At 42.5% G+C, this 456155-nt stretch overlaps 1 protein-coding gene across 8 annotated transcripts; it reads left to right on the plus strand.

Moving 5' to 3' along the window:
- The first annotated feature begins 32622 nt into the window (after positions 1 to 32622).
- On the plus strand, positions 32623 to 452635 carry STXBP5L (syntaxin binding protein 5L). 8 transcript variants are annotated; one of them, XM_043538743.1, is made up of 29 exons: positions 32644 to 33582; positions 65428 to 65525; positions 205546 to 205627; positions 208320 to 208420; positions 265938 to 266072; positions 274733 to 274796; positions 299597 to 299680; positions 309156 to 309279; positions 309873 to 309951; positions 313694 to 313848; positions 316120 to 316192; positions 322690 to 322837; positions 326281 to 326348; positions 333505 to 333545; positions 344166 to 344383; positions 351242 to 351414; positions 357887 to 358012; positions 366474 to 366625; positions 368304 to 368375; positions 380835 to 380900; positions 392006 to 392056; positions 417481 to 417651; positions 429326 to 429424; positions 436087 to 436326; positions 438127 to 438487; positions 441087 to 441252; positions 444310 to 444421; positions 444847 to 445067; positions 447792 to 452635. In XM_043538743.1, the coding sequence occupies exons 1-29, from the start codon at positions 33379 to 33381 to the stop codon at positions 447831 to 447833; spliced, it is 3726 nt and encodes a 1241-aa protein (XP_043394678.1). In that variant the 5' UTR covers positions 32644 to 33378; the 3' UTR covers positions 447834 to 452635. The 8 variants fall into 8 exon arrangements, with proteins under 8 accessions (XP_043394684.1, XP_037765703.1, XP_043394678.1 ...); XM_043538745.1 differs by lacking the exon at positions 368304 to 368375; XM_043538746.1 differs by lacking the exon at positions 429326 to 429424 and having other exon boundaries at positions 32699 to 33582.
- Positions 452636 to 456155: the final 3520 nt, after the last annotated feature.

The following is a 456155-nucleotide window of genomic DNA, read 5'->3' on the forward strand; positions in this document are numbered from 1 at the left end:
TCTGTGAGAGTAAGGGGGAGACGTTTATGGCGGGGTGGGAGGTTGAGGCAAATCGCCTGGCTGCTGGTTACATGCAGCCAGACACCAGGGCGGTTAGAAGAGCACAGGAGGGCGCGGTACGATCAGAGAAGCTTTGAAAACCAGTTTCATGACTGGCCAGGCTACACACTGATAGAGCACAGCCGAATGAGTGGAGGCAAATAATGTCAGAGTGCTCTATCAGTGTGGGAGGACAGCATGAGCTCAGAGAACATTTCATCACGAGTGCATTTTTTTTCTTTCTAATCTTCACTAGCCTCTGGGAAGGAGAAGATCCTGTGATCATTGAAACACATGCAGCTGGTTGAGAAAAAAAAAGGGACAGCGGTATTTAAAAAGACACATTTTATAAAACAGTGGCTACACTCTTTCAGGGTAAACCTTGCTGTTAATATTACATACATAGCACATGTGCTTTCGTTACAAGGTCGCATTTTGCCTCCCCCCACCGCGTGGCTACCCCCTCAACCCTCCCCCCTCCCCATGGCTAACAGTGGGGAACATTTCTGTTCAGCCACAGGCAAACAGCCCAGCAGGAACGGGCTCCTCTGAGTGTCCCCTGAAGAAAAGCACCCTATTTCAACCAGGTGACCATGAATGATATATCACTCTCCTGAGGATAACACAGAGAGATAAAGAATGGATGTTGTTTGAACGCCAGCAAACATACACTGCAATGCTTTGTTGTACAATGATTCCCGAGTACATGTTACTTGCCTGGAGTGGTAAAGTGTCCTACCATGGAGGACGCAATAAGGCTGCCCTCCCTAGAAACCTTTTGCAAAGGCTTTGGGAGTACATCCAGGAGAGCCGCGAATGCCAGGGCAAATTAATCCTTTCACGTGCTTGCTTTTAAACCATGTATAGTATTTTAAAAGGTACACTCACCGGAGGTCCCTTCTCCACCTGCCGGGTCCAGGAGGCAGCCTTGGGTGGGTTCGGGGGGTACTGGCTCCAGGTCCAGGGTGAGAAACAGTTCCTGGCTGTCGGGAAAACCGGTTTCTCCGGTTGCTTGCTGTGAGCTATCTACAACCTCATCATCATCATCATCGTCTTCGTCCCCAAAACCTGCTTCCGTGTTGCCTCCATCTCCATTGAAGGAGTCAAACAACACGGCTGGGGTAGTGGTGGCTGAACCCCCTAAAATGGCATGCAGCTCATCATAGAAGCAGCATGTTTGGGGCTCTGACCCGGAGCAGCCATTCGCCTCTCTGGTTTTCTGGTAGGCTTGCCTCAGCTCCTTAAGTTTCATGCGGCACTGCTTCGGGTCCCTGTTATGGCCTCTGTCCTTCATGCCCTGGGAGATTTTGACAAAGGTTTTGGCATTTCGAAAACTGGAACGGAGTTCTGATAGCACGTATTCCTCTCCCCATATAGCGATCAGATCCCGTACCTCCCGTTCAGTCCATGCTGGAGCTCTTTTGTGATTCTGGGACTCCATCATGGTCACCTCTGCTGATGAGCTCTGCATGGTCACCTGCAGCTTGCCATGCTGGCCAAATAGGAAATGAGATTCAAAAGTTCGTGGTTCTTTTCCTGTCTACCTGGCCAGTGCATCTGAGTTGAGAGTGCTGTCCAGAGCGGTCACAATGGAGCACTCTGGGATAGCTCCCAGAGGCCAATACCGTCGAATTGTGTCCACAGTACCCCAAATTCGACCCGGCAAGGCCGATTTAAGCGCTAATCCACTTGTCAGGGGTGGAGTAAGGAAATCGATTTTAAGAGCCCTTTAAGTCGAAATAAAGGACTTCATCGTGTGGACGGGTGCAGGTTTACATTGATTTAACGCTGCTAAATTCGACCTAAAGTCCTAGTGTAGACCAGGGCTAACCAATTTATTTGAGCATAAGCTTTCGTGAGCTACAGCTCACTTCATCGGAACGTTTACGACAGAAAGAAGTGGAGTCAACATTTTCAAATGCAGGTACCTAAGTTTAGGTGTATAAGTAAGAGGCCAGTTTCCCTCCACCCCCATTCAATGGAACTTCGATACAGTATCTGAGATTAACAGAGTGGTCAGCCTAGCTCTTTTCACGCTGCAGCGAATCCAGACATAAGCCCTAACAGCAAGGTCAAAATAAAGCAGTAAAGTAAAACAAAAGTTCCAGATCATACAGCAATCTATTTAAGACTAGCCATGGGGCCTAATTCTCCACTTCACTGAAGTCAATGGGGTTACTCCTCAATTAGAACGGTTTAAACGAGAAGAGAATCAAGGCCCAGATATACATAAAAGTGACTCACAGAGAATATGCTCATATTTCTTGCCTAGACAATGCTCAAAATTATTCAAGTTACTACATTCTCTATACTCACTCCATGAATATGCAAGCTTTGGCCAATTAGCAAAAAGATAATAATGTACCCACTTCATCTTAACAACCAACAATGTGATATTATTTAGAAATACTCAAAACTTAAAGGTTTCAGAGTAGCAGCCTTGTTAGTCTGTATCCACAAAAAGAAAAGGAGGACTTGTGGCACCTTAGAGACTAACCAATTTATTTGAGCATAAGCTTTCGTGAGCTACAGCTCACTTATGCTCAGATAAATTGGTTAGTCTCTAAGGTGCCACAAGTACTCCTTTTCTTTTTGCGAATACAGACTAACATGGCTGTTCCTGTTATAGTAATTCTTTGTGGCCTCTTCCTTCGGAGGATCTCAAAGCACTAAGAACCCTAGATTTCTGAGAAGGAGGGAGCTAGGTGTATTTTCTGCCACCTGCCTACCCTTCTTAGCAAGGGTTAGGCACAATAGCAGCCCTTGCACTTGAAGGAGCAGAGGAACTACTCCCTCTTTGATTCTCTACAGGTGTACAGTGATGAGGACAGGGAAGAAGGCAGAGTCATGGCCCTGCTTCTCTATGTAGGCCAGAAACAGGGTGGAGCAAGCTTCATCATCCAAAGGGTGTGTTCATTCCTCATGCCTTCCACGGAATTGGAGGGGGCACAGTGTCTCTTGGTCAGTGCATCTCCACGAACCTAAAAATGGGCCGCATTGTGAGCTACACACTTTGGCCCATTAAGGAATAAAATGTCTCCCCAGTAAAGTAAGAGGTCCTATCCCCATTATACAGATGCGGAAAACTGAACCCCAAAGTGATGAAGCTACTGACCAAAGGTTACATAGCAAATCTGTGTCTGAGCTAGAAATAGCCCCAAGATCATTCTGCCTCTAATGTTTTCTGTGTATGCGTCCATATGTAATGCAGTGTTATGACTGAGCAGGCACTGCATTTTTATGCTGGATGTTGACAGAGGTCAATGAAAACTAGTAAAAGTAAAATGGTCTTACTGCACCAAAACACTAAGGGATTGTAAACGTGTTTTACATTAACGGGTGGTATCAGTGTAGTAATGGAAAGTTAGAATTAAAAGGCCCTGACTGCCTCTTGTTACCTTATGTTCCCAGGAGCCTAAAATCTTTCAAGGGCAATCTGAGGTGAATTTAATTTAGCTGTCTTGTGTGAGGTAAAGGAACAACTGGGCCAAATACTGGCATCCCCATTTTTCATGGATTATCTTGTGAGGTAGGATCCGGCCACAGTTCAGCAAATGAGTTGGTCTTAGGGGACTTAGTTGCTGGATGATGACTCTAGAGTGGAGGCTGTGTGAACTAATGCCTTGGAGGAAGCTAGAACTGAGTAGCTACTTAGGAAGATTAATGTCTGGATTCATTAAAAGCTGCTTATGTGAGAGGTGATCTTTTATGCACAACTCACAGCCAATTAATAAAAATGGGTCAATTAGCCTGTCAAATGCAACAACATGTATCCAGTGTTCAGGCTCTTATGTGTTTATGAATGAAATATTAAAGTATATGAAGGGGAAACACCTACTTGCATCACACAAAGCAGATGCAGAAATTTAACTGAGGAAATTGTGGAACATTTCATTCAACTTCCATCAGAAAGTCACCCATTTATCCACTCACTTACTAGAGGACAACACATGCGTTTCTGTCATGGGCATGCTATAAGTGTACCATGTCACTACAGAGTGCCTTTCATCCCCAAACAGCCTTTACAAATGATACATACAGAGGAATCACTTCACCTATCAGTGAAATGCAGCCACCTTTGAGGTGGAAGAGTGGCAGCCAAACTGTGCAACACAGCAATGAGGAGAGAGGAAAATTTAGGACATTAGAGCAAAGTCTTTTCATATAAATAAAAGTGCCTTTACCTTTAGTATACCTGCAGAGCAGAAAGAAATTCTTAATTTTTTAATAGTTTTTAAGATCAAATCCCAAAGACTCCAACACAGAAACTGAATTCCAGTAAAAGTTAATCTGCCTCAGAAGCATGAAAAGCCAAGCTGACCTTGCCAGAATTTTGTTTTCAGGGAATCTAGATTAAATATGATGCTCAGATTCTTGATGGTATATCTATGCCACGCACAGAAAAAAAAAAAACAACCAAAACCCTTGGCAGCAAGTCACGGAGCCTGGGTCAACTGACTTGGTCTCACAGGCCTAGTGCCCTGGGGGTAAAACTAGCCCTGCAGACATTTCTGCTTGGGTTGGAGACTGGGCTTGAGACACCCCCCCACACACACACTTCTTCTCAGAGCCCGGGCTTCAGCCCAGGGTTGCTGGAACAATTTGTGTAGTGGGGGTGCTCAGAGCCATTGAACCAAACTGTAAACCCTGTATATGATGGAAACCACTTCAAGCCCTGGGATGCTGCCACATCCCCAGCACTCCTAGTTCCAGCACCTATACTTCAGCCTGAGGAGGCATGCCTGCATTGTTAATTTTAGTCTGCTAGAGCAAGCCCCATGAGCCCAAGTTAGTTGACCCCAGCTGTGAGACTCACTGCCATGTTGGTTTGTGTGTTTTTGAGTTTGCAGTGTAGATGTATGCTAAGTCAACCCCTTGAGTATCCTCTTATGTGTAGGGTGACCAGATGTCCCGATTTGATAGGGACAGTCCTGATTTTTGGGTCTTTTTCTTATATAGGATCCTATTACCCCCCACCCCCGTACCGATTTTTCACATTTGCTGTCTGGTCACCCTACTTATGTGGCATATAGGAAAGAATGGATTGTATACAAGAGAGTAAGAAACACTTCAGGTGACTGATTGCCAGAACCATTAAATGTGTTTCCTTCCCAGGGTGGCTCTAATCTGCACTATCATCAAATATATGCAATTGCAAAGATGAAAGCAAGAAACTGTACCTGTAGGAAATATAGATGCAAATAGATTATGCATTCCTGAAGTCAGCAATATAATATGTAGGGGGCAGAGGTTTATCTATAGAGAATAGGAGCTGCACGCAGGCGAGAAATGTCATGAAGTGAAATGTTAACACTTATAAATAACAATCTAGATAATTGTCCCAACTGCCACACCTGTGCAATAGATTTCATTTTACTACTCTATGTAAGATTGCAGGATTGTAACTCTGTGTGTCACTCTGAAGCCCAGAATGGTGGTTGAGTTAATGTGAAGCAGTGGAAACAGCTGCAAGTTGAGGGTTTTTATTTAGAATATCACACAGGTCAGGCATCACATGGCTTTTCTGTCTGTTGCCATCCAATGTTTAAGTTCTCAGCTATTTTGACTTTATGAATTACTGTAGCTGTACATAACATGGGTGTAAGGCCATGCGAAGAGTCCTAGACCATTGTGATATCAGATGCAACTCAACCAATCACCACCCTTACTCTACAGTTAGTTTGCATGCAACAACTTCATCTCTACAGTCTCCATACAATCAATGGTGGATTACTTGGCCTGCATCATGGGCTCTCAGCTACTAGTAACATCTTAATTTATGTAGTACCTTCTCATCCCAAAGATCCAAAGGTGCTTTACAGAGTGTACAAAGGAATCCTGTCATTGACCGCTAACGGACAGCTCCCTGAGGGGTTTCAGCTATTTTACAGTGATCTACTGCTACTACATAGCAATCTACAGGAGGTGGCACCAAACAATCCTATATCTAACTGAAACTACAGGAAAATTTTTAGGTGGGAAAGATGTAATTACATAACTTTGAAGCTGGTCAGGCCAGAATATTTTCTGAACACATGTAGTCAATAAATTGCCAAGAGATCTTTGATATCTCTAAGTGGTGAGTGAGGACTTTGGTTTTATATCTCATCTGCAAGATGACAGCAGAGACAGAACAGTGCACAATAGCTCTGTGAGGGGATATTGTATTCAGTGCAACTCTGAGTGGAAAGCATTTCACTGCAGTATCACCTAGTTCCCTCCCTGTATCTAGCATGTCCTCTGGAATGGTAGTTGAAGCATGAAGGGACATATAAATCTTTAGTGCATCTGGCACGTAAATACCTTGCGATGCTAGCTACAACAGTGCCATGCGAACACCTGTTCTCACTTTCAGGTGACATTGTAAACAAGAAGCAAGCAGCATTATTTCCTGCAAATTATAACCAAACTTGTTTGTCTGAGTGATTGGCTGAAGTACAACTAAGTGGACTTGTAGGCTCTAAAGTTTTGTATTGTTTTATTTTTGAATTTGTTTATTAGTAACAAAGTGGAAACTACATTGATAGCTCCATTTCACTTTGGAGTGTGTGCATTATTACTTTTCTCTCCTTTTGTAATTTATTTAAAAAATTGTTTCTTAGCTACATATTCATCAGGAATAACAGCAGTACATAATGCGTGGAAAGTACAGGTTAGATGGTGAGGTCCAACCCTTAAGGATTGGCTCTTATGAACCCAACAAAACACTGGGTCTGCTGGATCCAGTCCTTAGGAACAAGTTAGAGTGCCTCTTACGTTGTACGAATTCTTGAGGGCCCTCAAATGGAACAGTTCTCCTCCCATATCCCTACATCAGGGGGTAAAATGTGTGTATGTGGCTTACTGCAGTTTTTTTACCACCCAAGCATCTCCTCTCACTGGGGTAATCCTTATATAGCTGATCAAGTGGGTTTTCTACTGCTCTGTGACAAGATCGATGCATAGCAGTGGCTGTGATCTGGTCCTAAATACCAGCATAGTCCAAAGAGAATTCAATTCCTAGAGTGAGGAGCAACAGTTGGGAGGAAATACTATAGGAAGTTAGCTACCTTTTCCCACAGGGTTATCTAGCAAAATTGAAAGTTGTAATATAACTAGCATATCCCCCGCTGGATTTCTCTGATGGAGCTGTTTATTACAGCACATTTAGTGTTCCAGAAGAGACAACAGTAATGTATTTATAGGTCAATAGTAACGTAATTGAAGATCCTCTGGACTTATAAAGATGCAGGAGAATTAAATGCTCTTAAAGAGGGATGCATTGAAATACTGAGATCGCATTCCATCCCCCTTTCTCTTCTCCTTTCCTTCCTTCTATCCATCTTTCTAACTGTGTCTGGCTCTTTATTCAAATGTATACAAATTATGCTTCTGCTGCTGCTTCCCCCCCATCCCCTGCCACCCAAAACAATTTGTATACACTTGTACAAATTTAGAATCTATTGTTTTTTGATGCGTCTGTTGGTCGGTATGGATTTCATATAAAGTATTAACTGCACCAAGACAAAGGATGTGGGATCTGAAGTTCTATGAACTTCACAAACTATATTTTTTGGTTCATAGGATTCACAGAGCTAGTTTGAGTTCATGGAACTTTTTACCCTATAATTTAAACAGAAGGGTCTTTTGAAGGACTGTTGAATTTTACTTTTTTTTTTTTTTTTTTTGGTTAAAAGGAAGCCTGTGGTCTGTGCTAGGGGTTGAAGAACCCCTTCCCTCAAAAATATGTAGGCTGAAACAAATGGATTCTCTATGATGAATATAAACTGTATTTATTTTTTCATTTGAATTTTTCCCCACCTCCGTATGCTCCTCTTTCTGCAGTCTCTTGTAAGAGGAATGTGAACTCAATATTGAAGCTTCAAACCTACAATAATGAGTGTGTTTGAAAGTAGTCCAAAATGAGTTACCCAACCCTAGTGGAGACCTTCATTAGCAGAGATTCATAAAGCTGAAAGGTAAATTAAACTAATTTAACTAATAAGTCCTGAGATGCACTTTCCTCTAGTCTGAGCTCACTCCTTCTGAGAGTCTGAGAGTTGTCGGAGTTCAGGACAGGCAGAATTCCTCCTGCCATCTCTCTCAGTCAAATCCTTCTTACATGCGGTAATAGCTGGCCCCCTCTAGTCAAAGCAGCAACCTTTCTTAAGTACAATCTTTGCCTCCTTTGGCATGTGCTTAGCTAGAAAGGTCTAGGCCCCTCCCCCAGTCACGATAGTCCCAAAACCTGTGCAGAAAACCCGTGGCTCACCCTCATGGAGCAATTAGTTGAGAGTAATTCAAAGCTGATAGTCCCAGATTGCTGTCTTGATTAGAGCATGTAAAATTTTTTGGATGCATAATTTGTCAACAAATGTGATATTGTGTCAGCTGAAACTATTCATGAATTTGTGCTGAGGTTGCCAAACCATTTCAACTAAATCAAAAATGTTGAAACAAAACATTTAATTTTGATACAAAACATTTTGTTCAGATTTTCAGGCATTTTGACAAAAAGCAATGGAAAGGATTCATGAAATGGCTGAAGGAGGACGTGGGCATTACTGAAATATGTTGGATTTAGTTTGAACTGAATTTTTTTCAGCTTTTCAGTTCAGTGGAATTCTGAAAAATGTTGTTTTCAGTTTGACCCAAAACGAAACTTTTTTTGGAATTACCAGTGAACGGGAAGATCCATTATTTGCCTGGCTCTAGTCATGATGGTTTCTCTAGAATAGTCATTCAACAAGGGTCAAGCCTGTTTCCTGAGCTGGGCAGCTACCAGGAATACATTGCAATAGGTCACCCTTAGGCAAGTTTAGACCCATGTTCAGCACATCATACAAAATGGAGTGCACAGTCAATACAAAGATTTCCCACTCAGTTTCCTTGCTAACAGTGCTGGTCCTTTAGCTCAAGTGGTAGAGGGCCATGCTTTTACAATAAATACTTCTATTTTTCATTTGAAAAGAAGCAGTGTGATGTACTTGTATTACATAAGGATGATGACATATTTTCCAGTTAAATTAATTAGTGAATAAGGAGGATATTAAAAAAATCTTGTAAGGATAAACATTTTTAAATTGGCAGGCCTCGACAGCTTTACACCTGAGAGTCCTGAAAGAGTTGGCTGAGGAGATCTCTGGCCCATTGATGTTAAAATAGGTCTTGGAACAATGGGGAAATTCCAGAAGACTGGAAGAGTGCTAATGTGCCTGTCTTCAAAAAGGGGAAGTAGGATGACCTGAGTAACTATAAACCGATTAGCCTGACATCCCAGGCAAAAAACCTGAAAAGTTGTTTTAGGATTCAATTGATAAACTAAAGGATGAGAATACAATTAATGCCAATTAACATGGTTTTACAGAAAATGTGTCTTGTCAAACCTGATTTCAATATTTGATGAGATTACAAGTTTGGATGATGCAGGCAATAGCATCGATCTAATGTACTTAGGCTTTTTGAAGGCATTTGACTTAGTACCACATGACATTCTGAATAAAATATCAGCACTATACAACCTCAGTAAAGCATACATTAAAATGGATTAAGAACTGGCTAACTGCCATATCTGAAACTGTAAATGAAAGTGGGGAATCACTACCCAGTGCAGGTGTTTCTAGTGGAGCTTTGAAGGGATTGGTACTAGGCCTGACATTATTTAAACATTTTCATGAATGATCTGGAAGTAAACATAAAATCATTGCTGATAAAACCTGCAGATGGCACACACACACTGGCAAATAGTAAATGATGATGATGATGACAGGGCAGTTAAATAAGGCCTCAATCCTGCTACTGCACTGGCCTGGGCAGAGAGCCCAGCACTGAACCACATTCACTTCAATTCCATACAGATGCAAGGGTCCATCTGTGTGGATGTAGTTGAAGGATTGGGGTTTAAGTCATTTGCTGGTAGGAAAAATGGGTTTCTCTGATTTAGTTTATAACTGGTTACTGAATGAGGAGTGATATGATTCAGTGAAAGCTGTAAGTTTAAGAACCAAAAGCCATCTTCTTATAACCAATGACATTGAAAAGAGGAGGAAACCTTATTTTACACATCTAAACATCTTATATTTAATGTTAGCAAAAAAACCCACGTATAGAAGGACACTTTTGGAGGAACAGTATCAAGATATTTCTTCAGGCATGCACTCAAAAGGTGTACACTATTAAAGACAAGCTAGAAAAAACCTCAACAGGCAAGCAAAACAAAACAAAATGTGGGCAGTGCATTAAGCATCAGTCAGCTGCAACCAGTAGAACAGACAAGCTGTTACAATCGGCTTCCTTGCCAGTCAGTCATATCTTCTCTGATTCTCCCTTTCCTTCGGCTGGCTCCCTATTCACCACTACCCCAGTCTTGCTTCCTTACTCTGCCTTTATCCATGCCTATGTATCTGATTTAGGATCAAACTTTCAAAATTACTGAAGTGACTTAGGAGGCTACTTGTGTAAGTCTCTTAAAAATGGGACTTGGGTGCCCAAATAACATAGGTGTTCTGGAAAATTCTCCCCTTCAGCCTTGTCTACATGGGAAAGTTTTTTGTATAGCCAAAGGTGTGAATGTAAACCAGTATACTTATACCAGTATAACCCCACATGTAGACGCTCTTATTGTGGTATAATAATATATTTTAAAGGTTTATCTTATGTTGCTTAGGAAGGGTTTAAGCTAAATGGGAAAAAGTCACTCTTATACTGGAATAAGAGTGTTCACATGGGGTGGGTTATTCTGGTATGAGTATACCAGTACTACTATATTAGTATAACTGATAACACTTTCCCATGTGGACAAGACGGTAGTCTCTTATTGCATTATGCCTCTGCCTACTCCACTAATGATGCCAGACCCAGTGTCTTGTTTGTCCATTTCCCCCCATATCCATCATTGCACCTTTTGTCACAGTACCAACTTTGCATGGAATTCCCTCCCTGAATTGTTTTGCCAAGGCACTACTCTCTCCTCTAAAATCACTCCCTAAGATCTACTTCTATTGTGATAGCCACAAGAAGTGAATCAACACAAACTTTTCTCAAATTTATATTTATTTTGAACAAACCTTGTCCAATGTATTGATATAACACCTATCTTTTCTCCACCATCTCCTTTCCCCTACTTTCCTCCCCACTCTTTGTCAGATGTTTTATGAAACCATATTGTAAGTACTGTGACAAAGTTCCTCCTCTGCCTTGGTGGGTCTAGTGCTTATTGGTGGATTTGCTCGCCTCAGAGGTTCATGGCAGCCCTCAGTATGGCCACTTCCGTGGCTCAAATCTGCCGTTCACTCAGTTAGCCTCATCACTGGCCGGCATGGGGAAAAGGAAGAAGAACAATCCCCGCAGTATCTGCTGATCCACCTAGTGGACCGGGGAACAGGCCAGAGACCTTCCCCTCTGGTGCAACCCACAGTCTAGTTCAACTCTGGTACCAGCTCAACACCCTGGTCCTGGCCCCAGGTTTCCTGGCCAACCTCCAGACATCGATTCTGGAGTTCCCCTGGTCAGGACTGCACTGGGTTTCTGAAGGGGTTTTCCATCTACCCCGGTGGAGGAAGGGCACAGCCTGAAGTGTCTACACACTCAGGTCCATGTCTTCCAGGCCCTGCAGAGGCTCCTTTATGGTGCAGGTAGTCCGGTGTGGAGCATACTGGTGCACGCCTTCCTGCGCCGCTTCTGAGGGCTCCGATATGACCGGCAGCTCCATTATCTCCATCCGAGAGGTCTTCTGCGAGACCTCTCCAGGCTGCCGGTCTTCTACCATGACCTCTTCCGGACCTGGAAACTGCTCTCAGCGACCAGGTCTGTGGCGGCCACAATGGGGGCAGATCTCCTCTCGGAGCCCCTGCTACACAACCCCCAGCTGCGCGTGCAGGTGGCAGAGTCCCCACCGGTGTGCCAGAGGTTGGTCCTGGCAGAAGTCACAAGAGTTGGAGAGCTCCTGGACTATGACCGGGGAGACTGGCTGGATCCCCTGATGCTCAGCGCATGGGCCTCTCCAGGCCTTGTACTCCCCAGTGCGTACTTCAAGAGGTGAGGGCCGCTTTGCTGCCCACTACTCGGGTTTACCTTGACCGGGTCCTGCATGAGGCCTGGTCCCACTGTCAACTCCAGGCCCTCCGGACCTTATCATCGGGCCCCTGCTCCTTGGACCCAACCAACCCCCCCGCCCCTTCACCGTGAGCTGGCTGCATGATGTGCAGCTGGTCCGCTTCCAGACTGCGCCAAGGAAACATTTATACACGCTCGTGCTTCACACCCTTCACGTCCTCACCCTCGTATCCCGCCCAATACAAAATGGCGGGACCTCCTGCCACCTCTGGAGGGTGAGGATGTGAAGGATAGGTGGGCCAGCCTATACTCCACCCTGGTCCCGAGGCTCGCCGAGGATATCAGATGGCAGCTCCTTCATGGAGCCATAAGCACGGGCGTGTACTTGGCATGGTTTACCCCATCCCAGACACCTGCCCCTTTTGCGGCGTGAGGGAAACCCTGGCACACATATACTTGGAGTGTGCCAGGCTGCAGCCCCTATTCTGGCTCCTCACGAATATTCTGTTACGTTTTTGGTTGCACTTTCCCTCTCACCTTCTCATTTATGCACTCCCTATCCATGGCCCTAGAAAGTCACAGGACCTCCTGGTCAACCTCCTCCTGGCCCTGGATAAAATGGCCATCTATAAAACCAGGGTGAGGAGGTTGGCCGATGGAGTCTCCTGAGACTGTGGGGCCTATTTCCGATCCTCCGTCCATTCACGTATCTGGGCAGAGTTCCTCTGGGCGGTATCCACTGACTCCCTTGATGCCTTTGAAGAGCAGTGGGCACTGTCCGGGGTTCTCTGCTCGGTGTCCCCGTCCGGTTCCCTTCGTTTGACCCTTTGACCTCACTCCTGTCCCTCTTAGTTGTCCCCCATACCCAATTGGTTTCTGTGGATCCCCCTCTTAGGCTGGGGGGGATCCTTTAGCACTTCCTGGATCCCAGTAGGATCACGCTCCTGTAGCTGTCTGGCCTGGAGGGAGGAAGGAGGGAGAGGGCTGCTGCTCCTGCTCCTGCTGTTAGGCCCTGGGCTCTCCCTGCTGCTGCTGCTGTTGTTGCTGCTCCAGCTGCTCCCCTGGTTGGGCCAGACACCCCACCCCCTTCTCTGCTACCTGGTTGCTGACCGGCTGCTGCCCCCCCCGCCAGGCGCTGCTACTGCTCCGACTACAGCACCTTGGGGGGGGGCGCTGCTGGCCCTCTCCCCAGAGGGGGGAGTGCGGGACCCCAGCCCCAGCCATTGCTGCTGTGGACATCATCACCACCACCACCTGTGAGGGGCCCCTCCTGCATGGCCACCAGACTGCTGCCTGGAGCTGCTGCTGCGTTTGCTGTTTGGAGCTGCTAGAGCCCCGAGGAGGAGGAGAAGAGGACCATCTACCATTGGGGGAGCGCACAGAGACTCTGCAGACCATCGTGGAGGGGGCCTTTAAGACTGAGTAGCTTTTGAACTGTGCTCTTGTGGTGGGGGGTCATGACTGTGTTTGTGAAGACACAGGGGGGTATGGCATGGAACCTGCCCCCTAGTCCATCCCTGTGTTCCCCTTTGCCCCCCACACCATCGCTGCCCCCTCCACCACCCCCAGTGGACACTTACCATCTGCCTCAAGCTCCTGCCTCTGAGACTCAGCTGCTCCCCTAGCTTGGCACGCCCTTTCACCACCTTTTGGGCCTGAAGCAGCAGCTAGCCCAAACTGACTTTTGCAAGCACATGTGGGCGCATGTTTCCACCCCCCCCGCCCCACTTGGACTTATCCCCTAGCTACCTGCCCCATTTGCCCCTTGCAGCCTTTAGCCCTTCCCCTTTGCCGCAGCCCCCCCCTTACTAGCTTCAGTTTGTTTGCTTGCCCCAGCCTCTGAAGCCCCTTGGTTTCCCTGTCCTCCCTCCAGCCTGGTTCTCCCCCCTTCCCCCGCCCTGATTAGCCCCTTGCTCAGTGTACCAATTCCCCCTCCCATGCGCTTGTGCCCCTCCCCATTTTAGTTTGAACCCTCTTCACTGCACCCCCCAATGCTGTTGTATTTCCCGCTCCCCTAGTGCAGCTAGAGGAGCCAGAATCCCACCCCATGTCGGTGACTGACCCGTAGCCCTTGATTGCCCCTCTGTCCAGCCCACCCCTTTTGTCACCCTCCTCCCTTGCCTGCAGCCTAGTGGGGAGGAGTGGTTGATCTGCTTCCCCTTTCCCCTCCTCTCTCTGGTTTTTCCCCCTCCCTCCCTGCTCATTATGGCGGGGGATAAGGGGGGTGGGGCCCCTCCGGCAGACCTCGCCACCCCTCCCCCACCTGCCACCCCATTGCCCCCCCCCCGAGCCTCTACCTCTGCCACCGCAGCTGAACCACCTGCTACTGCCCCTCTTGGGGCACCGGCAGCAGGGGACACTGGATGACCTCCTGATAGAGCCCCTCTTGTCCCGTTACCACCTGAAGCCCCTGTGAGCCCCGAGGTGACCGTCGCTTGGGGTGCTGGCGGGGAGAACCCCGGGTTGGTGGAAGGCGATCTCCCCTCCATTTATGAGGAGATCGAGGCCCTGGGTCAGACCCCAGTCACCCAGGGGGAGGACGACCCTCTGCCAGCGGGCCTCGATCTGGGTGACCTCATTCTGGCCCCCCTTTCTCCATGCTCCCTCCCCCTAACCATTGCTTCTGCTCCCGCCTCTGAGGAGCCCCTGGACTCTTCCACCAACCTGGCTGAAGATGGCACCCCGCTGACGGCCGCCGAGCCTGTTGAGGTGATGGCCAGTGCCACGCGGCAGAGACCCAAGCCACCAGGGGCCCTACTGAAGATAGTCCACCTCCTGATGCTGTGGTTGCCAAACCCACCATGGAGCCTGTGCCCGGCATCGCTGAGAACCCCCTCCCCACCCCCCGATCCCCTGAGCCTGACCGGGAGTTGCCACCGGCCTGTTGCTTGGCTTCTGGAGCCCAGAATCGCGCCTCTGCCCCTGCTCCTGTCCCTGACCCCGGCCCTGCCCCTTGTGCCAACCCTGTCCCTATTCCTTCCACCTCCCGCGATGTTATTGCCGCCCCTGGGGCTGTCTCCTTCCCTTTCCTAGCAGATGACCCCCAGGGAGCGGCTTTTGTGTTTCCCTGTCCCAACCCACTGAGAGCTGCTATCTTCCCTCTGCCACCCTCTACTGAGCCAGGGTTCAAGGCGGGCTGCGTGGCACCGGCCCATCGGTCGCCACGTCGGGGGTCTGCCCCTTGCCTGCCCGTCTCAGTTGGCCACAGGGCTGTGCCAGGGGCCCCGCCAGAGGATGGTCTGGAGCCAGTAACCCCACCCCCCCCATGTGCTGTGACAGGAGCTGCGGGAGTTTCTTGAAGACGTCCGTGGCTCCCACAACAAGGTACAGCTTGCTTTTCAGTGATGGGGGGAGCAAATCCTCCGGGCCACGAGGGCCCTTATGGGGGAGGGTAAAAGGACTGGGAAGCAGGCCACCACTGCCTACCAGCGGGTCCGTGGCTTCCGTGACTCCTTACTCACCTATGGGGTGGGTCACGGTTTGCTGCATGGGCCCGTGAGCATCCCTGCCGGCGAGGATCTCCCCCAGCCCTCCTCATGGCACCCATCACTATCGCAACATTGAACACCCGGGGCTGTAGGATGGGTCTCTGCAGGTCCCAGGTGCTCTTCTTTCTTCGGGAGGGAGGGTACTCTGTGGTTTTCCTGCAGGACACCCATACGGATCTGACCGCCAAAGACAGCTGGCGGCTGGAATGGGGGCACAGGGTGTACTTTAGCCATCTCACAGTTCATATGGCTGGAGTGGTGACCCTGTTCTCCCCTGACCTACGGCCTGAGGAGCTGGGGGTCACCGAGGCTGTGCTGGGCCGCCTGCTGCACCTCCAGGTCCGTATGGAGGGACTCGTGGTCAACCTCGTTAACGTCTATGCCCCGACATCGGGACCGGAGCGGCTGCGATTCTATCAGCAGGCGTCCACCTTCCTTGGCACCTTGGATCCTTGCGAGTGCCTGGTCCTGGGCGGGAACTTTAACAACACACTTGAGGAGCGGGACCATTCGGGGACCAAGCAGTGCCCGGAGGACGTCCGCGGCTGCCGGGAGATAGTTGAACATCACTCCCTGATGGAGGTCTGGCGTGACCATCACCCGGATGACATCTCAATGTTCACCTTTGTCTGGGTGGAGGCCCATCGGTCGTGCCACTCCCGGTTGGACCGCATCTATTTATCACACTTCCACCTTTCAGGAGCCCACTCCTCCAGCATCCGGCCGGCCCCGTTCTCTGATCATCATTTAGCCACCATGACGGCCTCTCTCTGCATGGAGAGGCCGGGGCCAGCCTATTGGCATTTCAGTTATGGCTTGTTGGAGGATGTGGGCTTCGTGGTGTCCTTCCGGGAGTTCTGGCTGGCCTGACGAGGGCAGAGGCATGCCTTTCCCTCGGCGCGGTGGTGGTGGGACCTGGGGAAGGTGCATGCCCGGCTCTTCTGCCGTGACTACCAGGGTGCCAGCTGACGGAGGGATGCGGCGATAGAGCAGTTGGAATGGGAGGTCTTAGAGATGGAGAGGCGTCTGGTCGCCAGTCCTGAGGATCCATCCCTCTGCAGAGTGTGCCAGGAGAAAGGGGGGGAGCTCCGGGCCCTCGAAGACCATTGGGCCCGGGGCACCTTTGTTCGATCCCGCATCCATCTCCTTCGGGAGATGGATTGCGGCTCCTGCTTCTTCTATGCCCTGGAGAAAAGGAGGGGGGCCAAGAAGTATGTCACATGCCTTCTGGCAGAGGATAGCACCCCCTCACGGATCCAGTGGAGATGTGCGGGAGGGCCAGGGCCTTCTACGCAGACCTTTTCTCCCCGGATCCGACCGATCCTAACACTTGCAGAGTGCTCTGGGACGAACTCCATACGGTCAGCGTGGGCGACCAAGACCGCCTAGGGCTGCCTCTCACTCTGGCCGAGTTCTTGGAAGCCCTCCGCTGCATGCTCACCAATAAATCTCCGGGCATGGATGGGCTGACTGTGGAGTTCTACCGTGTGTTCTGGGACGTCCTTGGCCCAGACCTAGTCACCATCTGGGCTGAGTCTCTGTAGAGCAGTCCATGCTCGCCTTATTGCTGAAGAAGGGGGACCTCCACGATTTATGAAATTGGTGTCCCATCTCACTCCTCAGAACGGACTACAAAGTTATAGCAAAAGCCATGTCACTGCGGCTAGGGTCCGTGCTGACGGACGCGGTCCATCCAGACCAGACCTACACCGTCCTGGGCCGCACCATTCTTGACAACCTGTATCTGGTCCGGGACCTCTTGGAACTCGGGTGTAGGGATGGTCTGTCGTTCGCTCTCCTGTCCTTGGATCAGGAGAAGGCGTTCAACAGGGTGGACCATGGGTATCTCTTGAGCACTCTGCGAGCGTTTGGCTTTGGACCCCAGTTTGTGGGTTTTCTCCAGGTGCTGTACGCCTCTGGAGAGTGTCTGGTCAGGCTCAACTGGACCCTGACCGAATCGGTCAGCTTCGGGTGAGGAGTACGGCCGGGGTGCCCCCTCTCGGGCCAGCTGTAGGCTCTGGTGATCGAGCCCTTTCTCTGTCTCCTCCGTAGGAGGTTGACGGGGTTGGTGCTGTGGGAGCCGGAGCTGCGGCTAGTCCTGTTGGCGTACGCCGACGATGTGCTCCTCATGGTCCAGGACCCTGGCGACTTGGCGCAGGTGGAGGCTTGCCAGGCCATCTGTTCGGCAGCCTCCTCCGCCCAGGTCAACTGGGTGAAGAGCTCTGGCCTGGTGGTAGGGGACGGGTGGCAGGCGAGCTCCCTTCCACCCATGCTTCAGGCCATCTGGTGGAGCGCGGGTCCACTGCTCTATCTCGGCATTTACCTTTCTGCCATGCATCCATCTCTGCCAGAGAACTGGCACGATTTAGAGGGCAGGGTGATAGAGCAGCTCCGGAAATGGACAGGACTACTCCGGTGCCTCTCCCTTTGAGGGAGACTGCTGGTGCTTAATCAACTAGTCCTCTCCATGCTCTGGTACCTGCTCAACAGCTTGGTCCCGGCCCCGGGTTTCCTGGCCAACCTCCGGACATCAATTCTGGAGTTCCTCTGGTCAGGACTGCACTGGATCTCTTCAGGGGTTCTCCATCTACCTCTGGTGGAGGGAGGGCAGGGCCTGAAGTGTCTACACACTCAGGTCCATGTCTTCCACCTCCAGGCCTTGCAGAGGCTCCTTTATGGTGCAAGTAGTCCAGTGTGGCGCATACTGGCGCATGCCTTCCTGCGCCACTTCCGAGGGCTCCGATACGACCAGCAGCTCCTTTATCTCCAACTGAGAGGTCTTCCATGAGACCTCTCCAGGCTGCCGATCTTCTACCCAGACCTCCTCCGGACCTGGAAACTGCTCTCAGCGACCAGGTCCATGGTGGCCACCAGAGGGGCAGATCTCCTCTTGGAGCCCCTGCTACACAACCCCCAGCTCCGTGTGCAGGTGGCAGAGTCCCCCTCGGTGCGCCAGAGGTTGGTCCTGGCAGAAGTTACAAGAGTCAGAGAGCTCCTGGACTACGACTGGGGAGACTGCCTGGATCCCCTGATGCTGGCTCAGCGCATTGGTCTCTCCAGGCCTCGTACTCCCTGGCACATACTTCAGGAGGTGAGGGCCGCTTTGCTGCCCGCTGCTCGGGTTTACCTCGACCAGGTCCTGCACGAGGGTGCGCCCCGCCCACCCTCCACTCCAGGTCCTCCAGACCTTTTCATCGGGCCCCTGCCAACCGACCCCCCTGCCTCTTCACCACGAGCTGGCTGCACAATCTGCAGCCGGTCTGCTTCCAGACTGCGCCAAGGAAACATCTATATACGCTCGTGCTCCACACCCTTCACATCCTCACCCTCGCGTCCAGCCCTGATACAAAATGGCGGGACCTCCTGCCACCTCTGGAGGGTGAGGATGTGAAGGATAGGTGGGCCAGCCTATACTCCACCCTGGTCCCAAGGCCCGCCGGGGTATCAGATGGCGGCTCCTTCATGGAGTCGTGAGCACAGGCGTGTACTTGGCGTGGTTTACCCCTATTCCAGACACCTGCCCATTTTGCAGCATGAGGGAAACCCTGGCACACATATAATTGGAGTATGTCAGGCTGCAGCCCCTATTCCGGCTCCTCACGAATATTTTGTTACATTTTTTATTACACTTTTCTCCTCACCTTCTTATTTATGCACTCCCTATCCGTGGCCCCACAAAGTCACGGGACCTCCTGGTCAACCTCCTCCTAGCCCTGGCCAAAGTGGCCATCTATAAAACCAGGGTGAGGAGGTTGGCCGAGGGAGTCTCCTGTGACTGTGGGGCCTATTTCCGATCCTCCATCCATTCACGTATCCGGGCAAAGTTCCTCTGGGCAGCGTCCACTGACTCCCTTGACGCCTTTGAGGAGCAGTGGGCGCTGTCCGGGGTTCTCTGCTCGGTGTCCACGTCCGGTTCCCTTCGTTTGACCCTTTGACCACACTCCTGTCCCTGTTATTTCATTAGTTGTCCCCCATACTCAATTGGTTTCCAGGTCCTGTGGATTCCCCTCTTAGGATGGGGGGGATCCTTTAGCAGTGATCCCAAAAGGATCCTTCCCTGATCCCAATAGGATCACTCTCCTCTAGCCATCTGGTCTGACCCTGTAACAGTACTTTGGGGCAGGGATCACATTCAGGGCTTGTCCAAGGTTCAGCCTTCAGACTCAAGGTCACTTGGCCCCCGTCGAACCCATCCAGATAGACAGGGTGTGGCCCCACCTGTCCCCACAAGAGCAGTAGCACTGCAGATGGAGGAGCAGGATGTGTGATATCTATGTGCCCTGCCAAACTCTCTGCAGCCCAGCAACAGGAAAAGGCTTAGTTTAGGTCTGACCCTGGGCTCCATGACCAAAAGATCCCAAGGTTATGTTCGACCAGGAGGCCCTCATTCCTTCCCACTTCTACAAATTCCCCTGGAGTTGCAAATCATGCTGCACAAGCAGGTCTTTCCTTTAAAATGGTCCTTGATTGACTTGGGAGGAGGAGATACTTTCACTGATTTTTCCATCGGATGGATCCTTGGCCTTTGGGTACATCCCCAAACCACCCTTGATGTGGTAGAAGCAATGGACAGGTCCCCACTCCTGTCACGCTTTGTTACTCAGGAGACCATACTTTTGGAAGTGGTTTTAGGGATTATCTGCCATTTTTGTTTTGTTGTTTGTTACCCTCCATATTGCCTCACCTTCTTGTTGCCTAGTTTGGTGCTTTATTTTAATCCTTATTTTTGATTGGATGTGTTTAGAAGAGCTCTGCCTAGTAACAGTGCCAAAGGCGGGAAAGGTCATCTGACCTGGGGAAAAATCTCCCTGGTAACAAGGAGATTACATAAGGGTTCGGCATAGGGTGCTGGAGCTGTCCATCCTAGAGGCAACCTGTGCTTGTTCACAATAACATCGAAAGAAGACACCTACCTGTTCCTGTCATCGAACTGCTCCAGTTCCTGCCCAGTGGTGACCTGATCCAGTGGTGGCGTGATTAGGGATGTAAAATAGTAAATGGTTAACCAGTAAGCATTAGTCTTACTGGTTAACCCATCTTCACTGTTAACCCCAGCTGCACCGGCCAGCAGCCAGCCAGCAGGAGCAGCCCCAGCCGCACCGGCCGGCCGGAGCAACCCCAGCCCCAGGAGTTGAGCCGGTTTGTTTACCTGTTGCATCTGCAGGTTCGGCCGATCGCAGCTCCCACTGGCTGCGGTTCGCCGCTCCAGGCCAATGGGGGTGCAGGAAGCAGCGCAGGCAGAGGGATGTGCTGGCTGCCCTTCCCGCAACCCCCCTTGGCTTGGGACGGTGAACCGCGGCCAGTGGGAGCTGCGATCGGCCGAACCTGTGGTTGCGGCAGGTAAACACACCGGCCCGGCTCACCAGGGGCTTTCCTTGGTGGGCCGTGTGCCAAAGGTTGCCGATTACTGGTTTAAACGGTTAACTTTTTTACACAATATTTATGTCCCTAGGCGTGATCTCCCAAGACTCCTGGTCCTGGTTCCTCAGAGGTTGCTGGGTTCACTGATTCTGTCTGGTTTTAGGTTGTTTCCTGCAACAGATTGAGTAACAGAAAGTTTTATCAAAAAGAAAAGGAGTACTTGTGGCACCTTAGAGACTAACAAATTTATTTGAGCATAAGCTTTCGTGAGCTACAGCTCACTTCATCGGATGCATTCATGAAAGCTTATGCTCAAATAAATTTATTAGTCTCTAAGGTGCCACAAGTACTCCTTTTCTTTTTGCGAATACAGACTAACATGGCTGCTACTCTGAAACCTGTCAGAAAGTTTTACATATATATTCCCACTTATCTTTGATTTGGGTCTGGACCTAATGTCTATTATGTGTTAAACCACTGAACTGTTTTGTTAATAAATCCCATCTGTTTTATAACTTACAGTGAGCAGTGTAATCCTTGGTGTGACCTTAGGTGATAGATACTAATTCAGGGTAAACGAGCCTCTCGGGGAGGGGGATCCTTAAGAAAGATATCTCCTGTCACAAGTTTTCTGGTAACAGTTTATGGTGACCGTAGCTGGACCCTTGACAGTCGTCTCTTGAACTGTACTGATTTTTATGTTATTTATGTCTTATTATAATCAGCTTGGTTAAAGGTTTATTTAAGGTCTATAGACCTTGAGAGTGGAAGCACTGGCAGCTGGTGAGTGGCTTTCTTGTGTGGGACCCAAACTAACTGAAGGAGCAGACCAAGTTGCTGACAGGCACTGCTTGTTACAGCAGGCATTAGATTGGGGTGTGCTGCTTGAGCTTTGAGTAGCTGTGTGTGGCAGGCCAGCATAATTTGCTGAGCACTGCTGAGCTCTGACTTTAAGAAGTCACCGCGGTGACCATTGCAGTTGAGTGCCATACAAGCAGTTGTGTCTGTGTGAGTCAGACATTTACTGTTTAAAAATGAGCAGCCAAAACTTTGGCATACATGGATGGAATAAGGAAACAAATCAAAATTCTCTGGAATACAGTGTCAATTTATTTGGAAAATGTAAAAATCCTTGGAAAGAAGATTTATTTGTGGGGGAGAATGCTTTTGAAAAGTTACGTGAAAAGTGGGAAAGCTTTGTTACTTTCAAACCAACTCCAAATAAAAAACTAAAGAAAAGAGCCTTAATCTATGTTTTGGTAATGGTGGCAAGGGAACTAAATGAACACATTAAGAATAAAGAAAAACTAATATCTCAAGTTAAACAGCAGGTGGTAAAAAGGGGAGCTGAAATTGAAAAGTTAACTATTCAAAATAGTACTTTGTCAGCTCAAGTGCTTAACCAATCAAAGCAAATTAACCAATAAAAACAACAAGTACAAGAATTAAATGCATGCCTTGTGAAAAAGGATAAAGAAAATTTTGTATTGCCTAAAAAGGTAGAGCAATCACAGGCTGCTATAAGGGAGTTGGTTAAAGAGGTTAGAAGCACACAAGAGGGTATCTGGAATCACTCCTCTTGTAATAGTAAAATCAACAGCTTGAGGGATAAATTAAGAAAAAGCACAAGGAGTCATAGCTGCCCTAAATATGGATCCTTTAAAAGGATATAGATCTGAAGACTGATTCAGGAAAGGAGGAGTTTGATGGTGACTTAAAGTAATGGGAAGGAAGCAAAAGTAGCAAGGACTCAACCCCCTGCTCCACAAGACTTAGAGGAGCCGGAAAGTTCTAATGAAATGGAGGAGGAGAAAAGATACTCCCTGACAGCACCTATCACTACAAGCATGATAAATTATGGTCCCAATTGGCCAGTTGAGACCTGATACGTGACAAAGCCATATGGGCCCGATCAAGCAAGGGCAATGGAAAGACACTAGGTCCGCTTAATAAAGAAACTGCTCTGGACTGGTTATCAAAGATCAGTAGTATGGTTGCCATCAGTAAAGAAGATACAGCTGCCTTATTAAGGGAATGCATGAATGGTGAGGAGTTTAGTGCCTTACCTGGGGAAATCCAGTTGGCAAACATTAGAGACATTACAGAAATTTATGAAGCTGTGTTTAGGTTCTACTTCCCACATAAAAAATATCATAGGGAAGTTTTAGTCAGACAGACAAAAAGTGGGTGAGAGACCTGAAAGGTTTTTAAGCAGAAAATGATCCTGTATTGGCTAGCAGGAATGTCACCTATTGTTAATGGAACAGAAACCTGTGAGACACCAGAATTTAAGGAGGCCCATTCAGGGGCTCATACCTACATTGAGAGTAACGCTGGGTCCAGTCAATCCAAGAATGGTGACCATGAGAGAACTAGAAGATAAAATAAGGGAGGCTTCCAAGCTTCAGTGAGAAGCTTTTCCCAGTTACTGGAAAAAGAAGAAGATAGCTGCTGTGAAGTACACAAGTAATAGAGCCAGTGAGCAAAAGGGGAAGAAGTACAATTTTGATGGCAAGAATTCTACACCAAAGGAGAAGAATGTCTCCAGCCATGCTGATCCAGTCAGAAACCAGGAATATCATCATAACTCTGCTGACCATGAAAGGATTTAGAGCAGTGCTCGGGAAGCGATTATTAAAGTATGAGAAAAAGGATTAGATCAACCGACTTCCAGTCGAGTTATTTTGAAGATTGGCAACATATGAAGGGAATAATTTGTCAGCTGCAACTGCACCCAAGCACCTAGAAATGCAGGAGTAGAAGGAAAGTTTACTGTGATGGGGCCCATCTCTTCCACCTTTCCCCATGTGGTGCCTATTGACAGCAATGCATGGGGAAGACCAGTGGTGGATGCCACCTTACAGGAAGAGTTTGGTAAATTTAGACAGACAGTGCTCATTGATACAGGTGCCACATTGTATCTTATTTGCACTAAAGCAGTCCCAAAGATCAAAGAGTTTCAAGTGCAAGAAGTAAAATTTTAGAAGGATATAATGGAAAAGAAAGTGCTGTTCCTTTCTTAAGACCTATCGTGTGCAAGACTGGAAAAACTAGCCACTGAAGCTATATTTGCTATTCAGGCTCTGGATGGACATGGTATCATTAGTACTGACATTCTAAAGAATCATAATCTGATAGTGGATTTACCGAATAGGGCACTGACTCAGGATACAGCTAGAGAAGGAGGTTTTATTGTTCCAACATCACACAGGCTCGCAGCAGTGAAAGCTCCAGAAAAGCTTGAAATGCCCTATTGGGAAGAAGCCATTACACAAATAGCAGAACAAGAATGGACTTGGGGCAAAAAACAGAGAGATGCATTCTATCAGTTAAAGCAGGTACTTACAAAGGCTCCAGTGTTGGCCTACCTTCAGCCCAACATACCCTTCCAGCTTCAACTAGCTACAACTGAGAAAGGGCTAAGCGCAGTCTTATTGCAGAACAATGGAGTAGGATTAAAACCAGTCGTTTTTGGATCCAAGGTGCTTAGCGAGATAGAAAAACTTTATTCACCTTGTGAAAAAGAGGTGCTGGCACTAACGTGGGCACTTAAGCACTGGGAATATTTGACAGGCACGTCTCCTGTCATGCTAAAGACCGTCCATACACCGATTAAATACATGTTATCAGGCCAGATTAACGAGGGCCGCGTGTCAAATCCTAGATTGGCCAGTTGGACTTTAAGCCTCTTGAATACAGCTGGATAATGAATTATAAAGTAAATGAAGAAGAAATAAAGAGTGAAATCATTAGAATGAGGAAGTGATTACTGTAAGACTTGCAAAGAATAAGACTGTCTTATATCACATGATGATGGAGGAGAAACACTAATTCCATCAATATATTTAGTTTTGCAGCCTAATAGTCCAAGAATGTACGGGAGAACATAAAGGTGAAATAGAGTAATTCAGTGAAGAAAGAAATGCAGGGAGTGGAAGTAAGACCAGAATAGTGAGGAAAAACCCTTTAGAAACGTTAGTGGAAAAGAACTGAAGAAATATCTTTCACCAGTTACATATTACTGGGACATCAGCAAAATTGTTCTTTAGAGGAAGACCATGGTGTATAATACTAACATCTGGATACCAATTGTTGTTATATATTATGCAGCACCTGAGAATCCTTAGGCACCTGAAAAACAAATAAACCCTGTCTGACAAGCGCTGAATGTAGACATGAATTTGTAGAATTTGTCATTCATGAAGTCTGGTGTCTATCCTGATACACAGGTCCATAAAGGCATCCAACCTGGTGGGAGGGTCTATCCGTGCCAGCTCCTCTTTTAATTTGTTGCAGAGACCAAAACTGGTGGAGGAATGTGACATCATTCCAGGTGGTATCTGCAACCAAGCATCTAAACTAGGTGACATAGGAAGGGTTTGCCAAAGCTTACGGAAAGTGGTCTCCATCATGTGAACTTTATGTGGGTCATCAGAAATAGCAGGGAACACTTGCAGGAAAGAAGCCCAGCTTGTCAAAACTGGGTGGTCCAAATCTGGAATGGGAGAGGCCTATATTATGGCCTTGGCAGTAAGGAAGCTAAATACCAGCCTCACCTTGAGCTGTTCTGTGGCGTATTCCTGGGGACTGGAGCACAAAGAGGAGTCTGCACTGGGTAATAAACTCTCAAAACTTGCTGCGGGAAGCGATGTAAAATGTTAACCGGTTAGCATTAGGCTTATCCGTTAACCCCCTGAGCGCCAGCCGGAGCAGACCCGGCTGTGCCTGGCCAGCCGGAGTGACCCCAGCCCCGGCCGCCCCCAACCAACCCCAGCCCAGGGCCAGCAGCTGCGGCCTCGTCCCCAGCTCCACCGGGCTGGCCAGCTGACCCCAGCCCCAGCCACCCCATGCCAGTCAACTCCAGCCCCAGCCCCAGCCGCCCTGCGCCAGCCAACCCCAGCCCCGTTAGGCTGACTGGAGCAACCCCAACCCCAGGCCCCAGCCCCGCCAGGCCGGCTGGAGCAACCGCAGCCCCAGCCCCGCCAGGCCAACTCCAGCCCCGGGCGCCCCACACTGGAGCAACGCCAAACCCGGGGGTGACTGGAGCGACCCCAGTCCTGGCTGGCTGACCCCAGCCGCCCCGCGCTACCCAACTCTGCCCCAGCCCTGCCAGAGTGAGCCCAGCCCCAGTCGGCCGGCCGACCCCAGCCCCGGATGCCCCACGCTGGCCAGCCAGAGCGACGCCAGCCCCGGGCCAGCTGACTCCAGCCCCAGTTGGTCAACCCCAGCTCTGGCCACGCTGGGCCAGCTGGAGCGACCCCAGTCCCTCTCCCTTTAATTGGTTAACCAGTTAAACGATATAATTTTAATTGTTTAAATGGTTAACTTTTAAAACAGTATTTACATCCCTAGCTGCGGGTGGCATCATAGCTGTCTGGTAATGGAACTGTAGGGCTGGTCCCAAGCTGGAGTTGTAATAAGCGGACAAATAGGTACTCACAGCTGCTCCGAGTTCTGCAACTTGTTCCTGCAGTTTTCCATTTGCAGATGCTGTACTTGATCCCAAAGCCTCTGGTTTCCAGCCTAGAGGACAGCAATCTGTTCTTGCAGATTCACAGGCCCCTAGAACATTGGAGCTCCAGCAATATCCATACTTGGCCCAGGGGTTCAGCAACGAGTCCCAGAAGAGACTAAGAGGATCTGAGCAAACTCTCAGAGCCTATAACGTGGAGTCTGACCTAATGATTGGAGCCCAGAGTAGAGTCAGGGTCATGGTCAGAAGTCATGCCAAGGGACACAGATGGAGTTAGAAGCCATGCCAAGGGTCAAACCAGAGTCAGAGATGTGCCATGGATCAAGAACCCAGTGTTAATAACTGGAAGGAAGGCAAGGGAGTAAGAACAAGGTGAAGTAACAGGAACAAGGAGCAGGGACCATGCAAGCAGGCTGGAACTCGGTCTCAGGGGTCTGGTCAGCAGCAGACCTAGCAACAATTGCTCAGACAAGGGGAGTGGCCTGGACAGGAAGATTTGCACTAAGATGTGTCCAATCAGCAGTCTGCTGCCAGTGAGCTGATCCTGCTGAGTCAGCAGTTGTAGCCCCTGTTTGTGGGTCTATGTCTATTCTTGTAGCAGGGTGGTGCAGATGATAAGGCTCTTGCTCAGCAACCCTACGTTTAAGACCTGACAGTAACTGGCTATTCTTTGATTAGACCTTCAATGTAACTGTGATATGAGTGTTCCTAAGGCTGGTTATTGGTAGCACTAGTCAGATAGCGGGCATTATGACTTTTTGGGCTACCCAGTGATAAAATGTGATGGGTGCAGTACAAGGATCTGAAATAAACACACACTTTACCATTTTTTGGAAAACTCTTGTTTCTACATAAAAAACAAAAGTTTAGATTAGACACCATCATAAGTATCAAAATTTCATTTTGGACAAATTACTCTGAAAGAAAAATTATGGATGCAAAGCAAGATAATGTAAAATAAAATTGTGATAAAGACATTAATATAAAATTCTAAAATAAAATCTGGACATCCTTCCCCCAAACATCACTTAAATAAATCACATAATCACACAAGTAAATAAGTAGGTTAAATCCTCAAGTATAACTTTTCAACTCCACTGATTTCATGCTCTTATTGAGTCAGCCAGCTGCTTTTATTATACAAGAAAATATGGAAGGTTCTGTTGAAAATCATATGAAATACTGAGTACCCTGACAGACTTTAGGAGGTGGCATGAGTCATTTTTAACAGCTATCTCATTTGCTTTTGAGCTCAACAGACTCCTTATTGTGCCTTGTGCATAAAGTTTGATTTGCTATATCATGCTTCTGAAATCAAGAGGCCATTCTTGAGTTCAGAGTAAGCTTCTGGGACTCAGTCATTTCAAGAAAACACTATTGGGTCTTGGTAACTGTTGTAGATCCATTAGTGGTGGAAATGGTGGAAGCTGTAATTTCCCTTGTACAGTCAATCAGTTTCTCTGTTGGTTGTGTTGGTCTTTCACACAACACACAATGAAAGAAAAACATTTTAACATATAAGAAAATCTTATTGTAAAACTACAAAAATGAGCAAGGGACATCAGGGCAGGTGTAGTACATGAAATTAATTTAATCTTTCTTGAAAACTGACTAGCTTTCACGTAGGTCGTGTCCCTTTCACTTCAACTCTCTGTCATTAATCTGTTCAGAAAATTACAACTAATGCTTGGGTGGAGCTGGGTGGAGCTAAGACCACAGAAATAGGCAAACTGGAGGGGCCAGGTCATTCAGTGCCCTGTCACCAACAGTGACCAGGACTAGCTGCTTCAGAGGAAGGCTGAAGAACCCCTGAAGTAGCCAGCTCTGTAGCTGCCCTGAACAGGAGGGGTGATGCTTTCCCAGTTGTCCCTTATCAGAGGCTAGCCTTTGCCCGCAGGTCCCCATCAGAACTCCAAGGCTACATAGCCACGGGAACTAGCGGTGTGGGAGGTGCTGCAACACCTCCAGCCTGCGCCCGGGATCCCAGTTGCCAGCCGACACCCCACCGCGCCCGGGGTCCTGGCTGCCTGCCCCATGCCTGTCCCCAGCTGTGACCCCAGCCTCTGCCCTCTTGCCCCTGTTGGTGTCCACCCCTCCCGGAACCATGGCACTGCTCCCGGCCCCAGCTCTTGGAGAGGGGGTGTGTACAGGAGTGAGGGGGTGCAAGGTCAAAAGTTTGGGGGCCACTGCTTTACAGTTTGTATAGTAGGGGTACTGAAAACCAGCTAACCAAAGTGTTCCAGCACCACTGCAGGGCTCTGGGTTTTGTTTCTCTCCTTTAAACTTCAGCTTTTGTTACCTGGAGCCCCGCAGCCCGGTTGCACTCTGGCCCAAGGAGCAGGCTCGGCAGCACAGGCAGATACTTCAGAGGGGCCCCGCTCCCTTCCCGCTGGAGGGGATAATGGGGCTGGGTGGAGCATGCGATGTGCAGTGTCCTCTTGTGGCTGCAGGCAAACCCAGCTGGGTCCCTGTGGGCAGGGGCTGGTACGGGCGTGCTTTCAGGAGGATGCACAGGTGGCGGGTGGGGGGCGCTTACACACGTGCTCAAGCATTTGCACACGTTGCCCCTCTGCCTAGTGCCCCCTCCCGGCTGGGCGCCCCCAGTGCCACCTGCTCATCAGCCACCAGTCGCAGCACTGGGCCATTTGCCCTTCCAGTCTCCCTAATGGTTGGCAGCACCAGTGTCCAGTCTTGGCCGTGCTCTAATCACAAGCCCTTAGGATGGGCAACTGGCCTCCAGTGGCTTTTCCAACTGACAGTAAGACTTTTCTCACCTATCCCTGCCCAACCAGGCACCAGCTGATGGTGTGTCTCTGTCTATTGGACAGTTCTCCCAGATCGAGGCAACTGTCCGCCTCGCCAATTGCATATAATCACTGGCTTCCCTCAGACAGCCAGTGGAGTGGACACGGGCTAATGGTGGAGACCTGTGACTTGGCAAATCTGCTGTCAATCAGTGATATGTGCTCAGCCCCCTAAGAGAAGGGCATGCGTGCACACGGGGGTATGGGCGTGTCCATTTGTGCATGCGCCCATGAGTGCTGGTGGGGCCGGGCTGGGTGGTTTCAGAACCTTCGAGAGTGTCTGAGAGAGTGCAGGAGCAATGGCGGTGGAGCTGGAGCCGTGGGTCTGGGACAGTGGCTGCCCCCACCACCACTTTTTTTATCTGTTTAGCTTCTGAAAGAGGGACATTGTGAACCCTGCTCAGTGGCTGGGTTAGGGCTACCCCAGCTACCTGACATCATCGGGCATGGTTGCCCCGGATACGCTTGCATCACTGGGCACAGTTGTTCGGGCTACCCCGGCACCACCAGGCATGATCACCCTGGCACCGCCAGGCACAGTTGTCCCGGCTATCCTGGAACTGTAGGGAAAATTTCATATTTTAACGTCTGCCCCTGCAATTGCCATCTTGGATCACCACAGTTGCTGTTTGGGATCCATGTTTGTTCCCCTTCTCCTTCACCAGTTTGGTGCCCTTTTTCAACTTTGGCGCTCTTTTGAGTAAAAAGGCGGGAAATGCTAAAGCAACGTGACCGGCTAATCTGCCCGGCAACGGGAGACAATAAAAGTCCATCTCCCCCATCACCTAGGGCTGCCTGTCAGCAAGGCAGTCAGTGGACAACTGCACTTAGGGTTGCTGAGGCCACAATACCTCTGACTGCAGGGTTGGGGTTACTTGCCTGCACACTGGATAGCAGTCCATCAGCCGTCCTCGGTCTCTGGATCTCACACACATGCAGGATGCAGCAGGGCAAGAAGACCCATGGGAGAAAGACTGGCATCCCTGGTCAGAGCCCTGTCTTTGCAAAGGAGACCTGTTGGGGAAAGATCAGCTTACCTGTCTTCGAGCCCTGCCTTTGAGTTCCTGTCTTCACCTGTCACCAGTGCTCTGGTCCTGACGTGTCCGTGAGTGTCGGTTGCATACTGTTATCAAGACATGATACAGTGTCATCTTTGTAACCTTTGCAGCCTGTCCTTGTAAATAGCTTGGGGCCTGGGCTTTAAGCCCTGTATCTTGTTTAACAGCCGAGTGGTTCTGTATTTTGGTCCTTTTCGACTTGGGGGTCATAGTTAAATACATGTCTGTTGTTAATTTACTTCATTTAATAAACTGTTAAACTGTTTTGCGCCTTACCCCATTGTAAATCTTTGTTTTGGGATTAAACAACTTGATGATAGACACGGGATGCGGGGGGAAAAGCCTAATTGCATCCTGGCCAGGTGAACAGCACCACCAGGTTCCAGCTACCCCAGCATTGCCAGGAAGGGCTGCCCCAGGACTGTGAGGGATAGTTGCTCATTTACCCCGGGATTGTGTTGTGGTGACAGAGAGCCAGTGAATTGTCTCAGGGCTGTGGATGATCAATTGGTTACCATGGGATTGGGCAGAGAACAATTTTTGCTTACCCCAGGACTGTGGGGCATGGTCAGTCAGTTAATCCAGGACCAGGAGTATAGTCCATTATTCTAGGTCTCAGAGGAACACTTGGTTGGTTATCTTGGGACCAACAGGTTATGTTACCACAAGGACAAAAAAACGGCCATACTGGGTCAGACCAAAGGTCCATCCAGCCCAGGATCCTGTCTACCGACAGTGGCCAATGCCAGGTGCCCCAGAGGGAGTGAAGCTAACAGGTAATGATCTAGTGATCTCTCTCCTGCCGTCCATCTCCACCCTCTGACAAACCGAGGCTAGGGACACCATTCCTTACCCATCCTGGCTAATAGCCATTAATGGATTTAACCTCCATGAATTTATCCAGTTCTCTTTTAAACCCTGTTATGGTCCTAGCCCTCACAACCTCCTCAGGCAAGAAGTTCCACAGGTTGACTGTGCACTGAGTGAAGAAGAAATTCCTTTTATTTGTTTTAAACCTACTACCCATTAAGGGATTAAGGGACAATTGGCCAGTTGTTTTGGGACCAAAAAGCAGTCAGATACCCAAGGACTGCTGGGGATCTTTCGTTGGTTACACCAGGACCACGAGATTCATAGGCCTGGGAACTAGGAGTGCAGGGGGTGCTGCAGCACCCTAAGGTAGCCCTGCACCCAGGCCTCCCCTCCCCAGCCTGGGGCTCAGGTCACAGCTGCAGGCCCTGCTGCCTGGCTGCTGGCCCCATGCCTGGAGCTCCGGGCCTGGGACTCTGCTCTTGGGACACTGGCCCTGTGCCCGTGGCCCCGGACCCCTGCTCCTGGGGTCCCGGCTACTGGCCCCTCAGCTAGGGTGCTGCTACTGGGCCCACATACGGGGTCCTGTCTGTAGGCCAGGGGCTCTGCTCCTGGCCCTGTGCCTGCCCCCAGCCTTTGCCCCCTTAGCCCTGCCGGGGACCCCCCCCCGGAGACAGGACACTGCTCCTGGCCACACCTGGGGCAGGTGGGGGGAGGATGCAGACAGCGGTAAGTGGGCTGGCTTTCGGCATCCCCACGATTAAAAGGGTTCCAGCGCCACTGACGGGAGATGGTTGGTTACCAAAGGATTAACAGACAGGCTTTTACCCTCGACTGGTGAGGTGTTGTTTGGTTGCCTTACAACTGTGCGTGGTGTTTCAGATACACCAGGACTGTGAGGGGCAGTTCAGTTATGTTACAACGCCGAGGGGTAGTTCAATTCCCTCAGGACTGTGCAGGGGAAGTTCAGTACTCAGGCAAGTGAAAAGCTACCCGCCCAGTGAGGAAGGGTCAGTGACCCTCAGGAGGGTGAGGGAAAAGGGCGAGAGGAGAGCAGCAACTGCTGTCGCTGCTGGGACTGACGGACGGACAGACAGCAGGCAAGAGCAGCAGAAGCAGGAGGAGACAGCAGGGGCAGGGAGAGAATCCAGGCTTCAGAAGCACCAGAACCCCAACAGACAATTACAGCAGAAGCTGCCACCCGGCCCTGTACCAACCGGAAAGCGCGACACGCCCTACAGCAGTTCCCATGCTCCGAGCAGGTCTGGTTTCTAGTCCCGGGTGGCGCTGGGCCGGCAGGCTCCCTACGCGGCTGCCCGGAAGCGGGGACACCTGCAGCGCCTCGGCGGGGGAACGGCGCGCGGGGTGCGGAGGCGGGGGAGCGCGGGCTCTGGGAGGGAGCTGGGGCGCGGGGCGCCGGATCCGGGGGGCGCTCACCTCGCTCGGCTCCCGGCGAGCGGCGACCAGTCCCTGCGCCGCCGGAGGCGCGGCTCTGCGCGCGCTGCCTCCCCCCGCTGGCTCCGCAGCTCCCATTGGCTGGGAAGCGCGGCCAATGGGAGCTGCGGGGGCGGCGCCTGCGGAGGGGGCAGCGCGCGCAGAGCCGCTTAGCCGCGCCTCCGGCGCCTAGGGGCCGCGGCGCAGGGACTGGTCGCCGCTTGCGGGGAGCCGAGCGAGGTGAGCGCCCCCCGGATCCGGCGCCCCGCGCCCCAGCTCCCGCGCACCCCTCAGTTACCGGGCTTTGCCCCTTGCCGGCGCCCCCCCCCCCGTCCGCCCAACATGCCGCGGGGGGAAGCGGTTCCCGGTCCCGTTTACTGAAGGTGGTTTGGGGATTTTAACGCTGGTTTGTTATTTTAATAAACTGCCTAAAAGCGAAGAATTAAAGGCAAGGCTGAGGCAAAATAGATAGAAAAACAGATTCAGCTCCTTTTGGATGCAGGTTGAAATCTGGATTGGTGGTCGTTCATTCGTTTTGAAACAAAATAAGTGTGAAACGTGGACTCTGTGAGAGAATCAGGTGCTGGGCTTGACGTTATTTCTTTTTTGAATCTAAATTCGAGTTTTGCTGCTTGTGGAGTTTTTAAAGGGCCTTTTCAGGGCAGCTTTTACATCTGACAAAATGAAGTGCATATATTTTTCAGTCAGTTGTACATAATATTGGCATCCTGTTTAGCACAAGGGACTAACGCACTGCCTGAGCCAGCAGAACATCGGACCGGTTTCTTTTTTTGTTTTGTTTTTGCTACATGTAACTGATTGTGTTAAAGCACACTGGTTTCCCCCCCTCCCCACATCCTTTTAAAGATTTTTCCAAAATGAAGAAATTTAATTTCCGCAAAGTTTTGGATGGTTTAACTGCCTCATCTCCTGGTGGCAGTAGCGGTGGTGGCAGTGGCGGTGGTGGTGGAATTGGGGCTGGAAGTGGATCCATGTATCCAGGAGGGACGGCAGGTGCTGCAGGGACACCCAGAGATGAGATCCAGGAAATCCTGTCTTCGGATTATTTCCAGATTTGTAAGGTAAGGATTGCAGTGGCTCTTTCTATTCATTTACTATTAGAATTAAAAGAAAGAATAAAAGAAAAAAGCATCTCTTAGGGGGCCTGGGTGATGTGATGCCAGCATACCTTTCACTTGACAACTGCAGTGTTTGTGGTAGCTAACCCTGGAGTGATGGGATGGAAATCACATTTAGGCTTATTCTTCCCTGTGCACAGTTGTAGTAGTCAATAAATTCATAAGGCTTCTAATGTCAGCATCAAGAGCCCAATCCTGAGCTCAGGCTCAGTTTCCAAATTGATAACACTACAGTAAGGAATTCAGGCAAAGCTAGTAAGAATAAAATGTGCAAGTGAGCTCTTTTTTAGAAATTCATAGTATACAAGGGTTTTTTTAAAATAAAATATGTTGTAGGTAATATTTCAGGAAAAGGCATTAAACAAAGATAAAATCCACTGTAGTTAATGTTACACATAATGTTTTCATTTCTCATTTGTGATGCATTGAAAAGGGATCAATTATTTTCCTTTAATATTCGCAGTGAAGACTGTTAACTATGGCAGCATTATAATAATAGAACAGTATCAAGATAGGAAAGCCCCAAATTTGATTCGTCTTTGTTTTTCTTAGGTGTTGACCTGATTCTTCAATGAGAGTTTTGTCTGAGTAAGAAGTGTAGGGTCATCCCTGTGTTTGTCTTTTTCAGGTTTATTTTTCATAACCAAAGCTTCAGCACTATTCTGAAATAAAATAAAATCAGTACTAGCTTCTCAGTAATTATAACCAACACTACAACAACAAATTATAATTAAAAAAAAAAAAGAAATGAAATTTTGAGCCCAATCCCATTGTCCTTAACTTTGACATGAATTTTGTTGACTTTCACTGGGAGTTTTTCCAAAGAAAGGACTACAGAATCAGGTCCCTTAATGTTGAACTTTCAAGGATATCTTGTAAATAGTGAGGAGGAAAAATGATTTTTGAAAAAAATTGTAAGAAAAAAATTGCTAGTATGTTTTAAAAGCTGTATTAATCTTCCCAAAATAAACCTCATCGTTCAAGGTTTTTGAAATTCCAATTTGGTCAACTTGATGTACAAAACTTCATCAGAGGATGAACCATTTATTTTTATTTTTTGTTATTGTTTTGCTTAATACCTTTGAAAAATAAAATAATTTGATTAACATAAGGCATGTAAAGAAAAATAAATGAAGTTTACCTGTTTAAGATACTTCTTTATTAGTCAGCATAAAAGGCTATGGTTTGAAATTTGGGAAATGATCAAATCATATTGTAATCTAATTGCTTTTGGTTCTTTGGAAAAAAAGAAGAAATTTAAGATATTTAACCAGGTAAAGCGATTACTATGAATTTATAGTGCACGTATCAACATAAATATTTAAAACTAAGGGCCCACTTCTGCTGTCATTGAAATCAAACAACTAACACAGTTTGGGGCATTATGGTTCTAATTCTGTTCCCAATTAAAGTCAATATCAAAACTCACATTGACATCAGTAGGAACAGGACCAGAGGGAAAATTACTTCAATGAGTTTTGGATTAGGCTCTGTGTAAATAATAATGGGAATTTTGCCATTCATTACCTTATGTGAAAACAGGATCAGGCCCTTTGGGCCAAATTCCTCAGTAGTCTAAATGTGTGCAACTCAGTTGTCTTTAATGGAATTATACCTGTTTACACCAGGGTTCAATTTGGCTCCTTTTGTGTATGCATACAAAAAACCGAGTATTATGTCAAACTTAAAATATTTTAATCAGAGCCCTGCCTCCCCTTTTTAACACTACAGTAATAAAAAGGAAATACAAATAATCAAAAATATATTATAGTATCATTGTCGAATCTGACTTAAATCCACAAAGTCAAGGGAATTCTGAGTTAAGGCTAAAACTCAGCATATTGAACTCCATGATGAAGTCATCTTTCACCACCTGTGATTTGTATTTGTCTCAAAATAGTATCATGTGATTATTACATGTCATATGTTGTAATACGTAATCAAAATAGGGTGCATTAAGAACAGTGTCAGTTCATTTTCAGCCTTAATTCTGAATTTACTTGTTACTTTAAAATATTTCTGTGGTGTTACTTTCAGATGAACCTATCTACGTACATGAGTACATTAGTAACCTGTCATTTCTGGAAGATTTTGGCAGCTTCTCTTTTTAAAATTAGCAGACTTAAAAATATTATTAAGCTGAGTGTTAATATCAATACAAGAAAGCTTCAGGCTGCAGCAGCACTTGCTTATAAAAGCATGGTACTGCAGAGGCCACCCTGATAGTATACAAAATATTTACTTCCTTTGATCAAAACACATAGATGCAATAAAAGCAAACTTGCCAAAATATTCCATAAATATGTCCTGATAAAAAAATACACTGCCCTAAAGGTTATCCTTAGATAGGAATTATTCTGCTGTATGGCCTTTTGGTAATCTTATATGTTTGAGTAAATCAACAGAAGACCTATAGGCCCCAATCCTGCATTTTGTAGCACGTGAATGGACTGCTGTGCTCACGCAGGCCCTCACTGAAGTCAGTGGGGCTCCACATGGGCACAGCACCCACTCGCATTCTATAAGGTGCAGGATCAGAGTAATAATTTGTACCATAAACCAATGCAAAAGAAATGTTGCAAAAGCAAAAATAAAGAAAGAATCATAGAATCTAAAACTTGCCTTTCTTTCAAGTTACTCCTACGCAGACTTTTGAGATTTCTGTTGAATATTATTCAACTGGAATAGGTAAGTTTTTTAGCTGCATGTCTGAGGTCCTGATCCTAAAGCCCTTGCTCACTCAAAACTCCCATTAAAGCAAATGGCAAATTTTGATTTTTATGGGCTGCAGGCTAAGGACAGATAGAGCAACAGTTTAGCTAATCTTTTAAAACAGTTTTATTTTTATTTCCTTTGCTGTGTCTTCATTTAGGTGTAGAACATAAAAGCTGACTCATACTTCAGAATTATAGGGCCTGATCTTGCATTTCTCACTTAGACACATCTCCCATTTGAAGTGAATGGGAGTTTTTCTTAAATTAAAACCGCAGGATCTAGATCACAGTTAAGACTCTGGTTTTATTATTAACAGATTTGAGGGCTTTTTCCTCTCTGTGTATTTCGAAGGTGCTTATCACTGGGGTGTCTATCAGGTATATTAATAAATTAGATGTAGGCAGAAAGCTAATAGATAGGAACTGAATATTTTATTTTATTTGGATGTGTTCACAATTGCCTTTTGATATTTATTTTCAAAAGTAGGGGACTACACTAATGATTTTAAGAATATAAATACACTAGGTTTGGAAATATTGTGAGTTAAATTACTATTGCTTTTCCTAACAAGCATGATAAATTTACATGAAGGTAATATTGTAATAATGAATCAGTGGCAACCTCTTTTACAGTATTAATATAATGACATGAAATTCTGACACTCTTATAGTTGTCAGCTACTGTGAAATCAGCAAACTGAGATACAGATTACATAGTTTACATGGCTGCCCTTGGGAGGTGGGTATTCATGTGCATATCAAAAAGACATTGATTATAGCTGGATCAACTAAATCAAAAATTTTAATGTAGTAGCTGTGACAGATATTGCAACCGCATGCAGTATCTGTGAGGATCATTTTGTGTTCAGTGTATGAATGGTTTATATAACACTGTGGGCCAGGGAATGTATGTAATTCCAAGGGGGAAGGATTACTACAGCTCTGCAAGGAACTAAAAGCAGTAGCGGGGGATTAAGATGAATCATTTAGGTTATAAACACTCCAGAGAGGTACCACCCCCTGGAGAGGCTTCAGTATACTAGTTCAGACTGGGTTTTTTTTTTTTTAAAAAACCAACAGACAAAGAACAGGCTTTTGGTGTGAAACGGCTGGGTTTAAGCTGACTTGGTGCCTTCTTTCTGATCCAGCAAATGGACAGGACCTTCTGTCCAAGAGCTCCAACCCTTGAAAAAAGGTTGGGAAGACTGGTTTCAGAGTAACAGCCGTGTTAGTCTGTATTCGCAAAAAGAAAAGGAGTACTTGTGGCACCTTAGAGACTAACCAATTTAGTTGAGCATAAGCTTTCTTGAGCTACAGCTCCCTTCATCGGATGCATACTGTGGAAAGTACAGAAGATCTTTTTATACACACAAACCATGAAAAAATGGGTGTTTACCACTACAAAAGATTTTCTCTCCCCCCACCCCACTCTCCTGCTGGTAATAGCTTATCTAAAGTGATCACTCTCCTTACAATGTGTATGATAATCAAGTTGGGCCATTTCCAGCACAAATCCAGCTATTCTCCCCCCCGACAAACCCACTCTCCTGTTGGTAATAGCTTATCTAAAGTGATCACTCTCGTGATCACTTTAGATAAGCTATTACCAACAGGAGAGTGGGTTTGTGGGGGGGGGGGGGGAGAAAACCTGGATTTGTGCTGGAAATGGCCCAACTTGATTATCATACACATTGTAAGGAGAGTGATCACTTTAGATAAGCTATTACCAGCAGGAGAGTGGGGTGCGGGGAAAGAAAATCTTTTGTAGTGGTAAACACCCATTTTTTCATGGTTTGTGTGTATAAAAAGATCTTCTGTACTTTCCACAGTATGCATCCGATGAAGTGAGCTGTAGCTCATGAAAGCTTATGCTCAAATAAATTGGTTAGTCTCTAAGGTGCCACAAGTACTCCTTTTCTTTTTGGGAAGACTGTGGCTTACTAGAGCCCCATAAGACTGATGGGTGACCTCTGGTAAGCTTTTAGCATAAAGTATAGGAACTTTTATTGTTTTTGACATGTTTTGTAATGTTATGTTTTTACCTTGAGAATAAAGGTGCTTGCTTAGAAGGAGCTGTGTGGTAACTGGTAACTGCTGATAATACACAATTAATAGCTTTGGGAGAGAAAGCAATGCACAGGTGCTGGCCTTTAGGGAGAATGGCTTTCTGTAGGTATCACAGTGTAATTCAGGGAGCTGTGTACCCTTAAAATCCCAGTCAGAAAGGAGAGAGACGTAGATCTTCAACCAAGAGAGATGATGGCTGGGAGCTGGAAGCCTTAAGTGGGTGCCCTTGAGGGACCACAGAGAGGGAATGCAGGTGAAGTTATCATGAAACTGTGACAGTAGCCTCATGCCGAAAACTGGGCCTGATCCAGGTGAAGTTAGTAGTAAACAGGGGTGTCATTTACTATGAGGTGGGGGAGGTGCAGCTGCCTCCCCAGTCCTTGGTGCTCCACCCCCCTGACTTTTCATAGGTCTGTATGCTTCATTATGTCTTCCACTCTCCCTCCTTCCCCCAACTTTGGGTGTGATGATCAGGAGAGCAATAATTGCCCAGTTTTTCTCATTCATGATGCTGTTTTGGACAGAGAATGTTCTGTATGCTGACACAACTTTGCCCACCCTTTACCCGCAGAATTTTTCTGAAATGACACCCCTCATAGTAAAGCTTAAATTGATGTTAGTGGCAGAGAATTAGCCTCATTCTTTGGAATAAGCGTCGTAGTCTCTTACATTTTGCCATCATGTTAAATAGGTGCTTTCCTAACAGAAATTCACAGGTGAGTCCAAGCCACAGTCCACAATATGTAAGAACCTGCTGGACTAGAACCAGGGAGCACAGGGGTTCTGTACCACTGATGGTTCTGCATCTTCACTGGAAGCTTAGGCTGGGTTTCCGCTGGAGGACCTTGTGAAGCTGGGCACTGCAGGAAGTGCTGCCCAGAAGGGCCTGAGTGGCAGCCCTTTGCAGCACCACTGATTGGCTCATGCTGATATATAAACCCGGAAGCCACTATGGGGAGCAGATTGAGCAATGATGCAGATTTCTTCCAAACCAGACCCTGTCTTGCTGTGGATCCTAGACTCTGGCTTCTGACCCTGGTTTGTTATCGACTCTGCTATTTGCCTGCTGTCTGTAACCTGGTGCCTGACTCTGACTTCCTGGTATCCAGACCCGGCTCAACCCTGACTCTGCTACTTGTTTCCTGATTGCAGCTGGGTAATTGACCAAGGCACACAGGCTGCTCATGGCCTGGTCCTGACATCATCTGAACTGGCCCTTGCAGTGCTGCTGCCTGAATGGTTTGATGGGGATTGCTGGAAATTCTGGAGGATCCCGAACTAATGCAGCCTGCTCTTCCTGCTGCGCCCCCGAATATACCCTACAGATCAGATAAAGGTGGGGCTAGTAGTTAGCATGCTCATTGGCGAAGTGCTTGAATGGGCTTCCTCCTGTTGGAGCAGAACAGCTCAGTGCTTTCTGACTGGGACTCCTGCCTGCAAGCCTTCTCAACAATCTTTGATGAGCTACATCGTGTCCGCTTCACAGAGGCTGCCCTCTGGAAGCTTTGTTGGGCAAAGGCCAGCCATCTCCTGTGCTGCTTTTTTCTGTTGGTTTGTGGTTGATGTCATATGGAATGGAGGAGTCCAACTATACCAGTTCTGGTGGGGAATCAGTTAGGATGTGAAAAATGAGCTAGCCCATGTTGAAAATGCCACATTCCTAGAGGCTTTTATTAATCTTGCCTTGTGCTTTGACTCTTGGCTGCATGTTCGGAAAGAAACCCCGTGCCCACCTTATACACCAAAGCCTGTAGAACTGAGTCCTGAACCCATGTAAGTCACCCTGGGTCGCCGATGCCTGGTCCCAAAGGAGAAAGAATGTTAGCTGCAGCGTGCCAGGACATGCCCTTGCCTCTTGTCCCACTTGAAAGAGCTGGGGAAATGGAGCAGCCCAAGCTTGCTGGGGTGGAGTACAGCCTGGGCATCACTAGAGCTCCATGCTCTGGAACCACTCCCCAACCTTCAAATAGAACCCTGTCTGGAACCATAGGTTTCCCCACGTTTCCAGTTGCTACTGCGGTTGCAGGCTATGGGCAGGCACAGCAGATCCTCTGCAACTAATGATAATAGACTACAGGACTGCTGCCAACTTTGTAGGTGCAAAGGCAGCCCAAACCATTGCCAAACTCACTCTAGACCTGGTGGAGATGGTTGCTGGGTCCCTCCTATCATCAGGACTGATGATCCGAGAGACTGTCCCCTTAGAGACTATAGTAATAGGGCACCAGGAAATAATATGCTTTGATATGGTCTGCTCTCCAGTCTTCCCAATAGTTCTTGGTATTCCTTGGTTGGAGCAGCATGACCTGTGTATCTCCTGGTGGCGGAGAAGCATTAGCTTCTCCTCCAAATATAGCCAGAAAGCTTGCCTCGAACAAATCAACCAACCCCCAGGTGACCCGCAACCAGGGCCCCAGGAGTGAATAAGACCTTCAGAAGCGAGACCCCAAATGGTGGGGGCTAACCAGAAGCAATGATTCCAGACCAGAACCTCGACCTCCCCGACAAATACTGAGATACCTGAATGTATCTGAAAAGAAAAACATGGATTCACAACCCTCACACAGGGACTACAATTATCTAATAGACCTACAAACAAGGGCAAAGGTGCCACATGGATGGATATACACTATGTTTGAGCCAGAGTTAGAGGCACTACGTGCATATATCCAAGAAAATCTTACAAAGGGCTTCTTTCAGAGATCCACCTCTCCAATGTGGCACTAGTCCTCTTTGTGTGAAAAAAGAGTGGGTCACTATACTTCTGCATAGACAATCATGCATTGAATCAGGTGACTATTTGTAACCAGTACCCCCGCCACTCATCCCAGAATTTTTGGGCTGCCTGAGGTCTGCCAGGTTCTTCACTAAACTAGATCTTCAGGGGGCATATAATTTAGTGTGCATAAGACCTAAGGATTAGTGGAAAACCATTTTTCTTACCCGATATGGGCACTTTGAATACTTAGTAATGCCATTTGGTTTAACCAGTGCCTTTGCAACATGTCAACATTTCATAAATGATGTGTTCAAGGGCATCCTGGGCCATATGTGATAATCTACCTTGATGATGTACTGGTGTTTTCTGAGAACCCTGAGCAGCACTGCCACAATGTCTGGTCTGTCCTGGAGAGACTATGGAAGCATGGTTTGTATGCCCAACTAGAGAAGTGCACCTTTGACCAGGCCACCCTTGATTGTTAGGTTACATCATCTCCTCAGAGTGTATTCAGATGGATCCACAGAAGATGGAAGCCATCTACAACTGGACGGCATCCATGGGCTCCCACACCACATAGTTTCAGACCGAGCCCACAGTTTACCTCTCACTTCTGACACAGAGCGTTCAGGTTACTGGATGTCTGCATATTCACCTTCTCCACATACGAGGTTAAACCCTTCTCCGCATACCACACCAAAAAAAAAAAAAAAGGCAAACCAAAAAGGTGAACCAGGTACTGGAACAGTGTTTTGTAAATTATCACCAAGATAAACTGATTCACACTCCTCCCAAATGCAGAGTTTTCTATAACAGTGCTGACCATGCCGGTGCACGTTAGAGCCCCTTCTTCTCTAATTATGGTTTCCACCCCTGAATTATGGTTGTCAACAGTCTAATCTCACAAACCCAAAGACCCTTGCCCTGCCACCTGCCCCACCCCCTTCTCTGAGGCCATGCCCCAGTCAGTCAATCCCTTCTCCCTCACTTTCACTTGCTCTTCTCCACCTTCACTCACTTTCACTGTGCTGGGGTCAAGGGGTTCAGAGTGTTGGAGAGGGCTCAGGGTGCAGGCTCTGGGAGGGAGTTTGGGTGCAGGAGGAGGCTCAGGGCTGGGGTAGGCATGTGGGAGGGAGTGCAGGCTCTGGGAGGAAGTTTGGGTGCAGGATGGGGTCAGGACTGGGGCAGGGGGTTGGGATGCAGGAGGGGGTGCAGGCTCTGGCCGGCCAGTGCTTACCTTGGGTGGCTCCCAGAAGCAGCAAGCATGTCCAGCTCCTAGGCTCAGGGGCAGCCAGTCAGCTCTGCGTGCTGCCCCTGCCTGTAGGCGCCACCCCTGCAGCTCCCATTGGCAGCGGTTCCCGGCCAATGGGAGCTGTGGAGCCGGCGCTTGGGGCAGAGGCAGCGCACAGAGACCCCCTAGTCCCCCCAAGGGCTGCAGTGACGTACCGGCCACTTCCAGGAACGGCGTGGAGCCAGGGCAGGCAAGGAGCCTGCCTTAGCCCCGCTGCGCTGACAGAACTTTAATGCCTAAAATCTCCCGGTTTGGCTTCAGTAGCCTCCGGGAGATAGAGCCTGATTCCGGGAGACTCCTGATGAAACTGGGAGGGTTGGCAACCCTAACCCCTGTTTTCACCTGGCACTACCAGCTGTCATCGACTGGGTCCAAAAAATCCATCTTATTCAGGGGAACTCAGGAACCGCCTAACAGAGGCGAAGAAGGCTTACAGACCACCTGCAACAGGAAGTTCTGGCATTCACAGTACGCCAGAAGGTGTGGCTCACTGCCAAGCATCTCCAGACCAGTCAACTCTCCTGGAAATAGGACCACTTGTTCCTGGAACCCTTCCAGATATGCCAGCAGATCAACCTCGTTACCTTTAAACTATAGCTTCCCCAATCTCTCAAAATACACCCAATTTTTTCATATTTCCCTTTTGAAACCCTATACTGAGAACTCCTTCCCTGATTGAACCATACCACGGCTTCCATGGTTGAAATCCAGGGTCACAAGGAGTACAAAGTGCATGCCATCCTTGATTCCTGATGGATGCCTGTACTATCTGGTGGACTAAGAAGACCATGGCCCTGAGAAGCACACTTAGTAACCTGCTTCCCATGTCCGTGCCACTCACCTGGTGGGGAATTCCACAGAACTCACCTGAATAAGCCTGGACCAGCAGCACCCCTGTTGGACTAGAACCTACAACGATAGTGGTGCTGTGCTGCTGATGCTTCCACATCACCATTGGAAACTTAGGCTGCGTTTCCACTGGAAGACCCTGTAAAGCTAGGCATTGCAGGAAATACTGCCCAGAAGGGCCTGAGTGGCAGCCCCTCTCAGCCTACTGATTGGCTTATGCAAGTATATAAACACTTATGCAAGTGTTATGGGAAGCTGTCTGAGCAATGATGCAGACTGTATGTTTGCTTCGACTCCCAGCCTTGTCTTGCTGTAGACTCTAGACTCCAGCTTCTGACCCTGGTTGTCTCTGAGTCTGCTATTTGCCTGCTGTCTGTAACTTGCTGTCTGACCCTGACTTCTTGGTAACCTGACCCAGTTCGACCCAGTTCGACCCCGACTCTGCTATTTGCCTGCTGTCTGCAACATGGTGTCTGACTCAGACCCTGCTACTTGTCTCCTGATTGGTAACTGACTGGTGCACACAGGCTGCCCACAGCCCGGCCCTGACACAGTATGTAGAAATGACTAGTTAGCTGTGGGAATAAATCTCATGTTAAGATTTTGGAAGATCACATTTATGACGCTGCAAATCTCTTGAGTTCAGAAAGACCATAAATAGGGAAATTAGGGCTTTTATTACCTTTGCAGGAGATTGGTTGCTTAGGCATGATGCAGTTGGAGAAGACTGAATGAGAATGAAGATGTACACTTATCAGACATAGTTGATATTGTTTATGCAAGAAAGTCTCCCATTGAGGAGAACATGCATAAGGAATATAGAATTGAGCATGCAGACAATTATATGTTTAATCTAGACATACAGAAAATGTTGGACATTCATATTTGGGTTAGGAACACAGACCTGTGATCTCTCTAGTCCAGTATCCTCTCTCTTGCCATTGTCAGCACCTGAAACCTCAGAGGAAGGTGCAAGAATCCTACAGCAGATAGATAGGGAATGCCCCCAGTGGAAGTCCCCTCCTAATCCCCAATAGTATGATATTATTTTAAACCTTGATACCTGAAGGTTTTTATTCCTTCCAAAACTTTTTGTTTACATTAACTGATATAACTGGATATTCATTTTATCCATATAAACAGCCAGTTCCCTTGAATCGTACTAAATTCATAGCGTTAATAGTGTAGGCACATAATGAGGCCAGATCATACATTCCCACAGAAAAAGTGATGGGGCAAGGAGACCTGCATGAAGTTCATTTTGCAGAATTTTCTAGGAGCCATCCCCTCAAGGGAGATTGGTTTGGGGGGCTTATGGATTATACAAGGGTGATGCCTCCCAACCCCAGTTGATCTGAGGGTGAGATATCTACCCCCCAAGATGCATGCAGGCAGTAGCCATCCTGCAAGGACAACTTCCCCTATGCCCTATCCTGGTAGTCTCCATTCTGTCGTTTCAGCAGGGGCTGTGTTGTCATTGGCTGAATGACACTGTCCTGTAGTGACACTGTGTAATAACTATATGATTGTGATTAAGACATTTTAGTGTTTGTGATGCCAGATTAGAGTAAGTTGATTTTTAAAGACACACTAGATTTGTTTGCCTCCTTTATGGGTTCCGTTGCAGGGCAGAGATAAGGTTGATCAGTGTCCTTAACTGTGCGTTTACATACTGTAACATGTCTGGATTTCTTTCAAGTGTAAACTTAACTCTTAATTTCCAGGGTTTATAATGTTTGGTTCTTGGACAACATCCCTGCAAAGTATTTAATCCTAAATTACTAATATGTACTCTCAGCCTTAACACCAATTTAATGTAGTTTTTGTCTGGGAATTTTTTTGTTCTTTTTAATTAAAAAAATTCATTTATGAATACTAAACAAGAAACTCAAAGAGAATGTTCCCATCTCTTCTAATGATTTGAAGATATGAAGTATCAACCTTAAATCATTTTAATTTTTATGGCCAAATTAAGCCATAAAAGGCTGTTTTCTGCCGTTCTGGAGCAGCACAAAGTATACTAGCTAGGTAAACTGGGTTTGCAGTTGCTTTGTTGAGCAAGAGTGTACACTCAAGGTTATCCCTCCTTTTTGAAAGTCCCTTCTTTCCTTGCACACACATTCCAAATTTCCTCTCCCCCACTTTCTCCATGTCCCTTGCGTGCACAGACGTACTCCAATTTCCCCCTTCCCCCTGGACCCCACGTTCTCCTTCATGTGTGTGTGCACGCACGCACAGAGTTTCCCCCTCTCTCCTTCCCTCTCTTTTGCATTAGAACTGGTGTAACATACAGCTTTAGAAAAGGAGAATTTAAGATTAAGTATAATTTTTTGCCATTATATGTCATAACTAAAATTTATCTGGTTTATAAGAACTTCCTGAGAGAGAAACACAAAAAATGGTTATCTCCTATTATTTGTAAGAGACTGAAGTCATAGGTTGATTCGCTCTTTCCAAAAGGCCACCACCTCCTTTTGCTCCCAATGAAAGAGAGGCCAACCTGTCCTCATGAAGGTGGTGGCACCCAATGCTGTCAACCCCTGGAGAGGAACATAAAGGGTACAGGAGGGCAGCAGCCCATGGCAGTGAGTGTTAGAGCCCAGACTGACGGACTCTAGTTTGTGCTACTGTGCTAAAAATAGCTGTGTAGATATTGTGGTTTGAGCTAGAGCCCAGGCTCTGAAGCCCACCTCCCTCCCTAAGTTTTGTAGCCCGAGCTCCAGCCCAAGCCACAATATCTACACAGATATTTTTAGTGTGGTAGCATGAGCCCTGCGGGCCCAAGTCTGTCGACCCAGGCTCTGAGAGTCACTGCCCTGAGCTGTGTAGATGTATCCTCAGACCCACTGAGTACAGTAGGACTTGCTCTTCTCAAAATAGCCACCTGAGGGCATAATGGAACACGTCAGCCATTTTGAAAGAGTTTTTGTGTAGGATTTTGTGTAGTAGAATATTGTTCTTTAGCATTTGCTGAAGGAGAAACTTTCATGGGTGAACTTGTTTTACAGGAGCATTTTGCAATGATGGCGCAGGTCTGGGGTTAGTGTCCTCTTTCCCTCTCACCATGGGGTGGGAGGAACTGAAGTGCTACCCTGGTATCCACCTGCCTGTGGACACTGTTTGAGAACATTAAAGGAAACAGGAGAGAAGAGAGGCAGTTGCTACTAGAGACAGTGAAGGGGATGCAGCACAGAGGTCAACTTTCATGACTATCCTGACCCAATGGGGTTATTGGCATGTATGCAGTAAATGCATTCCATTGACTGAAAAGATTGTATTGTACCTGCTACTTTTATGACATCTGATGTGGGGAAAAAGGCATTGGAGTTATAAAAATATTTTACAAAACAATAATGCCTAGCAATAGTATAGTATTTTTCCTCAAAAAGGGACCTATAAATTTGATCTCTAAGTGCTTTACAAAGGTGGATTTTCATCTTACAGATGGAGAAAATGAGAAATGGGAGAGGTGAAGTGACATACCCAAGATCATGCAAATACATTGTGCATTTTTTTTCTGTAATAAAGAGATTTCCAGGCCCTAATGCTGAGGCAGGACTAGATGACCTCTCAAAGGCTCTTCCAGACCTACATGTCTGTGATTCTGTGTTTAAAAAAAGCTGTTTATGGGGATTGGTTAACTTGTCACAGCTTATATAAGATGCTTGGTGGGAGTGAAAGAGGAGGACAGAGGGTAGTATGATTTGAAGTGTAAGTAGTGAGTATCTGGGGGAGGAGATAGCAGTGTTGTCAAGTACAGGTGGTTGATAATACTTAGCTCTTTAGATGGAATGTGATGCTATCCCTGGATGGTTTTGTCCAGTTTTAATAGGCCAGCTCGCTAGCGAGGTTTGTGAATGATAAAAGATTGGTATGCAAGTGGGAGATGTTTGGTGCCTGCAGTTAGGGACAAATTTTGTAATTACATACACTTCGTATAGCTCTGAAGTCAACAGGACTTCAGGAAAAGCTGGGTTTGTGCTGGAAATGGCCCACCTTGATTATCATACACATTGTAAGGAGAGTGATCACTTTAGATAAGCTATTACCAACAGGAGAGTGGGTTTGTGTGTGTGGGGGGGTGGGGGTGGGGGGAGAAAAGCTGGATTTGTGCTGGAAATGGCCCAACTTGATTATCATACACATTGTAAGGAGAGTGATCACTTTAGATAAGCTATTACCAGCAGGAGAGTGGGGTGGGGGGAGAGAAAACCTTTTGTAGTGGTAAACACCCATTTTTTCATGCTTTGTGTGTATAAAAAGATCTTCTATACTTTCCACAGTATGCATCCGATGAAGTGAGCTGTAGCTCACGAAAGCTTATGCTCAAATAAATTGGTTAGTCTCTAAGGTGCCACAAGTACTCCTTTTCTTTTTGCGAATACAGACTAACACGGCTGTTACTCTGAAATCTGTATTCTGAGGAAGGACAGTGGAGAATCAGACTCCTTGAGTTTCTTGGTCTTATATGGATTTTTCTCATGTAGAGAGGATTCTTGAGTAAGGATTGTAGGATTTTTTCCTTTACTGTTGTGATTTTGTTTCTGGTTTTAGATGTTTGGGTTTTTAAAATAAATTACTTCTCTGAAAGATGTAGTTTTATATCACCACCCCTTTCAAGGCCAAAATAATATGAGGGGGTGAATTCAGAATTTATTTAATGCCTTGTAGAAGTACAGTATATTAATAATAAAAATTTGTTGATGAGCCAAACATACTGTATATAAACTTTTTGGAAACAGTCAAATGAAAATGACATATTAGAAAAAAAGATGAGCTTGATATGAATTTTTGTAATGTTATTTCTTTCTTGAAGTAGGATTATTACTGAATTATATCAAAAACATTTGTTTATATAATTATATGAAAGCAATGTAGCACATGTTAAGGTGCTTGTTTCCAAGGAAAAAGGGCTCTGCCTGTACATAATACAAAAAAATTAATTGTATGATACAGGCTAATTTGTTAATTCAAATGCTAATAACATACACCTGTGAATTCTTTATGTAAACATAATTGATAGTGTATGATATTTATGAAATCAAAATGGTAAAAGTCTCAGTTTAAAGTCTAGTTTTGTCTTTCAGTCAAGGACAGAAATTTCTCACTATTCTTCAGTGTTTCATTAAATAATCTTTTAAAATGCAGTTTTTTTAATTGAATAAGAATTCAGAAGAGAAAAAAGGTTAAAGTGTGGTAATACGCTGAAAAGTGGCTATGTAAATATCATGACACCTTCACCTAAACAGATCTTCTCCCAGGATATACCAGAGTCAGATCTTCTGATTTCAGTGACTAAAATAATTTTTCACTGAATGCTACTCCTGTTAGCCTTGCAGAGTCAGAGTCAATAGAACTAAGCGAGAGTTAGCTGGTTTCTGTCTCTTTAGTGCAGTAGTGTTCAACCTGGGGGTCTGCAGACTATGTCTAAGATTTCCAAAGAGGTCCACACCTCCATTCGAAATTTTGTAGGGATCCGCAAATGAAAAAAGTTTGAAAACCACTGCTTTAGTGCATCATCAACGGAATTGTTTACTAAATTCCTCACAGTTATACCTGTTCAAGCCCTTTGAAGGCAGGTGTCATTAACAGCTTATTTTTGCCTTGCAGAGTTTTTATTACGAGTGATGATGCATGAGAAGGAAAGAACCAAGCTTGACTCTCAGATCCCAGGGCTGACAGTGACAGAAAAAATCTTTTTACCAGTAAAATGAGCACATTTGATATGGAAATCAGGGTGACGTTAAGCATAGAGCCTCACAATTCCAGTTTTCAGTCACTTTTAAAAGTAGAAAAGGATTTTATTGCATTAAGAACAGTAAGCTACATGTTTTGGAAAAAGTAGAAAACATAGGCAATATTATGCTTCATTGATTGATCTGTATGGGGAGGGGACCCTCTGTGAGTCAATATCTTCCTGTCCATATAGAAGATTAGAGTTAGCTGACTGTGGCATTGTACCTTCCCTTCACCTAGACCCTGCAAAAGTTCCTGGTCCTGGGATCTGTGAGGTGGGAGGGTCCCAGAGCTTGGCTCCAGCCTGAGCCCAGAAGTCTATACTGCAATGAAATAGCCTCACAAGCCTGAGTCGGCTGGCATGGGCCAGCCATGGGTGCCTAGTTGCAGTATAGACACACCCTGAGGGGACAGGAGGGCCAGGGGTGAAAATCACGTTGTCCCTCTTTCAACTACACAAATAATCTGCTTAGACGTTAATACAGACTGTGGCTATATTAATTCCTGAAAGGACTCTCTTTTGCAATGTGGAAACTCCATTTAAAGGAATTACAGGGGCAGCAGCCATCAGGAGGCAGCCCTTGTCAACCATACCAACAGGGAAAGCTTCAAAGGGCCTATGCAACAACATATGGACACAGGGTCTGTATAGGCTGGCTTTGTCCTGTAGCAGATTCCTGAGATCTCTGGAGATCTGCTGGTTCAGGGTCCTTGCCCCCAAAAGACAAATGTGGAGGAAAACTCCATGAGGGAGGGATTCCTTCTGAAAGTTCCTGACACTAACATGTAGTTTTCTTCCTAGAGGCATGATTTGGCTCATGGTAATGTCCATTTCCAAAGTACTATATGTTTCTAGAGACATTCTAGATTTGCTCTTGTGTTTTTTAATCAGCTGTAGAAACTTACTGATTTGAACTGGATTTGTGTTAGTTATTTTTGTAATTTTTAAAAATAAGAAATACTTTACTAAAAATGGAAGACCATAATTCATTAGAATACAGAATTAATAAGTGCCACATATAATTTTGCATGTTTATCCCCCCACCCAAATAATCAATGCTTTATTTTAATGGTACATAGATGAGTTAAAATTAGTTCTTATTGAGGCTTATATAAAATTCAAAACAACTCTAAATAAAGTGCATTCTGATCAGTATAGTTGCATTAAGTGCCAAATAACTGTTAATCTTAACAGATTTAAAAGTAGTAACCACAATTTGCTAGCTTTCTCAGGTAGAAAAACTATGGAGTTTAGAGCACACTATATTGTAAATTCACGTCGTATAACTAGAGCTGAACCATTTCTGGGAATTGTGCCGAAAGATGATAAATGCAATGGCAATCATCTTGACTCAGCAGAATGCATTTAGGATGGTACAGTTTGGTGACTGTGTTAGGTAAGATAGAAATTATATGGGCATGTGATTTATACTATTTTTACTTTTAAAGAAAAACAAAAATGAAGCAAATATAAATACATAAGCATAACTTTTCTTAGGCACCGGAAGGAATTACAATAGTGACTACAAATATATTTGTTGATGATGTCCAGTTTCATTCTTTATATGAAGCATTTGATTGAGATAGTTAAAAATAGAATCTGAAACACTTTTACAGGATATACTATACACAACTAATATGTGTCAATATTATTTATTTATGTATTTAGTAACATTAAAAAAAGGTTTATTATCATCCATGGTTTCAGTTGTCTTTGATATATACTAAAAATACAATTAAACTGTACTCATAAATCCATTACCAAAACCTTAACCCTTACATTAGTATAACCAGACAACTTGTCCCAAAGGCTCTGAAAATAAACGGGCTTTGCAGTGTGCTCTAATGCTCATTTTCATAAATATATGGATTTTAAGGCTAGAAGGGACTGTTCTGATCTAGTCTAACCTCCTTCAGAAATCAGGCCTCACTCAATAAAATTCCTGCATCAAGCCTAAAACTTATGTTTGAGCTATAATATATCTGTTAGGAAGATATCTAGTCTTGATTTAAAGACTTAAGTGAAGGAGAATCTACCACATCCCTTGGCAAGCTTGCTTTTTCAGCAAGTCTTGTGCCACAAAGAACTCTGTCTCTGCTCCCTGGCAGGGTCATGCTTGTGACCGCTCATATTGAGTATGCCAAGTGTGTACGTTACATTACAAGATGGGGGACTACTGCTTTGTCTGCTGGCTTTCTCTTGGCTTTTTCATTGCTTTTTGCCTTTCTGACACGCAGACACATACAGCTGTCACCAATCAATTCCCAGCCCCTGTGTTCCTCTGTCCGTATCGCTTAGCTTCTGCTCAAGCCTTGCCATGATGGCCTTGGGCAATGGCGTCTGTTGTTTCAGCTGTCCCTACACAAAGGGGTATTAAATGGAAGGAGCAATTTAAGCCGAAATGAAGAGTACTTAGTGCACCCATCAACTTTAACAAGATCTTTGGTTGATCTAAACATTACAGATATTGTTGGTTAAAGTCGATGGGTGCAGTTACAGAATAGCAAAAGGGACAAAATCCTAGACAGAGTTCATTCTGGTGCATTCTGTGGCAGACAGGAATAAAGGAAAAATGAGGAACGGGCAAAACCCCAAACTTTTTTTTAAAATGGCAAATGTTTCAATTTCGACAAGAAACTGGGAAGCATACAAAACCTCAGAGCATTTCATTGTCTTGTCTCGTAGGTGTTGTCTCGGGAGGAAGCCTGCTGTGTTCTCAGCATTGTCTTGTGTCTCCTTAGTCTTGGGATGGAATCCCAATATCGATTTGCTCACTCTCTCCACCTCTTGTGGGCAGTGAGTACGGAAATCAGTGGGGCAGGTCCAGGCACAAAGACACATCAAGGAAGGAGAGCATGGTTGTGCTTGGCTCCACCACATATAGCAATGCACTGTTTTGAAGCTCCCTTTCACCTCTGCATTCAACATCAATAAAAGTAATAATAATTGATATTTATACATTTCTTACAAAGCTGGGTAAGAGCATCCCTGAAGCACAAAAGCCCCAGTTCATAAGTTCATCCCTGTTCAGCAAAGTACTTAAGCATAGGCTTATTTTTAGGTAATTGTTTAAGTCCTGTACACATCAATGGGATTTAGCATGTGCTTAAAGTTAAGCATGGGGCTTGTGTGCTTTTTGAATAGGGATGGACTTAAGCATGTGCTTAAATACTTTGCTAAAATGGGTTCAAAGACTGTAAGTGACTTATGTAAGGACACAAAGCATGTTGGTGGCACACTAGAAATAGAATCTAGCATCCTAACTCATAACCCTGGGCATAATTATCCATTTTTAACCCCCCGAAAAGAGTATTTTCTCAAATAATTACACACCTGAATAAATCAATCCTGCTTTCAAATTTGACCCCCAAAATGTTTTATCTATAAAATATTAACAGAACTCCAGGCTGCAATAAATTTTACATTATTAGACAGATTACACACAAGCAATTTCTGAGCATATACTGTGTTACTTCATGGAAACCCTTTAAAATCAATTTTAAGTCTGTATTTTCTGGAGTTATTTATGGAAGATCAAAAATACTTTGTAAGGAAATAGCTTTACAAGCTAATATATCTTACCATAGGACAAGAGTTATTAGAAGCTATCATCACTGTATAAATAATTATATCGTTGCATGCACACTAAATTCTAGTGGGATTTTGTTGCTACAGCTACAAAAGAATCTGATTACATCTCCTGTGTAGCTTAATTGAACTGAAATGACTGTGTTGTGTTCTATACAGTTTTGGTAATGTTTTCAGTTTTATGCATGAAATGCTGTCAGACCCAATTAATCTTATTCCTACATAAGTCTAGATAATTTATTTGCATAAAGAATATTAATGAGCTATACATGCATATTGGTGGGGTAAAGTTTATTCCAACTCATTGCCTTTGAAAAAGGAATTCAAAATGCTGAAGAAGGATTTTGGTTAAAGTTGTATCCTCAGCTTGGTTTGTTTTGTTTAGAAGAAAACATTGTATATATTTGGTATACACTCGATATGATCTGAGGAGCATAGGTATTGCTCCATTCTTCTGCCTCCAGGGATCAAGATGCCAAAAAAGGAGAGAGAAGCTGGGATTATGTGGTGAGAAGCTCGATCTCCTCACTGCCTTCTCTGTTGCTCTTTTTGGCTCCTTCTTTCATGGCAAGAATAAGTGCCTACAATCCACAGAGCACAGGGCTGCTATTTTAGGATTCCCTTTGTGATCCCACTATCTGCTATTTAGACACTTTAATCATGTACATGATTTCTAGTTTTGTTGATATTTTCTTATTTTAGTATCCATAGTTTAGGGCTACACTGTGCCTGTTAGGCACAGCTAGGGTGACCAGACAGCAAGTGTGAAAAATCGGGACGGGGGTGGGGGGTAATAGGTAATAAGAAAAAGACCCAAAAATCAGGACTGTCCCTATAAAATCGGGACATCTGGTCACCCTAGGCATAGCCCAAAGTATGGGGTAGAGTGCAACACCAGCCAACGTTCTTCTGCCTCTCTAAGTTAACATGCTCTTGTTCTACTTCCCCTTCTTACCTCCGCTGACAAGAGTTCTTAGGAAAATCAGACAGGATTCTGGATTCCAGATTCCATATTACTGGTTTTCATATGGCCTCATTAGTTTGGTTGGTTAGATCTCTGACTCTGCTAGTGAAACCTCCAGTTCAACTTCCAGTTCTTCCAGATGTATCATTAGATTGAGATCAGGTTCTTCTTCAAGATCCAGTGGAGCTTATGGCCTGGAAGCATGATGCAAACAAGACTTTTAGGGCCAGATGGTCAGCCCTGGTATAGCCCCTTTGTTCATCTGGAGCTTCACCAGCTTTTGGGGAATTCCTGAAATATAGGGGAACAGGATCAATTGTACACCACACTTCACGTAGTCCCTGGCATAGGGGGCATGTTGAAGTCTGGTCAGGGAGAAGGTGGGCTGAAACGTTGCTGCATTCCAGCAATCCCTGGTTGATAGACTGGCTTGTTGGTGGCTGTTAAAGCCAGGCACAACCTCCAGTAGTCCCAAGGCTGTTCTAAATTGTGCCATGCCTTGAACCATAATGCTGTTTTTGTCCCCTTATCTTCAATTGTGTTGAGTGGAACTTGGCTGCATCCGTGGACTGAGCCTTTTTTGTTACGGGGAATCTCAAGAAATTCTGCTAGTGTCAGAAGCCTTCAAAAATAAATGTCTGTGCTACAAAGTGGAAGAGGTTTGCATTATAGGTCTTTCTTTAGTACAGTGCTCCACTGGTATTTATGTCCCTCAATTTTGGACTATTAGCACCCATATAATCCAGATTTTCTTTGAGCTGTCTCAAAATCCACTAAGCAGCCTGTCATATGCTTAAGTATATTGAACTCTATTCTTCCTTCATGCTACTTTTTACATCTTCCTGCCTGTTTGCTGCTAATCGTCTTCATTTGAACCATTATATTGTACAATGAGAATTCTCCTTTTTATAGATTGTATTCTAAGTGATTATATGACCATCATGGAGACTTAGGGCTTGTCTTCACTATCGCGATAAATTGACCTAAGTTACACTACTCCAGCTACGTGAATAATGTAGCTGGAGTTGATGTAACTTAGGCCGACTTACCCCAGTGTCTTCGCTGCACTGCTTCGATGGGAGATGCTCTCCAGTTGACTTACTTTACTGGGGAGCTGGAGTACCATAGTTGACTGGAGAGTGCTTTGCCGTTGATTTAGCAGATCTTCAGTAGACCTGCTAAATCGACATCACAAACCTGATGGTTGAACATCCCTACTGTGTTCTATGAGGATAATATGGTTCTGTGCCCACATCCTAAATTTTTTATGAAGATAGTATCTGAATTTCATCTAAACCAGTAAGTTAAGTTCCCAGTAGTTACCCTGGACCTCATTTGTTGAAGAGAGGCAGATTACATACAAGTAGTCTAAAGGATAAGACCTCTTAGTTATTAGCTAGATAGGACTAAATCCATACACAAGTCTCCTATATAGAATCATAGACACGTAGGGTGGAAGGGACCTTGAGAAATCATCAAGTCCAGCCACTTTAACTGAGGCAGGACAAAGTAAATCTAGACCATCTCTGACAGGGGTTTGTTTAACCTGTTCTTAAAAGCCTACAATGACAGAGGTTTCACAAGCTTCCTTGGAAGCCTGTTCTAGTGCTTCACTATTGTTATAAAGTTTTCCTAATATCTAACCTAAATCTCCCTTGTTGCAGGTTAAGTCCATTATTTCTTGCCCTACCTTTAGTGGACATGGAAAACAGTTGATCACCATATTCTTGATAACAGCCCTTAAATTATTTGAAGACTGTTATCAGGCCCCCTCAAACTTCTCTTCTCAAGACTGAACATGCCCAGTTTTTTTTAACCTTTCCTCATATGTGAGGTTTTCTAATCCTTTGATCATTTTTGTTGGTCTTCTCTGGACTCTCTAACTAGTCCACATCTTTCCTAAAGTGTGGTGCCCAGAACTGGACACAGAGCTCCAGCTGAGGCCCCACCACTACTGAGTAGAGTAGAATAATTACCTCCTATGTCTTACGTACGACATTCCTATTAATACACCACCCCCCCCCGAATGATATTAGCCTCTTTCTCAACTGTATCGTATTGCTGGCTCATATTCAATTTGTGATCCACTGTAACCTCAGATCCTTTTCAGAGGTACTACTGCCTAGTCAGATATTCCCCATTTTGTATTTGGGCATTTGATTTTTTTCTTAAGTGTAGTACTTTGCACTTGTCTATATTGAATTTCATCTTGTTGATTTTAGACCAGTTCTTCAATTTGTCATGGTCATCCTGAATTCTAATCCTTATCCTCCAAAGTGCTAGCAATCCTTCCCAGCTTGGTTTTGCCCACAGATTTGATAAGGATACACTCCACTCCATTATCCAAGTAATTAATGAAAATATTAAATAGTCCCGGACCCAGGACAAACCCCTGCAGGATCTCACTAGATACATCCTTCCAGTTTGGCTGTGAAGCATTGATAACTACTCTTTGAGTACAATCTTTCACCCAGATTTGCACCCATTTTATAGTAATTTTATCTAGAACACATTTCTCTAGTTTGCTTATGAGAATATCATGTGGGACTGCATCAAAAGCTTTACCAAAAACCAAGATCTGTCACACCTACAGCTCCCCTCACCATCTACTGGGCCAGTAATTTTGTCAAAGAAGGAAATTAGGTTGGTTTGGCATAATTCATGGATTCCAAGGGCCGAAGGGACCATTATGATCATCTAGCCCGACCACCTGTATAATACAGGCCATAGAACTTCCCCAAAATAATTCATAGACCATACCTTTTAGAAAAAATCCAATCCTGCATCTGAAGAAGTGGGTTTTTTACCCATGAAAGCTTATGCCCAAATAAATCTGTTAGCCTTTAAGATGCCACCGGACTCCTCGTTGTAATCCTGGTTTAAAAATGGTCAGTAATAGAGACTCCATCATGATCCTTGGTAAATGGTTCCAATAATTAATTAGTCTCACAGTTAAAAATGTATACCTTATTTCCTGCCTGAATTTGTCTATCTTCAACTTTCAGCCTTCATATCTTGTTATACGTTTGACTGCAAGATTGAAGAGCTCTTTAATAAGTATTTGTTCCCCATGCAGGTACTTATAACTTGTAGTCAAGTCACCTCTTAACCTTCTGTTTGTTAGACTCAAGGAGCTCAATCTATTTAGTGTATCACTATAAGGGTATGTCTACACCATGAAATTAGGTCAATTTTATGGAATTTGATTTTTAGAAATTGATTTTATACAGTCAATTGTGTATGTCCTCACTAAGCGCTTTAAGTCGGCCTAGTGTGTCCTCAATACCATGGCTAGCATCTACTTACGGAGCGGTGCACTGTGGGTAGCTATCCCATAGTTCCTGCAGTCTCCACTGCCCATTGGAATTCTGAGTTAAACTCCCAATGCCTGATGAGGCAAAAACATTGTCAAGGGTGGTTTTGGGTACATGTCGTCAGATGGCCCTTCCTCCTCCATGAAAGCAATGGCAGACAATCGTTTTGTGCCTTTTTTCCTGGGTTACTCGTGCGGACGCCATACCACGGCAAGCATGGAGCCTGCTCAGCTCACCGTCACCGCTGCTGTTGTGAGCATTGTAAACGCTTTGCGCATTATCCTGGAGTATGTGCAGAACTGGGCTAAGCACACCAGCACGAGGGCAATTGTGATGAGGACATGGACACAGACGTTCCTGAAAGCACGGGCTGTGGCAATTGGGACATCATGGCGGCAGTGGGGCTGGTTGATACAGTGGAACACCGATTCTGGGCCCGGCAAACAAGCACAGACTGGTGGGACCGCATAGTGTTGCAGGTATGGGATGATTCACAGTGGCTGCGAAACTTTCACATGCATAAGGCCACTTTCCTTGAACTTTGTGATTTGCTTTCCCCCACCCTGACGTGCAGGAATACCAAGATGAGAGCTGCCCTGACAGCTGAGAAGCGAGTGGCGATAGCCCTGTGGAAGCTTGCAACGCCTGACTGCTACCGGTCAGTCAGGAATCAATTTGGAGTGGGCAGGTCTACTGCGGGGACTCCTGTGATCCAAGTAGCCAGTGCAATCACTGACGTTCTGCCAGCAAGGGTAGTGACTCTGGGAAATGTGCAGGTCATACTGGATGGCTTTGCTGCAATGGGGTTCCTAACTGTGGTGGGGCGATAGACGGAATGCATATCCCTATCTTTGCACCGGACCACCTTGCCAACCAGTATGTAAATCACAAGGGGTACTTCTCAATGGTGCTGCAAGCACTAGTGGATCACAAAGGACATTTCACCGACATCAGCATGGGATGGCTGGGAAAGGTGCATGACGCTCACATCTTTAGGAACTCCGGACTGTTCGAGCAGTTGCAAGAAGGGACTTACTTCCCAAACCAGAAAATTACTGTTGGGGACGTTGAAATCCCAGTAGTTACCCTTGGGGACCCAGCCTACCCCTTGCTCCCATGGCTCATGAAGCTGTACACAGGCAGCCTGGACAGTAGTCAGGAGCAGTTCAACTATAGGCTGAGCAAGTGCAGAATGGTGGTAGAATGTGCCTTTGGACATTTAAAAGCTCGCTGGTGCTGTTTGCTGACTAGGTTAGACCTCAGCGCAACCAACATTCCCATTGTTATTGCTGCTTGCTGTGTGCTCCATAATATCTGTATGAGTAAGGGGGAGACGTTTATGGTGGGGTGGGAGGTTGAGGCAAATCGCCTGGTGGCCGATTTTGAGCAGCCAGACACCAGGGTGATTTAGAAGAGCACAGCTAGGTGCGCTGCGCATCAGAGAAGCTTTGAAAACCAGTTTCATGACTGGCCAAGCTACGGTGTGACAGTTGTGTGTGTTTCTCCTTGCTGTAAACCCGCCCCCTTTGTTGATTTTAATCCCCTGTAAGCCAACCACCCTCCCCCCTTCGATCACAGCTGGCAAAGGAAATAAAGTAACTATTGTTTTGAAACCATGCATTCTTTCTTTATTAATTAAAAAAAGAAGTGAGATAACTGACAAGGTAGCCCCGGGTCGGGTGGGGTGCAGGAGGAGGGAAGGACAAGGCCACATTGCTTATTGTAGCCACACTACAAATCAAAACTGTTTGAATGACAGCCTTCTGTTGCTTAGGCCATCCTCTGGAGTGGAGTGGCTGGGTGCCTGGCGCCGGCACCTCCCCCTCCCCCCCCCGCATTCTTGGGTGTCTGGGTGAGGAGGATATGGAACTTGGGGAGGAGGGCAGGCGGTTATACAATGGATGCAGCGGGGGGCTGTGCTCTTGTTGACTTTCCTGCAGCTCCAATAGACGCTTCATTATGTCTGTTTGCTCCCCCATTAGCCTCAGATTCGCCTCCTGCCTCTGCTCTTTGCGCTCACTTAATGCTTTCCTGGCCTCTACCACTGAATGCCTCCCTGCATTAAGCCGTTCCCTATCAGTGCGGGAGGACTGCATGAGCTTGGGAAACATGTCATCGCGAGTGCGGTTTTTTTGCCTTCTAATCTGTGATAACCTCAGGGACGGACATGATAGGGGGAGCATAGAAACATTTGCATCAGGGGGAGATAAAAAGGGAGAGTAAAATTTAGATGATACATTTCTGAGAACAAAAGGGAGACTCTTTCACAGTGAATCAAGCAATTCACAGCAGACAGCACATGTGCTTTAGGTACAAGGTCGCATTTTGCTTTGTATATTGAGCTGGTATGGTGACACATCACAGACAGCTGGGCAACAGAATTCAGTTTCCAGGCAGCCATGGTAAGCCTTTTGGTATGCAGGGTTGGCTTCTTACCCCTTCATAACATGTGGGAATGGTTTCAAAGTGCAGCGCCATTCTTTCCCATAGCAAGCAATGCCGAGTCGGTTTCACATTTAAAAGGAGGGGCTGCGGTTTTCAGGTGGATGTGCAGCACACACCTCCCCCCGTGCCACCACATGGCTATTCTCTGGGATTATCCCTTCACCCCTTCCTCCGCAGTGTGGCTATTCTCCGGGATGATCCCTTTTAGCCAAGCGCAAACAACCCAGCATGAACGGGGTCCTTTTACTGTTCCCTTACAAAAATCCCCCTACTCCAACCAGGTGACCATGAATGATATCACTCTCCTGAGGCTAACATAGAAAGATAAAGACCGAATGTTGCTTGAATGCGACCAAAACCGAGGACCATGCGCTGCCATGCTTTGTGCAGCAATGATTTCATACTACTTGCTACTGGCTTGGCGTGGTAAAGTGTCCTACCGTGGAGGACGAAATAAGGCAGCCCTCCCTGAAACCTTCTGCAAAGGCTTTCAGAGTACCTCCAGGAGAGCTTCATGGAGATGTTCCTGGAGGATTCCTGCTCCATCCCCAGACACGTTAACAGACTTTTCCAGTAGCTGTACTGGCCGCGAATTCATCCCAATTATTCAGGGCAAATCAAACATTAAACACTATTGCTTTTAAACCCTGTACTGTAGTTACAAATGTGCACTCACCAGAGCTGCCTTCTCCAGCTTCAGGGTCGGGGATCTCGCCTTGGGAGGGTATTGGCTCCAGGGTGATGAAAAGGTCCTGGCTGCTGGGGAGAACAGATTCACCGCTTGCCTGCTGTGCATTCTCCAACTCCTCCTCCTCCTCTTCCTCATCCACAAAATCCTCCTCCCTGTTGCGTGAGACTCCCCCCTTGCAGGTGTCCATAGACAGTGGTGGGATAGTGGTAGGGTCTCCCCCCAGAATGCCATGCAGCTGATCATAGAAGTGGCATGTATGGGGCTCTGACCCGGAGCGACCGTTTGCCTCCTTTGTCTTTTGGTAGGCTTGCCTGAGCTCCTTAACTTTCATGCGGCACTGCTGAGTGTCCCTGTTATAGCCTCTCTCCACCATGCCCTGTGCGATTTTGGCATATATATTAGCATTTCTTCTTTTTGATCGGAGTTCAGCCTGCACAGATTCTTCTCCCCACACAGCAGTGAGATCCAGTGTCTCTCTTTTGGTCCATGCTGGAGCTCATTTGCAATTCTGGGGGGACTGCATGGTCACCTGTGCTGCTGAGCTTGCCAAGCTGACGAAACAGGAAATGAAATTCAAAATTTCCCGGGGCTTTTCCTGTGTATTTGGCTAGTGCATTGGAGTTCAAAGTGCTGTCCAGAGCAGTCACATTGGAGCACTCTGGGATAACTCCCAGAGGCCATTACCGTCGAATTGCGTCTGCACTACCCGAAATTTGACCCAGCAAGGTCAATTTTAGCGCTACTCTCCTTGCCAGGGAGGAGTACAGAAGTCAATTTTAAGAGCCTTTTAGGTCGAAGGAAAGGGGTTAGTTGTGTAGACACATTCATTTTAAAATCGACCTAACGCAGCTAAATTCGACCTAACCCCATAGTGTAGACCAGGACTAAGGCACATTTTCTAATTCGTTAATCATTCTTGTGGCTCTTCTCTGAACCCTCTCCAATTTATCAACATTCTTCTTGAATTATGGGCACCAGAAGTGGACACAGTATTTTAGCAGCAGTCACACCACTGCAAAATACAGAGGTAAAATTAATCTCTCTACTCCTACTTGAGATTCCTCTGTTTATGCATCCCAGGATTGCACTGGGAGATTGGGAGCTCATGTTCAGTTGATTATCCGACATTACCCCTAAATCTTTTTCAGAGTCACTGGTTCCCAGGATAGTCTCTCATCCTGTAAGTATGGCCTACATTCTTTGTTCCTGTATTATACATTTACGTTTAGCTAAATTAAAACTGAATTTTTATTCTCTCACCTCCACCTACTTCTCTGGTGGTGGATGTGGTGAATGAGTGGGGGAAACAACATCGCACCAAGCTGACCCCATATGACAAAGACGAGAAGGGCGTGGACCTTCTCAGGTAGAAATCTTACTCATCTGCAGTCTTACAGTTTTTTATCACAAATTACCAGGCAGTCATGGCAAAATATAATTACATAAACTACACAAAATTTACTGCACCTTCCACTGGAAAAGAGTAAGCATTTTCAGGCCATTATTGCTAAGGGGCAGTTAGCGGTCAGGACATCCCTTCAGGTGTCCTTAGATGTAGCAGACATCATTTCTACAGCAGTAGTTATGTGCACGGCATTCTGGATCCAAATGTCCAGCTTTCCTGGAGAGGTCCAGAGAACTGCAGAGGATTTCCCTTTTTGATGGTTTGAAGTTGTTTTCCGATGAGAACATGGATGAGTTCCTGCGCTTTTTGAAAGACTCCAAAGCCACTTTACAATCTCTGGGAATTTATACCCTTACAAACAAAAGAAAATTTGGTAGGTCACAAAGCACCCACTGTTCCCATCCAACCCAATTCTCTGGTTTGCAAAGACTCCCCATTTTGCAAAATCCATAGGTTCCAGAGGAAGAGAATCACTCATCCATCAGGCCTGAATATTCAACCAGCATCCTTACTGAAACACTAGTTTTGATGGGTTGGTTGATGGTTTGCAACCTCTCCAGTCTTTAGTTCACCACTTGCAACAATTTGCCCACCTCTCCACAGTTGGAGACAGACTTTCTGATTTTTGTTATGCCTGGGAGTGGATTACTACAGACAATGGGTCTTGGAGATTGTAACATTGAGCTACATCCACTTTACCTCCCTCCCTCCTTTCCACCCTTCTTCTCCATCCCTCTTCAGGGACCCCCATGGGTGGCAGGTGGAGCCCCCCTTTGGGGAGGCTAGCCATGGCTGAACCCCTTCTGTTCCCTCCTCCGTGGCCGGAGCCCTGAGACCCCCCTCACTCCCCCCCTGCGGCCAGAGGAGCCCCGAGCTGGCCAGAGCCCTGAGACCCCCCTCCCACCCACCCCCGCGACTGGTGTACTTCAAGAAACTGCTATCTGTGGGAATTTGCTACATCAGATAGCAGTTTTTTACAATCCCTTACATATGAGTAACTGCTACAGGTAGCAAATTCCCACAGGTAGCAGTTTCTCACACCACAGGCAGACTAAATAAAAACTTCCCCTCAAAACCCTGCAACCAGGGCGTCTGTTGGCTGCGGCAGCACCAAGGGAGGCTGAGCCGCCACTGGCCTATTATACCCGCTGCCCATGGGAACCCCTCTCACTAGCACTTCCTGAGACGGGCAATAAACTCCCTTCTTTGTTCAGGAATGATAGAGCCTGTCTCTGCTCAACATGGAGGGAAAGGGCTTCTAATCAAGATACTTTCTCATGCCAAAGAAAAATGGAAGGTGGAGACTGATTTTAGTTTTAAGACTACTAAACCAATTTTGTAAAGTCTCAGAAGTTCATGGTCATGACTCTGGCAGCTATAATTTCTTCACTAAATTCAAGGGATTGTTTTTTGGCCCTCGACCTATAATATGCATATTGCCATACAATGATACATCCATCTCACAGAAAATAAAACAAAAATTTGTTACGGACCAGGATCATTTCAATACTGAGTTTTCCCCTTTGGACTCACCTCAGCTCCAAGAGTGTTTTCAAAGATTCTAACAGTGGTGGCTGCTTACCTTCATTGAGAGACGATTTTAGTATTCCTGTGCCTCGACGATTGGCTGTTCATGGGTCAGTCTTTTGAAAGAATGCTGTCAGCCATGCAAATGTTTTTTTCTCTGTTCCTGGAATTGAGTCTTCCACTTAATGTAAAAAAAAAATTATGTTGATCTCTACAGAAAATGCAGTTTGTGACCGGGGTTCCAGTGGGGGCCAGCTATGGTCACTCAATAAGGGTGAACTGCAAAGAATGGGGCAGACAATTCCCATAAAGCTGGTGGATATTCCATACTTAGATTTACCAAGACAGCATAAAACAGCTTCTTTATTACCTCACTGGTTACTCAGAAGTCCAAACAACACAGTTCCCTTAAAGTGATCCAGTCTCAGGACTCCATCTACCTAAGTCAAATATGATGATTCCTGAAAATCTTATTTCATCATATAAAAGAAAATGTTCCACCAATCCCAAAGGATCGGACACATTACCTCCCAGATTATTGAATATTCCAGATCTTACCCAAATACAGCTACAGCCAATTCTTATTAACTAAACTAAAATTTATTAAAAAACAAGAGAGAGAGAGAAAGACCAGTATACATACAGACATGAGTTCAATTCATTGACGTTTAGATTCATAGCAGAGACGGTGAGCTTTATAGTTGCAAAGAGTTCCTTTAGAATTCAGTTAACAGATTATAGTTCAATGCCCAAATATCACATTCAGGGTTTATCAGCATAACTGGGACCTCAGTCTTGCGATTCAAACTTCCCCTGATGAAGCTTAAGGAAATCTGAGATGACAGAATCAGGACCCAAGGATCTTTTATTCAATTTCATGTCCTCTTCGACAAGTTGGGGTTCCTCTGGGAACAAAAAGGTAATTAGGATGACTTTGAAGGAGGTCCATCACTGGTACTTAGCTACAGAATTAACATAAGGCAATTTCCTTGTTCCTCCACCATTCACAGTACATTTCAAAGAGATGAATACCAATATATCCCGTGTTTATGATTCATTTAAATGCTAGGATGTTCTTTTGATTTCTGAACTATTACATTGTCGACCCTACTCATACATATGTAAATACACAAACATCCCTCCACATGTCTTTTGAGGGTTATTTATGAATGAAAAGTCTGACTCTTTTTACACCAGAAAAACACTGGGAATAAAAAGAAAATGCTAAAAATATGGACACAAACGCAGAACAGGTTTTATAAAATCCTTGACCTTCCAGGCCTCCAGATCCAAGGGAAGCTCTAGCCAGGAAAACCCTACAAGAAAATGTTATTGGTACTGGAATGGCTGGAAATGCAAAATATATTCTTCAGAAGAGAACTTTTAATTATTAACAACAAAAATAAGCCATGTAGACAGTGCAGAATCATGCTTTCTTCTCACGGTGAAGGAAATGAATTCACAAGAACACAGAAATCCCGGTTATCAAGAAATTCTGTGAAATAGGCAATTGGGGGTGGGAGAGGGGGGAGGAGAACCAAAGAACAGAGACAGTAGAGAATATTGCCCCAATTCAAAACCTTGGTGGTCCTTGAAAGTTTGATGATAGTTGAGGATTTGTATTGCACAATATTCCAGCTCAGGCTGGGATGCTGAAAACCAAGCAGTTTATTTTGAAGTAATGCTGCCATATACGTTCTTGTGCAGTAATTCTTAACATTTCCCCTACAGGACTATTTTTTCCGTACTGTAATCTAGCTGGCGCATTTCTCCCACTTGGCAACTTCAGAAAGGCAGATTCCTCACCTCCTCCTAAAACATGTTCACAATCTCCAGTTTAAGGACTATGTTGCTATTGTTTCAGTGTGTCTGCAGATTCAGGCATGCATTACTGCATCAGTTTATGCTCAGTTCACTTTTTCAAGTTCATCTCTGCAACTATTAGGACTAGAAACATAATATATTTTAATTAAAGGATAAGAAAAGGAGGATGATTGTGTCCCTTCTGACAACTGAAGTAGACCCCTACTTTGAGAACTCCTGTTCTAATTCCATTTCCTTTTTGTTGCTCCTGTTTGTGGCAGTGTTCTGAGGCACCATTTCATGTAATGTCATCAGTTGGCATCTAGGGCTCTCTTTGATAGTGTGAAAGAATATCTATAAAGCAAATGAACAACGTGTATCAGTTGTTTTCATTCAGACGTATTTTTTGTCATTTCCTTTGTTACTATAAATATGTATAAAATCCAATGATATTACTGGGTAAAATACATAATTTAAAATTGCTTTGATGGAAACTAAACTGTATGGTTGAAAATTGCATATCCTTCAAAATAGTTTTTTTGATAAAATTTATTATGAACAATACAGTTTTGAACAATTTGTAGATTCTACTTATATGCAGTTGATATGCAATATGTATAGTGAATTTAGTGCTACAGGTCCTATACTTTAATTGCGTGTTTGCTCTGTTTCAGACGGTTCGCCATGGTTTTCCCTACTTGCCTACTGCCTTAGCTTTTGACCCAGTTCAGAAAATTCTGGCTGTGGGGACAAGAACAGGAGCCATACGAATGTATCCTTTCTTATTCAAAGTCTTTACAGTTTCTGTACTTTCAAAACTGTCGTGACATGAATCAGCTTCATTCCACAAACACTCAGGTAAGATACATTTTATAATGTTTTACTTCACTGTTTGGACTGGAAAAATTATCTGAAAAAAGTTGTAGTTTTTTTGGTTGTTCTGGAATTAATATTGGCTTATGAATGTGACTAAGGATGACATTTCACACATGAATTACTGACTTAGGAATAACACTGGCTAATACATAGTTAATTTTTATGCTCAGTATGTGAAAGTGGAAGGATTAAAAACAAGTATATTAGGTTCCAAACAAGGATACATGTGGAGGAAATTCTTTTAGATATTTTCATTCTTCATGTGTTTCTTCAAAAGTGAATATCCATTTATAAAATTGGGCATTGTTACAATAATATTTTGCCTTGAAGTTTTGATGTTTATAATTTAATATGCATAACTCCTCAACTCTCAGTTGTTAGCCTAGGATACTTTTGGAATTCATTTTTACAAAAGATTGGGATGACCATGAGCCTCACTGGGAGGGAAAGAGAGAGAACTGGATATCTTTTTTTTTATATAAATTTAATTTTGCAAAATGTTCAGATATCATATTGATGAGTGTGGTAGAAATGTTGCGCTACCGATATATAAAATGAGTCAACCTGTCAACAGAGGGAAAAATTCAATACAAAAGAAATGAAAATTCAGACATGGTCTGATTTTTGAGAATCTAAAAAGTACATTTCAAAGTTCTGAATTACAGGATGTTCCTCTGAACACGTTTCTCAATTTCTCAAGGCCCAAACAGTTCCACCAAACTGGGATACATGTCAATAAAGGAAAAACAAGAAAAACAGTGCAGGAGAGTTAAAATGTTATAGGTTTGATGTATTTAACGAAAGGAATTTTTTTTTTTGTAACCTCAGTTTACAGTTTCAGCACTTCTGCTGTAAATAATTGGCAATAAGTGAGAACATGAGTGCCCTGGTTCTATGAACACTAACACATAAGCTTAACTACAATCCAAGAGGATTTCAATTTTAAGCTTCTCAATACTTATTACATTATATACCCCTATAAATCCCAGGTTCAAAACGGAAAGGTATTTTATGAAGTATGGTCAATTTATTCTATACAGATTCTTCTACTCTCCTCTTCACCATAGTGCCTATGAGTCTAGTGACAGCAGAGGCAAGGTGCAAAAAAAGTGAAAACTATTTGTTTGGAAACTCAGCCAGTGCCTCACATAACACATTTAGCAAGTAGGGCTTTGATTCCTCACATATTAGAGTACTCTTGTGCTCAATAAATTTTATCCTCAAAGGCCTTGATGTTTTTCCAGTATAAGCCTTCCACAAGGACACTAAACCAGTTATACCACAAAGTCTGTGCTGTTGGTGATTCTGCTCTTACTATAACATTATTTACCTCAATGAAGTAGATAGAATATATCCCATTGAACACATACGTTTCTGGCATGGAAAATCTCTGCATGTTCTGTACTTCTGACAGACCACAGCTCAAATTGTATTCTGCTATGGAAATACCTAGGGAAGGGGACTAGAGCTTTACCTCTGTTGAAGTGGGCTGTAGCCCACGAAAGCTTATGCTCTAATAAATTTGTTAGTCTCTAAGGTGTCACAAGTACTCCTTTTCTTTTTACCTCTGGGAGTTTCATTCACACAGTCACCTCAGAGCCCTGATTCCTTTGCCTTCCTCTTCCCCCGACCCCAGCAGCCAGGCTCTTTTAGGAGCTGTGCTGCTATTGGCCAGGCACCCTATGGCTACATAAAATTCCTGCTCTAAGGAAAGTGCAGGTGCAGAGCCCAAATTAATGCTTCTTTCAAGCAGTGGTGTAGCTAGGAGTGGAAATTTGGGTGGGCAGGCAATGACAGACTGCTAGCTCAGCTTCTCCCCCAACACTATGCCCTCGTCCTAGCCCTGGTGCCCCCAGATATGGCTTCATCTGCCGAGCTGATAATGCACATGGAACGAGGACCCCGCCCTCATGCTCCAGTGTGGGTAGCTGCTGGGCTAAAAAAAGTTCCCCCCCTTTTGGGCTGAAATTCCCCACATTCCTTAAGGCAGAGAGGGGAGATAATAGGCAATGACCCCCCCCCTTTCAGTTGAGCAGAGTCCGCAGGCTACATCTTCCCCCCAACCCCCGCCACAGGGTACCCAGCCAGGGAAACGGGTTCCCTGAGCCTCACCATCTTGGGAAGAGAGAAACTTTATCCAGAGAGGGGAGGGAAAACTGGGGTGGGGGGGCTGGACAGGGGAGGGCAAAGGCCAAGGGCCAGAGTAGGGGGGAAGGGGCAGGACCCAGGGGGGTGCGAGACATGGGTGAGGCAGCAGAACTGGGGGGCATAGCGGAGCCTGGGACTGGGGTGAAGAGGGATTGGGGGGTGCAGGAGGGATCCGGGGCCCTGGGGAGGGGGGGCAGGAGGGATCGGGGGGCCTGTCTCTCCCCACCCCCTCCAACTGGCCCTTACCACTCAGCAGGCACCAGAAGATGAGGCTGCCCCATGTGCACAAGCTAGAGTTCTGCCCGCCTCTCTCAACTCTGGCTCTGTCTCCGTCTGCCCAGCCAGTCGTGTCCCTCTGTCCTGCCGGCACTGCTGTGTCTGTGAAACCTGCACTACACACTGCTGCCCCGGTCTCTAGTCATGTGCCTAGGTGCCTAGACTGGCTTCTCTCTGGCCCCAGCGCTGGCCCCACCCAGACCTGCCTGCACAAGGCACCTCCCCACACACACTTGGGATGACTCCCTCCCTCCCTCCCAACCTGTGTATTCGGATGGCTCCAGCCTTGCCCACACTCCGTCCTGAATTTCAGGTGCCTGAGTGTTGCTCCGGGCCACTGTGGCAGCACTACACCTCTGCTAAGATTTGGGTGGGCCTGGATGCTAAGTAGGTGGGCTGCAGCTCACCTAGCCCTAGCTGTGGCTACACCCCTACTTTCAAGTAGCATTAAATTAAGTCTGGATATCCTCTGTCACAGGAAGGGAACATTTTGTGGAGAAGAGTTCTGCCCCCATCCTTGCTCAGCCCTGCAGTTATCTATGGAGGGGCTTTCAAAGGAAGGAGGGGAACAATGCTGCTGAAGTGGCACTTCTTTCTATACCTTTCCAGACCAATCTGCTAGCTTAGAGTCCCCTCCGTTCATGGCAAATTTAATAATTCTATTATCTGAATCAATCAATAGCATCACCCAAGTTTCTCTACCTATGTGTAATTAGAGAGAGAATAATATACTGTTGTTCATTTCTAAATCTCTTGTTAAAATACCGTAGTGTTTGAACATTCCTACTATTCCTCTGACATGAATGTGCCTAATATTCCTATGACAGCTATTGAATATGAGGACAGATGTATTAAATCAATGCCATTTTTAAATTATGGGAATACTAGAGGAGTACTAGAGCATCTGAATTTTTTAAAAAGCATGTTCATTTTCTCCTCTTACAATGTGCACATGGTTAGTCATTTTAAGCCAAATTTATTACAATCATTTGTTTCTGGGCTGAGATCTGTTATGCTAACTTCAACATTTTAAAAACTGATTTATTGTTACCTTCCTGAAAATTGAATTTATAACAGGGAGACTTTTAAAATATCAAAAAACTGAGCAGGTTTTAATGACTTTCTATCTTACACAGTCTTCTAGTGGATCAGCACATAGTGTCCTGAAACTGATTAGTGTTAGATAATAATAGAATGGAGGGATCACTTCAATATACCTTGCTGTTGCTCTTTTAGTCTCTGCTGTTGGTGGCACTGAACAGTCCTGGTGATGGTACAAGAAGGACAATTTGGCCATCATGAAGAAAATCAATTCAATACCAGCCTCCAACTAGACTGGATTATTGATTATTTGTATTGTGGTATCTCCCAAAGGACCCAACTAAGATCAGGATCCTGTTTCGTTAGACAACACAAACACATAGGAAGACAGAGTTACTCTCCAAAATGCTTACAGTGGTCATGGAATGAATCTGCCTTTGACCAATGCAAATCATGTGGTGGTAATACTGATTTTCTTTCCAGCAAAGAAACTATTCTGTGGCCCTAAACTCTTAACTGTAGATCCAAAAACACTAACACAAGCTAGAACAAGGTGCTACAGTACATGATTTCTCTATGATACTAAATTAGGGACCTAGGTAGAAATTAAACATACATATGGAGGAGGTGAATTTTTCTGTGCATTTTCCATAGGAAATATTGAGACAAGAGGCAGAACAATAATGTGATAGAATTGACAAGAATAAGTAGTTCCTTATGTCCTTAGGGATACCAAAGTTAATGATACCTTGTGTTTTACGACATAGTTAAATATTAGTCATTTAAATTTGTTCATATGGACTCCAGCCCATTAATTCCAGAACATCTTTCTGGACAAAGGGGTTGGGAATGAAAACCAGCGGTTTCTGGGAGGAGGAGCAGCAAGGGAACAAGAGCAGTGGGCAAGGCAAGATGGAGAACTGGATGAGTAGGCAGGAGAAAACGGAAGAACTGGATCTGATGGGCCCATCTATTGAAGATGGGGAGACCTTTGTGCAAATATGGATTAAATGAAAGGAAAATCAGGGACAATAACTTTAGGTCCGTACTCCAATCTGAAAAAGTACAGAATGGCTTGGTTTCTTATCAAAGTTCAAAAATATGTTTCTTAATCATATCTTTTCTTAATTCTTTACTTACAGAAAGACCAAAATATGTTATCATAATGGGGACTGACTAGCAATCATTGTAGTTACATTAGCAAAGTAATTGTCTTTCTAGCCACCTATTTTAAAATGCCCATATCTTTTCAAGTGAAAATTTTCATGTGTGCTTCACTAGACTGTGGTGCCTATCTCACACATTGATTTAAATTTGTGCTTAGTTATACAGAGTGCAAAATAAGGATATTAATACTTACCCATCTTTGTAAAGCATTTTGAGAGCTACAGTTAAGTGTTACATAACTGCAAAGCATTGTTAGACCTGTTACACAGATGGGAACACGGATTCAAAGAAAGGTTGAATAAAGTAGCTGAGTGACAGTGAAAGATAGTGGGTTGGATCTCAGATGAAAGATTTGGGTTTGTGTCTTCGTTTGACAATTATTTGCTGTCTGACCTTGACCTTCTTGTATTCTCCACTTGTAAAATGGGGATATTAATACTTGTCCTACAGGATTAATTAATGTGAGGGTTAAATGGGACTGTTTGTACAGCTCTTTTGAAAAAAATAAGGCTCTATATAAGTAATTATTATCCACTGTACCTCCAGTAGTATGGAGGAACAGTGAGCACTGTATAGAGGAGAACAAATAGTGCCTCCTCTATTTTAGATTATATAATCTGGTGGTTAGGGCAACTGCCAGGGAGATGGGAGTCTCAGAGTCCAGTCTCCTTGCTCAGCATGCTGCCTTTTGTGGATCACCTTCTTAGGTGCCTATCTTGCCACAATCATTGACTAGGGAGCCAAGGCACCTTATTCAGGCTTTGTGGATTGCATGTTGGTCCAGAGATTTTCTAGGTGCGTAAAAGTTAGGTATGTTGCAAAGCTCAGCATTGCAACACCAAAGTCCCTTTGTGGGTCCTGGCCTTAGTAAACAATTCTGTTGATGCACAAGAATCATAGAATCATAGAAGATTAGGGTTGGAAGAGACCTCAGGAGGTCATCTAGTCCAACTCCCTGCTCAAAGCAGCAAAGAAGAGAGAGATCAAGCTCATTCTTTCTTAGATCTGTTTGCTACCATGAATAAAACACATAATAGTGTATTTGTGACCCTGAAGTTAGGAGCTATGTCTCTGAATGCTCACAGGGAACAGATCTGTTGAGGAAGATGGTTCATTTTCAGCAATAAGGTGACAGGCTGAACATTAGTGGGCGATTGGTGCACGCTTCAATTGTGTTTCAACCACCCAAGCAGTGTACCACTTCAGGCATTGGAGTGAAACTCATCAATTTATTCTTTCTTTCTTTTTTAAAATCACTTTGAAATGAAATTGTCAATATACAAGAATGAAAAAGATATTGCAAGATTTAAGAAGAGATTTACTCTCACAAATAAATCTGATTAAAACCAGAGAGTCAATTTTCATTTTCATCTGCATTTTCACAAGGCCTGTTATGAATATGGTTATGTGCACACACACAGTTGATTTGTACACATATTCATTCTGTGCATTTTCGTGCATGTAACTGAACTCACCTACTGTTGAAAATCTGGCCAAAAGTGTCCATTCACTCTTTTTAAGTAAATGGGTTAAACTCTGCTTTCAGTTAAACAAAACCATCTCATGTCACCTTCAACTGGAGTTTATCCATGTAAGTGACAACAAAATTTGGACTAGCATTTGTAATTAAAACCTCCTCTTCAGGGAAAAATGCTTCATATATATCCTGAAATATCATATAAAAAGGTGGTAAATTGGAGAACAGTATCGGCAACATTTTAAGCAATGACAACGACTACATTTAGAATCCATGTAGGTGAAATAAATTCTTCTTTGAGTGCTTGCCATCTGTGTATTTTGTTCTAGGATGTGCATGTGCCTGAAATTGGAGTTTTTGCTAGCAGTGTTCATTCGGTCTGTATATGTGCCCTGACTAACCTTATGCCATGTACGAAGGTTATGAAGGGCAGTGTTGATAAATTGTATAGTCAGTTGCTTGACCACACTTTGTTTTGTTATGAAATATGCTGAAGACACCAAATAACCAATGTCAGTCTCGTTTACTACTATGAGCCAAAAATAATATAGCATAGGAAAACAGTTCTAGAAAAATGATTAAAGGTGTAGAAAACATGACCTGTGACGGAAGACAGAAAAAATTGGTTTTGTTTAGTCTGGAGAAGAGAAGACTGAGAGGGGACAAGATAACAGCTTTCAAGTACATAAAAGGTTGTTACAAGGAGGAGGGAGAAAAATTGTTGTTCTTAACCTCTGAAGATAGGGCAATGGGCTTAAATTGCAGCAAGGACGGTTTAGGTTGGACATTAGGAAAAACTTCCTAACTGTCAGAGTAGTTAAGCACTGGAATAAATTGCCTAGGGAAGTTGTGGAATCTCCATCATTGGGGATTTTTAAGAGCAGGTTGCACAAACACCTGTCAGGGATGATCTAGATGATACTTAGTCCTGCCTTGAGTGCAGGGGATTGGACTAGATGACCTCTCGAGGTCCCTTCCAGTTCTATGATACCAGTCTCCATGAAGCCATCTCATGCAGTGTTGTTACATTCACCTTACACTAGGGTGACCGGATGTCCCATTTTTAAAGGGACAGTCCCATTTTTTGGTCTTTTTCTTATATAGGTGCCTATTACCCCGCACCCCTGTCCCATTTTTTCACATTTGCTATCTGGTCACCCTACCTTACACAGAAGTTGTGCTCCCAAAGTTACACTCCTAAATCCATCTTTTTGTACCCAATCTGTTTATAAATACAAGGTACCGTGTACATCAACTGAAACTACATTTAACCAATCCGTTTTCTACCTTGTTTTTCTGTGTATAGTGTACTGTGTAGCTCTTTGTTCTGAAAACATGCATTCCAAATACCAAAGGGCATGAAGGCACCTCCTGGGTTTGTACTAGGGTAGAACAATCATATGTCTTGTCCTCTTCCTTTCGGACATTCCAGTACAGGTCTGTGAGAATAACCTGTTGCTGTGCTAAAATAATCAAATGTCCTGATCCTGACAATTTTGCTATGTGCTTAAACCAAAGCTTACTTCAACTAACACAAGGCATTAGGTTTCAGAGTAACAGCCGCATTAGGGTATACTTAACACAAGAAAACTGGATTATAGTAAAGGGATGGGCCAATGTAGGCTATATAACTACTATAATATTTGTGCTTAATACATACTATCATACATATGGTGCAGATAATTCCTATTAATATGATATATTATGCTAAGTGGCATATATTGGTCAACAGTGGTGTGGGACCAATCACCTCTCTAGTTCTTTCTCACCACTCTTGGTCTGACACCTAGCCCTTTAGTATCTGCGCTTCTTTAGCTTATCTTTGATGGGCATTTCTGCAAATAGTATACAGTAAAAGCTGTGTTATCCAGCCGTGTACCAACCAGAAAGCTCTATAAACTGGCGTTTCTAATCTTCATAGAAAGTCTGGTTTATAGTTTGGTTGGTGTGGGGCCAGCAGACTCCTTATTTGGCTCCCCGGAAGCCGCAACATGTCCCTGCTGCTCCTAGGCAGAGGAATGGCCACGCGGGAGCTGGGGGTTGGGACACAGGGGGAGGTGCTGGGCGCAGGCTCTGGGAGGGAGTTTGGGTGTGGGGTGGCAGATCCGGGGGTGGCTCTCCGCAAATGGTGACCGGTCCCTGCGGCCCCTAGGCGGAAGTGTGGCTGGGCGGCTCTGCATGCTGCCCCCGCCCCAGCGCTGGCTCCGCAGCTCCCATTGGCCAGGAACCGCAGTCAATGGGAGCTGTGGGGGCGGCGCCTGTGGACAGGAGCAGCATGCACAGAGCCACCTAGCTGCGCTTCCACCTAGGGGCAACCAGGACTGGTCCCTGCTTGCAGGGAGCTGCCTGAGGTGAGTGCCCCCTGGATCCAGCACCCCGCACCCTCTCCCGCACCAAACTCACTCCCTCTTAGTTAACTGGAATTTTTTATTTACCGGCACCTCCCATTCCTCCAACATGACGGATGAAAAAGCTTTTACTGTATATAGTTTTAGTGTAGATGTTGATATAGTTATTGTCCACTGGCACTTGTTTTTCCTCATATATAGAATAGGTAATTTAAATATAGTGGGTGGCCAAAGGGGGTGGGGTGGAGTCTTCATAGTGGAAACCATTTACACTTTGGCTGAGAAATAATGTTTCATAGTAGCACTATAAGACCATATCTTGTTGTTTTTTGAATCTAAATATATAAGAATGAATATATGAATCTATATCTATAAGGGCTGTCAAGCGATTAAAAAAATTAATCATGATTAAAAAATTAATGTTTTAGACAATATTTTGTTAATAGAATACCATTATTTAAATATTTTTGGATGTTTTCTACATTTTCAAATATATTGATTTCAATTACAACACTGAATACAAAGTGTACAGTGCTCACTTTTATTTATTTTTGATTATAAGTATTTACACTCTAAAAACCCCCAAAAGAAATAGTATTTTTCATTTCACCTCATACAAGTGCTGTAGTGCAATCTCTTTATCATGACAGTTGAATTTACAAATGTAGAATTATGTACAAAAAATAACTGCATTCAAAAATAAAAAATGTAAAACTTTAGAGAGTACAAGTCCACTCAGTCCAATTTCTCGTTCAGCCAATCGCTCAGACAAACACGTTTAATTAAAATTTGCAGGAGATAATGCTGCCCGCTTCTTGTTTTCAGTGTCTCCTGAAAGTGAGAACAGGCATTCACATGGCACTGTTGTAGCTGGCGTCGCAAGATAGTTACATGCCAGATGTATATGTCCCTTCATGCTTCAACCACCATTCCAGAGGACATGCGTCCATGATGATTATGGGTTCTGCTAGATAACGCTCCAAAGCAGAGCGAACCGACGCATGTTTATTTTCATCATCTCAGTCAGATGCCACTAGCAGAAGGTTGATTTTCTTTTTTGTTCGTTCAGGTTCTGTAGTTTCCGCATCTGAGTGTTGCTCTTTTAAGACTTCTGAAAACATGCTCCACACCTCGTCCCTCTCAGATTTTGGACAGCACTTCAGATTCTTAAATCTTGGGTTGAGTGCTGTAGCTATTTTTAGAAATCTCACATTGGTACCTTGTTTGCGTTTTGTCAAATCTGCTTTGAAAAGTGTTCTTAAAATGAACATGTGCTGGGTCATCATTCGAGACTGCCATAACATCAAATATATGGCAGAATGCGGGTAAAACAGAACAGAAGATGTACAATTCTCCCCCAAGGAGTTCAGTCACAAATTTAATTAATGCATTATTTTTTTTAATAAGCATCATCAGCATGGAAGCATGTCTTCTGGAGTGGTGGCCAAAGCATGAAGGGGCATATGAATGTTTAGCATATCTGGCACATAAATACCTTGCAATGCCGGCTACAAAAGTGCCACGTGAACACCTGTTCTCACTTTCAGGTGACATTGTAAATAAGAAGCAGGCAGCAATATCTGCCGTAAATGTAAACAAACTTGTTTGTCTGAGCAATTGGCTGAACAAGAAGTAGGACTGAGTGGACTTGTAGGCTCTAAAGTTTTACATTGTTTTGTTTTTCAGTGCAATTATGTAACAAAAAAAATCTACATTCGTAAGTTACACTTTCACGATAAAGAGATTAAACTATAGTTCTTGCATGAGGTGAATTGAAAAATACTATTTCTTTTGTTATCATTTTTATAGTGCAAATATTTGTAATAAAAATAATATAAAGTGAGCATTGTACACATTTTTTGTACTCTGTGTTGTAACAGAAATCAATATATTTGAAAATATAGAAAATCCAAATATTTAATAAATTTCAATTAGTGTTCTATTGTTTAAGTGCGATTAATCACAATTTTTTTAATTGCAATTAATTTTTTTGAGTTAATCGCTTGAGTTAACTGTGATTAATCAACAGCCCTAATATGAAATCATCAGCTAGGTAAATTAATCTTGCCTAGGGAGCAGGAAACTGCAAGTTTGAGTCGATCAAAGGATTGACTGGAACACTGCAAGTAACAGCTCCAGCACACCCAACAGCACTAAAACTTCTTACAAACTCTCCCCACCCCCCGATCAGCTACAACAACGTATAATATCAAAACAAGACAACAGCTTAGCACAAAGATAATGATATAGTACCACTTATGGGCAAAGGTGTTGTCTATGCAATATTACAATATCATTGCATGGGATAAGGTGAGAACTTGTGGGTGTCTGGGATACAATGGAGGACCCCTACAAGCCTTCATTTCCAGCCATGCTTGCATAGATTGTCCCCACAGACTGATGATGTCAGAATCCCCTGTTAGCGCTGCAAGGTTGAATGAGGTACAACAATGGGTCTCAACCTTTCCAGACTACTGTACCCCTTTCAGGAGTCTGATTTGTTTTGTGTACCCTAAGTTTCACTTCACTTAAAAACTACGCTTACAAAATCAGACATAAAAATAAAAAAGTATCACAACACACTAAAAATTGCTTACTTTCTCATTTATACCATATAATTATAAAATAAATTAATTTTAATATAAATATTGTGCGTAAATTTCAGTGTATAGTATATAGAGCAGTATAAACAAGTCATTGTCCATTTGAAATTTTAGTTTGTACTGACTTTGCTAGTGTTTTTATGTAGGCTGTTGTAAAACTAGGCAAATATCTAGATGAGTTGATGTAGCCCCTGGAAGACCTCTGCGTACCCCCGGTGGAGAACCACTGAGATAAACAATATCACAGAGATTAACTGTCTTCCCTGGGTCCCCACCAGCTCCCTGACCCTTCCCCACATACAGATTTGAAAGGCTTTGGAAGGGCTTCCATGTGGTTAAGGAAAGGGAGGGAACAATGCTTTTGAGTTGGCACCCCCTGCTTCCACATGCTCAGACTACTGGGTGGTCCTCCATTTTTCATGCAGGGACCCCAATCTCTATGTCATCTGTAACACATATTGCAACCCCAGGCAATATTTTTGGGGACCATCATATTAAATTTATGAATGGTTTATATATGATTGTATTCTACTCCAGGGGGGAGGGTTATCACATTTCCTCCAGGAACTAAAAACTGTGTGTGGGGAGGGGGAGGGAGAGAAAGTTACCCCAGGATTGTAAACAACACCAGAGAAGCACCACCCCCTGAGGTGGTCTGTATATAGTGGTTCAGACTGGGTTTTCCAGAGACTAGGAGACAAAGACAGTGTTTTTGATATAAATGAATGAGCTTGAATTCACCCATGGACTTTCTTTTGATTCAGCAAATTGACAGGACCTTTGGGCCTAGGGGAACCCAACTCTTGCTGAAGGTTGGAAAGACTGACACCTACCAGAGTTCTATAGAGCAGGTGGGATTGAACTCTGGTAAGCTTTTAGTAAGTCTGTAGGAACTTTTATTGTTTATATATGGAATATATATTTTGTGATTTTTAAAACAAATCTTAAGAATAAATGTACTTTGCTGTGTAGGAACTTGGAACTGCTGCCAATACACTGGTCATAGTCCTCAGAGAGAAAGCAACACATAGGAGCTGGTTGTTATCCCCAGCAAGCCAGTCTGCCCATCACAATGTAAGGTGGGGACAAGCAGCCTTAAAACCCCCTTTCAAAAGGGAGTGGGAAAAGGGTCCCTGCCCAGAGACAGGTGATGGCTGGAGTCCTGAGACCTGGCTGGACATCCTGGAGTGGACCACAGAGGGGGTGTGGGATATAGGTGAAGCTACTCTGAAACTGTGACAGAACCCCACTCAGCATCATTTCCCGGTTTGATACACTGCCATTTACAGTATTATTACCCTTAAGCCAGCTTTCAGTCCACACAACAGTGCTCATATACAATTAAATTTGACATAATGCTTTTCTCAAATCTAAGCATGTTACATCTACTATGCTCCCTTAATCCACTAATTCAGTAATTTTATCGAAAAGAAAGCATCTCTAGTTTGCTTAGCAAGAACAGCTCTCATGTTTCCTTTATTCTCTAGGGACCAAAGTCTAAAGTCTTTACTAAGGGATAGATTGTGGCTTTTCTGTATATTTGGACATGAAAGTAGATTGTCCAGTGGTCTGATCTGGTGTGGCATTTCCTATGCTTCTAACAATCTGACTCCAGTACCAGCAGGTACTACACTATTGCATTCAGTTAAAGGGACAACTTTAAAAACTTTACAGCACCTAGCAGTCCCAAGTCTCATGGAAACTCTCTCCCTTATGTATAGGCAGGCTACATAAATAGATTGCACTGAACTGGGGCCAAAGAACTGGTATCAACACTGAATTGAAAGCCATCAGAATTAAGTGGTCATTACACCTGTATAAATTCTACTTTAAGGCTGCAGGTGTAACTCACATGCTTTTGTACTACAGCTTTCTATATTTTTAAGTCTAAAGAGGGGGAGCAGGAAGGGATCAATTGGTATCACCTGTATTTCTGTCCATGTGCACATATTGTGAGTACTGGGGTGGGTGGGCTTATGTCCACCCAAAACTAAAAGTCTGCCCTTTCAACTAAGGGGGAGGAACCAGAGGAGCCAGGCCACAAATGAATCTTGGGGCACCAAATGAAAAAAACAGTAATGGGAGTGAAGGTCAAAGGTTAAAAATCAGGGGACTGGAAAGGGACTATGAACAGAGAACTCCTGAGAGCACCCACTGCGTCTCAAAGGTGTCTAAGGAGTCAGTGGACATCTCCCTGAAGAACTCTTCTTGGAGATGAGACTTAACGAGAGACCAGAAATGGGCCCCACAGTTACAGAGAACTCCTTCCACCCCACTCAGCTTCCTTCTCCTGGTGTGCTGGATGGCCATCTTGGCTAGTGCCAGGAAGAGGTTGACAAGGAGGGCTTGCAACTTTGTAAATGAGGAGGCGTGGGGAAAAGTTCAGACGGAACCTCAGTAGGAGGTTCTGGAGTAGCCAGAAGAAGGGGCTGCAACCTAATGCATTCTGCATAGATATGCACTAGAGACTTCCTCTCACCACAAAAAGGACAGTTGTCACGATGCTCCAGAAACTGTATCAGCTACCCACCTGTGCTCACAGCTTCTTGGAGGAGCCGCCAACTAATATTCCTGGCAGAGTGTAAAACCAGAGTGGAGTACAGAATGGCCCACCAGGACTCCCCATGTTCTGCAGATGGCAGCAAGTCCTGTGACTTGGCATGGGGATGGGATGCTCATGAGTAGAAAGCAGAGCAGGTGACACTGCTACAAGTACGCAGAGGAAAAAACCTCAGAGAAGAATTGTTAATTACTGAACAGGCTTACTAGTTATTTGAAGCCAGTGTAGAAATCAGCGTTAATGGCAGTTCTACATGTCCTCGATTCAGAAGTTGAGCTGACAGGAGCTCAAAGGACTGAAAACAGAAGGCAAGAGGAATGTGACTACTGCTATGACTGGGTCTCAAAACCTGTAACATTTTGCTACAAGTGAGTGTCAATTTAGCATTTAGTTAATAGGGAAATTGTGATGGAGTATACAAACCCCACACTTGGTACCACGGCGGTTAAAAGCAATGCTGGACCCTACCAACCTACTGAGCATGCTGCAGCAGGAGGAGCGGGTTAAAAGTTGCTCAGCAGGCCAGGCAAGGGCTGGTGGACAGGATGGCAGAGAGAAAAATCCTACTCCAGGAAGCCAGAGAGAAGGTCGAGTCTGAGAGGGGACCACAGAATGAGTAAGTCCCCCAGGCACTGCCTTCTCTAAGCCCACACTTTGAGAACCAGCTGATCTTGCAGGACCCTGCTCATCTGAACTTTGTTTGAGAAGCTGTTGACTGTTTGGACTACAGAAGCCACACCTCAAATTGAAGGTGCACGTAGTTAGAAAATAGCCCAGGGCAGTGGACTTAGACTCTTTACAGGGAGGACTCTGTCGGTGTTACTTTCCACAAGGCCCTGGGCTGAGACCCAGTGGAGAGGGTGGGCCTGGCTTCCCTTACGATGCCCCACATAAAGGCAAAGGCCCAGATGCAGCAGGGAGGTCCAAACGCTCTCAACTTGGGATCAAGAACCAAGTATTGCTATTGACCCTTCCGACAGAGAGACAATGGGTTGGAGGTCAGGCGCACTAACCACTAAACCAACTTATCCTCCAATGCCCCATCAAAGAAACATTGAAAAATGTATGGTCCGTTTCTGTGTTTTGTGTCTAAAGGAAAGGCTGGGAGGGGCGCTTTTGTTATTTCAGAGAGGCTACGGAGCCTGATAACTTACGTTTAGTTATTTGTTAATTGCTCTAAATTGAGATTCTGTCTCAGTTAATAACGAAAAATAGAGGTAGAACTTAATGAAATGATACTCTCCTTTTGATATAGTGGCTGGGAATTATGAATAAACTCATAATGTGGTTAAATTCAGGGTTTAACCACAATGCCCCTGGGTATGACCCTGTATAATACTTTCTGAAAAGACAAAACTTTGGCCTGCACTCCAGCAAGAGTTAAAGTGAGATACAGGAAGAGGAGTGTAATAATAATTCTACATACATTTCCCTATATTCTGGCTACGTAGGCATATATCAGTGGTTTGATATTATCGTTCAAGAATGTGATGTTTAGTAAACAAACAAACTTAGAAACCCAGGAAATGCAGAGTTAAGGTACACTTCTTAAACAAGGCAACCAAACTATCTTAACTCTTCCTCTGTAGAGAGGCCAACCTATCATCTTCCCTTTTTTGCATAAATAATGATGAAGATCTGCACCACAGAATATGGTTTTATAGTTAGTTATATAGAGATCTCTGTTACTAAATGTGATAGTTTGTTGCCCCATTAACTTCGGCTCTTTTCATATATGCTTGAACAACATGATCTAGGCACATAAGATTTATATATGGAAACACTGTCTATGTTCCAGGGATGCTTTTACTGGCTGACTCATAGGGTTTGGTCCTTTGAGGAGCTAAGCACTTAGCACCCTTAAGGCCTTACAGGATTGGTCCTCTAATGGAGAATGGGCTGTGAGTGCCTTCAGTATGTGAGCTATCTAATCTGGAATCTGTGAAATTCTTGTATGTGGACTGTGCTTATGTAACCCACACACCTCCTGGATGTGGCGTTCTGTCCCATATAGTGGCTCTGAGATGACTTAGGCCTGGTCTACACTAGGAGTTGAGGTCGAATTTAGCAGCGTTAAATTGATATAACCCTGCACCCGTCCACACGATGAAGCCCTTTTTTTTTTTTTTTTTTTACTTAAAGGGCTCTTAAAATCGATTTCTTTACTCCACCCCCGACAAGGGGATTAGTGCTGAAATCGGCCTTGCTGGGTCGAATTTGGGGTAATGTGGACACAATTCGACGGTATTGGCTTCTGGGAGCTATCCCAGAGTACTCCATTGTGACGGTTCTGGACAGCACTCTCAACTCAGATGCACTGGCCAGGTAGACAGGAAAAGGCCTGCGAACTTTTGAATCTCATTTCCTGTTTGGCCAGCGTGGCAAGCTGCAGGTGAGTGCAGAGATCATCAGCAGAGGTGACCATGACGGAGTCCCAGAATCGCAAAAGAGCTCCAGCATGGACCGAATGGAAGGTACGGGATCTGATCGCTGTATGGGGAGACTAATCCATGCTATCAGAACTCCATTCCAGTTTTCGAAATGCCAAAACATTTGTCAAAATCTCCCAGGGCATGAAGGACAGAGGCCATAACAGGGACCCAAAGCAGTGCTGCGTGAAACTTATGGAGCTGAGGCAAGCCTACCAGAGAGGCAAACGGCCGCTCCGGGTCAGATCCCCAAACATGCCGCTTCTATGATGAGCTGCATGCCATTTTAGGGGGTTCAGCCACCACTGTCCCAACCCTGTGCTTTGACTCCGTCAATGGAGTGGGAGGCAACACGGAAGCAGGTTTTGGGGACGAGGAAGATGATGAGGAGGAGGTTGAAGATAGCTCACAGCAAGCAAGTGGAGAAACTGGTTTTCCCGACAGCCAGGAACTGTTTCTCACCCTGGACCTGGAGCCAGTACCCCCCGAACCCACCCAAGGCTGCCTCCCGGATCCACCAGGCGGAGAAGGGATCTCTGGTGAGTGTACCTTTTTAAATAGTATACATGGTTTAAAAGCAAGCATGTTTAATGATAAATTTGCCCTGGAATTTGCGGCTAGTACAGTTACAGGAAAAGTCTGTTAATGTGTCTGGGGATGGAGCGGAAATCCTCCAGGGACATCCCAATGAAGCTCTCCTGGATGTACTCCCAAAGCCTTTGCAAAAGGTTTCTTGGGAGGGCAGCCTTATTCTGTCCACCATGGTAGGACACTTTACCACGCCAGGCCAGTAGCACGTAGTCGGGAATCATTGCAGAACAAAAGCATTGCAGCGTATGTTTGCTGGCGTTCAAACAACATCCCTTCTTGATCTCTCTGTGTTATCCTCAGGAGAGTGAGATATCATTCATGGTCACCTGGTTGAAATAGGGTGCTTTTCTTTAGGGGACATTCAGAGGCGCCCGTTCCTGCTGGACTGTTTGCCTGTGGCTGAACAGAAATGTTCCCCGCTGTTAGCCACGCAGTCCGGGGAGGTGTGAGGGGTTAGCCATGCGATGGGGGGAGGCAAAATGCGACCTTGTAACGAAAGCACATGTGCTATGTATGTAATGTTAACAGTAAGGTTTACTGTGAAAGAGTGTACCCATAGTCCTATGAAATGTGTCTGTTTAAATACCACTGTTCCTTTTTTTTCTCCACCAGCTGCATGTGTTTCAAGGATCACAGTATCTTCTCCTTCCCAGAGGCTAGCGAAGATTAGAAGGCGAAAAAAACGCAGTTGTGGTGAAATGTTCTCTGACCTCACACTGACAGAGCACAGATGAATGCATGGGGGCAGACAATGTCAGAGTGCAGGAAAGCACAACATGAACGCAAGGAGAGGTGGCGGGCTGAAGAGAGGGCTGAAGATGATAGGTGGCAGCAGTGTGATGACAGGAGGCAGGATTCAGTGCTGAGGCTGCTGGAGGATCAAACTAATATGCTCCAGCGTATGGATGAGCTGCAGGAAAGGCAGCTGGAACACAGACCGCCACTACAGCCCCTGTGTAACCAACCGCCCTCCTCCCCAAGTTCCATAGCCTCCTCACCCAGACGCCCAAGAACGTGGTAGTGGGGCCTCCGGCCACTCCACCCCAGAGGATTGCCCAAGCAACAGAAGCCTGGCATTCAATAAGTTTTTAAGTTTTAAAGTGCAGTGTGGCCTTGTCCTTCCCTCCTCCCCCACCCTTCCCAGGCTACCTTGGCAGTTATCCTGCTGTTTTTGTGATGAACTAATAAAGAATGCATGAATGTGAAGCAACAGTGACTTTATTGCCTCTGCAAGCAGTGATCGAAGGGGGGAGGGGAGGGTGGTTAGCTTACAGGGAAGTAGAGTGAACCAAGCCGGGGGGGTGGGGGTGGGGGGCGTTCCATCAAGGAGAAACAAGCAGAACTTTCACACTGTAGCCTGGCCAGTCATGAAACTTGTTTTCAAAGCTTCTCTGATGCGCAGCGTGCCCTCCTGTGCTCTTCTAACCGCCCTCATGTCTGGCTGCACGTAACCAGCAGCCAGACGATTTGCCTCAACCTCCCACCCCACCATAAACATCTCCCCCTTACTCTCACAGATATTGTGGAGCGCACAGCAAGCAGTAATAACAATGGGAATATTGGTTTTGCTGAGGTCTAAGCGAGTCAGTAAACTGCGCCAGCGTGCTTTTAAACGTCCAAATGCACATTCTACCACCATTCTGCACTTGCTCAGCCTGTAGTTGAACAGCTCCTGACTACTGTCCAGGGTGCCTGTGTACGGCTTCATGAGCCATGGCATTAAGGGGTAGACTGGGTCCCCAAGGATAACTATAGGCATTTCAACATCCCCAACGGTTATTTTCTGGTCTGGGAATAAAGTCCCTTCCTGCAGCTTTTGAAACAGACCAGAGTTCCTGAAGATGCGAGCATCATGTACCTTTCCTGGCCATCCCACGCTGATGTTGGTGAAACGTCCCTTGTGATCCACCAGTGCCTGCAGCACCATTAAAAAGTACCCCTTGCAGTTTATGTACTCGCTGGCTTGGTGCTCCGGTGCAAAGACAGGGATATGGGTTCCGTCTATGACCCCACCACAGGTAGGGAATCCCATTGCAGCAAAGCCATCCACTATGACCTGCACATTTCCCAGGGTCACTACCCTTGATATCAGCAGATCTTTGATTGCATTGGCTACTTGCATCACAGCAGCCCCCACGGTAGATTTGCCCACTCCAAATTGATTCCCGACTGACCGGTAGCTGTCTGGCGTTGCAAGCTTCCACAGCGCTATTGCCACTCGCTTCTCAACTGTGAGGGCTGCTCTCATTCTGGTATTCTGGCGCTTCAGGGCAGGGGAAAGCAAGTCACAAAGTTCCATGAAAGTGCCCTTATGCATGCGAAAGTTTTGCCGCCACTGGAAATCGTCTCAGACCTGCAACACTATGCAGTCCCACCAGTCTGTGCTTGTTTCCCGGGCCCAGAATCGGCATTCCACGGCATGAACTTGCCCCATTAGCACCATGATTCCCACATTGCCAGGGCCCGTGCTTTGAGAGAAGTCTGTGCCATGTCCTCATCACTCTTGTCACCGTGCTGACGTCGCCTACTTGCTTGGTTTTGCTTTGGCAGGTTCTGGTGCTGCATATACTGCTGGATAATGCGCGTGGTGTTTAATGTGCTCATAATTGCCAAAATGATCTGAGCGGGCTCCATGCTTGCTGTGGTATGGCGTCTGCACAGAAAAAAGGCGCAGAATGGTTGTCTGCCGTTGCTCTGATGGAGGGAGGGGCGACTGATGACATGGCTTACAGGGTTGGCTTACAGGGAATTAAAATCAACAAAGGGGGTGGCTTTACATCAAGGAGAAACAAAAACAACTGTCACACAGAATGGCCCCCTTAAGGATTGAACTCAAAACCCTGGGTTTAGCAGGCTAATGCTCAACCCACTGAGCTATCCCTCCTCCCAGTATTCTAGGCAGGAATGAATCTCCATTTCAAGGTGCGCCTGACAGACCTCACCGAAACGATTGTCGGCTGTTGATTTCACAGAGGGAGGGAGGAGGGCCTGACGACATGTACCCAGAACCACCCGCGACAATGTTTTTGCCCCATTAGGCATTGGGATCTCAACCCAGAATTCCATGGGCGGCAGAGACTGTGGGAACTGTGGGATAGCTACCCACAGTGCAACGCTGCAGAATTCGACACTAGCCTCGGTACTGTGGAAGCACTCCGCCGAGTTAATGCACTTAGAGCATTTTGTATGGGGACACACACAATCGATTGTATAAAAAGGATTTCTAAAAAAACGACTTCTATAAAGTCGACCTAATTTCATAGTGTAGACATACACTTAGAGAGAGAGAGAGAGAGAGAGAAAGAGATTGAGTCTGCTCTCCAGTTTTAGCTAATAGCCAGTTGGCTTTTAGCTCATGCAGTAGAGGCTCACGCACTAAGCTCCAGAGCTCCCAAGTTCAGTCCCGCCTGGGGTCTGTCAGTGTTACACTTGACCAGAAAGAAAGTGGTAAAGCAGCTATATTAAGATTGAGACTTTCTAGTCTTTGTGGTCACTGATAAAATGAAATTGGTACGATGCCTAAGGTAGTGTTTTTCTGACTTTCTCAGGCCATCACGATAGAGGCAGAGTTACAGTAGCTTGGATGCCTTTTTTTTTGGGAAGTGCAACCGTACTTGCATTTCCAAGGTTTCTAACTTTTTAAATGTGAAAATTCTTGAAAGGTAATATACACTTTAAGTATCTTTATGTGCTCGCAACCTTAACGTCTTAAAGAATTTGTATGGAAATCTCCTGAATTAACTCCTCAGTCCAATATTAGTTATTTTTTAAGAGGGCTGTTTCCCACCCCGTGATTTCCTGAGATCTGCCAGAGAAGGAGTCTCACTAATGCATGCCTCCAAAGATCTCTAGGGTGGGAGTGAATCTCTTCTATAGACCTTAGGAGGTGCACAGGAATTAGGGCTTTGCTTGGGTGGGTGCATCAGTGCACCATAGAGAGCTTTTTGAGGTTTGTCAGAGTCCTGTTAGGCCCTACAAGCTTTAGGAAGCTTGTCAGGTCAATTCCAAAACCATCCTCATGGATCTTATGTTGAAATTCCTATGATCCCAAAGAGTTTTGTAGGGTGTTTGGAGAAGTGGGGCTATTGGCAGTGCACGTGTGGTGCTGGAAGGACTAGAGAGAGTTGAGTTCTGGGAGCTGCAGTGCAGCTCATCACAGTAAGATGAGGCAAGGGGAATCGCTTCTATCTTTTCTCTACCTAAGGATCCTACTGTTTACAGCAATGGGACTTCCCCTTTGGCAAAGCAAAGGAGGTTTGTCAGGTAGAGAAGACAAATGCCAGAGCTTCTCCCCCAGCATTCCTAAGATGTTCCTGAACACCACTCTCCACATCTGGATCCCTCTGCTCCTAGGAAACCCTCCACTAGCCAAAGACCTGCTGCCCTGCATCATCTTCCAACAAAGATATGATTATATTTGGGGGGCGATTACTCAGGAGTACGGAGGGGAACCACAGATGTTTCCCTGCCTTCACTGCTCATTACCTTCTTGTGGTTTGTGAGAGAGGAATATCACTGCTGCAAATCACAGAGGACTGTTAGAGGACATCAGGAGGTCCACAGGGAGAGGAGACTGAGATCAGGAGCACATTCTCTCCACTTCTTGTGGCCCTCTTAAGGTGTGTAGGAGGTTTGAATTTGCATCAGACCTTCAGAGGTTCATTATATCTCCCTATTTTCCATGAATCTTAGGCTTAGTAGTCCCCCTTTTAAGCCTTTAAGTCTTTTAGTGGAAGAGCCTTTTTCCATTGACAAGACTCCTAGTGATTGGTGTACATTTTGAGGACTGAACCTGCAAGGAAAAGCGTTGGGGATTTACTTTTTAAAAATAAAAGCTTAGGTCTGTAGTACTTCAAATGGGTGCAGGAACAATTTATATGGGGGGTGTGTGTGTGATGGAAATCACTTAAAGCTGCACCCCAAGCACTTCTAGTTCTAGCACCTATAGCTGTACTGAACTTGCTGGAACTGATGTTCTATAATGACATTACAAAATCAAAATAAAGAAAAATTTGGGGAGTTAAAATTGTATCAACTAAATTTTGGTCCTGGGCACTAGATCTCAATTAAGAGTAGTACAAACTTTTTATTTCATTTTTTTTTTAATACAAAGTGGTAATCTAAATTATTTTAAATGAAAAATGAGATAATGTCAGTTGCCTGTTCCTAGAATAGGGATATGTGGCCTTAATAATAAGGGTTGCAAACTGCAGAGAAATATTAACTACCCTTACTTATTACTCATTACTCATGTAATTACTACTCATTACAAGAGTCAAGCCTGGAACCCATAGCCTTCTGACTCCTACCCCAGTGCATAGTCCACGCCTCAGGAATGCCAAAGATTATTATGTAATGGGGAATCTCTCCCTCTTTCTGTTTAGCATCCCCCTGTTGGAGGATAGAAACACAGAGAGCTCCCAGTGGAAACAAAAGCCTTGCTACAAATGTGTGGCTGAGCTCCACACCACAGAAGGCACAAGACCAATACTAGTTCCATAGGTACTATTAGCTTTGTTATTCTTATTATATAGCTTCAAAGTGTGCTAGATGCTTCACATCCAAGGCCTTTCTGTGCCAAGGCACTTATAATCTAAAAGGCAAGAGAAAGATTCACAAATGGAGTGGACTCCAACTATAGTTAGTTGTTGAATGGAGAAGTTTAGCACATATCTTGTTAGTTTCACTTTCTTATCAATGGTTTCAGAGTAGCAGCCGTGTTAGTCTGTATTCGCAAAAAGAAAAGGAGTACTTGTGGCACCGTAGAGACTAACAAATTTATTTGAGCATAAGCTTTCATGAGCTACAGCTCACTTCATCGGATGCATCCGATGAAGTGAGCTGTAGCTCACGAAAGCTTATGCTCAAATAAATTTGTTAGTCTCTAAGGTGCTACAAGTACTCCTTTTATTATCAATGTATTTGTGTGACAGTGCTGCCTGTGGGAGCCAGCTGAGGTCACTCAATTGGGGTGAACTGCAAACAAAATGGGGCAGACAAACCCCAAACGCTGGTGGATAGTCCAGTACTGAGATTTCCCAAGCCAGCATAAAACAGCTTCTATAGTATCTCACTGGTTACTCAGAAGTCCAAATAATGCAGTTCCCCTAAAGTACCCAGCCTCAGGCCTCCATCCAGACACACCTGTCAAACATATGATGATAAATTCTGAAAATCTTACTTCATCATATAAAAGAAAAGGTTCTCCTGATCCTAAAGGACCAAGCCCCAGACCCAGGTCAAATGATAACTCAGATCTTACCCCAAATACACGCTTATAGTCAATTCTTATTAACTGAACTAAAATTTGTTAAAAAAGAAAAGAGAGAGAGTGTTGGTTAAAAGATCAATATACATACAGTCTTGAGTTCAATTCTTGAGGTTCAGATACATAGCAGAGATGAGCTTGTAGTTGCCAAAAGTCCTTTTAGAAATAGTCCATAGGTTATAGTCCAATGTCCATGTTCAGGGTGATTCCAGTCAGTGACTGGGGATCTCAATCCTTATGGCTTAAGGTTTCCCCCTCTTGAAACCCAAAGGAGATCTGAGATGAAGAAGGATCGTGTCCCAGGGTCTTTATACATTTCCTGCAGCCTTTTGGCCTGAGAAAACAATAGGTTTAACTTTCCTTCTTCGAAACATCATGGCAATTAGCACAGGGTAATTTATCCATTAAACAGTTCAGATACAGGTTACCACAACCTTCAGAGAGACATATAGACAATAATACAATTTCCCTCAAGTGTCTTCCTAAATACTAATACTTCTTTTGATCTTTGAATCAAAGCTATAGACAAGACTTGTTTGCTTACATCACAAGACCTGAACGAACATCTACCCTTCTATCTCTAACAATACAGGCTTGCATTTCAAAGCTCTGTTCATTTACATATCTTCCTCACCAGTCTCTCAAGTTCGGCCATGGGTCAGGTCTGTGAGTTAATTAACTCTTTCTGGCCCTGTCACCTTTCAGTGAGATATTATATTACATTCATAACGTCACAATTTGTTTTTTGTTTCTGTCATTCTATGCTCATTTCTGTACTTCTTGCATTTGGGCTATACCATATTCCAATGCAGAAAATTCATTAGTGTGAAGTTAAGGTTGCAGACTCAGATTTCAGTGCAGATTGCCTCTTAAGGATGTTTGCATTTTAAAAATCTCCAAACCTTAGATTTTTGCTAGTGGTATGCAGTGAAGTAAGTTTTATGTCTCTACCTTTTTAGGTTTTTTTCCTCAAAAAGGGCAAGAAAGTTACAAGAAATTTGAAAATATGCTTACCCACTGTACTTTAAGGAGGTCCTAATGAACGGGCCTCTCATCCAATTCACTTCAGATTTTGTAGAATAATTCTTCTTCATCCCTGGTTAACTACCAGTTTTGATCCATATAACTTTTTATGGATGAAGATGTAAAATCAGTCTTAATGTATAAACTGTAAGAGTAATAGGATGTAAATTTTCTTAATCATTTCCTGTCTTTTTAGATGGTAGAGCTGTAATTGTGTATTGTGCATAAGTATTATATTATCTACTTTAGCTCTAAGAACCAGATCCTCAGCTTGTGTAGATTGGTATTGCTCTAACTTCAGTGGAATTAGGCTGATTTTCACCAGCTAAGGAGCTTGCCCTAACTTAAGTTTTTAGTAGGGCTGTCAATTAGTCGCAGTTAACACAAAACAAATTAACTAGATTTAAAAATAAAGTCCCAATTAATCGCAATTAATTGCAATTTTAATCACATTGTTAAACAATAATAGAATACAAATTTCAATTTATTATAACCTGCCTTCCCAATCGGGTCACAGCGGGGCATGGCAGGGGTCAGTCCCTGGAGCGGGGCTGGGGGGGGGGGAAATTGGAGCACAGTGGAGTGGGGGAGCCGTCCCTGGAGCAAGGGGCTGGAGTTGGGGCAGTCGGTCCCAGGAGCAAGGGGCTGGGGTGGGGAAATCTGGGCACAGCGAGGTGAGGAGGTAGCAGACAGGTTCTCTCCCGCACACATGGTTACTTTGGAGCCCAGTTCAGGAGCCAGCCAGTTCTCTCCGTCAGGCTGTGGGGTGGGAAGAGCAGCCTCTACTAAACAGAGCCCTCCTCCAGCAGCAGTTGCTGCTCTTCCTGCCCCCAGTGGCAGAGGCCAGGTACTGCAGGTAACTGGACTTCTAGCATCAGGTCAACACAGCTGGCACCTGGCAACCCTATTTATAAACTGGTGAAGACGCACATCTGCCACTCAGGCCATTTTATGAATTTATCAAACTGAAAGTCTTGTGGAGGTTGAACTCCAGCACTTCCTTTTCCTCCTGTTAATTGTAGCTCACAAATGAGTTGATGTTTGGCATGGTGTCATATGACAATTGTAAAGAATCACAGAAATAGTGACTTTCTTTCCAATACTGAACAAGACACTTTATTAGAATAAGGAAGACAGTATTATCCCTAAAAGTATTCTATCTGTGTCTCTCTGCCTCATTCTAGAGCTTCTACATACCTTCCTGCTACAATATGCGTATTCTCACAGGTCCATTACAATTAGCTGTTTTCATTCACCCCTTGGAGGGATTCCATCGATATGAGAATCTGCAAACAAAATGCATTATTTTAGGGCTTAATCCTGCAAAAATGCACATGAATAACTTTATACACGTGACTAGCCCTACTGATCTCAGTGGGGCTATTTGTCTGTAAAGTTTGCATAAGTCTTTGCAGAATCAGGTTCTTCATGTAGATTCATTTAAATAAATACAGCTATAAAATATTAACAGCTATGAACAATTAGATTTATACTCCATAATATGCAAACTCAATCACAGGCATGTACACATTAAAAGATATAAGTAAACTGGCTATTTTTCAGTACATTGGTTTTCTAAATTCAAAAGTTTAATATTCCCAGTGGTGGAGTGAATGTGAAAACATGCGGGCTGGAAATTCAGTTCCATTGCACTGCCTACTGCTGTTCCAGGGATGCCTTTAGGCTTGGCTAAGTTTTCTGCAGGAATTTGAGAACTCTTTTTTTTTTTTTTTTGAACTACTGATTCAGTAGGTTTCTTTTTTTTTTTTTTGGCTAAACTTTGTTTTCTGGGTGTCACTGGGTTTGTAATTAACTTTTTTTTGGTCTTCTCTTCCCTGTATCTCTGAGATCCCCATTTACCTGTTTCCCACTAGAGTTATGGGAGATTCCTCTGTTTTCTTGCTGAGTTTCTGTTCCTGGCTTACTCCCCACTGGGACTGTGATTCTTGCATATCGTCCCTTTGCTGGAGCTTTGAGAATCTTTTCTGCCTACCCTTCACTGGGGTGATGGGATATTTGGGGAGCGTGAGGGGCGGTGTGTATTTGGTCCTGATTTTGTTTTGAGCTTTGAGAGACTTTTCTATCCACTTCTTGCTGTGGCTGTGGAATATTTTTTTTGTTTGTATCATGCTAGTGCTATGGGCTATCTTCTCAATTCTTTGCTAACAGTTCAGAGAGGTTTATTTTGTCTGCATCCCACTCAGGGTGCGGAAAACCTTTTATTTGTTTACTCCCCTTTGGAGCTGTCATCCAATTTACATCCTACATTGGTTTGTGAGAGATTATGTGGGCACACAGGCCCAGATCCACAAAGATACTTATGTGCCTCAACCACAGATTTAGGCACTGAGTCCAAGTTTTAGGATCCACTGCTATCCACAAAATCCCCGCTTGGCTGCCACTAAACCCTGTGGGCCTCTAAACTCACTTGGCGCTTAAGTTTTTAGGGTAAAAGTTTGATAGGTGGCTATGTTTCTGTCTCTGGGCATGCACACTGCTGCCTCTCTGTAGTATCTCCTGCCTAAACCCCAGTGTGATCCATGAATTGGGGGAAGATAGGTGCGTCTCCATCTAACTCAGCTGGGGAGCCTGCTCTGGTAGTGGTAGGTGTGTGCAGAGGCTGCTTAACAGATTGGCCCCCATTCAAAATCTGGCCAGAGAGGGAGCTGCCAGCCTTATAGCTTCTATCCCAGTGGGTAGCACACTCAGTTGGGATGTAGGAGATCTAGGTGCAATCCCCCCCTCTACATGAAGGGAAGAGAGGATTGGAAGAAGCTGAGCTGTGAGATATTCTGTTTGGGGAGGGGAGGGTCTTCCTTAGCTTCTCCTGTAGAAGCTGTTGCACTGTGTATAAATACTTAAATAGTCATTAGGACAATGAGACAGTGAAAATAACTGAATTCCGGTGATTAGGGCACACACCTGACAGACAGGAGACCTAGTGTCTAGTTCCCCTGTTCCAGTGACTCTTTAATTATGCATACAAAGTGGAATAGCTCCAACTAGTGAGAGGGAGGAAGACCCACATCAGAACATAGGGGGGGGAATGAACCTAGGTCTTCCACTTTCTATGTGAGTCCTCTAACACTGGGTTAAAAGTTACAAGGTTATCACCACCTCATCCAGCCATTTTCCATGGAGTGAGGCAGGTGCCCACCTCATTCTCACAATAAATGTCTTTAAGCACCTAGTTTGCTGGACTCCAGCAGAGGGATTCCTCGCTGTGGATCACAAGTAGAGATTGGCACCTCCATGTAGCCTGAACTTAAGCACCTACTCTGTGAGAGGGGCAGGTGTTAAGACATACCCCCTTTCCCCCCAAACTGCCAGCCTCAGGCAGGTGCGCGGCCCCATTGGCCTGACTGGTGCTGCCCCCCCCGCCCAATATAAAAGTCAAATTACGCCTATGCCTATTGGCTGTTTTAGGCAGCGCCTCACCCAGCGTTCTGGCCTCGTAGCTCACATTATTAGGTGCCTCTCTCTCCCCCCTCATTGTATAGGGAGCCTCGGTGCTTTGTGGATCCCATGGTTCCAGTGATTTCCTAGGTGCTGGACAGTTAGGTATTCCAGTGCTCAGTGTCATGGTGCCTAAGGGTGCAATCCTACTTAGGTGCCTAAATCTCCTTTTTAGGCACCACTGCACTCCACAAAACTCCCGCTTGGCTGCTGCCTAACTTTGTAGGTACCTAAACTCATTTGATACATACGTTTTTGCCTCTGGGTATGCACACTACAGCCTGACTCTTGGTGCCCAGGCAGCTCTCTCCTGCCAAAGCCCAAAAGCGATTCACACACTGGGAAAAATAGGCTTTCAGACGCCTCTGGCAAGTGCAGGGACCTGAGCCAGTACACATGCTCAGAGGCCGCCTACTGGGTTGGGCCCTTTAGGCAAGTTCACACAAAGGAGGAGGAGATAGTCACCTACCCCTTTAGCCCAGTGGTTAGGCTCCACACCCAGCCTGTAGGAGACCCCTGTTCAAGTTCCCCTCCTTGTGAACAAGGATGAGCTACCTCCAAGGTGAGTTCTCTAACTACTAGGCTATAGAAGAGACACTGGGCCTCCCTCACTCTCTCCTATTGAAGTTGCTCCACTTTAATTATTTAATTGACTTTAGCAAAGCTTTTGACACTATCTCCCACAGTATTCTTGCCAGCAAGTTAAAGAAGTATGGGCTGGATGAATGGACTATAAGGTGGATAGAAAGCTGGCTAGATTGTCGGGCTCAACGGGTAGTGATCAATGGCTCCATGTCTAGTTGGCAGCCGGTATCAAGTGGAGTGCCCCAAGGGTTGGTCCTGGGGCCGGCTTTGTTCAATATCTTCATAAATGATCTGGAGGATGGTGTGGATTGCACCCTCAGCAAGTTTGCAGATGACACTAAACTGGGAGGAGAGGTAGATATGCCGGAGGGTAGGGATAGAATACAGAGGGACCTAGACAAATTGGAGGATTGGGCCAAAAGAACTCCGATGAGATTCAACAAGGATAAGTGCAGAGTCCTGCACTTAGGACGGAAGAATCCAATGCACCGCTACAGACTAGGGACCGAATGGCTAGGCAGCAGTTCTGCAGAAAAGGACCTAGGGGTTACAGTGGATGAGAAGCTGGATATGAGTCAACAGTGTGCCCTTGTTGCCAAGAAGGCCAATGGCATTTTGGGATGTATAAGTAGGGGCATTGCCAGCAGATCGAGGGACGTGATTGTTCCCCTCTATTCGACACCGGTGAGGCCTCATCTGGAGTACTGTGTCCAGTTTTGGGCCCCACACTACAAGAAGGTTGTGGAAAAATTGGAAAGAGTCCAGCGGAGGGCAACAAAAATGATTAGGGGACTGGAACACATGAGTTATGAGGAGAGGCTGAGGGAACTGGGGATGTTTTGTCTACGGAAGAGAAGAATGAGGGGGGATTTGATAGCTGCTTTTAACTACCTGAAAGGGGGTTCCAAAGAGGATGGCTCTAGACTGTTCTCAGTGGTAGCAGATGACAGAACGAGGAGTAATGGTCTCAAGTTGCAGTGGGGGAGATTTAGGTTGGATATTAGGAAAAACTTTTTCACTAGGAGGGTGGTGAAACACTGGAATGCATTACCTAGGGAGGTGGTGGAATCTCCTTCCTTAGAAGTTTTTAAGGTCAGGCTTGACAAAGCCCTGGCTGGGATGATTTGATTGGGGATCGGTCCTGCTTTGAGCAGGGGGTTGGACTAGATGACCTCCTGAGGTCCCTTCCAACCCTGATATTCTATGATTCTATGAATTGGGCCAGAAAAAAAGTTAGAATGACTCTATAATGCAGTTCTTAGGGCACTCACCTGAAAGGTGGCTGATCCCTATTCAATCCCCCGCCCCCTTTTGGAGGGACTTGAATCGGGGGTCCCCCCATCCTGGCTGAATACCCCATCCACTAAGCTAAAGTTTATAAGGCATGCAAATCAGGCAGCTGAACACTTACAATCTCCCATTTGTTGATTGCAAGCAGGGCTAGGCACCTCTCTGCAACCTGGCCTTAGGCGCCATGAGAGCCATAGGGCTTAGGATATACCCCTATGGTCAGTTTTTCCCATTGACTAGCTCAGGCAGTTCCCCACCAAGTGTTCTGGCTTTGTGGGTTGATGTCTAAGGGAATGGCTACCCTGTAATTAAACACCTGTGACTGGCCCATGTCAGCTGACTTGGGCTAAGGGGGTGGGCACAAGAACTGTTTAATTGCAGGGTAGACATTCAGGCTCAGGCTGGAGCCCAAGCTCTGGGTTTGATTTGTGGTGGTCTTATAGTAAGGATGTTAATGAGGCCCTGGACTTGTTCTTTTCACCTTTAGATAAACATTGTAAACGAGAAACTCTTTTAGTAGAAAAAAACTTAATGTAAAATCTGAAGTTCTACTAAAATGAGGAAACTAATTAAACACAAGTACAAAATGTCCACTTTGGCAGTTTAAGATTAGATAATGAGAAGGAAGTAAAGAACTAACAACTTGTAGGTAAAAAACATCTGATTTTAAGGTTTAGAATTAATTTTTTTATCATGATTTTTATCCACCATCAACTGGAGCTTATTTCTCCCTTTAAAGGGGTTGTGAACTGTCTCTTTTCTTTTACTTGCTCATTCTTTTTGGGACTGCAGATATTTGTCAACTTTTATTAGAATACTATATTAATTGTTTTCATGAAACAGTGTTTGTAATCTCCTAATTTCTGGTTAAATAAGGATTTAAGGTTTTATTTTAGGGATGGGGGTTATTTATTATTCTTTGGGGAATTTTTGATTATTTCTAATTTGCTTGACAAATTACTCCATGAAACACTTGTATGAAAGATGTATTTAAATACACATATAAATTAAATATATTCAGTTCAGTCAGCCTTTAAAAACAATAAGAAAAAGTGATCTCCAAAGCTCTCCTGCTTAGTAATCGAGCAAACAGTTATGTAAGCCATGCAAATTCCAAAGCAGAATAATGGGCCAGAGGCATTCATATATTGTGTGGATTTTATGTCCTTATTCAGATTCTGAATATTAAATTGCCTGCCTGTCTCTCTTTATACAGCAACATACCACATATGCAGACAAATTAACGTTTGACAGAAGGAAAAGTTGTTCTAAGTTCCTCATTCCAATTATACTGCATATAATTGTCTTTTAAAAATCCCCACAGATTGGAGAAAAAATAGTTTACTCTCTGCAGCTTCCCAGGTTTATCTTCTTGTAAAAAGATCAAATTAGTTTAACTACAATAGTAAAGTAAACTTGCATGCCAAGAACAGGAACTATGCAAAATCATTCTCCCTACAGTAGTTAGCATTAATAAACAAATATAAGTACTGTACTGACTTAAACCAAGCTGGTAACTGCAGGCAGCCAGTAACTACTTATTACTTTCCTAGCACCTAGGAACCCTAATCATGGACCGGAACCCAGATTCACAAAGGGCTTTAACAACATAAGAATGGCCATACTGGGTCAGACCAGTGGTTCATCTAACCTAGTACAATGGCTGGTGCAGAAGCTTCAGAGCGAATTAATAGAACAGGGCAATTTATTGAGTGATCCATCCTCTGTTGTCCAGTCCCAGCTTCTAGCAGTCAGAGGTTTAGGGACACCTAGAACATACAGTTGAGTCCCTGACCATCTTGGCTAATAGTCTTTAATGGACCTAATCTCCACACATTTATCTATTCTTTTTCAAACCCAGTTGAACTTTTGGCCTTCACAACATCCCCTGGCAGTGAGTTCCACAGGTTGGCTATGTGTTATGTGAAGAAGTACTTCCTTTTGTTTGTTTTAAACTTGCTGCATATTAATTTCATTGCGTGACCCCTGGTTCTTGTGTTACGTGAAGGGGTAAATAACACTTCCTCATTCACTGTCTCCACACCATTTATAATATTACAGACCTTTATCATATCTCCTCTCAGTTATTTCCACATAAACTCTCTGCATATGGAAGCTGTTCCATGTATGGAAGCTGTTCTCCTAGTCATATATGTTGCCCTTCGTTGTACTTTTTCCTATTCTGATGTATCTTTTTTGAGATGGTGAGACCAGAACTGCATGCAGTTTCAGGGTGTGGGAGTACCATGGATTTATAGAGTGGCATTTTATTTTCTGTCTTATCTATCCATTTCCTAATGGTTCCTAACGTTGTGTTAGCTTTTTTGACTGCTGTGCACAGTAAGCAGATGTTTTCAGAGAACTGTCCAGGATGACCCCAAGATGTCTTTCTTGAGTGGTAACAGCTAATTTAGTATGTATAGTTGGGATTACTTTTTCCAATGTGCATTACTTTGCATTTATCAACATTGAATTTCATCTGCCATTTTGTTGCCCAGTCACTCAGTTTTGTGAGATCCCTTTGTAACTCTTCGCAGTCTGCTTTGGATTTAACTATCTTGAGTAGTTTTCTGTCATTGGCAACCTTTGCCACCTCAGTGTTTACCCCTTTTTCCAGATAATTTATGAACATATTGAACAGCACTGGTCCCAGTACAGATCCCTGGGGGACCCCGCTATTTACCTGTCTCCAGTGTGAACCTGACCGTTTATTTCTACCCTTTGTTTCCTACCTTTTAACCAGCTAGTGATCCATGAGAGGACCTTCTTTGTTATCCCATGACTGCCTACTTTGCTTTTGGTGAGGAATCTTGTCCAAGGCTTTCTGAAAGTCCAAATACATTATATCCACTGTATCACCCTTTTCCACATGTTTGTTGACCCCCTCAAATAATTCCTAATGGATTGTTGAGGCCTAATTTCCTTTTACAAAAGCAGTGTTGATTCTTCCCCAACATATCATATTCATCTATGAGTATGTGGCAGGGTAGACTATATCTGGAGGCTCCCTGCTGGAGGCCTCATGGCCCTGTGTCACCTTGCCCCAGAATAGAGCAGCGAGAAGTCCTCAAGGCAGCCTGGAGTGGCTGCAGAGGAGCAGCCAATCAGAGGGGATGCTGGAGTGACCAGTAAGGGCCAGGAGGGCCAGATAAAAGGCAAGCAGCAGAGCAGAGCTTTCAGTTGCTGTGTGGAGCTTGATGAGGGAGGACTGGGTGTCTGGCTGACTAGAACAGTAGGACTGTAGAGAGCTCACCAAACAAAGTTGAGCCTGGGGAAGGCTGTCAAAGACTGGGTGCCTAGCTGGATAGAAAAGCAGCAGGCCTGCTGAAAGGTCAGTGTGGGCAGGCTGAGCCTAGGGGGACTGAGCACAGAACTTGGCCAGACCAGCTGAGGGTACTGAGATGGGCCCTACTGGTCTGGTTACAAACTGAGCTCTGGGAGGGCTGTCAAAAAGAACACCAACTGAGGGTACTAAGATGGGCCCCAGCTAGGTGGTTGAAGAAGGCAGTGCCTCTAGGAAGAAGCCTAAGGGCTACAGCCCCATACCAGGGCTCTGATAAGAATTCAGGACTGTATACCCTGGAAGGGGGGACAGTGTATGTGGCTTGGCTGGAGGACTGAGTCGCTGAAGACCTGCCAAAAGAACCATTGACTGGGGGAGGGGGTGATCACAAGAGGTGGGTGCCATGCTGAGACAAGAACTAAAACCAAAAGCAGACTCACATCCAACCAACCAAAGGGGGCTGTCTATGAGAAGTGGGTGCTGCCCTGAAAAACTGTGCAGGCATACCGGCCATAGAAAAGGGTTGCTCATGAGAGGCGGGTGCTGACCGTGTTACAATGTCATAGTTCTGTTCTGTAGTATTGTTTCAACCAATTTGCCTGGTACTGAAGTTTGGCCTACCAGCCTGTATTTGGCAGAATTGCCTCTCGAGCCTTTAAAAAAAATTGATGTCGCATTAGCTATCCGCCAGTCATCTGGTACAGAGGGTGATTTAAGTGCTAGGTCACATACCACAGATAGTACTTGTGCAATTTTGTATTTGAGTTCCTTCAGAACCCTTGGATGAATACTGGTCCTGCTGTTTTATTACTGTTTAATTTATCAGTTCGTTCCCAAACCTATTGTATTGACTCCTCAATCTGGGACAGTTCCTCAGATTTGTAACCTAAAAAGAATGGCTCAGATGTGGGAATCTCCCTCAGACATCCTCTGCAGTGTAGACCAATGCAGAGAATTCATTTAGCTTCTCCGCATTGGCCTCGTCATCCTTGAGTGCACATTTAGCACCTTGATCGTCCAGAAGCCCCACTGATTGTTTGGCAGGCTTCCTGCCTCTGATGTACTTTTTTTTTTTTTTTTTGGCTGTTAGTTTGTGTGTCTTTTGCTACTTGCTCTTCAAATTCTATTTTTTTGGCTTACCTAATTATACTTTTACACTTTACTTGCCAGAGTTTGTTCCTCTTTGTCTCAGTTTCAGGCGCTATTTAATCCACAAAACCTCCACTCACCTGGTGCTTATATTTTTACTGTAGAAGTCTCCTAGGTACCTATGTTTCTGCCTCTGGCACTGTTGCCTCAGGCAGGTGCCTGGATACCTATTTCGCACCTAATCCCCAATGTGTTAGCCTGTGGGACTGATCTCTGAGTACAGTGAACACCAGATAAGATGAGGCTGGAGTGAGGGGAAGGAGGTAGTAGCTCCCCTCCTAATCTTTAGCCTACTGATTATGGTACTCACCTGGGATATGGGAGAAGGTCAGTTTTCCCCCCTCTGCCTGTTGAAGAGAAGGGATTTGAACAGGGGATCTCCACCTCAGTCTTATTAATAAGTAGTAGTCGGTGATCCCTCAGAATTTGAGGATGGTTTTCTTCCAGTAAAATGATGGCCACTTATCGCTGGTGGATCTGCAGGTGGCTAATGATATCATCTGGGATCCACAGATCTTGTCACAGTTGGGACAGGTATTTCCCAACGGAAGGGGCACATCTGGATTGTTAAATCGGGCTGCAGCGTCTTCTTTCCGATTTCTCCATTTCCTGTTGTCTCCATTGGATCTCAAAATACTGGGATCCCTGCCACAAGATCCTCTTCCATTTTGCTCGATTGAGGGCTTGGGACTCCCATGAATTTATGTCAGTATTGTACTTCTTCATGTTGCCTTTGAGGGTGTCTTTGAAGTGCTTTTTTTGCCTGCGCCTTGTTCATTAGCCATGGCTCAGTTATCAGAACTGCTTTGGGGGGCGATTTTCTGGCATTCAAAGAACATGACCTGCCCAACTGAGTTAGTGGCAGATGATCATAGCTTCAATACTTGAGGTTTTGACTTGGGCAGAGCACTGATGTTGGGGCATTGGTCACCCCACTGGATTTGAAATATCTTGCAAAGGCACTATTGAGGGTATTGTTCAAGCACCTCGAGGTGTCTACTGTACGTGACCCAGGTTTTGGCAGTCTCAGTACCTGCAGCCTAATTGTTGTTAACTTAAATGGTTTACCTAACCACTTTAAAGCACAGTTTAAAAAAAAAACAAACCCCAAAGCTTTTGAAGTGCATGAACATGTTAATACAATTCCATACCAGCACAGAAAAAACAGTGCAAATTTTAATCTTAATTAGCAAAAGTTATACAAAGATAAACATAAATTCAACCAGTAGTCAGTACAAGAGACTATCATTGTATGTGTGCTGGGTCTAGGAGTGAGCCAGGAGGAGAAAAGCTAAGACCTTTTATTTAGTAAAGTTGTCTTGATCTTCACAATCTTCTTTTACTGTGTGTCTCACCTCAAGATCCAATACTTGTATGCTATTATTTCCTACTTCAGGGAAACAATGGCTCATGTTAATGCACTCAGGCACAAGGTCTACTAGGATAATGTGTGACCACTTGATGCTACTGTGCTTTACTACTAATGGGCCAAATCCTGGTCCCGTTTTGGTCAATGTCAAAATTCCTATTGATTCCAGTGGGACCAAAATTTGGCCAGATCCTCAGCTTGGATAAGTGTGCTTGATGTCTGTCACAGCAGCCTTAAATAATAATACTTAATACACATTAAATACATGATTAAAGCTGGCTTGAATGGCTAGCTGAGGATTCCCTTGGTGTATGGGGAATCCCTGAATGGTATGTAGCTGGCTATGTACCAACCCTCTCAAAGCCCTCAATGTACAGGGTATACCAGGGGAAGGGAACTTGGCTGGAACATGCTCTGCTTGCTTCAATGAACTCCATCTGCCACAATGGCCCCTGAGGCCTTTTTTGTAGAACACATTATCTTCTTATTATAAAAGGCAGACTGAATTAATATGTTTTGAAGGTGTTTTAAAATACACCTTTCATACAAGTGTTTCATTGAGTAACTTGTTAACATCTTACACTGGGGGCTGAAACGGCTTCCGGTAGCTCTGGAACTGCCAAGGTAGCTCTTGAACCGAGTGCAGCTTGGCTGAGCCCAAACATCTCAGTCTTCAAATCTGTCAATTTATGTGACACAACCAAGCAAAATGTTTGCCAAATGGCTGAATTGTGAAACACCTTTATTTTGTTTCATGTGGTCACAAGGGACAGAATTTTAACTATAAAACCTGTTTTAATTCACACAGTGAGGAAAAATATCCTCTAAATCAGCTTGTTAAAAAAACACTGGAAATAAGGAAATTCTGTCTCTTTCCCAACAGTTTGTCAGCAGGGTTTGAATCCTGGATTTTCAGAACTAAAGGAGTGACTGTTGTAGTCTATGTTGGCCAGCCCCTGGTGGGATGCAGTACATACCAGTGGGTTTCAAAACTATGTGCTAGACCAGGGGTCTCAAACATGCTGCCCACGGGGTTATTTTCTGCGGCCTGCCAGCTCCCCGCGGCCCCCCCAGTCCCCAGCATTTATCTAGAGCGACTCCAGCCTGGCGCACACCGGGGGCAGGGCAGGCTCGCTCGCTTGCTCCCTGCCTGCCTGCCTGCCCTGCCCCCGCGCCGGGAAGCAGCTGGGACCTGGAGGAGGGGGAGCACGGGGGTCTGAGTGTTGCCCTGGCCACGCCTTCAGGTACCTCCCCAGAAGCTCTCATTGGCCACGGTTCCCCATTCCCAGCCAATGGGAGCTTCGGGGGAGGTACCTGGAGAAGTGGCCAGGGCAACACGCAGACCCCTTTGCTCCCCGTCCCCTGGGTCCTGGCCACTTCATGGAGTGGTGCAGGGGCAGGGCAGGCAGGGAGCCTGCCCTGCCCCTGGTGCACGCTGGGCGGGACCCGCCCCCCGAACCCCTCCTGCATCTGAACCCCCTGCTCTGAGCTGCACCCCGCCCTCCTGCCCTGAGCCCCCAATGCATCCCTCCTGCATCCCCTGGGGGCAGGGATGGGGCAGAGTTGGGGTGGGGATTTCAGGGAAGGGGTTGGAATGAGGGCAGAGAAGGGGTAGGAAGGGGCAGAGGCGGGGCCTCACAGAAGGGGTGGAGTGGAGGCAGTGCCAGGGCAGTGAAGTGGGGGGTGGTCAATGGTGTGGCCCTCAGGCCAATGTATTAGTCCTCATGTGGCCCTCGTGGTCATTTTGAGTTTGAGACCCCTGTGCTAGACAGCAGTGGAATGTTTGAGTTCTGGGTTCTGTTCTTGTCTCGGAGCGGCAGAGGAGCTAGTGGTTTCACACTTGACAGCCAAGCACATAAGTTTGGCACACTTAACTTGAAAAGCCATGTGTCTGAGCAGAAGAGATTTCGGTCTGCCTTATTGGAAATCTGGGTTCCATTTCCAGCTCTGCTTGAAGTGGTTGTACGCAATCTTTCAGTTAACATGACTGCCTTTATTAATAATGACTACAAAGTACATATAAGCAGTGGTCAGAGAAGGTAAGATTTGAACTCGTAGGGTATATGTGTACACTGCAGTGAAAAACCCATGGCTGGCTCATGCCAGCTAACTCAGACTCGTAGGGCTCAGGCTTCATGACTGTTTCACTGTAGTGTAGACTTCCAGGCTCTAGGACCCTGTGAGGAATCAGGGTCCCAGAGCTCAGGCTCCAGTCCGAGCCCAGCTATCTATACTGCAATGAAACAGCCCCACAGCCTGAGCCCTGCGAGCCCAAGTCAGCTGGTATCTGCATGGCCCAGCCACACTTGTCTAGCTGCAGACCTCAAGACTTCTGGAATATGCTGCTCAAACAGTTTCACTTTTGTTTCTAGTGCCTGTCCCTCCCTTCTCACATTTATCTCCAGACTTCTTCTCCTTGTCCAGATCTAGTCCGCCCCCAACATTCTTCTCTTTATTGAACTTTTTGAAACTTTGCACTTTTAGAGAGAGGTAGGTGATTGACTCTGTGTACACAAATTTGCAGAGGGACAATAGCGGTGAGGTCTGTTGTTTCTCACCTCTATATATTTATTTATTTAAAACATTTTTGCTGTTAACAAGCATATTTCTGAAGACACAAATCCGCAGTTTGAGAACTGCAAAACCAAGCATCTCCGATGGTATCTTCTAGACTGAGCACTGAGTCCCATTGAGTAGATAGAAAGATTAACCTAAATAATCTATACAGAAGCCCCTGGAACTCCATAAAATTGGGTCCCTAATCCATGAACTATTGGAACATATTTACAAAATTTTTCTTAAACGTTACATGAATATATTGTCTCATACTATAGAATTAGAATTTATAATCCCTATTCCATGATGAGATATGTTTGAGCTGTAATTCATCTTAAGTAAAACAATCTTTAGATAGGTTTTTTTTTCCCTCAAAGCATTTTATCAAAATCCAATTTAAATAAAAAATCCAATTTTTTTTTAATCATTGATTTTTATTCACACTGTTGGCCACACACTTTAAACATAATATAATTATTTATATTTCCTCATATATCACAGTAATATTAATTACCAGTATGTCATTAGCTTTCAGAAAAGAACTTGCTCTAAACACTCTATAATACAGTAATATTGTGTACAGTTGATTCAATTCCTTATCACTTGAGGTTCAGCCCCCCATCTTTATAGACTAGTAAACCCTTAAAGTGGATGCTTCTGAGGGTTACCCCTCAAAGTAAAATTTATTCACACTGTGAGGTAGGCAACATGGAGTCTCATGGTGAAGAAAGCTCCATGCTCTTTTTCCTCCACATTTTGTATTTGCTGAAATGGAAATGTTCTGTTTCCTGCCATCTCCTCTCCCTGCTGCTGCTGTCTTGATGGTCCTTTTGACTGCTTATATGTAAATTGAGGTAAACACACATTGCTTTCAGAGTAGCAGCCGTGTTAGTCTGTATTCGCAAAAAGAAAAGGAGTACTTGTGGCACCTTAACAAATTTATTTGAGCATAAGCTTTCGTAAGCTACAGCTCACTTCATCAGATGCATTCAGTGGGGAGATTTATATACACAGAGAACATGAAACAATGGGTGTTACCATACACACTGTAACGAGAGTGATCACTTAAGGTGAGCTATTACCAGCGGGGCGGCGGGGGGGGGGACCTTTTGTAGTGATAATCAATGTGGGCCATTTCCAGCAGTTGACAAGAACGTCTGAGGAACAGTGTGTGTGTGTGGGGGGAATAAACATGGGGAAATAGTTTACTTTGTGTAATGATCCATCCACTCCCAGTCTCTATTCAAGCCTAAGTTAATTGTATCCAGTTTGCAAATTAATTCCAATTCAGCAGTCTCTCGTTGAATTCTGTTTTTGAAGTTTTTTTGTTGAAGAATTGCAACTTTTAGGTCTGTAATTGAGTTACCAAAGAGATTGAAATGTTCTCCGACTGGTTTTTGAATGTTATCATTCTTGATGTCTGATTTGTGTCCATTTATTACGTAGAGACTGTCCAGTTTGACCAATGTACAAGGCAGAGGGGCATTGCTGGCACATGCTGGCATATATCACATTGGTAGATGTGCAGGTGAACGAGCCTCTGATAGTGTGGCTGATGTGATTAGGCCCTGTGATGGTGTCTCCTGAATAGATATGTGGACCCAGTTGGCAACGGGCTTTGTTGCAAGGATAGGTTCCTGGGTTAGTGGTTCCGTTGTGTGGTGTGTGGTTGCTGGTGAGTATTTGCTTCAGGTTGGGGGCTGTCTGTAAGCAAGGACTGGCCTGTCTCCCAAGATCTGTGAGAATGATGGGTCGTCCTTCAGGATAGGTTGTAGATCCTTGATGATGCGTTGGAGAGGTTTTAGTTGGGGGCTGAAGGTGATGGCTAGTGGCGTTCTGTTACTTTCTTTGTTGGGCCTGTCCTGTAGTAGGTGACTTCTGGGTACTCTTCTGGCTCTGTCAATCTGTTTCTTCTCTTCAGCAGGTGGGTATTGTAGTTGTAAGAATGCTTGATAGAGATCTTGTAGGTGTTTGTCTCTGTCTGAGGGGTTGGAGCAAATGTGGTTGTATCATAGAGCTTGGCTGTAGACAATGGATCGTGAGGTGTGGTCTGGATGAAAGCTGGAGGCATGTAGGTAGGAATAGCGGTCAGTAGGTTTCCGGTATAGGTTGGTGTTTATGTGACCATCGCTTATTAGCACCATAGTGTTCAGGAAGTGGATCTCTTGTGTGGACTGGTCCAGGCTGAGGTTGTGGGGTGGAAATTGTTGAAATCATGGTGGAATTCCTCAAGGGTTTCTTTTCCATGGGTTCAGATGATGAAGATGTCATCAGTGTAGCGCAAGTAGACTTGGGGCATTGGGGGATGAGAGCTGAGGAAGCGTTGTTCTAAGTCAGCCATAAAAATGTTGGCATACTGTGGGGCCATGCGGGTACCCATAGCAGTGCCGCTGATTTGAAGGTATACATTGTCCCCAAATGTGAAGTAGTTATGGGTGAGGACAAAGCCACAAAGTTCAGCCACCAGGTTTGCCGTGACATTATCGGGGATACTGTTCCTGACGGCTTGTAGTCCATCTTTGTGTGGAAAGTTGGTGTAGAGGGCTTCTACATCCATAATGGCCAGGATGGTGTTTTCAGGAAGATCACCAATGGCTTGTAGTTTCCTCAGGAAGTCAGTGGTGTCTCAAAGATAGCTGGGAGTGCTGGTAGCATAGGGCCTGAGGAGGGAGTCTACATATGCAGTGGTGGGATGTACTGCACCCGTGGATGGCGCTTCCTGCAGTAAGTGACTGGGGAGCAGTAAAATGAAGGGGGATTGACGAGGACCAGGTGTGCTGAAGGCTCAGAGAGGAGCGGTTTTGGGGAGCGGTTAACCCCTCGGAGTGTGTGACCAGCGAGAAGGACTGTGCAGTAACAGGGTTCTCCTGGGGACTGCGGTGAGCGGTCCCAGGGGCGGAGCAGTCTGCAGCTCGACCCTGGCAAAGAGGTGGTGACCTCGAGAAGGGGTGGCACACTAGGGGTTCTCCCTGGAAACCGTAGGGAGCTGAGAGCACACAGGCCTGTGAGTCCACAACAACTTGGGGACAGTAGAGTGACGGCCTATCACCATCTCCTTAAGAAGGACATTGTAACCCTGTGCAAAAAGAGAGGGTTGAGCATTGGAAAGTTCACCAAAGCACAGTTAATCGTGCAGCTGGAGGAGGATGACCACTCTAAGGAACAGATTCCTGACCCAGATGGGGCTATAGCAGGATCTGGGAGCAGTTGGAGTGGTAGCTGGGCATCCCCAAGACTCCTGTCCCTGACCAGTCAGGGGGCTTCATGATTGGGTTCCCCATCGGGGGATCGGAGACGGACGGGATTGGAGCTGAGTCCGAGAGAGCAAGAGGACTGTGAGAGACAGCGAGAGCCCCAGAAAGAGCTGCAGAAGCAGCAGCAGCATGAACTGGCGATGGTGGAGCGGAGAGGCATAGGGGACCTCCCAGGGGTGAGTGGGGATAGACCCCGGGGTGCCAGTTCTGCAGGGAACCTCTATACTCAATTGCTGCCCCTGGTTAAGGAATGGGGGGATGTGGATGCTCACCTCACTGCCTTTGAGCAGGCTGGCGATTTGAACAAGGGGGACCCTGCGGAAAAGCCCCGGTGTCTAGCTCCCTTGCTGGGTCCCAAGGTCATAGACCTCGTCAGCCAGATGGGTGGGAAGGTGGACAGGCTCCCACTCCTGGTCCCAACCTATATGTCTGTGTGGAGTTTCCTGGGGCCAGGCCCCTCGGACCTCTAGTGGTAGCGGAAGGTGATGGTCAATGGGGAGACATTCTTGGGGTGGCGAGATCCTGGAACAGAGAGAACTGTTGTCAGGCCCCTGGTGGTGCAGCCTCAGATGCTGAGGGGCTGTGTGAGCTGGGTGAGGGTCTCAGGGATGAAGCCCCTCGCCCTGCCTATGGCCCAGATCCCTGTGCAGACCCAGGAGGGGTGAGGCTGGCTGGTCGTTGGGGTTCTCGAGGATATCAGCTGTGAGACCCTGTTGGGGGGTGACTGTGTCTCTTTGGGACAGGATCCAGGCCCTGCTCCTGTAATGGCCAAGCGTTTGAATTTGAATCCAGGGAACCAATCGGCGGAGAGGGAAATGGTCAGGGAAAATGCAGATGACCTGGCTGGCAGCGGGAAGGAGCTGCTAGGCTTAGACTACCTGCCTGCCTGTTACCAGAGCCCTGGGGCTGGGTGGGAGAGAGAGATTTTCCTCGCCCCCTTGCACACCAGAGAGGGGGCTCAGGGGGCTCACACGGCTCACACTGGCTCTGATGCAGTGAGGAAAGCAGCAAGCTCGCTGCCTACCCCCACTGGGACAGCAAGGGCAGCGCTGAGCACAGTGGGAGCTGAGACCCCAGCTGAGTGGTGGGGAGACACAGGCAGGGCAGGTTAGATTATCTGTTGGGAGTGGCAACGTGCTTGGTAAAAAAAAGTTTGGATGAGCCTAGGCAGCCTTGTGAGCTGATGGCTTTGTCTAGTCAGCAATGTGGGAAGGCGAGGATATTGGAAGATGAGTGTCCCTATACCTTACCTGTTACCTGGGTGGAGAATTGTGACAGTGAAGGAAATGTGCCTGTGTCTGTCAAGGGTATTGACTTGCCTATGGAGGGAGCTACCCCGGTCTCCAAGCAATTGTCTGTGAACAGCCTTGTGTGCTGGGACAAGGGAAATGAGATCCCACGCTGAGTGTCTGGTAAAGGAGAAAGTGTGTCTGGCTCTTCTTTGTCTGTGGAGCAGACAGAAGGGGCCTTTCAGCCTGTGATGGTTGAGGGTAGTGCAGTTGTCTCAGAGTTGGTTCTGGATTCAACTAAAGCCCAGGAAGGGAATGGTCCTAAGTTTGTGTCTGCTAGGGAGAATGGCACTGTAACTAGGTCGCATCCAGTTAGTGTCTATGCAAAATCCCAGAGCCCAGACAATTTGGGTGCTTGTATTTTGCCCGTTGCTAGTGTGTTGTTGGGCAAGGGTGTAGCAACTCTGTCTATTCAGGATGAGATCCTAGCCAGGGCACAAGGAGCGCATAAAGGTGATTTGATTGTGTTATGTACTGAGGGTGTGGAAACCTGTAGCAAGAAGGAAAAGATTCCTGAACTTGTGTGTGGCAAAGGGAAGGAGAAGGCTTCTGACCTTTTATCTAGGAAGGCTGTAAGTTTGCCTGAAAGTGGATTGTGTAGGAATCCGCCTGATGGCCAGAGGTGATTCTGGATGTAAGGGAGACCCAGAAAGAGTCTGTTGTTGCTCAGGAAAGTGTTCCTCTAGAGCAAGCCCTAGGTGAAGAGGGTAAGGGCAGAATTTCTCTGAAGGGTGAATTGTTGCATAGAAAAGCCCCTAGGGAAAGGAATCCTCATGGTAGTCTTTGCAAGCAATTTACTGCAACTGAAGGGTGTGAAAGTGATTTAATCAAGAAAGTTTCAGTTCCTAACAGCCAGAAATTTTCTGTTGTGAATGAAGCCACTGACTTTCCTGTTGAAGGATCCAGTGTGGATAGCTTTGAGAAGGTCTCAGATGGAGTGAAAGCTGTTAAGAAAGTTAAACAGTCTTATAAGCAAGTGGCTGTGTTTGGCCAGGTTGTTGGAGAGACAAGGTTGTTGAAAAAGGAATGTCTCCATGCTAGTTCTGTAAGTGAACACTATGTGGCCCAGCTCAAGATGGGGGCTCTTAATCAAGAGAACCCAAATTGCAGCCCTCCAGAGTGGAGCGCTGGGAGAAGACCCCATCCCAATTTGACCCCTGGGGGTTTTGGGGTGGCAAAAGGGCACAGACCGCATAAACCTTCCCTTGCGAGTGCTATCAACCACCCCCGACCTAAGGGAGGGCGTGAAACTGGAAGGGCCTGGTGTAACTCCCACCAAGGAATGGGAGAGATGTTGGGCATCCATGGGAACGTTGGTGGGTTTGAACTTCCCCAGGTCACCAGCTAAAGTGACCCCACTCAGTTCGGTCTTGAAGGGGGGAGAGATGTGACGAAGCAGGACTGTTCTTAATGTTTCCTCTGAATACTGTAGGGGTGCCTCAGTTTCCCCTATGCATTTCTTAAGTCTCTAGATGGTGGGATAAGGGAGTGTAATTGTTGCAGAGCAAAGGGCCAGGGTACATAAATGGCCGACACTCTGTCTCCTGGCAACTGATGACCTTGGCCTTTCCCCCTGCAAGGTGAGAGCTAAAGGGTTGGAGAACAAAGGAATCAGGTGACCTCCTGGCCCAGGAAAGGGACAAAGCCCAGAGGAGGAGGGGCTGGAGGGGGAGTCAGTTTGGGGCTGGCTGGGGACATGGAGTGAAGTGCAGTTGTGGTTGTCTGGCTCACTGCCCCCCAAAATGGACCCAGCTGAGGGGTCCTGTTCTCTGCACCTACAAACTCTGTTTTAGACCATGTTCCTGTCATCTAATAAACCTCTGTTTTACTGGCTGGCTAAGAGTCACGTCTGACTGTGAAGTTGGGGTGCAGGACCCTCTGGCTTCCCCAGGACCCCTCCTGGGTGGACTTGCTGTGGGAAGCGCATGGAGGGGCAGAGGATGCTGAATGCTCCGAGGTCAGACCCAGGAAGGTGGAAGTTGTGTGAGCTGTGTATCCTGCAAGACAGTCTGCTCAGAAAGGAGACTTCCCCAGAGTCCTGACAGGCTTCGTGGGGAGCAGTTCCAGAGCATTGCCCAGGGACTCTCTGACAACTCCTGAGGAAACTACAATCCATTGGTGATCTTCCTGAAAACACCATCCTGGCCACTATGGATGTAGAAGCCTCTACACCAACATTCCACACAAAGATGGACTACAAGCCGTCAGGAACAGTATCCCCGATAATGTCACGGCAAACCTGGTGGCTGAACTTACTGACTTTGTCCTCACCCATAACTATTTCACATTTGGGGACAATGTATACCTTCAAATCAGCGGCACTACTATGGGTACCCGCATGGGCCCCACAGTATGCCAACATTTTTATGGCTGACTTAGAACAACGCTTCCTCAGCTCTCGTCCCCTAATGCCCCAAATCTACTTGCGCTACACTGATGACATCTTCATCATCTGGACCCATGGAAAAGAAGCCCTTGAGGAATTCCACCATGATTTCAACAATTTCCATCCCACAACCTCAGCCTGGACCAGTCCACACAAGAGATCCACTTCCTGGACACTATGGTGCTAATAAGCGATGGTCACATAAACACCAACCTATACCGGAAACCTACTGACCGCTATTCCTACCTACATGCCTCCAGCTTTCATCCAGACCACACCTCACGATCCGTTGTCTGCAGCCAAGCTCTATGATACAACCACATTTGCTCCAACCCCTCAGACAGAGACAAACACCTACAAGATCTCTATCAAGCATTCTTACAACTACAATACCCACCTGCTGAAGAGAAGAAACAGATTGACAGAGCTAGAAGAGTACCCAGAAGTCACCTACTACAGGACAGGCCCAACAAAGAAAGTAACAGAACGCCACTAGCCATCACCTTCAGCCCCCAACTAAAACCTCTCCAACGCATCATCAAGGATCTACAACCTATCCTGAAGGACGACCCATCACTCTCACAGATCTTGGGAGACAGGCCAGTCCTTACTTACAGACAGCCCCCCAACCTGAAGCAAATACTCACCAGCAACCACACACCACACAACGGAACCACTAACCCAGGAACCTATCCTTGCAACAAAGCCCGTTGCCAACTGTGTCCACATATCTATTCAGGGGACACCATCACAGGGCCTAATCACATCAGCCACACTATCAGAGGCTCGTTCACCTGCACATCTACCAATGTGACATATGCCAGCATGTGCCAGCAATGCCCCTCTGCTGTGTACATTGGTCAAACTGGACAGTCTCTACGTAAAAGAATAAATGGACACAAATCAGACGTCAAGAATGATAACATTCAAAAACCAGTTGGAGAACACTTCAATCTCTTTGGTCACTCGGTTACAGACCTAAAAGTTGCAATTCTTCAACAAAAAACCTTCAAAAACAGACTCCAATGAGAGACTGCTGAATTGGAATTAATTTGCAAACTGGATACAATTAACTTAGGCTTGAATAGAGACTGGGAGTGGATGGGTCATTACACAAAGTATACTATTTCCCCATGTTTATTCCCCCACCACTGTTCCTCAGGCGTTCTTGTCAACTGCTGGAAATGGCCCATCTTATTATCACTACAAAATGCCCCCCCGCTCTCCTGCTGGTAATAGCTCACCTTAAGTGATCACTCTCCTTACAGTGTGTATGGTAACACCCATTGTTTCATGTTCTCTATGTATATAAATCTCCACACTGTATTTTCCACTGAATGCATCCGATGAAGTGAGCTGTAGCTCACAAAAGCTTATGCTCAAATAAATTTGTTAGTCTCTAAGGTGCCACAAGTACTCCTTTTCTTTTTACACATTGCTTTGTTTAGGATAGACCTGTTTAACAACTGCCCTGACATACCTGGTTTACTCACGCTTCAGTCATAATTCCAGCATATATTCGTAGCTCTTAATATACATGTACATCCATCACACAATAATATTAATGATCAGTGAGTTATTAGTTTTCAAATCATACTTCACAAAGCATATTTTATACAAAGATTATTACAATAGTGCCTAGAGTGTGAATACAGGTGTGCTGAGCATTACAGTTAGTTAAACTTTTGCTTATGTGTGGACCATGTAAAAGCGGACATCAGGAGCTGATCCTCATTACCAGGTCAGATTGGCAGGGACTTTCAGTGTATATTTTGCCTTCCTCTGTAACATGGGATTGCCAGCCAGGATAATTTAGGCATATCTCACCTAATCAATTCCCTGCCACTGCAAGGGAGTAAGCATTTGTGGCACCTCTTGTGTTCTGTCTGTTACATACAGCTGTTTAGTTTCCTTGAGGGTTGAAGTGCTTTGAACTAACTAAAGTCATTGGACTCAGTATAGGAGTATCTGCATGGCCTGTGATCTTCAGGCGGTCAGACTAGATCTAATGGCCCTTTGGGCCTTAAACACTGTGAAATAATACAGAATTGTCTCAAGCAATTAAAGCACAACTCTACTGTACAGGGGCTCTGTATTATGTAATTCCAGCCATGAAACTGACACTGGTATGCTGTGTAACCTCAAAGTAGTTGCTTAATCTTTTTCTCCATCTTTAAAATGTGAATATTTACTTGCATCAGAGGTATTGTAAATCTTAATTCATCTTTGTAAAGTGCTTTAAAATGAAATCTGCTATATTATTAACTAGTACTTATCTAACACTTAGCATATTTAGAGCTCTGCAGAAACATCCTTTAAACACCCTTGTAAAGTGTGTAGATATCCCCATTTTGCAGATGTGGAAGTTGAGGCACAGAAAGGTGAAGTGACTTGCCCAAGGCCACCCAAGGAGTCAGTGTCAGAACTAGGATTAGCACTCAAGAGTACCTAACTTCCAAAATTATGCATCTTCTAAAGCACGTTGGCTCTTGTGAGTGTAAACTGTCACCTTGTATACTGGGAATACTCTTGATCTATCATCTAAATAAATTAAATTTAAAGGAAGTAAAATGTGATATTCCAAATGTTAAGAAACAAGTAGGGTGTGGTGCAGCTGCTTGTTACTGCACTGCTGGTGTACATTGACAGCAAAATCTTATTAAATGGCTGTCGTCAAGTGACTCCCCATTTAAGGGGAAATGGGTCCCGGACTACCTGTGAACAATTAGCTTGCTTCCCCCAGCAGAGAAAATGAGCGATGTCACATAACAGGCAGGTCACATGACTAAATAAGATCTTTGGAGTGTAGATAAGAGAAGCTTGTGGGGAGCCAGAAGGCTTAGGGAAGATTCTGGTTAGGAAGCCTTGGGAACTGTTGCTTGATAGAGAGTAGGGAATGACTCAAAGAGCCCAGGCAGGGCAGAGAAGAGAAGCCTCAAAAAGGGGGTGTGACCAGCTTGAGGCTGGAGTGGAAGACTTTTGCTTATTTTGGACTCTTCTTTTATGACTCAGCCAGAAAGCCTAGTTGCTGCAGCAGGTTACCACAGCAACCAAAGCAGACTGGGAGATTCAAACTGAGGAAGGAGAAACTGAGGCAGTGGCTAGCCTGAAGCCAGACTGGGTAGGTGGTGCTACTACAGTGACCCAGAAAGGATCATCCTAGTGTAATGGTAATCCTGCAGTTATGTATAGCTGATCTAGGGTGTCAGGTATACACACCCCCGATAGCTGCCATGACAGAAGGAAAAAAGTGAGAATGGGAGATCTAGGCAATGCCCCCTACACTACTATCAGTCCTCAGGCTGCTTTAGCACTGTGTATGATGGAAACGCACAAAGAAGCACCAGGCTCAAGGTTGTGAAAGTGCTAAACCGTGTATGCACAACCCCCCAGACTTGTGCTCTGTGCATTTTGATTATGCTTTTTCAATCTGTGACTTGAATCTGTGTTAAAATGTGCACATCACACATGCCTCTGAGCATGAGTTATTTAATATTGGTGGTTTTAAAGTAACATAAGTTATTGACATAAAATCCGTTGAAATCACCCCCCACCCACCCACTACAACTACAAATATTCAGAACACAAGCCCTCAGGTGACCACCTTTTTCAAGCAAAAGCCTGAATAAATTAGTAAGTCTTGCAACATAAGCTGAAGATCAGTGATCTCAAGCTCTACTGAATCACCATGAGAGGCAAATCCCAGAGGTGAGCAGCACCAAGGAGAATGTCCTGCTTCCATCCTCTGAAAGATCTTGTTTGGGGATTGTTAGCAAAAGTGTTCCAATTCTTATCTCAGCTGCTGGGGCGATGTGTAAGGGGAGAGGTGTGCAGAACTGTTCTGTTTCATTGCTCTTTCACATTATTGCCATGAATTTGTTCTCGTGTGTACTGAAATGAAAAGGAAAGGAGTAATCTGATTAGGCCAGCTCAGTTTTCACTATAACAGAGAAACTGTCTCATTTTGTTGTAAGGGTGAAATTAAATCAGGGAGAAATCAATATTTGCACTAAAAAACAGTACAACTTTCAGGGCTGCTGAATAACCCAGGATCCTAAATCACTTGTAAAACAACTTAAGGGCCTCACTTTCAAAATTTTGGGGACTAACTTAATTACTGCAATTGCATGTGCACATCCGGTATATACATTAGCAAATAAACAGTTTTCTGTCTACATGGTCATTTGTGTGCAGACATCCACTTTGTGTAAGTGGCAAAGAGTCCTGTGGCACGTTATAGACTAACAGACGTATTGGAGCATAAGCTTTTGTGGGTGAATACCCACTTCGTCGGATGCATGTAGTAGAAATTTCCAGAGGCAGGTATAAATATGCAAGCAAGAATCAGGCTAGGGATAACGAGGTTAGTTCAATCAGGGAGGATGAGGCCCTCTTCTAGCAGTTGAGGTGTGAACACCAAGGGAGGAGAAACTGCTTTTGTAGTTGGCTAGCCATTCACAGTCTTTGTTTAATCCTGAGCTAATGGTGTCAAATTTGCAAATGAACTGAAGCTCAGCAGTTTCTCTTTGAAGTCTGGTTCTGAAGCTTTTTTGCTGCAGGATGGCTACCTTTAAATCTGATATTGTGTGTCCAGGGATGTTGAAGTGTTCTGCTCCTACAGGTTTTTGTATATTGCCATTCCTAGTATCTGATTTGTGTCCATTTATCCTTTTACGTAGGGACTGTCCAGTTTGGCCGATGTACATATCAGAGTGGCATTGCTGGCACATGATGGCGTAGATTACATTGGTGAACATGCAGGTGAATGGACCAGTGATGGTGTGACTGATCTGATTAGGTCCTGTGATGGTGTCGCTGGTGTAGATATGTGGGCAGAGTTGGCATCGAGGTTTGTTGCATGGATTGGTTCCTGAGTTAGTTACTATGGTGCGGTGTGTAGTTGTTGGTGAGAATATGCTTCAGGTTCGCAGGTTGTCTGTGGGCGAGGACTGGCCTGTCTCCCAAGGCCTGTGAAAATGGGGGATCGTTGTCCAGGATGGGTTGTACATCACTGATGATGCGTTGGAGAGGTTTTAGCTGAGGACTGTATGTGATGGCCAGTGGAGTTCTGTTGGATTTTTTCTTGGGCTTGTCTTGCAGCAGGAGGCTTCTGGGTACACGTCTGGCTCTGTTGATCTGTTTCCTTATTTCCTCATGTGGGTATCATAGTTTTGAGAATGGGTGGTGAAGATCTTGCAGGTTTGTGTATTCACTCGTGATTGCACATCTAAAATGTCTGAATTTTAGTTCTTTAAAAATACTTGTATAAATAGTGAAATCATTGAAAATGTCATTTATAAGCTGAGTTGGGACAAAATCTATAGTTAGGATTGCAAACACTTTCCATTATAATGTCTTGTGTTCATTTGCTTATAACTTTCTCAAATATTAGCCATTTAGAGGCAGATTTTTAAAAAATATTTGGGTGTCTTTAGATGCAAACTTATGCTCTGGGGGTTCCTACTCAGACTGCCAGATGTGGGGACGGGATGATCACACAATAATTGCCATTTTCTGTTAATTCCCTCTGGGGCATCTAACATTGGCCACTGTTGGAAGGCAGGATACTGGGCTGATGGACCTTTGGTCTGACCCTGTATGGTCATTCTCATGTTCTTATGCACATTGGCACCTAATAGGATTTGCAAAAGCACATAGGCACCGAACTAATGGAAGCCTAACATTGAGCCAAATTCCCAGGAGTTAGGTGCCTAGGTGCTTATCTGCATTTTTAGACAGCCAAAGAGTATTCACATTTTCTGTGCCTCAGGCAGAATTTTATTTTGACAGTTTCAACAAAAATGTCTCAGTAGTTTTCTGAGAATGTTAGGGGAAAAATAGGTCACTTTACTAATACAATAAAATCCAGCAGTTTTTTGAAGAGCTCTAGCTTCTCCATGGTTTGGAGGAAAAACTTGAAATTTGGCAAAGGAATAGTTCTGGGACTAGAGAGGTGCCTTTTGCTGTTCCCAGGAAAATCCAGTGGGAGTTGGCCAAATTATGAGACTCTGAAAATCATAGTTTTTTATGGGTTTCTGGCTAGAATCTGAAGTCTATCTGTATTATCTTCAGGCCACCAGTCCCACTGATTTTTACACCTGGCTCCAGGGACCATCCAGCTACAATGAATATGCTATCTGGCTCCACAGAACCTGAGCTCTGGATGAGATACAGTGGCAGGAGCCATCCCTTTGGCCCGTGGAAAAGAGTGCTGGACTGGGAAATAGAAAGAGGTCATGTATTCTAGTCTCAGTTCTTCCACTTTTTGGGATTAATAATTCTGGGCACTTCAGTGTATATTGTTGAGCAAGGTCTCATACCCATATCTCACATGCCATTCTCATAAATAAATGCAGTCTAGATTAAATTACTGTAAGGTGGGTGCACAACTGGTTGAAAAGTCATACTCAAAGAGTAGTTATCAATGTTTTTCTGTTAAACCGAGAGGGCGTAAGTAGTGGGTTCTCTAGGGGTCTGTCCTGGGTCTGGAACTAGCCAATATTTTCATTAATGACTCGGATAATGGAGTGGAGAGTGTGATTATAAAATTCCCAGATGATGCCAAGATGGGAGGAGTTGCAAGCACTTTGGAGGACAGGATTAGAATTCAAAATGACATTGACAAATTGGAGAGTTGATCTGAAATCAACAAGATGAAATTCAATAAAGATAAGTGCAAAGTACTGCACTTGGGAAGGAAAAATCAATGCACAAATACAAAATGGGGAATAACTGGCTAGGTGGTAAGTACTGCTGAAAAGGATCTGGGGCTATAGTGAATCATAAGTTGAATATGAGCCAATGAAGTGATGCAGTTGTGCAAAAGGCTATATCAGTCTGAGGTGCATTAACATGATGTCATATGGAAGACCTAGGAGGTAACTGTGCACTTTACTTGGCATTGGTGAGGCCTCAGCTGGAGGACTTTGTCCAGTTCTGGGTGCCACATTTTAGGAAAGATGTGGACAAATTGGAGAGAGTCCAGAGAATAGCAACAAAAATGATCAAAGATTTAGAAAATCTGACCTGTGAGGCAAGGTTTAAAAAACAAAAAGAAAAAACCTGGGCATTTTTAGTCTTGAGAAGAGATGGCTGAGGGGGAACTCAATAATGGTCTTCAAATATGTTAAGGGTTGTTATCAAGAAGACTTCTTCATGTCCACTGAACATCAGAAAAGAAGTAATAGGCTTAATCTACAGCAAGGGAGATTTAGGTCAGATATTAGGAAAAACTTTCTAACTATAAGGATAGTTAAGCCCTGGAACAGTCTTACAAGGGAGGTTGTGGAATCCCCGTCACTGGAGGTTTTTAATAACAGGGTGGACAAATACCTGTCAGGGATGGTCTAAATATACCTGGTCCTGCCTCAGCATGGGGGAAGGAATAGATGACCTATCAAGGTCCCTTCCAGCCTGCCATTTCTATGATTCTGTGATTAAGGTTACCCATCTTGAAGGTAATTCATGATTGCACTAATCTACTACCTGTTTTACAGGACCTCTGCTTCATTCAGTGCACAGGATGGACAATGAATGAGGCAGAGTTTTAAGAATGTTGTCTTGTGTTTAAGGCACTAGATTGGAACCCAGGACAATTGTGTTCTATTTTTGGCATTGCTACAGACTTTCTACTTGATACTGGGCAAGACTATCATAACGCATATGCACTACAGGGGCAAATTAGATTGCATGGGCAATCTGATTTTGGCAATTCATAGTTGTTGTTTTTTTTTTTGAAATGTTTGACTTTGCACCTTTAATGGTATTTAGCATTGTTTTTATACATAATTTATTTGCAATGTAATGAAAGACCCTATAGTAATGCTTATGATCAAAGAGGTAGAATTAATTTTGGTACAGTATGGGAATCATAATTGAATTTCCTAACTTCTAACATGTTTACAATTTGAGCCTCAGTGTTCATATATTAACATGATCTTTGCATAGCATGTAACTGAGTTTCAGACTAAATGCTAACTATTTTCTATAATCTTTTAAGAACTCTTTAATGCAAATTTTTATTTGCTATCCATTTATTTGCCTTGTATTAAGCTGTCTATGATCCTATTTAAATACAATTAACATCCATTCTCTTTTCCAGAGAAATCCTTTGGAATCCAACTTTTAATTAGTTATTTCTTGTGTGTTGTTTATATCTTTTCTTTCTCTGTATTATCCAGTAAACTACTGACTGTAATTCCATCAAAGATTATGGAGGAAAAAAGTCTGAGTATGCTATGAAAGTACAGAATCCTGTTAGAAGAAAAGGAGTACTTGTGGCACCTTAGAGACAAACAAATTTATTTGAGCATGAGCTTTCGTGAGCTACAGCTCACTTCATCGGATGCATTCAGTGGGGAAAAAAAAATCCTGTTAGTGAAGTATTAGTGAAGTTAAGGTTTCGTACCAAAGATGAAGGAAAGCTATCATAATGCTACTTGTGAAATGATCCAGTCTAGCTGAATCTCCATAATCACAATAGCTAAATTTTGGTTATCTTACATAGTTTGTGAATGCTACAAAGTGATATTATTTTTGTTTGAAGAATCAACATGGTTCTAGGTGAAAGATCTCTGAAGTGTCCATTTAATCCCTTGGGGGGCAATGGACTTCCTTTCGTTTTACTTTCACAGCCTCCTTTTTCAGTTTTGTTGTTTTGAATTCTTAAATACATATATTTTAACCATTTTTTCTAGTGCCTCCAATAAAATAGAAATATTTCCACACAGCAGGACATGTAACATGTCAGTTGCTGAGTGTTTTAGTGATTTTTTTTGAGGGGGTGGGGGGCAAGGGGCGAGGGTGTCAATCCATGTTTATATACTCAGTGTATATGTCCCAGAGCCTTGTTGTCACTGGTCTTTGCAAATATTAGTCAAACAGGGGTTTTGGAATTTTAGCTGTGGTATTTTTATCAACAAACTGTTGTGAGAATAACTCTTGAAGATATGTTGTGCTGCAAATCTTCATATTAAAATTTTGAAACACCTGACAAGTACATAGGAATACAGGAAATGCCATTCTGGATCAGACACTTGGTCTCCAACATACTGCAGAAGTAGGTGCAAGAAATCCTGTAGTAGGCAGATATTGGATAACCCTCCCCCATATGTTAGTCCAATCCTAAATTCATAATAGTTCTAAATTGGTTTAAGCCCTGAAGCATGAGCGTTTCTAGCCCTTTCAAAATTTTGTCAGTAACTCTTAATATTTTTAACCATATAAATATGCAATCCTCTTTTGAATCTTGCTATATTCTTACCCTCAATGACATCTGGTGATAATGAGTTACATAATCTAATTACCCACTGTGTAAAAAGCCATTCCTTTCAATTTGCCATCTTTCAATTCCATTGTATGTCTATTATGTCGCCTTTCATATGTCTCGTTTCTAAGGTAAATAAATCTCAATCCTTTCAAGATCTATTTATGAGAAATTTTTCATGTTCCAAACCGTTCCTGTCGCCCTTCATTGAACTTCTGCACCCTCTAATTCTGCAATATCCTTTTTGAGACGGGGCAATAAATACTGCACATAGTATTCCAGATGAGGCCACAACATGGATTTATATCCTTTCTCCATCCTTTATCATTCTCCATCCTTATTCATCCTAATGTCTTGTTTGTTTTTTGACCGCAGCTTCATATTGAGCAGAGGTCTTCACTGAACTATCTACAGAGATACCCAGATACCTTTCCTGAGTTGACACTGTTAATTTAGGACCCAGTAATGTGCATAGCTTTGCATTTATCAGCCCTGAACTTCATTTGCCATTTTGTTGCTCATTCACCTAGTTTGGTTAGGTCCCTCTGAAGTTCTTTACAATGTTATCTGGACTTGACTAACCTAAACAACTATGTCATCTGCAAATTGTGTTACCTCACTGCTTACCCCCTTTCCAGATTGTTAATATATATATGAAACACTACTAGACCTGGATAAAATGTTTCAAAGCTAAATGACATAGGAACCTAAGTTTCATTCACTTTCAATGAGACTAAAACTACACTACAATCTTAAGTCAACCTATGTTATGTGAACTTACTGCCACCACAGTAATTAATGCAGTGGCCGAGGTCCACACTACTCTCCTTCTGTCAGTGGTGCACAGCCTCATGAGGAATGCTTCCACTGACTGAAGAGGGGCACTGTGGGGGACTGAGAGCAAGGGCTCTCAGCTCCATGCAGCTCTCTCCAGGGTTTCTCACCTCTTTGCTCCTTGTGTAGACAGCAGTCTGGGGCTTTTCACCTTCCTGCTCCCAGCCAGAAGTGGGGAGAAGCCCCCTGAGACTTCTTGCCTCTGGTGGGGAGATCTGCACCCAGAGTCCAGTTGGCTGCTGTGCTCTTGGTGGAAAACAGAGCCAAGACCCTGAGGACAGCAGGGTTCCCAATGGGGAGCCTGGGTGGCAGCCCAGTTTGGAGCGGAGACCCAGCAGCAGCCTGGCCAAAGGTGCTGTCAGGGTCCCCCCCACTCTGAACTCTGGGGTACAGATGTGGGGACCCCCTAAGCTTATATTCTACCAGCTTAGGTTAAAACTTCCCCAAGGCACATATTCCTTTCCTTGTCCTTGGACAGTATTGCTGCCACCACCAAGTGATTTACACAAAAATTCAGCGAAGGGTTACTTGGAATCCCTATCCCCCAAAAATATCCACCCAAGCCCTTCACCCCCTTTCCTGGGGAGGCTTGAGAATAATATACCAACCAGTTGCCTTAGCAATGTGAGCACAGACCAGACCCTTTGTCTTCAGGACACTGAAGTCAATCAGGTTCTTAAAAGAAGAATTTTATTTATAAAGAAACAAAATAAAGGAATTACACCTGCAAAATCAGGATGGAAGGTAACTTTACAGGGTAATTTTTAAAACACAGAGGATTCCCCTCTGGGCTCAGCTTCAGTTACAAAAACAGGAATAAAACTACCTCTGTAGCATAGGAAAATTCACAAGCAAAAACAAAAGATAACCTAACACATTTCCTTGCCCCAAACACAGTTTCTGTGGTTTCAGATGGATTATTCCAGGTATATTTTCAGGAGATATTATACCTGCTTGGCTTCTCCCTCCATCTGGAGAGGGAACAACACACAGAACAACAAACAAATCCTCCCCTTCCAGATTTGAAAGTATCTTCTTTTCTCATTGGTCCTTCTGGTCAGGTGCCAGCTAGGTTATTTGAACTGCTTAACTCTTTACATGTAAGGCAATCTAGTACAGCTGCCAAGGAGGGATTTTATGCTACTGCATACATAAAGGTTGCTACCTTTCCCCCTATATTTATGACACACTGACTTTCCTGTGTGTTTGGAGGTGCTCTGTCCCAGGCCCTGCCCCCACTCCACCCCTTTCCCAAAGACTCTGCCTCTTCCTGCCCCATTCTGGCCCCTCCCCAAAGCACACTGCATCCTTGCTCCCCCCCCCCCCCCCCCCCGCCTCCTGCTTACCTCAGAACAGCTGATTGGGGCAGGTGGGAGGCGCTGGGCAGGGGGTTTGATAGCACCCACTGGCAGCCCCCCTAAGCACCCACCTTTTTTTTTTTTTTTTTTAAATCCCCTGGGTTCTCCAGCCCTGGAGCACCCACCAAGTCACTGCCTATGAGCCTGGCTGCAGAGCTGGGAGTCAGCTTTCTTGTCAATTTCACAGCTCAACTGGAGCCATGAAATTGACAAGAATGACAGGGCAATAGGATATCTGTATTCCATAGGTTGCCTGTTGGCTAACTATTCTGACATAAGCGTTATGCCTCTTGTCGAGGAGGTTTTTTTGTGTTGGCATAGCAAGGGAGTTACATTGGTGGTGGAAGCATTACTCTGTGTGCACCTCTACTATTTTGTCAACAAAAGCTGACTTTTGTCAACAAAACTGTGTAGGGTAAACCAGGCCTACGTCTTATGAGTGCCAAAGGTAATGTCTACACTACAAGGTTAAGTAGATTTAAGTTATGTCGATGTATAGCCACTGCTGTAATTAAACTGCTGTTGCATGTCCATACTATGCTGCTTGTGTCAGCGGAGCACATCCACAATAGCAGCCTTGTATTGACGCAGAGAGCAGTGCAGTGTGGGTAGCTATCCCACTGTGCAACTGGCTGCAGGGTGCTTTGAGACAGGTTTGCAATGCCTCATGGGAGTAAGTTCAGTGTGATATGATGAAGGTTTCTCAATCCCATCATTCCATGGGCATCCTACTAGGTTTCCAGCCATGTTTCAACTGCCTTGGTAACCCCCGAGCCAGCAGAGTGGATCCCGCACTGCTCTTCAGTATTGTGCTGTGTATTATGAATACAAGGCTATAAGAGCTCAATGTGGGGGTGGCTATTTGGCTGAGGGAGGCCTTGAAGGAGCCTTTTAACACTAAGCCACGGTAATGTGTATTGCTGTAGTGTGCTAACCCTGGCATTGTTTGTTTGTACTGTGCTATGAACCTTGTTATTGCTGTGTGTGCCCGACTATAACAATGCACATGCACCTATTACTATTGTCTAGAATGTTAGCAGCAGCCACCATGTGATGTGGAATAACAGATAAATTCAGTTTCCATAAGTAGATTTTTTTTTTATTCCACACGCGTGCAAACATACCTATGTAATGCTGAGGTAAACTTCATACATGCAGGGGAAAGGGGAGGGAACAGAGAATTCACAAGCACATACCCCAATGAGGCTCTCCCAGCTGGATGTATGTGCAACTGTCTGTGTTTAACTTCCCATGGGGTGGAGTGCCTTGGGTGGTACTGCAAGAGTAGAAGCAGATGATGCAGCAGTATCTGTTTTTAACTTGCCCAGGGAAAGTTTAAATTCTGGTGGCTTTTTTTTCTTCCTTAAAACCATGCCCTCTTTTCCCACTGCCAGAAGCTAAGTACCCTGACCCACCACCCTGACCCCAGCCCCAGTGAAAATTTGCCTCCCTTGCCTTCTGTTATGCCTCAGCTCTTTGATTTTTTTTTAAACATCACTGCTATGTGTCCCTATCCTAGCCCTTTTCCTCCGTACCCCAGCAAGTTCCTGCAGCTGGAGCAGAGCTGTGCCTGCACAGCCTCCTCTCCCAACAGACCCAGGAGGTCCAGTGCCTCCTGTGTACTCCAAGCAGCAGTGAGTTTGCTGCATGGAGTTGGCATGCTCAGCTGGATAGGTGCTATGTGAGCTCTTCACACCCAAGCAAAACTTCGTGGGGCTTTAAAAGGGGAGGGGTGCATGCCTGTGTACCTGTCTGCGGGGCAGCAGAGTTCAAACTGGTGAGCAGAGCGGTCACAATGGGCATTGTGGAACACCTCCTGGAAACCATTTAGGGCAACATAACAGCACAGTGTTTACATTGATACTGCGTCGCTCTAACTATGTTGTCCTAAGCTCTACGCCTCTCATTGAGGTGGCTTTATTATGTTGGTGTAGAAGGAGAGTTAAACTGGTGGGAGGAGCATTGCAGTGTGTACACCTTCATAGTTAGGTGATAGAATCATAGCACTAGAGGGGACCTCGAGAGGTCATCTAGTCCAGTTCCCTGCACTCCTGAAAGGACTAAGTATTATCTAGACCATCCCTGACAGGTGTTTTTTTAAGAGCAGGTAAGACAATCTCAAATGATGGAGATTCCACAACCTCCCTAGGCAATTTATTCCAGTGCTTAACCATCCTGGCAGTTAAGACATTTTTCCTAATGTCCAACCTAAACCGCCCTTGCTGCAATTTAAGCCCATTGCTTCTTGTCTTATCCTCAGAGGTTAATGAGACCAATTTTTCTCCCTCCTCCTTGTAACAACCTTTTATGTACTTAAAAACTATGCCTTCTCTTCTCCAGACTAAACAAACCCAATTTTTTTCAATCTTCCCTATAGGTCATGTTTTCTAGACCTTTAATCGTTTTTGTTTCTCTTCTCTGGACTTTCTCCAATTTGTCCATCTTTCCTAAAATAGAAATGGACACAGTACTCCAGTTGAGGCCTAATCAGTGCAGAGTAGAGCAGAAGAATTACTTCTCATGTCTTGCTTACAACACTCCCGCTAATACAACCAAGAATGTTTGATTTTTTTGCAAAGTGTTAGACCATTGACTAACATTTAACTTGTGATCCTTTACGATCCCTTTCTGTAGTACTCCTTCCTAGGCAGTCATTTCCCATTTTGTACATGTGCAACTCATTGTTCCTTCCTAAGTGGAGTACTTTGCAATTTGTCCTTATTGAATTTCACCCTATTTACTTCAGACCATTTCTCCAGTTTGTCCAGGTCATTCTGAATTTTAATCCTATTCTTCAAAGCACTTGCAACCCTTCCCAGCTTGGTATTGTCCACAAACGTTAAGTGTACTTTCTATGCCATTATCTAAATACCTGAAGAACCAGACCCAGAACTGATCCTTGCAGGACCCCACTCAATATGCCCTTCCAGCTTGACTGTGAACCACTGATAACTACTCTCTGGGAATGGTTTTTCTAACCAGTTATGCACCACCTTATAGTAGCTCCATCTAGGTTGTATTTCCCTAGTTTGTTTGAGAAGATCATGCGAAGCAACATCAAAACCCTTACTAAAGCCACATCTACCACTTCTCTCTTCCCCCCACCCTGCCACATCCACAAGGCTTGTTACCCTGTCAAAGAAAGCTATTAAGTTGGTTTGACATGACAAATCCATGCTGACTGTTACTTATCTTATTATATTCTAGATGTTTGCAAATTGATAGCTTAATTACTTGCTCCATTATCTTTCCAGGTACTGAAGTTAAGCTGACTGGTCTATAATTCCCCAGGTTGTCCTCTCCCCCCTTTTTGTATAGATGGGCACTATATTTGCCCTTTCCCAGTCCTCTGGATTCACTCTATCTTCCATGACTTTTTGAAAATAATTGCTAAGGCTACATTTTAGTCACAGGTATTTTAGTAAAAGTCCTGGACAGGTCACGGGCAATAAACAAAAATTCACAGCCCATGACCTGTCCATGACTTTTACTAAAATACCCCTGATTAAATCTTGGGGAGGGAGGTTGCCTGGGGGGTGCCGTGGGTGCTCGGGGAGGGGGGTTGGCCAGGCTAGCAGGCTTCCTACCTCGCTCTGAACCTCCCTGGAAGCAGCAACATCCATCAGCTCCTAGGCAGAAGGATGGTCACACAACTCTCTGTGCTTTCTCCTCCCTGAGCGCCTGTTCTGCAGCTCCCATTGGCCAGGAACCGCAGCCAATGGGAGCTGTGGGGGCAGTGCCTGGAGGTGGAGGCAGCACGCAGAGCCCCCTGGCCACACCTCCCTCTAGGAGCTGAGGGATGCCGCCGCTTCCAGGGAGCCCCCCGAGGTAAGTGCTGCCTAGAGCCCCCACCCACTCCTGCACCCCAGCCCAGAGGGCCCCCCCCGACTCCTGCTGCTGCTAAGGGGAGGGAGGTGGCCCAAGACTGCCTCAGCAGTGGCTGGTGCAGCTGGCCTCTGCAGAAGTCACGGAGGTCATGGAAACTCATGGCATCCATGACTTCCGTGACAAACTCGCCACCTTAATAATCACTAATGGCTCAGATATCTCCTCAGTTAGCTCCTTGAGTATTCTAGGATGTATTTCATCTGGCCCTAGTGACTTGAAGACCTATAATTTGTCTAAGTAATTTTTAACTTTCCCTGTTTTAGCCTCTGATCCTACCTCTCTTTTTCACTGGCATTAACTATGTTAGATGTCCAATTGCTACTAACTTTTTTGGTGAACACTGAAAGAAAGCCATTTAGCACTTCTTCCATTTCCACAATTTCTGTTTTTGTTCCCCCCTCCCATTGTGTAACAGGCCTACCCTGTCCTTTATCTTCCTCTTGGCTCTTATGTATTTGTAGAGTGTTTTCCTGTTACCCTTTATGCCTCTAGATAGCTTTAATCTAGTTTTGTGCCTTGGCCTTTCTAATTTTGTCCCTACATAATAGTGGTATTTGTTTATATTCATCCTTTGTAATTTGACCTAGTTTCCACTTTTTGTAGGACTCTTTTGCGTTTCAAATCCTTAAAGATCTCCTGGTTAAGCCAGGGTGGTCTCTTGCCATTCTTCCTATTTTTTCCTATGCAGTTGATAGTTTGCTCTTGTGCCCTTAATAACATGTCTTTGAAAAACTGCCGACTCTTGAACTGTTTTTTCCCCCTTTAGACTTGCTTCCTCTGGAATGTTACCTACCCACTCCCCTGTGTTTGCTAAAGTCTGCCTTCTTTAAATCTTTTTATTGTGCTGTTTTCCCTCTTACCATTCCTTAAAATCATGAACTCTATAATTTCATGATCACTTTCACCGAAACTGCCTTCCACTTTCAAATTCTCAACCAGTTCCTCCCTATTTGTCAAAATCTACTCTAGAGCAGCCTTCCCCTAGTAGCTTTCTCCACCTTCTGGAAATAAGAAAAAATTGTCTTCAGTACATTCTAGGAACTTGTTGGATAATCTGTGCCCTGCTGTATTTTCCCCACACATGTCTGAGTACTTGAGGTCCCCCATCACCACCAAGTCCTTCCCGTGTGTGTGTGTTTTTTTTTGTTATCTCATCCACCTCTTCCTGGTTTGGTGGTCTGTAGTAGACCCCCACCATGACATCACCCTTGGTTGTTTTTTTTTTTAACCCCTTTTATCCTTACCCAAAGACTTTCCACAAGTCTGTCTCCTCTTTCCATCTCAACTTCAGTTCAAGTGAATACCTTTTTAATATGTTAGGCACCACCTCCTCCCTCTTTTTCCTGCCTGTCCTTCCTGAACAAACTATATCCTTCTATACCAATATTCCATGCCTCAACATGCATGGAACTCCAGGATGCGTCTGTCTCTGTCTGAGCCCCTCCCTTTGACTGGAAGGATCAAAGAGACCGCCACCTGCATCCCTCGCTCCCAGAGCCCTGTAGCCACTTCTGATCTACTCAGGATCAGATCTTGCTGCCTTACGTTGACTTAACTTTGTAGACATAGCCTAAGTCATTTTTGGAAAAGGGATTTGGGATCCCAAGTCACATAGGCACTTTTGAAAATTTTACCCCTAGTATGGTGTTATGCTTATAAGAAGCACACGGGGTCTTTTTCAGGGGAAAAGGCAATATGCCACATTTATTGAAGATACAACAATTAGCATACGCATTCTCTCTCTATCTCTCTCTCCTCTTCCCCGCCCCCACCCTTGTGTGTGTGTCCCGCCAGTCAGTGTTATAGTTTCCAGTCCAGAATCTGGATCACTCCAGTGGCCAGCTAGGTTGATCACTGGTAGGTAGGAGCTGGGTTCTGTTTGTGACACGATGCTCCGGGGAAGTCTTGGCAGGACAAACTCAAGTTTCATGTGAAGGCACCCTGTTTATCATTTTTTTTGTCCTTCATTGGGACCAGTGAGTTTTGCACCATCATGCTATAATCAATAGTTTGACAAGTGCTTGTTTTCTTAAACTGTTTTTCTCATACTTTATCTTGTTCTTTCTTAGAGTCTCAGGGAGTTATCCCGTGCTGGTTTTGATCACAGCTATCTTGTCTCCACTGATAGCTGCCTGTCACATCTTTAAAGTTGTCAATCTGCCTTCCTCTGACATTTCAATAGGGGCGTGTTACAACCTCCTGGCGCCCTTGCATCTGTCTCAGGTGCTCCCTAGAACATTTGGTTCAGTGACAGCCTTCACGCTTATCTTTTAACACCCATTCCCCATTCACGCACACAACTGAATTAATGTACACAACATTTTGAACAGGAACATCAAATTGCAATGCAGACGAAAAACAATCATGGCATTCTTTTACTTATTTTAAAATGCTAAGCCTACAACAAAGTGGTGACCCTCAAAGGTCTGTTACTGCCTTGAAATCAGTCCAGACACACAGAAATTCTGGCTGATGCATCTCTATCAATGGCTCTTAAACCATTCCTTTCTGCTATTCAAAAAGGGTGGCTGGCAGGATCTGGTCAAATCATACATCAATACATTTAATACATGCTACATTATTATCTTATTCTTTATCCTTCATTCTAAATTATATAAAAATACAAACAAAAAATCCTACTACTACAATGGAACCTTGAAGCACCTTTCGCCATGATGAAAATTGACCATTTAGTCAGACCCTTTGTTTCCTGTCTCTTAGCTACCTTTTGATTCATGATAATTCTTTGCCTCTCACCCCATGACAACTTGGTTTAAGTTTCCTTAGTAGCCTCTTAGGAGGGACCTTGTGTAAGGACTTTTGAAAGTCTAAATACATTGTCATCTAGTTCTACTCTATCCATTACTTTATTGGCATGTTTAAAGACACAATTTTCCTAATCAGAAGTTGTGCTCATTAGACTGTTTTTTAATATTCTATTTTGTTGTCATTTCAACCAGTTTTTAAATTCTCAGACCACCCCTAGAGCCTTTTTTAAAGAGTAATAACATTGGCTACTGCCAATTATCCAGTTTTAATGAGAGAGCATATTTTGCTAGCTGCTCAGCCAGTCCATACTTATGCTCCTTCAGAACTCTAGAAGACTAATGTAAAGAAATCCATTTACCTCTTCACTAATGTCCTCAATTGCTCTCTCTAACCCCTGGTGATCCAGCAGATCAACTGATTCTTTCACAGGCTTACTGCTTCTAATATAGTTAGATTTTTTATATATATTAATACTTTTTAGCTATTTGCTCTTTAACATCTATTTTAGCGCTCCTATAATTTAAAGGTCCAAATTTTGATCTGTTACACTAGTGTAAATTCAGAGTGTGAAAAAAATTTGGCTCAGAATCTTGTATTTTAAAATTGGAACATGAACCAGATTTTCACTGAAATGTTATTATGGTAAGAACTGAGGTCATATGCTCCCTAGAAAACAAGTTAATCCAAACTCTCCTTCACTGTGTCCAAACATTTCCCACCCCCCATGGCCCACAGGACAAGTGGGGGCCTGGAGTGGGAAAGGGGAGGAGCTCAAAAGGGCACTGATGGGCTAAGTATCCATGGGGATTTGGGCCTCCAGACTGGTGGATCTTGCCCAATTTCATGGAGGGACTCCACCTCTGAGGTCTCTCCTAGTATCTCCTACCCACTAGAACATGACAGGACCAGGTATAATGCCTTTGGCTAGTGGCCTCTAGCTGCAGACTTTCCATAGCATGGAGTAGAACAATTTCCTTTGTTAGATTCCCCTGACACCTGGCCCTACCAATATTTTCCATTTGACCCTTGTGTTTTGTGGAAGGTGAAAGGGTGGATAGGCAGAAGAGCAAACATGCTGCTTAATCACTTCTGTCCACATGGCCTGACCAAAGCTTTTTCACACTGTTTGCTCTCCTCAAATCACAATGTAAGGTTTGAGGGAGAACATATGTCTGCTTTATTAATGAGGAAGGTGGTACAAACCCAGTTCTACTTGTAAACTGAGTCTAGTGCATAAATTTGTATTAAGATCAAAAGATGCTTTGGAGACTATACTCCTCGATCAGAGGTTCTCAAACTGGAGAGTGGGCCCGCCTGGGGGGTGCAGAATGTATGGGGGGGGCGGGGAGACATGAAAAGCTTGCGGGGGGGACGGGGGACGTACTGTGCACATTTTACTCACAGCAATGAATAACTAGCAAAACTGATTCCTCCAGACATATCGGGTCCTCAGATGGCCCTGTGCATTTGATTCTAGATATGCATTTTCATTTTTTGCTAAGCTTGCAAAGCATTATACAAAGCATTATACAAAGTATGTTGCCATCTGTACGTTAATCCGTTTGTTATGAGGTGGTGTGCACACTTAATTGTAAGCATCGATTGCAATCGCAGTTTTGCTTTTGCTCTTATTACAGTGGATTGTTGGCTCTGTTTGAATCAGTACCTTACTGTTTTTAATAGTTAGAGTTGCATGTTGGGGTTTTTTTTTTTTTTGATGGTATATGTACTTGTGTGGTGTCACTGGGGGGAGACGGGGACATAAACTGTGACATACATGGAGACAGGGGAGTGATCAATTAAGTTTGAGAACCACTGCCCTAGATCACTTATTGATCGTTGAATCATAAAATCTCACTAGAAACATTTTCCTGTACAGTTTGTACATTATTGATTCAGTTTTTTGTCAAAAGATCTTTCAAGGATGATAATGTTGTGTGGGGTTTTTTTTTTGTTTTTTTTTACATTTATTGTACTGTAAAGATATGTGACAGTTGCAGGTATTGGTTTAAAGTAGATCAGCGTACAGACACAGCTCACCAGTTCTTGTGGCTTTCATCACAAGCCTCTGTCACCTGGTTATGCAATGTGCATGCTCTTGTGGTGATTGGATGCTGCAGCCTGGTAATTGTGGAACCACAGTATTGCCTGTTCTAAGTACAACGATATAATGGTTACCCAATATACTGGAGTGGTAAATGCAGAGCTTTTAATGGTATCCCCTATAGCTCTTCAAAGGAAAGGGGGCAGTCAAGCACTAATGCTGTGGTGAGAGCAGGCATTTGACTAAGTTTTGCAGTGCACTACTATGATTATGCCAGACATTAAATAAGCTCATTTTATTGTAATGTGTTCTTTCCCTGTGTGGTATTAAAGAAATAGTTGTGCTTGCCTAAATGGCTGACTTTAAGAGCCCGTCACTGTGGAAGGGGGCTCTCTTTCACAACTCATGAGAACTTGGAACATGCTGAGTAACACCATTTCAGATTTCCACCCTTTTAATGTTAATTGTTAGATAGTGGTACAATTGCATATTCCCATGAAACTAATAGTGGCTATGAAGTAAAGTTGGACAGCCCTTCCCAAAAGCCAGAGCCAAGATAATTCCAGGCAAGGAGTGCCTGAACCTCTGTGCTTCTGTTACGCCACTACTGCTTTTGACTGTGGACTTGGGATGACTGTTGTAAATACGCTGGAATTTGAAGAGGTTGGCAGTAGTCCAAAACTATTTTACACACTGAACATTATGAATCACCCAGTATATTTATATTCTCTACTCTACTCTCCATAGTATTGACTGCTTACTGAGTTTACAAATTACTTCTAGGGTCAAAGGTGGTGGTTTCCATCACTCACTAGAAATGTCTGAAATGGAATTAAAAACTCCACTGCCTACATCTTGTTCATTGCAAGGTTTATACTTTGTTTAAAAAACCTTAGGAGAAATCCTCACTCCCCCATCTCCATGGCCAGCTCCTTTATACTGAGGGAAAGGGCCAGCGGGATGTAAAGGGGCTCTGAAGGCCCTGGATCCACCTGGGGGAGGATTTCCCAGGTGCAGAAACAGAAGACCGCTATCGATCTGCCTTCTCAGTCCCTCTTGTCAAGCTGCAGTGTATGGGTGTGCTGGGGCAGGGCAAGGTGTCGGGGGGGGGGGGGGGGGTGTCATGTTGTGATGTAGAGATTATGAGCAGCTCTGCAGCCCTCAACTGTCTAAATTGCCAGCAGCTATGGAGCTGTCCAGGATTGGGAGTGTGCAAAGTGATTTAAAGCCATCCTAGTCCTGGCTCTGCAGGGCCAGAAGTTCTGTGCTGCACTTGTTAGGGTCTGTCTAAATGCAAAAGAAAAAAAGAGTGCCCTCTTAACTCAAGCTAGCCCATGTTAAACAGCAGTGACGATATGGGAACTCTGGTAGACAGCATGAATTAAATCTGTAAGGTAGCTAGGGATTGAACTCTGACTACTAATCAGAGTTAAAAGTAGAACTGCTGTGTCTTTTCTACTATTTTAAACCAAGTTAGCTAACCAAGGTTAAAACACACCTTTTATTTGCAGGGTTGACATAATCATATGGGGTGAGACTGCATGCTCCACCTTTTAGGGTACTTTCATTTGAGTGTATCTGAAAGCACTTACACAAGTCAACTGTTGCAACAGTACTCAGAGGGCCCAACTGTTGAACCTGCTACATTAATGAACTCTTACAGGAGAAGTCCCATTAGAATTCCCTCAGGTGGCTAGGACTCAAACCACACAGGGCTTTAAAGAATTGCATCCAGAAGAAAATAAGCCAGTTATACTACCAGTGGCTAAGTGACTGGGCTGTAATTTTCAAGTAGTCTTCAAGTGTAGCCTTGTCTTGTTGACTATAGTCTATCAATCTGGCCTAGAGGTGATAAAAGCATTGGTAATTTAGTCGTCTGGATCAAAAAGAAACTGTTTCAATCTTTGCACCAGAGCCAGGAGGGGGAGTCCTTCTGGTCACCACAACCACTTGGGATTCTGTGTATCTGAGGTAGTCCTATCCTATATTAATACACCTTCATGCTCTCTTGTCTCATTTGCTTTGATTCTCTTCCAAGAGCTTTGCCACTGATTTGTCCCATGGCAAATGTGTGTTTTTAGTATAAAATGCCTACAGTCATATTAAACAAAGGTAAATTCAGGAAAGAAGCAAGTCATATGATTCATTGCCATAAGAGAGAATATTGCTCTGAGATTTTCATTTTTTTTAATGGAAGGTAGAAGGCTGTCAGTGTATCAGAAAATAATGTATTTTTTTCTTGACTTGTGCATGCTCTAATCTAGAGGGGTCAATCTCAGACAGCCCCATTTTATATAACAGGTGGGCTATAAGATGGTTATCAATTATATTGAAAGTAGAGGAAAACATGGGTTTCTGTGTAATCAGATGGGACACCAGGTTATCCCTGCATATCCAAGTCATTCTTAGTAAGCTGGAGTATTGTCACTCTAAGTATGAAGCAAAATAGGAGAAAATATATTTAAACAGAAACTGTATTTCCTGTCCATTATAGACATGAAGTAGATTCTGGCTTCAGGGATTTGTAGAAATAATTGGTAGCAATAAAGGCTTCTCTTTCCACCAACGTCCATATGCATAGCACTATATAATGGAGGACCTTCTGTTTTTACTGCCTTCCCTTACATCTTCTGTAGTCATTTACACTCTTGCAAAGAGAGGATAAAGCAATAGCGTTCAGAGTTCGTTCTTTAGACTTTGTATTTTTCATTTACATGTGAGCAAAGCGCAACGCAGTAGAGAATTAATAGTAGTACCTTGCTCTTGTATAGCAGTTTTTTCATCCGTAGGTCTCAAGGCATTTTACAAAGAGGTCAGTATCATCATTATCCCCATTTTATAGATGGGGAAACTGAGGCATAGAGAGGTCAAGTGACTGGCCTGCTGAGTGACCTTGAGCAAGTGGCAGAGCCGGGAATAGAACCAGATTTCCTGGTCCAGTGTTCTATCTGCTAGGACATGCTGCCTCCCAAAGTCTGTATTTCAGGGAAGGAAGGCAGGAGGGTCAAGTAGCTGAAGTACAGGACTAGATGTTGAAACCTAGGAGGTTTGATTCTGTCAGTATTATAGCCTTGAGATTTAATTCTTCATGCTGTTGCACTAGTTTTACACTGGTACAGTTCCACTGCACTACTGTAAAAATAGTGTAATGGTGTGATGAGTCAGGCTCTTCTTGTGTGTCCTTGAACAAGTCATGTACACTATCTATGCCTTAGTATGTCTACATTTCAAGCTGGAAGTGTAATTTTCAGTTCAAGGAGACATACCTGTACTAGCTCGGATTTGAGATAATGCAATAAAAATGGATGTGTCTCACGGGATCATATTTGGACAGGGCTAATCCCTCCCGCTGCTTATGTAATCAGAGCCACTTCGGTTTATACTATACTAGCGCAAATAGACCTAAAGTGGGTATGCTCCTCTAACGGAAATTACACCTCCAGCTCAAAGTGTGGGCATACCCTTAGTTTCCTCATCTGTAAAATGGGGATAAATAGTTTACAAGATTTGGGGCTACATTCTTTAGCATTTGTAAAACATGTTAAGTTCCTTGGATGGAAGGTGCAACGAGTGCAAATTGTTATCAAATGCAGGTTTTGAATAGCACTGGGGCATATTCAGGCACTTCTTTAACACACAAGAACTAAACTGATGGATGCTATATAAAGTCCCAGGATAAACTGATTCATTATGTACATTCCTCAAATGTCAGATGTTTTAAAAATTTCTTTGCACAAATCTGCATCACTGTGTGTTATTTCAGGCATTGCCTAAGGTAGGAAAACTGAGAAAACTGAATGTAGCAAAGAAAGGGGAAGGAGAATAACTCTGGCATCTCAATAGTTCCAGATTGCATTTACTTTTCAAAGGTTTTCTGGGGGAGAGCTGTCTAGGATTGCCACCTATCAGGAAAATTGTAGGACAATTCTGATTTTTGAAAAATGTCCTTTGGCTTGATTTCAGTTATTTAAAACACACACAACAGAAAAACATGGTATCTATGCTACCTTGAAAGGGATAGGTAGGATGACAGTATTTGCCCATTTTAATAGGTTTACAGAGGATATTGTAAAATTACTAGGATTATAAAAGATCAAAGAAATTGCATATTAGAGAACAGAAGCCTTAGTTGAGGCCCTTGGCAGATTCAGCTCTCTAGTTTTGTTTTAAGAATGTTGCCAATCCTCCAGGATTGTCCTGGAGTCTCCAGGAATTAAGATTAATATTTAATTAAAGATTATGTCATGTGGTGAGACCTCCAGGAATACATCCAACCAAAACTGGCAATCCTGTGGAGATCAATTGTCTTCCATATTATTTTTCCAAAAGTGAGAAACCTATGTTTTCAAAACCTCTCAATTCCAGCCTGTTCCTATAGTATCTCTTCTTCCTCTCTCTGAAAATTCAGCTGCATTGGTGCTGCTTGGGCCTGAGCAGCCTCCAAACTAAAGACCAAATGCTCCCCTGCATTGCTGCTTCTTGCACAGGGACTAGGAAAATCCCACATTCTCATTTGCCATTTCCTTTTCATTCTTCCATCCTCCAGAGTGGAGGGGTTGGGGGAGCTTGGTCTTCCATTTACCACCCACCACCACAGCAGTCTTTGTGGAGGTGTGGTCTTTCTGCACAGATGCCACCACTTCTGTTGCCTTATGTACCCCTGCACCTCCCAAATAGCCTGCTTCTAAACTCAGGGTTCTCAGACTTGTTCTTAGAGTGGACCACAATTTAATAGAGAGATTGTTTCATGGATACCTTTCTCCTATTTTCCCATCTCCTTTCCTAGTTGCAATTGCATGGGAAACCTCCCCTGCCACACTGTCATTCAGGGCTACCAAGTTTCACATCTCTTGAAGCCCTGTCAAACATTACTGCAGCTCATCTGAATTCTCATATGTTCAGCTAAGCTGTGGGAAGGCAGCAGGCATTTGTCTGCAGTTCTGCCTTTGGCTGCCCAGAACTGTTGAGGCATCAGGCTTCCTGCTGCTCCCCTGCTGGGTCCCAGGAAGGAGCAGCAGGAGGTTGCTCGGGCATCAACACCACAAGGTGAGGCCTCAGGCTTCCCAAATGTCTCCCAGCATGCTGCAGCTGGCTCTCCTCCAGTCCACAGCTCCAGGTACCCCAGAACTCACCCAACCTCAGCACCTCCATATTTCCCACTCCCCATGCAACTCAGCAGACCCAGATGTTTCCATTTCTACACATCTCAGCATTTTCCCCACCTCAGTATCTACTCCCCAGCCGCTCCTGGCAACCAGCAAACACCCACCTCATGCCTCCCTCGGCATTGATCCATCCAACACCCCCAGCTGCCTCTGCACCCACCCACCCTGCTAACCCCTGCTAGCTACCCCTCAGACAATCTGCAGCCTCCATCTACCCTATACAGTCTCCCATGTACCCAGCACACATTTGTGCCTTCCAGCCACAGTTGGCAAATTTTGTGCAGTTCCATGCCCTACCCTTGTAACTGCTTATAGTGGTATATCTTAACCATAAAGTTGAGGTTTATAACATACAAATTATTTAATTTGTATAAAATGTCTCTCACAGCTGCTCAGAACTTGATAGCCATAAATCACATGAACAACTTCCCTTCCCATTTGCAAGCAAGTAACATGGGAATTGCTACAATGGCTTACATAAAAAGTTACATTAGGAAAGTATTTACTGTATTTTAATTTTGTTCTAAAATACAACTAGTTGAAAACGAGACAATATATGACCAGCCAGTTCTGAGACCAGTTTCAGAACTACAGCACTAGAACATGTTTTGTTTCTCTGTTTAAATAACGTGTGATGCTCAGAGTATGTGATAGCAAATAATTGGTTATTGCATTCTGTTTGTGTTTTACAGCTGATCTTCAGTGCTTAAGATTCTTTGAGCAATTAGTGCTGCTTCTGGTTTAGAAAGATATGAATTTATGTGCGGTGATCTTCATAATGTGTCATGTTTAATTAATTTCCTACATTTTAGAGGAGAAAAGCAGTAATTTTGAATACACAAAATACTGCAGTGTGTTCCAGTTGCATGAGTAATGTGCAGAATGAGTTCTAATCCACTTTCATGAAAAAATAACCAATGGCTTTGACTGCTCTATTTTTAGTCTGAAAATCTGCTGACATCTAATGCATCATAAAAAGTAATTTGTACATGAGTTACACTGGTTAGCTGCTGGCTGGGCAGCTTACCAAAGCTTCATATTCATACAGTGAAGTTACCAATGAGTGCAATTTGTTGTCTCTGTCTTTCACCAACAGACATTGGTCCAATAAAAGATATTACCTCACCCACCTTGTCTCTCTGCAATTTGTTTAGTAATTTCAAAGATCAAATAACTATTTACAGCTACGAGAATTTTTAAAAACCTACCTGGTTAGAAAGACCTTTTTAAAAAAAAAAAAAAAAAAAGCGGGGGGTGGGGGGGAGGTTATTTAAAGATGCTATCGTGACATAACTCTCACTCATGCCCCCGCTGCAAGGCAGGTCAAACTCCAATAGCTCAAAGTTGTTTGAGATTTTTGAACACTCTAAGGCAGTGGTGGTTAGTGCCAGAGGCACCTTCTCTGATAATAGGTAGTTGTGAGCTACCAATTGCTGTTACTTGAGCCCCCAGAACTCTCCTATCAGTTTTTGCTTGGTTGCCTTGAAAGGAGTTCCCTGCAAAAGTTGTCCGCAAACTCTCTTCAGATTCTGTTCTGGATCTCTGTCTCTCCCATAGTGTTCTGTAGCACCCATTCCCATTGTTGCTGTTTTTTGACCTACAGGTTCAGAGTAGCTCTGTTGAACTCGATGGATGAGGAGTACACCATATTTACTCCAAACTTACTGAGTAAAAAATGAATTTTCTTGTAAGTTACAAGTGTATATAATCAGTTTATGCACAAAATTAATTTGGTCCTTGAAGAAATATGGCACCTTATGTAAGACCGCTTTTGTCCCAAATGATCTCAATAATGAGACAACACAGACTTTTTAAACTTTGCACACAGTTATCTCAATTAAATCTTGTACATAGGCTACATGTAAAAAAATTAGATTTGTAATCAAGTTATTAATGACTGCAAATTGACAGGTGTAGGTATACAACTCACCATACTCTTTACTGGGACCATTGTGACATCAGAGGTAAAACTATTTATTAATAATCCTTCCTCTAGAAGTATGTTGCTATTCTCTTGGTTGTAATGAGTCAATGGTATGAGAGAGTTCTTATTGGAAAATTACCTCACCTTATTGGTAGATGACCTGTATATAATCTATTATGATCATAACAGTTTGTTAGTTAAACAGGTGACCTACAAGTGAACAGTCCATTAGCACAATAGCAATGTTCTGAGGTATCTACTCCCCACCCCCGACCCGGTATGTTTAGAATAGGTCCTATAGATAGATGACATACAGTACTTAAAAAACAAACAAACAACTATACTTAAAGAGCATTACAGTTGCAAAGTTGTGTTTAGAAGTTAGGAAATGCCATAATTAAGGTTACCCAGGCAGCCTTAATTCTGCCCCTTTGTGCATTAAGATGATAGTCTTTAATGACATAATTACATATTTTTTCCCTATGGGTCATCAGCAGATTTTCAATGCAGGACCTTCAAAACCTAAGCCCAGATCTTTTCCACTTAAGGTAGTGGGATAATTCTTAGCCAGAGAAGGTTGTGTTGGATGGCAGTGGGAAACTAGGGGTTGCTGAAGGTGGAAGTGCTGTATTTAATTTGACTGGTGTAAACTCCTGAGTTCTTTGAGTGATGGTTCCTATGCAGACTACCACCAAGTGTACTCCTCCCCTAGTAGTCTGCCATATCCCTTTTCAGCCCATTCCTAATTCTGTTGATTTTTCAGACCCTGCCCTATTCTTTGCTCCCTTTCTGTGTCCCACATTTTGATCCCTCTTCTCTATCTCCTCTTCTCAGCCCCACATTCCTCTTCCTTCTGTCTCTACCGGTTGCTTTCACTGAGATAAGGTGTGTAAGATAATATCTTTTATTGGACCAACTTCCATTGGTCAGAGAGACAAGCTTTCCAGCTTATCCAGAGCTCTTCTTCAGGAGTTGTTTTCACTGCCATGCTCTCCTCCTATCAGAGTATCCTTCCTGGTTGGAAACCACAGTGACCTCTAGTGGCCAGCACGAGGGACTGCGGCTTTTGGCCATAGGAGCAGAAGTATGTGTCCAGTAAAAACTGGATAGCTGGTAGCCCTATTGATTCTATTGGGAAAAGGTTAAAGGGTTCTGCTGACTTCAGGAATTTGGGGACAGGGTTCTGGGGAGGAATGAGCTAGCTTATAGGTTGAGCAGTCCTGAGACAGGAACCCTAGGAGCAGCTGGAAAAGAAGGGTTGAGCATGGACTTTAACTTTTTGTTGATAAAACTAAACCCCAGAACAGGGTAAGGTTTTGACTTGACACTATGTGCTGGAAATTGTTTGTTTTGGAGCAAGTTGGAAGAGACCCCTACCTATTCACATTGTCTCTAGTAATTCCTTTTGCAAAATGTGAACATATGTACTTGCATATGTTTTGTAACTGATATACTTACCTGTAGTGTGTATGTGTGTGTGTGTCTTAGGGCTTTTTGGTCTGCATTTAAAATTCATAATTTGTGAGTTAGGATTTAACTGCTTTGTTAAATTCACTTATCTGAAGATTAAGAAAACTTAAAGGGCCCATTGTGGCTTTAAATTGTGAGTGGCATTGTAGGGAGCACGGAGGGGACAGTCTCCAACCAGAAGTTCTAGAGGGGGAGAGTTTGCAGCAGTGGGAACTCTACCACCTTTCAAAGGGTACAGTATAAGTCTCTCTACATCTTATTTTTAACTCCATTTGAGTAGCCTCTTCACATTCCTACTCTAGAGATGTGCTGATGGTGCAGGTTGGAGCAGTGGGACCATTTAGTAGCTATACCTTTTGGAGTGCTCTCATGCCCCGTGCCTCTCCCCTTAGTGGGTATGAACATTCAGAGGGCAGGACTATAAAAGGGGGGCATGGCATACTGATAGCTTCAGTTCCTTCTGACTGGGTAGCAGACAGTCTCACAACCTCACTGAGTCAGTGATCGTTCCTGTGCTGCCACCTCACTACATTTAAGCTTTAGGTGTTAGGGTGCTTTTTTTAAATATATTTGTTTCATTGCTGTATTTTGAATTTAAAAGCTGGAGGACCTTAAAGTGGATATAAATTGCATTTACATTTATACACACTTTTAGGTTCCTGGTAGTGCGGTAAAGAAGCCTTATTCTTTAACATTTATATTCGCGGAGTGCCTAAAGGCAATAACTAAGTGCAGTTCATACAAATGTCTTTTGGGCAGGGACTGTCATTTATTATACTTTGCAGTCTAAAAGACAAGACATAACAGGAGGATGAAATAAACAGCCAGGCAAGGATGGGGGCGGGGGACACAGTTACAAATATAATGTTTCAAAAAATTGGTTGGGGGGGATTATTTAACTAATCTTGGTTTTACTAACATGACTGTTCTCCACTAAAGGCTGCAAAATCCAGTAAGAAGTCCATACGCTTGCAGAACCTTTTGCCTGGGCCTGAGAATGGCAGTTGTTTTGCCAGTATTTCCACATTTAAAATTTAGCTTTGTCAAATTCTCATTTCAGGAGAGAATCTGTAGGGTGAATATCTGTTTCAGGATCGTTTTCTTGCTGTTGTCTTCACAAGAACTATTCTTGCTTCAGTTATCTGTTTTTTAGTTTCCTTTTTAGTTTTAAACAGACTCTGAGCTGTGGCTAGTTTGGTTTTCCCATTGGGATGCTTATGGGAGGTATTGGGGCCATTATTATTTTGAATTTGTTAAATAGATAATTAAATACAAACATTCTTAAAATCTTCCCTTCTGCAAGGTAAATTACAGTAAGATCCCATTTCTGTACTTTGCTTTAACTGCTCTCAAAATATACATGCGCCAAATACTACAAGATAATTTGTATTCCGTAGCTTTTCCTTAAATTTATGCCTGGGTCAAACGTGTTACTTCAGCAGTTTCTGAAGAATTCCACTGGAAGTTTCTGAGTGACCAAAAGGAGCAGGCATTTTGCAAGCCACTTTGAGAGAGTGTTTAACTGTCTTCTCATTCTTGAGTTACATACAAACAGGTTCACAGAGGGCCAGCATGGTATATGCATCAATTAGTTCTCTGCTCCTGCCGTTACATGGACCGTGATGATAAAAACAGAGGGATAAGCCATGCAGTGATTTGCTCTTTATTTTTGACAGTATGTTGACTGCTTTGTGAAAGCCAGAGGTGCAAAGTGCTCTTTATTTTGAAAAATCACAGCAAGTGGCTGAGGCAGATGCTCTTTAAAAAGACATTACCTGAATGTCATATCACTGAGTCAAATGTTTTTCTGCTTACCAACATATTGCTTGTTATATGATTCTATTTAGCTAATTTTGTCAGATCTATTTCATTAATAAAATGGTAGCTTCTCAAAACAATCATGACTGGTGTGACTCTGCATCCTCTCCCCTTTTGACTACTTCATCTTTCTCTTAATGAGTGCTTTCCTTCCCTCCCCACCTCTGTTGCTCTGTGAAAAACTCATCATTGGGTGGTTATCACTCTTCATGTTTCCTCTCCTTTCATTTGCATCGTGTAGTCTGGTTATTGGTTGAATCCCCTTAAATAGCTCAAGTTTTATTTTTTAATTTAAAACCAAATACTTGATCCACATTTTTGGAATTTTTTATTATTATTTTGTCAATCTAGTGTAATCCTATACACTATATGCTGTACATCAAGGTTAGAAGGTAAACGTACCCACAAGGATTAAATATGAACTTTAAAGTTAACATTTTTTAAAAATACTCTACATTAGTGCAGCTTTCATCATTGCAAAGTTAAGCACTGAAAAGTGACAATTTGTAGAATCCGAGTGTTTAAGCCCAGAAGGGACTATTAGGTCATCCAGTCTGACCCGTATGTCTCAGGTCATTAAATTTCACACAGTGAAAGCTGTACTCAAGCCAATAACTTCTGTTTAACTAAGACATAACTGGTGTCTTGGGTAAAGCATGTCTTCTAGAACAGTGCTTCTCAAACTATCTGTGGTGGACAGGCAAATTTTTTTTCCAGTGTGCCAGGGACCAGTACCATATTTGCCAGGGACTGGTACCATATTTGTGCCATATTATTGTATTTGATCATATCAAACCCTGTGGTTTGATTAAAAACAGTGTTTCCCAAACTTTTTTGAAACTTGAACCCTCCCCTTCAGGAAATGAAACCAATCACACCTCCCCATGTCATAGTCATAGAATTTAAGGCCAGAAAGGACCATCAGATCATCTAGTCTGACTTCCTGTATATCACAGGCACTAATGCCTTCCCATCTTCCTCTCCACCAATTCCTCTCTTCCCAACTAGTTCTTCATGCCCTCCCCAGGGAACATGCCCCAGACTTTGGAAAACACAATCTTCATTACAGTATGTAGGAAAGGAGAGGAGGTGTCATTTATGAACAGTGAAAGATAGCACTGACAAGTACTATTAGTAGTACCTGAGTTAGCACCCTCTGAAACGAATGGGACAGTACACATCTCAGAACTATTGTTTCTGTCTCTCTGCAGACTCAAGCAGACATGACTACATTGGTTATACTCACTTTGTATATGAAGGTTGTCTTTGAAGCCAAAACAGTTAGGGACTAACTTCATTTTCTCATGAAAGCTGAGCTATGGGAGAACAATCACATGTCCTACACTTTGAGAAATGCAGCTATAAACTCAAAATATGGATCTAGTAGAAAGTACCTTGTGTTTGGGACCTCTTCAAATGTAGATATTTCCCAAACAAGGTATTCTCTAAGTGAAGCTTAGCAACTTCAGACTAGAAAGAAGCACAAATTTTTAATAGAGAGGGTAATTAAACATTGGAACAACTTAACTAGGGAAGCAGGTGTTGTTCTTTGGGGATGTCTGTATTCTCATTTGTGGGATTTGGTGCCCTTGGTATGTAGCTGTGGAGCTACCTTGAAAAGTTGTGTTGGGATGCTTGTGTTGGGGAGTGCCTGAGTATTCTTGTGGGAGGGAGATCCATTGCCCTACTCTTATCCCCCTCAACCGCCTCAGTTCCTTTGCTAATGCTGCAGAGAGTAAACAGAACGTGACCTGTTGTGTCCTCAGGACTACACCTTTACTTGGTCTCTCTTTTAAATAAGCCCCTAAGGGCTTCAAGAGATGGCTCTCTTGCATGGCAATAATACCATGTTTGGTGCCTTCTCTTTCTGGATGAGCCCCACTCTGGTACATGTTATGCAGCATGCCACATCTTTACTCTCCAGCCTAGGAGAGAGAAAGAGACTTGATGTTCTGCCAGGCCTGTTTCCAGTATTAAGATTTGCCTCCATGTTGAGGTAGTCTTCCGCAGAATCCGAGAAGCACCTCTCCCTTTGAGCCTCAGTGCCACCTTCTATCAGAGTCAAGACTGGGATCTCCTGGCACCACATTGGGAGTGAACCTCTCAGCTGGCACCACCAGTATCCATCAAATCTACTACAGTGAAATCAATACCAATCACTAAGCCAGCACTGTCTAATAGCTTTGATGCCAGCTCAGGAGATTTTCACCCTGGTGCCCACTCTTTGCTGGCTCCAGTGCTTACACCAGAAGTGTCCTCTGGCATCTCTGCACCTCAAATCCAGTCTGCCACCTTAGATTCAAGGAGGAGAAAGGAAGCACAATTTCCCATAAAAGGGGTATAAAGAAAGTGGAAGTGCCACTGCTCAAATACTTCTTACTGTGCAAGACAGGAATGTTTAGGGGCCCCTCAGACATCATAGTTGTCCTCTCTTCTCCACACACCTCTGGTGTTGGACTCAGCACCAATCAGCCTGGTCACATCACAAGTTTGGATTCCTGTTTGCCTTCAAGCTCTGTTTCTGAGTGGAGGACGATCGTTGAGGCTGCTGACCACTCTACTACCTGCTTTTCTAATTCCTGACTGTGTGCTTGCAACTACATTTCCTGTTTCAATTCCAGGTCCTTTCAGACAGCCTTCAATACCTTTTGGTAATGGATTTGGAAGGGTCCCTGAATCATAGAATCATAGAATATCAGGGTTGGAAGGGACCCCAGAAGGTCATCTAGTCCAACCCCCTGCTCGAAGCAGGACCAATTCCCAGTTAAATCATCCCAGCCAGGGCTTTGTCAAGCCTGACCTTAAAAACCTCTAAGGAAGGAGATTCTACCACCTCCCTAGGTAACGCATTCCAGTGTTTCACCACCCTCTTAGTGAAAAAGTTTTTCCTAATATCCAATCTAAACCTCCCCCATTGCAACTTGAGACCATTACTCCTCGTTCTGTCATCTGCTACCATTGAGAACAGTCTAGAGCCATCCTCTTTGGAACCCCCTTTCAGGTAGTTGAAAGCAGCTATCAAATCCCCCCTCATTCTTCTCTTCTGCAGACTAAACAATCCCAGCTCCCTCAGCCTCTCCTCATAAGTCATGTGCTCTAGACCCCTAATCATTTTTGTTGCCCTTCGCTGGACTCTCTCCAATTTATCCACATCCTTCTTGTAGTGTGGGGCCCAAAACTGGACACAGTACTCCAGATGAGGCCTCACCAGTGTCGAATAGAGGGGAACGATCACGTCCCTCGATCTGCTCGCTATGCCCCTACTTATACATCCCAAAATGCCATTGGCCTTCTTGGCAACAAGGGCACACTGCTGACTCATATCCAGCTTCTCGTCCACTGTCACCCCTAGGTCCTTTTCCGCAGAACTGCTGCCTAGCCATTCGGTCCCTAGTCTGTAGCGGTGCATTGGATTCTTCCGTCCTAAGTGCAGGAATCAACATCAGGACACTAGGCTTCTTCCCTTTCCTCAGATTCACACTTGATGGAAGGACATTTTGCATGGTCTGCTGCAGCTGCTTATGTGGCCCTACATATAGGACTCTCTATAGGCCCTCTTGGAAGCCATGAGATGAGCTCCCCCTATTACCTCAGCACCAACCTCAGTGACAGTAACAGATACACATTCCAATAGTGGGCCCTTCTTTGGCACGGATTTCATCACCAATGTCAATTCCTCATCCAGAGCTGGTACACCTTCATTGCTGGTGCTGATGCCAGCCCCAGATCCCTCAAAATGGCAAGAATCTTTCACAGAGGAAGGCATTAGGAAACCTAAATCTAGGCATCACTATTAACTCCTCCTATAATTCAACCCCAAATAGCTTTGATGCTTACATTGATCCCCATGCTCCTTTTCACTCCAGATCCAGGCTGTGCAGTAGGGTGGGAGACGACTGGAGCCCCTGTGGCAGGTCTTCCCCCTTTCTACATAGGGTTCCAGTCCTTCTGGCAAGGAACTAGGTACAGTGTGTCTGTGTGGGGGGAGGGGCTGGCAGACCAATGCTGGATTTCCCCCACTTCTTCAAACCCATGGGAGAAGACCATACAAGACATACTGCTGGCTCTTCCTCTACACTAGAATTCTCCCCCTATTTTGAGGAAGATTATGGGAGGAGCAGTCACTTTTGGGGGAGACCCTGACAGCAGAACTCCAGCAGAAAACAGTTTGCGTAGTGGTTAGGTGAGTGCAGAGGCCAGGGGCTATATAGATGATGCTCCTTGTCTAAGAATCCCAAGATTCTTAGGCTTCAGGAGATGAGATTCCTGGTCTCCTGTTTAGAGGGAGGGCGGGAGGAAGGAAGGAAATACTACAGGTTTAAATCCTGGCGTTTTCACTTACCTATGTCACAGTAACTTGTAGAGGGGAGAATTGAACTTATTGACTCATCAAATTATAACAATCTTAACCATTATCTTTATTTGAAAACTTATCTGCTTTTAAATTTATACCATGTTAAGTGCTTTCAGCAGAACAAAGTACATTCTGCAGCAGGACCCACATCTTACTGTGCCTTAGAAAGTAATGGCCCACCTCTAACCTCTGGGAGTTAGAGGACCTGAGGCAAAATCTTAAATGGAGAAATTTAGTAGAATAGAATTATTCAGATCATCTTCAGAAGGCCAAGCTTTGAAGAAAAAGAAGGCAGTTTTTAAAAAAAAAAAAGTATGTGTATGAAATTTAAAATAGGATTTCTGAAATTTTTGCAAGAGGTCAAGGCAATATTATAAACTTCTTTGCTTTGAACAGAAGTGTAAGTAGTATTCTCCCTCTCCAGTGGGAGTGTTGAATGGAAAAGGGCAATGACCGTTTAAAAGCTAAGCAACATGATTAAAAAAATACTGACTAATGCTTCATTTAAATGCAGAAACACTAAATGGGCGTTTTGACTCCAGTGTACTGCCTGAATTATTAAATATCTTAGGAATAAGAATGAGCTGAATTTTGGCAGGCTGCTTCAAAACCTTGTGCAGAGCTTGCCTTTTCCTTAATTGCTGATCTTTCTTTATTGAAAACTTCAAATGGTTTGAATTTAAGTCACATGAAGAGATCCATTTTCTAACAAGTCTCACTCTCTCCAGTTTTCACCCAACACTCTCTCTAAGGTGGTATGGCCCTCTGCACTGAATGCCTACCAATTTCTCTGCAAGATCTTTGACTTTGGCCCAATGAAAGCAGGATTGAAAAGATCCTCCAGAAGACCTAAAACACGATGGCAGGATGGCATCAGACCCCTGTCCCTCTCGAGCATTCTGCCCCTTGGCTCAGGATAGAATATTATGGAGGTGCATAACATGTTCAGTGGCCTATATACTGTCCATCCAACAGCATGGGAACTAACCTATTCTAAGGTGGCGGGGGGAAGAGTAATTTGATTTGGTTTGTTTAAAGTATTTAGATTAACAGACTTAAATTAATAGAATGTCCCCGAAACAGCATTTCAGGAACCCCAGAAACTGGTTCAGGGACAATCCTACCGCAGCTGCTTTCCTTAACAAAATACCCCCTTTGCCTAGGAGAGTATGCAAAGTTCTGAGAAACAAGAGGGCTTGAATTCTATTGCATTTCTTCTATTGACTGGGCCTAATAACCCTCTGCACTTCACAGCCTTTATTGAGGGAAGCCCTACACCATTCCTCTGTGTTGACCAAATATAATTGCCCCCATCTTACAGATTGGATAAATGAGGCACTAAAGGTTTAACTACAACAGAGCATTCTATGTTTCATCCCCTTAGCACACCTCGCACCCATGGACAAGGCGTCCATTGATGCACAAGTATTCCTCCCACCACTGTGATTCCACTTGCTCTGAACAAGATTTCATCCAATGAAGTGAGCTGTAGCTCACGAAAACTCATACTTAGATAAATTGGTTAGTCTCTAAGGTGCCACAAGTACTCCTTTTCTTTTTGCGAATACAGACTAACACGGCTGTTACTCTGAAACCTGAACAAGATTTGTCACTTTTATATCCTGCATTGTTACAAAGACAATATAGACTCAAAAAATGTGTTGCCTTGGCAAAGTTAGTCCTTCTGGTGCTAATTCACAGGAAATTTTCCCCTTTGGTTTTTCAACAATATAACACTTTTTAAAAATAAAATGTAAACCTTTGCTTTACAATAAACATTTCTAGATTTCAGCATTTATTAGTATTACCATAGTACCTAGGAGCCTTAGTCATGGACCAGGGTCCCATTGTGCTGGGCAATGTTCAAATGATTTGTATTTGTATCTGCAATGTGAGTGGGAGGGCATAGGGGTGAGGCTGTGTTTATCCTAGTGCTTTCCTCAAAATTTCCTACTATTGCACTGGTGCAACTCTACCAGTGACAGCAATACTAGTATACACCAGCACCTCCCCTCACTGGCCTTTTAAGCATTCTGTTCGGTGCAGGTCTAGACAATACTGTGACTTTAAAATGCTAGCAGCCACTGGACCCCTGCCTACACTAGTGTTCTTTTTGCTAAAGACACTTCCTTATGGCACAGAAAAAAGTGTAATGTACACAGATCCATTGACTTCAGTGGGAACTGCTGGGTTCTCCACATCTCTGGATATGACTTCACTTATTCAGGTACTTAACTGTGGATTTAGTTACCTAACTTTAGATGTCAAATTTGTCTCATGTGTAAGGTGCTTTGAGGTAAGCACAAGGTATTACATTTGACTCCAGAGGAAAATGGTCTATTTGAAACCACTCTTAGTAAGGCAATGTCAATCATTAATGAAGAGGCCTCAGTCAAGGATGGCGTCATTCTGGTGATGTCTACCAAAATGATTCCAAATTATGGACTTTACATGCACTATTTCAAAACTCTCTGGAAGTTTGTAAATGATTGTGAAGTTTGGAGAATGAAGCTGCTTCTTTTGAGCTTTCTCCATCTTTTAAAGGGAAACAAAACTAACCTAAGTTACTAGAAAAATAAAGGCAAAAAACTAAATTTCTAGGACTTGAAGATTTTTTCAGTTAAGCACTGAAGTCAGGGAATTCCAAAGGCTGAATGCAGCAGCTTACCTCTTCCCGTGTGTGTATGTGTACATTACCAGATAGGGTGACCAGATGTCCCGTTTTTAAAGGGACAATCCTGTATTTAGTCACTCCTGTAGGTGTTCCAACATTGTCCTGTAATTTCTGTCTCTCTCCCCCTCCCCCGTCAGTACTGGCAGGTCCTGCTTCTGGCCGGATCCCAGCTCACCAGCTGCTTGCCCACCAGCGGGGGGAGGGGCGGGGGTGTCATCGAGTGGCCGACGATGGGGGTGAGTGTGCAAGACTGGTGGCAAGGCAAAGATGCATGGGACTGCCCACTCCCCTGCTGGTTAGTCAGCAGAGCCCCCGCTGCATCCCGGCTCTCAACCATCAGGGCCCCAACCCCTGTCCCGTTTCCAGCCAGTGCTGGCTGCATGCCACCTCTCTTCTCCTCCCTGTGTGGCTGGAAGAGAAGAGATGAGCTCTGTAAAGACACAAGCCAGGTCATCCTCTCTTCCCCTTCCCTTCCCTTCCCTCCCCCTGCCACCGCAGCTGGAAACAGCTCCCATCCCTTCCCTCCTGCACAGGGCTGAAAGGCTGCTGCTGCTGGCCACATTCTGGTGTGAACCCTGGCAGAAATCTGGGGAGGCTGGGTATGTGACCCTGGCTTTATGGTCACTTCAGCTCTATTTGTTTATCATGAACATACAGGTTAAAACTTTCACACTCAACTACTATAGGGCCTGATTCTGTCACCTTTAGTAATTCTTTCTGAGAGTAGCCGCATTGAACTTGATGTGACAAGACACTACTCCGTGCAAAGATGGCAGAATCTGGCCCATAGTTTCTTTGATTTACTTTCCCCCTAATCTCAGACTTATAGGTTTTTTTCTTCTCCTCTTCTGCCTTCAGGTAGGTAGATCCTTCCACTAGCTGAATGTTTGGCACCCTGTCCTGGGGCAACCTAACTCCAAAGCCCCACTCTTTCTGTTAAATGGTAGGACAGTCCTGGGTTCTCCCTCTATGCATAAAATGAAGGCGTTGTCTTTTCCCAGGAGAGAAGGTTCTTTACAGTTCTTTACTGGCAATGGTGTGGCTTGTTCCGTGCTCCTTTACTTCTGCCACCAGCTCATTCCAAGGATCTAGGTGGTCCACCGAAGTCCTCTTTGCTCAGAGCAGGAGTTGACTTTTCCTTTGGAACTGGAGTACCTGGACCAGGTTTTGGTTTGACTGCATTTACTTTCGGGCCATCTGCATGGCCTCTTAGTAGCACATGTTCCAGGTTTGTGTATCCTCCACCCATTACTAGAGAAAAAGGGTGATAAGTGAAAAATGTTTGTGGGATTCTGAAAGGTTGCACTACCTTGAATTCCTTGAAGCATACCACTTTCTGGCCACTGTTCATTACTCTTCCTTTAGGCCTTTCTAGTGTCTTGTATGCTGGGACATGTGGTACTGGCCCTCTGTCTTCCCAGTCACTTTTTCCCCAGAAAAGGACTTGGGGCACACAGGACTTCTAAAAGGATCTTTATACTCCCCTTTCCCTATCATAACCACCATGGCTGATTAAAAGCATACTTAGTGCTGAGGAGGTAAGCTCTCTCTGCCTCCTTACCTGAGTGAAGAGGATGAGAAGTCTGATGCAACAGTCCATGAAAAAGTTGGAAGTTATTTGGGCCTTTAGGTTTGCCTTTGAGACTCTGATGCTATAACAGAGGAGGTTTCCAGGGTCCTAGTTCACTACATGGATGAGTAAGCAGCTCTACAGGGGAAAAATTGTCAAGAGAATGTTCAAGTCCAGAGATTAGGACAAGTACTCTCTCACCAACCTTGACTTAGTGGCCATCATTATTGGACGTTGTAGCTTGACAGAAGTTTCCCTATCCTCAACAGGTTTCAGACGATACAAACTCCTTAAGAACTACTTTGAAAAATAGGAGGCAATACCAGGGTGGATTCTGCATAACTGTAGAGAAAGTAACAAGATGCCAATATAATGGGTTTTATTTGTTTTGTCACTTGAAAATTCCCTAGAGGAATTAAAGCCTAAGTTACACTCATGTTGAGTATTTCTTTAAGGACAACTTGGCAGACAACAATATATATTTAAAGGACCCTATTTTGCCTACATATGACTTAAAGCATGATCACACATGCAATATGAGAAACTGTGTGGAATACCTAGAGTTTGAGTTGAGTCCTGAACTCTGTTTTTGTTGTTTCTCTTGAAGTCCGAATCTACATTAACATGAATTTGCTGCTAATAGTCAACACTTCAAATTGTAGCAATGTCTTTCAGCTTGTCATCAACTCTGAGTACTTACCAAACTGATGTCAAGTCTAGTCTCCAAAGTAAGGTCCAGAGTCTAATAATCTTACTCCTATTGTATAGCACCTTATTCTATAAGTTGTCCTACTGAATTCCAATAGACTGCTTATGGAGTAAGATGCAACTCAAGGGGTATAAGGATGGCAGAATCTGATTGTTAGTGGAAAGGCCATACAAATCAGGCACTACTTTGACAACCAGGGGATAGGTTTCCTTGGCAAGGGAAACAGCCTGTTGCACTTCTAGGCACCAGGTTGCTTCAGTCCCATCGCTTGTGATCAACCCCTTAACAAATCCCTAATTCTACTGCAGGAGATCAATCAACTGGGAACTCATTTCACAACAAATTTAGAGAGATTTCTTATTCCAGGATTGATTTCAAAAGATTCTCCCCTATGTAGGGTTTAAAATATGATTCTGCTGAAAGGCTTAGATATCCAAGAAGCTGTAGTTTACTGAATCTTGTTTACTGTACTGCTCAAAGTACTACACCTAACATACATTTGAAATAACTGAAGAGGCTAGTTATCATTTTCTGTTCTCCCCTTCCCCCACTTTCTCCCCCTTTTGTGTTGTATTCTGCCTAGCTGACTTGACCCAGCTTGGTATTCAGAATAGCTAGTAGACTTCCATGTGGCCTGTGATATTTTATAATTAACTGATTTCTTTGTTTAAATACTTTAGCTATAAACCTTAAATTATTATTAAATTATTAAATTATATTTTATTAAATTATTAATAAATTTATTATTTTAAATTATTTTTAGTTTTTAATTTAAAAATTTCCAGTACTGCAAAGCATTTAGAAAATAGTCAAATGTAGAGAAAGTGAACAGTTATGTACTAAAATATGTTATAACTACATTTTGAAATTAAATTCTAGAAATCACTGACACACAACAAGATATTTGTAGTGGAGAGCTTTGTAACTTGGATGCCTATTCTCTTCTGAGAAGTACAGCTATGTACCATATATCAACAATGTGAAAATAGACCTCTCTCATGCATCTGTTTGATTGCAAAGAATTACATCTCATATCCTAACATGGCTTTCTTTAATTAACATTTTTTTTGGCAGAGGGTAGCTATATTACCCACACACTCTAGGACACCCCACCTTTACCCTTCCATGGGCTCAAGGCATAACCCAGTTAATTTAGGTACCCCCACCCTTTCCTAGTTTCTAGGCCTCTGGGTAAAAAGTCCTACCCATACCCAGTTCCTAGGGTTCAGGGCATAATCTTCTTCAGGCTTGCAGGGTCTTTTACCAGTGAAAATCTTACACAGTAATATCTTATCCTCCTTTTATTAACAGTTACCAAAACACAATACACCACTAAGCATACAATGCTCACCACTCCCAGTAAGGCAGATGAACTTTTCCTGGTGGCCAGTCAGGATCAGGTCATCTGGGGTTCCAGTTTCTGCACAGTGTGATGGCCAGAGCGTTGAGGTCTGGCAGCTCTGATCTTCGATGGTGTCCTGGAATTAGGTTCCAAAGAACTTCCTTTTGGACCCCAGATTATATAGCTAAACTTGGGTCCTGCTTAGCTATACCTTAACCAATCATTTTAAACTGAAGTATTACAAAACAGTGTTTTTCACCAATCCTAGCCCATTACAAAACAATTCTTTAACCACTCAGACCCCACCACCTTAGTTGATTTAAATCTTGCAAAATTATTCAACAGACAAACAATTAAAGAATCAGACAGAGTCCATACAGATAAACAATAGAGAAGTAGAGATTATAAAAGCAAAACAATGAAGTATAGATTTCGCAATCACAACCGTTGATAAGTGATTCCTTGCCAGACAGATTATCAAACAAAGTTTTCTTTAAACATCTTAAGATTTGTTTCTTTATCTGGTGATGGTGGGTACTACTAGGAGTGGAGTGCCTTAACAGCCTGATATAAAACATTTATTAAAGCTAACGTTAAAACAAAAAAATTACATAGTACACAGGTTAAGAAAAGAGTGTCTATACATCTAGGTATAGTGCTTAGATTATCCACAATACAAAGTTTGTTTTAAGTCATAAAATGCATATAGTAGTACATAATCAGCAATAACCCAAATTTAGGTGAATAAATTTAACAATATAGTTTAGATATTGGCACCCAAATATTCGGGCACATCACTCATGAAAAGTTGTACAGAGAGTTGGCTGTGGAAAGCAAATATAACAATGAGTGAAGATTGTCCCTCCATAATTTAGATGGAATGTGAGGATATGACTGCTTCTTAGCTCATGGCTGCTGTTGTCCTAATGTGGTGGCTGCTGCTTACTGTAGAAAAAGGCTTCAGACCTTTCAGCTGTAGTAATCCTCTCTATATAACCATGTGCTACCAAATTCACAAAGGAAACTAAATAGAGGTATTTTTCTCTGTACTATAACTGAAAAATATTAGAGATTAAAACTTCATATAGAAGTGTTATTTCCTTTAATACCCTTCATTTTTTGTTCTTTGAATATTTTTAACTTGTTTTCACTTGCAGATAACTTTAGTATCTTATCACTTTTTCTGCAGCAAAGCCCTGTTGAAGTAGGAGGAAGGAGTTTCTCCTAGCTCATGAAGAGGTTTCAGTTACGAGAGAAATAAAGCCTTTGATGCTTTATAAACAATTTCAATTTGGTCTTGTGCAGCCTTCAAAATTCTCTCTAAATCACTAGAATCAGATAGTGGTAATTTCTCTTGCCCCACTGACTTTATTAACTCTTGTTATCAGGAACAGGCACTCTATGTGAACACTGTGCTTTCTGATGTTAGTGTTGTAGGAATAAAATTCCACAAATCTGGCAATGTGTCTTGTTTTCTGCAGTTCCCTATATCTGAACATTCTGCCTCCTCACTTGATTCTCTTGGTTCTCTGTTCTCTGATCATCTTACTTACTCTTGTTGCTTTCTTAGATATTTCTGACATATCTACTGCTTGTTTGTCCAGGACTTCAGTCCTACCTAGTCTGATCGGTGTTTTCACATATTGCTTTTTTTAAAAATGTATTTAGTTTTCTTGACACTTCCAGTCTTAAGGATTAATATCCCTGCAGGACCACTGGACTACTTTTTCCTTTGCTGAAGACTTTTTCCTTTGTTCAAGACAGTCTTGTTTTCAACAAAGGAAAAAGTAGTCCAGTGAAGTATCAGGGGTATTAATCCTTATTTTAGGCAAGTCCCCATTTTAGTATTTCAGGATCAGTATCACTAATACAGGATCTATCAGTTAAATGCTGGGGTTGCTGACCGCTTTCAGAACTTGGTCTCCGAATGAAAATGAAAATTCTGAGGTGGGGAGAAGCAACAGTGAAGGTCCACTGGGAGCAGATACAGCTCTACATGGAATGGTTTGGGGATCTCCAGTCAGCAGGAATTAAAAAAAAAAAATCGGTTAAATCACTGAAGGAGAACTTCACTACTGCAAAGGCAGACAGTACCAGGCCCATGCACCACTTCCGTCCCATTTAAGTTCTCACAATAGGTTTAAATGCTGCACAGGTCTTGTGCTTGCCCTTTGCACGGGAGTGAGTTGCACTCTGAGACAATGTATTGTGACCTTCCTTATTGACCCAGAGCTCAGGGTTTCAACAAGTGTTTATTGCCTTGCTAGATGCATTTCATCAGTATGTTTTCAAGTTGGAGGATGCCTGCATTAATTCTGCTCCTCACATGGAAGACAGTGAAAGATTTGTTTCTTTTTTAACTGTAGACTGTATTATGGAATTCCTAAAAATCTGCTTATGACTTGAAGCTATTTTGTGGATTCTAAAGAACTCTTAAGGCAATATGTGTTAATATGAAAGACTGTAAGAGCTCCTTAACTCTTTTTTTTTTTTTTTTCCCAGAGGGCTCAAACTCTGAGAGCCTACTAGGGGTCAATGTTGCTGTTAACACTGTTTTATACCAGGGTGTCTGAACTGGGCATCCACATCCTGAGTGCCCCCTCGTGGACTGATTTCATTCTGCAACAGCCCTGTCTCAGATTCACCACTTTTCAGGGCTCTCTCAATTAAACTACCAAAACATACTCTTCTCTAGTTCAGCCTTGGGGCTGGATTTATTAAAATAAGTTGTCAAATCTATATAAAGTCCATTCTCCCCATTTTTTCCTGTGGGAGGGAGGTTTCCCAGGCTTTCCCATGCTTTTGAAGCCTTCTCACATCCTATCTGATACCTCAGCATTTCCTGATGGAGTCTGTTTGCTCCTAGTAGCCACTCCCTACCTTGGCAGACCTCTGCTGAAGTCTCTTGTGCCAGCTTCATACCGGCTGTCTATCGGCTTTCTCACTGGATCATACGCACTTCCTCTGCTACTTCCTGCTGCTCGTTATAGGGGAATCAGCTCCTCCACATCCAATTAAAGTTCACACTCCAGACCATCCCAGGTGAGGCTGTTAGGGCTATTTGGACAAGGCTGACTGGCTCCAGCCCTCCAGTCCTTAAAGAGGCAGGACATCCTATTACAAGGTTACATGCTTCATAGCTTGAGCAGGCTGAGCTTACTGCACACTCCATAAGCTTCTTGCATTCCTCCATCTGCCCATCCCCCCCAACCCTGAGCTTTCTGTGGCCATCCTCCCATTCCTTTCTGTTTCAAGGACTTCCTGAAATTCCCCCCAATGTCTTCCCTTGTAGAGTCTTTGTGCCCTATTTTCACTGCAGAGGATGTGAGAGATTCCCACACCTGAGCCAGTCTTTTAAGGTGACAAATCTGAGGAACTGTCCCAGATTGAGGTGTCAATAGGTGAGGTTTTGGAACAAATTGATAAATTAAACAGTAATAAATCACCAGGACCACATGGTATTCATCCAAGAGTTCCAAAGGAACTCAAATATGAAATTGCAGAACTACTAACTGTGGTATGTAACCTATCATTTAAATCCGCTTCTGTACCAGATGTTTGGAGGATAATTAATGTGACACCAATTTTTTAAAAAAAGGCTCTAGAGGCAATCCTGGCAATTACAGCCAGTAAGCGTAACTTTGGTACCAGGCAAATTGGTTGAAACTATATAAAGAACACATACCAGACACCTAGATGAAAACAGGTTGTTGGGGAAGAGTCAACATGGCTTTTGTAAAGGGAAGTCATGCCTCACCAATCTATTAGACTTCTTTGAGGGGGTCAGCAAACATGGACAAGGATGATCCAGTGGACATAGTGTACTTAGATTTTCAGAAAGCCTTTGACAAGGTCCCTCACCATAGGCTCATAAGCAAAGTCAGCAGTCATGGGATAAAAGGGAAGATCCTCTTATGGATCAGTATATGGTTAAAAGACAGGAAACAAAGAGTAGGAATAAGTGATCGGCTCTCAGAATGGAGAGAGGTAAGTAGTGGTGTGTCCCAGGGATCTGTACTGGGACCAGTGCCTTTCAACATATTCATAAATGATCTGGAAAAAGGGGTAAACGGTGAAGTGGCAAAATTTGTAGATAACTATATTCAGTAATTTTGTAAGTCCAAAGCAGACTGTGAAGAGTTACAGGGGGATCTCACAAAACTGGGTGACTGGGCAGTAAAATGATAGATGAAATTCAATGTTGATAAATGCAAAATAATGCACATTGGAGCACATAATCACAACTATACATACAAAATGATGGAGTTTAAAGTAGATGTTACCGCTCAAAAAAGAGATCTTGGAGTCATCCTGCACAGTTCTCTGAAAACATCTGCTCACTGTGCACGGCAGTCAAAAAAGTGAACAGAATGTTAGGAACCATTAGGAAAGGGATAGAAAACAAGATAGAAAATATCAAAATGCCTCTATATAAATCCATGGTATGCCCACACCTGGAATACTGCATAAAGTTCTAGTCTCCCCATCTCAGAAAAGATATATCAGAGAATAGGAAAAAGTAAAGTGAAGGGCAACATAAATGGTTAGGGGTATGGAACAGTTTCCATATGAGGAGAGATTAAAAAGACTGGGATTGTTCAGCTTGGAAAAGAGATGAATAAAGGGGGATATGATAGAGGTAGTCATGAATGGTGGGGGAAAAAGTGAATAGGGAAGTGTTATTTACTCCTTCATAACACAAGAACTCGGGATCTCCCAATGAAATTAATAGGCAACAGGCTTAAAACAAACATAAGGAAGTACTACTTCACACAACCACAGTCAACCTGGGGATGTTGTGAAGGCCAAAAGTATAACTGAGTTCAAAAAAGAATTAGATGTTTTTATGGAGGATAGGTCCATCGATGGCTCTTAGCCAAGGTGGTCAGGGATACAACCCCAGTTTCTGGGTTACCCTAACCTCTTACTGTCAGAAGCTGGGAGTGAATGACAAGGGATGAGTCACTCGATGATTGCATGTTTTGTTCATTCCCTCTGACGCACCTGGCACTGCCCACTGTAGGAAGACAGGATACTGGGCTAGACCAGAGGTTCTCAAACTGGGGGTTGTGAGCCCTCAAGGGGTTGTGAGGTTATTACATGCGGGGGGAGGGGGGGTCGCAAGCTGTCAGCCTCCACCCCAAACCCTGTTTTACTTCCAGCATTTATAATGGTGTTAAATATATAAAAAAGTGTTTTTAATTTATTGGGGGGGGGTCACACTCAGAGGATTGCTATGTGAAAGGGGTCACCAGTACAAAAGTTTGAGAACCACTGGGCTAGATGGACCATTGGTCTGACCCAGTATGGCCATTTTTGTGTTCTTATTCGCTCTGCTCTCACATCAGGGTCATCCTTTCTTCCTCAATACTAGTAGCTCTGTGTGTACCCCTATTTCCCCTTATTCACACATGCCAGGGGCTGTGTCTGTTCTCCATTATCATTTCTCCTCCCCCCACCCCCCATGCTAGGGACGCTGCCTCCTTCCCCACTCCACCATACTAGAGTCCCCCAATCTCCCTCCCACCAGATATTGTCTGTGTCTCAATGCCCCTCCCCTCATAGCAGGATCTGTATGCCCCCTTAATCCCCACTTCCCCACCATACCAAACTCCTCCAATCTTTTTCCCCCCACCAGTGGTTCTGGGTGCCCCAAATTTGTCCATCCGCCCATTCTAGAATCCCCCATTTCCCCCCCTCCCGCCACGGTAGGGGTTTTGTATTCCTCCAACTCCCCTCTCCACAAGGCAGAGTCCTCCATTCTTCCTCTCAGCAAAGAGCTCAGTGTGAACCTCATTAGCTCCTTCACTCCGTTCCCACCTTCCCTCCTCCCCATGCAAGGGACTTTGCATGCCTACCTTTCTCCTTTCCACTATATGTTGTTCCCACAATCTCCTCCTCCCCCCATACTGGGACTTCCCTGTGCTCCATTTCCCACTCTCCCGTTACCAGGGTCCCCCATTCTCTCTCATCATATTCCAAAGGTTGTGGGCACTCCCCCTATTTCCTTTTCCTACCATGATTTATTCTTTCTATCTGGGAGAGACATCCAGCATATTAAACTATTGGGTGGCTGAGCAGAGAGGAGGGAGTTATGCACGAAGGTGTTAATGGGTGCCATCAACCAGTTCTTGGTTCTGCAGACAATTGCAGAGGTGCTAGAGGTTGTGGCTGTACTAAAGTGCTGGCAAGGGCTCTATTTGTCTCCCATTTTCCCTCTCTTGGTGTTCCATTTCCACCCCAGATCAATATGGTTTTGACCATTGAAGACTAGAACATTCCTTGGAATATTGGAATTGATTGGATGTGGCATTCAGAACTTACTGTTACATACAGAGAGATATCAAAATACTGTTGAGCTGAGTGCAAACTTTTTGCAAACTCAGCCAACAAGACTTATTGTAACTGGGTGAAAAAAGGACTAACCTCAGTTCAACTCTCCCACCCCTCTTACTGGTGCTGTGGGGGAAGCACTACAAACTGGCTGATTCATAGATGGTGGTGATTTCTTTGGGGAGGCTATAGTCCACAGAAGGGTCACAGGACTGTCTTTAACCTGAAACTTTGAAGTTTTCTCTTTCCTTTCTGATTATTTTAACTTAGTTTGCTCTGCTGGCTGCAAATATGTGTATGTTTGGAGTTTCTTTTGACATAGTCATTCCATTTCCAGTTTATGGGTCTATTGTATTGTGTATTCACACAATATACTAATTTGTGTTTAATTATTGCTTTTTATCTCTAGAGAAATGAGCATGGTAAACTATTGTACTGAAATCCTGGAATAACTAGGAGTTTTAACTTGATTACTGAAAGATAAATTACAGCCTTTGCTATTTCATGAAGCAGAATTTATACAATTTCAGAGCCACAAGAATATTTTCTGTGATTATACGAACTATGTCATGAGCCACATTTTAAAGTACAAATACTATTAAAGTCAATGATAATTTAAAATATAAATTAAACTAATTCGTAAATTAATATTGTATACAGTACACTTTAGAGATTGTGATCTGAAACGTAAAAATAAGTAACTATTGTATTTTGCCTCTACTTTTTTACACATGTACCCCTGCTATTTAATGTTATATATCTTCAAGGAATGTAGCCCTAGTTTTTCTCAATGAGTAGTGACTGTGTGTGTGTCAGTTTTCAGGTGACGCACCTGACCCACATAAAAAGGGTGAGTGCTCAGCACTTTCTGAAAAGCAGGCCCTAAATCACTTGCCACTGAAAAGTGGAAGGTCTAATTTTTAGTATCCAGTAGCACCTAGCTACAATACGTATAACAGAAATCAAACAAAATATACAGATACATCCTCTATTTGCATTAAGATACACGGCTTGTTAGATTTAAAACTATAATTAGGCATTGTAAGGGACTACTCACATATTTAAGGATTTGCAGTAGGGTTGCCAATTTCTAATTGCACAAAATCGAACACCCTTGCCCCATGCTGTCTCACCCCTTCTCTGAGGCCCCTCCCCTACTTACTCCAGCCCCAGTCTCTCTGTTGCACCCATTCCCCATTCAGTGCGGTCCTTATTGAATCTCCTTGCTTCAGCCTTTTAAATATAATAATTTGATTTGGCAGCTGCCAAATGGATGGCCAAGATGATTCTATGGTTTTTAAAATGACACAGCAATCTTGAGCAATCAAGACTTCCAGCGTAGAGGGCCCAATCTCTTGTATCCTTCAGTAAAAGGAATATCTGAGAGTAATATGTTTTTGTACTATTTCCTTGCTTTGTAAAAGGCAATTGAGCTGAAAGTTAAATCACAAGGGCATAAGAGATCCCACAGAAAGCATCAACCACTCATTCAGCTAAAAAAAATAGTCAAACCTTTTTATGAATTGGAACATATATAAGATAATGATGATAGGACTATCGGACTATAGGATTATAGGACTTTGACACCTTGATTATTTACAAAATGCAGGCCTGATGAAAAAGCTTTTCAAATAGAACTGCCATAGTGTACATTATGGCCATATTACAGCAGCAGTTAAAATTATTACTTGCTAACCCCTGTAACCCAATGGAGTATTCAGTAGATGTTTATCAGATATATTATTAGAATGCTTTGTAAGGGACATATCAATGTATGTGCAGCTATGCTAACAGGAGTTCCATTGACAGAACTGTGGGGGGAATGCTTGTAGCACTTAACTGCATTTTTTTTTTTAAATTCAAGCCAGTCAGGAATACTAAATTACTGTAGTTGACAAAAAACAATGGGGAACTGATCATCAGGGCTGGTGAAATTCAGAGCAGCGCTGTATGAACTAATGAAAATAATACCTGTAAAGTCCTGTACAACATCAACTAAAAATGCCCACCTCTTAAGTATTTTCCAGTAATTTATAGCCAGAATGGAAGTCTGACACTAAGAAACCACATTAATCCTGTTACCTTTGTGTCCTAAGAAGAACCATAGATATGTTGCTGTTTCCTATAAAATGTTTAGCTTCTAAAAATTATAATTTTGATTATAAAATTATGATTGTTTGGAAGCCATAGATATACTGAGTAGAGAAGTTCTCATTCTGAAAGAGAAGTGCTTTTTAGAAGACTTGGACAGTAAAATACATTTCATTTAGAAAAATTTGTTGTAGAATATCTTTGAGTGCTGTGCTTGTAGTGGGGATGCCAGTTTTGGTTGGATGTATTCCTAGAGATTTCATCACATGACATAATCTTTAATTAAAGATTAAACTTTAATTCCTGGATACTCCAGGCCAATCCTGAAGGGTTGGCAACACTATCTTGTAGCCAGTCAGCATTCAAATGAGATTTACCTCATAGAAAACATGGTGCAGAAAGTAAGTGTCAGGAAGTATGAGAGATGTCTGCTGTTTGGATGGTTGACTACAGAATAGTGCTCTGCAACTCCAGGAGATCAGGCAAAATCGTGTAATCTGTCACTCACCTAGCAGTATCTGTATTATTCATTTGTCATAGTTTCAGTCCACAGGGGACCCAAAGGCTTCATATATTTTGTCTATGTAATGGAGCAGTTACACCTTTGATATCTATAAGGTGCCACTGGACTCCTTGTTGTTTTTGTGGATACAGACTAACACTGCTACCCCTCTGATACTTAGCACCATGCAAGGCACTGAATTTAGCCGTATGAAGTGGAAATCCATCAACTTCATGAAAAAATTCACACAGATACAGACATTATGTTCCTCCAAGTGCAAACCGATCATACCAAATGGACTGAAGGTAAAAAATCCATTACAGTCGACATATTACACTGGCTATGGTGAGAGATTGTGCCACACACTCTCAGAGAAACTGAGGAACCACCTGATCAGCATCCTGTACAGCAAACAGGAGAAGATCAAGAATGAGCTCTCAAAACTGGAGACTCTCATACAAAACCAGCCTTCCACACAAACTTCCACATGGCTGGACTTTACAAGAACAAGACAAGCCATTTACAATACACACTTTACTTCTCTACAGAGGAAAAAGGACAGTAAACAATCTAAACTCCTACATGCTACAGGGGGCTACAACAGTGGTACCCTTAACTCACCCAATAATATTGTTAATCTATCGAACCACACTCTTAGGACAGACTCTTCTGCCAAGCTATCTCGGGGACTCTTTCTGCCCGTCCACCCCCACCCACATGATACAGTTCTGCAGTGATTTGGAAGCCTACTTTTGCCATTTCCTACTCGAGGAATATTTTCAACACACCACTAACAGTGCACTGACCCACAGGAACCCTCCTACCAACACTACAAGAAGAATTCTGTGTGGACTCCTCCTGACTGTCAAAATGACAGACTGAACTTCTACATAGAGTGCTTCTGCAGACGTGCACAGGCTGAAATTGTGAACAAACAGCATCACTTGCCCCACAAACTCAGCCGTACAAAATGCAATGACATCCACAGCCTCAGAAACAACTCTGACGTAATCAAAGGGGCTGACAAAGGAGGTGCTGTAGTCATCATGAACAGGTTGGATTATGAACAGGAGGCTGCCAGGCAACTCTCCAAGACCACATTCTACAGACCACTATTCTCCGATCCCACTGAGGAGTACCAAAAGAAACTACACCGTCTGCTCAAGTAACTCCCTGCTGTAGCACAGAAACAAATCTACATAGACACACCCCTAGAGCCCCAACCAGGGGTATTCTATCTGCTTCCCAAGATCCATAAACCTGGAAATCCTGGACTCCCCATAATCTCAATCCTGCTGTAACAGTGCCAATACCTATCTGGCTATTTGGACTCTCTCCTCAGACCCTACGCTATCGGCACTCCTAGTTATCTTCGAGACACCACAGACTTCCTGAGGAAACTACAATGCATTGGTGATCTTCCTGAAAACACCATCCTGGCCACCATGGAGGTAGAAGCTCTTTACACCAATATTCCACATGAGGATGGACTACAAGCTGTCATGAACAGTACCCCTGATGAGGCCATGGCACACCTGGTGGCTGAGCTTTGTGACTTTGTCCTCACTTACAACCATTTCAGATTTGGGGACAACTTATACCTTCAAGTCAGCCGCAATGCTATGGGTACCCGCACAGCCCCACAGTATGCCAACATTTTTATGGCTGACTTAGAACAAAGCTTCCTCGGCTCTCGTCCCCTAGCGCCCCTCCTCTGTTTGCGCTACATTGATATCTTTATCATATGGGCCCACAGGAAGGAGGCCCTTGAATTCCACCTGGATTTCAACAATTTCCACCCCACCATCAACCTCAGCCTGGACCTGTCCACACAAGAGATCCACTTCCTGGACACTACAGTGCAAATAAGTGATGGCCACATAAACACCACCCTATACTGGAAACCTACTGACCACTATACTTACCTACATGCCTCCAGCTTCCATCCAGGACACATCACATGATCCATTGTCTACAGGCAAGCCCTAAGATGCAACCAAATTTGCTCCAATCCCTCAGACAGCAACAAATACTTACAAGATCTTTATCAAACATTCTTAACTACAATACCCACCTGGGGAAGTGAGGAAATAGATTAACAGAGCGAGACGGGTACCCAGAAGTCACCTACTACAGGACAGGCCCAACAAGGAAAATAACAGAACCCCACTGGCCATCATGTACAGTCCCCAGCTAAAACCTCTCCAGCACATCAACAATCTACACCTATCCTGGAAAACGAGCCCTCACTCTCAGACCTTGGGAGGCAGGCCAGTCCTCACTTACAGACAGCCCCCCAGCCTGAAGAAAATACTCACCAGCAACTACACACCACACCGCAGAAACACTAACCCAGGAACCAATCCCTGTAACAAACCCTGTTGTCTACTCTGTCCCCATATCTACTCTAGCGACATCATCAGAGGACCCAACCACATGAGCCACACCATCAGAGGCTCATTCACCTGTACATCTACTAATGTGATATGTGCCTGCAATGCCCCTCTGCCATGTACATTGGCCAAACCAGACAGTCTCTAAGGATATGTCTACACTACAAAATTAGGTCGATTTTAGAGAAGTCGATTTTTAGAAACAGATTGCGTATGTCCACACTAAGCGCATTAAATCGGCAGAGTGCTTCCTCACTAACATGGCTAGCATAGACTTACAGAGGGGTGCACTGTGGGTAGCTATCCCATAGTTCCCTCAGTCTCCGCTGCCCATTGGAATTCTGAGTTAAGCTCCCAGTGCCTGATGGGGCAAAAACATTGTCGCGGGTGGTTTTGGCTCCATGTTATCAGTCTCCTCTCCCTCCCTCTCTCTGTGAAAGCAACTGCAGACAATCATTTTGCACCTTTTTTCCTGGATTACCCGTGCAGACGCCATACCACGGCAAGCATGGAGCCCGCTCAGCTCACCATCACCGTATGTCTCTTGGGTGCTGCTGGCAGACGCAGTACTGCATTACTACACAATAGCAGCTCCTTGCCTCCACGGCAGACAGTGCAGTAGGACTGATAGCCATCATACGTCTCCTGGGTGCTCCTGGCAGACCTCGGTGAGGTCGATCAGGGGCCCCTGGACAGACATGGCTATTCTCCTCTTAGAACACTGAATGGGAGCCAGAGACTCCAGGTCATTCTCTTCTTTAAGTTTCGTCTCATGGAGGTTCAGTCCTGCCTGGAATATCATGCGAGCTGGAGGCTTCTGCCTCAGGCTGCTCTCCCAGCCGACAGCACCGTGTGGTTGCACCTACCACAGCCTACCCTTTGCTCCCAAGGCTCATGAAGCCTGGACAGTAGTAAGGAGCAGTTCAACTATAGGCTGAGCAAGTTTAGAATGGTGGTAGAATGTGCCTTTGGATGTTTAAAAGCTTGCTGGCGCTGTTTGCTGACTAGGTCAGACCTCAGCGCAACGAACATTCCCATTGTTATTGCTGCTTGCTGTGTGCTCCATAATATCTGTGAGAGTAAGTGGGAGATGTTTATGGCGGGGTGGGAGGTTGAGGCAAATTGCCTGGTGTCCGATTTTGAGCAGCCAGACACCAGGGCAATTAGAAGAGCACAGCATCAGAGAGGCTTTGAAAACCAGTTTCATGACTGGCCAGGCTTTGGGGTGACAGTTGTGTGTGTTTCTCCTTGATGCAAACCCGCCCCCTTTGTTGATTTTAATTCCCTGTAAGCCAACCACCCTCCCCCCTTCGAAATAAAGTAACTATTGTTTTGAAACCATGCATTCTTTCTTTATTAATTAAAAAAAATGAGATAGCGGACAAGGCTACATTGTTTATTGTAGCCACACTAAAAATCAAACTGTTTGAATGACAGCCTTCTGTTGCTTGGGCCATCCTTTGGAGTGGCTGGGTGCCCAGAGTGCGCCCCCCCTCCATTCTTGGGCATCTGGGTGAGGAGGCTATGGAACACGGGGACGAGGGTAGGTGGTTATACAGTGGATGCAGCGGGGGTCTGTGCGCTTGTTGGCTTTCCTGCAACTCCAGCAGATACTTCATCATGTCAGTTTGCTCCCCCATTAGCCTCAGCATCGCATCCTACCTCTGCTCTTTGCGCTCACTTAATTCTTTCCTGGCCTCTGCCACTGAATGCCTCCATGCATTAAGCTGTGCCCTATCAGTTCGGGAGGACTTCATGAGCTCAGCAAACATGTCATCATGAGTGCATTTTTTTTCTCCTTTTTATCTGTGATAACCTCAGGGACAGAGATGATAGGGGGAGCTTAGAAACATTCTACACTCTACGATTCTGGGGGGACTGCATGGTCACCTGTGCTGCTGAGTTCACCATGCTGACCAAACAGGAAATGAAATTCAAAAGTTCCTGGGGCTTTTCCTGTGTACCTGGCTAGTGCATCGGAGTTCAAAGTGCTGTCCAGAGCGGTCACAATGGAGCACTCTGGGATAGGTCCTGGAGGCCAATACCATCAATTTGCATCCGCAGTACCCCAAATTCGACCCAGCAAAGTCGATTTTAGCACTTTTCCCCTCGTCGGGGAGGAGTACAGAAGTCTATTTTAAGAGCCCTTTAGGTCGACAGAATGGGGTTGGTTGTGTGGATGCTGTCATTTTTAAATTGACCTAACGCGGCTAAATTCGACCTAACTCCGTAGTGTAGACCAGGCCTAAGTAAAAGAATAAATGGACACAAATCAGATATCAGGAATGGGAACATACAAAAGCCAGTAGGAGAGCACTTCAATATCCCTAGATATTCAATAACAGATTTAAAAGTAGCCATCCTTAACAAAAAAACTTCAAAAACAGACTTCAAAGAGAAACTGCAGAGCTACAATTCATTTGCAAAGTTAACACCATTAATTTGGGCTTGAATAGGGACTGGGAGTGACTGGTTCACTACAAAAGCAATTTCCTCTCTTGGTGTTGACACCTCCTCATCAATTATTAGGAGTGGACCACATCCATCCTTATTGAATTGGCCTTGTCAACACTTGTAAGGTAACTCCCTTCCTTCTCTTCATGTGTCAGTATATTTATGCCCGCATCTGTAATTTTCACTCCACGCATCTGAAGAAGTGGGTTTTTTTACCCAAGAAAGCTTATGCCTAAATAAATCCCTTAGTCTTTAAGGTGCCACCAGACTCCTCGTTGTTTTTATGGTATCTATAGCATTTTATCATAGCTGTAGGAAATGAAGAAAATTCCTTATTTTATATATATATATATATATATATATATATATATATGTGTGTGTGTATATACATATATATAAATAATGTATGTTAAATAATACTTTTGCTTGTGAAAGATAAGGGATTAGCAGAACTAGCAACTGTAGCTCTACAAGTCATAAGAACGGCCCTACTGGGTCAAACCAAAGGTCCATCCAGCCCAGTATCCTGGCTACCGACAGTGGCCAATGCCAGGTGCCCCAGAGGGAGTGAAGCTAACAGGTAATGATCTAGTGATCTCTCTCCTGCCATCCATCTCCACCCTCCGACAAACGGAGGCTAGGGACACCATTCCTTACCCATCCTGGCTAATAGCCATTAATGCACTTAACATCCACGAATTTAAATTTTAAAGGTCTAAATTTTTAAAATGACTATGGGTTTTTGTTTGTCTCAATTTTTTGCATGCTCGGTTTAAGACTTCTTAAAGGGGCTCACTCTCAGAAGTGTGGGTGTTAGGGTTGCCAACCCTCCAGGATTGGCCTGGAGTCTCCCGGAATCAGCTTTGAGCTCCCAGCGACTATTGAAAGCAATCCAGGAGATTTTAGTAGGATAATTTAAGAAAATGACATTACGTCATGTTGGGAGGAAAACATCTCCTGGAATAGCTTCACTCAGAGTTGGCAACCCTAGTAGGTGCTCAGCAATTTGTGAAAAATCAGGCTCCTTTTTAAGCTGTCTCATTTTGGGCATCCAAAATCACTATAGTTTTTGAAAAAGTAGGCCACTGTGTGTACTGCATATGTATTTATTTCAATTTATAATATATCTAACTTAAAGATTTAGGTGCTTTCACTGTAATTAAAGCAATTTCATGTAACACTTGCCTGATGTAATAACCATAACTGCATATCAAATCACCCTTGCCTAAAACTTTATTTCATCTCTTTCCCAAATGCCCAAGAAAAGGGAAGTGGGGAAGCTTTACACCATATGCAGAAAGCTAACAAATCTGGTGTATCGAAGTGAGTGAGTTCCAGAGCTGAGGAAACTTCCTGCATTCCCTTGCTGTCTGACCTGGTGAACATAGGTGCTGTGGTATTTTACTGGAAGATAGCTCAAGCTACCATACCTCAAGTCATGTAGGGCTATATTGGTTAAGCCCAATACCTTGAATTCTGCCTTGTAAGTAACAGGTAGCTAGTGTAGTCAATGGAACACTAGTGTTACGTGCTCATGACCTGAGGTCCTGTTTTAGAAGTGAACAAACACATTCTGCACTAGCTTCAGTGTCTAAATGGGTGTCAAGATTCAACCCTGTGTAAAAAGAATTATGTGGGACTAGTTTTGAGGTGACAAAAGCATGGAGAACACAAAAGGGATAACACCTTAACTAGGAATTGGTGTGTGTGGTGGGGGGGAAAGTGCTTTTAGTCAAAACAGCTAAGTCTGGATCAGAGCAATTGTATCCTCAAAGTGCTCCTTTCAGGAAGGAGGAAGTCACTGGGAGAACCCTGCACTGAGTGGCTGCAGAAATGGGCCCTTCAGTTGTTCACCTTATCTTCTCAGACAGGTGTCTGTCTCACTAGTTGTCAACTCACCAGTAGCATACTAAGGTAAAATGGATGAGTACTCTGAGTAGTAATAATGGAGAAAAATTGCTGGTTCTCCAGAATTAAGTAGGTAAGATTCTTCACTCTTGACTGTGTGCCCTGCATGCACTACTGACTCAGAATGTCAAGAGCTCAACGATCTGAGCTATTGAACTGCATCACTACGGGGTCATGCATGCCTGCTCCCTGCTCTAAGGTGTCAAACTGATGGCTTCCACTGCTTACAGTTACAACAGGCGCAGAAAAAGCAAAACAGTGCTGCTGTGATGTCCAACTAGAATTCAGTGCCTTGTGGGGTATTTAGTGTTTTCCCTTTATTCTTTTAAGGAATGATTTTCCTTTCAGGTCAGTTTTTCTTTCTCTTTTTGACTGGGATGTCTTTCTGATTTTTCCACCAAATTTGAGAAGCAGCCCAGCAACTTTAATAAGTGTGGAGAAAAGCCACAAAAAATGGAAAAAAATCTTACAGTGGGAGACTTAAGGAAGTCAATCTGTTTATCCACAAGATCAAGAGGAAACTTGTTTATAGTGTCTAAGTATTTTCACAGGGAGAAAATACCATACCTGGTAGTGAAGGGCTCTCTAATTTAGCAGAGAATGGCATAACAAAAACCAATGGCTGGAAGTTGAAGCCAGACACATTCAATAGTGAGGATGATTAATCACTGGAATAAACGACCAAAGGAAGTGATGGATTCTCCATTTCCTGGAATCTTCAAAATAGAATTGGATGCTTTTCTGGAAGATATGCTGCTGCTTCGAGTGCTGGTCCCCATCAGTATCACTGTAGGTGCTCATGTGGTCATGTACCGGGGATTGGAAATTCTTCAATAGCAGTGTTCATTGGCCCAGAGTTGTGCTCCATGTCTTCTCATGGTGCAAACTGAAGGCGTAAGTGGTGACGTGGACTGACTGCCCTTCAGTTCCTCTTTTACCACTCACAGTCTGGGATGGAATCCTCCTCAGTCTGTTTCTCTTCATCCACTTGACATTTACCTGTAAATAATTGTAATTATTTCATTTTAGATAGTTTAAGTCTGATTCAGTTAGTAGAGTTTGTGGTAGAGGTGGTTTCTTCCCCATCCTATCTATCCTCTGTATCGGACATATACCCAGGTTTCATATTCTGGGTTTTAAACCTTGCCTCTCCTGCTCCATGTCTTTGGTGAGCTCGGTGACTTCATGGCAGACCTGTCTTGATCATCTTCCACAGAGACAAGGTATCTCTCTGCTTGCATCCTAAGTTTGTTCCTAAGGTCCTGTCATACTTCTATCTGAATTAAATGATTAATTTACCTGCACTTTATCTGTCGCTCGCAACACTAGGGAGAACAGTAGATTAAACTCTGTAGATTGGGGTGGCCAACCTGTGGCTCCAGAGCCACATGCGATTCTTCAGAAGTTAATATGCGGCTCCTTGTATGGGCGCCGACTCTGGGGCTGGAGCTACAGGTGCCAACTTTCCAATGTGCTGGGGATGCTCACCGCTCAACTCCTGGCTCTGCTACAGGCCCTGGCCCCATTCCATCCCTTCCAGCCCCCTCCCCTGAGCCTGCCCTGCCCTTGCTCCTGCCCCCCAGAGCCTCCTGCACGCCACGAAACAGCTGATTGGGAGGTGCGGGGAGGGAGGGGGAGGTGCTGGTGGGCAGGAGGCACTGGGAGCGGGGTGGGGAGGAATTGATGGGGGGGCTGCTGTCGTATTACTGCGGCTTTTTGGCAATTTACATTGGTAAATTCTGGCTCCTTCTCAGGCTCAGGTTTGCCACCCCTGCTGTAGATGTTTGAAGGGCACTGACTTTCTATTGGGATACCAGGGAGGATTCTAGTGGGATATTGGGAGGAAGCACGAGCAGGAGAGCACAAGAGGGGAGGACTCCTGCCTCATACTGAGAAAGCAGGATGATCAGCGAGTTATCTTAAGTGCCTATACACAAATGCAAGAAGCCTGAGAAACAAGCAGGGAGAACTGGAAGTCGTGGCACAGTCAAGGAATTATGATGTGATTTGGAATAACTGAGATTTGGTGGGATAACTCACATGACTGGAGTACTGTCATGGATGGATATAAACTGCTCAGGAAGGACAGGCAGGGCAGAAACGGTCGGGGAGTTGTATTGTATGTAAGAAAGCAGTATGACTGCTCAGAGCTCCAGTATGAAACTCTGGAAAAACCTGAGAGTCTCTGGATTAAGTTTAGAAGTGGTGAGCAACAAGGGTGATGTTGTGGTGGCAGTCTGCTATAGACCACCAGGCTTTGGTGTGACAGTTGTGTGATTGGCACTACATTAGCCTTTTTCCAGTGGTCAGGGGGATGAGGTGGACGAGGCTTTCTTCCGGCAACTAATAGAAGTTACTAGATCACAGGCCCTGGTTCTCATGGGGGACTTCAATCACCCTGATATAGGCTTGGAGAGCAATACAGTGGTGCACAGACAATCCAGGAAGTTTTTGGAAAGTGTAGGGGACAATTTCCTGGTGCAAGTGCTGGAGGAACCAACTAGGGGCAGAGCTCTTCTTGACCTGCTGCTCACAGACAGGGAAGAATTAGTAGGGGAAGCAAAAGAGGATGGGAACCTAGGAGGCAGTGACCGTAAGATGGTAGAGGTCAGGATCCTGACACAAGGAAGAAAGGAGAGCAGCAGAATACGGACCCTTGACTTCAGAAAAACAGACTTTGACTCCCCCAGGGAACTGATGGGCAGGATCCCCTGGGAGAACAACATGAGGGGGAAAGGAGTCCAGGAGAGCTAGCTGTATTTTTAAAGAATCCTTATTGAGGTTGCAGGAACAAACCATCCCGATGTGTAAAAAGAATAGTAAATATGGCAGGCGACCAGCTTGGCTTAACAGTGAAATCCTTGGTGATCTTAAACACAGAAAAGAACCTTACAAGAAGTGGAAGATTTGGACAAATGACCAGGGAGGAGTATAAAAATATTGCTCAGGCATGCAGGAGTGAAATCAGGATGGCCAAATCACACCTGGAGTTGCAGCTAGTAAGAGATGTTACGAGTAACAAGAAGGGTTTCTTCAGGTATGTTAGCAACAAGAAGGTCAAGGAAAGTGTGGGCCCCTTACTGAATGAGGGAGGCAACCTAGTGACAGAGGATGTGGAAAAAGCTAATGCACTCAATGCTTTTTTTGCCTCTGTCTTCACAAAGTCAGCTCCCAGACTACTGCACTGGGCAGCACAGCATGGGGAGGAGGTAACCAGCCCTCTGTGCAGAAAGAAGTGGTTCGGGACTATTTAGAAAAGCTGGACGAGCACAAGTCCATGGGGCCGGATGCACTGCATCCGAGGGTGCTCAAGGAGTTGGCGGATGTGATTGCAGAGCCATTGGCCATTCTCTTTGAAAACTCATGGCGATTGGGGCAAGTCCCGGATGATTGGAAAAAGGCTAATGTAGTGCCCATCTTTAAAAAAGGGAAGAAGGAGAATCTGGGGAACTACAGGCCAGTCAGCCTCACCTCAGTCCCTGGAAAAATCATGGAGCAGGTCCTCAAGGAATAAATGCTGAAGCACTTAGAGAAGAGGAAAGTGATCAGGAACAGCCAGCATGGATTCACAAAGGGCAAGTCATGCCTGACTAATCTAATTGCCTTCTATGATGAGATAACTGGCTCTGTGGATAAGAGGAAAGCAGTGGACATGTTGTTCCTTGACTTTAGCAAATATTTTGACAGTGTCTCGCACAGTATTCTTGCCAGCAAGTTAAAGAAGTATGAGCTGGATGAATGGACTATAAGGTGGATAGAAAGCTGGCTAGATCGTCGGGCTCAAGGGGTAGTAATCAATGTCTCCATGTCTAGTCGGCAGCTGGTATCAAGTGGAGTGCCCCAAGGGTCAGTCCTGGGGCCAGTTTTGTTCAATATCTTCATTAATGATCTGGAGGATGGCGTGGACTGCACCTTCAGCAAGTTTGCGGATGACACTAAACTGGGAGGAGTGGTAGATACTCTGGAGGGTAGGGATAGGATACAGAGGGACCGAGACAAATTAGAGGATTGGGCCAAAAGAAATCTGATGAGGTTCAACAAGGACAAGTGCAGAGTCCTGCACTTAAGACAGAAGAATCCCATGCACTCTTACAGACTAGGGACTGAGTGGCTAGGCAGCAGTTCTGCAGAAGAAGACCTAGGGGTTACAGTGGACGAGAAGCTGGATATGAGTCAACAGTGTGCCCTTGTTGCCAAGAAGGTTAACAGCATTTTGGGCTGTATAAGTAGGAGCATTGCTAGCAGATGGAGGGACGTGATCGTTCCCCTCTATTCGGCATTGGTGAGGCCTCATCTGGAGTTGCCAGCGGAGGGCAACAAAAATGATTAGGGGACTGGAGCACATGACTTGGGAGGAGAGGCTGAAGGAACTGGGATTATTTAGTCTGCAGAAGAGAAGAATGAGGGGGGATTTGATAGCTGCTTTCAACTACCTGAAAGGGAGTTCCAAAGAGGATGGATCTAGACTGTTCTCAGTGGTAGCAGGTGGCAGAACAAGGAGTAGTGGTCTCAAGTTGCAGTGGGGGAGGTCTAGGTTGGATATTAGGAAACACTATTTGACTAGGAGGGTGATGAAGCACTGAAGTGGGTTACCTGGGGGGCGTGGGTGGAATCTCCTTCCTTAGATATTTTTAAGCTCAGGCTTGACAAAGCCCTGGCTGGGATGATTTAGTTGGGGATTGGTCCTGCTTTGAGCAGGGTTGGACTAGATGACCTCCTGAGGTCCCTTCCAACCCTGATATTCTATGATACTTGGATTGGACAAAGCCATTTAAAAATCTCCTCAATTGTTCATTTCATTTGCTGAAAGAATGGAGTATGAGCCCATTTTTTCTCAGTCTAGAGGTGAATCTCTGGCCGCATCCTCCTCTGCCACTAAACTGTAGAAACTCCTCTGCATGGTATCAAAATTCACTCAACTAGGGAACAAGCTGCCTCAGTGGCATTGTTGCAAGGTGTCCCTCTTTCTGAAATCTGCTGAGCAAGTACTTGGAGCTTCATCCATACATTCAACTTGATGCTCCAAATCAAGACTAGGAAGGTGGTGCATCCTTTGGTTCAGCAGCCCTACAGATCTAGTGCCAGGTATCTCCTCGCACCCTCCTCCTTAATAATCACTGCTTGGGAATCATCCACAATGAATACCCAAAGGGACCAGCCCTTGAAGATAGTACAGTTACTTACCTTTATAGTATCCCATCTCTAAGATGTGTGGTCCCTATCAGCACTCGTGATCTTCCCTCTTTCCCTTTGCTTCGGATCCTCATGTGATTTATGGTAGAGTCAGAAGTGAAGGGGCAGTTGTTCCACATTGCCACTGATGTCCTTGCTGCAGCACAAGGAGATGTCGTGCACAGGCTCAGACCTATGGACACTGCTATTGAAGAATTTCCAGTTCCAGGTGCCCTGAGTGCATGTGCACCAGAGTAAATACCCATTAGGACCATATATTGTGAAGAATTCCAGTACTATTAGGTAAGTAGTCTTCCTTTTAGCCAAACACAAGTTATTGGGCTCATTACAGGACTAACTGGATGAAATTCTATGGCCTGTGTTATACAGGAGGTCAGACTACAAGACTGGCCTTGGAGTCTTACAATCTATGACTGTTCACATTGCTAGCATAATGTCCACCTCCTACGATGAAATTGAGAGCAGCTTGGCAGTTCATACATTTTGACACATTATCACTTACATTGATGCCCTCTTATTCAGTTTCTGCCTTTAGTTAGGCAATTTCTAAATGTGGTGGTTACCAGATCTTTGTCCTTTTGTGGGATTGCTGCTGGATGTCGATGTATGACAACTCTGTTTAGAATGACCTCTGCTTACTACTGTCACAATTCTGACAATTACTATTCCAGATCCAATTCAGCTGTACAATTGACCACATAAATGAGAACTTCTTTCCTGATTAGTTCTTTACTGGAGATAACACTACAGACTCTTGACCTTCAGTTAACTTATTGTAATTTGCATTATGAGTATAATATTTTATAAGACGCAAAAGTTTCAGTGTTGCAGCTTTTGGAAGTCATTGACCTGGCTGGGAAAGAAGAGATGCTGGAGTGGTGGAGCCAAAAATCTGATCTTCCGTTGGTCACTTTCTTCCTCCCCATATCAGCCCAGGAGGAACATCCATTCATTTTTATTGTTGTCTTCAATTTAAGAAATGAATTACGAGTGAGGAAACTTATCCTTTCTTCCATTATACTGTCAGAGAATTTTGACACTAATCTCCTGAGATAGCAATATTGGCACATGAGAATCTGTTTCAGCACTTTCCGTCCAGTGTTTTTTCTCCCTCTCTTCTTTAATGCTAATTCAGCAGTTCTGCTATGTATAAAATAGAAATGTGTGACCCTTTAAAGTCTCAGAATTGCAAAGTTTTGCGTTTGGAGGTGGATGCAGTGGAAATCTGTTGATGAATGAATGCTATATTAAGAACTTCAGTGAGCCAAGTGGTGGTTCTTCTAACTTAGGTATTTCTAATTTTTATAACAACATTATGATCAGTGGATTAAAATAAATCTAATGCTACACAAAATGAGTTTGAGTCTTGGCAATACGCAATACAGTTCATTATCTGTTTTATAATCTTTCAAATTCTATTTCAAAACACTTCTGAATTAAATACAAGACATTATAACCCAGATTCTTGCAGTGGAGTGTCACTTGGAACAGGATTTGAGAGTGGTGGGGTGGGGCATTTAGGAAGCCCATTTTGTTTTCCTGATTCTGAGAGCTGATCTTCATTGTCTCTGGTCCCAACAAGGTTTAGAACAACACGGGAGGGGGTGTGCTCTAAGTTATGTCACTGTCATAGGTTCCTTAATGGACATTATGCCAGTAAATCAGTGGTGGGCAACCTACGGCCCGTCAGGGTAAGTCACTGGCAGCCTGCCAGACAGTTTGTTTACATTAGAACGGCCGCCCACAGCTCTCAGTGGCTGTGGTTTGCTGTTCCCGGCCACTGGGAGCTGCGGGAACCGGTGCGGGGCAGGCTTCCAGGGAGGGATAGCTTAGTGGTTTGCGCATTGTCCTACTAAACCCAGGGTTGTGAGTTCAATCCTTGAGGGGGCCATTTAGGGATCTGGGGCAAATATTGGGGATTGGTCCTGCTTTGAGCAGGGGGTTGGACAAGATGACCTCCTGAGGTCCCTTCCAACCCTGATATTCTATGCCGCAGGTTGCCTGCCACTACCGTGGATGATGGATGTAGCTCAGTTCTGCTCCGCCCCTTCCCACATCTGACATGTCCCCTGTGCCAGGTAGTATGCAGGACAACTGGAACAGGACCCAGCAGGGAGTTCCCATATCCCAGGGGAATTCATTGTTTGTGATATCTGGCCAGCAGCTCAAAGAGGCAGTTCTTGTTTGATAATATGCAATATATGATATAAATTATAGAAGACATTATTTTATATGCATTTTAGGGTTAGTGGGACTGTTACCTTGCTAACTGGTGAGCCGGGACATCTTGAAGTTTTCAAAACATAAGCTTCTTTCTTCTTTTTAATTTTCCTTCTGTTTATTGCAAGTATGAAAGCTTGTTTAGCCCTCCCTGCCAGTTTAGACCCAACATAATAATTAAAACAAAATAATTAAAAGATCAGGATGGAAGAAAATTTTCCCTTATTCTTAGTCTGAGACTTTCTTTAACCTCTTTTTAAAATCTGGTTTTTGGATCTATGTAACAACCAGGTGTTCTTCTCAGTGTGAAGTATATTCATTCTCTTTTCTAGAAACTGACCTTTAGGGACTTTTGAACTCATTTCAAGGGAATCTTCTGATTGACAGATCTCCCTCACCCCTACCTGTGCAGGTGGACAGAAGGTACATCTGTGAGGGAAGAGAGCAGGTTAGTGGGGTATGAGAGATAAGGGGAGCATTCGAACACTGGAAACAAAATTAAAATAAACAAGCATAACACGGAACTAACAAGGGTACCTAACACCAGCATTATCACTTTATTTCTTGCTCCCCTTTTTCCGGTTTGTAATTGGTATGTTAACTCTTAGATTGTAAACTCTTTGGGGCAAGGATCGTATTATTTAATTTATTATATGATGTCTGTGTCTGTGAGACATCTAGCACATTGTGGGTAGTTGATGAATAAGAGTACTGCTTGGAATATTTTGTTTTAATCACGGAGTTGGATGTCCACTTATTATGATGTTCCAAGCCACCAAGTGAATTTTATGAAATTCCCATCATAAAGCTGTATTCTTGAAGATTACAGAATTTACCTGCTATAGCAGAGCTTGACTTGCCTCAGTTGATTTTTACCTTCTAAATGAGTATGAGTTAAAGGTATAAATTAATTTAATCCTTCTTAACCTGTATAGGGAATCTCAAATACTATCTGCAGTGAATTTTACTCTGGATTTTTATACTCCATCAGGCTAACGTTTTACTGATTTGCTAAAATGCCAACCACTGAAACCTATTGTAGTAACTACATGTACAGATAAAAAATTGTTCGGAGACTAAATCACTATTTGGCAGTTTTTTGTTTGTGCGTGTTTGTTTTTCCCTTGGTGTTGTAGAAGACCACTTTAGTGCTGTTGCTACTATCATCATCTTGAAATAGAATTAACAATAAATCTGTCAAATGATCAGTGTGCAGTGAATATGAATGTTGAAAATTAGAAGAGATTACTGAAGAGGAAGAGGTGGCTTGTTTTTTGGATTTTCAATGTGATTTGGCATACATCAGTGTCAAATAAGGATAATTAATAGCTGTGTTATGTGATCATGTATAGCAATCAATATTTTTATTGGAATTAAACTCCACATTTCCTATATATTTAAGTCTTTGATATAAACATACATTTGGTGAATTTACAGTTAGCCTGTTCCTGGCAGGGTCAGCATTAGACTTGAGGCTGTTGTTTATAGGCTAGAGAGAGTTCTCTATCAAGCTGATTTTAATTTTCTAGGTTACGAGGAGAAATGGGCAATTACTTCAGTAAAATGAGATTAATATTTAAACTAGATCATTCTTATATGCAGAGTTAAACTGAACAGCAAATTTGGGTTTGGGAAGGAATCTTTCATTATAGGGTATGTTGTCAGAAGATTTTTGAGGGCTTTTCACCTTCCTCTGGAATATTAAGCATATATCATATGATAAAATCGAATGTGCACTGTGACGGGCGTGCTCTACTCATCACTGGATGGCCCCACCCCTGGCAGTTCTGGGGACTAGCTCTGCCAGGCCAACGCCCATTCCTGTGGTTTCACACCATCTCCCTGTCTCTCTCTCTCTGTGTTTGCAGCCCCTCTCTGACTCCAGGAACTGCTGCTTATTCTTCATGACTCGACCCTCTGGAGTTTTGATGAATCCTTCTAGAGAGTAGAAAGCCTTATATGAGTGAGCTGTGTTGAAGAGGAGAAAGTTTCTGCTGGAGTCCCTCACAAAGCAAGCTCTGTGTTATAGTCTATAATTCTTTTAGTTTTGGATTTATTTTTACACCTCAGGAAGTCTGGATTGTCATTTAATTCTATCAAAGCATCTGGCAGGCATCATCCTGTCTTTGCACATCCTACAGCTCTGCTCAGCCATCCTCCTCAGCACTTTGTTCATATTTCAGTTTTTACTTGAGCGTTCTTCTCTTTGAGGCTTTCCTCACTCCTTATTTCCCTTCTTTCCTGCCTCTAGCACTTGGCTTTTTAAGTCTCTAGAGACCTACATCTTCCTTATTGTGAGCACACATCCCTTTGCTAGGCTGAGATGGCTTCACGGCACTCAGCCTAAAATTTGTAGATTCCCCTGCCTGTGGTGTTGATTTATATCATGGAGGAGGATTCAAGATAAGAGCAGCAATGGTGGGGGAACCCCCAAGGCCCATCTTCAGGACCCCCCTGCTTCTTTTCTTGCTACTTTTAACTACATTCATCCCTGTACAATGTGATAATTTATACATGTACATTTATGTAAGTAATATATACTTTGAGTTTTGAGTGCATATTTATCTACTCTCTTGGATTTTCAATTTTATGCTTGTAAATGTGTGTGTTCTTAATTGTACCACTCATTGGTATTCATACATATTCAGGGTTGATAAATACCAATTATTTAAAAAAAAATCAAAAATCTGATTTTTTAAATTTAAATCGGATTTTTTTGATAAAATGCTTTTTGAGGGGAAAAAACCTATTGAAAGATGGTTATTCAGACACATTATAGCTCAAAGATATCTCATCATGGAATAGGGATTATAAATTTTAATTCTATAGTATGAGACAATATATTCATGTAATGTTTAAGAAAAGTTTTGTAAATGAGTTCCAGTAGTTCATGGATTAGGGACCCAATTTTATGGGGTTCCAGGGGCTTCTGTATAGATTATTTAGGTTAATCTTTCTATCTACCTGTAGGGGGGCAGTTACCCTGCTCTGGAGGAGGAAGGCTGGGCTGATTGGGGAGGCAGCCACAGCTGGGGCCACACCCCAATCAGGCCACACCTGGCCCTGTTATAAGGGCTCAGGGAGGAGCTGGGTCAATCTCTCTAGCTGTGGAGAGAGAAGGACTTGGCTGCCTGGGAATAGGCTACCTGGAGCAGAGCACTGCTGGGGAAGGGCAAGAGGAGCTGGGGAGATCCAGCCTGGCAACTCCCCAGGCTGAGGCCTTGATAAAGGCCTATTCAGGTATTGGGGCTGGGAGGTGCAGCCCGGGAAGAGGAAGAGGCAGCTGGTACAACCCCCTTGCCAATGCTGAGTGGCCTTTACAGACTGCAGTTTGCCCCAGTGAGAGGGGGCTAGATGATGATTGGCAGTAGCCACTGAGGCAAGGTGGGTGTAGAGGGTTGGGGGTTCCCCTGGGAGGGGAGACCCAGTGTATGGGGGTACTGCTGGGGCAGAACCCCAGGGTAAAGGGCACTGGGGTCTGGGAGGGACACGGGGGGCCTGAGGCAGGTGAGACAGTGGCCAGCAGAGGGCACCACAAGGCTGGACAAGAGCTAATTCCCAGATGACCAGCAGGAGGTGCTGCTCTGGTGAATCTGCAGTCTGCTACACTACCCAATGGGACTCAGTGCTCAGTCTAGAAGATAGCATCAGAGATGCTTAGTTTTGCAGTTCTCAAATTGTGGATTTATGTCTCCAGAGACAACATGCTCGTTAACAGCAAAAATGTTTTAAAATAAATATATAGAGATAAGAAATAACAGACCTCAACCCTATTGTCCCTCTGCAAATTTATGGACACAGTCAATCCCTTACCACTCTCTAAAAGTGCAAAGTTTCAAAAAGTTGAACAAATAAAAGATTGTTGGGGGCGGAACAGATCTGGACAAGGAGAAGAAGTCTGGAGATAAATGTGAGAAGGGAGGGACGGGCAGTAGAAACAAAAGTGAAATTGGTTGAGCAGCATATTCCAGAAGTCTTGAGGTCTTTCTGAGTTTAGCCTTCATTGATTTGAGATCTACTATACCATTCTCTCACTAGAAGGGAAATCCTATAATGGCAGCAGGCCGTAAAAGAGACCCAGTTTGGGAATAAGAACCATTCAAGAAATATGTTTGCTGATGTTTTCAAGAGTCACACCAGTGAACTGGTGGAAGTCCCTTAAGCACTTGAATTCAGAGACTGTTGAAGTGATAATCTCACTTTCAACAGTAGCTTCTTCTGCCAGTGTAGAAAGAATATTTTCTTCCTTTGGACTAATTCATTCCAAATTTAGAAATTGTTTGGGACCTGAAAAAGCAGGAAAGCTTGTTTCATTTAACTATTTTAGTTAAAAACAATTTTAACAAAAACAAACCTGATTTTTAAAAAACGTGAATGTTTAATTAAATTCAAAAATTCATATGCTTGTTTTGTTAAAATATTATGATTGCCGTTGAAGGAAAAAATCTAGAATAAACAATGTTGTTTTTAGTTAAATATAACAATTTAAATGTCTGTCTGATGTTTTCCTCCTAATACAGCATGGCAAGAAAATCCTCCAAATATTAATGATTAACCTGTTGAATTGGAGATAGTTCACCTCCCAGTGATTTCATAAATATCTGCTTCAATTACCTTTGGTAAACGAAATAACCAATCATTCATTTTCTGATATAGCTGTAAAATTAATCTGAAAAGTTTTCAAACTCACTTAAATGTATAGTGTGTACCTTCTAAAAATGAAACCTCCATCTAGCTCTGAGTTGTGAAGAATATGTATTAAGGTTATAACCAACAAGAATGCACTTTTATGTAGAAATCCATGATTAAATCAAGTCTTCCTGACTAGTGATTTAAATTGTGATTTAAATCAATTTGATTTAAATCAAATCCACCCTGCGTATTCTAATATCAACCTTAAAGTTCACAAAGACTTTCAATTGTATGTTAAAAATTGAAATGATGACCTTGGGAAAAAATCATGGCGTATTGGCTGATTTTGGTTCTGTTCCTAAAAATCTGCATAACTAACCCAAAATATCATGCTACACAATTTCTTTCATTCTGTCAAACAATAAAGATTTGCAACAAATAGAGGCAAATGATACTACAGTTTTAGGCTGGATCCTCAGCTGAAGTACTCTAGCTGAGGGTCTGTCGCTCTATCAGTAATCTACTCCAGATTCATCAGCACAATATACAGACTTTCAGCTGAGAAATGTAAGGGAAAGAATGGGAGTCCCAGAAGACATTATGCCCTATGTCCTCTGTGTTGTTTTTTTTAAAAAAAACAAAATATCCTTTTTAGGAAGTACTTGCTCCTCATTGGGTATTAATACACTTGAGTAATTAGTTGTTTTAATACATACATTATAATTTGTAATCCTGTTAATGAAACAGGACACAAATGTTTCACACAACTGGCATCAAAAGAGTGTCTAGTGTCTACACTAGAACTGACAGTTGTGTTAGCTAACATGACTAAAAATTTAACTGTCAATACTCGTCTATATGGAAAGGGCTTAATCAATGACAGAATGTCTGTTTTATATAATTTAAATGACAAGGCTGATTAATGGAGCGCTCTGGTATAATCTGTGTGAAAATCTGAAATATCTGTGTGTCACAAGAGAATCATAATAGTGGAAAAAATGAAACTTCTGAACTATATTTCTGCCCCAGAGAGTTGGGAGTAGAGTGACAATGTCATGCTTAGATTCCATGTAGTACGATGCATTTAGTGTTACTGAATTAAAAAAACAAAACAAAACTTGAGTTTTCAGTTAATATGGTGTGAACTATTTCTTTTAATTTTGTAAGTCTGATGTATTAACTTAATCATTTATATCCAGTTCTGTGAACTGAAGCTGCCCATGAGTTTCATGTGTGTATATACCATGTCAAACTAATTGTACAATGAAGTGTGAATGTTCAATGTTCTTTACTTTCAATTTTCCATAGTTTACCATTTATTCATTTTCTTAAAGTAAAATTAAACAGTTTCTTTGCCAGCCCGGAGCCTTTACACAGAACAGTTCCTGCATATTTTGTCTATCACCCTCCTTCCCCAATAAATTTCATTCTAGGTCAAGATTTTTTAAAAATTTTAGGCTCCTAAGTCCTAGTTTAGGTGCCTAAAATAAGTGGCTTACTTTTGAAAAGTGCGGAGCATGCAGCAGCTCCTACCAAAGTCTATGGAAATATCACCATTCTGTCCTTCTGGAGAAGGCATCTCATTCCTAGATAACTCAAGTTCTTAAAATTAATGTTTTACTAGTAAGAATCTCACGTTGTTAGTGCCCTTCTGTCTTGTTTCCTTTTAAAAAAATGTTATACTGGTGATGCACTGGAATCCTCCTTCCCAAGTTATCTAGATAATAATAGATCCACATCTGGGGTGCTATTCTCCTGTCTTGGGAGTTACTGATATCCTGACTTAGCAAGGAGGGCTTACATCTTGAACATCTTCATGCTGTTTACAGAATTATTAAATAAATTCAAGAAACTCCATGGTGACTTAAAGGAACATGATCTGTTCCATGAGCATCTACACTGTCTTGTGGGTAGTCAGTGTAATGAATGGCCTGGAGCAAATGCTCCTTTTGACACCTTGATGTCAATTACTGAGCTTCTCTCTAGACAGTGTATGTCTCTTGATACAGTGGAAATATTCAGAGCATAATGTTTAGTGCTAAGGATAAGCAAATTAATCTCTTGAAGCATCTATCATCTGGGTGTGCAGAACAAGTTCAGGCATCTTTCTCAGTAAATCAGTTTTACACAGGGAACCTTTCCATAACTTACATTGGTGCAGTTTTGTGCACTGAGGATGCCCTCGCTTAGTACATCCCTGTATACTGATCTAAGTAAAGACCTATGTCCATTTAGATCACTCAGTTTAACCTCTCTGTGCTTTGCTGCTCATCGAGATTTTTTTTGACACATTAGCAAATCAAAACAGCTCAGAGTGAGTCATCTTTGGACATATCCAGACAATTCACGTTGCTTCAGGGTTCAATTTACAGAGTACCTCTTAGTGCTTATTCCAGCATAATCAGAAAATTTACAGTTCATTGACTTCTTAGGGTAAATTGATTTAAGAAGTTGAGCTTTTGCAAAAATATAAGTGAATCGGAATGCTATAGCTGCTTAACAATTGATTATTGAATCATCAGTATGCCTTCATAATTGATTAACTATATCAATAGCTACAGTGGTTTTGGACTATTTCCAGGGACTTGAAATCTTTATACAGCTGAGTCTGAGTTTTAAAATCAGATTATTTCTGGATTTATCTGGCTTCAGTCATGAATCTAGCTTGCTAAAAGAGCATAGATTAATTATACCAAGTGTTTGCAACTTAAATATAGCAGTTGTTATCAAACCCCTCTTTTTAGATGCTCATGCTTTCTGAAACTTCCACCTTTGGAGTTAAAATGTTCCATGCTCGATCTCTGTCCTAAATTGGTGTTTTCAAAAAAAAAAAAAAAAAAAAAAGAGTAAAGGCAATTCATGTTTTTGTGTAAAATGTGAGAAGAAAAATACTTTTTCCATTTTAAAAAAAAAAAAAATCTTGCAGCTTTCTGAACAGGACTGTTGAAATGGCTGAGGTTTGAAAGTTGTGATTTGGCTTAGAAATAGCCCGCACTCAGTAGTGTACTAACTTGTTCTGGAAGAAATTGGTTTTGCATTCATTGCGTTACAAGTGTTTGAAATTGTGTTAAACACACACAGTAGAGTTTTTAGCTCTTTAAGTCTATGCCTAAAGAACTGCAAATGTGAGAAGCTAACATCACAGTGAACTGTTCTAATTCTGAGAATTGGCAAAAATAGCCAGATCAGCCTTTGAGGTATTTTGGAAAACCCAAGATCTAGTTAAAGGTAATGGCTCTGCTCATAAAAAGATCCGCTTAGCCCAGAGCAAGTATTCATAGTTTTTGTTTTTGTTTTTTTTTAATGCCAGAAGGCACCACTGTGATCATCTAATCTGATCTCCTGCATAAAAGACTGTAGGACTCCTCTGAATTAATTCCAGGTCCAATAATTGTGGTTGAACAAGAACATATCTCTTGGAAACACATCTCATCTTGATTTTAAAGATTTCCTGTGATGGGTTCTCCATCACAACCTTTGATAAGGTGTTCCAATGGCTAATTACCCTCTCTTTTAAAAATTTGCTTCTTAGGTGTATCACATTTTATAGATTACCTCAAACACCTCCCTTCCCATTCTGGTGGGGAGTACCTACCATCCCTTTTGATCATATAATTTGCTGTAGCAACTACAGGAGTTGTTTACATGGGAAAGTAATATTTGGAAAGTGTTTGCATTTTTAGATCTCTATAGTGCAACAGGTATTTTGGCCTTTTTGAAAAGTCACATGGTTTCTCTTCAGTATCTCCCTCTCCTCTCTTCTGTTTCATTTAGTTGGAAACTATGAAGAGAGCCAGCACTGTGTGACCAGTCTTCTTGCCAAAGATTCATGGAGAAGTTTGAGAATCTCTGGTTTAGGAGAATGAGCTGAGTGGTGTTTTGACCTTTTTGGAGTTTTTCACTCTTAGGAAATTTTGCCTGTGTGTCCAAACTGTGCTCTCAATCTCCTGCAAACATACTCTACAATCAAGTGTTATTCCCTAGTCTTAAAGGGACATCAACCAAAATACACACAGTAGAAATATTAACAGTGTTGAAATTCATGTCTAAATGCAATTTTTTAATGTAAAATCATTCAAGTAATTAGTTATTCCAGGATGCTTTTATATAAGATACAGAAAAGTATGTTAGGTTGCAAAGTCAAGCATGTAAAAGTTAGGAAATGACAGAATTAAAATGATCCTTACAGCTTCAGTTCAGCCCCCTTGTGTATGTGAATTATGAGACAACCTCCTGATTGCATAACCATATACTATTTCCCCCCAGATTGATCATTAGTACAATTTAAACTGAGGACCTTGGAATTAATAGCACAGCTCTTCTCCACTTTGACTATAGGAGTAACTGGCAGTGGAAGTAGGCTATTCTCTATGTGAACCAGCCGATTCAAGGGGACATGCACACTCGGCCAACATACTTCTGTCTCACAAATAGTTGTGTAACCCATTGGCAATCTGGAGTCCTGGATCTGGGACCAGAATGAGAGCTAGTGTTCAGAGAGACAGTATAGTCAAGCATGAATGTGGCATACTTCTTCTGAAAGGCTGTATGGTAAAGTAGCTGCGCCATAAGTCTTTCATATAAGAGACCTGGGTTCTCTCTCCTCTGGAAATGAACTTCCACAGCCTCTCCGTTATCTTAGCCATAAAATGGATGAACGATAGTTGTCTCACTGTAAGGTAAGTGTATGAACTAAAACTTGTGATCTCTTGGATTGTAGCTCAGACCTTTCCCACAGTCTACAGAGTCTTTTGTGGGGAGGGTCAGTCTCGCTCTCATTCACTCTCTGACATTTTACCAGCTATGCATGACAAACCTGACAAATATGTGACATTTGGCAGCTCTGCCTTTTTGCATTATGTTTTTGGCCTAACTACTGTTCTCAAGTCTTCCCAAATTAGCATCATCGGTGAACGTTGTTGATATGCTGCTTAAATTGCACCCCCCATGCCTTTCCTGTGACTTTTGGTTTCCCTTTATGGCAGTTGGACTCATTGGAGTCTGTGACTACATGCATGAAAAGGGGGTCCATCTTAGGGAAATGCGTGATACCTAAATTAGCATTGTTGAGCTGCTATTGAGAGGGAAGTACAACCTGAAAATAAGGAGTTGTCTCCATGGGTGTCTAGGCCTTGGAGCTTCCCTAGTCCAGTAGCTATTAAGGCTCTTCTCTGATGGAGAGGAGACTAAGGGTAAGACTGTGTCTTAGTCACTACCCATGTTGTTTGTGTGTGGACAGTGAGGAAGAGCTGCATATTGGCAGCTGGATTTCTTCTGGTATTGAGCCTGGATTATGCCCTTTCACAGTATACACCTCTATGCTGACCAGGCTGCATTGGGCAATGTGGCGGGCATTGGATCCTTATCCTCTTTGCGTGCCCTATTCTATTCAGATTCTTATCCTGCCTCTAGTATTAAGCAGCATGATTCACATTTGTCATGTGTAATTCTCTCTAAGGGGAAAATCATGAGCTTTTTTAAATGAAAATGTGTTTGTCATGTGATTTTGAGCAATTCTTAGATCCTGTAGAATATCTTGTTTTGACAGGCCTCCAAAAAAACCCTCTATGTATCCTGCACCAATGAGCTTCACCCTTTGTCAGGGACAGCTACTTTGTGCCAGAGGAACAGTTTTTGACTAGTGTTCTTTTATTCCAGAATGTCAGGTGGTTGGTTTTTTTTTTTTTTTTTTTTTTAATGCAGTGGTGCTCAAACTTTAGGAACCCAAGGACTCCCATTTTGATCTAAAACTTTTCAGGGACCCCCAAGTGCCTCCGCTCAGCCCTAGGCACTGTCTTGACTCCATTCCTTCCCCGAAGGCCCCACCCCACCTCTTCCTGCCCTCTGCTCACTCTGTGCCCCTCCCTCCATCACTTGCTCTACCCTACCCTCACTTGCTGTCACCAGACTGGGGCAGGGGGTTGGGGTGCAAGAGGGGATGCAGGGTCTGGGAGGGAGTTTGGGTGCAGGAGGCGGTGAGGGGCGCAAGCTCCGGCCAGGCAGCGCTTGGTTGGATCCTGAAAGCGACCGGCACATCTTTCTGGCAACGGCTTCTAGACAGGGAGCCTGGGGGTTCTCTGCACACTGCTCCTGCGCACAGGGACTGCCCCCACAGCTCCCATTGGCCACAGTTCCCAGCCAATGGGATCTGTGGAGACAGCGCTTGGGGCAGAGGCAGTGCATGGAGACCCCCTGATCCATACCGGGCCCACAGGGACGTGCTGGCCGCTTCAGGGAGCGGTGTGGGTCTAGGGCAGGCAGAGAGCCTGCCTTAGCCCTGCTTTGCCACTGGACTTTTAGCATCTAAAATCTCCCAGTTTGGCTTCAGCAGCCTCCAGGAGATGGAAGAAGGGGGAAGAGTTGATCAGCAGGGCCCGCGGACCCCCTGGAGTTCCCTTGGGGATCCCCCAGGGGTCCACAGACCCCAGTTTGAGAAATGCTATTTTAAGGTGTCCTGGGCATAGACTATTGAGCACCTTGAAGATAAGGACAAATTTTGAATTTGACTCAATATTCTATGGGAAGCCAGTGTAGAGAATGGATGACAGGTTTGATTCACTCATAGTAGCCTGTGTTGCTGAGGAGATACATTCTGTACTAGTTGGCGTTTCCTGAGGGCTGAGGATTTAATGCCCAGGTATACTGTATTGCTATAGTCTAACCAGGAGATGATGACCATGTATATAACTGAGGCTAGCTCATCATCCACTAGGATGGGACACAGTTTCCTAGCCACCTGGAGATGGAAAGAGTGACTCCCAAATGCTACTACGGAAGAGCTTAGAGTCACCAGGGGAACCAGGAGCACTCCTAAATTGTGGCCTAACTTAACCTAGTTTGGATTTATATCTTCAACCAATGGAAACTGCACTGTTGCTGCAAGCTCCTCAGATGTTTCCCTTTGCCAACCAGCATAAGCTCTGTCTTGCTCGGCTTCAGCTCCAGCCAGCTGTTCTTCATCTGTGAAAGGTGACCTCATCCAAGCATTGAGCCAGCTGATGGCTCTGGTGCTATTGCATATAGTAAAGGGAAAAATAGGGCTTTGTGACATCTACATGCCATCAGTATTTCAGGGTGTGATGTGTTACCAAGTCTTCAGTACCTACAGGGTACCAGAATAGAACCAGAGAGAATTTATCCTTCTTGGACTCTAGAAAGGAAGGGTCTGGGGGGTGCAGTTTCCCACCACTATTTTTTGGATAAGTCCTTCCAGGAAGGACCTAAGCCATTTTAGTGCATGCCTCTGCTCTCCTGAATCCTCCTTCAGCAAATAACTCAACTATGATCAACTATGTTGAATAGATTCCCAGATTCCAAGTCTAGAAGGAACGTTGTGATAATCTAGTCTGACCTCCTTTATGACACAGACCATAGAACTTCCCTGAATTAATTCAGTGAACTAGAGCAGATCTTTTAGATAAACATTCAGTCTTTATTTAAAAATCGTCATTGATGGAGACTCCACCATGACCCTTGTTAAATTGTTCCAGTGGTTAATTATTCTCTGTTAAAAATGTACAGCTTATTTCTAGTCTGAATTTTTCTAGCTTCAACTTCCAGCCATTGGATTGTTATACCTTTCTCTGTTAGATGGAAGAACCTGTTATCAAATATTTGTTCCCCATGTAGGTACTTAATAGACTGTGTAATCAAGTCATCCCTAACCACCTTTTTGTTAAGATAAATAGACTCAGTCACTATAAGGCATGTTTTCTAATCCTTTAATTTTTCCTGTGGTGCTTCTTTGAACTCTCTCCAATTTATCAACATCCTTCTTGAATAGTGGACACCAGAACTGGACAGTTGTTCCAGCAGAGGTCTCACCAGTGCCAAACACAAGTGAAATAACCTCTCTGTTCCAAATTGAGATTCCGCTGTTTATGCATCCAAGGATCACGTTATCCCGTTTGGCCACAGCATCACACTGGGAGCTCATATTCAGCTGGTTTATTCTTTCTGACCCATATATATATATAATGAGTCACTGTTTCCTGGGATAGAGTCCCCCATCATAGAATCATGAAGATTAGGGTTGGAAGAGACCTCAGGAGGTCATCTAGTCCAACCCCATGCTCAAAGCAGGACCAACACTAATTAAATCATCCCAGTCAGGGGTTTGTCAAGCTTGGCCATGTAAACCTCTAAGGATGGCGATTCCACCACCTCCCTAGGTAACCCATTCCAGTGCTTCACCACCCTCCTAGTGAAATAGTGTTTCCTAATATCCAACCTAGACCTTCCCCATTGCAATTTGAGACCATTGCTCCTTGTTCTGTCATCTGCCACCACTGAGAACAGCTGAGTTCCATCTTCTTTGGAACCCCCCCCTTCAGGTAGTTGAAGGCTGCTATCAAATCCCCCCTCATTCTTCTCATGTAAGTATGACCTACATTCTTTGTTCCTAGATGTATACATTTAGCTGGATTAAAATGTATTTGCTTGCACCCAGTTTACCAAGCGATCCCAATTGCTCTGTGTCAGTGACCTGTCCTCTTCATTATTTACCATTGTATCTGGCTTTTTCTAGTAGCATAAATTTGGGAAGGCTTTTCACATCCCTCTTCCCTTGTTTCTCCCAACAGCTAGGCACAATTTAGCCCTAAATGTGGAGGCAACCAGTATGTATAAATAGGGATTATTTGATTCAGACACCTCCCTTAATACAGCATACCATGTCACTGGATTTTTTTTGCCACATTTATTGGCCTTTTTTTGTTTTAGCTTTTTCCCAGATAAAAACACCATGTCAATACCTTGCATATTGTACATGATCCAAGCCTCTACTGCTTATGCCCTTTCGGCTGTTTCACATTGTATCATTTCAAAGTGTTGTGCATTAATGAATTACAGTACCATTTGCCGCCATCCATATATCATGGTACAATATAATTCAGTATGACACACAGTACAGTATATGAACTTCAAATAAGCACAGTCTAAGCAAGTACAGTAGTTAATTTCTACAATGAAAGAAGGTAGATGGAGTGCATAGCATAACGTCTCCACAAACAGGTAGTTGTAGTGGCTTGAAATGAACCAAATTACTTGGATACTGCAGCTAAGCATTTGTTTTGTGTATATGTTCAACTTTTTTTCAAGGTTGGATGGTCCAGAGGTTTGGGCAGCAGTGCAGGATTTGCTCAGTCCCTGCTCTGCTACACACTTCCTGTGTAATTCTGAGGAAGTCACTTAGTCTCGGTGTCTCAGATTTCCATCTGTAAAATTGGGTTAATAGTAACTTCAGTAATTCATGCAGTGTTGTGAGGATAAAATACATTGAAGATTGTGAGATGCACAGCTACTACTGTGATGGGTAGCCATATAGATACCTAAGGTAAACAAAGCTTGGTAGAACTACTATTAAGTGGATACATAATTGGTTAAACAACTGCAAAGAGTTACTATTAATGGAATTATGTCAGATAGGAAGGAGGTCTCAAAAGGGGTTCTGCAGGGATCTGTTCTGGGTTTGGTGTTTAACATCTTTCTTAATGACCTGGATATAGGAATAGAGAGCATACTGGTCAAGTTTACAGATCACACAAAGCTAGTGGGGGTTGCAAACACTTTGGAAACACTGCAATTCAGAGGGATCGTGATAAATTGGAGAACTGGGCTACAGACAACAAAATGGAAATTCAACAAAAATAAATGTACAAGATAAATGTAACATGCTACACTTAAGGAAGAAAAATCAAATGCACAAATACAGAATGAGGGAGAACTGGCTTGGCAGCAACACTGCTGAGAAGGATCTCTGAGTTGCATTGTTGACTCATGTTGAGGTTGTGATCCAGCACGATACTGTTGCAAAAAAAGCAAATGCAACCCAAAATTGCATTTGCTTTTTTTTGCAACAGTATCGCATTAACAGAGGCGTAACACACAAGTCATGGGAGGTGATAGTACTGCTCTACTTGGTGCAGGTTAGGCCTCATCTGGAGTACTGTGTCCAGTTTTGGAAAGCAATCATATTAGCAAAGGCTGAAGGAACTGGGTATATTCATTTGGGGGGGAAAAAAGGAGATTAAGAAGGGGACATGATAGTGATCTTCAAATACTTGAAAGGCTGCCATAAAAAAGATGGAGAAAAATCGTTCTCTTTTGCCCAGAGGGCAGGACAAGAGGCAGTGAGTTCAAACTACAGTAAAACAGATTAGATTAAATCTCAGGAAAAATTCCAACTATAAGAACAGTAGGACAATGGAATGAACTGCCAACGGAAGACGTGGAAGTTCCTTCACTGGAGACTTTCAAAAAGAGACTGGATAGCCAGCTGTCTTGGGTGGTTTAGACACCACAAATCCTACCCCTTGGTAGGGGGTTAGACTAGATGACCCTTGCGGTCCCTTTTAATCATATGGTTCTTTGATTCTAAGTTTTATATTTTGTAGCAGAACTGGTCAACCTGTTCACAGCAAGTATTTTATTTTGCCAAATTTGGACTATTTCAGTCTATTAAATATCTATAAATATACTTCAAATTTTACAAATATTTTCATTATATAAATGGTTTGTGTAAACATATTAGAGACACAAGGTGGGTGAGGTAATCTTTTATTGGACCAACATCTGTTGGTGAGAGACACAAGCTTTCAAGCTTACACAAAGCTCTTCTTCAGGTCTCAACTCTGTATCTCGCAATCTTGTCTCTCTCACCAACAGAAGTTGGTCCAACAAAAGAGATTCTCACTCACCTTGTCTCTTTAGTACCGTGGGGCCAACACAGCTACAATGCCATATGTAAACATATGTCATACTATGAATTACATGCAAACAATTGACTGTGACTATTGCTTTGAGTATTTGCTGTTCATTATTTGCTATTTGTGGTATGACTGGTTGAGTTAAGTCACATGGTGGTAGCACTTCTGCTCCCTAAACAGATGACTCCCAAAATGAGACAACTTTCAAGATAGCCACATGAACACTTCCAGACAAATAATCATGACAGTACATAGTCACAAGTATTTGTAATACTTTCAATATCTACAGACACTTGTATACTAAAATAGATTCTATGAATGTTCATAAGTGAATAAAAGGGGTTCTGAACAGTATCAGTGCAAATTTCCATGTTTTTATTTGAATGTTCACAAATAATTTTGCATAGTATTCACCCAGCTATATTTAGAAGTTTGATGTACTGCTGTATTTCTGTTTGTCATTAAAAGTGTACCTACTTTTGCAGTCTTGCTGTAACGAGGTTGGTCCCAGGATATTAGAGAGAGAAAGTGGGTGAGGTTCCATCTTTTATTGATCAACTTCTGACAATGAAAGACAAGCTTTCAGCTTATACAGAGATCTTCTTCACTTTCAGCGCTTGGGCTCCAGCCTGTGCCTGAACATCTATACTGCTATAGATCTATATTTATAGATTTATATCTATATTTTAGCCTGACAGTATAAGCTTCCCAAGCTCTGAGACTTGCTGGTTTTTTGTTGTTGTCACTCTCCCCCCCCCCCCCCCCCCCCGGCCGTTTAGACATACCCTCAGTGGCCTGAGCTCAGCATATCCAAAAGATTACTTGAAGCTCTGAGATAAAGACTGGTGGATAACTCTGCCCCTCAGGCACAATGGAACTTTCTGCCACAAGGACAGAGCTTATTTGTGAAGGAGACCATGCTTGCATAAGGGCATGTTACAGACTGTGGAAACAACTGCCAAAGAAACTAAGGACTGTCACAGACTTTACCACTTTCCACTCTAAGTGCAAGGTCCACTCCTTCCACCGTGCTTTTTTGTTCTTATAACACCTAGCAGTATGAACATTTACAAAAGAAACAAACTGTACCATGGGTACGTCTACATTGTGAATTAAAATGTGATTGTAGTGCAGGCAGGCATACCGAAACTAGCTTTCATCTAGCTAGTGCAGGTAACAATAGTAGTGAAGACATGGCAGCACACATTTCAGTGTGGGCTAGCCACCTTAGTACATACCCAGATCCCTGATGGACTTGTACTGGGGCAGCTACCCCACACTGAAGTCTGTGCCATCACATCTTCACTAGTATTACCCATGCTAGCTACATTAAAGCTACCAGTGCTATAATTGCTCCTTAATTTGCACTATAGACCTACCCCAAGACAAAACGCTACATTGCACACACTTCTCTCCCCAAAAGGAGAATGAGAGCGAACAAGTCACCCATAACAGTTGTTAGTCACATTGCTTAATGTACTACTGGAAGGCGTTCAAATACTGAAGTGATGAGGGTGGTATAAGAATTTCTATAGAATAGAAGAATGTAGAGAATTATATCCTGGAAAACAGTGACCTTGAAAAGGATTTAGAAGTGATGGATAACCAACTGAACAAGAGATACCAGTGTGATGTGGTGGCTAAGAAATGTAACATGACCTTTGGATGTAAAATAAAGGGCATATTGTATATAAACAGGGAGGTGATATATATCTTTAAATATAGCACTGGTGAGACCATTAGTGGGATACTGGGTCCAATTCTAATGTTCATATTTTAAAAAGGATATTGACAAATTTATAAATGGTTCAGAAAAGAGCTACAAGAATTATTCTAAATCAGGAAAACCAGCCTTGGAGTTTATCCTGGAACACAATGTATTTAGTTTATCCAAGAGCAGTTTAAGAGGCAATCTGATCAGTCTGCAATTACCTGCAAATGGAGTTCTGATAATAGGTAGACAAAGTGTGTGGAAACTGAAGCTAGACAAATTCAGCCTAGAAATAAGATGAAATTTTTAACCGTGGGGGTAATGAACCATTGGAACAAGTTACCTAGGGATGTAATGAATTCTCTGGCCTGGTCTACAGTACGCAGTTATTTTGGAATTAGCAGAGTTACCTTGAAATAAAACTGGTTCCATCCACACGACCAAACCAGTTTTTTCTATTTAAAGGGCTCTTTACTCTGATTTCTGTACTCCACCTCAGCAAGTGGAGTAGCGCTAAAATCGAGATCGCATTTCCGGGTTACAAGTACTGTGGACACAATTCGACGATATTGGCCTCCGGGAGCTATCCCAGAATGCTCCCTTGTGACTGCTCTGGACAATACTCTGAACTCTGATGCACTAGCCAGGTAGGCAGTAAAAGCCCTGGGAACTTTTGAATTTCCTGTTTGGTCACCATCAGCACAGGTGACCATCAGCACAGTCCACCAGCACAGGTGACCATGCAGAGTCCACCATCTCAAGAGACCACACAGTCCCGGATTCGCAGACAAGCTCCAGCATGGTCCAAACGGGAGGTACTGGATCTCATTGCATGTTGGGGGGACAACTATGTTGTGGCAGAACTATGTTCCAAAAAAAGGAATGCAAATACATACGCTAAAGTCTCCAGGGACATGACGGAAAGAGGCTACTCCAGGGACACAGAATAGTGTCGTACAACAATCAAGGAGCTCAGGCAAGCGTACCAAAAAGCCAGGGAGGTGAACGGGCTCTCTGGGTCACAGCCCCATACATGCTGCTTCTACCGTGAGCTGCATGCAATTATGGGGGGTGACGACACCACTACCCAACCACTGTCTGTGGACACCTGCAAGGAGGGAGTAGCACGGAGTGAGGAGGATGAGTTTTTGGAGGACGAAGAGGAGGAGGACGAGGACAGTGCACAGGCAGCAAGGGGGGAATCTGTCTTCCTCCTTAGCCAGGAACTATTCTTAACACTGGAGCCAATAGCCTCCCCCTACTCCCAAAGCATGCTCCCGGACCATGACCTGGAGAAGGCACTTCTGGTGAGTGAGAGCTTGATCAGAGCCGGGGGGTGGGGGGAAACCAGCTGCACTGGGCTGTTCATGTTTAGTTTAAAGGGCTCATCCCTGCTCAGAGCCTTATCGGAGCCCCGCGGGGGGGGAGGGGTGTGTGTGTGTGGGGTGTTGTGTGAAGTGAGTCTCCCAGAGAGCCCGCAGGCTGCCCGCAAGCTGAATTCTGTTGCCTGGCCGCATGTGATGACTTACTCGCACCAAAGTAGCAGGCACTTCAGTATAAGAGGCAAAATGAGACCTTGTACAGAAAGAACATGTGCTGTGTACTATGAATTGCCTGTTTCACTGAAAAACAGTGTCCCCTTTGTTATCTAAAATGTATCTTTTAAAATACTATCCTCCCTTTTTCTCCTCCTGCAGCAAGCGCAAATGTTTCAACGTGGCCCCTATCTACTCCGTCCTAGAGGCTGGTCCAGATTAGAAGGCAGAAAAAACGAACTTGGGATGACATTTTTGCCGAGCTCACACAGTCCTCCTGCACTGAGAGGGCCCAGTTGAATGCGTGGAGGCAAACAATTGCGGAGTTGCGTAAAGCGTTACATGAATACAAAGAGCGGAGGGACGTGTGCGATGAGAGCAGGGAGGATGCTATGGTCAAGCTCATGGGGGAGCAAACTGACATGCTCCGCTGTATGGTGGATCTAATGCAGGAAAGGCAGCAAGACCACCGACTTCTGCTGCAGCCCCCGAATAACCGCTCTCCCTCCTCCAAGTTCCATAGCCTCCTCACCCAGATGCCCAAGAACACGGTGGGGGGAGACTACGGGGACCCACACAGTCAACCCCAGAGGATTGCACAAGCAGCAGAAAGCTGGCATATCCTAAATTTTGATTTGGTTTCTGGACTTGTCCTTCCCTCCTCCTCCACTCCCCTAACCCAATTCCCCCCCCCCCACCCCCCCCCCGTCTAGCTTCTGATTTCTCTCAATGTTTTGTGCAACAAATAATAAAGAATGGTTTTTAAACAATTGTGTGACTTTATTTCCTTTTTTTATATATAATATAGGGGGTGGGTAACTTTAAGAGAAACAACAACTGTCACACCGTACCCTGGCCAGTCATGAAACTGGCGTTCAAAGCTTCTCTGATGTGCAGTGCGCCCTTCTAGTCGCTCTGTTGTCTGGCTGTGTGAAACTGGCCACCAGGCAAGTTGCTTCAATCTCCCACCCTGCCATAAATATCTCCCCCTTACACTCACAGATATTGTGGAGCACACAACAAGCAGCAATTACAATTGGAATATCGGTTGTGCTGAAATCTAACCGAGTCAGTGAACTGCACCAGCGCACTTTCAAATGTCCAAACACACATTCTACCACCATTCTGCACTTGCTCAGCCTATAGTTGAACTGCTCCTTACTACTGTCCAGGCTGCCTGTGCATGGCTTCATGAGCCATGGCATTAAGGGGTAGGCTGGGTTCCTGAGGATAACTATAAGCATTTCAACATCCCCAACAGTAATTTTCTGGTCTGGGAAGTAAGTTCCTTCCTGCAGCTGTTCAAACAGACCAGAGTTCCTGAAGATGCAAGCATCATGCACCTTTCCTGGCCATCCCATGCTGCTGTTGGTGAAACGTCCCTTGTGATCCACCAGTGCTTTCAGCACCATGGAAAAGTACCCCTTGCAATTTATGAACTGGCCACCCCGGTGTTCTGGGGCCAAGATAGGGATATGCGTTCCATCTGTCGCCCTGCCACACTTGGGGAACCCCAGCACATTAAAGCCATCCACAATGGTCTGCACATTTCCTAAAGTCACTACCCTTGATACCAGCTGGTCAATGATTGTGTTGGCTACTTGCAGCACAGCAGCCCCCACAGTAGATTTCCCCACTCCAAACTCATTCCCGACGGACCGGTAGCTGTCGGGCGTTGCAAGCTTCCACAGGGCTATGGCCACTTGCTTCTCAACTGTGAGGGCTGCCCTCATTTTGGTGTTTTTGCGCTTCAGGGCAGTCACAAGTCACAAAATTCCATGAAAGTGGCCCTACACATACGAAAGTTTCTCAGCCATTGGGAATCATCCCATACCTGCAACACTATGCAGTCCCACCAGTCTGTGCTTGTTTCCCGGGCCCAGAATCGGCATTCCACAGCATGAACCTGGCCCAACAGCACCATGATGTCCCAATTGCCACATGCCGTGCCATCTGTGTCCATGTCCTCATCAGTATAGTAATCACGCTGTCGTCGCTTCCTCGCCCGGTTTTGCAGGTACTGAACATACTGCTGGATAATGCATGCGGTATTTACAATGGTCAAAACTGCAGCGGAGATCTGATCGGGCTCCATGGCTATGGCGCCTGCATGGGTAATCTGGAAAAAGGGTGCGAAACATAGAAGAGCAGAGTGGCAGCAGAAGCTGTGCTGTTTGGTAGCTGAACAAAGGCTGAAAATGGTTGTCTTCTGTGGCTTTCATGGAGGTGGGAGCCCAGGATAGACAACATGGAGAAGCTCGGAAGCGTGGCAATAGCGGGAGAGCAGAGTTGGCAGCGGAAGCATTTCATGAGGAAGAGAAAGAGTAGATGATAGAGATTACATAGGAAGATGAGAGGTGGATTCATAGTAGCAGGAAAGCAGCGGTGCACCACCTGCTGAAAGCACTATGGCGTCTGCACGCCAAAAAGGTGCAAAATGATTGTCTGCCATAGCTTTCTGGCGACACACACCCAGAAACACCCGTGAGAATGTTTTTGCCCCATCATGCACTGGGAGCTTAACCCAGAATTCCAATGGGTGGTGGGGACTGTGGGAACTGTGGGATAGCTACCCACAGTGCACTGCTCCGACATTCAATACTAGCCTTGGTACTGTGGATGCAATCCGCCAAATTCATGTGCTTTAGTGGGGACACACAAGACCGAATGTATAAAATAGCTTCCAAAAATTCGAATAGAATAATTTCTAAATAATTTCATACTGTAGACGTACCCTCTGTCACTTGAAGTCTTTAAATCAAGATTGGACATCTGTCTAAAAGATATGCTGTAACTCAACCCAGAAGTTATGGGCTTGACACAGGAATTATGGAGTGAAATGCTATAGTCTGTGTTATGCAGGAGTTCAAACTAGGTTATTATAATGATCACTTCTGATGTTAAAATCTGTGAGTCTCTGAATTGGGCATACTGTATCATTCCACTTCACTATCAGGAAGCTCCTTTCTAAGAAAAATAATCACTTTGAGACTCAGTTACAAATATCAAAGTGAAACAATGCAATGTTGTTGTGGCAGGATACAGAAGCACCATCCTGTCCCTGGTAGAAATGGGATTAGCATCTGAGGTTTACAGATGCTCCATGAACAGAAGAGTGACTGGGAAACAGCTGAGCTCAAATCCCGTGCTACAGGTGTAGATTAGATACACTGAGCTTTTTGTTAAATTTCTGATACTTTTGTTAAATGTTGTCCTTTGTCTATATAAACTTCAGTCTGTGACAGGGACATGACTGACTATTTTTTTCTTTTTGGCTGAGTTTTTTTGCCCATTTTATTTATTTATTTATTTTATTTGAGATTTCTTTTGGTTCTATAAAAGTTTAAAATTAATTTTGTATTAGAAATGTATACCCCAAATTAAAAAAAACAGTAAAAGAACTAAAAAAGAGCCACCATGGCTTAACAACCATGTAAAAGAAGCATTGAGAGATAAAAAGGCATCTTTTAAAAAGTGGAAGTCAAATCCTAGTGAGGTAAATAGAAAGGAGCATAAACACTGCCAAATTAAATGTAAAAATGTAATAAGAAAACCAAAAAGGAGTTTGAAGAATACCTAGCCAAAAACTCAAAAGGTAATAACAAAATGTTTTTTAAGTACATCAGAAGCAGGAAGCTTGCTAAACAACCAGTGGGCCCCCTGGACGATCGAGATACAAAAGGAGCACTTAAAGACGATAAAGTCATTGCAGAGAAACTAAATGAATCCTTTGCTTCAGTCTTCACGGCTGAGGATGTTAGGGAGATTCCTAAACCTGAGCTGTCTTTTGTAAGTGACAAATCTGAGGAATTGTCACAAATTGAAGTGTCCCTGGAGGAGGTTTTGGAATTAATTGAGAAACTTAACAGTAACAAGTCACCGGGACCAGATGGCATTCACCCAAGAGTTCTGAAAGAACTCAAATGTGAAATTGCAGAACTATTAACTGTGGTTTGTAACCTATCCTGTAAATCAGCTACTGTACCCAGTGACTGGAAGATAGCTAATGTAACGCCAATATTTAAGAAGGGCTCTAGAGGTAATCCTGGGAATTACGGACTGGTAAGTCTAATGTCAGTACCGGGCAAATTAGCTGAAACAATAGTAAAGAATAAAATGGTCAGACACCTAGAAGAACATAAATTGTTGCGCAAAAGTCAACATGGTTTCTGTAAAGGGAGATCATGTCTTACTAATCTATTAGAGTTCTTTGAGGGGGTCAACAGACATGTGGACAATGGGGATCCAGTGGACATAGTGAGATTTCCAGAAAGCCTTTGACAAGGTCCCTCACCAAAGGCTCTTACGTAAATTAAGTTGTCATGGGATAAGAGGGAAAATCCTTTCATGGATTGAGAACTGATTAAAAGACCAGGAACAAAGGGTAGGAATAAATGGTAAATTTTCAGAATGGAGAGGGGTAACTAGTGGTGTTCCCCAAGGGTCAGTCCTAGGACCAATCCTATTCCACTTATTCATAAATGATCTGAAGAAAGGGGTAAACAGAGAGGTGGCAAAGTTTGCAGATGATACTAAACTGCTCAAGATAGTTAAGACCAAAGCAGACTGTGAAGATCTTCAAAAAGATCTCACAAAACTAAGTGATTGAGCAACAAAATGGCAAATGAAATTTCATGTGGATAAATGTAAAGTAATGCACATTGGAAAAAATAACCCCAACTATACATACAATATGATGGGGGCTAATTTAGCTACAACTAATCAGGAGAAAGATCTTGGAGTCATCGTGGATAGTTCTCTGAAGACGTCCACGCAGTGTGCAGCGGCAGTCAAAAAAGCAAACAGGATGTTAGGAATCTTTAAAAAAGGGATGGAGAATATCTTATTGCCCTTATATAAATCCATGGTACGCCCACATCTTGAATACTGCCTACAGATGTGGTCCCCTCATCTCAAAAAAGATATACTGGCATTAGAAAAGGTTCAGAAAAGGGCAACTAAAATGATTAGGGGGTTGGAACGGGTCCCATATGTCGAGAGATTAAAGAGGCTAGCACTTTTCAGCTTGGAAAAGAGGAGACTGAGGGGGGATATGCTGGAGGTATATAAAATCATGAATGGTGTGGAGAAAGTGAATAAGGAAAAGTTATTTACTTGTTCCCATAATATAAGAAGTAGGGGCCACCAAATGAAATTAATGGGTAGCAGGTTTAAACCAAATAAAAGGAAGGTCTTCTTCACTCAGCGCACAGTCAACCTGTGGAACTCCTTGCCTGAGGAGGTTGTGAAGGCTAGGATTATAACAGGGTTTAAAAGAGAACTGGATACATTCATAGAGGTTAAGTCCATTAATGGCTATTAGCCAGGATGGGTAAGGAATGGTGTCCCTAGTGTCTGTTTGTCAGAGGGTGGAGATGGATGGCAGGAGAAAGATCACTTGATCATTACCTGTTAGGTTCACTCCCTCTGGGGCACCTGGTATTGGCCACTGTTGGTAGACAGGATACTGGTCTGGATGGACCTTTGGTCTGACCCAGTATGGCCATTCTTATGTTCTTATTTTAGTTGATAAGACCCCCCAAATCAGTGGAATAGTTCTGCTGCAACAAAATGGAGCACTTAACCCAAGCATCATTTTAGATTAGTTACTTTTGCAGTGGATTATATAATACAATAGCACCATCCCACAAGCATCTGTTACAGATCTTATCTGACATCAAAAATCCAAAATGTACTCAGTCTGACATCAAAATAACATCTCAGTAGTCTTTATAGGTAAAAGAAAAAGGGTTTGTGGAGGCAGAAACTTGACCGGAGGCACTTAAAACTGGTTTACTTCCAGGAGGGTGGCATAGATTCCAAGGTCAGAAAGGACCATTGTGATCATCTAGTCTGACCTCCTGTATAACACAGGCCATAGAAGTTCCACAAAATAGTTCTTAGGTAGGATATCTTTTAAAAAAACATCTAATCTTGATTTTAAAATAGTCAGTGATGGAGAATCCACCATGATCCTTGGTAAGGTGTTCCAATGGTTCATTACTCTTACTGTTAAAAATTTACACCTTATTTTCAGGCTTCAACTTCCAATCATTATACCTTTCTCTGCTAGATTGAGAAGCCCATTATTAAGTATTTGTTCCCCATGTAAGTACTTATAGAGTGTAATGAAGGCACCCCTTAATCTTCGGTTTTGTTAAGATAAAGAGATTGAGCTACTTGAATCTATTAATCATTCTCATGGCCCTTCTCTGAACCCTATCCAATAAGATATCTAAGCACAAATAGTTGCTTATCAGTAGGGTAATGTGTAGCGAAGTGAAACCACAGCATGGAAGTTGACTTTGATTTCTTTCTCCTACAGCTGCAGACAGCATGCTTAGTCTCTGGAGAGATGTCTCACATCAACATTGGCTAACTCAGGAATAGCAGGCAGCCAAGAACCCTGGAAGAAGAGGGAAAATGCCCACGTTTTTCTCTGGGCCATTTTTTACTCCTTTAATCCTTCTATAGCAGACTGCTATTGTAGTACCATCCTTCTGACCAATAAGGGCAAGGAACATTGCTGATTCTTTTGAGGCTCTTCTCTTTGTGTACTTATAGAGACAACAGAACGTAACTTAAAAGCAATTCAATCAACATTCTCTGTGGGATGCCAAATATGATATCTCTGCCGCATGTATAACATACTGAGGTGTTTTCTGAACTTGTATCTCATGCATGAGAATACAGAACACTATATTCTCTTCCACAACATACACATCTTGACAACAAGGTATTAACTATTTTGTAACAATCAAAAAGCATATTTTTTGATAGAATGTTACTGCTATCACATTTGCTGCTCAGCATGCGTAAGTCAGTTTCTACTTATTCCTCTCTGATTTACATATAATTGCTGAAGGTATCCAAAATTTAGTTTTCAATTTTTATTTTCTGAGGTGGCTATGGTTGAATGTAATCTGACAATTTCCCGATGCATGACCCCTAGGAAATCCCATATATTGGTAGGAGTGAGAAGATAGTGACTAGGTCTTATTCTGGGAACCAGAAGTGCAGACTTTAAAGTATTCAGTTTTATCTTCCTTTTTCTTTCCTTTTTAACATCTTCAAAAGATATTCTACAATCCTTGCTGACAGGGCTATTTGTTGTTTTATTAAAAGACAAAGAAAAGTATAGGAGAAAATAAATCCAGCTCAAGGTCTACACCAGCTTCTGCCAATATAGATTCTGGCAGAGGTCCTTGGTGTAAGAGTGTACCAGCAAAGTGTGCAGTCATGATAAATGCTGCAATATCTTCTCAAGTGGAACAGTGAGGGAATGGAGCACAGATAGATAAAGTGGGCAGAACTGGCCAAGAAGGAGGTGGACAGGCTAGGAAGAAGATGTGCCAATCTCTCAGCAGCTTTTGTGAGAAAGGCCCTGTGATAGGGCCTCTAACCCACACAAGTCCTGAGTGGGTTAGTATGGGCCAGAAGGACCCAGTTAACCTTATATGCTGCACCTGTAGGGGAACCACGGATTGATAGGTCCTAATGGCAGATGAAGCCCAGGTCGGGGAGGAGCTGGGACAGGATTATAAATCAGGAAGTGAGCGTAGAGAGGATGTCCGCAGTCAGTCTCTGGAGGGAAAGGGAGTTGGCTAGGGATAAGGAGGCAACGCAGAGGGAGAGTAAGCCCAGGGTCTTGCCCTGGGGAGTCCAGCAAGAGGGCGAGAATGGTGAAGTAGTCATGGGGAGCAGAGGAATCTGTGGTGGTAAACTAGAGATAGTAAGGCTATAGAGAGGTGGGGTAGGAAGGAGCCTAGGGAAACAGTAACAAGGTCTGAGACTGAACAAAGCTGAATTGCTAGTTGTAGGGTCCCGGGGCTGGAATTCAGTGCACAGGTGATTACCCTACCAGCCTCTGGGAAAGTGGCACAAGACCTGGACTAGAAGAGCATCTGAGGAAGAGTGTGTATTGCTTGTCTGGTAGGATTATATTAACCTGGAAGGTGGGGACTACATAGTGACCTGGCTAGAGGGCTCAGTCACAAAGGGTGAGTACCCGGAGTCTGGAGGGAGGGAGGGAACCACAGCCTGAGCAACCAACAGGTGAGCGCACCACATGCAGGGAGAGCTAATTCCCACAAGGAGGAGCACCTGTGGTGAATGAACGTTTACAGGGTCCCCAACACAGCTACTAGCATATTTGAAAGCTGCTGCCACTCAGTAGGATTCCAAAAGCTGTGACAGTGCCTACTGTCTTGGTGTGAATCCCTGCTTCAGAATGACTGGCCAGACAGGTATAATTTACATCTTATAATTAATATAAACATTCACTTCAGAGTGAAAACTGATGTATGTTAACAGAATATCCTGTAACATTTTTATTTGGGACACGCTGAATGGAGTCATCCGCTTCATTCGGTTTTTCTCCCAGAAGACTGATTTCACCTTTCGATGGTGAATGGTGGTGATAGCTGGTTAAGAACAGCATTGGCATAATTTCCCATGTAATGGGAATGCATTAGCTAGTGTTGTTTATTTATAATGAAGTGTAAAGTTCAAATTAAAGCAAATATATTCAGCTGTAGGAATTCCCACTCAGTCCAACCCTCCTATCCTCAGTCTCTGTTGCGTTTTCTCTTGGACTAGGGCTTTCCCTCATCTCTTAGAAGGGAGACGTAAGACGGGAACATGATTAAAAAATTAATGGTATAGAGAAGGTGAATTGTGTACTTCTGCTTTTTTTTTCCATCTCGTAGAACAAGAAAGAGCCATTCAGTGAAACTGCATAACGACAAATTCAACACTGATAAAACTTTTTACACAATGTGTAATTAGACTGTGAGACACTGCCATGTGTCATCGCTGAGGCCAAGAACTTAATTTAAGCAATCTCATTATTTTTCTTGCCTGTTCCTTTAACCATCTCACCCCATCTTTGAAGCCTGCCACTGGCTTCCCCTTATCCATTGCATTAAGTATAAAGTTCTTGTTTGTCTTCAAGTCCCTAAAAAGCTCCAATATGAACATTGGACCTTGTCTCTTAATATCTCCCACAACTCCACCACTTGTTTCTTTTTACCATGCCTGTCTCCATGCTCTTCTGTATCTTATCTTGTATCCAATGAATCCTAGTACACAAAACTGCCACCTTATTTTTATTCAGATCACTCTGATAAACTCGTTACTTCTGTGTGGGAAAAGTTGAGTTCACAAGAATAATTTTAAAAACATGTATTGTGTAATTCCTTCTCTCTCGCCCATCACTGTCTTTTCTGTATATATCTTTTCAACTGAAAACACTTTGGGGCATAGAATTTGTATCCTGTACATATTTTTATCTTTGTATCTTGTTCAGTGCTGAGCACATTGTGGGCACTAAAATAATAAATGAAAATAACTTTTATATAAATGACAAAGTAAGTCTGTAGCTATATCTGTTTGTACTTACAGTTCTGTGACCATGCAATTCTTGTGCATGCTAACTACAGATATGTCTACGCTGCATTAAACACCTAAGGCTGGCCTGTGTCAGCTGACGTGGGCTTGGGCTGTGGGGCTATACAATTGCAGTATAGACATTTGGGCTTGGGCGGGAGCCAGAGTCTGCTGATGCAGGCCAGCTCTGGGTGTCTTATTGCAGTGTAGACAGACCCTTGGGGTCCAACACAAAGCCCATGGAAGTCAGTGGGAGACTTTCCATTGACTTCAGTGGGTTTGGGATCAGACTTTAAGGACCTGGTCCTGACACAACTTGCTACTAGGAATTGTGTTCTTCTGCAGTGAGTAGTCCCATAGCTCCAGTCAGGACTGCTGCTGATAGGGCGACCAGACAGCAAGTCTGAAAAATCGGGATGGGGTGTGGGAGGTAATAGGAGCCTATATAAGAAAAAGATCCGAAAATCGGGACATCTGGTCACCCTAGCTACTGAAGGCTATCACAGTACTCCTTCCTGTGTGGGCTAACTTAAGCCACTCCTCATAGTTATTGCTGGTGGTAGCGTGGCTGACCAGATGATTTCCTACTCTTCCCTGTAATATCCTGTGGGAGGCTGGATATTGAGCTAGCATTGTGGTGTCATGGGTCTGGGGCGGACATCTTCAATGGGCCAAGCCCCCAACGGGTTACACTTTTCTACAAGCATAGGCCATGTGGCCGCAGCAACTCCTAGACTGAGCCTCTTGGCTCCAGCACTCCTGTTTCTCACCATGAGCTCTGCCCAGTGAATGCGACCGAAGCAGAGTCCTATTCAGAGACTTTTACTCCTTTCAGTGATCAATGCACTTCAGCACGTATCGGCAGTGACTTGATGTAGCCTTTTTCAAGAGAGAGTAAGGTTGATTAGTCAACTGGAATACAGCACTGGGAAATCCTTTCTTCAACAGAGAGGCCAAAGATTAAGACAGTCCGTTTTGTCTAAAGCCCAGGGCTCCCTTAAGCCATGCTGCTGTAGGAAGCAGCTTAGTTTCCGTTCTCTTGTCACTTTCCCTTTTTCTCAGGTGAGAGCTCCTGTGTCTATGAGACCAGTAGTTAAAACAGACCCCTGACACCTCTCTTCGTTCTCTGGACACAGCGATGCTATGTTCACATGTTCAGCCTCTGCAGTTAGGTGTTAATCTTCAGTGATTGGGGTTCCCGTTGTCTCTGTAGGGTCTTCCATTGATATACATTGGTTCCAGCCAGTATTTTATGACCTGTTCATATCACCCCAGACAATTACATGACTCAAACACCTAATGTATCCTGATCTTTACACTCAGTGTATAGCAGTACGAAGCACAGAGGGAAAATGAGGTACACATGAGCATCGTAAAATTCCCATATTTATCACAGCAAGCTTTGTCAAGCAATTTAAATATGCCAAATTTTGATAGTAAACAAATACTATCAGTTAATTGCTACCTTTCCAAGCTTCTATACTTCTGTGAAAGCTATTTGAAATTGAGATAAAGACATCTTATTTCTTATTTAGTACACCTTATGCTCCTGGAGCTAAAACTATGTTGAGTACATGCCAGTTTATTTGAGATTTTAATCTTGACTCAGGTTAGGGGATTTGGGATGAGATACAGACTTAAAACCATGGCCTGTATTTGGGGGAAGAGGAGGTTTAGAGTAGAGTATACTCCAGCCTAATTTTTTGGCCCAACCTAGGCCCGAGGGTGGAGTCATTTTCTGACCTGACCTTTCCCCCCGAACCTGAGTCACTGCTGCGCTGCCTCCTGCCTGTGGGAGCTGTGCCCAGCTCTTGCCAATGTCATTGTGCCAACTCCACAGGCAGGTGGAAGAGACCTGATCCAAGACCAAGAGGGTCCATTTGCTTTCCCACCCAACACAACCTAGACCCAACACTTGTAGTTGGGTCCCATGGTGTCCAGATTGGGTTTCAGGATTCTAGTTCAGGTCAGACTAAACAGGAACCCCTGATTCTCCCAGAATGTGTTCAGGGAGTCTGAGAGAGCTCAAGCTGGAGTGAAGCTCTACTACGCTTTGAAAGGGTACGGTATTTGCTTGCCCCTCTCCTTTACAAGAACACAGATTTTTGACTGGCTCCTAAATCTCCTCAAAATAAGGTGTAAGAGGGAATAAAAGTATATAGTCTTTGTGCAGGCCCCCTCTGCACATAGGTGAATTTCAGATAGTGCTTACAATGTAGATATTTGATCATTCTCGTTGCTATAATTAACTCCTGAGGAGTTATGGATTGGATCTCTCAATCTTGGTCACACAGATCTTTCTGAGTATCACACACCAAAGTTTACTGATATTGTAAAGAGCTTCAACTCTCCAGGGGAGAATCACTCAGTGTCCTTTACCTGCAACAGTAATGCTCTTTTAACTTGTCGGCTATGTAAAATTGTGAGATTTTCTTATTATTCTGTTTAGACTGTAACTTTTTTTTTTTTTTAGTTTAAAAGGAATGAAGAGTTGGAGATTGACACATGCACACTTTTAAGATGCAAAGCACGCTACCATCCTTAAGAGAGTCTTTATTGCCTAAAAATAGATTTCAGAGACAAAAGAGCCAAGGAGAACAGACCTATGCAGAAAGTTACATTCAGAGAATGGAGTAACAATTACAGGTAGAACAGAATAAAAAGGCAAAATTATTCACTTGAAATAATATGCACTCTTTAGGGAAAAAACAGTGTAAATGGTGCATAACATGTTATTGACCCTGCTCCTAAATTATTATTTTTGTATTACCTAGATAATCAAAAACATCTGTGTACAGCTGTAATATGAACACATACTATGAGGATGAAATAAAACAAATTGGAGTTTAAGATGTGTTTTCGCTGTATCTTCATGATAATTTATGCACTTTCATTCATAGGGAGGAATATAGTCAAGAACATATCACTCGTAATTGCATGTTTCAGGGTGATAGTGCTGATACTTTAATTAGAACGGCTGAAGATTAGCATGTTTTAGAGAAAGCAAGAATGATTATTAAATCTAAGGTTAATTGCAAGAGAGTTCTGTTTGTGTCCTCTTGGCTGTTTACTCTTGGTGATAACCAAAATGTCAGAATCCTTGACTTTGATTGCAACAGACTGGGCAGACCTGGTGTTGATTGCTACTGCCAACATGAAAGTGGTGCCGCGGTACTGCAGCTCCAATTCTTAATCAATGAGGTAAGGCTATATGTTCAATGTGCAGAATTTTTCTTTAAATATGGTTGAATGGTACAGTCTATATATTTTTGCAATGTAACTTCCAGATAGGGCAAACAAAAGGGCCAGCAAGAAACTATGGACCTGATTCTGCTGCTCACACTTGCACTCAAATATAATTTTCTGTGTACGTAGTCCTGTTTAAATGAATGGGACTACATGTAGTATAAGATGTTACTCAAGATAAGTATGGGTGATAGAATCAGGGCCTTTATATGGTGATGTGAAATACTGAACACACAGCGAGCTGCATATGTGTAACCTAAATTCTTGGATCATCTTCCTCACTGCATAGACATCTATGAGATAGAAATTAATGAACTAACAAAAATTGCACTAATACAAAAAGTTTCTGCTTAGCTGAAACGTCATAGTCTCAGGAAACTCAGAATAATAAAAACTGATCCCTATAAATACTACGCAAAGTGATTTGGGATCCACCCCCTGAATGAAACTTACTCTGGAAATGGAAATAATGATTAATTATGGGGTATCGGGCCTCCCTCCACCAATTCAAGTCAGGCAGCTTCCTCTTTCTCCATACTGCCTGTGTGCTGGAAGGAGGGGGAAACACTGACTACAGGAGAGAGTTTCTCTGCTCAAAGTTCTGGTGCCACAGCGGCCCCCGCAGCTGGGAGGAGCAATAGCAGAGATAAGCCTCAGTCCCTGCAGCTACAGGATGGAGCTTACTCGGTCACTCTGAAGATGGTACATACATAGTCCAGTCAGCATGGAGGAGCTGTGCGGGTTGGAGCTTGCTCAGTGCAGACAGAATCCTCAAAGAATGCAGCTTTCAAACTCTAATAAGACCATGAGCATGTGCAGCCTCTGTATGTGTGTTTGTTTTTTTGAAAGGCTCCTAAACTGTCCACATTTGGGCAGACTTTCATGAGGAAGGCAAAAGGCACATCCTTGACATACAGACCACCCCCTGACAAACTTCAGGCTCCTTCTCCAAAGCAAGGAGGCATTGGAGTTTCTCAACAAAAAAAATTTACAACCATTTTTACGTGTGCAAAACAACATTTTTTCCTAATCTTGTTCTGAGAAACGACTGAATATTTTAGCTGAAACTTCCCAGAAAACGTCAGCTTGAGGCAAACACGTGGCATGGAATGTTTCAGCCTGAACAGGTAATGTTTGGCAAAAGTTATAAGCAACTGAAAATAGGACCTTATAATAGAAAGTCTCAGGCAACCTTAACTATAGGTGTAACTGCCTAGAGCATACTCTTAGGCAAAATAATTTAACATAGGTATTTAAAACTTAAATACATTTTACATGGCGTTTAAAGAAACCAGGTACATATTCAAATTGAATGAAACATTTCTATTACGTCTTTCGTACTTATGCTAAAGTTGAGACAGTTACTTTTGGAGTATATGTGTGAACATCAAAAAATACGTGTGCCTTCATTTTGTCATGTGAATCACTCTTGCTTCCCCTGCTTTCTTTCCAATCTTAGCTTTTTGGTTCTGTGCTCCCTTAGACCTTGTATTCCCCTGCTGACTATTCATTCAGTGTCTTTACTAGCTCCTTTGCTTCCTTTCTCCTGTCTGTGGGGTTTTCTGTAGAGTTTTTTCTTTGTCCACTCCTTTCCTATTTCTATTCTGTGTATATGTTCAACTACCGTATCAAATCTGATAGTTCTGGGTTTACCTCTCACTCTGTATCCACTCACATCTAAGAATAGATGCCAGAGGGACAACAATAGATGTTCAATCACCATCTCAAACTCTAGTCTTATCACCTTTCCTCCTCCTCCTCCTCCTCTGCTTCCCTTCTCTATCTTGATTGAGAACTCCACTTTCCTTCCTATTTCCCAGGCCCATAATCTTTGATTGACTATGGGAGAAGGGATGGGGAGAGCACAATCTTTAAGTCACATCACTTCTTCCTCTTTATTGTAACCAAAATCTCCCCCTCCCCCCCCACAATTGTCCACTAGTGGCAGATTAGCCACTGGGCCTACAGGGCCTGTGTCTAGGGCCCCAGCCAACTGGGGGGGCCTGGAGCTCCGGGTGGGTGGGGAAAGCCCCTGCTCCCAGACAGTAGTGCTGGGTGGGCAGGGTGGTGCAGCTTGGCAAGCTCCCCGTCGCCAGACCCTGTTCCCCGGCGCCATCTGCGTTTCTGTTCTGACTTCCCCTGCTCAGTCTCCCTTCTTTCATCCCTATCCTCTTACTTTCATGTCCTTTTTTCATTCTTGATTTTGCATTTTCTGTTATCTTGACCTGACTATTATACTGTGCCTGGGGCAGTCTCCCTTTCCTTGTGTGCTAAGCACTCTGTCCTTGCTTCAACTGCCTCCTTCAAACCCATCTTTTCAAGCTAATACCTCTTCCCTTCTTATTCCAATTCTTCCACACTCTTTCTGGTTTATCAATCAGAAACACATTTAAAATCAAATGTTTAATACTAGAATGAGCTATTTCATTTTCCAGATCAGCTCAAATTGGAACATTTTGAGTTAGTATAGGATCAGTCAAAGCAAAGTAATGGTTGTTGCAGAGTATTTTTTTCAGAAGGAAAGTAAGGGTTTCACAGATGTTGTACTGCTGTCTACTGACAGATCATTGTCTTATTCTGAAATAATCTTCCCTTTCAATATGCAAATGAATAACATCCCACCATATTCTGGCTCTGATTGTTGTAGGGTGCCTTGGTCAGTGCGAGTGCTGATGACACACTGCATTTGTGGAACCTAAGACAGAAACGGCCTGCTATTCTTCATTCTCTGAAATTTAACAGAGAACGGTAAGCCAGTTTGACAATAAACAAAGATGTTATTTTAAAAACTGACTAATTAGATTTTGTTGACATATCATTGGTGGGAGGATTTATTGTTGCATATGTTGGGAGGGTTTCTTGTTTGTTTTGGGTTTTTTTGCTGACTTAATGAATGATGTAGCTGATTGCTTTGAAAGTTTTTCTTCCTTTGTAACTTTTAAAATCTGGCTTACACAGAACATGATTCAGCAGAGTGCAGTTTGTGGAGCAGTAGCCCCCTCAAGTCTGTAGAATCCATTTCTTCTTCCCAGTAAAGTTGGGCTTCTGTGACCTTCTAGCTGTACAAACTGGCACAATTAATAGATTCTTTTTAAGATCAGAAAAGACCACTATGATCTTCTGTTCTGACCTACTGCACAACACAAGCCATAGTCCTCACCCAATAATTCCTGTATTGAAGGGAATATTCTTCTCTACTGTGTAACGATGTGGAATCCAAATTTTTGACAAATTGGCCCTTATTATTTTCCAGTAAATACTGCTATGTTAACATAATAATGTCGATGTGTACTATAATTAGGATGGATAAATCTCAAATATTCAGAGATTTGCTTTCATGATTAGTTTTGCTTTTTGAATGTCTAATAATTAGAAGTCTCTAGACCAAACAGATTAAATCAATGGTAAAATTTATCAAATTTAGCTACCTGTAGCTCACGAAAGCTTATGCTCAAATAAATTTGTTAGTCTCTAAGGTGCCAAAAGTCCTCCTTTTCTTTTTGCACCTACCTATACGTTAGTCACTTTTTAAAATATGCTTGTATTTTCAGAGATACTGAGCACTCAGCTCACATTGACATCAGTTAGAGCTGCAGGTAGAGAGGAAGGATTGTAGCAGAGCAGCAGCTCTGATATAGTTATGGGTCAGACCAGCTTTCTGTTTAAAGTCTGACTGTTCTAAATACTCTAAAATTGTATGGTTACTTGAGTTGCCTTGAAATTTGGTGTGCCTCATGGGGATTCAGGGTAGGGTCAGTGATCCAAGTTCAGAACCATTTAGCCAAGGGATTCTTAAGTTACACCCCAGGGTGACGGATGGTAAGAGTGGGGGGTCGGAAGCTTTTCTTAAAGTTGACTTATTCTGGCAACCTTTTTTTTGTGTGTGCACTTAGTGCAGAAATCTTGAAAAGGTCAGAGTCACATTGCTAAAATTTCTCTGTCAGGTGTGGTGATTTGGTTGTTTTGAGTGAAAGTACTTTGATTACCTTTCTCCTGTCCCTCCCCCCACAAAAGATATGTGACTGTTTCCTGGCAGGTAAGGGACATTTTAATGTGGACGAGTGGCGGGGAATAGGAATGAGAGGAGTTTGGGGCTGCATTGAGGGGAGGGGGGATTATGGGGAGTGGGATAAATGAGGATGGGTGGTGGGGGGTGGTGAGAGGAATTGGGTAGCTCAGGTAAAGGAGAGGGACACTGGGAAGGAGACATAGGGGTGAGTGGCAGGGTGACTAGGGGAGAATGGGGGCAAGGTTGTTTCAACCCCATGTTCTCCCCTTCTGTGTGTGTGCGCCAGGATCTGGGGGCCCTTTGCCTCTCTAGGGCAGTCTGAGCCTCTCTCCCTGCCCTACCTTCAGGTGAGCTATAATCTGGGGTTCCTTGCCCCCGAATGGTGGCTGAGCCCCATTCACTGGTATCCTGTGAGTAAGTGTGAAGTGGTTGTTAAATTTCACAAGTGTGGTATTCTGTCAGGAGAGTACCCTAAGTGTTTGAGGGTGGAGCAGATGCAGGTAGCTCCTTTTATGTACAGTGAAAAAGCAGAGTGCAAGTATGTGTGATATGGATGTTTTGGGTTATCTCTCAGAGGGCAGAGTTAAGGTTACATGGGCATGTAACTTAACTCTGTATTCCTGGTTTTCTGAAGTTTGAGTTTTTCAAAACAGTGTTCTAGAAGGGCATGAGCTCTCACTGGGCAACTATGTGAACAAAAAAGTTTATTGCCATTTAATACCCTTTTTTTGGTTAGGAGTGCGAAGGTTGTGGACCTCTGGAGACATCCAGATATTTATGTGCAGTGCTTGGGAGAAGCCAGTGGTCGTAGTACATGTAGGTACCAGTGAAATAGGGAAAGGTAGGAGAGAGGCCCTGCAGGCCAAGTTTAGGCTGCTAGGTAATAAAATAAAATCTGGGACCTCCATGGCGGCATTCTCTGAACTGTTTCCAGTTCATGCACATGGCCAGTTAGACAGGCAGAACTGCAGGGTCTTAATGAATGTATGAGATAATGGTATTGGGAGGAGGGTTTTCAGTTTATGAGAAACTGCAGAACCTTTTTGGAAAGAAGGAGCCTATACAGGAAGGATGGCTTGACTTGACTAAGGTCCGGTTTGACAAAGCCTTGGCTGGGATGATTTAGTTGGTGTTGGTCCTGCTTTGAGCAGGGGATTGGACTGGATGACCTCCTCAGGTCTCTTCCAACCCTAATATTCTATGATTCTATGATACCTAAACCAAAATGGAAGCAGATTAGTGGCATGTAAAATTAAAAAGGTCATAGAGGAGTTTTTATACTAAGGATTGGGGAAAGCCAACAGGTGCAGAGGAGCGTACAGTTCAGACAGACACCTCTTAGAGGAGGATTTATTAAAGAGGATATTAGGATAGCCTAGTAAAGAGGCGAGGATAGAAGTTGGTGAAGTACAGGTAGGAACTGAAGAGAAACAGTCAAACAAGGAAGACTAAAGATAGTCAACTAAATATTGACAAATTTTATAAGTGCTAGTGTACAAATGCTAGAAGTCTAAATACTAAGATCTGTGAACTTGAGTGCCTTCAGTGAGGATATTGATATAATAGGCATCACAGATACTTGGTAGAACAATAGTAATCAATGGGACATGGTGGGACCTGGATACAAAATCTAGAGGAATGACAGAGTAGGTTGTGCTGATGTGGGAGTGGTACTAGATGTGAAAGACAGCATAGAGTTAAATATACTAAAAATCTTAAATGAATCAAACTATACCATAGAATCTCTATGGATAGAAATTCCATGCTTGAATAAGAGTATAGCAGTAGGAATACACTAACAACCACCTGAGCAGGATAATGACGATAATTGTGAAATGCTAAGAGAGATAAGAAAGGCTACAAAAAAAATTCTCCCCAAAGCCCCCATCAGTAATAGGGGATTTCAACTATCACCATATTGACTGGCTACCTGTCAACTCAGGACTGGATGCACAGAAAAAAATTCTAGACATATTAAATGACTGCTTCTTGGAGCAACTGGTCTTGGAACCCACAAGGGAAGAAGTGCCTTGCATAATGACAGGTTTCAGAGCAGCAGCCATGTCAGTCTGTATTCGCAAAAAGAAAAGGAGTACTAGTGGCACTTTGGAGACTAACAAATTTATTTGAGCATAAGCTTTGCTCAAATAAATTTGTTGGTCTCTAAGGTGCCACTAGTACTCCTTTTCTTTTTACAAGGGAAGAAGCAATTCTTGATTTAGTCTTAAGTGGAGTGCAGGATCTGGTCCAAGAGATGAATATAGCTGAACCGCTCCATAATAGCAACCATAATGTAATTAAATTTAACGTCCTTGTGGGGGAGGAGGGAAACAAAAGCACACCACAGTAGCACTTAATGTCGAAAAAGGGAACTACACAAAAATTACCAAGCTAGTTAAACAGAAACTACAAAGAACAGTCATGAATGAAATGCCTGCAAGCTGCTTGGAAACTATTTAGAAAAACCATATTAGAGGCTCAAATTAAATGTATACCCCAAATTAAAAAAAGACCAAAAATGCCACCATGGCTAAACAGAAGAGGAAAAGAGGTGGTTAGAGACAAAAAGGCATCTTTTGAAAATTGGAAGTCAAATCATATTGAGGAAAATAGAAAAAAAGTATAATTAGGCAGGCCAAAAAAGAATTTAAAGGGTAACTAGCAAAAGACTCAAATTAACAGCCAAAATACCGTAAGTACATCAGAAGCAGGAAGCCTGCCGTACAGTTAGTGGGGCCACTGGCTGATTGAAGTGTGAAGGAGCGCTCACGGAAGACAAGGCTATTTCAGAGTAGCAAAATGAGTTCTTTGTGTGGTCTATGCTGCAGATGATGTGAAGGAGATTCCCACATCTGAACCATTCTTTTTAGGTGACACATCTTTTTAGGTGTCCCAGATTGAGGTGTCAGTAGAGGAGAATTTGGAGCAAATTGATAAATTTAAGCAGTACGAAGTCACCAGGACCAGATATTCAACCAAGAGTTCTGAAAGAACTCAGTTATGAAATTGCAGAACTATTAACATTGATATGTGACCTATTGCTTACATTAGCTATCCACCAGTCATCTGGTACAGAGGCTGATTTAACACCAATTTTTTTTAAAAAAAAAGGCTCCAGAGGCAATCCTGGCAAATCCAGGTTGGTAAACCTAACTTCAGTACCAGCCAAATTGAAACTGTACGAAAGCAAAGAATCATACACTTAGATGAACACAATTTGTTGTGGAAAAATTAACACTGCTTTTATAAGGAGAAATCATGCCTCACCAATCTTTTGGACTTCTTTGAAGGGGTCAACAAACATGTGGACAAGGTGATTCAGTGGATAGAGTGCACTTGGACTTTCAGAAAGCCTTTGTGAAGATCCGTCACCAAAGGATCTTTACCAAAGTAAGGAGTCATGGGAAAAGGAGGAAGGTCCTCTCATGGATCAGTAACTTGTTAAGACAGGAAACAAAGGGTAGTAATAAATGGCCAGTTTTCACTGTGGAGAGAAGTAAATAGCAGGGTCCCATCCAAGGATCTGTACTGGGACCACTGCTGTTCAACGTATTCATAAAGAATGTGGAAAAAGGTAAACAGCGAGGTGGCAATGTTTGCAGACAATACAAAAGATAGTTAAGTCCAAAGCAGATTGCGAAGAATTACAAAGGGAACTCACAAAACTGGGTGACTGGGCAACAAAATGGCAGATATAATTCAATGTTAAATGTGAAGTAAGGCACATTGTAAAAAAATAATCCCAACATACAAAATGATTGGGTCTAAATGAGCTGTTACCACTCAAGAAAGAGATCTTGGAGTCTCTATGAATAGTTCTCGGAAAACATCTGCTCAATCTGCAGTGGCAGTCAAACAAGCTAACATGTTGGGAACCATTTGGAAAAAAATAGCTAAAAAGACAGAAAATATTATAATGCCACTATTTAAATCCATGGTATCTCCATACCCCGAATACTGCATGCAGTTCTGGTTACCCATACAAAAAAAGATATATTAGAATTGGAAAAAGTATAGAGAAAGATAATTTATTATTAGGGATATGGAAAAACTCCCATATGAGGAGAGATTAAAAAGTCTGACTCTTCATCTTGGAAAAGAGGTGACTGAGGTGAATTATGATAGAGGTCTATAAAATTATGACTGATCTGGAGAAAGTGAATAAGGAAATGTAATTTACCTCTTCACATAACAGAAGAACTAGGGGTCACCCAATTAAATTAATAGGCAGATTTGAAACAAACATAAGGAAGGTCTTCACAAACGCACAGTCAACCTGTAGAATTCATTGTTGGGGATGTTGCGAAGGTCAAAAGTATAGCTGGGCTTGAAATAGAATTAGATAAATTCATGGAGGATAGGTCCATCAATGGCCATTTGCCAAGATGGTCAAGGATGCAGTCCCATGCTAAGGGTCTCTTTAGACCTCTGACAGCCAGAAGCTGGGACTGGATGACAGGGCGGGATCACTTAATAAATTGTCCTGTTCTGTTCTTTCCCTCTGAAGCATCTGGCACCAGCCACTGTCAGAAGAGAGGGTGTGGGCTAGAGGGACCAGTGGTCCGATCTAATATGGCCATTTTTATGAACTGGACTGGGACCCAGCAGGGGTGTAGTGAAACAGCTTTCTGGCACTGTTGCTGCACGGGGGGACAACACAGCGTGTGCAGGTGTAAGGTCGCACTGCATGGAGGATTCCAATTTGTAGCATTTTGTGACCTTGCACATGCCTGAGAGGTCATGCTGTCAGGTGCATTCCACTAGTGTACAGCCCATTCAGGACTGAAGAACTGGGTTTAAATACCAACTCTACCACATACTTCACATGTGACCTTCAGTAAGTCAATTAATCTTTCTGTGCTTTAGTTCCCCAAAATAGAGAGAGAAGGGTGCTTCTGTTCACTGTGAGGTCTTTGGAGCAGGGACTGTCTTGCAACATGTTTGTATAGTGCCTAGTACAATCTTGGTTGGGGACTTTGGGTGCTACGGTAACACAAATTATAATAGTATATATACTCATTTCTGAAGATCAGACAACTTTTATTTAAGTGTCTAGATGGATTTATGTGCATAACTTCAGACATCCAAACTTGAAATTTTTGGGCAGTATTTCTCAATATAAGAAACATGTCCCAAATAAACCATATAATATAGCGGCAAACAAAGAGGATTACCTTAACTCTACTCTAGGAGTAGAGTTGAAAAATCTAATTGAAAATACTCTTGTCTGTGAGCCTTATTATTATTTGATATTTACTTTGCAGTTGCTCCTAGAGGCAATCTGGTTTTGGAGCTCTGTTGTGCTAAGTGCTGTACGAACATACAGAAAATGCTGGTCCCTGCCCCAAAGAGCCTGGAAACTAAAAATAAGTCTGACACCTATGTCTAGTGGGTTGGGATGGGAGGGTGGAAAACAGGATAACAAAAATAGGATGCTCACAATTCTTAGTAAACCATGGGCAGTGCTTCTCATCTTTCAAATGTTTTGCAAACACTATCAGATACTATCATGAGATAGGCATAATTAACTTTATTTTATAGATAAAGAATCTAAGGAACTGAAGTAACAAGAGTTATTCCAGTACTTCCTTGTCTGGCTTTTTACAGTGCTATGAGGACAGTCTTCTCTGTAGCATTCTAGTACTTCTGGTTTAGGTTTTAACTGAAGTGATGGTGGTGGTCAGGAAACTGAGGTGACTCCACTTTCATGACCTCAGATGTTCAGTTCAGGTGTGGATGATGGTTGGAGTAGCTGCTTTTTTAAAATCTGTATCAGTTCACTCATTCTCTTTCAAGTGCTTGTCTCTATATATTCCACTTCTGGTGGAGCTGCACTTCATGTGCTCATGATAAAAATCTTTTGACCAGCAGTGTGCGTTGGCCCATGCCTGTGTCCTGCATGCCCTTGTTCCTCTCCTCCCGACCTCAAACCTTAGGTCATAAAGGATGGAGCAAGGCCAACTGACCCTCAATTCCTTCTTCCTGCCTGTGACTGCAAGATGGACCAAGAGACCAGGGTTCCTGTCTCTTGCATTTCTACACTAGTTATAGTATATAGTTCTTTACCATAGTTTGGATTAGTTAATTAGTCAGTGTAAGTTTACTTTCTAAGTTTTAGCTTGGTGACATTTTTTTTTTTCTTCACCTGTGTGACCCTGGAACTTGTTGGTGCCAATTGGCAGGGGGCAAAGGGGTGGATAGGGTTGTACAAGGATCCCCTGGGAGAAATATATGCATAAATTCACCAAAGAGTCGCATGTGAGATCTCTACCAAGAGCCAGAAACCCAGTGATTTATCATAATCATTGCAAAATGTATGGATAATATTTGAGGATATATCTGTACTGAAATAGATTCTTAAGGTCTTGGAGCTAAGGCAGGTCACCAGGAGATCACCTATCTCCTGCTTCAAAGAACCTTTCTGCGGTTACAGACAGACGTTATCTCGCTGTCTGGCCATTTGTGTAGTGTATGCCTCACAATGTATGCCTATTTGCTACTTAGCCAGGGGCTAATCTACAAGACAGGAAATCTCCAGGATGAAACAAACAGCAGCAGTGGGTGCTCTGTTTATGAATAAAGACACAGGATTGTTCTGGTATACATTTGGGTGCAAGGAAGCACACACAATCCTTCATCTAGGAGGCCACTGACAGCTTGCTTGTCTCATGAAAGGAGTGTTAGAGTCAACCTGACTGTAAAGCTCAGCAAGAATTTTGTGTGAGCAATACTCTACAAGACACAAATATATTGATAGTTAAGCCTAGGCTCTGGAATGTGTATTATTTTATATGTAATCATTTGTTTCCAATACTTGTACTTGCTACTACTTAAATCTCTGCTTTGTTAAATAAACATATACTTGTTTTCACTGTAAACATATCGAAGGTTTGTGAGTTAAGTGGAGTGGTAGAATTGGTAAATGAGGGTGCACTGTTTCTTTGGAAACAGTGAATCTGAGTACTGGGACTGTCCAGTGAACCAAAACATTTGGGCATTCTAGCAACACATCTAAGGGGATGTCTACACTTCAAATTGGGGGGCGTAGTACCCTGTTCTTGCTCTGATTGAACTAATGCACTAAAAATAGAGTGTAGCTGTGGCTGCGTGAGCAGGGGAGGGGCTGACCATGCCAACGATGTACCCATCTGAGACACTAGGAACATACACAGGTTGCCAGCTCCTCCCACTTCTCACATTGCCACAGCTCCACTCTATTTTTAGCGTGCTAGCTTGATCATAGCTAGTGCAGGTCTATCTCTTCGAGCTGGAAATTACAGTCCCAGCTCAAAGTGTAGATGTAGCCTAAGAATTCAGAGCATTTTATTCTACCTATACCTAGTGTGGCAGAGCTCTGACCTTGTCCCTGTGGGTCCCGCACTTCCAGGCAGTTTATGCTAGCTTCAGAGGCTCACTGCAACCTTCCATGTAGCCCTTCTCTCTCTAGGGCCAGGGATACAGTGTACTGAGCCCTTTTCATCATAAGCCAGTAATAGAGGTTGGTGAGAGAGTTCCCACAGTCTCTGTTGCTCCTACAGCCTCATGCCAAAACAGTTTAGCCTCCTGTCTTGACAGGGGTCTGTTTTCCCCTCCCAGGAGGTGTTTCTGTAGTGGTGGGTTGGGGGGAACCAGGGCCCGCCCTTTACTCTGGGTTCCGGCCCATGGACCCTAATGGTAGCAGCTGTTGTCAGCCAACCTTTTACTGCCAGAGTTGCTACATTTTCCCTGGGCCACTTCCCCACAGCTCTCCTGCATCTCCCTTCTTCACCCTTACCTTAGGGCTCCCTTACCAATGACTTGAGGGGTGTCTTCATTAACCAGCTCTTCAGCCACACTTCCACTCCTCTCTGCCTGACTGGAGTGAGCCCTTTTATATTATCAGAGGGGCCTTAATTAGAGTCAGGTGGTCACATTAGCTTAATGGCCTCATCTGACTCTTTGCAGGTTAATTGGAGTCGGGTGTTCTCATTAGCCTGGAGCAGCCCCTGCTCTGGTCAGTCAGGGAACAGAAAACTTTTAATCCATTGGCCAGTATATCTGCCTTCTGCTACTCTGCTGTAGACCTCCTGCCACCTCTAGAGGGTGAGGAGCCCCGGTGGGCCAGCCTCTATTCCACCTTAGTTCCGAGGCCTGCCGGGGATATCAGTTGGCGGCTCCTTCACGGGGCTGTGAGCACGGGCGTGTACTTGGCGCGGTTCACCCCAATCCCGGACACGTGCGCCTTTTGTGTGCTAGGGTTTCCCTCATGCCGCGTCTACCTGGAGTGCGCCAGGTTGCAGCCCCTATTCCAGCTCCTCACAAATATTTTGTTAAGGTTTTGGTTGCACTTTTCTCCTCACCTCCTTATCTACGCACTCCCTGTCCGTGGCCCCGCTAAGTCTGGGACCTCCTGGTCAACCTCTTCCTGGCCCTGGCTAAAGTGGCCATCTATAAAACCAGGGTGAGGACGTTGGCTGATGGAGTCTCCTGCGACTGTGGGGCCTATTTCCGATCCTCTGTCCATTCTCGCCTCCGGGCAGAGTTCCTCTGGGCGGCGTCCCTTGACGCCTTTGAGGAGCAGTGGGTGCTATCCGGGGTTCTCTGTTCGGTGTCCCCTTCCCTTTGTTTGACCCTTTGACCGCACTCCTGTCCCTGTTGTTCATTAGTTGTCCCCCGTAATTAATAGGTTTTCCAGGTCCTGTGGGCCCCCCCTCTCTTAGGCGGGGGGGGGGGATCCTTTAGCAGTGGGCGGGCTTCGCCCACCCACTTCCTGGATCCCAATGAGGCTACTCTGCTGCCTAACTGGCCTGGGTCTATCACACTAGATAACTGGCTGATTTGGGGAAGGTCTCCTCATATTCTACAGTTGTTAGTTATTTCAGGGCTGAAAATCAACAAATAAAATCTTCTATTCTTACTCCCACTCGTAAAATAGAATTTATAGGAATGCTGATAGGCTCTTAATGTGGTGGAGACGATCTTCCATGAAGCAGATTTGATAATGTTACACCTATTAAATCAACTACAGACAAACCCCTGCACAATGGTAAGGACATGCCTATAGCTGCTAGACCATGTGGTTTTGTATGCATTTGTGACTCAGTTTGTCAGGCTTTCATTTGTTTTCAATGGTGGTTGAATTCTACTTACCAACCAAACATTAAATAGACATGGTGTTCCTATTGTTCTTAAATTGGTCAGAGAACCCAGATCAAGCTTGCCAGGGCATTCCCCTTTCTCTGCCACTTCTAGTGAAGTCCCTAATGATCCACTTTGGGATGTGGGATTCATCTGCACACACTGTCAAGTGTGTCATCAAGTGTCAGGTTCAGCCCTTCATCTACCAAGGCTACAAAATTTTAACAGATCATATATTCAGACTTTTTTTTCTTTCCAAGATTACAAATGGTCAGTAATCAACCAGTGTTCAACCAACTGAGTTTTCTAGACATGGACTTTTTTTTTTTTTTGCTACCCAAATGCACGTTATATGCAAAATATTCTATTCCACCGAGGGTCATAGTCCAGAATCTCAAATGGACACATTTCTCTTACAATGGTCTCAGAGGCTGAAGTATGCATGCCTGATTCTGTTCATACCAAGAACATTGAAAAAAATCAAGCAGGAATCAATGCTGATAATCCTCTTAGCTCCAACTTGGCCTGGGTATTACTGGTTCTCAGAGCTAATGAAGCTGTTTGTATATCCCCAAATAATACTACCACTCTTTTAGGACGTAATCTCATAGGACAAGAGGAAAGACTGCATCCATACCCTGCATCTCACTGCTTAGGTGCTCTCTGGTTGGCTGACTTAGAAAAGACTTGTTCCAGAGATGTGCAGAATATTTTAATACAAAGTAGATCTTGTTGAATCCTTTCTACTTACATAGTAAGTGGAATTAGTTCTCAGTTTGTCTCAATACTAGAGCTGGTCTACACTACTGCTTAAGTCGATGTAACTTACATCGCCCAGGGATGTGAAAAGACACACCCTGAATGACGTAAGTTACATTGACCTGAGCGTTGTCCACACTGATGCTCTGTCAGCAGGAGATGCTTTCCCACAGACATAGCTTCTGCTTCTTGCAGAGGTGGAGTAATTATGCCAACGGGAGTGTGATCTCCCATAGGCATAGCATGTCTTCACCAGACACGCTACAATAGCACAGCTGCCTTGGTGCAGCTGTGCTGATGTAGCACTTGAGTCTAGACTTGCTCTGGGTATCTCCAGCTCATGCTGATATTCCTCCTATCCTTGCCTATTATTGCTTAAGAGGTTGGCCCTTTCTGTTAGCACACTACAGGGTCACCTAGCTGCTATATTAGCACATCATTCACCTATTCAAGACCATAATTTATTTATTTCTCACTGAAAAAAAAATGTATTGCAAAGAGCTCAATTTACTGTACAGATGAGTAACTTCCCTTTCTCACCAGTAGCCATTTATACAGGGTCAGGCTCTGCAACCTTTACTCATGAGGAGCATTTATTCATGAAAGTTGTTCCGTTATAGACAATGGGATTATTTTCATGCCTAATTACTACTTCACAGTAGTAAGGCTTGCAGAATTTGTCCCATAACATGTTGACTTAGTAAGATATTTTATTAATGTTGAAGATTACTATATTTGTCAGCACTAGTTTGTAGTAATGGGAAAATATTAGTATAAACATCCTGTGGATTTTTTTTTGATGTAGCTGTGAATTTATAACAGGTAGTAGCAGCAGAGTGTTAAGCACAGTTCAAAAGATGATACCATTTAAAGTGTGCTTGTAGTCAAAAGAGACTCTATTAAAATAACGTTTTGGGATTCATGTTCTAAGGGATGCAGGGTTAAATGTGCCCTGTGGCACTGGCAGTTAAATCCCAGCTTGATTGTTCTAAGAGTCAAGATGGGTCTTTTCCTTGTTATGTATCAGCACCACTAATACAAGTGTATTGCTAACCAAATTACATTTCACTTTTGCTGCCCCTATGGCCTACAAATTCCCCCCCGGCTTGTGTAATTGTACTGAAGGCTAAAGAGATGCACAGCTGTCTTTTTAGCTTCTCTGCAAGGACCTATCTTCCTTATTCTAAAATTGTCCTTTTGAGATCCTCATGTGAAAAGAATAGGTAATAAACTGGTATAATGGGGTACGCAAGCCCCACACTGGCCAGGAGGGAGTTAATGAGAACCTGTGCACTTGCCCACAGGTGTCAGGTGTGGAGAGGGCTTAGGTCAGCTAGGTTATGTCTAGACTGCAATTAAATACCTGTGGCTGGTCCATGTCAGCTGACTCAGGCTTGTGGGGCTTATGTTTACAGGCTGTTTAATTGTGGTGTAGACATTTGGCTCTTCCTCTGTTAGAGAACCTGATTGCAACCAGGAATCTGAGACAGCTTTCCAGCTCGGTGAGCCTCCCTGCGGGACTGGGCCTAGGGAAATCTACCAGGTGACCATTTGTTTGAAGACACACCCTGAAGAGAAGTGGAGTGCTACTGAAGACATGCTAGACCAGCCCATCTTGAGCGCCTTGTTTACTCTTATATGGGGACTTTTTGATGCCCTAGAAGGAGTGAAACTGGAGAGTGTCTTATCCGGAGGGCTAAGGCTACACAGCAGCAGACCCCATGAGAAACAAGTTCTCTGAAGATCAGCTGCCAAGACAGGGTGCCATGCTGCTGGGGGAGGGTGCACTGCTGAGCCAACAGTGCTACCCTGGTATCTGGGCAAGCATTCCTTCTGTTGATAAAATAGGATCAATGTATGTGAGCTTGGCTGAGAGTATATCAGCTGTCATGTTTTTCTACAACCTCCTTTCCCTAATAGTATCTAGCTAGTTGCTTTGTAATTTGAGTTACTTGGAGTAAAAGACACTTTGCATAAAATTTAAATTCTGTTCTATTCTTGATATGAGCCAAGGTACAAAATATATTTTGTAGTGTGTGTGAGAGAGAAAGCTTCTTGCTAATGTCATATAAAACAGAGTTTGCTGTTTCCATCAAAGGCTGGTAGCCTAAATGCAAAATGTACTAAATATATCCGTTATTGTGCATATTTTAAGTAACTTACATAGTTGGGGATCTACTATGCCATTAAAGGAATATAGGCTTGCAACCTATATAATAGCACATCTGAGAATGGGGACAGGTGGCCTAGTCCATTGATATACCATCATTTCAAGTAGCTAAATCCAGTTCTGAACAAAGAAATGCTTCAATAAGTGTAAATGTTCATTAATTTCAAATAATAAGCTAATTTTGGTTAATTTTTTTAAAGATTTGTTTCACATGTGATATCAACAAATTCAACGTTTGCATCGTGGCAAGCAATAAAAAATGTGAATAATATCCTAATCTCCTCTAACCCACAAGCCTCCTTGATGTCTATGCCTAAAGATACTGTTGCAGGATAAAATATATATTGTTTCCAGTCATGTCTGAATACATATATATTTTTTAATTTGAGCCGAGAAATTATGAATAATGTGACGCTCCCCTACTTAGTGATTACACTTACAATTTTTGAGCAGCCTAAAAGTAAAGGATTATTTTCAGTGGCTGACAAAACAGGCAAATCAAAATGGATTTTTCACAAGGACATTGAAAGGCAACTCTGCCAAATGTTAATGTCGTATCTCCATCCGCTTCACTGACAAAGCTGTTTATAAAAACTTCTGGAATTTTTTTTAGTGAGGTAGGTGGTGGTGGTGGTGGGGGGTGTTCAATTTTTCAGCCTCAAATATAGATGAGCTACTTTTGCTGTAAACTTTTTACGTTGGAGGTGTGTGAATGATTATTTGGGCAGAGACCAGGCCTAGAAAAAGATTGGGGCTCCTGTGCACTACTGCAATATAAATAATTAATATGTATTTTGGTCTTTGGGCATTAATGAGGCTCCTGCGGCTTGTGGGGGCAGGAGAAGAAGTTGGTTGGCCCCTGAAGAACATCTTAAGGCTCACAGGGGAAGCTTGGGTTGGGTTTATCCCATGAACCTCCTAATGTCTTCTGGGGTTGGGGAGGATTTTGTTGGGACTCCAACAAGCCTAGGTAGAAGCTTATGGTGGGGCTGTGAACGTTCTAGTTCCTGGGGGTGGATTTTGTGAGGCTCTGACGAGCCTTCTAAAGTTTTATTGACTAAAAGTATAGAATTGACTATACTTGCAGTTCAATATTAAGAATGTTCAAATAACCAAGGTCAGCCAAATTTATTGTCTAAAGACAAAGCAATAATGTACAGGAAAGAAAGACTTGATACATCACCAGTCGCTCTCTGGAAGCAAAATCTCACAGCATGTTCAGTTCACTTTATACAGAACACGTGCTTCCCAAATGCCTCCTTAATCTAGCCGTCTTTCATAGTATGGCTGTTTTACAAATTACACAGCACAGTTCATTCCACTTAAACTTTAAGTTTAACTAGCCAGCTTGTGCCAGCTCTGTCTTTGGTGCCTTCCTGTACTTTCATATCTTCCATTTTGAATATTAAATTCCAAACATTAAGGGTCATGAAGACACTGCCTAATACAAAGCATTCATACACACTGCATTATTTCCTTGTATCACGTTGCACCTTTTTTTCATAATGCTCATCCATCTAGTTTTTGAGAGTTTCTCTATTTGTTTAAGTCAAGTGCTGAGCTATGCTTGTCCCAGAGCATTGTGGGATATGACTTAGCATAAGTGAGCAAGAATAAGCATCATACAATTCAGCATGATGACCCCGTATATATATTTTATATTAATACCATGCACATAATACCTTATAACGTGTGCCAGGTGGGGCAGGGGTGTAAAACCTATATGCACTGGTTAACAATTCATAAGAGATGGGGTTTGGAGAGTCTTATCGATGAGCCTTCTAAAATCCGTGGAAGGGACAGGGTGGAGATTGAGGATCCCTGCACTCAGCAGTCTAATGCTCACAAGGATGAAGGGCATAAGCCTCCTACGGCTCAAAAGAACAAGTAGACACTTAAATTTTTTGAGGTAGGGAGAACATTTTAGGTTGAGAGTGATTGAGGCTTATAAATCTCATCGTGGAGTTCATTATTAATCACGTTTATTATGGTAGTGCCTAAAAAAGAACCGAGCATGGGGCCCCATTGTGCTAGGCACTGTACGAACACATTGTAGCAGACAATCTCTGCCCTGAACAATTTACAGTCTAAATAGACAAGACTGTCACAGGGTGGGGGAAGGGTGTAATGTAGAAGCAGAGTGAACAGTGTGGTGGCAGCAAAAGACATGTTAGTTTCATTATAATTTTTTTTAGATGGGTTCAATTTAGGACAGGCTCACTTAAATGGAAAGAAAAGTGAAGGAAGAGAGGATATTGAATGGAAGGAGGGTCAGGAGGACAGGGCAGGGGAGAAGAGTTAAGAGGATTAGGTGCAGAGTGAAGCTGAGGTGAAGAGACTATGAGGGAATGGGAGAGAGAGAAGCTGAGAGTTGGAGCAAACAGCCAATCAGTGCAGGGCAGAGGAAGTCCAGTCCAGTCAGCTGTAGATAGTTCTCTGATTGTCCAGAGCAGAGATTCTCAAACTGCGGATCGTGGCCCCTCAGAGGGTCACAAGGTTATTACGTGGGAGTTTGTGAGCCATCAGCCTGCACCCTCAAACCCCACTTCTCCTCCAGCATATATAATGAGTTAAATATAAAAAATATGTTTTTAATTTAAAGGTTGGGGGGGGGTTGCACTCAGAGGCTTGCTGTGTGAAAGGGGTCACTAATGCAAAAGTTTGAGAACTACTGTTATAGAGAATGACAGTATTGCAGGGGGATATATTAGAAGACCTAAGGGAACTTTTAAAATTGCATTGTCTATGGCTGATATAGGATTACAATGCACAAACGTATGCAGCATTATCTGCTCAACTGGAAAATGCTTAACAATATCATCCAAAATAAGAGATGATGGCAGGCTGTCCTTCATCCTGGTTAGATCTGAATTTTGTTTACTGACTGAGCTTCAGAGTGACATGCAATAAGTCTAAATTAATATTTTTTGATAGGTGTATGAGGCTAGTGGACCCAAAGTTAATGCTATATTTTTTGCTGGCTTTACACGATCTTTCTTGCTTTGGCCATTGGTACATTAGTTCAAGTAACACCTTGGCTTGTACAGGAAAACTTGAGGGGCCGGGGGACACACCATGTTGTATTACTCTAATGGGATTTAAATTTGGACTTGTTAAGACCTGCTATCTGTTCTGGCTATATTTCAAAATTCAGAGCCCATAATTATGTTTTGGTACCTTGATCCCTCTTATAGGGCAATAGCTGGGACCAGTGTAGAATTCTATTATCTGAACTATTTCTTTTGGCTGAAATATCCATCAAAGGTTTCTCTGGAATCTAATATGATGTGAGAAAAACAAAGACTAAAAGAGTGTCCTAAGAAATATGAACATTCTGTTGTCCTTCAACTCTCTCAAGAGTCCCTGAAGTGATTCTTACACAGTATTCACAGTGGTCAACAAGTTTAAATTGTATCTTCCATTTGTAAATGGAAAAGCCAACCATATATTTCACCCACTGTGAAGCACGTCCTTGAGCTACATTTCCATTATTGCAGCTTTTGCTATTTTGCCAAACATTTAATAAATACTGCTTATATTTGCATGGCATCTCTTATCTTGAAGGATCTCAAAGCACCCAATCTACATTCCAGTTATAATTTTTTCCATAAATACGGGACTTTTTACAAGAAATGATTTTGTTATGTGGTTGGTAAAAACGCAAAGAACAAAAAGTTTCAATGCATTATATTGTCAGAGCAAAATCCCAGATTTCCCTTTAAATCTGGGCTTGTAGTGTTTTGTCAAGACTTAGTTTAAAGTTACTCTCATGACATTTAATCCAGGAACAATACTCAGAGAAATGTTGCCGAATCATGCCTCTTGTTATACCAATAAAATAAAAACTAGCAGGATCTTATAAGGGGAAAAGGCAAAATGCCACATTTATTGTGAATACAGAAAGAATCATAGTAAGCAGTCAGTTATAGCTATAACATTCCATTCAATTTCATATTTATTCACACATTCATTCATACATACACACACACACACAGGTTCTGCAAGGTTGTTATCATAGTTACCAGCCTTAGAGTTGCTCATGCCAAGCCCACTGGCCAGGTAGCCTGAACATGAGGAGGGAGCAGGGCCTTGTCAGATGCTCGTCTGATGCGCCTGGAAGTTGGTTTGCAGAATCAGACCCCAAAGTTCTCGCTTTCTAGAGTCCATTTTTATAGGAATTTCTTCCTATGTCAGTCTATGGGAATTGCTTCATCATGCTGTTGCTGAATCAATCAGCAGATGGCACATTCCTGACGGCTCCGTGCTGCCAGATGTTATCTTGTTCTTTGGTTCTCCCATTCTTGAGGCTGTTGGGTGGATTCCAGTCTGCCCTCCGGGGGTCCTCTGGTTATTTTCACTTGACGCCTTCTTCAGCCGATGGACACAGGATTCTTAGGCTGGCACCTCCCTGATCATTCAATTATTATCCACACCAAGTATCCATCCACATACATCCTCTATCTCTATTTTAATCACAATTGTTAACAAAGCGAGATGAATACAACAAAAGGGCGGGGAGTCTCTGGGTGCTGTTTCTGTTGTTACAGAGTATTGCTTTGAGTCTCTCTCTGTGTGAGTAGTTGTTGTTACAAAGAATTGCTTTGAGAACAGACTCTGTCTTAGAATGTACTAACACAATTAGCAGCTTGCAAGTTTCACACAGAGAGGGAGAGAAACAGTATCAAAAACCAAGAGACCTCTTAATTAGTAATACCCTGGAATTTAAACTATGGGGTATCAAACTCATTTGTGATTTTAATACAGAATTACTTTAATATGCTCCAACACTCTGAATTACTTGAGCAGTGCTACCAAAACAAAAAAATATTTGCCTGCCACCAACTCACATCAAATTTAATTTGCCACTTATGACAGACTATTTTCTATTATGACCCCAACATAAAAAGGTCTATAACAGATGTGGCAGACTGTTTCTGAATGGCCAGCAAAGAAATTCTGTATGTTAAGAATGATAAATTAACGATTTAATATCTCAGTATTAACTGTTATATGTTGCTTTTATGCTACATCCTGTGTGCTTATTATATACAAATATAGAATATGCAGGAGCATATTCTGTGAAAGCTGTTTTATCAAACTGTTCTCTGCAGCATGTTATCCAAGTTTTATAAAATACATAAAGTCAAAAATGACTACTGACATCTGAAGAAATATATGTGTTAAGGGCTAATTCTTTTCTCAGATATATGTTATGTGTATTTGGAGAAATTACTTTTGACTTCAAAATATTCAATGCAAGTTCAACAAGTGTAATTAAGAGCAGGATCTTGTCCATGATCTTGAAATCTTTAGGTGAAGCTAATTACAAAATTAAATAAGTAAACAGCATAGAACACTTACAAAATATAAGAAAAGAGGATGTCAAACTGAATAGTTTTCAGAGTAACAGCCGTGTTAGTCTGTATTCGCAAAAAGAAAAGGAGTACTTGTGGCAGCTTAGAGACTAACCAATTTATTTGAGCATAAGCTTTCGTGAGCTACAGCTCGCTTCATCGGATGCTGTAGCTTATGAAAGCTTGTGCTCAGATAAATTGGTTAGTCTCTAAACTGAATAGTGTCATTGAGATCTAGAGAAACTGCTATATACCTTTCATTTGCCTGGCAAAATGGAATAGAACCATGATTTTAATTATTAGCTTTAATTTTCTTGCTGTTGTTTCAAATATTTTTAAAGCATGCACCAAATTGATTCTAGGTACAAACTCAATTGACTTAATAGGAGTTAGCCAGGAATGAATGAGGATCTCTGTCATTAACTTGCTTTTAATACTGCATACATATTATCATATGGCTAGATAAAGATAGATAAGATATAGTGTCCTAAACTTAAAATTGCATAACAGATTTTTTAAAATGAGAAATGCTAACAAAAAAGTATCAATTGGTCATAGAGAAAAATCTACAATTAATTGCATCACGGAGACGGAAATCCTATATGAATGCAATCACCGTAACCCTTTTAATATTTTCCCTCAAGGGAAAAGAAGATATCACTTCAAAGAATGTACCATATATAAATAAGATAACTGGAATCAGTGATTCATTTTCCTATCCAAATTGTATCTGGATAATTATTGTACATTTCTGCTTCCAAAATCTCTACATGTGGTCTCAATTTGATAGATTTTTTTTCACCAGTTTATTTATTTTACCCTTTAGTGTTGTTGTGTGCTGTTAAAAAGGAGTAGAGACAGCATACTCCCAAGTTCCTTCATTGACAAGTGAAGCCTTAAAATATAATTTATTTCATATGTTCCAATACAAAATATGACGCTTTGTTGCTATACTAACCTTTACTCTTATAGTATGGTGAGTCATAGTATTAACTATTCCATACTTTCAAATATTTGAGTGCAAGTTTAACATTAATTCTAATTTTCAAGTCTTTTTTTATTTTTACTGCTTACTTGAGAGACACATATTAAGGAAAAGTGTTTCGGTTGTAATTCCTTTAAAAAGAGAATGCAGGTGGCTAAAGACTTACGCCTCAATCAGCAAATTATGGAACAAGCCATGAGGCTAACTTCAGTGCCTGAACTCTCTTCGGATCATCTGACCCCTCAGAGGGCTTTCGTGCCACTATGACCTGCTGATGTGGAGCCAGACTCTGATTCTTCTCTAGGGAGAAGAAGAGACCATCCTCCTTCATTTTCTCTGCCAAGAAAGAGGATTCATAAGACTGACCATGGCCTCTCCAAGGCTCAAGGAGATTCATATTCCTCATGTAAGAGAAGTACTGGCCAGCATTGAGATTCCTTGAGTGCTCAGGATAGACCTGGACTATCTGCCTGCTCTCTAGTACTGAGGCGGGATCATTCCAACGTTGTACCATTATCTCTGGTGCTGTCCGGGAGACAACTGGTGAGTCTGATCCTGACAACCTCAGTCTCAGCAGTGACAGTATCAATCCCACAAGCTTTTCAGGCAGCAGTGAATTGAACTCTGCCTCTCTGTTTTGGACTTGCCTTTGTTACAAAAGTCCTTGACTATGCTGATGCAATTGTTAGCCCTGGGATCTGTATCAACACCCTAGGGATCCCTTGTCAGTAACTGTTCCATCTTTGGCTCTGGAGACAATTTCAGCCTCTGCAGGTCTGGTATGGGCCAGATCTACAGATGTGGTACCAGTTCATTCTTCTGTACTGATGCCCTTTCTGGTGTCGAGTTAGTTCTGCCTTGGTGACACTACCAATACTCAAGGCTCCTGCTGCTATATCTATATCTGGACTGATGCAGCCTATGTTCTGGGCTTCAGATGAGTCAGGGCGTGTGATGGGTCTACCAGGGGTGGCTCCTTCATTCCTGATAGACTTTGGGAGAGATGCCTTGCAATCTAGCTTGGAGTTATTCTCTACCTCTTCTTCTCCATCCAGTTACCAGGCTCGAAAGTCTTTGAGGTCCCCAAGAGATCACTATTGGTACTGGGACTGGCAGAATTCTTGCAGTAAGGATAGGGATTCTTGGCCCAGGACCTACTGGCCACCAATTTCATACCCTTTCCTCCCTCAGGATCTTCAAGTTCCCGATCCTCACCTCATTCAAAACCATGGTCACCTAATCCTCCTGCTCTCTCAACTCCTGATGCTGCTAGGCGGGAGAACATACTGATATTGCTTCCCCTGTGCTGGGTCAGCTGGAGCCTTGATGGTAGTAGCAAGCTGTATCACAGCAGATTCCATTAGCCCCCTTCCTTCTCCATCATCCTCACTGGATGAGATTCCACTATAACAGTTTCCTCTTTCCTGTGCTGAGGACTTTAAATTGTATCAGGATATCCTGAGGCAAATGGCTACAGCCTTGGGCCTTCAGGCAGAGTTTGTTCAGGAGAATTCTCATAAGTTGGTAGACATTCTCCAGTCGTTGGCTCCAGGGAGGGTAGCTTTCCTTATAAATGAAGCGCTTTTGTAGCCCACAAAAACTTTGTGGCATACCCCAACTTCCTTACTACCCACAGTGAAATGAACTGATGAGAAGTATTATGTCCCTATGCAGAGTTTCAAATGCTTCTACTCTCATTCAGCCTCTAACTCTCTTGTCATAACAGTGCCAAATGAGAGGTTATGACAAGGGGAGGCATAAGTCGGTACTAAAAACAAAAAGTTTTAAAGGTTAGATTTAATGGGGGGAAAATTTAGTCTACTTGCTCTTTACAAACATGCATAGCTAATCAACAGGCACTGTCATCCAAATATGACATTGTAAATTGGGAGGCTGTGTTCAAATTTACAGATAAGTTGCTCAAATCCTCCAGGGAAGAGTTGAAGGCATTGGTTGTGGAAGGCCGTCTAATGACAAAGACATCACTGCACTTTGTAGGGGCAGAATTATGGCCTCAGCAGTAACAATGAGAAGAGCCTCTTGGTTATAAAGCTCTGGAATAGCTCTTGAGAATTAGCAAACCTTAGAAGACCATCTGATGGTCGGTTTTTGTTTTCAGAAAAACATGGTGAAATATTGCATTCTTTTAAGTACTCTTGTGCTACTTTACATTCACTGGGAGTTTATACCCCAGCCATAGAGAAGCATTATTATGGAAGTCAGCAACAACAGCAGCAATACTCGCATAGTGGTTCTTCTGGCAGTCTACTTACCCTTGTAGGCAATAAGACTTTTCAGGAAGGGACAGTGGTCACAGAGAAGGCCTTCTGGTTCCAGTTTAAACCAGCTGCCCTGTCCTGCATTTCAGATTTGGGCAAGCAACCAGTTTGACTTGCCTATCAAAAGCAGCACTTCACTCATAAATTTTCCGACCACATCTCTGCCATTTGGGGACAGGCTATCTAGGGAAAGGGATTTCCTGATCCCCAAGTCTATGGGAGGGGTGAGACCTATTCTCGATATCCAAGGTCTCAATAAGTACATCAAATACATGCAATTCTGCGTGGTCACCTTTGAGACAGTCCTCCCCATGTTGGCTCAAAACAACTGGTTTGCTACCCTTGATCTGCAGGACCCCAACTTCCATGTGGTGATTTTGCTAAGACACAGAAAGTTTCTGAGATTTATAGTGGTCAGCATTATCAATATCACTGTTTCCTTTGGCCTGTCCTAAGCCCCATGCATATTTACCAAATGCATGACTGTCCTCAGAAAAAGGGGAATTCATGTCTTTCCTTACCTAGATGACAGTTTAGTGAGAGGCAAGTCTAGAGACCAAATCCTCTATCATGTCCAGTTCGCACTATGTCTCTTTGATTGTCTGCGTCTGATTTTGAACAAAGGAGAGTCAGCGTTAATTCAGACACAAAATATTGAGTTAATTGGGGGCCCTACTAGACTCTGAGTTTCAGAGCTTTTCTACTGAATTAGCAATTTTAAGCAATTCATTGCCTGTGTCTGTCCCTCCAATTTCATCCTTCAACTACAGGCCGTGTATGCCTGAAGTTGCTAGGTCATATAGACTTACATAGTCCAGCATGCGAGATTGTGTCTTCGTCTTCTTCAGGACTGGTTGAACTAGGTTTATCTCCTGAGTTGTCAGTCAGTGGACAGCCTGGTCCATCTCTGGTTTCCAGCAGCCATCCTGGAGTCCCTAGGGTGGTAGACAGATCAGATCAATGCATGCAGAGGTGTTCCCTTTGCCCGTCTTCCACCAACCAGGATCATAGTTACCAATGCCTCCACGGTATGTTGGAAAGCACATCTAGGGACACTGAAAATCCAAAGTTTGTGTACAGAACAGGAAACTTCCCTTTGTATCAATGTCCTGGATCTGCAAGCCATTTACAATGTGTGCCAGTATTCTTTCCTAAGCAATCAAATGCATATGAACAGCATTTTCACACATTGGATGTGAGAGGATGCTTGCTTTCTATCTGGAAGGAACTAAACTGTTTCATTCATCACCTCGACTTTTTGTCTTCTATGTAGATAGGATGAAAGTCAGGTGATCTCTGTGGAGATGATTTCCAGGTGTATCACTTCCTATATTATGACAACATGAGGGGTAGCTCAGACCACTTCTCCACAGAGACTGCTGGCTTATTCTGGGAGGCCCAAGTGGCTTTGATCACATTCCTCAGTGATGTTTCTATATTGGATATTTGCAGGGCTGCTATCTGGTCTTCCATAAATTCTTTTACCAAACACCAAGCTATTACAACTGCGTCTAGATCAGATGCAAACTTTGGGAAGGTAGTTCTGTTTTTGTTCTTTAAGTAGAATCCAAGCCCCACTTCCTTCCTTTACTGGTTGTAAGTTACCTGAATGGAATACATGTTTGGAACCACTCAAAGAATCAAAAACAGTTACCTACCTGAACTAAAACTTTGTTCTTCAAGATGTGGGTGCAGACATGTATTCCACAATCCATCCTTCATCTCCTCTGCATCAAGTTTTGATGTTCAATGAAAGGAAATGAGGGTAGTCAGGGTGGTGCTTCCCTTAAATAGCCATGGGAAGGGTTATGAAGGGACAGAGGATGCGAGTGCTGCCCCAACAGGTACTACTAAGCAAAGTTCTCTGGCTTTGGTGCAGTCGGTGCACGCACACCTGAGTGGAATACACGTCTGCAACCACATCCGGAAGACCAAAGTTTCAGTTCAGGTAGGAAACCCTATTTTGGCTCCAACTTCCTTCAAGAGGGGTCTGGTGTTTGGAGAGTGGAAAATTCCCACACACCACAAAGAGAGGTGATAAAGCAGGAGTTTAGAAAGGACTCATGGGAGGAAGACTGAGAGGGCCACAAGATGGACCTGCCAAAGTCAGAGAAAGTGAGCTGGGAGGAAAGGCTCCATGTTTTAAGAACACAAGCCATGCAGTACAGCAGACGGATCCTGGATGCCCCAGTTGACTCTAACCCCAGTGCAAAGAATGTTCTGGAGTGGTGAGGAACCTGTGATAGGGAAAGGCACATAGGGTTTATTATTTTTGTATAGACCTGTGCATTTCTCATACAATTAATTAAAGAACAATGATGTTAGAATCCTTTGCAAAGTGTCGGTGCATTTTAAGTGTTACAGCTGCTGCATGCCTCTTGAAGAGGTAAATGTGGGCCCAGAACACCCACATGGTTAAAATTCATGTAGATGGTGTGTTTAAGCTATCAGGGATAAGCACTGTTTTGAGGAGGCTGGACAGTGTGCTGTGTAGTCACATCTCCCAGGAGAGGGTGCTAGGTAGTGGATCTGCAGCCTGAGAGTGTGCGTAGAGGCCCCAAGGCAATGGCAGTGTCTGGACTGTGATCAGATTCTGGAGGCTTAAAACACTTGGGACACAGCTGCCAGATCCCCTCAGAGCAGTATGGTGAGTGGCCAAGAGGGGGCATTCAGCTGGACTTGTGACAATGATCAAGAATCTGTATACTCCATGGCAAGCTGGGCCTAAATTCTGTTGCATTCTGATGTGGTAGGCAGGAAATTCTCTGGTACTTCATTTAAATTTTAAAATGGAGGTTTTTAGTGAAGTACTATGAATTGTACAATGGTACCAATGTACAATTGTACCATTGTACAAATGTAGCCCCTTTCTTAATTATTTTGATATCAAATTCAATTTATTTTACACTGTTTCCACATTTTCAATTTCTGATATGTTAGACAATATACTAACCCTTTATCTCATAGGTTCCCAACATATTTTATGAACCATAGTTAGAAATCACTTTATCAGTCACTGAAGTTTAGCCACCTTTGGAGTGGAATACAGAAGCATGCATAACATTACATGCTAATTTAAAAGAGGAAACAAAAATACTAAATTTAATTCATAGATTCCAAGTCCAGAAGGAACCAATGTGATCATCTAATCTGACCATCTGTATCACATAGGCCATAAAACTTCTCGCAAATAATTCCTAGAGCAGATCTTTTAGACACATCCATGGTGAACCTCCATTGAGGTGAGTAAAGTTTCAGGTAGCCAGAATTTGTTCCAACGTAGTCACCTGAATTTACAGGAAGGAATTTAGGTAGGCAGCATGCTATTACTCATATAGATATGTGGCAGGTCAAAGGAGCTAGCACCCCTACTTTGTGAAAAGAAGGAGGATCTAATTAGGAACAAAATGTAGTGGCACTCTTCCAACCTCCAATCACAAAATAAGTTCTACTGACATGAGATGCTGCTTACAGTAGATTGTTCGGTTGTTCAAAATATGGTTAGGCATTCTCTCTGGGCTCTTTGGATTTGTCTCCTCTTCACTGAAGTCCTAATATACCCATGGGTTCTTCAGGGTTCAGAGGAGTTTGCTTCCCCTTGGTGAGATTCATATGCCTCACTGGGCTGCTTGAACTTGACTCTCCCTTGGGCTCCTTCCTGACTGAGGGATGGGGAAAAAAGGGTGATGTCTCCCAAAGCCACTCACTTATGGTGCCAAAGTGAAGATTGTGCAGATCCTCACAATATGATCTCTCTCCTTTCTTTCATGCTTTGAGCAGTGAGTTAGCAGTGTTCACATTTAAAATAGTATCATTTATATCTGAGCTAGCACCCATTCAGCTGAATGGAGCAGGTCACATATCTCAGAGCTCTTGTTTCAGGTTCTGTATACAAAAAGCAGATCGATTATACTTGGTGCACGTTTTGAGGCTATTTCAGCAACTAAAACAGCTAGAGCCTTACTATTTTTTAAATTAAAACTTGGTTTCTGGAGAACAAGAGGCAACTTGAAAAAGGAGCCGGTGTGCTGTTTGCTGCATATCGGCTGTATCCAAGCCCTGGAAAAGAGCTTTGGAATCTCTAATTACTGTAAATAGCAGGAAAAGGAAATCTGCAAAAGAAGCCATCTCAAGCATCGCAGCATATGCTAGCACCATACTGGGATACTAAAGAATTGTAGAGATTACCTTCCAAAGAAGACCCATAGAGGAAGGAGGGTCCAGTGGGTAGGGCACAAGCCTAGGCTGCACTAACCCTGGGTTCAGTTCCTTGCCCTGTTATGGACTTCCTGTTTGATCTTGGGTAATTGACTTGGTCTCTCTGTCTCAGATCCCCATCTGTGCAGTGGGGATAACAGCACTTACCTCTCAGCGGTAAATACAGTACAGATTGTGAGAAGTTCAGATACTACGGTAATGAGGGTCATATAAGTATGCTTATAGATAAATAGAACCAAGTGCAAACTGATGCTGTGATCTCTGATTTTTTTTTCAGAAAGGTCTGAAACAATACCTCTCAGAAGGTGATAACTGCCCCATTTCATAGGCGCCGACTCCATGGGTGCTCTGGGGCTGGACATAATCTGGAGCACCCATGGGGAAAAATTAGTGGGTGCTCTGCACTCACCGGCAGCCTGATTAGAGTTTTCAGTTAGAGCTCTGAGACTGTGTACATTGCTGTTGTCTTTCACCTTTATTGTTTTTGCTTCACTGAATCCACGTGTTCTTACTACCTTTTCAAAAATTCCCACTGTACCATCACTTCTTGCTTAGCCTGAATTCAGACAATAATTGCAGTTTATCAACTGAATCCTGTACAAATCTCACTTGTGTTTTTGTTGTGATGTCTCATTTAGGGAATTTTATGTTGTTGGTAAACAGGATAGTACATATGGTTGATTCCTGCTCATTTGAGATGCGTTTCTCTTAACAATCCATATTTATATTTTTTCTGTTGAGAATTAATTTTTTTCCTTTAGGTTTCTGGTTACTTCCAGAAATGTTAGCATACGAATTCTCCCAATTAACTTTCATAAACAATTGCTTTGTTCTGGGCACTTTCGCTCACTCTGGCCTTTTGTACTGATAGGTTCTGTGGTTTGGGTACAGTATAATAAAATACTAAAGTTCAAACATCTTCAAAAGAAATGATAGCAGCCGTAATTTTTTCATTAAAATGTGTTGCACAAACTAGACTTGTGCCATGTGCAGAGACTAAGATATGTGTATAAATAAAATGCAGTGGCTTCTCATGCATTTGGTATGGCAAGTTTACAGTGGGATACTGTACTGATGATTTGTTTGCGGTCATGTGCAGCATGTTCAGCCTCTAGAGAGCCATCATTTAAATATTATCTAAAGTGAGAAAATAACTCCTCTCCCCCTCCCTATGGTACTTTATTGGATGACCTTGATAACTTGGTATAGCTATTATCCACCTTCCAAGTCCAGATATTGATTCTTAACACTGATCCATGCTAAACATAATTTATGTCAAGACTGTGGATCTAAGGCACTGCCTGTATTGAGAGTGGGAGTTAAAGGAGAAACTTCACACGAGTAGCTGTTCCCAGAGACATTGTGCCTGAGGAAGAATGGGCCTGGAGGTATACTGGGTGGTTTCCTCCCATGCTGGCCAGGCGCCTATGTGCTCAGCTTTCTGCAACCTTTTACACCAGGAGTTCCAGGATCAAGTTTATGCTTGCCCCTTTCAGAGGAGTACTATTTACCTGTTTTCTCCAAACCTTTTCCACTCTCCCAATGCACCTGTGTAATGCAGGCCAAAGTCTAGCCCCTAAACATAAAATGGAATATGGCTACTTAATTTACATTAACATTTACATTTACATTAACATTTACATTACATTAATTTAAATACATAATCAGATTATGTCCTTGGAAAGAACAGTTCAATACTTGTAGGCACCTGAAGAGGTCAGCAAAGTAGGCTATGTGAGCCACCAAAAACAAAATACTGATGGCATCAACAAGAGGAGATTGAGTTTTTGGGAAAACTTGTGCTACTTCCTTTTACTTTGACAACTTGTGTTTGCACTTTACCTTGTGTGAGCCACCTCTGTTCAGTGTAAAAGGAGTTGATAGTCAAGTGAATCTGTCTTATCTTAGAGCAATGCAGAAGATCAGGAAATGATTGGAAGACCTTTAATTAAGCACTGCTTTGAAAAGTTGCCTGAAAACCTGCATCGTGTCCTTCATGAAGCATTAAATTAGATGATTTTGGCTCTGTGACCAGGCCACTATTCTTACTTGGCATTGTCTTGGCACCATCCACTCAGACGGAAGTACACCATGCATAGCATACTATATTGCTCCCACTGAGACTGACACTAATACTAAGTCATTCTTCTTTAAATTTCTTACCATGAGTGATAGCAGCAGCAGCAGCATAGGCAAGGAGCTGGCATTTTTACCACCATGCTATCTAATCCTAGGCCTGCTTTACATTACAAAGTTAGGTCAACATAAGCTGCCTTGCACTGACCTAGTTGCGTATGTGTCTACGCTTAAATTTGTCTCCCATCAATGTAAGTGCCCCATTATGGTGACTCAGCAACACCACCTCCCCGAGCAGCACTGATGGTCGATGTACTGAGGTCGATGCAGAGTGAGTGTAGATGCTGCGTTACCTATGTTGACTTAATAGTCCTCCAGCAGTTGTCCCAAAATGCCCGACACTGACCACTCCAGTCACAATTGTGGACTCCACTGCTCAGAGGTCACAGAACCTGGAAACCCTGTCACTCCCTCTTTAAAACTCCATGAATTTTTGAAGTGCCTTTCCCTGATTGTCCAGTCTGGTGAGCACGTCTAGCAGCTCTTCTTTGTTGTATGCAACTGCCCCACTGACCATGCCAGTTACGTGTTGTAGATGCACTCCGGCCTGGAGTGAACAGTAGATTTTGGCTCTCTTGGGACTGTGTGGGCTGTGAAGGCACAGCTATGGGCCAGCCATAGAAATGTGGATGTTTACAAGCAAAGGTACTGTGGCAGGTGTACCAGAAGGCCAGGGAGATCAACAGTCAGTCCGGTGCCAAGCTACAGACCTGCCACTTTTATAAAGAGCTGCAAGCCATACTTGGTGGAGATTCCACCCCTCCCCGCAGACCACCACGGAAACCTTTGAGGAGCCTGAGAGACAGACTCCTACCAAGAACAGTGAGGAGGATAATCGAGACATGTGACTGGAGGTCCAGCTATGCCATGAGCCAGGACCTGTTTGAGACTCTACCGCAGTTAAGTCAGTCCTAGCAGTTGAGCACTAGTGAGCCCAACATAGGGGAAAGAATCTTGGGTAAGTGTGTAAATGTATTTCCCTTTACAGTGATGCACTGCTGGAGCCCCCAACTTAACAGGACGCAGCTATTGACTTTTCATTGATTTAGGTAGCATTATCTGCTTTTCATTTCCTTATAGAATTAGGCTGGGGGAGATGTAACAGTTTGTTTACATACACAGGGATGTCCCTTGAATCCTTCTGAGAGATCTCAATAAAACTTTCATGGAGGTACTCTGCAATCCTCTTCCACAGGTTTCTATGGATGGCAGCTGTACTTCTCCCTCCATGGTAGGACACTTTTCCACGCCAGTCAGCGATAACTTCAGCAGGCACCATTGCAGAAAACAGGCTAGCAGTATATGGTCCCAGGTAACTTTGGGATGCCAACAGAAGCTGTGCTTTCTGTGCCTTTGTTACACTCAGGAGTGAGCTAGCAGCTCAAATCACAACCACCTGTGGAAAGTAGTGCCATTATTCAGTGTCATTGCCGTATACTCATAGTTTTATGCAACTGAATAAATTCCCTCCTTTTTTCCCAGGCTGCTGGTGGGCCATGTTCATCATGGCTGGCACTGTAAGTGGTGCCGTGCAGAAGCAGTCCAAAGGAGAAGTGTCAGTAAGCATATCTTGTTTAAAACTTTAGGGGAGCAAGGAAAGGGAGTTCTGAATTTTAATTTTTTCTGTCCGTTGTGACTATACTGACTGTGGTACCACTGTGTGTTTTACCTGGAGCTGGTGCTGTTGTGGCCCTGAGGGGTTCCCCCTCCAGACATGTGGAACATCTGAGCCAGATGAGGAGGAGAAAGAAGAGGACTCAGGATGACATGTTCAGCCAGATCCTGCATCAGACCCTGAGCAGAGGGCCTGGAGAGTGAATATTGCAGACTGGATGGAGAAGGTTAGAATGGACAGGAGAGAGGCCCAGGAGTCACAGCAGGAAAAGGAGAGGGAGATGCAGCTGGACATAATTGGGCTTCTCTGGCAGCAAACACAGATGCTGCAGACTCTTGTGGACCTACAGGTTCAACAATCCCAGGCTCACCTCTCTTTGCAGTCCATGGAGAACTCCATTTTGCACCTCCCTGCACCCTCCTCAACATTTCATCTGGCCTCATAGGCCACATCCCCTACCCTACTGTTCTACACCACAGGACGGTAAGGACAACCAACACTGACTTGGGAGAGCCACAGTTGTCTTATGTATAGCCAACATGCACATCAATGTTCTTTCCCCTTATTAAGTGCTGTTCCATTTATTACATTTTTAATACATTTGCTTTTAAGTTGCACAGTTTTTTGCTGTGCTTTTGTTACTCAATAAAATTCTATTTTGGGGGGGGGGAAATCATCTTTATTAGTTCCCAACATTTGCTGTGGAGTGCCTAGCAGTACTGAAAGCACACACTTACTTGTTAGTGTACAGTGTGACACAACTCATCGGCTCAGTGACAACACAATGTAATAGTCATAAATGTACAGCAGGCACCAAAAAATTAATAAGTGCATTGACAGTGTTATATTCATAGATGTACACCAATAACCACACAGTTTTTAGCAGGCCCCAAAATTGCAGGGCCAGGTAGAACAGAATCCACCACAGCTCATTATGGTGGCTTACTGTTAAAGTGCTCTTCGAAGGCCTTCCTGAGACATATAGCTCTGCACTGAGATCTTCTACTAGCCCTTGGGTCTGGCTGTTCAAACTCAGCAGACAGTGCCTCCACCTCCGCCCTCCACTCTGGTGGCAACTTTTCTCCCTTTGCTTCACATATATTATGCAGGACACAGCAGGCAGCTATAACCATTGGAATTTTTTTTCACTGAGATCCAATCTTGTGAGTAAGCAAACGCCAGCGTCCCTTCAATCTACCAAAAGCACATTCAGCTATCATTCTGCTTCTGCTGAGCCAGTAGTTGAACCTTTCCTTGCTGTTGTTGAGGTGTTATCTTCATGAGCCAGGAGATCAAGGGGTAGGCTGAGTCCACCAGGATCACTATTTGCATTTCAACATCGCCAATGGTAATCCACTGATCAAGTAAAAAGTCTCTGCTTCTAGCTTTCTGAACAGTTGTGTGTTCTTAAAGATGCAAGCACTGTGCACCTTCCCTGACCAGCCAACACTGATGTCAATGAAGCATCCCCAGTAATCCACCACTGCATGCATAACCATAGAATAGTAGCTCTTTCTGTTTCTGGTATACTCTGGGGGCAAGTGGACTGGTGCCAAAATAGGGATAGGTATGCCATCTCTTGCCCCACCACAGTATGGGAATCCACTGCTGTAAATTCATCCACTATGTCCTGCACATTGCCAAGAGTCATAGTCCTCCATAGCAGGAGACAATTAATGGCCCTGCACACTTGCATGACAATATAGACAACACTTCAGTGTGGACCTCTTTTCCTGCTTCCCATAATATCTCAAATAAGCATTCTCCCCTATTATATGTCCTGGCACCATCTTACGAAAGGACAAGTTGTTTTCAGCTGAATCATCAAAACTATACCTCACAGAAATTCAAAACTGTGCAGCCGTAGATACTTCTATTGGTTTACCCAGATGAATCGCTAAGTAGTCATTTTTTCTGAGTTTTTAAATCAATTGTTTTTCAACACCCTCAGCTAGGTTCCCTAACACAGTATGAAATAATGTTATTTGACAAAGATGCTTTTTTTCAATTTGGGAGCTGCTCAGGAAAGAAAAAGAGTTTCTGCAAGGGATACACCTTGCACTGCTGTGTGATTCACAAAGATACAAATAAATGTCTGAGGGTCATTTGTGTTGACATTGCCAATAGAGCTGGTCAGAACATATTTGATTAATTTTTTTTGGTCAAAATGTGGTGTTTTGTTGAAGCCAAAATGTTTCACAGAGGCATATTGATTTTGACAAAATTTTTGCTGGGAAGATTTCTGAAATCCAGGGTGGACTCTTTTAGGGCAGTTCCACAGAAAGAAAGAGGAATTAAAAAAAGACCTTTGTGATCAGAAAACAGACATTTTGACATAATTCCATTTTATGAAAATGTTTGAAAGGTTTTGCTTTCATTCCAGTGCAGAACAAAAACAAATTTTGAAACCTTGACCGTTATTGTGAAATGGAATTGTCATTCTCTGGCCACCTGTAATGGCCAGTCTTAGGGATCAAATCTTATCAGTTTTTCAAGGCTTTGGGTTTCTTCCCCTCCACCCCCCCAAATCCTCACATTTATCAGTCAGTGACAGGTTATTGGGTTTCTGAATGTTGCAACAAATTCAAACACTTCATAATCTCAAGAATGCCACTTCAGAGCATGCTACACCCTGTTGTTTCTCATCACCTGGAATAACAAATATGTCGTATTTTTCATCAGATTTCCACATTTTCTTTCTGAGCCAGCAATGAAGCAACTTGCCACAAACCTTTTCACAAAACCCTCTATATTTCCAAATTACTAGTCAGCCAGATCTGAGTAGTAACAAAGATGATAAGGTGTATGCAGGCACTGCCATGTGAGGCTCAGCAGTGCCCTTGGCCCTTAGCAATTACAAATGACAGGTCTGCTGTTCTAATTCAGTAGTACATTTTGACATGACCTGGGTGTCTGGGCCTTGCTCTTCATGTCAAACGTATTAAATATATTGAAAATGGGTTTTTACAAGATAAATCCAGGCACTCAGATACAGGTTTAATGCTGTCTTATTAGTAGAGGTTTTAGCAGTCTAAAGTAGCCTACACTGCTCCACTATCAGGGTTTTTCAGGTTAAAACAGTGACACTTCAAAGGGATACACCATTACAGGATTTTGTGAGTACTTTTAAAAATAATTTTAAGTATACTGAATTTCTTTTCAAATGTTCTGTTCGTGTGACCTCCCAAAACCCCCTCCCAGATCCATTCTGCATCCTCCATTAATATTGCAAACTATAATTTGAGAAACCATAGTATTAAACCACTGAAAAATAAGCAACCCATCCTTTATATTAAGTAATTTGGTTTTTAAAGCTAAAATTATTTTTACACTATCCCTGTGCTGTTCAAGCACATGGCAGCTCTAAATGGAATCAGATCCACTGATTTAGGGTAATTTTTCTTTCTCTCATATTAAATTCTGGGCATCAAGCCAATAAATCAGAAATAATATTGAGATTACCTCATTATGCAGTACATGAGCAAGAAGAGAAAAGAATACAGATTGCAAGGAAACAAGAACGATTAATCACAAAGTCCCTGTCTGCTGAAACATGGCAAATGGATAACAGCTGGTCTCTAATAAATCTGTGTGATATTAATTGATGGAAGCTATTAAAAAAAACAGGATTTTTGACCTTAAGTCAATTTCAATATTCTACTCAACCTGCAGCCCAAAAGGTCATTTAAAAAGTGTATTCTCAGTAGCTGTGTCAGTGGGACTTGAACGCAATACATTAGGAATTCATGACAGACCCATTATATAATAGGCACCATAGCTGTAGCTGCAGCAACTCTTTTAGAAAAAAAGACATTTGCATCTTTAGTCTACTTTTCCAGCAGTATAACAATTAGGGAATGGCAAAATCATTCAGATAAAGACAAACCTGAAACTCTCATCTTTGAACTCAATCAAACTTAACTTTTGAGGCTGGAAAACAATAAAAGGAGAATGCAGCTCAGCACTTTCTAATGTGGGATGAAATACTACAAGAGCCTCTTCTTCTCCCAGTCTCTTTGATATAGCCACAACCAGGAATATGTAGGAAATATTTCAAGAAACACTCCTCTTCTGAGATTTCCAGCCCTATCTTCTGCTGCTTTTGTTTTTCAGCCTCATTTTAGTTCTAGGAAAAAGTGGAATAGCTGTTTCTTTTTCTCTGCATTGTCCATCAGTGTCACAAGGGTTTATAATAGCTACTTGAAAAGACAGTAGATAGAGAAAAATCCTATAACTTCTCTCTCTCTCTCTCTCTCTCTTTTCCCAAAAGAGGAAAGCAGCAATCCAGCCTATCTCTCTGCATGTTCCTCTTTCAGTCCTTTGGTCAAATTCACCATTCGGATAAGAGCTTAAACTAAAGTTGATTTTGACCATTGACTCTAAGTGGTTCACTCAGCAAAATCTGAATTGATCCATCCCGCAGCTTGAGCAACTTATAAGTACAATATTCAAATTACATAAGGCTATTGACCTCCTTGACTTGCCATTATGGCTTTCAGACCTGCCTCTGGCACTGTAACTGCACTGATGGTGCTCATTGATGACCATCTCCTGGAAAAAGTAAAGATCAAGTGCCCATGGTAGGACTAGTATATCTGTCAGCTGCCTCTGCTATTGGTGATGTCAGTGAAAAGTTTGTAAGGGAATTGATTGTAGGCAATACAGTGTACAACTGTACTGAGACTAATGGAGCCAGATAATTATCATTTTTGCCCCAGGATAGTAAATTGGTCACATAAATAAAATTTCATCGAGTAGCTGAATTTTTCATGCCATATATGCCTGTCCTTTTTATATAGCTCCTTGAGTCCCTATAGGGAGATGTCCTTATCCCTCTTTCTCTCTTACTTATCCTCAGTGAAATTCTCAGTCTAATTCTAAATCTAAACACTACAGTGAGTGAGGTAAAAGAACCTGGATAGATATTCTATCTATTCCTATGGCGCTCATCACTTTAGTAAGTAAGCACCACATACAGTAATTAAAATTTGCATACTAAAGCTTATCTATACTCAGTGGTGGACTCTGCTCTTTGCCTCTCTTAGGTCAGAAACTTTTACCTCCTGGCATGTTCTGTTTTTTGTTGCTGCTGTTTTTCCTCTTTATCTTCGATTGTTAACAGAGAGGCCTTTGCAAAAGGATGAATCTTGAAGCATGCTCTGATTATAGTCCAGCTCAGTCTTATCTCCTCTATTAGGTCACTCCTCAGTCATGCAACTTTGATGGTGATTGCCTTATCACTGGCTCTTGAAAGGTTGACCCAGGACATTCGCTCTCAACTGCATTGTCTCAGGACCTTGAATTGGCATCAGAGGCAAATTGGGAATCAATGGAAGGTATGATGCTTTCTCTGAAGCTTTTCCTGTTAGGGAAGTGGGATGCTGTGCTCTCGTGAAGTGCAGTGCCATGTTGTCTCAAGCATTCGTCCTAGATGCAGTGATTATAATAGTTCAGCCCATTGGTGGTGGTTGTTATTCATTATTTGTATTGTGATTGTTCTTAAAGCCCCCAATCAGGGCGTAATTGTACTACGTGCTGTATCCACTTATAATGAAGAAATAGTCACTGCCCCCAAGAGCTTACAATCTAAATAGAACTCAGGCAACAACTGCAGGCATCATTGTGGCTACTTTGTCTAGGACGAATGAAAGTAATTTCCTGTTGAGCTGGAGATAAAATAAGCTCTTGCAAGTTATCTTCATGGAGTGTGGGGGACAGGAGAATAACCATCTCTTCTGAGTGCTGACCTTTTGGATCCCCAGTAGTGCCATGTACAACGATGTTGGATTGCTGCTCCAGGGACCCAGTGGCGTTATTTGTGGGTAGGACTTGTGTGATCATATTTTTGAACATATGGAAAATTGGATGGTACCTGCACATTGGACATACTATTGTTTGTGGAGCTACAGCATGATCAGGTGAAAGAATGAGGAGCTGTCATAGTTGAATTAAAAGAAATGGAAGACAAGGGGGTTGCTGCATATCTTATGGTCTGGGTGAACTTACGAAGTATATATCTTAACCTTGTGTTCTTCCAAATACTAAATAAAATTAGATATTTTATAAAAGGGGCTGTTGCTTGAACTTTGTAGTCTCCAGGCTTATGGATTTACTCTAATAAGACCCTCCCCCCCCCATGTATTTTCTACTTCACACTCTGTTTGACAGTTTGTCTAGACTGTGATTTGTAGTCCTGTTTTAACCTGAAGTAACTGATTGTAAATTAATTTACATTAACTAACTGTGATAGGGTCGGGCCAGATGGCTACAGGAGAATAATAGAAGGCAGATATATTAGCCCTAGGATAAGTAGGTCCCTTTTCCCTGGGTAAGGTAACAGGGAAGGTTGTTTTTTTTTTTTTTTTTTTTTTTTTTTTTAGGGCTGGTCAATATTTTTTTAATCAAAATACCTTTTCAAGGGAAATACCTTTTCATTTTAATCTAAACAAACATTTTTGCAGAATGTGTCTATTAATAAATTTTTCATGGCAAAACTGAAAACTTCAGTTTTTGGCTGCTGAAAACTGAAATTTGTTTTGTTTGTTTTCAAGTTTTCAACAATGTTAAAATATATATATTGTGACAGGGTCAGGCCAGATGGCTACAGCAGAGTGATAGAAGGCAGATATATTAGCCCCAGGTTAAGTAGGTCCCTTTTCCCTGGGTAAGGTAACAGGGAAGGTTCCAGAACAATCAGGAACTTTCTGGAGACAATTAAGACAGGCTGATTAGAACACCTGCAGCCAATCAAGAAGCTGCTAGAATCAATTAAGGCAGGCTAATCAGGGCACCTGGGTTTTAAAAAGCTCACTTCAGTTTGTGGTGTGCGTGTGAGGAGCTGGGAGCAAGAGGCACTAGGAGCTGAGAGTGAGAACGCGGAGTGTTGGAGGACTGAGGTGTACAAGCATTATCATCACAGGAGTCGTCAACCTGGACTGTGGGTTCAGAAAAACGGCCAAGCTGAGGGCTGCTGTGAAGCTCCAAGACGAGCAAATCCGCCAGTAAGCGCAAGACCCACCAAGGTAGAGGAGGAACTTTGTCACATAACACATTTGTAAATGCCATTCTAGTCACTCCCTCAGTGTTTGTTCCTTGTGGGGTAAACCACCAGCATTTGTGTCTTAGAACAAATGTTTGAGGAGATGGACTACCTTTTGCCATCATGTTAGCTAAGAGATTGCAAGCTAACTTGAGGTAACATAGGTTAAAACAGGACCACCAACCAAAGTGCTTAGGCATTGATCTTTAGGCTGTGGCATTATAGAATAATTTCGTCTGCCTAGCACTCCCACAAGAACCTTTGAAGAAAGGTCTGTCCCGTTTTCATCAAAGATCCCTTTTAGTGAAAAAACGAGGGACTGAAAACATTGCAGATAAAGTTGTTTGACTTCCTCTGAAGCATCTGCTGTTGCCCCTTCAAGAGGCAGGACAGCAGATTGGATGCATCAGTGGTCCAACCTGATATGACAAATTGTGTGTTTATGTGTACGTGCACAAAATTATTTACAAATAGAAAGGTTTTTTAAAGTGTTCAAGGTATTACTATTAAAAATACAAATACATTTTTAGGGGAGAAATAGATACATCAATTTACTCCTGGTTTTTGTTTAAACAGTGGCTTGTTTGGTCTGTGCCCATCTAACCTTCTTATTTCATCTCTCAGAGACTTTATAGTGCCAAATTTGTGACATCAATATAATTTCCAGTGCAACAGATGCATGTCACAAATGCAGAATTGTGAGTAGAAATTGGAAGAAGGAACAACTGTTTTAAAAGGAAGCGTGTTCTTGTGCAAATACAAATGTCTGTTAGGAGGATATTGAAAATACATACATGAATGATTTCTTTTTAGTAAAAATATCTCATTCTTCAGAATGGTTGGGTAATCAGCACTTTTTGAAAATCAGGACCCTTTAAAGCTGTTCCCAGGTCGATACCCAAAAATATGTAGTCACTTTTGAAAATCTTGGTACCAAGTCTTGCAACAGATTATATGATATTTAAGAAGTTCTTCTCACACCTCTTATATATTCACATGGAGGTTTCAAAGTCTAACAAAACATTTTTAAACTGCTTTTCAGATTCCTTGTTCACATTTTTGTACTATTTTTAGGTACAGCGTGTCAGGTAAAGAACATAGTACAAGAGGCGTTTATACCTGATAAGCTTTGAAAACAGCACTGGGCATCCAGCCAATTGACAAGACTAAATAAGTTACAGGAGGACAGCGACATAAATTCTTACTTAGTCAGCACAAACTAATATTCATAGTCTTCAGCAGCAGTATTTTAAGAAATCCAGCCTATTTTTCCTAAAATGCAGTTGCAAGCATAGTAAAATAAAATATTGATACTTTCAACTTTTTTTTCCAAAGAGCACTATTTTGTGAATACAAATATTTTAATTACATACCACCCTTTCATAAATGTTGGAAAGAGTACAGGCTGATATCTAGGATGTGTTTGGATTGAAAATAGAATTCTGTGTCAGAATTCCGTTCTACTGTATATCTTACATGCAGACTTTTATTTTAGATACAGTAAATATACAAATGTAAAAGGATACTTATGCTAAGCTTTTGGTGGTGGTTTTTTAGAAGTATTTATTGTATCTCATTTTATTTGTATATATTTCATTTTACAGTTAAGGTGACTATTCTCTAAGTATCACAGTTCCAACCTTTTTTTGCAGATAAAACATATACTGCTCATCAGTAAGCTAAGGCTAACTTCTACATATCAGAGCTACACATTATTGGGAGAAGGTACATACATAGAATTCCTACACACCATGTCTGTGATTTTTTGGTAATGGCTATCTTTTTGTGTTTGCTTTCTTTGGCTCTCTGCCTTTTTGGACTACGTGGTTGTTAGTCCCGTCTCGAAAGTACCCCCATAATAATTTGTGATTCTTTAAGAAGTCTTTAAAACAAAAAACCTAGCCCAATGGGAAGGTGTCAGCTCTTTCAAAATGTCCATTATGCTTCAGAATTATTTTTCTGAATCATTGTTATAGGATCCCAAGGGTTTTATGTCCCAGAGTTTAGACTTACAGTAATTCACAAGAGAACTCTGTGGCCAAAATAAATAAATAAGATGGAAGCTTTGATGTAAAGTGAAATGACTTGCAGGAAGAGAGAGTGATTTAGAAAATACATTATTTGGTGCTGATTGAATGGTTTCTTCTTTAATATGATAGAAAACCTTCACTTTATCGAAATGAATTAGGTTGGGGTTGGGTGGAAGGTTCGTATTTATAATGTTAGAGTTTGGTGTGCCTGGAAAAAATAAGTTCCTACAATCTAGATGTTTTCAGAGAGCCAGTTTATCTACAGAAATTCAGAAACAAGCAATATCTCTTGGCATGTTGCTTTTTCTGATAGTTCATCTGTATGTGGTGTTCAGTGAGCACACAGCGCAAAGGAGTCTGACAGAGGTCTGCTTAATTCAGTGACTTGAGTTCTAATTGATCAACATTGCTTAACATGAGCATCTGCATAACATAAAAACCAATTCCAAATGGCTCTTGCCAGAGCCTCTGAAAGGTACATTTCCCCACACTGTATGGAGCCTGACTAGAGCTGGGTGGTGCAACATACTCCGTTTTCTGGATGATTTTTCTATTTTGAAATTTGGCTTTACTCTAATTCTGAACAAAACGCAAAAAAATTTAAACTCAGGTCTGGGGCAGTCTGCCTAACAGGCTTCCCTGGAGCCACAGACCCTGGAAACCATGGGGCAGTTCACATGGTGGGCTGCCTCGAAGCCCAGGACACTCGAAGCCCAAGCTTCCCAGCAGTCCACCAGAGAAGCCAAGCAGATTTCCATTTTCTGGCAGACCGCTAGGTGGATTGTTCAGGGGCTGGGGCCACAGGGCTTCCAGAGTCCAGGCTCCAGAGTAGGTCTGCCTTGTGGATTGCCCCAGGACCCCATTGGAAATCTCTCCGGTTTCTGGAGGAACTTTTTCGAAACTGAACCATGTCTGCAGAATGCTTCAATATTGACAAATTCCAACAAAAAACTGTTCCATTGAAATTTTTCTGACCAACTCTAATCCTGGCTACACTTCTGTACTCGTGGAAAGAGAAGAAAAGCTTTATGCAGTTGGACACACATGAGACAGTTCAACCTAGTCCTCTCGCTTGTGGTCCTGCACAGAGGAAATTAATAGAACAACATGTACAGATAGATTTACAATAGGAACTGAACACACATATGCAACTACTAATTGTTTGAGAGTGATTGACAGTAGGTGTGATGAAATGTAACACAAGAAAATAAGTGTACATTCAATAAATGTACTTGGCAGATTTATGAAATATGGTTATGTTTAGAGCTTGACACTTAATACATCAGGAAGTGAGTTTTCCTGGAAATTCCTGGCCAAAGACCTGACACCAATGCAGTTAATATGATGAGACAGACAAGGGTACGTGAATGCACTCTTTGCAATGTAGCAGACAAAAGTATAACACGATCCAATGGCTGGAAGTTAAAGGTAGGTAAACAGACTCAAAATAAGATGTACATTTTTAACAAGTGAGAGTAATTAACCTTTGGAACAATTTACCAAGGGTTGTGGTGGATTCTCCATGACTAGCAATTTTGAAATCAAGGTTGGATGTTTTTCTAAAAGATATGCTGTAGTGCACAGGAATTAACTCAAAGGAGTCCTGTGGCCTGTGTTATACTGGAGGTCAGACTAGATGATCACAATGGTCCCTTGTGGCCTTAGAATCTATTAGTCAAATAGCAGTGAATATAATGTGCAGTTAACAACTGGTGAATGGTTGGTGTTACAATGGCATAAAATGGAGACAAGGGGAATTTGTTCATGAATTTATCAAGTATGTACAATAATGTGTGGTAGTGTACAAGGCCTGAGGCTCTAGCAAAGAAATGTGAAGCCGTTTCTCACCCTGGCACGGCACTGGAGCAGTGGTGGGTGTTAGCACCCCAGCGGCTCCTACATTCCATCCACAGGGAGCCTGAATGCTTAGTCTTTATGTGGGTGGAATGGGTTTCATTCTCTCTGTTGAAGCTGCTTCCTTCCATGGACCACCATGTCCCTAAGATAGTCAAAGCACTCCTGTTTATAAAGTTCAGGTCATTCGCTCAGGAAACAGAAACAATACCATATGGCGTAGGTGACTAGTTTCACAGTGTGAATAGTAAATGCTTGCAGTGACAGTTCATGAACAATTAATGGGCTAAATTTATTTGCACAGCTGATTCATTGAACAAATATAAACAGTGAGCAACTTCCTAAAAAGCACTCTCCATTCATGGATGATTCATGACAGAAAAATAGAGCTAAATTCAAAGAATAATTTGTTCATTACATGTTCTTCACCCAGTTATAACCCTGATATAACCTTTACTTCTAAAGACTTCTCACAATGAAAGGGAGATTTTGAGTAGTCTGCATAATCCTCAGCATGAAAATTTGGAGGAATGCTAAAGTTTCAGAAAAAATGTCTTCAGAACACTATTGTCTTTAACCCTCCCTTCTATGTTCAATAGTCCAAGTCTACTCTTCTTGGCTCTGCTATACTACAGGGCTTTTGTTATCCTCTCAGCTGTGTTAATTATGTATCGCAGTAGCCTGTGTACAAGGCTGCTGAAGTTCTTCCAAAAAATCAGTGTTCACTCACAGTGTAAGAGGAAAATCTCACATTAATAATAATCTTTTTTCCCCCCACAAATTTAAATTAAAATCAAATCAGATCACTGTATTCCTACTCAAACACAGCTGAAGAAAAATGGTCAGTCTCTAGAGCAAGTTCTGTTCATTTGCAGTCTGCCCAGTTTACTAGTAACTCTAATTCAGACATTTGATTTTTTTTTCTCAAATTTGTTTGAAGAAATATTAAGTTACGTGTGCAGTAATCTGAGTTTACAGATCTGTGCAAAAAAGAACCAACCCCCTCCTCCCCCAACCTTTCTTAACTCCATTCCAAATTCTGGCATGCTTATGTTGCTCTTTAACCTTAATTTGTTCCTCTGGTCCTGTAGTTACTGATTGTACATTTATTGTGGACAGCTGCAAGCCATTCCATATTTAAGGTTATAATAACCATCTTTCATTATACACTGGAAATTCGACCCCTTTCAGGAATTATTCTTTCTGATTCCAGATGGGCCTGTGATTCTAGGGTGGGGGAGACAGGAGATATTTTTTTTTTTAATTCAAATTTGATCTGAATTGGTTCTGCCAATTCTGAGATCCAGGAATTTGAATAATTAACGTTTTAGAAAATTTTGAAATGTTTTCCTCACCTTGCATCTCAAAAGTGGTAAGACTTGGAAATGAAAATTTGCTTTGTTGCACAAATGTCTCCCCTATTGGCCTGTTTTTGGAGATCTGTTTTTCTGAACACAGACATGAACAGCTGGCATAAATCCCTACTTGAAATATAGAAATATCCAGCAGATCAACATTCTGCATTTTACTGTAGATAATTATTCATTTAACCTGCTTTCAAGTGAAGTTCTATTGTTGAAATGAACCTCTGTATAAACAGAAATGTGAGACTACATTTGCTGCCTTTCAGGCACTCCAGATCAAATTTACTGAGTTTACAGCGTGAAAGATGTTTTCCTAACTGCCAGCCAGAGTCATGCTGAATTCCTTCCTTCTTATATGTCATTATCCCAATGAAAGGTTCTGAAGGCCAGATTAGGCCCACAGTGATACCTGTGCATCCATCATTTGCACAGGTATAACTGATGGAAATTTGGTAAACAAGCGTGTGGACGATGCACAGTGACATATGGGTTCTGTTGGACTAGCAGGAGTAAAAAGCACTAAAAAGAAAATCATTACTAAAGTCAGAAGGTTCAACAATGATATACACAGGGAGCAGATCTGCACTGCTGATTTTGATTAAAGAAATGTAGTCATTCTTTTACAGCCATCAGACAATTGGTGCACTTTATTATAACACTGCTTTTTCTCCTCCACCCTAGCAGAATACTCTGACCATCCTGGACAATTTTGTCTTTCTCCCTCCACATTTTCTTTTACCAAACCTCTGAGGCCAACAGAGATAACTACGTCAAATGCTTCATACAGTTACAGCTCCTTTCCTGTGCCACAGACAGTGCAAGCTGGCTGGAGTTATCCTCTTACTTCATGTCTATCTTAATGGCACACTAGCACTGAGATGGAAGATACCATTGTCTCTTTGGCCCAAGTGGGCTGGCAGTATTTAGAGCCTGGCAGGTTTGTTTCCATTAGAAGGAGAAACTGGCTATATGAGTCAGTTACTTCTTTGGTGCAATCTTATTTGCAATCCGAAGAAAGAATGTTCAGAAAGTCCTGTTTCCCCCGGTGTAGTAGTAACACAGAATAACAGGTAGTTTCCTTATTCAAATATCTCAAGCATGCCTCTCCAGTGAGTTCTGTGCCCAAAGAGCGCTGATCTCTCTGCTCCCTCTCAGGGTCACATTCACAACTGCTTCTCTTACTGTCAGCTGGCTTTCTTCTCTAGCACACACTGCTTGCTACACAGTCTTCTAGCCCTAGCATTTGCAACCAGTCCCATGGAAACCACTCAGACCACACAATTTAGGCTGTCTATACTGCGCGCTTGGCAGCAGCACAGCTGTGCCGCTACAGGAGTGCTGCTGTAAGGTACGCAGTGTAGCCGCTCTTTCTCGGCAGGAGAGAGCTCTCCTGCCGACAAAGTAAAACCACCCTCAATGAAGCGCGGTAGCTTTGTCAGCGGGAGAGTATCTCCTGCTGATATAGCACTGTCCATTCTGGCACTTTTTGTCAATAAAACTTTTGTCCAGTCTGAGGTGTGTTTTTTTCACACCCCTGACTGCCAAAATGTTACCGATGAAAGTGCTGTGTGTAGACATAGAGTTTTGCTCTAGCTTTGCCATTTGTCTTGGGTGGTAGCCTCCTATTGTTTCCAGCTATCACTACACAAAGGGGCTTAACTGCTTCTTCCATTAAGCCTGAAAGTAGTTTAGCACACCCATTGGCTTTAATCAGGTCTCTGATTGTCTATAGATCAAAGAGCCACTTGATGGCAGTCATTAACATCTTTCAGGGTAACAATACTAATCTGGAAAAAGAAAAGGAGTACTTGTGGCACTTTAGAGACTAACAAATTTATTTGAGCATAAGCTTTCGTGAGCTACAGCTCACTTCATCGGATGCATGTAGTGGAAAATACAGTGGGGAGATTTCATATACACAGAGAACATAAAACAATGGGTGTTACCATACAGACTGTAACAAGAGTGATCAGGTAAGGTGAGCTATTACCAGCAGGAGAGCCGGGGGTGGGGGTGGGAACCTTTTGTAGAGATAATCAAGGTGGGCCATTTCCAGCAGTTGACGAGAACGTCTGAGGAACAGTAGGCGGGGGGGGGGAATAAACATGGGGAAATAGTTTTACTTTGTGTAATGACCCATCCACTCCCAGTCTTTATTCAAGCCTAAGTTAATTGTGTCCAGTTTGCAAATTAATTCCAATTCAGCAGTCTCTCGTTGGAGTCTGTTTTTGAAGTTTTTTTGTGAAGAATTGCCACTTTTAGGTCTGTAATCGAGTGACCAAAGAGATTGAAGTGTTCTCCGACTGGTTTTTGAATGTTATAATACTTGACGTCTGATTTGTGTCCATTTATTCTTTTACATAGAGACTCTCCAGTTTGGTCAATGTATATGGCAGAGGGGCATTGCTGGCGCATTCTGGCATTGGTAGATGTGCAGGTGAACGAGCCTCCGATAGTGTGGCTGATGTGATTAGGCCCTATGATGGTGTCCCCTGAATAGATATGTGGACACAGTTGGCAACGGGCTTTGTTGCAAGGATAGGTTCCTGGGTTGGTGTTTTTGTTGTGTGGTGTGTGGTTGCTGGTGAGTATTTGCTTCAGGTTGGGGGGCTGTCTGTAAGCAAGGACTGGCCTGTCTCCCAAGATCTGTGAGAGTGATGGGTCGTCCTTCAGGATAGGTTGTAGATCCTTGATGATGCGCTGGAGAAGTTTTAGTTGGGGGCTGAAGGTGATGGCTAGTGGCGTTCTGTTACTTTCTTTGTTGGGCCTGTCCTGTAGTAGGTAACTTCTGGGTACTCTTCTAGCTCTGTCAATCTGTTTCTTCTCTTCAGCAGGTGGGTATTGTAGTTATAAGAATGCTTGATAGAGATCTTGTAGGTGTTTGTCTCTGTCTGAGGGGTTGGAGCAAATGTGGTTGTATCGTAGAGCTTGGCTGTAGACAATGGATCGTGTGGTGTGGTCTGGATGAAAGCTGGAGGCATGTAGGTAAACATAGCGGTCGGTAGGTTTCCGGTATAGGGTGGTGTTTATGTGACCATCGCTTATTAGCACCGTAGTGTCCAGGAAGTGGATCTCTTGTGTGGACTGGTCCAGGCTGAGGTTGATGGTGGGATGGAAATTGTTGAAATCATGGTGGAATTCCTCAAGGGCTTCTTTTCCATGGGTCCAGATGATGAAGATGTCATCAATGTAGCGCGAGTAGAGTAGGGGAATTTGGGGGCGAGAGCTGAGGAAGCGTTGTTCTAAGTCAGCCATAAAAATGTTGGCATACTGTGGGGCCTTGCAGGTACCCATAGCAGTGCCGCTGATTTGAAGGTATACATTGTCCCCAAATATGAAATAGTTGTGGGTGAGGACAAAGTCACAAAGTTCAGCCACCAGGTTTGCCGTGACATTATCGGGGATACTGTTCCTGACGGCTTGTAGTCCATCTTTGTGTGGAATGTTGGTGTAGAGGGCTTCTACATCCATAGTGGCTAGGATGGCGTTTTCAGGAAGATCACCAATGGATTGTAGTTTCCTCAGGAAGTCAGTGGTGTCTCGAAGGTAGCTGGGAGTGCTGATAGCGTAGGGCCTGAGGAGGGAGTCTACATAGCCAGACAATCCTGCTGTCAGGATGCCAATGCCTTAGATGATGGAGCGTCCAGGATTTCCAGGTTTATGGATCTTGGGTAGCAGATAGAATACCCCTGGTCAGGGTTCCAGGGGTGTGTTTGTGCGGATTTGTTCTTGTGCTTTTTCAGGGAGTTTCTTGAGCAAATGCTGTAGTTTCTTTTGGTAACCCTCAGTGGGATCAGAGGGTAGTTGCTTGAAGAAAGTGGTGTTAGAGAGCTGCCGAGCAGCCTCTTGTTCATATTCCGACCTATTCATGATGACGACAGCACCTCCTTTGTCAGCCTTTTTGATTATGATGTCAGAGTTGTTTCTGAGGCTGTGGATGGCATTGTGTTCCGCACGGCTGAGGTTATGGGGCAAGTGATGCTGCTTTTCCACAATTTGAGCCCGTGCACGTTGGCGGAAGCACTCTATGTAGAAGTCCAGTCTGTTGTTTCAACCTTCAGGAGTCCACCCAGAATCCTTCTTTTTGTAGTGTTGGTAGGAAGGTCTCTGTGGATTAGTGTGTTGTTCAGAGGTGTGTTGGAAATATTCCTTGAGTTGGAGACGTCGAAAATAGGATTCTAGGTCACCACAGAACTGTATCATGTTCATGGGGGTGGAGGGGCAGAGGGAGAGGCCCCGAGATAGGACAGATTCTTCTGCTGGGCTAAGAGTATAGTTGGATAGATTAACAATATTGCTGGGTGGGTTAAGGGAACCACTGTTGTGGCCCCTTGTGGCATGTAGTAGTTTAGATAGTTTAGTTTCCTTTTTCTTTTGTAGAGAAGCAAAGTGTGTGTTGTAAATGGCTTGTCTAGTTTTTGTAAAGTCCAGCCACGAGGAAGTTTGTGTGGAAGGTTGGTTTTTTATGAGAGTATCCAGTTTTGAGAGCTCATTCTTAATCTTTCCCCGTTTGCTGTAGAGGATGTTGATCAGGTGGTTCCACAGTTTCTTTGAGAGTGTGTGGCACAAGCTGTCAGCATAGTCTGTGTGGTATGTAGATTGTAATGGATTTTTTACCTTCAGTCCTTTTGGTATGATGTCCGTCTGTTTGCATTTGGCAAGGAAGATGATGTCTGTCTGTATCTAATCTAATCTGGATGTTTAGAGAAGTCTCTGATACTTCTCAGTGTTTTCTGTTTCTGACTACCACCCTTTTGCTTCATCTTGCTGTAAATTTCTCATCAAACAAGGATGGTTGGTTGTGGCTGGAGCTCACTCTGGAATCACTCAGTGCTAATTTATCCTTTAATGAACTGCTCAAGCAACAACCTCCTCATTATCTGCTCATTGCCACAGACAACTTTTGTCTCATTCTCTTCATATTTCCACTTCACATGGACACTACAATTTAAAAATTAATGTCAACTCCCCATTGAAACTCAAATAGAAAAAGCTTATTATACCAGCAAAACAGAGAGGCATCAAAAGAAATAAAAAAACTCCCTCAGAACCTGCCTTACATTCACTTCTAAAGCCAGTAACCACACTATCTGGTCATGTAGTTAATGTAGAGGACATGGACTTAGGAGATCTGGTTTCTATTCTTAATTCTGACTCTGGCTGCAAATAGCTATTTTGGCACAATCTAGGTGGTCAAGTTCGAATTGAGCACCGAGGGGATTTTCAGAGCTGTTTTTTTTTTGCACACCTACACGCTCTGAACATCCAGTAGGACAAGTATTCCATATGGGTAGTTCAAAGGTAGGGCTCAGATATCAGTTCCCAAACAGCATTTTCAGAAGTGCCCAAGGGATCCAAAAGATTTCTTCAATGTTAGCGGTGTCAGAGGTAGTACAGGTGTTCAGTAGGTCCTCACTGACTGCACACAATGTAAAGAGCCCACACAAAGTTCTGAATCACAATTTGGCTTAATAATTTGTTTCATTTCCAGTTATGTCCCAGGGCTGTTTCTGCTTTTTGGAGTGTTTCCCCACCTCAGCTCCATTTCCATTTCTGAGGTATTTAAATGGCTGATGTCACTGCTGGCTTCAGGGAGAGAGCTGTGCCGATAAAGCTAAAGACATAAGAAAAGGTCTGTGTCTCCTACTTCAACTCCATTATCAAATGTCTTATGAGAGGTGCAGCTTTCTTTGGGAGCAGAAAGCCATTTCCCCCTCACCACCCAGTTTGTGAGGGGTCACCCCAGGTCCCTTCCCCTGGATAGGAGGAGAGAGAGAGAGGAGCCAGAGAGAGTGCAAATCCTCTACTGGCTGGAATTGTTCTTTCCATGCATAGGCACTGACTCTACGGGTGCTCCAGGACTGGAACACCCACAGAAAAATATTAGTGGGTGCTTAGCACCCACTGGCAACCAGCTCTCCCCTTCCCCCCAGTGCCTCCCGACCGCCGGCGGCCCTGCTAATCAACTCCTCCTCTTCCCTCCCAGCACCTACCACCCGCCGCAGTCAGCTGTTTTGCGGCATGCAGGAGGCTCTGGGAGAAATCAGGAGGAGTGGGGATGGGGTATGCTTAGGGGAGGGGGCTGAACTGAGCGAGAAGAGGTGGAGTGGGGGTGGAGACTTGGAAGGGTGGGGGTGGAGCAGGGATGGGAAGGGGGTGGGGTGGGGTCTGGGGCAGAGCTGGGGGGTTGAGCACCCCCAGGGCCCGGAGGAAGCCAGAGCCTATGTTTTCATGAAAGTCGAACTGATTCTGGCCATGACAGCATGTTGTCCAGAGTTTCCATGGTTGGCCTATTCCAGAAAGAAAATGAAGTTCTGCAGTCCCAAGCAGAGCAAAGTTTCCTATCTAGTTGCGGTGCACATCAAAGGGGAGATGAACATCAAGGCAGAGTAGGGGCTTGTCTATACTGGCAATTTACAGCGCTGCAACTTTCAGGCTCAGGGGGATGAAAGTCAAAAGTCCCATGCGAACGCCTGTTCTCACTTTCTGGTGACATTGTAAACAAGAAGTGGGCAGCATTATCTCTCGTAAATGTAAACAACTTGTTTGTCTTAGTGATTGGCTGAACGAGAAGTAAGACTGAGTGGACTTGTAGGCTCTAAAGTTTTGCATTGTTTTGTTTTTGAGTGCAGTTATGTAACCAAAAAAAAATCTACATTTGTAAGTTACACTTTCACGATAAAGAGATTCCACTATAATACTTGTATGAGGTGAATTGAAAAATACTGTTTCTTTTGTTTATCATTTTTACAGTGCAAATATTTGTAATAAAAAATAATATAAAAGTGAGCACTGTACACTTTGTATTCCGCGTTGTAATTGAAATCAATATATATGAAAATGGAGAAAAACATCCCAAAATATTTAATAAATTTCAATTAGTATTCTATTGTTTAACAATGAGATTCAAACTGTGATTAATCAACAACCCTAGAGAATAGCAGTTGCATGGACTCATTTGCAGTGGGCATTTGCCATGCTGCCTGGTTTGCATAGCTCCATAGACAAAGCAGAATCTGGCAGGGACATCCCTATACACAGATTGGTCACAAGTATTCCATTCCCCTGTCCATACCTATTTATGATGCTTTTCTATGAATTCAAGGGGTTGTCAGATTGTTGGACTGATCCAGTAAGACACACATTGGGCTGGACAAATAAGTGGTTTTGGTTCACTAGCCAGACCAAATTTTAAAGAAAATGTCAGGTCAACTGAAAAAAAAAAAAGTTTGATTTTTTTCGGTGAGCTGAAAAACTAAAAAAATTGAGGGTCAAACAAAAACATTTCTTTAGAGTTTTTGAAGCTTTTTAAAATAAAGTTGAAGTAAAAGTCAAAACCAAAAATAATTTCAAATAGGAAAATCAAAATGATTCATTTTGAAAATGTCAAAATGAAATGTCACAATTTTTTTCAGATTTTTTTTTTTTTTACCAAAACAATTTGGTAAATTTGTGTCAGTTGACCCAAATATGCATTTTTGGTGCAAAAAAAAAAAAGTTGTCTGAAAAATTTCACCCAGCACTAGCCATATGTGTTTATTATGAGGACTGCTGAAGTGATTGACTTGGGATGGGAGGTGGGGCATCTGTGACATTTTGTAATGGGAAGAGTTTTGATATTGTGACATGAATGCTTAATGGTATCTTGAAAATTCCCTGGTTGGCCATCCAGCTAAACCCTGAGTATTCAGACCCCTTGAGTGGTCAAATATTTCATCTGATTTTCCGACATCTTCACAGAATGCTTTGAAAATACCTCCCCTATTTTTACAGACCTTACAATGGTATAGTGAGACTTAATTCCTGAATGTACAGGAAGTGATCGGATACTAAGGTGATGAGTTCAATAGAAAAGTCTGCAATATAAATAATGTCAAGGTCTCTTTTATGCACTTTATCACAGCAGCTGATCAAAATACACAGTTGATCCTCTCTATATTTCACTGCTCAACTATTAAATTTTTTATAACCAATGAGCACATACTGTGCATTTATCATAGTGAAAACACAATTTATTGTCCAGTCTTTCATAGGTTTATTTCCATGTTTTTCTCTTTACCGTAATTTTTAGTTTTCTTTTATTGTTTTCTTTAAAACAATTTAAAAAAATTTCTTAACTATTCTCTTCCCACCCTCCCGCTTATTCTGCATTTACATAATTCAAACTAATGTTTGTGTTTATTACTTTATAGGACGATTCTTCTTTTTACAACTGTAGTTTGACAATCATTCTATTTTCTCATTTTTCTGTGCACCACTTTTAAGATAAATTACAATTTTAGGATCCATTTGTGCATTCCTTGCACACCTTAATGTTCAATCAGAACAATCAGGACCCATTAATGTTGACACTTTGTGTTAGTATACTGGGGAGAGGGTAGGCAAGAGAGCACATCTTTGCACACATATATCAGAAAAAATTAGTCATCTTTTAAAACAAGTGAAGTTACATTTTTCAATTTCAATAAATAAATAAATAAAAGCTAGTTAACATTTTTATTTCAAAAATATTTTTGACAAAATATTGTCTTTTCTTTAAGTGAAAGTGTTAATGGAAATGTTTTGCTTCCTTTAAAAATGTTCAGCTTTTTAATTAAAAATAGAAAATCAAAAGCAACCAAGAAACTGGAAAATGTCCACAAAAAAATTCTGCAATATTTTTTTAAAATAATGAAAATTTTTTATTTTGATCAGGGGTTATTTTGGTAGAAAATACGTACCATTTTCTAACCTTTTCTAAAAGTCATGTATTTTCTAAATTTACGTTTAATGTAAAGATGAATTTAGGCACTCAAACAGCCTTATGTTAACCAGTAGACTAGTATTCTAAGACATTTACAAATATGGGTATGTCTACAAATAAGCAATAGATGTTTTGGTTAAAGTTCTTAGTGATGGAGTGGAGGAATTTATTTAAAAAATTCTGTAGATACTTAAAATTACGAAGTTATTCCTCAGTAAAGTATATCTCTCTTTAAAACAGTCTTAATTTTGGCTTAAGCGATTGTTGATAGTATTCTTTTAAGTTATGTTGTTGTTTCATCTATGCTGCTTCTAGAATTCTGGCAATGCCTTCAAGATTTTTTTTCCAATTTAGTGGTTACAAATGAAAAAATCTGAGCTGTTTTGCGAACATATTAGACAAGGTTGTATATGTTGGGCTTGATTCTTTCCTCAGAGTGGTGTAAATCAGAAGTATTTCCATTTGAGTTGATAGTTACATTGGTTTTCCACTAGTTATGTTAGTGTAAGAGAAGAATCTGACCTTCTATGTAGCAATAAATAAATTAAAGCCTAAGGTATTTTTGATATCTGTAATTTATATGACATTTCTTGTTGTTATTCCATTTTAACACCCTATTCAGTTTTGGATGCCTTGAAAGACTAGTAAAACGTATTGCACTGGAATAAGAGGCATAGCAATTCCTTTCAAGATATCCCACATTCGGTCCATGGGTTTTTACTGTCCTAATAATGCCCATTGAGAATGACATTCAATTTCAGCTGTTGTACAACCTTTGGACCTGATCCAAGGAATGTGGAGCATGTGCTAAACACCTACAATTCCCATTGACTTTAGTGGGAATTGTCGGGCGTGACGTTGCACTCTATATGATTTTAAGAAAATATGCTAATGAGTGTGAATATAATGTAACTGGAATATGCTTCATGCAAAAGGTCCCTTGTAAGGTATCATTACAAATCTTATAATCTACTGTGTGTGTTCATCCTATTTGTATGAATGTATCATTCTTGTATCTGAAACTAGAAATATAAAATATAACTCTGAGGGCCTATTGTAATTATGCAAAGTGTGGGCCATTAATGATGGTTTGGAATCTTGATGGCTCCCATCAACTAGGACAATTGACTGTAGATGGCTCTGTTTACTTGTAAGTCTTCCTGTATACCTGTGTGCTGGCAAGTAGGTAATGAAATCTTATAGTGTGTGATCATGTCACCTGAACTGAAATCCATCTTTAACCTGGTGCTTTTCCATTTAGAAGGAGGAGTGGGAACCCAGAGAGGGATAAAGGATTCCCGCCTTATGCAAAAGATATATAAGGGGGTGGAAGAGAACAGAGGGGGCTGCAGTCATGAGAAATCCCCTAGCTACCACCAAGGACTGTACCAGGGGAAAGGATTGTTCCCAGACTAGGAAGGTATCCAGTCTGTGATAGAAGCTTACTGAAACATCTCTGAGGGTGAGATTTTGTCTGTATTCAGTTTTCTTACTTAACTAGGCTTAGACTTGCATGTTTTATTCTATTTTGCTTGGTAATTCACTTTGTTCTGTCTGTTATTACTTGGAACCACTTAAATCCTACTTTTTGTATTTAATAAAATCACTTTTTACTTATTAATTGACCCAGAGAAAGTACTAATACCTGGGGTGGCCAACAGCTGTGCATACCTCTCTATCAGTGTCATACAGGGCAAACCCTGTATAAGCTTTATACAGGGTAAAATGGATTTATTTGGGGTTTGGACCCCATTGGGAGTTGGGTAACTGAGTGCTAGAGACAGGAACACTTCTTAAGCTGTTTTCAGTTAAGCCTGCAGCTTTTGGGGGATGTGGTTCAGACCTGGGTCTGCGTTTGTAGCAAGCTAGCATGTCTGGCACAACCAGGCAGGGCACTGAAGTCCAAAATGGCCAAGGAAAATGGGCTCAGAGGTAGTCTCAGCACATCAGGTGGCAGTTCCCAAGGGGGTTTCTGTGATCCAACTCGTCACACTGGGGCTCAGCAGATTCTCAGCACCTCAAAAGATCAAGTTCTTTGACAGTTCGCTCATGTTGCTTAATGAAGCAGATTGTTATAGGCAAAAGTGTTTCACATTTTCATAAAATCATCATGATCCTATTTTCATTATCATGAGCACTATTTTTTCTCTGTTGGCCTTGATTACTTCCACAGGCATCAAAATACATCTTCATCTGATTGTGGGATGTATGATTAATGTGAGGATGCCTTTCTTTCACAAGCTGAAGCACAATATGTAAGAGTTTGTTGGATGAAAAACACAATCCGTGCCAGTTACTAACCCTAACTAGTTTGAAGCTTTAATAAGAAAGTTTTAGGACAATATACTGCCACCTCAATCAAGCAGAAAGCATAAGTAAAGCAGATAGAGCAGGATAGCGTAATGGTCCAGTCCTGGGGCGCAGGTAGACTGTTTCTGTTATCATCAGATCCATGCTGGTCCAATCTGGTGTAAGTCCTGTGCTGCTCCACACCCTCTTTGTTAAACACACATCCTGTATACCTTTTCTTGTAACATGATTCAGGTGCAGATTATTAAAACTGCCTCATCTATTAATATTCTATTCTAAATATATTGTCATATACACTGACCCAAAATCCTTTTAACTGTTGCATTTTTACTTATTCTGCTAAAACTCTAATTGGTACCTCCTTCACTATCTTTTTTTAAGCTCCTCCTACTTACACAATCCAGCTGTCTTTTCATTGCCTTCATGTATTTCATTGTTTCTTATGTTTGTTTTATTCTATCTTATCTGCTTATTGTGGCTTTGGGATTACTTGTTGGCTAGCTCCTTTCAGTCAGTGTTCATCCTCCCTAGTCTGTTTTACTAGGCAGGTCTACATCTGGCTAGAAAATCACACATTTGTCTGGTTTGCTTTGCCCTGTTATGTACACCAGGGGTGGCCAACCTGAGCCTGAGAAGGAGCCAGAATTTACCAGCGTACATTGGCTCTTTGGCACAGTAATACATCAGCAGCCCCCCATCAGCTCTCTCCCTCCCTCCCCCCATTCCCAGTGCCTCCTGCCCACCGGCAGCCCTGCAGATCAGCACCTCCCTCTCCCTCCCCTCACCTCCCAATCAGCTGTTTCGTGACATGCAGGAGGCTCTCGGGGAGGGGGGCGGGAGGAGCGAGGGCATGGCAGGCTCAGGGGAGGGGGCGGAAAGGGGTGGAGTGGGGGCAGGGCCTATGGCAGAACCAGGGGTTGAGCAGTGAGCACCCCCTGGCACATTGGAAAGTTGGCACCTTTAGCTCCAGCCCCGGAGTCGGTGCCTATACAAGGAGCCGCATATTAACTTCTGAAGAGCCGCATGTGGCTCCGGAGCCACAGGATGGCCACCCCTGATCTACACAGACCAAGAGTCCAGTGTAGATAGGACACAAACCAACTTTATGATTTTTTACAATCTTTGAAAGCTGTGTCAACAAGGCACATTCAGAAAGCAAAAATGTTCCCTTTTAAATTGTCTTATAACACTGTTAAATAGAACTTTTCTAATGTTATTTAATATAGTTTTTATAACACAGTTCATTATACCTATCTTTACAAGCTCATTGCATAATGATAATGTTTTGCTGAAATGAAATTTCTTCATTATGAACCTGAGGTTTGTTTCCAGTGTGTAAGCCTTGAATTGAAGTTAATATATTCCATAACATTTAGAACTTCAAATATAACACTATAAAGTGAGTTTTCATTTAATTTTTAGAACACAAAAAAAAAAGTAATGCACTTCAGGCAATTGGATTACACTAGACAGGACAGTTCATTAGAATGTTGAAAGAACTTTGCTTGTTGTGTGGAAGCCTAACAATGCTTTCACATTATATATTTTAGTTCATTTTGGGGCTCCAGTCCCAATAAGTGAAGGACCCTGTATCTCAGGTTGTTTTGCTTTTTTGTTGACCCAGTGCGTCAGTGCCATGGTGGTTCAGCATGTCTTCTCCTTGGTAAACCATTAATGTAGAGCAGTGATTTTCAACCTTTTTTCATTTGCAGAGCCCTAAAAAAAATTTAATGGAGGCGCGAACCCCTTTGTAAATCTTAGGCATAGTCCTCAGACCCCCAGGGGTCCATGAGCCACAGGTTGAAAACCACTAGTCTAGAGGAAGAAAGGAAGTTGGGTGCGTTTGAAAACGTATCAAATGTAGCAGTCTAATGTCTGATGGACACTCATGAATCTTTTAAAGGACCTTAGTTGGCTAAGTGACCCTAAGGAACTTATATGGACCCTGTATCACCAGAGACTCAGAGTAATAGGATGGGCTCCTTTGGTCTGCTTTTATGCCATTTTTGAAGTGATTTGTTTCCAATAGTACATCAAAGTCCCCAGAACAGCTTGTAGCTTTAACTCTCACAGTATATAGATGCACCAGACCAGTGGTGATGGACTGTGATTTCCAAGTTACAGCATTTCCTCAATCTCAGACACGTCTGTTCAGCAGGGATTTTTGTCATCTAATAGGCAGAGATGATTGGTTGTTCAGATTTTTTTTTTAAGTTGACATTGTCTGAGTTTGTGTCCCTGTGATTTAGCTGTTAATTTAAATTTTTGTGTGAAGATGGGTGCTTAATAAATCATTCAATAAACAAAACAATTACGTTAGCGTCTCTTAACTTAATTTTATATTACTTTTTGAATTGCGTCACTATCTTTGTATGAAGCCAAAACAGTAAACAGAAGTGAAATATATACACACACACAGTATAAGTACATGTACATACTTTCTAAAATTGCACTAAAGGTCTGATTTTAAAAATTCGTCTCCATTTTTGCACCTACAAATAATTGTAGATATAAATGCTCCTGTTAAATGTCAGACTACCTGATTTCACTCTCAGATGTCTGTAGTGGGCACTTTTCTTTGCAGATGCTAAACTGTGTTTGCAAAATTGGAAGCAATTTTAAAAATCTGTCCCTAAAGACCTGCTCCCACAGAAGTTAATGGGGTCTTTGCCATTGACATAACTGAGTCTGTAAGGGTAAATTTATCCCTGTGCAGGGGGCTGGAACAAGGCCTACGTCCTGCTCGAATCATCAAAATAAGATTGAAATGATGCATAGACCTTGTCCTGGCCCTCCAATCATGGATGAACACCTTGACTGAGGATTTCAGGGTTGTGTTACTTAGCTGCCTTAAACCTGGAGCAATATAAAAGGAAGAAGTACAATTATTCATTTGAGTGTATTCTGCATAAAATGTTTTGATTGTATGATAATACAGCCTTAAAACTGCAGAGTCATTCAAAGTACTGTGCGTGGTCAGGAGAAAAAGAATATGGCTTGCTAAGTGTTCCTCATAACTGCAGAAAAATAAGTGAAATTAGTTTGCAAGTGAAACACTTCCTTCAGTTTAGGAGGTTGTGAATATTTTAAGCCACAAAGGACTTAAGTAACCTTACCATATTTTACAAAGTAAGATTGCTGGAAGGAAGCTGTCATTCCCTTATAAAGCAGGGCAAAAAGATTGATACTTCATAAAAACATAAATGAAATATGTATATTCTTAAATAGTGTATGTCATCATTTAAAAAAATTACTCAGGATAAAAATACTAATTTAGCCATCAACTCCAACTTGTATCTCAAAGCTAGAAATTTTTTTTTTTTTGGAATCAAATGAATGACAAAGATAATAAAGTAATAAAGTATTGCATACCAGGCAAAGTATATGCTTTTAATAAAGACAAACCTCCTGAGTGCTAGAATATACTGTAGGATCAGATAAGCGTTTCAGTCTATGTAGACAGTATAGATATAATTAGATTTGAGCTGCAAATAGTCTACATCTCTCATGTGGATTCTCTTTTTAATGTAATGTAAATATTGTAATGTCAAAAAATTGATTCTCTCCATTCATCATCTTTATGAAAATTGTATCTTATCACAAGAGACCATCATGAGATTTTTCCTAAGTGATATAGCACTGGGCTATTCTATAAAAATTATATGAATGTGGGAGTGAGAGTATAAATCATATCTCTGCTTGACTGCACTTGGTAATGGTTTATCAGCTCCATACCCTCTCGACTGATTAAGAGCTAATAAAGTGAACACTTCTTTGTGTGAATAGTAATGTTACGTTTCCTTTGTACAAAACATTAAACATGCTCATGTCTCATTAATGCCTGTGTACTGAACTGGAAAAATAGCTTTTTGTAAAGAAGAAAATCAGAATCTCTAGCTCAACAGTTCTCAGACCTTTTTTTTATAGGGTGGCCCACATACTCGTAAAGAGATTAATCGTGTGTCTACCCCCTCCCAGTCAGGATTCCACGAAGCACATTAAGATGGCTCCTATTTCCTGACCCTATTAGAGGTAGGTAGAATGGCTCCTCCTCCTTGTTCCCAGCTTCTCCACTAGGAAGAGCTTGGACACCTGTAGAATGAGCTGGAAAAAAGGAGGAGCCAGCACCGCAGGCTGTGCTACCTCCACCGATCACATATTGGGAACTGTGCCCAAGCTACTCTGGCCTTAGGAAAACGGAAGGGACAACTATTTCAAAAGAAAAGTTGTTGAAAATATGATTGTTGGTACAACTTTAAGTGAGATATTTTTTTCCCTTACAGGATTACGTACTGCCATCTTCCTTTCCAAAGTAAATGGCTCTACGTTGGAACAGAGAGGGGAAATACACATATTGTAAATATTGAGTCCTTCATTCTTTCTGGATACGTTATCATGTGGAACAAGGCAATAGAACTGTAAGTGTGGACTTTTCTATCACTTTCACATTGCTGGCCATTCTTTTCAGACCAATCACTAGAATTATTTTATAGTCTCCTGTTTTAAGGAACATTTTGGTGCAGTACTGATTGTGATTCACTGTGAGAATTTTTCAAGGAAATTCAGTTTCTAGGTATATTATAGTGATATCATATATTGGTTTAAAAAGAGATATTTGTTTGGGACCCTATGTCATTAACCGAATAAATATATTTGCTTGAAATATTAAATAAAATACAGACAGTCATGGATTCCACAAACTCAGTAAACATCCTCTGGACCTAACTTTTTCATTGAACATACGGATTGGCAAAATTTGATCACCAGATCCTCTAGCCCAGTGGTTTTCAACTTATTTTCATTTGCGGATCCCAAAAAAATTTCAAATGGAGGTGTGGGCCCCTTTGGAAATCTTCAACATAGTCTGCAGATCCCAAGTGGTCTGTGGACCACAAGTTGAAAACCACGGCTCTAGATTAAGGCCACAACCTGAAAAGATGAATGGAGCCTATTGGACTACACAGCTTGCTGGAGAATTTTTCCCCCCGGGTCCAAGTTGTAGGGGAGGTCATAGCCAGAATGTATTGTCCATGACCATGGATGCTATGGCTTCTAAATGCCATCCCCCTCAGAGGTTACCTCAGTTTACCTATGAAGTTTGTGAAAAGCTTTTGACACGGTCTCCCATAGTATTCTTGTCAGCAAGTTAAAGAAGTATGGGCTGGATGAATGCACTATAAGGTGGGTAGAAAGTTGGCTAGATTGTGGGGCTCAACGGGTAGTGATCAATGGCTCCATGTCTAGTTGGCAGCCGGTATCAAGTGGAGTGCCCCAGGGGTCGGTCCTGGGGCCGATTTTGTTCAGTATCTTCATAAATGATCTGGAGGATGGTGTGGATTGCACTCTCAGCAAATTTGCGGATGATACTAAACTAGGAGGAGTGGTAGATATGCTGGAGGGCATGGATAGGATACAGAGGGCCCTAGACAAATTGGAGGATTGGGCCAAAAGGAATCTGATGAGGTTCAACAAGGATAAGTGCAGGGTCCTGCACTTAGGACGGAAGAACCCAATGCACAGCTACAGACTAGGGACCGAATGGCTAGGCAGCAGTTCTGCGGAAAAGGACCTAGGGGTTACAATGGATGAGAAGCTGGATATGAGTCAACAGTGTGCCCTTGTTGCCAAGAAGGCCAATGGCATTTTGGGATGTATAAGAAGGGGCATAGCGAGCAGATCGAGGGACGTGATCGTTCCCCTCTATTCAACATTGGTGAGGCCTCATCTGGAGTACTGTGTCCAGTTTTGGGCCCCACACTACAAGAAGGATGTGGATAAATTGGAGAGAGTCCAGCGAAGGGCAACAAAAATGGTTAGGGGTCTGGAACACATGAGTTATGAGGAGAGGCTGAGGGAACTGGGATTGTTTAGTCTACAGAAGAGAAGAATGAGGGGGGATTTGATAGCTGCTTTTAACTACCTGAGAGGTGGTTCCAGAGAGGATGGTTCTACACTATTCTGAGTGGTAGAAGAGGACAGGACAAGGAGTGATGGTCTCAAGTTGCAGTGGGGGAGGTTTAGGTTGGATATTAGGAAAACCTTTTTCACTAGGAGGGTGGTGAAACACTGGAATGCGTTACCTAGGGAGGTGGAATCTCCTTCCTTAGAAGTTTTTAAGGTCAGGCTTGACAAAGCCCTGGCTGGGATGATTTAATTGGGGATTGGTCCTGCTTTGAGCAGGGGGTTGGACTAGATGACCTCCTGAGGTCCCTTCCAACCCTGATATTCTATGATTCTATTCTATGGAGAGAGGGTGTGATGCATTCTTGGGGTGCCCTGGACTGTGGGGTCACTTTGTTACCCTCCCTATCTCCAGTGAGAGAGGGAGCCTTGCTGGTGCTTAACTGGGTGTCATCTTCCTGACAACACCAGCCTGTTAGCCACCCAAACAATCTCCTCAGGACAGTGTTAGCGCTCACTTTGCAGGTTAACAATTGGTGCACCCCAAATCCCAAACTCCTTTGAAGCACTCCCCTGTGATATCAAGCTCCTGTCACTGGCTACTCACAGAAATACCAGGTTTTCTATCCTCAAAGGACAGTGTACACATTAGCTTGTTTGATTCAACTGAGGATCACTTCCTATATAACATCACAGCACATTTATAGTGAAAACAATCAAAAGATTATTATCAAAGGTTAAGATTTAAGAGATAGTGAGTAAGAATAATAATGATACACAGAAAAGTTACATATAAAGCAAAATTATAACAGGCTTCCCAGAATCTACCCTAAACAGGTTAAACCCTTGTCTAAAGTAGTTTCTCTCATCTCCCAACATCTCCAACCAACATGGCTGGCATCCCTCTTTTATGAATGCTAAAGCACTATCTTGGTGAAGGATAAAGAGGGGTCCTTCTGCCTGCTCCTTATATCCCCCAAAATTCATTATTTTGTCTCCAGAGGTCAGGTCCTGGTGTGCTGACTTCATGGTGACTTTATTTCCTCATGTTGACTTTGTATGCATTATCTTTTCTTACAATGCTTAATTTAATATGAGCCGATGTAGGCAGGTGAACATACATCCTCTGTCTGGTAGAAACCTGTTTGTCAACCCTGCCTTGGAGGCGCGCTGCACCGGCCCGCCGCCGCCTTTGCAGCCTGAGAGCATGGGCACCAGAAGCTCCCTAGAAGTGGGAGGGGCCCACCGGTGCTTGGACCATGGCCCTGCCCCTTTTCTGAGGCCCCGCCTGCTGCTCGCTCCTCTCCACCTCCTTTCCCCCACCATCACTCACCTTTAAGGCAGGAAAAAAAGCGAGAGGCAGAAGCTGTAATCTCTAAAGGACTCTTTCTCCATTGGTGGTGAATGCTACAGGTCCTGCCTCTCACTGGCTGGCCCAGCTGTAGGACTCCTCCTCCTGTGTGCTGATGCTGGAGCAACTTAGCTTTATATCTTCAGGGGCGGCAGAATGGGCAGGGGAGGAGTCAAGGAACTGTGGCCCCATCAATTTTAAAAGTGGGAAGGCTATGCCCTCCCACTTTTTACCAGCCGTGAGTGGGTGGAGAGGAGCGAGTGGTGCGTGGGGCCTTGGGGAAAGAGGTGGAGAGGGGCAGGGCTTTGGGGTTGGGCACAGCATGGGCAGGGCCCTGGGAGGAGATGAGGTGCCGGGGAGCAGGGCCGTGATCCAGGCACCGGTGGCCAGTGTTCCCTCTAATTTTTTACGTCCATGTGCGGAATTAATTGTGTTACGTGCACCAATATGGAGGTGATGTGTGACACATCACCTTCGTATTGGTGACATAACAAAATTCATGTGGTGAGGGTGGGGCCAAGGGGTTTGGAGTGTGGGAGGGGGCTCAGGGCTGGGGCAGAGGATTGGGGTATAGGGGGAATGAGGGCTCTGGCTGGGGGTGTGGGCTCTGGGCTGGGACCAGGGATGAGGGGTTTGGGGTGTAGGCTGCCCCGGGGCTGTGGTGGGGAGAGATGACTCCCCCCAGCCCACTCTCGCTGCAGCAGCTCGGGGCTGGGGGAGAGGCACCTCTCCCGGGCCACGGCAGCTCTGGCGGGGCTGGGCTGGGCTGGGCTGGGCTGAGGGAGGGGCTCCTCTACCTTGGCTGAGGCAGGTCCGCACTGGGGCCAGCAGTGAGGGATGCTTCTCCCCGCCGTTGCAGGTCCACGCTGGAGCTGTCGGGGATGGGCGCCTCTCCTCACCACAGCCCTGAGCCCCTGCGTGGGGCTTAATGGGCAACTGTGCGGCTATGCAGCCACGCAGCTTAGAGGGAACTTAGCTGGTGGCCCCGGGTTCTAGGGTGTTTCTGGCACTCCTGGGCATATCCTCCCCAGACAAAAGACTCAGGTGCTGCCTATGGGATGGGACAGATCTTTCACCTTTCTCACAGATTCATAGACTTTAAGGCCAGAAGGGACCATCATGATCATCTAGTCTGACTAGTTTATAACTGCAAGTGACCCGTGCCTCAGGCTGCAGAGAAAGGCAAAAAGTCCCAAGGGTCTCTGCCAATATGATCTGGGGGAAATTCCTTCCTGACCCCATATATGGCGGTCATTTGGATCATGAGCATCTCAGCAAGACCCACCACCCGCCAGACACCTGGGAAAGAATTCTCTGTAGTGACTCAGAGACCTCCCCATCTAGTGTTCCATCACCAGCTGTTGGAGATATTTGCTGCTAGCAGTGACAAGTGGGCTACATGCCACTGTAGGCAGTCTCATCATACCAGCCCCTCCATAAATGTATCAAGCTCGGTCTTGAAGCCAGTTAGGTTTTTTGCCCCAACTGCTCCCTGTGGAAGGCTGTTCCAGAACTTCACTCCTCTGATGGTTAGAAACCTTTGTCTAATTTCAAGCCTAAATTTGTTGATGATCAGTTTATATCCATTTGTTCTTGTGTCAGCATTGGCACTTGACTTAACTCTCTCCCACCCTGGTATTTATCCCTCTGACGTATTTATAAAGAGCAATCATTTCTCCCCTCAGCCTTTTTTGGTTAGGCTAAACAAGCCAAGCTCTTTGAGTCTCCTCTTGTAAGGTAGGTTTGTCATTCCTCAGATCATCCTAGTAGCCCTTCTCTGCACCTGTTCCAGTTTGAATTCATCTTTCTTAAACATGGGAGACCAGAAATGCACATGGTATTCCAGATGAGGTCTCACCAGTGCCTTGTATAATGGTAATAACACTTCCCTATTCTACAGGAAATATCTCGCCTTATGCATTCTAGGATTGTATTAGCTTTTGTGATGGCTCCATCACATAGTCATCCTGTGATCAATCAATATGCCCAGGTCTTTCTCCTCCTCCCTCACTTCCAACTGTAAGTCCCCGGCCTATAGCAAAAATTCTTGTTGTTAGTTCCTAAGTGCATGACCTTGAAATTTACACTATTAAATTTCATTCAATTTCTATTACTCCAGTTTTCAAGATCATTCAGATCTTCTTGTATTATACTTCGGTCCTCCTCTGTATTGGCAATACCTCCCAACTTTGTGTCATCTGCAAATTTTATTAGCACAATCCCACTTTTTATGCCAAGGTCATTAATAAAAATGTTAACTAAGATTGGTCCCAAAACCGAACCCTGAGGAACTCCACTAGCAGTCCCCCTCCACCCTCATAGTTCACGTGTCAGTATGACTCACTGTAGTCTCCCCTTTAACCAGTTCCTTACCCAACTTTCAATTCTCATATTAATCCCCATCTTCTCCAATTTAACTAATGGTTTCCCACGTGGAAGAGTATCAAATGCCTTCCTGAAATCCAGGTAAATTAGATCTACTGCATAGCCCTTGTCCAAAAAATCAGTTATCTTCCAAAGAAAGAGATCAGGTTGGTCTGGCATGAAACACCTTTTGAAAAACCATGTTATATTTTATCCCAATTACCATTTATTTCTATGTCCTTAATTATTTTCCTCTTTCAAAATTTGTCCCAAGACCTTACATTCCATTAAAGTCAAACGAACATGCCTGTAGTTTCCCAGAGCACTTTTTTTCCCTTTCTTAAAAATAGGTACTATATTAGCAATTCTCCAGTCATGGGGCACAACCCACAAGTTTATAGCTTCATTAAAAATCATTGCTTTCCTGCACAATCAGTCCGATGCTTCTCCTCAGGTAGGGCTGTGGGTAAGAAGCCACAGTCTAATCCTTAATTGTACATTCATACCAATAGGAAAGTCAGATTTCCTGAATAAGGAATGCAGGATTGGTAGTAATGCTAGTGCCTTAGCCTGATAAATATCTTCACATTTCTAAAATGAAATAATATATATAAACAGAAATAAATACAATATTTCTGGGAACCTTAGAAAAAGAAGTAAGAGCGATTAGGAACTGTTTTTGAGAAAAACAGCAAAATGCATGTAGCAATTGAAAGATGGAGAAGCCTTCTGAATATTTACTGGAGAGAAAATGAAATAGAAACGTTTTAGACTGAAGGAAGATTGGATAGATAATCTAGCTTCATTCTTTAAGGGAGAAGAGACAGGTGAATTGTGTTGAATAAGGGAATAAAATAATATATTTAAATAATGGCTTAAAGACCTGCTAAAATGGTAACATCTAGAGTGCAATAGGACCCTGAAATCATCAGGGAAAATAGGTGTGTTACTTTACTATAACTGAATGAGATAATTGCATTCCAGATAGCAATGGCTGGGTCAACTTCTCATCTTATTCTTATGCATTGACTGGGGTTTGTGCATGTGCATGTATTTCAAATCTGGCAGAGTTAACTAATAAAAAAACCCAGGTATCTTAATGCTAGAATTAAAACATTGCTATGGATTATGGACTCATCTGCCCTCAGATTTTTAAATCATTTTGCAACTTTGGAGTTCTTTTAACTCCTCATTGCTAGTAGATGCCTAGACCCACATCCATCTGCAACTGGCAGAAAATTGCCTCCCATCCTGTGGAACTCAGACCAGGCCACACTGATTCTTGCATTTATGATCTCTAAATATTCACTGGGCCAGAGACAGAGAGAAAAAGACCCTATAGCCTGGTGGTTAGAGCCCTCACCTGAGAGGTTGGAGACCAAGGGTCCAGTCCCCCTGCTCTAATGACTCCTTAATTTAAAAACATGCTACAGCTTCAACTGGAGACATTGAGGGCACTCCCCACATTTGAATATCCCGTGGCTAAGGTACTCACCTTATCAGGCAGAGGGAGGGCTTCAATCAGGGAATCTCCTGTATCCCACCTTAACCACTGTGCTAAATGTTTTGAGAGAGGTGTTCCTCTTGGCTGTTTTGTGTGGAGCTAGGTGGCCTCTGAGCACATCTACCAGATTGGGCCCCACAGGTGAGACAGGCGGAGAAGCACCAATCTTTCCCCAATTGGTGGATCACCCTGGGGGCTTAGGCACCTGAGCACCTAGAGCGAGGCAGCCGTGCACATGCCCAGAGGCCGTGCACATGCCCTAAAGGGCTAGGCAGCAACTGAGTGGAGGTTTTGTAAATGCCAGTGATTCCTACATCTGGGATTTAAAATGACAGTTAAATCCCTAAATCCCATAGTGACTCGAGCCCTATATGGTTAATATTTATTTTAATTATGTTTAATGGTGAAAATGCACTAAAAGCTTAAGTAATGGTTGCATAATATAAACATAATATCACAGAGAACAATAATGACAAGTCATTCAATGTTATATGGAAATACATATGGCACAGGATCCATTTAGGGCATAGAGTGAGTCCATGGTGCACACAGGGAATGCTGAAAGGTTAGATTTAAAGAGTTTTCTTATTTTTGGTGTCTTGATCATTTTTAGAGAAATCTTCCTAAAATATAGTCTAGGTAATACATTTAATCATTTTGCTTAAAAATGTTTGCTTATGCAGATTATGTGTTGCTTAATTCACAGAGATGGTTGTAATAATTTATAAGATGGCCTCTATTGTGGTGGGGAGAGGGGGAATATAATACCTTCCAAGTAAGAATACATTGAACCTAATTTTCGTCACATTTGCACAGGTTTTTCAGAGAAGTAACTGGTGACTTCAGTTGAGATACTTTTGACTTACAATTATATAAGTAAGAGGAGAATCAAGCCCCTAGTCTCCATAGTCAAAGAAGGCAGTAAGAATATCTGTTCCCATCACCTCTGAAAACCCTCCCTATGCAGGGAAAAAAAATCTGATAGCAACCCTGAAAAAAACCCTCAAATGCTTAAAATAATTTTAGAAAGTAAAATAGATAATTAGATTTTGAAGAAGAGCCTTCCTCGCTGCATGACAAAGATAGCAATATGGCAACCAAAGTGGAGAAAGAGGAAATAGATAAGGCCCTCCCTACAGCCAATACAAGCAGATACCAGTGCATTATTACCTGAAATAAAAGATCTGCAAACTGATATTCATACTATATTAACAGGGATTGAAGAAGAGATTGCTGCTATGGGGGAAGAGTTGCTTGTTATGGAAAAATGGGTTGGTAAGACTCAGTTACATATTTGCCAGACTAAAATAATAAAGTTGGAGCAAAATGAAAGTGATCTGCCAAATAAAATGGATAGTAATAACAGAGAGAGGCTAACATCTTGTCTACCCAGGGACATCCAAGAAATTTGATCCGAATTAACTACAGGTGTGATTTTGAAGTGGATTATTTAAATCACATTAAATCCCTGTGTGGATGCTGTTGTTCAGCATTAAAGTGGCCTTAATTAAGTTTAGTTTAAAGTCACTTTGGAAGTGAATTAAAATAGACCGAATTAAGGTCACTTTAATTCTGAATGAGGGTGTTCACTCATCGTGTAATTAGACATAATATAGTATGAAAGCATCACTCATAACAATTTAGATCCATTTATATGTGTGCAGAATGTATGCTTTCATATGCAAAAATAGGTTTTTTTAATGGCTGTTACGCACATGTATCTAAATTGTTCCTGGGCTTCAAACTTACCATGTGTTAGAAAGGATAACCGGAATTTATAGTACAGTACATGATTCTACATAAGGAGTAAGGTCTTTTGTTGTTGATTGTGTGCAAATATCCTCCTCCATGGCAATTTTCCAAACAGTTTTGGGTTGCCTTGTCTCTAACATACCTAACATAAATCTCCTTTTTTATTGAAAGAATTAACATTGCTTTGAATTGATTTTGTTTTTCAGATCCACAAAGACTCACCCTGGCCCAGTTGTACACCTAAGTGATAGCCCAAGAGATGAAGGGAAAGTGAGTACAGTAACTAATGATGTAAAATATTTTAATTATGTAAATATTTTAACATTTCATAGCTCTCCCTGATGTTAGCAGTTTTTCCTTTTCACTCATTCACTATTTAATCACTTGCCTCCATTGTAAGATCCTGAGGTCACTCTAAAATATTGCCTGGGAAAACTTTTGGAAAATATTGTAATTCCCTTTCTGCTGTACTGAGAAGAATATTATGGTATAAACAATATGCTATATTTTGAAGGCCTCATTCAAGCAAAGCTACTGTTGACTGAATGGTTTCCTGAGTAAAAATTAGTATAAACTGTGTAAGGACTTCAGAATTTGGCCAAGTATGTATTACATGGGCACATTTATGAATTCTTATCTTTGACAAGAATATTGATGGCAATATTTCATAATTGGAGCTTGCTGCTATTTGTGAACAGAGATGAAGACAGCAAAGAGCTGTCAATCGTGGAAGTCAAGTACCCCACAAGCCCAGCTCCTGACTCCAGTTCCTCAGACAGGCAGGCAGTTTCAGAGCTCATGCTACTGTGGCCAATTCTCCCCTCTGCCACTACCTTTCTCCAATTCTAATGGCTCTGCATCATGCTCTAGGCCCTCCTCCATTAGAAGCTTTTGGTTCTAGATCTGTCCCTACTGGCTCCCTTCTCTCCATTCACTCTCCTGACCTTCGTGCTTTAGACAGAGGTTTACCCTCCATAAAAAAAATGAAATTTTTCCAAAAGAAAAATTTCCCCAGTCTGGACTTTTGAATCTTTATTCTTCTCCTCTTAGCAGGATGATACATAAGATCAAAGCCACTCGGGTGCGGGGGGAAGAAACATACTTTAGTGTTGCCTTCCCTTTTTTGCCCCTGAAATTTGTCCCATGAAGAGGGTGAGTTATCCAAACCAGAATCTGTTAAATCTGACTGGGACACTCAGGAGATGTTTTTTCGAGTAGAATTTGAGGCCACTACTCTGTTAAAGTAGCTTGTTGTTGGCCTCCAGGCTGAGCCAGCCAAGCCAATTAGAAATTACCTCCCCAGAGACCTCCAGAAGGAATTGGTGATTCTTCCTGTTGAGGTAGTAAGACACTAACCTCAACAAGTAGAAGTTTCCCAGCAATCAGAAAAGTCTTAATAGAGATGTCCTAAAATGTTATTAAAAGCGAGATTTTAAAAAATGTGTGTCTAAACTTAGGCTTCTACCAGCAAGTCTACATTCAACTACCTCAATAAGTGGTATTACTTTTGTAAGTGTTGAGTACTCAGATCTGCTGTCTTTAGAGCTGCATTATGCACAGGAACAACACAAAATAGGAGTATTGGACCAGGATATGGTTGATTGTGCTTTTTTTTTGGTTTGTGAGCTATTTGTAATGGTAGTAAGGCAGAAACCTCCCTGTAACACCGGCAAAAGCAGTTTAAGGGGAAACTCTCTTAATCTAAGGCCAGACAGTGGAGCAGTTCCACTAGAGCCGGGGAGCTCTCATGGGGATTTCACCTCAGATCCCAGTCAAACCTGTGAAAGATTCCCAGGATTTGGACCATAGTCTCCTGGGCCAGAGGACAGGTATCTGGCTAAGCATATCAGGGACAGATGGGTACAGGAGATACTCTCCTGAGGTCACTCCATACTAACACTTCATCCAAATCAAATATAAGAAAATTTGGTATTGTAGTTAAGGTCCTGGACTGTAAATCAGGAGATCTGAGTTCAATCCCAGCTGCCTCACAGACATTTAACCTTTCTGTGTCTTAGTTCCCCATTCATATTTCCTTTTCTTCTACCCTTTGTCTTGTCTATTCAGATTAAAAGCTCTTCAAACCAGGGATGTTTTATTATTATGTGCATGTGTAACACCTAACACAATGGCACCTGATATCAGTTAGCTACTGGAATACCACAATAATAATTGTTATAATTAATAAAATAACAGCAAACTCCACAGGCCCCCTAAGAACAACAACATGAGCAGTGTTCTCCAACAGATAGGAATCAGAAAGCCAGTACTTCTTTCATGGAGATTCGTACGAGTATGTACTCTCTTATAGGCGTTGGAGGTCCACAATAAGAACTGGTGACTTTGAGCTATACAAGCCCTTCAGATCATTAAACGAGCACCACGCAGACAAATTTAGGATGGAAACCCTGGCATGCGCATTAGCATCTCTTTCCACCAGGGTTTGCCTTACACTGACAGATCTTGTGGATGTTTTTATTCTCCACATCCCTTTTTGTCCCTGCCTCCATTGTTATGGATGTTAATTTAATTTGTGTTACCAAAATGAATACTACTAGGACAAAATTCTTCCTTTTGGTCTCTAACCTTCTTTCTAAATGTTCATGGAAATCCTGGTGCTGACTGTACCTCCTTTTTCATGTTTGGACATCTTATGTGCAAGAGTCCAGCAAGCTGCCCAGATGGTCATTATGAAGTTCTAAAACCATGAGTATGATCAATGTGAATGGGAAGAGCCTGGTCCCCAACCACTGGTCAGGGCAGGAAAGAACTCAGAGTGTAATAAATCTGCTAGAGTTAAGAACAATCAGATTGGCTCTCGTGGAATTTCAGCCTGTATTGTCAGGCCACTAAATACTAGTCACATCAAATATAAGCTACAATGGCTTATCTGAACAGATGTTCCTAGTTCAACAGGAAAGAAGTGCTCTTTTTTTCAGTGGTCTTGGCATGACATTCCTCCTGTTATTGCAATGCACTAGCGTGGACAAAGCATATATCAGCAATACACCAGGAGTGGAGTGTCACTGAGAAGATGTTTTAATCTTTTAGTGGACAGAACTATTAGCTGGAACTTGACATCCTTGAGCTAGAAAGAAGTCAAAAGTGCAAAATTGCTTCATCAGATAAAGGAATTCACAGATGACGTAGGACCACCTACTCAACGTCTTCCTTCCCCTTCACCATCCTGAGGAAATCTGTGCAAAACGTCAGTGAGAAGAAATGGCAGTAATACCATGTCACAACCGGGACATGGGAGGTCTGACCTAGTGGTCTGAGTAGGAGTCAGGACCCAGGTCAGGTCAGATACCAGGAGATCAGAGTCTAAGATATGCCCGAGGGCAAACCAAGAATCAGATATCAGGAGGCAGACAGGGTGAGGTTACCAGGAGATCAGAGTCAGACAGTAGGAGCAAGAAGTGAAAGGGATGCAGTCCTAAGCAGGAGAAACCCCAATGCATGGACAATTTCCTGTTCCTGTGCTTTATTTAAATAGAAGCAGGGAACCAGTCAAGATCCCAGAGTTCCAACGGTCAGATCCCAGTAGTGGAGTCCTATCAGAGTTGAGCTTCTAGTTCTGGGTCATAGGATGGCAGATGTGAATTAACTGGCTCCTAAGAGCTCTGTGAGGCAAAGCTTGATTTGGAAAGTGATTAAAGTCCAAGATCTCTCTGGTAGCATTCTCTGAAATGCTTCAGTTCTTCTCTGAGTGCTTGCTCATGTCCATTCCACGTTAGGTGTGTGCGCACTGCTTGCCCCATTGCCAGAGATTTTTCCCTCTGTAGTATAGCCTGAGGAATTTCTCACTTTGTCTTTAAAATATCATGGGGGAAGTGAAAATAACATCCCATTAACTGAGCTGGAGGAAAGAATAAAAAACGTCCTTATCCTCAGAATACAGTTGGACATTAAAATCTCCCAAAAGAGCAAAGATTTCTGTCAGAAATATTCTCAATTAACAGGTCAATAAAAGATTCAGGCTCTGCCCATAAAGATTCATTGTAGAAAGTAAAGCGCAAAGTGGGAAATTAAACATTAATGGTAATAGAATAGATTTATCTGGGAAAACAATACTAGAGGCCTACAAATAGGGTTACCAGGTGTTAATATTCAAATTATAACACTTAACTTAGTAGAAGCAAGAAGGGCCAGTCTTTCTCTCTTTACATGTGCAACACCCCCTTTTAAAAAGGATTGAAAGTTCTGTAGGTATAAGGACTCATCCTTTGAAAGTCAGGTTTCTTGGAGGAAAACTAAATCAAACAGATACATTATTCCCAACATCCAAATCCTAGGATTTACGTTTAAGGCTATCAGTATTACATTAAATACTTTTGATAGAGGTTTTACTATCAGGCCCATCTAGTCAATCCACCTCCCTTACTAGGGCTTCAGTAGAAAAATTGCCATGAAAAACTGCACCATTAGCTTTGTGATTAGACCTAATTCTCCCAGGATTGTGATCTTCCACCCTCTGGATGGTTCATAGATCCTGAACAACAGGGTCTGAGGCCAGCTGTTTGGTAAAATATGGGATATAGCCCAACTGGTTTTGCTTGGGTGACCCGATCATTTATTTTGTTGTTAAAAGGAACAGAAATGATTTCTAGACTGTATCCTTTTGACCTTTTCTGTCAGATGGCCTCTCCAGCTAAGAAGAGCTCTCAAAATCTGGATTTTCTTAACTGCCTACAAGTCTTTCAACTCTACCTCTCCTCTTTCTTGAGAACCAAAATTAGAGACCCTTGTTACCTTTAAAATCTGGTTTCTGGGTAGAGAATAAAACACTGCTTGTTCCAGTAACACACACAGATGGTGTTGCGAACAGACCTTGACTCAGCCTTCTCCCTAGAGACATTTTTAAAAACCAGGGCCACAAACCAAAAGTGCTTAGAATTTCTTAGTGTTAGATCAGGGGTACTTTAAATTAAACCAGGTTGAGAGGATGAAGCAATATGTGGAGACTCATGCAGCTGCTTACTAACTTCAGAGATACAGAAGGAAGAGAGTTGTCATCACAATTGGAGCTGTACCAGGCTCAGTATTGATGAACATAGGTCCAACACCAGCATTATTTAGGTGTTCTGGAACAGAGAGGGTGCCAAATATCCTGCTTGGGTTAGTAGATACTAATGAGGGCACCTTGGGGAAATAGTTCTCTTAGAATTGTTGGACTCTTGCCAAACATGCCATAATCACTGCATTCCCAGCATAACCTTGAAATCAAATAAAGATTCTTTTATTTCTGAAATATCTTTAAACAACATATCTCTTATTTTGCCTATAGACAGACAGTTGTCACAGAGGAGAACAGGCTCTGCTAAATTCCTGGTGGAGAAGCAGTATTTTCTCCATGTAGCGATCATGGGGAATGAACATTCTCAGGGTATACATGAAAGGAAGATCCAAGTGTCTATTAGACACTTTATAATGAGAGAGTTATCCAGTCTGTGACTCACAGGAGGCATCATTTGGTCCTTGCTTAAAGTTATGAATTGGATAATGAACCAGAGAACTCAAGGTATAGGCAGGACAAGTAACTAATGATAAAATTGGTGAAGCAGAGGGTCCGTCAGGTAAACTGACCTCTATAACCCCCTTAACTACCTCTGCCAAAAATAATAGAGTGGGAGCTGGTATACAGGATACAGTCAAAATTTTAATGGGAAGTAATGTCTGGGCCTCTGCAGGACCTCCGTCGCCATGGATACAAGGGGTTATGAAGTCTGTAATTTTGGTTTGACTAAAGGTGGAAAAGGATGAGTCCAACAGAGGCCATATGGCTACGCCTTTTAGCTTGTTGTAATATTATAATAATCTTAACTAAAACTGGGTCTGCTTGGACCCTCTTCGTCCATGTCCTTTAATTAGAGTCACACAAAATCCACACAAGCACATATACACTACCTGCTCTCTGCTACTGAAACTGCTTCCTGAGTGATTCCTCCTTCTGTGACTGTGTGGACTCTTCACCACTCCCTTGGCATTAAATTGGCTTCTGCCTCCATAGGAGCAGCCCAGAGCCCACATACCCTGAACACACCAATATTTCCCAAACCAAAAGGGATGGAGAGAAAGAGATATTATCAGAACTGCCTAACAGATTATCAACAGGGGAAGGAAGACTGCAAGCCCACTCTTCCATGTCCATTGCAGATTCTGAGCCGAAAAAGATTCACCTATACTGGAAGGAAACTGCAGGGTATCTAAGTAGGCCAGTCTTACACATCTTCTCCAAAAACTGAAAACTTCATATCACAGTCTTAGCAAATATGTCATTCGAATGAATGTATGCTGTAAAAGAGCAATAATTTAATCCTCCTCTTCAGCAGGGGCCAGGAAATAGATCATTTTAATTATTCTTTTTCTCCTATTCCATTATCTTACTTCTCTGTCCTCATTCTTTAGGGAATGTATCGCTGCTGGTTATTTCTCAGTTGTGGAGGATTACCAGACATACCAGTTTAGAAGAGAGAAAACAATTGGCTTACATGCTAATTGATTTTCTTCTAGATTTGTCTGTCTCACTCTTCTTATGAAATGTATTTAGAGAGAGAGAGGATGCAGAAATGAGGGGAATATCAATAAATGAATAAGACTTTAATTTGATGACTGTTTAGTTTGGCCTTGGTTGTTTTCAGTAACTCAGTTATGCTATGGAAAGTTTTGTCTGCAGCCATAGTGGAGGGTTGCCAGACATATTATAGTATAGAAAAAAAATAGCAGGTAAGCCATGATTTTTTTCACACTAGAAGCTAAAGTGTCAGCCATCTAATATACTAGATATTTAAAAGAAGATTAGTATGGCTAAAGTAAAATAGGCACAATTTAGATGTAATACATAATTTTCTGTGATTGTTATCAATCCAAGTTCTATGGGAATTATATATCCTTCATTCTTCTTTGAGAGGTGTTGCACAGGGCCATTCCACTTCAGGTGTGTGCACACCCAGTGTATCAAAGCCAGAGATTTTTTTCCTGTAGCAATGCCCATCAGGGCGTTCATGTGCCCTCCACAAACTCGTGCTGCCAGCCAAAGGTATAAAGGATGAAGCTGCCTCAATCCCTCTCAGTTCTTTCTCACCACCTGTGATCAGTAGTTGGAATGTGTGTGCTTGTCATACTCCTTTCCCTTTCTCTTAAGAGAATTTTTTTCTAAAAGTTATTGTTGTATATAGTTAGGTTAGTTCAATGTAACTATTATTTTAGACAAATTTTTGCTAGGTTTTTGTTTTGTTTGGAGCTTTTCAGGCTCATGCCTAAGTCTTGAGGGTGTAAGCGCTGTTCTGGCTGTAACAAGTTGTCAAGGTTCCTTCCCCACTCTGAACTCTAAGGTACAGATGTGGGGACCTGCATGAAAAACCCCCTAAGCTTACTTTTTCCAGCTTAGGTTAAAACTTCCCCAAGGTACAAACTATTTTACCTTTTGCCCTTGGACTTTATTGCTGCCACCACCAAGCGTCTAACAAATATTTAACCGGGAAAGAGCCTGCTTGGAAACGTCTTTCCTCCCAAAATCCTCCCAAACCCTACATCCCCTTTCCTGGGGAAGGCTTGATAAAAATCCTCACCAATTTGCATAGGTGAACACAGACCCAAACCCTTGGATCTTAAGAACAATGAAAAAGCAATCAGGTTCTTAAAAGAAGAATTTTATTTGAAGAAAAAAAGTAAAAGAATCACCTCTGTAAAATCAGGATGGTAAATACCTTACAGGATAATCAGATTCAAAACATAGAGAATCCCTCTAGGCAAAACCTTAAGTTACAAAAAGACACAAAAACAGGAATATACATTCCATTCAGCAAGCTTATTTTCTCAGCCATTAAAACAAAACAGACTCTAACGTATATCTAGCTAGATTACTTACTAAGTTCTAAGACTCCATTCCTTTTCTATTCCCGGCAAAAGCATCACACAGACAGAGAGAGCCTTTGTTTCTCCCCCCCTCCAGCTTTGAAAGTATCTTGTCTCCTCATTGGTCATTTTGGTCAGGTGCCGGCGAGGTTATCCTAGCTTCTTAACCCTTTACAGGTGAAAGGGTTTTCCTCTGGCCCAGGAGGGATTTAAAGGTGTTTACCCTTCCCTTTATATTTATGACACAAGTCTATTCCAGTCAACAATCCCACTCACATTGTTTAAAGTGTTCGGGAGAAGGATATCTTAGGCATAGGTGCTCTATCTGCAGGGGGATTAAGACCAGAACTAAGAAGTCTAGGAAGGTAGGGCTCCATATAGAAGCTGCTCTGCACTCCAGTTGGAACCCAGCCACTCCATACACAGGGGTTCAGACTCTACTCTGCTGAGGAGTGCACCGCCAAACTTGGCCATATCCCCTCATCAGAGGGAGCCAGAGAGAAGACACCATTTTCTTTCTTCCCTACCACACAAATGGCAGAAGAAGTCAGATGCTTTGCACTCTTCTAGCCAGAAGAAGTTCTCTTCATGTTGGAGGCCTTGCCCTCCTGGACAGTCTCATGGAAGAAAGGTTAGAGCACTGCACTAGCTAGGCAGTCCTGGGTACAGCATACTTCAACTAGCAATGTAGAGACCTTGACTCTGCCACTAACTTCAGTACTGTCAAGATCAACTCGATTGCTGGAACCTTCTACCACATCGACGTCATCTTTGTGCACACTTCAGTGCATCCCATCTTCTTGGTATTGACAGTCTCTGAGGCATATGTGGTGGTCAGGGACCTCCTTTGCGTCTCAGTTCCAGACTCACCTTTGCTGCAAGACATCGAGGTTCCAGCCTTCCTGTGATGAAGGCTTCAGTACCTGTATCATCCTTGGCACCAACACACTCAGCACCATTGGTTTTCAATAACAACTGTAGCCAAAAGCTCTGCTGTTCAGCTGGGCAGATGAACAGTACCATCATCAGCAAAGCTGCTGATGCTTCCCCATACCACCTACTTCTCATCGATCCAGGTCCCAGCCTCCTGCTACACCACCCAGTACTACACTGTCTTGGCCCTCAGACTGTACTTCTCCATGTTGGAGTTGGAAGTGGGATCTTACACACTGAGATCCCATTACAGAAGGTCTGAGGTTTCCCTTCATTCATCCTTGTATAGATTGATCTCACAGCACTGGCAATCTCTCAGGAGCCGGCCCAGTGACAGAATGCCTTGAGGTTCAGTCCTTGTTCCATATCCAGCAATTGTTTTTTTGGACTCCATAGGGTATCCCTCCAGACTCCAGGTCATAGAATCATAGAATCATAGAATATCAGGGTTGGAAGGGACCCCAGAAGGTCATCTAGTCCAACCCCCTGCTCGAAGCAGGACCAATTCCCAGTTAAATCATCCCAGCCAGGGCTTTGTCAAGCCTGACCTTAAAAACCTCTAAGGAAGGAGATTCTACCACCTCCCTAGGTAACGCATTCCAGTGTTTCACCACCCTCTTAGTGAAAAAGTTTTTCCTAATATCCAATCTAAACCTCCCCCATTGCAACTTGAGACCATTACTCCTCGTTCTGTCATCTGCTACCATTGAGAACAGTCTAGAGCCATCCTCTTTGGAACCCCCTTTCAGGTAGTTGAAAGCAGCTATCAAATCCCCCCTCATTCTTCTCTTCTGCAGACTAAACAATCCCAGCTCCCTCAGCCTCTCCTCATAAGTCATGTGTTCCAGACCCCTAACCATTTTTGTTGCCCTTCGCTGGACTCTCTCCAATTTATCCACATCCTTCTTGTAGTGTGGGGCCCAAAACTGGACACAGTACTCCAGATGAGGCCTCACCAATGTTGAATAGAGGGGAACGATCACGTCCCTCGATCTGCTCGCTATGCCCCTACTTATACATCCCAAAATGCCATTGGCCTTCTTGGCAACAAGGGCACACTGCTGACTCATATCCAGCTTCTCGTCCACTGTCACCCCTAGGTCCTTTTCCGCAGAACTGCTGCCTAGCCAGTCAGTCCCTAGTCTGTAGCGGTGCATTGGATTCTTCCATCCTAAGTGCAGGACCCTGCACTTATCCTTATTGAACCTCATCAGATTTCTTTTGGCCCAATCCTCCAATTTGTCTAGGTCCTTCTGTATCCTATCCCTCCCCTCCAGCGTATCTACCACTCCTCCCAGTTTAGTATCATCCGCAAATTTGCTGAGAGTGCAATCCACACCATCCTCCAGATCATTTATGAAGATATTGAACAAAACCGGCCCCAGGACCGACCCCTGGGGCACTCCACTTGACACCGGCTGCCAACTAGACATGGAGCCATTGATCACTACCCATTGAGCCCGACAATCTAGCCAGCTTTCTACCCACCTTATAGTGCATTCATCCAGCCCATACTTCCTTAACTTGCTGACAAGAATACTGTGGGGGACCGTGTCAAAAGCTTTGCTAAAGTCAAGAAACAATACATCCACTGCTTTCCCTTCATCCACAGAACCAGTAATCTCATCATAAAAGGCGATTAGATTAGTCAGGCATGACCTTCCCTTGGTGAATCCATGCTGACTGTTCCTGATCACTTTCCTCTCGTGTAAGTGCTTCAGGATTGATTCTTTGAGGACCTGCTCCATGATTTTTCCAGGGACTGAGGTGAGGCTGACTGGCCTGTAGTTCCCAGGATCCTCCTTCTTCCCTTTTTTAAAGATTGGCACTACATTAGCCTTTTTCCAGTCATCCGGGACTTCCCCCGTTCGCCACGAGTTTTCAAAGATAATGGCCAAGGGCTCTGCAATCACAGCCGCCAATTCCTTCAGCACTCTCGGATGCAACTCGTCCGGCCCCATGGACTTGTGCATGTCCAGCTTTTCTAAATAGTCCCTAACCACCTCTTTCTCCACAGAGGGCTGGCCATCTCTTCCCCATTTTGTGATGCCCAGCGCAGCAGTCTGGGAGCTGACCTTGTTAGTGAAAACAGAGGCAAAAAAAGCATTGAGTACATTAGCTTTTTCCACATCCTCTGTCACTAGGTTGCCTCCCTCATTCAGTAAGGGGCCCACACTTTCCTTGGCTTTCTTCTTGTTGCCAACATACCTGAAGAAACCCTTCTTGTTACTCTTGACATCTCTTGCTAGCTGCAGCTCCAGGTGCGATTTGGCCCTCCTGATATCTTTCCTACATGCCCGAGCAATATTTTTATACTCTTCCCTGGTCATATGTCCAACCTTCCACTTCTTGTAAGCTTCTTTTTTATGTTTAAGATCCGCTAGGATTTCACCATTAAGCCAAGCTGGTCGCCTGCCATATTTACTATTCTTTCGACTCATCGGGATGGTTTGTCCCTGTAACCTCAACAGGGATTCCTTGAAATACAGCCAACTCTCCCTTCCCCTTCATGTTAGTCCCCCAGGGGATCCTGGCCATCTGTTCCCTGAGGGAGTCGAAGTCTGTCGAAGTCGAGGTCCTCATCTCCTAGACCCTCCCTACCATTAAGTCTCCATCAAGGCACCAGAGTCCACCTGATACTGATCCTGGTACCGATCCAGGTACCAAGCAAGCAGTGGAACTTACACCTCTAATATGTGGCCCATCTGGGAGGGAGGTTCTGCAGCGTCAAAACAGGTGGATACTATGCTGCCACCAGTGAATAAACACTTCTTCATATTCTCCTGTTTCTAAATCATCCTTCCTGGTTCCTGATGAATATAAGACATAACAAGAGCTTATTAAAAGGTCCCAAGCTCCCCAGGTAGACAGATGGAACTGGTCTAATTGAATCCACATAAGTTAGTGGATATTTTATATACTGCAGGACCTGCTAGAGTCGTTTTAACTCATTAATGAAGCTGTCTTAGATGACCAGAATCCTTTGGCAAACTCCTTCCTCTCTGCCACCCACTGCCAAAGGAATGGAGAAGAGATACCAAGTTCTTTCACAGGGTCATGAGTATTTTTATTCACACTCAACCCCAGGAACATTGGTAGTGTGATGACTGTAAATGAGAAGGGAAGACAAGGCCAGTCTACATCTACTTCTAAAAACAGAGATGCAAGGACACTAGATTTATTTGGGGAAAGGGTTATTCATCCTCCGGTTTGCATTTCAAAACTGCAAACTGTCAAGCTCTTTTCACTTGCTAAACTTTTTCAAATTGGGACACAATGTCAAAGTTTATGGACAAGTTACTAGATAATGCCAAGAAGGAGTAGCAGGCACTTGTGAATGATGGCTGCTGGTAGCAGGATCATCCCTGCAAGCTGCATTGGATGGGGCAGATTCGGCAGCGGAAGTGATGGCAACAGTGACCATCCATTGCTAAAAGGAAGAAAACGTAAATAGCAGGAGTTAAACTGGTGACTATTAATCATCATCCACTGCAGATAACAGAAGAAATACAGCTCCCACTGAACTTGGGGACTCTGCATACTAAATGGACTTTTGTTGTTTTGAGCAATATATTGAGCACTGTTGTATTGGGAGTGGATTTCATCCGAGAAAATGACAAAAACTGTTGGATGTTAGTAAAACACACTTGTCCCACGACAATATTCAGACACTCCTGCTGGAAAAGGGTAGGAGGAAGTGTGGACACTGGAGCACAGTTCTTGGGGCCTTACAGGTATCTCTACCGTGCCTACAGGATGACAGAGAGGAACTGAAACAACAAGGAGTCCAGTGGCACCTTAAAGACTAACAGATTTATTTGAACATAAGCTTTCGTGGGTAAAAACCCCACTTCTTCAGATGCATGGAGAGAGGAACTGCTCCCTTTGGTGGCTCAGAATAAAGCTGTGGTGAAGCCAGGTCATCATGCAATAATACCCATAAGGATAAAAGATTGCTACAGTGAACCTGTAGACATAAGTCCAATGGAGACTTGAGGATATGCATTGACCACAGGAGATTTAATTCATTGACAGTTCAGAATAGTTACCCACTTCTCCACACAGCAGACATCCTGGATAAAATGTCAGGAGCAAACTATTACACTAGTTTTGATTTGGTATCTGGATCTCATCAGATTAAAGTGGCATCTGGAACTGAGATAATACTGCCTTTCTGAAACCTTGTGGACTATTTCAATTCTTCAGAATGCCTTTCAGACTTAGGGATGCACCAGGGACATTTTAGAGGGTAGTAAATGATCTAACCCAAGTTCTGAGAACTGAAGACATCTTCACATATGTAGATGACTCCATTTGTTTCCACAAAATGTGGAAAGAACATCAGATAGAAGTGGGAAGGATTCTGAAGCTTTTAAAGAAGGCTGGTTTTAAACTTGCAGGAAGCAAATGTCAGTTTGCAAAGAGTTCCATCACCTTCCTGGGACATATAGTCCAACATATAGATGGAACCCCAACCCCAGAAACTGAATGTTAGAAAGGACTGGAAGGTTCCTGCAAACTTGGAGGAGGTACCGTGGTTTTTAGGCCTCTGCAGATTCCACAGAAGATTTGTAAAAAATTTCTCAGAGAGGGCAGTGCCATTATACCAGGTAACTAAGAGTGATTTTTGTCTGGACAGAGCAACACCAAAAGTATTTGAGTCACTGAAAGAAGGATTTCTAAACCATGCTGTGCTTAAATTCCTGGATCCTTCCTATCCATTCATGTTAACCTGTGATGCCCCAAAGGTTGCTGTTCAATTTGCACTTGAACAAATTAATGATCTTGATTGGTGCAGATGAGTAGTGTTTGGAGGTTGCAAAGTAAATGAGAGGGAACCCAAGTCTTTGGCTACAGAACTTTGTGTGTGGCTATTGTGGAGGTTCATAAGTCCAGTTGTCCATAATTATTAGGTACGGAATTCACAGTGCACACAGACCACAGTGCCCTACAGTGGCTCCTTGCAAAGCAGCAACCCAGAAGGACGCCTGTGGAGATGAATTCACAAAGTGCCTGAATATACATTCACAGTTCACAGTAAACATGGAAAGTAACATGTGGTTGTGGATGCTCTCAGCCAGGCCAGGACAGACCCAAATGAGGAATCTTTGCTGCTTCTATCTTACACTTAGAGGCTTTTACAGTTAGGCCTGCATCTTTGAGCTTTAACAGTACAATCTCCAAGTATTTCTTGTGATCAGACCAAGAGTTGCTAAAGATTACAACATCGTCAACATACTCTTGCGAAGTTCTGTAATCCATATAACACTTGGTTGACCAGCCTCTGAAAAGTGGCTACTACATTCATTAACCCAGATGGTAACATTTTGAATTCATACAGTCCCATATCAGTGATAAAAGCAGATTCTGTGTATCTTCATGTAAAGTGATCTGCCAATAACCTTTCACAAGGTCAAACATCCTAAAATCTCTAACTGTGGCAAAATATCCAGCATATAATCAATTCTGAGAATACAATAAGTATCAGGACCGGTGACAGCACCGAGTTTCCTACAATCAACACAAAATCTTACAAAGTTAACTTTCTTGGGGACCAAGACAACTGGAAGCGCCCAGGAACTTACAGATTCTTTAATGACCCCCAGTTGCAGCATGTTTTGAACTTCTGAGGGCTTGTCTACGCTGGCACTTTACAGCACTGTAACTTTCTCACGCATGGGGTGTGAAAAAATACCCCCCTGAATGCAGCAAGTTTCAGCACTGTAAAGCGCCAGTGTAGACGGTGCACCATCACTGGGAGCCGCTCCCCTCGTGGAGGTGGGTTTTTTAGAGTGCTGGGAAAGCTCTCTCCCAGCGCTGCGCTGCAACAACACAAGCCACGTTACAGCGCTGCTGCCAGCACTTTAACGTTACCAGTATAGACTAGCCCTTAGGGTGAATTTGCTCTTGTATCTTGCCAGTGGCATGGGATGCCTGGCTGAATGCCGACAGAGAGTCCTCATTAATGATCTTATGGGTCATCGCGTGACTCCTTCCTGGCTTGGTGGAAAACACTTGTGTGTTTAGTATCAGAGGATAGCTGTGTTAGTCTGTATCCACAAAAACAACAAGGAGTCCGGTGGCATCTTAAAGACTAACAGATATATTTGAGCATAAGTTTTCGTGGGTAAAAACCCCACTTCTTCAGATGCACAGACAGTACTTCTCCCTTTTCAATTAGGGTTAACTCACTGCATATTTTCAATACTGTCAAGTGATGAGTCATTTTGGCATTCAGCCATCAAAGCAATGAGGTGTGACTCAGTAGTTTCCCCTTCAACACAACAAATCATGTTTACTATGGCTTCCCTACTTTAAGCCTATTCACACTCACTGGCTGTGGGATAGCTTTACTGTGAGGTCTTTTAACATGATATGTACATTCAGTCACCTCTTCTACCACTTCAAAAGGTCCCTCCCGTGAGTTCTGTATTTGTATTTTCTCCCAGGGATAAGCACCAGCTCCAAGTCACCTACTTCAAAAGAATGTTTACAAGTATCAGAGTAGCAGCTGTGTTAGTCTGTATCCGTAAAAAGAAAAGGAGTACTTGTGGCACCTTAGCGACTAAGAAATTTATTAGAGCATAAGCTTTCGTGAGCTACAGCTCACTTCATCGGATGCATGACTGAATGCATCTGATGAAGTGAGGTGTAGCTCACGAAAGCTTATGCTCAAATAAATTGGTTAGTTTCTAAGGTGCCACAAGTACTACTTTTCTTTTTACGGATACAGACTAACACGGCTGCTACTCTGAAAACTGGCTCTTTTGTTCACATACATTCCCAACATTGATTTCAGTGTTCCATTGAACCTCTCCACCACACCTTTTGTCTCTGGGTGATATGGGACAGCCTTTAGTTGTTTCACTCCACGCAACTTGAATAAATGGGACATGAAATTTGACTTACAATCTGATAAAATCTCTTTAAGGAAACCCACTCTGTTAAAAATAGTGAAAAGGGCTTTCACCACAGAATCGGCCTCTATGTTAGTTAGAGCGACTGCTTTGGGGTATCTAGTGGCAAAATCCACCATTACCAAGATATGGTTTTTTTGCCTTTGGGTAGGACATAGCATAGGACCCACAATGTCCATTGCTACCCTATAAAATGCCTTGTGTATCACAGGCAAGGAATGTACAGAGACTTTTTGGGTTCTGCAGGTCTCTCTCTTTTGACATAATTCACAAGACCCACAATAGTCTTCCACATCATTCTGTGTCCCTGGCCAATAAAAATTTTTCTTTAACCTATCATAGGTTCTTCATGCCCTGAAATGACCAGCAAAAGCATAATCATGTGCTAGCAACATTAACTCCCCATCGTGCTGGACAGGCACAAACTGTTCTTGTAAGATTTCTCAGGGCTTTTATCTTTCCCCATGGATGCTTCCCTGTACAATCTCCCTTCCTCTTCAGAAAAATCTTTCCCTGTTTCCCCTCACTGGGGTCCCCTTGAGGATGTAACCACAGATGCTTTCTCATCTTCAAAGCCCCTGCTATAGACAACCTGAACTGCCTCTCCAAGTTACAGGAAATAACTCCTCCTCCTTTAGCTCTGTATGCTTGCTACTTGCCTGTGCTATGCAGGAGCTTACCTTGGCCCCTCCCACACCTGAAAGCACATTGATTTCTCCTGCTGAGCTGGGGCTGTCCCTTTCCCCCACATCTTTGTTGTCTGCACAATTTTCTGCTGAGATCACAAAACAATATTCCTTTTTGCTGCAAGTTACTATATTAACCAATTTAAACATAGACAAGAAGTGCTGTTGGAATACTATACAGCAGCCCAACTTCCAGTGTTCCTTCCAGAATGTTCCTCTCGCCAAAGGTACAGTAAATTTATATCGTCCCAATGCCAGGAGTTCCGCATTCTCCCCAGGGAGGGAGCATGTCTGCCTATGTTTTCCCTGACCAAAGAAATCTGTGCACCAGTGTCTCTCCACCCAATGCATTCTTTGTCATTCACCTTGGCAGCTTTAACAAATACCATGTCCACCTTCCGTGGGACAGACCTCACAAATTTAATCAGGAAACCTGTAGATACCGGGGCTCGACGGAGTATGGGCTTAGCTTCTTTGAGTTTAGGGCAATTATTCCTCAGGTGTTCAGTGCAATCGCACATGAAACATCATGGACTGTTCTCCTGTACTGGGGGTCTGCGAGCGAGATTCCCAAGGGAGGATCTATTCTGGGGTGAAGAGTGCCTAAGCTCCCAACTGCCCTGCTTCTCCCCAGCGCCAAAATGTGGCCCCTCTTAAAACTGGGCTTCTACCTTTCCCTCTGTGGCTTGCTTACTGGTCACTGGTTTGTATGTAGGAATCAGTCAGATCTACTGCTTTTTGGACAGAGTCCATGGATTTATCCCAAACAGCATGTCTGACGTCTTCAGAATATATGCTCAGGAGTTGCTTCTGTGCAAAGAGATCAAACAACTATCAAAGAATCAAATAACTCTCTGCCCCCTTCCCTTTGACTCATTTTTTATCAAATCAGACAATTTGTACTGATATGTTCCATGACTCATCTAGTCATACATTATGAGGGCTCTAAATTTCAATCTATACACTTCAGGAGTAATTTGAAACCTTTGCAATACAGCCTTTTCAAACTCGTATTTCAAAGCCTGGTCAATTGGCATTTCATTAAATACATTAAATACTTTACCCAAGAGCTTACTAATTAGAGTTGGGATTTTCTTGTCCTCTGGAACTTTATATACCTCACATAATCTCTTAAAAGGGGTAAAGTATTCTTCAGTACCATCTGTTTCTTTGTATGTAGGGCACAGCTTTTCCCAGCTGAGCATTCCTTGGATAGAGGGTGTACCTAGGGACTGTGGGATCTGCTCCTCCCTGTCCATTATGCTCTGGGCATACAGCCTTTCCATCTCATTTTCTTGGGTATCCTTCGCTTTCAGCTCCATAGATGATTGGTGTGTAGCTGCTTCCTTCTCCTCTTGGGTATCCTTTTCCTCTCAGCTTCCAGGGCCCACCAGTGTGCTGCTTCTTGTTCTTTAGCTCTCTAGGCAGCTTCCCATTTTTGCCGTTCACGCTCTTCGCCTTTCTCCTTAGCTAACTATTTTTGGTGTTTATGCTCCTCTTTTATTCTGTCATTCTCCACCCTAGACATCTCAAACTTTGTGGTTGCTTCACTGACACTAATGTTTATACTTTATTCTTCTTCTATTTTCCTTACTTGAAACAAACAAAAAATAATGAAGCTGTAACTTCTCCTTAACCTGTTCTCAACCTTCTGATTTGTGAATCACTTAAAGCCAGTTTATCAGTGGTGAAAGTGTGAACGTCAGTTAAACAACAAACTGTATGTAAATCCTGCCAACTATGCTAAGGTGATGTTTTGGGGTTCACCCAGGCCAGTAAAGGATTCAGTCAACATCTGTCTTGTAACCCAAGGTATCTTGTGGCTATGCAGCATTAGTTCAGAGCTCTGACCCCCAACAACCTGCCAGTGGCCCACAAGCTTCACCGTGGCTATGTCCAACTTGGATCCTCCTCAGAGGCCGACATTAGTAGCCTTCCAGCTTTGAATCTGCCCCAAAATCATCCTCATGCAAGGTCCTGTCTCTCTCATTGGACCCTCACAGAAAAAGCATTAGGCTTGCTGCCTCTACAGAGACAGTAACATTCTCACCTGTCAGCTAAATAGAAGCACACACTTTACTGAACTTATCCAGAACTCATGATTTATAATGAAAGCAAAACAAGTTTATTAACAAAAGAGCATGGATTAAGTTATACCAGGTAAAAGACATTAGAGATCCTTACAAATAGTTAAAAGTGAAAACAGGCATCTAAAGATCTAAAACTTAATTTAGTAAAATACAGTTTTTGTTCAAGATGGTTTTTCTCTCAGCCACAGTCTTCTTTCCATCTTTTTATTGGCCAGGACCCATCACAGAGATCAAACTGCTTGGGTTCTTAGTCTCCTTAAAAAGAAGCTTAACTTAGGATTCGCTTCCCTCTCGTTATAGTTCACTGAACCTTTGAAATGTATTCTTTGATGGATACTCCCAGGTAAAGTTAATTAGTTCATGCTGAGCAAAGGAGCCATGAGGTGTGGAAGATAAGGCTTCTGGTTTGTCTGCTGGTTCCTCTTCGCTGATGGTAGGTACTACGCAAATTATTTCTTCCTGCTGCAATCTCTGACACAAATGATTTGGGCCACGCGTGGTTTGAGGTTCCAACTGCTTTCCTTTTTCTGGAAAAAAAACCTGTTAATCAACTCCCCTGACATGCCTGATTTAAACTCCTTTTAGGCTATGTCTACATTACAGACCTTACAGCGGCACAGCTGTATCACTGCAGCTGCACTGCTGTACGGTCTCCTGTGTAGCCACTCTGATCCGATGGAAGAGAGCTCTCCTGTCAGGATAATTAAACCATCTCCAAAGAGCTGTGGCAGCTATGTTGTCAGGAGAGCATCTCCGACCAGCATAGCGCTGTCCACACCAGCGCTTTTGTCGGTGAAACTTATAACGGTCAGGAGGGTGTTTTTTTCACTGACTGACAAAAGTGCTAGTGTAGACATAGCCTACGTCACGAACTTTAAAGTATAATATGAGCGAGTACCCATAATTCCACATACAGCATTGTTACATATATTTTACAATGATACTATTGACCAGTGTGGTGTTAGTTTTCAAATATCACTTCATAAGGCATATTTTGTGCACAAATCATTGCAGTAGTGTGTCAGGTGTGAATACAAGGGTGCCTAAGGACACAGAAGGTAACAGGGTTGTCTTGCCAGCAAGCTTTCGGAGAACAGTATTGGAGTGTCTTCAATGATAACAAAGCACCAGGTTACCTGAGGTATGAAAAGACACTGAGCTGAGAATCCAACAAATTTGTTGGCTAGGCATGGCTGCAGATGTTAATGACTAGTTACTTTCCTCTCTCTTACCTGTCAAGAAAGGAAAGCACCTGCAAAGAGAGAAGTGGGAATGCCCCAACCTAATAAGCCCTGTGGGTTCATACTGATTGACTTGAAAGGCCCACTACCAGAAACACCAACTGGAAATCAGTATTTGCTGGCAGTCTATGACACTTATCCAAAGTATGTGGGGGAGAAGTCCCTGAAGGATAAAAGGACGGATAAACTTATGGCTGCATTGATGAAACATGTAGTGTTGCAGTTTGGCCAACCAAGCTGCATCTGCAATGATCAGGGGAAAGAATCTGAATCACAGTTATTATACAAGGTTTGCCAGCTAGCAACTCCAGGTAACTAAGGTGAGGACCAGTGTGGCCCACTCTGCGATTAATGGGGGAGTAGAGAGAGTAAACTGCACCATTGGTTCTATGCTTAGAGTATTAGTTAGTGAAGACCAACGAGACCGGGTTTCTACAACAACTTTTGTTATCTTTGCATAAAACACCAGCCAGCATTCAACTATCTATTACTTCCCTTATGAGATTGTTTATGGACTCCACAAATCCATGCTTCCCTGGGACTTCATGTTCTGGCAACAAGAACTGATAAGGCCCCCTGCACCTTCACAGGTGAGAACATAAGTGCTGTCTCCAGGGCTGGAGCACCCATGGAAAAAAATCAGTGGGTGCTTAGCACCCACTAGCAGCCAGCTCCCCCTCTCCCCTCCAGTGCCTCCCACCCGCCGGCAGCCCTGCTGATCAACTCCTCCCCCTCCCTCCCAGTGCCTCCTGCCCACTGCAGTCAGCTGTTTCACAGCATGCAGGACGCTGTGGGGTGGTGGGAGGAGCAAGAGTGCGGTGTGCTCGGAGGATGGGGCGGGAGAGGTGGGGAAAAGGTTTCGGGGTGGGGTGGGGGCAGGAAGAGACGGGGTAGGGACTTGGCAGAAGGGGTCAGGTGGGGGCAGGGCCGTGGGTGGAGCAGCGGGTTGAGCACCCCCGGGGCCCGGAGGAAGCCGAACCCTGTGGGTGAGAGAGACAGCAAAGACTTATATGGGTGGCCTGAGGACAGCATTTCAAAAGGTAGAGGAACAGATGTGCCAGAAATGAGCATGTCAGGCCTAAGATACCAGGAAAAAGGAGAATTATGTGGCCATCCAGGAAGGAGGGAAGGTGTAGCTATGCAACAGGAAAAAGCAGCCTTGAAAAAATCCTATAGTCCTTTTTGGGGGGGACCTTACACAGCAATTTAAAAATTAAACACCTTATCTTTGCTGATACTAAAAGCAAGAGCTTGCTCCTTTATAGTGCATCAAGAACTGGTGCACGGATTCACTGAAGGGGCGGCGGGGAGGGGTGGTGGTGGTGGTAGAAACACTGAGGATGTTCAACAACCATCCCAGAGGAATGCAGAGGAGGATTTGGAGGTACCTCCGCATGTTTCTGCGTCTTGTAATGGGAGACCAGTTGTGAAGGCGGAATTGCCAAGGTATCCTCAGAATCGCAACAGACTGCAGTTCTCAGATTGCATCCGATGAAGTGAGCTGTAGCTCACGAAAGCTCATGCTCAGATAAATTGGTTAGTCTCTAAGGTGCCACAAGTCCTCCTTTTCTTTTTGCGAATACAGACTAACATGGCTGTTACTCTGAAAAAAGTTCTCAGACAGTCTGTCCACAACAGATAGGTATAACCTGAGGACATGAACTCTGCATTCACTAATAAGCTAAATCAAATTATGAGCGATGTCTCCATGAATATAGGAATTGAGTGGGCAGATCAACATGGAACCTGTGGGGATTGCAGACTGCCTGGAATCATAGGAGTTTCTGTTTTAAATTCGTATTCCGTTAGAGGGGGAAAAATTTTAATGATCAATATAGACAATATCACCACCGATGGATGGTGATGTATCTTTATGGTGGTATTAAGTTGTTGTCTTGCATGTTATTGTGTAATTGCATGTGTTCTGAGGGATTTAGCAGGAAACTCAGCCCTACCTGTGCATGCAGGAGTTGGTACTTACAGTGTGTCGATAAATCCCTGTGATTCTATGAGTATTATACAATGTAGACATTTGTACCAAAGTTATGCCATAATGCAAAAAGAATAATAGACTGTGACTTTGTCTTCTCCATTTGACTTACCAAAAAATCAGTAGTTTCCTTAAATACAGTTGCTTTTATGCTATTTCATAGCAATTTCATATGTGGTATGGTGTGGAAAGTGGAGAGGACTAGAAGGGGTTGCAGAGCTTGGAGAAAGGAGAAACTGAACGTAACCAGAATGAACACACTATATTTGTTCTCATAGGCAAAGCACATAACCAACTTCAAAAGAAATTGGATTTTTACAGGGAGATTTTTAAAAGACATAGATGGCAGCGAGGTGCCCAACTCCCACTGAAAGTCGAAGTTTAGTTAAAAACTAAACTGAGATCATTTAAATAAAAAGTAATAAGGCCTGTAATAATGTGTAATTTAGACCCAGGCTTAAATGGGTTTAAATGATATTAATGTGATTATACTGAAAGAAGTAATGAAGTAGATGAACTATTGACAAAAATATGTTATTTACTCCTAAAAACCCATGTTGCATGCATTTGGGATAAAGGTGGATTGATGGTCTTGTGGGGTCTAAGTGTGCATTTCTGATTTGGGTGTTGGGTTGTTGGGATATGGATGGCCAGTTGATGCTGTTACTATGGGATAGTCCATTAATTAAAAAAAAGGAGTACTTGTGGCACCTTAGAGACTAACCAGTTTATTTGAGCATGAGCTTTCGTGAGCTACAGCTCACTTCATCGGATGCGCCGATGAAGTGAGCTGTAGCTCACGAAAGCTCATGCTCAAATAAACTGGTTAGTCTCTAAGGTGCCACAAGTACTCCTTTTCTTTTTACGAATACAGACTAACACGGCTGTTACTCTGAAACCGTCCATTAATTAAGCAAAGCATATGGTATTTTTTAGATTTTATATTGAACTTTGTATTTTTAATAATGTGAAGTGCCTAGAGTCTAAAATAGGTGATGGAAAAATCTAAATAAATGCTGTACTAGAGGACTGGAAGATAGATAGTCAGTTGTACACCCAGCATTTAAAAAATGAAATATATTATTATTCTGGGAGTTATAAACCGGGATGACCCTTTCCTTAGTACTGGGAAAAATAGTGGCGAAAATAATTAAAATTTAGGATCTCCTACACTAAATGAGTATAATGTGATATTGGTGAACTGTCATGATTTCTGTAGGAATAAATTATCTAACCAGACAGAATTATTTGAAAAAATTATCCAAATGATGTGATGATTGATTGATTCATTTATTTTAGACTTTCAAAAGGCTTTTGAAAACCTTCCTTCATGCAAGAAAAAGAAGCTTCATAACCACAGGGTAAAGTCCAGTGCTTAATCTGTGCCAGGTCTTGCCATGGCTGAGCCCTTGCACCTCTAGGCTTGGCAATTCATAGCCCTGGCACCTCTGGGCTTGCTGCATCAGTTATGTATGTAAAAAAATTGTGCCCCGGCACCTCTTTCATTACAAATTAAGCACTGATAAAGTCCTGTAATCAATTAAGAAGTTGTGTGGTTCAACACTGGAAGGGGCGGGGGAAAGGGCGGACCGCGGCCACTGGGAGCTGCGAGCGGCCGGACCTGCGGACGCTCAGGTAAACAAAGTGTCTCGCGACTTACCCCGAACAAGCCGTGAACCAAGTTTGGGAACCCCTGGACTAGGTGATCATAATGATCCCTTCTGGCCTTACAATCTATGATAATTATTAGAAAACTAGGAAATTCAGAGTCATGTTACAAGTAACTTAAACAAATATAATCTTGTAAAACAAATAAATAAACATTAAAAATGACAAATAACATTCCAAAACATACAAACATTTCAAAGTATGGAAGTTCACAGGGTACCCAAAGTACTGTAACTCTGCTGTGTAAAGATGCCAGCCTCTCCACCTTCTCTTCTTCGTGGATGAAGTGCATCACAGAACATTGGTTTCAAAATTGCGTTCATAAATATGCCATCAAACTAACCTTTTTCTCTTTTCTTGTTGTTGCTATAATTTCTTGAACTGGACATAGGAGGATTTCTATGTAGACATGCTACCATATTACATAGTGACACTTAGGTTATTGGCTGCCACATGGAATAACAGAGTGAATTGTATGTGGTGCAGAGGTACCCTCATCACTTTATAGGTTATGTCCTAAGTAGGGCTTTCAAGGAAGGAAAGGAAAAAAATTAATCATGATTAATTGCACTGTTGATAAAAGAGCACCATTTATTTAAATATTTGTGGATGTTTTCTACATTTTCAAATATATTGATTTCAATTACAACACAGAATACAAAGTGTACACTGCTCACTTTATATTTATTTTTATATCAAATATATCAATTTTATTTATATCAAATATTTGCACTGTAAAAAACAAAAGAAATAGTATTTTTCAATTCACCTAATACAAGTACTGTAGTGCAATCTTTATCATGAAAGTTGAACTTACAAATTGTAGAATTATGTACAAAAAAAACTGTATTCAAAAATAAAACAGTGTAAAACTTTAGAGCCTTCAAGTCCATTCAGTCCTACTTCTTGTTCAGCCAATCGCTCAGACAAACAAGTTTGTAAACAAGAAGCGGGCAGCATTATCTCCTAAAGACAAAGATGCGCTAAAGATTCATATGCCTCTTGACATAAGTCCAGAGACGCATGTCCTCTGGAATGGTGATGAAGGGGCATATTAATGCTTAGCATATCTGGCACCTAAATACCTTGCAATGCTGGCTACAAAAGTGCCATGTGAATGCCTGTTCTCACTTTCTGGTGACACTGTAAATAAGAAGCGGGCAGCATCATCTCCCGTAAATATAAACAAACTTGTTTGTCTGAGCAATTGGCTGAACAAGAAGTAGGACTGAATGTACCTGAACTAGTGGCCAGGCAAACTTTGTCAAGCTCATCAACATCCAGGTGAACTTCCCAAGGATGATCAGAGTCCTCAGAGAACCTTACAAAGGTCATCACAAACCAACATATCACTCTGGTTTTCCTACTGTGGTGTGTATTGACCATTAAAATGTGACCATCATGTTCAGAAATGTCGCTTTGTACACCACATCTCTGCCAAATTAGTCTAATAAACATAATTTTAACTGTTTCTTACTGTCCATGCTCAAGTTTGTTCTCTCACTAAAAGAAGAATTTTCTGTCCGGGGAATAATTGTTTCCACCAAAACTGAAATTATTCTCTATCTGTAGGTGAAAGAGGGCTAGAAACTTAATTTTAGAAAAAAAATACAAAATTATAGACTGCGTAAATAGTAGAAAATGTATTTTAGAGTCGAGAAGATAATCATGTTTCTTTTTCTTCCCAGCTATTAATAGGCTATGAAAATGGGACAGTAGTACTCTGGGACTTGCGATCAAAAAGAGCAGACTTAAGAGTTTATTATGATGAGGTAAGTAGTTCCCACTCATTCAGAATAAAGGACAATTCAGTAGTATTTTAAGAAGCAGAAGATATATCTGAAAGGCATTGTTAGTTTTGGAAATGCAATATACTATAGTACTTAAAGCCATGCCCCCTTGGCAGTAGGTGTCAAAACCTGGGATCTCCAAGTCTGAATGCATGTGCTGTTACTGCTTGAGCTAAAAGACCCAGCTCTCTAGCCAGTGCTGGAGCAGACTCATCATCCTCTGTGTGATCTACTTACCACTAGAGGGGGACAGAGCACCACACCGAGCATGCATGTGTACAACAAGAGCTGTGTGAATAACTGATTTTTTGGTTTCACTGGAAATTCCGAAAAAATTTAAAAAATAGTTTTGGATCAAAAATTTTAAAAAATACAATGGAAGGAAATTTCTAAACAAAAGAATCTCAAACTGAAAAATTGAAACATTTCATTTTGACTTTTTTGGAATTTCTTTTGCTTTTTTTAAAACATGAATAATTTAGTGTAACTGATGAGAATTTTTTGGTTTTATCACATCTACATTTTTGCCTAAGAAAAGTTTCAGCTCTAGTTACAACTTATTTAGGAAGTACACTGCATTGTTATCATTACTGGATATTTCTACTTCATAAGTTAATATCAAAGGCAAGTTATTAAATAGGTTTTATATATTACACAAAGACCCAGAGGCTGAGTAGCAGTTGGTTTTAATGTGTAATATTCTTACATATCTACCAGACCACTATTTCTTTCAATTTGTAACTAAGTTGGAAAATCAGATGAAGATTCAGTTCTTGTGTTCCACAGAATTCTTTTTAAAAATACGAATGATTATTTGGAGAATGTTTCATATGTACATGGCATTCAGCAAAACACAAACCGAGTGGGTAACCCAACTCAGAGAAATACAAATACAGCTCATGGGTAACAGAAAGAGATAAAGGGAGATTTCTGGGAGGACATCCATGCAGGAACTGTTTTTTCACCCCTCCTCCCTTTTTTTTTTTTTTTAAATGTATGAAGAATACCTAAATAGTTGGGGGGAGGGTTCCCAACTCTAAAAATTGTCTGGGCAGGAGTCTCATCCCTGGGTCTTGTATTCCTTAGTGTGAGGTGGACAGAAATCCCACAAGATCTAAGATTCTTGTTCCCTGAAGGCAGTGGTATTGGATTAGCTTGTGAGCCATCTCCCTGTTAGCACATAGGTAATAGTTCAGTGTCTTCTGGATCGTTAGGCAGAGATGGACGAGGAATCTGTACTCCCTTCTGATGGGCAGAAGAATTGAGTGCAAATCAACATTTCCATTTGCAGATGAGCACTCTGTATCAATTCAGCTCAATTCGGTGAGACTTTATTGGCATATGTAGCAGATCGAGCACCGCCGTGTCGCCTCCTGCTGGTTGCCTTGGGAATTAGCTCTTTTCCAGCCCTCAGAGCGCCCCCTGCGGGCTGGTGTCTAGCCTGCCTCAGGCCCCCATGTCCCTCCTGGACCCCTGTCATAAATATAAAGGGAAGGGTAAACCCTTTTAAAATCCCTCCTGGCCAGAGGAAAAACTCCTCTCACCTGTAAAGGGTTAAGAAGCTAAAGGTAACCTCGTTGGCACCTGACCAAAATGACCAATGAGGAGACAAGATACTTTCAAAAGCTGGGAGGAGGGAGAGAAACAAAGGGTCTGTGTGTCTGTCTATATTCTGTCTTTGCCGGGATAGACCAGGAATGGAGTCTTAGAACTTTTAGTAAGTAATCTAGCTAGGTACGTGTTAGATTATGATTTCTTTAAATGGCTGAGAAAAGAACTGTGCTGCATAGAATAACTATTTCTGTCTGTGTATCTTTTTTGTAACTTAAGGTTTTGCCTAGAGGGGTTCTCTATGTTTTGAATCTAATTACCCTGTAAGGTATCTACCATCCTGATTTTACAGGGGGGATTTCTTTATCTCTATTTACTTCTATTTTTATTAAGTCTTCTTGTAAGAAAACTGAATGCTTTTTAATTGTTCTCAGATCCAAGGGTTTGGGTCTGTGGTCACCTATGCAAATTGGTGAGGCTTTTTATCCAACATTTCCCAGGAAAGGGGGGGTGCAAGTGTTGGGAGGATTGTTCATTGTTCTTAAGATCCAAGGGTCTGGGTCTGTAGTCACCTAGGCAAATTGGTGAGGCTTTTTACCAAACCTTGTCCAGGAAGTGGGGTGCAAGGTTTTGGGAAGTATTTTGGGGGGAAAGATGTGTCCAAACAGCTCTTCCCCAGTAACCAGTATTAGTTTGGTGGTGGTAGCGGCCAATCCAAGGACAAAGGGTGGAATATTTTGTACCTTGGGGAACTTTTGACCTAAGCTGGTAAAGATAAGCTTAGGAGGTTTTTCATGCAGATCCCCACATCTGTACCCTAGAGTTCAGAGTGGGGGAGGAACCTTGACAACCCCGATGCCCTTTACCTTGGGGTTCTGCCCTGCAGCAGTACCCCCGCTCTCTGGGTCTCCCCTCCCAGGGGAACCCCTCCCCCTATGCTCACCTTGCCTCAGTGGCTACTGCCAGTCATCATCTAGCCCCCTTTCTCTGGGGCAAACTGCAGTCTGTAATGGCCACTCATCATTGGCAAGGGGGTTGGACCAGCTGCCTCTGCCTATCCCTGGGCTGCACCTCTGCGGCCCCAGTACCTCCTTGGGCCTTTAACAAGGCCTCAGCGTGGGGAGTTGCCAGGCCAGAGCTTCCCAGCTATGCCTGCCCTTCCCCAGCACTGCTCTGCTTCAGGTACCTCGTGCTCCCAGGCAGCTGGGTCCTTCCCACTCCAAGGCTGGAGTGAACCTCTCTTCAAAGCTAGAGAGAGACTGTTTGCCTTATGGCCTGGCAGCTCTTTTATAGGGCCCAGCCTGGTCCTGATTGGCTGCCTCCCAGGCTCTTCTTATTGGCTCTCAGCCCCAGCCCTCTCCAAGGGCTGGCTTTTAACCCTTTCAGGGCCGGAGCGGGATGAGTGCCCCGCTACAGCATGGCAAGCCATCCAGGTGTTGCCAAACTGTCAGAAAAAGAACAGACCCTTCAGGTATGAGGTATGTTAGAAAACCAGACTCCTATTGGTGAAAATAGTTGGATCATTTTTCTGTCGATGCTTTCATAGTTTAGCTCCACAAAGCCAAACTTAGGAACGTAGGAATTGTGTCATCAAATTGATGTGTGGTCCATCTAGTCTGGTTTCTGGCAGTGACCTGTACGAGATGCTTGACAAGAGAATGTCATCTCTACAGGTTCCTCCTTTCATGGACATCACTTGCTCCTTTTGGATTTTCTGTGTTTCTAGGCTTCTTTAGCTTTTAATTATTTTCTAAGCAAAAATTCTATGCCATAATTCTTTTCACTCCATATTTGGATTGATATGGCATATTCTTACATTATCATATTCAGTTGTATGGTGGTTCTGATTCTTATTTTTCTTCCTTATTCTTTTATTTCTAATGGTTCACACAGTACCTTTCATCTTTTCATTACCATCTTCCTTCCAAACTGCATCCTTTTGTTGTCATTTCATTTTCACACCCTTGCCTCATGGAGTCATCATCTCATTATTCAGGCAACATACCTGGCTTCTTACTTTATGTGCACTCATTTTCTCTTTCTATTGTCTACCTATTTAATCTTTCCAGTACACATTTGGCTTTCCCTTAACGCGTCTTTACAGTATGTTTTCAACTTGTACGAAGTGCCACAGCTGATAATGTCATTCCGTTCCATTGAATTAGTCATCCATCAGTTATTAGATATTTTAACATGTTTTTTTTATTCTGTAGCCAACGCATTGAGACAAAATGAATTTTACTTAATTTTAAGAATTAAGTTCAACAAAATAGGAAATTAAATTTTGTATATTGCTAAATTGTTGAACATAGGGCAAAATTATTAATATGTGAAATGGGGTGCAAATGTACTTACTACAAATAACAGGTTCTTTACACAGATTGGTGAAGCACACCCCGAGACTTTGAGCTTCAGTTAGTACGATAAGTATAACTGAAATAACAGGAAAATAGGAGAGTAAGAAAACTATAGCAAAATGACCCCCTGTATCATGCATACTTAAAGCAATCCCACAGTATTGACATACTTGGAACCTAATGCAAACCATTAGAAACAAAGGTGGAAGAAACAGTCAGTGGAGCACACGGCAAGAGGAAATGACGTTTTGGTCTGCTGCCTACTCAGTCACTCTTGGGGTCCCACATGAACATTCATGCATCAGGTTTTATACCCTCTTTTTCATAAATATACATTCTGTGACCAAATTTACTTAGGTCTTGGTCCCTTTTCCATATGTGGTGTTCTGGAAATGTATAATTGGGGTTCTGATTGCTGTCATAAGCTATTTGTGTCAGTACCACATTAATACATTTCCCAATGCTTTCGATATGTTAGCCTCTTAGAATCATATAGAATCATAGAATATCAGGGTTGGAAGGGACCTCAGGAGTTCATCTAGTCCAACTGCCTGCTCAAAGCAGGACCAATCCCCAACTAAATCATCCCAGACAGGGTTTTGTCAAGCCTGACCTTAAAAACCTCAAAGGAAGGAGATCCCACCACCTCCCTAGGTAACGCATTCCAGTGCTTCACCACCCTCCTAGAGAAAAATTTTTTTCCTATACCTAAACCTCCCCCACTACAACTTGAGACCATTATTCCTTATTCTGTCATCTGCTACCACAGAGAACAGTCTAGATCCATCCTCTTGGGAACCCCCTTTCAGGTAGTTGAAAGCAGCTATCAAATCTCCTCTCATTCTTCTCTTCTGCAGACTAAAGAATCCCAGTTCCCTCAGCCTCTGCTCACAAGTCATGTGTTCCAGTCCCCTAATCATTTTTGTTGCCCTCCACTGGACGCTTTCCAATTTTTCCATATCTTTCTTGTAGTATGGGGCCCAAAACTGGACACAGTACTCCAGATGAGGCCTCACCAATGTCGAATAGAGGGGAATGATCACGTCCCTCGATCTGCTGGCAATGCCCCTACTTATACAGCCCAAAATGCCATTAGCCTTCTTGGCAACAAGGGCACACTGTTGACTCATATCCAGCTTCTCGTCCACTGTAACCCCTAGGTCCTCTTCTGCAGGACTGCTGCCTAGCCATTTGGTCCCTAGTTTGTAGCAGTGCATGGGATTCTTCCGTCCTAAGTGCAGGACTCTGCACTTGTCCTTGTTGAACCTCATCAGATTTCTTTTGGCCCAATCCTCTAATTTGTCTCGGTCCCTCTGTATCTATCCCTACCCGCCAGCGTATCTACCGCTCCTCCCAGTTTAGTGTCATCTGCAGACTTGCTGAGGGTGCAGTCCACACCATCCTCCAGATCATTAATGAAGATATTGAACAAAACTGGCCCCAGGACTGACCCTTTGGGCACTCTACTTGATACCGGCTGCCAACTAGACATGGAGCCATTAATCACTACCTGTTGAGCCCGACAATCTAGCCAGCTTTCTGTCCACCTTCTAGTCCATTCATCCAGCATTAGCTCTCTCCTCCACACACACACACACCTACCTCTCCCCAGGTCTAAAGCAGACAGGGAAAGCAGGAGCTCTGATCTGGCTTCCACCTATTCTCCTCACTGTGAAACCAGAGAAGGCAGAGCAAATGGAATGAAGATCAAAGCACCAGCTCTGTGCTAGCCCACTATGCGCAATCTGAATTTGTTACCTAAGAACCTCTTGATCCCTACTGGCAGAGGGCACAGTGTAAGTAAGGGTTACAGGAGTCCCCTGTACATACCAGTCCACCAAAGAACATCATGTAAGGTCTCTAATGAAAGCCTGTTTCACACTGATCATCATCATTCTTGTGAGATGTATGTTCAGAAAATATGTGAAGAGTTATGCATATATACTAAAAATCATGTTCTCTAGCTCTGTGAGTTAGGACTGGTCACCATAAGGTAATCCACATGTTCCTGGCAGGTGGGGGAGAAGGGAGGGAAAGAGACGCTTATCTCACTCTGGCTGGTCATGTGCAAATTAAGTATTGTGTGGTTCAGAATGGACACCCATTTACAGTCTGAGCAAAATACTAATCAATATATTGCTGAGGTTGCAGAGAAAAAACAAAACCAGTAGGGGTTATCCTGGTTAGGAGTAAGACAATGAACTTTTGAAACTGTATCTGGGGTGCAGCTGAATCCCCAGTTATTCCTTCAGTCTTTGAGGATAAGCTGCCAGCAGGCTTGATCTTATGAAAAGGGATCTCGGCCAACCTGGTTGAAAATTCTGGGAAAAGGACTTGGGATAAGCTAACTCGTCGAAGACAGAGGAATGCCTTGGTAGTTAAGTTTAGTTTTAGAAAGAGTGTTGTGATTTTGTTTTATATGTACCATTTGTTTCCAATATTCTCACTCACTATCACTTACCTCTCTGTTCTTTGATAGAAATCTTATTCTTGCTTTCACTATATGTATATCTAAACAGTGGTGAGCTGGAGCTGGTTCGCACCAGTTCGCTGGAACCGGTTGTTAAATTTAAAGGAGTACTTGTGGCACCTTAGAGACTCACCAATTTATTTGAGCATAAGCTTTCGTGAGCTACAGCTCACTTCATCGGATGCATACTGTGGAAAATACAGAAGATGTTTTTATACACACAAAATAACAGAACACCACTAGCCGTCACCTTCAGCCCCCAACTAAAACCCCTCCAACGCATTATCAAGGATCTACAACCTATCCTGAAGGATGACCCAACACTCTCACAAATCTTGGGAGACAGGCCAGTCCTTGCCTACAGACAGCCCCCCAACCTGAAGCGAATACTCACCAGCAACCACATACCACACAATAGAACCACTAACCCAGGAACCTATCCTTGCAACAAAGCCCGTTGCCAACTGTGCCCACATATCTATTCAGGGGACACCATCACAGGGCCTAATAACATCAGCCACACTATCAAAGGTTCGTTCACATCCACCAATGTGATATACGCCATCATGTGCCAGCAATGCCCCTCTGCCATGTACATTGGGCAAACTGGACAGTCTCTACCTAAAAGAATAAATGGACACAAATTAGATGTCAAGAATTATAACATTCAAAAACCAGTCGGAGAACACTTCAGTCTCTCTGGTCACTCTATTTCTGATCTCAAAGTGACTGTCCTTCAACAAAAAAACTTTGAAAACAGACTCCAACGAGAGACTGCTGAATTGGAATTAATTTGCAAATTGGATACAATTAACTTAGGCTTGAATAGAGACTGGGAATGGTTGAGTCATTATAAAAAGTAACCTATTTCCCCTTGTTTATTCCTTCCCCCCCCCCCCCCACTGTTCCTCAGATGTTCTTGTTAAACCCTGGATTTGTGGTGGAAATGGCCCACCTTGATTATCATACACATTGTAAGGAGAGTGATCACTTTAGATAAGCTATTACCAGCAGGAGAGTAGGGTGGGGGGAGAGAAAACCTTTTGTAGTGATAAACACCCATTTTTTCATGTTTTGTGTGTATAAAAACATCTTCTGTATTTTCCACAGTATGCATCCGATGAAGTGAGCTGTAGCTCACGAAAGCTTATGCTCAGATAAATTGGTTAGTCTCTAAGGTGCCACAAGTACTCCTTTTCTTTTTGCGAATACAGACTAACACGGCTGTTACTCTGAAACTTGTTAAATTTAGAAGCCCTTTTAGAACCGGTTCTAAAAGGGCTTCTAAATTTAACAACTGGCCAAAAGTGGCGCCTTAGGCACCAACTCCCTGGGTGCTCCGGGGTTGGAGCACCCACGGGGAGAATTTGGTGGGTGCAGAGCACCCACCGGCAGCTCCCCACCCCCCACCCGGCCCCAGCTCACCTCCACTCTGCCTCCGCCCCTGAATGCGCTGCCCCGCTCTGCTTCTCTGCCCTCCCTCCCCCCTGTTTCCCATGAATCAGCTGTTGGCACGGGAAGCCTGGGAGGCCTGAGAAGCAATCGGCGGCTTCGCGCTCAGGCCCAGGGAGGTGGAGGTGAGCTGGGGCGGGGAGCGGTTCCCCTGTGCGCCCCCCCACCGGGTTACCTGCTGCGGCGTGGGCAGCCCTCCTCGCGCCCCCCTGCCCCAGCTCACCTCTGCTCCACCTCTGCCTCCCTGGGCCTGAGCACGAAGCCGCCGCTTTCTTCTCAGCCCTCCCAGGCTTCCCGCGTGAACAGCTGATTCACGGGAAGCCGGGGTGGGGTGGGGGGCGAAGAAGCAGAGCGGGGCGGCGCGTTCAGGGGAGGAGGCGGAGGCGGAGGGGAGGTGAGCTGGGGCCAGGCGGGGGGTGGGGAGCTGCCAGTGGGTGCTCTGCACCCACCAAATTCTCCCCGTGGGTGCTCCAGCCCTGGAGCACCCAGGGAGTCAGTGCCTAAGGTGCCACTTTTAATGTGATCAGTGGGGGAGTGGCCGCTCCCCCTGTTCCCCCCCTAGCTACGCTACCCCGCCCCTAGGAGCCAGAGGGACCTGCTGGATGCTTCCTGGGAGCTGCCCCAGGTAAGTACCGGCGGGACTCTCCACCTCACCCCCCGGCAGGTCCCTCTGGCTCTTAGGGGCAGGGCGGGGTGGGCACCCACTACAGTGGTCCACGAGACCCTCCTGCCCGGGTCTGGGGGCAGTCAGGGACCAGGGGAGGGGGGTGGATGGGACAGGGGTCCCGGGAAGGAGGGCATCAAGGAAAGCGGGGGGTTGGATGGGGCAGGAGTCCCGGGGGGCGGGGGTGGGCCACGACCCCCTCATGGGGTGAGGAGGGAACCAGTTGTTAAGATTTTGACAGCTCATCACTGTATCTAAATAGTGCGTGTTAAGTGAGTGAGGATCCTAAGATGAATCTTGCAAGCTGGGATGTATTATTCCTTTGAGAATAGAGGATCTGAGAATTCTGGAGTGTTCATTGGATCGGGGCTGGGCACTCCGGAAGGACACTCAGAGGACCCAGAGATTGGTGTGTGCTTATCGCTAACCTGCACAGAGAGGGTGAGGCCTGCAGAGGCGTGGAAGACAGTGCTTGTGTTGCCAGAGGCTGATGATTTCAGGGAGCTGATCTACAGGAGGCCCAAACAAGACTTCCGCAGGCTAAGGGCAGGTGGGCGAGGTGTCTCACAACCCTATGTACTCCTGGGAATCTGTCCTTGTAGCAAGTGCCCTGAGCTTGCAGGTGTATCTGGTGTTTTCAGTAATACTGAATAATTCTGTTCAGATACAATTCTCTGTGCATGTGGAGAATGATATACACTAAGATAAGTTACTACACATTTAAGTTAGCGTGTACAGTTGAAGGTGCTTCTTTTGTCTGATCAGATGAGCAATCTGAGTGAAAGTACTTTAAAGGAGTGCTGATGGTGGTGGATTGCAGACAAATAAGAGACACCCAATTGCTGAGATGCCATTGGATAAGGATAACCTCAAATCATACATTAAAATGTAGCCGTATTAGTTAATGTGAACCATGTATTCTGTAATGACTTTTTCTGTCTGTTCTCACTACCATTTCTTTAGGCTATTCATTCTGTTGACTGGCATCATGAGGGGAAGCAGTTCATGTGCAGTCACTCTGATGGCAGCTTGACTCTGTGGAACTTGAAAAGTCCGAGCAGACCATTTCAGATAACAATCCCACATGGTAAGAAAGATGCTTTAAAAAAAAAATATTACAGGGAAGGAATGAAAAAGATGGTTTTATTTACAGATATCTATGATTAGTTCATTTTATCTGGTCCTGTGTCCCTACTTCGTAGCCATTTCTTGTATAGGTTCCTATATTCTTTAATCTGCAGAATATTCTCAAAATCAACTAGCAGCTATGTTACATTTTACGTCAGAGGCCTCAAAAAAGCCTGTCTTAGCACAAAGTATCTGATTTTTGTTTGATGCCCTCTGCCTCTGGCCATCTTTGATTTGTTTTGCTTGTGGGAAACAACATTTAAGCTCATATGTGTTTTAAAACAAAATTTAAAAAGACAATAGGACCTCTGTTTTCATGAAGTTTGTTATCTTGGTAATTTGCTGTGAAGAAAGAAAATATGTTGAGTAAAAGAGCAAAAGGAATCTAATTATTTCAGAAAAATTAATATCCAAACTGCAGTGGAAAATAGGTATTAGTACTCTGCCATCCGCAATGACTTTAAAGTTCAATTATTGTGCTATATATAGAACTGTCCAGTGTGGTGGCAATTATAAGTTTTAGTAAGATTTATACCTTCTTTCTTTCCACAGGAAAAATTCAAAGAGATGGGAAAAAACCTGAGTCTTGTAAACCAATTCTTAAAGTAGAATACAAGACATGTAAAAGCAGGTATGTTTTTGTCTCCTTAGGAAAAGATTAAGCCAAATCTATGTGTTTGGCTACACTCTATGTAAAATGGAGCTGCTTATGAATACTTCTCTCTACAAGGCACTGTTGGACGTATAGATGAATGATACAGACTGTAATTACATGATCAGATGCTGTTTGGTCTGGATGATGGTCTTATGGTTAGATCACTGGAAAGGACCCAAGAAAACTGGATTGTGTCCAGGCTCCTTACCTTGGCCATAGATTTCCTTCACTGCTGAGGAAGTCATTTAAACCAAGTTTCAAAAGGTGTCTTCAGAATGATATGGTCTGCAGTAAAGTATCAGAACGATACGGACTGCTGTTTCTAATTTATGCTGTTTAAAAATTATTAAAATTATGTATTTGTTTTTTAAAATGCAGCTCTTAAAATAATAAGCAAATGAATCACAGAATACATAGCAAATGAAATTAAATGGGACTGCCCTGCTTTTTAGGCCTTTTCTATGCATTTTTAGTTCTCTGATACACATTTAATCTTCCAGAGGTTGATCCTTCCTACTATATACAGTATTTCAACTCTTTTAGGAAAATAATATTGATTTTATTATTTAGTTTCTTTTATTTAGTATACAACAGCAAAAGCAAAACATTGAATTGACTTTCAATATATTCCTTTGTCATCTTCCCAATTAATAGTCTATGTGCAAATGTACATTACAATTTTAGGCCCTAAATCAGAAAATCACTTAAGCACATGTTTAAACATATACTTAAGTCCCATTTAAATCATTGGGACTCAAGCATATGCTTAAAGTTATTGCATGCTTAAATACATTCCTGAGTTGGAGTCTGACTGAGAAGGGGTTTAAAAGGTCTATGTGTCATATTTTCCACTATATTCCTACAAACAATTTTTAAAAAGGAAATGCCCACAGAGAAAACACTTTAAAAAAACTCACACCTCCAGCATATACAGTAACTCCCAACATTTCCTAAAATTGTATTATAATGCAGAACTTCAACTCTGACCTTAGACTTACCCATCAGAGAAGAACACAATATTCTGGTATGGAATGTCTAAAAGACAAGTGTTGTTGTTGGAGTTAAGGTTTTGTGTTATAGTGTAATCATGGGAATTAGGATGTGTGTGTTGTGTTACTACACATGATAAAAGTGTAAGGGAGTTGTTTATAGAGGGGACAAATCTGTCTGTGAAAATGGTGAATATGATGTTTGGTGGGGGTAAGGAGAAAGAAGAATATTTTAACTGGATAATTCCTACTTTTAAGGGTTTGTGTGGGTGAGGAGAACTCTCTCCTTAGGCAACTTTAATAGATTTTAAATGTAAGTTTTTGTCTTTGTGAGAATTTATGTAAAGGTCCGAGTGTTTTTTCAAATTTTGAAATACACTTGTTAAGTATATCACGTGTAGGACTAGTGGGACATAATAATATAATTATTTGCATTTCTGTAATGCCTGCCAGATTGTGCCCCAAGTTCCATGCACAGATCTCATGCCTTCTGCATGGAATGTGGTGGAATTAGCCTCATCCACAGCATTGTTGTTGTTGTTGTGATGTGCCTCTTACCCCGCTACCCGCACAGAACCACCATGTGGTCTATCCATAGGACTGGAATCTAAGTGTGGACTGAGCACGCAATGAGCAGCTCTGCGAGTTGAGACAGAAGGACGCACTTCTCCACCACATTATGACAACCAGGCATTTGCTAGATAGGTCAATGATTTTTCTTTTCATAAGTTTCACAGAAAAAAGTTACATTTGGGAATCAGAAAATACATCTTTCTATTGCTTTATAGTATTTTAAGACTGAAGTGTACAAAGAATTATTTTATTTAAATTTATTTAAAGTTATGTTACAAAGAAGCAGGCAAACATTATCATTATCATATGTACATTATTTCAAAATCTTTGGCTTTATTCCTTATATTCTGAATTATTTTAGCAACCCAGCAACAAATTTTTCATCTATCAACATCTTTTTGGAATCCAAAACTAACAGATACAAGATTCCAGTTATATAAGTTGGAGTTTGAGCTGCTTAGCTTATACCGGTTGTTCTGTTTAATTTGTGTAGAGGCAGAAATGTTATGTCAAGTAACATATTACAAAACAAGGTACAATATGACGTAAAAATATTTGTCGATGCATTGAAAAGATCTTTAAAAGGGTTTTGAACTTTGTAAAGACTGTATAGTTTAACAGTAGCAATTGCATCTTTTAATATTTTAATTCAAAAATTTTGCTGGGAGGTTTTCTAGGTATTTAATATTTAGAGTCTTTTACAACATACAAAGCTGCATTTGTTCTTCTTTATAGGAAATTAGGAATTATCACACCAGGAAAGTCCAATTTACTATTTATATATAGGCCTTTCTCTGGTGCTTATCAAGGCTAGTATGCTTTCTCTCTGCCAGACCTGAACAGACCATTGTTTATTTAGTCCACTGTTCTGTCTCCTCATTATACTGAGACAGTGATATCCTGTCTCCTTAAGGTATCCAATGGTCTGTTGTATTACAGAAATGAAATCCTTGGATGGCTAAGCGGGTCAATACCAAGTAGGAGTAGAAAGGTGGTATTTCTTCTGTATTCAGCATTTCTGTATAAAATATCTTAGTAATGGGAGACTGAGAACCTTCAGCATTGCAGCTTTCCAGAGTTCAAGTTTCTTTCCCTTTCTTTCCATGAGAGCTTTTCAGTTACGTTTGAATTACTTTGATGTTTTAGGTGTGGACAACCCACCCCCACACACAAACAGAACAGACTCACTTTCCCCCAGGTCTATATACAGCTATATGAAATCACATACACTCAAGTTTGGGGAAGAGGGTGCAGGAAGACTGGCACCTCTACTTGGGTAGAATTAACTTTGTGGTATGTTGTCTGAAGTGGTTGTGCTAGTGGTGAGGGGTCTGTCTCTGGATGGGAGGAGTATGGACTGCTGGATGTTTTTAACTTCTTTTGGTTTTGAGATTTTGCATTAGTTATGTCTGTATAGATCAATCTTAACTTACACATACTGTATTTTGTTTTACTGTTTTTGTGTATTAATTCCCCAGTTTATAGATTTAGATAATATCTCTGACACACCGATGGCTCCTTTCATGAAAAACCTGATCTCTGTCAAAGTGTCCAGTTGGATTAGTTGGTTACTTCCACAAAAATCCTTGTTTTATAGAAGAGGATGTTCAACAAAGCAATGGCTTCTATGACCAAGGACAGGATCTTCATGAAAGTGTTCAGACAGCTCAAGAGCCCACATAAAGACTTCCAAATGCAGCTTCAAATATGGAAGTAGATGACATATAACAAGCTATCCATTGTTACCCATTGTTCATAAATGTTCAGTTATACTGAAAAAAACTGATAAGGTTTTTCTTCTAATTAATAAAATAATTATGTATTTTTACACAGCTAAATCTCATTATGTATAACTTTTTAAAGGGTAGTTTTTAGAGGGACCTGAAAATGATGAGATTCAAAATGTGATATTTTAAAGCCTATTTTTAATTAATGTAAAATATATGTATATGTATAAACCTACTTTTCTCAGTGCTATGGGTCTCTCAAAATATTTCCACACACAAAAATAAACCCTTCAAAATCTGCATCTGTATTAGTGATACAAATCCACCACCACAATTTCATTTTTTCTCTTTTTAAACACTATGGGATGAAAGGCATGACACAAATGTGAGATTATATAATCTATTATTGCTTTTTGTTTTTTGACACAGTGAACCATTTATAATCTTTTCTGGTGGACTATCCTATGACAAAGCTTGTCGAAGACCAAGTCTAACCATCATGCATGGAAAAGCTATTACGGTGCTTGAAATGGATCACCCTATAGTTGACTTTTTAACTCTTTGTGAAACACCATATCCAAATGGTGAGTGTATGAAGCTACAATAGTACAATACTGTCAAAGAAGAGAAATGTTATTCATTAAAAAATTATATGAAGTGGTCTTATCAGAGAATTTAGTGTCCACACAGCATGAAAAACAAGTTGGGGATCTCAGTTCCCAAAGGACAGTTCTCCATGTTACAAAAACCAACACCACAATTGACAGCAACTGGACCCTTTGTTTGCAGTCTCAGCAGAAAGATCAAGAAATGAATGGGCTGAATTCCCCTCTTACCATGGTGTGGTGGGGGGAGGTGCGGAGTGGGGGGAAGGGGAGCTCCAAGTCACAGTTGACGCACACTGATCAGTCAATGTAAGGAAGCTTACATTGCCACTACTCAGAAATAAATGGAGAGCTTAAATCTCATGGCTTGGTCATTATATAATGCCTGCATCTGTAATTTTCACTCCATGCATCTGAAGAAGTGGTGTTTTACCCACGAAAGCTTATGCCCAAATAAATCTGTTAGTCTTTAAGGTTCCACCAGACTCCTTGTAGTCTCATGGCTGTAATTCTGGTGCTTTTCATGAACGTTAAGTCCTTAAATCAGCAAAGTGTTTAAGCTTGTGATTAAATCCATCCCTTTTGAGCAAAGCACTTAAGCACAAGCTTAATTAAGAATGTGCTGAAGTGTTTTGCTCTGCTGAACAGGATGGACTGCTAAATTGAGGACTAACTTAACAGAAAAGACTAAGAAGGGTGAGGGGTAGGGAAAGCTAAAAACCTATAAGAGATTAAGTCTGGTATCTTCAGCATAAAAGAGGGTGAGCAGAAATGTGGAAGAAACATTTAGCACGTAAATTAATAAAAAAAACCCCTGTTGAATAATTTGAATTAGTATAAAGCAAATATTTATTTCCAATGTCTAGTGAATGGAAGCTTCAATAATTGAATTAATGTATCTGGGCTGCCAGTTCACTATGTTAAACTTAGTGGTGCTTCCATATTATGGATTCTTTTACTGATTTACACAGTAGTACATTTTTGTTTTATGTTAGCCTGTATTGTTCATAATCCAGTGTGTCAATATGCTACCACAGGATGTGCATTAATAGTAAACCACAAAGGGAAGAGCATCAGTTGATACATTCCTCAGGTTCATTCAGCCTTGTGCCTTCAACCATCTGCGGAGTTCAACCTTGCACACCATGTGTGAGAGAGCTACTGCACCTGAATTGATCACAAAAGAGTAGATGCCTCCAGCAGTCTCACAACAAAATCATAACAATAATATTGCTACATAAACCAATTTATGCAATGCATGTTTTAATTATGAAAAATACTTCCCAGTATATAAATAATGCCTTATACTTACTGTGTTAACTTTTTTCTTTCTTTCCTACTTTGTTTCCTTTATTATCTGGAATTCATTTCTGCTAAAAAACCCCAAACTTGGAACATCATAATTTGGATACCAAGGTGAATGGCAACTTAGATAAAAATTCACTTTTACAAAGGAAAGTTGTGTAAGAGTGGTTGGAAGACCACAGTCTACACTGCAAATGGCAGCTTGATATTTAGGAGGGGAGGAGGCAGTTTAAATCTTTGTCTTCTTTTTCAGCCCATTACACGCTATTCCTCCCCAACTCTGTTTGCAGTACAACTGCATCTCTTTCTTCACCTCCAGAGTGTACCTTCGTTATCTTTGTCTCCTCATTAACTCTCCCCAATTCACATTTTAAAATAATGGATCTAGTGAACTTTTTGCATTTGAGATTACAGCTGTGCACTATTGGGAGTTGGTGGACTGTGCATCTCAAGGAGTTGGTGGAATGTAGCTTTGGACAATCACTGCCCACAGAAAAAATCTAATACCCATTAAACCTTTGCAGTCTGTGATCACAAGGTCTATAACAAGGGTACCTCCCTGTGTGTGATGAGTAGATTCAGTGATAGAGTAACATACCCAGCTGCCTTCAGATGTCACCTGCTCCACTCCTTTACTTTTAATTCAACACCATGTTCACATGCTATAATTATACCATGCTATTTTTGCTATATATGTTTATCAACAATTACGTCGCCAAAACTACTTGTCATTGTGGGCCATCTACATCACTGTCTGACTCTAATCAAATGCCATGCTTTCTAATTGGCAAATCTGTCTTTAGTTATTATTCAGACTTCTATCTCAAATCATTTATTTAAAATACAATAATTGTTCAGGAGAGGATTATATAATTTGGCTAACTTGGTTAAAAGGCTTAACAGGAAAGCTCTGCATGTTTTTTGTGCTTGATTCCTCACTTTTAGAATTTCAAGAACCCTATGCTGTAGTTGTACTACTGGAAAAAGATCTCATTGTTGTTGACCTAACACAAAGCAAGTAAGTACAAAATCTATATGAAACTGTTCCTGCTTCATAAATATATAGCTGATAATGTTGAAAGTCTATTCAAACTTTTCTTTTTTATTTTGCCGGTATAAAAACTTTACATTCACTGGAGGCAATTTTACCCTAGGATAATATAGGCCAGCAGGTTTTCCCATTTTTCTAAGGTAATATCTTATGTCCACACACGGTAGATGCTCCAAAATTATTAATATCTTCAGTGCATCCCAGCCTGGAATTCTAATAATACTCATTCTTTCTCCTCTCCAGTCAACACTGACAGACCTGTTCAACAGTATTTCACTAGGCAAGCATATATTCATTTGTCTGATTTTTCTATGTAAGTCAACTCAGTTACAGCAGTGTAAAACCTGGTGGAAGTGAAATCAGAATCAGGCCTTCTTCTTTGGGTTATTGTCCCTATTGGGTGCTCTAGGTGAGGATGTGTGTGCACCCATGCACTCTCAATCGAAGATTTTTCTGTTATTAGTGCCTGCGGGTCTGCACCTACACTGTATGCCTTCATATGCTCCAGTATAAGGGCATATAGGGAGGAGTGGACCCACGTCACTCCAGTTCCTTCTCAACCACCTGCAGTTATCGATGGAGTTTTGAGGCATCTACTATCTAGCTAACGCAGTTATTCTTCTGCCACATTTTTATGCTTAATTTTCATATGTAGTTTTAGTTTTTTTGCTGTTAATTTACCTTTATAGCACAATTTATGCTTTGAAGGGGGGTCTCCCCCCACTTCTTCCCCCCTTTTTCCTCTCTGGCCTTCTCGACTGGTGGCTTTTCTTGCAGAATATGCCCAAGACCCCAGGATTCAAGCCCTGCCAGATCAGTCACCAGTCCCTTCTCAGTGATGGGCACTCCAGTTGCCTCCATTGTCTTAGAAAGACTCACGTCCCATCCAAGTGTAAGATCTGCTCCAGCTTAAAGACTGGCAAAAACTAAGGGAAGAAACTTCTCATTGAGTGCTCCCTTAGACCTGTGTGGTCAGTTCTGCCCTCCATCCTGTACATTAGACTCCGCTGCAGAGACTTCATCAGCTCCAGCTCTGACCTCTAGAAACCGGGGACAACTTCAGTCTTGCAGAAAACAACCAAATGTAAGAGACCCATTCCTCTCCACTTAGATCTGTGAGTAGGGAGATTTGCGTCCTGCTGCAGATACTGATAAAGCTCCCACCAGATACAGTACCAATGCACCAGCACTGCTGAAAGAGACTTTTACAAAGCCAGATGCTGAGAAACTGTACCGAGAAACCCACTATTGAGCAGTCTCAAGGTATGGACCCATTAGAACCAAGATTGGACTCTTACAGATAGAAGGACTCATTCAAGATTAAGGACTCTTCAAAGAAGTAATCTTACCTAGTACCATCCACTGGCAGCCAGCCCTCTCGAGAATGACTGGGGCATTCTCTGGTACCACCTCCAATATCGCTAAACTTATTTCATTGAGAGGAACACTCCCTGGACTCAATGGTACCTTTAAGGTTCCTCTCTCAAAGGACCTTCACATTATGGAGTACTTGTTTGCTCATCCCACCCCTAACTTTCTTGTTGTTGATGCTGCCAATGAAAGAGTAGGAAACATCACTTCAAATTAGCACTGTCTGATAACAAGCATACGCATCTGGACCTCCTAGGGCTTAAGAGCCACTCATCAGCCTCTCTTCAGTTCCGAGTCACCAACTACCAAGTCCTGGTGGCAAAATATGACTTAACCAACTATAGTAAATTTTCTTACTTTATTGAGTTTTTGCCTCGGGCCAAGAGAGCAGTTTCAAGCTCTTATTACAGAGAGCTTATAACAATCATTCTGTTGTTAGATCCCAGGGACTGGTTCATTGATCTCTTCAGGATGCCTATTTTCATGCAGCCATAAACCCACTGCATCAGTGCTTTCTCAGGTCTATAGTAAGTGCCGACCATTACCAGTACATTCTCCTGTCTTTCAGCCTATCGACAGCCCCAACGGTCTTTACAAAGGTCGCCACCATTGTCACGGCCCACAGTCGGTATTTGGGAATAGTCATTTTTACCTATCTGGATGACTGACTCCTCAAGTGCCATTCTTTTCTTGAAGTTCAGTCTGACACTCAGAAGGCCCTAGCTCTATTCCACTGCCTAGGCCTTCACCTCAACATAGACAAATCAACCCTGATACCTGTGCAGCTGTATTGGGGCCACCTTAGACTCTATGGTGGTCAGGGTGTCCCTACTTGCAGACAGATTCACCATGATGTCTAACATGATCTCCACATTGCAGCAGAGCCCACAAACCGTGGCAAGGGCGTGTCTTCAGCTCCTGGGACTCATGATGGCCTGCACGTCTGTAACCCCCCATGCAAGATTGCACTGCCAGTGTCTTCAGTCCTGGCGCAAGACATCCTACACTCCCAACAACGAAGTGCTGTCCACAGAGGTGTTAGTCCCATGGATTGTACTCCACTCCCTCAATTGGTGAAAGGACCTTCAAAAAGTCTGCATGGGAACTGCCTTCTCATGTCTACCTGGCACACACATCATCGCTACAGGCTCCTGACTTCTAGGATGGGGTGCTCAACTACAAATCATACTGCCCAAGGCAGGTGGACTCCTCAAGAGTTGTCACTACACGTCAGTGCCCTGTCTTCACTTCCTACCTCTCAGCTATCTCCAATCAGTCAGAGTGATGTTGGACAACTGAGCAACAATGTACTATATAAACTGCCCAGGAGGAGCAAAATCACAATCTTTATGCGAAGAGTTGGTGATGCTATGGAACTGGTGCTTAGCCCAGGAAATAGATATCTCAGTGATCTCTTTGCTGGAATCACAGAACGCCATCACAGATTCACTGAGCTGAATTTTCCATCAAGATCACAAGTGGGAGCTGACCAATGTTGTCTTTCAAGAAATCTGTCTTACATGGCATCTTCCGCACCTTCCAACTCAAAATGCTGCTTATCAAGTGGGGAACATGGCACAACTCCCTGGAAGACATTATCCTTGCCTCTTGGCACCCAGGTCTGTTATACACATTCCCTCAAACTCCACTGATCCACAAAGCCCTGCTCAAACTGAAACAAGAAAAAAAACCAGTTATCATTTTCATAGCTCCCACATGGCGGAGACAGGTGTGGTTCCTAACCCTGACCCATCTGATGACATGTCCACCTCTGCACCTTCCCCTGATGACAGACCTCCTGATCCAGGAATCAGGCTCCATAACCCACTCCAACCGATCAACCCTGCCTCTCAGGTCTTGACTTCTCGGTAGTTCTTGGATGTAGAGCAGGAATGTTCTCCTGAAGTCCAGTTGTTTCTGTTAAATAGCAGGAAACCTACTATATGAAGGATTTACCAGCAGAAGTAGAAATCTGGTGCACCCAACATTCTGTATCTCCTGCCAATTCTCCCCAGGCATACATCTTTGACTAGGCACTAACCTTCAAATCTCTGGGTCTTTCCCTGAACTCTGTTAAGATTCATTTATCTGTCATTGCAGCATTCCACCCACCAGTCAAGGGTGTCTTTGTCTTGCACATCCTAGAACAACAAGATTCCTTAAAGGGCCTCCTTAATCTGTTCCATCCAGTGTGGGACCCTACCCCACACTGGCACCATAATTTAGCACTTAACACATTAAAAGGACCTCCCTTTGAGCCTATGGCAACCTACTTGCTATTCCATCTGTCCTTCAAGATTTTGTTTCTTGTAACAATCACCTCAGCCAGAAAGATGGGAACTAGTAGCTCTCATGGCTGACCCTCCATATTACAATTTATCCAGACAAAGTTATGTTGCGTCACCACCCTCACTTCCTCCCTGAAGTGTCATCAGAGTACCACACCAATCAGGATATTCACCTGCTGGTATTTTACCCCAAAACCCACTCATCCAGAGAAGCGATGAGTCTCCATATACTGGACATAAGATGAGCCCCAGCTTTTACTCTTCACAGAACTAAACCCTTCGGGGTATCGCCCCAGACTCTTTGTTTCCTTTGCCAAGAGAAACTAACTAACTGAGTATTGGAGTGCACTTTGCATTGCTATGAGTCCTCTGGGATGCAATCCCCTCCTAGAGTCATTGCTGACTCTACCAGATCTCAATCTGTTTCCATTGCCCTCCTTAGGAATGTACCCATCAAGGACATTTGAAAGGCAGCCAGCTGGTACTCCATTTCATGTTTTCACAGCATTATGCCCAACTTCATGCCTCAGTGCGAACGCAGTCTTTGGTGAAGGTGTTCTATACTCCATACTGGGTCCATCTCTTCAGCACTTTCTTCCACATTAAGGTACTATTCAGGAGTCTCCTCATATTGGGATGCTGGAACTGGATGACAGGGATTGGATCACTAGATAATTACCCTGTTCTGTTCATTCCCTCTAAAGCATTTGGCATTGGCCACTGTCAGAAGACAGGAAACTGGGCTAGATGGACCATTGGTCTGACCCAGTAAGGTCATTCTTATGTTCATGTGGAGCACCCACAGGGCCATTAACTCAAAGAAGGAGGAGACATTACCTTGTACAGTAACTGGAGTTCTTTGAGATGTTTTGTCCCTATGCGTGCTCTACTACCCACCCTCTTTTTCCTCCTGCTTCAGAGATTTACCATGCTCTGAGGTTGAGAGGAACTGGAGTGGCACAGGTCTGCTCCTCCCTATATTCTCTCATACCCCGGAGCATGAGGAGGCCTGCAGTACAAGCCCACAGGAACTACTAGCAGAAATATCTCTAATCAAGAGTGCATGGGCACACAGACATCCTCACATGGAGCACCCATAGGGACAAAACATTTTGAAGAACTCCAGTTACTGAACAAGGTAAGTAACCTCTCCTTGTGCATTTTTCATTTATGAATGACATTCTATGCTTATTGTTGCTCTAAGTGTGAGGCATTACTCCTTATCTTGACAGATAAAGCTAATACAAGTGAACAGCAATTAAATTGAGGGCTGACTTGGCTGCAATTGCTTCAACAGTACAAACCATGGAGAATTAATATTCCACTGTCAAATTGAGTAAAATTGTTTATTATGAGACATGGTTACTAATACAGTATGTCTACAGCATAATTTTATGGACAATTTTTGTCTTTAAGTTGGCAGCCAGTATCAAGTGGAGTGCCCCAAGGGTTGGTCCTGGGGCCAGTTTTGTTCAATAGCTTCATTAATGATCTGGAGGATGGCATGGAGTGCACCCTCAGCAAGTTTGCAGATGACACTAAACTGGGAGGAGTGGTAGATACACTGGAGGGCAGGAATAGGATACAGAGGGACCTAGACAAATTAGAGGATTGGGCCAAAAGAAATCTGATGAGGTTCAACAAGGACAAGTACAGACTAGGGACCGAGTGTCTAGGCAGCAGTTCTGCAGAAAAGGACCTAGGGGTTTCAGTGGACAAGAAGCTGGATATGAGTCAACAGTGTGCCCTTGTTGTCAAAAAGGCTAACGGCATTTTGTATAAGTAGGAGCATTGCCAGCAGATGGAGGGATGTGATCATTCCCCTCTATTCGACATTGGTGAGGCCTCACCTGGAGTACTTTGTCCAGTTTTGGGCCCCACACTATAAGAAGGATGTGGAAAAATTGGAAAGAGTCCAGCTGAGGGCAACAAAAATTATTAGGGGGCTGGAACACATGACTTATGAGGAGAGGCTGAAGGAACTGGGATTATTTAGTCTGCAGAAAAGAAGAATGAGGGGGGATTTGATAGCTGCTTTCAACTACCTGAAAGGGGGTTCCAAAGAGGATGGATCTAGACTGTTCTCCGTGATAGCAGATGACAGAACAAGGAGTAATGGTCTCAAGTTGCAGTGGGGGAGATTTAGGTTGGATATTAGGAAAAACTTTTTCACTAGAAGGGTGGAGAAGCACTGGAATGGGTTACCTAGGGAGGTGGTGGAATCTCCTTTCTTAGAGGTTTTTAAAGTCAGGCTTGAAAAAGCCTGGCTGGGATGATTTAGTTGGTGATTGGTCCTGCTTTGAGCAGGGAGTTGAACTAAATGACCTCCTGAGGTCCCTTCCAACCCTGATATTCTATGATTCTTTGATTCTAATTGTAATATAAATCATATGTTATTGATTCTAGCATTCAGAAAACATATGTAATATTTATGTTTTATAGGGAAGATTCTAGAGATGTGGGGAAAAATTAGAACCTAATCCTGCAAACCTTTACTCACACAAGTAGTCCCATTGACTTTAGCAGGACTACTTATGTGACTAAAAACTGACAAGAGAAAGGACTGCAGTTATGGTACCTTAATTTTGTCACCTTTATTGGCTGACTGTAAATTTTATTCTTGGGATTAAAAACAATAAATATGTTTTAAAGAAAATATGAAATAAGGAAAATAGCATGTATTATGAATAATGATAGTTTTAATTTAGATAAATTTGCTTTTGTTTTGTATACTTTAATATTTAAGAAAATCTAATATTACTTCATATGTCACAATGATACTAATAAATTGTCTTCCTCCATTAGTTTTCCAATCTTTGAAAATCCTTATCCCATTGACATTCATGAGTCACCAGTTACCTGCACAGAATATTTTGCTGATTGTCCTCCAGATTTGATTCCCGTGTTGTATTCTGTAGGAGCTAAACATAAAAAGCAAGGATACAGCAATAAGGTAAAAAAAAAGTACATTTTATTTATGAAAAGAGTTTAATTGTAAAAATCTAAACTCTGTAAATAATCTTCTGGAAAATGATTTTCATTGTGTGTCTTCTCACATTAATACTCATATTAAAATAAGGTAAAGGGATATCACCAACTTGAAACTCATATTTCTATCTCAAATTTTTTCCTTTATTGTAGTTACAAGTAACATCTGAGATTATTATAACTGAAAGATGTTATCGGGGAAAAGATTTTTCACTATTTTTTCAGTTTGTTTACTCTGTGCATTTGACAGCATGCATGCACAGAAAATTTCACTCTCATCTGAGTAAAGTCAATTGGGCTCTGATGCTGCAATTGGTTCTATGTAGGCACTCAGATCCCTGTTTCCACATGATGCTCCACTGACTTCAGCAGGGTACCATGAGAGAGTATGTTCCATCCTTGCAGACCTCCTTGCAGGATCATGGGTCCTTTCTGAGAATTTGCAAGTAAATCTGTTAATTAGTTTGAGGTAAAATTTATTCAAAATGGGTCCTTTAAGAAATTTAGCTCCTGGTATCAGACTGTTTTTTCGTCTCTGCTGTTTTCAGTAATGAAACAACACGAACCCTCCAAACTTCCCATGTGATTAAAACTCTCAGAAACCTGATGCATTGTCTGCATTTGCAAATTTTTGTTTTTAGGATTAATGATATTTTTTAGCCATTATTGCCACCATTTAAAAAAAGTACATTCTGATTTGCATATATTTGCATAAATGTACATAAATATAAATGCATTTGTATAACTCTAAATAAATTTGTCATGTTGCCAATTTTTCCTACTCACACCCACATCCTGAATTAATTCTCCCAGTCACTTACTCCAGTTCGTTTCTACCCACACACACACAACTCCCCAGACACTTCACCACCTACCTCCATTCATTCCACACTTGCCCATCTGCTCATTCTGCACATCCATCCCCCCACTCCAAACCCATCCATTCCACATCAGCCAGGATGATCAGTACACACACACAGCCATTTTCCAGGCATCTATACTGTACGTACATCTTCGCTCATTCAGCACACCTTCCCCCCCACACTCACTCTCTCACACACACCCCTCTCTCTCTCTCTCTCACACACACACACACACACACCTTTCTCTCTCTCTCTCTCTCACACACACACACCCTCTCTCTCTCTCTCTCTCACACACACACACACACACACACACACACACACACACACACACACACACACTAATTCCATCCTCCCTGGGAGCAGTTGAGCAGGCGAGGGAAGAGCATAGTTATAGCCCCAGTTATTTATAAGCAAAGCCCTGGGCAGTCCTGTCCCTACCAATCAATACCCCAAGTTCATGACTTTCCATTTCTATACTTGTCTCTCTGTTCCCTAGGCAAGAAGCTCCCACAACCCTAGTCCCCTTGCAACCAGTTCTCCTCCTTGAGAGAGAGAGAGGGAAAAAAGCAAATGTGTCTTTAAAAATCAGTTTAATCTAATTTGGAACTACAGGCATTATTATGCATGTCAGAATAGTATGATTATTGCATGGTTTCTCTACAGGATGGAGTTAAATTTGTTCAGGTGCCCTAAACTGCATTTCCATACCTCAGCATGTGATGGTTTCTTTTAATTTTAACTGTAACTCAGAATTTCCTGGATTTATAGCACTTGGTTTGGGACTAATTACAACACCTCTGTAATGTTTTAACCCTTAAATTACTGATATGTGCTTTTAATCCTAACTCCATTTTAAAATAGTTTTTAACCAGGAATACATATATTTCTGGTAACTGGGTGCAGCTGTCTTGCCTTCTTTTTCTTGAACTCCTACGGGAGCTTGACTGGGAAGACATTGTCTTCCTTTCCCATGGAAACTGGGATGTGCAGGAATCATGATCATGATCAAGACAGTCCTCTTTATGGTCTTGAAGATTATATGCTGCCTTAGCAAAGAAGGCAAGAACTGAATTAACTTTGGAGGCTGAATTCTCCTCCCATCCCTATAGCTGGTTATCTCAGTGAAGGCTTTTGTTGATTAACTCAAAGTGCAAAGTAATGCATATTGGAAAACAGAATCCCAACTATACATATAAAATGATGGGGTCTAAATTAGCTGTTATCACTCAAAAAAGAGATCTTGGAGTCATTGTGGATAGTTCTCTGAAAACATCCACTCAATATGCAACGGCAGTCAAAAAAGCGAACAGAATACTGAGAATAATTAAGAAAGGGATAGATAATAGGACAGAAAATATCATGTCGCCTCGATATAAATCCATGGTATGCCCACATCTTGAATTCTGTTTGCAGATGTGGTCGCCTCATCTCAAAAAAGATATATTGGAATTGGAAAAGGTTCAGAAAAGGACAACAAAAATTATTGGGGTATGGATCGGCTTCCGTATGAGGAGAGATTAATAAGACTGGGACTTTTCAGCTTGGAAAAGAGATGGCTAAGGGGAGATATGATTGAGGTCTATAAAATCATGACTGGTGTAGAGAAAGTAGATAAGGAAGTGTTGTTTACTACTTCTCATAACAGAAGAACTAGGGGGTCACCAAATGAAATTAATAGGCAGCAGGTTTAAAACATATAAAAGGAAGTATTTCTTCACAGAGCGCACAGTCAACCTGTAGAACTCCTTGCTGGAGGATGTTGCGAAGGCCAAGACTATAACAGGGTTCAAAAAAGAACTAGATAAATTCATGGAGGATAGGTCCATCAATGGCTATTAGCCAGGAAGAGCAGGAATGGGGTCCCTAGTCTCTGTTTGCCAGAAGCTGGGAATGAGCGACGGGGGATGGATCAGTTGATGATTACGTCTTCTGTTCATTCCCTCTAAGGCACCTGGCACTGGCCACAGTCGGAAGACAGGATACTGGGCTAGATGGACCTTTGGTCTGACCCAGTAGGGCCATTATTATATTCTTATATTCTTATGATTGAGGCACATTGACAAAGCAGTGTTCAAAAGTTTGCACAGTTGCATTTTGTCTAATCTAAGGCCCCGATCCTGCATTTGGATCCTCGCAAGAAGACTGTTATGCCTATGCAGAGACCTGTTGAAGCCCCAAGGGTCAGCCTGTGTGAATCCAATAGAAGGATCAATTGATTGTTTATTATTCCTTCCTCCATCCCTTATTATAAATAATTTCAGTCTGAAAAGCTGTTAATTCAGAACCTTCCACTAGACCACACAAATATTTAATGATTGTTTTAAAAAATCTCTATGCTTTTAGGACAGATAATATTATAAACAATAAATTAGAAGTTGCATCTACATAAATGTATTTAAAAATGATCAAGATAATGTTACAACCTTGTCTTCATTTTTATAAATTATGTATAATTTGTTATGATGTTATTCATTTAAAAATGTGCAGTCCACAGGACCATAAGAAATAACTCTTTTCTGTGAACTCTTGTAATTGTGTTTAGGAATGGCCAATCAGTGGGGGAGCATGGAACCTAGGAACACAGACATATCCTGAAATTATTATTACAGGGTAAGAACACAACAGAAGGTTTGTGCTTTTACAAACATTCATATCTTGAACTTTTAATGATGTACATCTATAGGTCAGCCCTACCCATCTCACAATATAGGTGGCTGACTAGGGCATCTGAATATGAACACTCTAACTCCATTACATAACAGAAATTTATATTTCTTTTAGGGTGAAATTCCCCCCAGTCCAGAGGGCCTACAGAAGTACTTATGCAGCACTTAAGCTCAATAATAAAGTCTTAAGTAGAATATAGAGCCTTGTGCTCAAGATAGGGTTACCAGTTCTGGTTGGACATATTTCTGGAGGTTTAATCACATGACATAATAGTTAATTTAATATTAATTTTTAATTCTTGGAGACTCCAGGATGATCCTGGAGGGTTGGTAACCCTAGCTCAAGGGTAGGAACCATGGACTGAGACTGCAAGCCAGTAAGGGTCCCGTATACCCCTGAAGAAGGGATCTAAATATCCCCAGGAAGGTGTGGCCAATGCAAGAGAGTGCTGTAGTCTTCAGTGGGTATTAGGGAGGAAGAAATAGCATTAGAAGGGCAGAGAGCCAAGAGTACCACAAGCATTTCTGCAGGGGTGGTTTTGTGGTTTATTGGGGGCGCTGTGGTTGGATTGGCGATGGAACCCATTTAGTGTTAATCTCCCATAATTTGTTTGAGTGCTGTGCATTGGTGTGAATTTTACCTTTCAAGCTAGATTGTGTCTGTAATACACAGCCCTGCAGTAGAAGAGGGTGGAGGGGGCAGGGAATCACATTTCAGTGACAGACTCAGGAACAATTCTGGATGACTCAGATGCGTGAGTGGAGAAATATTTACAGTATTAAAGTGTTCTGTGGTTTTAAGCACTCATCATGACTACCAACTCTTGGAATAAGTTTTATTTATTGAGAAATGCCACCCATGTAGAAGTATGAATTTTGTCCATATTGGGGTTACTCATCATTTTTCTCCTACTGATAATTCACTTTTTAATTGCCTGTTTTATTTATCCATAGAATGTTAATTACAAAGCATAAGTTTGGATGTGAATTGGTTTGTACTAACTGCTACAAAATCGCGTATTTTACCAAGATAAGCAGCTTGATAGCCAGACATTTTCTTATAGACATAGTTATGAAGAACTAAGGATTAGAGCTGGGCAAAATTTTTTGTACAAAACATTTTTTCAATGAAAAATGTAGATTCGGTGACACCAAAATGTTTTGTGAATTCATGTCGGTTTCACCACATTGGTTTGGTATGAAAAACCTTTAAAAAATCCAAAATTCATTTCAACATTTTAAAAACAATACCTTTAGGTTTTTTGGTTCAAAATGACTTTTTGTTTCATAATTTACTTTTATTAAAAAAATAAAAAACTTTAAAAAAATGCTTGAAACCAAACTAACGCGTTTCATTTCAGGTCAACAAACTGTTTCATTGAAACCAAAATGATTTTATTTTACTTTTTGATTTGCTGACAGTTTTGAAAATTTCATGTTCCGTTTGATCCAAAATGATTTTTTTTTCCACTTTTTTAGAATTGCCAAAGAACAAAAACAGCTCTACAAGGGATATGATTAATCTCTTAAATTTGTAATTGATTAATACACAAATATGACTGTATTGGAATATGTTGAACTTTGTTTCACGAACTAGCATAAATGTTGGATAACTGTTTGTAAGGCGATATTTCTTCAAATACAATTTCAAAGTCATATGGGGCCACAATATCATCTAGTCCAGCAGTTCTCAAACTGTGGGTCGGGACCCCGAAGTGGGTCACAACTCCGTTTTAATGGGGTCGCCAGGGCTGGTGTTAGACTTGCTGGAGTCCGGGGCCAAAGCTCAAGCCCCACCTCCTGGGGCCGAGGGCTTCAGCCCTGGGCGGCAGGGCTCAGGTTAAAGGCCCCCCGCCTGGGGCTGAAGCCCTTGGGCTTCGGCTTTGGCCCCCCAACCCGGGGCGGCAGGGCTCGGGTGTGCTCAGGTTTTAGTCCCTCCTCATGGGGTTGTGTTGTAATTTTTGTTCTCAGAAGGGGGTTGCAGTGCAATGAAGTTTACGCCCCTCCTCCCCACGTACGTATACTAGTCACCCAGCTCTAAAGGCAGCAATATGCCAGCAGCAGCACAGAAGTGTCAATATCACTTTTCACAGCTGACTTAGTGCCCCATTGCCACCTTTATTTCTGCGCTGCTGCTGCCACCTCAGGGCTGACAGTCAGAGCCCCACCACCTCCAGGTGAGGGTTGCAGTGAGGAAGGAGAGCCTGAGCTCGGACTGCCTCCCAGTGAGGAACTGGGGGAGGGGAGGAGAGCCCGAGCTTGGGTGGCGGAGCTCAGGCTGTCCCCTTTATCCACGCTTCCCACGTATGCAAGGCCCTTCTGCATGAGCCCCAGCAACACAGGGCTGACAGCCAAAGCTCTTAAAAAACCAAACAAACACACACACAGTTTGTGCCTCCCTTGACACATTCCTGTGCCTCTCCTTGCCCCATAGTTTGAGAACCACTGGTCTAGTCCCACCTGTTTATCACAGGCTACCACCACCACCCAGCCACCCTCACATGAGCCCCAACAACTGAAATTGGACTAAAGTATTACAGCCCACAGGCATGGGTGGCATGTGAACCGCCTGCTTAGGATGGCTAGCCTCCAGTCCCGCCCCTTCTGCCCGAGGCCCAGCTCCTTCTACCCGCCGAAGTCCCGAGCCCCCCACTGCAGCTGCTGGCCCACCAGCCCCAGCCATGGGCCACTCTGGCCAGCCCGCCTTAGTGCCCCCAGCTCCGGAGCGCCGAGCAGACCCAGCACCCTGCTGCCCCTGCCAGCCTGCCCTAGCCTCAGCCCCCATCCACTTTAGGGAAGAGGAGCAGCCTGGGCTTGGACCGCGGGAAGCAGGAGTGGGCCTTGGAGTGGAGTATGGATGGGGCTGCAGTTTTAATAGTACTGTTACACAATAGATTACCAATTGAAATGTATTAAATATTTTGGATATTTTTCTACATTTTCAAATATATTGATTTCAATTACAACACAGAATATAAAGTGCACAGTGCTCACTTTATATTATTATTTTTATTACAAATATTTGCACTGTAAAAATGATAAAAGAAATAGTATTTTGCAATTCACCTCATAGAAATACTGTAGTACAATGTATTGCGAAAGTGCAACTTACAAATGTAGATTTTTTTTGGTTACATAACTGCACTCAAAAACAAAACAATGTAAAACTTTAGAAAACTTTTCAATTTACCTAATATAAGAACTGTAGTGCAATCTCTTTATCATGGAAGTTTAACTTACAAATGTAGAATTATGCATTCAAAAATAAAACAATGTCAAACTTTAGAGCCTAAAAGTCCACTCAGTCCTACTGCTTGTTCAGCCAATCGCTAAGAAAAACAAGTTTGTTTACATTTATGGGAGTTAATGCTACCTGCTTCTTATTTACAATGTCACCTGAAAGTGAGTGTTTGCATGGCACTTTTGAAGCTGGCATTGCAAGGTATTTACATGCCAGGTATGCTGAACATTCATATGCCCCTTCATATTTCAGCCACTGTTCCAGAGGCCATTCTTTCATGCTGATGATGCTCATTAAAAAATAATGTGCTTATTAAATTTGTGATTGAACTCCTTGGGGGAGAGTTGTATGTCTCCTGCTCTGTGTTTTACCTGCATTCTGCCATATATTTAATGTCATAGCAGTCTCAGATGATGACACAGCACATGTTTGTTTTAAGAACACTTTCACTGCAGATTTCACAAAATGCAAAGAAGGTACCAATGTGAGATTTCTAAAGATAGCTACAGCACTCAACCCAAGGTTTAAAAATCTGAAGTGCCTTTCAAAATCTGAGAGGGATGAAGTGTGGAGCATGCTTTCAGCAGTCTTAAAAGAGCAACACTCCAATGCAGAAACTACAGAACCCGAACCCCTCAAAAATAAAATCAACCTTCTGTTGGTGGCATCTGACTCAGCTGATGAAAATGAACATGCATCGGTCCACTCTGCTTTGGCTCGTTATCGAGCAGAACCCATCATCAGCATGGATGCATGTCCTCTGGAATGGTCGTTGAAGCATGAAGGGTCATATGACTCTTTAGCACATCTGGCATGTAAATATCTTGCAACCCCAGCTACAACAGTGCCATGCAAACGCCTGTTCTCATTTTCAGGTGACATTGTGAATAAGAAGCGGGCAGCATTATCTCCTGCATATGTAAACAAACTTGTTTGTCTGAGCGATTGGCTGAACAAGAAGTATGACTGAGTGGACTTGTAGGCTCTAAAGTTTGACGTTTTATTTTTGAATACATAATTCTACATTTGTAAGTTCAACTTTCATGATAAAGAGATTGCACTACAGTACTTATATTAGGTGAATTGAAAAATACTATTTCTTTTATTTTTACAGTGCAAATATTTATAATAAAAATAAATATAAAGTGAGCACTGTGCACTTTGTATTCTGCATTGAAATTGAAATCAATATATTTGAAAATGTAGAAAACATCCAAAAATATTTAAATAAATGGTATTCTATTATTGTTCAACAGCAATTGTGATTAATTTTTTTAATCACTTGACAGCCCTAGTAGATTTTTGTTTGTTAATAACTGCACTTAAAAACAAAACAACGTAAAACTTTAGCACCTACAAGTCCACTCAGTCCTACTTCTTGTTCAGACAAACGAGTTTGTTTACATTTATGGAGATAATGGTGTCCACTTCTTATTTACAATGTCACCTGAAAGTGAGAACAGGTGTTTGCATGGCGCTGTTGTAGCCGGTGTTGCAAAGTATTTACGTGCCAGATATGCTAAACATGCTTCAACTTGTAGATTGCACTTTCTTTTTTCTTTTTTTACAGTGCAAATACTTGTAATAAAAAATAATAATATAAAGTGACTGCTGTGCACTTTGTATTCTGAGTTGTCATTGAAAGCAATATATTTGAAAATGTAGAAAAACATCCAAAATATTTATAATAAATTTAAATGGGTATTCTGTTATTGTTTAACAGTGCAGTTAAAACTGATGAATCGCAATTAATTTTTTAATCTTGCGATTAATCACAATTAATTTTGTAAACATTTGACAGCCCTAGTGAAAATGCTACAGGGTAGCTGCTAATCTAACCTGGGGGAAAATTCATTCCCAACCCACATATGGTGATCACTTAGACCCTGAGAATGTGAGCAAACACTAGTCAGCCAAGCACCTGAGATGGAGAATGCTCCAGAACACTGGCCTATCCCGTACCATTTCCAGCCATGGCCATCTCTGATGCTTCAGAGGAATATATTGTGGGAGTGGAGGAAATCCCTTCCTGATACCTGCAGGTGGGCAGCTGAAGCCCTGAAGCATGAGTTTTAGGAACATAAGACGTAAACTGGAAGTGATCCCCGGGCTGTTGAACCCTGCACTCCACCATCACAAGTAACTCATCATACAATTGCACTCATAAATTTGTCAGGGCTCTCTCTTAAAACTAATTAATTTGTTCGTCCCCATCACTTCTATTGGGAGACTATTTCATAACCTCACTCCTCTGATGGTTAGAAACCTTCTTCTAAATTTCAGCCTGATTTGTTCATCGCCAGTTTATACCCATATGTTTTTATGCCAACATTGTCCTTTAGCTTAAATAGTTCTTTACCCTCCTACATGTTTAGCTCTCTGAGATATTTATAGAAAGCAATCGTATCCTCTCTGTCTTCTTTTTGCTAAGCTAAACGAGCCAAGCTCTTCCAGCCTTCTCTTATAAGATAAGCCCTCCATTAACCTGATTCCATTACCATGATCCTCCCTTAACCCTAGCAGCTCTTCTCTGCACCTCTCCCAGTTTGAATTAATCTTTCTTGAACATGGATGACCAGAACTGTGCAAAGTATTCCAAACAAAGTTTTACCAGAGCCGGATACAGTGGCATTAATACTTCTCTGTCTCTATTGAAAATGCCTCCTGATGCATCCTGGGATCGTATTTGTGTTTACCCCACAGCCACATCACATTTGTGGCTCATAGTAATCTGTGAATTACCCTCACACCCAGTTCTTTTTCCTTCTCTATTGCTTCAACTGATGAGCCCCCAGCTTGTAGCAGAAATTCTTATTATTAGTCCCTAAGTGCATGACCTTGAACTTTGTACTATTTAATTTCATCCCATTTCTATCACTCCCATCTTCAGGGTGATCCAGATCTTCCTGTATAATGTTCCGATCCTCCTCTGTACCGACAATGCCTCCCAACTTTGTATCGTCAGCACATTTCATTAGCCCGCCTTCCTTTTATGCCAAGGTCATTAATGAAAATATTGAATCAAATTGGTCCCAAGATTGATCCTAGAGGAGCTCCATTAGTAACCTCCCTCCAGTCTGATAGTTCACCTTTTAGCACAATTTGTTGCCTTCTCCCATTTGGCCAGTTCCTTATCCACCTTACAATTCTTGTACAACTCCCCACTTTCATTTAACTAATATTTTCTCGTGTGGTACCATATCAAATGCTTTACTGTGACCTAGTGTGGCAGAATCTGGCCCTAACAGGGGTTATATGAAATGGATCTCTAAATAAACAGTGATTTTCAAAAAGAAGAGTACTCTCATGACACAGTTTTAAATAAAAACTAATTTACAGGCCACTTCAGAGACTCTATTCTGTGATATATGTGTCATGTATTAAAAGTCTGGAAATTTCTCTTAACAATGCTTTTTAAAAAGTCTTTTATCTGTGAGCTTTTCAGTTTAAAAACGACTATTGTTAAAGTGTGTGTGAGAGCTCTCTTCTATAAAAGATTAAAATTATTATTATGCAAAATCCTAGACAACAGTCACTTGTTTAGTAACAATAACTGTAGTAACATACGGTCAATGTGTACTTCTTTTGGTATGTGTGTACACTACAAATCAATTAAACTGATTTAGTCTATTTACATTGAATTAATTGCCCTTCTAATATAGATATAAATTGCATCATTGCAATGTAATAGTTAACTTCAAGGTTAGACTACACTGTAAGAATGATGGAAAGGTCACCTGAGTACTGTATTATATAATAAATACAGTGACTCATTTCTGCTGTTTGTATTTTCAGTAACTGAGGGTTGAAATTATATGTAGCTATATCTTGTTTTAACCAACATTTAATTTTTTTTAAGTCATGCAGATGGATCGATAAAGTTTTGGGATGCCTCTGCCAGTAAGTTTTTAAACTTCCCTTTCTCATAGAATTAACAAATTATAGTATATAACAATATTGGGAGAGAGGGGGAATTATTTAAGATGGTGGTATCAGTAAGCAAGTAAGAGTAATGGGTGAAATTAAGAAAATAATCATTAGGCTGAATATTAGTAAGAAAAAATTGTGGCAGTAAGATATAAGACTGTAGAATAGTCTCCCAGGGGGAGTGGTGGAAAGGTCAGAAGTTGGACATTGAATACTAAAGTGGACAAAGCCCTCTAAAATATGCAATAGGAGATAATCCTGCAGTGGATCGGAGAGTTAGGACTAGGCTAGATCTAATGGGTCTGTTTCAACTCTAATTTCTATCTTTCTGTGAGTACAGTATATATTCCTACTTGTAACTGGATTTTTTTTAAAGCTAAACCTGTAATAGTTCATCCTATTGCACATATAATTCAAGATTCTTGACATCTAATATCAGGCTCTATATAATCTATTTAGTGTTAAAGCGAATGTACAGTGTATTACATTTATGAGTAGGTGGACTGGTTTGGGCAAGATAAGAACCAAATCTGCACAGGTATGTTTGCACAGCATTGTGCAGCGAGCAGGAGTGAGCCTCCAAGCCCAGGCTGACAGACTTGGGTTAGCGGGGCTCATGATGTGTAGACAGCACTTTGAAGTTGCAGCTCAGGCTGGAGCTTGGCCTCTGAAGCCCACCCCCACCCCACCCCTAGGCATCAGAGCCCGAGCCAAAACTTCAAAGCATTTTCTACACAGCTTTATGTTGACTTAGGGTAGGAGGTTTGCTCCCATTCCCACTGCATAGACATACCTTACCAGTCTTCTCTCTGAGCTTTACGAAAAGTTCTTCCACTGCACTATCAACACACACCCTTTCAGGCAAAAGCCTCAGAAAACAGCAGAGTCCCATGTTGTGCATAGAGTGGGTCAGAAAATAAGGAGCTTGTTTCCCAGAAAAATTTGACTTTTTGACAAAAAATTGTTGCTGAAAACCTACATATTTTGGCCTAACACTGAAATATTTTAGTTCAAAATGTTGCCACTATGCCTCATGGGAATTGTAGTTTAGGTGTCTTATTCTTCCATTCTCCTTTATGACCTGAGCTTTCTGGCTTAACTACATTTCCCATGATGCATCAGTTTTGTTCTTGCTGAAGGGAGGGATGCATCATAGTTCTTAAATATGGTGCATCATGGGAGATGTAGTCTGACCAGAATGACAGCATAAGGTGCCTGAACTAAAATTCTCATGAGGTGATGTAGCACTTTCATGAATCAAAATATTTCAGTTTTCAGTCAGTCTTTTCTTTTGTTTGTTTTTTCCTATACATGGTATTAATGTTTTGGGGTAATTTTACTAAAAAATGTTATCAATTAGACCCTAAAGTCTTTCTCAGGCAGTAGTCTTTCTCCTATCTAGCAGCAATCTCTGCATGTGACAGGCTGGACAGGAGGAAAGGGGAGATTCTCCTTGCCCTTGTATTGCAATACTGGGAGGTGAAGCTTTGTTAGATTTCTAGAATCTTACCAGATGTCCACCGAACATGCTGAGAAGTGATTTTTCAATAATATATCATTTATATTTTCAAAATGTATCAAAAAGACTCTTTCTCATGAAGGGCCAGGCACATGTCAAGTTTGCAGTATATTTCTTCAGCCATTGTTGAGCAAAAAAAAAATCTTTATATTTTAAAAAAAGATTTTTGAAAACAGATTTTTTTCCCACTTACCTTTAACTCAGAAATGGCTGAGGGGTTTTCTGCAAGCTTTCCACAAAAATTGGGAAAGAAGCTAAGCATATAAGAACTTAGCCCTAAAGGAGGATTTTTCAGAAAGTTGTAATACAGTGAAAATGGTGCAGTAAAATATCATATATGTTTAGGCCCAGGCCTGAGTATGCTGCAGTTCATAGCTGTATTGCCCCAGGGAGAAAGTTGGTAATTAGTTGTGATTCAGAGTCACAACTCTTTCTCAGCTTGTCCCTTGCTCCAGTCGGGAAGTAACTTACTCAAGCCCTGAAAAAAAAGTGTAGTTTACTTGCCCCCTTGTTACTGCTCAGCTAACCAGCACATTGGAAGGAGGGCAAAGCCAAGTGCCCCACCCCCAACTATCTGCCAAGAGTAGAGAGAGTAGTAGTATGTGGACAGCCCTTGCTCACCTTTCTGCACTTGAGCCACACTGCAGGGAATGTTAACATGGCCACGTAAGGTGGAAAAGAACTCCTTGCATTGCTGTATTAGGCTGGTTCACAGTCTGCCCCATATGATATATGTAGCACCATGTTTGTGTATGTATTTTATTGTACATATATAAACTTAATTATAAAGGAGGAGATTTTCAAAGGCACAAATGGGAGTTAGGCATCCATTCCCATTGAGTGTCAATGGTACTAAGGCACATAAGGTACAAATTTCAAAAGTGTTGCAGTGATTTAGAAGCCCAAGTTCCGTTTTTAAAAGTGAGTTCGGCACTTAGGGGCTTAGGCCCCAGTGAAAGTCAATGGTACCAAGTCACTCAGGCACTTTTGAAAATGTTACCCTTAACAGCCGGTTGTGCTTTGAAAATTTCCCTGTGTTAGCAAATAAACTTTGATGGATGTTGTATCATTGTGGGTTGGGTTAAACCTCTTTGTTATGGCTTGGGCATAATCACCACCTTGCATTCAGGATGAATATAAAGTTGTCATGGAATGCTAAACTATATTATACTGTTCAGCCACTAGATGGTGGTGTGTGTAACATACCTTACTTAAGCTAACATTAGCAAGACCTGGCAGAGCACTAAAGGATCATACAGTGAACGCATCTGGTGTATATATCTCTGAGAAGTAACATCTGTAATAAGTCTATATCTGATACAGAACCCTGACCTGCTAGTAGCAGCCCTGCAACCTCCCATCGAGAAGAAGCTGCTGCTCCTGATAGATCAGGATGGTGGCTGACCTATTGGTCTGCAGTTAAAGCCATTGAGAATAACAAAATAGAAAAAGCCAAAGAGAAGCAAGGGAGAAGAAAGAAGGTTGTGGACATCTGCGAATCCCTCATCTGTTTACATTTTCACAAGAAGACACTGAAACAAATTGACTCTTATACATCAGCTAGAATGGGGACTCCAGCAACAACAATATGACATAGTATCAGAAGGAAACTAGTGCCAGAGGAGAATGAACAGAAAAAACAAAGCAACAAAAGTTGCAAACAGAAGGAATAAAGCAACAAAGATTGCAGGATTTGATCAACATGCACTCTTCAATTCCCCAGAGAACTTTAGCTTTGACGAATTAAGCATTGACAAGTTTTTAAAGTGCTTGTACACAAATGCTAGAAGTCTAAATAATAAGATGGGTGAACTAGAGTGCCTCGTGTTAAAGGAGGATATTGATATAATAGGCATCATAGAAACCTTGTGGAGTGAGGACAATCAATGGGACACAATCATTCTGGGATACAAAATAAACCGGAAGGACAGAACAGGTCATGTGGCGGGGTGGGAGGAAGTGGCACTATCTGTGAAAGAAAATGTAGAATCAAATGAAATAAAAATCTTAAATGAATGCACATGTTCCATAGAATCTCTATGGATAGTAATTCCATGCTCTAATAAGAATATAATAGTAGGGATCTATTATCGACCACCTGACCTGGACAGTGATAGTGACGATGAAATGCTAAGGGAGATCAGAGAGGCTATCAAAATAAAAACTCAATAATAGTGGGGTATTTCAATTATCCCCATATTGACTGGGTACATGTCACCTCAGGACGAAATGCAGAGACAAAATTTCTGATACTTTAAATGACTACGTCTTGGAGCAGCTGGTACAGGAACCCACAAGGGTAGAGGCAATTCTCGATTTAGTCCTGAGTGGAGCGCAGGATCTGGTCCAAGAGGTAACTCTAACAGGACCGCTTGGAAATAGTGACCACAGTATAATAACATTTAACATTCCTGTGGTGGGAAGAACACCACAACAGCCCAACACTGTGGCATTTAATTTCAGAAAGGGGAACTACGCAAAAATGAGGAGGTTAGTTAATCAGAAATTTAAAGGTACAGTGACTAGAGCGAAATCCCTGCAAGCTGCATGAACGCTTTTCAAAGACACCATAATAGAGGCTCAACTTAAATGTATACCCCAAATTTAAAAAAACAGTAAAAGAACTAAAAAAGAGCCACCTTGGCTTAACAACCATGTAAAAGAAGCAGTGAGAGATAAAAAGGCATCTTTTAAAAAGTGGGAGTCAAATCCTAGTGAGGTAAATAGAAAGGAGCATAAATACTGCCAAATTAAATGTAAAAATGTAATAAGAAAAGCCAAAAAAGGAGTTTGAAGAACACCTAGCCAAAAACTCAAAAGGTAATAACAAAATGTTTTTTAAGTACATCAGAAGCAGGAAGCTTGCTAAACAACCAGTGGGCCCCCTGGACGATCGACATACAAAAGGAGCACATAAAGACAATAAAGTCATTGCAGAAAAACTAAATGAATTCTTTGCTTCAGTCTTCACGGCTGAGGATATTAGGGAGACTCCCAAACCTGAGCCGTCTTTTGTAAGTGACAAATCTGAGGAATTGTCACAGATTGAAGTGTCGCTAGAGGAGGTTTTGAAATTAATTGAGAAGCTTAACAGTAACAAGTCACCGGGACCAGATCGCATTCACCCAAGAGTTCTGAAAGAACTCAAATGTGAAATGCAGAACTATTAACTATGGTTTATAACCTGTCCTTTAAATCAGCTTCTGTACCCAATGACTGGAAGATAGCTAATGTAACGCCAATATTTAAGAAGGGCTTTAGAGGTGATCCTGGCAATTACAGACCAGTAAGTCTAATGTCAGTACCGGGCAAATTAGTTGAAACAATAGTAAAGAATAAAATGGTCAGACACCTAGAAGAACATAAATTGTTGCGCAAAAGTCAACATGGTTTCTGTAAAGGGAGATCATGTCTTACTAATCTATTAGAGTTCTTTGAGGGCGTCAACAGACATGTGGACAAGGTGGATCCAGTGGACATAGTGTACTTAGATTTCCAGAAAGCCTTTGACAAGATCCCTCACCAAAGGCTCTTATGTAAATTAAGTTGTCATGGGATAAGAGGGAAGATCCTTTCATAGATTGAGAACTGGTTAAAAGACCGGGAACAAAGGGTAGGAGTAAATGGTAAATTTTCAGAATGGAGAGGGGTAACTAGTGGTGTTCCCCAAGGGTCAGTCCTAGGACCAATCCTATTCAACTTATTCATAAATGATCTGGAGAAAGGGGTAAACAGTGAGGTGGCAAAGTTTGCAGATGATACTGAACTGCTCAAGATAGTTAAAACCAAAGCAGACTGTGAAGAACTTCAAAAAGATCTCACAAAATTAAGTGAGTGGGCAACAAAATGGCAAATGAAATTTCATGTGGATAAATGTAAAGTAATGCACATTAGAAAAAATAACCCCAACTATACATACAATATGATGGGGGCTAATTTAGCTACAACTAATCAGGAGAAAGATCTTGGAGTCATCGTGGATAGTTCTCTGAAGACGTCCACGCAGTATGCAGCGGCAGTCAAAAAAGCAATCAGGATATTAGGAATCATTAAAAAAGGGATAGAGAATAAGATGGAAAATATCTTATTGCCCTTATATAAACCCATGGTATGCCCACATCTTGAATACTGCCTACAGATGTGGTCCCCTCATCTCAAAAATGATATACTGGCATTAGAAAAGATTCAGAAAAGGGCAACTAAAATGATCAGGGGTTTGGAATGGGTCCCATATGAGGAGAGATTAAAGAGGCTAGGACTTTTCAGCTTGGAAAAGAGGAGACTAAGGGGGGATATGATAGAGGTATATAAAATCATGAGTGGTGTGGAGAAAGTGAATAAGGAAAAGTTATTTACTTGTTCCCATAATATAAGAAGTAGGGGCCACCAAATGAAATTAATGGGTAGCAGGTTTAAAACAAATAAAAGGAAGTTCTTCTTCACTTAGCGCACAGTCAACCTCAGAAGGGACTTACAATCACCTTAAACCCCTCCCAGAGATAACATCTCCTGACACAGTTCTGACGTTATTCTGAACTGCATGGGCCAGTTCATCACAGAAACAACTTACTAAGACAAAAGCTATGCATTCACAGTGCATGGGATCACAATGTAGCAGCTATGATAGCCCTATTGATAAAGGGGGAAGAACTCAATAAAGGATTTGATGCTACTGGACTTTTGAGAGGAGATCCAGTACAAAACAACTTAAGAGACAAAGCTGAACCATACAGCGTACAAACTCCCCCAGCAGAGAAACCTCGAAAGAGACTAGCTGCAGATTTATGTGAATTCAGAGGACATCATTATCTGGTCATGGTGGACTATTTTTCCAGGTATATAGAAATAATGAACTTGAAAGACATAACATGCCACAGTGGTATCAAGAAACTGAAGTGCACTTTGGCTCATTTCAATATTCCAGAACAACTAATGACAGACAATGAACCACAATTCACTGCAGTAAAATTTAAGTCGTTCTGAATGAAATATGATTTTGATCATATTACTCGCAGGCCACATGACCCACAAGAAAATGGAGAAGCTGAGAGAGCTGTGCAGAGAGCCAAAAAAATCCTACAGCAGGAGGATCCATTCCTTGCTTTTCTGAGTTACTGATCAAAACCAACTGCAGCTACTAGATATAGTCCAACACTACTCTGATGGGAAGACAACTCAGAACTACTGTTCTGACTTTGAAAAGGAATCTATCTCCAAAGTGGCCAGACATGTAAAAAGTAGCCAAATCCGATAAAAAGAATAAAAGAACTGCTGGATCTAGAACTTGATTACCATGTTTGCATCTAATTGGATGAAGGCAAAGGATGGACAGTCAGCACTCAAAACATATGTGAATGAGATTGAGAGTGAAGAGTTCAACAGAAAACCATCAACATACACAGTTTGTTCATCTGAAAAGACAATTAACAGAGCAAACTCTTCAGATGGTGGATGCAGAACAAGAAGAAGACTCAAAGATTCCAAACCAACCACAGCCAGTCATTGCAACAAATGGAAAGCCAGATGCCCAAGTTGTTACATGTTCAAGTAGAAAACCAGTATGATTCAGAAACACTTAAGAGACTGACATGTACTTAACTTCAAAGGAAGTGTGGTTGTGTATATTGTGTAAATGATAGGAATGTAGAACTTAAAGGGGGAGATGTAATGGAATGCTAAATTGTACTACACTAGGTGGCACTGTGTGTAAAACATCTTACTTAAAGCTAACCTTTGCCATACCTGGCACAACATTAAAGGATCATACAGTGAACACATCTGGTATGTGTATCTCTGAGAAGTAAGCTATGTAGTCAGTTTATATCTGATGCAGAAGCCTGACTTGTGACGAGAAGTCCTGCAGCCTCTTATATACAAAAATAATATGGCAGATGTGGCTGAAATAAGAGCAGTCTCCAAAATCAAAACACAGGTACATGTCTCTGGCCAAAACAAAGTTTAATACATGGCTGCCCAAAATGTTGAATGAACTGGGCAGAGGGGGTCACTGGGTATTGTCTGACAGAGAGAGAGAGAGAGACATGAACAAGAACAGTGTGTGACCCCGAGAGAAGCCTAGCGGGAAGGCTTTTGGGTCTGGTGCTGGCTGAAGAGATCTGGGGCTATAAGCAAAAAAACCTATCTCCTTTTGTTTGGTTCCTCCTGCATTTGAAAAAACCGGATTTTGTTCATTCCTTGTAAATAAACAAGATTGCATAAAAGAAATTAGCTGACTACATAATCAATTTCTCCTTTTACCTTGAACAACTGACAACACCCTGAATTTGGTAAATTGCATGGGTCAAAAGGGGTAAGAGTAAGGTTTGATGGCTATGCCTGTTTACTATTTCTTAAGCACAAAGTGTGTACATTCTCTGTGCAAGTACGATATAATTGCTGGTATAAAACCATGCAATTTAGCTTTGTGGGATCCCAAAATACTTAGCATATACTGGACTTGTGAACCAATGTGCCAGTGCTGTAATGCAGCCTCTTTTAGGGGATTTATGTAGAAACACAGCAGCCCTTTTGTTTCCATCGGTGGACCTGATACCACTTTCAGTAACTGGGGGCAAGGTTTGTGTTCTTTTCAGGAACATGTATGTTGGGGTGCGGGGTTGTTATCCTTTCAGCAGGGAATAAGCTTAAGTGACTAGAAGTTATTTCTCATAGGTACTGTAGCAATATAAGTTGAAGCTGTGTCTTAGAAGTGAAAAGCTTTGGGCCTGGGCACTGCTCAACACCCAAGCTTCCACTAAAGCCAATGGAATTTACCAGTGCTCAGCTAGGGTCTGCCTCTTAATCCTAGAACTGGGCAAAATTTTTCAGATTTTTTTTTTTTTTGCCAAAAAATGCATATTCAGATTGACCGAAACATTTTTCAAATTTGTGTTGAATTTACTGAATTGTTTTGGTCAAAAAAAAAGCGGGGAAGGGGAATTCGAGAAAAGTCTAAATGTTTTGTTTTGACATTTTCAAAACAAAATGTTTTGATTTTTCAATTTGAAATGGCTCTTCGTTTTGAATTTTGCTTCAATTTTATTTTAAAAAAAAGATTTTAAAAAACAGAACTTGAAAATGAAACAAACATTTTGTTTAGGATCAAACCACACATTTCATTCAACCCAAAACAATTATTTTTCCAATTTTTTGGTTCAGATATCAAATTGAAAAATGTGTTATTTGCACAACTCTTCTTAGTCCTGCTTCTTAAATACATGCTTTGCTTTCTGTACCTGTATTTAAAGTTTTCTGGTTACAAAGTTTTAGTTGAAATAATCTTAATACAGTTTAAGGTTTTGTCTGGTGATTCATCACAAACATTTATGTGAGCGCCAGGATCTTCAAAGATACAAAGTACTCTGCCTTTAGGCATCGGTTAGTTCTCCTGTATTTTCATATCTCAAACCACAGGTATATTGAGAGTGCAGAATTGCTAAGTCACTTGAAGCAATTTTCAAAATTCAGCCTTGCTCATGACCCATATCACTATTTCTCATTTGCTTAGGAATAGGTGCTATCTGGTCCTGCACAGGTGTACAAGGGGAAGAAAGTTTCAGGGAGTCTTTCCTTGCTCCTGTGGTGCCCCTGAGCAGAGACCAGGTACAAGTGTGATTCTTGCATCCCTAGTATGCACAGACTATAAGAGTCTAGCTCTAAGGACAGCACTGGACTCCCCAGAAGTCTGAGCTGGGCTCCATGGCCTCTTTCCACCTCATAAAAGGCCAGCAGAGCTGTACTGGTACTGGAGGAACAGATGATACAACCTGCAAACGAGTAACAGGCCTGAGTTTCCTAGGATTCATAGAGGCAGTGGCCTGGTTCACCATTTGTCCTGAACCTTGTGTAGTCATTAACACCAGGGCCAAGTGAATGCAAAATGAATGCAAAACAATTCCATATCAGAATGGCAATGTTTTACACCCACTTAATCTGGTGTAAATGACACACAGGGTGCAGAGCAATGGTAAATTGAGCCCTCCTCATCCCCAACCTACAATATAGACAGTGGCTTAAAGCTGTAGTCCTACTTTTGGATGCTGCATTAAAAGCATCAGTGTCTTAAAAGAATTTTTCACAAAGCATAAAATACATTTCATACTTGGGGAATCAACAGGCCTGATGCTCTTTGTCTTGCACCAGTGTTAATCTGAAGTAACTCCATTGCAGACAATGCAGTTATACTGGAGTAAAACTAATATGGGTAGAGAATGAGACCCTAAAATTGCATCTCACTCCAAATCGGAGCCTGACGGTGGAGACATTTCAGGAAAATATAGTTGCTAGCTTTTTTCTCCATAATCCACACTGATATAAAAGATTTTGCAAATAGAATAGAATGTGGTTAGTTTCATTTCATACCTTTTAGATTGTAATGTCTTTGGGACGGGGTCCATGAGCAGCATAATGGTGTCCCAATCCTGACTGGGGCTTCTGGACATTACCAATCTATATAACAGTATAAATATAAAACACGAACATATAAAAATGCTGTAAATATTAAATTATTATTTCATAGCTAAGATATTCAAAGCATTTCACAACATAATGAATCAAAAGCAATGATTCTGAAGACAGAGTAAACATTGTGTTATCACACAGCCTTGGAGCTGGTCAGGTCACCAGAATTATCTCCTATTTTTTCCGCTGAAAGTGCCATGGGATCTCTAATTTCTACCAAGACAATTACAAAAGAGACACCAGTTTAATATCTCATAGAGAAGATAGCACCAACAATGCAGCATTCAGCGCAGCATCTCCCCAGTTTTCACTGCAACATCGGTGTTGAGTAAGTGCCTAAGTCTACGTGTGTGACTGAAACTCATGACTTTTGCTCTTCTGGTCCAGAAAAGAGAATGCTAACAATGACCCCTGTACAAATATCTATTACTGGAAATATGAAACATAAAGTTTAGCATTACTCTCTATTATTTTGTTAAGTTGAGCCTTCATATCATGTTATACTATGTCATGATTGAAAAACAGTAGCAGCTAAGACACCTTGTAACTAGAGGTGAGGTATAGGTTTGTTTAATGTTAAACAATAATTTTAGATATGTTGTAATATTTTGCAGTAACTCTACAGATGTTGTACAAGTTAAAAACCTCAAAAGTGTTTGAAAAACAGAAGCTAGGGGAAGGAAAACCAACAGCTGAGATTGTAGAAGAAGATCCTTTTGCCATTCAGATGATGTACTGGTGCCCTGAAAGCCGAATTTTCTGTGTGGCGGGAGTCTCTGCATATGTTATTGTGTACAGATTCAGCAAACACGAAGTGAATACTGAAATAGTGGTAAGTTGTTTAGAATTTTGCTCACATATGATGTTGATTGAAAAGAGTAAGTAATACAAGCCATCATTTTCAAATTTGAGTGCCTTGTGTGAGGCTGCTCAATCCATAGTTACGTACCTGAATAAAACTTTTATTAAGTTGCCTAAGAATAAATTTAGGAGCATTCATGTTTAAATGTTGTGGGTGAAATCTTAGGCCCACTGATGCCAATTGAAAACTCACATTGATTTTAATGGGGCCAGAAGTCCAACCTTTTGCAATAGGAATAAAATATAGTAATAAGTCAAGACTTAGGCTGTTTCCAAGCCACCAGGATGGGTCTCTGTGTTAGTTGCTTGCTCCAGAAATACTTGGTGCGGTACCATATTGTTTTTATCATCCAAAGTACATTTTTGGCACCCAAGAACAGACCAAATATTCTCAGTAAGTAATTTTACATTAATATACAAGGGAGGTTATCTGTGCTGCTTTGATACTAAACATTAATTTATTTCATTGCATGATAATATCACTCTCTTTTAACTCAAGAGTTTGAAGGCTTTATTTTAATTTATCTTCATAGTGCTTGTAATACAAAGGAATCTAACATTTTCCAGTCTTTGACAAAGTAAAAGTGTTGTTTTTTTCTGGTTTAATATATTTTAATCAACTAATGCTGACTTTGTTTCTTCAAAAAAGTGGACACTACAGGAAGTGGCGGATGATTTATATCTAAATAGTCAACATTATTGTCACGAATATTGGGCTAACTGCCCCTCTGACCCTTCCTGGTCCCTTCGAGTGCATCTCCCTCAGGTTTCAGGCCGTAAGCTTTCACCTCTGTGAATCATTCAGGCTGGGCTTGGGGCTGCAGTCTCCAGATTCTACCCATGATTATCTCAGCAGATCTAACTTAGACTCAGAGCCTGGAGTTCTGTTCCCTCTGATAGCAATGACCGGTGGTTAATACAGTGACCAAACAGCCTTCCTAAACCAACCCATTATTTAGTTAGAACCACAGCATTATAGAGAAAACAAATCTTAAAACAATAATCCAGCCTCTATGCATGCCTGTATCTCCCTAAGTCTTACCATTCCCTAGATCTGGGGAAGGTCCAGCTTCTTCAGACTCCTTCCGCAGAGTGTCCCTCTGTTTCAACCTGTTCACTGGACAGTTCCTAACAATTGATTCTCCTTCTTCCCCTGAGAGGGTTTTTTAATGTTCAGGATTTCCAGGCTCTCATCCTGACAAAACTGCTGTGCCAATTTGGTCTCGATCCTGGGAGTGTGACATTGTCCTGTAATTACCCACCCTGTGTTTGTTGGGAGGTTTGCTTATTTCTAGTTATTGTGTCACTTTCAAGTTTGATGTTCCCATAGCCCCCTATTAAGCTAGATCAATACATTCATGCAGGAAAGTCATACCACTCAAAACACAATAAAATTATTTCACTGACCACGTCACATGCAGTATTCATAACATTATTATATCTCAGTATTCTTAGATGATTATGTACACTTTCTGTTTTTCAGCTAAATTGTCACAAGGAATGAATGGCATTTTGCTGAGTGTAATAATCTGTGCACATTCAATATTCCGTATCTCAAATTTTGTCTCCGATTTAGAACTGTTTACATGAATAATTCTTTTGTGAAAGGCTGTTTCACCATAGTCTCTTATACAGATGGCACATCCAGTCAGGTCTGCTGAATTTTGGGCACCGCCATCTCCACCAAAGCCTCTCCTCTGCCTTCCTCCATCAGTTGTATCTTCCTCTGGCTCAGACACACAGCTCTTCCCTCCAGATCAGTAGCTTCTCTGTAGAAAGAATAGGTTTCCAGGTGGTGGTGTAGGCATATCCTAAGGCTCTTTCTTCCATTTTTCCACCTGAGACTATTCCTTCCTGTTCATGCTGACCCTCCCCTTATGGGTACACAGAGGATGTCCAGCTGACATGGGATCCAAGATCACTTCTAAGTGGCTCCACAGCAAGCTTCTGAGGAAGGGGGCCTGTGAAATTCTCCACCCTACCAGTAGCATCAGTCCTTCCCTGGTATGGCTTCTTGATCAAACTTTTGAGGAGATCTGCAGGGAACAGTGTGCCTTTCTTTGGAAATACAGAGAAAGGTCATTGAATTAGGTGATGAGAATCTCCAGTAAACCCGCAGCAGGAGATGCTTTTGCAAGATACCCAAAAACAAATTGGCAAGACATACACCATTCTGCAACCTCTGGATCTTCCACTCAGGATGTGGACCAAAGCCAAACAAAGGTATCACAGAATACTGTGGAATTAAGAGTCTTAGGATTAGCTCAGTTTCACCTTTTATCCAGAAGTGAAAGATAGCCCTACCTAATTCAGATGGACAGTTCAGTACCTGTTGCTTATTTAAACAGGAAGAGACAAAAAGCAAGAGTTTCAGCAGAGAAGCTGCACTTCTGAGGTAGTGGAAAAGGAGGACATACTCTCTTTTAGGGTATTTCATCTAGTAGGAGGATTTAACAGCCATGCAGACTGGCTTAGTCAGCAGCAACTATTTCCAGGAGATTGGGCTGTTCTTAACCACGTATCTTACTCATCAGTCTCTAAAGGTGGAAGCTGCCCATGGATTTCTTTGCCAGAGCTACAAACAAAAAGATTGCAAGATTCTGCAGCAGATAGAGAAGAACTGAATGAAACCTGGAGAGTGGCCACTTTCTCTCATTATTAGAGGAACTTTGGTGTATGCTTTTCCTCCCTTCCCTCTGTTTCCATAGGTCTTTGAACTTAAAGGTTGACCTTCAAAGAGACCTATACAAAGGCCTCATCTGCATAGTTCTTCATCTTTTAAGGAGGTGAGATCTAGCCATCCTCCTGCTGCTACCAACATGGTTTTTGTTAGAAGTGTTGCCCCGGACAGCCTGGGGGTGGAGGGGGTTGCTGTAATAGAGGGGAAAGAGTTGGAAGTGTCTGATGTACCAGAAAGATCTCCACCATCCTTACCTTCCCCAGATGAGTCCAGGGGTTTCTCTTAGCCTCCTGTCCCAAAGCAAAAAGACTGTTCTATCTCTAGTTCCTCAAAAGATTTAAATACTATTGCCCCTTTTCTTCCTTAATGGCTAGTCAAAGTTTGGGGCCCTGGAGATGTTCCAGTTGGAGGTAGAGATTGGTGATGGAATCTGGTATTTTCTTTGATGCAGTCTTGTTTATTTACAAGGAACGTACAAGGTCCTGCTTCTCTAACGCAGGAGCAGCTAGAAACAAAAGAAAGGTTTCTTAGCTTACAGCTCCAAGCCTCTTTAGCCAACACAGGACCCCAAAATTTTCTCTCTAGCTTTTTCCACTGTGCTCATAGGCTGCTGTTGCCTTTCTTGTTTTTTGTCTCTGCCTCTCTGTTTCTGTTCCCTTTTCTTCTTTCCCTCACAGACATACACATGTGCACGTGCACGCACACACACACACACACACACGCTTTACCCAAAACTATACTCAGCAAAAGCCGCTCCACCCACACAGTCTAAAATTCCAGGTGGATTCACATAACCCTTTTGTTTTAGATGAGAATTTGTGATTAACTTATCCTTACAGATGTACTAATTTGTAGTGTACGTTTACACCCATCAACCTCATTGAGGTGTTTTTTTTCACTCAGCCCATAACAAAGTTTCACCCAGCTCACAGTACTTTTACTGTCATCCAACTCCGTATTATCTAGTAGTAGCAAAAGCCAATGAAAAATGTCACCAAGCTGTAGCCTCTAGGTCTTTATCTGTAGGTATGGATGACAAATAAATGGGTCTGTTAGGGTAAGGTATATTCCTCAGCCACACCGCAGCAGAGAATCACCAACTGTCAAGTAGTGCTGATGAAGTATCACTTCCTTATGTGGTTACTGGGCTGAGGTGACTCTTCCTTTTGGATCAGCTCTCGAATGATGTGAACATGCCCTGCAGTGATCAGCATATGATATCTCAGACAGTACTGCCAAGTCTGTAATGACAGCAGTTATCATGCACTGATCTTCCTGGTTCAAGAATTTGAATTTACAACAGGATGTTCTGAGAATGGTAGCGGGGTCTTCCTTTAAGACTCCTGATTTGTTAGGAAAAGATAGATGACGTCTTGAAGAAGGGGCGACTCTCAGATTTGATGTCTATACAGCTTCATTTAGGAGGAAATCCGTTCCCTTCAGGTTCCAGAGGTAAGACTCTTCCTGACCTCCAGCAGGCCAGAAGGCTACCCTGAGGCACTCATCTCTCATACTTAGATCCAAGTATTTTGCCAGCCGTCTATTCTGCCTCACTGGCAAGCTTGGCTGCAGCACTGAGTTCCAGACAGCAAGTCTGATAAAATGATCAAAACCCTCCAGGCAGTCTGTGTTGTGGGTTTGTACCCTTCCCCTTTCTCCATATCTTTCAGGATTCTTTTATGAGACACTGGTAAGGGACACACATGGGGCTATAGAAGAGGTCCCTTGCCAATACAAGAGGTTCTTCATTTATTTCTTGGTACCCAAAAAAGGAGTCTGCATCCCCTAGTGGATCCAAGGTGATTACACAAATACATCACGAAGCCAAAATTCCATATGGTGACATGGGCTTATATTAGCTTACCTTCACGTCTTGACACGCTTCTCACTGGAGGTATCTTTGATTTTGTGAGGGAGAAGATCTCTGCATTAACTTTGTGTACCCTGGGATCTTTCTATGATACCACTACTTTTCCCAAATGTCAGGGCTTCAGGGTCCACTCATACTTAGAAGATTAGCTGATCAGAGCTCAGCCACCTCGGGGGGTGCCCTTGGATCCAAAGAAATTGTGCTGCTGACCTGCTGTGTGACCCTTTAGCAGGTCACTTCATCTTTTTTGTACCTCTGTTTTCCCCTCTCAGCCTTTGGTTGGTCTCATAAGATTAGACCTCAGGGCAGGGACTGTCTCTTACTATCTGTCTGTACAGCAGCTAGTGCAGTGGGACCCCAATCTCAATAGGGGTCTCTGGGCACTACTGTAATATAAATAATAAATAATATCATGTGAGACCATCTCCATCAAGGGAACTGGACCATAGACCAACAAAGCTAATGGGGACCCTATTGCAAGCCGTATTGAACTGTGTTACCTACCATCTGTCTCTGAGGATAATAATCACCTTAGCTGTAACTTCAGCCAGAGAGTTAGTAGATCAGGACCTGATGGTTCAGCCCTCTTACGCTATGTTCCATAAGGATACTTTGGTCCTGCATCCTCACCCCAATTTCCTATCTACAGAGGACCCTAGTTTCCATCTCAACCAGGCCATAAGCCTACCTGTATTTTTCTTCAGTTCTCATTCACATCCAGAGGACACCCAACCTTCACAATATAGATGTAAAGAGGGCACTTAGTTATTATCTAAATAGGATCAGGCTTATCCACAAGCTCCACAGACATTTTGTGGCATGTGGGGATAAGACCAGAAAGCAGACCATCCCAACACAAGTAGATCATAGACTCAGGGACCCTATGGTCAAAAGGGACCTGGTGATCATCTAGTCTGATGACCTCCTGCACATTGAGGCCACAAAACCTCACCCACCCACTCCTGTAATAGGCCCATAATCTCTGGCTGAGTTACTGAAGTTCTCAAATCACGGTTTAAAGACTTCAAGTTACAGAGTCACCATTTACACTCATTTAAACTTGCAAGTGACCCATGCCCCATGCTGCAGAAGAAGGCAAAAAACCCCAGGGTCTCTGCCAATTTGACTTGGGGGAAAATTCCTTCCTGACCCCAAATATGGTGATCAGTTAGACCCTGAGCATGTGGGCAAGACCCACGAGGCACATACCAGGGAAAGAATTCTCTGTAGTAACTCAGAGCCCTCCCCATCTAGTTCCCGTCTCAGTATTGTTACAGATCAAATCAGATCAATATTTGACTGCTAGAATCTGGCAGATGTCCTTTGGACATTCAGCTAAGTCTAACACATCTTCCATACATGCTTTCACAAGTCTCCATGACTGAAATATGAAAGGCATATTGGAGCTCTATAAACATCTTTATGCAGCATAATTTACATTCTAGATCTGGGTCTTTAACTGTAGATCTGATGTCCAATTCAGCAGAACAGTCCTGCAGTCACTAGTTAGTATTTCTCAGAACCACCTCCTTGAGGGTCATTGCTGCTTCTTAATTTCTCCAGAATAGGGATCCATTTGGACAGTTCACAAAGGAGAAAAATCAATAACTTCCCTTGGTAACTGTGGTTCTCCACGATGGTTGCCCATATGGATTCACACTTCCTGCCAATATTCCCCTTGCCCATGAAGTCTTGGGTTAAGGTTTCCTGAATTAGGGAGAAGAAATGCAGGATGATTATGCCCACATCCTGAGAACCTAAAGTGAGTGGGGAAGGATGGACCAGTCCACTGGACAATGCTTGCTAGAAGCTTCTGAGCTCATGTGCCAGGAATGTGGTTTTCCAATGAGCAAGAACCTTATGTTATCTCATTGTGATTGCCTGACTCTTGTCTGTGGAGAAGGGAAGATCACCCATCAATGCCATCAGCATGTCAGTTCTGTGCTGTGTGCTAGATTTCCCTCTTCATAGGAAGTGTTGGGAATTGCTATTTATAGGGGCCCCAGGTGCCCTCAGTCTCTTTCACCAGCCAGAAAGCGCCTGAGTCACAGTCACTAGTGGAAGCATACAACTGGGTATTTCTCTGCCAGCCTGGGGACAGATGCATTGTTTTCAGATGCTGGTATTGAGATGTTAATGAGTAACCATCTCTAATAGCAAAAAGCAATGATAACTGTGCTTTTATGGTTAGAAACAGAATTAGTGTTATCTATTTAAAAGCAATGACGTCTAAGTAGCTCATTTTAATAAATTGTAACTTAGATTTTTATTTACTTCAGTCATTAGAGGTGCGACTTCAGTATGACGTAGAAGATATCATTACTCCTGAACCAGAAATAATTCCTCCATTTCCTGATGCCTCATCCCAACTTCCTTCCTTAAGGAGCCTTTCAGGCAGTACCAACACTGTGGCATGTGAAGGAATGATGAAGGACAGTATCCCATGTCTTAGGTACAGTAATGCACTTATTTAAAATGTATTCTACTCATTCAAATAAACCATATTTAACATAATGAACTGGAAAAGGAGGATAAACAATTTGTCAATATAATTCACAGATGATACTAAACTGGAATCTGTGTTAAACAACAGTGAGATAAATAATATAAAGGGGTTTAAAATGGCTAGAAATAGAAATATTTAATATAAAATATTAAATGAGACAAAGACAATTTAATACATCAGGGGAAAATAATCTGAAGTAAAGATTAGGAAGACACTGAATAAGCAATTACGCCAAAGAAGATTTTGTGTTGAGAGAGGCCTATAAATTAGATCTGGATTTTTAAACTGATATGAGAGCTACACACAAACAAAAAGTCCAAAATTTTGAACTAAAAACAAGCAAGCATCTCAGCATGCATCAGCCTTTAGTTTACAGGGAAAAGTATTGTCTTTTGTGTTGACAAAGTGATCTCCATAAAACAGTCATGTCCAAAACTGCCAGTATGTGCACTACAATCAGTATGCCAGTATGGAGCTACGATCTTCCTTTGAGGAAAAACTTGTATGTATTTATAGAAAAAAACTATGTATTTATAAAACAATAATAAAAAGCATAAAGGTAATGACATGAGATAGACGTAGCGTTACTGGCCTAATATAGGGGGGAGCAAACTAGTGGAATGTGGTGTAGATGAAGTTAGTATTAGGTGGATGTACAAGTGGTTGAAAAATCATACTCAAAGAGTAGTTATGGATGATTTGCTGTCAAATTGGGAGGACGTATCTAGTGGGGGCCTGCAGGGGTCTGTCCTGGGTCTGGTACTATTCAATATTTTCATTAATGACTTGGATAATGGAGTGGAAAGTATGCTGATAAAATCTTTGGATGACACCAAGCTGAGAGAAGTTGCAAGCACTTTGGAGGACAGGAGTAGAATTCAAAAGGACTTTGACAAATTGCAGAATTGGTCAGAAATCAACAAGATGAAATTAAAGAAAAGTGCAAAGTACTACGCTTAGGAAGGAAAAATCAAATGCACAGCTACAAAATGACTAGATGGTAGTACAGCTGAGAAGGATCTGGACGTTGTAGTGAATCACAAATTGAATATGAGCCAACAATGTGATGTAGTTGCAAAAAAAGCTAACATAATTCTGGGGTGTATTAACAGGAGTGTCATATATAAAATCCAGGAAGTAATAGTCCCACTCTACTCTGCACTGGTGAAGCTTCAGCTGGAGTACTGTGTGAAGTTCTGTGCACCACACTTTAGGAAAGATGTGAACTAATTGGAGAGAGTCCACAGGAAAGCAACAAAAATGATAAAAGGTTTAGAAAACCTGATTTATGAGGAAAGGTTAAAAAAGCTCAGTGTGTTTAGTTTTAAGAAAAGAAGAGTGGTGGGGGACCTGGTAACAGACTTCAAATATGTTAAGGACTGTTATCAAAAGAATGGTGATCAATTGTTCTCCATGACCATGGAAGGTAGGACAAGAAGTATGGGCTTAATCTGTAGGAAGGAAGATTTAGATTAGATATTAGGAAAAACTTTCTGTTTATAAGGATGGTTAAGCACTGGAATAGGCTTTCAATGGAAGTTGTGGAATTTCTATCGGAGGTTTTTTAAAAACAAGTTAGACAAACACCTCTCAGAGATGGTCTAGATACACTTGATTCCGCCTCAGCCCAGGGAACTGGATTAGACGACCTCTCAAGCCCCTTCCAGCCCCACATTTCTATTATTCTATTAACTGGGTGTAAAGAAGTATTATGGGTTTTAAGAAATGAAAAAAGTTGTCGTCTGTTATTTACATCACAACTGAGTGGAGTAGATTAATATGTTCTGACTAAACCCTAATGAGTTCTGGTTTTGAATGACTCCACGATAAAGTATTCCTCACAATGTTTTATAAATTGTAATTTAACAGCAATTATAGTGCATTGCAGAGATCAATGCTTATTTTTATTTTAGTGCATTCATAATTACTTTAAATATTATTAAATATGTCTCATTTTGTTTCAAAATCAGTTTAAATAAACAGTGACTGACACTCTGTCTTTTGGGCTCCTGAAAGTGACGTTTTAGAACATAGAAGCATCATCTAATTAGCATAAGAAAAGTTATGTTGTTTATACATATGTGGCCCTATTCACTTTGGCACCCAATTCATCAGTCCATCCTTATTCAACAAAGCAGATGAACTTTAAGAATGTGCTTAATCTCACTGAAGTCAGTGGGAGACGCAATGGAAAAAGGAAAAAAACCAAAACAACCCAGGGTGATATCCTGGCCCCATAGAAGTCAGAGAGTTTTGCCATTAACTTCAGTGGGGCTAGGATTTTACTCTGAGGTATTCTGTTGTTTTTGTTTTCCATGGTTTGAATTTCTTTGTCACTATGAAGCATTTCCATGAACGTAATGTATATTTCAAAAGATTTTTTGATATTAGAAACATTAGGCTCTTATTTCAAAATGTGAATGGAAAAAAATTATGTATTCGAAAAAATCAGAGAAGTGATGAGAATATTGAATATTGAGGTTCTTGTGAAGGCTGTTAGAACACAATAACATTTCCAGAACTGCCTCGGTGGAGTCTTTGCTTATTTGAGAGAGCAATATCATCTCTGTCATCAAAAAGTAGCTGTAATAATAACAAGACTCTGTTTCCAGACTTCCAGTGTCTCTTTAACGTCCATTTCTCTTTGTCAACATCCTGGAAACATGCTGGGGGAAGAGGGGGCTCCAGCTCACTCGGCCCCTGTCCCCAGCAGATGGGGCGGCAGCGGGCAGGCCCTGCAGCTGGGGACAGGGACCGAGCGAGCTGGAGCACTCCTTCCTCCCAGCATGCTCAGCCCCTGTCCCCGGTAGCTGAGCCTAGGCAGGGAGCGGGGCACTGCTGCCTCCCAGCTGGGCTCTCTTAGGCAGAAGCGGCTCCGTCCCACTCCCCGCTCAGCTGCCAGGGAGAGCGGCCGAATGTGCTGGGGGGAGGCACAGGGAGAGAAGGAAACACCCCGTCTCCCCACGCAGGTAATGTGGAGCACAGAGGGTGCTGAGGCCCCAGGCTGGGTGGGTCGCTGGCCAGAGGAGAAATGTGGAGCAGTCACATGTCCTGCCCTTTAGCTTGTGCCCTCCCCAGTAGGGGGAGGCACCAATCATCTATGCATTCCAGCATATTTGGGCTCCACCTGTTAGGGATTCCACTCTGTTCTGGGCTCAACATATTAGGGATCAGTCACACTGGCTAAATAATAAACAATTCCCCCTACACATTATAGATAGGTGTGTAAGGAGGTGCTTATCCTGTTCTCTAATGAGATTTGGTGATCTGTAGCAGACATCTAGTACTACCCCATCTTGTGCTTTATCTGTTAGGACATTGATCCATAAGAATTCAAGATAATTTTCTTCCAAGTTATCAGTGACTCAGAAACAGGTAATGCCATTTTTAATGTAAAGTGCCACTCCCCCTCCCTTTTTGCTCACTTGATCATAGAATCATAGAATATCAGGGTTGGAAGGGACCTCAGGAGGTCATCTATTCCAACCCCCTGCTCAAAGCAGGACCAATCCCCAATTTTTGCCCCAGATCCCTAAATGGCCCCCTCAAAGATTGAACTCACAACCCAGGGTTTAGCATGCCAATGCTCAAACCACTGAGCTATCCCTCCACCCCTGGATAAGCAGCAGAACATGAGCTCCCAGTGTGATGCTGTGGTGAAAAGAGCTAATGCAATCCTGAGAGGCATAAACAGAGTAATCTTGAGTAGGAGTAAAGAAGTTTTTTCACTTCTGTATTCAAGAAGGATGTTGATAAATTGAAGAGGGTTCAGAGATGAGCCATAAGAATGATTAAAAAGTTAGAAAACATGCCTCATAGTGACAGATGCAGGGACCTCAGTCTATTTATCTGAACAAGGGAAGGTTAGGGAGTGACTTGATTACAGTCTACAAATATCTATCTGAGGAAAAAATATTTAATAATGGGCTGTTCAGTCTATCAGGGAAAGGCATAACACAACGGTATAATCCACACAAAGGTATAATCCAATGGCTACAGCGTGAAGCTAGACAAATTCAGATTGGAAATAAGGCACACATTTTTAGTGGTGAGAGTAATTACCCACTGGAGTAATTTACCAAAGATCGTGGTGAATTCTCCATCACTGACAATTTTTAAATCAAGATTACGTGTTTTTCTAAAAAAGATACTCTGGGAATTATTCTGGAGAAGTCTTATGGTGTGTACTATACAAGAGGTCAGACTAGATGATCATAATGGTCCCCACTGGCCTTAGAATCTAAGTTAGAGGTCCAATATAAACAAATTAAAAAGGCCCAATCCATAATTATTTATTATCAATGAGCCATCATTACTTTAAACTGCTGTACTGTTGATCTTGAAGGTCATAAACAATAGAAAGCTATAACATTTAGCCTATAATGAGCTAAGATTATTATGCTATTTGGGTCCCACTTTTGAGTTTTGCTGAAAAGGAAGACTTGCCTACCAGAAACCACTTTATCCACCCCCAGAGAAGATATAATTTTTCATAGATATGAAACAATAAACAATAAGAAAAGTATAGATCCTTAAAAACAATGCCCCACATGCATCCCTGGTGTAACTACATTGAAGTCAGTAGATATACAACATGGATTAAATTGACCCATAATTTGTATAATGTATATGCCCCATAAGAACTGAGTAGTATTACAAAAAATGAGACAGAACCTATCAGATCCTCATTTTGATATGATTTGTATTTTCACTGTTAACAGTACATAATTATTTTCAATAAAATAACATTCATTGCAATCTGATAAGTAACCACTATGGTAAAGAAATTCAGTTACAAAGAAAAATATACATTTCTTGTTAAAGAGTAAATACTGAAGTGAGGAAATTTACAGCAACTTTAATAAGCTCGTGAGAGTTAAAAACTATGATTAATAAAGTGTGGTTTATACCACTGGAATTTTAAATAATTTTAAGAGCATGTCTGGTATTTTAAACTGCAGCATTTAAGACAAATTGGACATTGTCTTCAATACAATATTTGAAGATGATAAATACATTCTACCAGTCAGCAAAGAAAGGTACTGAAAAGAGAAAGCAGCCATACAGTAGGTGAAGAATAATCTTTTTGCAACATCTTTGGTACACCTCTGGGACCTGCTTTGCAGACAATTGCACCTTCCATAACAACACATGAAGAGAGACTGCTAACTGCACCAAACTCTGTATAGGAAGTGTGTATAAAAAGCTCTGTGTAGCTTGAAAGCTTGTCTCCTTCACCAGCATAAATTGGTCCAATAAAAGATATTACCTCAGCCACCTTGTCTTTCTTATAAGAATCCATTCAGTCTTCAAGGCTAGATTAGCTACTGGGTGATTGTACTCAAAGGAAGGAGAGTTAACAAAACAGGTTAGTTGGATTGAAGGAGAGATGGAGTCTTTGCCTGATTCATGAGTTTTAGGTATCTAGATACCACGGAGATGAGCACTACATAAAAATGCAGCTAGATAGATAAGAAGGGGACATTAAAAGGTGAATCAACACTTTATGGGGCCTTTTAAAGCATAGTCACTCTTGAATTTCTCAGATTTCATCAATCACCACTGAATAGAATTCCCCATAATAATATTTAGTCTAAGCGCTTATCTAGTTAGGAATGGGTTACAGCAGGATCTACAGATCTGGGTCCATAGACACAGAACTGTTCATCCCAGGAGCTGAGTGTGTGATATTCAGGAGGAGGTACAGGAATTAACCATAGGCATAACAGAGAGCAAGGAGTGCCACAAACAATTTTACAGGGTGGGTTCTTTATCGTTGGATTGGAACTAGAGCTTGGTTGGAAAAACTTTGACACAACCATTTCATTTTCCATCGGAAAATGCAGTTCCACTGCAATAGAAATTATTCACAAAGTGATTGTTGATTTAGCAGAAATTTTGTTTTGGGAAAAATGGGAAAACAATTTCCAATAATGTTGAGGTGTCCCATTTCAACACTCGGAATGAAACATTTCAATTTTTTCTTTTGAAATGACTTTTTGTTTCTAAATTGTTTTATTTTGCACTATATATTATAAAATTTTAAAAAGTTGAATTTGTAATGAAACAAAACAATGTTGTTGAAATGAAACATTTCAATTGACCCAAAACAAACAAAAAAAAATTTGAATTTTCTTTTGTGGAGAATTTTGACATTTTCAGGTTTCATTCCTAATCTGAAACCTCATTGAAACCCTCCAAGAAATGGAATTTTCATTCTCTACCCAGCTGTAATTGGAATATATAGTCTTAATCTACAACTATATTAAAAGTATTGTGGGAATTCCTTTTCAGTGCTGATCCAGTCCTATAAGGGAAGTTGGCTTCACTATTATCTCCTCAGGGTAAATAGTTTCTATTATTGTACCCTAATCATTTTGTTTATGTGCTTCTATTTTGTGTCCCTTTTTCTTCTTAGTGTTAAGACTCGACCGGTGCGAATGCCTCCTGGTTACCAAGCAGAACTTGTTATTCAGTTGGTGTGGGTGGATGGTGAGCCTCCACAACAAATCACCAGTCTGGCCATAAACTCAGCCTATGGACTGTAAGTAACTAAAAATCATGTTGTATTGATTTATTGTTTACTCAACTAAGCAATATATGTTTCAGTTATACTTTGAAGTTCCCTGCAGACACTTAAAAGTCACCATGAAAAATCAAAAGTTGCTTTAAGCTAGGTTCTTGGGTAAAAAATTACAAGAACAAGTAACCCACATAGAAGATGTAATATGAGAAGTTAATCTGACATTCTCATGATGGCATCTTTCACATAATATCCCTGTCTTTTTAATCAAAACCAAATTACCTTTCTGAGTTATAATTTTTTTAAAGATATCTTAAAATAATCACAAAATGACCTGCAGCTGGCACAAGGGAGTGTAAATTAGACCTATCTGTGACACCTTGATAGAAGGCAGGCACTGATGTCACTGCTGCCTTCACTTGGGTACCTGTTAGAAGGGACAATTTTTGTTTATGGCTAGGTCTTCAAAGAAAACCAGCTGGAAAAGGTTGTGATGCACTGGCCATGTATCCTTTCCAACCAGCACAGTCCATTTGATTCCGTTTCATACTGATGGGAAATGCACATGTGCATCAAATCAGGAAAAGAATCTTTACAAGTTTGTTTCTAGGAGAGAAGATATCACTCGGATATAAAGGTACAGGTTGATGTTTCCAAGGGGGCCTCTGGGAATTAGGTGCCCAACTCTTACTGACTTTGAGTATAAATTTGAGCACTTGCCCCTCAGAGGCCCCTTTGAAAATCTCAGCCATAACCTTTGTATTAGTGTGAAAACATTTGTCTGTCCTGAGGTGCTGGTCGGCTCCTAGTCATGAAATCTAGAAATTTCATTAATTTTACCTTTGCCAGAATGCATTTTTCACAATACCTAGGCAAACTTCACCTCTGATCCCTCCTGATTTCATTGAGTGCACCCCTTTCCAGGTCTAGCTATCACCAGGCTCAGGGTGGAATCACTCATTTCTCCATCCTCAGACTGGGCCCTGGGTTGCAGTGCCCTGGTACTAACCATGATTACCTCAGCACTCCGATTTATGGCCAGCAGCTGCAATTCTGTTCTATTCTCTGGGAGCAATGACAGTGGTAAGCAGCGACCAGGAAGGGTGCTGGAACAATTTGCATAGTGGGGGTGCTGAGCGTCATTGAACCAAACTGTAAACTCTGTATATGGTGGAAACAACTTCAAGCCAGGGAGTGCAGCAACACCTCCAGCACCCCTACTTCTAGCCCCTATGGTGACCAGCCTCTTTGAAGCAAAATATTGTTTATTTAGAACAAAAGCATTTCAGAGAATACAGATCTTAAAAATAATGAAACTGATTATATGCATATTGAGCTTTTCCCTGAGGTTTACCATTTCCTTGATCTGGGAAGGCCCGACTGCTCTAGACTGCCTCCATAGAGTATCTATGTCTCAGCCCAGACAGCTTTTGACAAGTGATAGCCCCTTCTCTTCCTCAGAAGACTTTTTAACTCTTTAGTGTTCTTTTGGTTTCTGGCCTCCCTCCCTGGCAAAACAGCTGTCACTTCATCCTCGAGCCTGGAAATAGGCCATTATCTTGTAATTGCCCCCCGGTGTTTGTTGGGAGGTTGTTTATGTGGGACCATTGTGTTGCCTTCCTGTTTATTCTTCCCACGGCCCCCTATTAAATTAGATCAGTGCAGTCATACAGGAAATTCTGTTAACTCACCATAGTTACAATTTGTATAGGGGAGGTGCTGAGAGCCATTGAACCAAACTGTAAACCCGGTATATAATGGAAACCACTTCAAGTACCCTTACTTCCATCATCTTATACAGTAACTTTATCTCACTGAGCAGGCCATGTACAATAGACGTACCTTTATTACATATCCATGTTCATACATAGAGTAATACATAGCAACTCCATAGCTGTCACACCAGTACTGCAGGTACAAAGCATGTATAAAAACAAAGGTTAAAAAACACCTTACACAACAAATACGAGGCAGTTGATGTGTTGTGAAATTCAATATATTTCACTTTATTTCTGTTTACTTTGAGCTCTTGCAAGCTTCAAATTAGAAATATTTACACTTTCATGCAATTAAAGAGAATCATCACACTACTGGTTTCCGTTATAAAAGTAGAAAAAAGTGTGGCAAAATTCTGCAGGTATATATATATGTCAGTATATTTTAAAATATATAAAAATATTAAATTAAATTAAAACAATGACCAACTAAGAAGGCCTTTCCTGAAAATTAATAACCAGTTTGTGTGTTCGCTAGCCCTCCATGTGAGCCCCAGGTCCTCAGCTCCTCCAAATATTAACTGCCAAGAAATGTCTGATCAAGATTTTAGCTTTGCTATTATGAAAAATATTTAATTAATTAATTAATGAAAAGCACAAGCACTCTGCCCTCCCCCCAAAAAATCAGCTTTAAGAAATTGAATGGTGTGCTGCATGTAATATGCAGTTTCTTTCAGTACCAGTCCTTTCCTAGCAGTTAGCAAGTATAGTAGCCAGTGGGAAATAAGAAATTCACTCTGAACTCTTCATTAGGTTTATGATTGCATACAGAAGACAGAGAAATTATTTATTTGCCTTTAGGTCTGGTAGGAGTAATCTTCTCCTACTTATATTGTTCCTCTGTCAAAGGTATTATTAAGCCTCCTTCTTTATAGTCAATATTGTATAGCTGGAATGCATAACACACCTCTATGCATTGTTGTAGCCCGCTGTGTCCTGAGGAAGAGCTCTGTGTAGCTCAAAAGCTTGTCTCTCTGACCAGCAGAAGTTGGTCCAATAAAAGATATTACCTCACCCAACTTGTCTCTCTAACACATCTGTAGTTTAGTTTGGCCAGTGTCAATCTAAAAAGTTTTTCTTTTGCAGTTGCTTATAACTTTTTCAGTTATAACTTGCATTGTTGGGGTGAAATTTTCTAGGTCTGATCTCTGCCTGAGGGAGTAAAGTGTTTTGGGATATTTGAGCAAAAACAGTTTAACTGTTTTCAAGTATAAAGAAAGTGGGGAAAATCCTTTTACCATTGTAAAAAAAATCTGACCTTTAACTCATAGATGTGCCTTTTATGTGGTCTAATTAAAATCCATTTTGATTTGGACCACTTACAAAAAATTTTAAAAACATATATTGAATAGGTGCACTGATTTTTTTTTTAACAAGTTGGTAAGGGTTTCTTTTACCAAAGATCTCCCAAAATTCTGATGGCACCCCACGTGAACATGTAAGGAGTTTGAGTAGATTTTTCTGTCTTCTAAGTTGAATTTGAAACCTCACCTGTCTAGTCTGAAACAGCTAAATTATGGAAGTGCTTTAGAAAGAATAAAACTGAGAACAAAAACCTACCTAATTCAGGAAAGCTTAATTATGCTCTTCAGACTGGTTAGAGGTCTTCAATGCTTTCTTGAAAAAAATTCTGTCAGAAACCCAGACAGTGGTGGTCAGGCTTAGATCTATTATGCTGATATGCAGCCTGTATAGATATTGATTATCGGGTCTGGTACCTTCTTTGCCACTTCAGAAATTCTTCCTCAGGAAATCTGTTTTTTGGGCTCCATGTCAGTTGTTTGACCATAGACTATGCCAGCATATGAGGATATGTTATAAAGCCGTGCTCACAAGCAATGGGTTTATATTCTTAGGATGCTGTGATGGGGTTTATAACCCAACACTGGGCAACAAGGGATTAAGGAATTACTTTGGGCCCAGCCTCACCACACCTGTAGGAAATGCTCCAACTGGAGGAGGAGTTAAAAGATGGGGGAACCGCTCATTTGGTGCAGACCAGGGAAGAGAGCAGACCTGCAAGCTGCTGCTCCAGCAGAGGAGAGCCTGAGAGAAGGCAGAATCTATCCCTAAGACAACTGCCCAAAGGTCCCTCCTGGAGGGAAGGGAGGACCTGCCACAGAGGCAGCCTGATGGAGCAACATTTCCCTCTCCCCTCATATGAACTCTGGACTTCAGTACTCCCTTTTGTTTTTGTTTGGACTACCCCAGCAGGGGAAAGCCCTTGGACTGAGGTGGCCCTGGAGGCTGGACCATACCATGGGAGGAGGCAGCTGCCACCTGAGAAAGAGAGCTACCACACTGTATGCTGCCCCCAGGAGGTGCCTTGTGGTGAGCAGGCACCCTTCACGCCACCTTAACCCAGCTGGCGACCTGGGGACAGTCACAGGTGGGGAGATAGGAAGTCGCCCAGAGAGGGCAGCCTTAAGCAGCCTTGGCTGTCAGATCACTGACAGTCCTCAAAGGGCCCTGGGTTGGAGCCTGGTGAAGTGGGAAGGTCCAGGCTCCCCTACCAACAATCCCACTGCAGGTCATGGGCCTTAGCTCTGACCACCAGATGACACTACCCGACAAACCGACCCTCGATTGAGGACCATCACAGATGCACTCCAGCACTTTCCATGAGAGTGATGTACATCATGGCCAAAAGACTATTCAGGCAGACTGGATGAGTTACCAGACCCAAATCCCTGGAGAGTGTAATCTCAATTAGGAGGTATTCTCTTGATTTTTCTTTGGCAGTGAGCTTTGCCATGTGTGGTTGACCACCGGACACACTGTAAACCATGATTAGTCTTACGTTAGCTTGTGTGACTCTCTATTCCTCCCCTGTTTTCATGAATGTTCCAAAAGATCAGGTTGAACTGGGTTTAAACCATCTTTACTGTACCTCTCTGTCTTTGCTTTCTGGGCCTGATAGTCCTCATGGTAAACCAATGCCAGAGACTCCTCCTTTATCTAGAACGCCTCATGCAATGTCCCATTCCCTTAAAAAATCCTTCTTACAACAGTCAGATGGCTTTGAGGGTGATAAGGACTCATTTGAGATTTTCTCCTGTAGCCAATTGCCCAGCTTGGTCCTTACTATTGTATTTAGAGTATTTTGTAACGGTTACTTTCAGAAAGATCTCACTGATCACTATCTCTTTACATGTTTTTTATTTTTATTTTTACTGTGTTCAACAAAGGCCTGAGCCACATCATTTTCTAGAGGCAGATGACTAGCATTTCTGTTGTCTCAAATCACAGAAAAGAGATTGTGTTTTGTTCACGCTCCAGTCTTCTTTTTGTACAGTGCTATGTTGCCTCATTTTGATCCCTTTTACTTGCTTAGTACAAATTGGTCTTTTATTTATGTAGGAACATAGGCCTTGCTTTAACAGCTTAGCCCAGTGGTTCATCTAATCCAAATCCCTGTCTCTGACAGTTGGTAGTACCAGATACTTCACAGAAAGATTCAAGAATCCCCATAATGGACAATAGGGATAGTTTCCTTGCAAACCCCCATCAGTTAGAACTTGGCCTGTGCCCTGAAACATGAAGGTTTGTATACTGTATACAAAATGTTATCCTGTCTAATATAACTGTGGATGTTCTTATTTAACTCAACAAACCCTTGTTGAAAGTCTAAGGGTGGAGCCATGGTCAGTGGTTGGAGCAGCTGTCAGTGCATTCCTTCTGTGAATGTTCTGTTATAGTTAGTTGTTGTTAGTAATAGTGGTACTCATTTTGCCTCCCTTGGATTCCATTTTCTTTATTTTCTATTTGTTCCTGTTCTCTGTAGTCTGAACTCTGGGCTTAAGTGGTTCCAGGGGAACTTACACCAAAGTCCCCTGGCTTCAAGCCCTACTCTGGGTGTCCCAGGCTGTTGGCCATGAGTATCCCTCACCCTCACTGTCTGAAGTGCTTGGGTGAGAGTCACATCAGGGACAGGTACCTGATTTGACAGGGCTTCAAGACAAGAATTAACAAGCTAAGAGAAGAGCATCTCAAATACATCTTCATGGAGGCACCCTTCGCCTAGCATTGGATCCACCTCAGTTGGATAGAAGTCATTCCTCAACACTCTGTCCAGGAGTGTTCCCCCAGCTTTACCTGTGAACAGAGACAGGAGGAAATCCCCCTCATTGGGGCAGTCCTCAAAGAGACACATGTTCTTTGAGTACCCTCAGCCTCTGAAGCCTAAGAAGAGAATGGCTTTGACGTTCTCCTCCTCCTCGCAGTATGAAGTGGGTTCCTACGGGAATCTAGGGCATCTTCCAAGCAGTGACTGTTCAAGACAATCTGCTGCACCTGCAGCTTCCTGAATGCCCTCTCCTACCCTCTGGTCAGTTCCCCTTTAGGGGTGACAAAGTAGAAAATAGAGCAGCTTGCTCCTCTATAAACAGGTTTCCCTGGAAGGACTCCCACTGGGATTCCCCAACCCCAAGGAGCCAGCGGTTCTGGCCAGCCCCACCCCACATTAGGGATCTATCTTTAAGAGAACCATGTGCGAGGACTTGTGAGATGGGGCTCCATCTGCCCCACCAATTCTGGCTCTGGCCCTCCCATCCTGAGTGAACCCTTCTGTATGTCAATCTGAAGGTCACCCAGGGTTCAGGAGGAGCTTCTCCCAGCCGGCTGGGTCTCTGATGTGAGGCTGGGGGAGGGGAGCCATGCAATACATGGGTAGAACGATGGGAGGGAATAATACAGGACTGGAGTCTGGACACAATGAGGGATGGGGGACAAGACCTCGGTGAAGACCAGGACACAGGGGACAGGTGCGGTGGTCGCACTGTCTGCTCTGCTGACTTCCCTGGATGTGGCAGACTTGGCTGCCAAAGTCATGGTGATGGCAGTAACCATGAGTTGCTTGTTATGCCTCCTGTTATCGGGGATCCCTGTAGAAGTACAACAGATTTTTGAAGATCTCCCCTTCAGGGGCTGTGCCTTATTCTTCTGGAAGATGGATGAAGCACGGCATATGTTAAAAGATTCTAGGCCAGTGTTGACATCCCTGCCCCTATATACACCAGACCCCAAAAGAACAAAATTTTGACCCGTGTTTCAACCAAGGCAGCAGTATTATATGCCTAGACAAGCAGATCAGTCTAGGCAAAAACAGAAGCAAGGAGGGAGGAGTCCCCAACCACCCACTGCCGCCACTTCATCCAGGCAGCTGCATGTCTCAAAGCAGCCTGTTTGGGTCTCTTCCCAGCTGTTTGTCTCCTATGCAGAAGAAAGGGATGGCATCCTGTAACATTGCAGTGGCTTTCCAAGTGGATCACCAGCTGTATTGTCATATATTACAAGATCAAGGGCATCATGCCTCATGAAAAGCTCTGTGCATTCAACCAGAGCACACACAACCTCCACAGTGGTTGTGAGAAACATCCTTCTTATAGATCTCTGGAGGGTGGCAAAATGGTCTTCAGTCCACACTTTTGCTAGATGCAATTAGTGTATTTACGACATCAAGAGAAGACACGAATTTGGGGAAAGAAGTCCTGCAGTCCCTCATCCGATGAGATTCCTAGCCCTTCTCCAGCGGAAACTGCTTGGAAGACACCTAGTATAATGGACATATGCAGTAACACAAAGAAAAATGTTTACTCTCCTCTCATAACTGCTGTTCCTTGAGATGTGTTGCATATGTCCATTACACGACCCACCCTCCTTCCCCAGTACATCAGAGCCTGTCATCTAAGAATCCAGTACGAAGCTCTTGGCGTGGAGCATCCAGAACAGCAAGGTGCAGGAGTGGCCTCCCCTGTGGGTACTGCTAAGGAAAACTCGCCAACACTGGTGCACAGTGTGTTCACACACTTAGTATGATGGCATACACAACACATCTCAAAGAATAACAGCTGTCTGAGGTGAGAAACCATTTCTTCTAGTGAATATGTTTGTTGTAGTGATTCCACTTCTCCCATACTACCATTCTCCCATCTATATTGCTTTTCTAATATATATTAAACATCTACTATAAGATTTATGGACCTGTTTTCAAAGGAGCCAAATGAAATCAGGCACTCAACTCTGATTGAATTTTGGTGGGAATTGAACACCTAAATCCCTTGTGCTGCTTTGAAAATCATGGCCTTAGTCATTTTTTAAATAACAATATGAAACTCAGCTATATATTCCTCCTCTGACTGACTGACTTTTTGCTTTTGTCGTTCCTGGTAGTTGTAGCTCTATGGTTGCTGTGTGGAATCTTGTTTTGTACAGTGGGAGAAAAGAAAGGACAAAAAAAATTATAGTACATGTACACAAAAGACCAGATTTCATGGGGGAGACCAGATTTCATGGTTCTCTGACACTTTTTTGTACGTCCATGAATTTGGTAGGGCACTAGTTATATATAATGTAAGATTTGTGCACTTAATTTTCATTATCTACCACATGGTTGTAATTACTACAGATATATTGTTCCATACAGCAGTGTTTAGATATTATTACAACAATAAAACATGCAAAGTGAGTGTTCATTAAGGTAAACTATATCTGTTTTGAATGTTAATTACAGCATTTTAGGACAAAAGTTTGTTTGAATTCAGAATTATAAAACCATTTATAATTACAATTAAAATCTTAAGCTTTGAAAATAAGGTCTTAGAAAATTATTGCAAATTCACAGTAGTAGCTGTTTTAAATGATATTTCTATTAATTATACCATATAATGCCAGAGTATAATGCCTTTGAGGAACATTTCTTTTCTCAGAGTTGCATTTGGGAACTGCAATGGTTTGGCTGTTGTGGATTTTATGCAGAAGACAGTATTGCTGAGCATGGGAACCATTGACCTATACGGATCAAGTGATCCATACCAGCGTCAGCCCCGTTCTCCACGCAAAAACAAGCAGTTCACTGCAGGTAGGAGATAAAACACAGTTGTTTTGAACCCGACTCATTCTTTGTTTTCTTGCTTGCGGCTTTTTATAGTGCTTTTGAAATGCATGATTATCTGCCAGCCAGTGGAATTTATAGAAGCACATGAGAGAAATCTGACTGCTCCTTAGGTATTGAAACTTCCTCAAATGCAAAACGTTATATCTGAAGCTTAATTGTTTGGGATGGTGGTCAGCAAGTAATCTCCCTAGCTGAGGCCCCAAGTAATTGTAAGGAGTAGAAAAACTGACTGTCTTAATGCTAGCTAACTCATGATGTGCACAGTCAATATGCTGCTTTTTTTTCCAGTTGCCAAATGCTTCAGACAGATAAGCAAGATTTCACTTTAAAGCAACATGTATCCTCTGCCAAATCACATGCTTTTGTCTTTTAATAAATCTTTATGGTCGAAGGACTAACTGAAAAAACACATCCCAGGGACATCTTCATTAAGTAGCTGAAGCAGCTTAAGACAGGAAGTAGACATTTTTATTCTCCTCCATTGGACATAGTAACTAGAGCGCTTGATAGAAGCTCATTAAATCTGTCTGTGCAATTTTTTTAAATTTGATGTCAAGAAGCATATGACAGACTTCATTAAGTGTTGCATAGTGGAATTAAGTTTCCATCAATACAATTACACTTTGCCTTATGTTTCTGTTAATATAAAATTTCCATTTGTCTCAGAAAATTAGTAAAATGAGTACCTTATATTTGTGTAAAATATTTTTGTCTGTATGTTTCATTTTTACACAATTAAAACAGACACAGTTATGACATTTTAAAGTTTGGTTACAACGCAATTTGGATGAAAACTTCACGGTTTATAATCTAGTCATGAATTTTGAAAAATGTAAATTGTAGTGTACTATTAATTTATGACAACTATATGTTCATCAATATGTCCTGCACTAAGGCACCCAGTCATGTTCTCATTGGAATCAGTGGGAATATTGCCACTGACTTTGGTGTAAGAAAGATTGGACTCTAAATTATTAAAACTTAAAGAAACCTCCATGTTCTACTTTTGTCCCTGAAATACTGTTTATCCCATTTTACAAATATCTAACCCCATCAGGTTCAGTTCTCAGCTATGCCAAGTGTAAAGACGGTGTAAACTTGCCACAGCTTATGAGAGCAACTCCTGGTCTGGCTGGGGCCACAGCAACCCCTGCATAACTTTGCTGCTCTTTTAACCACGCTTCAAGCAGACACTGCAGCAACTGCACAGGAGGGGGACCGTGGGTGATGTAGGGCTAGCTGGCCTAGCTTTGTGCCACCTGAAGATTTCCTTGTGTCAGGCAGAATCTTTGGCTGTCGCTTTAGGGCAACATTCCAGCTGTTTTGTGCAGCTGATAATTGAGCCCATCTTGTATAAATACCTACTGAAAATAACAATCTTTTTTAGACTACTCATCAAAATTATGCATCTGAATAAAACCTCGGCTGCTTTCTCACCATCCATCCCACACCCTTTACTTTTCTGGATTATTATTTTCCTTGTTATATCTTCTGACCAGAGGGTAAACATCTGCTGAAATTTCTTCACCTTGGCTGTTCTAGGTGCTGGGTATGGTATCACATCCTTTCACTTTAGACTGTTTTTTTTTTTCTCTTTTTCCTCTGCCTGCTGCTGATGCTGGTGTACTGGCATGTTCCAAAGACAACTTTTGCATGCGTGGCCTGTCTAACTTTTATCCTGATTTAACGAAACGGATCCGTACTTCCTATCAGAGTAAGTTCTATAAAGGTTAGGCAAACAGCTTTATCACAATCACAATATGCCGGACTTAAACCCATATGTTTGTGCTCCGTAATGTGTTTCTTTAAACACATTCAGCATGCATGCAAATTTTTTAAATTTTCTTTTACAAGAAATGTAAACCATGATGAGTGCTGACAATTGTTTTCATTACACCAACATTTCAGGTCTGTTTCTGGTGCCAGTGAAGTCAATGACAAAACTCTCATTGACTTACCATGGGGTTGGGCCTTAAAATGGATTATTCAGCAATGTTAACTTCCTGATGATCATTAACATCCATTGTTATTGTGTTAATTTTAACGTGTATCTACTTATGTGAACAGGTTTCAGAGTAGCAGCCGTGTTAGTCTGTATTCTCAAAAAGAAAAGGAGTACTTGTGGCACCTTAGAGACTAACAAATTTATTTGAGCATAATAAGGTCTGTAATCATGAGCTACAGCTCACTTCATCGGATGCATTCAGTGGAAAATACAGTGCGGAGATTTATATACATAGAGAACATGAAACAATGGGTGTTACCATACACACTGTAACCAGAGTGATCACTTAAGAAACCTTTTGTAGTGATAATCAAGGTGGGCCATTTCCAGCAGTTGACAAGAACGTTTGAGGAACAGTTGGGGGGGAGGGAATAGTTTTACTTTGTGTAATGACCCATCTACTCCCAGTCTCTATTCACGCCAGTTGGAGAACACTTCAATCTCTCTGGTCACTCGATTACAGACCTAAAAGTGGCAATACTTCAACAAAAAAACTTCAAAAACAGACTCCAACGAGAGACTGCTGAATTGGAATTAATTTGCAAACTGGATACAATTAACTTAGGCTTGAATAGAGACTGGGAGTGGATGGGTCATTACACAAAGTAAAACTATTTCCCCATGTTTATTCCGCCTCCCCACCCCCCACTGTTCCTCAGACGTTCTTGTCAACTGCTGGAAATGGCCCACCTTGATTATCGCTACAAAAGTTTTCCCCTTGCACCCCCCCCCCCTCCTGCTGGTAATAGCTCACCTTAAGTGATCACTCTGGTTACAGTGTGTATGGTAACACCCATTGTTTCATGTTCTCTATGTATATAAATCTCCCCACTGTATTTTCCACTGAATGCATCCGATGAAGTGAGCTGTAGCTCACGAAAGCTTATGCTCAAATAAATGTGTTAGTCTCTAAGGTGCCACAAGTACTCCTTTTGTTTTTACTTATGTGAAGCGTCTCTTATTTTGAGATGGTGCTGCCCCAGTGTAGTTGTAAATAAATTAACTAGTCTACTGTTTTAGAACACCAGTGTGGTCTATAGAACTAAGCAATGGTGTGGGAGCCAGGAATACGAAGTTCTGAGCCTGGCTCTGTACTTGGCTTACTGTGTGGCTGTGGGCAAATGAGCCCATCTCTCTGAGTCTTGGTTTCCACATGTGTGAAATAGGTATCATAATACTTACGTATCTCAAAGGAGGGTTGTGAGGATTAGGTAGTTAATATTTGTAATATGCTTTCAAGATGTAAAGTGGAGTATAAATTCTAATTACTGTTTTATACACAGTGTGTGATGCACTAGGCTATAATTCATTTTGCAAAAATGACTTATGAGGCCCTGCTGCGTGCTTCATAGGGTACATCTGCTTTTCAAGCTGGACGTGTAATTTCCAGCTTAAGAAGACATACCCACACTACTTCTGATGGAGTTAGCTTGCTAAAAATAGAACGTAGCTGCCACCGTGCGAGCGTCAGGAGGTGCTAGCCACCCTGAGTACATACCTAACATCTTGGACAGGTACATACTCAGGCCAGCTAGCCCCTCCAGCTGCTTGCATCACCTTGGTTACGCTCTGTTTTTAGCTCTCTGGCTCAATCACAGCTGGCACGGATATGTTTTCCCTAGAGGTGGAAGTTACACCGTCCAGTTCAAAGTGTGAACATACCCTTAATGAACTGGCCTCTTGCTCAACTCTTTTTAAACCAGTTTTCATAGAAGAACTGGATAGGCCAATTAAGCTAAGTACTCAAGGAGGGCAAGATCATTAATGGGGAACAGTGGCTTGATAGCCTACTGCAAAGTATTTGTACATAATGCCATTAAAATGTGGTTCTGTGCTTACACTAGATTCCAGTGTACAATATTTAGCCCACCCGTAGCAATGCATTTTGTACTGAAAGTGGGTAAAATGTTTGAAGCTTTTAAAAATGTGAACCATTTGTTCACTAAATGTGAGGCCAGTCATAAATCTGGTAACTTGTTTAAAGGAATGTGATTTGTTAAAGGAATAACGCCTATGACATAGAATGTTTTAAAACATAATTGCCCAATTCCTGCTAATTTTATTTCATCTATAACTGGAAGATGGAGAAACAAGCTGCTACCACAATTTTTTAAAGTATGTATTGTCTGCTTTCCAGCCTCAATACCTAAATCAGAAAAGGCCTCCCTAAAGTCACTCAGGTATCTGGCTGAAAGCTCCTTCCATCATCTGCCTTCTCTGTTTCCTCAGGAATTTTATTTTGTTCATTATTTAACATTTATATTGCAGTATGTGCTGTACAAACATAATAAATGACAGTCCCTGACCCAAAATTGCTTTCAGCCTAAAAGACAAGACATAACAGGTGGGTGAAACAAAGCAGTTGGCAAGGATTGGGAGGGAGAGATGGTGTCACAAAGAAATATAATAGAACATGCCAGTTCTTAGCTGATCAGTAGTAATGATCACAGCTTTCCACTTGCCTAGCTAATCTCAGGTTCTACTTTACAGTACACCTTACAGAAGAGGTGAGTTTTCAGGAGGATATGGCAATAGCTTTACAAATTTTGATGGGAAGTTTTCCCTACTCATAAGTGGTAGCAAAAGAGAAAGCACAAAAGTGTTTGTTGGAGAACCAGAGAATTGGGAAATTGAGGCTGGTATTATTGGCAGAGCACAGGTGGGAGTCAACCTTGTGGTAGGTTAAGGCCTGGACAGTGGAGAGCTTTGTGAGGACAAGGAGAGCTAATGGAAGGACTTAAAGAGGGTATTGACATAATCAGAACAATGAACCAAGAAGCTGATCTTAGAAGCAGTGATTTGAATGGATTTGAGGAAGGCAAGCTTGCAGGCATTGTGGCCAGAAAGGAAGAGATTACAGTAGTCAAGGAGCATGATAATCTGTGTTGGAGAAGAGTTTTGGCAGAGAGGAGAGAGAAGAATGGTTGGATTTTTGGAAGAGATGTGCATCAAGAAGGATCCAGATTTTATATGCAACCTGATCTGAAAATCCATGAGGAGATCCAAAAAGACAGAGATTTTAATTTGGATGGAGGGAGATAAGTCCAGAGTGGAGAGGCAAATTTGTGAGTCATCAGCATAAAGATGGTATTCAAAAGCATGTTTGCAGATGAAATTGCACCCTGAGACAGGGTATAGAGGGAGAAGTGAAAAGGGCCAAGGTAGCCTTCAGTGACCCCCACCAAAAGAGGAAAAGGGAAAGAAAATGACCCACCAAGATGGACACTGAAGGAGATATCCAAGAGGTCAGAGGAAAACCAGGAGGGGACAGAGTCACAGAAACCTAGAGATAACAGGATTTCAAAAGGTCAGCATTGTCAAAGACAGTTGATAAGTCAAGGAGGATGAGGGTGGAGTAGCAGCCTTCATATTTGGCCAAGGAGAGGTCATTGGAGAGTTTGATGAGTGCCATTTCAGTAGACTGTAGGGGGTGGAAACCAGAGTGAAAGGCACCTAGAATGGACTTGGAGAAGAGGAATTTCAGACAGCCATTGTAGACAGCACACTCAGTGGGTTTGGAGATGAAGGGGGAAGGGACATGGGGTGATAAATTTGAAGGGGAAGTGGAATCAAGTTTGGGCTCTTTTTATAGAGAGACCAAAATGTATTTATATTGTTTGTGGAAGGAACCTGAGGAGAGTAAGAGGTTGAGGAGAAGAGTGAGGACTGGTGTGAGGGTGACTTTGACTCTCTGCTTCCAACCCATTGTGTTTTCATTGCAACTGCTGGCAGCCATGTTCCTTTGTAACGAGTGTCACAGTTTCAGAGTAACTGCATCTGTTTCCCTTCCATGGTTCACTCAAGGAGTGCCCAGTCAGGTCTCAGATCTTGAGCTATCACCTGTCTCTGAGCAAGGACCCTGTCCCACTCCCTTCTGACTAGGAGTTTTAAGGCCGCACAGCCCCCTGCCATACACAGGGATATCTCCAGTAAGCCAGTCTGCCTAATGGCATTTGCTTGTGCTGTGCTTTCTCTCCAAAGGCTGTGAACAGTGCATTGCCAGCAGTTACAGAGAAAACATAATAAAAACAATAAACAGATTTAAACATACACTAAACATAACAGGAGTCACCAATCTATCTGATGGGGCCCTAGAAGGCCATAAACTTTTGCAAGGGTTGGGTCCCCCTTGGACAGAAGGTCCTGTTCATTTGCTGTATCAGACAGAAGGTCCAAAGTCAGTTTAAATGCAGCCAAAAGCCCATTCTTTGTCTGTTGGTCACTGGAAAATCCAGTTTAAAGTAGTATATTCAAGCCTCCCCAGGGGTGGTACCTATCTGGAGATGTTTACAACCCATGTGACTCACCTTAATCACCCCCCCCCACACACACACACACACAAATTGTTTATGGTTTCTGCAGGAGTTGCAGTAATCCTCCTCCCAGAGTTGCATACAATCTAGATACCGGGACATAAATATAAAACACATGCATTAACCCAGAGTAAAGTGACACAGCCTCACCAATAGAATATCAGAGAACTCACCATACGGGAAGAGAAATCCAGTCTCTTTTAGACCATCTTATAAGACACAGCCTGAGGAAATAGACAGGCTTTGCAAAGTGTCCAGAAGCTCAACAGATGAGGGTATCATTGATCCACTGTAAAAAGCAAGTTTCAGAATCAGGGACGTTTCACTGAGAACTCTAAGTACTCAGCCTCCAAACATACCAATTTAGAGATCATCAGCAAGTGTCCCAACAAAAAGAAAAAAGGATTGGAGACCCACATTTTAAGGGTCATTATAGAATGATAATCAACCCCTAGAATTGCACCTGGAAATAATACCCCCTCCTCACCACATAAAGATATTGTGAAAAGAAATCAACGTTTGTGAAGCACCCAGATACTAGAGTGATGAGAACCATATAAAAGCCCAGGAGGAAATTAATCATTCTGTCTTCTGAGCCCCATTTGAATAGTGTGCAGTAAATCAGGATAAAACAAAATATTGAATGGATTCTCATTAAGTGAGCACCAGCCATTCTGTACACTAAAAGACGCAGGGTCCTGTGACAAAAATAGCGTGTGATCATGTAATTAGAGCCTGTATAGAATCAGGTGGCAGCCGGTATCAAGTGGAGTGCCCCAGGGGTCGGTCCTGGGGCCGGTTTTGTTCAATATCTTCATAAATGACCTGGAGGATGGTGTGGATTGCACCCTCAGCAGCTTTGCAGATGACACTAAACTGGGAGGAGTGGTAGATACGCTGGAGGGTAGGGATAGGATACAGAGGGACCTAGACAAATTGGAGGATTGAGCCAAACGAAATCTGATGAGGTTCAACAAGGACAAGTGCAGAGTCCTGCACTTAGGACGGAAGAATCCAATGTACCACTACAGACTAGGGACTGAATGGCTCGGCAGCAGTTCTGCAGAAAAGGACCTAGGGGTTACAGTGGGCGAGAAGTTGGATATGAGTCAACAGTGTGCCCTTGTTGCCAAGAAGGCCAATAGCATTTTGGGATGTATAAGTAGGGGCATTGCCAGCAGATCGAGGGACGTGATCGTTCCCCTCTATTCGACATTGGTGAGGCCTCATCTGGAGTACTGTGTCCGGTTTTGGGACCTACGCTACAAGAAGGATGTGGAAAAATTGGAAAGAGTCCAGCGGAGGGCAACAAAAATGATTAGGGGACTGGAACACATGACCTATGAGGAGAGGCTGAGGGAACTGGGGATGTTTAGTCTTCAGAAGAGAAGAATGAGGGGGGATTTGATAGATGCTATCAACTACCTGAAAGGGGGTTCCAAAGAGGATGGCTCTAGACTGTTCTCAGTGGTAGCAGATGACAGAACAAGGAGTAATGGTCTCAAGTTGCAGTGGGGGAGATTTAGGTTGGATATTAGGAAAAACTTTTTCACTAGGAGGGTGGTGAAACACTGGAATGCGTTACCTAGGGAGGTGGTGGAATCTCCTTCCCTAGAAGTTTTTAAGGTCAGGCTTGACAAAGCCCTGGCTGGGATGATTTAGTCGGGGATCGGTCCTGCTTTGAGCAGGGGGTTGGACTAGATGACCTCCTGAGGTCCCTTTCAACCCTGATATTCTATGATTCTATGATAGAACTGGAAGGGACCTCAAGAGGTCATCTAGTCCAGTCCCCTGCACTCAAGGCAGGACTAAGTATTATCAAGACCATCCCCGACAGGTGTTTGTCCAACCTGCTCTTAAAAACCCCCAATAATGGAGATTCCACAACCTCCCTAGGCAATTTATTCCAATGCTTAACCACTCTGACAGTTAAGAATTTTTTCCTAATGTCCAACCTAAACCGCCCTTGCTGCAATTTAAGCCCATTGCTTCTTGTCCTATCCTCAGCGGTTAAGGAGAACAATTTGTCTCCTCCTCCTTGTAACAACCTTTTATGTACTTGAAAACTGTTATCATGTCCCCTCTCAGTCTTCTCTTCTCCAGACTAAACAAACCCAATTTTTTCAATCTTCCCTCATAGGTTATGTTTTCTAGAACTTTAATCATTTTTGTTGCTCTTCTCTGGACTTTCTCCAATTTGTCCACATCTTTCCTGAAATGTGGCATCCAGAACTGGACACAGTACTCCAGTTGAGGCCTAATCAACGTGGAGTAGAGCGGAAGAATTATTTCTCGTGTCTTGCTTACAATACTCCTGCTAAATACATCCCAGAATGATGTTTGCTTTTTTTGCAACAGTGTTACACTGTTGACTCATATTTAGCTTGTGATCCACTATGACCCCCAGATCCCTTTCCGCAGTACTCCTTCCTAGGAAGTCATTTCCCATTTTGTATGTGTGCAACTGACTGTTCCTTCCTAAGTGGAGGACTTTGCATTTGTCCTTATTGAATTTCATCCTATTTACTTCAGACCATGTCTCCAATTTGTCCAGATCATTTTGAATTTTAATCCTATCTTCCAAAGCACTTGCAACCCCTCCCAGCTTGATATCATCTGCAAACTTATCATAATTCATACTGACAAGGGGCAAATTAAGCTGCACAGGGAAACATAATTCTGGCATTTCCTAACTTTGGAGGCCTTGACTTTGCAACCTTAATAGCGTTCTTTTAATGTAGGGTGGGTTTATTTTTTTAGTGTAATATTTATAGTATAGAGACCCCTCACCCCCCTTACAAGTGTGTCATCCCGGTCTTTGCTTTTGAAAAGGGATACCTTTCCTTAACATTCAGATGCAGTTTACAACTTATGACTTAATCATCAGTGGTTATCAACTTTAGATAACCTTGCTCTGGTGTTTTAGTGTGTAATATGTGAGTTAACTTCTTAGTAATTTATCCATTCACACCTTTTTTACCTGAATATCAATTTTATAGTGGAAGGATATGCACCATCTTAACACTGAATTACTTTATACATCAGACATACACTGGTAAATAAGTCATGAGTATAAAACGTAGGTAAAAATGTTATAAGTCCTTTCATTTCCCCACTGAAAAAAGTAAATACTACTATTGTTCCTGGATATCAAAATGTATATAGTAATCCATAAATCAGGAGAATATTTACATTTACATTTGCACGGATAAGCACTCAAGTCGTTACCTAACTCTGCACTTTATGCTTATTCATTACAATATATTTACAAGATTACCTCCTATTTCATAAATACAGTACAATATAGAATATTTCTACATTAAATAAAGACATCATCTTGTAACTATTTTCAATTTTTATACTGTATCTTAATTTCAGTGCCACAACAGTCCAATATGTCTTTATTGACATAGAATAAAATTTTCCAAAGCACCTACGTGCTTTTCTTTTCTCCTAAGTTATTTAGGAGTCAATGTCCCATTGAAAATCATTGGATTTTGCTTCTTAAATAACTTAGGCATTTTTTAAAATTCCACTCAGACTTTATTCTGTAATAAGTTCTTTTCTCCCTAAGGTATATATTTTAATGATTCTTGTCTTCCCCTGTGTATTCTACATTTTCTTTTCAACCACCAGTGCAGTCTTCTTTTGGTGCAATTCAGAGCATGAGCAAGTTGATGGCAAAGCTAAAATATCTGTGACTGTTGATGATCTGTATATGCTAGCAAATATTAACTGTTCCCGTATTTTATAATTAATATATTGCTGTTTGTATAAGAACCATATCCAGTGTAATTAATATATTGTTACAAGATGCTATACATGTGTGCCTAATATGAATAATTATACACTGAAACTTTATACAGTTTTAAATATATTCAAATATATTACATTTTAAAGTATATTAATACCATATCATAATGTCTACACACCAGCAAGAAAAGGTTAAGAGTTTTTATTTTTTAAGACGAAAAGCATTTTTTAAAGGAGCTTTGCACTTCCAGGTCTTTCAACAAAGTGGCAATAATGTGGAATGATTTGACTAGACAACATTGTTTCACACACCTTAGGAAGCCCACAGAAAGGAATCCTGCTCTGTGACTCAGGAGCTACGCAGCTGAGGAAGGTGGAAAGCACCTTTCCCAGATGCATAACTCCTAAGGTCTATCAGAGTGGGCCTCTTTCCAGCAAAACTTACAAAGTGCACAGCAGCTAATCCTAGCCCCTTCAAACTTTCAAGAAACTCTTTGGAAGGAACCCTCTTTTTGTTATGTTTGTACAATGCCTAGCAGTGTGGGGCAGGGACCTCTAAGTGCTACCACAATCCATATGATAAATAATTAGCTGTTAGCCATGTATGTAAACACAGCACACACTTTCACTCATCCTTCGCTATATGCAGTACAGACAAAAAATCTGGTACACAATGTGCTGTGCACTTTCATAAGATCATAACTTGGTAAAATCAAAATTACCTAAAACATTAAAAAGCACATCTACTCAAAGATGGAGGGAAGGAAGGGTTTTTTTTCATTCTACTTGAACTCAAAATTTGCTGAATAATTTCTTCTCAAGTTTTCCAAAAATTTCAGCCCTAGGCAGAGATTGAGCCTCAGAAATTTCTATGTGAAAATTAAAAATTTCAGAAAAAGTTCTCAATAACTGACATCAGGACCTTAGTTTGGAACAGAAATGTAACCGTGATTGTAATGGTCACTGTTATTCCTTCTATAATGTAATTTTAGTGTCTATTCTCCTGAGATTTCCTAAAGAAAGGTGGTTCAGAGAGGGGTGATAAGGAAGACTAAGTGCAAAGACAAACTCTCATAGGAAGAGACTTTAAAACTTTTTTAACTGTTTACTTTAAAAAGGAGGTAAAAAGAGAGGGGACATGATAATATATATGTAGAAGATAATGAATGGTATAGAGAAGGCAGGTATGGAGTTATGATGATCTTATCATACAACAGAAGAACAAGGGGATACTCAATAAAACTGAAAGGCAGCAAATTCAAAACTGATAAAAGGAAATACTTTTTCAATCAAGGTATAATTAGACTGTGGAACTCATTGCTACATGATGTAATGAGGTCAAGAATTTACTAGGATTCAAAGAGCAATTGGATCATTCTATCAGAGTTATAATAGTTTATGCAAAAAGGAATTTGGAAGCAAAAAAATGTCATGCTTCAGCACTTAAACCAGTCTCTAACCAGTGAAGATTAGAATAAGACCTTCATGCAGAGCAAATTAACCAACAGCTGTCTACTATAGGGTTTTTTGCATCTTTCTCTGAAGCATCTGGTGCTGGTCATTGTCAGAGACAAGATTCTGGACTGGATGGACCACGGGTCTGATCCATTATGGCAATTCCTATGTTTCTACATTATAGAACACCATATTTTTTGTTGTAGGTTGCCACAATGGTGATAAAGATAAGGGAACAGTTACAATCTGATTATATTTGCTTTGTAAGTTTTTCAGAATGGTAACGTGTATTAATGTGTTTTGGTGTGTTTCCTTTATTTTTAGTGGCTGTATTGTTTACACTGACATTGACTTTCATATAAAATGTGTTATACTCAGTAACAAAATCTCATATTGATATGTCACCAACTGTACAAGATTTAGAAAACTTACCATAAACACAAGTGAATTACAACAGAATGATATTCTTACAACTTGAACAGTTGCAAATACTGGTATTGTCAAAGGGCTTTTATGGGGATTTTTACTTTACTTATCTAAAGCCTTTTGGAGTAGATGTAAACCATTCTCTGAATTATGTCTCTTAAAGGCCTTTAATAAATCTGATGTTACTAAGCAACTACAAGTGTTATATGTTAGTGTCACAGTAATAGGGCTAACTACATCTCTGTCCCCTTCCTGGTTTCTCTGAGCACACCATCCTCATGTGTTTGGCATCATGCTTTTACATCTCTTTTGGCAGAATTTTGCAAATCTCCCACTCTTAGATTGGGCCCTGGACTGCAGTACCCTGTATATCCACCAACTTTATCCTGCAGGTCTGTCTGCATTCAAGCACCTGCCGTTATTTCTTTTGAGAGCTATGCTCCGTAGTACATAATTGACCAAACAACCTCCTTAAAAACCAAAGCATTGCTTATTTTGTTGTAAGAACAAAGCTTTTAGAGAAAAAGGATTTTGAAGCAACAAACAGTCTAAACAATTGTCTATATTAGCTAGAGCCCTGCCATCCTGTGATGGAGACATGAGCAGGCGTAGCTTCTCCTGAGTTTGTGGGCCTTGATTCTTCAGGTCAAAATCAGTCCTCAGCAGGAGACAGAGGCAAACTCATCAAAGCTAATAGTTCTAGCATTGTCCCTTAACCACTGTTAAGTGTTTACTAAGGTGGCTGTCTTAAGCTATTCTTTTTCTTCCTGCCTGTATTCCCATACAGCCCTCTAATAAATTACACAATAGAGTCATACAGCAAACATCCCAATAATCAGGCCAACGTACAATATTCATAAATTATCACAAAGCAGCTCCACATTTGTCACAGTTAGGTACTGTTCAAGTACATCGACTAGCTCTGTAGCTTATTAAATTGCAAAAATATCTTTGATTTGAAGTTAACTGGAGCTGCAGGTGTTCAGCACTTCCGAAAATCCGACCAATTTTATTTAGGAATGTAATTATGGATGTAGGACCCCAGCTTCAGTAACTCTGGTTTGAAAATGTTGGCCATAATTCTTACAAAAATGACCAAGTCAGGCATGAACACATTTTCAAAACCGGTATCTGATTCTGAGCCTGCAGTTTTGTAGTTCCAAGCAGGTGCAAACAATACAGTTTATAGGCTTCATATAAAATCAGGTGCCTATGTTTGATCATACTTCCATGATTAATTGGATACAGAGTTGCTTGAAAGTGAAAAGTTAGAGGCAGTGCTCAGGGTCTTTGATCCTAAATACTAAGATCTTGATAGTGATATTCCCCTGTGCAAGAGTTGGACATAATTGTAGTCCTAGCACTATTAGGTTGATTTAGGTTGGATTTTTTTTTAAATTCTCCCTTTGTTATTCTAGCACGGGAATAACTCCACCAGTGATAGCAGCTGTGGAAGACAAGTCACTGTATTTTTGGCTCTGTGTATATCCCTGTTCCGAGCAGATCTAGATTATGTGGTAGTAAAAACGCCAGCAGCCAGACCACGCTAGCATTCCCACTGTTAACACCAGCGGGGCCACACCAGTGATACAGATATGGTGGGAAATTTTACAGCAAATCTTGAGTGTAGACAGCTTTCTATAGAGTAGGGCCTCAGATGGGGGGAGTCCATAGCCCTGTGCAAATGGGAGTGAATGTGGTGTTGCAAGAGGCCCCAATGGGAAGTCGTAATTCTGCATTGTCCACACTGCAGTGTGTGGTTTACTATCACAACTAAATCCCTAAACAGTGTCCATGTGTGTTTAAAACAAATGTATAAACTATCTTGCATCATAAACATTTACTGTTACTTTCAGATAGCATTACCATCATCTTTACATTTATTTCTCAATATTAGCCATCATGTGTGAATAAATCTAAAGAACCTGATATTTAAATGATTGGGCTGTTTTTTGTTTTTTCACCCCTACTCAATTTCCTCTTCTTTCTGTGTCACTATTTCTTTCCCACCTGAGTATTTTTTTTCTTTCCTCAGAAGTTGAAAATATGCAGAATTATTTTCATATCAATTTGACAAGGATGAGTAGGGCTGAGTCATACCACAGCCATTTAACTTTCAAGCTTTATTTACATGGTCTCATTTATTATGTGAAGTCAGCCAAGAAAGTTGAAGTGCACCCTGCTAGATTTTAACTTAACTTTTTAACTCAATTTTTTTCAGGCCTGACTGAACTCACTGACAGTCCAGTTTCCCTGGAGCTAGAGCGTTGCAAGTCTCCCACTTCAGGTAAAGGTGATTGGTATCTCTTCCTGCTATCTGTATGAGCCATTCACGTCATGCATCTCTGTGTTTCATTAATCCCTTGGAAGTGAAGTACATAGTCATTTACATTAGTAAACAGCAGATTTTGTTTAGAGGGGAGAGCTTGCTACATATCAAGGCATGATGCTAAGACAGTACATTTAAATTAAAGAAAAGGTAAATTGAGGATGGTGTGTGGTGGGGGAAAGAGGGATGAAATCATTTGAACTGACAGTTTCTTGAAGGGCAATATTCCTGTATTTCACATTGACTCTCTCAATTTTTTTGTTAGAGAATAATTCTTCAGATCATTAGAGAGGGCTTTCTAACTGGCCTTTTTAAGTGATGTTTTCAAAATAGGGTGACTCTGTGGGTTTTTTTATTATATAATAATTTGAAATGTTGTGATGTGGCGATGGTAAATTTTAACTCTTGGAAGTCGCTGATGTCTAAAGAGCTTCTAGAATTTTGTTATAGAAACATATCAAAGAAAACTCAATCACACCAGCCTCCATCTCTGAAAACAACGGGTTGTCTACCATCACTAACAGAAATTAGTGGCAAAATTGGCCTGGGAGTAGGAGTGTCACAGTTCAGAGCAATTTCCCCTCGGTGGTTCAGCAAGGGCACTCGCTTTCAGCTTCGTGTTCCCCAGCCATTGCCTTTCTGTGTGGAGTCCTGCATCTCTCTTCCTTTTGACTGAGGTATTGCTAGGCTGCTCCATTCCCTGCTTTCCATGTGTCTTTCCCAGCATAGACATGTTGCCCAATAACACCTGCTTACTTGCTTTCGGAAACAATTAGCAGGTGCAACTGGTTCAGTTCTAAATACCACACAGTTCTTTCTGTACAAGGCTATTTTAGTCTTAAGGTAAAAGCATTACAGAGAAAATGGTAAAAACAAGAAAAGGACCTATGCACATGCTAATAAGTTTACCAGAGTTAACCCCAATCCTAATGGATTCTAGCAGGCTCAGTCCTTCCGACTGGCCCTGAGCCAGTTTAAAACCAGGCTATTTATCCAAAACCTCTTTCTATGTCTGAGAGTCCCTGGAGAATCCAGTTTGAACTAGTATATACGTACCTTTCCAAGGGGGTGGCTTCTCTGAAGATGTTACAACCTGAGTGAATTTGCCTAATCACCTCCTGCTTTTCTCCTGTTTACCCTTCCCATGGAAATATGAACAATTCCACAGTTACACATACACAATTGCATTTTTAAATCAGTGAACTCCAAAGACATTGAAACTAATTCAATAAGGTTTAACTTAATTCAGGATATTGCTGTAAATTGTCAGTCTGTCAAGCAAGTTCAGCTCTTTCCCTAGGAACTTCTTTTGTAATTGTCTAGTCAGTGTTGATCTGTCCCAGCATGGGCTCACTGTCTTAAAGTAGCATTGCCTAGCACTGTCTTCTAGTAGCTGGTCCTTTAAATTTGGTGGAGAGAAGCAGCTACAGCCCTAAGGTGGCCATTTTGCCTCTGGGGCTGCAAATTCCTTTCCATCCATTTGGTAAGTATTTTTAGCTACTATCCTATTTTCTCTTTCTCTTATTCATGAGGAGGTAAACATCCACAAACATGCTCTTCAAATCTTCAGCCTTTGGCTCCCATATTTTATTAAACTTTAAAGGAACGTGGTCACTCCAAATCTGGCCCAGCAATTAGTATGTTACAAAACCTAAGACCAATATAAAAGTTTAAATGACATTTTTAAAACTGCAACAGAATTAGTTGTTTTAAAAAAAGAAACAGTCTCTGTAGTATTTTTAACTTAAACTTTGCAGATCTGAAAACATGAAAGTGAAACTGGATAGAACAGTATTGTCAGCCCCCAGAAATTAAAATCACGAGTTAGGTCCCCCCAAACTAGTGAAATTGGCTTAAAAATAACAAATTTGGGATTCTTTTTATTTACCTTCTGTTTTTTGAGTCAGTGGGGTTTGCATTTTCAAACTTTTCTTTGCAGCCATTGAGACTAGAAATTTACTTTCTCTTTTCAATATTAAATGAGATTCTCACGTAGGCCTCAACCTTGCAAACACTTACGCATGTGCTTAACTCTTGTAGGGATGAGGTGCCATTGGGACTACTTATGGTAGTAAAGTTAAGTGCATTTTTTTTCTAATGCTGTCCAAAACTATCTGCTTTAGATCAGTTGATTTGCAGTTATTTTGCACTGGAGCTTACATTTGTTCCACTGTTTGTCTTTTTGGAAAGCAGTAGTCAGGGTAAACCATGACTTTTTTTATGCATGTTACCTATCTTAGTTCTTCTAAGCACACCAATATTTATTGTATTTATGTCTTTGAAATGTAAAACTTAGTCACCAGCTGAAATTTTATTGGCAGTGGCTGTCATTCAAAAATACCTCTGGTTTAAAGTAAAATGTTTTTTTCATATGAGCCTATTTAATATGTCAGAAAGGGTAGTGGATTTGCAAAATGCAAAGATGGTTCTATTTCAGTACATCGGCTGCAGAAGTGGGCAAGTCTGGGGCCCCTCACACTTGGAGTAACTAAACTGTGAAAATGGGATTTCCAGGGAATTTATGAGTGGAAATCTGCAAGAACCGTTGAGAAGCTTAATGTAGCCTCAGGGCTTCAATAACCCTTGTAATTATTGGTCCTTGCTTTTCTTGAGGAGATGATTGGTGAATCTGCATTGTTATGGATTCACTAACCACAATCCCGCTAGTCCCTTTGATCCCCACAGCATTCATTTGACGTGGCACACAAGGAGCCCATGGAACTAGGCTCCATAGCAGTCTCTGCACAGTCCTCTCCACAGAAGAGGCAGTAGGACTTGGTCCTCCACAAATACATCAGAATCAGAAAGTAGATTCAGAGGGCCAGAGTCACTTTCACTGATGCAAGAGGGTGCAAATTTCTCTTCTTGGGCATACTGAGCGACTCCCAGTTTCACCTCCAGAACAAAACATGGCTGGATTCTGTCAAGAATCCAGGGACCTTTCAGTTGCAGCCAGGCCTCCATAAGAACTCTCCTGATGGGGGCTGCTTGGATAAATCACATATCCTGCCATGTCCCACTCCTGGTTTGATCCTATCCAGTGCTTTGGCTGCAATGGCAAACTCCAGGTTCCCCTGAAAAATGGTACTTGCAGCATCAAACCCTGCTCCTTGTGGATTTTGTACTTCTGCCCCTTGGTGCTGATAGTGTAAGATCAGGACTATTAAATATAGTTTAACCCAAGAACACTCAAGAATTCCATACAATTATTTGTTTAAACTCCTATTTTTCAGCCATTTGTCATTTGTCACTGATGACTCTACTTGTAGAGCCTGTGCTGTGAATATTAGAACCCTGAGTTAACGATGCAGCTCTGACAGAATACTCCTTATTTTATACATGATGACAGTGTCCTAGTTACAGTACAAATCCAACCTGTTCCAGTAGGCAATAATTTAAACCTCTTACATGGGATTATCTTTTTACTTAGCCCTGTTGTATGATTTTAGAGGCCACAGAGATGCAGTGAATAAAACTGGAAAATCAAAAGGCCATCCTGAATACCCTTTGGACTAGAACATGGAATTACATGGCTTGAGGGAAGGATTTCTCAACCTCAGTGTACCACATACTGTCTTTTGAGTAATGGAAAAAAATTCAAACCACATTTCGATGGGGTTTGGCAGGAGAGATGGAGAACAGTCTTTTTGCTGGTATGCCCGTGGAATTTGATTAGCATTTAAATGCTAGTGTTGGATTCATGATACTGTAGATAGATGGGAAATGAACTTTAACAAAACAATTTGGAAAATTCTGTTTGTATGTGGGTACCTGGGTTGTGGCAGATTGACAAAAAGTCTTCTTTTAATGGAAACATGAATTAGTAAAAATTGCAGAATGTAAACAGTTCTCTTTTTAAATGTCTCTCTCACGATGACAGTATGGTTTACCATACAGTGACATTTGATTGATTTATTGCCTGTTTAAAAATCTCAGACAGTGGAAAGAAATATGTTGATTGATGTTTTGAGCTCGCTCTTTGTGGGTGTTATTATGATGCCTTATTTTAACTCAGGAGTGCAAGATTCATTCTTAGAATGAAGAAAGCCAAATTACATTTTTATTTATCGTCTGTGATTTGGAGTTCAAAAGTTAAATCTGTATACTACCTTCACTCTACCATTGGAACTGTTAGTGCTCAGTTTTGCTCTGAAAAACCAGGCTATAAACTCTGGGGCTTCAGATGAAACTTTTATGCCATGAATAAAGTAAACAGGGCTCTGCGTGAACCCATACATAACAGATTTTAGGATCAGTGCCTTATTTAGTAAACTTACTATTTTTCACCATACCTCATTAAGGAAAATTGATTCAGGAACTTTTAGGAACAGATATTTCTGTCCCTTGTTTATTTGGCTATATGTACACTAAGTTATAGCAATTAGATTATAGCAATTAGACGTGCAACTGAAAGCACATACTGTGAGCACAAAAAATCTGTCCCTTACACGTAGGCTTGGAAGAATTAGATTTTTATATGTAATGTTGGGAATACAACACACACACACAAATAATTCAGTAGATAATTGAAATTTACAGATAGGAAAGTAAGAAAAATGCTGCTTGAGACCTTAGAGTTCGATTTAAGGATATTTATTTTGTATATTTTGACATGTGATGTTGACAATTTTTGTTTCAGTGGTTATAAAGTTTTAACTTTTTGAATCTCAATATCTACGATAAATAATTATTGTCTGACCCTCCATATTCTGAATTCCATAATTTTCCACCAGTGTAAACATTTAAATCAATAAAAATCAAATAAAATGCTTAAAAGTAAACATCAATATTAGCCATCAAACTTATAAAAAATTAAAAATCAAATTCTGCCAGGCCTATTTAAGTGTCATCATTAGGTGTGTGAAGGAGCAGAAAAACTGGTGCCTTGCATAGCAGGGGTTAAAGAAAACCTGTGGGTTCAGCTAGCCCCACCCCGCTATACCTGCAGCCAATGCCAGGCCTGGGATTTGGCTCAAATTAAAAATAAAACTCTTGTGGCAGAGACCAAGAAAAGAAGCTGTCAGAACAAAAAATAAATATTTTAAAACATTTGAGCACATGAAAACATTAGATTAGAATATAAAATATTTTGTAATTTGATTACAGTTGGCAGCACTAGGCATAACCATTTTTATAGTGTTAGACGGAACCCCTTGCTAGGTTTAATGGTTATGTTAATCATTCTGAAGTTCAGAATCTTATCCGAGCCTACTTCAATTATCAGTATCTGAGTCTGCAAAATTTGACTGGAAATCTAATGACAACAGGCTTTCTTATGAGATTCCAAGTAACAGAAGAGCAGCAGTAGTGATTGCATAGTTGCGGTTATAACTAGCTTTCCAATAAAACCGGTTTTTCAAACCTTTCCACCACACAACCTCAAAAATTTCTTCTGGAAGGAACTTATTTTATGTAAGGGCTTCTCCTGTTGTCTATTTTTTCTTTTCTTTTTTATTTATTTTTTTAGGAAAGTCTGAGGATAATTTGACAAGATATTTAAGAACTATGAGTGTTTTGTCACTCCCTGAAACGTCTCTTATATTTTTAACGTGCCAAAATAGCTAGGAGTAGAAAATTCACACATATTTCCCTTTCCAGTCTCACAGAGCATTGTGATACTAAATTCATTAATGTTTCTAAACTGGTTTGAGATCAGATGAAATGTGCTATAGATGCACAAGCCAAGATTTTCAAACACAGATGCCTCATGTTTTAGGTTCGTCAGTCTATAATAAGGCAACTAAATAACTTGCCTGATTTTAAGGTCTGCACAGCCATAAGCTGCAGTTGAGAAAATCAGCAATAAGAATTCAGCTTACTTTGAAAGCTGTTAAATTCTTAGTCTTAGTTATGTCCTTTGGCAGTGAGTTTCACCTGCTAATATTGCATTGAGTAAAAACAATTCCTTTTATCAGTTTTAAGTGTTCTGACTTTCAATATCAACAGTTTGGGACAGGGAGTGAAGAATGCCATATGCAGTTGAATCTGCAAGGAGAATTTAGCCAATAGGGTTAGACCCCCTAATTTAAGAAACATTCTATAGGAATTTTAATAACTACAGATGATTGAGACCTCTGTTTTACATTTCACTCAAAATATAGCACCTCCAGCAGACTAGAGTTTCACCCCCACCCCACTGTGCTAGGGAATTCATTCAGCACTGAGGGCTTGTCTACGCTACCAGCTGGATCACTGGGCAGTGATCAATCCAGCAGGGGTCGATTTATTGTGTCTAGTATAGACGCGATAAATCGACCGCTGATCACCCTAGTGTCGACTCCAGTACTCCACCTCAACAAGAAGCACAAGGGAAATGGACGGGAGAGCATCTCCCGTCGACACACCTCAGTGAAGACACTGTGGTATGTAGATCTAAGTACGTTGACTTCCGTTATGTTATTCACGTAGCTGAAGTTGCATAATTTAGATCGATCCTTCCCTCCCCCCCCGCCCCGTAGTGTAGACCAGCTCTGAGTAAGACGGGAGAGTACTACCTAATGAATCACCAATGCCAATTCCATCCAGGTAGAGATAGTCTTTGACCGTGTTTCTGTTGTGAAATCTGACAGAATAACAACACAAAATGTCATGGCTGCAAGCACATCTTTGTCTGTTGAAACCTATAATTTTAAAAGAATAGTTGTATTACTCAGAGTTTATACTAATTCCTTCAAAGCTTAAACCCAATCAGTTTTCTTGCCCTTGTTTCCCCTCTGTACTTTGGTTTCTTGTTGTAAGATCTACTCATGAGTGGAGTGTGCTATTGTTAAGTCTCCAGTGTAATCTTCTCACCACAGAAATAGTACCTATAATACTGAAATCGGATATGTTAAAACTATACAGCTGGTATATCAAAGCCTAGCTGATGCCGGTAGAGCTGTGCAAATAATTGATTTTTTTGGTTCAGTGGCCAAACTGAATTTTTTTTTAAAGTTGCTTCAGGTGAAAAGAAAGAAAAGAAAAAAATGTGAATTTTTCAGCAAACCAAAAAAGTAGAGCCCTCACATGTCACCCTTTGGCGAATTAATATGCATATACCTGATGCAGGGGTTCCCTGTAAAATCCTATGCACCCACTGTTTCCTCAACCACATACCTGTGCAAGCTCTGACCCAGCCAGCACACTACAATTAAGAGCAGGCACAGCAACATGAGTGGCTAGCTGCCCCAAGTATGTGCCTTACGTATCAGATGGGTATATACTTGGGGCAGCTAGTCCCTTGTGCCACCACAGCTACACTTCATTTTTAACACACTGGCTCAATCAGAGCTAGCATGGGAATGTCTCCATGAGTTGGGAATTACACTTCCAACCTGAAGTGTACACATACCCAAAGTCTGGTCGTCTTCTCTTTCCTCAGGACCAAAGCAGGCCATGCCAGTGCTGGTGCTTATCCCTGTTCCTACACAGGAAAGGCTGTGCATTCTCTCTCTCTTCCCTTGGGATCTGGAGGAAAGAGTATATGGTGGCAGCCCAAAAACAGGAAGGGTTTTTGAAAGGGAGATATACGTAAACACACTTATCAGCACTCCATATGGTCTCTCTGCCAGCAAAGATTGTTGAGGACCAACTAGTTAAGCACTGGGTATGCTGCTGAACAAATCAACAGAATCTACTCCCAGTGTGTTTCTGAGTCAATACATAAGTAGCAGTGTTCAGATTATTTATCCAAATGTGAATATTACTTATATTTTTGATATTCATAATACTTGATTCTGATCGCTTCCCCACAGCCCTGTTCTGCTTGTCCTGCATTTGACTGTTGCAGTGTTTAAAATTAAACCACCAAATAAATTGATTTAAGAAATCCTTTGAATTGATGCAGCATGACTTTGAGACTTTAGCATAGAATATAAGACCATCCAAACTATGAAAATAACTACTGTTGGGTAGTGAGTGATACTATTTGGGTCAGCCATATTTTACTGCACTTTTCCCAAATATTTAAATCACCCTTTACCTTGTCTCAGACAATAGCTGTGAAGGAAAACATTTCTCTTTTGAAAAGTGTGAAGCAAACCTATACTGTAGAATGAGACCGATATCAAATAATTGAACCATATCACATGGTGTAGGGGAGTCATTGCTTTATTAGAATGACTGAATATGTTTTAATATAACGCAGATGAACACAGATTCTTAAAGCTTTTTGTTGACAGTCTAGGACTTGACAATTCTAAAAGGAAAAGGGCGATGCTTGGTGTGCACCTTTCATTGTAAGTCAGTGCCACAGCTATTTCATGACAAGGCTGGTGTCTAAACTCTGTGGACAAACAGGAGAGTTGAAATTGTGTGTGGGTGAGGTGAGTTCTTTATTGTTGAGAATCCTGGCAGATTTCCCCACTTTTAGCATGAGAGAAAGGTGAATTAATTACTTCTGATAGTTATTTTCTGAGGGTTTAGTACCTTGCTTAAATCCACAATTACCCTGTCACTTCACCTTGAGACCTGAAAACTGCCTTGACCTGGTTTCTTCTAGTCCAGGTCATTTGGAACCATTAGTCAGGAAGAAACTGACAATTAAAGAATGTGCCAAAATATGTATGCCTGTCCCTCTTTCTGTCATGACAAGATTTTTACAGCACTCCTCAACAATGTGGCCCAAGAACGTGAATTGGTATAACAAGATACTAGGCCAAACTTTGCTCTTAGTTACCCTGTGCAACCTCCGATAAAAACAGAGGGAAATGGCACATGAGAGCAGGGAAGCTAAAATGCAGTGGTCAGAGAGGAAAACAACATGAGAGAGAGAGAGGAAGGAAGGAGAGAGGAGGAAGGCAGATTGCAGATATTTGATCAGTCTGCCAGTTTTTATAGAATTACATCTTAAAAATTATTCCACGTGTTTCCCCCCCGACTGAAGGGTATGCAGGGTGGAAACATTCTGGCTGTGACTTCCTGCCTATTAGCTAGAGTCAGGGTGTGTGAACAATGTATTCCCATTTGCCAGAGGAGTGCAAGTGAATTGAATAACAAGAGGCTGACTTGGCATCTGGAAGTAGGCAATGGTGTGGTGGGTGAGTGAGTGTGGCCAGCCAACTTGATTAGTGCCACCAAGAGCTACCAGGTACGTGAATTCTTCACCCTGAATCAGAATCTAACTTGAGTGACCAGATGACCAGAGAATAGCTGAACCTGCGAATGTCACAACCTCTGTTGTGATTTGTTCTTACAGAAACTAATTGAGATGGGTTCAGTTTAACTGTTTGAGGGATTTTCGTTCGTTTTTTTTATTAGGCCAAACTCTTCAAACTTGGGTGCATAGACTGAGGTGCCTAAATCCGTAATTAGTCACTTGAATATAAGTAGCCTCATTTTCAAAGTTGCTGAGCACCTGCAACTCTGCAGCTCCTACTAAATTCAGTGAGGTTTGGAGATTCTCAGCTTTTCTGAAAACCAGGCCACTTTTGTTCAGGTTCCCAGCTATGTATTTAGGGGACTAACTCTGGGCTAAAGTGGTGCGATAATGGATTTTTTGATTCAATGGCAATTCCAAAAAGTCAAGAAAAAAAATGTTCCATGTCAAGCTCAAAACAGATTTTTTACAAAATTTTGGTGAATCAAAAAGTCCAAAAAAATTAATTTGGGTCAAATTAAAAGTGTCATTCAACCTGAAATGAAACATTTGTTTTGATTTCAAGCTTTTTTTTTTTACATTTTTGATATTTTAAAATAAACTTATAAGAAATTTTTAAGCAAAAAGTTATTTCAAACAAACGTTGAAACATTTAATTTCAAAAATGTTAAAACAAAACATGTAGACTTTTTTTAGGAAGGTTTGACACAAATAATTCTGTGAAACCTTCGCAAATTTGCAAAATGTTTAAGTGTCACTGAATTTGCATTTTTCTCTGAAAAAAAGATTAACCAAAATTTTTCACCCAGCTTTATTTGAAGATTTTAGAACTAGTGTTTAAAAAGTCACATTAGTGAATTTGGGTGAAGTGTCAGATTGGCTAAGGGACGTAACCACGAACTTATCAGCTCAGCCTCTTTAATCAAAACTTACATGGACTTGAAGGGCAACTGCAGGATGGGGCTCTAAATAATGTAATAAAATAAGATCTCAAAATTTGCTGATTAATATTTAATTGTTCATTTTTATTACAAGGAAATATAGGTCTGATTTGAACATAGAAAAGAGTGGCATGCATTTCTGAAAACAAAAATGAATTATGAAATTAAAATAAAAGTTCTGCATTGGAAAAACAATCTTCTAAGTACCCAATAAATGACTTCCTAAGGCATTTTATCCAAATCCAGAATCCCTTTGACTGCTATAAGGCATGCTACATTTGAATTCCTCAGTGGTGCTCATGGCTTAAAATGTTGTTTGTGTTGAAGTGATATTGAAGGGAAAGTTTCTGAACAAAAGCAAAATGAGAGATTCTTAATTTCAACATTTTCCAGGTAATCTCATTAAAGTACACATAATTAAGTTTTCAGCAAATGAAATAAACTGAATATAGTGTTTTGATTTCTAGAAAATATTAAATTTTATCTTAAAGCTATTGTATTTCATTTCTATGCAACCTGTCCCCTCATCTATAATATGTACAGTAATGTGTGGTGCCTCCGTCATATACGCAATAAGCCCTCTCCTTTACGGTTGCTGTCTTAAGGTATGATGTCATCAGAACCCATTGACTCAGTAACACCCTCTTATTAAATTGATTTCCAGTTATTAAAATACTTGTATGCAGTGCTACATCACCAGCATTTGTAATATTTGCCTTAATCTCATTTGCTTTTTTGGTATGCCAGTCATAGTAAGGTAAGATATTGCAATGCACAGCAAAGACTTTGTAAAGGACCATTCACTTCTTTGCAGCTGGAACACTGGCTTCTCCAGTGCTTCTGTCTTCAGATTAATTTAATTTATTTTGTTGAATGATGCTAGGCAAACACCATTTCTGAACACATTTGAACACCATTTCAGCCTTTCTACACTGATACAAAATGTGCAACATGATTTTAACCAGAAGATGGCATGTTGTTCTCCCTCGTTCCTTTTTCTTTCTTAATTATTAACAACTGCCTTTCTCCTTTTTCTGTTGTTTCAGTTAAAGGATCAAGAAAGTTAAGTCTGCCAACAGATCTTAAGACTGATCTTGGTACGGTAGGCGAAAGCCGACAGTTTTAAGTTTCCTTACATTCATTTGGCAAAACATTTTTACCAACTGATCCATAAGGTAGCACGATAACCTTTGAAGGCTTTGTTTGAAAAGGCTTTCTTAAAAACCACCTATTAACCCATACAGTTCTGTTGGCAGCATTCAGCATTTTGCTTGTTTAACACTCATTTTTCATATAATTACATTTTGCAAATCATTGCACACTTGAGTGTGTAACTTTTTATAATGAAATGACTTCAGACTTTTGGACAAATTTGAACCATTCTGACTGGTTGTCAGCGATGTTTATCTGTGACTGTAACAGTGCATGCACTAGTGTATTTTCTAATTGTATATATAAATTCCATTTCATAAGAGTGATGAGACACTTAGGCTTATGTATTTTATAGTGTCTGTTGCACTTCTCAGGTGTCAGGTCAGGTTTCAGCCATTTGTGTCTCAGAATACCATTTGAAACATACTATAATAAGCTCTTAAATGCACTCCTTGTTGTGTCTTATTCTTCAATTATCTTCTTTAATTATTTTAGTGAAGTGGAACAGTAAATGAGGGGAAAACTTGATCCCAGGGAGCCTAAACCAACATTTAAAAGAGGGCAGATAAACTGAAAATAGTTGGGTCAGATCATGCCATTTTAGACACATACATAGGGCCCTACCAAATTCACGGCCATGAAAAATGTGTCACGGATCATGAAATCTTGTCTCCCCCCATGAAATCTGGTCATTTGTGTGCTTTTACCCTATACTACACAGATTTCATGGGGGAGACCGGCGTTTCTCAAATTGGGGGTCCTGCCCAAAAGGGAGTTGAAGGGGGAGGTGTCACAAGGTTATTTTAGGGGGGTTGCAGTGTTGCCACCATTAACTCTGCGCTGCCTTCAGAGCTGGGCGGCCAGAGAGTGGCGGCTGTTGGATCGAGCTCTGAAGGGAATGCCCTGCGAACAGCAGCACAGAAGTCAGGGTGGCAATACCATACTATGCCATCCTTACATCTGTGCTCCTGCTGGCAGTGGCTCTGCCTTCAGAGCTGGGCTCCTGGCCAGCAGCCGCCGCTCTCCAGCTGCCTAGTTCTGAAGGCAGTGCTGCCACCAGCAGCAGCAAAGAAGTAAGGGCAGCAGTACCGCAAACCGCCCCCCCCGTACAATAACGTTGCAACCCCCCCCCCCCCCGCCAACTCCTTTTTGGGTCAGGACCCCTACAATTACAACGCTATGACATTTCAGATTTAAATAGCTGAAATCATGAGATTTATGATTTTTAAAATCCTATGACTGTGAAATTGACCAAAATGGACAGTGAATTTGTTAGGGTCCTACGCATACATGAAGGGAGCCTTCAGGCATAGATGTCCCTCTTCATGCTTAGGGTGGGCTTAGCATGGCACCATCCCCTTGCCTCTCTCCCTCTTCTGGGGTCTGGTCTGGGGAATGGGAGGAGTCAGGGTGAGCCAAGTGTATTTGGGGTTGACAAGGCTAGCACTTTGGCTCTCAAACTGTAGTAGTGAGATAGATATATTTTTTTTTAAAAGTAAAGAAGAGTGACCCTAGCACTTGCTTTCCTGTAACACTAATGTCTGTCCCTAGTAAAATAATGTTGATGTCACTTGATAGTGACTCCTGAAATCTGAATTGAAAAATTAATTTAAATTTTCTTGAATAAAAACACTATCGTATGGATTGAAAACTGGATGACAGAGCATAAACAAACGGTAATGTATGTGATAATGTCTGGCATTGGGAAGATGTGTCTGTTGGGTAGAATAGTAATCAGTGCTAAAACTGTCTTATTAAATATCTGTATCAGTGATCTAGGAAAGAGAATAAAAACAATATTGATGAAATATGCCATTGATACCAAATTGTGCGCAGTTGCAAACACCAGCGAAACCAGAGAAATCACACAGACTGATCTAAAGAGGTAGAAAATAATAGGGTAGAAATAATAATAAAATGTGATTCATTTTAGAAAATGGACCTAATATATCTAGAGAAAATTAATCCAATAATTCAGATTTTAGGGGTCACTATTAAATGTATTACTAAAATTCAAAAAACCATCTAAAAACCTAAAAGGATGTATACAGAAAATGGATGGAGGTGTGCCACCAAGGAAGTATACATGGGAATAAGCGCGAGCATGTAGGAACAAAATCAGGAAAGCCAAGGCAAATAACGAGTTACAGCTGGCAAGAAATGTTAGAAACAGCAGGAAGGGTTCTTCAAATATATCATACCAAAAAAAGAAAAGAAAAAACAAGGATGGAGTGGGTCCGCTGCTCAGTGGAGAAGGTGAGCTGGGAAAAGAAGTTGATAGGAAGACAGAGCTACTCAATGCCTACTTTGTTTCAGCATGTGGCCAGTCAACTAGCGAAGTTACCATTATTTTGCCTGTTGTTCCAATATTGTCTAGATGTGTGCTCAGTTCTTCTTACATTATTTTATTAGGTGTGAAAGTTAGTTTTACAAAACAGTAATTGCCAGGATCACTCTTCTTTCCTTTGTTTGAATATGAGTAATACAGTTTCTTAACTTCCAACTTTTCTAGTGTCTCCCCAGATGTGATTTTTTTCAAACATAATTGTCAGGATTTCAGTAAATTTATTAGCTGATTCTCTTCATATCTTAGGATGCATGTAATCTTTATTAATAGCTATAGTTTCTGTGTATTCCTTACCTACTCTTTATTAATAATTATTAATAGCTTTCCAAGTTCCTCAACCTTTTATAATGACGGGACTATATTTTTTTCTCACCTCCCCTTGAGGAACAATGCATCTGTTTACCGGTGCATGTCTCCTGGTGAGAGAAATTTGAGTGGACAAAGTGATACAGCACCAAAAAAGGCCAATGTAGTTTTGGACTTCAAGCACAGATGCCTCAGGTCATAGATCAGAGAGCTAATAACTCCCTTCCCTACAGCTGTCTTGCAACCACATGTAGAATATTAATTCTGTTGTTGGCTTTACCAGGAAAATGTTAACAAATTGGAGGAAACTTAGTGAATAACAACATAAAAGATTAGGGGGTGGGAAAAACTGATTGGCAAGATTGAAAGACCTAAATAAATTCAGCTTGGCTCAGTGACCACAAAGGGTTTGGGAGACATGATAATGATCTAAAAATATACAATATGATGTGATGATCTGGAACCTCTCTTGCTTGAAACATTTAAAACTATGCTGTATTTAAAGCTAGATCCACAAAGGGATTCATTCTGTGCCTAACTGTCATTCTAGGCTCCTAAATCCAAAATATGGCAATCAATACAGTAACTCCTCACTTAAAGTCGTCCTGGTTAATGTCGTTTCATTATTACGTTGTTGATCAATTGGAGAACATGCTCGTTTAAAGTTGCACAGTGCTCCCTTATAACGTTGTTTGGCAGCCGCGTGCTTTGTCCGCTGCTTGCAGGACGAGCAGCCTGTTGCAGCGAGCTGGTGGGGGCTTGGAACCAGGGTGGACCTGGCAGCCCCCCATCAGCTCCCTGCTCCACTAAATTCCCTGTGCGGCAGCCGCCCAGCAGGCTATCAATTGCTGGCAGTTCAGCTGTCCCTCCCCCCACTGCCATGTGCTGCTCCTGCCCTCTGCCTTGGAGCTGCTCCCGGGAGCCTCATGCTTGCTGTGCAAGTGTGGGGGAGGGAAAGAGGGATGCTAATGTCACGGTGCCCCGCTCCTGCCCCCACATCTCCACAGAGCGGGAGGGGGATGGCACGACAGGGCTCAGGACTGCTGTCTCAACTTGCTGATCTACTTAAAAAGGCAATGTACTTAGAATGGGGTTAGCGTACTTAAAGGAGCAATGCGCGTCCTCTCTCTGCCATGCTGTCTCCCCTCCCTCCATTGGTGCTACCTTGTAGAGTGTGAGGCTACATTAACAACAATGTGTTAACCCTTGAGGGCTCAGCCGAGTGCTAGTTCATCATTTAGCATTAAGGCATCCCCTGGGAAATATCCCACCCTCTGACTTCACCACCTCAGCCAAGCTTCACAATCATCATTGCTGTGTACAGTATTCAATTGTTTGTTTAAAACTTATACTGTGTATATGTGTGTGTGTGTGTGTCTGTGTATGTATGTGGATATATATATATATATATATAAAATATTAGTTCTTTGTCTGGCGAAAAAAATTTCCCTGGAACCTAACCCCCCTATTTACATTAATTCTTATGGGGAAATTGGATTTGCTTAACAATGTTTCACTTAAAGTAGCATTTTTCAGGAACATAACTACAAGGTTAAGTGAGGAGTTGCTGTATCATGTTTTCTAAATGCTCTCCCCTTATATGCCATCTATACAGGTGGCCTTGGTGTATAGATAACTTGTTACAAATAAAGTTCAGGTACACTGAAGTCAGTGTTTTAGTGATAGTCATTCCATGCTAAGATTGATCAGTTGCAGCATGGAGAATTTTTTAAAATCCTGTGCTATGGCTGTGGCAGAGGGGAAGAAAGTTTTCTTCCCTTTCACCTTAGCATCCATGAAACTGTACTGGGTTGTGGATAGCTTGGTAAATCTAGTCTACCACTCTCTGGAAGAAAGCATAAGATGTTCTCACTGTGAGGAGTTAAGTTTAGAAAATAAGATCTCACAGGTCAAATGCCACATCATCTGAATTTCAGCCACTTTTGCTCCCAGAGGTTCTGGCTGTGCTGGCCTAGCTTAGTTTACTATCTACTATCTGGTTGTTACCCAGGCCCCTAATAGTTAGTAAATTCCAGCAGAGAGGTACTGAGTACATTGTTGACTGTGATCATTAATGCCTTTCTTAGGGTGGACAGAGAGGCAGTATGTCCCAGACGAGGAGTTGTAAGGCCCTTGCTCAAGAAACCATCTCTTGAAGTTGATGGTCTCACTAACTATTACCTTGTCTCTATCCTAGCTTTTTGGGACAAGGTTATTGAGACATTGTGGTAAGGCATCCCCATCATCACCTGCGGGCTTCTGATCTCTCTGATCCCCAATAATACAGTTGTTGGAATGGCCTAGGGAACTTTTACTGTGAAAATTTAGGTGCTGACTGACTTTATGTGCTGACAGGGTTAGGTGGCAACCACATGGGCATTTCATGGACTGCAGTCGGGCCTAAAAGTGGGATTTGGGCACCTAAATCTGGGGCTAAAGTGCCTAAGTCCCTTTGTGGATCTGGGCCTAAATACAGAAATTGAATGTCTTAGATAACAACACACCAGTTATGCTGTTAGGAGTATCTCTTTTCTCCCCATGGATTAGCAGTGCTTAATTTGTAATGAAAGAGCTGCCTGGGCTCAAGCAATTTTTATACATTCATAACTGATGCAGCAAGCCCAGAGGTGCCAGGGATATGAAATGCCAAGCTTAGAGGTGCCGGGGCTCAGCCCTGGCAAGCTCTGGCACAAATTAAGCACTGCTGATTAGTTGCTAGAGCCTAAGTCCACACTATCTGAGGTGCATCTGTAACCCACACATCGTCCTGGGTGTGGTGTTCTGTCCCCTCTAGTGGCACCGAGACCACTTAGAGGTTAATGAGTCTGCTCTACAGCCTTAGCTAAGAGCCATATGGCTTTTAGCTCACGCAGTAGAGGCTCAGGCACTGAGTTCCCAGTTTTGATCCTGCCCACCGATAACCGGGGTCTGTTGGCGTTACATATATGAAATTGTAGCTGTTGTTCATTTGCATAACAGCCTTTATGCTTCTTTGTGATTTTTCTTAAGATTGCAACTAAATTAATGACTAAACGTACAGCAATCTCTATAGTATCTCTGGACGATTTGTTACACCATGGAACTTTGAGTTGGCTTTCAGATTTTATGGAATTTTTAAGGAAGTACTAGACCAAGTCATTAAAGTAGCAGAAAATAAGTGCTTTTTTCTTAAAAAACATATCAAATACTTCTCTTTTTTGGTTATGTAAAAGAACAAAAAGGGACAACTAAGATCTCACCTATGGTCCAAACTAGGACATAAATTTCTTGCTCAGCATACTTTTTAATCCTCACATAACAGTGACAAGTTTTCCCAGTTAAAGTGAAACAATTTAGAGAACGTCCATCTTACGCCCAACTCTTACCCCATTCAACAAGAGAGAAAACTGTTACTCCCCTGAAAATGGCTTCTGATCACGAGACAGGTTCTTCTTGTAACCTACAGTGGATAAATGGACAGAATGTGCCTTACCTCCCAGAATAATAGTCTTTGCCTCTATACAAGGAAAAATAGACCAATTCCATTCTTTCACATTTATATTCAATGAGAGCCTTTCAACTGGACCTTGCCAAAAGTGTCAAGATCCCCAAGAAATGAAATATGAGGGAACAAGAACAATTTTATCTCTCAAAGGGTGAAACTAGTTTACAAGTAGTATATAAAAATGACCTGATTCTACCCAGCCTTGCCCCTTGTCAATTAACTACTCATCTTGCTCTTATCTTATGCTGCCCCCATCTGTTGGTTGTATCAAGATGTTGTCTGTCCTCATATACTTATATTGTAAGCTCCTTTGGGGAGGGAACATCTTTTTCTCATTTATTTGTGTACAGTTCCTAACACAATGGGGGCCTCAATCCTGACTGGAGTTTCTAGGTGCTACTGTAATATATAAATAATTCATCGTAATGATTGTGATATCATTTAGACCTTTCAAAGTAGGGTGGTGTAGAATGCCACCAAATTAGAATTCTTAGCTCACATTGATGATAGTATTTATATTTAGTTCACACTCACTGTGCACAGTTATGAATAATTACATTAAGTGCTAGGTAGTTGAAAATCAGGCTCAAAGTGTTCAAGAATTAATCTGTGAAGACAATTCTCCTGATGTGGAGCCCAGAGAATCATCCATTACTTTACTTTGAAAGTTGGCTCATCAAAGAACTATCACAGGAGTTACTTTATATACCCCTCTTTTTGAAAACGTAGTGTCTGTGAAATCTGTCTTTAACAAAACAGCTCTTTTTGTATACCCATAATTTGTTCAAGGGTTGGAAAGAAATAACAAGTCTTCCTTCTAACCAGCCGTATTTAATTTTTCATAAACATAGGATGATATTAAAAACATCCACAGACTTTTTTCCAAAGTTTTATTCATACAATAGTTTCACCCTAACAAACCATGTTGATTGCCCTTTAAGTTCACATGAATCATAGAAATGTGGGGCTGGCAGGGACTCAAGAGGTCATCAAGTCTAGCCCCCTGTGTTGAGGCAAGACCATGTAAATCTAAACCATTCCTGACGTGTTTGTCCAACCTGTTCTTAAAAACCTCCAATGAAGGGGATTCCACAACCTCCCTTGGAAGCCTGTTCCAGTGCTTAACTACTGATGTAATTAGAAAGCTTTTCCTAATAGCTAATGTAAATATCCCTTGCTGCAGAATAACACGTTACTTCTTGTCCTACTTTCAGTGGACATGGAGAACAGTTGATCACTGTCCTCTGTCTAACAAGCTTCACATATTTGAAGACTGTTATTAGGTTCCCCCCTCAGTCTGCTTTCCTCCCCCTGCTGCAGGACACTCTGAGACTGGGCAGCAACCCCAGAGGTTCCTGCAGCTGGAGGAGGCTTGTGGAGTTGTGTCTGATCTTCTCTGTGCTGCTGGGACTGCCCCAGCAAAGGGGGCTCCTAGCTCTAGTTGGGCGGGGGAGGGACAGTCCAGCTTTAAAGGCAGCACAGAAGTGAGGGTGGCAATCCCATGACCCCCCTACAACAGGTTTGTGACCCGCACAAAATCCTCTTTTGAGTTGGGACCCCCACGTTTACAACACTGTGAAATTTCAGATTTAAACATCTGAAAACATGAAATTTACCACTTTTCAAATCCTATGGCCGTGAAATTGACCATAATGGACTGTGAATATGGTAGGGCCCTAAGTATAAGCATACTCTCAACTCCATTATCCAAGTCATTAATGAAAATATTTAATAGTACCAGACCCAAGTCTGACCCCTGTGAGATCCCACTAGGTAAGCCCTGCAATTTGACAATGAGCCATAAATAATTACTCTTTGAGCTTGGTCTTTCAACCAGTTGTGCACCCATCTTATAGTAATTTTATCTAGACCACATTTCCCTAGTTTGCTTATGCAAATGTCATGTGAGACTGCATCAGAAGCATGACTAAAATCAAGATCTATCACATCTTCCCAGCTATTCACTAGGCCAGTAACCTTGTCAAAGAAGGAAATTAGTATCTTTTCAGGTATAGAAGTTAGGCTGACTGATCTATAAGTCCCAAGGTCATCTTTATTCCCCCTTTTAAAGGTAGGTACTGTGTTTGCCCTTCTCCAGATTTCTGGGACTTCACCCATCCTCTATGACTTCTTGTAGTCCTGTTCAGGAAAAACGGTTGATTTCAACTGGAGTGTACCTCATGACTTTTCAGACCATAGGAAAAGCTCCCCAAAATTTGAGGCCACTTTTGAAAATTTGGGTTTACGTGTCTAGGCCATGGTTTTCCAGAATGCCAGTGGCATTGTTAAGAATAGAAACCCAGGATCCTGATGTTCAGTTCTCTCTCCGTTTGCTTGGCAGCTTTTCCTTTCCCAGAAAACTGGCCATAAAATTTTTGGCCTATTCATTCAGACACGCACAGATATATATTATGCACAGTCCACAGTAATGTTCCTTCCTCCAGAATGGCAAGCTAGCCACTATTCACGTCTCAGAATGAGGGCCTCTCCATGAGAGAAATAAGAGAAACATTTTCAGTGCCTTCTAGTCTGGTACCAGTCACAAATATGATAGCACCAATTTTCTTCCAAATGAGAATAAAGAAGGTTGATATATACCTGTCAGACAATTTAGAAAGAGGTTTTATGCTTTAGCAGAAATTTGTGAGCATCCTGTCAGTGAGTAAATGGCACACAAAAAATAGGCTAAGATTGTGAGATGTAAATTAGACCTGTAGATCATCATAGCACAAAATAAGTTATGTGCCGTATGATCTTTTTTAATGACAGGAATTATGCCAGCAAAGAGCAATATTCTGACCTGAAAAGCTTCACTATAAATGTACATATTTGATGCTTTATTATTTTTGAAACATATGGATGATCTATGTAAACAAGAAGAATTTAGTTAAAGGAAAAGAGAAGCTGAGTTGAAATGTCTGTGACAGGAATACAGTGTTTTGTACAATTGCTACGTTTATTTGTTCATTCTCTTAGGCACCAAAATCCTATTTTTCTCATGAAATGAAAATGATTTCCCAGTTTATAATTTTGATATCATCTTCTTTGACTGTGGACTCTGTAGCATTATTTCTTTGTAAGTTGGACAACAGGGCTAAGCTGTAAATGTTAGTCATAATATAATTATGAGTGGGCAGCAATAAAATCTCACTGGGTTAGTAGAATCTCAGTATCAAACTAAACTCTCCCTTCTCCTACACCTTTTGTTGGAGCCTAATAAAAGCTCATCAGTGAGTGCTGTCAGAGGTCAGATGCTTTCTTTTCTTCTCCCTCTTCCTCCTTGCCTTCCTCTTCAAAACATAAAAACACATATACAGCACCTTGCATTTTAGCATCTCAAAGCACTTCCCAACATTAACATTCTCGACATTCTCAGTGTTTAAGTTAGATCCTAGTAAACTTGAGACCACCCATTCTTGTCACTCTTGCAGTCACCAGGCTTTACTTTGTGCCCCACAATGGACTGCAGCAGCTGTTCTGGCTGCACTTCTTGAGAATAGGCCACCTCTTGTCTTGAACCTCTGGCTGAATGCTAGAGGCCAGGTACCTTTTTTACCCCGTTCTGCCTCTTAGGATGTGTCTTGACTTGGAAAAAAGGTGTGTTTTTACCTTGTGTTAGTTAACATGTGAGATTTAACAGGAGGTAAAATCCTAGGGAAGACAAAGCAGTTTGTAGTTTTCACACATGTTGGCAGTTAAAGTAAAGACTCTGGTGGAGCATAGAGTTTATCTTTACCTGCTAACTTGTTTTAAAATTACAATTGCCTTGTCTTCATGAGGTCAGAATATACTTTTTTTTTCAGTGAAGACCTTAAAGGCCAGAAGATTTTCTTTATCTCCAGGAACAGCCCACTGTGGGTAACCCAAAAGTTTCTTAAAGAAAATGGTATTTATTAAAAAAATCATACTTTTATTCAGAATCGCATCAGAGCTAATCTAGGTTCTGGGAAACAGGCTTCCTAGATGGAGTATCATCCTGAAGTTTCTGTTAATTTAAACACGTAATGTCTGACATTCATAGACTGTCTGATCTCGCTCTCTTTTTTCTTTTCCTCTCTCAGCATCTATGATGGGGTATACAAAGCCCACACTGGGCAGCATGGGGTTAATGAGCTAATGTGGGTTCAGGTGACTCTGCCCAGTCACACCTGTGGTAGATGTCAGGAGTGGAGGGAGGTGTTTAAGAGGGAAACCCTGTCTTACTTGATGGTAGACCAGGGAGGAGAGCAGATCTTCAGCCCTCAGTCCCTAGAGAGAGGGCTGACTGAAGGCAGGAGCTCCCCAGATGCCTGATGGCTCCTCCCTGAAGGAAGAGAGGGCTAGATGTTGACTCCCTTTGAGAGGGGATATTCATTTCTGTTATTTCTTAATTCAGTTTAAGGCCACAGCCCAATGAGCTCCCTCTGAAGGAAGAGAGCCTCAACCCAGCTTTGAGACGATTCATTTGTATAATTTCCCTATGTTTCTGTTAGTTGACTACCCCAGAAGGGGAAAGACTTTAAAGTGACCTGGTCGGAGGGCCAAGTCCTAGGAAGAGGCAGACCACTGCAGTGCTGGAGCAACCCTTGGCAGAAGGTACCAGGCAGGGCTACGCCTCTCCTGACCCCTTCACAGCATCTCAAAGTCAGTCTGACACTGTTCTCTGACAGAGAAGCTCTCCTTCCCTTTGTGTCTCTTTCTTGCCTCATCCTCCTGAGAGTCTTTGAATTAAAGCTCCATTCTCCTCATCACCATTCCAGACAAGAGGTCATTCTTTATGTTAGGTCACAGAAATATTAGTTCTCCATTTCTACACTTTTGAGTATGTTTAGTTAGCTTGGTTCCTGTCTGGCACAGTGTACCCAGTATCCCATGAAAGCAAACATTTCTAGATGGACAGTCTCTTTTATTTCAAATTTATTCTCATGTAACCCATAGTACTTCAAAAGAACATTTTGAATCTGGCTAAGTGTTAGGTGAAGAAAGACAACACTTGTGCATATAATATGTTTAGAATAAACTGGATTTACATGTTGCTATGTTTTCACCCCCAGGGCTGGCTTGACAAGTTAGACACTTGACTCTTTTAGTCATAATTTTACAATTACAGTGTTACTTGAATAGCTCCAGTTACTTGTGGTTGGTACTCAATCCTCCATAGTAAATAAGTAGTAATATCTTTGTATTATCCTCATATTGCAGATGGGGAAAATGAAACAGTAAGAGGTGAAATGACTTACCCTAGGTCACATAGTTAAGTCACTTGGCCCTGGTCTACACTGTGGGGGCGGGTGTCGACCTAAGATACGCAACTTCAGCTACGCGAATAGCGTATCTTAGGTCAACTTACCTAGCCGTGAGGATGGAGGCAAGTCAACCACTGCAGCTCCCCTGTCGACTCCGCTTCCGCCTCTCGCAAGCTGGAGTTCCGGAGTCGACGGGGAGCGCATTTGGGAATCGATTTATCGCATCTAGATGAGACGTGATAAATCGATCCCTGATAGATTTAGCACAGGACCTGCCCTAAGGGTATGTTTACACTGCAGTTTAAGGCTGTGCTTGGCCCTGGGCTCAAGGCTAATCCCCTTTCCATCTACACTGCAATTGGGCTAACCCAGAGCCTGGACCCAGGGTCTCAGAACCCTGCAGGGCTGGAGGGTCTAAGCTCGAGGGACCCAGGGTCCAAGCCCTATTGCTTTGCAATATAGACTCAGCCTCGCATGACTCAGGTCCTGGGAGTCAGCCAGAAGTATCCCACAATTCCATGGGACAACTTCCTTAGTCCTCTCTATCTCAACAACCTGCAATCGACTGTAATTAAAACAGAAACCACCCCTCTTTGCGAATGGCAGCAGCACAGGTCAGCGTTAACCCATTCTCCTCTGGTTGCTGATCTACAAGCACACAGAGAGCCTCCTGGGTTTGCAATGGAGAGCGAACCAATCAAGACTTTTGTAAAGCTACCTGTTTGCTGGTGACATGCAGGGCAGGCAGTAAAGTTTTCCCACAGTGCACCACAGTACTAGGACTAGAGGGAGCGGGGCAGTAGGGACTCTGAGATAGGGTTACTTTGACTTGGGTCTGTGGATGACAGAGCCCTAGGCTTGAACATAAAAACATAAGAATGGCCATACTGGGTCAGACCAAAGGTCCATCTAGCTCAGTATCCTGTCTGCTGACAGTGGCCAATGCCAGGTGCCCCAGAGGAAATGAACAGAACAGGTAATCATCAAGTGATCCATCCTTGATCATCCTCAGCATCGGGGCAGCAGGTTTGTATAATTTTTGGTGGTGCTCAGAATGGGTCCAAGTCCAGCTCCCCCCAACCCCCAGGCTCTGGGATGGAGTTTGGGTGCAGGAGGGGTGCGGGCTGGGGCAAGGGTTGGGATGCAGGAGGGAGTGCGGGGTTTGGGGCTGGGCCAGAGATGAGGATTTTGGGGTGCAGCAGACAGGCTGCCCCAGGGCCGGGGTGGGGGGCCAGAGAGGAGGACTCCTCCCAGCCCTCTCCCCGCCGGCAGCAGCAAGCTCCAGGGGAGGTGAGGGCAGCCCCCTCCCAGGCCCCTCCGGCGCGACACTCACCCAAGCCCCCCCAGGCTGCTTGCTCAGGAGATCCAGCCAGGATAAGCCCCCCAGAGTCAACTCTGCGTCGCCTGCCAGGTGGAGGGGTGGGGGGGACTGCTGTGTGCCTCCTCCCCTCCGCAGGCACAGCAGCTGTCTCAGCCTGCCCCTGGCGCCGCTCCCTTGTAGCTGGTTGCAGCAGCGGCCAGCGAGGGAGTGCAGCAGGGAGCTGCAGGGGGCAGCCGCCCTCTGCCCAGGGCAGGCAGGGACGCTCAGGGGGAGGCATGCAGGGGCAGCAGGCGGGGCCGGGGGACACTCCGGGGGAGGCGTACAGGAGCAGCAGGTGGGGCCTGGGGAGAGTCCCGGCCCCAAACATTGGTGGAGTCAGGCCCCCTGGGCGCTGAATTTACTGGAGCCTGGACACCACGGGCCCATACAACTCGCCGCCCCTGTCAGCATGGGTCAGAAAAGTCTTGACATAAGGTTAATATACAATGTAAGATGCTCAAGGCCAGGGTTCCCTAATGTGGGTCAGCTGACTCGAGTCCCACTAATCTTGAGTTTACATTGCAATGTAGACATACCCCTAATAGAACCAGGCTAGAATTAGAACCAAGGAATGCCAATTCCCAAAATTCAGTCACTAGTCAACATTCCTCCATCCCACCCCCAAGCAAATGGCTTAACAAATAATCTCTGTGTATAGTGAGACAGCAGCCAACAATTATTAATTCCCCAGGCTTAGGCATTTTGGCAGTAAATAAACTGATGACAAATGGTGGATAAACAAAGAACTGAAGATTAGCAGTTCCCCTGCATAAAATCTATTCCTGCTGCTGCATCCTAGTTATTCCCTTCTTGGTAATTAATTCTTTAATACAATCACCTGGCAGAAATTAAATTCTGTATGGCATGTAGAGGATTAATGTTAGACAGTTTTATAAAAGAGGGATGCTGTTAGAATTGGCCAACTACTGCAGAAACGGAGTTTGCAAACATATGTTCATATTTTGAATGGCTGTTTCATGTGACCACATTTATGCCCCTTTTTATTCACTATTTGCAAATGGGATCTTTGCCTGTGAGTATCTGTGGAATGGCTATTGTTCATGCGAATAACTATACTGGCATGCTAATCAGGGCATTTTGCAAACAAGAATATTCACTCTTTGTTATTCTCCTGTTTTAAAAGTTATCCATACACAGAACAGAAGCAATACCATGGAACCAAATTGTTGCACCCAAACTCTTTGGCAAATACCTATGAATAATAAATACATAATTTACCTGTAGTATTGTTAAATAATTCACTAATAGCTTCAGTTCTTTTCCCAGAGAATGGATCAGAAATAGCTTGTGTTTAGCTTAGGCAGAGATGGTAGCCTGAAAACAGATCAATGAAAAATTCTGAAGATGAATATTGCCCTATGGAGGACAGTATTTCCAGGATTTTCAGTAGTTCAAGGATGAAATATGCCTACAAGTCTCCAGAGGTCTGTAGGGTATTCACCTGTGGATAAGCAAGGCTACAATCTTCAATGTTCCATTGTTACATGTTTCAGTCACAATGTATCCCAAGGAATATATCAGGATAACAGCAAAAAGTGGCACTACAATCTACTATCACTGTGTCACAGATGAGGATCTGGAAGTGATCTGGGAAAAAATGAGTTTAACAAAGTTATCTACCTATAAACTATTTCACACATTCTGTTCACAAAAGCAGGTAGGCACTAATAAGTCCTTTTATTACTAAACTTTTTTTTCATTTCTTAAAATTATTAATGATTTTTTAAAAAATGGACACATGTATAATAGAGCTGTTTTGGACCGGAAGTGCTGACATTTAAATTCAATAAAAACTCTGTCCATTTTCTGCACTCCAAATACGCCCCACCAAAATACATACATTTTTGTAGGTCTTGCAGAGATTTGCACAGACTTCCATGGTAAAGTTGATGGCAAGAGGGCCAAATTCCCCTGTGATGATGAATGGAGGAACAGTCCATTGTGTCTGCCTGGCCTCTGTCTTGCATGGAGTGGGGATTCACTTGAGGGCAAGTGCTGTTTTCATTACCTGTGATTACCGCAATGATGCATTAAATTAGGGCATTCCTCAACCATCCTGTCTTGGGCCTGTGCAGGTCACCTGTGAGCTCATTAGGCAGAAGGGAGGTTGTTAGCATTTTACACCTCTGTAACCCTGAGTTGGTGAACTTGCTGCACTGGACCCTTTCATCTCAGCCAAGGTTTCCACTGGAAGAAACTGGTCCAGACCCTTGTATCTGGCCCAGTATGTTCATTGACTATTCAGAGCCCCAGGGCTGTTCTAGATAGACTGGCTCATAATCACACCCAAGGAGCAAGTACACTCGTTGAAAATCACAAGAGTGCAGTGTGCTACAACCATGCCCCTTTCTACTGCCAGAGGCCAGGGAGGTAGTGCTGTTCAGCCAGTCACACCGTCCTATGCCATTCAGCCAGTCACACCGTCCTATGCCAGCCCAGAGTTCCTCCATCCCAAGGGAATTCTCATCTGCCCATTTAGGGGAGCTTTACAGCTCCTTTGCACTCCCAGAACAAAACAGGCCATAGGATGAGCCAGAATCTGGCCCATGGCATAAAGGGTGTGCACATGAGAACTGTTTATATAAAACTAAAAGCCCTCATTGTATAAACTAACAAGGCTTGGTGCACTTTTTACTACCAGGCCTGTAAGCTATTCATTTTCTTCTCTGGATCCCCATGCTGGCAAAGCTTGGGATTCCTCTACAGGCAGCCCATTACATCCATCCAGGAAAATACATTGTATTGCTCAACAGTATCCCCTCCAGCTGCACAAAGGATGCTGCTGATGAGTTCTGAAGTGTCCTGTTCAATCACACAGGATTGGTAAAGGAGTAGTTGTAGTGTAGGTCCTTACATGTAGGGAGGTGTAAAGTGATGGGTAATAGGGGGGATTTTCTGTGCTCCATTAACAACATTGAGGATCATTTCCAATAAAAAGGAAAACATACCTTTGCTAGCTCAGAGAACAGCTTTTCAGTATTGCAGGTTTTTCCAATAAACCTTGCCCTCCAAAAAGAAAATGCCCCACCTTGAGGTCTTGAATCCTGAGACCAGTGGTGGAAGTAATGTTCCTGTGGTTTCTTCAGATGATCTGTACAGGTAGCTCTATATAAAGGTGACCAAATTCATCTCTGGTATAACTTCAGTGGAGTTACCGCAGGGTTGACTATGACTCTGTCTCAAATATTTGCTGATAAAAATTGACAGAGTTCATGCAAACATTACAGGACATTACTTGTATTCCATGTTCCATACACAAAGCTACGTAAATGGGTAGATGAAACTGAGCAACAAAGATCTTACCTGTAGCACAAACCTGAGCTGGTTTGGAAAATAAATGCTGGCTTTGTTTCTTTTCTTGAGCCACATGCTTCTTCTTAGTCACTTAAGTATCTAAATCTATCAAGTTCTTTGTGACTCCTTAAGCACCTCACCATCTCAGATTTGAACCTTTGAGATGCCTGATATTTCATCTGACACTCTTATCCTCCCATCCAGTGAAACTCTTCTTTTTGCAGATCAAGGGCCAAATCCTATTCTTAGGCACCTATCTCTCCCCATTCATTGTATAGGAACCATGGGTGCCTAACTCAGGCTTTGTGGATCCCATTGTTGTTCCAGTGATTTTCTGCATGCCTAGAAGTTAGGCATTGCAAAGTTCAGCATCACAATGCCTACGTCTTTTTATGGTTCTGGGCCCAACTGCCAAAAAAAAAAATTAAATTGTGGAAAAACAAGCTATTTTTATCTGGGACATACTATATTGCACTGTGATGTCACATCAGATAGCACCTGTACTATAGGACAGCTACCTGAAAGATGTAGTGAAATTGTACATTATGACCTATATGTTTTTTTGAACCCACAGAGGAGAAATTAATGATGTCCAATTTATTTCCTTCTTCACAGGCAATCCCTTTTGAGATGATTCTGTGGCACATCAATTCCTACCATTAACATTATTTCCAATAGACCTCCTTTACTACTAGGTCATTCATTACTGAAATCAGGGCAGTTAAATCAGCATAAAACTAGAGTAACGGTGTTGAATCTGGCCACCTAACTGCATCACTCTTTGAGATCATATTATATCAAGTTAATTTTCAAACTATACTATAGAAAACTCCCTTTAAACTGTAATATTGCTTTCCCTTTTAGCATATAATTCATACTCTTTCATATAATGCAGTGAAATAGCGCCCTTCAAACTGTAATTTAAATTTCCTTCCGAAGAATTCTCTAACATTCACCTTGTACCATAATAAAATACAAGGAATTCCTTTTCAAATACAAGTATGTAATTTTCTCTTCCATCTAAACATGCTCAGTTATGTCTTGCTGATTCCCCACAGTCTTTCAGTAACAATGCAGCAATAATGCCATATCTCTGAAGCTTTATCATATGTGTGGGGTCATTGAAATCAGGTTTAATTTAAAATTGTGTTGGTTTAGAAGACTAGAACAGTGTAAATATAGAGGTATGGAATTTTTTTAACCATCACTCAATTCCCCATCACACTCTAATGTGGCTCATCTACATTTCATCAAGTTCAATTCTTGAAGGGATTTCTGTGAGCAGTAATGGGTCAGATTTCAAAATTGTAATCATTGGATTTCCTAAAATCTGATTTATGCTGTGAGAAAGAACCAGCCTTGCTTATACCAGATGGGATTTTCAGAGACCTATTGGAGTTCGGCTCACAACTTCCATGGATTTTTAGTGGAATGTGGGCACTTTAGGCCCTGAATACAAATTGAGTCTAACAAGCATATTATGAGAGAGGGGAAAGTCTATTAAAGTTTGATGTATTAAGTAAAATCACAAGCCTAGAGAAATTTTATCCATTCTATAGAACACACAGGGAAAGGGTCTTAGAAATACTATTGACACTTCTGTAGAACTTGACTCCATTTTACTCTGATGTATTCCTCACCGTTTCCTAAGATCCCCTTGGAGATCATGAGCTATTGTGCCAAAACTTCTTTACACAAACTAAAGTTTGAAGACAGAAAGCAGCCACATGAGGGTGTATCTGTGGTTGAGGTTGAGCAATCAGTCTGTGCCCTTGAAAGTCTGTGATCCCAATGGATTTTCTGCTAAGATCTAGATATATTTCAAGCATCTTCCCTAACTGTCATGTTGAATGAATCATCCCAGTCAGGCCAATGTTCTCAGGTTTTATATCTGCTGTTAGCTCAGTGATACCTGTGCATTCAAAAATAAGATAAGGACCATGAAAACTGTGCCTTGTACAGTGCCGTTTTCTTATGCAATACAGATATTAAAGTGCAGATAATTACATTGTTTTCTAAAATACAGGTAGACTGAAAAATTCTTTCCAGTTTTGTTCATTGTGATCAACTTGGTTTCATGTGAAACAGGCAAGGCTCACAGCATTACCAGATCACATAATGTTATGCATACTGCTTTATCTAACATCGCATCTATGATAGTTTTAACTTCAGGTAACATAAGAAGCCTTTGATTGTGTGGTATGGTGCTATCATTTTCCTGCTAATCACAGTATGGGATTTGGTCATAAATGCCTGACCTGGATGAAAATGAAGTACTCAGTCCCAACAGCTGGAATTTGTATCCGTAAATTAGATTAAGGGTTTTAGCTTAAACAGAGGTATCAGATTCCACTTATCCCTTATTCCACTTATCCCTACTCTAGGAGTGGAACCCTTACTGCAGAGAATTCCATCTATAGTAAGGAAGTGAATTGTATTAAAATGGTTGATCTCTAATATTTTGCTGCACTTCCACTGATGATGATCCAAGAAGTTTTTGGAAAGGGTAGGGGACAATTTCCTGGTGCAAGTGCTGGAGGAACCAACTAGGGGCAGAGCTCTTCTTGACCTGCTGCTCACAAACCGGGAAGAATTAGTAGGGAAAGCTAAAGTGGATGGGAACCTGAGAGGCAGTGACCATGAGATGGTTGAGTTCAGGATCCTGACACAGGGAAGAAAGGAGAGCAGCAGAATACGGACCCTGGACTTCAGAAAAGCAGACTTTGACTCCCTCAGGGAACTGATGGGCAGGATCCCCTGGGAGAATAACATGAGGGGGAAAGGAGTCCAGGAGAGCTGGCTGTATTTTAAAGAATCTTTATTGAGGTTACAGGGACAAACCATCCCGATGTGTAGAAAGAATAGTAAATATGGCAGGCGACCAGCTTGGCTTATTAGTGAAATCCTTGCTGATCTTGAACACAAAAAAGAAGCTTACAAGAAGTGGAAGATTGGACAAATGACCAGGGAAGAGTATAAAAATATTGCTCGGGCATGCAGGAGTGAAATCAGGAAGGCCAAATCACACCAGGAGTTGCAGCTAGCTAGAGATGTTAAGAGTAACAAGAAGGGTTTCTTCAGGTATGTTAGCAACAAGAAGAAAGTCAAGGAAAGTGTGGGCCCCTTACTGAATGATGGAGGCAACCTAGTGACAGAGGATGTGGAAAAAGCTAATGTACTCAATGCTTTTTTTGCCTCTGTCTTCACGAACAAGGTCAGCTCCCAGACTACTGCACTGGGCAGCACAGCATGCGGAGGAGGTGACCAGCCCTCTGTGGAGAAAGAAGTGGTTCGGGACTATTTAGAAAAGCTGGACGAGCACAAGTCCATGGGGCCGGATGCGCTGCATCCGAGAGTGCTAAAGGAGTTGGCGGATGTGATTGCAGAGCCATTGGCCGTTATCTTTGAAAACTCATGGCGATCCGGGGACATGCCAGACGACTGGAAAAAGGCTAATGTAGTGCCCATCTTTAAAAAAGGGAAGGAGGAGGATCCTGGGAACTACAGGCCAGTCAGCCTCACCTCAGTGCCTGGAAAAATCATGGAGCAGGTCCTCAAGGAATCAATTCTGAAGCACTTAGAGGAGAGGAAAGTGATCAGAAACAGTCAGCATGGATTCACCAAGGGCAAGTCATGCCTGACTAATCTAATTGCCTTCTATGACGAGATAACTGGCTCTGTGGATGAGGGGAAAGCGGTGGACGTGTTGTTCCTTGACTTTAGCAAAGCTTTTGACACGGTCTCCCACAGTATTCTTGCCAGCAAGTTAAAGAAGTATGGGCTGGATAAATAGACTATAGGTGGATAGAAAGCTGGCTAGATTGTCGGGCTCAACGGGTAGTGATCAATGGCTCCATGTCTAGCTGGCAGCCAGTATCAAGTGGAGTGCCCCAAGGGTCAGTCCTCGGGCCAGTTTGTTCAATATCTTCATAAATGATCTGGAGGATTGTGTGGATTGCACCCTCAGCAAGTTTGCAGATGACACTAAACTGGGAGGAGAGGTAGGTACGCTGGAGGGTAGGGGTAGGATACAGAGAGCCCTAGATAAATTAGAGGATTGGGCCAAAAGAAATCTGATGAGGTTCAACAAGGACAAGTGCAGAGTCCTGCACTTAGGACGGAAGAATCCCATGCACTGCTACACATGAGGGACCAAATGGCTCGGCAGCAGTTCTGCAGAAAAGGACCTAGGGGTTACAATGGACAAGAAGCTGGATAGGAGTCAACAGTGTGCCCTTGTTGCCAAGAAGGCCAATGGCATTTTGGGATGTATACGTAGGGGCATTGCCAGCAGATCGAGGGACGTGATCGTTCCCCTCTATTCAACATTGGTGAGGCCTCATCTGGAGTACTGTGTCCAGTTTTGGGCCCCACACTACAAGAAGGATGTGGAAAAATTGGAAAACGTCCAGCGGAAAGGCAACAAAAATGGTTAGGGGACTGGAACACATGAGTTATGAGGAGAGGCTGAGGGAACTGGGATTGTTTAGTCTGCGGAAGAGAAGAATGAGGGGGGATTTGATAGCTGCTTTCAACTACCTGAAAGGGGGTTCTAAAGAAGATGGATCTAGACTGTTCTCAGTGGTAGCTGATGACAGAACAAGGAGTAATGGTCTCAAGTTGCACTGGGGAAGGTTTAGGTTGGATATTAGGAAAAACTTTTTCACTAGGAGGGTGGTTAAACACTGGAATGCGTTACCTAGGGAGGTGGTGGAATCTCCTTCCTTAGATATTTTTAAGCTCAGGCTTGACAAAGCCCTGGCTGGGATGATTTAGTTGGGGATTGGTCCTACTTTGAGCAGAGGGTTGGACTAGATGACCTCCTGAGGTCCCTTCGAACCCTGATATTCTATTATTCTATGATTCAATATTTATAAGCAACCTTGGTGTATCAATACATGATACCTTGAAGGAATGCCAATATTTTGCTAGTTTCTTTGTTTCTTCCAAAATAAATTATAGTAAAAAAGTACCTTTCCCCATAGATGTGTTCCTCTGGAATCTACAACTGTAAGGTATGATGCATAGATGGATCTTGCCTTTTCCACGTGGGGTGGTCTGTTACCGCTGATGCACTTTCCACAGGAGCCTCAGAAAACCTTTCCAGGTTCCATGAGGAAGGGTTAGAGGATGTGCCTCATCCTCACGCATGTGGGGAATCCATCAAAAAGTTAACAGTGGTAGAGGCTGCATTAACTTCCACACTCTGCACTATAGAAGTTCCAACCCCTTACCCACACCATCCCCGAAGGGAGGTTTCTAGTGGCAGCTGTGTGTTACGGTGCAGCTGTGTTAGGAGCTCAGGACAGATTGCAATCTTCTAAGACCTGTGGATTCTGGGGGCTGAATGCTGTGATTTTTTTTGTGGCAGAGAACTTCATACCCCCTTGTTTCCCCACCTCCAACTTCAGCAGAATCATTTGAAGAAAACTTGGGGCTTACCACATTGTAGTCAACTTTCAACTAAACAGGTCAAATTATATTCCATACAGTAGAACGTCTTATTAACTAATTAGATAATTATAGGTGGAGCTGGTAGCACTGCCTGCTATTAAGGTTGTCCAACACTTCTCATTATAAGACCTTGCTTTCAATTGCTTTTAACTTTGCTAAACTTTAACTGTTTGGGCTGAAATTTTCCATTCTGGATGAGTGCCTCAGGCTGGATTTCAGGGGAAATTTCAGCCAAAACAGTCCAGCTGTTTCCAAGAACGAAGCTAGAGAAAAAAATATTGTCTTGCCCATGTTCAAAAATTATTGAGACCTTTTCTTTGGGAAACTCTAAAGCCCCCATGCTTTGGAGTAGAATTTTGGCATGGACGTGGCCTTTGTGTCTTTTCCCAGCCCTGTGAAAATCTGCCCAAATTTGGCCAAGTTATAATTCTTTGAAAAATTGCAGTTTGCACATACTCAGACTTGCAAGAGTTTAACAGCTAAATTCATAAAACATTCTTTCCTCACTGAGCATGCTCCATCCTGTCACAGCTCCTGTGTGTGACTGGACTGCTCATGCACCATCCTCGCAAAACAGCTGAGCATGCTCCAGCCCAGGGCTGCAGGGGTTAAGCTGGACTTTCCTTGCAATGGCTGCTCTGGGATGGGATGGGGCTGGGCACTGGAACTGAGAGAAAGGAAACTGTCTCTCCTGTGTTCTCAATGACCCTCTGGCTGACTCCCGGACAGTGGGAAGGAGGAGGAAGCCGTCTGATCTGAATGCAAGACCAAGGGGAAGGAAAGGAATAGACTGGGACAAGGAGCCTCATAAGAAGACTTGGACTGGAAGTTGGGGGAGAGTAATTGTGAGTGGGAGTTGGAGGGGGGAAACTGGGATTGGTTGGGCAAGGAGACTGAGACCTGTGGGAGACTGAGCTTGGCTGGGCAAGAAGATTGGGGTAGAGAACCGGGGGAGGGGAGGCTGGGATTAGTTGGACAGGGAGGCTGAGACTGGGAGCTGTAGAGAGGAAAAGACTGGGAGTAAGAGCCAATGAGGAAATGGGGGGACAACTGGGAGCTAGTTTGCTGGGGGGACACTGAGATTGGCCAACGAGGTAGGGGAGAGTCTGGGGCTGGCTGAACAAGGAAAATGGGACTAGGAAGCAGTGCGGGGTGGAGTACGGGGACGAATGGGAGGAGAGACAAATCTGACAGGTGGTGTGTGAAGCAGAACTAGGGCTGACTGGGCCAAGATACTGAGATGAGGAGTCCAGGGATGGAGGTGAGTGAGTGAGATTGGATCAGGAGCAACAGGAGGGAGATTGGGATGGGAACTAGTGCTTGGGGAGAGGGGAGATACAGACTGGGCCAGCAGCTGGGAGCTAGGAGCTGAGCCTGGCTAAGCAGGGGGACTGGGACTGGGATGAGAAGCCTGAGGAGTGGAGAGTGGGACTGGGATAAGGAGCCAGACGTGGGGAAGAAGCAGGACTCGGACAGGGATAGGCTGGAGGGGACAGGGTAGAAGTGGTCAAGTTTGGGGGAAATGGACAGAAGAGAAAATGCTTTTTTGGTGAATTTACTATTTGCTGACAAAATTTCGCCCAGCTCCACTCACTTCTGCAGCTGAAGTCGGGGGAGCTATGCTTCAATATATAAAGTTCTGTATAATTCTACTCTGAAAAAGCAAAGTCCACCGAAAATTATTGAATACTTTTGACCGTAACTTCTCTGTGCTTCCCCATCTGTAAAATGGGGATAGTACTACCCCCTTGTCTCACAGGGATATTGTGACAATAAATTAATTAATATTTGTGCTGCACACCGATTCTATAACGTTGAGCACACAGAAAAGCCTGTGAGGATATTAATAATTCTGTCTTCAGATCAGGGTTTGAGTAGTATGCAGTAAATAAGGCCTGGGGCCACACACTGAACAATGAGGCGAAAATAACCTATTGGATGGCTTGCTTACTAAGTGAACATGGTACATCTTGTGCGCTGAGTGAGGCAGGAGTCCTGTGGGAAAAACTGTATGCAGCAATTAACATATGTTAATTAAAGACTGTATGTTAGGGGGCTGAATTGAGGTGGCACAGACAATCTTAATTCTGTCACTTCCTAACTTTTGCGTGCTTGACTTTGCAACCTTTATAGTGTTCTTTTAAATTTGTATGTTTGTATAATATTGAAATGACCTTATCTTGGTATTTTAAAATTTATCATTTTCTTAGATATAGTGAAACTTTGGTACTGAGAGAAGTAATGGATGTGAGGTTTTTATACAAAATGTAGAGATAAGAACGGCCATACTGGGTCAGATCAAGGGTCCATCTAGCCCAGTATCCTATCTTATGACAGTAGCCAATGCCAGGTGCTTCAGAGGGAATTAACAGAACAGGTAATCATCAACTGATCCGTCCTCTGCAGCCCATTCCCAGCATCTGGCAAACACAGGCTAGGGATACTTGAGAGCATGGTTTTGCATGATCTGATTATAAAGATATAAATAATCTAAGATCTAAATAAAGGCAGATGATCCAGCTCTGTTTTTACATATATGGGAGACAAGGTGGGTGAGGTAATATCTTTTATTGAACCAACTTCTCTTGGTGAAAGAAACAAGCTTCCCAGTTTATACAGAGCTCTTCTTCAGGTCTGGGAAAGCTACTTATATGGGTATGATACATATTGGTATTGTTGTGAATTACAAATACCATGCATGTTTGCATAGTTCTAAATTTTTGTTGCTTATTGTTTACATAAATTACAGTGCAAATTGTAAACAGTGTATCTGATAGTAAATCTGAATGATCTGCAGACCAAGAATCATTCACACACACAAAAAATCAAGCCTGGTTTTAAATAACATGTCCATGTTAAAATGTTGCAATTTGCTTATTCACAAACAGGGAACAAAGGTGGGATTTCACAAGTCAGTTATTTGTTGTGAATTATGCATTCAGCTCTTGTGCTCCACTGTAAAATTCAGCTAGTGGAATTGCCAGTTCTATTTTTATTTTTAAATGGTCCGTGTTCTTTTGCACTTAAGCACCTCCATCACAATACTTTCAAGATTGTGTATTTGAATACAGATCCTTACATCGCAGGAGAAAAATTGCATTCAGCAGTTGATCTCCTATTCTTATTACATAGACTGTCATGTGTAAGTTAGGGAAAGAGTATGTTACCTTAAGATGATATACACTGTAGTCCACCAGTAAAATAAATACATGTAATATAAATAGAATGGAGATACTATGGCCTGTTTTTTAATGTCCCCAAAGAATGACAGTTAGGTATATGCTACGCTGCATCTGCATATCTGGCAGTTAGATGTCTATCTGCAATAATTTGCTCTTATAGTAAACTCCACCCATAATTAGTTACACGTACATTTTTATGGGAAGAAAAAAGGAAGGATGATTTTCAAAATCATGCTGTATATGTTTATAAGATGCAATACAAAAGCTGACCTTAAGCATTACCGCCCATAACTTAAGTGTCTATATATGTAGGTCAAGAGAAGACCTAGGGACTCAGGGTCTCCAATATGTATAACTAGCATGTACAGTAACATCCGATCTAGAAACAGTGGGTCAGATTTTCCTCTTGCCTATCAGTGAAGTCAGTGGAGTTACGCCATTGTAAACATGATGTGAGGGAAGACTCAGCCCAGAAGGCTTCAGTTGTACACACCTCTTTATATTTATAAAATATTTACACTGCTCAGGAAATGGTGAGTTGTTCCCACAAATCTATACTGTACTTGCAGAACAAATGTACAGTTCTTTGGGAAGTTTCATCTTAAATTATTCTCAAGTATCACCATTTACACTTCCCTTGCATTCTGAATATTGGAAGCTGCCTCTTTACCTTGGACCTTGTCGTTCTTTTTGCAGATCATGTAAACGGGCACTGTACAAGCCCAACCTCCCAGACTTGCAGCTCTGGAAAACGGCTCCCTAGCGCAGATGTTACAAAATCAAATCGCCGAGGGCCTGGGAGGCCCCCATTTAGGAAAGCACAGTCTGCGGCTTGCATGGAGATTTCCCTTCCAGTCACAACAGAAGGTGAGTGCCAATGAGCATTTTCATTAGGTATGTGTTAGTTTCACTTTTCCACAAGATGTGAAAGCAAACTAGTTACACACTATTTAGCATGATCCCTGTCTTAGTCACTTCTCTAAACTGCTGTCTTCATTTAATTGTTTAGAATTAGAATGATCCCTGTGTTTTAGTGTTGTTACTAACCAGCCAGCCTGCTGCTGACTTTTGTGCTACCTAGAGATGCAGTATACCAAACTTCCTGAAACTCTCACAGTCCTCCCATTCTCTTTTTGAGCCTGGAAGCTTTGCTCCAGAAAAGTGATTGTTCATCAGAATTTATGTACAGTAATTCTGACAGCCAGTGACATCAAAAGCTTAAAATATTCTGATCCCTGTTTATTCATGAGTCATAGTCTGAAAAATGAGAACTATATTTATAAGACTAAGAGTTTAACCTTTGCTCACATGATGTATTATTCTTTGGTATTAAATATTATTAAGGGCTGTAAATTCTGCAATACCCTCTCTATGGGATTTACCCCTTGCTGGAGAATTGTGGTCCAGAATCAAAACTTTCTTTAAAATAATTTGTTTTGAGCACTTACGTTTGTGAATACAACCTCCAAATTTTGAACTAAGTATAAACCATGCAGTGTTGTCTACCTGAGTGTGCAGACACATTCAAACCACAGTTCTGAGGAGTGTAAACTGTTCCATTCATGTCAATGGGTTAAGTGCGAAACTTAAAATATGCCCATTTAAATGTCAGCATTGCTAACTATTTCAGTGCCCATCATTTTAACAGAAGCATCCAGCTAATGTGCTTTTCCCATAACCTCAAAACACCTCCTGTGCCTTGTGAGATGCTGTCACTCCCAATTATCCCTCACCTACCAAGCCTGCAACTTCCCCCACACCCTCCACAGCTTCTACAGCGCAACAATGTGTTGTCCGTACAAAATGCTTTGGCAGTCAGCAACTGAAAAAAATGTACTATCAAAATAAACAGTACAGGGGCTCTTCTACTTTAGTCTTATTAATTTTCTTATTTAACTTACTAAAAATTCTATTTTTAACTTAAATGAGGCTGCCACAGAATTTCCAATCTGCCAAAGTAACGACACTTCCCAGGGCTACCCTCTGGGCCATAGCACTCCCTGGAGTTTCTGCAGTGCAGCAGTCCCACCCGCGACATGCACCTTCTGCCCCCAGCATCATCTCCAGTATGCCCTCCACACCGTGGCTTGCAAGGAGATCACTGGAAGATGGCCTTTTGCCTGTATTCAGCAATACCTGCACCAGGGTAATTCTCCCAGAGTCAGAATGAGAGCTTTTAGAGCCCCTTTACGCAGCCTCAGCGCTTTTACCCATTGTAAGGGGGACAGTGCGAGAGTGATGATCTCACCCATAGAGCCTGTTGATGCACCTTTTAAATACAAACTGTAGAAAATACCTTTGTTCCCAGATGTAAAAAAGATCCCTCTACATACAGGAAATGGAAAAAGCATCAGAGCCCCCTTTGTTAGTATTTCTGATTGCTAGATCTTCAGAGTTTATTCATTAGGATGTGATAAAATAGAGGAATCACTGTTGATCCCTTTCTCCCCAGGGATGGGGAGGGATAGCTCAGTGGTTTGAGCATTGGCCTGCTAAACCCAGGGTTGTGAGCGCAATCCTTGAGGGGGCCATTTAGAGATCTGGGGCAAAAAAAAATTGGGGATTGGTGCTGCTTTGAGCAGGGGGTTGGACTAGATGACCTCCTGAGGTCCCTTCCAACCCTGATATTCTATGATACTCCATGACCATTTAAGGTCACATCACAGCAAGAGAGAAGAGCTCACTCTAGGATCTACCGAACCTGACAGTATGGAAATGAACTCATGAAGCATGTATTATCCCAAAATGGTGACCTAGTAGGGATTTGAGTGCAAATCCCAAACTCATGGGCTGGCGGGAGGCAGGTTGGTGGACGCAGCACACTGTGCAGAGAAAGCAAGCTGCATTCTTCGCAAGGAACTCCATCCAGCTGATTTAAGGGGCAACACTGATCACTTCCAAAGGAACTACATTTAGAGAAAAATTTAATATGATGTGGAGTCGCTGAAGGAGGAACCCAGAAACCCTTATCTCTAAAAAAAAAAAAAAAAAACAAACAAACCATGAAATCACACTACAGTCTCTCCACAGCACAAAGAAAAAGTGTGATCTTCCAGTCCCCTGTCAAAGAAAATAACTCTGTTCAAAGAATATGCCCTTTATAAGCTCAAATGTAAATACAGACTAATAGATAGTTTGGGAGTGAGTACAGAACCAAGATAGACTTAGAGAGCTCTAATGAAATCATTGTAAACTGCTTATGAATAACAGCAGATTTCATTCATGAATTGACCTGAGTGTTCTGTTCAAGTTACTTATTGCTAATAATTATTAATATTATAATATAATATTATAATAATTAATATGGAGCTCATAGGTAGCACTTTTCATCTGTAGATCTCAAAGCACTTTACAGAGATGGTAAAAGTTTTAAAACTTTCCACACGTAATGATTTAGCTTTCTCTTGTCACTGAAAGAGTACTCTAGCTTTCCTGGATGTCAACAAAAGAATACTTAAAGGTATCAGTGATGTCAGTGAAATGGTACTGCGGCTCTCGCTAATGTCACTGAATTGACTTTAACAGCCTATTCTCTGTCACAGTTAACAGCAGAATAGTTGATCAGGGTACATTATATTAATATGTAATACGATATGTTTATACACACATGCATACAAGTTGTTTAGAGTATATATACACTAAAAAAGAACAGCCTTCTTGTACTTTATAGTCTCATATTAATAATGGGATGGAATCTTTTTATAAGAATCCTTATTTTGAAATAAACCTAGGATGTTATTTCCATTCAACTAGGTTAAACATTTAATAGATTGCTACTGTGTTAGCTCTTTTGAGTTTCGGTTTAGTAATTGATCTGCATCAAATGACTGGTATGTAAGAATTCTTCCACAGACATTGTTTTGGCATATATTTATTCATCTCAGTAGTGTTCTGTATTAAATACTGCCAGAAGTGATGTGAAGCCTGCGAGGGTCGTAGCTTTAAAAAAAAAAAAAAAAAAAAGGGACATTGCAAAGAAAATGCTGAGAATACATTTTCTGTCCAGACGAGCTCATTACATTTCAGACATTGATCAAAATAGAGGCTCCCTTTGGCCAAGCCGTTAAGAAGCTTTGCTAAGCTTTCCACAACTTGATGTCAATCTTTCACCCACTATTTAGGAATTTATGCTGCAATAAACAGCACATGTAATTTGGAGGAATTGACTGCCTGTGCTCTGAAGTGGTGAGCACACATGAATAAAATATAGATTTTATTCACTTGATACTTCACAAAAAGAGAAATAGGCTAGATTCACAAAGGAACCTTGGCGCTCCAACACTGAGCATTATTATACCAAACTTTTAGGTGCCTAGAAAATCACTGGGATTTACAAAGCCTGAGTTGGGCACTTAGGTTCCCCATACAATGAGTAGGGAGAGATGGGCACATTAGAATGGGATTCACAAAAGCCAGTATGGTAGGCAACTCCTTCCCTAAGATAGCCAGTAGGATGTGCTAAGCTGAGGGGTGTGTGCTAAGCCCTGCCCTTCCTGGAGAACCAACTCCAGGCTGCTGCCTGTAGGGACCCTATTCCGTAGGTAAAGTCTGAGCATACCTACCAGATCAGGCCCTGTAGATGAGTTACCCTGAGGAACACCTATCTTCCCTCAGTATGTGAATCCCACTGGTGCTTAGGCAGCCAACCTCCAGGTATGGGGGCTACAGTCCACATGCTCAGAGGCAGAAATTTAGGGAACTTCTACTTCAAAAATGTAGGTGCCAAGCGAGTTTAGGTACCTACATTGCTCGGCGGAAGCTGAGTGGGGATTTTGTGAATCCCAGTGGGACCTGATTCTGGGACTTAGGTGCCTAAAGTGGCAGTTAGGCACCTACATCCTTTTGTGAAACTAACCCGTGATATTTCCAAATCAGAATGGAGACATTTGGTAGTATTTTATTTATTATTAGCTTTAGTAGAACATCAATGGGTCCTTACAGATCACTATCTAAATAACTTAAAGCAATTTTCAGAAGTAATAAATATACTGCCATGGTAAAATTGGGTGGTTTTACTTTTGTGTAATTTGGTGCCTTTAAGGAAAGCCTACTGCATTAATAGTATCTGATGTTTTAATTTCTCCTTCCAGTTCCTGCTGTTTCTCCCATATGATCATTGATTTGATGAAAAAGATAATTAAGTTCTGTGACTAACCACACGAAATATGCTAAAACAATAAATCAACGAGTACTTCCCACACTGCATTACAATAATAACCATGACCTTTTAACACAATGAAAAAATAGTCTGTATGTTTCCAGCAGTTTCTTTGATGTTTTTCATGTGAACTTATGTAGGAGGGTATTTTTCCCCCCAGCTATCACCTTGAAAATATCTTCCTAACACTTGCCACTTTATTTAACAGGAACTGACATGGGGTAAGGGATTCCTTATCTAGAAAAACATTTTTGATGAACCTCCCTGTTAAGTAGACTGGCATGTGAGAGAGGGAAGAGAATTGTTCTTTCTTATTCCTCTTTAGCTGTTTCAAACTCTTCAGCTTCATAAAGAATTGCAGGGTTTTACAGATTCTTTAAAAAAACACAACTCAAAATTAAAATATCTTGTAGTGGCAGAGCAGTGGTGACTATGACTTGATCTTTATGGTTATTCCATTAAAATCTCTTTCCCTTGCCTTCTTGTCTTACTAAAAAGAGCTGGTTTGAAAGCTTTAAAATAAAACTCTTTTCAAACATAAGTAGAGTTTTTTTAAAGCCTCTTTTGGCTCAGAATAGAGTCAAAAGAGGATGCCTTTTCAAATATTGCTTATGGTTAGTATTTCAGCTTCAGAGCCTGTTTTTCCAAAAGAATAATGTATAGCTCTGATCGTTTTGTCATGATGATAGTCCTTGTCAGTATTTGTTACTGGACATCTGTATTTCTGATACACCCTTCGTGACATTAAAATTTCTCAGTTAAAATTTGACAAGTTTTTCCAATGTGCCTTTTGGCTTATCAGTTTTCAGAAATGTGATATTTTCATAGCTGCAATAATAACCTTGCTAGTTGAACCTTTGATACCTGGTTCTAACAAGACAAGTATGAGACGAATCTTGCAGGCTGTTAATAGCCTATTATTAATTCTGAATAATCATGCTTTCACACACTTTTGATAAACCTGTTTCCTGCTTGTGTTAATTAAACTATTACTTATTTGCACTGTATCAGAAACTATTGGTATTACAAAGCCAAATTCCATTGCTGCACTTAATTTTCTAATTCAATCTTTTTAACCGTTACTGAGACTCTTTGAATTTAAAAATCATGTGTCTTAAATAAAATCAAACTTCCTTTCTCATGTTATACATGACACCTAGGATTATTGAAAAGTGCAGAATTTTTAAAACCTAATGCACATTCCACAACTTATAGTGTTGATGTCATTTCACCATTTATGGGCGTAGACACTTTTTTCATTTCTGGGATTGGACATTGTCTGGGATGAAAACACTAAAAGAGAACATTTGTTGTTTTTTAAACATTGTTTTTGAAGTTACAAAAACATCAGAAAATGTTGCTATTGATCTGATTTTAGTAAAAGCTTATTCTGATAAAATCTAAATTTGGGTCCATATTTGACCTAGCAGTGTGCCTTTAAGTACCAACAGCTATAAAAAATCCAAGGGCACAGATTCTCCCTTCCCCTCATGAAAAGCAGCAAGATGGGACACTTTGTAAATAAATTTTTTCATATTGTCTCTTTGCATAAAGCAAAACGTGGTTTGCCGCCAACTTGGTAGATCTTCTGGCAGGCCAGAGCCACCTGCCCAGAATGTCTCTAGCCCTGCTCCACCTCTGAGTTCCAGCCATCTCCACGCTTTGATTGCAGCAACTCCTGGGAACTCTGGAGTGCTCACACAAAAAAGTCAGTACAGGTTGGGGTTGTATTCACTTTTTCACGTATCTTCTGTGGAGATGACGTGCATTCCCACCTGGCCTACCTTGAGTCCTTCCTCTGCACAGATCCCAGAGGGTACAGAGAATCCTTCACAGAGTCTGAGAGACAGTACTGCAGAGCCATCCCAGTCCCAAGTCCATTTGGAGCAGGGGAGATCTGAACCTGAGTACTGATCTCTGTGGGGATGAACTGGCTCAAGTGTGTGTGCTGTTTCTGTATCGGAGAGACAACATGCACTTTCAGTCTCAAAATGTTTTTTACTTTAGATTAAGGAGAAAACTGACATTAAAGAACAAAAGTACGGTTGCCATGGGAGAGCACTCTGTGTGTAAAAAGAAAAGGAGGACTTGTGGCACCTTAGAGACTAACAAATTTATTTGAGCATAAGCTTTCATGAGCTACAGCTCACTTCATCGGATGCATGCAGTGGAAAATACACTCTGTGTGTGTCTCGGTGTCTCCTCTGTAATAGGCTAGAAGCAACTCTAAGAAATGCCTTTGGAGGTTTGTCAGTAACTACTGTCTTTGAACCTTCATGATTTTCTGATCACAGAGCCACTTCTTGTTCTCTGAAAGGTTCTGTCTAGAGAGGCCTGTTAGCTAATGGGGTGGAGCTGCCACCTAGAACCTGCATTTGCTGCTCCTGGTGTTTTCCATTGTCTGACTGCAGGGCTGTTAACTCTATCAGCATAGAAGTACTGTCAGTAGCATTTTGGATGTCTTCAGAAAATGACTTGCCTCCTTGGTTTTGTGTAGCTGTCTTCTGTACCTCCTAACCTTCATGTGGTTATGACAAGACCATGGGGGCAGATGGTATCCTGTAACTTTGGCAGGTGCTAGCCACTTTGTATTTGAAATCTTACATTTTCTCCCACTTGCAGTGGAATAACTGGCATTTTTGTTGTAGTATTTCTTCTGTTCTGGTTTTCTGCTGTGTGGTGGTTTTTTTTTACTACTTCAGGGTTACTTGTCTTTGTCCTTCTACCTGTAACTCTCTGAACAGATGATTGTAATAAGGTGAGGTGTGTTTACTTCTCTAACAGTGCTAAATAGAGATTGCTTTAATCTGCCTCTGCTTCTGTGCTGTTTGTGATAATCCTTTTAATTCTACATTTTAAGGGCTTGACATGGTACACTTGAATTGACACATCAGTGAGAGTTATGAGAGTTACACAATTCATAAATGGTTCATTTTGGAAACCACAGGCAGGTACAATGAATTTACATTTCTAGAGGCCCAATAAAAAGTTTTTAAGCATAAAACTAATTTTGGCCATCAATCTAGAATTACTCCAGTTTTTGTAAATTTGAGCTACTTTGTGTTTCTTATCTGAGCTTATCAGATTTTCTTTTGGAATTAGCGAGTATTTGAATCAGATATGCTCCAAACTCCTTCTGCATCTCCTCCTTTCATTATTTATAGGCACTCATGATAGCATGACCACTAAAAGAAGCTCCTTACATACCCTGTATTTTACATTTAACAAATATTTTGAAATTCTATGATAATTTTCTGCAGTTGCTTTGGGTCACAGTGTCTGTTATATGACTCCAAAAGTTTAGGGCCTGTCTCCATCTTGACCAATTTCTGCCCATAAACATATTTGTGAAACCACTCACAACTGCAAGAAATGCTGGTGTTTCTTTTTCAATCTGAGGTTAATTCTGTTGTGTTTTAGTTAGCACTTTGGAAGCATGTGACACTGGGCAATCTTCTTGAAACTGGAGTCTCCAATTTGTGGGAATCTGCATCAACTGAGATATAAGACTCCCTGTTAATGTACAAATATTTCACTACCAGTCCTTCTGCCAGATTTTGAATGGCATGTGATCCAGTAGGCAGCCTCTGAGAACACCGACCAGATTGGGACCCATGGGTGAGAAAGGCAGTCCTCTGCCTGTCTTCCACCAGTCTGTAGACTGCTCTGGGGATTAGGTGAGAGGTGGGCATCTCTCAACACCTAGAGGGAGGCAGCCGTACATGTGCTCAGAGGCAAAAACGTAGGTGTTGAGTGAGTTTGGGCGCCTACTGAGCTAGGCAGCAGCTGAGCGGGAGTTTTGTTGATGACATTGGTGCCTAAAACTGGAGCTTAGGTACCGAAGTCTGGGGTTTAGGAACCTAAGTACCTCTGTAGGTCTCAACCCCAATCTCTGACTCCTGGTAGCTCATTCCTGTCAGAAGTGACTTAGCCCTGGGTGTCAGATAAACACGTCTGAAGAGCGAAATTTTGTACCTTTTGGAACAGAGCACTTATCACCAAAAAGTCAAAAACTGTCCCATGCAGGGTTTTCCAGCACCTCCAACCAGGCCTTCATCTCCCTGTGCTTGATTTCAATCTACCCACCTTGAGCACCGTGCTATATACCCCATATGTTGTTCAAAAATGGGAATACAGTATAAACATTTCCAACAACGTGCAGTTTGCCCCGACAGTATTGCATCCTTCCTTGGTTATGGATATGATGAGACCGTGTTTTTACTTTAAATGGGAAAACAAACAAATTCTTCCCATTCCCTCCTGCCTCCTCTATGAAAGTACATGAATGGGTGCCCCTTGGGTGCCTCGGGATTATTCACAGGCAAAGGGGAAGGCCCTGGTTCAAATATTGGCAGCATGCTACTACATTGGCTCCAAGTAAACAACAGCAGGGGAGGGTTGTGGGACAGCGGTTTTGTTGTTCTGGGAATAGTTTCTCAGTGTGGTGGTTCTAGTTAGATTTTTAAATGATCTTGTTAGCTGTGTAGAAAGCTCATGTACATATCACATTTTCCTCACTTTTAAAGTGAACAAAAATAAAAGGAAATTTGTTATCCTACAGTTATTTGATGTCTGCTTAATTTTAATACAAATTACTGTCTGTTTCATTCCCAAAATCAGATGATTGCATGAAACACTCTAGACCCAGCTGAATACTGAGATTGTTGTTTTGCACTGTGCATTGAGGGTTTTATTTTGCAATTGTTTCACTACTAGCAATTAATTATACAAGGCAGAAATTGTTTCCCAATATCTTAAGTAATTTGTGAAGCATACAGTTAGAGGATCCCCAGTGCCTCTATAGCGCCGGATAGCCTGGCTTGTGGAACAATATGTAGAGCCCTGCAATCTGCAGCTATCTGCTGTATATCTGCAGCTATCCGCATCCATGGATGCAGATATCCGCAGACCATGTGTGCAGATCGCTGATAGACTGTGGATACAAATTTTGTATCTGCACAGTGCTCTAGCAATATGCAGTATGCACACAGCTCACACAGGGGAGAATCTATTTAGAAGTGCTTGTATTTTTTATGATAATGTTATGCAAGTATAGCCATTCCAAATGTTTTTCAAATGCAAAACATTTCAAAGTTACTGTACCTAAAATAGTTACTGTGAACAAATATGCAGGTAGGGAACCCATCAGAGCCAAAATTGAATTTTAAAATGCTCTAGGCTGCATGCGTCAAGAAACAAAATGAGATATTTTGATTCCCCTATAAATGAACAGGTAAATTTGTTTTCTGAAGCACCCTTTATACTCTCCTTGCCCTGAAGCAGTTTTACATGGAAAACTTACCACAGATCATTCCTGAAATATAAATTGCATCGTGCATAAATAGACAGTGCTTCAGAACAAGGGGATATTTTAGGACTCTGATAAGCAGTTTCAGTCTCTTATATAAGCTCTAAAAAGTTTGATATCTTTGAATTAAAGATGGGCCCAGATCTCAACAGCCCACACACTGGGAGTGTTTGAAATCCAAATTCAGCTCAAAGTCATAGTAATTTGAATGTGAAAACACTTCAATTGTGTAAGTAGAGGCAAGTGATTCATACAGTAGAACGTGGGAATCTTTGCAGATTAAATACGTGAGGATTTCTGATGGAGAACATAGCTCATGCAGTGAAAATGTTTAGCTCTGTCTGTCTTCATATCAAGTGGGATTTTTGCTTTCCCAGTTCCTGGTTATTTTTAAAATAGGCTGACCCAAAACCCAGGCCTGAACCTACCCACACACAGGTGATATCACGCTAAAGATCCAAATGTTCTGCCTTCAGTCTGTATCTTCTGAGAGGGCCTGATTCTCTATCAGTTCACACCAGTTTTATCTCCGTAAACTCTAATGATTTCACTAGAGTTACACAAGCATTCAACTTGTGTAACCTGGTGGTGAATAAGGTGCAGAATCTCTGTAGTAACTACTGAACAGTTAGTCTGTCAGGGCCTGGTGACCACCTCACAAGATTTGGCCCTACATTAGTAGACAAAATTGCTCTGATTTAGGAGATACTGCACCAGTATACTCACCAATACAATTGAAAGTCTGAAGTAAGGACACTGTCCGAGTCTATTCATAGAAGGGCACTCACTATAAATTCCCAGTTAATTTTCCAGTGGTACTTATTTGTGCTTAAAACAACTCTTCCTGCTTTCTAGTGAATTGCTTTACCATGCAATGTAGCTTTAGCGTGGCACCAGTAAAATGTGTTTAGAGATGTTTCTTTATCCAGATCTGTGTGCAGCATTCTTAAGTGTTTCAATACCCTGTGGTGTCAGTTCCTATCCTTTTGCCCCTCTGTGTTGCTGAAGCATTGCCATGAATGATTTGATTCAGTCTCTGTCTGTGTGATGATACCATATGTGAAGTAATGTTTAAAGATTAATTTTAGGACTGTTTGTTTATATTGACTATCAGAGATTTGTGTTACTACAAACGAACTAGTAATACTCAGGAAAAACATTTGAATATTTGGATTGGCTTCCATGAAATCAGATGTTTGGTGCTTGGAATTTACAGAAGTGCCTACATGAGGAGCCTAAAAACATATTCAGTTGTGTAACTTTGCTTCCAAAATATCCTGATTTTTATACCGAACATTGGCTTTATTCTTTGACAGACTTTATAAGCAGATCAATAGTATACACTTGATTCACTAATTTAAAACTGCACACTACAAACATCTATAAATGAACGCAAAGTGTGTTGATTGTAAGGCTCTCTGATGGTGAATGTATACGTTACAGTGCAAAGGTTCATCTTAGTCACTGGTATTTTTCTCTCATTCTTCATATCAAGTAATACTTTTGCTTTCACAATTCCTGACTATAAAAATGAAGGATTTTATGCTTTAGTGTTTATTCCATTATTTTGACATAATCACGACACCTCCATGGAAGAGATGATTTATAGGGGTATATTCCTCTTTCAAAGCCCTTGCAGAAGTTAATGAGAACAGAAAGGAGAATATTTCCCTTTAGGTGCGTAAGTCAGCAGCATACACATTTTCATTAGCATTCTTGTATTTTTTAAGACTGCATGGGGAAGTGAGGAAACTGTGGTGTTATTTTCACTAAGCCAAAGAGAATAGAAACCATTATTCATTTTAACATTCTCCATAAAGGTTGCAAGTTTGGGTTTTATTTCTATAAATTAAAGCATGGGAAATGTTTCATTGGAATTGCCTTTTGAATATCCTGAAAAATATAAATCAAACTTTCTTTTAAAGTCACCAGCTCACTGCAGCGGGACTCTGTGTCAGGCAAGAAACCTGCTCTAGGACTGTAACTGCTCAGGGCTGCTTTCATATAAATGTCATGATGATGGTTGGCTCAATTGTTCTTGTCCTTTTGCAATGCATGCATTTTTGTGGCAGTAGGTTACATTTCCAGACGGGCAATGCTTCAGCAATTACATGGAGTCAGTACATTCTCACACGACGAGCGTCACTATGCCGCTTACGCATGGATGGACAAAGGTAAGGCTTGACAACACCGCCTTCGTTTTTACCCTAACATGTTAGTTGAAGTATCCTGTATTTTGCTGTCGCAGTGAGGCGGGCAACAGGTAGAGGTTCCACGTTCAGGTGAAGTCAGATACAAGACGCTGATTTTACTTGTCAGAAATGTTTCTCCACAAACTAACTATTGCTAAAAATTAGAAGAGTAGAACTAATGTTATAAAACAGCAATTGATTCATGTAGGTCAAGCCATGTCTGAATAACCCAATCCATACACAGGGCAGAACACTGAGGAGAAAGGACCGATATTTTTAGGTGGGGAGAGGTAGCCTGATTGGCTTTCTACTTCCTTCACTGAAACTCAGAATTTATGATTAGTCATTTAGATGGCACATTCAGGGTACACAGTACAGTGCTGCTATGCAGTAGGTAAGCTTCAAATGAGAGAGCCCCTGCTAACAGTTGCTTGCAATCTAATGGATAAACAGGTACCATACAGCATACCATACCAAACTGTGATTCATTAAGCACATGCTAAGTGGTCTGTGGAGATTTGGCTTTTCGTAGGTGGTGGCTGCTTCTCCCAGGCTTCCAGCTGCTTCCACAGATATCAAGGAAGAGCCTGGAGACGTAAAAAATCAGCTGGAAGCAAGGAGAAAGAGCAAGCATTGCTCCATCTATTAGGAGGAGAAGAGGAAACAGGAACCACCACCAGGGTCTGGAGCTGCCAGGCACCAGCAAGAGGAGACTGCTCAGGGAAGAAGACAATGAGGCATCAGGGGTTTATGTCCGTTGGAGAAATGGCTGGAGGGGACCTGATTGTCAGGCCGTGAGTCCAGGACACAAGGAAATTTAGTGGCAGAAAAGCATGTTTGGGGGAGAGAGGACCACACAACAGGGTACTGTGTGCAGGAAGAGAACAGGATGAGGGGACGGAGTAGCAGAGGAATATTGGCCTGAAAAGAGGAACAGAACAGATTGGAGGAGAAGTGAAATTAAGAGTAAAATAGAGACAGAAAAACAAAATTAAACTCATTAAAGAGAACTGTGAATACATTCATTTCTTAAGGGTACTGTCCCAGGTAATCAGTTCTTTTAGTTGCCAAGGAGCTATTCTGTGTTCACAGATGGGAGGGGCAGTGTTCCTCATGATCATCTGTGGGAGGAGAGGAGTCCACGGAACAATCTCTATGAAGTGGTCCATACAATGAAGATATTTGAGAACCTGGTGTACAGAGCAATATAATACAGAATACACACAGCATGGCCTGTCATCTTTGTTGCTGAGCTGTATTTTACATTAATAGCAACTACATCCATAGAAAGAATTTGGAAGGTGGAAGATAACATTAACTGTATGGAGGATTGTAGAACAGGCTGGCACTGTTTGACTGAAACATTCCCACCTGGTGGCAGATACTGAGGCTGCTGGGAAACGTCAAGTGAGTTCTTCTAACTTGGTGGTGCAGGTAGCTTGTTAACCGTCCCCTGTGTATGGGAGATGGGAGTGCTCTCTACATAGAGAAGTGAAGGTGTGGGCAGAGCAGTCTGGAGGGAGGAGCCCTAGGGGCAGCCACGCCTGTGGAGATGCTTGGAGCTGAAGGTTTTGTTGTTTTTTGTCAAACCAAGGGGGGTGGTGAGTGTGACTCTACTCAATGTGTGGACTTTGTTTTAGAGCCGGCTGCTCACGCAGGGGAGATTTTTTTGACATATTCTGCACAAGGGGCATGGGGGCGGGGAGAGAGGCAAACTTGAACTGAAGAACATGAGGGCAGAAGTGGCAACAGGCCCAGGCTGCCCTCGAACAACAGCTGCTGCAGGCCTTGTGGCAATTTGTGAAGGAGTCCAACAAGAACGGTAGCAACAACTCTGGGAGCTGATGTTCCACAGAATGATTAACCCATGGCCACTGTCTGGCTGCCGGTGAGCGTCAGCCCATCATGAAACCGGATGGTGATCCTGAGACCTGCTGGTTACCTTTGAGCTGATGGCTCCTGCTCAGTGTGAGTCTTGGGACATCTTTTTAGCTCCTTTTTCACAGTAGAGGTAGAAGGGGTAAATATATATATATATATATATTAAGTGCCTACATGTGAGAAAGGCCACGCTGCCCCAGTTTCAGCTCAGTTCCATAGTACAGTTTATAGAGTACTCTTGGGGAGAAAATTGAAAGACTCAGGGACTCAGTGGTGGACAGTGAATACAGAAGGTTGGCCAGAGGGGGCTGATGGGGGGACTTATGTGTTTTGCTTATTAGGAAAAGGCGCAGGTAAGAAAATTGTGTTATATTGCACTGTAATTTTGGGAAGACATATGGACTTACTGAACCCACAGACAAAAAAAGGACAATCACCAAGAATTTAGGAGGAAACCTCCAGCCCCAAGAATCATGTAAGGAACAGCGATATATACAAAAACATTGTTCCTCATGGATGTACTGGCGATAGAGAGATGAGGTCTGGTAGAGGCCAGGGGTCTGGCTCTCCCAGTGGGTAATAAGTGGACCCATAGAAATGGAAGGGCAAATTGTTAGAGCCCTGCAAATCTGCAGATACCCGCTTTATAGGTGTAGACCATGTTTGAGGGATGCGGATACAAATTTTGTATCCATGCAGGGCTCTAGGAATGGTGGCCTGCCAGGCTGACTCATGGAACACCCAGACTTAGATGTAAGAGGGCTTGATATGACTCAAGTGCCTTAAGGAATTAGATTCCATACAGGTCCCCTATGACTATAAGGACTCCAGGGCCTACCCAGAGGCTATAATTCTCCTATGACAGGGGGCAGCTTGCTTGTTTTATCCTGCCCCATTGAAATGCGGGGAACCTGGGTAAACTTTCAGTCTATCCTGGTTTCCAGGGTGTACACAGGGGTTCATGACCATGCAGAATGAGATGTTGCAGGTGGCAAGTCCTCTCGTCACCGCAGGGGCTTTGAGAGTTAGATTGTCCAGGAGAGAGAAAACCAGGGTGCATGCATAAGCATTGGCTCTAAGGGGCTGTAAGAGGTTGGCAGTGTTTGCACAGAAATCATAGAAATGTAGGACTGGAAGGGACCTTGACAGGTCATCTAGTCCAGTCCCCTGCACTCAGGGCAGGACTAAATATTATCTAGACCATCCCTGACAGGTGTTTGTCCAACCTGCTCTTAAAAACCTCCAGTGACGGAGATTCCTCAGCCTTTCTAGGTGACATGTCCCAGTGCTAACCCAACCTGACAGGAAGTTTTTTCTAATGTCCAACCTAAATCTTGATTGCTACAGTTTAAGCTCATTGCTTCTTGACCTGGCATTGGTGGTTAAGGAGATCACTTTATCAGCCTCCTCTTTATAACAACCTTTTAGATTGTTATCATGTTCCCCCATCAGTCTTCTCTTCTCCAGACTAAACAAACCCAATTTTTTCAATCTTCCCTCATAGGTCCTATTTTTCTAGACCTTTAATCATTTTTGTTGCTCTTCTCTGGACTTTTTCCAATTTGTTCACGTTTCCTGAAGTATGGTGCCCAGAACTGGACACAAGACTCCCTTTTAGGCCTTATCAGTGCTGAGTAGATTGGAAGAATTACTGCTCATGTCTTGCTTACAACACTCCTGTTAATGCATGAAATACATCTCCCTGTTAGCAGTCATTGATCCTGCTGGGAAAGGCTTAGCCTGAGCCAGGTGCTTTTATACCTCACTCAGATAAAAGGGCATGGCTCTCTGAAGAGAGAGTGAGTGGATCTACAGTGTGAGAGACCCCTGAGGGAGCAGCAGGTCTGAGGAGAAGCCTAAACTGAACGTTATCAGTTAATAAAGCTAAATTCCAGGAAGGGGTGGGGTTTAGACTTTGTTTTAGAACAGGCTGGGAAGGTCACAGACGTGCCTCTGATCATTCCTAAGTTATGTGTTTCTGTTCAGAAATCTTTCATGACTCCAAAGTTTGAGAGATGTGTCATGCTGAGCTTTTGAAATTCAATCTGAATATTGTATTTAATGGAAAATAGCACGACATGTTCCCAAAGGTGTCCCAAAAATTATACCTGTTAATGTCAATTCTGCTAAAAGGCATTAGTTAATTGTACTGCACAAGAGCAAGGAACATTTATTCTTATTTAAAGGAAGGAAAAAGTCCTGTGACACATGCAAATAGCACATCACATATTTTAAACACTCTGCAGGTCGCCTACACAGACTGAGCAGACATATTGGTCCCTTCAGCACCTTTCACAGCTTGACCACTGTGTTTGCTTTTTCCATGCTCTTGTCATTAATACCAACTACTAACGGGAAAAATACATACAGCCTGCGCACCATGTGGGGAAAATGGGGTTTGGGGTCACGGGCTGCCCTGTGTTGCGGGGTCTGGGACACCTGCAAAGCCTCTTCACTAGCCCTCTTTGGTCAGCAACTGGTGCAGTGCTGATGAACTGCCTCCAACGCTCCATGGCTAGAGTGCTGCAAGGTCTGTGAGGGGATGGGGCACATTCATTCACAAGGGATTAGGTCCATAGAGCCTCACAGATAAGCCCCCCCACCACCCCGCTTTTATGCAAGTCTCTGCAGTAGTGTTGAGCCAGGGCCAGGCAGCAGCACTAATGCCTGCACGGAGAGTTGAACGTGAGCTCCCTGGCTGGGGAGCATGTGGAACTTGGAAACTGAACCAGGCAGAAATTTCTCTTCAGCGTGAGGGGGACTAAAATCCTGCAGTGCTGCGGAGCTCACGTTTGGCAAGGCAACCGCCTCACTCAGCGTAGAAGCTCTGCAAACTGCAGCTCCAACTTAAATATAAACTGACCCTCTCAGCGCCAAATGTTGATCTGAATAGCAATACTTTGATGTGCATCTGCCCAGTAATTCCCAGGTGGGTGCTGGCAACTGGCTAATTTCTGCCACTTGTGCAGAGTCACGGGGAAGGGAGTTTAATGTCACAACAGATGTTCCCTGTGGGACTAGAATCCCTAAACTATCACTTTCTCAGGAGAGCAGGAACTGTAAATGTGGTGTGAAGCTTAACTCAGGCTTTAGTTCTGGGAGACTGAATGATGGGGAAGGTTCTTATCCAGGTTCAAGTCTTCTCCAACACCAGGAAGCATTCTACTCCCTAATCATTTCTGCTGGCTCCTGAACTTTCTCCTTTGAGGAGACATCACCCTCTTCTGGGGATGAAGAAGGCTTAAACTTGCTTCTCAACAAGGGCTTGGGAGGAGGCCATTGGACTGTAGATGCCACAGTGATGGCCCCCATTCTATGCATAGATAGACCTGATGAAGGCATCCATAGCTGCCCAGTTAGCTCAGCAACTAGACTCAAGTGAGTATCTGAATGTACTCTGAGGCGCTTAGAGAAGTCTCAGGCCCACTAGCTCCAAACGTTTGTCTTCCAAAGTCTCTCAGCCTCTAGCCTTTTGTGTTGCAGAAAAGCACCTGTAACTTTCAGTGTTGAGTTGTAGCCTGCCTCCAGAGCTGCCTGACTCGGTGTAGATGGAGTGCAGAGCTGGCCCAAGCCTGTCTTGCAAAGACTAGCCTGGGTTCCTGATTTCTCCTTGTCCAGGAAGCACAGGGAAGGCATTAGAGATGAAAGGGATCAGCAGCAGTGATACTCAAAGCAGACTATGCTGTCCGGGAGACTAAGCTGCCTACTTTGTGTGCCAGGAAATGAAAAAGGGCCAAAGATGAACCCACCCCTTCCTCCTGCTGCAGCCACCCCCTGCTCCCGTGTGTCCTAATGCCACTCCCGGCTCCTTCATTGTCCAGTCCCTTCTCAGCCCCAGCTCCCTCCTTTCTGCTCCCACCCTGTGAACCCATAGCAAGTCTGTGTTGAGCAGCTTATTCTGCCTGGTTTGATGAGAGACAAGGCTGCGTGAGCATAACCCGAATCAGAGCCTTCAACACCCAACCAAGCTCTATGCCATTCCTCTCCTGGAAGGGTTGGGAAGAGGCCCCTCCCCCTGGGAGACTCCCAGTGAGTTTGGTGAGGGGAGAGTGTGTGTGTCTGTTTCTAACTGGTGGTCACAGTTCCCCGCGAAACCACACACAAAAAATGTTTATGGTCCAACCCCATGGTGTGGAGTCGGTTGAGGGGCAGAGCAACTTTCTCACTCCATTGTATGGGAAGTGGGAGGTGATTTGGGGGTGAGAAGGTTTAAATGATGTTCCTTCCCCCTGCACATTGTCTGTAACAGGGGCCAGTTCAAGGGTCAGTGTCTCCTCTCAGACAGACAGCTGCCAAGAATATCGCAGACTAAAGAGGGTTACTCTGAACATAGCCATAGCAGTGTTTGGTGCAAGGCAAAGGGCATGTGCAACAGGACGTGATGCTGGCACTGAGCGCTCACTTCATGTCCTGTAATAAGGTTTATGATTTAGTTTTAAATATATTGGTAATGTATGAGTTGAGGAGAGATCCCTTGAGCCACGACTGGAGCAAATTCTGGTTAGCCTATGCAGCTCTCTGTAATAAGCAGCTATATCTAACAGCCTGATTTGTCTGGAGAGGTCTGACAGCATTCTCACTGTTGTTTATGCACCGGCAGGAAGTTAAGACTATGCAAGTATCAAAATGTTCAACTAGTCTGTAACGAGTCCGTGATGTCCACGTACAACAGTGCGTTGGCATTTGGTTTTCAGATACGTTTGGGCCTGTGCTCTAGCCTGCTGGCTCATGTCTGCTCGATTGTATTTACCTTATTTATACAGAAAACCGGGAAAACACCTTCAGCCGTTCCCGAAGCTCCAGTGTCTCCAGCATCGACAAGGAGTCCAAGGAAGCAATTACAGCTTTGTACTTTATGGAGACCTTTTCACGGAAGAATGACTCTACTGTCTCCCCCTGTCTGTGGGCTGGAACAGGCCTTGGTATGGTCTTAATCATCTCCCTTAATCTGCCTGCTACTGAGGAGTTAAGGCAGACAGAACCGGTCATGGTGTCTCCAAGTGGTAAGAGTTTCTGTCTGCTTTCCTGTTCTTTGTCTGTCTCGGTAGCAGGAGAGGGTATACATATCTGCTTTTATCTGGTTTCTCTGACCAAAATCTCTCATGTAGGGAATATTAACCCCTACATTCATTACATTACATTCAGTGGTTCATTACACTGAGTGCACAGCGAGATACAAAGAGGGGATCATAGCAGTGATAGCTGTAATTTAGAGACGTAGGACAGTCTGTTTTATTAATCACGAAGATTAGATCTTACATAGAGCTGCACACATTCCTTGTAAGGACCTGGAAACAGGAGACCTTTTTTTCAGACTGGAAAAATAGATAATTTCCTCATGGGAAAGTGTATTTGGGATTTGTTTGAACGTGTCAAGAATTTGATGGATCACGTGGCAACAGAAATGTCACTAAATTCCAGTAGAAGGTATCTTCAGCACAAACAGCTATTTTCATATCTAAAGGTCTTCATAAACCTTAACTGATTATTCCTTCCCTGTGACATAGGGAGCTGCTCCCACTTCTGCAGATGAGGCAACAGGCACAGACAATAAGCGACTTGGTCAGTGCTAAGAGGGACCCAATGATAAAGCCAGGATTAGATCTCAGGAGTTCCTGCCTTCTAGTCCTGTGCACTGACGCCCTCAGACAGATCTCACTCATAGGAGAGGTCTAGCTTTCAGGACAAAAACTCAGCTTTGTGCAAAAGTAGTTGCAGAATGAACTAGGCCCTTGTTTCACACCTAGTTATGATGATGATTACAATTACAAGGTCACCGACACAGAGGATGGTCAACTGAGTGCAGTTATGGACACTGATGAGGACGTGCCATGAGAGTAGAAACAAGGGCAGAGAACAAAAAACGAGGTTCAGTTTTGGAAAATACAAGTTGATACATGTGAGGAAAAACAATTGCAAGTACATATACTAAATGAGAGGGGGGAAAACGTAGAAAGCAGGGAGACCTAGAACTAGCAGTAGGCAGCAGATTAGTCGTGAGTTTGTGGATATGGCTGGGAAACAAGGCCAGTATAATTTTGAACTGCTTAGACAAAAGCATTTTGTCACTGAGCAGAGAGGTTATAGTCCTCCTACATGCAGCTCTGATCCAGCCCCTGCTGGAATGTTGTGATCAGGTCGGAGGTGTCATTACCAGAGAAACCAGAGGGAGTGCAGAGGAGAATGACAAAATGATTGAGGGGTGAAGGGGGTAATTTCCAGGGAAGATTGAAAGATCCCAAGCACATCTTGGCTAAGTGACAGGCACAGGTTACAGGGGATACTGGATGGGGGTAAACACCAAGGAGGGACAGGATTTATTTAGCAGTTTTAAAGGAGCTAACTAGGAATAATGGGAGGAAATTTAGGAGTAAGGAACTGTAGTCTGTATTAGACAAGGAAAGGATAGGAGGCATCTCAGCTGCTTGCTTAAAACCTGACTGGAAAGACACTAGAAATTGTACTGTAAAGAACAATCCTACTGGTAAGAGAATTGGATACATGCCGTAATTGGCTATTTCGATCTCTAAATTCTACTGTTTTCTATTTAATTTTTTTTGTTAGGTTGCCTGAAACATTTTCAGTAACTGCAGCCTGCTTGTTCACCATCTCTGTGGGGCTGCAAAAATACTTCGTTTGAAGCAAAAGGTTACTTTGTGCCATTAGCTGTGCAGCTCATTAGCTTAAGGCTAAGATGTGCTATTGTAGCCCTAAAGGGAAAACCTGGATGCAAAATAGACCATGATGTGACCACTGGATTTTTTGACCAGCATATGCCAAAGCTAGAGCATTATATTTTACAGGTACAGTTCTGACGCTGAAGGGAGCAGTGCTGACTTTTTCATGCCTGGACTGCATGGGAGCATTGATTCATCCACCCTATGAAGTATGGAGGGACCCAAATAGCATGGATGACAGTGAAAAAATGAGAAAAAGGAAACTTGTCATGTATTCTCCTTCCTCCTCCGGGGATATGGGAGATCATCAGTTTGCTGTCATCTGCTCAGAAAAACAAGCCAAAGTTTTCTCACTGCCTTCCCAGACATGCCTCTATGTTCACAACATCACAGAAACGTCCTTTCTACTGCGAGCAGATGTGGTGACCCTGTGTAACAGCATCTGCCTGGCTTGCTTTTGTGCCAACGGGCATATCATGGCGATGAGGTACTTACCTACCTAATCATTTGGCAAAATGGTAAAAGGCAACAGAATTAGGGCTGTAAAGGGGAGCAGGATGCACTCTGTCCACCTGCAATCTGCTGTTTATATTATGCACACGTAAAGGAAAGCTGTACCCATTTTGCTCTGGTATATAATTTCTCTCGGTTAGTAATCCTTCTCACCATCTAGTATAAGGATTATCTCTGACAGCAATAGCACGGCAGAAGCAGCAGTGCTCACTGTGGCTAAAGTTGCAGAATAATTTCCATGCAGTCTCTCTTTGGTCACTTATAACTGTCAGCTTCTGAACTAAAGACTTCCAAGCCTGGTCTCACCCACGTACATTCAATGACTGTGGAAATCAAAATACCGTTCCCTACATTATAAAAAAATAGGGCTGTGAAGTGATTAAAAAAATTAATCGCACAATTAATTGTGCTGTTAATAATAGAATACTATTTAAATATTTTTGGATGTTTTCTACATTTTCAAATATATTGATTTCAGTTACAACACAGAATACAAAGTGTACATGCTCACTTTATATTTGTCTTTGATTACAAATATTTGCACTGTAAAAAACAAAAATAGTATTTTTCAGTTCACCTAATACAAGTACTGTAGTGCAATCTCTTTATCATGAAAGTTGAACTTACAGTGTAGAATTATGTACAAAAAAAGGCATTCAAAAATAAAACAGTGTAAAACTTTAAGGCCTACAAGTCCACTCAGTTCTACTACTACTTCAGCCAATCGCTCAGACAAACAAGTTTTTTTACATTTGCTGGAGATAATGCTGCCTGCTTCTTGTTTACAGTGTCACCTGAAAGTGAGAACAAGCATTTGCATAGCATTGTTGTAGCTGTCATCTCAAGGTATTTACATGCCAGATGCACTAAAGATTCATATGTCCCTTCATGCTTCAACCACCATTCCAGAGGACATGCATCCATGCTGATGATGGATTCTGCTCAATAACACTTGAAAGCAGTGCAGACGGACGCATGTTCATTTTCATCATCTGAGTCAGATGCCACCAGCAGGTTGATTTTCTTTTTTGGTGGTTCGGGTTCTGTAGTTTCTGCATCAGAGTGTTGCTCTTTTAAGACTTCTAAAAGCATGCTTCACACCTCGTCCCTCTCAGATTTTGGAAGGCACTTCAGATTCTTAAACCTTGGGCCGAGCATTTTCACTGTAGCTATCTCTAGAAATCTGATATTGGAACCTTCTTTGTGTTTTTTGAAATCTGCAGTGAAAGTGTTCTTAAATCAAACAACATGTGCTTGGTCATCATCCGAGACTATCATAACACAAAATATATGGCAGAATGCAGGTAAAACCATGGAGCAGTAGAAATACAATTCTCCTCCAAGGAATTCAGTCACAAATTTAACTAACACTTTTTTTTTGTTTTAACAAGCATCATCAGCATGGATGTATGTCTTCTGGAATGGTGGTCAAAGCATGAAGAGGCATATGAATGTTTAGAATATCTGGAACGTAAATACCTTGCAATGCTGGCTACAAAAGTGCCATGCAAACACCTGTTCTCACTTTCAGGTGACATTGTAAATAAGAAGCGGGCAGCATTATCTCCTGTAAATGTAAACAAACTTGTTTGTATTAGCGATTGGCTGAACAAGCAGTAGGACTGAGTGGACTTGTAGGCTCTAAAGTTTTAGATTGTTTTGTTATGGAGTGCAGGTATGTAACAACAACAATAAATCTACATTTGTAAATTGCACTTTCACAATGAAGAGATTGTACTACAGTACTTGTATGAGGTGAACTGAAAAATACTATTTCTTGTGTTTGTCATTTTTACAGTGCAAATATTTGTAATCAAAAGTAATATAAAGTGAGCACTATACACTTTGCATTCTGTGTTGTATCGGAAATCAATATATTTGAAAATGTAGAAAAACATCCAAAAATATTTAATAAATGTCAATTGGTATTCTATTGTTTAACAGTGCGATTAATTTTTTTTAGTTAATCATATGAGTTAACTGCGATTAATTGACATCCCTAAAAAAAATAATTCTTAAAAATTCTTTTTTGGATAGCTCCTCAATCAAAATTGCTAAGGTAGAAAGTTGAAAAGTGGCATTAAAGCAGTCCTCAGTCAGCAGCAGCGCCTTTGAGAGTTCTACTTAACATTGGGTTGGATTTAACCAAAGGCTAACCTTTCAAAACCACAAGATACACATTCTGTGGACTTTTTTTTTGCCACGAGGACTTTAGGCTACTCCAGGGTTAGGTGGCAGCTGAGCAGGGTTTTGAGACTCTCGATGGAGGACTTTGACACCAAGCAAGCTGAATGTAAGACACCTAAGTCCTTTTGTGGAGCTAGCCCTAAAAACCTATTTTGGTCACTGAAATTTGCTTTGAGACCAATACATGGAGGGAACAGATCTGTGAAATGGAAAGGTGCCATTTTTATATTAGCACATTTAAGAGTAGGACTGCATTTTAAATACCACAGCATTCTAGGCTATATATGAAAAATACTAAATAAGTTACCTGTGGGTTTGAATCACTTGATAGAATAAAAGCATTTTCTGAAAATCCCAACATAACACAGGCATCTGCTTCTCTTCAGCTTGCCCAGCCTTCGCCCAATGCTGGATGTCAACTATTTGCCAGTAACAGACATGAGGATAGCACGGACATTTTGTTTCACCAATGAAGGGCAAGCTTTGTATCTCAGCTCCCCCACAGAGATCCAGCGACTGACATACAGCCAGGAGATGTGTGACAATCTACAGGTAGGGCTTGTAACTGTCAAAAGCATCCATGCCGCATGGCTTTCTTATTTCTTATCTAACCTTTGAAGCACCTACGGGCTCCCATTGTGAGATCTGTGCTGCACCATGTTTTCAGCACTTCTGAGCCAGCCAGAGGCATCTCAACAGAGCCCTCCCACCACTGCCTTGATCACAGTGGCTTACACCATTCTCAGACTTTCAACTGTTAACACCATGTCCTCTGGTTTAAAATCTAGTGAAACCTGTTCCTTTTTCAGATAATTTTCATTCAATCCAGTGCATTCTTATTTTTAATTTGGAACTGAAACTCCATATAACAGCGCAAAGATTGCCCAGGATGTTCTGTAACATCTGCAGTGTCATGCCTGGAACATATGTCAATTTGCATCAACATTTTCTCAGGAGAAAAGCTCCTACATTTGGAAAGAGTAAAATGGAAAAAGAAATACTTAGTGGTATGGTGTCATTGTCTAATACTCTGGTCCCTTAATATGCACGTTCCTTGTGTTAAATCTCTGAAAGAATGCAAAACACTAACCCAAAATTTTATCAGCTAAAGATGGGGAAAACAAGATGCTTCTAAAACAACATTTGTTCCCAAATGATCAGTTTATCTGAAACAGTGTTTTACTTGTAGGTTTCTCAAGGTAATGACACTTTTTCCTCTCCTAAGTTTAATTAAATTTAAATTTAATTAAAAGTTAAAGTTTTAAATGGTGAAAAATGGTGAGAAGTTGGATTGTAACATTATTGCCAGCAGATATGCCAGGCATTAGATTTAATGTAAGATATGATCTAGTGTGAAACGACAATTGCTTGCTTTTAAAGTGAAATCAGTGCTGGCTTGACAACCTATAGATGGAAGTTCCCTATTTATTTATAGCACAGGACAGCACAGGCAGCTGCAGCAGCAGGCTAAGCTTCCTACGTGCACACCACACACCCCAAGTAAACCTTATGCTTGCCCTGCTGCAGGAACCACCTCATTGGGACAAAGGGGAGGTCAACAGTACTTTTGGTCCGTGGCCTCTATGGAGTAGCTCCTGTCCCCTAGCGACTGGACTAAGTCCACAGACTGGCATTAACTGTAACAACTTCTGGTTCCTACTAAGTTGATCCAGATTTGAAGCAGGTTGGCACTCGCCATAACAAAGTATAGCAAAGTCCTAATGTGCTGCTCTGGTTGAAAGAGGAACGGTTTCAAAATGTTATAAGGGACTGCATAAAAATGTCTGGCACTCGATACCAGCATGGGTCTAACTGAAGGGAAAGTGCATCAGCACAACTTCTGTTCCTTCCCTAACTTTAGTATTGCTTATTTTATTCTAAAAGTAAATGCAGGCCCCACTCCCCACATTATTACAGTTTCTTCAGCAATCACTCAGTAGGGTAGAAGGGCAGGGGTTCGGAGTTGGATTATAAACCATTAAAAATCTCCAAAAAAAAATCTATTAGTGATTAGGACATACTTTTGAATTATGTACAGTATTTTCCACTACAGTAACCGATACAGTCCTTATTTGCAGGTGGGAAAAGGTTCTCAGATTGTACTACACATTAAAATACAGCAGCTATGGTGTAAGGAAAGTAAAAAGCTAGTTCATTGTTGGATTTTTTGCACTCTAAATGTCATTTATTGAAGGAAGTGAATTGTGTGCGGTTATTGGGGAAGGATCATTAGCAGTGAAAAGAGGAAATAAGCTTGAGGTTGTATAATGAGCAGAGAGCCAGGATGCCCAACAAAAGACGTGGTACTGCCGGCTCTTGTTAGACCATGGGAATGTGTTGAGCAGCAGAAGTTACCACAGAGTGCTGGCATTTTCAACACTGAAGAATTGTTAAGAGGAGCGAGTGTTGCAGCCAGGCTTGGGCTCACTGGAGAGGAGGAGGAGTGGAAGCAACTGTTTACAAATTACTGGAGGGACTCTAACTACATCACTGAAGAAGGGTTTAAAACTAGGGGATGGGCTAGATTTGTGTTAGCCCAAGTAAGGGAAAAAGGCTCTTACCTCCCAGCACTGCCACACTCCAGCTGCTCACATCACGGCTGCTGCACAGAGAGGAAGAGCAAGGACTTTATACACCCAGTATCCCCCTCTTCCCCCAAGAGCAAGAGGGAGGAGCATTAGCAGAGAGCCATGGTTTCACCCACCCTGACCTACCAGCTGGCAGAGCAGTAGTATTAATGTACTGAAGCCATCTCCCCACAAATGGTTGCTACATAAGTAGTTACCCTAGCAGATTGCAAACAACTTTGATAGCTAGATTTGTTTCTAAAGAACCATTGGTTTGAAGGATACAAGTATAAGCTCTCTGGAGGCAGAGACCATGCCTTCAGCTGTGTCCGTAAATGTCTTGTGCACGACTGGTGCTGTGTAAATAGTAAAATTAAGTGGGAGGTAGGCACAGCTAGCATCCAGTGATGGGCTCTCGGAGGGAAGCCAATGGCCTTTTGTAAAATTACTTCCTTTCAGCAAGCACTAAATTCATCTTTATTGTTTTCTCTTTGCGAACTATTGATGGTCTGGTTGCCTGGATAATCACTAGTGCAAAGCACATAATCACAAAGTCATTTCTTCAACAATTTTGTCTCTTCTGCGGCTCACCAGCTGATCGTGATTTCTTCCTTTTAATCAACATTTTTATGTTGTGGCTTCGTTGCAAAAATTGCTCTCCACAAATCATAAAATGTGAACCCGCCAGGGGAATGAACACAAACTAATTTTTTTTTAAATGTGAGTGGCTCTGGTTGGACATTTTATCTGCACTAGTGACCCAGCTCTTGTAGTAACCGGACATCAAATGCTTAATGCTATGCTTTACGTAGTATGAGAATTTTTTTTTTTAAAAGAATTGATGTTGCAGACAAACTGAAAGTCAAATGTTGTCCCTGCTAGCCCTGGTTTTGCAATATAACATGCTACATAGATCAGAATTTATCTTTTATTTGCCAAACATCTGATGTCAGTGACTCTATGTTAATCTAGACATTTAAAGTAAATGACAATCTTCATCCCTCTAGTTCCCTCATATGTTCTTCTGTCTGATTTTGGCCAGGACATGCTTGGGGATTTGTTTACCCCAGTGGAAACACCAGAAGCCCAGAACAGAGGATTTCTCAAGGGGCTGTTTGGAGGAAGTGGGCAGACTTTTGACAGAGAAGAGCTGTGTAAGTGATTATTGCTGAAACTAACGGAAGACACAGAACAGTTAAACCAATACAAGGACAGGACACAATCTAGGAAAGAAGGGATGTTAAAAATGTTAAAGGTAACACTATGAAGGAGGGAAGAGAATTTGTCCCCACAAGTTACTAGAAGGAGCAAGAGCTTGACGTTTCAGAGCCTTGTTTCTATCTATCCAAAATGTTTCCTTTCCTCCCAGTAAGAGCAAGTGAACAATAAAAAGGCCCCATCACTGCAATTACTGAAGAACAGGTTTGAGAGGGCACCAGTATCAAACCTGCCTGGGTAGCTTGAGGCAGTCTCTGTGTGCCACAGTACACCCCCAAACAACAGCAAGGGAGTGAGGAACTAGCAATGAACTCTCTCGTTATCGATGGGGGAATGAGCTAACTCCACTTTCCCTGTGTAGTTGGCGAGGCTTCAGCAGGAAAAGCCTCTCGGAGCCTGGCTCAGCACATCCCTGGCTCGGGTGGAATCGAGGGTATGAAAGGAGCTGCAGGAGGGGTAATCGGAGACTTGGCTCGTGCGCGCCTCGCCCTTGACGAGAGAGGACAGAGACTGGGAGAACTGGATGAAAAGACTGCAAGCATGATGGCTAGTGCAGAGGCATTTTCCAAACATGCACATGAGGTATGGGTTCCTCGCACATACCAGTGGAGAGAGTTTTCCTTACCCAGGGTTACCCAAAGTTAAGAAAGCTGAACCTCCTTCAGGAAAATTAAACCCAGCACTGTCCCCCAAGCGTTGATACCTTAATTTATACAGCACCCTTCCCCATACATTTGGGGAACACTGGTGTAGATTGTCATTATATGACACTTTCTCTCCTTTTCTACATGCTTTGATAAGCAGTGAAGTATCGTCATTCACATCTGCACCCAGTGAAATAAATGGGGTAGTTTCCCACCTCAGAGCTGTTGTTTCAGGCTCTCTGCAAACTGAGACAGCCATCTACTTTGGTTACACTTACTCCATATTTTCAAAGCGTTTAAAGCCAAAAGGGATGATCAGATCATCTAGTCTGCCCTCCTGTGTATCACAGGCCATTACATTTCACCTGAGTATCCCTATATTAAGTCCAAAGACTTCAATTAGACCAAAAAGTTCAGTCCTCAGGAAACTAAACTGTGCGCCATGGACAGAGAACAGGGTGCCACCAATGCCCAAGTCTCCTGCAATGTTTTCTTCATAAATGTCTGTCTTTCAAAACTGCTGCCATCTCCCGTTGTTCTCAGTGGGAGGGAGAGTAGTAAGTGCCCTCAGTTAATATGACCATTACATCCAACGCAGCAGTGTTGCTCCTGAAATCAGAGGACAACGTAGGGTCCTCAGTCCTTTTGGGAACAATGGGAGCAATATTCATTAATTGCTCTGAAGATTTTGTGTGCCTATCCCTCCTGTCAAATGTTCAGATATGAACAATAACAGGAGAAATATTACCATTAATCCTGTTTCTTTTAAAAACCTGCTAGTTGCACAAGATGTGCTGGACAGGGAGGGGGAAACTAGGGTGGGTCACAGGTGTGCATCTGGATGCAAGGGAACAAGTGGGCACAGGAAACTGGGGGCATGACCATAGTGTGTTATGCTAAACTGGTTTGCTCTAAATAGGCTGCTTAGCATGGAGACATTTGCTCTGTAATGATGTCACCCTATGGTATAGGGTATTCTTGCCAGCAAGTTAAAAAAAGTATGGATTGGATGAAAGGACTATAAGGTGGCTAGAAAGCTGGCTAGATTGTTGGCCTCAACGGGTAGTGATCAACAGTTCAAGGTCTAGTTGGCAGCCGGTATCAAGCGGAGTGCCCCAGGAGTCAGTCCTGGGGCCGGTTTTGTTCAACATCTTTATTGCTGAAGGTGCAATTAATCCCATCATCCAGCTCATTAAGTTCACAGATGACACTAAACTGGGGGGAGGGATAAGGGTCGAGAGTGACCTAGACAAATTGGAGGACTGGGCGAAAAGAAATCTGATGAGGTTCAGCAAGGACAAGTACAGAGTCCTACGCTTAGGACGGAAGAATCCCATGCACCGCTACAGGCTGGGGACCGACTGGCTAAGCAGCAGTTCTGCAGAAAAGGACCTGGGGATTACAGTGGACGAGAAGCTGGATATGAGTCATCAGTGTGCCCTCATTGCCAAGAAGGTCAACAGCATATGGGGCTGTATTAGTAGGAGCATGGCCAGCAGATCGAGGGAAGTGATTATTCCCCTCTATTCGGCACTGGTGAGGCCTCATCTGAAGTATTGCATCCAGTTTTGGTCCCCCCACTACAAAAGACAAATTGGAGAGAGTCCAGCGGAGGGAAACGAAAATGATTAGGGGGCTGGGGCACACGACTTACGAGGAGAGGCCGAGGTAACGGGTTATTTAGTCTGCAGAAGAGAAGAGTGAGGGGGGATTTGATAGCAGCCTTCAACTACCTGATGGGGGGGTTCCAAAGAGGATGGATCTAGATGGATCTCAGTGGTGGCAGATGACAGAACAAGGAGCAATGGTCTCAAGTTGCAGAGGGGGAGGTCTAGGTTGGATATTAGGAAACACGATTTCACTAGGAGGGTGGTGAAGCCCTGGAATGGGTTACCTAGGGAGGTGGTGGAATCTCCATCCTTAGAGGTTTTTATGGCCCTGGCTGGGATGATTTAGTTGGTGTTTGGTCCTGTTTTGAGCAGGGGATTGGACTAGATGACCTCCTGAGGTTTCTTCCAACTCTAATATTCTATGATTCTATAGTCCTAAGAGTAGGAATCAACTGAAAAGAAGTACATTAAGGAATATTTAACTGTAATTCCAGTTTTCCAGATATCTGTACAGCTGGATTACCATGTACCTAGTGCCCCAGGGAGAATGTTTGTTTTTGGTTTTCTTATGGACTGTTATAAGTGTGAGGCAAAAAATACCCTCAAAGAGATGTGTACTGACAGATGGTATTCTGGAGGCGAGGCACCTAGCGTACCCTAATCTATAGCAGTTCCTACTTCACCTTATGCAAAAAGCAGAGTGCGAAAGTAGGAATTCCCTGAGAAGTGTCTCTTCAGTGAATAAGAGCTATGGGTAAATAATGTTTTGTGGAGGTTTAACACTTAATTATGAAGTTCCAGAAAGAAAAAAAAAGTTATTTTACGGCAGCAGAGGTAAATGACATGTTTGGCAAAGCTCAACCTGCTACTATTTGTTTGCTCCAATTTTTCTACTTGATTATGAAGTCCATGACAATTAATGGACCTACTTCATTTGTGATACCACTAACTCAGTGGAGTTCTACCACATACTAACTTAGCACAAGTCTTTACCATTAGCAAAAGAGATTTTTGTATCTAATTTTCATTTTGCTTATTTCCCATCGCTGTAGTTGATGCTGAAATATAAGGACAAGAAATGGTACCAGTTTTAGACTTTTAAAGAAGCTGCTTGGCTTTGATGAGAACACTATTCAGGGAAGCGGAACCTATTCTCAACATTACCAGTCACTGGCCAGAAGCAAAACTTTCTCCTAGGAAATGTTTTCCTGTTATTTGTTTGGATTCACCACAAGCGGGAAGTCAAGGAGAAGTTTTATAACCCACAAAATAGAGCCTAGACTTGTATCGGTCTTTTAGTCAAAATACCTGGCTCACGGTGTAGTAAATCTTTTTCCAAAAGCAACTGGACAGTCACGTTGGCATGTAGCTTTTTTCAGAAGCTCTAGGAATGAACTGTGGAGCGTGTCTCTGGTTAAAAATATTCTGTACAAACCTAGAATGTTAATGCACTTATTAAAAAATGAATACAATTTTGCATGACCAATTGACATCTTAAAAAGAAAGCATGTTGTGACCGAAGAAAAAGGGATTTATTTCTATGCTGAGCAAAAAATATTTAAAGACAGCAAAAATCTTTATTTTTAAAAACTACACTACAACCAGCCAGTACATTTCAAGCATGGCTGCTGCTACTCTGGACAGAAAAATTAGATGAACTGCATTTTCTTATTTGCTGCTAATTCTTTTCCTTAGCTTGAAATCATCAGCGCTATTTAATTCCTATCCAAAGAATAAACAAACATCCAAATCCAATCCAAATGCTTTATTTAGTGTTTGTGAAGGAGCCAGTTGGGATGTCACTTAAGTGAGAGTAGAGGATGTCTTTACAATCCAAAGAGTGCAGGAAACCCCTTCCATAAACACTAATTTTCTGAAAGAAAGATGTGTACAGCTTGCTAGATTCATCTCAAGTATCCTTTGAGGGGGGCTATGATACCATGTGTCACCCTAGGAGTGGCTGAATCACTTGGTTGCCTTGTTTTTTCAATATTAGAAGTTGAGTCAGTAATTTATTGAATTCAGCTGAAGAAAGTAGAGGGCCCAGTGGGTCAAGTTGGTAAATCCCCTCAAGTCAGTGACTTCAGCGGCTTGCAGGAAAGAGTTCTCCCTCACAATGCACTGAAGTGATGCTAAGCAAATTGCACAGTAACCCAATTTAAAGCTGGCTGATCACACCAGCAACAGGTTTAAACTGCAAAGCCCTGCAGATTTAATTTTATCTAAACCGGTTTCTCCACTGTCTTGCCTGGTGTATCACCACTTACAACCTGTGCAAAGCTGGTGTAAAACACTGCCATAGAAATGAGTGAGTGGAGAATTCAGGAGCACATTATATCTACTTTGCACAAGTGTAAAGGCCTACATGAGGTGCAAGGTACTGGTGAAATAGGCCGTTCATCTCAGCAAAGCTGCTGCCAGACCTCAACTGCTGCCCCGGGGCTTTATGTGGTTTCCATCATGGGCTTGTACTTTTCTTCATTTCGCAGATACTGTCCAATTCTTTTCCAGAGTAGTTTATCATGATGCATTTGCCTGAACAGAATTCCCATTACATAAAAGTCAGTTGCCTTCCCCAGCTCAGTTTTACTCCTCTGCATGAGCATAATTTCTAAAGTAACCAACTGTGAAGTCAGATGGATTCTAAAATTGGCTTGGGAACAAAGTGCCAACGTCATGTTTGCCAGCAAGTATGCACAAGTACAAACTAGGGAGAGAGAGACAGGGACACTTTGCATCAGGAGAATTCACTTTGAAGGAAAATGGTCTGAGAAAGCAGCTGCAGCTAGCGATCTCCCAAATAGCCATGGCCATCAGATTTGCTTTAACTTCCTACATGTTTGTATCATGACAGTTTAATGCACACTCCTGATCACAAGACACTGCTCTGGATTCTGCATTTCCATGGAAAGCACTGCTAACTCTCACAGCTATTCCTTTCTCATAGCTTTAGTGGTGGGGTGGGTGCTCACTGATGAAAACACCTCTTTGATATTTAATTCAGCTCAATTTTAGATATAGGTTTTGGATTCAGAAGTCTGGCATCACAAGCTGTGTGAATTAAGGCTATGGCACAAGTTTGAGGCATCATTAAGGTTTACGCTGTTATGGCTCAATATGAATTTTTTGCTATACAGAATTTTTAAATTTTGCTGTGGGCAAGGTTAAAATGACAGCTTTGACCATTATAATCCAGTTATAGGCCTTATGGCTAATCCAGCCCCTATGTGAACTGCATGTTTACTCTACATGTACTCTGGCCTATAGTTAGTCTGAATCACTAATCTTGTGGGCACTTTAGCATTACAAACACCTTAGAGAGGATATGTTCCCTAGTTTATCTGCAAGACTCGAGAAGGTATTTAAACTGTCACTGGGTTAGGATCAGACCAAACAGGAGGGAAATCATTCTACCAGGGACATAAGTTTGTTCTATAACTTACTGCACCTGTTTCTATACTAATATATCTGGTATGAAAAAGATATTCAAGGGTGGTGCCATGTACACCTCCTCTACTGGCTACACTGGGAGTTTCCATTGCAATTCAATGACACATTACAGTATCCATAAATGCATCACACATCCCTGTGTGGGCAGATTGAGTGATCAGGATGGTACTAGGTCTGTAATATATAGAAATTCTTGGCTTGCTATTCTGCTTTTAGGCAAAGGTGTTACTTAACATCAGTTCAGGAACCTATGATCCTAAATGCAATGGGAGCCTCCTTAGACAGATGCTAGAGCTCACTCCCTCATGAAGCAGTTGCACAAGTCAGTTTAAACAGCTACAGCCTGTGCAAAGGGAAATGTGCCTCCAGCAGGTCATTTCCATCACACTTGCTCTATCAACAGTCTCTAACTTACCACCACGCTGTATGAGTGGGAAAGCCAGCCAGTAGCTTTCAGTTTGCCTCTTGACTTCACAAAAGAAGAATTTAGATTCCCCAAACATACAATTTTGAATGTTTAAATCCATCATCTTTTTCTCTAGAAAAACTCCCCAGGAGATCACAACTATATCTTCCTTGGCATATTGTACATCTTTCCAGAAAGTTACAAATTCCTGTTTCTGTAATGTTCAGCTCTTGTGACTATAATTATTAATTTTCTTGTAGTCTGTAGAGATCTAAAAAATTGTATATGTTTGTATATAGAACGTTCTATATATATAAATATATATATGTAATGTATATGTTGTATAAGTTTGTTAGTGCACATTGTTAAAATGCTTTCTATTGAGATTTGTCGTGGATGTGGGAAAAGCCTTCACCTCAAAATTTAAGGAGGGTGGGGGAAGCCGGCCAGTTAGTTTCTTGTGACATGAGAAGGAGTGTGGGATTTTTAAAAGGCCTACCCTAAACATTTTTTGTTAATAACGAGAGTAATAAAGCTGCAGCCTTCAAGCTGATAATCATAGCAATGATTTTACTTGCTGAGAGGAAAATTAGGACACTAGTCTTTCTAAGAAAATTGTTGAAATCAAACGTGCTTTCACCTTTTCTACCAAGCCAGTACCAGCTCACGCAAAATCCATAACTTTTAGGCTCTTTCAACATCTAAACTCTTAGTTAAAAAGTACAAACTCCAGATAGTCTTTTATACTTTAAATCTAATGTAACCTATCTCTAGCAACACTTTTGGCATAATATTGCTCAATTAATTTTTTTTTGTTATGTTAGAAAATACATTTTTCACTCCCCCCAAAAATATGCACTATTCCAAACAATCAGATATACAAGATACACACACAGCTAGGGGTGCAATAGGCAGATAAAATAAATTAGATTCATTATGTGGCTTCTCATTAGATGAGTCTTTACTAGTAAGAACTATTTTATATGCAGCCAACTCCTAGACCTAGACCACTTTAAACTTCAATTCTGAATTAAAATTTTAAAAAAATCTAATGAAATTCTGTAACAGCACCAGGATTTGTTCCCTATAATCATATAAGATTTTCTAAATCATATTTTTTTACATTCCTATGTCCCAACTGTTTATACTTGTGAGTAGATGTGGTCTGATGCATTCCTGAATCCAAATTAGACATCTTTTCTCTGTATTAAACAGAATATAGGTTTTGCATAAATATTTAAATATAAACAGATATTCGATCATTAGATGTGTGTGAAGTTATCACAAAAATTCTCTGTACAACTTTTTACATATTCCTTTTTCAGAAACCATCACACCTAATTCCTTGTGTGTATTATAATAAATAAATTGTATACCGAAAAAATAATTCTGTATGTATCTAATGTGGAAAAACATCACAGCTAATGTAAATGCTGTATTCAACCTCAGGATTATTCTATTTATAAATTGTGTCTATAATATCACAGGCAAATTGCAGACTGCATTTAATTGCACCCTTTAAGTATTTTACTCTGGGTATCCCACATCACTTTTCATGACCTAAAGGTGAATGCAAACACATTATATTTCAGTCTTGATTAATTCTGCCTTGGTAAGGTCTCAGTAAGAACACACTCGCTCTCATTAATGAGTTGCATGTTTCCATTTGTTGACAACGCTTCATCTAGGTGTAATTCATGTAAAAAAGAGAGTTTCCATTCGTGTGTTTTCTCTTATGTGATTATTGACTAAAATCAAAAATTGTATTTTTTTTAAACTAGTGTCCAATATTCTGGCTCTGTCAAGGACGTGTGGACAAATTATGTGTGTTTTTTATTAATGAGGCACCACCTATATTTCAAAATGAAGGTTAAATCCAGGAGTGAAGCGCACACTCCTCCTGCTCCACTAACCATTTACTGTTTTGACAGGTACCCTAAAATTGGCATCACAAAGGTAAATTAAGGCACCTTTGATTGAAGCTATTCTGAGTTCCCGGTGAAAGAATTGATGGAAAGAAAATAAAGGAAAGAATTGACATTATTTTGTGTAATTCTCTTTTTTCAGGCACTTCACACTAGTTTCAGGGGTATGTAGTTAGGTAAAGGGTTTATAATGCATATTCCATGTGGTTACGCATCCCTACTACAGTAGGCATTTCTACACATAGCTTTTTTTGGTTTACAACTTCCATACAAGGTCAGGCCCCACTAGTGCCATCTTGTAAGTTAGTCTCTTGAGCTGTTATTTCTGTATTTTCATTTTGTCTGGGACTCCCACACTATGCTGGCAGAGCAGGGAGGTGGAAGGGGGAGCTATTGGGGTTATCAGTGCTGTACTGCCTTGGCTCATGAGTTCCTGCCTAAGATTCCAGGGTCAAAATGCATCCGTACTGTCACTGGGAGCTGTGTTCCTAAATAACTGAAGCACTTTTTAACACCCCCTCCCCCTCGCAAGCTTTGAGTAAGTTACAGCTGCACCACTTGCTTAGACAGGTCACTTGTATTATGCAAAGAAATTTAGAGAACATAAAGTGGCACAGGAACCACAAAAAACCAAACACATTTTCTACACACATAAGCCCAATAAGCCCACACATAAGCCCAATTCTACACATGTTCTACACACATAAACCCAATAAGCCCAATTCCCTCAGTCTTAGGAAACAGCAATGTTGTTTGTTGGTCTTCTAGCATATGGACAGGGCCCTTCACCCCACCTCCATATCAGAGGCGCACTGTGATTTTTACAGAGTACCTGACCCAGCTGCAAACACCGTCACCATGGTACACCACATCCAAGCGCCAGATGGCCGTGGAGTGTTTCTGCACAAGTGGCTGCTGTGAAAACCCCTACTCCTTGGCTGGGAGGTGAACAGGAGCATGTGGGGTAATTACTCACAATATGATTCTGTTGCTTCACCTGCAAGGAGACAAAAATCTCAGTCAAAGCTAATGAACAAGCACCAATCTTTCCACCTCCCTTCCAACTAGAGATTGGCCAAGCAAACTAAGGCCAGAGAGAAACGTCAAGTTATTCTGCCTGGGGACGGGAGAAGAAGGGATGGAGCAGGATATACAGAATTACTAGTGAGCAATCATCCCCCAGCATACGTCTTTCTTCTTCCATCCTACCCAGCAACAGCAATTACAGACACCGTATGCTGCAAGCAATGACCCAAAAGAGCCCTATACAGTGTACAGTAGTGTTTGGAACAGGTACCGGCCTGAAGCAATGTCAGCAGACAAGGTTGGAGCAAACTGCGACTGTGAGGTGGAGGTCAGGGAAATGAGCCTTCAACATCAGTGGGAAATGCTTCCGCTTTCTGAGCCTAGGAAAGGTGCTACACCTCTTACAGCATGGGATTTAACACTTACGACCATACACTTTGGACCTAGTCACGGCTTTGGGGGGGGGGAAGGGAGCGGCGGCTCAAGCTACAATTCACTGAGCTGTTATTGTGGATTCTGTCCCTCATTTCAGCCTTCACAACAAAAGCGTTACTACTCTTCTGAGTGGGAGATACTTAAAACTTCAGAGCCTGCCTGACAGCCAGGGAGAGCCGGGTCCTCTGGTGCAACAAACTTTGGTAGATGCAAGTTGTATCAGCCTAAAGTCATTGCAGTTAGTATATCACACGTGTGAGTGCATACTTGACTCCTTCCACCAGTGCTGCATGTATTCACTAGGAGTGCATGTCAGTGCACAGTGCAGCACATCATGGGTAGCTATCCCAGTGTGCCACTCACCATCCTCCAGTGCACTGTCTTTTGGAAAATTTTGGCAATGCATGATGGAGCAGAAATAAGTCATGCAGGGGTGACTGGAAGCAAGTGGGGGGTCAAGTCCCCATCATGCCACTTTCTCCATCCCATAAAGGTATACATACCCCATAATTTTCATGCCTTTTTTAAATAGATCCCACTTCTTGTTGTTCACCATCTCTAAGAGCTCTATTGTCATTCATGAGCATTGCAAACCCAGAACAAACAATTCTCTCATATTTCAAGTGCCACAGGAAGAACTGTACCAATGGAGGATATGATGGTTGTTTGAGGACAGTTTGTTGTGGGACATAGTGAAAACAACTGAAGGTTGTCGGTGACAATCAAGGAGCAGCTGCCTATTTGGCCTCTATTTCCATGGGTACAAGTACAGTGCAATGGCACTGAATAGTGCCACTATTTTCCACAGGTGGTGGTGATTTTAGCTGATATCTCATTCCTGAGGGCAACAAAAGAACGGTTGCTGCTGGTGTCCCAAAACTGTCTGGGCCCATATGCCACTAGCCTGTTTACTGCTATGGTGCCTGCTGAAGTCATTGTTGAATGGCATGGGAAAGGATCCTATCGTGGAGGATGAAATGAGGCAGCCCACCCCAGAAGCCTTCAAGAAAGGGTTGCTGAGAGCCTCCATAAAAGTTTCATCAAGATCTCTCAGGAGGATACAAGGAACAACCCTATGGACATAAAGAAGCTGCTCTGCATGCCCTCCCACCCAACCCTACCGTGGAATGAAAAACAGATACCTCTACCTCTGTTTGTCATACCATTACCACCTCTCGGAGAAGTAAACCAATGAAAAGTCAATGCCTGACTCCTGCTAAGTTGGGGTTGGGCTGGGCATCATCTCTATATTTAAACATTGTAAAGAAAAATGCATGCACGCTTACCTGAGGTTCCTTCCCCTTCATCGGGCTTGTCTGCATTCGGCTTATGGGACTGGCTAGAATGGTGGAGTCTCAAAAAGATCCTGGCTCATGGCATAGCTGGATTCCCCTGCTGCTGTGTCCCTCCTCTTCCCCCTTGCTGTTCACAGCAGGGGTCTGTGTCTCGGGCTCCTTGGACATATCTAGAGTGCTTTGAGGGTGCTGGTGGGGTCTCCACAAAACGTGGTATGCCGCTCATTGTAAAAGTGGTGGGCCAGTGGCTCAGCCCCAGATTGACTGTTGGCCTTTCTGGCCTTGTGGTATGCCTATTGCAGTTCCTTTGCTTTCACATGGCATTGCTGCTGGTCTCTGTCATACCCCTTGGCCTGCAATCCTTGTGCAATCTTTTCGCAGATGTCCACATGTCGATGACTAGTCCGTAACTGTGTTTGCACGGCCTCTTCTCCCCATTGGCCAGGAGATCCAATACCTCCTGTCTACTCCAGGCAGGAGAGAGTCTAGTGTGTGGAGCTGTCATGGTTGATTGGGCAGTTGCTCACAACAAGGAAGAGATGGTAGGTGTGCTCAGCAAAGTGGACAATAAGGAAAAGGCATTTCAGAAACTCATGAGGGTTTTAAAACTGGGCAGTGGAGTTCACTATCGTGACCAGAGCAGTCACTGCAACAAAGGTGAAATGAAAGATTCATTAACCTGAAACTCCGAATGAGTCTCCAGAATAAACTCCAGGGGGATGCAAAACCTTGAGTTCTCATGCAAGTTAAAATGAGTTTAATTCCCCTACTTTGCAGCTATCACGAATGCAATTAAGAATGGCACCTTAAGACAAAGTAGTTTCCATCCCTGTGAGGTGTTTTGCTCCCAAAAGGGACGCAGGAGCACGCACCTGGAAG

The sequence above is a fragment of the Chelonia mydas genome, chromosome 1 (assembly GCF_015237465.2).
Source record: "Chelonia mydas isolate rCheMyd1 chromosome 1, rCheMyd1.pri.v2, whole genome shotgun sequence".
Taxonomy (NCBI): Eukaryota; Metazoa; Chordata; order Testudines; family Cheloniidae; genus Chelonia; species Chelonia mydas.

What these genes read in the sequence shown, in the direction of transcription:
- STXBP5L (XM_043538743.1), top strand. Translation starts at nt 33,379, where the DNA reads ATGAAGAAATTTAATTTCCGCAAAGTTTTGGATGGTTTAACTGCCTCA. An exon ending in AGAACAGGAGCCATACGAAT is followed by an intron (nt 65,526 to 205,545) that starts GTATCCTTTCTT and finishes TGATTGCAACAG; the next exon opens with ACTGGGCAGACCTGGTGTTG. An exon ending in TCAGATAACAATCCCACATG is followed by an intron (nt 309,280 to 309,872) that starts GTAAGAAAGATG and finishes TTCTTTCCACAG; the next exon opens with GAAAAATTCAAAGAGATGGG.